Here is a 527,917-nt window from a genome sequence, read left to right on the forward strand (position 1 = left end):
TCACCATTTCTGCAAGTTACTTTTAGACAAGGGAAATAGGTATATAAAGCAAAAATTACTGCATATAGTAAAAGAAAGTGCAAAAATTTCTTCAGACAAATGTACATTTAAGAATGATGCCTCTTTGCAATAAACTGTCAGCAATAATGGGTTCCCATAAATGGGAAATGGTATTTAAAAAAAGAGGAACAGATTATTACCAACTCTGGTGACAGAAACTACATACTTTCCCTGACTCTGCTGAGCTCAGAGTCCATCATATTGAGCACTTGCATGGACCAAATGACAGGAAATTGGAAGGTCAGAACAGAACTATGAAAACTGCTGTAACACAACTGTTATAAAATTACTGTGCCTCTTGGAAAAGTGAAAAAAAAAAAAGTGGGAAAAATAAAATAAAAATAAAATAAAAATAAAATAAAATAAAATAAAATAAAATGGCTGGTGATAGACTACATAACCTAGGAAAGCCAGGGGTTAAGTTTTAAAGAGAAGAGTCTGAAGAACCTGCATGTTACTAATGAGGAAAAAAAAGAAGTGAAAAGAGAGAGGCTTAAAAAATAATCAAATGAAGCTGGTATCTGAAAACCTGGAAGGAATATTGCAGCTGGAAAAGAGTGTAGAGGGAAAGGAGAACAGAACAGAAAGACCACAGAAGAGAATGAAGAGGCACTAGAAGCCACAAGAAAGGAGAGACTGATATGCAGGATGAAAAACATTAAAAGAGCAAATATGGCAAAATAGAGAGAAGACATTTCCTTGAATTAGCTAGCCAAAGCTGAATACTAGGCAGAGCCATACAAGTGCTGAGATATTACTAACTGCAATACTGCAACACTTGTCACTTAGAAAAATTCTGTTAACCTGAGGTGTATTATCTTTGACAGTAGTGGTTGGCAGAAAATGAACTCTAAGTGCTCAAGAAAACAGCTGGGAGACAAATTTAGGGAGATACCACAGTTCAGGATTTCTAAGATGACAAGAACATAGAAATGATGAAAAGGTCAATACAGTTATTGTTTGTCCTTTAAGGACTGGAACAGGAAGCTTCTGTACTTCCAAAGTATGTAAGAACATGTCTTACAAATCCTACAGGTACTAAACGGCATTAAATTTAGTTAAAACATATAAAAACAGGTTTAGAAACACATGCTAGCTCTCAATTATTTTCTTAACAGCCTATACAAAGCATTTCTAAAAGAGAAATTCCATGTGCCTGTTTTACAAAACAGCATTTCTAGAAGAGAAGCTTGCTCTCATTGAAATATGTTTAAATACTTGTGTTCAGATAATGAATTCATCTGCCTGTTCTAAACATTCATTATTTTATATTCTGCATCTGTATGAAAAACAAATTTGCACAGGTTTATCACTATACTATTTCATTAGCACACAAAGCTGAAACTGTTGGAAACATGCCTTATGCGATAAAAACCTATTTATGATCCATGACTGGACACAACATGCCTTAGAAACTGTTAATATCCTAATCAAATACTTTTGCAGATTTGTTGGCCAAGAACTAATAAAGTACTTACCTGTAATAGTTAGGTAAAAGAATGGTACTATCAGGTAAAATATATTTTTATATATACTTTGGATATTTTATTCACTCAGTAGCCAGCTTCCACAGGTTTCACAAAAAGAAATAAGTCACATAACTTAGATATTTGTCCGCAAATAACACTGGTGAAGTAACTCTGCAACATCTGGTTTCCTTTTCTGTTTGCTATCTGAGCGAGTTTTTGTTGTTGTTGTTGTTGTTTGTTTGTTTGTTTGTTTTCCTGAATATAATTAATCCTTTTAAAATGGGAATAAAGCAAGTTATTGTCTTCTGGGAACTAATGAAATATATTACAGACAAAGGGACTGTACCTCATTCTGCACAGCAAAGTTAAGATGCCCACAAAGAGAAAAAGAGCCTATGTTTATACCAAATGGTACTTGCAGCTCAAGGGATTCACTGAAGAAATTTAGTAGAAGGAAGTAGTCAAAGTAACTGCATAGCTGACGTAGAAAATTTCAGAAGGAAAGTTAGAAGAGATGGGATATGAAAGCACAGGGAGACATGACAGGACACTTTCCTTTTGTCTTGATTTTCCATACTGAAGGCTCTGTGTCAACAGAGACTGAATTTGTGGGCTGCTAGAGATAAAGTGAAGGTAAAAATAAAAATAAAACAGTGTGACTGCTGCTTCATAGAAAGCCATTGCTTTCTATGAACAAAATGGAAACAGCACAAAAGTCAATAATAACCATTGAAGCTTGTTGATAGTACTGTTCTACCCTGCTGTTCTGACAAGGACAGATTAAACTGTTTTATGTTCTCTCACATCTTTTTGTATTTGATCTATAAAACCAAAAGTAAAATGAGAAACATTACTAAACTTAGATAAAGCAGTCTTTACCACCAATCCAGTTTAGGCACTTGATCTACACATAAAAAAATCAATTAAAATAAAAAGTGGATTTTTGTCTCCCCTTTAAAACTACTTATTTCACCTCATCAAATTCAACAAAGGAGATTCATATTGGTCAGTTAATTATGTCTCTTGTAATGTGTAATAAAATATTCTTTATCTACTTTCCCTTCTATTTTGAGGTTTAGTATGATCTTCCTTTGTAAATAGTGAAGTGTTATAGTTGTATCTGTCCTTCTCTTTTATAATTAAGGCTTATTTTATATTTCAACAATGTATTAGCTGCAAATGGATACAGACTTGACAGGAGTTGGTCTAACCCACTGGCTACCTACACAAGCTATAGTTTGAACCACAGACTCCAAAACATAACAAAGAGCTTGTCTTTTTTCAAGAAAGCCTCAGCAGAACTGTGCCTTGAGATGCAACGTTAAGTATCCCTCAGCACCTCAGACTGTACAATACATACGGAACAAGGATGAGTAATATATATATGACAGTCACACATTCATAACATTATAAAGCACAAACGACCAGTATTAAATGTATTCAGTTTAATACAATTTTTTGTTTACACCACTTTTGATTGACCCTTTTTGAAAAGAATTGGATCTAGATCTGCTGCATATTTACACATACAGTGCACTTAATATGCATGGATCAAATTAAAACCATGAATTTGCATTATAGTTGACTGGCAATAAAGATAAAATTAATGAAATACTCTTCATTATTATAAATTATTAATTATAAAATTAATGAAGTGCCATGTTATGCTGCTTCCAAAAATCGGTTTGCTAAAAAGAAATCTTCCTGAAGAAAATTCAGTTGCATACTTTGGATTATGCCTCATTTTTCTGCATCAATTTGTTACAGAACTATTTTTCAGATTATCCCTGCTTTTGTTTCGTTTGGTGTTTGTTTTTAAGCACAGTCATAAATGTATTTCCAATTCATGCTACTTCCAGTTAGGTATAAAATGACTGTACTTCCAAGAAAGAAAATTACCAGGGAATCTGTTCTGCATTTGTAGGCAAGAATGAGGCAATTTGAATGGGGAAGAAGAACTAAATTAGCCCCAGATATGGAGGCTGAATACTAGTCATGTGTTTCTGAAGTGAGTATCTGCAAACCCTTTCCTTACAGTCTGAACTTTACACATATAAATACACCAATATAGGTATAATCCAGGAAAAAGTTTGCTGCCCTACAGCAAGCACAAGGATATGCAATTTTTTTGGCAAAACGCTTTTTTTTTTCTCTCTTACAAAGGGACCACTGGTCAATGAATAAAATATTTTTACCTTCCCCCACAACCACCAGTTCAGAATGAAAGCCTATTCCATGTTTAAGATTCTATATTTACTTAGTTTAAATATTTATGGATGAGATGTATATACAATATTGAATAAAACAGAAACCAGATTCATTCCTTAATGAGCGAGAAAGAATAGACTTCATATGGGGCAAAAAGTAGTGCTAGAAATTGTCACTACTTCTTTAAAGTCAGCAACCACAAGAAAAGTTAAGTCTTCTTAACTACTGTAGAGAATAACTAAACCAAAAGAAAGTGTTATTAGTTTTTCTTCTATATTATCAGATTTTTATGATAAATGTTTTTATGTTTAAAAATGTGTTTAAATTTATTCAGCTGTTCTCATAGTTTCACATTTCACTGGGCTGCTACACCACATTATGTTCCCATATGACTGGATTAAATCTATCTAACAGACAAGTCATTAGTCTAGCATCTGAATACTTGTTCAGATCTTCATCAGGTATTGACAAGCTGCAAAAGTCATACTGACGTTCTGTTTTTTAAACAGGATATTGATGGTACTTGTCAGATCGACACTTTAAAGACTACTCTTCCTCCAAAGATACTGATAAACTGAAAATGGTGTTAAAACCAGTTGTTGAGAGACTGGACAGCCCAAGGGAGTGGTAATGGGAAACAGAGACTTTAGGTCATCAATTTAAATTCAGCTCAGGATGATTGTGACCAACATTCTCATGTGATGAATGTTAGCCTGTGTAAAGAAATAGACACAATAAATATTGGTGGACACATTACCAAGGTAACCAGTCCCTTTCAGTAATCTCAGAAGAATACCTACACACTGACAGGGCACAAAGCAATCCCGAATCCTGTAGTTTCATGGAATTCATCATCGACTGCATATTGCAAAACAACATGCCAACTACAATCAATTTACTTATGACAGGTTTTGGGTTAGAAGCATCTTCAGCAGTGATAACTACAGAGTTCACTTTCTTATAATAAAGTATAAGGTACAAAAATAGAGAGATACAAAACCATACAGAAAAACGCCATTAAGTTCATTGTTGCACTACTGCTAGGCAGGTTTGGTTGAACTGTTAAAATGTGGAAAAACAGAGAAAAACCTGAGACAGCCAACAGGAATAACCAGAGGCATGGAAAAACAGATCTATATGGAGTCTTAGATTGAGATTTAGTTTAGAGTCCAGATTAATAAATGTTGCCTGGTATGAATATATAAAATAATGATTATTACAGGCATTTCTTCAGAGCCTGAGGCTTATGATTAAAGCTGTTCACAAATGTTCTTTGCTAGCCTAGAAGAGATTTCAGAAAGGTCTTGTTAGTATTAGGGCAAATCCTTTCACAATTGCTACAAAAGCAGAGACACCCAACCTATTACAGACAATAGTCGAGTGGTAATGACAGTTGCCTTGGATGCATTAGATATTCAGCTGGGTTTAAGTCTCTATTCAGCTGGACTCAGAAAAGGAAATTGAGCCAAAGTCACGTGTCTTAAAGGATAACGCCCTAACTACTAGGCTGTGAGTATTGTAATGCAGATTTCTCTCAAGGTTTCTTGTTGAGCCATTTCATTTTAAATAAATTAGTTATTGGCTATTTGGAATTAAAGCTTCTTAAAGGAAGTTTCTTTAAACTACCCTTAATATGACAGAGATTTTCAGGACTGATCAAGCAACAATTTCTATCAAAAACTCTGTTAAACAGAAAAATTTCCAATCAGCTTCACTACTGGCAAGAGCAAATGCAAATACGTATCAGACATTTGTGAACACTCCCTTTTTTCTTTGTCACAAGACTAAAGACAGGACAGTGAGACCAGGCCATGAAACCTCTTTCTGTTCAACACATCAAGTGATTTAAGGCTGGAGAATCATTGCTACTCACCAATGAATCTCATATAAAATGAAAGGAACAAAATATGCAAATAAATTAAAAGCCTTTTCATTTAAAATTGATCAAGTGAAAACATTAACACATTCATATTAATTTTCTTGTGCTAAGCAATGATGCAGTAGATCATTTTCATGCCTCAGAAGATAAGGCCTTTAATTTGAACTCTAACTAAAATGAGTCATCTTTACTGTGATTTCCTTTTACCCATCCTATCTGTAATCTTGAAAATATGCCATTCCCAAACTGCTAATCTTCATGTGACTTCAACTGCAAGTCTCTCTTTCATTTCTAGAGTTTAATTTACATTCAACTATTACCTTTTAGCTCTATCAAAATGCTTGTTTATCAAAACTTAATTATCATACTCCTTTATGCAGGGCTTCCCAAAATGCACCAATTCAAATCAGCTGGTATGTGATACAGTTTATCCTTACATATAGAAACTTTATTCATCTGCAAAGACCTCTACTCATCCCCAAACTTTACCACACTATCAATTCATAGACTAAAAATACAAAAATCCGTTCTGTTTCTAACAGTTTTCTCTGCGCTTCTACTTAATTTTCCTGTTTTCATTCAGTCCTCTCTACCCTTGTTCTGTCATTACATGGGCTGTTAGTGTTTTTTTTTGTTTTGTTTTGTTTTGTTTTGTTTTGTTTAGCGATTCATCCCACATTCATAACAGTGATATCTGTTAATTTCCACCTTTTACATACTGGCATCTCCTCTAGAGAGATCAGTCAACACTGTACTAAAGAAGTAGACTACATCAGTAGGTCCCCATGCGCTATAAAATCATTAATATGATGTTAGTTTACAATCATTTTAATTTCCATTTACGGTGAAAGGGGGGATAGTTTGAAATTATGTTATGCTGTAAATGCTCTTCTAAACATAGATTATGAGACAATGAGTGTCCTGTCTTAGTGAACACCTTCTTCGGGATACAGATTATACCCTTTTTACTTGTGCTGAGTGCTGTCCTACTCTAACAAAGGCTCCACTGCAATGAAAACAGACACTAGTGGATGCAGAAGATGAGTAGTCTTTAAAAACAACAGCCTTCCATGAATACAAGTTTCCATTCTCACCACCAATGTACCATATTACAAAGCAGCAATAGTTCACAATGTAAAGCACTTGGATACCAAACTAGGTGATGCATCTACTGCCAGAAAAGTAATGGGCAATGAATCACATTATTCCTCCAATGTTTTAAAAGGTAGAAACAATAATAAAAGAACTGCCAAGCAAATCCATGGTTCTAATTTTATACTGTCTGTAGCTCTTTAGACTAAAAATAATTCACAGATGTCATTTTTGCAATTAGCATTCCTGTTAAAAAGAAAGCCAGACTCATCCTAGTTGATTTTAGGCATTGACTTACCAGAATAATTCCACAGAGGAAGATAAATGTACTTGCATTAATAAGGATCTGCACTGCAAGCCATTTTCAAAATATACATCTTGAAAAAGGTAAAATTATAACCTAGGAATTAAGTCAGAAATTTTGACAAACATTTGTTTTATAAATGCAATGATATTAATTTAGTTGAATACTCCTGAGTTCAGATTAATATATGCTGCTCTGAAGAACTCCATCAAAAATATTACCACATTTTAAGTAATTTTTTTAGAGCTTCAAAACAGACTCTTCCTACTGTTCATATATGTCCAAGCCTTTTTTAATCATAAATTCTTCCTATCATTTAATTATAAAAGCTTCTGTAAAGTTAATTTATGTTTGAAAAATAGATTCATAAAATTCCTCAGTTCTAGATTCAAAGGAGCTGTTAAATTAAAATAACAACAATCCTAAGGATAAGGGAATTCAAAATGGAACAACAGCAGAATTCAGGCACCTCCAGCCATAATGGTAAATTGTGAAGGCCCCTTTCTTAGCCTGGAGACATCTGCTCTCCAAAAACACTACAGTTTTCTATGGTTAGACCAGAAAGAGGATCTGCGTCTGTGCATGGCCAGAGTTTACCTACCTGAACAGAAGCAAACACCTCACTGCACATCTTACGCCTAACCCTGACTGGGATCTAGAAACAAAACCCATCCCCCTATGTGGGTTGAGGAGTTGGATCCAACAGGTATTCTCAGAGCCAGCCTAATGGTCACCAGCCAGGCAGGTTTCCTCCAGAATTCTTCAGGTACTACTTCTTTCTAAAGTGGTATATGAGCAGCAGCCATTGCTAGCCTAGCAGCATGACTACTCAACCCAAAAGGAAAATCCCCAGGTTAATTCCTTCTTCAGTCCAAGACTGAAAGCAATGTCTTTTAGCAGAATGTTCTAATCATTAGGCTACAGGCCACGTTAAATGCTGGGATGAGGGTAAGGATATATTAAAGCTCTCCTGTAGAAGTTGTATTATTGTACAGAAAAAAAAAATTCAAGATTCATTGGACCAGAGAAAGAACACAAGAGGGAGCAAGAGTCTGTAGCCTAGTGATTTGGGCACTCAGCTGGAAAAAAAAGAGTCCTGGGTTCCTGGCCTTTGCTCCATAGAAGGCTCGTGCAATTTATCTAATAGCCTTTCCATAATACAAATCCTGCCTTGAATCCAGCTAAGTTTTCCTTCTTGATCCAAGCTTATAAAAAAAAATTTGGGTAACAGTAACATTTATCAGTTTGAATTTCTTTTTGAATGAAAGACGTCGACATGTCTTTTGTATGCTTTTAATGCTAAATTGAAAATGAAGATCAATAAAACTGAAACGTGCCAAAAACCTAAAGCTTACTTCATATTAATTTTATGGCATACTTATATATATATAATATCATAACTTAATTGAAAGCAGGTTGAAAATAATATAAAAATTCAAGTCCATTTATTTACCTGTGTCAGTAATGCTGCTTTGAATCACTAGGTTGGAACTTTTTTATCTCATCTTTCTCAGGATGTGGTAGCATTTGATCTTTAAGAAGTTATAGCAATAGTAGTAGAACTCTAATATCTTAATTCTTCTCAGTTTCAGTTTCTGATTCTCTCTTAATAGTATTTTCATTTTCTGGTTCTCATTTCCCAGCACAACAGTGCAATGTCATGCAGGAGACTGCTTAAATCTAAGCTAGTTTACCCTGAAATTCCCACTCCAACAATTTCATGGACATATTTCTGTTTTTGCTAAACATTCTTTTTATAATAGCTTCATTTTGGGCCTAAGCCTACATAGCAGCATCTCTTTAAATAATATTCCACACCTTGAAACATATTACAAAAACTGTTATATCAAGGCAAGTTATGCAACAACTCTCTATGGTTTTAGCATTTTTACTCTATCATGCCATATGTGAGACTGCAGCCTCCACAACAAAACCCTTACACACTGAAGTCATTATCTCAGTGAAGGCTGCAACTGGCATTTAAAACTTATTGATGGCCTGGGTATTGGTGGCTCAGTAGGCAGCACTCTTGCCGGAGGCCCAGGAGGTCAGCGGTTCACATCTTGCTCAAAGAACAAGTTGGACATAGTCCAGGATTGTGTGTGGGCTGTGCTATACTCCTAAAGGGGCAGTCCTTAGGACAGTAAGTGAAACCCTGTCTGTTTTGTGGATATCAAAGTCCTCTTGGAAATGGAAGAGGAAGAAAGAGCAAGTTTAACTTGTCTGAAGCTAGTTAATGGAAATAAGCACACTCGCTGAGGACCTGAATATAAGTGTTCGTGCTAAATACAGAACGCTACAACTACAGTACACTGAACAGTTTTGAACAAGACATTTTAGTTTTTGTGGTAAGCATATGTTCAAGAGACAGGTACAGACTGCCACACATGCTCAGTATTAGCTAACTTGCTAAGAGTAGAATGACAATAGATTCAGTTTCACACCACAGAACTAAGAAAAATGCATGTATAATTTTTGTAAGTGAGGAGTTAAAAAAAAAAAAAAAAGTTTTAATGCTGTTAACACTTCAGAGTATAATTACTGCAAAAAAAAATTTCAGCCACAGTCAGCATTAACAACATATATAGAGAATATAAATGGAGATTCAACCTGCTCTGGTGTTAAACTTTGATACTTGAATGTCCCAGATGTCTCTCTCCTCCTCTTCTTTATAGACAGGTAAAGATGGATCTCTTGAAGGAACTGGGAATCACACTCTAGGCAAAGGTTGGACAGGTGATCAATGTACAGCATGAGATTTTGCCGTGGCTATGTGCCTCCAACAGTGACTGGATCATCTGGTTTAGAAAAACAATTCAAATTGTAATATTTTCTAAAGAACTTAATTAGGGAAAAATAGTTAAAGGGAAAACAAATTATTTTCATAACACAAAATGTATCATAACTTCATCCTACAATGATGTAGCTCATTAACAAAAAATAATATATTTTTATTTAACATTTAGTTCATTAACTTTTTAATTCCTTAGAAGTTAACCTTAAGAAAATTACAACCCATTTCCACCAGCAGAATGTGTTCAACAGTTTCCCATGAGATATTAAGTTATTCTTGTAAGTTTTTTTTTGTTTGTTTGTTTGTTTGTCTTTGTGTGTGTGTCTAACACAACCACACGAAGTGCAAAGGCCAAGCCTGGCCCACTACTTAAACAGGCTTTGGAGCAAATCTTAGTTTATTAGTCAAGTGGGATTCTAATCTATAGTGCACTTCAGGTTGGTATTCACAGATGTTAATGTTTGTTAACAAAGATTCATCTTCTAACACTCCCTGCACTGTCATTAGATTGAAAGAGAATTTTCTAAATGACCATTCATAGAACCTGGAGTGAAAATTTTCGTCTAGCAATTATGAACACTGTCTTGTACATAGCTTTTTTTTTTTTTTTTTCCTCTCACTGTCACAGAAAAGCTAATAATGCCATCATTCCCAAAAATATCCGGTAGTAAAATGGACACTTAAGTTTAACTTTGGTGAAATCAACCTGTATTTAAGCAAGCGTCCACACATATTAAAACAGATCAAAAGCATCATGACATCTTCAGGCTTTCATATAATTAATGTGCCAGTATTAAGCTTCTTAAACAAAACAGGTTAACTGATAGTATTATTTCTAGTTTAGAAACAGAGGAACACATAGCACAAAACCAGTGCAAATTTGCAAATAATTATGAGTTCATTTTGTTGCTGAAATTTGAAAATAAGATATTTCAAGGAATGAAGGATGTCCTATTAATCTGTGACAACAAATTTGTTTGTTTTTTTTCTCTCCTCAATAAGAAATAAATTAGCTTTTTTTTCTTTTTTTTTTCCTCAATAAAAATATCCTTGTGAATACATAAGCACTCCTGGTAATCATGTAATTACCTTACCCAATCAGATTAAATTGCTGTCAGTTGAGTTCCCACTGTTGATTAACTTTCATGTACTTTAAACTTAAATGAAGTCTTTGGTAGTCACTTAGTCATTTACAAAGGTGTCTCTATGATTCAAAAAAGTATAACAGCAATATATTATTTGCTATAATCATCATATATCCAAGGTCAAGGATATATGCCACACAGTGGACCACTTTTCTAAAATCCTGAAGAAATGCAGAATTAAACCGTGTTGCTTGTTTTGGTGTTTCTTGTCATGACTTCTAAACGTAATACTAACCTTTGAACCCCACACATTAAACGCCATAATTATGTAATTAAAACTAATTTTGCATTTAACATACATATTTTTGTCCTACAACAGGCAGGTCAATTACCTCACTCATTGACCTTGGAAGCTTTCACAATTTAAACAAAACAATGAGGCTTTCAATTAATTTTAAAGTACAAACAGAAAAGAAGCAGCAGAACCACAAAAGTCTGAAGACTTGAAGCTAATATTGACTAGATGGATCACTTACAAATCTCTTCATTTTGTATTACATAAAATAACCCCTCCCCCCTCCCCCCCCCCCGCTAAAAACTCTTATCCTTCTTATATCTTTTGATCATTACAAACGTTAACATTTTTTTAAACAAATCATACACACATTACACGCCAAAAAAAAAAAAAAAAAAAAAAAAAAAGCGAGCTAAGTGTCCATGGATTACTTTTTTCTTTGTCCCACTCATTTTCTTCAATATGGTTTCCTTTGCTTCCTCCTACATTTCTTTACTTCTCTCCCATTTCACCTTCACTTTTAGAACTCTTTTTCTTTCCCCCTTTTTCTTTATCATCTTCTCTGGCCCACTGCTAGCTGTAAAATTTGTTTGTAGTTTAGAAAACTGCTGCAGCCCTTATATTTTCCAATTTCTGCTTGCTTTCCTAAACCCATTCAAGAGATGGTGTTTCTCAACAGCTCCTGATGATGAAAATCCAGCACACAGAGAATTCTGAACTGCAGAAAGCCACGGCTAAAACAAACATGGTACATGCTCTAAAAACTGTTCCAAATTTTCCGGTGCTGGAAATTTGGTACAAGTGAAAAACACTATATGAAATTATAGAAATGTATTTTACCTGGATAATGCCTTCATTCTCTTCATACACTCAGGTAAGCTATATATACTGCACCACTTTTATGTTTTAATTTTACAAGAGACTAATGCAATATTATATTTTGGACAAGGAACTTTTTTCTTTTCATAGGGTAAATAATTCAACCATTTTTTTTTCAACCACTTTTTTCAGTAAATCAAATCCCATTCACTAAAGAACAATTCTTAAAGCAATTATATGCCTATGTGTTCTACCTTAAAAAGGATCACATTCTGCTACTCTGTTTATTCAATTGCTATCTTAGACACAAATAATTCCACTGAAGTTAATAGGCTTTGCTGTGAAGTAAAGTGACAGAAACTGTATGTATAGGTATACTATTCAAGTATTTTTTATTTTTTTTTCTCTATATCTCTCTTTATGTGGATATCAAAAAATAGTTACTGGCAAAATATCAGTCTACATAAATCTTAGCTGACTTCTTGAAAGTAATGGAAAGGTACCTACAGTGCACTTTGTGTTCTGGTGTCATTTCTAACACCATTTTGGGAGTCCTTTAGGTTCTCTGCTTTAATTAGGCCTGACTTACACAGGCAGCTCAAAAAGACATCAGTAAACCTTTGACAAGGAAACAAGGAATGCTGAACTCTGAATGAGGAACAGCAAAGGAACAATTTAAGATGGTAGCAGGCCTTATTGTAACATTAAACCTCAAATTGGATCTGATTTATAAAAAGTAAACCAATATATTGAAACATTGCCCCAAATTCTAGACAAATTTGAAAGAAAACAATACAGTGCATGTGTAGAAATTTTATCTTAGGGAGCAGAGAAGAGTATTCCTTATACTCTCATTTAACAAAAAGATTCCTTATGTTTTGAATAGAATATTAAAATTCTAATTCAGCTCACAGAGCATCTCAAACAGAGCAACAAAAGAATGTGTGAAAGAGTCCAAATATGGTGCTATTGAAACAGAGTGGATGAGAGGAACTGGGATGGAATCCTACAAGTGGCTAAACAGCAGCAGGAGATCACCTTCACAAACAGCAGGATGCTATTCTTTCCAGCCGTGAGTGACATAATACAAGAGATTGAGATTGTATTGAGCTGATAAATGTACACATTAAATAAAGGCCTTGCTATAGAACTTTCAAACTCAGCAATCATTTAGGTAAATCCTGTAGCCCCAATTTACCATGAAGAGCATTTTGTCTCATATGAACATGCCATGTTAATGATGTAAAACAGAATCCTTTATAACATAAAGGCAATAATTTTTAAGAGTCTAAATGTAGAAAACACAAGAGTATTTGCTTAAGGATTCAGAAAATGAATAAAGCCAAAAACTTTTGGACTTTTGCATCTTTTACACATCTTTACACTTTTTTTTTTAATCACATTTTTTAAAATAACTTTTACACGTCTTTACACATCTTCAATTCTGTCCTGAACAATTCTGCGCATATTAGACTAAATATACATAAAATTATTAGCCCGAATATCTGAGATATCTATATCAGTACTGTTACTGAACTGTACTATCTAACAGTACTGTTACTGTTCAGTAATTGCTACTGCTTGATCTGTTAATGATATGTCATAACCCTACTAGGTGTAACCCCAGTAGTGTAACCCTACTGGTTATTCATAAGTTCTGTAATATAGCAGTACTATTAGAGAACCTTTAAGGTTGTGAAGGGCCCAGTTGCATTTGTAAAGAGACACTGAGATATCAAGATAAGGTGCACTTAATGAAAATAAAGGATTAATAGGTCATTTTAGTTTCTAAATTTAATGGAATTTTATGAAATCAGATTTCATCTAAGCATCTATTTTCCACTTACATTACTTCCCAGATCTCTCCACCCCCCACCCTTTTTTTCTAACCTCGCCAACCGCTAATTCTATTTGATACTCAGATTAATTGCGGTATGTATGATGATAAGTAGCTGTTTTGAATTTACTTCTTCATAAGGGATGGCTTTATTTTTTCTGGAAACTCACAGATATTTGGTTAAATCTCATTAGTTATCCAGTTGACTCTTTTCATTCAGAAATTAGTTTGAGAGTTTGTGGCACCTTTAAGAACATAAGCTATTATGATTAAGGAGGCAGGCCAACAAGAAGCGCAAAAGCATAGACTTGCCATTCCATGACCTGAGCAACCAAATAAGAACATCGTGACACCTGCAGGAGACACATGAAGATTATTTCCCGAGCCCTTCCTCGGCACATGACCAGAAGTTCACCTATGCAATCACAAAACAGGCATTTCCCATCACATGACTGAGTGAAGGAACATGACGGATGATGTCTGTATTTCGATACTTCAATGGACATGTGAATAGATTTATGATCATTTATTCTGGAAAGAGACCAGATTACAAACCAGGTAAAGTTCTTGCTAGCTTCAATCTATGGATCATGTCACAAGTTGGCCATCTGTGCTGTTAATATGTATGATTTCTGGAGATCTTCCATAAAACTGTATAATGAGGAATTTGAAATGATGTAGAGATAGCCACAGCATTCAGAAATTGTAGCCCTAGTCCCCCGTTCAACTGAAAAACAACAGAACAATGCTGTTTTTCTATTACCTGCAGTATTGTATAGTTACTGAAATATGTAATTGTCTTGTTTTCATCACCGCAGGGAGTGTGACTTATTTACATGTACGGCTGTATTGCACATTTATAGCATGTTTGGTACAGAGCAGAGCAGCTCTGTAAAAGATGATTAAGACATTATGCTGAACTAAAAATTGGATGCTTTGTGAATATCTGTGTTTTGGCCTTTCCCCAAGAGTTTTCCCCCCACAAACTGAGAGATGACAGCTGGAGCAGACTAACTTTCTGTACACAAGAGAATTATTTTCTTTCCTTTTGAAGGTATTACTTGCATATTATTACATTTACATAAAGTATCCTTATTCTTTCCCATATATAGTAAATTCCACTTCAATATGTGACTGTTGTATAGCCATTTCCTCTCCCTCAATTACAAAATAGAATTATCCTCACTGTCATTCAAGCCATTCCCCCACCCCCATCCCAATTACAAAGAATTAATGCAAATCTATTTTTGTCTGGTCTGTTTTATGCTGACAGCAATTAATTCTAAAGCCTACAATATAAAGACATACAAGTATCACATACGTTTTTGATCTACAAACAAGTTATCCAATTATTTTAGGTAAACTTTATGATCACAACCATCTTTACCAACTCTGATATGATGGCTTAGTTTCTTCTTAATGTCTTAAGACTCATATATATTGCTATGGGAAATACACTCTTGCATGTTCCTCATGTTTTACTTCCTGATCTTGAAATAATGTAATCAATGTGCACATTTTGTTTACACTTATTAGTAAAAAGACACTAAAAGCATGCTGGGAAATAATATTCCATGCCTTGGGACTCAAACAAGTTCTCTTTATAAATAGAGCTTGTGTAAATCACAGACAAAGTTCACAAATTTCATGGATTAGTCATGGTGAAAATATCAGATTTCATGGTTTATAACAGATTAAGAGGAAAATCATATTAGAATCTTGATTATCCAAATTCTGCATGTTTTTGAAGAATAAAACAAAAAGGTGATAGTTCCTGACTCCATTCACTTTTTTACACTTGTACTGTGTCACATGTACAGTGTAGGTCTTTCTCATCAGCCTAGCTACATTGGGCAAGACACACTAGAACCAAAACATAAGGAGTTACAGGGGTTGTACTACATTTGAGTTACTTCAATGCATTTTTCTATCAAGTTATCCTAATGTGAAAATGTTTTGTTACTTTGAAAGACTTTAACTAGAGGAAGAAGCAAATTTTCAATGAAAGTTGCTATTTTCAGAATTATTTATATTTGGTACATGTTATTAAAAATTTACAAAGAATCTACTAAAGAAGTTCCACTTTAACAGAATATTTTGGTATTCTAGTAAAAATATAAAATTAATACCAGTGAAAAACAACATTTGGAGTAAAGAGAAACTATTGTTTTTCATGTAAAACCTCATGGCTTTTAGTAATTTGTGATGATGTAATTTAAAGTGAGGTCTTATTTAAAAGAGAGGTTACATATAAGCATGTGATTTAAAGAGACTTGTTGACGATATAACTACTTGGCTTGATGCCTACATCTCTTCTAGTTAGTTGCATAGACCACTTGTCATCTTTGCATATGAAGACAGCCAATTTGTCAAACATTTGCTTTAATTCTTTTTCTTTGTCTTCTTTACAATATCCTTCATATACATCCTGGTCATCAATATCATATATCTGACTGAAAGATGGAAATTCATTTGTGTCTCTGTCTTATTTCCTTTGCATGCAATCCTCCTGGGTCTTATAGGATGTACTTAATAAGAATCACATTATTCTGCTAAAGGAAGTCCTTGAGCAGGCTTTGAGAAGCAGTATGGCAAATTAGTTTCAGAACATGGAAGGTCAAGTTGGAAATAAAAGCTGCAGTTATATGCAGTATTTTCTGCACTCTAGAAAGTAACAAAAAGAGGTCTAATTTTTAAGATAGGATTTGTTTGATGTTTTTCCCTTAGAAAGCTGGAATAATTTATCCACAAACAATAGTGTCCTGGACATCAGCTGAAACAAATTAAAATTAGCTTTTAGTTAAATTCACATTTTGAATATATGAGCAATTGCACTTCTGTTCCAAGTGTATTTAAAAGCTTTTGTTTCCACAAACTCAGATCATTATTTGTAACAAATTCTATACCATTTACATTTAAAAATCTGAGTTTGCAACATAAATAGCCCTTTAGATGGTTGAAAATGCCAGGTTTATAGCTGTCCTTGCAACCTTAATTCTGCCCCCTGGTGTCTATAAATTTATGGTTATTTCTAACTAATTACACATTATATTTCACTCTAGGATCTCAGTGTCATTCTGTTCATAGGCTAAAGGTTTCTTACAGAGTGAAGCTGCCTTTCAATAATGCCAGTGTTTTTAAAATGCTGCCTTTCTAACCATCTACCTGAAACTACATACTAATTGCTTCTTGGGTTTCTCTGTACTGCTCATCACCACATCTAGATATCTCTAGAACACTAACAAACTGCTTTCTGCATCTCTGTGATATAAAAGAACATTATTATCTGTGTAGGAAAAGATGGTGCACAGACACTGGGCACAGTTTCAAAAGCCTTTGCTTGTCTCAGATGTCTTGGTCATTTGCTCTAAAGCATTTGGCATACTCATGTAAAGTTCTTTGTTTTTTTATAGTCCTTTCCATTTTTAAAATAGTTAGACTATATAGACTTCAACAAGTTATCGTTGACACATCTCTATAAAATAAGATCATACGTTCAATTTTCTTCATTTTTTAGATGTTAAAAAGTGACTTTTGCCTAGCACAGAGTACTAGTACTACTACCACCTAAAACTCAACCACTCAGTGCTTCAGCACTGTTTTTGTCCCTGATGACTTACTACAATAGCAGCAGTATTTTCATTGTTTTAAGATACTGTGAACGTTCTATAGAGTTGAGACAGGTCACAACTGAAATGGAAGAAAAAAAAAAAAAAGAAAGAAAAAAAAAAAAAAAAAAACACCACAAAAAGCACCAGAGGTATGCACAATATCTGTGTCTTGGTCTATACAATTTCTTAGCACATAAGAAAACCACAGCAAGTTAATGGATAGGACTAAGTTGACCAATAACATTAGCACTTGTCTCTCCACAGTCAATTGTCAAATTTACTATGCAACTCATTAATATATTTAATATAAAAGAAAGTAAGCTCTGAACAGCCATGAGGTGCTACAGAAAAGGTAGTGATTGGCTGTGTAATTGAAGAACACTGTAAAATGTGCCCAAAAGTGCAACAAGATGAAAATGATACCAGCTACTTTAAATCTGCAACTTCTCAACTTCCAGAGTTTTGATTCACATTGTAATGCCCATTTAATGAAGCCATTCTGTTGACTTTCAACATAAATTTGGTGGACTACCACACAAAAGTTACAGACAAGTTTAATGACGACTCATTAGGATCAGAAGTCTGAGCTCTTACCAGTCACAGGTGAAGTACTATTTTGAATACCATTTAAAATAAAACTGTGGTTACTGATGATCATTTCCAATTATAGCGTAGTACATTGAATGAAAAAGCTGCTAGATTTTATACCTGAGCTAATGGAACCCTTTTATTTTGTTTATTAAGTCACATTGGAGCATAAGTTCACCAATTCTTTTCTGAACAAAATCTGAGTGCCCTCTCTGAAGTGGCTAAAGAATTTACAAATAATGAAAACAGGGCTTTTGATTTTTTAAACCTATGAGCTTTTCTCCCTTTTTTGAAATGGACCTGATCCAAAACTCAGCTGTAATTATAAGGAGCTTTTTTATTGATTTCACAGGTGACACAACTTGGAGGAGTTTAAGCAATGCATATGGGCAGGTTAAAAATATCAGTTCTACTATTTGTTTATACCATCTGGTTTTTAATCACACAGACCTCAATAGATTTCTCATTTTCTGTTCTAGCATCAGTAAATTAAAATCAGCTACAAAACTTAATTAAATATGTTTCTTTGTAGAAGCAATGTATGCATCATTAAAGCCAAATAATACCCATACTCGTCTATCAATATTTTTTTTTCCTTTGGTAAGAGCAGATTAAAACTGAAATACCATTAAAACTCCAATATATTTTCCAGTAGTGAACTTATGTGTCTTGTGTCTTACTTCTTTCTTCTTGGTGATGATAAATGATTAAATTAGAATCAGTCAACAATTATTAGAATCTCAACAATTTGGGCTGTAAGTACTGCAAAATAGCTGTTTGATTTACTATTGAAACTGAAATGAGAAAAAAAAAATCCACAAAATTACCTTTACTATTCTTTAGGAAAAATGGAATTCAAAGTTTCGACTAATTTAGGTCAAAACTTTGACATAATAATCTCTCTCCCACTTTCTCATGTACTGAAAGAAATAAGCAATCCACATTTGTAAAGTGTTTTAATTACCTCAGATGAAAATGACAGAAATGCAAAGCAAGTATAATTGTGGTTATTATGATGAAAATGTCTAGTTCTACTCACTACGTTCATTGCCTTAAGTAACACAGTGGGTAGCCTGTTATTACTAACAGAATAAACTTTTTCATCAAACACTCTTTATAAAAATATTTCTCTGGAAATGTAACACAGCATGTAGCAAGACTACTACGATTTTCCATCAACTATGAGTGCATGCAGCATAGGTACTGTATTTAGATAATTTTACTTGAGCTTTTTGGCAATAGTTCCTCTTAAGGAAACCTACATTAACCTAAAATTTAGAGTCTGTTATCCCCAGGCCAGCTTCATTGGAATTTTTAATATGGCACTGTCTATTCAACAGTTATGTGTAAATTGCCAATAAACTGGCCAGAAAAGAGCTGAAAGGCTAATTGCCTTTTAACTCCACTGTGATGATAAAGTCACGTAGAAAGAAAGGAAAAACTCCCACTGCTTTAACAAGTTTATCTGACTGCCACTTTAACATTCTCTGTCTGCATGCACTTTAGTGCATTCACCAATAAAAGGATAAAAGCATTCAAAATCCTATACACTCAGTAACTAAGAAAGTCCAGATTCAAAACGTCTGCTTTGCTGGAATCAACCTATTAGATCAGCTAACTTTTTGCGCAGTACTTGATTTCAACTATACAGTATATAGCATGAAAAATTTGCCCTTTGATGCAGATTATAAATCCTTAGGAACCTGGAGTGAATAAAAGAAAAAAAAAAAAAAAGAAAAAAAGAAAAAAAAGATGCCATTTTATAATTATAATAAGAAGAAGAAGCAGAAAATACTTCTCATAGATGAAGGATAAAACAGTGCTATTTAATTCAGTGGTCCAATTCCCATTAACTTCGACAGGGCTTGCCTCTCAAAATAAAATGCAATACTGAAAAATACAGCATCATTTAATTGTTAAATGCTGGATGACCATACAATTTCAATTTTCAATTACACTCAATTCTTTCAGCCACATTTTATATTCTTTTCTTCTACATTTCCCTCTTCAAAAATCCAGTTTTATAAATACATTTTTAATCTTATTGTGAAGATAGTTTATATCACATATAAACTTAATTGTTTTACTAGAAGATCTAGAGATTTTCTCTGTTTACTGCACTTTTAACATAGTGTTACTCAATATTAATGTATAGTCAAAGTGCATCAAAATGCATCAAAGAATAACAGTTACAGAAGTCAATACTTCTAGACATGAGGCATATTTTCCTTGGCCAGGTGAGTGATAAGCATTCTTGTTCTACTTGATTCCACCAAAGGAAATGGTTATTAAAAAGACATTCAATGGAATAACTGAAAGGAAAAAACTACTGGTCTCTTCATTTTTTTTGGTAATCCCGTATTTTCACTTTGACTAGAGAAAGAACACATTCAGCTCTGATACTGAATTGACCTGTTACACTTTACAAAATAAAAGAAGCAGTATAGGCATTGTGATTGCCAGCTTCAAACCACTGAGTGTTGTTTTTCTATTTAAAATCTCCTTGTTTTTCTTACTGTAACCTGGAAAGAGTACAAAATCTGAAATCCAAAGGAATTTCTGTAGAAAAGAATGCTGTTCACACCAAAAGTTCCTCAAGTACTCACCAAAGCAAATGTTATATCTTATTACAGTAAAATTTAAAAGCAGATCAAACTAAAAATGAAGTGTCCTTCAAAACAGACTTATGTGCATCAGAGCCTATGCATTAATGTATTTATTTCCATACAGTTATGTGTTTCTCTTCTCCATCACTTCATAATTTGTTCCAGATTTTATTATTTCTTTCATATTTGAAGACACATTGTTCCACATTCGGGTGATGAAAGACTGAACTGGATGGAAATACACTGAAACATTTGAAAGAGAATGAAAACAAAAATCAAGTTAAATTTTCAATTTATTAGGTAGTAACAAAACTCAGGAAAACGTGCTCCATGAGACCCAAAATATTCACTTTCACAGTACAAATAAACATCTTTGCCATCCTTCCAAATGTATAATGCCAATACTAGAGGGAAGTAATGAATTTATCCATAACAATGCATCAACTTACATGTAAGGTTGTCACTGCAGCAGTTTAGGGTTATCCTTAAAGCTTTGTTACCAGGTTTGAAGGCAGAGTAAACTAAAAGATCAAGCTAATCTAGGATAAACTTCTTTTCCACAGTTCAAAAGTATTGGCCTTTCCGCAGGTTCAATAACAGGTTTCTTTGAAGATGTGCCCCAAAGTTCATTAAAAAAATTTCACTGACTTGAACTGATTTCAACATTAAAAAGGTAATGCAAGAATTTCATTGCCAGAAAGAATCTGACAGATTGACTTTGAAGCTTTTTTAGGTGGTATTAGATTATTCTTCATACTTCCACTAAAAGTGTAATTTATTTAAACATACCTTTATGTTTAAATACTTTAAATACCTAAACATACCTTTACGTTCTTCTTTCTAGAATATCCAAACTCAGCATTAATTATTTTATTGCATTCATTGAATGTCCTTAAGAATATTTCTAGGTTGTAGTAGACATAGTGAACTGTCAGTTATCACTTATGAAGCATCATACCTGCGTGTAGAACTTTGAAAAGAAATATAATGGCAAGAGTAACTGCAGGTTTAGGAATTTAAAATTTAGAAAGATTTACATCATCATTCAGATTAAGAGTATAACCTCATCTTAATAGTAGGTGCTCCATAGCCTGTGTCAACAGTAATTTGAAGAGAAAAACAATTCAAGATTTTCTCTGTTGGTACGACAATCTTGGGAATGGGACTTTCATTAATAAACTTCCTAAAAGGGAGGTTCTACATAGAGAACAGAACTATACGTACTTCCAAGATTTGTTACAAAGTAGGTTGCAATGTATTATAAATACATACTTTTTATTATGTAACGCTGTGCTAATGACATGAAAAAAATAAAAAACAGAAGAAGTTGACAGAAAATTTCCAAAATCAATCAAATGTAAATACATCAGCATCAGTTTTCAGAACCACCTTTCCTGAAACACAAGCTATATTTCCCAGTTACTATAGACTTCTGACTTCACTTGAGTACCAAGCTCACAAAATGAAATGCTTGAATTTCATTCAATTTCAACTTTACTCTAAATACTACTTTACTAACTAAACACTGTCAAATAAAAAACCCACCACGGGAGTCTGACAGCTATTATTTTGTACACACTGCTTATGAACAGAATTTGCCTTCTTGGAAAATAAATGCTATATATTTATGTCTAAATTCCTGAATTAGGTCAATTAAATAGTTGTACTGGCTCAAAAAAACCCTGTATATGTCAAATATTCTAACAGTACTCTATTCCAACATTAAATTATTCTTTATAACTTATATTCTCATAGAGGTACATGGAACTTTATGAGGTCCTACACAGAAATCCTAAACAGAAAACTATCACATGGAGGTGTAATTAATCACATCATCCACATTTTTGATATATTCGTTGTTACTTTTTTCTCTTAAAAGCATGCAGTTTTCTCTATAAGCTTATTTTATTTACTTCACCTTTCTTGAGTTAAAGCTTTTATCTTTTAGATGACAAAAAAAAAAAAAAAAAAAGTAATAATCACAGAACTACCTGCCAATGTTGACATATTTAGGCCCTGTAGCAGCTGTTGGGCTATGTAACCCACTCAAGGAAATTCTGTTTTATCAGAATAGTGGAACTTGTTACAAAATAGTTGTTAAAAAATGACAAGATGATTGATATGTATGCAGGTATATATACTGAAGATAAAATACTGAAATCACATTACAGGTTTTGTCACTTTGCAAATCTGCTGGGAGCAAGAAACAACCAAACACTTCACTGATTAAAAAGATATAGAGAAGCTGATCCTTCTTTCTGTCACCTAGTTTAATGCTAACTGCTTAATATGATTAAAGAATACACATGCATCAACAATTATTATTTTTTTAAATTTACACAATGGCTTTCCAGAAATTTGTCTATTTGTATACAATCTCCTTAATACATGAATAGCAAACACACACAATGTATAGCAATATTACCGGCTTACAAGTTTGAACAAGCAAAACATAAAAGTTTCCACACTTTCAGAATTCTGGACTCTCCTCAGTTACTACCTCTACAGATTTTCCTCAGCCAGCTCCAATTTCCCCCCCCCCCCAGCTTCTATATTCAATCATTCCCATACCTTTACTCCAACCTGCACTGTGCCCTCCAAACCCTTCACAAGTTAGCAGTCCTAGTCTTCCTCCTTGTCTTCTGAACCACCAACCATTATTGCTCACCTGTCTGCACAGCTACGTCAGCTCTACCTTACTCCTGCAGCTGCTTTACCCTCCTTTTTTTTCTTCTTTTTTTTTCCCCCTATTGAGATATATTCTTAAACACTTTTCCTCCAGTCTCAAGGATCTTCATGAGTCTCTGGATTCCATTACTGCCCTCAAAAAAACTTCCTCGGAAAATCCCCTCTGTGATAGCAGATGACACAGAAGAAATGGGAGAGACAACCTCTCAGCTGTAGCTCTGGACCTAGCACAAGAGAAGCAGTCCCAAACTGAAAATTTAAGTCCTTAAACTTGGACCTGATCATGCAGAGGAAATCCTAGCTGCTAAAACCCTATAGTCTAACACAAAGTGGGATTCTTCTAAAAGCCAATAAATTAAACAAATTTGAACAAACATTTATTTGGACAACAAAAAGTACATCCACAAAAAGTGCTATCCAACTGCTAAAATGCAGAACACCTCTTCAAGCAAAGGAAACAGTAAACCTTTCCAAAGACATTTCCACTCCATACCGTTTATTTTTTTAACCTCTATCCTCTGTCTTGAAAATAGCTGAGCCTTTTCTGCTAGCACATGGAAGCATTTGTGCAATCTGTCTTGAGACAGATACCTTGCTTGGCAAGTGTCCCAAATCCCATAAAATTATCAACTAAATGAAAGGTCAGACAATCTTTAAAACGAGAAAGGATACCATGCAGGAATGTAAATAGGGAATATATGATGCAGAGAGATAAATCTATATTACCATTTCATTGTAATAACCTATTTATTTTGTTTCACTTTGTTATCAGAGCCAGAAAGAGAATTCTGAAGTGCTGTAATTATAAAATAAAAAGATTCAGACGTTCTTTGTTGATAAGTATCCAAGACAGCTGAAAAAAAAAAAGTATTAAAAAAGAAAAGCAAACATCAGAAGTTAATTTATTACTAAATAAGTTATTTTTATCAAAAATAGTATGGTTATAATTTTTAACATTGATATAATGATATTAATCAATATGTCAGTATTGTCAGTCAGTATTGACATATTGATCTATTACTATTGCTATATATTTGATATGTTGATATAAATGTTCATATATTGATATAATTCAGGGGGGATTCTTCTAAGGACCACCAAAAATCTCTAGCATGATGGGAATGAAATATTATTGTATAAATATTATATTTAATAGAAGGAAAAAAAGTTTAAAACATTTTAAAGCTATATAACTGCCAGAGAGAATGCTGCTATTTAGATCTGATTAAATATATTTAAAGTTATTTTAAGAATTACATAAAACTGATATATATATTTTACTTTTAAATGTTTGTAAATTATTACTGTATCTGTGCATTCATTCAGTCTATCTGTTCTGTAGCCTTTATTCATAACTTATAAAATATCTTTCCTTAGCCTACCAACTGCCTCAGTTCTCAAATCACAATGCAAATCATAATACGTTATACAAATAAGCCTATGCAGAAACTAGTAAACAGGATATGTAAATAATTCAAAATGAAGCTAGGATTGTAATTTGTCACAAAACAGGTCAATATAAATAAATACAATTTGTGAACAGTTTGTAACATCTCTATAGTTCAGTTTCTCGAAATAGAAATAAAATATTTCCTACTTACAAGCTATTTTGTGAACTTTCAATTTATTGGAAGAGTGTAGGTTATTAACATTAATTAACACCAGATACTAACTATGATTAAAGTTGCAATTAAAGGCCTATCAGAGGAACACAGAACATAAACTAAAAAGAATGGGCTTCTTGAACACTCGTGCTTCAACAGTGAAGGTAAAGCTTGCTTTTATAATTTGAAGCTATGGTAATGGTTGAATTTCAACTGACATTGATGGATTGGAGATCACACTTTCAAACCTAGCTGGATGAATTCTAGTTTTCATAGGTGTGATATCACTATCAGTATTGCTACCACAGGCAAATAATTGACAAGTGACATCACACTCAAACTGTAAGATTTTGAGTCTATGGGCTGCCATGCATTTAATACCATAGTGTACCATGAGAGCTCTTAAAGCGTATCCCTTTAGTATTTTTCTTCTATTAACTGTACTAGCAGTAATTCCTATTCCGCATATGGGAAATGCCTGCTTGTACCAGTAATACTATGTCTAACTGTAAAATAAATAAATAAACAAAAGGAAACAATCCTACCTACACTCCATAAATATATAAAGCTCTTAGGCATATAAAAGGGAGACCCTGAGATTCCTAGTTTATACCAGATATATCTCTGCTAGAGTATTTTGTTTACTTCTGCATGCATTCCACCAATAATTTGATTCAGGTTAATCCTGTCTAAAATTAAAATAAAGGTCACCTGCTATTAGTTAGTTTATTGAATGCAAATGCTTACTATAGCAGGAGAAAAAACAAGTAGAATAAGTGACAGCAGTCAGAGCCATTTGAAATATAAAAGTCTTTGTCAGTTTTGGACAAAAGTAAAATATAAGCATTTTAAAATCATATTTATTTGCTTACAAAATCGCTGTCTGCGATGTATGTTGAACTTAGAAAGTTCATTGCCTGAATTTTTTAGGGCAAGAACCATTCACAAGAATGCAAACACATTCATCTTCCCTAAGATCTTGCAAATGACCATTCTGTTGTTAAGATACTGTACTTACCTTCTATGGGAATGCTATGAAAATGCTACCTTATTAAATTAATGCCTCACATAAAATTATTGGTTCACAAAGATGATGGTGAATGGAGGACCACCTTACATTTTCCCTTTAGTCCATTACTTTTTACATCAGAATTCCATTTTTTATATAGGCATAAGATATTTGTGCCTTTTTTTTCAATGCATAAAGTGAAATGACAATTGTTTTTTGTTTGTTTGTTTGTTTGTTTTCGTTTTTTCCTCTTTCAAAGGTAATTATTCATTTTAATCTATTCTTTTACATTTTAATGTCAGAATAGAGTCTGACCCCAGCAAAATCCAGGATACCCTGTCCTACTAAAATTCTGTATTATTTAAATACTTCAAAGGTGCATCGTTACTTCTACAAAAGTTACTTGTAAATAATAATAACTTCAAGAATTCCATAACTGTAGATATTATGTTTAGAATTGTAAAGAACTTTTTCTTTTCCTCTTCAGTGAACATGAGAACTGTATGCATCTGAAAACATTTTATTTATTAATATTTAGTCAATCTGTTTTTTGTATACAAAGACACAGAAATGTACTGTTCAGTGGAGACATCTAAAAATGAAAGGCAGCAAAGTATAAACCAGCGTCGAATTCTTTCTCAGCATTAATTCTACCCTTTTTTCCTCTACCATGCATTCTTGCCCCTTCTAAAAAGTCCTTGAAGTTTAGCAGCTTGAAATCATATGCCTGTCTGTTAAGCTGCTAGGTATGTGGAAACAAAATTTTTAGGAGACCCATAAAATCAAACAAGATCAGACTAAATAATCTGCTGCTGATCTGAACTGATACATTACTGCTAGTCACTAAGCCAGTCACTTTAGGTCCTGAAAAAACTGAAGGGGCAGTGAACCATAATACGCAACTCCATTGAAAGCTAGTTAAGCACATTATCAGACAGAAAAAGCATTTTAGACCCCCTTGGCTGTCAAGCTGGAAAATAGTAAGAGTGATAATTGCCTCTTCAGCACTAGTAAAGACCAAATGAAGTTACAGTGTGAAAGCTCTTTCATTAGGCTAAGTAATCACCTAGTGGCTACAAACGTATTCAACTATTTTTTAACTCTGAGATAGAAATTATGCCACAAAATTGGTAAAGAGGCCTACCAGAATAGAAGGCTGCAATTCACTTTCCCCACAGCAACGCCAGTGCATACACCTCCTCTTATATGCCAGGTATCTGAGATCAGATCAAAACATGGGTGTTGGGCTTCTCCTTCCTTTCCTTTTGTGAAGATGGCATCTGAGAAATGGCTTTATTTATCTCCCATTATAGAGCTGCAACTGAGCAACTGTTCCTTTTTTGACTCCTTTGCTTTTTCTCCTATATCACACACATGGTCTGTTTTCTTAGGTTTATATCTTCAAGAAGGGACAGAAGCAGTGTTTCCAAATCTTTACAGATCGCATGCTTATTCTGAATAAAATCATTAAAAAAAAAAAAAAAAAAAAAAAAACAGTACGAAAAGGGGTATCAAAAATAAATACTGAGTAAGTATTTGTGCATGAGCTTCCAGAGGAAAGCCTCGATTTTGGAGGACACCAATGTACAAGTGGTGAGCAAGTTAAATCTTCCTTACTTTATGTGAAATTCTTAACACATTTCCAGATCCTTTGCTTTGTATAACTTCCATCATGAATAAAGCCAGGAGAAAACAACTGAAAAAGCCAAAGCCCCTCTATGATACTGTTCATAATGAATTCTCAAATGATACCTTCAACAGATCCAGAATTTTTGGTTTATCTGGAACACACACAGCATCTTAAGCTAAAGATTCAGAATAACAGAGAATCCACCACAATTTCTTGATGTTTGTCTTCCTTTTTACAAATTTCTCACCTGTCTTGTGATTTATTTATTTTCTGCAAAATATATGCTATAATTAGTTTGATCATTAGTTTTCAGTCATCCTAAATGGATGCCATGACTCATTCCAAGATCCAGATATTTGTTTTCCATGTCTACTTTCTCCTGAACTTTACCTCCCAGCATGCTGTAACTATTTTGCTCTGAATGTCCTTGCCTAATTTTTCAGCTCATCACATACCATCAAATATGTTGGTATGTGACATCATATGACATACCAAAAAATTAAAGATGGAAGCAAAAACATGTTTTAAAAACTGTATCCATATGCAGGTATGGGACAAAAAATATTAGTATCTTGAAGTGATAAAAACTGACAAAGCAAATGATAAAAAATAGCATCTTCTATATTACATAGCTCAGAACAACCAAAGTGTTTCTGTACTCTGCTTTTTGACCTATACGCTTACTTGAGAAGAGACAAAAATAAGAGACATAAGGCAACAAAAAAGAGACAGACGAAATACAAAAATAATGATCTGTTTTGTGTCTTTGTTTTAAATCATGAGCGGACAAAACTAGACAAAAGGGATTCAAGAATTATTTCAAATAAAAGAAAACCCTGACTTACTCCCTAATTTCCAGCTGCTGTGTTGCAGATGACCAGGATAAACACAAGAAGAAATAATTTAAGAGAGAAAGAAGGGGGGGGGACAAAAGGGGAGAAAGAGGAAAGAGCATAGATGTTTGAATGATTTGATGAAATACTAGAAAACATTAAACTTTTAAAAAAATTGCCTGCTGAAAATGGATCATCTATTAATAAATTAATACTCAATTACAGCAATACTTATAGTGTACTGAAGACTGTATCTTACTACACAGTAAAATAGAAGTCATTGGCATTATAACAGTACAAGATTAAGGCTGTGGGTTAAAGGTATAGCTACAACAATTTTGAATCACACTCCTAATTATGAATCTTGCAAGCTGGCATCTCCTAGTATTGAAATATTCACCTTTGATATTAATATCCTAGCTTCTTTATAGATTCCATTTAATTACCAACATTTGAAAAATATTTTGGCTTTATATGAAACAAATCTTGTTTATTGTTATTCCAACTGATATATCAACTCTGTCCTCAAAGGCTCCAAACACCTTTGTCTATAAACAAAATAATCATCTTTCAAGTCTGTGATTCTTTGAATGTTTATCGTCTACATCAAGGAAAATAAATAAATAACCCAACTTTGAACTTCTATGCTTAAGACCTTTAAGAAGCAAACAAAAACATTTAACTGAGGTATGGAATGATAAGAAGCCAAAGTTTGTTATAGAGAACGATGCTGCATGCTCAAAACAATGAAATTGAGAGCTACTGGCCTATACACAATAATATTTATGCTTTTTAATTCTCCCTAAGCACATAAAACATCTTATAAATCCATATGATGCACATTAGATGGATGTCTTTATATCTTTTTCACATTTTGTGTTTGATCATCTTCTTGGAATAATTTTATTTATTTATTTATTTATTTAAGAAGGTGAAAGGCAAAGCAACAATGATCACAAAGCAAATGATCAGGTAAGATCTGTGGAATACTCACACACTGACCTTCTCAATCACTTGTACTCTGCCATGCCTGATTAGCTCCCTAAACTGTCAGAGCCATTATCATCAGTTATGAGACATTCACAGTAACAAATAAAAACATAGAAAAACTCTTTTCCACTCTTAAATTCCTGAAGCTTTTCCCACATCAAATACTTCATGAGATGGTACTAGAGGAGAGGCAAAGTTTTCCAGGACTCAATAACAAGACCAGTAATGTAAACTTGCATGCTTACATTGCTCTGCTATGATTACAGTTTGCAGTTGACCAAACATTTAGTGTACTGACAACATACAAACAACAGATCTTAATGTGAACAAGAAAAACAAAGAAACTATCTTTCAGAGACAGAAAAATCTTAACAGCAAAGCTACCTATCAATCCTAGCAACACTTTCAGAAATCATGCCATTTCTTCACCTACAGACAGGAAGTAAAGTATATCAGATAGTAATGGCTTCTGGAAGAGGTGTTCAGGTTAAGACTTTATTTCTCCCGAGCAGTCAGAATTAATGGTAACCAGAAGAGAAAGTGGAAAAACACTCAGTTCAGAGCAAGAAGATGCAATGGCTGTCGAGAGTGATCATCCAGCTTTCCTAGCTCTCCAAAGCATGTCACAATCATATCAAATAGTAAGGCAAGGCCTCCCTGGTCCCCCAAACAGACCCATGCAAGAATCCCAAGAATGCTATTCACTGAATAAAAACCTTTTTTTAAAACATAATTTTAATCTGTTATGATCAAATAAATATTAATAATAAATATTAAAACCAACAGTAACAAAACCAAAAACACAACAAATAAAAGTAAAAAGGCAAATACAGTCCTTATTTGAATTAGTATTTATAAGCTTAGCTCATCATTTGCACCTCTTTTGTCAGACAGCAGTTTTAATAGCTTTTGAAGACCATTATTAGTGATTTAACAGGTAACACGGTGGTGAATTTATAGATTTGGATATTGAGTTTCTCCACACCTGAAGGGAACGTGAGAGAAAGTGTGAAGTTATTGCAGGAACAAATGCAATAAAGGTTGGACTTCCTGATGCAGCCAAGGAGGGAATGACACCATGTCCTGGAATATTGCGCCTAAATGGCAGAGAGCCAATCTCTTATTAAAGATGTCAAATCCAAAATTAGACAGCCCTAAAATATTCCAATTTACCACATACATTTCTGAGCACCTAAAAGACAAAGTTTACTGACCAGCTTTCATCCTAAAATCTGGAACTGTATTTTTTCTCCTGCATTAACAGCAGATACTCCACAGAAAGCAAGCTGGTACATAATAAGATAAAAAATAAGGAATGTTCCTTGATAACAAAATTACAGCAGCACTTTGATGCACAATGAATTCCCAAAGATCTAAGGACTAATATTTAGGAATCTCATTAGGTTAAAAGCATTCATAAAAAATATTCATAATACATTTGATACTAAATTTGTCAGATACTCACAGCCAAAACTGGCATGCATATAGCCTTCATGTGCATAACACAACTGAATCACATATCCTCAGGCACTACAGCATTAAGTTTCCTAAAGTCCAGCTTCCTATGAAAATCTACTACACAAGTTAATAGAAGGGATTTAGGCAATGTATTACCAAAACTGATAGTTCAGAAGACTTATTAGACAATAGACCTGTGAGAGCATCAGAACAATCTCCAAAATACAAGCACGTGCATGTGAACATGTACACACTAGAAAAGAAGAAAGGATGTTTCAGTGGGTGGTGCTTTGAGTAGAGGGATTCCCCACACATGACAAAGGACAAAGGAGTAGCAAAAACATCACAGAACTGACATGGAGGAGAAAGTAGAGCACAGCTAGATAAACTCCACTATTGTGACCTGGATAGCTATGTGGCTGAATGCTACCAAAAACCAGGTAGAACATCAAGAAAATACCACATTTTTCCTTTATTTCTTCTTTGCTCAGGAAAACAAATAAACTAAAACAAACAGACAAAAACCACAACTAGTTGTGTATATTATAACACAGTTATTTAGGTCTGTATCAAAGACACGTCACTGTAAATTTTCTCTTTTCCTGGCAGAAGAGGCATAAGGTCCCAAACATTGATAAAGTGTGAGTTTAAAAGTGGTAGGACCATTGTGTTGAACAGCTTCAATATTCACAGCATCCCACCTTGATGGAGGTAGAAAAGCCATTGAAACTGGAAAAGATTAGATCACTCATTAAATGTTCTAGTAATAGACATACCTTTGAACAACAAGGACAGCTATATGTACTTCTATGAAACTGCGTGCACAACTGGGCAGCATTTGCTTCATATAAAAACATATTTTATTTGTATTTCATTTAAGAGATGTTTTATTGCAACTTTATTCCTACTTCAGTAGGTGCATTTATTCAATTCTTGCCTTGATTAAAAAAACAATAAGGTGACAGACTTAAAATTGCTCAGCATTCATTTAAAAATATGCAGTAGTTTTTAGTAATATTTTTAAATGCATGACTTCTTCCTTACACAAATGCAAGTACAAGCTTTCCCCAGACACATGACAGTAAGTAGATCTGCCAAGTCTCATGCGCTAAACATGAAATTCATTCTTTTGGCCTCATCTCATGCTCTCCTGCTGCAAGACCTCAGACATTTACAGCATGGTGCTGCTTCCTCTCTCCAGTTCTATAAACTCATGTGCCACATGCAACTGACTGGTTAATCGACTGTATGTACCCAGTGTGACTTAGCTGGCAGTGGGGGAGTGACTTGCAAAGGCAAGTCACTGCATCTGAAAAAGCGTGCCACAAGGTCTGCATGCATTAGGATGTCTCCATCATGTGAGCGAACACACATCTCCATCACTTACACAGCTCATGTGTTGGGATTCCAATAAACTGAAAAGGCTGGAGTGCATAGGAGGGATTGACATGTGGAAAATCAGATATGGAGGGGAAACACTTCTTTTATGATGCACAAAAAAACACTGGTGTGGTCAACAGATGGAATGTAGCCAGATCCTCATTACAGCAATGCTATTGACATTGCCACAATTAAGGTAAGAGTCACTGTTTCCACTGTAAACTCCTGTTTGCAAGACCTTATAAATTGGCCGTAAAACTTCACTTCAGGCAGAACCTTAACACACAAGGTCTCAGCATTAAAGTATGTTTCACATATATTAAAAAATAATAATAATAATAATGGTGCACCTTTCAGATTGCATAGTAGCTCAAAACAGGTTTCCTATTCTTGTTCTGGTATTCTCCGCACTCATTGCACTCAGAAAAACCTTTGTGTCTATTGAGTAAGTAGAATGATGGAATTTTCCATCCTAATTACAAGTTTCCACAGTTGGTACCAGTTTCATTTCTTATTTTATTATCACATTAATAAGCTAAGTTTTTGGAAAACCGGTTATCATCTTTTGAAACAGCATTGTTAATTCAAAACACCTCCTATGTATTCATTAAACAATCAAAATACAGCTTCATATTATAAAGCACCCTGGTTGTAAAGGATGTATTACAGTTTTTAGTCTTTTCTGCACACAAACATACACACACACACACAGAAACTGCAATGTAAATCAAATTCAGCCAGCTAATGCAGTGCATATCCTGTGTCTCTGAAGTAAAAGGGATTTTTTTTCCTTGCATTTCAACAGGAGCAGACCCAAGCTTTCAAAATACATGGGTACATAGCACTATAATTACTTCTTATTTATAGGGTGCTGACAGTAGGCTCAGTGCTGTACAAACAAAAGAAGACATGGTCCCTGCCCCTTGGGACTTACAATCTGAAAGCACAACAATTGAGACACATAAAACACCAAGTGGTGATCCAGTACACAGTGGAACACTGACATGTTTGTTTTCCCATAAATAAATCACTGCTTGGGAGTAGAGCTTAAAAGGGGTAGATAGTCTTCAATTTATGTTTTAAGAGAGGATTTGAAAGAATATATATTTGTATCACTCAGTTTTCCCAATGCTTGACCAACAGGGACTATTGGAAAAAACAATCTATAAAATGTAAGGTCTTCATAGCCAATTATTACTTGTTATAGAAAAACAGTTTACATTCCCTTTAGAAGGAACTGAAATGACACCATGTCTGTATTTCTCAACTACTACAAGGCACACATCTTTCTACTTCTCCATTCAACATCACTGTGTGTATATACATACCCATAACAGCATAACTAACCATGGTTAGTACTCTGGTGAAATTACCTACAGCATGACAGGTTACTGCACTTTCCAGTACAGCATGTGCAACACAGCGTGCATGCACAACTAGGATGGAGATATAAAAGTTTTCATTTTTAAGAGCAAATACAAGTGTAGCTGGGTTTTCTATGCTCAGGAAAGGCACTGGTCTAAGTGCTCTGATGCCCTATAATACTCTAAAATGGAGTCCACTTTAGCAGACCTCCAGGGAAAAGAGAATATTTTATTTTGTTCCCTTCCTGACCTTTAGCTGGATGCTTTCCCAAAAGACATTGTGTCAAACTTACCCTCTTTTGCAGAGCAAGTACCAGTAGTTTTACACTGAATTTAATCAGATCAGCTACAATGCAAACATTAGAACCAACTACTCCTTTCTCCTAATTTCATCTCCTCTGAGTAGAGACAGCTACACAATGTGCTCTGTATATCTTACAACTGCCAAACAAAGTTAGGAAAAATGCTGAAAACAGGAAGAGAATTTGGCACACACAACACTTAATCCCAACAGAAGTGCAAATGTTAATGCTTTTGAAGCACTCCCAACTTGTGTATATAACAAAATCTAGGCAAAACTTTGTACAGGCTTGATCCTGCAGCTAGTAAGCTCTACAGTACAAGTAGCTGAGACAAAGGCTTTGCATTCTTCACATAAACTTATGACCTACGCTTCAGGGTTGAATACAGTATTTAAATTAATCTAGCCTTGATTTTTTATCATGCTGGGCCAATGACTTTTTTTTTTATATTCTTTAAATAAACATTTACAGTGTTAACCTAATAGACATTACACATCTTCACAAAATTATAGAGTGGTTCGCAGTTTTGTTTCTTTGGTTGTTTTCTATAGTGACAAGGATCACAATTAGAAGGTCTAAAATTTGACCTATCCTGGCAGAGACTCTCCTTTCCATTTATTTTATTTTCTAACCCCCTCACTGCTTTAATTAAATTAATTAAAGGCAAGCAATATTAATAACAAAATAATTAATATATAGACCATATGAAATGATGTACAGGAACTAACAATAATATAATAACATGAAGTAATGCATAAGTTTTTCATTTACTGCCATTTCCAAGTAATTTGTACCTTTCCAAAAAATTATTTAATTAAGAGAAATTTTAGATTCCAAAAGCAGCAATTCCTGGTCCTGGAGGGACCAGGAAGAGTACTGTCACAGGTATGAAAGAGAAACACACCTGTCAGCACGGAGACCCACAATCTACCTGAACATATCCTGGTAGAAAGAAGCTCTGGCAAGGGAGGCAGTAACATTGACACCAAGGGTTGCCTTCCAGAATGAAGACATTTTACTTTGGTCCTAAGTTAGGAGAACCCAGCTATGTCAGCATCAGCACATTACAGATGCATGAGTTATTATGGTTCCCTGAGCCTAAATGAAGAGAGCTCTACAGAAACATGACAGTCTGGTACTCAGAGATTTGTTTGATGTTTTGGCAGTTACTGACTAAAACTGGATGGAAAGGTTTTTTACCAGTAGCTTTTACCATGTTGTAATGTTGTTACCATGCTGATTTTAGAAGGCACACTGGAAAATATAGGGGAAAAACAGGACGAAGAATCGACTTTTTTTTTTTTTTTTTTTTTTTTTTTTAATACCAATCACCACAGTGAAGTAGAATTTGTGCTGCCAACACCTTGAAACTAAATATGTAGAATAAAATGTAAGTGAACACTGTCATTTCATCCACAATTTAACACACGTTCCTGAGAGTTCAACCTCTTCTATCCCTCTATATTATGATTAGATTCACTTAGGCTACTTAAGACATCCTTGCACTGTTACTACATTCAGAGGCAATGAAGAGCGTTATTAACACACTGAGTGGAGGTGAATGTAGATGTGTCTGGAAGTATAAACTAGCATAATGGACATCATCAGGGTAACAAGGAGGTTTAAGTCAACCCAGACAGGACTTAACTACAACCTCTCAAGACTTAACTACAACCCATCCACAAATAGGTGTTTATAAAGTAGGTACAGATTGAATCATAGAATCATTGACTTAATCTTGAAATATCACAGCATCCTTAAACCACTTAAAGGGGCCAGCAAAATAGCAAAGAAAGAAATAAAACATATGTGGTGTGATAGTAGATATAGGAAATTGTTTGTGCTGTAAGTATATTTGATATGGTTGTGTGCACACTTAAGTTCATAGCCAGTTCCAACGCATGCTTTTCTTGCTGACAACTGACACCTCTATGTAGAATCTGCCTTCTCATGCTTCCAGCACCAGTATATTACAGATGCTCAATACTTTCTGGTGGTGTTTCCTACAGTGATTTCTTTTTTTACATTTTTTTTTTCTCTGTTGCATTCCACATTTTTTTAACTTCCAGTTAAAAAAATATTGTCCTTCTTACATACAATATGCGTATATACATATATATATATATATATATATTTATTTTTTTTTTTAAATTTAAGCATTGAATAAAGATTCATTAATAAGCAAACAGTGCCTCAACCAAACCACTTAAGAAAATTGATTTGCTCTTTCTCTTGTAAGGACACATGGAATAATCTGATGCAAAATGCATGTCTACAGACTTGTTAACAAGTACCATGAGTTGAGTGTGGTGCTCACTCTTTAACATATCTCAACAAAGTAACTTAATCATAATTTTCAAGACTATTTTTAAAGTTTTGAAATCTGTTTTAAGTTCTTCATATTAGAAGGAAAGAATCATATAAAAAAAAAAACAACTATGCAAAATGAATTTTATTCTAAAACACTTTTTTTTCATTATACATGAGACATATAAAATTTAGTTGAAAAATTAAATGCTTCCCAATTTGCCTTATCTCAGGAGTCCTCCTTTTCTATTCCATTTTAGGGGATTGTATAACAAGCCAGAGTTTGTTGTGACTTCTATTGTTTTTATTAAGCACTGGAGAAACCAAGTTTTAAAGTGTAGGTCACCTTTTGATATGTAAACTACAGCAGGCTAAAGGCTGCCACTTTTAAATATCTTTTTTGTTTAAATTTTCAATCCTTTTTTTTCTACAGCTGGTATTGCCTATTATAAAAAACTAATTATTTTCCCATCAACATTGACTTCATTCATTGTCTTGCTCTGTTTTTACTGAAAAGCCCATATATATTTATGATTGTTGAGGTCTGAAAGATGCAGATCAACTAATTCGCTTATGTATTTAAAACAATGCATATCTAAATCTAAATGTTTATTTAAATATTAAAATATTTAATGTATTTCTAGGCAAACACATTTGTTGCAAGTGAGTAATTTGCAACTGAAAAAAATATTTTATTAATGCCGAATGGAAAGCAAGCAACTTAGCTACCTGCAACAGGATAAAAAATTTTACACAACTCCCCTTTTTGCTCCTCCATGGGGTTGGCTCAGTCACAGGAAAAGGAGGAATCTTGTCTTTTCTTTGATAAAAGGCTATTGCTGATGCCCTTCTGATACCCAGGAAATATCATGTCTAATGAATAGGCACTTTGTTACAGAAGTTCAACGTCTGGTTAGAAATTACTTTTCAAGTGCTACATATAAGACACGACATCTGAAATCCATCCAAAAAGAGAATAGTCTGTATGATTTATGGCCTGCAATGATGGGAAAACTCCATTTTCATTACACTGAATCAGTAAAGATATTACAGGGCAAGTTTCTATTTGACCTTTAAAGAACTGGTTATGTAGGTAAAATAACCTCACATTAGTGGACTGCTTAAAGGTGGGAAAAAATCACACAGTGGTCAAACACATGAACAGATTAGTATTCCAAACTCTGGATTATTTTTTGTTTTGTTTTTACAAGATCTTTCCAAAACAGCAGAAACGTGCGGCAACCACAAATATAGCAAATGATGCCAATGGATATCATTTTACAATGTCTTCAGTTTATCTGCTCTCCTGTAAATGGAATCATAGCATCACAGAACATCCCAAGTCAGAAGGGACCCATAAAGATCTTCAAGTCCAACTCCTGGCACCACACAGGTCTACCCAAGAGTAGAAGGTTATCCCATATCACATTCTTGAGTGACAGAAATCACAGTGATGCCATTAACAAAGAAATACAGTACCTTTTTTTAGAAGGAAATTGATCAAATCTGTTATGTGATGCCAGATGTAGATATTGTTGAACAGGAATGTTTGCCCAAATACTTGAATTGAATGAGACAACCTGCCTTACTACGCCCCCTCTCACCTCACAAACTCAGCCATACAGTTCTTCTCATTGGACTTTTCTGGCATTACTATTCATTTGGCTTAGTGGTGAGCTAGATAAGCTCACTGATTCAACCTTTTTTTTTTTTGGGGGGGGGGTGGGGGGGGGGGGAGATGGGTAAGAGCTAGTGTCCAACCAGATCTGTAAGCTGAACATGAGTACTAATAACGTCCAAGAGATCACACAGCCAGAAGTCAAGGAAAGGTTGGGACCATCCTTTACTTGCAGCACCATAACACATAGATCAGACTTGGGGCGATGATTTAAAGAAAAATCACCTTGGATATTTTGTACTTTCCACATACACTGTTCTATCTCTGCTTTTTCATGCATCATCACTGTCTTATGAGTTATATTTTAAGTTACTCATATCATATGGCTATAAAATAATAAAATAAGATTAATTAGAATGACTTACTCCACTATTAAACATCTTCACAATAAAACAATTTTGCAAGTATATTTAATTTCCATTTAATGAAGCTAGGAAATGGATAAGCCAAAGGAATTTAAAGCCATTCTCCTTTAGGAAACCAATTCAAACTCGTCCAAGTTAATCATTATTGGAAAACTACTATAATAAAATAGTGTTATAGCTGGCTAACATTAAATTAGTTGCTCTCATATGAGTTCTTAACAGACAGTTAAAAGTACTGTATAGTTGACCAGTACAATGTTACTGGTAATGTAAATGGAAAAATCAAGGCAGAGAAGACAGGATTTCCAAATACAGAGAAGAGGTCCTTTAATAAGGTTCCCCAACTTCTCTAATAAATTCACATATTAAAGTGTATTGGCACTGGTGGAGTCACTGAGAAGGTATGATTCTTTCTCAGTAGTTTGATCTCTTATGGAAGAAGGACATACAATTGATCTCCAGATATGCAGGTAAGTTTGAATCTTAAATTCTCTGTTCCTGAATGACTGATGATGAATTAAAGGCTCCTTGATAGAAGTCCCCTGAAGTAAGTCCCTTTTATAGAAGCCCTCCTGCTGAGAAGGATCATTTACATAGAACTTATGATGCCAGTAACTAGTTTATTAAAAATCTCCACAACACCTCTGCTTCATCCTTTCTTGCATGATAATCTATCTTGCAAATAGTGAAATACATACTTTATTCATATTTCTGTACCACCTGTTTGTATAATGTTTCCATGTATATCACTGAGTATATATTCTAAGGTCTTGGTGAAAAAAAAAAAAAATATATATATATATGTCTCATTCCAAAAAAGGGCCTGAGTAGTTTGATTTAATTTTGACATTCTTGCTTTGAGCAGGAATTTCATCTTAAGTAAAAATTTAGTCAAGATAAAATATAATGGAAAATGTAACTAAAATATGAATTTCTAAGCTTTATTTAAAATTTATACTTAAGCCTGACTTCTGTCACAAGGGGACCAAGCATCATAATTATACAGAGTCAAGATTGGCTCAGAAAGTATTTATTTCCTTTTGTACATCAAAAATCATGCTTTTGCAAACGATCTGAACTGCCACTTGATTGTGAAGTGCCCCAGACACAAAAATGGTTTATATACAACTGCCTATACTCAAGGAACATAAACCAGCAGTAATATTTTTGGTGTTACATTTTATGTACACATGCACTCTTAGAGCTGCTTGCTACACATGTGTATATGTTAGCTTTTTCCATTAAGCTGAGTGACTCATTTTCTGTAGTACCACCTGAACCATACCTATTAAAAATCATCACTTCCATGTTACATTATTCCAGCTAAAATTCCCATACAAGATGTAATCTCTACAAGCCACTTGAAATCATCTCTAACATAAGTAAAAGTCTGCACTTTTCCACAGGAATGAATTAATATAAGAATGTCTCAGATGGATGTCTAATCTGTTCACATGAGAACCTGTCAATGGAGTACTCACTCACACTGTAAGATCAAACCATCTTCATAATCTGTCATTAGAAGGAAGAGTGATTTATTCAATTTCAGATTATTTTAAGCTTACAGTATTTTTTCTTTCACATTTTCATATGTTTACATGGGAACTCCAACAACAAAATGCATTAAAAATATTTAAATTGTGTTAATTCTTCTTTTAAATATTCAAAGACAGATCTGGAAATACATGTGATCTTCATGAGTTCTTGGACTATATGCCCAATTAATTATTGAGAGTAATATAGAAAATGTTCTATTTCCAAGAACTTTAAATCAGAAATTTAGCATTTTTTGAAATTAAAAGTTATATTAAAATTAAATTAAGTTGAAATTAATATATATATGTATATATAAATTAAAGCATACTGACTCCAGACAAAAGTACAATGGTGAGTTTTAAGAGAAACTCATATATCAATTGAATAAATTATTTAAAGTACACACTAGTTGTGTTCAACATGAAACAGAGCTAATCAAATGACCAATCACATCTTTAATCACTAAAAGCTAATGTTTCCAAGAAAAAAAAAAAAAAAAAAAAAACAAAAAAACATCTACAGCACAAAGTAGCCAACAATATTATTTTATGATGTCTTATGCAATAGATTTTTTAAATTTTACTTCAGAAAATCTTTTCCACTGACTTCCCCCTGACCCCCATTACTATTCTTTAAAGATAAAACATTCATACTTCAAAAACTACCTCCCAGGAAGCAGAGACCTCTGTCTTATCTCCCTATACGAACCAGTAGAGATTACTATTTTAGAATGAAAGAGAGACAAGCCAGTGGCTTAAAAAAGAAATTAAAAAAATAATAATAATAACAATAAATAAAAAAGCCTTCTAGACTAGGAAATAAATACAAGCTAATTCCAAAAGCTTTGTCAACCACTTGATAAATCATCTTCAGAAACAATATTAGGGCATGCGATGGTAGTTTATCTTTGTAATATCTGTCATCCAGAGGAGTATCTATCTACCCTTTAAATGATGTAGATTTGAATAAAGACACTTCAAGGCACACCTCAATTTGAGTAAAATCAGACAAAGTCAAATAAAACTAGGAATGTTACTGAATAGTTTAGGAAAAAATTAAAGCATACTGACTCAGACTAACACAATGGAGAGTTTTAGGACAGGCAGAATATCAAGAAAATGATGACCTAAGTTAGATATGAAAGTAAAGAACCCTACCTTCCAGAAAAATGTCATGATAATTTGAAAAGAAGCTGAAAATGGTGATATCACTAATATGGCAGCAAAAAGACTACCTTTTTTGTTCTTGCTTTAGTCAGAAGTAGTGCTGTACTAATAATTTTACACTGAGTAAAGCAATATGTTAGAATAAAAAAGTGCTGGCTTAAGTTCCTCAGAAGTAAGAAGAGGATAGAAGTAACCAGGATATGTCTCTCTCAGCTCAAGTTTTTTTTGCACTGTTTAGAGAAGTATGCAACCTTGGTGTTGTTTAACCATCACTTACCCTATAGAAGCAGCAACGTTTGACTGGCTAGGAAATATTAAACCTTTCTCCTTATCTATGACTATTCTAGCCAGTGCAATGCAGGCTTTGTGTCCTCTAGAACGGACAGATGTAACCTGGAAGTAATGTAGAAATGTTACACTTACTGTCTGTCATGGAGCGGACTGCCCTGGGCCCTTAAACACTGGCACAAAGGTATATCTAGGTACTGTAATATGGTATCTTTCAGCAGTATTAAATTATACCTGAATGGTTGACTATCAACACTAGAAGCAACAGCACCTGTTGAATGCCTCAGGAAAACCTGTACCTCTAGAGTGTTACACCATTTCATCTCCATAAAGTATGAAAACCTGCATTAAACTCTGAATAGTTCTGTCACTCCTTTTTTGAGAGAGAGAGAGGGAGGCCTGACAAGATAATTGTCTAAAATGGTCTAAATCTGTGTATAACTTTGTTGTTGTTGTTGTTTTATATTAAACAAAGATTAGAACAGCAAAATAAGTAACTTAGGAGAAAACCTATGAATAGTCAAGACTTATTATTACTGAGTCCCAACTTGTGAGAATTAACAACAAAAATTACACAAAATCCTGTCCTAGTAAGAAGCTGGAAATTAATAACATGCTGAAAGAAAGAGCTGTTAATCTTCACAACACTAGGGTGAATCTGTGGTCATTAGTTTAGGTAGTACAAAAAGCATAGAGTAATCATATTTCCTTGCTCTAAGGATCTTACTGAAATGTCAGCTTCTATTTCAGTAGGACTGATCCTATCAGAACAGTGCACACCAATCCATGGCAGAGGTTACTTGGGAAATTGGGGTCCAGGCAGTACTTAAAGTCATGTTACCTGTGCCATACAAAGAGGGACCAGTGCACAGTCTGCACTGTCTGTGCAGCTATATCTGTTCTTAACATACATCAGGATGCTATTTCTAACCTTTAAAATCAACAGTATATCACTTTCCTCAAGGGATGCCTGTATTAACTTACCAATGATACATAAGGTTTCTTGTGTTCTGACTCACATCTGCCTCTAAGTCTTTTATCAGTCACTCCTCCATACTGTGCACTTTGATAAATCATCAAAAATCCCCGATTTGTGTTCCAAATGAAGTACCATGCTGTTCAAAAATTATGCTCAAAGATGATCCTACCAACTTGAACATATGCCATTTCAATTCTGTCAACATTTATTTTCATAGTTTAAGTCACGAATATTTTTAACCATGAAAAAAGCAACTAGGAGAAAAGCAAATGAATGTGATATCAATGCCACTGAGAATATACACACACACACACACACATATATACATATATTATTTACAGCATGGAAAATAAAAAACAGAGAACAGTTGAAGGGTCAGTCTTACAATTCACAGTAAGGCAAAATGATTAGCAGATTTAAATCAAAATATGCAGTTGATGGGCTGGATCCAAAAATCAGGTGAAAATTTTGCAAACTGTTTTCAGAAATTCAGATGGATTGAACTGAAGTCCTACCAGAAAATGCTACTCAGCTACAAATACGCCCAGAAACAGTACGTGAAAGTAGACCCTTTCAAGACTTCTGTCACACTTATGAAAAACACAGGGGCACAGTGCTAAACTGGGTAGTACTGTCAAACCTCAATACACAACATCCAAACTGGGGTCTAACATTGGCTGAAATTTGGAAATATAAAACAAAAACAAAAACAGTTAATTCTTCAAACAGGCTCTGAATGTTAACATTCAATAATTATGTGAATTATTTTCTAGATTAAAATATGACAAAACTGTTTTGTTTTGTTTTCTAACTACTGGAATACAAATTAAATGTAATTAAACATCACTACACTTTTTTCTATCATATTTTTCTATCATATAATGGATTTATGGTACTCAACATAGCAATCCCCATTCAATGTCTTTATTCTTATTTCATTAAATTACAATTTCAAATAAAAACTATTTATTGTTTAGAAGAATGCCATGAAGATTCAAGCTGCAATAGCTGCTTTTTGTTAAAGAAAACAAAAAGGAGTTCTTGCCCCATCTCAGACCACACACCCCCAGTAAATAAATTTAAAAAATTATATTTTTATACTTATGGCAAGTTGCTAAAGCATAAATTGACCCTCTTGAGAGACTGACAGAACTGTTTTAGTCACTGTCACTGTTTGAAAACCTGAATGAAAAGCAGGGAGGCTAAAAATGTCTTGGTTTACATTTACTAATATGAGAAGTAATTACTAGTATTTACTAGTAAGAAAAGAGAAAGAGTGATAATGAATACAAGGAATGTAGCTGTGCCAAAATACTTCAGTGTCTGTTTAAAAACAATGAAGGGAAAAAAAATAAATCTGAAAATTCCCTTTGCAAACAAAGCTGTTCAAATTTCTTTTCATCCAGCTAATTGGTTGGAACTTACAGTGAACCCTCTTTCAGAAACAAATTCAAGTTTAACTAAATTTTTGAGGATTTTAAATAAAGCAAAATTCCTTTATACCCTCTAAATTTACTGTAAACTCTTCTTTCCTAGAATGATCTTACAGTGTTTCACCAAACCCTTCTCAAGATTTTCCAACTAAAGGGGCTCAAGTTCACCCCTTCCTCCTCCCTTTTCATTCTTCCTAAAGCCTCTTTATGCTATAAAGTTCTCTAAAGATAGCAGGGTCTCTGAATCTCAGAACAGAACGGACCAAAGAAGCTAGACTAGTTTACTTCAGATTTGTAATTTGGTCCTCTGCAGCTTGTCACATAGCAGTTTGCAAGTAGCTAAAATAGACATGTTCCAGTTAAGTGTCATACTGGAGTACTCAAAGTGCCCTAACTCATCAAAACAAAAAGCTCATAGCTTAAAAAAGTAGCTTAGTAGAAACAAACATCAACACAGAGGACAGGCTCCTAGTATTATTATCACTACTAGTTAGTACTAGCAACTTTATTGCTACTATTCTCATGAATCGTCATATCTACCTTGTGCAAAGCACCAAGACCAGGAAAGGTCTGTCCAAATGGATATTAGCAGAGACCGGAACAATTGGGTAAAGAAATTTTCTACTTATGAGTATATTCTGCAATGCAAACTTTTCATAATAGTTCTGCATGCAGTCTTTTTGCCTACTGCATTGTTAATCGGTACTTTCAGATAAGTAGATGGTATACTTAAATTCTCTCCATTAGTGTTTTTTTCAAAAAAATAATACTGGTGGTAAAGCACAATCCTCTTATTTCTGAATGAGCTTTAATTAAATTAACTCCTATTTGTATTTTTGAAAGCTATGCTAAATATATTACTTATGACACATTTGGATCAAAGCCAATGAAGAACTCTTTATTCAAACTCCCACCATTTAAATGATTCCATAAAATGAGCACACTTTAAATTACTTTCCATTCAGTTTTGTGAGCACTAAGTAACACAGTGCATAAAGTTTATAGAAATACCATTCTATAAGAGAAAAGTTTGAGTTTTGAGATTAATTTATCCCAGACTACAGAATATACATGAGTTAATGGTTCTGAGATCTAATAATGTTCTTGGGGTAATGGTCAAAACTATGTATATGTACACCAACAGGCAACAGTTATTTTCTGACAACATAGACGTCAGGTAGTTCATGAAGATGCATAATCCAGCTCCCTACAAAAGACAGAAAGTGTTTGAGTATACTGTAAATGTAAAATACCAAATATATTTAGCATCTTACATGCAATAATGAAACAGATTGAGGAGATTAGCTAGAGCCAATTGAAAAACAGTTTGAATCTCTGAGCTTCAACTGCAACTCAACACTAGGTTTCATTATTTTGAAAATGTTTTGATGTTCATTGAACTAGAACTGAAACACAATCTCAATCATAGTCAAATCCAGTCTAGAGATTAGCTGAGAAATTTACTGGTTCAATTCCCTAGCAATAAAATTTAGCAATGACACATATTTTTAAGTTACTTAAAAGCTGAGAGATTAGAGTTTTCAATCTCTATTGTTTGGTAATATATCTTACCAGACCCATTTATTCCTGATGTAATTTAAGTGGCATCCTATGGATTTAAGCAGACATAAGAGCTGGAGCTGTCTTTTTAGAAGAATGCCATTCTTCATTGTACATAATCAAAAATCAAATGAGATCAGAAGAAACCAGATCTGAGCATTTCTTTAGCCCTATTTATACTTTGAAAATCCTCAGTACCTGACAAAGCACTTGGGATCATTTCACAAACAATTATTTGCCCATCGTAGCTCACACCATTTTAAAAATAAAGCTTAATGTACATTTTCATGTTGCTTATCTTCATTAGTAATTTGTATCCGTAAGGATTACTTTTCACTGTGCAGAATACAGAAGCAGAGTTACTATAAGTGATTGTTAATTATAAGTACCACAAAGTACAAAATAGTCTGTGAAAGAAGGCCTACTTGGCATCAACTGTGAAAATTGAACCAAGGTATTTGAGGACTAATTTGCTGCTGAATGTGGTCTTATAAGAGCAGCTTTGGAAATAATGCTGAAAGAAACTACTGCTGTCCAGCCACAACTCACTTCAAAAAAAATAATATAAATAAATAAACATATATATATATATATAAAATAATGATAAGTCATCAAAAAGGCAAACCATAATCATAAGGAACGACAAGAAAAAATCATTCAGAACTACAATGAAGTACCTTTAATGATGTCTGAAAAGCTCCTTTCATGAGCTTTTTAATTTAAAAAGTCATGAGTGCATTTTGACTCAAGAAGCAGAGATACACACGAACACATACAAAGTGAAACATTTCTTTAGGTAGATTTACACATATCTTTTAAGATTATAACTCGAATTACAAAGCTCAATTTCACTGTTCCTTCTACTAGCCATATTACAAAGATGAGCAAACTGGGAGGTAAAGCTGCTTTAGAAGTGATGTTTATCTGACTTTAACACATCTTTCTGCATGTTTCAATCAAAGAACAGCTGCTGTCATACTACTGAGAAAATACTGATAGCAGAATGCTTAGCCAGCTCTAAAAACTGCTAGCACAGGAGCCTTGTTGTGGAAATAACTCACCTGCAGTTAAAGTTCACATACAGGAAAGCTTGCAACTGAAGTGAAAGGATGGATTTAGCAATAACATTATTTCAAAGTCTTCTTCTCCTTTACTAGAAGTAACAGCTGTGAGGCAAAACAAGGCCTCAACTAGAGGACTGCACATTTATATATCACCTCCATGAGAGGAACTCCCTGGACTTCCTACCTTAAGCAAGGACTTTCTGTAGCTTTATATTTAGTACTGATGAGAAGTGAGTACAAGTTTGGTAAACATGAAACTTCAACTACTTCTATTCAGTTTTCATATCAATAAGATTTGTGTACTCTTTAAAACATTATAATAAGTTTTAATACATGCAATACAAAAGTCTTCAAACATAATATAAATATTACAACTAAGAAATGAACTAGTTCTAGGAGGATGAGTATCATTCTGCTCTAAAAGGAAGGTAGGGAAAAAGAAAAGTGAAAATTCTTCTAGGATTTCACATCAATGCTATTGCTTGCAGGAAATAGCTGCTTATACACAAAATCTCTAAAGATTTAAACAACAAACCACAAGGACCAACGTACTCACCTTCAACCTAAAATAACTTTTACTGTATATTGACCTTACTCACACAGTTGTTTCTTTGCCGTGATAAATAAAACAAAATATTAAGCATACTTCATGCATAACTTTTGTTAACATAAGAAATTCCCATGAAGAAATGTGTGTAAGGAATACCTCAGACCTGGATGTACTCACTTTGCCAGTTGCTAACCACTTTGGTAAGTAAAACTTCCTGCCAATATGAACAACTAGATCCTTTGGGAAGGAAAACTGGCATGCTCCACCTCATCAAGCTGGCCCTCATACCACACAGCTAGTTAAAGAGACATTAACTAACACATACTCCAGCACACGTGTTCTACTCATACTGTCGATGGCAAGCAAACCAAGGCACTATTCCTGAGTATGTTCTTTATAACATATTCCTTTTTTCACAGACTCATAGAGATTTTTGAACGCTACTGCTCTATCTAATCGCACACAATAATAAACACTAGTTGACTGCACCTACAACAAAGACACAAACCATATAGCTAAATATGCAAATTACTTGGGTTGGGTAAATGCCAAATGGATTTACATTCATGTGGGTTCAGTTCAGGTATGAGTGATTGGAATGACTGACTCTGAAAGCTTCCAGTCACTCTCTGAGTAAACAGGGATGAATAAAAAAACTCTGGCACAACTACTCAATCTCCTGACCCTGGCAAGAAAGTCAAACCAACTGACCAAAGGAATTTAGATTCAAACTTCCTCGAACATGCCAGAACGATGAAATACTACATTAAAAAAAATCTTATTTGCTAAACAATGATCTATGTCATTTATTCTTTCAACCTCAAACATTGATACATTTATGTTTCAGTGCATGGTATGACATATTTGCATTTTTAGGCTTGCAGTGTTCTTGAAAACATAAAAATAAACCAACAAAATGTATAGTAAGCCAATTCATGAGTTTTCTTTGAAGTTGTTGTAAATATGAATGGCAAATTAACATTTTATTATAGAAAAGGGAAATTATACTAGGAGCCATTTCATATTCTTTATAATGTTTTAAATAAGCAGACTGATTAGTTGACTAATTTCTCATGATGACACTGTAAGCATCCTGATTTTTTATTTTTGTAATTATTTTTTTTTTTAGCTCAATCTTTGTACAGTAATCTATTGAGTGCTAGATAACCTAGCCAGATTCCTACCTGGAAACTCAATAAACAGCACTGTCCTAACCACAAAACCAAAATAGCTGAGTTTATACTTTTAAGGCTTCTGTGCAACAGGCCTTCTTTTTACTAAGTGGCAAATGTTTGGGAAAACACTACAGGCCTGGATCTGGAATTTGGTAGGACTGGTTTCTGTCCTGACATAAAGGAAGCTTAAATCTGGTGAATCAATTCCTCTTACATTTTTTTCAGCTTTGGGAGTTCTTTGATGGTATACTGGCATTTTGGTCATATTCTTTACCATGATACATCTTGTACACCACAGTAATGCAAATATACAGTTTTAAGAAAAACAAAAGAAAAGGGAAATTTACTAGTTTTAAGTGACAGAAATGCAGCCATCAAAAGGTTCATTATTTCATGGCATCTCTAAAGATGTGATTCATTGATTTGTTGTCAATGACATTTTGTAAAAAGAACAAAAAGGTAATAAATGTAAGTGCAGTGAGTCAGTAATTTAGAGAAAACAACATTTTAAAATACATGCGCAAACCTTTGCTGATGCTTGACTGACATTTGATTCACTTTTGTAGTCTGCATGTACATACCGAGTGTTGTCTTCCAAAAAGAGTGCATAAAAGGATTTGGCAATTTAAAATCTTGGTGCGCTATATCATACTGCATTCCAGATTTATGTCAATATTTTTTATGACATGCTGATTTTGTTTTAAAATGGAATTCTTTTTCCTAAATCTGCAAAACTGTTGATTATTGACTAAAGCACATAGATGTTCACATAATAAAGTTATTTAAACTATGTGCACGCCCTATAGATTAATAAATGCCAAATTCTCCCATTGTTTCCAAATTTTTGTCCTGTTTTGGGTATCATACATGCTGTACTATACAATATGACATTGCCTCTGCCAGAAATTGCTGAAGTGAGAACAAGAGTTTAAGACTCATTTCAGCAGTTGCCTTGGAAATTGGCAATAGGGGGTCCAGAATTCTTACTCTGCTACACAACATAAGACTGTAATCATTCCTGATTTCATAGGAGTAAATTTATATCGTACACTCTATATTAAAAGATTCTCTTAAAAATTTCTGCATATTCTACAGCAAAGTAGACAAACAGGAATTACGATGCATCTGTTTGGAGGGAAAACAATAAAATGGATTTTTACAAATAATGTATTTTTACAAATACATTTGGAGCGGAATTAAGATTCTTCCAATTACCAGTCCTTAACCATCTTTTAGTCTGGACAGACTAGTAAAGGATAGTGGCTGTTAAAATTCTGCTCTATTCTTTGCCAACTGGAAAACAGAAGACAGTATTATTAAGCTTGAAAACTTTTTTTTTTTTTTTTTAAATCTAACAATTTATTACTTAATAAAGGTAAAAGTGTGCTACTTTTACTTGCCTGCAGAAATAAACCACAGAACATGGCTCCGCTATTGGGGAAATTGAAACTAATTAATATTAGAAAGGTCACATTCTTGTGTTCTCTATAATGATCAGGAAAGCAAGTAAGGAGAAGCAAAAAGATCACCTATTTTAGACATATTTACTCAAGCTAAAAACTAGATACCAGATGGGATTTTTAAAAACTAGATACCAGATGGGATTTTAACTTGGAAAAAATTACTTGGACATAGGGCAGGATATTATGATCTATCAGCAAAGACACAGTAAAGGAATTGTGTTTGCAGGTGATTTTATCCGAAGATTAAGGAACAAACTACAGTCCATCCTGCTGCTAAAACTTGGGAGGTTGCTCCTTCAGCTCCTTCCTGATCTCACCTGCCTGTAAACACATTCACATGGTCAATGAGTCTCTCTCTCTCTCTCTCTCTTTCTCTCTCAATCTCATAAAAAATTACAAGTTTGAAGAACTCTTTTTGTCAACTTTCAGGCTCAAAAAGCCAATTCCAAATATCACAACCAATCACAACCAATCTCTTCCTTCTAACTGACATATCACCAACACAAAACTTTTTCCTTCCTTATTACTAACACTGGACATGACATTAAGTTTTAATGTCTTTAATGACTTAATTACATTAAATTTTAGGAGAGGTAACATCACCAGCTACCAGAATCTACTGCTCACTTTGTCACTCACCATATGTTGGCCCATGTTATTAAATTAGCCACCCACACATACAAGGGGACAAAACATACACTTAATATCATACTGTAATATTATATATGTAATATTATGTACTTGTACACATCCCAAATAAAAAAAGCACCAATTGCAACAATATACTTGGAAATGAAACCAGCCTTTTGTATGATCCCACTTCCTGTAAGTGGTTTAAAACTAGTTTTTTCCATTTTACTCCAGTATTTCAAAGCACCATCTGGGAAAAATATGCTTTTAATATCACCCAGTGATTTATTTATTGCTTGCAACAATATTTTGCAACAAAAATATGCATGCAACAACTTCATTCAAAACTGTTGCAAAGACTTTCAGAGAAGTACTTGCAAAAGACAATTTGTTTTCTAAGAAAGACAGCAACCATTTTGAGACAACTTGCATTTTGAATGACATGCCTAAGTTTCAACAGCAGTTTCCAGGAAACATTTACATTTGAAAAATCCCTACTTTGACCTCTTTTTCCCCAGTTTGCTTGCTGGTAGATAGGATAGTACATGACAAATGAACCTAATTTAGTCGGCAGAATGCCAGATTGCCTGTTAAAAAAGAGCACCTGATTGTACATTAGGTGAGAGGTCAGTGACATAGAACACCAGCAGGTGTAATAACAACTGCAGGCTTTTTGTAAAGGAAATGCAAACAAGAATTTACCCTGAGGACATTGCGGATAGTGCCTGTCTGCTGAGGTACTAAGTGACTGGCAGTAGGATCTCACATCAAGATACTTGATGGGCTTTGTTAACCTATATCATGACAGAACTTTGAGCAGTATGTTACGGAAGATGGAGTCTTTAGCTAATATCATCATAAATAAATACATAAATAATCAGTGAAGAAGAAAGTGGCTTTTCTACTATTAAAAAAGCCTCAAAATTCAGACAATAAATTGTACTGCACCTCAGCACCTGTTTCCTCCTCGCTAGAAAGCCTTTATTCATCTGTCATCATTAAAAAACACTAGTGTTGGAACTACCTGATCATTAATCATTGAAACATTTGCCAAGAGAATATTAGGTTCTTGCAAGCTCTGCACACTCTACCCACTCCTTGTAGGAAAAAATAATGTAGAAAATGAGTAAGTAAAAATCATTTTAAAACAGTGTTATTTCATCTCACTAAGTTACATTAAATTGCCAAACATCTCACCTGCAGATTTGGAGGTTTTATATTCCAACTACTGGTTTCTGTTCTAAGAAAAAGTAACTGGCTGATAAACAAGATCTTTCCTAAACTGAACCTTGCTAAAATTGCATTCTAACACCAGTAACAAAGCACATGATTTATAGCAACCACAGTGCAGTATCATAAAAGACAACTCCAAGGACAATATCCACTACAGTTTTTAAAGATATCAAGTTTTTATTTTCTCGATGCCAAATGAACATTTGATTTCTGCAATGTTCACTGACATCTCTTTTGGTTATTATTATTTTTTTTATATATATATATTTCATGTTGCTTTAGAATCAATGTATTTTTGTATGTTTTGAAACTTCAACCATGATATTAAAAACGATGTGCAACATGGGCAACAAATACTTTAATTATTTTTATGAAGCTCCTAGGAAACTGCATGTGTCATATGTATACATACACAAAATAATCCTCACAAAACAAAATTGCTTACTTACAGATCTCTATTTTCTGAAACAGACTGTTCTGAATGATAATATGTGGCTGATCCTGATTGATGGGACAGAAATAGCTCAATTATCTTTCACACAGAAATGCTTTTGTTAAAAATAATTTTGAGTAAATGTTTTCTTAAGATTATGTATTGGAAGTCCTAAGTGAGGCTACTCATTAAAAAGAGACCCACTGATAAGATCGTACTAATAGCTTAATAATAAGAGATGCTTTAGATTTAGGTCATGAAAATGAGAACCATATAGCTGCCATCCTCTCCACTTTTAAAGTTCTTGTGTGAAATTTTGTCCTTAAAGGAGTCAATGGGCAGATCACGTAACTTCATAAATCTGAACCCAGTATTTGAAATAATTCTAACTGTAGTTAATTAAATAAAGTTTGCTTTGAGCATGTTGAGCAGATACTTAGTTTTGTCCAATCTGCCTGTTTAGGAGAGAATATACTTATGTGTTAATCACCTGCTGGGTGGTGGTGGGGAATCTATCCTTTGATCAAAGGGAGACATACTGGTTTTACTTTACATCCTGTCTCTCTACCTCTCAACTGGCCCATAGCTGGAGGGATTCATTTCAGGATTTTTCTTTATTCCTAGTATTCTGTTACTTGCTGCATACCACCACCCAAGGCACTACGGCTAAAACCAAGCACTCTTTGTGGTACACCCATATGACAAATATGACAAAATGAAAACTATTTAAGCTAAACCTGTAAGACCAAGTTTGCTGTAATCCTGCAACACATGCAGCTTTTGAACACTTCAAGATCAGATCAAAGTTTGACAGACAGAGTCAAGGAGAGAATCGGTACATCTAAACCTATCAATCCTCAAGAGAAAACAGTACACTGGTAAAAGTAAAGCTGACTATTCATTTTGTCTTGGCGCTAACAGCAGTTAACTATGCCTAGAGAGCTCATGTTTTTTTCCCTGCATTTTTTTCCTCGAAGGCAGGGTTCTCACTCAGCTTGCCTTAAAATAAATTCTGCTTTCAAGAAGGAAAGAAAGGAGATTTTTTTTTTTTTCCTAAGTCTTATACTGAAGGACCATTTCTAGGTAAATCTTTTCCAAGCTTTCCTCTATATCTGTATATAGAGGATGACTGTATCTGCAGAAGATTCACATGCTATTTTATTAATTTACATTTGCTTCTATAAAACCTGAAGACAAGGTGCTCTGAGACACTGTAAGGGACATAGTAGTCTTTACATCTTCTAATTAAAAAATTAGAGAACTTAAGAAACAGTTAAAAGGCATGTAAAAAAAAAGAAAAAAAAACTCTTACAATCAGTTGCTGGCTTGTTTTTGGTTGACAGGTTCAATTCTAAAACTATTCCTACTAGCAGGGTTTTTTTCAGCTTTTATCATTTTTTTTTAAATGAATGTCAACTCAAGTTCCAAGTATTTTCCCGTCTATTAATTATGCACAAGAAATACATTACAAGTCTCAAAATAAATTGATTTGTAGCATTCAAACTGTAAAACAGCCCTATTGCACAGCAGTTGATGATAAGATGATTTCTTATTAAAGTTTCTGCCACTGACTTTAAAAATTAAGCAAATTTACAACTCAGGAAAAGATCTAGAAGATTAATAAAAACCACCATGTAAAAGATGGAAAAACAAAACAAACAAACAAACAAAAAAAACACTGAATGTACTTCAATAAAGGAATCTGGAAGAAAACAGCAAAGAGATTTGAAGCAGTTTTTTATGTTTTTAAAAGGCTGACCTACCACAGGTAAATATTTCACAAAGGAGTACTGCAGGATCTATGCAAATTTCTCAACAATTTTGTAATCCTCAGAAAGGGTAAGAGTAAGGGTAAGTTAAATAGTGTGGTTTTTCATTAAATCTAACCATGGATTTAAATAATAAAATTTAAGTCAGCATAGAGTTGGCAGAAAAGAAAATTTAGAGTCAGGAAAAAATTCTTTTAGTAGCATGATATTGAAGGGAATTGCAACACTGGAAAAGGAGCTATTGTAAAAAAAAAAAAAAAAAAAAAAAAAAAAAAAAGCTTTACAAAAGAAGTAAAGCTTTTCACCTTTACATTTAGTTTGCTCCACAATCAATCCAGTTAGGAGAGAATAATCACTTACACACACATACAAAAGCAATCTCAGAACACTTTCCACCTAAAAGGCTTGAATACAATTCAGTCAGAACACTGTTATTACTTACACAGGTATAAATTCCTATGGGGTACAGAACCAACGTAGAGTCAGACGTAAAGCTTTTGCCATAATTAAAATCATTCTAGGTTATATAATTCCTAAATCATTAAAAATTTGCCTCAGTGTTTACATTTGACCCTATCCACATTCTTAGAACTAAAATGAACACTCATGAAAAACTCATGCAGGAGCCAGGTCAACAGATGTAAAACACAACACAAAGAATGTGTGCTTCTTTGATGGCTCCAACAAATAAAGATTTAGGCATCAATTGCATTAGGGAACAGTAGTAATTCTTAAATACTTATAGATAGAATTTAAGTTTTCTTATAAAAAGATTTCTGTGTTTGAAATTTATCACATTTCAAGGTCCTAGAATGATGTGTGGCAAAATCAATCATGTTTTTAATTTATCAGTCCATCCTTACCTTATTGCAGAATCTATCCAAACTTTTTTTTTTTTTTTTTTTTTTTTTTTTTTTTTTTGAAGAACTGGAGAACTCATAGAACTGGTTTTCCAGAACTTACAGTTCTTATATAAAATGGAAAGTATTATATATTACTGACCTTCATGCTTGCATCTGGCAAAAATACCTGCTATACTAACAAAGAGGTTCTGATTAGTTAAGTGAGAAGACTGCACTGGCTTCGTTTAAATTGCTTTAATAACCTGATTATATAAATTGGTGCAGGAGCCTTTAAGATAAAGTAATTTCAGTAAGGGTGTTTTTATTTTACCTTATGGACACCATTTTCTTCTAGATTGGGCTTTTCTGCTTGAAGATGCTACTGCCACTAGCTGTTCTTCACTAACCATCAACTGGATGTTACCACACACTTTCCAACTGAAAGAACCATGTCAAAGTACCCTCTAGTCCACACCATGTAATGATAAACAGGCTTGCTCACACCCATTCATCACTACTTAAGTTAAACTGGCTCAGTTTGCTTGAAGTTGATATGGGACTGATGGGAGTGATTTCTTCTGTTGATGGATCTGGGAGGGTAACAATCTATATCAGAAAAAAATGTAACAAACACACAAAGGTGGATGGTAATAACATCATCAGCTGGCATAGCTGTTTGTGGAGTGCTCTGCCCAAATTCTGCCCATGGCCTAAGGTTGTGGACAGATACCCTCAGCTATATCTGGGTGTGCCAATGAAAGAGATTCCAGATGCCTAGCACTTTCCCTTCCAAGTTTGCTACTCCTTCAAATCTTTCAGTAAAGCTGTTCAAGTGAATAGCTTACTCATTTTAGTCAAAAAGATCTGAGTTTAAACAACAACAAATGCATATGGATACATAATCAGTGTGGGACAATGTAGCAGAATTGGGATTATTAACAGGCAAGCATTCCTTAATTATTTCTAATCCATTACATAAACATTTGCTGCTATCACTCAAGTACACAAATAGCTCAGTGTTATCTAAGTGATGTTCTCAAGACACTTGATACTGAACTTACTTAAATTACATGAATAAATACTTTCCCTAGACTTCTGTATTACACTATTAAAGAACAATTTAGTGGCTCCAGCCACTGATTCATTGTTTAAATTCAAGCCTCTGAACAATCCAATATGGCTCAATACTTTTTCTTTGACAGAAAAATGGAATGGTTATGGAGGCAGCATGCACTTCCTGAAACAGCCAAATGTTTGGGGTGTTTTTTATTGTCAGTTTCATTGCTTCTATACCTGACTTGGCTCAATTCACCACACCCAGATGAAGTTGTAGGGATGTTTCTTTTACTGCATGTGTGTGATCTGAAAATCTGCATTAGAAACCACAGTCTACAACCAATCTGCATTAGAAAACACAGCCAGAATAACGTGAAGTATAAGGGACAGGGTAGTGTCTCAAAACTGGCTCCAGACCCTGTGGCTATGATAGCAGTCATCACCTATCAAAGCTTTAACTTGAGAAAATCAACAGATGTGTGCAATGACAACTGGTATTTCATTGATGTTAAGTAGGTCAGTACTATAAGTATTGTAACTACTAAATAGCTATATGATTTTTTATTAAAAATAAATACTAAATTGTTATACATTATTTTTGTACTGTATTGACACATTTCCTCTTGTATTTTTCATAAACTTTCCAGTGTAACTTATATAAATATGATGATTATTCAAATTTTACAGTTTCTTGCTTTTGCTGTTGTTTGTTCATTTGCTGTTGTTTGTTCATTTTTTTTTTTCATGTGTTCATTTACTTTAGTATTCAATTATAAAAGTTTACGTTTAAAAGCTTAAGTCATATGATTTTTCATGAGGTCTTTAATTGACATTTCTGCTTCCAGACAGAAACATCTTCCAACAGGAATGCTGTGCAGACAGTCCCACGTTCACTTATTCTAATATTTACAAAAATCTGCTCAAAGCTCACAAGCTTTAAAACAAGTAACAGCAATTTCACATGTTCACACAAGTATTTGTAGAAGTGCAATCCATAATTTCTCTGCATAGTACATTTTCACTACTTTTTTACATTTCAGCTTATCTTTAGATACCAAACCATGTCTAGATTATTTGATTATATTTCAGCATGAAGTCATTGATTATCAACTGTTTACAACAACTATAATTTCTGAAACAAAGTTTAGCCGTAAAAATACATTCTGCCTTCTCTCACTTTCTGCAGTGTTAAAAATTGCTCAAAAATGTTATTTGTTTTCATTATAGAAGAGCAAAAAAGAGCAAGACTGCTGATTGCAGGTCCTGTAGTTGTTGTCTTTAGGACCACTACATCAAAAGCGTTGACATTCGGTTCATCAGCTACATTTTCAGACTGTTTGCACACTTTCTGCACCTGCAGTGAAGAAGCTGAGGCCAAAGTTCAGACAGAATAGCCTGACTCACACAGCTAACACACAAATGACAGACAAAAAAATATTGAATTTATATAATAAAGTTCTATAGCTAGGTATGGGGATGATTTGGTGTCTCATAAATACCAAGGATAAGATAAATACCTGTCAGAGCAAAGTAAAAGACAGTTAGTTTGTGCAAATACCTTTGAGAATGCATATATATATATATATATATATATATATGCGCACAGATGTTTTTCTACTAAAACCATGAACAAATCACAAGAAACTGCTCTAACAATCTGAATGAAAATTTAATAGTACTGAAATAAATAACAAGACTAATTGAATTCAGTGGGCCCAGTGTCTCAGGTGCTGGCCTTAATTTTGTAATGTATTTGGCCAAAGCAGAGTTGTAACAAAGTTTTTGTTGTTGTTTTTCAAAAGAACAGTATTGATCATCTTCACTGATCTTCCATTCAGTAGGAAGCACAGAAGTTTTACACTGGTCAAGCACGTCATATATTTATTTCCACTATATAATTAATAAAGACTAACAAAACAGGTACAGCTAAATAAATTATGTACTTCTACTGTAAACCCTCTGTCTTCAACTGTGGGTAGTTAGTACCTGAAGGTACTAGCAGTAGTATTAAGAAAAAAAAAAAAAAAGTAACTTTTTAATGAATATACAATTTCTGAATTAAAGTGACAACTTTAAACATCTTACATTATGAATAAAATTATTTAACAAGAAAGAAGAAGAGTAGTCACAGATCTGTCCATCGTTTGCAAAACAAACATTCCTAGGAGGTTCCTCCTTTTGTTTAGTAAAAACCAAGCTGCAGTAACACAAGAATTATGTTCATAAAAAATCACAAATCCAAAATGCCCTTGGGCTCCAGTCAGTGTAGCAACACCCATTTAGGTAATTAAGCATACAGCTAGTATTTTCGATGAGAGAATTGAAATGAACACTGTAAACAGTCATGCTCCCTATTTTTCCATTGCTTTGCATGCTACTGAGACTCATTCCAAAGCTATTTTCCAAAACAGGCTTAACAGAATATCCAAACATTAAAAAGAAAAAAATAATCTTTACTGAACAAGATGTAAATATAAAGCAGAACAATAGCTGAAAGTTAATGTCTTTAAACATATCCTTCTATAGCAACATCAAATCAAATGATCAAATGCTGTTATGCTTCATACTGCTATTAGCAAGGACATTGTAAGAGAAAGCTGTTTCATCACATCTCAAGAAAGACAAAGTGAGGCACCACATTTGTTTTAAAACAGCTTTCTCCTTATTTTCCCTGTAAACACATACAAAAAACATTCAATAGCTAGAAATGAACAGTAAACATTTGCCTGAGAAATAATTGAGAAGCTTTACTTGTCCACCCATTCTGTACAGAGTTTCTACTTTAAAGGTTTTTACTTTTTTACTGAATGCGACTGCTGCCAAAGAGTGACTCCGTCATGACTACTTGGCAAAGTTTTAAAATTACAGACTACTTTTTTCAGCTCATAAATCCAAATTAAAAAAAAAAAAAAAAGCTTTATGATTCTAGTTTCAAAAACATTAGCCTTCACTTGCCGTCAGACGCAATCTTTAGACCCTTTTTGCTTCAGGTGTGAAGGTATCCCTATTTTAAGGATATAACAAACAATCAACTTGTCTGAACATCTTTTAAAGCATAACTCACTTCATATCTGACAATAAAGTCTACAGTACTGAACAAACAAAGTACTGTAAAAACAGTTTTCACGTGGACTTGTATTACAGACACACATGGACAATTTGTGGCAAAGTCCTAATTGTTTTTGCCATGTCTGTAGGAAGAAGAATGAAAAAAACAAGCACTTTCCTTCTACCTGCTCACCTCAGCTGTGCCATCAATCTCATTTTCTGAAAGTCACATGGATTCAGTTGCCCATGACACACTACTATATAAGCTTATTTTTTTTTTTTTTAAGTTATCATTGCCTACTGATTTTCTTTTGTTTCCTTCGTAAAGGTGAGAGAAGGGATCCTGTTTCTAACAAGCCCCAACCTGTGCATCTACGTGTGGTACCAGATCTCTGGCTGATGAGATTTCCCCAAACACCTAGTCTGCCCCTTAATGAGCAACATTACAACCTTACAACAACCTCTTTACAACCTTACAACACATCCTGTCATTCTACAGTTCCACCATCATTTCATGCTATTTTTCTGTAGTATCTGAGCACTGAAGTGGTAAAGTTTAAAACAGTTTTTGTGATTTTTAGCTTTTAATTTTTCTTAAATATAATTAGAGGACCAGCCTTTATTATCATCACCTAGGTGGAGTACTACTTGATGGCCTTGGAAAAAACTTTTGACTGCATGAGACTATCTGCATAGTACCTAAAAGAACATTAATAAGACTATAAAGCCAGGACAGAATTAGATTTGAAACCAAACAAGTTCAGAAGCTAAACATTTTGGTATTTTAAGTGTTCTTTGGATTCAAATTCTGAGAGCAGAAGATGCCCTTTGGCTGCAGTACAATACACAAATTGAGAGTGGTCTACTTCTCAAATTTGTTATGTTCAAAACTCACAACAAACTCAAAAGAGATCATTTATTTTGTTCCCAAATTAAAAAAAATAATAATAATAATAATTCTCAAACTAAAATTCTATCCCAAATCTGGTATAGGTTCAGTACTTCAATATCAGTGACAGACAAAATGTGAAATTCGAAAGCCATCTCTTACACTGCTCATTTCTTACAAACTGCAGGTCCAAAGCAGTGACACCATTGAAGCGTATGTCTCACAACTGGTTGCCTTGTGTTTAAAAGGCACAAGTTCTGACTGAAGCTCTTCCCCTGACCGGGTTTTATACTACAACCCAGCACTTGGATTCTACAGTCTCTGTGTGTTTAAAATTCAGCTTTTCTCATATTTGGACACATCAATGTTTCATCTGGCTAGCACCTGCTTTTCCTTAAAGTTTCTAGGACCTTAATTATGCTTTAGGCTTTTAACCATTAAAAAAAAAAATCAATTGAAATGAAACAAAATTTCTTATGTTAAAAGTAATCAATAGTGGCTTGCAGTCTACACAGGCTTAAGGGTACAGGGAAAACTGCCTATATTTTTTTTTCTCCACACCTATCAGGCTGCTTTGAATTCAGTACTGTTCATGCTAATATTGTGCACAGAGAAAAGAACTGAACTTTGCCAATACCAGACACAAACAGCACTTCAAATTGAGTGGCTTATCACTGAGAAAAAGGCTCATCTAAGCTTATCCTTGGCCAATTACATGGAGTTAATGGAATCAATGTTTCACGCAACTATATATTTCTTGTTTTCAGAAACAACATGATAAACAATTAGACTCTTAAGAAGAATTAGATTGACATTTCAGAGAACCACTTAGGCTAGTTGCCAACCCACAGTATATCTGGTAAATGGAAAATGCCTTCTTTAATCACAAAGGATTTTCACAGAGAGTCTTTGTAGTTAAATTTTTCTGAAATTTTTCAATAGGTGAAGGTGCGAAGAAAATTAACAGTTACTTCTACCACACCCTACCTGAAGACACTTCCAGAAATGTTTGATGTTATTTCTGTATCAAAACATGTAAATTAAGTAACATGAAGGGAAAATTTGCATTTTACAACTTTACATTTTACATTTTTAAAATGACGTATCTATTCCATTCATAACTATAGAAGTAAATTTTTAAATAAAAATAAATTCATCCATGAACAAACAACCAAAATCTGAAAATATTAAGAAGCAGAATCTCATGCCTGCTTTAAAAAGATACTTTGAATGTATAATGACAAATTATAAAATAGGGTAGTGTTCAAAAAATATGAATAGCAAATATTTACAGTTCTCTGACAGCAAGACACTGAAAAAGCTAAATGTAAACAACCTACTGAATTAAAAACAACAACAACACACCCGTCATGAATTTACAAGGCAAGAAAAGTCAATCAGTACACTGAGCCAACACAATGTTATTTCCCTCACTGAGCAAAGATGCTCAGAGAAGAAAACATAGTGTGTTGGCCAAAGGAAGATCATCTGCAGCAGGAGTATAACTGGCCTTCAAGAGCTAGGAGTGTTTTCAGAAAACCCTCTGAAAGGAGAATGAATTTGCTGAGTCTGATCTGAAATGGTTAAAGTTCATTTCCTGAGAATCCCATAAAAATTCCTGATAATTCAATAGCAAATCATTCTCTTGCTTGCCCACCTTAAATAACAAAACTTTATTTCACAATGTTGCATTGAAAATAAATTTGTTAAATCTTAAAAGTTTTTAGAGGTTACTGTGAGAATAGATGAAGAATAATATCCGAAGTCTGCAGAGGCTCTATGCATTCCTTTAACAAGCAGCGCAAAGCTTGCCTAAAGTCCCTAACAAGGAAGGATACCATTTTTTAATTTCCCCCCCACACACACACAAAAAAATGAAAGTAGACTAGACTAGACTACAGAACAGTTCAGTTGAAAGGGACCCTCAAAGATCACCAGATCCAACTGCTGGGCCACTTCAGAACTAACTAAAAATAAATGCACAACTTCTCATCTTCAGCAAAAGAGACAGAGGAATTCACAGCTGAGCTGCAGAATACTCACTGTATGTAAATCTCCCTCTATTGCTATTATAACACCTTAAACCTTGTGAATATATTTTCACAATATAAAATGCATAGAATTAATTACCTGGCACCACTTAGAGGCAGAGAACGGAGAGGGTACTGGCTTTGTTCCAGGGCTCTTTTGGCCTGAGAAGTGAGCTGAGTACTCACTTAAGTATCAAAATATGACCGTGTCTGATACAGCCATCAGCATAGTTAATTTGAATATAATTAAAAAGAGTCATACTAGGTAAAGATGTGATTTAGAATCATCTCCAAAACACATTAAGTTCATGTCTGTGCTTCTCTCTCTCTCTTTTTTTTTAGTATATCACATCACAAAAATTTCTATATGTTTCCACTGTCATGCTCTAGTGTGCTTTTTTTTCCAGCTAGTAAAATATTCTTGAATGATCAAAATTTTGTTATCGGATATACAAGTATGAATTCAGAGTGAGTGATTAATTAATTATTATGGTGATTTTTGAGATTTTCATCAAATTACTATTAAATGAGTAACGCCTGTACTCATTACTACTACAAGAATTCCAGGATAATACTATCTTTTTAAATTTTTACAATGCAAGGTCATGATCATAGCTAACTGAAACATTCATTTTGATGTCAACTTTCATATATTGTAGCTTCTAATAAGAAAAATATTCTGACTTTTCACTCGGTAGATAAAGAATCTCAGAGAGAAACCACTTCAAAACCATAATGTTTATTTTACACTACTGTAGCTAAAATTATTTTTTTTTTGCCTCTTGATAGTTTTAAAAATCATTTTACACTTTGTACACTTTTTTTTTAAACAAAATAAATGTGGTTTTGAGACTCCAATAGAACATGAATATACTTTTGTTCATAAACAAACATCTTGACACACTCTGTGTCATAATGGAACTGCTGCATTCATAGTATATATAATTTGAAATGTGTGACTAAAATTATAGTAAAAAAGGGAACTATAAAGAAGGTGAATGAGTTATTTCTAGAAATCCACATTCTTTTGATTCAAATATTTCAAAAATTAAATCATTGTTAAAATTGTGTTTTCCTCTCCCACATAAATAAAATATATGGCTCGTGTTCCAAAACTACATGTCGGGAACCATTCCTTTCAGTCTATAATTATAGCATTGTAAAATGTATCCTAAAAAGAATATCACATAGCAAGTTGTGACAACAGACTTTGTAGAAAGCAAACAAATGATAAAAAATGTGTATTTTACAAAGACCGTAGAATCTGCAAGATTCAACTTTATCAGTCTTTTGATTGTCAATGTCAGTTGCAAGTGGAAAAATAAAATAATCTAATTATCCAGAGCTACAATTCCTTTACCATATCAAAGCTCTAGTCTATGTGGCAGAAAGTATTATAGAGTTATTGTACAATCGAGTCATTTTTAACTCCTGCTGTGCTCAAGCATCAAAAAGCAGGAATAAAGAACTGGAAAGCAGTTTGTGTCATAACTTGGACTCCTAAAGAATACTCCTGAGAACTAAATCCAGTTTTCCTCTGGCTGAATACAAGAGCCAAGAAACTCAGTTCTACCTGAGCAGCCCCCACTGCTGAGCTAGATGCAAACTACTATGCTCACAGAGCCAAATCAAGCTGTTCGCTATAAAGCTTGTGCAAAATAGAAACGTTTATCCATTCATTTCAGCTTTGCTGAATTCAAAGATGTACTTTGAATGCAAAGATGCACTCAACAGATTTTAACAGAGAACATGAGGAAATTCAGTATATCTGTTTTCAGAAAGGCTTATAAATTATTTATTTCCAAATGGGGAAGGAGGTCTATGCCGTGAATTTTCACCTTGTGATAGCCATTAACACACTGAGTGATGGCTGTTCCACCTCCAAGGACAGGTCTACCCATGAGCGCAGTCCAGAGGACCGGCTGCTTTCTACAAGCTACTGATTACACGACCTCTGCAGTGCTCCCTCACTTAAAAAGAAACAGCAAAAAAAGGTATTTGTCGAGTGTCTGGTATATAATGATACCAGATAAATTATGCTGGCATTTGAACAAAAGAGTCAGAAAGGAATGTCTGTTTTTAAATTAGAAATATATTTAGGCTTGGAAAATACACAAAAATTTGCTCTCCACATCCAAACAGAAGAATGATGCTGACAAACAACTGAAAATTACATTGCTTTTAAATAACACCATAAACTGCCATTAAAATATCATGCAGCTGCAGTTAACAGAACTTGCTAATTACTTAAAACACAACACTAAGAAAACCCACAAACCTTTTTTACATTTTTATGTGAAAAATAATTCCAGATTCTTTTTAAGGCTGCTTATTTTCAGAAAAGAAGAAAGTAACTAAAAAAAGTTAGAATGAGTCACATCCGTCTGTACTATTTCCACATGCAACACGTGTGTCCAGACTCAGAGGTTATCTATACATACAGCCTATATGAGTATGACATTTAAAGCCAAATCAGAAAGTGTGTGTGTGTGTGTATATATGTATATATATATAAAGGTTTATAACAATACTCCGATAAACCAAGCTTGCTTTCTTTTAAACGTTAATGGTATCGCAATTGTCATTATTTTATTTCCCAGTTGTGGGATCTTAAACTTCCCCATGACAGAAATCTTCAACAGCTTAATTTTTTTAAACAAAATGCAAATTATTTGTCATGGATATCAATAATTTTGCATCATCTTGCAACTATGCTAAACAGCAGGTATATGAAAGGTTTTTTTAAAAATAAAAATGTTACAAATAAGAATAAAAAATGATTTTGGAGATTTTATTCTAGTCTAGAATGACTTGCCTGAAACATGGCTTATAACATCACTGGAAACAAAACACATCATACAGTCTTCAGCTTGGGGTGTCAGAGGCCAAAGTGATATAAAGAGTAAAGTTAATAACTTTAATAAATTTAACAGCTTTAATAACACATCAGCGCTATTAATATTCACTTATGTGAGTAGATTTTTCTCCTCTGAACAATCCCACTATAGCAAATAGAATTGTGCCAGTAAAAGATAGTGGCGTGAGCAACATTGTCTGAGTGAAGCACCAGTGATGTGTTTACACTGTCATTAACAATGTTAAGAGACCAGAGTAATCATGAGCTGCCTGAGATTACCTAGAGCATCAAAGGCAAGCACCAAAAAAAGTGGATAAACACTGATCAGTAACTGACACAAATGGACAACAGAGTATTTACTCATAATTGAAAGAGACTTAAACAAAATAAGCTGAACTTTTGTATCACAGCCAAATTAATCCATGGATGCTAGTCATCCACAGAAAGGTTATACTTTCCTTATTAAGCATTATCTCTTATCTTAAAATTTAAAAAAAAATATTTTAGCTTAATATTTTTTCCATGCATACTATAAACTACATTCCAGTAAAACTGTATCCATAATCTGTGTCAAATCTTCTTAAGTATCAACCTTTCATATTAATTCTGCAAAGATATTACAGTTTTCTTTCTACAGGATTTTTGAGATGATAGAGAAGTTTAATGCTAGTTTAAAGCAAATCTTATCTCCTGATCACAAGGAATTGTTACGAACAGAAACAAATACACTTTTTTTAAACTTTCAGACCTACCTACATCTTTATCCACAGTAGGGTATGATAAAAATCAAGCTTTAGACCATTGAACAGTCACACATAGTTCCTCATTGTTAATTGCATAGGTAAAAAACACTTTCACATGGTTCACAAACACACCTTTTAAGAAACATACAGCTCCATGCAGTTTAAAATAAAACAATACAAATTAGACTGCAATTCAAAAGATAGAAAAGAGAGTTTCTCACCCCTCAAAATAAAACTGGAACTTTGGTTTATAGGAACGGCTATGCCCATATACCCTCCTCATCATCCTGTGTGCCAGACATTAGGAGATGCACAGAGAAGATGTTAGCATTGGAATGAAAAAAGAAAAGGTTAGTTACTTTGGTGAATATAAAATACACCTTTCTTGCCTGTTAAAAACATGATTTTTTTTAATATAAGCCAGCAAAAGCAAATGAACAAGTTTGTGTTACCTACACAAAAATCTGCATCTATAGCAACCAAAAACCAACAATGCTGTAAATATTTTTCCCACCCAGTTAAAACAGTATGTAGGAAGTAGATTATAAGATTAAATATTAAAATATTAGTTTTTAATTGCATGAAATTCAAACCAACACTGGCAGCAGAAACAGATTAAAATTTATAAGTAAACAAAGAAGTAATTACTATAATCAAATTGTCTTACATTTTGTTAGGTTAAATGACAAAGATACTGCTGAAGAATCAGAAAAATCTGTTGTTAGTGAAGTAAACTTTTCTAATAAGCTATCAATTAAATCTATCTTTTAAGTGAATGTTAAACACTACACATTGTCAGATTCTGTCCTTTATTCCATTTTTGAATCATTAAGATCACTTATTTATTTGCAATTTTTATGTTAAATAACATTAATGGCAATACAAAAATCTTAACAATTTTATGGAATTGTTTTTTAAAAGGGATTATATTACTGTAGATATGCTCAAGGGGAGAAGAGCATTTTTTAAATTCATTATAAACTTGAAGTTAAAGAGAACAAAATGTAAAACTTGAACTAAATCAAGAGAATGAAATGTCCTTCACTGGGTATGTTTACTGAAGATTACACTTTTTATAATGATGCTTTATCTATGTACACACAGATGTCAATGCATATAACTATATAATTCTAGCGTGCCAAATTCTGATGCAATATCAAGCTTCTAGAACAGAGGTGCACAGCATGTGCACTCAGCAGCTCATAATCAAGTAAAACTTATCATTTTAGATATCCTCAGAAATCACTCATTAATATTTTAGAAACATAAAAAATGACATTCTGTAGTTTCAAAACTCTGAGAGCTAGCTGGTGTAACATACTGCTGGCACTTAATTAAATCTAAAAAGCAAATAAAATGAGTAGTAATTAATTATGATTGAAACAGACAGGAATTTTAGCTTGAAAATATACACTGCCAGTATCACTACTGTTCCTAGTCCATTCTTGGAATAAAAAAGAGCTCCCAGATGTCAACTGTTATTAAAAACCAGATGTTGAGATAGATGTCTTGCATATTGCTGAATTAAGTAAAGAAATCTGACAGTCCACTATAAACTTAGATATCATTTAACATGGAAGAAATGTGGGTTAATTTTTTACAGTTAACTTTGAACACATCTTAGTTATATGGTCTGCACACTACAACGCAAAGTAAAGCAAAGCAAAGTAAGCCCTGAATATTCTTACTTATTTTTGGAAAAAAAGGGACAGATTATGTTAAACTTCCAATGAGCTGGATTCTCCTCACTGAAAATATGAGTCCTTCCTCATGAATTCTGCAGGACTAACTGTTATTCAGACCTACTAATATTAATTGAATTAACTTTGAAGTTCACAGGGTTTTTTCCAGAGTAAAGGTTGAAGAAAGACTGAAGGATTTCTTTTCCACTGAGCAGTTTGATCCTATTTCACTAACAAAATGCATTAGGTTAATCTTTGGTGATACCTTTAAAAATAGCAGGAATCAACAAAAATGGGCAACTCAGTTAGAAGGGCTCATTTGGAAACATACCATGTTCATCTCTTTTGCTGTTTACTATATTACAATTCTTAAAATAGCCAAGTATTCATTTTCACTTCAGTTATCTGTGTGATCTCTCTTTTTGTCAGGGTTCTAGAAGAGTTGACAGATCAAGCCTTGTCAAATACTTTTAGAGTATTACATGAAATTACAGACTATATAGTTTGACATTGATCCTCACATACAATAAGGAATAAATTAAAAGCTAGAATGCAGTTAATGTTCATCAACATTATTTTATTGAGTACTGGTCCTGTCAAAATAACTTTCTACCTTCTTTAATTATGCAAAGAGTTTTTTTGATATTATTTTTTTTTTTTTAAATAATATGTTGAGATTTCTGTAAAGCATTTTATTATTTTCCCCAATATATTTTGTCAGTAAAATTAGCTCTGTGTAGAATGAGTGTTACTGGAGAAGGACAGGGACCCGCAGATACCTATTCTCATCCCAAATTTATTTATTTCAGAACCCCTGATCTGATACAGAAAAGCAGAAAGTTTTGTTTGTTTGTTTGTTTGTTTTTCTGCTAGAGAAAAGAAGAGACCTATAGTACATAAACTGGAAATGTGGTAAATATTTTTCAATAGCACATCAATTCTGGATCATGAAGCTTTTATATCAAGACTGAGATAATTCATAAAAGATATGATTAGCAGTATTCAAAATAATTCCCCACAAATTACAGATTTAATGATGAAATTATTGAATGGTCTGGACCAGATTATGATCATGACTCACTTCATCTTTAACATATAAAATTAACAAAAATCCTGTTCCATCCTTTTTTTCACACATCTGTTTTAGTGATAATTTCTGCACCCTGATCTTATTCTGTACACAAAGAGCTTATTACAAATTTTACAATTTTAATGATTCGTAAATTCATTTAAAAAAAAAACCACTGTGATCTGTTTTGACAGACAACCAAACAGAAAAAAAACACTCACTTGATTTAAAATTCTTAATACTAAAAGCAACCCAAGACCAATCTCAACATAGTGTCAGGTTTTAAAAACTTTTATCTACGTAACATTCTCTCTTGATTTATACCTACCCCTGAAAACTTGCTCTTACCTCATCTGCAATTTCACATCCTAATTATTTATAGATGACAAATAGCATTTTAAGACTTCCACTAGCCTATGTAGATGTCACCAACCTACCAACCCCATCAATAAAGTCTACCCTTTCATAACCTAACGCGTCATATTGTCTAGTTAATTATGTCACATATTGGTGCCATGTAATGCACTGACCTAAAAATACGTGATGCTTCATTATAGTTGAGGTAAAAAAAAAACAAAACTCCTACAGCTCCTACTCCTGTCAGCCTTCATTTTCATTAAAAAAAAAAAAAAAAAAAAAAAAAAGGATAAAGCAGAGCACCATAATTTCATGCTGTCACTTTTTTAATATAACAGAATGCACAAATATAAGATCTTCATGAAATATTAAACAAACTCTTTGATCGCTTACTATTGCCATTATGCAGAGGGGTTGTGCTCAAGCCTGCACCACTTCCTTCCAGTGCATCGGATGGAAGTTATAAGACTCAACTATCCTTGTCATTCTTCTGCCCGTTACAGTTTCAGGAGTGAATGTTTAATGGCATAAATCATTTTAGTGCTACAGACTTTACAGATTTTGCTGTACGGACAAACACAAGTACCTAAAGGCTCTGGATAAAAGTCACATAAGAAGTAAGATTGTAGACTGTTTTAATAAACAATCTATTATATCAAGAAGCTACGGTTTGGTACCTCAGCAGAAACAGATGATGTAGAAGAATAAAAAATTATTCACTGATGTTCTGAAACAAATTATATTCATTACCTATTTTTGCAGTCTTGACGCACTGTGAAGCAAAATAAAAGCTGCAGTTATGCCTTATCATTTATTAACATTGGATCAGAGGTTTCCAGCAGAATGCTTAGTCTTTCATATCAGTGTGTATCCTATAGAATCATTAATCTATGGCTATTTCAAACAATAAACTATGAACTATGATCAAGCATTTTTTGATTAATGTTTGTGTACATTAGCTGCTTTTTAAACTTGGATCTTTCATTGGTTTATAGGGTCAAGAATAGCAGCTCAATGTCAGAAACTGCAAAGCAAAATCTGAATTAAAGACATTCAAAAAGGGAAGAAAAGTCAAGAAACACCATTTGAATTGATAATTATTGTAAAATTATTATGAATTCAAAATATTTATGATATTGATTGCCTTGTATTTTTAGAACTGACATGCAAGCCTTTAATTTAGACTTAATTTAGACTCTCAAATACTATGAAAACCACTCCAAATGAACTATTTATAGATTATTTTGAACTATTTATGAACTATTTATAGATTATTAATTGTGATTGATTGTGATGATTTTGTGCATTCCTTTTGCTAGTCTTTTCTGTGTGCTACTTACCGTATTTGCTCAGCATCTTAAAAAGAAATATCTCCTGTCACTACATAGGATTTACTGTTCTTATCCAATTGCTACAAAAACATAAAATCAAAAATTCAACTGCCTTCAAAATCACAAGATGAGGAACTTAGAAAACAGTGTTTTGAAAACACTATACAAAGGTGTTGAGAGCTTGTATACAGATGTCTTTTCTTTTAATACAGAAGTGTAGCTCAACACAAGTTTTGCAGGTATCTTTCTCAGCCTTCAGTTCTTTATGGTTCCTCAGTTTCAGTAGTAAATTTGCCACACTGGCCTTTAGATAAAATGGGATACATTATACATCAGGTTAAAAACAAAGGATTACTGTAATTATCATCTACATGATAATTAGATCATGTAGCTAATTAGATCGTGTAGATAACAAATTGTAATATATCAGATACCAGAAATTATATTCCTATTCATAACTACTCTGCACATAGCATACCCTTTATTACCAGTGAATGCAAAATAGTTGCAAGAAGTTATATTTAGTGTTGTGTTGCAATAAAAACAGATCTACAGAGAAATACAACTGGTACTGAAAGTGGTATCTCTACAATATATGTATCTTGGGGGGGTATTCTGGATTAATTTTGCTCCAAGACTGAATTCCCATTAGCATTGAACTGTGGTGGGCGACCTCCTGAAATGCATCTTTCAGATAAACTTCTTCAAAAAGGAATTCATTGTGTCCACTCCAAAACTGCTTCTGGTTAAAAACCACAGTGCAGTAAGTAGGAATAATCAAGAGTTTTCTTCAAAATATGTAATCTTGATCATAACTAGAACTCTAATGTATACGTACTCCAAGACTGCAAAATTCTGTATTACTATGAGGCCCACTGGTATAAAATTTGGTTATCTGATGTGAAGAAGACAGTGAATTTTACTCAAGAAGCAGACGGAAAATACGTCAATGAAATTGAAGTACTGCACATCCCCTCACATTTATGGCATGCAAATATATTTATAAAATCAGTTATTTAAATAAATTTAAAAAAATCAAAAATCCTAATTTCCTTTTATACAAAAACTTTTGCAACACAGGCAACATTTAAAACTTTATGAGTTAAGCTTTGCTGGCTCTCTTCCCACAAACAGAAGACCCTTCCTGACAAGGCTCATCATTTTTCCCTTTCATATGCCAGCATGCTAAGAATTAATGTCTTAACTTGAGTTGAATAAATCCAGTGATAACCTGCTCATCTCTTGAACTAACTTTCTGATGATAGATTTATCCTACTCTTCTTATTATTTGTGGCTATTAATGGGTCATTAAGCATGTAACTGCTGGCTCTGGACTGTGAAACTGTCCTACTTACAGCAAACAATTACATTTCCAGATATTAATTTCCATTTGTTTTCCAGAATTTGATTTCCAGAAATTTGATTTCCAGAAATCTACCTGCTAAGTAATAATATTTCTTTCAATTCAAGAACTTACCCTAAAATCAGAATCTTTTAGAGCTTAGAAAGACTTTCATCTGCTACTCAATTTCTTGGAAACATACAGGAGCAATCACAGCTGAGGACTAATCTCATAAACTGTCCATATATGGAACAACTGACTACAGAAGAGTTTTATGCATGAATGATTTGAAGCAGTGAGCCTGAAAGTGGAAAGGAGAAAGTCTAACAGTGGATTCATTCAAATGAATGGGCAGAATTTTCGAAGCTCTGTATTTTATGTTTCATTCATATATTCAAACAGTTGAATAAATATTAAAAATTGCTTCAGTAATACGGATTTATGTCACAGGCCTGTTTTCAAACCTAACCATAACAGAAGTGGTCACAACTGCATCATCCTGGTCACTGGTGCATCATCTAGTTATGAAAATGACCATAAAGTCTATCTCACCATTTGTTCCAATTGTATATAGTTAAGTTACAGTCAAACATAAATACTGGTGATGAAGGTAGGCAGAAGGTGGTTTCTTTACAACACCCAGACTAGCATTAACATGAATAAGATGTTTCACCAGATACTGATACATTTTAAAGCTTTATCACTAGATGAAGCAGAAACTCAATGCTTCTTACAAGAAGTGGTCCATGAAATCAGATTTGCAATGCAAAAATTTATGGTCCCGTTTGTAGTGAAAGCCTGTGACATGTTATCTCACTTAAGTAACCAGTGCTAGATATGCAACTCTTGTTACCAAGTTACTGTCTCCCAGAAATGGATTTCTGGCTCTCTCATTTGGTGTAAAAAACCTATTTTAGATTATGATGGTGGCAGCTAATTTTTCTAGTAAAAAATATAAGATAAATGTAAACCTCTGTATAAGTGTTGTATATTCTAACATGCACATTCAGGGGAAGTGAGGGGGAGAAGTGTCTATAGCTAAACATGATCTCAAAAAATTCTTCCATATGTGGAAAAGACTGCAAAGTTAACATATAAATATATATGTATATATATATAAATATACATACTGAGCAGTATGTATACATTATATCACATTAAACTTCAAAACATAAAACAAATTAATTTCTGTAAGCAAAGGAGAGGTATAACTTTTCAATGTACAAAATCCACCTCCTGGAGGTATCATAGACAGCAAAACCTGCATTCTACTTGTTACTTTTAATACTAGTTTAGCTGGCCTCTTAGTCAAATTATGAATTTAATATAATTAAAAGGTATTAGAAAATTCATCTGGATACAATATAATTACAATTAAGAGGTAGAAAAAAAAAAAGTATTCATAAATATTACACATTTCTATTGGTTTTTATATAAATAACATAAGAAACTTTGAACATGAAGTTTGTAACTGTAAATGGTAATATACCAAACCTAAGGACTAGAGAAGCCCTGAAAGACAAATTCCAACTTGGAGCAGACTCTCAAATTTCAAGGCTCTTTCTTTTTCTCCATCACAGGTATGATGCAATCTACAAAGAAATTTATGTCTGAAACCACTCTCATTATCCTTAAAATCTGGGCTGCAAGTTTCTATGGAAAAACACTGATTTTCTTTTTAGGTTAAAGTAGATAGAAATACTTTGCTAGATATCAGAGGCAAAAATCTTGTATCTATTAGAATGACCATATGATAAGACTTATTGGTTCTGGGAAATTCTAAACAAAAACAACATCCTAATTAGAAGAAAAGCATTTTCCATTTAGGAACGTGTTTATAATAAACAATATAGCTATGATAACTGCATACAATTTAATAGGAGAACTGACTTTTAAAGTGTGACCAGGATATAAATAGGATTTTATTGCATTCACTTCAACATGTCTCAACACTCTGTGATGTGAATCACAAGTTTTTTGTTCCAGAGGGAGAATATGCATAGCAAAGATGAAAAATTAGAGGAAATACTTAAAAATGTGAGAGTATTTATGTGACTAATTTGCACAGTACTTCTTAGATCTGTAAGTAGCAATTAATTCAGCACAATGCTAGTTATTTACAGTGGATATGCCTGGGATTGTTTATACTGAATGTACCAAGAAGCAAACCTTGCCCTGCCCAGATTCCTAAATTAAATAAATCCATGTGACTCCAATGAGCTTAGTGCAGGCTCAGCACTGTACTAATACAATTGTGTGCTTCCTTGAAGCTTGAGGCACCAGCAGAACAAGCTCATGTACGTTTAGTGAACAGACAAGAGCAAGCCCACACCTGCCCAAATACAAGGTATAAACATACAGAATAAAGAAACACAGAATATTAAACAAAATCTGGGTCAGGGAAGGAGCCAATAATTCTGATTTACTGCATTAAACAGCTATATCATATCACTTCTTTTATACACTATAACACTGGTACTTTAGGGTTTTCCCCTTAGTTTTGTTTCTTTTCCAAACAACTGAAAGACAAAGTTTTAATGTTGCAGAAATGTCCCTAGGATGACATTTCAGTTTTCCATACACACTGATCTTCTGCTGAGATTGGACTTTCTATTCATGGTCTAAGGAAATGTGAAGAATTTCACAGTTTTCAAATAATCATGGTCATTTGAATAAGCAAAAATAACCTAAATAACCTTTCTTTGTTGTTCTGTTTGCTCACCTTCTAAAGTTGTGGGCTTTGTGTTTTGTTCTGTTTTTGTTTTAAAGACAAATCCTTTTCAATATTCCTGGGGCCTATTCAGGAGTCTTAAGGTTGGCAACATTCCAGTATTGCCACAGAATATAAGGCATTGTGTTAATAGCCAGGTCTGCCAAAATAAACAAAGTAGCATGTACTCTTTTTCTTTAAAATTATATATGGATCAATACAGTGATTTGCCAATCAGGATCCAGACACTAAAATAACAATCATTGTTCAACTGTCCTATGGCTCTGATTTCAAAGTCATCCACCTCAAACAGAAACTCATCTGAATTGTAGTGTTTTTCACATTTTTTCTTTCAGCAACTTCAAGAATGTTTAGCAGTTCCAGCTGATGAGCTGTTTCCAAGATCAGTCACCAATTTACAAATCAATAAACACTGTCTAACAGCACAAGGTCTTCTAAAACTTGCAAAAAGAAGTGGTATACTACTATTTTATAACAGTTATACTGTTAAGTTTCATGCATCACTGCATTCAATTTCTTTTTTCAAATTAACAAGAAAAGATTTTTAAAACTATGTGGATTTAATACTAAGGCAGATATCAGATAGACAGTTCTTTAAAAACAAGTTGACTTCCTTACTGGAGAATGTTATTAACAGAAACTTCATGGATACACACTGTTGCATCACTGTCTTAGTGAGGAGGACTTTTCCTTTTGATAAAAGGATAGTTCAGAAACCTTGAACAATATTTTTTGGCCTCTTTGCTGAGATTTCAGAAAAACAGAATAATAGAAATTATGATTGTGAGTTTGTAATTATCTACTTCTAACCACCACTGCCTTGTATAAGTGCCGTCAAAAATGGATTAAAAAGATGTAAAAGGACAGGCTACATGCATACACCACCACATGACATTCCATCTTCAATTACAGCTTTTAAGAACAGGGCCAACTTTCTGGAAAACAGAGAGATCTTACAGTTTTATAGCACAGCTTATGATATTGATACTTTCTCAAAATCTAAATCCTTTTTATGACAATATCATCTGTCATCATAAAATAAATTTGTAGCCTTGGTGATCATGAAGTGAAGCATACAACTTTGACTCAACAACAGCTTTGGAATTCATGAAATGAGAAACACCTTGCATTTTATGTCTCTCAAAATCTCCAGTTCTTTAAGCAGTAAGAAGATTTGATAGTTCATATAGTCATCAGGATTGGCAATGAAGTCCTAAAGTATGAAAATTCTTTGGATGTCTTACCTTCAGTCTTCCACTGTGTGGACACAGAATCAAATTCTTCATATGTCCTCTCAAATATATAACTTCATAGTAAGAATACTGTCAAACTAACTGAAGTATAGCCTAGAAACATAAATGTCCCAGCTTACCTACATAACTTCTTCTAATTCCCTTTTTTATAGAGAGATCCTGTTTTTAATTTAAATAATTAAGTACATTTTGTACCACGTAGTCCACAAACAGCAACTTGAACTCAGGACCTTTTAACCACGCAGAAGAGATGTCATGAATCTTAACAATAAAGACCTGGGTGATAGCAAAAGAATGCTGTTTTTTTATGTGGAGACCATTCTAGAGCTGGAGATCTGTCATACGTGACAATAATTTAAAGAATGTTTCAGAGATACCAAGAAATGTAAAATGCCAAGGGAAATTAATAGTAAGTGAATATGAGTGACTGTGGTTTATCAGCCTCCAAGTCAGAATACTATACAAATTTGGAAGGGCAGAAAGTAGTCTGAGATTACAAAACCAAAAGGGAATGAGATGTCTCAATTTGACCAGGCTTGTGGTTTCTGAGACAGCATTCTCTATTTGTTACAATTCTGAAAGTAAAAGACAAGACAAAAGGAGTGCAGTACAGAAAGGCACCTTTAGTAGTAAATAATATTGTGCCTATTTCTATCAACTTTATTCAGTAACATCACTTCGCTTCAAGAGCATGTTTACTTGTGTGATACAGACAGGCACTTCCTCCACAATATTTTCAATACAAGGAGGAAAACTGAAGGATGACATTGGCAAAAGGGGCCCAGGGAAAAAGTTATTGAGGAAAAAGGGTAAGCTTTTAGAAGTGAGAAGTAAAGAGAGCTGGGAAGTTAAACAGTAAGCTTTGTGATGTCGTCTAGGCTATTGGGCAGGATGGTTTCTAAATCTAGAAGTTCAAATTTATCTAGATATGCTTTTTGTCTGTTCCAGATGCAAAAATACAGATTACATTACTGTAATGCACTCTACAACATGCTACATATTGCAACCCCTTGAAAACTGAAGCTAGCACAGAATGTTTATTAAATTAAGCTCATATTCTTGCTAAGAACACTACACCCACACTCCAGGATATCCGCTGACTGCCAAAATATTTTCAGGTGAAATTTAAGAAAGTTTGCCAACTCTCAAACCCAAACTGAAGAGAATAAATTTAAATTTGTAGTGCGAAACTGCAAAATTTTATTTTTTTTACTGTTTCTTACATTTTTAGTTGTGTTTTTTTTTTTTTTTTTTTTTTTAATCCTTTTTAAAAGACTGGTAAAATGGTTAAAATTGCAGTGTTACTGATATAGCAGCACTCACTTCATGGAAATTTGTTTATATCAAGTAAAAATCAGATGTACCAACATAACAAGGGAACACATTGTGAGTCCCTGTAACGTGACTATATGTATGGGCAGAGGAGAGTTAGAATCATCCTACTGCTTATAAAGTTTTCATATCTTCCCCAGACTTAAGGTCCAGAGGCAAAATAGATTTCCAACTTATATCTCTCTCTAAACAGCATTGTGAAAAAAGAGGGGATAGAGGCAAGAAGTGGTTGAAAACCTGGTTTTGTTCCCTAGCAGCAGACAGAAGACATAAAAATCGCATAAAAAGAGAAAAAGCTTGTTACATCTATTATATCTGAAAACAGTGCACAACCAATTCCTTCAAGAGAATTTGGAGACCCTATTTCTAATTCTAGAACTATGATGCTGCATGATGCCCACAGATGAATATGAAATTGAATAACAATTATAATGAAAACATGATCATAAAAACAAAATATCAATAGCTGAACCAAATAGCACACACAAAAAGTATTCCTTTTTCCAGTAGGTTATATATATATTATTTATAGATATTTATTTTTATATTTTATTTTTATATATTTATTTTTTATTTATAAATAATTTTCTTCCAAGAGACTGCTGATGCACCACCCTCTTTAAAGGGGGTACAGAGTCACAGCGCTTTACATCAGTAAGTGCAAAACATCTTCTTCTTCCTTAAAAGTATGTATTAAAATACACACGCACATACTTTTACCACCACATCTCATAGCATACAAGTATTTCTTTACATCAGTGTAGAACGCTAAGTTAGAAAATCCAATATTATTCACAGAAATGGGAAATATTTCAACATTAACCTTGCATGTTCAACTGCCTCTTCCTTCTCTGGGATTTCTGAGAAAACTTTCAAAAACCTTCCCTAACATGCACAAAATTAAATAGCATTTATGTTACAACACCACATCATTTTTTCCTTACAAAATAAAAAATGTCCTGTGATCATTTGCAAGTTTATTATTTTCCCAATTTGCTCTGTGGTTTCACACCATCAGCAGTGGGTTGGACCACAGTCACCAAAAACCACATATCTAGAATCTGCGTTTAATACACTATTGAATGGAAAATACAGGTTTGTGTGGCACATGGCAATCAAATTGCTGTTAAAAAAAAAAAAAAGTGCTGTATGGAATGCTAAATAATACAACACAGTAAATAATAATAATAACAACAATAATTATTATTATCGTTATATTTATTGTTATTAAATTATTGTTATATATTGTTATTTAATTATATAATAATAATAATAATTATTATTATTATAATTATAATTATAATTATAGACTAACTTCATTATAATTATTATTATAGAAAAACATAAGCTAAAGCAATTACTTGAGATCACTCATTTTTATACTTTGCTGTTCTCAGAAAGACTATGCAGCCAGGATTTTGCTATGAAACTTGTATTTGTTTGCCTTACAATTAAATATTTGCTAGGTTAATCCACTGTTCACAGTCTGGAAAATTAATAATGGCAGTACTTCAGGAGAACATCTCATCCAAGCTCATTGCACCCATACAAGAATAAGTAAAGCTGTTATCATGTGCAACAGATATTTGTCTAACCCGTTCCTCAAAATTTTCAAGAAAGTAGTTTCTATTACATCCACATTAAAGAACGTTCATGTTTCTTTCAATTTACAGATTTGTTACACACATAGTTAAAAAGATGTGTTGTTTTGTTTTGGTTTTTTTTTGTTTTGTTTGTTTTTTAAATGGCTAACCTAGTTATTCTTGGTAAGAATTAAATTTACCACTCCTAGTCTTTCTACAGTGGGCACTGGAACACAATCGATCATCGTCTTCTTTACAACAACATTTTACTTATTAGAAGACTTACAACTCGCCCTTAATACTTTCTAGACTAAACAAACCCAGTTCTTTAAGCTTTCCTCATAGGTCATGTTTTCTAAAACTCCTATCATTCTTATTGCTCTCCTTTTGTCCCTTTCCAATTTGTCTATCTTAAAGCACGGTGTTCACAACTGTATACAGATTTTCAGATGAGGTCTCACCAGTGCTCAAAAGAACAGAATAATTACTTCCTGCTTCTTTTCCAGCATTACATCCCATTACAGAATTAGATCTAACTTCATTGCAATGGTATTCCATTGTTGGCATATACTGCTTTCAATCCAGATTATATTTCTTTTGCCACTCTATTGACTCAGTACATGTGAAGTTTCTCTTCTAAATGGACTTCTTTTTACTGAACTTCAGCTTACTCATTTCAGACTTTCTCTCCAGTTTATTAAGACTTGAGCTTTTTATTGAGACTGGAGCAGTTTATTGAGCAAGTTATCTGCTCTTACTATACCTGCAGTTTATTGCAGCTTCGTTCATTACCAACAATAAATGTGTTAATCACTGAAATAATTTCTAAAAAAATACTCCACAAAAGTGGATAAAGGACAGACTTCTTAGCATCCTGCTGCAAATATCCCTGCTGTCTGACAATGAGTAACTGACATTTTTTACATAGCATGCTATTTATATCAGTTGTGCAACCATTCCATGCTGATTTCATGCATAATTCAATTAAAATTATTTATTGTTATAGCTTTTATTATTGTAATGCATTTTACTCGCCTAGTTATTACAAATATATGATAGTACAGTGTCAAAGCCTTATAAATTTAAAGTATTTCACAGCTACTATTTTCTTCTTTAACCACAAAGCCAGTTAACCATATGAAAGGAAATTAGATTTGCCTGGCATACTTCTTCCTTGACAAATACAGACTAAAGTTATAATGGCCATGCTATACAAGGGCCACCTAGACCTGCATCCTGTTTTAGACTGTGGTCCAAAACTGTCACCTAGAAAAGAGTGCAAGAACAAAATGAATGCATAGAGATACATCATTTCATACCTTCAAGAATGCAACTTAAGACTAGCTTATCTGTTTTATTATAGTAATCAACTATCAGGTTGATTTATGTGATTAGGAAATGATCAGGTAACTTTTAGGAAAAATAACAGCAAAGCAAGCATAACATGATTTGATAAACATTAGGATAGATATATATATATAGAGAGAGGTAGATAACATCATGCAGTCTGATACAGACACCAAGTTATTGAAAATTAACAGTAAAGAGACTACTGGGTTTCTATTGACTCACTGATAAATAATTTATTCCATAATTTTTTCAGTATCCAAAATAAAGTGATTAATCAATCTCCATATGTTTTACTTGTAAAGTACTGTTTGCCTTTATCCTCCTAGGGTCCCTTTTGTACAACATAAGAGTTGTTGAATACAATCATAGATAGTTCAGAGACTACTTCAGCTAATATTTTATATTCTCTACAACAAAATATATTGGTTTAACCCAATGGGAATGCGACTATTTTATTTACAGATTGTTTAATCCCTCATTTTTCCCTGAAAAGTGTGCCTTGTTGTATAACTGCACTAAATAGCAAAGTTACTATTAATTTTATTAAAGATTTTTAGTTTTGTTGTTGTTGTTGTTTTTATAAAACTAAGACTTAAATTTAAAAGGTCCAGAACACACAAGCATAAACAACTTGTGTCCTTTTTTTTCAAGAAAGGTTGCCCTTTTTGCTATATTTATAGGTTTTTTTTCTTGCTGCTTTTCATTCTTTTGCTAGTTATTATTATTAGTTATTTGCATATTAGTATTTTTGATTGCATCCCTATCTGCCTTTTATACCTTTTTTATACTTGTCTACTTTATTTTTAATCATGCACCCATTTCCATCATTCATAATTTTTAATTTTTTTTATCCATTCTTGAAGAAGTTTTGATACAGATTTTTCTTTTTTTTTTTTTTTTTTAATGTTTCTTATTTGTTCTTTTCTCTGAATAACCTGCTATTGTGCATTAAAAAGAGTCTCTTTCACTAAATGTTAGCTTGTAACACAGAGGTAGTTGTTTCTTTTCTTTCTTTCTTTTTTTTTTTTTTTCCCCCATACATCTTGCCTTCATTCTGTTCTGTTCATTCTGTTTCTTGCAAAAACCCAAAACATTTTTTATTTCATGGTCATTTTTAGAATATTTTGCCTTATCTTATATATAGTCAGCCAACTTATGTCTGTTAATCAGAATGAGAACTACAACTAGATAGTACTTGTTGTCCTTAATATTCTTTGAAAGTTTTCTTTCTGAAAGTTCTTAACATGTTCCAAGAACATGTTAAGTTGTCTAGGTTTTGTGTTATTTCAGTTTTTATGTTTTTGTTTGTTTGTTTGTTTTTCAGTTGGTATTCAATAAATTGATCTTTCTTGTACATACCAGTTCCTGCTGCTAGCAGAGCTCTAGTGGTCATCCTAAAAAAGCTTAATTTGTCTATTTGTCTCCTATTCCAGACCAAGTAGTATATCACACTTCTCAGTTGTAACTTCACCACCGTTTGTTTTTTTCCTTTTATTTCAGCCCGCGCATTATGAACTTATGAATTAATTTAACAGCACAAAAGGATTTTTTATAGAAAAAAATATATATTTTTTTATTTTTCCCCAGGGTTCCCTATCTGGAAAAGAGTTATTTGCTTCTAAAGATTGTTTTTTCCGACTCCAGCTATATCCATATATGAATACCTTTCTTCCTTGTCCTATTCTGACTGAGTTCCTCCCCAGACTTGTACAGTTTTCAACTCTCACCCATTGCTAAAGAGAGTAAAGTCAAGAAAAGAAGTCTATCTTAAAGTTTGAATGTCATCTTCAGGAGTGCATCCATCCATAACTGACAAGCTCACTGTACAAAGGAATTTAAAATTTGAAATGGAATAGTGTCACCTATTAGCAGCTGGAAACATCTGACATACTGGCAGCATGGCTTACATGTGTATTTTAATTTCAAAATAGATGTTTGTTTCTTTAAATTTCATCTCCTAGGGCTAGTTTATTTCATTTGTATTCCCTGTAGTGTGGCTTTTTTTTACATACATACACACATTCATGTACACACACATTATTCTATACTATAACAAATTGTTGAGCATCTGGTGCAGATACTTAATAAAGGACCATAAAAACATGGCTGCTGGCAGAAGGTGATTTGAAGGAACAGATTAAGTTGCCACTAGAATATGAAATACTATTTTGGTGTGGATATACACAAATATAATGTGTAATACATGATGAATAAATAATTCAATTGTTTTCAATACTATAATGTTATGATAACTTAATGTAACTATTAACTATACTATTATAATAATAAATATAGCAATACATAATTGTTAATAACAGCAATAATACCATTATTATTAATATTATAAGTATAAAATTAAAATAGACACATTGTTTTTGGTGGATCTGGTCTTCCAAAATTAAGAGGTCTAGCATTTTCTGTTCAGAAACATCTGTTTCAAACCCATCTAAAAATAAAATAGAGGTTGCACACTGGACATGTAGCAAAATTCTTCCTACCAAAGGAACAGCAACATTATGTGAAAAACCATGCTGCATTATTAAAAAGGACATTTGCAATGCTAATAAACCACAGAACATCATGACCTCTTAATTCCAAAAATGTAATGTATAACTGTTATTACTTTAAAACTGTGACGATCAACTTGTTTTAATAGTTCTGCATTTTACTTTTCACTTAACTTTCACTAACGTTCTAAACTACAACCACTAAAAACAAATGAGTTTTGTAAAAAAAAATAAATAAAAAATATGTTTTAGATGTTTAAAATTTGCATTTATTTGTATACAAATATTGAAATTTACAAAATCAAAACAGTGTTGGGCTTAGGGATTGTTTTTCTACTGGGGAAAAAGGTTCCTAGTTCCCATTGTTCCATTCCCAATTGAACAATGCCACCATTCTCAATCAACAGACATTAGAAGAGCATTTTATTAGACAGCCCTGTAACACAGGACCCTAAAAAGGATAATATTATAAAAAGAAGAATATTGAATCATTATGCATTTTTAAACTAAAACATCTTGAAATTTTGTTTATCATGCCTAGTTAAAAATGTATCACTTGATTTTAAACTATACCTGATATTTCATAGCTTCAACAGAAAAATACATTCACAGTTTAGAACTAGGGGGTTACAAATTGGCAGAGGGAAAACCTGCATAATTTTAAGATACTAATGATTTATACATTTACTTTAAATAAATAAATAAATAAATAATCCCCAAAGTGAATACTTCTGAAATCACTCTAGTTATGAGAATTTCCATTGCTTTTCTACTCTAAAAGTTGAATTATGAAATGCTGAAAATAGCTGTGAAACTTTTAAAAAAGATAGAGAAGAGAAATATAAGGCACCAGACAAAAAGTCAAAATGTTTAGATTCTTTCAGGCATGGAAATAAATACCAGAGCTATTAATTTCTGTTCAAAGAACATATTGCTCATTATTTCTTTGGAATATTTGCTTCACATTGAAATACCAAAATAGTAAAAGTGTAAAACTGAAGTTGAGAAAAGGCAACTGACCTGATCTGGAGAAGGTCTGTGGTTGGAGTGTTGTGGCCTCCCAGGCGATCGGTGATGGTGGTGGTGGTGATGGTGGTGGTAGTGGTGATGGTCGTCATCATAGTTATCTGCCATCAGTTTCATTCTGTTTTGTGTCTATTTAGGATGTAAAGTGAGACAATTTATTACATGCTGGAATATATTAATTCAATACTTGTTTTGGCAAGATCTTAGCTCTTCCTTCACTCTTTTTTTTGGTAGCTGCAAGGACCTAACAATAGAAGTCAGGCCTGCTGGCTCATGAAGAAAAGGAAACAGGAATAGAAAAAGACAACAAAGCATGTGAACACATCTGTCTCAGTTTTCACGTATATAGAATTGCACAAAGAAGTTGGGAAAGGATATGATCAAGGATGTTGTGTTTGAAGGGCGTCAACAAAAACATTCAACTTCTCTAAATTTAATATTTTAGAACATTTGTCTTTTTTTTTCTTCAACCTATTACTATGTCTCACTAATTAACTTGCAAAAATTCACCAACAGAAATATTATGTGTTCTTGAAATATTTACAGTTATCTACTGCAAGTCAACAACAATAATGAGTAGTTATGCTAAAAGCTAAATATTAGCTATATTTTTAGTTGTATGCCAGGATCACCCTGTTAAACAGTAAATTAAAATAATCTTGAGTCTAATTCATGCAGACACAGATGCTTAGACAAATAAGTGATTATGGGACCAAATTAAAGTAAGTCTTAGATATAAATCTTTAAAACAAGATTAAGTAGATGGCTGAAAGGAAGATCGCAGTCTAAAGACACTTAATGTCACCTTCAAAAAACTAATCTTAATCCTGACACAATTTTTCTGTAGGGGAAAGGTTGCACTTGAAGAAGCATTATCTACTTTGTGTCAATTCTCTATGAGGACACCACTTGACTAGGTCATGCACAAACGTCTACTTTGCACATAGACACTTTGGAGGACATTAAAGATAAGAGTCTGAAGTCAATTGCAAGAAGTCACAGTTCTACCCACACTCCAAGGTGACAGGATGCATATTAACTCCAATGAGGATGCTGTCAAAACACATTACCCCAGGATTTTCTCCAAACTAATCAGTTCCAAAGGTCCAAATTAAACAGATGAATTTAAACACGAGTCATTTATTTGGTTATATTCCTATGCTAGCAGGTCTTACTGTATTCCACCTGAAAATGTCCATGGGATAGTATGTGGTAAATTTACTTCCTAAATGGATTATCCTATGAGAAAAATTGCATACCATATCTCCGTTTAGAAAATTTCACTGATTTAATAAATTAATAAATAGAAAATGTAAAAACTAAAATATTGCCATTAAATTCCCTCATTTTAATGAATTTGCTGAAGTAGAAAAGATTTCTGAAAGAAAAAAAAAAAAGAGAGAGAGAGAGAAAACTAAATATTATTACAAAATATTTCAAAATAACAGAATCTAATGTGAGGAAAACTATGAGCCCAGGGTTAAAAAAAAAATCCTAAGCTTATTAATTATTGCTAATTATTAATTAATTAGCAATTAATTTTATTTTGAACTACCATAATGCTTCTCAAGCACCTCACATTGCCACTATTAGGGAGACAAACTACTTTATAGGAAGGCACTTGCACTCAGTTCAAGTTAAGATTAGAAAAAAAAAATCATAAGGCATTCATAATAACAAGATAGAGGAACAGTCGCAGATGGTATGTGTGCATGCTTTAGCCACTGTTAGACTCTTTATGGGCATCCCTATAGCAATAGAAGAGCATCTTCTCAGTGGGTTACAGAATACATGTAGCTCAAGTAGTAGATTCTTTCAAACAGGAATTGCGCTGGCACTATATGGTGTTTTTTCATGTCTTTTAACACTATTTTCTGCACAGTTGTGATCATTCCATTTTCTCCATCATGGATAAGAGAGGAGCATAGACCTGTATTAATTTCAGTTACGAATTTCTACTGATTTTACAAAAAATTAAAAAATAAATCAATGTGATTCATAGTTAGCCTGTTTGTCTTCACGTTCAAAGAGGATTGCTTTTTGAACAAGAGTGGAAAAGATGGAGAACTAATAGACAAATAATAACCCACTTACTGTAAACACTGTAATACCCTGCCTCTTTGGGGAAGCTCCTAAGATTTTATTAGTTTATTTTCTTATCAATGAACAGCCTTAAATTTCCTACCTTTCAACTGTATTCCATAAAAGAATGCAAAAGTTAAACAAGATGATATATGCAATCCTAAAAGTGTCCCCTGTAATGAGGTGTTGGAGATTAGACGTGTCATGGGATAAGAACTGTAAACGAATGATGTCATCTTTCTAATTTTGTGCTGAAATATAAATAAACCACTTCTAATGTTTCCTCCTTTTGGATGCCAGATTGCAGTAAAATCTGCACAAAGAAACTGTTAATGCTGCAGTAGGGTTCTTTTAGTTGTCCTGTTCTGGAAGCAAAACGTATAAGAGATAGGAAATTAGGATTTCCTTTCAATTGATACGATCATCAAACCATCCAAACATTTACATAACATTTTATTGTTATTGTTCATTCCTTAAAATTATACTAAATATTTTTAATAGCTTTTTCTTTTTATTAGTTAGTGCTTCACAATGACAACTAATAGGATTTTGAGTTTCTGCTTCTCTTCAATTTAGCTGCTGTCAAAGAGAGATGCTCACTTCAACAGTGAACTCCGTTTTCCAGATATGCTTAGCTTTCACTTTAGCAGTACAAAACATGGTATGATTTAAAATTTTAAAAGCAGGACTTTTAAGGATAAGCAGGAGGATTTCTGAAGGAGGAACAAAACTAAAGCCATCCAGAAAATTAAACAGAGGAAAAATATAATCCTTTTCAGCTCCTTCTAAACAAAATGCTGAAATGTTACTTCCATACACTTCCCTTGCTAACTCTTTTAATTCTTAGTAGGCATTGAAATGCCATGTATATTATTGTTTGAGGGAGAAACTAATTAACCACACTGGAACTCATTCAAGACCCAAAGGCTTTACACACCCCACACACACATACAAGCACACACACCAACACGTAGAAAAGGATTTTATTGGCCATGTTTTAGGACATTGGCTTATCAGACAAACAGGAACTGCCTCTGCTCAGGGTTTCATGTCAACACATTTGAATATCATTCCAGTTCTGACTTGGGGGAAAAGTACCACCTACTGACTTGGCAATGCCAGAATTTCCTGCACCATCTTCAGCATGCCTGAAAATTTCCTGTTTGAAAATACATGAGACTTTTTCTTATATTATTTTCAAAAGCACTGCAGATTCCTAAATATGGCCTTTTATGATGATCTGGAAACTCAGCCCTGGAACGTGCAATTCATAAAAATTTGAATAATGCTGGCACATACATTAATATGTATCTAATCTGCATCATCTACTACTTTGCAAGAATAACCACAAATCAAAAATAGTTCCTTTATATAGTTCAAAATTTTACTCACATTTTCCTCTAAAAATCTAATCCCTACAAGTAGTTATTACAGAGCTTGAAAATGTTTTTTTTTTTTCTTTTTCTTTTTTTTTTTAAATTGAAGTTTGAAATCAAATTAGAGGGCTGATTGCAACCCCTTCCTGGTGGTCTGGATAGCCCCTTGCTCAGAATTTAATACTTTTTAGGTGAAAACCACCCTCAATTCAAAGGCGGTGTTAAAAGTAGGCATCTTCCTGATGTACATGTTAAGGTACATTTTTTAAGGTACATATCTTTTTGCCACATTTGTTTCATGAGCTTGCTCAAAATCAATTTTTGTTTTCATTTTTTTAGGTAACAGTGTTCACTACGGAATGAATAACATCAGTGACTTAGGGAGGAATTAGCTTTTAAGTTCTCTGCTGCTTCCACTACTACATAGCAGACCTTCTCAAATAATTAAACATTTCTGCCTTTGCAGTGGTCAAAAATACATCTGCTTCCCAATCAGGTCATTATAAAACCCATCATCAGAGTATACTCAGATACTAACATGGATATTTTCAAATGGATAATTACTGGATCTCTTCTGTTTATTTAAGAACCTCCTAATTCACAGTCTAGTGTAACTTCGTCAAGTCCCTAACAGACTCTTCAGTGCAACATTTAAAAGCATTAAGCACAAGCAGCTGGAAGAGCAGCTGCATTAGCCTGTGTAAAGTATGATTCCTGTGTGCCTCCACCCCAAAATCTCCAGCCAGCTCCTGATTAAGAAATGTTGTCAGTCCCGTATATAATAGGAAAGACCTAGAAGAAAAAAGAAAAACAGAAAGAAAAAAAAAAAAAAAAAGGAAGAAAAAGGAAGAAAAACAAAAAAAAGCTGCCATGGCACATTCTTTTTCCCAATGATGAGACCAAGTCTGTCCTGTGTACACTTAACAGGAGGTCATCCAAAACAAAGTTATGTTATTCTTGAGGAAAATATATATACTCTATTCAAGTTGAACAAATTAAATATTCTTTTACTTTCTTCCTGTTGTGTTTGCACTGGTATATTACAGCTGAAACAGAAGTTACAGGTTTGATGAAGATGTATCTGGAGAGCTACCCTAGCCTGCATGAGACTTATGAATCAGGCCTTTAAGCCTAAAATATTGTGAAATCTCCATATGCACCACTACTTAAAATTATGGAATATTCTGTGAATAAATCATTCTTACAATTTCAATTGCAAATCCACTGACTCACATCAGACTAAAGGTAACACTACTATACAGCTTCCTGAAACCTCTCTATCAATTTCTGTGTCAAACAGAATTTTGGAGAATATGTATTTGCAAAATTTTGGTGACCTATACATAGCACCATTGTTTGTTTCCATTTATGATAATCATTGATCTTTTTTTCTATAGTATTCTTCTTTTTCTAATATTGTCCTGTGCATATCGGATCTAACCAAGTCAGCATAAGATCACATCTGCCGATTTCCTACAGTGGAGGTCATTCTTTACCAGTAATATTTCTAGAGACAAACATGAACCAAGATGCTACTATCTTTCAGACATTATGAAATCCTAAGTAAGTGTTGACTCAGAACATCATTACACACCACATCTTCTTTCATACTCATTGTCATCTTTTCTCCAAAATATAGCAGATTGATTTGTTTTGCAATCTACTTTGAAGATATGGACTACTTTAAACAAAGGGAGAGAATAAATTTCAAGTTCAGCAGCAAAGACAGAAGTGACATGTTGGAAGTCACGGACTTTTATTTTGAAAAATTACATTTCCTCCTCAGTGACTTCAGCAATCATGTTCTGTGACCACAATACAGAGATATGTACTCAGTTAGTCCTATTGTCCAGTGTATTATTGCTTTAGTTTTAGATATATGTTTTTATGTGTGCCGATGTATATAAATACACACACACATTTATATATGAATTTATGTACATATCATCAATTCCTTTATCCAGGAAAGACAGCAAAGCCTTTAGACCACAAATGCTTAGGCAATTTCTTGATTTTAACTTATTCTGGCAAAATGAAACCAGTTTCACTAGTGGCTGAAGGAATGATGAACTGCAGCATAGGCCTGAAATTAGAAGTGGGTGTGTCACTCAGAGCAGCCCAAAAAGGTATAAGTGATCCATTTGACTTGCAAAGGAGATGGGCTGTCAGTGGTCTCAAGTATTTTCTCAAGGCTGTGGTTTCCAAACCTCTCTTCTATTTCATTCCTTTTTAATTCTGCCAGTGGAAGTGCATTGTATTCTAACTCAGACATTGGCAGAAGAATCCTAAATTCTATCCTTAGCATGAATCTGAAATAATTTAGTTTCAATTTAGCATACCAGTTTGAATTTGCAAATTCTAACAGTTTGGGATACATTTCCTTTATGGAACACATTTGATACAAAAATAACTAAAAGACAAGGAACATGAAGCTCTGTTACTTTTGCCTGTCATTTTTCAGCGTGTTTCAACTTGGTTTTGGGCTCTTACCTCAAGTTAGGTAAGCTACAAATTTTAATTTCCTGTTTTGATCATTCATCATATGCTGAGAAGCGGTATCTCTGACAGCAAAATTATCATACCCAGTTGTTTATGTTTTGTTTGTTTGTTTTTGAAAATGTCTGGTGAACACCAGGCCCACACCTGAGACAGAACAAGTTTTAATTTGGCTTTATATTAGGAAAGAAGAAAAAAAAAAATAAACTTGTAAAACGCAACAATTCATTAACTGCATCTCTTACAGACTCTGTATAGCCTTATTAGTTTTATCCTGAAAGACTTCCACATTTTTTTTTGCTTTAAATTTATTGACTGCATTCAGTAAATGCTACATCCATTTTGAAATAAAGGAAAGATAGAGGAATTAAAAGTGGTTTAAAGCTAGGAGAACAGGTATATTAACACTTAGGGCTTGAAACACTTGTCTTTGATCATTCAGTATCACTATTTGCTAAGCTGTCAAGGTTATGAATGGTATGTGTAACTGAATTTTTAACCCACTTAACAAGGAATTTATGATCAAGCTCTGTATGAATACTGACAGATATTTCTTGTCCTTCTAAAATTCTGTAGAGTTTAAGTAAGGATCTACAGAAGTGGAATGAAAGTCTTTGATTGACTAGTAACAGACTCTCAATAGCTTAACAACAATCTGTAACTGTAAAACTATAATATTAAAACTGTCTTTAAAAAAATATTTTAGCAAGGTGGCAATAGGTAACTATGCTTTGATCTGTCATCTGGATCAAGTTAACAATGAAACTCATGAATGAGGTTAAAACGAGGAAAAATAGTAAGATTTTTTCCTCTGGGATATAGGTGTAATGCCATTCAACAGCTATTACTTTCCTTTGGATTTTCTTTTCAATCTCTCTTCACTAAAAGGAATTTGAAACATTTCTAGAATATTCCCTTTTAATAGGGTAGGATTTTTCCCTATACAATATGGGAAGAAGGTACACATAAGGCCTGCAAGCTATACTGGACAGGTCCTGGAGTGCAATAAAAGCATGAAAATTAAAATCTAGAGACTCACCTTCTAGCTTAGAATCTGCAATGGCCTCTTGTTTATCATCTTCAACATCACAGAACCTCTATGTCTTGCAATCTCACTATTGAAAATAATACTCCCACAAAATACTTTGACATCTTCTTGTGGTAGATGTTTAGTTCTATTTTTCCTGATTTTTTTTTTTTTTTTTTTTTACAAATAAATGATTTAATTTGAGCTTTTTTTTTTCATTTTAGAAAAATCATTAGCATGTATTATTATATTATGTATTATATATTAGCATTCATTAGCATTTCAGAAAATACTAATATAATCTTAAAAACAAACAAACAAAAAACACCTTGAAATCCAGAAGGTAAGAGTCTAAAAAGCTGTGTACGTAAGACTATATAATTCATCGAGTTTATCCAGAAGTTACATAAACCTACTGGAATTCATTTGGATTGCATGAAAGCATGTGCAACTGTAATTGTTTTTTTCAGTTTGAATCCAGTGCTTCGGGCATGAATTCTGTTAGCTGAGGGTTAACAAAACATTTGCTAAATAATCCAGTTCTGTATTTATTCTCTATAATAAATAAAATTAGTATTCATGTCAGAACAGTATTTTTGCACATTCTTTGAAATCTGTTATTTGAAGACAAGTGACGAATTTCTAATTATTCCTACTGCTGCACAGCACAGAGATTGTTAACAGCCGCAGAATATAATTTGTAGCTGTTTTGTTATTTGATATCTTACCTATACTTAAATATTGGACAACAAATGCTGTACTTGGCCTCAAATACCTTTAAAGTCACATTTGTCACTCAGTTTGTTAAAGCACTCTCAGTTTGCATGAAATGAAGACTTTACAAAAGCAGTATATATCTTTCATTAAATAATAAAAAATATTCTAAAAGTGGATTTATATGCTTATGTAACAGAGGAAGACAGTCTTGAAAAGTAGCTACGAAGGGCTTCTCAGAAGTGATTGCTGTGTTTCGAAGTAACCACCATGATGACTTATAATAACCATGAAGTCATAGGTTGCATCAAAGAACAATGAAACCATCACAGACCACATTGAAAATTAAAAGTATATGCCATGTAAGCCTGTATTTCTAAAGCCTAAGTCTAACAACTTATTATTATACTCTTCAGCAACTTTCCATTTGTATCATCTGTGTTGTCTCATCACTTTACGTATTTTTCCAAGATCAAAAAAAAAAATTCAAATTCCAACTTTGGAGCCTTTAAAAAACATGATCAACATCACTGTCATTTCAGTCCACCCTCTCTGAGCATTTTGGACATGGTAGGGATACATGCATTCTGCCTAAGTGATTTGATACTAAACCAAACAGTAAGCCTAATTTGATAACTAGAAAGAAGATTTAAGAGAGATTCCATCGCAAAGTTTCAGTCCAAACTTCTTTTGCTTAACCTCCTTGATATGTACAAGCTGAGTCACTAGTTACATAGCTGATGCAAATAAATAAATAAATAAATAAATAAATAAATATGAAATAAAGTAAAATAAGTAAAATAAACCCAATATCATTATTTTAAAAGAGCCAAACCTTGATTCTGTGCTCAATTCATTTTAATGGTAGCACATTTATTGAATTAACACAATTCAATGAGATAAACCATTAAAATATATCATCCAACTTTTTCTTTCTTTTGACAGAAGGACTTCTGACCTTTTTCCACAAGTTAAAAGATCTGTCAGTTGGCCATTGCTCTGAAGGACTTCTTGCCAATTCTATAGCTATATAAAAAAACTTGGACTTCAATTTGTGTTAAGTATTCAACCTCTGGAATACTTCATGCTAATTATTCAGGCTACCTCTAACAGCATAACACTAGCACCATACTGTTAATCTCATGCAAAATAAGTTACGCTGTCTTAATAATTACAAATATATGATAATGTTCAAGGTTGGTTTTGTTTTGTTGTTGGTGGTTTTTTTTTTGCTTATACAGTGAGTTTTTATATACTAAATTATGAATATGTTTGCAAGCACACAACAGTAACTAAAAGATAATGAGAACGTAACAGTATGGTAACTAAGAACTCCAGATGTTAAAAAAAATTATCATAATCATAACCATATGATTATTAGAATGCATCACTATGGATTAGAGCTATGTTTTACTGAGTGTTTTAATTATGCATTTTCTTTTTATAACATCCCTGTAATATAATCTATCCTCATATTCCTACTCTTAGCTCTATTCGGACAAGGGTTTTGCTGCTTTGTTTCCCCCCTCAGTTTTAGAATACAATTATTTTTTTTCCCTGTTAAAATTCCAAATGGGCTAATAAGCATGTGTGGTATTTTTTTTTCCATGATATAGTGTGTGGAAAGGGAGGGACAGAATGCATGCTGGTTAAAAGTATGCATGATAGTGTGCTGTAGAAAAGTTTGGCTACTAAACTCTTCTTTTCCTTTTTTTTTTTTTTGACCTCATTAATGCTACAACCATTGCATATGAAGTAAAGAACAATGATGCCCTTACACTAGAAAAGATCTTTTTTTCCCTTCATTTTCCCATCTATATCTAGTCATATAGTAAATTTAATTCATGTGATGAAAAATCTTACCATTCTTATCATTTGTGACATGCATGCAAACAAAACATCTGTTCTCACTCCCTGTCTGCCTTTAGACCCTGTTTGTCTCCAGTTTCACAGTATAAAAAGTAGTTTCAGAAGAAGTACTAAAAAGTTTCCAAGTTTTCAAGAAATCCAACCTTCCTCCTAGGTGAAATGCAATGCTGGTCAAATTAGATTCTCTGACTCCTGCGAGGCAATATTATCAGAGATAAAAATGTTGTTAAATATTTCATTTGTAATGAAGCAAAAAATACATGAAGACTAGAAACTGTCAAAAACAATTGTTTTTTTTCCAAAAAGTGACACCAAATAAGTTTTTCAGATTAACTACTTTAATTATTTTTCTGAAGGTATCTTAAGGTATGTCATAAAACAGAAGTAAACCAATGTGATACAGAAAGAACAGTGGAGAAAGTGTTAGGCTAAATGAAGCCTGAGTAGCATAGAAGAAATAAATGGTCATGAAAGAGACAAAAAGCAAAGAATACCTTATATTTATCTGCCTGGGAGCAAATATGATAAAAACAACCTATGTATTTAAAGTTGAGAGAAATAATAAGTGAAAAGCAGTTTCCAATATAGATCTTGGCAAAGACATTGATCTGATAATTTGTTGTTGAATGTGAACATGAAAGTACTACATATATTTCATTCTTTTCAATTAGAGTACTATTTAACTGATATTAACAACAATTAGACTTACTGCTTTGCAAGATTACAGGATTTATCTTATCCTGAAAGATAAGAAGTCAGAGCAAATAATAAGTCCCCCTCTTCATGAGCTGAAGGATAATAGTCTTCTCACAAACATCAGCAGGGATATTAGATGCTTGGCACACTGAGAACAGGCATAAGCAGATGCTTATATGAAGTACTAAGACCAAATTTCTGCTTTCACTTGTAATTGAAGTTATGTTGATGTCAACATGGTTCTCCTGATTTCTCTGTAGTGGTCCCTGCATTTAGAGTTTGTGTTTTTCAAGCCTTTTTAAGTTTTATGAATTAAAAGTATGGCTTGAAGCACAGGAAATATCTTGTGCAATACAGCATACTAAGTAACGTGTAGGCTAGAGTCACGCTAAAAGTATTTGTCAGAGACCTGCTACTAAACCTGGTAATTACATAAAAGTATGTAAAAATGCAGACACAAAGAAGTGGGTTAAAAAGCATAATTAAGGCTCTGAAATAGCAGCTGCCTGAGGACATCCCAGGCCAGGTCCCAGTAAATACAGAACAACATAAGAAGGTAGAGCTCTCTGGCTGGAGGGATTTTTTTGTTTGGTTGGTTTTGGTGTTGTTGTTTTAGAACAGGAAATAACCCATTGAAAACATTCTTGCCCAGAGAGGTTTTGGAGTCTCCTTTGGAGACATTCAGAAATCACCTGGACACGATCCTGTACAACATACTTGGCAGGAGGGTTGGACTACATGATCTCCAGAGATCCTTTCCAACCTCAACCATTCTGGATTCTGTGATACTTCCATATAATGATTATTTAACACCAGATGTCAATCAGAAATTTCAGTAACAAAGCAGGATCTTTGAAACTGCAATTGTATGGTTAGTAGCACTAATTGTCTTCAAGGTCTGCATAGTTCCTTTCAGTTGTAATTTTTGCAATTTCATTACCAAGTCCAGCTTTCTCATTTGTACTTTTGTATCATATACAAAAACTAGATGAAATTGCTACATTTCTTCCATTGTATGCAATAAAAAAATAAATAAAAAATTCAACACATTGATATAATTGTACAAAATATCTGATTTTCATAGTATGAAAATTCAATGTAAAAAATATTTGAATATTTGCTCTTACCTGTCAAAATGAAACAAACAGCTTAGATAGCATAAAACTCCTGCAACTAAAGATATCAGACTACTCTGCTTTTCACTGTGAGGTGCAGACAAAGCTTGACAAAGACCAATATTATGACAGGAAACAGAAGAGGGAAACAAAGGCTCAGTGGTCAAATATGTCTGTAGTACCAACACGAATGGCTTCAAACACAAATTCTATGTTTCTGTGAAGTAACATTTAGTCTCAACAGTACAACAAATCTGCCTCTAAAGAGCTGTGTATTTAATAACAATTATAGAATGGCCTGGGTTGAAAGGGGCCTTAAAGATCATCTAACTCCAACCCTCTGCCATAGGCAGGGTGCCACCCACTAGATCAGGTAGCCAAGAGCCTCATCGAACCTGGTCTGGAACATCTCCAGGGATGGGGCATCCACAAGTTTTTTTTTGGCAACCTATTCCAGTGCCTCGCCACCCTTACAGTAAAGAATTTCATCCTAATATCTGATCTAAATCTATCCTCTGATAGTTTAAGACCATTCCCCCTTGTCTTATCATTATCTACCTGAGTAAAGAGTCCTTCTCCATTCTTTTTATAAGACTCCTTTAAGCACTGAAAGGCCACAAAGAGGTCTCCCCAGAGCCTTCTCTTCTCCAGGCTGAACAGCCCCAGTTCTCTCAGCCTTTCTTCACAGGAGACGTGCTCCAGCTCTCTGATCATCTTTGTGGCCCACCTCTGGGCTTGCTTGACAACAGATCTGTATCTTTTCTTGTGCCCCCAGACCTGGATGCAGTATTCCAGGTGGGGTCTCACAAGGGCAGAATATAGGGGGACAATCACCTCCCTTGACCTGCTGGTTACACCTCTTCTGAGCCAGGATGCAGTTGGGGTGTTCTGGGCTGCAAGTGTGTACTGCTGACTGCTGTCGAGCCTTTCATCCAACAGAACCCCCCAAAATAATAATAATAGTACCAGCAGCAAAAAAAAAAAAAAAAAAAAAAAATAGTAGTGGTAATAAAAGTAGTATTCTGTACTCCTAAAGCATTTCCTGTGACATTTAGAAAATAAAAAAAAAAAAAAAAAAAAAAAAAAAAAAAAAACAATACAGTCTGACATCAGAAACAATAGTGATTGGAACTGACTCAAAACCTGAACAGTACCACAGATCATGAGGTCTACAGATGGTGATGTCTACAGACACTGTAAGAAAGCATTGCAAAACTTGTTTACTTGTTTGTTCCCAAACTTGTTAAATATTAGAAGGCTTAAACATTTTGAACAGCCAGAATAATCACAACTGCAACATCTAATCCTATTCTTGTTTCTTATAATGTACTATAAAAACAATTTTAATACTATAAAATATACAATACAACACATCACTCTAAATTGCTCTAACAGAGCAATGTAGCTTGGAGAATTTGGTTATTCTTGAGTGCGTGCTTGATGTCACCACGACAATATCACATTAGCACTGTTTCTAATGTACTTAACCAGAACAGTATATGTAATGCAACATGCTGCTTTCAATTCCATTTTTCTCATTTGCTGTTGAAAGCTTTCTTTGAAGTATTTGCATGTGAATTAGTAAGAAATATTTTGATGTATTGCATGCATGAGGAAATATTGGTAGTGGTTAATTCATTGAGAAACTGTGGTTACATGGATTTTTAAAATTCCTTGTTTGTTTCTCACCCTTTTTGTTTCATTAGCAATATGTTCATGTGATGAAATATAGAGTAGTGAACTAATAGACTAGAGAACACTGCCAAACACCAGCTTTGCCTCTGGCCAGAATATTCCGTACACCTGCAGTCTTGAAAATGCTGGAATGGATTCTAATTTCATCTTTTGAGAAGAAAAATAAAATGCTCTCAAGGAGTTAGAAGACCTTGCATTTTGGCAAACTCCACTTAAATTTTTGGCTCTATACCCAAAAGTGAAAAGAGGCAACTGGGAAATGTCCTTGCAGTATCCAAGTTCAGAATGAATCAGTAACATAGCAGCATATTATGCTCCTACCAAAATCTCTTGAGATGTTCTAAAAATTGACTTTAAGCTAATTATTTCATGAAGGATTGCATCACTACCCAAATTTATCTAAAAATAGCTGTCTCAAAATTCTCCAGAGGAATCTTGGACAGGGTGATTATAAATACTGTGTAATCACTCAGCCAAGCCCTTGTGGTTATCTTGTTTAATACTGTATTTCTGAAAGATCTTTTAAGCCTACTAAAAATTTCTATGGCTCTCTAAATACAGTATTTGGTGTATGAATCAATTCCAGTGTTTCCATTTTCCTGTGAGTGTATTACTTTGCTTCACCTTTTACGTGAATGTTTTGCATCACAGAAGTCAGTAGTTTTAAAACTAGAAGTTTTACAGGTGGAGACACTGTGCTACAGTAAGTTTTTTAGGTTATCAAATTATATTGTGAAGAAACTTGTAAAAGTAAGCCAGTATTTGAGATAAAACCAATGAATTTATTCCACCTTAGAAGTAACGAGTCTTTCTTAAACTCACACAGTCATAATCCATGACAAGAATGCTCAATTTATCCACATAAATAATATTTTGGTCTTTCTATACATCTGTAGTCTTATATTTAAAGTAAATCCATCTGTGATGTTCTCATTCCCGTATAAAGGCAGTATGTCTAATTTTTTAAGATACTTCTTTTCATTTTTAATTGTTAAAAATTATTACCTATCACACCAAAATCATTGTCTTGTAGTTTACAATCTACTTGAACACCCCAAAGGCCAGAAAAATTAGAATAGAAAAAATAATATTCTAACAAAGTGCCATTTCTAGTTGAAGAAAGGCATTCAACTGCATATCTGGTACTAAGAGCATTATTTAAGTCACAAACTATTTAAAAAAAGGAAAAAAATGAAATTTGCAATTGATATATATTTTTAAAAACTTCCTTTTTTTGAACACATTCTATTTCTGGTTTTATTCTATTTTAGTTTGGATTCATATTAGGATGTCCACCGTCAGTCTTCAGGCACTGTCAAGTGATCAAAATCAGTACATTTATCAATAAGAAAAATAAATAAATAAATAATGTTAAACACAGAGAAAAATACATTTATAGAATCAAACTATTAAAGAATTAGAAATGATATTCTATTTTGTCAGATATTGTCTTTTTTTTTTTCCCCCAGGAAATAATTTCACACAGAAGTTTTCATACACATTGCCTGTGGCATAATTTTAATACTTTCCTGAAGCCACCCTGTAGAAACAAGAAGCTTCCAGGTGAAACACAAAATACACCAGGAGGGTGATGTTAATACAGCAGAGTGATTAGAGAAGTTTATCACAGTGCAAGGCTGTGTTAAATACAAATAAATTTGCATTTAGGCAATTCAGTCTCAGAGAAAGCTTGTGACGTATTACAGGGCAGCAACAGAATCTGTTTTTCTGGCTTTAATCCAGTAACGATAAAATTCTGTGAGGAACCTCAAGACACAGTGGGTTACTCCACTGTGTTTAATAGAATTGAATCTCCAAGACATCTACCGCATACTGTGCCCTCTTTAAATATGCAAGTTGTGATGCCTACAATGTCCTAAAGTGGTGGGATTCACCACAGCTCCTGTAGAGCTTTCCGAGTAGCAGTAGACAAATTTGCTAACATTTTGATGTTTGCTCCTTCTAGGTGAGCACCTATAAATGATACACAGTATAATAATTCCAACTTCCTCATCAGTGTTAAGTGAAAGAGCGGTGCTTGGCTTTCTCCTGCAAACAGAAGCATTGAGAATTATTCACATTTTTTGTCTGAAAAAAAAAAAAAAAAAATCTGACTCCAGGAAACTTATTTTCATCAACATAATATTCCCAAGGAAGATAGTCCTCTTTTCACTCCTCAAAGAGGGCATTCCTGTGCACTTCACGTACACAATAAGAAAGCTTGGATTCTGATAAAATTCTCAAACACACCTCTCCTTCCCTCTCTCATGAAACAGTCTTTGGAGCTCTTTCAGAAAAAGGTCTTCTGTACTTCTGCATATCAACAGCAGAGGAGTTTCCAGGCTATGGTAATACTACCATAGAGCTTCTAAAGACACACTGAGGTCATCCCTTCAACAAACTCCTAAGACTCGGAGCATTTCTAGATATTATCCCTTGTGATGATTCATACTACTGCATCATTTGAAATGTCTAGACTTAAGGATTTGGAGTTTATCAAGTATGTGACAAAATCTGTGATGCCACTGAAAGAGACAGCAGCAGAAACAGAGACTCAAAAGAGTTTCTAAGACAAAAGAAAACTCCCCAAATTGCAAAGAAAATAATAAAATTAACCAAACTGTCAGATACATGATGATACAGCAGGAGAGTTGATGTTTCCACTTATTTAGCCCAAAGTAATTCACCAGTCTATAAAGATCATGAAGTAAAACTTGACTGAAATAATATTTTCTATTGCAAATGGTAAAGCTGATCCTCACTGAAACTTAATTTCAAATTATCGTTTCTTTGCTAAAATTGCAACTCCCTGAAAAACAAGATATTCTTGGGAGAGATGCAGGACATAAAGATGACAGAAGATGTAATTAGAATGTCAATTGCAGCATGACCAAATTCATTTTGTAGTATAGAAAGGAAAATGTTACAAGGTTTTCTAAAGAAACTCTAGCACATTTGTTCAATAGATTTATTGACATCCACAACCATGTATGTATATTTCCACTCAGGGTGACATTATGTTACAAGCAAATTTGTAACTTAAGTTAGCACTCTAAAATAATTTAAAGTGATTTCCCAATATAGCACTCTAAAATAATTTAAAGTGATTTCCCAATAGCTCGTCTACATGATTTAAGACAATCTGTATTAGCTGCTGCTTGCCACTGTAACAACTGCTGTTCTGTTTTAACTCTAATACAGCAGTGAAGTGGAAGTCTGGTTCTGAAGAGAACAAATCTCAGCAAAATTTTGAGAACATTAGAAAGAAGTTGCAGAGGATTGTAAAATTAAGACAGCAAAGCAGACAGAGAGAAACATCTTTCTCCTGAAACACAGTAGAAAATATTATTACATTTAATGAAATATCTTAAAATTGGCGTACCTGGAAGAGTAGCACTTTTGGAGCAATATGTAACAGATATATCAGTATTTTTTTTTTATGTTCAGGAAATTCATAATTTGATGTGCAAATCAAAAATGGGATTTTCTGTAGTAAATATCAATATCAATAGTAAATGTATGAATTGCAGATACTAAAGAAATTTGAAGGGGGAAGGAAGTAGTCCGTCTGCCACTCTTATCAGCTGATGCCTTTGTGGAAGAGGAAAATCCTACTCTTACTGCAGCTTTGCTAACAAGACTTTTTTAGCCACAATGCTTCATATGCAGCCTAGGTTTACCTTCACTAATTGAAAGACAGGGAACTTCTGTGAGGAGCAACATGAAAAGGAGAAACTTAAAGAGAAATTCCTTGGATACTTTGAGGTCTGCATTTCTTATCCTTTGCCCTGCTGCCTTGATAAGTTCTCAGCCTCCTGTATGTATGAATAGATAGATTCCTGCTTGACTGGATAGGTAGATTCATCACAAATGCATTTGGTATTATGGACATACACGAAGGGAATATAGATTTTTTTTTCACTACCCACCATTTTACTTGGCCTCTCTAAGCAAAAGTTCCCCCTACAGTTTAGAACAGGTGTAGATTTGAGGGCCTTATGTTTAGGATTATCTAGTGAGGCATCTCCTAATAATTATAAATATCTCCCATGACCACAACAGGCTGGAAAAAGGTAGGGTTTTCTGTGTTTTTTTTTTTTTTTTTTTTTTTCTATTTTTCTTTCAGTAGTACAACAGCTTTGGAAATAGGTGAGAGAACAAATATGGCCATAAAAAAATAAAATAAAATTTAATCTGGCAGTTGATCATTCACTAGAGTTCTAGTTCTTCAACAAAAGAGAATCAGAAATAGACTAGGAATTGCCATTTCTCAAATAAACTTTTCACTGAGAAATAGGGTGGATATATCACACAGGATGAAATCTGCCACTTTTCCCCACAGCACAGTCACAGCAAGGAAAAAGACTTTTTCTTGGATACACATGTGAAATCTGTGGGGCTTGACAGTGGTTCTCCCCAAAGGGATTAAAGAAGTATGAATGATCTCTACAACCTCTATTATCAGATAATTCGTAAGTGTAATAAAGTGGTGACCTAGATAAACCACATTCCTATTCCTGATGTCTCTCTTCTCTCTCTCTCTTTTTTTTTTTTTTTTTTTTTTTAAATGTGTGGTGTCTTAGATAAAAGAGATTATTTTGGCATCAATTTAATCTACTTAAATAGCTTTACTGAAGATCTTTATCATTATAAATAATGGAGGTATTTGAAGTATTTGGTTACAATTCGAAATGAAGTTATCCAACACAATGCCTCTCTAGCAAACCTCTTCTGCAATTCCTATAGTTTGGTCAAAGAAAGTCATGAATTTTATGAACACTTCTCAGCAATACCATAAGGATTTTTAAAAAAAGTAAAATAGCAACACACAGTCTTCCCACACATCTCATGAACATTTAAAAAAATATCTGACAGGTATCATGGAAAATGGCAAAGTAGAATATTTGCTTACTCATCAGTAATGAAGTTATTTGGAATCTAACATCTTCTGCTAAATTGATGAAATATCTCCTGGACAGCTGACTGATCTGGGACATAAGTGCATCATGGCTGAAACATAGGTACTTGGCTGAAATGTCTGTAATGAAGTCAGTATCATAAGGGGATGATAAATTCATGTTCAAGGGCTGTTTCCTATTTTTATAGACCTGTGGGAAAAAACTACGATGATTATAGGTATGATGTCAGAGATACTGGGAAGTTAGCGTAGCAGGAAAGGTTTTCCCTGACTTTCTGTTACTGAGTCCATGAAGTTCTGCAGGATGTAATGTATGATTCAGAAAGGATCATAACATTGACTGTGCAGTCAACTATACATTATTATGGCTATACATTAATGTGGCATGCTCATTTGTGAAATGGCATGCTGCCTGACAGCAGTGTGGTTAACTTGAGAGGCTAAGGAAAACAATGATTTTGCTGATGGTATTCTCTCCTCCTCCTCCAGCAATACATTCTCTAATGTCACACAAAGGAAAACAACCAATACAAAACCTTTAGAAAAGTTCTTAAAACATATTTCTCACCCTTTTCACATATTCTGAAAGAGAAAATGCATCTAACAACATTCACAACACACAAAACCAGTCTTTAGTACCTAGGTCATCTCATCTGAACATCCTTTGTCCTGCTGCTTGTCCTACTGTACCTACAGTACCTCTACTTACAATGAGTATTTGTTTTTAAAAAACAGGGTAAGTAGCCACTGCACATGGTGCAGTTTTAAACATCTTAATTAGACAGATAAGAGATGTATGTCCTGTGTTTTACATGTGTACTGTGTCTAGTACGGTTATTTTCTTCATTAATAAAACAGAACACAAATTAAATTTGCTCATGTCTAGTGTGTAACTACACGATTTTTTATTAAAAACTCAAATGACTTACAGCATTAAAGATGGGGGGATTTTTACTTCTAGAATTTATTTTAAGGATAATCATGATTTCCAGATAACCTCTCAGAAAGCCAGAAGCCTTCTGAAAACACAATTATTTTACAAGAGATAAGCAAATAACAGCAGAAAAAAGGTTAGGAAAAGTCAACAGGGGACAGATCTTGCTTTACTGTGAAGAGCATCTGCTCTCCTCTGTCACACATAATGATGACAGTTGGAAGCTATATGAGAAGGGAAAACAGGAAGTGTACTGGGCTGCATATAACATGAGCCAAACATGCAGCTAAATACTTAGCAACCAAAGAGAAGCAATACTGAAACATTTACATTGAACACCTCCTACTTTTCACAGCTGCTGTCACATATCAGACCTGGCTTGAAGACTTTCAATACAAGATTGAAATAATCTTGAACATATGAAAATAGAACAAATAGAATAGAACAAACAGAATAGAACAGAACAAATGAAAATAATGCCACTTTTCAGTTGCTATAAAAGCATGCAAATGTCTACCCACCTGCTGTTTTAACTGATGTACTAATCTGTCCTTCTCTCTTTTAAGAGCCATTACTTCCTCTTGAGTCTTCTTTTTCTTTGAAGCGGACAGTTCAAGCAAGGCAATATTTGCATCTTTTTCACTAATTGCAGCAAGCAGGGCTTCCTGTCTGATAAAATAAAATATTCTTAATATTATATAGCATATATAATATTAATATATGCTATTTTTATATTCTTAATAAAACAGAACAAAAATACTAAGTGAGATGTTTCTTTTAACCAATGGAAAAACAATCAAGTAATTTCAAACACTCTTTAGATAGCAAATATTTCTTAAAGCATTTATCTTAGTGTTTATCATTACTATAACATGATAATTAATAATACTTCCGTGAATTAACTTGTTCTTATTTTTTTTTTAAATTTATGTTCCTGAATTATAGAATATCTTACATAAATCTTATGAATTATTCCAATCATAAAGACTGAATCATAAAAAGGAAAGTGATATAAATAAAGCTTATTTTTATTTTGTCTTGTATATTCAGTACCCTAGAGGCCTCAGTACAGAAATCTCTGGATATCTTCCTCACATTTACATAAACGTTTTCCTATGAATTTATGGTTATTCATTGTGTCACCATGAAACTATAATTCTCAAAGTAAATATAACATCTAGAAAAACAGTACCTTGATCTAACAGTTCACAAAGAATCTTTTCCTTTGGAATTTTGACCTCAATCACCACAGAGCAAACAGAAACTTACAGCACTCAGAAACATATAGAATTACATAGAAGCCAGCAGGGTCACATCGTAAATAGTTTGTGAGGACATATGACAGAAGTAATTTTTACAACATGCTGTTAGGAAGCACAGATCCTGGAGTATCTTACTATTTCTTATACTCTAAAATGCTCATGTTGGTAATGACATGATCTGTCCCTTATTTTCTCAAATAAACGAAATATACTCACTTTCTGCAATGTATTCAATGACAGATTATGACTTATCAGACAAGAAGAAGAGCATAATAGGTTTTACTACATAATATGTTATGACCTATGCCTTTTTCCAGAACTACATAAGATCAATCATTAAAAAATAAACATGGATAAATGAGACATGAATTAACCTTAGGCTCCAACTGCTAATAAATGTATACATTTATTATACATAACTTCATATAGCCAAGGTGAGCTAAAACTTTGGAATTCTTGCAGTCCTTCTGCTTGCCAGCAACAATGTCAAGAAAGCTATTTCACTTTTATATCAAAGTTCCTAATGTATTAATGTAAATATTTAAAGGACAATATTTCTGATGGAGTCAAAGGAAAACAACCCATCTATTTTACTCTCAAAGTTATGAGATATGGATCAGTTTTAGATAAACTGTTGCATTTTATTCATAAACTTAAATACTCTCATTTATTATTCTGTCTTCTTCATTCTAATCACAGTTAAATGATGTTTAAAAGAGGATGCCTTGAGCCTCCAACGGTTCTGATTTAAATAATACCTATTTATTAGTCTAATTAACAGGTATTAAAGAAAAAAAAAAGATGGAGTCATAAGTCTATAATGCTAATCTGAAATGAAACATTTTAGGAAACATATTGTTTCCTAAAAGCCTCAAAATAACAAATAAAACATGCTGCATGGTTATTGGTACCATGCTGTAATATTATTCATGTTTTGTGCTCAAATAAGATGTCAATTCCATAATATTTTCATTAAAATCTTAATTTTTTAATGCACTGAAATAAAAGAAAGCTGATTCACTACTGTTCTCAACTATTTCTCTCCTCTTACATGAAGCAGAGAATTTTTGTAATGTATAAAATCTAAAAATGCCCTCTTCTTAGCATCTGGCTCAAACAGAAAGAAAAATGTAACACAAATTAACTTTTTTCTCTGCAGTATTTTATATAAAAATGTTTATACTTTTCTGTTTTAGAAATGTGCCCAGCCTCAGAAGATGTCTTTTTTTGGGGAAGTGGTGGTGGTGGTAGTAGTTACAACATAAGCTCTCTGACAAAAGGGGGTTGGCAATAGGTTTTCTATGACTTTAAAGCCAAAGAGATAGCACATATTTAGTACATATTAAAATCACAAATAAAGATCATTCAGATGTTTTGACAGTGCTCTAACAGGTTGCATCAACAAACAGTTTATTTATTTATGTATTTTAGTCTTGCATCAAACAAGAATTTTATTGCTGTTTGGAACATCTTTTTTTTTTTTTTTTTTTTCAAAAAAAGTTTTTCACATCATTTTTCTGTTTTTCTGGATGTGTAGAACTAAGATTTGTCCTGTCTGAAATTGACACTAGCAGGACTAAGTCCTAATCTTTAATTCTTGGTAATTATTGCTGTAAAGTAGGTACCTCTGATAAAGTAAACTGCAAAATATAAATTGGTTTATTTCATAATTATCAGTCTCAAGATATACCTATTTTATATCTGAAGATAAATATTGATATAACCATTACAAACCCAACACACGTAGGATGAAAGTAAGTAAAAGAAAAGTTACATCACAGAAAATCCAAGGTTTTTAAGTTATTCACAGATCAATCTTAAATTATGTAGGCATGCCTGCTTATCTAATTTCCTGGTAAATACTTGCCATCTACAAGGTTTCTAATGATATTTATTTGATTGTTTAACACCAATTTTAGTCCTGCTGTAAAACGTCACAAACAGAATAAAATTTCTAAGTCAGCTTGAAAACTAAATGAAGGTGTACTGAATTTTTACTTCTCCAAAGTTTAGAGTATTTCAAAAACTGTTTTTGAAAACAAAAGCCTGACTAGTGAGAAAGAAGAGTCAGAATTACTGATGCATTCAATATCATTTCAATATCATATCTGATAATGTGATGCACTCAGGTCCATCTTTTTTGTATCGCTGACCAAAATAGCCATATGTTCTTGTAATCAAAACAGTGCAAGTGTGCAACTCTATGCAACTCTTCTGTCAATGCTAGCCCTGCTTTAAAGGAACAGATGAGTTAAAACCTTCCATGGAAGAGAAGAGTAAGACAGTCTACTCTGAAGAATTTGCACTCTGGATTCTGCAGCTCCCAAAGACATAAGCTTTTGGAGACCATGGTGTGCTTCTTCTCAACCGATGGCATTGAGGTGTTATGAAAGCCAAGCAGAGGTAATGACAATATTTTTCTAAGACGGTATTTTTTTGAAACATAACAAAATCTTTCTCCTCAATTGCCTTGTGGTTGATGGGATAATTCCCAAAGAGCATGCAACTACTTTTCCCTTTGCAAAATATTGCAGTTTACTTCTATGTAACCAAACACTTAAGTCTACAAAACAACAGTTCATACCAAATGCAGGAAATAATGATTCATAACCATGTGAAGTAGCTGCCCTGATAAATAAATAAATAACTCTGTAAATGCTCCACTGAGGTGGTCTAAGATTTGAACCCAACCCCCAGCATATACAGACATTTGAATAAGCCCTCCATAACTTTGTAGTATTATTATCATTATATTTTAATTCTTATCTTTATGGTAAATGCATGTGGAGCTCAGAGCCCATAAAACCACAAACATTTGGAGAAGATTGCACAAGAACACAAGAATGGAGATTTGTACTTGAGTTGTTCCACTGTAATGTGGAATGATGAATACATGTACACAGACAGGCAGGTGAATCCAAACTCATACTGCCCATACGCTTGAAGCCTCCTAAATGTGAGTCAGCTTCAGTTCAGAAGCTGTAAAGCCTCATTTGTTTAAGAGACAGAGCGTTTAACTTGGGCATAATGCCACGCAACACGCTGATGGCTTCCAGACTGGGACTGGCTCACATACAGCCCGCTCAGAGTGTGGGCAAAGCAAACTTGCACCTTTCTGCACAGACATACTCCTGGAGCACGTTGGCACTTTATCTGTGTCTATTATCATGGATAATTTTAACAGTAATAATCTCAAATATATAATCCAGTGGCATTTAACCAGGCATCCGGGTTAACAAGAGTGGGACTGACTGTATATTTTACCAATAGATGCTTGTTGGTTGCTTAAATCTTTAGTAATTAAATTCTTCAATATGGAGGAAAGACAGAGATGCAGCAGTTTGTATTATTAATATACAGAGTACAAAATAGAGGCACAGGTTGTGACTGGGCATATAAACCAACTGAAGTAGCATTTAATTCTGTATCGCCTAGCTTACTACCAGAGCTCCTGGTAGTTCTACTCTCCTAAAGTTCTACATTATCATTTCTCTTTTACTATTGTCACACACAGGTTTACCCATGGCTGTGAAAGCTACTGTGTTGACTGTCATCATCCTTGAGATTTACTATAGAGGAATAAAATCTGATGAACAGAAGAAATTTAACTTAGCTACCCAGTGATTTTACTAAAAAGATCAATATTACTATTTTTGCAGGAAACATTTGAAAGAGGATTATCTGACCTCTAGGAACAAGGTTAAGATGCCAGCAAAAAAGCTGGTAATAATGACTTCCTCAGTAATAAGCATGAAGCAAACTTCATTCAAGTAAACAGGTGACAAGGTCTTCATCTAAATCTCTCAGGTGAGTAACACACTTCCACTTTACCGCTAGAAACTGAAAATCATCGTGCATTTCTGTGCCAAAATTTTTTAAAATCAGGAGCTGAACTGGCACCAAAAACAACATACAGTCTCATATGCTCTCCAGCTAGCATGCTTAAGAGTGTAAGCATAATTTATAATTCCTAATTATCTACTGTGTCAGGGAAAAAAATGACTATCCAAATACAGTTCTATAGAGGTGTTATCACTATTCGCAGCCAAAATGTCTCCTTATTGTTTAATAAATTATGATAATAAAATACATTCTAAAATAATTTATTAAAGCACTGAATTAAATGACATTTTTAAACAGTAATATTTATAAAGAGTAATACTTTTTGCTATTAGCAGTTTTTCATCTCTCTTCTGGCAAATTAATTTGTTATACAAATACCAGGATAGTACTTTTAACACCAAAAAAAAAAAAAAAAAATCATTCTAGCTGAATATGGTAAAACTAGGTAAACTCTCAGATTAATAAAATACGTGTTAAAACAAACAGCATTTGCTCTGCATTGATAATTAATCTGTACATTTTCCTTTGACTTACATTCTCAGGATTTCCCATCTAAATATGCTGCACTATAATTTGGGTGTTCACTACAAGAAGGAAAGGGAGAACTCTTCCCTGAAAAAGCAAAACTCTAAAAATGAAAATGATCTCTAAGCAAAGTCTTACTGCATTCTTCTCTACAGCAAACTCTAGCTAGTCTCCTCAATAAAAAGTGAATATAAAAGTCTCTTGATGGTAATAGTTGCTGCTGTGAGATCAGGGTTTAAGGTACTAAAGATTCCAGTGACAAGTTCCAAGGAACTTGCATAAATATCTTAATATAATTCATGTAATTTCATACTAAAACACAGAAGTAAAGTGGAAGGGTATAGTCCCATTCTAAAAGTCAAGAATTCATTTGTTCAAGCAAGCAGGATTCCATGTAAAACAATTTGCAATTCCACTGTGTGATTTTTTTTATTAACTACATGGGTGATGGACTAGAAAATACGCTTGCTTACTACATTTCAGTACTACATTGAGACTGGGAGGATCTTCAAGTGCCATGAAGACAGGAATAAAAAGGTCTTGACAAATGGAAGAAGCAGTCTGGAAAACTAAGGAGGAACTCCTTATTAATGATCTGTTGTGAAAGAGGCAAACATCATACTGGGAAGTATGATGAACGGAAAGAGATTGCAAGACAGAAGTGATAATTTGGCCTGTGTGACTTCAGGAGAATCTCAGCTGAAATACCAAATCCAGTCTGGATATGATTTCTCCAAGAAAAATGCATTGACTGTTCAGGGGACAGCAACAAAAGTGGTCAAAGAAACAGCTGACAAGGAAACATTGAATTAACTACAGTAAATGGTCTATGAGAGGCAATACGATAATGAGAACATTACATGCTCTACTAGAGGGAAAAAGAACATGTTTTCCATGTCCACTGCACACAGAACAAAAGGTAAAGTGCCAACATTTAATTGTAATGGCAAGTTAAGTATTAGTAGAAATTAAGTACTGGAAGAAATTGCTGAAGAAAGATGGTTTCTACCAGTGTAAGTCTTTCTGATCAAGTTGGTTAAAAGTCTGTTAGAAATGAGTCAGATATAGTTGATCTTGCCCCAAAACATGATCTTTCCAGCAATCTATTTATTCAATGATTCAGTGGTTTAAACTGATTTATTCTGTGTCTCATTTTAAGATGGCAGTTCCTTGGAGTTAACACCCATGCTTTACCTACTTATACCACATATCTGCTAGCCTTCCTATGACTGGAAAGAAAAACCTTTTACATTTACATTTCTACATCTGTACTAAGAAAGAACAATACAAAACTTCAGAATGATCAAGTTTCTGTGAAAATTACCAATTACAGAAAAAAAAGAAAAAAGACTGTATTGCATAGGTAATCAATAATAATGAAATACAGAATACCTTTCCTTGGAGGATCTACCGATTATTAATTTGATAAAAGACCTACCTTTTAGACAAATAAAAATACAAAATGTATAAGTATTTTAGCAGTCACTGCAAGTAGCGTGAAAACCTAATCTGAATTACCATACCTAGAACTGGAGAAAGCAGATGATAACACAGCAACTTAACTATAAATGTATCCAAACACAGGAAAAGTGCAACCTTATAGATCTCTAGCAATACAGAATATGCATTTGTGAAAGCATCTGTCTTGGAGTGAAAAAAATTACTTAATATGAAAAGGAAGCTTTAGCATACTATAAGAGAAGATAAGATAATGCGAGAAGAAATAAATCCACGAAAGACTCTGTTGAATGCCAAACTGAAAAAGTATATTGTATACAGTATTTTATCAAACTGCAGCCTAAACAAATGTCAAATGGAATAATTTCTTTAACAAATATGGGCAACAACTGAGAAAAAAGGGTTGTTCACTAGCATATATTTAGTCAAGATTAACTATGGATAAAAGAATGTACTAAGAACAGATTTAATAACCCTAAACTGTCATTCAGCTTGTAGGAGGTATTCAAGATACAGCTAATAAAACACAAAAAATGGTTCTAACCACCCACAAAAAAAAATTCTCAGTAGTATAAAACACTGAAGGATGACCGCTAAGATAAATGCTTTCTTTTGAGAGCTGCCTTGCAGTTAACCTTCTTAAAGAGTCTCCCAGAAACCTCTAATCATAATACATTGCATTGCCACTTATCACAGTCAATTTAGAAGTGAACTCTGTAAACACTCCTGGCTTTACTCCCCACCTCTGTTAGTCTAAGAATAATTTTCTGAGCTTTAATAAAAGAACTCGTGACAACTTTTGGGGAGGTGGGGTGAGTTCTCAGGAACAGTCCAATTGTAATCTAACAATTCCTAGATTAAGATTTATAGGAACAAAATCTTCCAACAAAAACTTCACTGCCTTCACTACTTAAACTGTTCTCCACAAAATACAGAAATGCAATTTTAAAAGTCACCATTAAAGTTAAATCAAGTCAGAAACGTTTGAACTAATGATACACAGTAGAGTACTCAGCCAGCTTCTTACATGCTAATCATACTGAAAGAGAAAAACAAACAAACAAACAAAAAAAACCAACACAGCTCAATCAACTTTTTCCCTTTAATTATTGTTTTCTTTCCCTCATGACCCCCAGTATTCAACCTTAGGTTCAGTAGGAGGTGACTAGAGATAGACAGTGATGAGAGATCCTGTTTGAAACAGCTTCTCTCTGTTACTCCTAAAGCAAATAGTTGTTTTGTTAAAACATGTCGTTAATCCCTTATGGATGTGCATGCATCTTAGAAAATAAATTTCAGAACATTTTTAGTATTTTAAAGCTTTTTCTTTAGAAACAAAATGTACTGATCATGAGTATGAAATTTAAAACCTGCATATTCAATACTGCAGTTTTAAGTCTAAGCTACTTGTGTGACACATTTAACTTCAGTCACTACTGATCTTAGGCAATTATCCTGGAATTGTATTTCTGAAACGGACAAAATTTATCTCTCCAGTTTCATGACTGTATATGCTTTGCAAAAGACACAATTTATAGGTTAATTCCTTTGAATGAACAATTATTTTGCACTCTTTTCAAAGAGCAATCCCTTTTGAAATAGTTTCAGAAGGAAAAAGCAGCATGAAACAGCACTTCAGTTTGGCTTAGTGCCTTTATGTAAAGCAGAGAGAACCAGATGCTCCACAGCCCAAACACAGCAAGAAGTAGAGAGGACTGCTCCATTAATTATGGGACAGAAACATCAGAGCCCTGGTCTTACCCATACACCAAGCACTTTTCCCTCTATTGAGGGAACCTCAATATATCAAACCTTGAATTTTCCAGCTGATGAAGCCACCTTCTGGAGGCAGGTGTGAGAGACAGTCTTCAGATAATATGAAGCCTCTATATTACACCTGTGTTAGACCTGCAATATAGTCTCTGTATTACACCTGTGTTAGATGTATATCTTCATTAGGCTAGAATCAAGGAGAACCAGGAAGAAGCAGTTCTCCTTAATGTGAAATCTTAGAGCAAATGGAAAGAAGGAAAAAGAAGGAAAAGGACCTGATCCTGAATAATCACAAAGGTGTTTCCTGAAAAGACAACTTTCATATCCATTCCCTGCCTTCAAACCACCTCCAGCCCCTCCACCCCTTCTCCCCCCCTCCTCCCCTTTTTAAAGTTTCCCTTCTCAAAGCCTCAGTTTGGTCTTTCTTCCATGTTTCAATATTCCCATAACCAGACCTACATCCTCCAGTAACAGTAAGTGCATTGACTCAGATTGGCAATTTTTAAATATTCTTCTTTCTTCTCTTATCAGCAATTGCAAACGTGCATATAGTTGGTGGGTTTTTGTTTGTTAATCAAACAAAAATAATTCAATATAAAGGTGTATGTTCAGAGAGGTTTTAAAGACAAAGAAGGAAATTCACACTCATCCTTTGTCCAGTAAGATGTAGGCACTCAATTGCCCTTTGAATTCTCTGAAGTTTTTGAAGTCCCATAACATTGCACTTCTGATGTCCTGATGATTTATGTTTTAGAAATGACAGGTAAGTAAAACAGATCCATTCAGAAAAGAAACACATCGGTGAAACCAATTACATCATAGTTTCACTGATGTAATTACATCAATAAATGTGATTCAGTAACCAGTCTATTATTATTTCATTCAAAGTGACAGCATTGCCCATGTGTGAGGAGATATAACAAGATTCAGACTGCATGTGAAATGTAAAGAGAAAAAAAAAAAAAAAAGAATTCACAGTGCTGCAAAATACATCTGAAGAATGATGATGACTATTTCTGGTGATTATTTCTGATGATGATAATTATTTCTGGGTTTTTAATAGAATTGACTCCCTATTGTTCATTTGGCTTTATATGATTCTCTATAGGAATGAAAACAACATTTGGTTAAAATGGCCATAATGCAGTATAGTGCAGAGGTGGGTACTGATGGGAACAAGAACAATGGCAGCTGGATGTATGGGGTTGGGTTACACCAGACCACAGGATCCACCTAAGTTAAACAGGAAAACAAAACTATAGGTAATCTGTCGTTGTCAGCCACCTTATCCTTCAACACTAGTTTTTGTGTTTATAGAAGACAAAGATAAAAGTACTTTGCAGGATGAATGGTTTGATCTCTAGAGTACAAATCTCAGTAACATCTTACAACTACCAAAGAAATGTTTAAGCTTGGAAAACATTATTAAAAGCTGCAACTGTTTTCATGAAATTGCAGGGAATTCAAAATATTTGAGTCACAAAGGAATATAAAATTGAGATGGAGAGACAAAATTAAAAATTAACTTATATTAACTGTATTCTGTTAATTCTAAATTGACAAAATATTCTGAATAGTCATTCATCACAAATTAAATGACAGTTACGCTAATGAATGAGCAGGGCTTTGTTTCAAATTACAGTAAGTACTGATCAACAAAATGATCCTTTGTCAAACAGATAATGCAAGTTAAAAGACACCATAATCTTCTATTTCATTACGTAACATTAGAAACTTAAGGAAAAAATTGGTCTGCTTTTTAAAAAATTGACTTAATTTCCTCCCTCTGTTTTCCATGTTACAAGCAGCTGCCCTTTGAATAAAATAGAAAAATATAACAAAACTCATAAAATCAAATGTAGAGCACATTAAAATTTACATTAAACCACATGAGGAATAATTAGTTCTATTTTGAAACAATATTTAGAAATCAATATTAATAGGCATAATGCCTATTAATAGGCATAATTTATGCCTTGAGCTTTATTGTATATTAGAAAGCAATTTCAAGAATGAAATACATAGGATTAACAAAATGCACTCTCATGGCAGTGCATAATTCATATTTGATATATGATATATTGTCATATAATCTGCAAGCTAGCTACAAATATCACAGAATCACAGAATCATCTAGGTTGGAAGAGACCTCCAAGATCACCTAGTCCAGCCTCTCACCTTACACTAACAAGTCCTCCACTAAACCATATCACTAAGCTCTACAACTAAATGTCTTTTATATCTCAATTCTATGTTAAGCCTTTAACTAAGAAACTCCTGAGAATTTTGAAATCCACCTTTCCCCACCAGGCTGTCAGATTTAATATTTTAGTTATTTTAATCTAGCCTGTGAAGTCAGAATTATCATTACCATTACTAAGGTGAGACACGCATTACTTATTGCTGTTACATAGCTTACTTTGATAGATAAAAGAAATTCTACAGATTATTACAACTCAACATTTTTATTTTTTGATTTGATAAGGCAATGTTAAGGCACAAAATAATCTTAAACATAACTGTTGTGTACATATCATTTCTGAGGATTTAATTATATTGGAAACCATTGGATATGTATTTATGGTCACACTACACAAAATCAAGTATTAATATCACTAATTATTGGTGTAAACACAAACATTTTGGTAGTTTAAAAGTCTCTAAAAACCTTTTTTTAAGAGAACATTTATTCAAACACTGCCTCTAGGATTCTACTTCAGTGAAAAAAAAAAACAAAAAAAAAAACAAAAAAAAACACTTGATTTTTAACAAAATACTGCAAGCCCAAACCATAGCATATAACAACAGTATAACAGTTACATCAGTAACTATAAAATAGAAAAGTACCAGTAAAGACAATGAAATCGTAGAATATACATAGGCCAAACATACTGTAGAAGGAAGAATAGAGGGAATTAGATGACAGCTCACAAACATTTCTTTAATTAGTATCTTAAAAGATTGGGAATGAAAGAGATAGGATACCACAAGATGTTATTTAATTATATGACTTCCCTGCTAATGGAGCTATTCACAAGCACCGCCAGGAGCATGAATACCATCATATGATTCAACTTTACATAAAGAAGTTTGTTCATTGATCTTCTTTGGTGGGTTAACTATTCAAAATTTGTTTCAGACTAAGGGCACATCTGTACAGCCGTATTGCTCTAAGATGATTCATACTGACTTCCAGTGAAGACAGTTCATACTGACTTTCTCAAAGCAGACAGAAGAGGCATGAGGTCCATCACTGAACAGTATCAAAGAGAAAGTCTATTGCCAAACAGCAATAAATCAATGCAATAGAAATAACTGTAGTTAAATATTTTAGGATAGTTCCGTAACAAATTTTAGCTTGCTTAGGGGCTTGATAAACAGTCAACTTCTTACATATCATATTAGACTAACATGACTAATGGATAATGTTCTGTATTGATCTGAATAATATTTCTGACAGTCTTTGGGAAGACTTCTAAACTGAAGGACTTTTACTGAGGGCAAAAAAGCATCTGCTTTTGAGCTAAGATTGAGTTAGTTCAAGTTTTACTTCCTAAGTGTATGACTAAGTGATTTCATCCATATGAATATGTTCAATTACCAAGAGTAAGTTTCATGATACTTTTTAACGTTATTACAATCAGTGATAGAATTGAAATACTCTACACAGCATTAACTATTAATTGGGCAGGTCAACCAAACTGCTTCTCTTTCCTTGCCAACATTGGTATTTAACTATCAGCACTTTCCTTACTTAGATCTCTCCCTTATCAGCTAGGTGTATGTCAGAAAGTATCTGTCCTATTTGGGTATTCTCAGGGATGTGTTAAAAATAACTGAGGTGAATCTTCCTGGAGAGAGGGGATACTAGACCTTTCCTGCAGAAGCTACTAAGCCAGCAAATTGAGGCATAGAAAGTTGCAGCAGAATGCTGGGAGTCAGGATCTCATACGGACACCCAGATTACAAGCACATGTGGCAGGGGACAGGTTAACAGGAGACAAAAAAAATACTTTTGAGGTACTGGTGGGAACTGGATAGAGCTTGCTGACATTCAGTCACTGAGTTATCTGTAAAAGGGGCACATTTGCAGGGAGAGAATTATATAGGTCTGATTTCTGATATTATAGAATCACAGAATCACAGAATTTCCTAGGTTGGAAGAGACCTCAAGGTCATCGAGTCCAACCTCCAACCTAACGCTAACAGCCCTCCACTAAACCATATCCCTAAGCTCTACATCTAAACGTCTTTTGAAGACTTCCAGGGATGGTGACTCCACCACTTCCCTGGGCAGCCTGTTCCAGTGCCTCACAACCCTTTCAGTGAAGAAGTTCTTCCTAACATCTAACCTAAAACTCCCCTGGCTCAACTTAAACCCATTCCCCCTCGTCCTGTCACCAGGCACGTGGGAGAACAGGCCAACCCCCACCTCGCTACAGCCTCCCTTGAGGTACCTAAAAAGAGCGATAAGGTCACCCCTGAGCCTCCTCTTCTCCAGGCTGAACAAGCCCAGCTCCCTCAGCCACTCCTCGTAGGACTTGTTCTCCAGGCCCCTCAACAGCTTCGTCGCCCTTCTCTGCACCCGCTCAAGCACCTCGATGTCCTTCTTGTAGCGAGGGGCCCAAAACTGAACACAGTACTCGAGGTGCGGCCTCACCAGAGCTGAGTACAGGGGGACGATCACCTCCCTAGCCCTGCTGGTCATGCTGTTCCTAATACAAGCCAGGATGCCGTTGGCCTTCTTGGCCACCTGAGCACACTGCTGGCTCATATTCAGCCGACTATCAACCATCACTCCCAGGTCCTTCTCTGCCTGGCAGCTTTCCAACCATTCCTCTCCCAGCCTGTAGCTCTGCTTGGGGTTATTGCGCCCCAGGTGCAGGACCCGGCACTTGGCCTTGTTAAACTTCATGCAGTTGACCTCAGCCCATCGGTGCAGCCTATCCAGATCCTCCTGCAGAGCTTTCCTACCCTCAAGCAGATCGACACACGCACCTAACTTGGTGTCATCTGCGAACTTACTGAGGGTGCACTCGATGCCCTCGTCCAGAGGGTTGTATATAAATAAATTTCTGATGAGACATTCCTAGTTGTTTTTCATTAATATTTTTTTTAAAAAAAAAAAAAAAAAAAAAGCAAGGTTCTTTTTTTTCTCCCTCTTCAGTGCCTTTTGCTCATTTTGAGGAGCTGTAAAGGGCAAAATAGAAACATTGATCTAAGTCAAAATTATGACCAAGCTGTGGCTTTGTCACAAGACATTAGACTGTCAGACACTTATGCCTGTAGTCATTCAGTCATGTCTCCATCAACCATCTCCATCTGAGATCCATCCAGATGGCACACAGCTGAGTTTACTCATGAGTTGGACAAATATATGTTGTCATATGCAATCTTCACAGTGATAGTGTAGTAACAGGATTGTGTATAGTGGTCTTGTATATATTTTCACATCTTTTCTCCCTAGTGAAGAATGCACTGTTTTTCTCCTTACTCTTTCTGCTTCTATAGTCCTGAAAACTACAAGAGTTAGAAATTTTTGCCTCCCACCTCAAAGTAGCTGCAAGATTTGCCAAGCCTGAGTGTCCCACTACTCTCTGAATCTCATTAACTGGCAGGATATAGATGACTTTTCTGTTAGGGAAAAAAATAAAATAAAAAAAAATACAGCAAGTCTAGAGTCTAATTTAGGCTTTAAATAATAATAATGAAAAAAAGTAATTGGAAAAGCTATCAACAAACCAGTAATACTTTCAGATGAACAACTTCAAAATACTATCTAGTTGTTATTTTTCAACCTTTCAATGCCTCAGTCTTAGAAAAATGTGCAGATCTCTTGCAGAATGCTAGGTAAAGAAGTGTTTATAGTTTTATTAAAATTTAAGAAGTCTCTAAGAAGTCAACAAAAACTACAGAAGGATTAGAATTTGCTAGCCTAGAAATTTAAACCTGTACTAGACATTACAAGAACAACACAAAATCAGATGATAAATTATTAAATGAAAGAAAATCAAAATGGATTAGTATTAGAAACTCTTAGACCAGGATGGATGACACTTTTTGACGGTATTATATTATAGTACTCTTGAATCTTAACACAGGTATAAATGCAGTTGTTTAAAAGAATGGTATAATGGAAACGTAAAAGCACAACAGAGGAACATCATGCAGAATGCAATTAATTTCAATTTTCAGTTTTCTTTTTCAGAGCTGGCATTCAGCAGCTATGACAAAATTTATTCCCACAAATTTAAATTCAAGCAATAAATAAATAAATAAGGTAATGCAGATTTGCTGGTTATATTTCGACACTGAAAACTGGAAAATATTCAGACAGTAAATTCATACAATCATATTTCCCTAGGGATGGTCCCAGAAGAGGTATGTTTACCAGAACTTTTAAATTAATAAAGGCTGCTGAATTTCTTTCGTGTTCCATATCCTACAGCATAGACTGCAACTATAAAAAATAAATAAATAAAATCAATGGTACTTTTTGACAAATAATAACCAGCTAATTTGAACAGAAAAGTTGCTTAGAACCAGAGGACACTTTCTATAGTTGATTGTATTTATTTATTTATTAACTATGTACAAAACTGTAGACTTACCATAACCTTCGACGAGCTCATTAATCCAAGACAACAGATATATAAGATGTCTCTAAATAGAATTTGGGTATTACCTGAATCAACAGCACATCTGGAAAGAATCGTGACAGAAAGATCCTAAGTAGTTGCTATGGAAAATTCTCTCTCAAATTGCTATCCGGGTGGCCTTGTGACTCATAGAAATAATACAATCCATTTTAGGATGAACCACCACTAAAAGGAGGAGTGTTAGTAGAAGCAAAGGCTGTTGTTATGAGAAATGAAATGAAAGCTGTTAATTTCTACAATGTGCTGAGATTCTGTACAGGTGGTGAGAAATAATAGCATTTTAGCAGCTTAGAGAAGCCAGAACTAACCAAATCAAAGTTTAGACAATTATACACAGAAGTAGCTGTAGGATTTTTTTTTCCTGTTGTGCCAAAGAGTACTAGTTAATCAGTATAGATTAACTATGTAGGCAGCTATGATGTCGAAACCACTGACCAAGACAAAAGAAAATGCACAATCTAATGAACAAAAAAGATTTGAAGTTTTCCAGGAATTATTTCAAAGCATATAAGATCCACATTAGCTGATTAGAACACTATTCCCACAAATAAGGAAATAATGCAAAACCTTGAAAATGTTTGCTGAAAGAGAATGTAACATTATCTTTTCTAGAATAGAAGATTAAACACAACCAAAATTTCAGGTCAGTATCAGGTGCTAAAATAGTTTATTCCTTTCTGATTCCATTCTTCCAAAGAGAGAAAGATATATAGGCTATTATTAATTACCAAAAAAAAAAAAAAAAAAAAATTCAATAATAGTAACCCATGTTTAGGTTTAAAAACAACAGATTTGTTTTTAAAAAGTAGAAAACGCTATGTAAAAATAAGTACAGTACTGTAACAATGAAAAACTACATTCAAGTAGTAAAAACCTGGAAAAAACATAATTGTTTTGGCTGGTCTGTTCATGTTTAAAACTGAATACTGCTAACGATTCCATAGTTAAGATTGACTTAAGGTTATCCTTAAGGCAGAGAATCATATTATTTAAGTACAAAAGAACGAAGTATATTTCTCCCCAAATTACTTCCATGCTTCTGAACATTAGTGGAAGTTACTTTGTAATGAACAATTACTAACAGCTACAATTGTTTGGGAGGAACAGAGTGCATATGATGTTTATAAAGGCCAACATATTCAGTTCACATTTACAGGAAGCAGACTAGCTTGAAGCAAGAGAGCTGAAAAACAAGGAATTTAACATATCAGTGCTGACTATGTAAGTGAAAAGTAAAGTATAGTGTATGGAAACTTAAATTCACATATGTTGACAAAATCTCCAAAATAAATAATTTATGTTTTCTAAGTCACTGTCTCAGCCACTTATATTTTAACAGGAAAATCATGTGTTCTACCCTGCAATTAATACACTGTATAAGACGGATGTACTTCATAATAAAAGGAGAAACTGCTAATTGATATATACTCTTTTTTTCAACAGATAGAATAACTATTATTGGTTATAACTACATCCTGTGATGTTAGCCTGTGATTTTTTGTTAGACCTGTAATACTAAATGAACAGTAATGTTTGAAGCCTTTCCATCCTATCACCTGCAGCACTAGTTATCAACCTTTCTGAAGCTAAAAATCTCTTAAGAAGTAATGCCTCACTGAGTGATTCACATCAATATTTCTCGCGTTCACAACCCTAGGCTGTTGCTGCCTGTCTTTCCTAGTGACTAGTGCTGCCACTTCTATGCAACCCCAGCACCTACAGCTCTTCAGCATCCTGCAGTTGTGCCAGCATTGCCACTAAGCCAGGTAGCTGTCTAACCTGGATAACTCTGGCCCATGCTCTCCAGCATCTCCCGTTCCAGACAGCTGATACACAGATGGACAGACTAGACAAACATAAAACCTACCTGGCAGAGTGTAGCTGTGCAGATTACTCTGAGTAATGACTTGTCACTAAGTGTATGTCACTATCTGGTAACTAAGCATCAGGTAGTCAAAGTACAATCGACTGAATAAATCAAAGCAACATCAGTATCAGCTGAGAACAGTTACCAGAGTCCCATACTGTACCTAAAAGTGAACAATTCTCTGAGCTGAGATGGATAAAGCCCCAACTGTGCCCCAGCCTCCTTTCAGGAAACAGCTTAAATTCCTCACAGAACCAAGGCATATGCTTGTATTCATTATTGTGCTTATGTTGAGAGACGCCTTAGTTTTTCAAGTGACAGAACAGTCTCACCAATTATGCCTTTTTCGAATTCAGCAAAGAAAGGTTTACTAAAAAGGACTGCTGCACTGTACTGGTGATATGTTAAAGGTGTTGATAATATTTTCTGTTTAAAAAGCCATGGCCTCCATTTTCTAAAGACGGATCTAACAGTAATCATCTTAAAATAATTTATTCCAGCAGTGAAACCTCAGCTGCTACCAGAGGGAAAGAAGCAAATGTATGTCAGCTACCTAAAGAAAAATAGCATTAACCAATATTTACTACCTCATAGGTCAATTTTTAGTGATCTTGATGGTGAACTACTCAAACTGTTATTAAACACAGAAATACAAAAACACCAAATTACAAATTATGTCATAATGTCCATGTGATAATGCGAGCCTACGTGTTCTGAGAAGAGATGTAACTTCTTTAACTTATTGAATAAAGAGGAACGAAGTCATCAAAAAACTTCCAAAATACCCCACAGTTCCCTTTGCACAGAAACTAAAATGATGAGAGTTCTACAAAGGTCTGTGGAACTCTTTGAAATAAAGTAAATATTGCTTATCCCCATCAGCTAAGACCACTTTTAGGAAACCTTAACAACAAAAATATTTTAAGTAATTCTCATCAGTCATAGGTTGTGCCATAATCCAACACAAGGTCACAACTTCCAGGTATTGCATAACTGTATGATAACAAAGATAAACATAATTGTAGCTCTCAGAATTCAGACAAAGTCAACATCCTCTAATTAAGCAGAATGCCCACAATAATGCATGAAATAAAAGAGCTTTCTGGCAGGATTTAGGGAAATTTAGGGCTCATGCATGAAAAATGGAAGTCCCCTGCTTGGTGTACCACTGGCCCATAGACCTGAGATAAAATTCTTCTGCATCTTCTCTAGACCTGACCATGGTAATAATGAGCTAAATCTAGTACACCAGAGCTTGTGGTAAGGATTAAGTTTCATACTGCTCCTGCCAGGAATCACAGAAAAATTAACAGAATGCATCTTTGGAGTATAATAAAAGAGAGAGATTGAGAATTCCAGGCCTGATCTTTTCCCATTCAATATAGACAGGCAACGGTATAGCTAACCAAACCACAGCAACCCTCTAGTGTAAACAAAATCCAGCTGCTAGATACGGTCCAGGTCTAATTCCAAAAAGGGACCCCAAGGAGTCCTCGTAAGGTCACCATGTGGTATTAATTGGACTAATGTGCCTCTCCAAACGCCTTTTTTTGTCAAAGACTCTTGGTTCCCAGTGCTGCATCTAGACTACACAGCTGGTGCACATTATTCTTCAACTCATCCAGATTGGTGGCCTGGTTTTTACTAGGTCATAGGATCAGAGGGCACAGCAGCTCTCTTCTATCTTATATTCTAGAGTTTTTCTCCTATGAAAGTTAAGTTTAAAGGCAAGTTGATGGGATTACACACAAATCTCATCCTGCTGGAGTTACAAGCTATTCTTGGTTCTCATACCTTCAGCAATGTTCATTGACAAGTCTCCCTTTGAGAAGTGCTCTGAAGAAATGAAATGTTTTGAGATGCCAAAGGGAAAGACCTTATGTGTTCAGTTCACTCTGGTTCTGGCTTTGTCCATTCCTTACAGACTTACTATAGAAAGTATACCTCATATGAAACAGAACAGACAGGCTGTGTCCCCAACAACAGACTCATCTACAAAGAAGGCCACACTCTAGACAAGGTCATTTCAAGTGAAAAATTTATAGTGCTTACTCTAATAAAGACATCTGACTGCATAAAATTAAGGGATTGTGGAGATTTTAGAAATGGAATGGGATGGATATCAGGGTTGGCGCTTAGGTGTGAATCAGTGAAGTCCTGAGAACGTCAAGGAGCTGTTTCACTGTAGCGTCATTAAGTGCATCTTCTTCTAGAGCCTCTCACAACCATTTTCTTAAGCACAGTTGGATGATATAGGACTAATTATATATCGGTATAACTAGAATTTCTGTATTACATTCATCAAGAAAAAATGAGCTCCATGGTTAAAGGAAGAAATCACCATTACAGCTAATAAATACAACCGTTTATACAATAATTTTACTACATATATAACAAATTGATATTTTTCAGCCCAACTCACAGTACTTTTACCTTGCAAATATTAATATTCCCATTGTACTTTCACTAGGAAATGTTTAGACACTGTATCTCAATTGATTAAAAAAAAAAACAACACGTGTTAAGAGATTACAGTGACTCAGACATGGGTTCCTTTCTCTCACAGAGTAGATTTGGCCAAATGTGTTTGGTGTTAATCAGTTTTATTGCATCTTACATCTTAAAATATTTAAAACCTTTGAAAAACAAAGTCAAAACATTTATTAGCATGAACCTGATAAAAATTATACTTAAAATGTTAATTACTTCCCAAACCAAGGACTCACATAAGCTCCAAATTTACACTTCTCCACTAACTAGAAATGATGAGACTCACAGCTGCAGTAGTGAAGATATTATTGCTTCTGTAAACTCTAAGCTCAAGTATAAAGTAGATACGTAATCTTCAACTCCCAAAACACTCCAATTTGGCCACTAAAGATGCTGTTTTACATTTCCAAACATTTACCCCTGTCACTACTTTTTATACTTCAGTTCTCAGGTTGTAAGTATTTGTTACTTGCAAAGCAACTCCTTTTGAACACAGAATCACGGGAGGCATTTGTTACTAACTGCTAATGCAGCCTGCCAAACAAAAACTCCCTGCTGGTGACATGACCACCTAGTGACCTCTAAAAATGTTTTAACAATGTGAAAAATATCTCCCTCTTGTAGGAAACAGCAATTTTTTAAATTAAATGTACATTGAATGTTCGCTTACATACAGATAAATGGTATTCAGAGTCACCTTCTCTGTTTCCAATTTCAATCTCTTGAAACCCAGCCCAAACCTAAATAAATAAACGTTGATACTAAGAGGAAACTAAGAGCTCAAGAGCCTTGTGATTTCACAAACAGCTTTTTTCCATTTTCTAACATCTAAACTTTGAGCCAGACATAGAACAGGTAATGAAAAGAAACAAGTTTGGCAGCCCCTATGTGGGTCTAAGTTGAAAATATGTCAGGCAAAAATAAGTGGCTATAATATGGCAGATTTAAAGTCTTTAAAAGTTTGCAGCTTGCTAGACTGATTTTTTTAGCATGTAAAATTTGTAATTGAAACACTATAACTGTGTTGAAAAGTGACTGTTACGTAATGCCACCATCATCAAACTTTTAAACATCATTTTACCATTATCTATCCCTTATGTGTAATCGTATCACAAAGAGAAAAATAGATTAGAATATATAATGAATACCTTACGCTTAAATATGCTATTTTACTTTAATAGGGTTTGAGAAACGTTTTTTTCAAGTTACTAGGACATTGATAGCTTTCAAGTAAATAGTTTCTAAATCATTATAAATCATCGGTTTACTTGTACTTATTTGAAAGACACTGGATTCAGAAAGAGTATTAAACTTTTTAATAAAATAGAACAGCTTCTGGAATATTTCAAGTTAATTTGTAATTGCTTCAGATCAATTCATAACAAACAAGTTTGGCAATCTTGCTCCATCAACTTTTCCTATTTTTAATAAGAGTAATAAAGTAGTTAGGGTAACAAGTCTCGAATAAAATAGTTAAGGTAAAAACATCCTACCCAGAAATATTTGGTCTTCTGCTACAGTCCTAAAGCAGATTAAAATAGGCTTAGCAGGCTAATGCTACAAGACTGACAGAAGTCATGGATCCTTCCATGTCATTTACATGACTGAACATAACTTTAAGAATGCCATATAAATTAAAGGACTTCAGGTTTATTAAAAGAAAACATTATGTTCTTTTCCTATATTTAGGCTTTAAATGAAAAGTCATAAAAGCTGAGAGTTTAGAGCTGAATAGTTGAAAAACTGACACTGCCTGAAATCCAAAGGAACTGCCCAGGGGTTCTGAATATATTGAGTAAACTCCATGTTACATCAACATGATACATTAATGCACTATGTCATGTATTTTTTTTAAATATAGCTTTCAAAAACATTCTACTGTGCAATCTAGAAGTCCCCTCCATCCTTAAGCAGGGATAATTCTATTTCTGGAGTCAAGAGAACACTTTTCCAAGTACTACAATGGGCACAAAACTTTTTTATCCAGATAATATTCTATTTCAGCACATAGAAATCAGCAATGTATGCAGATTTTATATACTTGTGGTGTGTGTAGCTACAAAAAAAAAAAAAAAAAAAAAAAAAAGTAAACATTTACATCTTTAGTTTACTAAAACATTTTACGTCTTGACTCTTCCTCTGTTCCAAAGCAAAAAGTGTTTTTTACACCCACCTCCTGTAATTGCAGCAACTTCCAAAAAGTAAAAGCACATAATGAAAGTTCCAACTAACAGAACAAAATACTCTTCAAAAAAATAAGACCCACAGCACTGAATTATTTCTCATCTTTCAACCTGAACAAATATTACTGTTATCTGGGTAGACTTACAATGGATCTCAGATCTGTCTAGAAGCAACATGGAGAAAGGTGTTTTTCATTCAGAGGCACTCTTTCAGACAATATACAATATAGACATCTGATATGGACAGTAAGATAAATATACCTCATCTCCTTTACATCTGATGCAAGGTAGACTTGTAAAAACACAATCACATTAACTGATTTAAAAATATACATATATATAGATCTCTGTATTGCAATACTTTTATCCCAAAGTAGAACCTACTGACTTATGTGAAGCAATACCCTAGTATGAGAACATATTCTCAGAGCCAGTTTTTCACCTGTAATTTAAGAGTGCTTTTATATGTGAGGTACCAAGGTTTACATAAGATTCCTTAAATAAGATCTCCAGCTGGTACACATTTTGTACAATTCCACTAAAATCAAAGGGACTGTCCTAGTTCAAACTTAGTGGTCTGCTACATAAACCTTACACTGAGCCAAAGTACCTTACATTAAAAGTTGTTATGATACTATGATTGTTGTGCTTGTACTTACTGATGCAAAACAAAGTTTAAAATGAAGTAGCAAGCTTTAATGTTTTTGTATACTTAATATGTTTTCTCACATATTTTTCTCTACACAGTTTCGTCATAGCTTTGGTAACAAACTGGGGCAAGTCATCTCTGAAACTCCATCTCCAATTAATGGTATTTCTGACTTTGTCTAATACATTATTAGGTTTTATTCATCCTGCCACAGCTACTGCACAGGAAGAACTACTCACAGTTTTCTTTCTTCTTCTTTCCTCACAACAGTGGGAGACATGCCAGCTGGGACATTTTAAGTCTCTTTCATTAAAAAAAGGTTAAGGTCAAAATAAGAATGATAAACATGGTAGTTCATCTTCTCAAAACTCAAGATGAAAGACTAAACAGAAAAGAATATTTTAACCTCACTAACTGTAATTTTTTTTCTTATAGCATAATTAGAAGCAAAAATGACTTGGAAAAAACATTTTTGCTATAAATTCTTTTGTCTTTAAATGCATTCAGTAGTTAACAACTATGTAAGTCTATGGTTTATTATATGTTTTCAATTATCTAAATGACTGACACTTTCAAGTTTTATGGAGGATTATGAAGAGTAACACACTCAAAGAGAAAAGAAATACATTTTCCTATTGTAAGAGAAAAGAAAAAAAAAAAGTTGAAAAGAGAACTCACTTTGTGTTTTCGTTAAATGAGGGGTCCTTTGTCTAAAAATTTCTAAAAGCTATGTCTAAGAGTTTCTTGCCTGTAGGAATACATTAGAATACGGTAAATCCCTACATTTTGGTTTCTCATACTACAATACTTTGCTACAAGAACATACATTGAAATATGTTTCACTCACTTTCTTACAGAAAATAAAAAAAAGAAAACTGCCCAAAGGTTATCAGACAAATGGGGACAATAGATTAACTTCCAAAGAACTACATTCTGTTTCTTGTAAAAGAAAAGTAAATTTATAGCACATCAAGCTTTTATTCCCAAGTGAATATAATAACTGGAATGCAAAAGTCTAAAAGTAGTAACAAGTAGAGCTGGTCAAAGCATTTGTAATGAAACTTGAAGCTAGGCAAAGAGATTTGAGAGGTTAAAGGGAGATAGGGTGGGAAGATAGCAAATCAGACCTGTGCTCCCTCAAAAGCATAAGAAAAATCTTCAGTACAGTGAAAGCAGTATAGGTTGCATAAATCTGAAGTGACAGAGCCTTTTGGACTATGGTGTTATTTAAAGTGGGAGGATAGATGGGGGGTTGGTGGGGACCTATGGAGCACTACATGGGAGCTGCTTTCTACCCAGTCTTATGGACTAAAGTGAGAGGTGAAATATTAAATGGACCATATTAAATTAAATTTACCTCAAGGGCTATAAATTACCCATGCAGAGATAATGAGAACAAAAGGCTCAGCTAGCTATTTCAAAAAATATGCTACAAAAAGTCCCCTCCAGTTAAGCCAAGAAAAATTTTTAGTATTCCTTTAAGTCATTAAAAAATAAATAAAAAATCTAAGTTTTACTATGTCTAGTAATTATTCTTAATGGATAACATACGTCACATAGCATCACAGCGTAAAATGGCCACAAACAGCTGAGATACAATTTATCAATTTATTAAAGGAAGAGGGGAAGGTTTCTAGTTAGTACAGTTACAAAGAAAAGGCATCTCAAAATGGAGCCATGTGTGAACAACCAATAGCATAACTCCATTTGCATACCATATATGCAATGATTGGCATGATTGGCACTGTAGAGGGTGTAAACTTAGGTAAGAGTTTAGTCTAAAGCATCCTTTTGAGTTAATTAATGCAATGTGCTCAACATGAAGCAACTCTAGGGCTGATTCAAGGGGAAATGTGAGCTAATGCAAAGGGCAGCAATCCATTTAGTAAGTCATATATTTTAGACAGAGAACTTAACACCAATACTGCATGACCTGCACTGGCTGCCTGCCAACTACAGGGTGAAACTGGAAGTGTTACTTTTGATCTACAGTCTTAAATGGCTTGGCATCTGCCTACTTGAAAGATTCCCTCTTATCCTTTCTTTGTGCTGGGCAGCATAGAGACACAGCACAAGAGTCTTCCCTATGGAAGTATGAGTGTATGGAGAAGGGAGGGAGGAAAGAGGAACATGGGTAAGGAAAGGAGAAAAAGTTCTAACTGTCCTCTTATTTGTCGGGAAAAAAAAAAAAAAAAAAAAAAGGAAAAAAAAAAACACATTATTCTTGATGTGAAACAGTCCGTGAGGTTATGCTCTAAGAACTGTCTTTTTACTTGAGTGCCTGAAGAGGGTATGCTTTCCTATTTGTGACTGTTTGATGAACACACTAACTGTACAGGAAAAATTTCAGTCTTTGACTTCATGAATGGTGAAGTGATTCTGAGGGTTTTTCTACCCCCTGGCTTCACTTCTGGAGTTTCCTTAAAGAATGGTTAAAAAAAAAAAAAAAGCATTTGGAGTGGTACATGATTCTTTTTTAAGGCATCACTACACAGCTAAGTAATGAAAATAAAATACTAATAAGGCTTTATGTTTTCACATGATATCCTAAATCTATAGAGAAAGGCAAATGGATGTTATTAAAACTCCACATTTTTATCAGTGCTTCTAAGAGACTAAAGTATCAAAGTACACCTTATTCTCAGTTGATAAAAGTCTCTGCTTTCAATGAATTTACACTTACTCTGAATTTACCGCTGTTTTAAGTTGAAGCATTGCACTTACTGTAAAGACAGACATTAATATATAAAATAAATTATATAGCAACAATTTCCAGAGAAATACCTTCTCCACAACAGCAATAAAAAGGATTTAAAGATTTTGTAACTGAATGTTTGGAATGGTAAATGAATAGAACGTTGACTTTATGACTTTATAAAAGACACTTTCACCACATATCACATAATGCTTTTGTACACTTGGCAACCAGCTCTTTAGCACATAAGTAGTTAGAAGGTACTGAATGAGGATAAGGAAAAGTAGCCATAAAACTGAGTTGTTATTCAATATATTATTACACTATTTTTACATATACCCTGAAGGAAATGAGAGCAGAAACATGCTATACTGTTAATACATGGTTCAGCTATGAGACTACTGTATTCAAACAATAGATAGTCTGGGAGATATCCTGTCAGATATCCATATTAAATACTCATCTGTGATTTAATCTAGTTAGCCACAGGGTGTCAACCATGGCCCACACAGAGATACACTCATTGAATTTGTATTTGAAAGTTTAAAAAATAAATCTTAAATAAAACACTCTAGAAATAACAGTTCGAATAATTTGGCATGTACAATAAACATATAGAATGATTTATAATGGCAGGAGACTGAAGCACAGAGTAGAAGTTGTGGAGATACCTAATCTTGTTACTTAAGGGAGTAGTAAAATTGAATCCAATTCTTCTGCTTACAGTCAATGGTACTGGGTACATGACTCAGACAAATAGTGTATAGAAAACAGGGAGAAAGTAAGATTAGGATAAATTAAAAATAAAAAATAAAAAATCGGGCATTTTCTTCATCTAGATATACTACTGTTCTTCAAATTCTTTCCATAAAGACAACATGAATACAACTTAATTTTTCAAAGCACATGTTACTGTATAGTACAATTGTTGCATAACATATTCAGCTGATTAATCAGTAATGAAAAATCATCCAAAATAGAAGTTCCATCTTACTGATCTCATTCACATAAGATGGCAGTGCAAAATAGCTACATTTAGTTGAATGAGCTAAACATAGCTGTTGCACTCCAAAGCCACTAAATCTTCAGGTTTACTTTATACGCACAACCTTTTTCCGAATCTATGGAGTCTGTGATACACGTTAAGCATGTGTAATGTGGCAATAAAGTACATATTGCAAAACCTATTTTAATAATAGTAAACAGGCTGAAATTAAGAAAAACAACAACAAAAGACATCACTATTACAAAAGCTAGATCAACATCAGTTCCACTTCAAGTGAATATTTTTAAATTGGTAATTCCAGTAGAAATTAGGCATCACAGAACTGCTGTTATTTCTGTTTTGTGACCTTATTGGTTCAGAAACTGTTTGGTATCAGACAAGTGTACTACTGCAGTTATGGTAGTAATTGACATTTTTTTTAAGTAACTGGGAACCAAAAGAAAAAGAAATGATTTTACGTACAAGTGATCAGAGAACAAGGAAGCTAAACAGTCCTGAAAATTTTCTCGAAATTATCACCCAGCTCTTTCTCAGCTTATCTCAAAGTTGGTTTTTGTTTGTTTTTTACAAAAAAAAAAAAAAAAATAGAAATAAAGGATGAAACTGAGTTTACTAAAATCTTTTAAATAAAAATGACAAAAATGCAAGTCAAGAACAACAATGGCCAACATTTATGTTTCCCAGACTACAGCTTTACTCATTAGCCCCAATGTCCTAACACCAAATGTAAGAAATTTTGTAATCTACTGCAAGCCTTCCAATATGTGCAGATCCTACCAAAGTTCACTGTAAAGGATAGATTACTAAAGGGAAGAACCGCTGTTAAAGAGATGGATTCTAGTTCCAAAAATCTTGCTTATACAAATAGGTCCATTTTTAGTGCCACCTTCTGAAAGCTCTTATTTTTATTTACTTCTGATGTATTCATTAAAAGCTAGTTTAAAAAAAAAAAAAAAAAAAAGTGAATGGTGATGAACAACTACTTCAATATTGGAAGATTAATCTCTAACATCTATATAAAAAGCATGCTAAAGATACCAGATATGAAAAAAAATGTTTGCACACATAATAACTTGCATACTATTTCCTGGAGTCATGGAATATTTGAATGAATATATCCATCTGAAAGCTAAAAATTATAACAATGACTTCATAGTGCTTTATCAGTAAAATAAGAGCACTGTAATAACAGCCATGCTATTCTGTGCACTAATTAAACATTTTAGGGAAATAGAATATTATTGTAGGGAAATAGAATTATAGGACAATAGAATAGGGAAAATAATTTACATTATTATGAGGAAATAATTTACTTTATTAGGAGGAAATCTGAAGTGTTTCACAGCTTTAAGTATTTCAAAGTTTTCTGCATCTTTAGATGTTGGCAGATCATTAAAAAGGACAGATTTCTGTTGGACTCCATTTGGTGCTGTAAACAATATTCACACCAGAAAAAAATATAATAAGAATAATAAAAAAGAAATCTAAAAAAATATATCAAGAAAAAAATAAATGACAAAAGAAATGACAGAAAAGAGCAGAAGAACAGCTAGAACAGCTAGATCACTTGTAATCCTTCATACTTCCAGTGGCAAATCTCACATCAGCAGGCACACATGGCACTTTTCTCTTTCCCATGTTGGATATTAATTCAGAATGACATAACCATGTATCCATCAGAACTGTCTGTCAGTGCTGTCTACAGCAGATAGGCCCGCAATCAGTTTAAAAACTCTGGGGAGACACCAACTGAATTATTGTTCCAAAATAAAGTCATGGTAATAATGAGGTGGTTTCAAAGAAGTGGTAAAAACACAAATTTGACATTGGTGATGCTTGGCTGTACTCTAAAAACCAATGTACCTAAAGCAAACCAATTTTATATTAAAAATAAATAGTAGCTTTTGATTTTGGTGCCAAAATTTGAGTTCAGGGAGTCTTGGATTTATTGCTACCTTAGATCAATTATACTGCACTACTTTTCACCTGGATTTCACTTCAAGTCTTTCTTAAAAGCACAACATAAATCTATAATGCAAGCAAATTCAGAACCTTCTTTAGGTTACAGTAATTCATTTCACCTTGATATAGTTTTCATGTCTAGCAAGCCTTTACACTGACCATTAATTCTGAACTGGAATAACACAGTTGCTTATTTGAAAGTGTCATCTTGCTATTCTCCTCAAGCAACTGTAGTTTATGCAAAACTTTCCAGTGAGAATGATTATCCAGTCTATATGTCAGAGATCATTACTTCTCCACTAAAAGAATTTATAGAGAAGCAGTGAATCAATTTTAAGATCTTCTGCTAACAGAGAGTGTTCTGCTTGACCTTGCTCTTTGCTCTATCATGTTTACATTTTCTACTACACTATGTCTCTAATCCCCAAAGTGTCCCTAAGGGAACTTTACTGTTTCTTAAGTCATGCTTGACTGCTGAACTTTGCAAAACAGGGCCAGAGAATAAGAAATGTATGTGAACTAACCAAAAATTTTCAACCATGATTATCTCCCAACTAATTATTAACTGTTTTTCTGTTTGTTTCTTCAAAAGATTTAAAATTATGATACTTGTTTATTTTGTATTCTCCTCTAATCAAAATCTTAATTTTCCAAAAATGTTATCTAATTACTATTTATTTATTAATTATTCACGATTTTGTTTACTAGTAGAGAATTATGGCATCAAATTAATTTAATTTGTAGAAGTAACCTTCTACATGTTACTTCTAGAAGTAACACTTCTAGAAGTGTTCAGCTGCAGCTCCCAGCTTTTAGAACACAGTTGTGATTATCTGGGCTGCTAAGTACTAAGAATTCCACTAAACTCCTAAAATAAAGTTTAGGAGACAGAATACTTTCCACTAATATTTAGCTACCTTGTATATGTATGTTAAAATGTTCCCATGTGAAGGAATGCTTAATGCAGTTTCGTTACTAATCTCTTAGTGTACTAGAAGAAAATCTTGTTGATGCCACTGAAGATTAAATATATATGTGTGTGGTAATCATAAATATACTTCCACAGAGGATGGAAGTATACCACTTAACTGTGATATTGTTGCACAAGTTAACACTACTTAGAGAATCTGAAATTGTATAAGTCCTTCTATATTCTTACATTCTTGCCCACATATGCAAAAGAAATCTAGGGTATCAGAAACAATTATTGTCAATAGGTAATGCATTAAGCACACTTGAAGTTAGATGATGAAAACAGGAAGATAATTCACTACCTCTTACAGCGCAGACATGGAATACTAGAGCTGAGGTAATGAATCTTTGTCAACTGGAAGCAGGGCACAGCTTTCAGAGAAAGCTGAACAAGTGAAAGAGAGTTGGCATACACAGTGAAAGAGAGTTGGCATGTGTCTGTGGACAAAATGACTGAAAATTGTCATACTTCTTTCATCTCCTTACCTGCTCTCAGCCTTCTTACACCTTTCTCCAGTTTTACATTCTCATATCCAGTACTAATGATTCTAGTAGCAACATGTCAAACAGTATAATCTAGTAGTCAGAACACCAAGCATAAGAGCATATGACCTCTGTCCTAGATGATACAAATGACTTTGGAAAACTTACAGAACAGCATCTCAGCTGTTCACAAACTATAGAAACCAGGATGCTTTCAAAAGCAACGTTGTCTTCAGCTCTACTGCCAAACATTCCTGAGAGTTTGGGTGATGAAGAGACTTCTGCTTCAGAGAAAAGAACAAAAGGTTACCTACGTTCATGTATCTCTCTTTCGTACCTAGTGATACATCTCACATAGGAACTTGCTTCTGACAGGTGAGGATAAGAATTATGAAAGCTAGTGGTGATAGTATTTCTAGATTATCAGATGAAAGTTTCCCATCACCAACCCAGTTATTTTAGAAAATTATACTGAGCTGTTGCCTGATTGTGTAGATATGTACACAATTATTTAAATCTGGCTTGTCTCTTTCTGTGTCACTTCTAATCTACAAAATAGGAATCACATTAGGTGTGTTGCAAGAGTAACTACATCAATGTTGTCATGATACTTGGATGTAATATCAATTGGGAGATATATGTGCATAAATTAGAGACATTATGCAATTTAAAATTACCTCTTTTTTTTTCTTTTTTTTCTTTTTTTTTTTTTTTTCCCTGAAGAAATATACCTTCATTCCTTCTAAGTCTGAAATATCCTGAGTAAAAATTTCTACAAGTAGACTGAGTAAACTTAAGACTTTGGTCAGCAATTTTTTCATGTTTGTGTGTTGTACTATTATTCCTAGACCTGAAGGTTTCACCTGACAGGCAACATCTTCCCCTTAGAAGTCAGCATTTGCTCCTAGTACAATGAGACCAGAAATACTAGATCTTAACACAACATGTTATGCAACTACAGAAATTTAATTTTGCTTAAAGAAGTTAGGAAACCTTCTGGCTTTCACAAACTCCTGTGTTGTAGGACTGATTACAATTTAAGGCCTTCCAATTTCAAGGGATGCAAAAGCATCCAACATGAAAGCTCTTCCTTGTTTAGAGTTCTAGCTTAACCATTTTATTTTTTATAACATCTGGCATACACAGAATGAGCAATGGTATGTTACAGTAACTTTTGTCAAAAGGCACGTAAAATCAGCATATATATATGTATATACACAGATACAGAACATTCAGCTATATTCTGATATGAGAGAAGGTGATGGGTTTGGGGAGCTATAGTTGGAGACTGGATGTTGTTTTAAAAGATAGATTAATCCCCAGTGCCATTCTACTGATCTACCACGAAAAAAAAAAAAAAAAAAAAAAAAAAAGGCAGGGATTAATCAGGCCCAGGACACTAACTGTAAGAGTAAAATTATTTTGTAGCTGCTTTTCTATGTGGATTTATTGTCCCTTACTGTGCATATGTATATCATCAACAAATAATGTCTGTGTTCACCTAGCAAAAGAACTTTCTTCTTAAAAAAGCTATATATTTTAAGTCTACACTCTGCACTTGCAACATTTATATCATCTTTGACAGAGAATTCAAAGCTTCCTCTATTAGTCTCATGAAATATCACTGAACTTTGGCCTTCTAAGAATCATATTAAGAATCATTTGCTGTATTACACAGGGAAACACATAATTATGTTTACATTTCTTATTTGTGAGCATCCATAAGCTCTGAGTCTGCAAGTGCATATGTCTGCATATGTACTTGACAAAAGTCAATGGAAGCATTTGAATTCTAAAAATTAAGCAATCCTTAAACATCAGCAGGAGTGGACGACATTTTGGTTCCACTGAATATAGAACAAATATTTCTTGAATGAAGTGTAATATCAAGCCCTAAGAAAATTTGCAATAACAAAAACAAACTGGGGGGGGGGGGGGGAAAGTTGCTATAACAACAACAAAAAACAGAATCTATAACAACAACAAATACAGATAGCATATTTAAATGATTGCATATCTTGCACTTTTGAGCTTCGAAATCTAATGAAACCATTATCACAATGACAGAGTAATTCAAAGACCAGCTAAACTAACAAGAATGTTGCCATATTTGTCCAAGTAAGTTTATTATATTTACTTTTCCTGTCATGTTTTGTAGTTACACACAGAAAAAAAAATGAATTTCATCTTTCCTATTTCAATTAAAATAAGGATTTGGGATTCAGGAACCCAGTCATGAAGAACAGTATGTATCTAGCAAATTGCTTCCTAAAGGGTACTGAATTAGTGGTACAGATTAGGTACAGATAGCTGAACTCCTAGAGATGGTTATGTTTTGAAACAAGCAAAGCATTGTGTTAATGTATGCCAACAGAAGATGAAGAGCCATGGACTTAATCTATTTTTCTGAAACTATGACAGGGTAATTAATTCATACTGCACCAACTATTGACATCTTAAGACTTCATAAATGGCTGCATTATTCTACTGAGAACAAATTTTGCGTTAATGGCATATCCAGATCGTTACTTTTCTTCTTAAGGCAATGGAAGGAACTTACTTTACCTCTCTTACTGCTATCAATGACCACCCAGTATGAACGCTAGATGCACAGAAACATTTCATCATTCAGTGTTTTCTGTCTTAAAAAATCCTCACTAGTTGCCTGAAAAATTCACCTGTGAAACTACAATTCAGAAATGAAAATATTATGTAGATATGAACTATCAATTAACTGAAATCCCAAGTTCATCAACTTTTTAGTCATTGGTAATAATGTCAATACTTCCTAGGGTTCCAGCTGGAGAACAGATATGAAGATATTCTTGATATTCCCAGACATCATTGTGCAAGCTCTCATACAGTACAGAATACTGGCTTGTGAGAAGCAATGTTGCTTTCGAAGTGATGCATCCATGTTTCTTAAAGAGAAGGGGAAGAAACCCCTTCACATGTTACTCAGACCAGTCTGAGAAGATTCTAGCTGAATCAAAAAATCCATTAACCACATGTTCTCCAGAAATTCTAACAATAAAATGAAGACACTTCTGTTTTCCAGAGAGCTGCATTAAAAAGTTGCATTTTCTTTGTTTCTTCTTGCCTGCTCACAAAACACATTTTTATTTATTTATTTATTTATTTATTTTTAATACATTATCATCCCTATATTAGGATTAAAAACACTTAAAAGGGGAATACAGAAACTAACAAGGCTGGAATACTAATGAAAGCCATTCAAAAGTAAAAGTAATTTCACATTATTCTTTTTGTCTTTTTGGTGTACTGGATCCAAAACAGAAGTCACTGCAACCATCCCTTGAGCACTTGTTCTCCAGATACACTTTTTTCTTAGCTTTTCCAAAATTCCAATGTCATACAATATAGATAAACATACCAATATAAAGGTGAAATTGACTTTGTAAACCAAGACCAATGTGTAAAGCAGTTGAAAAATTAGACAATGGTAAGAATGGCAGTGAAGTCTATCTTGTTTCACATTATGTCTGCTGGCTCAAAGGGCTTGTATACAGCCATGACCTAACACAAATTAAGTAAAAGTCCTCCAAAGTAGGAGGACTGTGGCCACATCAGCACAACACTGCATCCCAGCTAACAAGACATGATGAGATTAATTGTTTCAGATAGTGATGTATTGCTACAGTTGAACTGTTCCTGGAATTCAAAGATCAAAGATTCCTCTACAGGAACAGGAAGATCATCGTCAGTTAATAACAGTATTTCTGGCATGGCACGTAACAGCATATCATGAATACACACAAAAAACATCACTGTCCTGCTAACCTTTATAATAATCTTCCATTAAAATTGAGATACCATTTGTAAAAATAACTCCTTTCCATCTTCAATGGAGAAGAAATTCTGCACCGGTATCTATACAACATTTCACAGGAAAAGAGTGGTCTGAAATATTCATTAGAATACCATTCGTCTTAAAAGGAGGAGAAAAATAAAAACAAAACAACAACACAACCCCAACTACAGAGAAAACCATTTAAAACCCCAAAGGAGAATTCTTATTCTGTATAGAATGGAATTTATTCTACAAAATAAAGTATTTTATGATACCCTGTAGCATTCACCTGACTTTCTATCAATTGCCCCAGAATGCATTGGAGTGTTTCCAAGTTGTCTTTTGACAGTCACTTAGAAGGAACTACATGCACAAAACACATCTCCAGTCAGATCTGCCACAGTTCTATATTTACAAGGAGATCCCTACTTTAAAGGCTGCTCATCTGTGGTATGGACAGGGAAGTAGCCAGATTTTCCAAGAAACTGTGCAGCCAAAATGTACCTACAATGACTCCTTAAAATAAGCTTCCCCACACAGTGGTTCACTAGTGTTTTTGCTAGCACTTCTGGAGCAGCACACCGTATCAGAAAGGTGGGACCGTGACAAGACAACACAAGAATACAAATTATCTCTACGAACTCTTTTGAATTGAAAGTTGCCTTTGGATGGTTCCTTGGTTTGGGTTTGTTTTGTGGTTTTTATTGTTACTGTGTTTCTTCATTTGTTTATTCCTGCCATCTTTGACAAGATTACAGGAATTGTTATCACCTCACTTAAAACTTTAATAAATATAAAGGATTACAATTTCCTCCGCTAAAAGTTCAGGCTTTTTAAATTTTTATTTTAATCATCTAATATACATCTCCAAGAAAGCAACAATTAGTTTCAGAAGAGCACTGAAACAGAAGGGACCTAAAACAACATGTTTGCCCTTGATTTTCTTTATAAATCTAAAACTTAAAACTAAATGCGGAAAAGCTAAATGATGCACAAAATGTAAAAGTCAAAAAGAATTTATAGACAAAGTACATCAGTTTAGCTTTAACCTTTCTGTTTAAAGTAAAGATCAAACTGCTGAAAACCTTTTGCTTTGTGAATCATTGAGATTGAAGGTTTTAGAAATATATAAGTGCGATTTAAACTCATAACTGGACTTGAGAGCCCTTCATATGCTGCACAGGTTGGTTCGCTAAATCTCAGTTTTAATATCTGAAAAATGAACAGAGGTATGGATGCCAACTGGCAGTATGTTTTCGATAATGTTTTTTGCACTGAACATGAGAGCTGCATGACAGCAATACTGTGATAATTTTTATTTATGTTTTTGATTTGCCAAGTAACATATAATAAAAGTAATGTGGTAACTTCTTCAATTTATAAGTTTGTACTTACCATTTATTAAGTTTTCTAAACCAGTTAAAGAGTGACAAGACACTAGAAAAAAACAGGGATGTGGTTTGGCTTTTTTTTTTTTTTTAATGTCATGTTACAACCACTATTAGTACTCATAGTGCTGCACTTTCTCTCTAGACCCTCACCCACGATTGTGTATCTTATATATCCATGCACATGGAAGACATAAAAATATATGTCAAACAAAATAAAGCAAGTTATTAAGTCAAAATAGACCCTAAATCTTAGTGGAAGTCAACAGATAAACATACTATAGGTCTAGTATACCCTACGTACACAGTGCATAATTCAGAGCTGAACTAAGTTTATAACTTATTGCAATATTTCTTACTCTGAGAGAGGTCTGGTATATTAAGGCTTTGTTCAGTTACTAATTCAGCAAAACACACGAGAAACTTCTTTTTCTTTCTTATACATTTTTTTAAGCCAGTACATTGACATCTCTCTCATGATAGGCATGCTTGGGAATAAAAAATCTGGTCTGAATCAGACTACAATTAAACATAAGAAAATATTGGTAAATTATTTTTTACTCAGTGCTCTCACTGCCACATTCATACATATACTGCTTTATGTAAACTGATTGTGAGGGAAGACTTTCCTTACCATTGGCTCACTCAGGCATCCATCCTTATGGCCACTGCAATATAAATTCTGCTTCCCAATAGCACAGAATGAATGTAAAATAATTTGTAAAATAGTTGAAAAGAATTTAAATTAAAAACACAGTAGATTTATAGGAATGTTTATCATTATCAACATTAAAAAATTAATAATCTTCATGACAATTCACAATATATTGAAATACAGAGATTATCACTAATAATATCTATCTTCTGATTCATAATGGTCAAATCTGCACACCAAACCTAACCATCCTGTGCTCTCATATCTGTCACTTTGCAATGCTGAGAAGGAAGAGTAACTCAATTTGAATGCAGAGCATAAGGCATTCCTTTTACTGCCAGCTGAAAGAAATATGCTTATAAAAGCAGACACATTCATCTCCAGAGCATACAATACAGATCCTTCATGCAGAACATAAGGAGACTACCAAGATGTTAGGAGCCCATGCAGGAACAGTAGTATGCAGAAATCAAAGAAGATATAAGGCAGCAGGCATGGAAGCATAAGACCACAATTGCTACACTACACCCATCTCCTGAATGAGCTAGGATCAAGCACTCCTGAACAGCTCGACAGCTTTCTTTTGTCCAGCCAATACCCATGGTTCAGTTAGTTCAGGAACCTGCACCACAGAAGTTTTCTCTACAAGTTAGGCACTGGTTATGACAAACCATCATGTGGCAGTCCTCATGGAAAGGCTGTATATCAATTTAAAAAGAAATTTAATTTTTACTTTTTTTAAAAAATCATAAGATAGATTCACATGAGGAGCAATAACCTTACTTAAGGGTCTTTATTGATGGCAGTAAGAGACCAGCAGTACATTAAGAGATTGTAGTGAAACAGCTGCAATACATATTCACTCAACTGCTAACATGCCACAGCATCAGTCCGGAGTATTTATTATAACCCAGAAAGAAAACTGAATGATGGACAAAATGATGGTTTGTTATTTACAAATAAAGAATCACTGCTGTAAACAACAATAGTTTGAAGATATTTTTCATAAAAATAAGCAAGTATGTGGGAACAACGCTACTGCCAGTACCCACCAATTCTTTTCCAGCATCTCAGTACTAACTTTTTTTCCTTCACTATCTCCTCACTGTTTCAGCTACGTAAGTTATTCTGTTTTTCACACAACTCACCAAGCATTTCCCCATCCTAACTTTTCACTTTCTTAATTTTCTAAGATTCTTAATTCCTTAACTTTTTCTCAACATTAACTCTACTTCACAAATAAATTCTAAATTTCTTTATTTACAATATCTACAAAATTTCTCTTTAGTAGATATTATTATACACACCATTATTGCTTCCTCGATTAATTATCACGTCACAGTACTGCACCAGTTTGTTCCAGACACTTAATTTGAACAGCAGCAGTATTCTAACTTGAGTCATTATATGCCTTGCATATTTCCCTATTTCTTCCAGTCTGCTTTCCAGAGCACTGCCCATTAGCACAGCAGTTGATTAGGATGATGTACACATGTTGCAAATCACCTTTTATAACCTAAATTATAGGATTTATGATTAAAAAAAAAAAAATCCTTGAACATCATTTGCAGTTTTTAACATCTGAAATTTGGGAAATAGGGGACAATTTCTGATCAAACATCTTTTAGGTCATAATTTATTCCTGCAATACCAAAATTATTATCCTATTTTATACTGCAGTTAAAAGAATTTACATTGAAAGAATAGAAGTACTAGTCTTCCTTTCTTTAGAGTCAAATTTCTTAATAAAAATTCCATGTTAAAAGAAAAAAGAAAGAAATGTACCACTTGCAGGGCAAACCCAGGATATGACAAATTATGGGACAATACTTAATTTCATGCCAATGTCCAAATAGCATATTTTCAATGACAGGCTTGTCATCATTATTAAGAACTTCCCCTGTCTCCAAGTGATGAAGAAACACATTACAGACAAACACATTAATCTTTCCACACAGTACAATGTAAATCCTTAATTACAACCTCATGGTTTCCCCCACAAACACACAACATACCACAGACCTAAACCATACTTATGTCAACCCTGAATATCTGTTGATGTTCTTAAGATTGCAGCTGAGGCTTTGTGTTGAACTATGAGGGTGATCATTACACTGAATGCAGTAAGTTTTGTTTTGTTTTGTTTTGTTTTGTTTTGTTTTTTTAATAAAGTTTAGAAAAAGAACCCAGGAACTCAAATCTGTTCTTACCGATTTGGGGCTGTAGGTTTGCACACACATACAGACTCCTCATGCAGGGATTTTTCCAGTAATGGGACTAAACCCTTTTCTTTCTTTCCTTTTTTTTTTTTTTTTAATTAAAGACAGAACTCAATACAGAGGTGCAGTGCAGTACAGCGATAAAAAATAAAAAACACTACAAACTGATAATAAAAACACATTCAAATGCCATGATCACGTGTATTGTAAGTAGAACTCAATATTCCTCTATTTTCCCATTACCTTACTGCATTAGGAGCTTAGACAAAAAATGACATTTGATCCAGATTAAAAAAATAAAATAAAATAAATAAATAAATAAATAAATATATATATATATATTTCTGAGAGATTAAAAAAAATAAAGTAACTGAAGGATTAGGGTTAAGTGTTTTAATTTCTTTTCTTTCAAACTACTGGCACAAGGATTGAAACCACTCACAGGCCTCCATAAACATTGAGTGATATTTCTTTTTCTTCCCAGAAGAACATTACTGTAGTGGTTTTAGAAGAAGATGCTGACTGTCAGCCAACAGGTTACATCACTTTCCTTACAGGTGAAGGACGTGGATTCAACCACAACCGATCAGTTGAAATGAAGTCTGTACCCCTTGTGTTCTGGTAGTGTGAGAACCTATGAGTTACTGTTCTTTCCGTTACAATGAGTGAATTGAGTGGGGAAAAAAAAAATGACTGGAAACAAAAAAAAAGAAAAAAAAAAAAACTTGCTTGTTTTGAGATGAAAGAAACCTCCTTCTCTCATCACTAGACAAACTGAAAAATAATTATACAGCTATTGATGTGGAAGCTTATTTGATTAGGAAAATGTGGTCACATACCAGTAAAAGCATCAAAAACATTAAAATCGTTTTGATTCCTGCCTGTAACTGAATTTGCTTGCACTTTACAACTCATTTTCCCTTGCAGCAAGCCTGTATTGGCCTTCTGCTGCTGAAAAATTGCAGGTCATCACTCCATTTGACCTCCATCCTGTATTATTACAATGCTACGATTAAGGATTACTGTTGAGATCACTAAGACATGTCAGTCAATGTACTTCAATATTGGAAGCAAAGATTCCCATGGCTTTGTTCACAAAATTATATCTTAATAAATGGGACAATAGGCGAGGATCGGATAACAAAATTCATCTGCGCAATGTTCAATAGATGTAATAAGATATGCCTTTCATATACAAAATTATAACAGAGAGAACTCAGGAGCATTATTTATTTCTACTTGAGTGGAATACATGCAGCTTGGCTTTTTCTGCCAATCTTCTATGGTCGTAATATAACCAGAAGGTACACTGCAAACACAAAAGCTTCTCAGTCAGAATGACAGAACAGAAAAGAAATGTTGATTTCTTAAATACCAAACACAGATAAACACAGTCTCTTCTATTACTTTTCAGATTTCAAAGAAAAGTTGTAGATTGCACTACAGCAAACCCAACTGCCTGTTTTATGTAAGCATGCATATGAAAGGCAAAATGTGCTTCCTTATTTACTTTTCTGAAATATTCTAGAATATTCTAAAGGGACATTGAAAAAAACATGCTGTCTGCACTGGTATGCTGAAATTTCATGGTTCATCAAGAAAATTTCCAGAGAACAAACTTTCAGAACTACAATAATACATACATAAATGTATAAATAAATACATTTTCAACAAAGCAATTCAAAAAAAAAATGGGAAAGTAAAGACCTGCTTCTGTCTTGCTAAGAACTTTTAACTGTGCCTTTCAGCAAAAGCATCATGCTCAGCATCCTACAGGATAATCTGAAGATCAGCCTCTATGTGATGAAACTATGCTATCAGGTTCTGGTGATTTTTACAGGGCTTTAGTAAAGACAAAGATCAAAAGAAATGTTTGTCTCTGGTCCTCTGTAGATTTACATCAGTTCAACTGCCAATATTTCTTAATTCACAATGAAACTGTGCAGGGCACCATTCATAAATATTTATCCAAAAAGTTAGACAACTGAATTTTAGTAGTGTGACAAGCTATAAACTAACTGAAAGACTATTTGTTCTTCCAGGGAACAGATGTCAATGTACACAACTTCCTTCTCACATAGGTGATCTACAGCATATCGGTTGCATTTTCTCTTGGTAGCTTATTACTAAATTGAATAGCGATTATTTAGATTACTAAAAGTGTTGGAATTCAGATTGTGCGGTAGACCCATAATCCTGTATTGTTACAGGATAGACCTCAATCTCTTCTTGAATGTGAAAATTAGATGTGGTGAGTAATTTACGGAATGTAAGATTGCTTTATAGAGCTATTTATCCATTATAAGAAGTTATTTTCAGTGATTATATTAAGTGAAACAAAATTCCAAAAGAAATGTGAATGATTCATATGCTACAATAGTTTATTTACTTAAATATTATGTAAGCATCGTGCATTCAATAAAACCTGTATGTTATTACCATTCATTTCCTTTGTTACATGGAATATCTATGCTTTGGCTCTCAGTTTACATGTATACTAAATTCAAATGTGAGTAATTCCACCTTAAGAAAAATGTCTCTAATAGACTTCATAGATGTGATGTGTAAATGGTATTAAAAAGGTCAAAGAGACCAAAGTCTGGCTTTCATGAGGTCTCACAGCTACAAGGCGTTTGTCTTTGTTGTTGGTGCCAGTTAAGGCATGTCTGGTTTATTTGATCCCCAGATTAATACAAAGAAGATATCTGAACTGTGAAAAAAAATACACAACAGGAAGCTTAAATGCAGCCATATGGACCATCTGATTCTTTCAACCTCTTAACAGATGAGGGTTGAAATAACTTCCTTTGCTTATTAGCTAATTAAATCGTCGTAACAGTGTATAAAATGGCTATAATAAAACTGAGTTTAACCATAACCTCCAGCCATGTTCCATTAAGTCTCACATTCTAGGTCATCTAAATATACAGTATGCAACATGTTGCTAAATGAAGTATAAATATATATTTTCTCAACTTAAAACCATCTCATTTTAAAACTAATACAGCTCACAAAAAGACAATACAAAAAGTACTTTAAAGCATATGCTTATATACACTTAAGATTTTTTTTACCAAGATGAAATAATTAGCTAATTCATGCAAATAGTCATTTATGTCCTAGCTGTTATTAAACACCCTATTAAACATTCTAGAAATGATTATATGATAATATCTAACTAAAAGAGGTTTAGAGGTTTGTTTATTTGTTGTTTTTGTTTTTTTTTTTTTTTGAACACAAGGAATACTTTGGAATCAGTCATAAAAGAGTTGAAATCTTTTTTAAAAATATTGTGCTTTAATGTTGTGCATTATATGCCTCGTATATATATATATTCTCTTCCTCTCCACAATTTCTGCTTTGTATGTTGTTTAATAATTTATTTTGTTAAAGTCTAATGCCTTTTTATGATGCATAGCTAAATGAATGCATAAAAATGGTTATCAGTGATTCCAATGGATACATATCACTAGGACAGCAGTCCCTTTTTCAGTTCCTTCTATGCCAAGATCAGATGAATTGTAATTAATTCAGCTGAAAGGACTCTACAAAATACATTCTCTGAACTAGAGCAAAGCCCACAACTCTTTCCAGAATGACTGAAAGGTCCTTTATATCCTGTTATCTCCAAATGATAACTGTACCTTTCAATGTATATTTATTTCTCCTAGATAGGACTAGCTAAAGTACATTTCCACAACATATGACTTCCATTAGAAGATGTGATGAATGACCCTCTCTCAACAGACCAAGGAAGAGCTCATCCGTGTATACCGAAGTAACATGACTACAATGAATATATTCCTTACATGTCACCATATATTATCTATCTGACAGGCACTGTAATTTTGCTAGGAGATACCATACTCCCTGAATAAAAGTAAAAACAACCCCCATTCTGCACATTCACAGATGGTATTTCTTTTAATTGACACTTTGAAACCACTCTTCCTTAGAATTTGAAATAATTATAATTCACATGATAATGCTGCCAAAAACTGTTAGTGATATCCTGTTTTCTTTAATTAAAGACAAAACTGCCAGTGACTTCAAAGTCTGACTTCCACACTGTCACTTTAAAAGCAACATGAGAAGAATGCAGTATTTAGTTGCCTATGAAGCAGTAATAAACTGGAAGCAGAAATTATCCTTCCAATTGAATATACTGAGTACATAATTTAACCTCAGCTACAAAAGGGGATATTCACTGAGGTGTGAAAAACCAGTGCCAGCTACCCTGGCTAACTTCAGTTTGCACTAACTTGCCTTGACAAAGTTGCCAGTAAAAAACTATAGGGAAGTGTTCTCATATTTATTGCATGTTAGTAAGTTAGGATATTCTGGTATGCAGGTTTGAGTGACAGATGAGGCAGAGTTGATGTATTGTTAAAGATTTTGTACCAAAGAAGGGTTTAATGCCTCGTCCAGCTGTATGGAAGACACAGTATACATAATGCCCCTGGAGTAAAACGGAAGCAAGATTCATGATCCAGAGAGAGAGTTTTTATTGCCTTTTAAACCCTATGCAGATTGCTTTCATCAGTACACTCCCCAACGTCCTGAGATACAATGCTTCTACAGAGTCCCACCAGGGACAGTTTTCACGTAAGCTGTTTCTCCCTTATGCTGGCACCTTCAGTGTTGCTAACTTAGGGAAGTGAGATGGTGTCTTCTTCTTTACTCTCTCCTGGAGAGTTATAGCAACTACACCATCATTTATTTTTCAATTTATGAATTCACATTCCCAAATTTCTCAAATACCACAGACATTGAACCCACATTCTTTTAAGATATAATGTGCTGGAAAGACATTATTTCATTAATTTCAGTTAAATAAGTTTCTCATATTTAGATGTTTAGGATAAAGAATGCATAATCTAATATTGTCAGAAAAATACATTAAGATATACTCTAGAAAATGCTTATTGCTACAGATTTCTATGGCAAAAGGACAACATATACGAGAGGACAATATAAATTACAAAAATATAAGGAATAGATTACCAGCTTAATGTCTTTTTTATTGAATTGCACGAGTTTACTACAGAGAAAGAAAAATCCTCCTTCAACAGGACAGAAGTTGGACATGCTCTTCTCAGATTAAGTTCATAGCTGCGAAAGGTACTGCAAGTCTGAGAATCATGAACTTTAGCATCTTAATAAAGTACTTAAATACAGGATCAAAATTAAATTTTTAGGAGGAGTAATTTCCTATTTACAAATAATACATTTCAATAAGCTGAATATACTTACTGCACTAGTTATTTGCTATATCTAAAATATAGCTTTAGGTTTTCAAGCCCCACTGAAAACATTTGGAGGCTTTCCCAGTACACTTCCCAGTACACAAGTTTCTTTAGCATTTCAAAATTCACAAGAGTAAACATTAATGATTTCAAGAGAAAACACATTCAACCCCTAACTTTTAATAATTTTTCTGTTTTTCAGGTGGTCCAAAACATTTTGTAAGTTAGCAATATGAAAACAGAAATCATATGTTTCAATTTTTGGTTCACGAACCCCTTCAACGCTACTGTTCTATTTGGATTTTTTGAATGAATAGGTTTTTAGATGATGTGGTATTACCTTCTCCAAAAGTCATAGTTTCTAATTCATTCTCATTTTACCTTTACTTTCACATTTCACAAAGAGATAGCTCATCTTCAACTAAATAATAGTCATGAAACTTCTGATACCTGTTTAGTTTGCTAAGGCCACGGAAATAAAAACAGTTACTTCTGTGTCTGTTTCTTGTATTTACACATATATATTTTAGAAATATATAATCACATAAAGACTGCAAAAACAGATAATAATTTAGACTGGTCACATATAGGAGAGCACTTAAAATTTTTACGTTTTTTTGAAAGTTGAGAAGTGAGATAAGCAATGATTACAAATTTTTCTCAGAAATTGCCAGAAATAAAAACAGAACTCTCCCTACACTGTAGCCATGGTACTATCCTGTTTCTCTTCATCTCCATATCACACAATATGATATACTTGAAAAAAATATTAATAGAGCAGCATGAAGACTAGTGGCTGGTGGAGCAGTAATATGCCAGTTTCAATCAAATAAGTCATGGGAAAACATCAATTACAGCACAAGCTCCTACATTACGTTTGAAAAACTACCCACGTGGGTAAATGAGTTCATATCCACACACACTAGCAAAAATCAGAGAAAGAAAATATTAAGGGTCCACACTGTAGGAAAAGATCCTGATTTAAAGCAGTAGTCAAAACAATTTAGTTTGCCAAAGATATCGGTTTGAGAATCACAGAATGCTGGAATGCATAACATTCATAACTGTTCATAGAAGTTTACCTGCCAGGGATATCTTCTGCTGAGAGTATTTCAAATATTATACTAGAGCAGACCATAAGGATGTTCATAATGTTGTGGTGTTGGTTTTGTTCTAGAAGATTACACAAGCCACTCTAGAACTGCTAGAATGTGTAGTGATGATTAAAGCAAACAAATTATTTTCCCAGCTTAAACCTGTCTTTTATTTCCAATCACTATATGGGTGACTTTTTGCGTACTGCTGTTCATCCAAGCTGAAAGACAGCTGGTATTCTAAACTAGCAGATTGCAAATGTCTATCTATGTATTTAGTCTGTCCTATTATCTATATATTTTCTATTAAGAATATCCAGCTTTTCTTAGATAAAGAAACAACAGTTACCATGAGCTGTATATAACCACATGTAATCAAAGGAACTTAGTTTCCATAGTGAAGAGCAATGAAGAAACTTCTTTAACAAGAATTTACTTTCTGTTGCATCAGTTGTCTCTTGAAACACAAGGTCAAAAACAAGTTATTTGGCTTGTGCACAATATAGCAAGTGACACTATAACAGAATTTAAAAATAATAAATAAATAAATAAATAAATAAAATGCTACAAATCAGAAGTAAACATGTAATGTGACCAGTAAAAAATAGTTAAACTTCTTTATGATGAGGAGTTTCTACTCCCCGTAGGTTTGTAATCCCTTCATAGATTAGGAAATTCCACAAGATTAAGCTACTATAGTAGCCCTCCAACTACCACTTTTCTGAACTTTAACAGCCTCCAAGGAATTACTACTTTCTATTACTACCTATTTGAGATTGGACTTCATCCTCTACACGCTCTTCATTCTGGTTTATAAACTCTGCAAGATTCAGTACAGTAACTCTCTAACTCCTGATTTCTCTGACTTTAACATTTATAACTACCTTATGCATATTGCAAATAGAGCTTTCAGTACACAGACTTTAACGCTCATTTTGGCTCACAGCAATGCATAATAACTTAAAAATGAACAACCAATTCCTCCCCTTTGACCTACATATTATAGATGAATCCCTATTCCCTGCCAACTTCACCACTGTCCTTACATAGAATCATAAAATCATTTAGGTTGGAAAAGACCTTCAAGATCATCAAGACCTTCAAAACCATCAAGATCATCAACCTAACCTAACAAGTCCCATCACTAAATCATGCACCTTAGTGCCATGTCCACACATCTCTTAAATACCTCCAAGGGTAGGGACTCCATCACTTCCATAGGCAGCCTATTCCAATGCTTAACCTGAAAATCCTGCAAAATGGAGCTGCCTAACTCTAAATTTTAACTGCATACCTCCCCTCATGGGATCATGTGAGGAAATCTCCCTATTGCCCCAGATTTCACAGTAAAACCACATATGTAATTGAAAATCTGTTTGTATCAAAATGGTTTGGTTTAGAAAAAATCTTTAAGCATTATTAAAGAATTTAACATAACTTTGATCATTCTGACAGAACCAGGGTAGGAAGCAAATACAAACACCAACAGATTAAAGGGGAGTGATCACCGCTGGTAAAGCAGAAACATGCAGTGTTGAACTAGAGGAGGTAACTTCATAACCAGACTCAGCTGCAGCATGAACAGGGAGTTCAAATGGAGGGACAAAGACATGCATGGAAGCTAAATGACTCATGGAAATAATACCAACATTTCCTCTCTATCCACTAAGATCACAGAATAGAAGTTTAATGCAAGACATTGACTAGTGAGTTTTCAGACTAACTAAAAAATACAGCCCAATTCAAAACAAAACAACCCACCACCACAGTTAGAATAAGCCATTTATATATATGTGTGTGTATATATATATATATATATCTGTGTGTGTGTGTGTATATATATACATAGTCAGTGTAAAGACGTAAAACTATTAGTGAGTGTCCAAAGGAGGGCGTCTGGAGGGGAAGACATATGAGAAGCGGCTGAGATCCCTTGCTCAGCTCAAAGCAGAGCAGGCTGAGGGAAGGCCTCATGGTGGCCTGCAGCTTCCTCACAAGGGTAGCAGAGGGGCAGGTGCTGAACTCTGCTCTCTGGGGACAGCAACAGGGCCTGAGGGAATGGCATGAATGTGACAGGAGGGTCAGGCTGGGTGTTAGAAAAAGGTTCTGCACTCAGAGGGTGGTCAGGCACTGGGGCAGGCTCCCCAGGGCAGTGGTCATGGCCCCAAGACTGACAGAGTTCAAGAAGTGTTTGGACAATGCTCTCAGAGAGAGGATCTAATTTTTAGGTGGCCCAGTGTGGAACCAGGAGTTGGACTCAATGATCCTTGTGGGTTCCTTCCAACTCAGGATATTCTGTGATTCTACCCCTCCATTATATCAGTTTTATCATCATAATATTTCAGTTCTATTACTGTGTTATTACAAGGCTGTGCTTTTAACAAGTTGGAATTCATTCTGGGACAAATGCATAAAGAAATAGTAATAAAAAAGCTATGTTGTAGCCAGGGGGAGATTCCCAGTGCTGAAATAAGTCTTCAGGAAATCAATAAGAACATTTTAAGCTGCAGTGACTTACTGCGATAGCATGTGAGCATGAGGATAAAACAAACTTTATATTACTTGAATGAATTCTTGCTTCAATCTTATTAGAGATATATAGGAGGAAAAAAAAAAGAAAAAAAAAAAGAAAAAAAAAAAAAAAGAATATTGGAAGTTTCAATCATCCAGACAAGCAATTCACTTATTAGGTTACTCTTTACTGAGGTATCACGCCCCCAGGGCAAACCAAAACCACTCTCTAGTAACAAGTACCTTTTACTGCCAATCACCCAACACAGAGTTTAAACAACTCTGCAGTAGATTATAATGTAAACATCATCAGCAGCATCAAATTTATCATATAGCACAAGTTACAGAATCCTCCTAAAAATAATTAGTGAAACCACATTTCTGATACAAAACCATAAACCGTTTATTGTGATACAAGAAAGTAGCATAAATTTCTTTGAGTTGAAAAATCTTTTAGCCCTGTTTTAACAAAATTAGAATCATAGAATCATAGAATATCCTGAGTTGGAAGGGACCCTTAAGGATCATCACAGGTCTACCCAAAAGTTCAGACCATGTGACTAAGTGCACAGTCCAATCTCTTCTTAAATTCAGACAGGCTCGGTGCAGTGACCACTTCCCTGAGGAGCCTGTTCCAGTGCGCAACCACCCTCTCTGTGAAGAACCCCTTCCTGATGTCAAGCCTAAATTTCCCCTGCCTCAGCTTAACCAGGTTCCTGCGGGTTCTGTCACTGGTGTTAATGGAGAAAAGGTCTCCTGCCTCTCAACACCCCCTTACGAGGAAGTTGTAGACTGTGATGAGGTCTCCCCTCAGCCTCCTCTTCTCCAGGCTGAACAGGCCCAGTGACCTCAGCCGTTCTTCGTACGTCTTCCCCTCCAGGCCTTTCACCATCTTTGTAGCCCTCCTCGGCACACTCTCCAACAGTTTCATGTCCTTTTTATACTGTGGTGCCCAGAACTGCACACAGTACTCGAGGTGAGGCCGCACCAGCGCAGAGTAGAGTGGGACAATCATCTCCCTTGACCTACTAGCGATGCCGTGCTTGATGCACCCCAGGACACGGTTGGCCCTCCTGGCTGCCAGGGCACACTGCAGGCTCATATTCAACTTGCTGTCTACCACGACCCCCAGATCTCTCTCTTCTAGGCTGCTCTCCAGCGTCTCATCGCCCAGTCTGTACGTGCAGCCAGGGTTTCCCCGTCCCAGGTGCAGGACCCGGCACTTGCTCTTATTGAACTTCATGCGGTTGGTGATCGCCCAGCTCTCCAACCTATCCAGATCCCTCTGCAAGGCCTTTCCACCCTCATTCGAGTCCACAACTCCTCCAAGTTTGGTGTCATCAGCAAACTTGCTCAAAATACCTTCTATTCCTACATCCAGATCGTTTATAAAAATATTGAAAAGTACCGGCCCTAAAATGGAGCCTTGAGGGACCCCACTGGTGACCGCCCGCCAGCCTGATGCAGCCCCATTTACCATAACCCTTTGGGCCCTGCCCGTTAGCCAATTGCTCACCCATCGTATGATGTTTTTATTTAGCTGTATGGTGGACATTTTGTCCAGTAGGATCCTATGGGAAACCGTGTCAAAAGCCTTGCTGAAGTCCAAAAAAATCACATCAGCTGGTTTCCCTTGGTCCACCATACGGGTGATCTTATCATAAAAGGAAATCAAATTTGTTAGGCAGGACCTACCCTTCACAAACCCATGCTGGCTGGGACCAATGACTGCTTTGTCCCCCAGGTGCGCCTCAATAAGTTCGAGAACCATCTTCTCCATGATTTTACCAGGCACTGACGTGAGACTGACAGGCCTGTAATTGCTAGGGTCTTCTTTCTGACCCTTCTTGAAAATCGGCACAACATTTGCCAGCTTCCAGTCTACCGGGACCTCTCCAAATTCCCAGGATTGTTGAAAAATAATTGAGAGAGGTTCCGCGATGACGTCCGCCAGCTCTTTCAGCACCCGGGGATGAATCCCATCCGGACCCATGGACTTGTAGGGATCCAGGTGGAGTAGCAAATCCCGCACACGTTCAGGGTCGGTTGGGAGTTTGTCATCCCCACCATCCCAGTCCTGCAGCTCAGGGCACCCTGGGTCCCGAAGCCCATCATCGGCATTGAAGACAGAGGCAAAGAAGGCGTTAAGCGTCTCTGCTTTGCCTATGTCATTGTCTGTGAGGAGACCTTCCCTATCAAGGAGCGGCCCTATGTATTCTTTAGTTCTCCTTTTTCCATTCACATATCTAAAAAAACCCTTTTTATTTTCTCTCACAGACACAGCCAGCTTCAACTCTAGGTGTGCTTTGGCCACACGAATTTTCTCCCTACAAACACGAACAGCATCCCTGTATTCTTTCCATGACACCTGGCCCTCCTTCCAGTAGCGAAACACTCTCTGTTTCCGCCTAATCTCCATTAGAATGTTCCTGGTCAGCCATGCCGGCCTCCTGCCCCGCCTGCCTGACTTGCGATATTTAGGAATTGCCTGATCTTGTGCTTCTAGGAGGCATCGCTTAAAGAATGACCAGCACTGGTGGACATCGAGGCCTTCAAGAGCAGTTTCCCAGGGGACCTTGCTGACTAGTTCCCTGAGCAGCCTGAAGTCCGCTTTCCCCATATCTAGGGATGAGGTTTTGGTGGCACTTTTCCTTCTGTCACCGTAAATTTTGAACTCAACCACTTCATGGTCGTTATGACCAAGGCGGCCACCAATCACCACATCTCCCACCAGACCCTCTCTGTTTTCTAGCAACAGGTCTAGGAGGGCACCTTTCCTAGTTGGCTCCGTTAGCACCTGCACCAAGAAGTTATCATCTAGGTGCTTCATGAACCTCCTGGACTTGCTCGTGTCAGCCGTGTGGCACTCCCAGTTAACGTCTGGCAAGTTGAAGTCCCCCATAAGGACAAGGGGAGTTAATCTCAAGGCCTCTCTTAGTTCTGTAAAGAATAATTTATCGGCGCTATCATCCTGGCCAGGCAGTCTGTAATAGACTCCCACAACGACATCCCCTTTATTCGTTCGTCCCTTGATCCTTACCCAGAGGCTCTCAACTTTGCCATTGCCGACCTGAAGTTCAACACAGTCCAGCCCCTGCTTCACATACATCGCCACCCCACCACCTCGCCTACCCTGTCTGTCCCTCCTGAAGAGCCTGTAACCGTCTATCGCAACACCCCAGTCACAGGACTCATCCCACCAGGTTTCACTTATGCCGATGATGTCGTAGTTGTGGGACTGGGCCAGGACTTCTAGCGCATCCATTTTATTCCTCATACTGCGTGCGTTCGTGTAGAAGCACTTCAGGTGCGTCTCCTTACACTCAGCACCTTGTGGATCTGACCGAAGGACCTCACTGGCACACAGCCCCTCTGATTCTAGCGTACCATCCCTTAGGTCTTCACCGGCGTGCCTGGTTTTAGCCCCTTCCCCCTTCGACTCTAGTTTAAAGCCCTATCTATCAATCCTGCCAACTCCTGACCAAAGATCCTTACCCCTCTCCGAGAGAGGCGCATCCCATCCGGTGCCATCAGGCCCGGTGTAGCATAGACCTTCCCGTGATCAAAGAACCCAAAGTTCTGCCGGTCACACCAGTCTCGAAGCCACGAGTTTATGTGAACAGCACGCCTTTCAGCTTCGATACCCCCTATTGGAAGGACAGAGGCAAACACAACCTGTGCCCCTGATCCTCTAAGTAGTCGCCCCAAATCCCTAAAGTCTCTTTTGATCGCCTTCGGACTTCTCGTTGCTACTTCATCGCTACCAGCCTGAAAGACCAGTAGCGAGTAGTAGTCAGTGGGCCGTACCAGGCGCTTGACTTCCTTGGCAAAGTCTCTCACCTGAGCCCCAGGGACACCATAGCTCTAAATGCACTAAATTGACACCATAGCTCTAAATGCACTATGATCTGTGCAGTGCTGGACCCCAAGGGTGCAAATATGCTGAACAACTGCATTTCCATCACATCAGCTGATTATAATATATTGCACATCCTCCCATTTTAAGCTACCTGTGGGATAACAGAATTGTAGAAATGCAGAGAACAGAAATATCATAGGAATAGTATGGTGAGATAATATCTGATTCAGAATACCTTGCCAAAATAAATATGCTTCTTAGGGAGAAAAAAAGAAAAAAAAAAAAAAGAAAAAAAAAAAAAAAGGTGAGAAAATTCTTGATCTGCTAAGTACTCTAAAACTTCATCTACTGTCTCCTGAAACAGAAACCCAAGTCTGATAAAGAATTGCAACAGGCCATACTGTTATTAGGTAAAATGGCTTCAAATCTCTGCTCATAAACACAAGTTTTGACATCATATATACCTCCATTTACTGGCAGGACTTACTAAGCATGATACTTCTAAAAGTCAGCAATTTACACCACTAAGGTACTCTGCTATATCTATAAATCTCTCTCCCTTTAGCAACTTAGCACTGCATTTCTGTAATACATAACTTACCTTTTTAAAGGTAAAATTTAAGGGAGATTCTACTCCTTTAGTATGTATAGATTGAGTGGACATATGTGCAGACTTTCCACATGGTGTTTATAGCACTGTCTATGGCATTTTTGTGATACATGTTAAACATGCTGCTAACCATTTCCCAAGCTGAACACTTAGACACTTACACCAAACTATGTCCACAGTCACTACAGCATATACCTTTTCAAGTTCAAGCTAGCCTTTCCTTTCACTCTCCTGTCTGCTTCCACCTTGTATCTTTGTGGCCCCAGCTGATAACAAGTTTCTTCCAGTCATGAGTCAGAAACTAAACAAACATGTTGACACAATCTAGACCAGAATTGACTGAGTATAAGACATAGTACCAAGATGACAATCATAAAAAAATAGGATTAGAATCTTTATAAATCTCTACCAATCTAGGTGCTTCCTTTTTTGAGGTCCCAGCTGTTCCTAGAACTGTGTGTATTTTTCTTCAAGAAATTTCAGACTAAACTTATTAATAAACCGTGAATTTGAAATCTTCAGAAATTTGTAGAAAACGGGGAATAGAACTCAAACATCTTAAATTTTATCCCAGCATCATAAATACCGTGCCAAGTTTTTGCTGTTCTTTTCCAGTCATTGGAAAAAAAAGTCATTTCCAGTCACCTTGGCCTAAACTTATACGATTAGATATATACTCCAACTATAGATATTATTGAAGTTAGAAGATCATATCCAAACATTACAAATTTTTGGCCGTGGCTAGTGAATGTAACACATAACTTCCCAAACTAAGCATTTTGTTTTTTAATTTTTATTACACTCATGTTACCATTTACAGCTATTTCTGAATACAATGTAATTTCTTTCCAGTATTACTGTGAAATACAGATATAGAATAAATTTGATACAACAAAACCTATATTCAATGTTTCCTTTATAATGAAAATACATGCTTCATAGTTACGGTGTATGGTAAAATTCATACACCGTGAAACCAAATAAGTGTAGATCTTCATGTTTGAAAGTTACAGCAGAGAGGGCGCAAGCATATACACAAGGACCTGTTATTGGCATTATATTTCAGCGCACTATATTTTTCTCACTTTATATTTGTTTTCCATGTTGACTTTTATTTTTTTTTTTTTATTTGTTTGGTATATTGAACCCTGGCTTAGAATAAATGGATTCAAATAAACACAATGCAGTGCCAGAATTGCCACAGGCACATACTTTTCTTTCAGTGGTCCTGGGAAGTGGTTTGTTAAGCTATTGTTCTCAATTAAAAACTCATGTGTTTGTTCAGTGCAATATGGGTCGCTGCTTTGAGTGAAAGATTTCCTTGACATGGCAAAACCTCTAATTGTAACAAGTCTATGCCAAGTATGTTTAACCAGATGCAGCCCCGGGTTTGATTAGCAGCCACTGGATTCCATGTACAATCAGATAATGATGGTTTTGCTTCTCTCTGCTGAGCAAACATCTCAGCTTTTAATCACGTATGTATGTGTATCTATATATGTAAGTATGTATATGTGTGTATATATCTAAAAACCTCTATATGTATAATTAAGAGCAGCACAACTAGTTTAAAACTATAGTTCATCTCAACTTATTTGACCTTTGACTGTTTAATCTTAGGAGGACCTGTGCAATACTAACTAAAAATAAATGGAGTAAAATATTTATTTTGGCAGATACCATATAGATAGAGTAAAGAGACATATGGTGCACGGAAACTTTTTACTGCACATGTAGAGTGCAGAAAAGGCTCTGGAATACATTTTTGTTTTCCCACTTGTGGTATAGCATCTATTGGATAATGATGATATTAGAACTGCAAAGACACGTGCCATTTTGGAACAACATTCCAATACTCCTTAACTATGCCTGAGGGAAGGTGGTGAAGGTTGGTGTTTATTTTATATAAGCATGAATATGAGTTAAGTTTGCTAATACGACTGCAAGAATGTTTTGGCCTTTTCCTATTTGAATTTATTTTTGTTTCATTTGCATATATTCAATAAGGACTATTAGTGGAAGTTAATAAAACAAAATTCTATCAATTTATTTAAGCCTGAACTTCCTAATTCCAGAAATGAATTTTAATTACCCAAAACAATCTCTCACATAAAGTAGGAAATAAATGTCCTCCTTCTACATAGTCTATGGACAAACCTCTTTAATTTTATCCTGTTCTGCTCTGGGTTCTTTTGTCCAAAGCACAGAACTGAACTCAAAAGAAAAAGGTGAAAAGGATGAAAAGTAATGTGCAGTCAAGTTCAGCTGAGGATAAATGTAAATAAATTTTAAACAATCAAAATGAAGGCTATGCTCAAGGGTACTGGGGAGAAATTCTCCTGTGCCTTCAGTGTTTATCTTCTATAAAAAACACCAACACATATTCTGCAGTATTTTCAATGGCATATTTCCCTCTACAATCACACATGAAAGCACATTTATTTACTTCTATACAAGCAAACAAAGCATGTGTGCAAATTAGTTTCGCGAAGTACATAGAAATGAAATCATTATAGAAACTGATTATAACACTACATGAACAGTTGATAATGATTTTTTTTTTTATACTTGCTGAAACTAATAGAAATTTAATCATAATTTCAAAGATTCTGTATGTAAATGCACTGGCTTCTGTCATTGCTTTTCATAAACAGCTGAGAGAGATGCAGGGAAGTTACTTGCATGTACTTCATTTTAGAATCTTTAGACCAAAGCTGGTTCTAATACACGGTATATTTTTTTTTCTATTATTATAATACTAATGCTTGAGAATATAAAGAAAAAAACAAAACTTAAGGTACTGTAGAGCTTACAGTATTGGACTACTAAAAATATTTGCCTTTAATAACAAACAGAAAATAGCACAGAAAACATTGCTAATGTTCATCACTTAAGCTTTTCCTATTCTATTTTCATGGTGCCGCACTCTAGACTGAAGTTACACACAATGTTAAATACATTTTAAGAGTAACAGCATCTCATCATATGCCTCTCAACGATTTTTTATCATGTAGATAAGCAGCTACTGCATGGTTGAAAAGCACCCAAAAATCAATGCACTGTTGTTTTTTTTTTTTTTTTTTTTTTTTATCTTCTTCACCTAAACTTCTTTCCTTTGTAAAGTAGAAGATTTGAGGGTAGGGAGAAGGAATTGTACTGCTTTGTAACTATATTATACTACTGACACTGTGTTACACCACTTCTGTTGTCATGTTACATCACAGCCCCATGGATATCTATTAATTCTTCCTTCCCAGCTCTGTTTGCTTGATTTGCATAGCTGTGTTGAATAATATTTCCACTGTGTGCTCTTTATTTCCTAACATGCAGTAAACAAACTGTTGTGAATTAGGTCGTACTTTGTTTAATTTAGTAGCACATCATTTAAAATATGTACACTATTACCAAGTAAATGCTGACTATATATAGCTTGCAGATTTCACCTGATTCTAAAAGAAACTCTCACGTTTTACGAAGAAAGAATATTAGTGTCCATAGGTAACTCGGGAGAACAGCAACCCTCTGCCTGCCCACCCAGCCCTGCCCCCCTAGTGAGGCATGACACCAGGCCACAACTGCAAGATAAATTAATGTACTCTCTTCTCCTTGCCACTGAAACCTTATTGCTTCTAGTAGGTTAGTTATTTTATCTACAGCAAGTGTTTCTAAAATGTTTTCATCAACACAGACATATTTTATAGCTGTGATAAAGCTGGGAAAAAGCATTGCAGAATTACACCTGCAAAATAAAAAATAAAAAATGAAGCTTTTGCATTTTCAGGAGATTAATTAAAGCAGCACGGTGGGAAACAGAGCAGTTGAACACAGGATCTAGGATGGAGAACAGGAGAGCATATATATTCTGACTTCCTAATCCCCAGCTGTGTGCACCTCTCAGTACAACTGTAAGACAATATGCAAAAATGATGAATTCCCACAGAAGAAAATGGGTAGGTTTCTAACACTGCACAGCCTCAACGGCTCTACCAGTTGTGGAAAGCTGGTGAAGAGCACTAATTAATACTGTGGAGCCACTCATCCTCTGGCATCACTGCCTATATCCCTCAAGAACAGTTTTCTTAATGCAGTTCTGGATGCCAGGGGAACCATCAGCAAATGCTTCTGCCTGGGAAAGGAAACAGCCTTACACTGTACCCAGAGGATAAAGAAACTTTGGCTTTGTTAAATCGTGTATGTGTCTGTATAAGAGAATTCCAGTCAACAGACCTCCACTGAGAAAGTCCTGCCACCAGATGTTTAAATCAAGGGATTGTGCTAATGCACCAGCTGATCTCAATTGCTGGGGTGGTAGTGGAGGCACTTTTGGCTCTCTTTGAATTGAGCTGTTGTCTCTCTAGGTGGGGCTGTCATTTTAATAACAGATCATTGTATTTCCCAGTAGGAGACCCACTGTCATGGTCCAAAGTAGGATGGGGAGAATTAAGCTCCTGTTTAATATTTTGTTGTTATGTCATATCTTACAAATAGCATTGTTTTACTCTGCAGTCCATGGAGAGATTTCGTGCCTAGGACTTATTTGGAAGAAATAGAATTTTCAGATTTGCTTACAAAGAAGACTTAGCTTATAAGCCTATGCACACAAAATATACAGAATTTAGGAACACTGCCAGAGATCTGACATACAACCAAAAAAAATCATAGTGTGTGTGGTCTACTGAATTGAATAAGCTCTGGTAGCCAGGAACAATTCAGTTCCTTCCCACTCAGCTATACTATGTGGCTAAATACAACATTTCATTTACAAAGCAGTTCTAACCCAAGCATCACATACGTTATGTATTACCTCACAGAGTTAAAAGTCTAATTTATCTAAATGACTGCCAATGAGATGATCAGAGATGTATATTTGCACTCCCAAACCCTAGATGCATACGGGACTCTTTCTGGGGAAATGTACAAACTGTGTACTCCGCATCTCAGTAGTCTACCTGGTAGAGCTACAGGCTCCTCCGTATGTGAGCTCTGTCAGTGGTTACTGCCTATATAAGAATACATATACATTTCCATTGATCCTAGCATACTCCCCATTGGAGTGCTTAGCCCTGCTTTTGGCACACCAGGTGCTCTCCTTTGGTGCGAGGACTGAATACAACTTAAACTTCAAAGCAATATTTATTTAAGGAATCTGTAAGTCTACAGCCTGAAGTAGAGAAAAATGAAGGTACCATCTAATTCTCACACTGAAAAAAGAACTTCAGTAAAAAGTTTCACATACAGAAAAGTAGCTTTATATCTTATTTATCTGTTAAAGAGAAAAAACACAGAAGCAGTACCTCTCTACCACACCAGAATGCTTGAAGAATACATCATTATTATTCATCTAAGAATTATCATAATACTACTTTGTAAATAGGTAGGTGATTTTGCCTCAGATACAATGTGGTTCAGTCCCCACAGATAACTATTTTTAAATATAACCTTAGTTTCAATTCATGACATTTTTTCAGGCATTTATAATGTTAACAAGTATTTTCAAATCAGATATTTTGCCTCTGTTAACACCTCTTTATGACTCAGATACATTATTGAACCTGTCAGGTAACTCATTTATCATATATCATAAATAATGCCTCTACATTTGGAATACACTACATGTAAATTACAGGAAAAAAAAAATCATGACAGAAACTAGGAACTGAATAAAATTATACTATAAGGCAATCAAAAACACAAAAAGCATAACTATTCTCACAGGCAAACTGTTTTCAAACAGCAACTAAAGAAGAAAAAATAAATGCATTAAGCTATTAAACATTAATGACCTGTGCATTGTCTTTATATAATAACAAAACTAGGTTCATTCCATATTTGTCAAATATTCTTCATATATATGTTTTTTAGCATGTAAGTCAAATGTCAATGGAATAAAATGAATGTATTATTTACATCTCTCAGCAAACACTATTCACAGATTAAAATAAAGTATAACTTGTCCAATAGGACTTAATCCATTAAAGACATAGGAAACTAGCTTAATTTGTCAGAATGGCAGCCTTTAGCTCTTGAAGGTTATGCAAATACTGCAGATGAATGAGAAAGTGCAGGCCATCCCCACTGTGACACTGCTGTGTCAAGCATAAATAAACTCTTTATGAAACTGGCAGCTAACTAATTTGTTGTGAGAAGGCAGGTAAGGAAACAGATACTTTTATCCCTTAAATAGGAATAACTTAAGTAATTTTATGCATGATGTTAATGTTTGTGAAATTATACAAGTACTTTTTGCCCTACATTTCTAATACATTTCTTAGTCTCTGAGGCTCCCTAAAGGGAGGAAAGGCTCAGAATCCCTTGACACACTATCTGTGTGAAATAGGTATGTCAACTGGTAATTACAGACCTATAGGAAGCACTTAAATATAGGCTGAGTATAAATTTAGATAGATTAATAATAATAATAATTTAGATTGATAAATAATACTACTAATGAATAATATTTTTGACACGGAAAACCTTTGATTTTAAAAGTATGTGATTTTCCTGACTCCATCAGGTTAATAACTGTTTTTTAAAGCAGTAATTCCTGAGCCTGTGAGGCAGTAGAAAGGGGGTTAAAGGATGTTTCATGTCATGAATATAAACTCTACGTGTGCGCATGTCTGTATCTACACAGAGAGATAAACAAATTGACAAAGACCTTGCAAAACTTGATGAACAAAGTTCTGAGGTGAATCATACACGTTTACAAGTCAGTATCTCACTGTAATAACTTCAAAAGTTCATTGTTGCTCTCTATTGCTATTGTTATCTGGATCTTTCATGCATAGAGGCCCTTTCTTTACACAAGTGTGTATAAATATTTAGCCAAAGAACTTGTGAAAGGGCAGAGTATATCACCTTGGAAAAGAAACACCAATGTCTTCATAAGAGCTGCTGATAAGCACAGTGTAGGTCATTTAAAAGACGTACGGGAATATGTTACCTATTTGACTACTACTCATGAGGAAGGAGGAGAGAAAGAAACACCCACATCAATTCGAATAATAGTGTAACAGTCTGATGACCCAGAAATAATGGAGATTACATTGTACAGGAGTAAAATCATAATTATGCAGCATTAGGGAAACAGTCAAACATAGATTTCTGAACTCTAAACAAATGTGCAACCTGTTTTTAAAATTCTGTCTTTCATCATGATGCATGGAATAGTTTTTATTCCAATTGAAAAGAAAAAAAAAGTCACTTAACTCACCATACATTTCCAAAAGCTGGCTACTAATGGCTTTGAGGTAATTGCTATATATTAGGCAGCATACACAGACAGAAGGTCAATGAGAAGATAAATTGTGAGAGAGTGCTTGAAGCAAGCTCCTAGCCTTCACTGGGCAATTTCAGAAGGAAGACAGATGGAAGGAAGTTGTTTACATCCTCTGTTCTTGCAGTGCTAGATTGCTGAACTCTAGAGGACTGAACCCCCACACCGACAAACATTATCAGTTCAAGTTATCCTTACTCTTGAACAACCCCTAGTGTAGCTCTTGACTAGTGACCTCTTCTCTCCTTTCCTGCTGTCCGTCTCACTTTTTTTTCTTTTTTTTTTTTGAATTTTCCTCAACTACATGAAACAGAATCTTTCTAAGGCTGAACTTTTTTTTTTTTTTTTTCCCCCTGCTAATTCTACATTGTCTTGCTATTCTCTGCTCTGAAAAATGGCATTTTCTTCACCCCAAACTTTTAACTTTGTTTATCCTTCAACGTTACTCATACAATATACAGCACATTAACTTTTCCTGTACTGTCAGGATTGCCCATCTTTGGATCATTTTACCCCAGATTGCACAAAACATGAGAAATTCCTACTAAATCCCTAATAACTAAGAAGGAACAGAATATCACATACAATCTACTATCACTGCTGCTCCTGATGGGCTACAGCGTGAATAAATCATAAGCCATGCAAGGTGGTTCTTCTCTACCACAGAAAAACACTTATCAAACAATGTATATAACAATATACATTAAAATATTTAAATACTGTGTTTGCCAAAGTAGTCCAAAGACGACTCTTCCTTTTAGGTATTCATTCTACTATTCTTCCCCCTACTTCCCTTCAACTCCACCCCCCCACCTCCAGAGAACTCAGTCCACACATTCCTGTTAACAACTTCTTAAAAGGTAGAAAAAGATGTGCAGCCATGGGAAATGCTTCTCTGAAGTTTCACTAATGAGGAAGCAGATCTTAAGGCTCTTGCTGCTATTGGGCTCATTTGTATTTTTTATGAGCTGATGTACTAGTCGGTAGAGAAGAGACAGACTCTCTACTGGCAGATTAACCAGCCCTTTAAGGGTGCCTGCTATTAATTTTGGTTATTCATCTGTACATCTGTCTCTGCCCAACTGTGACATGACTATTGCTCCTTGCAGCTCATTTAATTTAACCAGAAGCTTTTTTTCCACTGAAATCTGTCATTTTGTTTGGTTCTCTTACAAGAGCTTGAAGGTCAGATCTTTCATTTCTGCTGGTGGGGACAAAAAGATTTCTGATACTAAAAAAATTAACTTCATAGTTACTGACCACAAGTTTACTTACCACATGTTAGTTAGACACGATGGTTACTAACCACAATCAGTACCCCCTACTATTTTCCTTAAGACCACATGCTTTGGTAATCCCAGAGTTTCCTAGCTGCAACTCTAATGGAGCCAGCCATATTGGGAAAAAAAAAATAATCTCTGAATGGAATACATTTTAAATCCTCTGTAGTCTTAAAATTTCATAGGCGATTTCTCTGATCTTCCAGTGGAAGAAAGGCTAACATACAAACAACAGATACTGTGTTCTTAACTAGATAACAACGCCCTTTGCTTTGCCAAAGCTTGCCCCTCTTCCATACCTTCATTGCAAAAGAATAAGGCAAATGATCTATTTCTTTAATACGACAGTAAATTCCTAAATCACTCATTTAGGAAATCAGAGGAATTTTCTCAAGCTGTCCACAGATCTGGCAAATAGGAGTCCAGAATATGCTGATGTTTACCTCAGTGCTTGAGCTGCTGTAAACTCTTGCCTATACAAACAAAAGACTGCTAATACACTGTGTATCATCCATGCTTGCCCTTTATGAGACCCCGATGTGACCACTTTGTGGTTCACCTGGTTTACTAGCAAGTATTGTAGAGCTGGGATTAGATCACAACAATTAAATTCTGTTTGCATTTGCTTTTAGAGGAATTTCAGTTTAAAACTACTTATGTGGACAAACGTTTCCCACCTAAGAACATGCTGTGTATCACTCACTGATGCTCAAACTAGAATTGCAAAAGTCCAAAAGAATCACTGGGTACATAAATATTTTTTTTCTTAGGCAAGATGTCTACTCTAAACATGAATCTTTTCTCTGGTGTTACATCACTGTTCATCTACCCTGTCAATGTTCTTATTGGTCTGAGGGTTAACCATCTGAAGGAATATTACTGAAGACCTTCTTCCTCTTGTAGCTTTGCCAGATTTGCAACAATACAGGATTCTCCAAATCAGGCTATTTTCCTTATACCCTCTTTAAAGAAAAGTCCTGCTTCCTTTTTGATGCCATAATAACCTAAGAACATATCCAGTGCAACATTTTCTCCATGGATTACCATTTATCTATTTTTCAATAATATTTTCAACTCTGTAAAATTACTACGAAATACAAAATTATAAAGACCAGTCTCAATTACCTGTTTTACCACCTGAATTACAACTGGACATATGTGAAATTACAAAAATAAATACACAACAGTCTTGAAGTTCTAATTCTTTGACATATCAGTACATATTTATGCTAAAATTACAAAGCCTATTTTTTCTGAAAACAGAACAATTTTATGCATGATATGAGATGTGATTTGCTCTTGGAAGAAGAGAATGAAAAGAAAAATGTTAGATTTCTTTGCTGTAGGGAATGAAAAGGACTGAAAAGGAAGAGAAATTACTACAGTAACTCAGAAGGTAGCTACAAATTTTAAAAAAAAAAAAATAGTAACAGGGTAACTTGGGAAAAAATGAACAGAAGTAGGAACATAAATTCAAAGTGACTTCTGCATCACCAGGTCTATGGTACATAAAGGGATTTTACATCTGAATGTCTCTGGAAACCACAAAGGGTAAATTAAACCACAAATTAATTCCTAAGTCATAAATTTGACCATTGAATGTATACCTTTTTGTATGACAAAAATCAGTGATTTCTTGTGGAAGAAATTAGTTCTTCATAATGTCCCACTTGCTACTTGACAAAAAGGCCCAGAAAACAAACATGGATCCTTCCCTTTGAAGGGCATATTAATCTTCTGCCTTACAGAGACTTACAGAGACTGCAGAGAATGCATTAAAAGGAGAATATTCACATATTTGAAGATGCTGAACCAAGCTTTCTGCTGTGTGGCTCCAGAGAGCCACAAATTGCATAAATGGGCTATGCAGTGTCTATGTACTTCAAACAAGACTACTGTTCAAAGGATATTTGTTATACTGATTTTTTCATTCCTATGTTAAGCAGACTTTTTTTTTAACCTCTTCAAACTCTGGAGGTCTTCCCTGAACCAAAACACGTGACTAAATGTATCCCTTTACAATGGCAGAATTAACATCTGAAATTATTCCAAGAAAGCCTCAACTAGCATACTATCACAGGGACCCTCCTACCTTCAAACAAGGCAAAGAACATTCTGGAGGCTCATAGGAATTGTTCTGGCTATCCTGTGTTTTATTGATCACAGTTGCTACAAAATCTGTTTGAAAATGCTAACAAGATGCCTAAACTATGCCAACCCAAGAGGTGTTTGTCTCAATTCTGCAGTAAAGTAACTTTAAAACAGGGGAGGGTATCCTTAACTTCAGAGATTACTCTGTATTAAAGGGCCAACAAAGTGTCTTAATTACTTAATCTGATTTTATAACTAAGGGTGCCCCAGCATTAGAAATCTCCTCTTACTAGAATGTTGTTTAATTTATATTTATGAGAAATGAGTCACAAACATTAAAAAAAAAAAAAAAAAGAAAAAGAAAAAAAAAAAGAAAAAAAAAGATAATTTAAAAGAAAAACATCAGTTTCAGGCAATGAAATATGGCAATCATTAATTATATGTATTTAAGGTTTGGGGAAAAAAATAACAAATAAAAAAAAAAGTACTATAGACCCCTGTTCATAACCCCTGTGGTAAGTATGCATGGTCTTCACAAAATTTGTTACAGTCTCATTAGTGACTTTTACAAATGAATGCAGTGGCTTTATGCCTGTCTTAGGTTACTGCTTTGACTTGGGCTGATAACAATCCCTAAACTATATATTCAGAAATCTAAAATTACAAAAGCAATGAGATTCATTTTCTGACCAAACAAAACCACTTTTGAAATATATTATGGACATATATCAACAGCCTACATTTTCGATTCTATGAAGAATTTTTAAATCTTAGAGTATATTTTTCATTAAAACAGCTTTAGTTCACAAACCAGAAATGACCATATGAAGGAAGTTAGTGCAAAGGTAAAAGATAACACATATTTCTATTGAGGAAAAAGTCAGAAATATTGGTGTAACTGAATATTTACAGGTGTAACTGAAAATTAAAACCTATATTGAAGGAATTTAACTTCATAGAATTAACATAGTCCAAACAGCAACAAGATTTTAGACTTCACTACTTGCTGTACAAAATTAAATAAAAACAATAATTTTTGCATTTATAATGTTATTTAAAGATAAGGTGTTTTCTAAAGATTTATAGGCTTTAAGCCTTAAAAATAAATAAACTTCAAAAACTCAGATAAAAATACTTCTGCTGTCAAGAACAAGGAATTTTTTTTCCTTCATATGCTGGTTATGAGTTCACAAGCATTTTGTCAATAATTATCCTAACAGTAAAATCATTTAGAAAAATTTAGTGAATACCACCTGCAATGAAGTATAGAATGAGTGCCATAAATCTGCTAAATAAGAAAAAGGAAATTAGGGGTGGGATGGCTGCTGGGAGAAGTACCACTTAAATTAGCATTTTATTAATTAATTTTATTTTAAAACAAATCTGAAGCACAGTGCATTATCTGTGTTCTAATATTTTCCATACAAAAATTAAGTCACTGTAACATTGGTTTTTGACAGGTAAGCCTATAACAATCTAAAAGGTAGCAAAGGAAAGACTGTAGTCTGCAATAAAACATGAGCTTGTGAAATGATTACCTCCTTTAACTGGGGTTATTATACCTTTCTTTAGAGTTATAAATCATACTTTAAACTAATAGAATTTTAGATTTGCTCAACACATTTGAACAACTTGTTCTCAGATTGTTTTATATTGGTACCTACCTTTCTGCTTTGGTTTTCCACAGCACCACTGAACCATTTGAGAGGTAAATGATCAACATTTATTCTAATCAGCAAAACTCTACCCTCTACTCCACGTTCATTTTACGTTGGGTTGCTTAGATGCCCACATCAAAGGTCATAATAGACAGTTAGCATGCACACTTTCCCAAAACATGTGAAAATGTTGAATGTTCTCCATCAGACTCCTGAGCAACTCAGAAGAAGCTCAAAGTATTCTGAAATTTCTATTCGCAGACCTGCCTTCCCAAAAGGAATGAGCACTGTGAAAAACAGCTATAGTTCTAGCTAAGTTTAAAAATAGTGAGGGGAAAAAAAAAAAAAAAAAAGAAAAAAAGAAAAAAAAAAGCACGGTTCCCCAGGGATCTACTTCTCTAGCAGTGGGAATCAGCCTGCATTACTTTACAGCAGTATGTTCTGCATGTTTAGGTCTTTAGTATATAAAGTCACTTCATCAACCCAATTATTTATTATTTTTTTTTCCATTTTTTTCCCCCAAAGTAACTCTAAACTACTTTAAAACACCTTCATTACAGAAACGATTCAACCAGCACCGCTGCAACCATGGAAATGTAAAAGCTGTTAAAAATGTATTAAATGCTGTCCATGCCACAAGGGTACTAGTGTAAAATGACCTTAAGTTTAAAGACTCCCTATGAAGGCTGAACAGTAATCTGCTCTGCTTCTCCTAATGAATAACAAATGGGCCTTCACAATTCATTTAGTTCAATACAAGCTGCCATTACAACCCTTTTTTTTTTTTTTTTAAAAACTTTGTGGTAATGTATCATCTTGCCTGACTCTATATCATCTTTTTGAAGGTCACCAAAGGTATGCAACTCCACTCTTAATAATGAAAAAAAGGAGGAAAGAAAAAGAGGTGTGACAAATTTTGAGAAAGCACCGGCCAGGCCATTCCAACATACTGTATCACACAGTGAGGTTTGTTCTTTCTACACAAAAATGCTTCCTGTTTTGTAAGGACAGCTAGAAAATCACTGATGGCTTCAAAAAAATTTTTTCCATTAATAACTAAAATACAATATATAGGAATTTTAAGAATTCCTTGTGTTTCTGTTTTCTTATCGTTGATTTTTTTATATTCCCTAATATATAATCTGAACTTGAGCATTCAAAAAGGAATTAAAAGACCACAAATATTTATTTCATAGGTATTTAGAAACATGTATTATGTTGCTATGGACAATTAGCCTTTTATCCAATTTTACTTGGTAGTTTAACTCACCCACTCTAAGGTTTTAATTATCTCCTCAGTCTGCATGCTTAGGCCTCAATCCATGCGGTTGGAAATCTGCCTCAGTGATGTTATAACCTTGTTAATGTAACAAAAGAGGAGTTTACTTAAAACTGTACTGACTGTGGACTTAAGCCAAATTTACTTGAAAGAGGAAAGAGACTGTCAAAAATCCTACAATAAACACAGAAATGCAGTTCTTTCATAACCTTCACCTTAATTCATAGAGACAAGCAATTTACATGTAAGTGGATTCATATGGCCTGTGAGGGGCCTTCTCTCTGGAGCTGGACTATTCTTTGTACCCTACCCCCAGCTTTAACATAAAAACCTCCAATAGCTCACTTTACAGAAATGGAAGAGTATCTACAATCTTTTTTTAATCACAATAAAACATAATTAAGATAAATATTTGTAAAGCTAGTCAGTATCAATAAAGGCAGCATAATTTCACAAAGCGGATTTCAAGTAAGTTCAGCTAGTCCTTTCTCAAATACATATTTTAAATTCAATAAAGCTTTTATTTGAAGAGTGTAAAGTTGCACTTCTAATGAGGTAATAGTTACATTAGCCTTAAGTGGAAGTTGCCTGTCATATACTGATATCACCCATTCATTTAGTTGCTAAATTACAATAGGGATTTCCTAAATTCATCTGTTAATTAGATTCATTTTTAGTCTAGATACTAACAAAAACCTACATTAGACTAAACAAAACATCACTACATTGAAGTGTTGAAGGGAGATCTCTCTAAGAGAAAAAAATATATATATATAAAGTATATTTCTTAATACAACTGTGGAAATACTGTGGGAAGTTTTCATCCTGATTGAATCCTTTGACTTTCTTTTTTTTCTTTTAGAGAGGGAGATCTGATGGGAGGAGCACTGGTGGTAGCAGGATGGTGCTCATGTATATGTAGCCACAAAAGCACTATATATTGGTTTTGTTTCACCAGCTTTGTTTCAGTTCTTGACATTTGAATTGATAAGCAGGGGGAGTAAGCACCCAAAACAAAACTGGAAAGCTTCTTTCATATATACTAGATCTGCAAGTATTTTTAAATGGGTAGAAGGTATTTTCTTTAAACTCATGAATGTCAGAATATATTCCACTCTGTTAAGAGGGTATTAGGTTGCCAGATGTCAGATGATGATCTACCAGACTTCTTGGGTTTCTATTCTTTAAGAATCACATAATAATCTCTTCTTTGATGCTACTGAATCTCACAATAGTCCCAGCACCAGCTCCTGCTCTACCCCCAGACTTGAACCACTTACTTTTTATTTACAGACCACACAGAAAACTAAAAAGAGATCAGTTTCTCAAGATAGTCATGAGAGACCTGGATGAGGTTGTACAGTTAACAAAAATACCCAGAAGTTATCAAACACTGTAGTTCCCCTGAGTAGCGATGAGATGGTTTGGAACTTTTAGAGCACCGTTTTTTTAAAGTTCAGATCCTTCTTCCTATTACCTGTATAACTCCTTTCCTAATTAGTGTTTGAGACCCAGTTCACCAGAAGATGCAGACAGCTGAACACAGCTACCCTGAAGTCCCCTCCCTACTGCTGCTAACCGATGCAATAAGGTCTCAGGCTCACACCTGGCTGCATTTTCTCCAAAACTCTTCCAGTCAGTAAGGTTGAAAAGCAGTTGAAAGTATCTATGCTAGCTTTGATTCTGTGTTCCACACAGAGGTGATGAATTATTTCAGCTGTCCTATGAACTCTACCTTTGACATTTTCTCCTCAGTTTACTCATTTTCTCCTCTGTTTGCTAACTTGAAAGATGGCTCAGAGAAGTTAAAAATACAGAAGAACACAGTAGTAAATGCAATGACTGTCTCCGATCAATCTACATTTTCCCTCCCGCCTAGAAGATGAGAACCATGCAACTTAGTCTTTAAAAGAATACAAGGTGAGTTTTCTGGGATGTAAAAAAGAAGAACCATTGGTAACTAAAATGATAGTAGCAATACAATGATCCTCAGATGACTGCATAGCCTAATTTTAGTCAGAGTCAAATGCAAAAAAATATAAACTACACGTTTGAGGTAGCAGTGGTTAGAAACTGGGAAGCGTGTAACCACAAAAAGGGTATTTTTACATTTCTAACATAAGCCAGTGAATCACAGTTTCCCAGTACTTTATAGATATTTACAAAACTAAAGCTGGATTTTTATTTATTTATTTATTTATTTATTTATTTATTTATTTATTTTTGAGAGAAATTCAGAATCATATTATATACTCTTTCACTTCCATTCCCCAATATACCTTTACATACTAAAATACAACATCATAAGTGTAGTACTTCTATTAGAATTATGCAAGTTCCTCCGCAAATGCAACAGTACTACTTAGCAACAATTGTAAATCTTACCACTAACATTATTTGCATAGATTTGTGCTGTCACCAAGCTTTTGTTTCACCTTGAAAAGTTTATCTAGTCCATTGAAGCTACTTTACACTAAGGAAGCAAGCCAAGGTGTCCTTTTAAGGTGATGTTTATCCTGAACACATCAGTTTGACTATAAGACATAGCACAGACTTATATATGTACCATCTTATATGTATACCTACTTAAATAGGACTTCTCTTTACTAACATCCACTGGCACACTGCACAACAGTGTGGACATAGCCAAGTTTGTTCATAATCAGACAAAATTGAGACAAGTTCATCCTAATTTCCATTGACATTAAGTCATTATCTGGCAGCCTCTGTAAACAGCAACCCAGCACTGAAAGGAAAGGTGTCATTCATTAGAAATTCAGTATTTTCACACATATGTGTGTGCTATGCTGTATGCCATATTTCACCAATTATATTTGAAAAAGAGCCCTCCTTTTACTATGATATTTCTACACTCATACTGTTCAGATAGAGTTGGCAGTAAATAAAATGATACATGTTCTTTTTGCTGTCTTGTTTGTTACTGTAATGCTTAATGGCCTGGCACTCTATATAAGACCTGGCACTCTACTAATAAGGAGTACTGAACAGTCTCGTCAGGCTTACGTTCAATATTGGAAAGTTATACATGCTTCAGTGGGAGGGCATAAACACCACCAGAACAATAATGTGACATTCTCACTTTGATTTCAAATCTGGTGTGAGTGTGTTTCACTCCCCAAAAGAAATGCTTAGATTGATTTCAAGATGAAGACTTCCATGACAATAGAGAAGGTTTCACTATACCAGTTAGATAAAGGAGTAAATCTGACTTATGCCTCAACAAGAAGAAAGACTGCCACGTAAGCCCACTCCTTACTAAACATGATACACTTATGAATGCCTCAGACATTAGAAGGAAAACTTCAAGCACATCTTGCACCTTATTAGCCACCAGAGAACCTAAATCTGAAAAAACAAAGCAATAGGAAATATAATTTATTTTTCCACAATACACAGAGAAGTACTTGTTTTGCTGAGAGCATGGAGAGGTTGAAGGAATGAGGAAGCACAAGGAGACAGCAGTGAATTTACTTCATAGAGCATAAGGAGTAATGGGAAGGCAGGGAAGGTTAACCATTTTTTTTCCCTTCTGCCATTAAGAAAGCTGTTTTGCTTGATTGCTTTTGATTCTGTTCTCTACTGACTTTATAAAACCTTTTTTCTTTTACCAGAAAACACTGCCATAAACATTTCTAAGCACATAGTATATTTTTATACAGTATTAAACAATAGTCCAGTAATTTAGTTTAAATGACACAAACCTTTAAATTTCTTTGGTTCTCCATTTTCATAAATGGAGAGTTTATATTAACTAAGTATTGCCCCATCAGGGAGACCTTCAGCTTATAATTCCCACCACTTTACTGAATGTCATGAGATAGGTCTCAAGCATGCAAGATTTGCTACTGGAAAAAGGAAAAAAGAGACCCATCATATTTTGAGGTCTAAAATGCAGAAACATCTGCTAGAATCATATTCAGTTGGCTGAGGTTAGGAATATGGGAGCCTGCAGTTGATCAACACTGCCCTAGGTGTCATGGAGGCCAGTGGGAATAACACTAAGAGGGTTTCAGTAGACAAGGGTGTAATTCAGTTAGCATAAAAAAAATCCATGGAACATAAGCCTAATTTTTTTTTTTTTTTTCTCCTTTCAGCCTCCTACTCCTTGCTTTTGAGCCACCTGTTCCCTGTTCTTTTGAGTATATTGTCAGAGGCAGAGGCCTTCACTTTCCCATGCTGGCTGAACTTCAAAACAAATACCATCCTATTTCATCATTTTTATCATTAGTAACTTTTAATGTACTAAAAGCACATTTAGATAGCTTTAAAACAAACCATATAGACATTTGCCAATATCAGTAATTATAGATTAGTGGTTTTTTGTTTGTTTGTTTTGTTTTGTTTTCTACAACACTGTTTTGGTAAAATGATTTTCTTGCTTTATATTGCCTTACATTAAAAAAAAAAACAAAAACAAAAACAAAAACAAAAAAACTTGTGCAATTGAAACCTGAAAAAAGCGTAATTCTTAGTAAATAGCACACACAATTTTTGTCCATGTAAATAGTTAACATACATAAACTCACCAGTAAATTAACTTCTGATAAAAATTGTAAGTTTACTCATTGGCCTGAATTTTCCAAGTCCAGACCAAAATTTTCATTCTTTAGTTTTGTACAGCTCTCTCCTTTTACCGTTATCCATATTGCACTTCATACTAAATCCTATTCCCTTCTTACTCTTATATACTATCCTTCTCACCATTGTCTGAACACTACCTCACATGAATTTAGAATACTGTGAATGAAGATATAACCACGGGTTATACTGCTTTATTTTAAGCCCTAGCACATTTATAAAGTCAAAACCAGAGTGGTTTAGTTTAAAGAGGCAGATTAAAAAAAAAAAAAAAAAAAAACACACAATTTAAAAAGACAAGCAAAATCAATAATTTTGTAGTTGTTTCTTCAAACGTCTATTTGCATGACAAAAGAAAAAATAAAAAGACTCTACTCCTGAAAGTCCTGCTAGCAGCTTGTGATGCCTGCAAACCTGAACGGCTGTGAATCCTGTCTGACTTCTAAGAGGTCCAGACCCCAGAGAGTGTAAGTATCATACCACACTCTTACAACCTGCACTTTAAAACAATCATTTTGTCAATTGTATCATCTTGTAAATACACTTATTCCCTATAGGTCAACAGAAGCTAAAGGTTATTCAAACTGTGGTCTTTATTATTTCCAGAGAGCAGTAGTTGATTTAATATAATGGGTTCTCAAAAAATGATTTAAAAACACCTGACCATTAACTATGCATACATGCATGGTCATTGTGTTACAGTACAAAGGATCAATGTGGAAGAAAAGAGCTTATACTACAGAGAGAAAATAAATATTAGGAACATAGTTCAAGAACAATAGCCGAAGAGTAAAAGGAAGTATACCTCTTGTCCATGAATTTGTCTAAGCCCTTTTTGAACCACCTGATGCCATCTGCCTTCTGGGGAAGCAAGTTCCTGAAGGTCTCCAACCAATGACCCTGTAAAGCAGGACTTCTCTCTCTTTTGAATCAATCACTGATTAACTTCAACAAGTGCCTGGTATTCCTCATTCTGGGGGATCTGTCAAACAACAGTTCCACATTCAGCCTCTGCCTGCCTTTGTGATTCCGTAAACTTCAAACATATCCTACCCCTGCACTCCCCAGAGTGAAGAGTCTTTAAGTCCCTGCTCATAAAGCAGCTGCAGGATCCCCTTGATCTCTTTACCACTCAAGTTCTGGGAAAGCTGTAGAAGAAGAAAAGCCCTAGAAAGTATTTTCGAACTTCCAACTGAAAATGTTTGCTGGAACACCACTGCCCAGCTCCATACTGCTATTCTTCTACTGAGGCAAGGTACCAGAGGGAGTAGAGAATTAATGGCAACAAAGTCAGAAATAAAAGTCTGCTACTAGAATACAGGGGTACAACTACCATCAAAGTCCCTTGCTGCTTAGCAGATGCTTCTAAACCTTAGATCATAGGAATCTAGATGATCATTTTTACAGCTACAGAGACTGAAGCTTAAATTCCTATCGTTTCTTGAGAATGTCACTCATTGAAATGTGTAATTAATCCAAAATAATTGTGAGGAAAACAGGTCAAGACTCAGACATTTTTTAGATCAGAAAATTAAGCACGTTTTCATAACCATCTATGTGTTATCCTGAATATGTTTGAACCACTCTTTCTGGTTCATATTCAGGCAATGCTTTCATGACATAAAAAGCACTACTGCTATTCCACAACAGAAAGGAGGACATCACTTTCCTGGGTGGGAAATGCATTTAAAGCGTTACTGTGCTCTCCTACTGTCTGAAGAGGACAGGAAACATGGGAGAGGCTCCAGCTTGGATACACACACAAAAAAAAAGCAGGCAAAATGCAGCCCTTCATAGCCATGTAGGCAAGAAAGCCTAAATTGATCTTACTACCTTCAACAGCAGGTGTAAATCTACCTTGAAAATAAAATATGACCTTAAGAAAAAAATGAAGAAATGACACTTGCTTCCCATGCTGATAAAATTTCAAGTATCACATACCAGATAAAATAAAATCAAAATATTTTATAGTTTAGTCTGAACCTATGACTCTCAAGTGAACAGAAATTTGGTGACACTTGTGTATTTAAAAATAGAAATATTTTGCCAAGTAAACAGTTCAATCATTCTGTTCTCACAGAGAGAAACATTTTATTGTTTTGTACCCCTTCATTGTTTACAAAAGAAAAACATCTCTTAATTTTAGTCAAGAAAGCTTCTGTTCCAGAGAACAAAGCCTTCATTTGGGTTTCTCTAATCTTTATGGTGTTTGCAAGTTGGTGTCAAAAATGTTAGTCAAGGCATGCTGTGTTACAGGTCTATGGGGTAAAAGCAGTCACAGGAGACTTTCCACCCAAGTTAGGAGACCATATTACCATTCTAACTACTTCCTATGGAAGTCACGGTTGTATCAACATCCTGCTGTTTTGTTTGTATTTAACTTGGGATATGACTCTGTACACTCTCAGCATGAATCCTACAATTAAATGAAAGCAGTCCACAGGTTACTAAAAAACAGTCTAGTGTTCTACATTCAAAATGGAACATTTTTTTGAGACAATCAACTTGCTACCAAATCACTGAACACATTTATGGTATACTATTCTAAAGTTGAAACAAGCCAAAATAATAATTCTAACAACAACAACAAAAAAGTAACCTAGTTTCTGAAAAATATTTTTTCTCCACAGCTATTTATACACTAGTCTGTTATCTAACTTATTAAGTAAAAATATGTTTTTTTAAATAATTCATGTGAGAGAAATTATCATAACTTTCTCCAAATATAGACTGTAATAGTCTAAGAAATCTGACTCCGGTATATTTGCTCAAAATTCAATTCAAAGAGTATTTTTTAGTGTCATGTATCCACTATTATTAATTTAGCCTAGAACTATCTGCAAGGTAGGTGGTGACTTATTTTAGGATAGTTCTTCAATACAACAGCATTAAAAAAAAAAAAAAAAAAAAAAAAAAGCATAAGCAAAGCAATTTTGCCGACTTTTTTTTTTTTTTTCAGTAAAAACACCTCCGTTTCTAGTGTAGGCAAGAGAAGGTTATCTATCTCCTTGCTTTTCTTACCTAAAAGAAAAAAAGAAAACACAAAAAAGACTGCACAACTAGTAACACAGAAAGCAGACAGCGTCTGTAGAGAAGCTATCCTTTTAAGTGCTTCTAAAGAGGGAGTTCCAAGCAATTTCAAAGCATAGTTCCAAACTTATATCACCTTGACAATTTCTCCCCCCTTGCTACATTATTTTCTTCATCTTTGCTGCTATGGAAGATCCCAAAAAAAAAAAAAAAGATAACTTAATGACTCTATGCAAGAAGAGACCCTACATTTTCACCAGGGATTTTCCATTTGAGTCTCAGGCTTCTGGCCTATGTACGCACTGAACAGGTGAATTGCCTACACAATGACTCCAAATGTTCCACATGTGCTGGATTTACCACTCACACAGTGACTTCAGAAGAGGTTTTGGCCATAGCTGTACCCACAGTGATGAGGAAGAAATCACTGTCCTATGGGTTACTGAACCTCTTAGACTGAAGTAGGACATAATTAGGCAAAAACTCACTGAGTTCCTTTCCCTTCCCAAGTACCAGTCTGAGATGGTAATGGATGGAAACAGTAATAGGAGAAGGTAAGGCAGGGGCATGAGCTGATTCATCCAGGTGCTGGAAGCATGTCTATGTTCCATGAACATGCCAGAGCTGCAGCTCCTGCTGTGCTTCTACACAGATGTGAAATTGCCACCTTCTACTTTGAGTAAAATTTATAGATGGAAAAGTGGGAGGATGTCTAGGGAGAACCAGATGAACGGTAAACTTCACTGTACTTCTGCTACTAATATTCCATAAAATATTTTTACTTTCTTACGAACTATGACTACCTAGTTTTGCATATTACAGTCTTCCCCTTAGGCTGTGATCTCTGACTTCCAGAATTCATTCAATGTCCCTCTTCATCCCTGTGATGTCTGCAAAAAGCTTACTTGAAGCCATTTTTATGCATCCATGGTACAATTTCCTGCACTAAAAGGGTGGAAGGGACCAGTCAGACAAAGTCACAGACAATCTTGCTTTGATTCACTTCCCTGCAACAAGTTTCCTACTTGCTCTGTGCAGCTGCTCCTAACCAGTTCCTTAAACCAAAGTGACTCAGAGTATGGTCTTGCATCCAAGATTGGCACCTAGTGGCAAATGCCAATGCTCAGTCCTTTTTTGGCAGATCAGCCGAACAACCAGCCCAGGAGGTAAAAGTGTAGTCTGGGTTCAGCACTTCTGCAAAGAGTGGCAGCTGGTAGGACTGAATGCATGGTGGAAAAAACATGTTATCCTCTTCTTCCTACAAATATTTCATCCTTGACTATACACAGGTGTTGTTAAACAAATAAAGTAAACATAAGAAAAAACAGAGATAAGCAATATTCATTTATTATTTTCAGTTGAAAAAAAAAAAAGAAGATGAACATTCTTAAACAAAGGAAGGAATGTTTAATTTTATACTGACACCGTAAGAAAATTTACTGCAAAATCTAATTTAAGAATTAAAGTTTGTTTTTTTTTGTTTATTTTTTGTTTGTTTGTTTGTTTGTTTTTGACAGCACAGCAACATTTGATTTTTGTTATTGAATTAAAGGACTAGTAGCTGGTTATTTTATTAGGAGATCTTTAATGCTGCATTTGAAGTAATCTGATTTATTCCACAATAGGGAATACATGTATATATGTATTTTTCTTCTGAAAATTCGTAGTGAATTTCAGGGCAAAGTTGCTTCCAACAAAACTGGTTTAGCAATACTCACAGGTGGCAGCATGAACTTCATCAAAGGCAAGGAGATTGCTCCACCTTTCAGACTCTTGGCAAGAATTTCATTCAGGTTGCTCTGAAAGCTTCAGTGTAGTAAGTTGATTGCTAAAGGAAATGCTCAGTAATTACAGTCAGAGCTCATAAATTAAGAATTTACTGGTCTTCAAGACAAAACATGAAGTTCATTTTTTTTGCAAATATTTGGAGGTTAAGCTTTGGAGATTACTGCTAAGTGTACCTTTTTTGTCACATGTAACTAAGTTACTGAAGGATCATTGAATGAATGCAAAACCACAAAGATATCTTCTTTTTCTAAATCTTCAATTTAAACATATTGCTAATTGAAGTGTCAAAAGTGAATTTAAGGGATTTTTAACCAAGAAAACCCCAAGTTTTTGTAACAAAGTTGGTGATTTTTATTTTAATATGTGTTAATATCCGTGTTTGCAGACAGAAGATGAAATGTATATAATGTAGAAGCAGTATTAAACTTCCTTCTATGACCATTGGCTCTCCAGGTCAAACTTTATTATCTTTCAAAGGGAAAACAATTTTCACTATTTATAAAAAGATTACCTATTCCATATAGTGAGATCCACATTCCGTAAGTAAGTATTTTTATATAAAAATACTCATCCATCTATACAGCTATCTAATTTTGTTACGGGTGGGTTTCAGAGTTTTGGAAGGATCCACCATACAGGAAAGGACCCTCTATATGAAAGCATTTTGTATGCTCTGTGGTCATGAAAGCATGTTCAACAAATATGGCACTTTTGAAACATCTGATAAAAGAAAAAACCCACCTCATAACACATTACAAGTTTTTACCTTCCAGCTCTTTGTATTATGAAATGAATAGGCTTTCCTAGAAAACTTCTCAGTAGGCTCTGTTCCTTCTTGCAGACACTCAGAAAACAAAAACATCTTGGAAAGAGTAGTTTGCATATATATATTTCTAACAACCAATTTTTAATTTCAGGCCAACTAAAACATTTCTACTGATGATAAACCTTTTTTTTTAAAAGCATCAAAATGGCTTTTGACATACTACACAACAGATTTTTTTTTAAAGAAACAATCAGTTATTAAGATATAAGCTCATTGATTTTATTTTGCTTGGAGGTAGAACAAGCATAAATTATTAAGACAATTAGGTAACATGATGGATTTGAACACATGGTGCATTTTGCTGTTAACATGAACGCATAACTTCCATTAATGTCATTATGAGTTATGCATATACTGTGCAAAAAATAAAAATAAAATATGACCATAAGAAAAATGTTTCCTCCAGGACTAAAATAGTAATATTTTTATAGACATTGGGGGTGGGCTTGGGGGGGGGGGGGGGGGTGAATCTTATATTTAGAAAGTACAATACAAATGCAAATCTTTCTCCAAACTTTAACACTTAGAAATTCTTTAGAGTAAATCTCATGTTTTCACGTATTTGCATCAAGACAGGAGGAACTTCATGTTTATCTCCTTCCATCCAACTACCTTTCCTTCAGTGTACTTATGTAGTTCCCCATTCAAAAAGACAAACCAGATAATGAATAACATTAAGCTGCTATCCACTTTTATTCTAAACTTCCTTAAATTACTGAATTTATATAGGGACATGTAATGACAACTGAAGAAATTACATAAAACTGACAACCAATTGCAGCCAGTAAATTAAAATGGATCTTGGCAATGTCAGCCAGATCGGCCTAGAACGCAGAGTTATGTTTGGAACTTGAACATAATATAAGCATAGGAAATCATCGTGAATGTTCTTAAACACACACTGCATGCCTATTTAACTGGAAGCTAGCAGCCAAGAACTGTAATCACCGAGTATTAAATACTAAAATGATAAATAAAAGTTATGGTCAATGCTGCCAATTAATAAATTATCCTAAAATAAAGTAAAAGGAAGTAAAAATGATTATGTGAATTTGTCATTATTCTCATTATTTGTGCTCTCTGTTCAGTAATATTTTGCCATGTGATTTAATATGTATTGTTTTGTTCTCAAGAAACAGTCCAATGCATTACACAGAAAATAAATGACTACTTGAAAAATGGTTGTTCTGAACATCTAGGTTATTGTAAATTGTGAATCAGTATTTACATATTAAGAAAAAGCATATAATATTCAATACATCACATAATACTGCAATGCGTATGTGTTTCCAGTTTTCTGTATAGATATACACCTCATTAAAGTCAAAAGCAGAAGTTTTTTCTAATTTTACTGGGAACACTCATGGTTACATCACAGTGTTTCTTCACCTATGTTACACAGCAGCCATTATTAAAATCTACTTTTATAAAACTGTAGAAGCATATGTGGTCATTTGCCATTTTGTATTTTTTATAGCACTATTTCTATGATTATGTACCTCCCTTTAAAATGTAAGGATAACTATAACAACTTAGCTAAAGCTAAATACTTCTTAAATGGTTTTGTTTTTCTTTTTCTCTCGCAATAAAATAGTTTGGAAATTATAACTGAGGATTTTATTTCTTGAACATTAATTATACACTTACCAACCTAGACTAGTCATAATAGCATCAGCCCTTTCTGGCAAATGCCATTTTTAAACACATTTTAGAGCCTTAATATGCTGTAATTACACATACTTTCCTTTATCACGTGTAGAAAGTTAGATTTAATTACAGGTCTATCTTCCTTTGCCAGTTCTGTACACATATACGGAAATAATGTGAACACAGATCTGTATTTGTATCTGTTGTTGTTTTTAACCCATTAAATTCAATAAACTTTGCACCACTCACAAAGTTTATAAACATCTCTCTTTGCATTTGACACTAACAGGAACTCCAACACACAATTGTCACTGAAATACAGGGACTTAAATCCTCTGTTTTTCATGGAAGTTACACTGCACTGGTATTTTACTTGCATGTAACAAAGGACAGCTTTCAAAAAAAAATCTCATATCAATTGTTAAGTAATGAAATTACTTCTAAAATTAACACTCTTGCTTTATACCTTTCAAAAGGAATTTAGGTCCTACAACTATTGGAAAACCTTATATATAGACAAAAAATAGCTGGAAAAAAAAACTCCTGAGAAAAAAAAAAAAAATCTAGAAATAGAGAAACTGAATGCACTTACTTCATTTCTAGAATTTCTTCAAGCTGTTTTCTCCGCTCTATTCTTAGGTTAGCCAGATGTGCTTCCTTCTCAGCCAAAGACTGCTGTGTTGAGGCAAGACGAGCTTTGGTAGAATCTAATTCTTGTCTAGTCTTTTCCAATGCATTCATCAGTTCTTCTACCTAAAAGAAGGAGAACTTTTTAAGCTCTATAGTAAGCTTAATGAGTAAATCTTAAATCTATGTAAATACAGAAGAAAAAAAAATCCACACACAACAGGAATTATTTTAAGTAAAAGGCTGTTCAAATCCATTCCTATTTTAAAAACTAACAAAATTAAATACAAGTAATAATAATAATAACATCGTAATAAGTAACATTTATACAAACCAGAACAAATACAAATTGCCAGAAATTTATTTAACCTGGAACACTGCCACGCAGAGACACAATTTACAAATATTTTCTGCACCATTTATATTTTTATAATTCAGGGTGTTGGTAACCCATCACAATAGTAATTTCAGAAATTTTACATGCAGATAATAGATATGTACTTTAATATAAAAACTTAGCATGGTCATCCACATATTTTTCATCAGAAAATGCACATCCTTCTGCACTGGAACAGATTGCCTATGGAAGCTGTAGACTCTCCAAATCTTGACTGAATGAAACCTAGAGAATCTGATCATACTTTGAAGTTATCCCTGCTTCGAGAAGACATTTAGATTGCATCACCTCCAGTGGTCCCTTCTAACCCAAATTATTCCCTGGTTCTGAACTTTAAATGTCTGTCATTGCTCTAATAGCAACCAAGTTACTTTCCTCATGACAACTATGAGAATCTCTGAAATATGGAATATGGGAAAGTCACGTGATCCCACTGTTTCTTTAGCATTGGTAAACATAACTGAATTTATGGTAAATTACTTGCAGGAATTCAGAAAAACTTCCTGTTTTCAGAAAACAATATTTAGAAGTAAAAAAGTGTTTGCTATGCTGTATTAAATTATTTGAAGAACAAGCTGTAGAGCAGAGACAACTACATATGTCACCTGTCTAGAAGCAGAAAAATCACAGAACCAATGGGAGAGAAATAGTTTCTGGTAAACAGGACACTTTAGTATGCTTTCCCACTACTCGTAACAAATGTTCAAATGATAGTTCTTCTTGAAGAGCTGCAAATAAACAACAGACTTCATTTACTTGTATAAGGTACAGTGATTTAAGTAATGAATACTGTATTTCCTGTGTTTTCTTTTTTTTACCTCCTTTGCCCAAATATTAACATTTTATAAATTAGCCAACACTTCAGGAAGAACATCTAAATAAAAAGAAATAGGAGAGAGGAAGAAAACTGGAACATACCCAGTTGTTCATGTTATACAAGTCATTGTAAAATGTTCATTTCTGCTGGTGTATTGAAAAGTCTAACAAAACTCAGCTGTGATCATATAATCTCTGTGTCTACAGGGAAAGTAAGATGTTTTCCCCCAAGCCGATGCTTAATTGTTGTTTGTTGTTGTTATCTAAGATCTACGAACATGCAATCAGTGTCTATAAACCACTTATTTTTGTTTCAAGCTGAACACTCGTGGCTTTGTTTGCCTCCCATATAACAAGTTCAACAACACAAAATTAATAGTATCACTTCCACGAAATGAGAGATTATAATGAGCAGAACACGCACCCTGTTTGAATATGATTTACAAATTGCTTATCCCTTCTACACAAGCTGCATCTGCATCTTTACAAACACTGTAAAAAGATCAATGGAATACTAGGACACATCTGATAACCTTCAGTGCCTAACAATTTGTATTTCATAAAAGCAGAATCAGGATTGTCAATAGTATTGAAACTTCTGATGTTAAACCTTCCGCTCAGACAGTGAACAAAGAAATATGAAGGAGTGCTATCCCATGCAGTACAGCCTGTGCAGGTGCAAAATTCCAGTAAAACAGACCCTAAAGAAAGATAAAGGTTTTAGATATCTTTGGAAAATGACAAAATATCTACTGAACTTTCACAGTATAAGAGAAAACATACTTTAGGGAAATTAAAAAAAGAAAAATGAAAAAAAAAAAAAAAGCTCAGTTCACACTTGGAAAAAGGAGAAAAACATGGGAAAATAATAATAATAATAATAGCAATAATGAAGGCAGGTTCCTGTTCAGGTTGGTAGGCGAGCGCTGTCCCTGCCCACCTCACCTTCCCATCTACCCTTATGTAACAGGTACTAGGCTCTACAACACCATAGTCAGAACAATGAAGTAGATGAAAGCCCGTCCCAGTTGGGGAGGGTACCTAAGGCAAGGCAACCTACCCTCTGCATTGCTACATTGTCTGTCAGGAAAGACAGAAGGGTTACTGTCATGGGGTACTCCCTTTTGAAAGCGACAGAGGGATATGCCAACTGGACCCAACTGACAGGGAAGACTGTTGTCTCCCTGGGGCTCAGGTGAGAGACTTAGCTGAGAAAGTCAAGCGCCTGGTATGGCCCACCGGCTACTACCCACAACTGGTCTTTCAGGCTGGTAATGATGAGGTAGCAACAAGAAGTCCAAGAGCAATCAAAAGGGACTTCAGGGTTTTGGGACGACTACTTAAAGGATCAGGGGCATGGGTTGTGTTTGCCTCTGTCCTTCCGATAGGGGAGACTGATGCTGACAAGCGGGCTCACCACATTAACACGTGGCTTCGGGACTGGTGCAACCAACAGAACTTCGGGTTTTTCAATCGCGGGAAGGTCTACATGACATCAGGCCTGCTGTCACCAGATGGGATGTGCCTCTCTCAGAGAGGGGTAAGGATTTTGGCTCAGAAGTTGGCAGGGCTGATAGATAGAGGTTTAAACTAGAGTTGAAGGGGGAAGAGGATAAAACCAGGCACGTTGGTGATGAGCTAAGGGATGGTGCGCTAGAATCAGAGGGACTGTGCGCCGGTGAGGTCCTTCGGTCAGATCCACAAGGTGCTGTGTGTAGGGAAGTGCATTTGAAGTGCTTCTACACAAACACACACAGTATGAGGAATAAAATGGATGAGCTAGAAGTCTTGGCCCAGTCTCACAGCTACATCGTCAGCATAAGTGAAACCTGGTGGGATGAGTCCTGTGGCTGGTGTGCTGCAATAGATGGTTACAGGCTCTTCAGGAGGGACAGGCAGGGTAGGCGAGGTGGCGGGATAGCAATGTATGTGAAGCATGGGCTGGACTGTGTGGAACTTCAAGTTGGGGATGGCGAAGTTGAGTGCCTCTGGGTAAGGATTAAGGGATGAACAAATAAAGGGGATGTCGTTGTGGGAATCTATTACAGACCACCTGGTCAGGACAACAATGCCGATGAATTATTCTTTGCAGAACTAGGAGATGCCTCGAGGTCAACTTCCCTTGTCCTTATGGGATATTTCAACTTGCCAGACGTCATCTGGGATCACCACACTGCTGACACGAGCAAGTCCGGGAGGTTCATAAAGCACCTAGATGATAACTTCTTGGCACAGGTGCTAAGGGAGCCAACTAGGTAAGGTGCCCTCCTTGATCCGTTGCTGGAAAACAGAAACGGTCTTGTGGGAGACGTGGCAATTGGCGGCCATCTCGGTCGTAGTGACCATGAAGTGGTTGAGTTTAGAATTTATGGTGACAGAAGGAAAACTGCCACCAAAACTTCAGCCCTGGATATGGGGAAAGCAGACTTCAGGCTGCTCAGAGAACTAGTCAACGAGGTCCCCTGGGAAGCTGCTTTGAAGGCACTGGCGTCCATCAGTGCGGGTCAATCTTTAAGCACTGCCTCCCAAAAGCACAAGATCAGGCAATTCCAAAATATCAGAAGGCAGGCAGGTGGGGCAGAAGGCTGGCCTGACTGACTAGGGATCTTCTATTGGAGCTTAGATGGAAAAAGAAAGTATGGCTGCTGGAAGAAGGGTCAGGTGACGAGGAAGGAATACAGGGATACTGTTTGTGTTTATAGGGAGAAAATTTGTGGGGTCAAAGCCCAACTAGAGTTGAAGCTAGCCATGTCTGTGGGAGACAACAAAACAGGTTTTTTTAGATATGTTAACAGAAAAAAGGAGAACCAAAAAAAAAAACATAGGTCCGATACTTGACGGGGAAGGTCTCCTCACAGACAATGACATCGGAAAAGCATTTAATGCCTTCTTCACCTCTGTCTTCAATGCTGATGATGGGCTTCAGGACCCAGGGTGCCCTGAGCTGGAGGACCATAATGGTGGGAAAGACAAACTCCCAATCAACTGTGAACGTGTGAGGGAATTGCTGCTCCACATGGATCCATACAAGTCCATGGGTCCAGATGGGGTTCACCCCAGGGTGCTTAAAGAGCTGGCTGATGTCATCACGGGACCTCTCTCAATTATTTTTCAATGATCTTGGGAATCTGGAGAGGTCTCAGTAGACTGGAAGATGGCGAATGTGCCAGTTTTCAAGAAGGGTAAGAAAGAAGACCCTAGCAATTACAGGCCTGTCAGTCTCACGTCAGTGCCTGGTAAAATTATGGAGAAGATGATCCTTGAAGTTACTGAAGCGCACCTGGGGGACAAAGCAGTCATTGGTCCCAGCCAACATGGGTTCATGAGGGGTAGGTCCTGCCTAACAAATTTGATTTCCTTTTATGATAAGATCACCCATCTAGTTGACCAAGGGAAACCAGCTGATGTGATCTTTTTGGACTTCAGCAAGGCTTTTGACACAGTTTCCCATAGGATCCTACCGGACAAAATGTCCAGCATACAACTTAACAAAAACATCATATGATGGGTGAGCAATTGGCTGACGGGCAGGGCTCAAAGGCCTGTGGTTAATGGGGCCACATCTGGCTGGCGGATGGTCACTAGTGGGGTCCCTCAAGGCTCCATTTTAGGGCCAGTCCTCTTCAATGTCTTTATAAATGATTTGGATGTAGGACTAGAAAGTGTTCTGAGCAAATTTGCCAACGACACCAAACTTGGAGGAGTTGTGGACTCAGATGAGGGTGGAAAGGCCTTGCAGAGAGATCTGGACAGACTGGAGAGCTGGGCGATCACCAACCACATGAAGTTTAACAAAGGCAAGTGCCAGGTCCTGCACGTGGAACAGGGCAACTCTGGCTATACGTACAGACTGGGTGATGAGATGCTGGAGAGCAGCCCCGCAGAGAGGGATCTGGGGGTTGTGGTTGACAGCAAGTTGAATATGAGCCTGCAGTGTGCCCTGGCAGCTAGGAGGGCCAACCGTATCCTGGGGTGCATCAAGCACGGCATCGCTACTCAGTCGAGGAAGGTGATTGCTCTGCGCTGGTGCGGCCTCACTTCGAGTACTGTGTGCAGTTCTGGGCACCACAGTACAAGAAGGATGTTAAACTGTTGGAGAGTGTCCAGAGGAGGGCAACAAAGACCGTGAAGGGCCTAGAGAGGAAGACTTATGAGAAGCAGCTGCGGGCACTGGGCCTGTTCAGCCTGGAGGAGGCTGAGGGGGGACCTCATCACAGTTGACAACTTCCTTGCGAAGGGGAGCAGAGAGGCAGATGACCTGTTCTCTGTAAACACCAGTGATAGGACCCACAGGAAGGGTGTTAAGCAGAGGCAGGGGAAGTTTAGGCTAGACATCAGGAAGGGGTTCTTCACCGAGAGGGTGGTTGCACACTGGAACAGGCTCCTCAGGGAAGTAGTCACTGCACCAAGCCTGTCTGAATTTAAGAAGTGATTGGACTGTGCACTTAGTCACATGGTCTAAACTTTTGGGCAGACCTGCGTGGTGCCAGGATTTGGACTTGATGATCCTTATGGGTCCCTTCCAACTCAGGATATTCTATGATTCTATGAATAATAAAAAACAGCAGATAGAAATTTCTTAAAAATATATTCAGTTTATAGTATATAATAACTGATACTTCATTTCCTATTTTAGTACAGGAACACAAATCAGTACTGTCTCCAAGAAGGATAAGTCTCAACTACTAATAGTGTTATCCGTGTGGTTTTTAAAACACGCAGTTTCTGCTGAACTTATCATTGCTTATCTGCTGCTCCAGGCTGATAGTTAATTTTGGGTAGCATACAGTAACGGAGGTGAGTAACAGTAGTGAGGATTCAAAACTGCAAAGTCATTGATTCATATAGCTTCAAGACAGTGCCTTTAAACACCAAGTCAGTCTACACTTGGAGATGCAAGTGTAAAATGGCAAAACAGTACCAGTTCCATATCTCTAGTACAACTGCCCTCCTTTTCTTACAGATTCAGCTGAGTTTATTCTTCAACCTGTTGACTGACTGAATGTTCACCTAATTTCTGATATATCACACCAGCTGTATTTTAAAATATTTAAGGAAATTAAAGACTTCAGAAAAACAAAGCTGTGGATTTGTTTATGTATACTAATAACATACTCATACATTACCAGAGAAAAGAGATCAAAGTTTGAAAGAAAAAAAATAAATTAAAATAGAAATATGAAAACGTTTTCAAACCACAAATCATTAACACATGAAGACTTGAAAGTTATACTTCCATTTACACTTTCAACACAGTATTTGCCAGCTAGTTCTTCCTCCAGTTTTTGAATATGAACCAATTTCTGAGACGTGTTTTCTTAGCTTGCTGTCTCACCAAAATCTAGATTAGAATTGAAATGGCAGATATTTGTAGAAGAAAATGATTTTTCAATTTTTTCTTTAAACAGGTATTTTATTATGAAAACAAAATATGTGTCGATGTAGTACACACAATCATCTTCATATAATTATACAGCTATAGCACATACCACAATGGATAATTAAACACCGATGGTAGTTTTATCTAGATATAAAAGTCTAGGTGGAAAAAAAAAAAAGGCAGTGTAAAACAAACCAAATTCTTAATGTAAGCACATATTTTCTTCTTTGATAATATTAAGGGTGAACATTGATTTACAAAATCACAGAATCACAGAATTTCTAGGTTGGAAGAGACCTCAAGATCATCAAGTCCAACCTCTGACCTAACACTAACAGTCCCCACTAAACCATATCCCTAAGCTCTACATCTAAACGTCTTTTAAAGACCTCCAGGGATGGTGACTCCACCACTTCCCTGGGCAGCCCATTCCAATGCCTAAACTGAACTTCTTTCGGTAAAGAAGTTCTTCCTAAGATCCAACCTAAAACTCCCCTGGCGCAACTTTAGCCCATTCCCCCTCGTCCTGTCACCAGGCACGTGGGGGAACAGACCAACCCCCACCTCGCTACAGCCTCCTTTAAGGTACCTGTAGAGAGCAATAAGGTTGCCCCTGAGCCTCCTTTTCTCCAGGCTGAACAAGCCCAGTTCCCTCAGCCACTCCTCGTAGGACTTGTTCTCCAGACCCCTCACCAGCTTCGTTGCCCTTCTCTGGACTCGCTCAAGCACCTCCATGTCCTTCTTGTAGTGAGGGGCCCAAAACTGAACACAGTACTCAAGGTGTGGCCTCACCAGAGCCAAGTACAGGGGGACAATCGCTTCCCTAGCCCTGCTGGTCACACTGTTTCTTATACAAGCCAGGATGCTGTTGGCCACCTGAGCACACTGCTGGCTCATATTCAGCCAACTATCCACCAATACTCCTAGGCCCTTCTCCGCCAGACAGCTTTCCAAGCATTCCTCTCCCAGTCTGTAGCTCTGCTTGGGGTTATTGCGCCCCAGGTGCAGGACCCAGCACTTGGCCTTGTTGAACTTCATGCAGTTGACCTCAGCCCATCGGTGCAGCCTGTCCAGATCCTCCTGCAGAGCCTTCCTACCCTCGAGCAGATTGACACACGCACCTAACTTGGTGTCATCTGCGAACTTACTGAGGGTGCACTCAATGCCCTCGTCCAGATCATCGATGAAGATATTAAAGAGGACCGGCCCCAGCACCGAGCCCTGGGGAACACCACTAGTGACCGGCATCCAACTGGACTTGACTCCATTCACCACAACTCTTTGGGCGCGGCTATCCAGCCAGTTTTTAACCCAACGAAGTGTACACCAGTCCAAGCCAAGAGCAGCCAGTTTCTTGAGGAGAATGCTGTGGGAAATGGTGTCAAAAGCCTTGCTGAAGTCAAGGTAGACCATATCCACAGCCTTTCCCACATCCACCCAGCACGTCACTTTGTCATAGAAGGAGATCAGGTTCATCAAGCAGGACCTGCCTTCCATAAACCCATAAAGAGATTTACTATCTCTTCATACGACTTGGAGGAACAGAGACGAATCCAGTACTACAAGGGTAAAATTTTAGCGTTCTGACCTATGGCAAAGTGCTTCTTTCTAGTGAATTTAGTTGCACTGCATCTACAAAATTATGTGCACCCATGAATCCTTTCCTCTCCAAAATGCCTCCAGAATTGTTTTTTCTGCTTGTTTTGGTTTCTCCACTGTCCAGATATTGAACCGAGTCCCCTGTTGATGTATCAGTTTCACATATTAACATACTTTTCTCAACGTTGTCTGAGAGATCAAGATAAACTGTATCGGTTACTATATTTGTTACCTGTATTACCTCATCCAGGCATTTTGCTTCAAAATTAAGGCATCTATTCTACCTAAATTAACACACAGGCCTCCTTACGACGTTTATTTCTACGAAAGTACAGAAAAGCGTCTCAGCTTAATTGCTGTGGATCAGCACCATGTTCCAGATGCACACAGCATCTCCAAGACCTTCAGGTGTTGCTGTCCCCAGGCGGCCCTGCTGGTGGTGCCCTTCTGCAGCATCTGTCTCTGCCTTGCAGCAAGACCTTTCGGGCAGCTGTCAGGAACACCTCCGACCTCCTGTCGGGCTGCTCCTCACCCAGCCGGCCTGAGAGCCTGCTCATTTTTCCCCACCGTATCTGATAGTTTAACTGCTTCTGGGCACAAACCTTGTCATTTTAGATATCAGCTTAAGAACAAATAAGAATTCATGTTTTAAAAGAGTTTACTGTGAGAGCCTTGATGAATACAAAGTTCTTCGCTATTGAATGCTCTATGCCCTGAATAAAATTGTAGGGATTTTTTATTATTTTTTAATTATTATTATTATTTTTTGTGCAAGACAATGGCTTCTTTTTATCCTTTGCACTTTCAAATAAAAGCCATTTTACTTTCAGAAAGCTTGACATCAGCACCTCAAGGGTTTTAATAAAATCAGTACCATAATTTGTTTACATTTCAGAATGGCAGAAAACCAGCAAACCAAACTATTACAATTCTTTCTTAATTTTGAGTCTATTTTAAATGAACGCTTTCTACTTCTTCTGCAGTTTCACATCTTCAAGTCCCATCAGTACACACTAAGATCACTTTCACACCAAGATAGTAAAAGAAAAAGAAATTAACGTGGCTAAAGTATACATCTGCATTACCAGATTCTGTAAATTAAAGAAGGTTAGAGTTCAAATGAATGACAGTTTATTAAAAATGCCTTGGAGCATTCTTAATTCCAGATTGGATTCAGCTCAGCACAACTCATGTTAACATAATACTGTTCCAGTTTGTGGGAATAAGGAGGGGGAGGGACAACTGCATGTTTTCTCAGTTCAAGTATAGTGTATTTCTGCAGAATGACAAAAAGTTGTCAGCTTGGCAGCAATCAAGGTTAGCATTGTTAGCATTAGGACCTTCAAAAGGTGGGCACTTCATTTTAACAATTATATTAGTTACAAATACAGGAGTTTGGGATTTCCCTTACTGATTTGTTCACGTATCAATAGCTATACAAATCTGGATGCCTACTTTAATTTAAAACCTAACCTCATGTTAGCACACATTGATTATTTATTAATTTTACAGAGTAAAATTCACATTCGTATCTCCTACTATTTAGTTCTAGCTTCATCACTTTTCTTTAATGCAACAATATTAACTATTATGGATAATTAAGAAAAAAAAAAAGTAACGAATTCATCCAGTATGAATTTATGTGAGTTCCATTTTTATAATAAGAATTCAGTGAAAAAAAAAAAAAAAAGGAAAAAAAAAAAAAAAAGATGTTTTCAAAGGTCCTTCCTTTTTCCATTTGCTAAGGAAATGCCTTATGATTTTTTTTTCCTCTAAGTTACCCACTGTATAAACTTCAGTTATCTCTAGTTCTGCTAGTTCTGTGAAGATTAATATTTTTTTTCTTCTTCATGATTAAACATGAGATTGAAAAAAAAAAAAAAAAAAAAAAGGTTTAGATTAGAGTTTAGATTAGATTCCTTAAAGTTTCTTTCATACGAAATTATTCTGTCACTGAACTTAAAGGAAATAGGTAACATGGTAATATAGTCACAGTGATGTGGGAAAACAGATAAAAACCTGGATTTGTACACATAAGTAGCTACGTACCAGCTCTTGTGACTCAGGCAGTGGACTTCAGCTTTTTGCACGAATGGCTTGCCTGTGCTTCACATAGTGAAGGATGTGTGCTAGCCATCCTGCTCAGAACCTCTCTATTTCATGGCCAACTCAATTGCAGACACATAGATCCAATACAAGTCATGTGGACTTGCTGCTCTTGTCCTGCTATGTGGTTTGAAAATACCTTGTTTCTTTGTGTTCCTAATCAGAATTTCTCCAGTGTACAACAGTCTAACTAGTTTCATTACAAAGGTGCTTTTTCACAACAGACATAATTAAGTGTCATGCAGTTTTGCAAGACGTGGAAATAAGTTCTCTATCATGTTCCCTTCTGCTTTCTTCTCTTCCCATTTGTTATCCATAGTGAAATTCCTTACCTCAGACTTTTTCTATCACAGTTTTTAAACCCAGAAAACAGGTCTAACAAAAACAATATAGTTAGGGAGACTGATGTTCCTGAACTTTTTCTTTCAAATCAAGAAATAAGTCACATATTGGAGTCTCACAATTTTGGATATTGACAGAAAAGAAGAAAGAAATCATACTCATGAAAAAAAACATTTTGATGAAGGATTTGACAGGAAAGTAAGTACAAGTTTTATGAAATTTAGGATAATAGTTCATTTTCATTCCCTGTTTTTTGTTTTGTTTTTATCATAAGTAGAGTCCTATGCAGTGGGAGTATGACAAATTACCGGATGTGCTGAAAAAGCAAACCTCTTTATATGCTTTGCCATCTCCATAGGAACAGAATAGCAAAATTATCAAGTGGGATGCCATGCTGCCATATTTGAAATCAGAATCTTACTGAGATTACTACATAAAGTAGCATTTAAAATACTTTAATCCTTTTGCTAAATCCAATGTTAACAATATATGAGGCTTACTTTTCTGAGATAAGGAAGAGACAGTATAGAAAAATTTCTCACCTAGACTTGGTAGGGACCACAGTCAGGGGAAGAAGGTACCTTAGTTCTCTTAGTTTTTCTTTACTGGCAGTCCCATGGTGGCTATCAGTCATGTTCACTGATATCAGTGCAGAACTATGATAGAGATATATTTCCACCCCTGCATAAAATATTCTAGAATTAAGTGGATTCCCCTAGATTAAAAGAAATACATATCCTAAGTAAAAAAAAAAAAAAAATTAATAGTGTTGCAGTCTTTACTATGTTAATGTGAGATTCTGCAAGACAGTTCTGGGATATGTATTGAAATGATTAACTTTCTTGATACTGCCAGTAAGAACGTCCATCATTTCTTATTCTAAACATCATTAGTTTTTTATTCTAAACCTCAGTTGTTCACAAGGACCATGTAGGATAACAATATATTTCTTGGATTCATTATCTGATCTTCTGATTAAGATAATGATTTCACCATTATGATTTCAACATAATGATTTTCACCATTTCAATTAGGAAAAAAAAAATAAAACATAAAATATTTTGAAAATATTTGTGATTATCAGATAAATATAATATCAATTATAAGAGATGAATATTAAAAAAAAAAAAAAAAACATAACCAAAAGCAAAGAGAATTGTATATACATATAATTGCATATATATTATTTAAATTAATGTTATTTATACCATCATTTTCATTTGATTTAATCTTTGTGCTCTAGTGTTATGTTTCTTCAAGTGCAACCACAGCAGCAAAATGTGAATGTGACCTCCTGCAGAACTGAAAAGAATGGGCAAAGTTGCAGGATACCCCTTGCAGATGAGGCTGGAACAATGTATCCCAAATGAGAGGTTCTCCATTAGTAGCAAAATACAATTATATGCTGGAGTAGTTACTATAACATTCAGATTTTGCTACACTATGTAATCAGAAGTAAACCCCACACCATGTCAATAAAGATACAGTATCCAAAGTGCTGCATGAATCAGTCAAAAAATGTTCTTTGTACAACATAAACTTCACACTGACAAGGCCTAACTCACCATCAGCCTCATTCAACTTTAGAAGTCATCCAGACATGCGCTGTAATGGAAACAAGACCAGGCACCTGAGCAATTGTGCAACTCCATTTCTTACAAAAACAGGAGCATCTTTTTGATTTGAAAAACAGTATCATACAATATCCCAAATTGGAAGGGACCCATAAGGATAACTGAGTCCAACTCCAATACCACACAGGTCTACCCAAAAATTCAGAACACATGATTAACAGCACAGGCCAAATGCTTCTTAAACTCCAACAGGCTTGGTACTCTGACTATGCCCCCCAGGAGCCTGTTCCAGTGCATGACAACCCTCTCAGTTGTCGTGGTTTAACCCGGCCGGCAGCTAAACACCACGCAGCCGTTCACTCACCCTCCCCCTCCCTCTCTGGGACAGGGGAGAGAAATGGAAAGTGAAGCCTGTGAGTTGAGATAAATACAGTTTAATAAGACAGGAAAATAATAATCATAATCATAATACAATTATGATAATAGTACTACTACTAATAATATGTACAAACAAGTGATGCACAATGCAATTGCTCACCACCCGCTGACTGATGCCCAGCCTAACCCCGAGCAGTCCGGCCCCCTCCCCCGGCTAGCCACTCCTATATATTGTTTAGCATGACGTCAGATGGTATGGAATACTCCTTTGGCTAGTTTGGGTCACCTGTCCTGGGTCTGTCCCCTCCCAGCTCTTATTGCACCCCCAGCCTGCCTGTTGGCAGGACAGAGCAAAAGGCTGAGATGTCCTTGGCTTGGTATAAGCACTGCTCTGCAACAATTAAAACATCGGGGTGTTATCAGCACTCTTCTCATCCCAAGCCAAAACACAGCATTCCACCAGCTATTAGGAAGAAAATCAACTCTATTCTAACTGAAACCAGGACATCAGTGAAGAGCCTCTTCCTGATATCCAGCCTGAACCTCTCCTGTTGCAGCTTGACACCATTCCCTCAGGTCTTATCGCTGGTCACTAAAGAGAACAGATTAGTGCCTGCCCCTCTGCTCCCCCTTGTGAGGAAGCTGTAGCCTGTGATGAGGGCACCCCTCAGCCTCTTCTCCAGGCTGAACAGGCCGAGTGACCTCAGCTGCTCCTCATACATCCTCCCCTCTAGGCCCTTGACCATTTTTTGTGCCCTTCTCTGGACACTCTCTAATAGTTTCACATCCTTTTTGTACTGTGGTGCCCAGAACTGCACACAGTACTCAAGGTGAGGCCACACCACTGCAGAGTAGAGTGGGACAATCGCTTCCCTTGACCAACTAGCAATGCTCTGCTTGATACACCCCAGGATATGGTTGGCCCTCCTGGCTGCCAGGGCACACTGCTGGCTCATATTCATATTTCATGGGCATATCTAACTAGTTTCTTCTCTCTCACCAAGCTTCATTTGAACAATTCTGTTTTAAATGGCTGGTGGCTTCAGTTCTGCTCAAACTTACACTTGTTTGATACCATGTGACCCTAATTACAAAAGTCACATTAATGGTGCTTTATAGTTGTGCAAACGAACAGATTCAAATGTTATGTATTGAAAAATTACAGAGGTCAACATAGTGTCTCCAGAAGTATTAAATATATATATAGGTAATTGAATTAGCTATTGAACGTGTTCAATACGGACACTCAGTTATCCAACAGGATATTGTATGTGGAAGACAACTCTTATAGACTAAAAACAATTACGCTGTGTGATTTCAGTGTTGAGTCTTTTTAGATAAAACATGCAAGTAGAGCAGAGCAACTCTTTAGCTGGTGTTAAAGTACAGCGCTGTCAGACTGGCCTCTCTGGTTAATGTCAATAGCACTGCGTATAAAAGGTGACTAAAGTGTGTACAAATGTTGATCTTTGGAGAAGGCATGCCTAGAATCATACACACATCTAGTATTTCATCCACCAGGTCAACTTCAGGGAGAGAGGGCAAATTGGGAGTCTTCTTGCCAGAAGTTGATTCTTAGCACACTTGTTAGATTACACTGCAGAAAGCTACTTCCCTCATGCTTTTAATCTATAATCCTAATATATTATTAGAGTTAGAAATGCTTCTCCCTTAGAGCATTTCCAAAGGCAGCAGGGATTCACATGGCATGTGTAAAGTCTTACTGCAAACAGTTTATGCACATAAGAGAGTTTCTCCACACACTACAGCGTGGTTACATTTTGTAAGAAAGCATGCAAGAGTTAAAGTGAAAATGTTATAGTATGAAAATGCTTGGATAATTTCACATGAGAAATCTCAGAAAATAAGGTTTCCTATCCACTTTTAGTACAAGATAAGTAACATTAATATGCAGCAAGAGAAATAAAAAGATTGTGCACTTGGTAACAGGGTATAGCTTCTGTACCAAGGAAATTTGATACCATCTTTAGTACAGAGACATTTAACATAGAGTTCATGTGAGCACTAAATGCCCGAGCAAGCTGTATCTGCACTCTTCTTTTAATGCAGATAATCTTTTCCTGTTTACTTAATTCTATGGCATTTTTACTATAAACTTATTTATGCAATATTTTATAGGCTTGGCACACCTACAAAGGTCACAGTGACTTGGATATGCTACATGCTTTAAACCTAAAATGAAGTGATTGCGATTGTATATAATGCAATATTCCCTACATAAATAACTTTAAGCAAAGTCACGGGATAGTTATACAATAATGAGACAAGTTCTCTCTCTGGCACACCCATTTGCAAATCACTCTTCTCAAGAAAAAAATAATACTTGGTATAGTAATCAGTCGTTTAGTTACATCCTCATTCAAATTTATCTACAGCCATGAGAGAAGTACAGAAGAACTCAGGGAATAGGACTCATGGAATAGGATTATAAATGATTCACTAATTTAATTATTTTAGTCACAATATGCACATTATCAACACAAATTTACCAGTATGGGCTCTGTCTCTATATGTCAAATACATTTCACCTAAGACCTAAATATGTATCTGTTGTATCTCATTTCACGTACTTTTCTCTGTTGGCAGGAAAAAAGGTTCCACAGAAAGTAATCTTTCTAGAAAAAAAAAAAAAAAGAAAAGAAAAGAAAAAAAAAAGTAGAAAAAACAAACAAACAAAACAAAACAAACAAACATCATAAAATAAACACTGCTCTGGAGGGTCAGCTCAGGAAGAGACTAGTCAATAGGGTCAAAACTGAAGTGCTTATGATTCTGTCCGGGATAGGATAGACCATAGGACAATGTGAGGAAGCCTTCAGTGGACAACAAAACGTCTGGGAGAACAAAATTTTCTGGAGAACAAGTCCTACGAGGAGCAGCTGAGGGAGCTGGGCTTGTTCAGCCTGGAGAAAAGGAGGCTCAGGGGCGACCTTATCGCTCTCTACAGGTTCCTTAAAGGAGGCTGTAGTGAGGTGGGGGTTGGTCTGTTCCCCCACGTGCCTGGTGACAGGACGAGGGGGAATGGGCTAAAGTTGCGCCAGGGGAGTTTTAGGTTGGATCTTAGGAAGAACTTCTTTACTGAAAGGGTTGTTAGACATTGGAACAGGCTGCCCAGGGAAGTGGTGGAGTCACCATCCCTGGAGGTCTTTAAAAGACGTTTAGATGTAGAGCTTAGGGATATGGTTTAGTGGGGACTGTTAGTGTTAGGTCAGAGGTTGGACTCGATGATCTTGAGGTCTCTTCCAACCTAGAAATTCTGTGATTCTATGATTACACAGAAGGGAGAAGAAAATCAGGTCGGGGAGAGAACACTGGCAAGGGCAGGAAGGTAGCCCAAGGAATACTGCCCTTTAGAAACTGCAAACTTCTCCTCAATCATTATCTGAAGAAAGGAAGGAAAAGCAAAGGGACTTCATAACAGTGGTTTTACTCCATGCTAGCTCCTGAAAAGAGTTCATCTCCATCTGTTGATTAAAGACAGCAGTAGCTAACAATAAATAAAATTATTGGAAACAACAAAGATGCTGAATCACAGAACTTGCTCCTTTCTGACTTACTGGAAAGCTTTCACAGACTATCACTGAACCAAAACAAGGTTTCATGAACATACCCAGATGACGAAAAAGCTGGCACACGTTATTGCATCACCTACAAAGAAAGCAAGGATTTAAATCCTGCCATATCAGTTTGTGAGACATTGGCCCAGGTATAAAGATGCAAATGCTGTAAGTCAACGTTCTAGCACTAAGCCTTTCCATTTTTGGAAAGTTTGAGTTTTCCCTCATGCCATTAATGATACACCAACAAAATACACATTTGGCAATGCATTTCTGCTGACCACTACGTTCTGTTTTGCTAGACTGAATAAAAGGGGAGGACGGGAAGACTATCATACCTACTCATCTTGCCAATTTAATAATTCACCAGGTACTAGGAAATAATAGTAAAAAGTCCATTCTAGACCCTTCTGGCTTTTGAGGGAGTAAATATCACTGCACTGCCTCTAGCAAATTCACAGAATTTGCTGAACCAACTCTTCCAATTCATTTTCCCAACATGCAATTCATCTTCCCAACATGCTGGTTAGGTCATACTAGAATTTTTCTCCTTATTACTCTTGGAGTTCCAAATTCTGCTCAGTAGTCACTCAACTAAATGGTACTTATGGTCTTTCCCATTTTATCTTCTCAGCCCAAAGATGTGGCAGCTGAAATACATGTAGTCTAACAAATCTTCCCTGCAGAAGGTGATTCATTTCCCAACTATTATCTCCTAGCCTCTTTGTAGGCAAACAATTGGACTAAGGCAGCTTTTCTCATGTAATGATTACAAGCAGTTTTTGGCGTCTATTAGAATAGATACTGAAGAAATATTGAAGAATAACAGTCGTCTATATACATGTAGAACTTTCATGCTTCTTAAATTGCATTATATTAACAGGAACCCTTGTGAAAGGCAGTCTCATTAGGTACAAGAATTTTATTTACAGGTACGAAGAAAGTTTCAGTATGGATAAAGTAATAGTCAGTTTCAAATATGAAAACTAAGAGAAGCTGCACTCTTGACCTGACCTGGGCAATGATAATAATAGTCCTGTGAAATTTCATAAAGATTTTACTACTGTTAATTACTTTTGTATGGACATTAGATAAAACAGCAATGGACGTTTATATAAAATCCTAAGTTTTATACAGTTATAAATACTTTTTTTTTTTTTTTAGGCAAAATATGTTAGGCAGATTTTGATGAGAACAATAAGGTTTTTTTATCAGATGAAAAAAGAAAAGTAGTGACAAGGTCTGTGATTAACATGAGCTGACTTTTGTTCCTCAACTGAATGTTTGTTTTCCTTCTTATTTTCTCAAGCCCCTTACACCACATGAGGCAAAAAGCAGGAGACCATAAACAGTAAACATACAGATAAGCAAGCTGATATTATTCATTCTGTTTCCAGGCAAAATATATCGTCATTAAAAAGACAAACTAATTCACAGGATTTACAAAACTTACAGTAGGGAAGCTTAAACTGACCTTGATGTATGTAAACTAGATCAGTGGGAACTGCATTTTGGATCTGCTTAACCATTCATATAAACTACGACCCCTTGCCACAGTTCATATTCTGTATAGTAATCCTCATCAATGTGAGGTTGTTCCATTAGGACACATCTTTTATTAAGACTTTCGTCCCAAGGCAGATTTGGTTTCAGAGGACAGAGATGACTGTCCATATTACATTGTACATTTGATATTGTATCAAATACATCATCGTATTTTTCAAGATCTAGAGCCTTTATCCAAGGAACACAATTCTATGAGCCATGATACATTAAAACTATATTAGAGTGCATTTATGAACATGCATATTTACACAGAACGTTATAAACCAATGTGTTTATTTTTTGCAACTTTGTCCGACAAACAAACTTCACCACAGTAATTGCTGCTGTACACTAGTTAAGTTCTTTAAAGAATAAAATTTGTATTTTACCTGTGCAGGTAAAATTTGCAAATCTAAAAAAAAAATATCAGAAGTATCATGTAGTAACTGAGCCATTATGCACTCACTATGAATTAAGTAAGCATTTTTTTTTTAAAGCAGAAGAGCATTTCAACGTATTCCAAGGCTCTTGATACTGAAACATGATTCTTTAATGATTAAATTATACGTACTGTTCCAGATGGACTATTCAGTCCATTAGCTCCAGTACATCTTACAGGAAATGAAACTTCTCAAGCATCTGATCTGTATCTGATCTGAGCAAAAACCTTAATGACATATTGACATGTTTTAAGAGATCTCACCTCCAAAATATTAAGGCAAGTAAAACTTACTGTTTCTTCCACAGCAAGTAGAAACACCAAGAATATAACTGTTGTGCTTACAACATGCAAAGCCATAGTTAGAAAACTGCCTAGGACTGTTAGAATTATGACTCCTGTGTTAAGTATACAGGACTTTAAAAAGTAAGCTATATAGTTATTTAGTTATTTTATTCTTCATATGTAAATATTACTTGAAATGTTTGGGAAAGAGGATAGTCTAAATAAAATATACTTCTAGTGGAAATAACATTTGCTTCATTTAGTCCTCAAGCACTGCTGATGGCAGAATGAGATTGGAATGTGCAGATAATTATCTTTGAGGTTAGTCAACAGCTAGAAGTCCCTCATAATATCACCTTGAAGATCAAGCCAAGACATTGCAGTCTGAATCAAGATTTATTTATTAAAGGATTTAGCACTTTTAGATCCAACATTGTCTGGAAGACCAATTTCCATTCCCAAATATCTAATTTCTCCAGTTTCTTTCTGCATACATAAGACCGTCACAACCATTTCAGTGCACATATGCACATAAAGGACTTCTAAACTCCTTCCCCTCACTAAGACAAATTCCACAGGAAACACCTCTACAAAACAAAATCTCCACTGAGACTGTAGGAGATTTCCACAGTTCTCATCTATTTCACCAACACAACTTAGATAACTGCAGGCATTTATAATTGAAAGTTGGATTTTTCTTGATTGCTATGAGGAATACTGAGACAACTAGTGTTTCAAGATTAGTAGAAAAAAATTAAATTAAATCATTAGTACATTAAATATTTTTATCTGTCATTTTTCTTGAGCTAACAAAGACAAAAGACAGAACAATTAGACCACAAATGTAAGCACTGGTATATCAGATGTGCTTCAAATATTTCCTTATGTAGGGAGAGAGCTAGACAGGTAAAACAAGGTTTGTGTTTTTTTTCCCTTGCAAAAGCTCTGTTCAAAACAAGTAAAGAAAATTGTTATTTAAAACTATATCTCAACAATTCTCTGTTGTAAATTGTCTTTTTTCAGTCTGGGGTCTTTTTTGTGCTGGTGCCACTTATCCAAAATCTACTGTACATGACATAAGATCAAAATAATGGCTTATAATACAACATCTGTTCCATAAATTCATGTGATAGTGTAATATTAAAGAGGCTTTCTATAAATGAACAGAAAAGAAATATAGCCTTTCTACATATAATGGATTTGGTCAACAAAAAAAATAAACATTCACAGCATGATCCTGGTTATCCAAACTTCCCTGCTGTATCTAATGAACTGTTAACGTGTCTTCCTGTGACAGTGACTCCTAGCGATACAAACTTTGAGTCATCCAGACAAATTTAGTGTCATACAGGTTGAATAACTGGTATCCTACTGTAGACATTATGAATATAGTGCCTCTTATAGTACTTCATGTAATGTTATACAACATTCCACCTCGAGAAGAGGGAAAATTAGCCATTACAAGAGTAACCCTCATTATTATAAATCTAAGGTATATGGTAATATGGTAATAAAAATAATAAAAACTATTAATCTACTTTTCTCTTGTACTACTACATAAGCAAAAATACGTCATATTCAAAAACCCTGAATTACTGGTAAAGAACATTAAAATATAAAAGAAATTATATATAAAAGAAAAAAAGAATATCTGCTTTTCCAAGATAGTATCGGTAGTATCTGTCTCTCCTTTACTTAAGTAGAGTTAGCAGTTAAACTGCCAAAAAGAGGCCCAGAGGATTTCCCAAAATGAGTAACATAAGTTTCCTAGACTTTGGAAAGAAGATTCAAGCTCCTTATCCTAAAGGACAGCAACCTCCCTCCCTGCCACTGCTCCCCCCTTTCTCCAAATAGTTTTTCAAAGAACAGAAAAAAAATAAAAAAAATGTCCATTATATCCTCCGTCAAGAGGATATATTCTGCTCCCACTTACTGCCATTGGCAGGGTAGAAACAGTATCGTTAGTACTGATAGCAATCCACTATTATTTTAACTCAGAGTTGCATTTATAAACTAAAACCATGCTAATATTCCCAGTAAAGGCTTATAAGTTAGAAGCCTACATGGTCCCAAATTCACTGTAATATCTCAAATAAGAGTCTTGAAAAAACAAAGAACTGAACCAAAGGTAAGAGCATTGCTGTCTTTAACAGCAAAGTCAACTCAGAAATAAACACAACTGTTCATGAGAAAGATATTAGAAGCAGTAAATTTTCTGGTGATGAGTGGTTTTAGGTGTATAATTTATGTGTGCAAACACTCACTGGTGGTATGACCAGAAACACAGATATCATGGAATGCAAAAGAAGAAAAAGTAGGATAAAGTAGATGTGGATATATGCTCTACTAGACTGATAAATATAACTAGCAAACTTATTTGAAAGACCAGATTGTGACATATTTTCACAAAAGCAAAAACAAAAACAAACATTGTTGATTCAAGAATGAAAGTTGGCAGGAAGCTGCCATTAGGTTCTCTATAGTTTACACTATATTTTTTTTCTTCCAGACACTGCCAGTGGGAGGTTTTATAGGATAATGATATACTGATAAACTTATGACAAGCATGTCCAAACAAAGTAAAACATATTTTTCACAAAACAGTAAACTCTGATAGCTTAAATCGATGGAGCCAGAGGTAGTCTGAAGAATAATTATGGCAGAATTGTTAACTTGTAAAACCCGTTTAAGGTATGTAAGTATTCTTGACTTTTTTTCCCTTTTTCCAGAAAATATTGTTATAGCAGGGAGTTACTTAAAAAAAAAAAAAAAATTGAAATAGGAAAGGAGTTAGTCATACAAAAATGCTGAATAGTAATATGTTTAACAGCTTGATGACAGCAAAAAATAGACAAATATCACAACTGGCATCAATTAAAAAAAGTTTCTGGCATATTAAACAGAATTTTAAATGACCAAGTAGGCATATAACTTGATCAGTCTTTTATTCTTAAAAGTTGTATTTTCTAAGTTGTACTTAGAGTTTGTCAGCAAAATAGTACGCAAGGGTTTGAGTATATTTAAAGGAGTTGTGTAATGTAAATGGAGACTATGACAGTCATGAGTTCTGTCGCTTCAGCAACTTCTATCATACAACAGTACAATTAATTCCTGAAGTACCAAAACCCTCTAAAATATGTAAAGCCCTTTTCACATCTTAGAGCAAGTTCAGCTAATTAAGCATTTATAGAATAATAATGTAAAAAAATATAAAATAAAATAACAAAGAACCAAAACTATATATTTTTTAAATAATAAGGGCATTTAAGATTAAAATATTGTCAACAGAAGTTTTTTGTTTCTTTATTTGTTTTTAATTCTTTTCTTCATATTAAAATACGGTCTTGACCCAAAAAAATTTCTCAGTTTGAACCTGCTAGAGCTGCAGAGGTGATTTAGGTAAAAAGGTAAAATTTACCTAATCTTACCTCCTGACACTTTCAGACAGGGAAGATGAAGTATGAAACCTTTCTCTGGCTATACATATCTGTACCATAGTCTGAGTTATTAACTACCATCTGAGCACTGGCGTATGATAGAAAGGTAAGTGCTTCAGTGTGGCCAGCAGGTCTAGGGAAGCGATTGTCCCCCTGTACTCGGCTCTGGTGAGGCCACACCTCAAGTACTGTGTTCAGTTTTGGGCCCCTCACTACAAGAAGGACATGGAGGTGCTTGAGCGAGTCCAAAGAAGGGCAACAAAGCTGGTGAGGGGTCTGGAGAACAAGTCCTATGAGGAGTGGCTGAGGGAACTGGGCTTGTTCAGCCTGGAGAAAAGGAGGCTCAGGGGCAACCTTATTGCTCTCTACAGGTACCTTAAAGGAGGCTGTAGCAAGGTGGGGGTTGGTCTGTTCTCCCATGTGCCTGGTGACAGGACGAGGGGGAATGGGCTAAAGTTGCGCCAGGGGAGTTTTAGGTTGAATCTTAGGAAGAACTTCTTTACTGAAAGAAGTTCGGTTTAGGCATTGGAATGGGCTGCCCAGGGAAGTGGTGGAGTCACCATCCCTGGAGGTCTTTAAAAGACGTTTAGATGTAGAGCTTAGGGATATGGTTTAGTGGAGGACTGGTTAGTGTTAGGTCAGAGGTTGGACTCAATGATCTTGAGGTCTCTTCCAATCTAGAAATTCTGTGATTCTGTGTGCTGAGTATGTGCAGTATGATTTTTCTCCTAATATGTGGAGTTCTTTAATCTCCCCTAAAGGGAGTTTGAGTAATCTAAAAGGGAGATCAAATAAAAATAAGTATCTTTAATCTCCCTTAGAGGGAGATTAAATAGGACATAGGGACCAACACATAGCTTTCCCAGTAGAAATGCAATTGAATTGTCAGAAGGTTGTCTTGAGAGGGCAAAATTAATCTCCTAGCACCTTTACATTGCACATCTAGTCACAAGTAGGTATTTATTTTCTTCCATGATCCCAACTAAGGACAAAATGAACAGGTTCAGCCTTACCCAGTGTCGTGGTTTAACCCGGCCGGCAGCTAAACACCACGCAGCCGTTCACTCACCCTCCCCCCTCCCTCTCTGGGACGGGGGAGAGAAATGGAAAGTGAAGCCCGTGAGTTGAGATAAAGACAGTTTAATAAGACATGAAAATAATAATAACAAAATAATTAATAATAACAATAACAATAATAATAATAATAATAATAATAATACAATGGTGATAATAGGAAAGTAATAATAATATGTACAAACAAGTGATGCACAATGCAATTGCTCACCACCCGCTGACCGATGCCCAGCCTAACCCCGAGCAGTCTGGCCCCCTCCCCCCGGCTAGCCACCCCTATATATTGTTTAGCATGACGTCAGATGGTATGGAATACCCCTTTGGCTAGTTTGGGTCACCTGTCCTGGGTCTGTCCCCTCCCAGCTCTTACTGCATCCCCAGCCTGCCTGTTGGCAGGACAGAGCGAAAGGCTGAGATGTCCTTGGCTTGGTATAAGCACTGCTCTGCAACAATTAAAACATCGGGGTGTTATCAGCACTCTTCTCATCCTAAGCCAAAACACAGCATTCCACCAGCTACTAGGAAGAAAATTAATTCTGTTCTAACTGAAACCAGGACACCCAGACACAACAGGTCTGCTGTCTTCCACCTGGTTCATAATTGCTTTCAGAAATAAGGCTAACGAGAAGCTAGAATATGGGACAGACTACTAATCTAAATGTGATAGATGTAAAATAGTACCAGGATCAGAGATTGTTTGAGCAAATTAACTATACTTTTCAGCTACTCTTTTCATACAAAGTCCTGACTATACTGATGGCCTGGCACTTGCATTCCAAGTGTATCATTCAAAGTTTAGTCCATAAATTCTCTGGTCATTTTTCTGTTGTTGCTGAAGTACTTCTTTAAATACATGTTGACTAATTCACGGTTTCATACATCAAGTAGACTATTTTTTATATACAGACTTAAATCTGGCTTTAAAAACTGTACGATTAATTGTAAAAACAGTTTAAAGTTATGATTGGCTGATAAAGTGAAACTCTACTCCATTTCACTTGGATTAGTGTGCAGCTGCAAGATATAAATTCTGTGTGAGAAACAGTACATTTTTTACTGCTCTTTGAATTATCATGTTTTTGCAAAGTGAAAGACAACTGGTTTCATATGCAGGTAAAAAATATTGGCATAAAGAATGTTATTTGATTTTAACTGAGTCATGTTGCCAGAATGCATGAAACAGCTGCAAGAGCTGAGTATCTGCCTGAGGCTACAACTATATTTCCCTCATCCTTTACCACCTGTCTGTGCTAAAGTTACTGGATGCTGGTAGATACCAAACCCCACTGGGATCTTTTAACTATCACAACTTTGAAATGCTTTCTCTACTATTAAGACTATTGAATCTTAATATTCATGCATTTTGTATCAGATGAGATAGCATCATCCCTTTCATTGCAACTCTTTTTTGAAGGAATATCTTTATTAAATAAATAATAGGCTCACATACAATCAAAATGACTAAAACTATACAGAAATAGTGAGGCTAAACTCTTAGTTAACTTAGTTAATTAGGTTTACTCTCTGTGACACACCTGTAAATTTACTGAATGATTATGCCAAGATGTCCGAAAGACTGATGCTCTTCTGCATCACTTTACATTTGAGTAGCAGTGACCACATAGCTAGGACAAGTAGCACTAAGGGAAAAAAGGCTTATCTAGGTAGTAAATTTGGTCTTAAGAATAAAAACAGCTGATGAAATTTCAGCACCATTGAAAACAGAGGTGCTTTTGAGAAATCTTGGAGAATAGCTGTGACACTAAAAAACTATGTAATGACAAATGTAATTTTGATCTTAACAGAAAAAAAGACTGGAGAATTAGAGGTAAATCAGCTTTGATTCTGAGACCTACTGGAACAAGTAATCTGCTTCAGACTATTTGTAAACATCTAGAAGAATCAATGACTTCCGAAGTTACATCAAACTATTTTTTTTTCCCTATGACAGAGTAATTGGCTTTGTTGAAGGACAAGAGTAGCAGCCATATTTGGTAACAAATCTCAAGATATTCATATAAGCAAGCTAAAGAAAAATATGATTCAAATGAAATAACAAAACACAGATGACAGACTAGTTGGGAAACTAAACTATGCCACCAACAGTTCCCTCTAACACTAGAAGGATGTTTTAACAACAGGATTTTCCAGGGCCATGTGATATTCAATTATTTTATTAATAACCCCAAATATTAAAACTATAAATTTGTAGATGGCATTAGTATGTAAAGCAGAAATGTAATTTTAAGACATCTTGCCAAACTTGAGAACAGGACTGGAAAATTGATTGAATCGATTCTGTGAAGTACTTGATTATGTGAAGTACTTGGATATCTAAGTTGTATTTAAGACAGCAGCGTAAAAGGAATTAGGCTCATCATGTATTAAGGAAGCGTGTTTTGCTAGGTTCTCATTGAGGTGTTGCAATCATTAGTTTCATTTTACTTAAGATTACTGCATCTAGTGTATTGTTCAAGCTACCAAAATAAAGATTTTATCTAATTTTATTGTAACAGTTTTTGTTGTAACAGTGCAACTGATATTTGCCAGTGAAAAACAAAGCAAGAAAATACCTTTTTTTTTTTTTTTTTTTTTTTTTTTGTGGCAAGCTGTGCAGGAGTGCTGATACCTGGTGCGGTGGTGCGGCGTTCTGCTTGCACCTTCATTCAGGTTCCAAAATCACGCCACCATATCACCCACTACGACTAAACAAACCTGAATTGACAGAACGTGTTGGTACCAGTCAGGATTTTATGTCACATTGCATTTTTCATCCTGCTCTACCCACCTTAAAGTTGGACTTATCAGTGAACTACGCTTATATTGCATTCTCTCCATGTTTAACGTGTCTAAGTGCTACAAATTAACAGCTAACATTTATGACTACTGGTTTTAAATAATCCCTTATAAAAAAGCAACCTAAATTGTTTCGTGTGCTTATTAATTTAGGTTGGTGGAAGACTGGTATCATCAGACTAAAGAAGCAAAAATAGTCCTGTAGAACAGGTTCTGAGTTCTCTCCTTCTCCCTCAGCAGAAAAAAAATATAATACATAAATAGGGAAAAAAGGATGATCATACAGAATTCATCAACTCCACAACTCTAGGAAGAGAAACAAGTGGTTAAGAAGTTGTCTTTTTCTACTTAAGAAGAGGATCATGACGTTAAGGCGACAAGTCAACAGTGTCATGTTGTTGTAAAAGATACACTATAGAAAGATGTATGTATAGGCGTAATCCTATTTTCTTTGGTGCTGGCAAGATCTCAGCAGGAAAACTGGATCCAATTGTATCCACACAGACATGAACAAACTGGAAAGGCTACAAAGAAAAGCAACAAGGATAATAAGAAAAACAGAAAACATAACCTCTGTGGTACCATTGAAAGAGTTAGGGTCTATCAACGTCAAGAACAGAAAACTGAGGAACATGATATTCCTTTTCAGATACAGGCTATCACAAAGCAGAAGGAAAAAAAAAATAAAATTCATTGTGTCCAATGTGTATAATACAAGAAATACTGAAATTACAGAAAGTGTGAATGAAAAGACCTTTTAATAACTATAGACAACTGAGTCATGAACAAAGGTCAAAGAACAGGCTAGAAAAACTTCTCTCAGAATAACAGTGATATAACAGATTCTCACTTAGTACTATGGATGCACTAGAAGATACCTTCACATTCCTTCCAGCCCAATTTCTCTGTGGTATTTTTGTAATACATACAAAACTTGTTTATCTTATTTTCTAGCATAAAACACATGGAAGAACTGTTAGACAAAACATTCCAGACTTGCCAGAAATTATTTGAAAAGAGCCTACTCTCCTGTGTAAGAAAGACAAGCTTCTTAAAAACTATCTGCAGATAGAAAGGGCAGACTCAGCAGGACTTTTCATCTTCTAAAATATACTATTGAAAAAGTAGTGGGAGAACATAAATACTGTAGAGAAGATGAACTGGGAACTACTGTTCAATATCTCTCACAGCTGAAAACCTATGGGCGTGGTTAAGCAACAAGCTTAAAAAAATACAGAAAAACTTTTAAAATGACATGTTAAGTTGCACAGTTGTGGGATAATTCTCAGCTCCAAAATAAGTGCCAAAATGTTTTAAACAATAGCAAAAAAGAAGTCCCTAAAACCATCAACTGTTAAAACCTGACACAGAATATTAAGGGGAAAAAAAAAAAAAAAAAAAAAGCTTTACGTATTCTTATTTTGTCATGCCATTATTTATTTATTTCATTATTCATTTATTTTTTCCACCTCATCTTTTTCTGTTGACTAGGACAATAAAAATTGAGTAGCTGGCTGTCTTTAAATAATCTATTCTTTGAGTTCTTTGTCACAAATATTAACACATTTCAGGTACATGGAAGAAGGTAAGGACTGATGTCAAAGCTGAACAATTCCTTCTTTGAATATGCTATTACCAACAATTCATTCTCAATTCATCAGGAAGGCATAGTTTTTATAATAATACTCACAGAGGGTAGCTGCAATGTGGAATTCTAAAACTAATTCCAAAGCCACAGAGATCAACCACAAAAACTGCAAACCCATTAATTAAAGCTATTGCTGTGTGCGACTCACAGCCGAATATTCATTCTGGGCAAATATCTAAAAACTGCAGAGGTACGTCATAGGTTCCACTAATTCAGCCTCAGAACATTTGTAATGTAATGTATAACTTTGCCTTACATAGAACCAAATAAAAGAAAATCTCAGGGTGAAAAGCATTTACAGAAATACAGAAACATTCATGTTCAGAAGAAAATTCTCAGTTCTTTTGCATAGAGTGAAGAAATCATTCTTGGCCAGACAACTAACTAGTTCTTAATCAGCTGAAGATTCCAAAACAGAAAAAGAAGTGTAAATTGAATTCCTCTATGATTCTGTTTAAAATCAAGAAAGTTTATCAAAGAGTTACTGGTAGTAACTAGAAAAAAAAAGTACTAAAAGCACTTGGCTGTTTCATGAAAATAAAATAAATATTTAGGAAAGAACAAAATATATTATAAATTAAAAAGAACTTGCAAATATTATGAAGAGCAAAATGGTTATTACTGAACACCAAAAGGCACAACAGGAGCCGGAAGTTTATTATATCCCCACTAAACTGAAGAAGAATGACGTTTCCTACCCTTCAGAAAGACTTCACTTCTCAGTGGCCAATTTTGTCTATAAATCAAGTTGTTTATAGGAATGTTTATTAGTTGCTTAAATACAGCTGTGTGTAGATAGATAAGAACTGACAGGTATTTTTGGTCCTCTGGTATACAGTAACGTATATAGAAGTGCTTACTGTAAATCACAATGTGCTGCACAATGCATACACATTTTTCCTTGACAACACTGTAATTTAAAATGTATATATACCATAGCATTACATTCACAGTGACTTACTGAAGTGTAATTATCATAGAAAAGATCATATGAAAATCTCAAGAAACCATTAGTCTCTGAAGTCACTGCACCTCTGTTGAGATGGCTGATGAAACATAGTCACTTGTGCTGCCATTTTGTTTTTTTTGTTTCTTCCCGTGCAAAGACACTAGCCGGCTGGAAAATGGGCCTCAACACCTAGAGGTTATTCTGGGCTTTTATGAGGAAAAACTGACATATCACCATGGTGTTTTCATGCTCAGGATATGCTGTTGTAGCATGATGCGGAAAAAAAGAAGAAAAAAAAGAAAGGAAGAAAATAATACAAATTATTATCCAGGTACAAAAGTTTAAGGCCTTCCTTTGAAATTAAAAAACAAAAACAAACAAAAAAAAAAAACTCTCTATACAAAATGGTCTTTCACAGACTTACTAAGATCCAAGCATTATATTATTTTTTATTATTATTATTTTTAACAGTTCCATATATTATAAAGCATACTTTTATGTATTTCTATAGTATTTTAGAAAGTATAGAACTAGCTAGTGTTAAGCAAAACAATGTGAATCAGGGTCTCAGGCATGTTTTACTGCTATGCTATTACCTAAATAATTGAACAACTGACCCTGTAACTCTGCATAGCACATGCTCCTTAAAATATTACTCACGTATTGAATGACTCTCAAAGTTCTGAGACATGGTAGTACCACGTGCATCCACTTTACTTTTACAGCCAAAGAGCATTGGTCACTATGTACTCCAGCCATTTTTTGTTTTTTTATATATTTTCAGTTTTTGCCCCAAAATTTTACTGCCTTCAACCAGAAATGTTATGGTTCATCAGAAAGAAGCTTTTCACCTTTTCAGTCAATTGCTCCCCTAAATTTCACTAAAACATTGATTCCACCCTTCTAAAAGCCTGTGACAAAATTCTCAACAGCTCCATTAGTGCAGATTCCAACTAACAGTTATATTAAGCTTATCAGTCCTTCCTCAAGTAACATGAAATATTCAAGATCATAGATTTCTGTTTATTTCTGCTCAGCATACCTCAAGCACCAAAGAAAGCAGTGAGATGTCCTTCCATTTTAATTGCTTTGGATCAAACTTATTTCAATTAAGTCTAAATTGATGATTGCTAAGGGTAACAGATGCTTAGTTCTTTAGCTGTGAGTTTCCTTGATTCATTTTGTTTCTTTTTTTAACCTGTCTTTGAACAGATACTTGTTAAGATTTATACCTGCTTATCTTTTTTTATTCTAAGCCATATTTTGGCTGTATATGAAATGTGTTGCCAGACTGTGACTCTTCAGCCACATGCCTAGCGGATAAGTTAAATAAAGTTCCCATGATAGGGTTTCATTACACAACTGATAACAGTGCTTTACAGTAGGGATACAGCTGGGTAATCTGAATCCACAGCTAAGGACAGAAAAGAACCAGCTAAAATCATGAGATTGATTTATATGTCAGCTCTATGGCTAGCTCAGACTCACCCACAGACCCCCTAGAGACAGAGTTATGTACTTGGTAAACAGTCCCAAGAGCCTTTCCTTCTACCTCCCTACATTTGATTTTCCAAGGTATAAGCCTTGTGGCTCCCATCCATAAAATTTTTGGACAATAGACTGTAACATTAAAGGAATCTGACCAGCTCTGGTATGTGTTCTCACCCACCCTACAGCCAAACATGTATCCTTCTCACATTTCTAACCTAGTATTGTAGCTTTAACTACTAAGTACAATGAGCAAAAGGAATATATAACAGCTTCCATCCAACTTCCTTCATTCGTATCTCAAATGATAAGTTCATATGAATTATGGAAATCCTGATTCTTGATGTCATTCCTGATTCCTCTATTAGCTGCTAACTTTCTCAGACAAGTACACTGGACAGAATTAAGCCCACGATCAAAAAGGTACAGATTTCTATTGGTGCTTTAAGTCATGCTTTCAGGAAGAAGATGTTATTTTCATCATTTGCAGTATTTCTGTAAGCTAAAAAATAATTAGATTTAAACGGTTGTATGTTGATAGCCTAACTTTTCATATACAATCCATGCATTTCTAGCATTCGATAGCTCTTCAGAAATTTTATCCCAGTTTCCTCAAGACTACAATGCTAAGTGCTTGACCCTACTTTACTATACAGTTTTCAGTGAAAAACCTCACTAGCTCCCTTTTTACTTAACAAAACTGTTAGAAGTGCTACTTTAAGAGTACAGAAGCCTTTCATACATTTGTGAATCTACATACAGACTTCATATGTAGAACCTTCTCTTGGTTGCTTGTCCTTGGAGAAGAGGATGTTGAGAAGCACATAAAACAATGGTTCAATCTCAGTTTTTTGAAGAAAATCATGTAGCATTTTCATGAAAAGAAGTAACAACACATTCCACGTGTAACGAGCTTTATCCCATTACCCAGCTGAATCCCTACTGCTCCACAGAGATCACTTGCTGAAAAACTTATCCAGTCTTCACTTACAAAATTGAACAGAGATAGAGCAAAGGAAACATACCTTCAGCTTTTTTTTTAATGTAAGTTACAGTGGAAACTTAAGGGGAGGTGGGGCAGGAGCACCTTGCACACAGTCCAAGTATATATCAACGATTGACTACATACATGAAATCCAAGTAAAAACAGTCTACGCTAACCTACAAAGAAAGTTCATCCACAGAAGAGATACATGTAGCATGAAATAGTCTCTGTCCCTAATCTGTTTCAGCTATTGATTTACCATGGGAAGGGGACAAATAAGAGCTAAAGCACTGCATTCCAATGCACTTGGGATATAGAGTTCTTTCTTTCAAAACAAGTAGAAAAGGAGAAATGAAGTTGCTTATGCAGTATTCATAAAGTAACAAAATCTGTTTCCTCCTCATCCCCTCAATTCCCAACTTCAAGCTTTTCATGAAGCTTTATTTTCTAGTTCCTCCCCTAGTCACCATAAGTTCCTATCTCCATAGTCTACTGTGAGCACTGCTTTTCCATTTTCTTTTTGATGAACTAAAGGCAAATGATTGCTCCATAATAGATCTCAAAGATGAATTACGAACCTAATACAAATTCCTACTTCTGCAATGGCACAACAAATTTAAATTTTAAGGTAAGAATATAAGAACTTTGTCATTATGTGATAGCAAGTGTCATTATGAGATAAGTAAGTCTAGAAAACTAAACAGTTTTCAAATAAACACTTGACAGATTATCTAAGGATATGTTAGTCCAGTCTACAAATCCAATGTTAAATTAAAACTATCATGACACTGCATATATAAATGTGATATTGTCAGGACTTCAATTATTCTGTCCAGATAACATCTTTCTGATACACACTATAAAACTCTGGAACACTAGGTTTTCAAACTGAACCTAAAACTCAGCTCTTTTGAGCTGTAATATTTGGCTAAGGTTAGATGTGAAGTTTTCAAAACTCTGTAATTTAAAAACTATCCCTCTCTATCTCACTTTTTTTTTTTTTTTTTTTTTTTTTTTTAATGACAGCATGAGTGTAACCAGGAAAATTTTTAGGCCAAAGAGAAGCTTAAAGCATAATCATTTTTGTAACCCTATAAACAAGGCCACAAACATGGCCCTGTAATAATGTGAATAGTATGTTTTTGATTTGACCATACAATGTAAGAAAAAAATAATGGAAAAGGAACTCAATAGTCTTAACTTCCCAAATCCCATATGGTATGTTTATCATTTACCATATGTACAGTATCTGACATGCATACAAAGACTATGGATTTGAGACACTTTCTCGGACCAGCAGCTTGAACATATCGTATCCCTCAGTTTCATGAGATCCAAATGAGATGCAGAAAACGCACCGTTTACTGTACAGCCACAGCTGTCTCCGTGGAAAACAGTATTTACATTACCAGAATCTAAGAGATACTTGTTAATAAGTGGTAGAAAGAAGCTGAACTATATCTTTTTCTTAAACTGTTTAGTGCTTCAGATGCCTTATGTCATTTTGCCAAATTTCTAACTAACATCACTTCCAATGAAGACACAAAATAAAATATTTCAGAAATGGGCACAAAGATACCTCATCATTTCAGGTGGTATCCATAACCTTTTTGTTGTAATCCAAAAATGAGAGATGATCTTTGAGCTCTCATTTCTCATCTATTTACACACGTACAGTACAGCGACTTTTACTGAGTATATAGACTCCCATCCATTAACAGTCAGAAATAGAAAAGCATTTCTGGCAAAAACTGCAAAGAAACAAAGAAAAGGGAAAACCATCATGATAATTAGAGTTGTGTGAAACTTGGCCGTTATGGTATGCATGGGTCATCCAAACCTTTTCTTTGGCTTTGGTTCATATCCCAAATGTTGCTTTGACTTCTGGGCTTAAAGGAAGCCAAAAACTCCTAGTGAAACCTTGCCAAATCCAACATATTTTTGCAGGTTTATGGTCAAAACCATGCAAACCCACAGAGTTACTCCTACCATCATAAATCAGCCTGAGTTTGCCAAAATGTTCTTTACTGTTCAGCATAAGCTTTTTCACTATACTCATCCACGTATTAAGCTTTTTGCCATCAGTCCTGCATTTAGTAATACGATTACATAGCTTCATGCCTTACTGGCTTTCTTATTCTGTGACGTGTTCTCTCATCCCCGCTTTTGTGTTTTTGTTTGTTTTGTTGTTTGTTTGTTTTTGACTTTACTGTTTTTCTTTTTTTCTACTATACAGTTTCTTACACATTTGCAGGGATGCACAATCAAAGAAACGCTCCTTGATCTCAGAGAGGATGATGCTGAATTTCACCCTCATTCTCACTTTTCATTTCCCAGTCTCAGACCCATCTAAATAAAATTTTGCTGAAGTTTTACTCTTATCCCAGGTTTGACTTTCAAAATAATATTTTTTTTGCCACTGAGTGGCATCTTCAACCAGAAAGTTTTATCAAAGCCCTGGGCCTAAAACACTAAGATGATTGAAGACAGAACTACAACCCTGGCCTAAGTGCAAAATAAGAAACCAATAGAGAGAACAGACAGCAAATGTTTAAAAGGTCTTAAAGTTTAAAAATTACCAATGCTGTGGTATTCTGAAACAGTTATAATCACCTACTAACTGACAGCTTCAGACTCAAGTTTATCACACTCACTTGGTTGACCTGATCACTAACGAGCAGAAGAATAAATGATACTAAATATTTTGTGTCCAGATGGAATTCAAAAATGGAGCCATGAGAGCTTAGAAATAGTAAAAAATGTAAGAGCACTCCTAAATTACAGCTTGCATAGAGCAACTGTCAGCATACATGGAAGGGCACTACCATAGCTGAAAACTCTATGACATTATTTCTGCCCTGCTCAGATTCAGCTTCAGTCAAGACCATTTTTCTCGAAGCCATTGCTTACATGTTTGTTTTGTGTTTGTTTGTTTGTTTGTTTCCTTCAAGTGTTTGTTTCCTTCAAGGCACATGAACAGAAATGCATTTTATGCATATTTACAAGGGAAAAATTTGGATTACCTAGTCTAGTATTCGAACAGTGGCCAATAGCAGATGGTTAGAGAAAATAGGCAAGTATCCAGTGATACTCCTTTTAAACATGCTCCCAACTCCACCAATTTGTAGATTAGTGGTTTCATTGGCCTTAAGTGGGTATTTGTATTTTGTAATTCCGTGAGTTTTCTGGCAACCTTCTTACCATTTAAAAACTTGGCATCCACTTTATTATGTAGCATCTTCACAGACCACACAGCAGTAAGTGAAGATATACTCAGTTTTGGCCTGAGCTCTCCTTCTGCTGCTTTCAGCTGATGCCCTACTTCTCACTTTGAAAAAGACAGTGATCACTCTTACTCGCTTTCTTTTCACCTTCTTCATGAACTCATGATTCTACAGATCTCTTATTCTCCCATCTTTTTACACTGAAAAGAGTCCTAGTCTATTTTAATATTTCTCATATAAAAGGTATTCCAGTATTGATTGTGCCCTTTCTGTACCTTTCTTGTTCTCTTGCATCATTTTTTCAGTTTGGCGAACAACACAACACACAATATTCAAGATGTAAGAGATGGTGAATTTATACAGTGTCATTATGAAGATCTGTCACATTTCTATTACTTACTTAGTATTTCCCAAGATTCCATTTCCTTTTTTATTTTTGTTATCATTCCAACATTTTCGCAAAATCATGCATTACTGCAACAAGCTCTTTAACTACAACTCAGTTCAAAGCCCATAGCTGAGTAAATAATTCTATGATTTCCCACCCCTCATGTTTAAAACTTCTTATCACAATAATTTCAAGTTGTTTTTATCACACAGAAACAACTCAGTATCAAAATCTCAGTGTCAAATTATCCTTTTTTACAGCCAGGCCTCATTTTTGCTGCCTTGAATAACTTAGTGTCTTCAAAGTGTGTCATGAAACTATTCTGTCTCTTCCAGGCATTTTATAAACACAACGGACAGTCACCACACAGATGTCTTATGGGACTTTTGAAAGATGTCATGACTTGCGAACTCATGAAGAACAACGAATTTGTAAAAGCCACTTAGCCTCCTCACCATGATACTACATTTATCTATGTGCCCACTAACTCTATTTTTTCAAAACAATTTATCTTGATTTGTCCAATACAGGTGTCATAGGTATTGGTAGTTTTCCAAAGCTTATCAGGAACACGTTTTGAAAACAGAGGTCATATTAGACAGTTTCCAGTCCTCTGGTAAAAAGGAAAAATTAAGGAAGTTATATACCAGTGTTTTGAATTCACGTATTTCACCTCAAATTTCTTAAGAACTTAAGAACAAAAACTATTTGGTCCTGACAGCAACTTGGTCTGACCACAGGCTCACCCTGCTTGAACAAGAGGTTGAATTTGATGACCTACTGATGTCCTTTTCAACCTGAATTATTCTCTGATCCAGTGATTCTATGATGACACAATTATCAAAATTAACAATAAAAAAAGCCCATAAAATTTTAATTTTAAAATTTTTAATGCCCATAAAAAAGGGTTCCAGAAGAAGAAACTCCCCAAGGTCCTTTACTGTAAATACACGAGAAATAAATTGCTTTCAGTTTTTGACCTCATGACTTTATTTTCTGAAAGTACACTTTATATGTCTTGATTATCTTTGGCTATATAGTTTTTCTGGTAGGCTTTTGGCTTCTGACACATTGGAAAATTACTAGTATGAACGCGTTTCATGACTTACTTCTTATTGTGCTTCATGCATTTCATGGTCTGTCTATTTGTTTCACTTCCAGGTTTTATGATTCTATTTTCCTTAACTGGACAAATTTCAGTTTCTTTAAGGATGAGTTTGGGGTTTTGTTTTATTTTAGGAGGAGGTTGATTTTTTGTTTCTTTTGACAGTTTCCTTTATCCTACTGTTTAATTACACTGCTGTCCATTTGGTCTTTCTAAAGCAATTTTTGATAGTTGGTATTGTGGTGGTTTTACCATGCTAGGCAGCTAAATACCACAACTGCTCTCTCACTCCCCCTCCTTAGATGAGGAGGGGAAGAAGTAAAGTAAAGAACAACTCACGGGTTGAGATAAGGATAATTTAATTAAAGGGAAATAATAATAATAATTAATGAAAGATTATTATTAACTAAACAATTTAACAAAAGGGGGAAAAAAAAGGAAAGGGGGAAAGGGAAAAAAAGGGAGGAGAACGAACAAACAAAACAAATAAAGGCTATGTGGAAATGCAGAGGAAAGAAATTACTCTACTTCCCACAAATGAGTGATGCTTGACCACATCCTTGAAGCAGGGCCCCAACGCACGTAGCTGGTGTTTGGGAGGAGGACCGATGTTTTCATAACGAGAGCCCACCCCTCCCCTCTTCTTCCTGTTTCACCTTTTATTGCTGAGTGTGACATCATATGGTATGGAATATCCCTTTGGTTGGTTTAGGTCAGCTGCCCTGGTGATGATTCTCTTCTCACTTTTTTGTCCACTCCCTTGGAGGGTTAGAGAGACTCCTGATGCTGTGCCAGCACTGCTCAGCAGCAGACACAACACTGGTGTGATACCATTGCTGTTCTAGCTACAAGTGCAGAGCACACCACTGTATGGGCTGCTGCAGGGAAAGTTAACATCCCAGCCAGACCCAGTACAGGTATCCATTTCCTCTGTCTCTGCAATATGATAATTTTCTTATAGTAGCCTCCATAATGGCTCTAAAGCTTTTACTCCTTTGACTGTTCCTTTTCATTTCTTTTTAACCAACTTCCTTCATGCAGTTGTTGTTGTTTGTTTTTTTTATTTAAATATAGATTCAATATGTTTCTTTGTTCTGGTAGCTGCAGAATGTGTAGCGAATCTAGATAAAATGCCAGCTGCTACACTGTCATTCTTAGTTCCCAATTTTTACATCAGGTTTCAGGTTCGCTTTATTTATTTGGCACAGGCTAATATTCAGCTTTTTTGTTTAAAAATATGAAACCAGCACAGAGTGGGTAGTATTAACACTGAATATCAGCAGTAGTTACCACAGCTGTACCACATTTGACAACATAATTTGTATTTTGCTTCCTTTCCAGCTTTACATTGTAAATCATGAAACTTCATTCACACCTACAAGAAAGAGAACTTCAAAGGTTCTCTGAATGGGACATATGTCAAGGATGTTTCAGTGGTTTATGAAGAATGAGAACGTATTGATTGTTAATACCTATGGATGCACCAAGACAAAATTCCTTAGGTAGTCAATACTAGGAAATCAACACACAAATAGGAAGACATGATGCTCCCAACATACATATTTAGATCATTTTAAAGATATGAACAATAAATAAAAGTTTTTGTGCCAATGTTAATTAAGTTGATGAAAAATTATGTGGCTGAGGAAGCGTAGATAAATAAATACAACTTCCGTATTATTTTTGTTAAGAGCTAAATACTGCCATGTCTCTCTCAATGACACAGAAGCATGAAAAAGCTCTCGACAAATACAGCAAATCAGAATAAAAATAAAATATTGCATTAAATTTTAGATTTATATGCTTTCAATATTGCAATAAATTTTCAGATTGCAGAAAAAATTAATAGCAATATATATATACTGAATGTTACTGAGGCTAAAAGCCTCAGAAACTTCATGTTGTCTTGAGCAAATTCCATTTGTCGATATTTCTACTGTCAATTTTCCCAAAAGGTACACTTTCCAGGATGGACAAAAAAAAAAAAAAAAAAAGAGAGAGAGAGAGAGAGAGAGAACATTTTCTCATAATTGGTAACTTCTACATGAATGAAAGTAGTCTGAATAGTTTATACAAGATAACATGACATTCACGATTCATAGTAGTATGTACAAGCTCATAGATTCAAATTATAGACCTAGTTTCCTAGTTTGATACAGAATTTGTTCAGTTATGACATTAAAGAGAGTGAAAAAGTTCTTTTTTATTCCTCAACATATATTCAATGCTAAACATCTACAATTTTCATGAAAATATTGAGTTATATCACATCATCCTAATATTCTGAAAAACACTTAAAATAACATCTTCTGTTACTAACTCACTGAATTTATTATCAGTTATGCTTTCCTTTAAAGCACAAGTGCTATAGTTACATTCTGCTTGTTTTACTCACTTTCAATCACTATATTAAATATCTGGCCAGCTGTTTTTTACTCAATAAATAGTCTTAAGAACAATAAATTTGAAAACAACAACCACAGCAACAACAAGAAACAAACAAACAAAAAAGAACAATCACATAGCCTATCAAAGACACCAGACCACCAGACTTCCCAGAACCTTGCTAGAAGAGTTCATGCTTGCTTTATCCATATCTGGGTTAGAAAAAAAAAAAAAAAAAAAAAGCTCATTGCACATGTAGCATAAGTTTTGAAGGAAAATTTAATACATGTGCATCAAACCATGTAATTACAGCATTACAACTGGATTAGTAAATATATCACTACAGAAAGGAGCACTTCTTTAAAAATTGACACCTTTCACCTTTCTAGAGAGACTTAGGTAACCAGCTGAGAAGCATTTTTATATACTAGAATTTAATTATATATATGTATCAATTTAAACTAAACCATATATCCATTTAAACTACTTATTAATTACTCAGAAATTTCAAGTAGAAATATTAATCTGATAGCTCTTCATTGTAAAATATAGGAACAATAAATATAGCATATTGCAATACAATTATTTAAAATGCTTTAATTAAATGATTCAACTATTTTAAAAATAAAGTGTTGTTTTTATATAAAACTCATGTTTCCTTTTGTGATCTTGAAGCTTATGCTTTGTATTTGAGTCACGCTTTCAGCTGAGATGTACCTCAACTTGGGGTGTGGTACAGTCTACAGTGGAGTGGAGGCAGAGAAAAGAGGCTCCAGGGAGTCTTAGTTTTTCAGCACTTCTTAGCGAATGAAGGATTCCTATTTTTGTTCTCCCTTTCAAAGTTTTCTGTGTGAAATAACTTGGTCAAACCAACAGTAATGTCAAGGAAACAATTTGCATAATGCACCGTATCTATGTCACAACTATGCTGTAGGCTTACCTATCTCCATCTGTTACCTGGATGGAGGTTGGCCCTCAGCTGTGGGTATCTCATAGCCTGGGTGGAGCGTGTGAGTACACAGCAGCCCATCACCCCCAGTTCTGCCTCTGGCCCTGTCTCCTCCTCTTGACTGGGCTCCCTGATGGCCTCTTTATCTGGCTCATCACTAGCCATGCCCAAGACTTTGGAGGGAGCCTGTTGCCAGCACCCTACTCTGCATGCCATGTTGACATCCTGTGGGACTTTGCCTGCCCATAAGGGTGCACAGGGGTCCCTGTGGTTCTGGTCCCTGAGGGAACAGGCTGCCCGTTCTGCAGCTGGGTGGTGAGCCCCTGCCTGCTGCAGCTCTATGTCATGTAGCCCACCCACATTCCTCCTCCTGAGGGCCTGGGCTCTGACCTCCCCATGGCCAACTCCTGCCTAGCCCCAGGCTGCTCCTCAGGGAGCCCCCTCAGTGGACAGGTGTTTTTTGTTGTTGTTTTGTTTGTTTGTTTGTTTGTTGTTGTTTTGGTTTGGTTTGTTTTTTTTGGGGGGTGAGAGGGGCAGGGGAGGAACGATCTCAAACACCTCACTTGCCTCAAACAGCAACCCCCTCCCTGCCCCACCCCTTGCCAGGATGCTCCACGTCCACATGCCACTTCTCCTTGTCCCTGTAACAGCCCACTGATATCCCACGTGAATAAGTCACTTCAGGGCCATTTCCCTCCAAACCAGGACCTCCATGTGGTAGGAGAATACAGATGGCCCAGGAGGGTTCCTGGAGGCATCAACAGGCCTTAACAGCTCTGACTGGCATTACCTGGAGTCTTCTGCCACCCACTGCCTACAGGTCCCAGAGCTCCACCTCAACTCAGTCCCAGGCTCACAGCACCAGCAATGACCAAAGAGTGCCTGTGCCCACTTCTACCCCAGCCCAGCCACCTGAAGTCCCTCTAACTTCAGCTGCAGCTTATCTCGTTACCACCATCAGCAGTATTAGTACCCAACTGTTTGTGTACAGTGCCCGCTTCCACTATTATGATCACAGGAGTACTATTTCACAATAATTCAGCATTAGGAAGTTGCATTAATATTCTTCAAATGTCTCCAGAGGTATTTTATAATGTCTGGGCTTTTCAAAATACCACAGCTAAGTGAATGGGGAAAACAACATTAGCAGGGTAATGCAGAAGAACAATTATATGATACTTTCTTTATTACTTCTGAAAATTTTTCAGGATTTAAGCTAGCTTCACCTGTCTACTAGGTAGTTCAGTAAGTGCTTTAATTTAATAGTACTTTATACACATTTGAATTAGGTAGGAAGAGAATGTACCTTGCAGTTGACAACTGGAATACAGCATCTTGAAACAATACTCAAGTATTGAGTTTAGTTAATAATTCACATTTTTTCCACAATTAATTTAGGATACCTTTACCCAAACAACTGAATCTGAGCAATATTTTTCAAAAGTGAGAAAACTGCTGGCATGGAAATTTCTAATCTTTTGCTGGTTCACCAAAATAACAGGTCACCTGAGTATTCTGTAACACATTATCTCTGAATTCTTAATGGACATTTTTTGTTAATACAACACAATCCACAGTACTACATTCTTCATGGGCCTTAGGGAATATACAAGACTGACAGATGGCACAAGGATTTTATTTTTATCTATTTACTGCTCCCTCAGTTGTTTAAGACAGGAGAATGTCAGTCTCTTTCCTCTGGTGAGGGCCTCATCTGCTTTCACAATACAGTGAGTTGTTGATCCATATTCATATTGTAGATATGATTGAACAGACTTCATAACTAGATGAAATAAGGTTGGCATTGCTTTTGTGATTTGTACTCTTTTTTTTTTCTTTTTTTTTTTACACCATATAGACTAGACTGCTCATGTTTCTACACATCAACTCGAATCTGTAGTCTACAAATATTCACAGTAAAGCTTTCTAGGTAGGAAAATATTAGGTGAGATTTCATACACTAATTCTCTAGTATTGTTGTGGTATGCTTATTTCACATTTAGAGAAAAGGAAAAAAAAAAAAAAAACTGAAAGTTTAAGATACTAGTTCATAACATTAATTATTTTAGCTTTTGCCTGTTTCATAAGAAAAAGGTGAAAAAAGCCATTATGCACAAAAGATCAGTCCCAGTGCTGAAAACATGAGAAGCGGATAGCAGGCATTTAACAGTCTTTTCTAATACGTTTATGAAGAAACATAATGATACTTGTTAGCACTTGGCAACCAAGTGATCTCACAAAAGAACACCCAAACAGAAAAGCCGGTCTTGACAAACCCTGCAGTTGACTGTGAAAGGACTTTCTCACAAATTACAGTTCCCATCAACAGATCAGATGTAAATGATGAATGACAATGGATTGTTTCCATTTGTACTTGAGATCTGCTTTCTCAATGACCTTCTAAGTTTATTTTTTTGTCTGTGCAGGGTTGGGTTTTTTAATTATTTTTCTCTTCATGTAAGAAATCTTTGACAAGGCAGTGGCAAAATTCCCATTAACTTTGCTAGAGCCAGGAATTTACCACATACGCAGGAAAACTCAAAATTCTTTATTCAAAATGAAGGTACTGCAGCACTCATGTGGCACACTGTTCACATTGTTATAATATCCCTTTGAAGTTTAAAAAAAAAAGTTGAGGGGGAGGAGGGAAGGAAGAGATCACATACACCTGGATTTTATCTTTGCCATAGTTTCTAGATAGATAAATTATGGAAGTTCTCAATATGACAAAGCTATGTGACAGCTAACAAGTAGGTGTAAAATGCTCCTTTCAATATGCCAACATACAGCTGAGAAAAGAAATATGACTGATACCAATAATATTGCTTATTGCTCCACGCCACTAAAGAACAAATGCATTTGGAGAAGTATTTCTAATCAATATTACTAAAATATCCACAGAAATATGAAGAACTACTCAAAATGTTTTTTTTTTAGAAGGCTAATCTCTTTGATAAAGAATCCAGCTGGATTGCTTATCTCCACATGACAAATTCTCCATACCCTTTGTAACACAGATTTCTGTTTTCTGTGCATAATTCTGTTTTTTCAGATTCAAAGTTAACATTTTTGTAGTTCCTCTACACCACATCAGTGTTATCCATTTAGTTCATTTTTCCCTATCAACAATTATGACATGTTACAGAAAAAATAAAAATGAAAATAAAAAAATAAATAAAAACCTCTCTTTGTATAACTTAGTGAAAACATTGGGACTCCTAAAGTACCCATAACCTGTAAGGCTTATCCCAAGGTATTTCTAGGGAAGGAGTCTTTTACAGATACAGAAAGCTGAACAGACTCCATCCCCTGCTATACCACCGCAAAAGAGAGAGAGAAAGAAATAGAAATCAATAACATACAATTAGAAGGACAGGATCAAAGAAATGCTTGCTAAGGCAGTAGGGACCCTAACTGTAACTTGAAAGAACAGAGAAACACCAGCCTTCTATAAAATTTAATGTACTATACTCCAGTCTTGTTTGTTGTTCAATTATCTGATTATCTTGATAATCCCTGTCAAAATATATATACACCCAAAGCCATAGTAAAAGAAAACTGAACTGCAAATGGCAGTACTCTTGTTTTTCTTCATATCTAGCCATTATAGACTATCCACAGGGAAGTAAGAGACTAGTAAAATTGCCTTGCTTCAAATTAGTTAACATGGTATGCAGTCTTCCTTATCTTTTACATGCTAAAGACTGATTCTATGATCAGATATACTATGATGCTCTTACTGTACCAAGAATTCTATTACATTCATCTGCACTAGGTACCTCAATCATTAGGAAGCATGGTATCCTGAGTAACACCACTTCAAAATCTTATAGATTAACAGTTCAGTCCAATAGATGGAGTACTGGATTGAGTAAGACTAAGTCTCTGTTCCTTAATGGTGCCATTGGCAATCAGGAACACCTTCCATAATTCTTTTTTATTTCTTATGCCTTGTTTTCTTTAAATAAATATAATCAAGTGTTTCTACTTTGTAAAATACTTTGAAACCTATTAATACAACATATTATAGAAAAGGTGTCATTTCTTAACTAAGAACTGAAGTTTGTTTTTTTTTGTTTGGTTGGTTGGTTTTGTTCTGTTGTTTGGTTTTGTTTTTAATTTAAGACACATTTGGATACTATCTGGCAGTCTGCGTACTGTTTTAACTTGCATGTATTACAAAGGAAAGCAAAGAACCCGAAATAATAGCAATTTACTCTCATACTTCCATGATTAAGAAGTAAATATCTGAATACAGCTTTGCTCTAAGTGACTAGAAATTTCAGAAATCTGATCACTTTATGTTTTGTTTTGTTTTGTTTTAACTTAAAGGTGAAGTACTTTCTCCTTCAACTCCAAGATTATGAGATTTGAAAATCAATTCCTTTTTCCCCATACGTATCTATTTCACCAGGATTAATTTTGCCAGCTAAATTCTGCTCAACTAAAACTAAACAACTCAAAAAAAAGGGATTGGGAAAGTATAACAGTGAGATTTGGTCCCCAAAATCTTCTATTGAAATCTATCCCATGAAAGCTCCTCGAAATAAACATGATTTTACAATAAGCAAATTAAAGAAATCTTTCTAAGGCACCAAAGTTCTAGACAAAATTAGGTAAAGAAGCACCTTCAACTCCCTTCACTTTCCAGTATGTAACACTAGGTAGTCTGTAAGTAATACTGTAGAAGACTATTATAGAACACTTTTCATGAGAAATTAGTGATATATATCTGGCATATTAGCAACCAGAATAATTCTACTTAGGCTCACCTCAAATAGAACTTCGTCACTGACCAGATGTATTAGTAATAGACTTGCATGCTATTCAAAATGATCTATAGAGTGACAAACAGCAGCAATAGCTAGCACAGGTTACTAACAAGTAGATGGAAGAACAAATTACGAAATTAGCTGAGAGCTCAGTTTGATGCAGACCACAAAGAAGGTTTTGAAAACCTTTTTACTTTTTTCATCCAGGCTATCAAATTTTTGATTAAAAAGTGTTCTAAGCATATTAATGAGCTACAAATATAACAAACTATCTAGAGATATTATTCTTTCATTTGGGAAAAATGAAAGTTTTAGGTAACATTTTAAGCAATGCCTAAATTGGAAAATCTATGCTCATACATATTTTCATTGTGCTACTTTTATATTACAGGGTTAAACTCTCCTATATTCATCTTATATTGAAGAGAGCTATACAAATAGGGTCAGTCATTTTACTGCAATTTCACTTTGCAGAATTTCAATCTAAATCATTGTTTTTGTCACTGATTATAATTTATGTAATATAGGGTGTTTAAATACATAAGTTAGTAAAATATTAGACAAGGTATAAGTTAATGTTGAAGTTAAAAATGAACTATACATGAATTGCTATATTGGACAGTCATGTGCTGAAATACTAACATCTATTATAATGAGGTTATTGATGTAGAGTTGACGTATGACTTGATTTGCAGATGCCCTACTAACTAACCTTTTGCAACTATATCTCAGTGTAAACCTGTGGTAATTATTGCTGGGAAGGGAGAGGTGATTTAACTGAAATGTTTCTTTTGATGCATGTTGAATGTGATTGCCCCCTGGGGCCTACAGGAGTCCCACATGTGAGTTATTACACAAATTGGGGGGGGGGGGGAATCACATTAAATTTTTCCTGTTTCCTATTGTTGCATGTTTGTTTTTTCAAATAGGATCTTTTTCTTCCAGTGTCTCTTCACATATGCCCTCTCCAAATAACAAATGATTTATTAAAGCACATAGTAGCAATAAGTGTTGCTTAATCTAAACATGAAAAGCTTGTCAATAATTGCAGTTCACAAGTTTCTAAATATACTAGAACATACAAATATAAGTTTGTTTGCAAATCAAGATGTCCAGGTTTTATTCTTGGGTACTGAATTCATTGAATTAATGTCATTTAGACAACACTGAAAAATGTGTTTCTTACTAAACTGTAAAAACTAAGATCAGAAAGTTAATGTTATTTGCACAGGTACTTATAATACAATACTCTAGGCTTCTAGAAAAAAGGAAGGACTTGACAAGTACATACAACAGTTCTGATAATGTTTTACCTACCAAACATTTTTTATATTATGGGTGGTTAAAAAAATGTAGCACAGAACACAGTCACTTCTGCCAGACTACCAATTATGACAAAGAAAAAAAGATTTGAGAGACTGTGAGTCTTGTAAAAAAATGATCTTCGTATGATATTTTCACGGATTGTCTGTAGGGACATTTTATAACAAGAGCAGTTTTGGATTCTGGGGATTACACTGCACAACGAAAACAAATGTCAGAGTAAATCCCCAAAGAAAAAACACTTCTGCTATTGATCCTCAGACCTACCAATCAACCTTCTTGCCCTCTGTAGACTCTCAAATACTTTTCTTCATCTGAAACCTTTTAGAAATTTTTTTCAACATAATCTTAAACTACTGGCTGAAGTTCAACATACATTTCAGCAACACATATGGAATTTATCCACAACTTATGGAACTTCCACAGGCCAAGGAAAGAGAATTCCTGAATGTCCATCCACATTTAAAATCTGAACTTATATTTATATTGTTAGAAATCTAAATATAAATACACTAGCTGTGTCTTCAATAGTCTTATGTCTGTCTTGATTAGTCTGATTTCTGCTTCTAATCAAGTAATCGTTTGTTTCTCTGTTTTTGTTTTGTTTGTTTTTAATATATTGCACTATATCATCACAGGCTTATTTGTTCTTACTATTACCCCCTACCTCAAAGATTTTTTACAGATTGGTTATCAATGCATTACAGAAAAAAAAAAAAAAAACAGTTTTGTTACATCCTACTTTTTCAGAACGACTATTAAAAATTTATGTTGTGCTACATGAAAATGACTGCTTTAAAAGGCATTGCAATTCCTGACTTTTCCCAGATATTCACCAGGAAGAAAAAATAAATTCCCTGATCTGTGTGAAATTTATGTTATACATTTTTCTGAAGGCTGAACGTTTTTGAGGTTTTACTTATTAGCTATACTCTCTGTCTTGGCAAAATCCAGCTATAACTAGAGAAACAGAGAAACACCAAAGGAAGTACCCATTAATATATCACTAATACACATAATTGTCATCTACTGTACTAGATTCTCTCGTTTGCTAGTACATAACTCTTGCTTCATAAGGATAAAGCTATTTGATATGTATATAATGCTGATTTTCTTACAAATTGGTCAAGCTTCAATTTAACCACTCAAAAAGAAGAAACTTTCCAGTTCTCAAGGAACATAAAATTTGAAAACAGAGACAAGCGAGAACGTATTTTGGTTTTCAAGCAATAAATAGAAAAGAGTTCTGTTGATGTGCTACAGAAAATTAACATAAAACATTGACCTCTGTATTTCATAATATGTTAGTTCATTAATGTAACAGACTACATATGGAGATTTAGCCAAAAATACCAAGGATTGCGCACTTAGAACTGACTCACTTGTTCAAAAAGTATTTGCAACAGCTTGAACAAATGTATCCAGTCCAAAAAAATATATATATATATCTGATGGCAGGCATTTTAGCAAGAGGCAACACCTTTACAACATTCACAAGCCATATCAAATTATTTCCCTTGCTTGTAGACTTGCTTGTAGACTTAAGTCTACAAGCCTGTATCTCACCTGTATGTTCTAAAGGATACATTGTTCAGAACACAGAGAAAAAAAAATCAAGAGCAATCACCTATTTCCCATTATGCCTGGCTCACAGCTGAATGAGAAGTAGGGAACAACTGTACTCAGAGCTAGTACACCCACATGCACGCTACAGAGAACAGAAAAGAATGGCGTAAGAGGCAAAATCCCAGTCTTATCTCTATCTTTCCTCACCATAATGAGCAGCCTTCTTGAGACAGAAACATACAGGACCCTCTAAACACAGCATTTCTAAAACCATACAGAGAGGGATAAGCCCAACTTCAGATACATGCTTAAACTAGAATTCACTTCTAATTCAATAGCTCATGATTTTAACCTCTTAAAAGGTTGGGCCTTTTCATTACGTATGTATTTCAGCACTAATAGATACAAAGCTGTGTATTTATGCAATGAATTCTCTCCTGCCTTATGTCAGCTATATACACTAATACCTGTCTGCATAACAGTCACAACTGTTTCCTCTGTCTCTAAACTGATTACACTGTTCTGTTCATTTTTATTTGCAAGGATTCATCTCATTTCCTAGCTTCCTCTTTTTATTAATATTAGAGTTCAGAAGTCTTTGAGACAATGCAGTAGTAAATACACTGCAATAAGAGAAAAATCATAACAAATGAATGTCAGGTATATCACTTGTTTAGGCCATGCTTTTATTTTAAGAGACACAGACATAGCTTATGGCAGTGTGCAAGGTCTTATGTATATTTTGCATTTGTAGAACTATTATGGAGATGAAAATTGTATGCTGAAGAATGGAGTGAAAAATAGACAAATCCAAGCTTAAGGATTCACGCTGAATACATGTGAAATCTCTTGGGAGTTATTTTTTTTATAAAATACCATAGATATTGACATGGCAATAATCAGACAGCAATAATACCACCTACCCTGTCTTCCTGTCTTTTTTTAGTAAGACTTTCTCTTAATTGTGCTTTATATATCATCTAAGAATAAATTTCTACCCTAAGAGATACAATTGCCTCAGGATGCCTTTTGCCTCAGGATGTCCAGCAGCAAACCAAGGCAAAAGTGCTGGACTCAGTTTATAAGAGCTAGATGTTTGCACCTGGAAAATGTAATGTGTACACACCCTGTTTCACAGTACTTCAGGATCAGAGCATTGGTAAAGCTGCCTGTATATATTTGAAATCAATGAGAACTACACATTCTTACTCAAAAATATATATTTTTTTTAGTGAAAAAGCTCTTTCCAGAATGTAGAATGCTGTCCAGAGAAAATCCAAGTTATCTGAAAGAAGATTTTGACAAATGATTTTGCTGGGTCCTGCACCTGGGATGGGGCAACCCTGGCTATACGTACAAACTGGGTAATGAGATGCTGGAGAGCAGCCCCGCAGAGAGGGATCTGGGGGTTGTGGTTGACAGCAAGTTGAATATGAGCCTGCAGTGTGCCCTGGCAGCTAGGAGGGCCAACCGTATCCTGGGGTGTATCAAGCAGAGCATCGCTAGTTGGTCGAGGGAGGTGATTGCCCCACTCTACTCTGCGCTGGTGCAGCCTCACCTCGAGTACTGTGTGCAGTTCTGGGCACCACAGTACAAGAAGGACGTTAAACTGTTGGAGAGTGTCCAGAGGAGGGCAACAAAGACCGTGAAGGGCCTAGAGAGGAAGACTTATGAGGAGCGGCTGAGGTCGCTGGCCCTGTTCAGCCTGGAGGAGGCTGAGGGGGGACCTCATCACAGTTGACAACTTCCTCATGAGGGGGAGTGGAGAGACAGGTGACCTATACTCTGTAAACACCAGTGATAGGACCCACAGGAAGGGTGTTAAGCAGAGGCAGGGGAAGTTTAGGCTGGACATCAGGAAGGGGTTCTTCACAGAGAGGGTGGTTGCACACTGGAACAGGCTCCCCAGGGATGTAGTCACTGCACCGAGCCTGTCTGAATTTAAGAAGCGATTGGACTGTGCACTTAGTCACATGGTCTAAACTTTTGGGCAGACCTGTGTGGTGCCAGGAGTTGGACTTGATGATCCTTATGGGTCCCTTCCAACTTGGGATATTCTATGATTCTAAATAATCCAAGTGTTTAAAACATTAGGAGAATCAAAGATTTCTAACAGATAAACCAGAGAAAAGGTAAGAACAATAGAAGCTCTGTAGAACAGTGCAGAGTATTAAACTTTTTAGCTTTCTTTTCGAACTTATTCCTGCACCTCCCTTGTGACATGTACACATGGGAGAGTTTGCATAAAGTTTCCGTACAGGAGTGTTTCTATACCTGATATAGATATAATACCATGACATTCAATTCACTTATTAAATCAATAAATTTATGAAAAGTATAATCAGACAGAAGTATCTATTTAGTTTGCCTTGAGGTTTTTGTTGTTTTATTTGCTATTACAGTAAGTTTGAAAATCATAATCAAACCCAAACGTTCTCAAGTTATCAATGTTATCCAAGTTTTTTCCTTCTCAATTCTATAGATTTAACAATGTTACTGGAATGAACTTTTTCCGTGCAAGAACCAGGAAAATATATCTCAGGAAGCAACTATGTTTCACATGTTATAACATTTCAGGGTCGTGAGAGGAGATTTGTTTAAGGAATTGTATACAGCATTATTACATTACCCCTAAGTTTCTTAACTCTGCATTTCTCTTAAAAAAAAAAATCATTTTAAGACTCACAAAAAAAAAAAAAAAAAAAAAAAAGAAAAAAGAAAAAATTAAGGCATGTTAGATACACTGTTCTCAAAAAGCTTCATGATAAAGTGTTCAAGAATCAGCTCTCTTGCAGTGGTGCTTTACGTAATATATGACCATCACATCTGGCAAGATATGCACAGGTCTGCCCTTGATTTGTGGAAGGAAAAAGCAGAAAACCTCACAACTATTCTCCATTCCCAAGAATTAATCTCAAGTCTGGCTTCCTGATGTTTTCAATTTTCAAGTGATCCAAATAACCCCCTCAAAACCACACCTGAAACATCACTCACAATTATAGCTGATAGCTGAGAGAGAGCAAAGTGTTTTCCCTCCCCAGACATGCAAGGACACTCTCTGTCACAGCAGAAGATCTGGAGTGCTCTGAGATGTGGCCATCAGAGACAACCTTGTCCTACAAGGGTTGATGCTAGGATATGAACAAGCTTTGAAAAGCTTTTATCTGAAAACAGAGCGTAAAGTGTTATAAATATGCATGATGCTACAAGCCTTAAGAACTACTATATACTAAATGAAGCTTCAAAAGAGACTTCCTAACTTCCTCAAACCTACCAGAAAGCAAGCAGACAGCTGAATGGGTAAAGCTTCAGCCCCTGCGTAAGCTGTGCAAAATGGATGGCACTTCAACTGAAATATTCAGTTTGGCCCAAATGTCTCCCTGAATGGCACACAAACAATTATCATAGATTTCCTATTACATCTCTTCCAGTGCTTCTGCAAAAGGGATTGAGACTTGGCTGAGTAAATGTAATTTGTCTAGTTTAATTGTTCTTCAGCACTCAGCTGAGCTTATCACAGTTAACCAGCAGGGAATACAATCATTCCATCAGGCCAGAGAATTTTAGTATACACATTAGCAGCTCAATACATCATTCACAGATGTAACAAGTACACTACAGACGTGAGGACTGTGTGTTATACATATAAAAACTGGTAGAAGATGTTTTTGTTTTTGTTTTCTTCTAATGAAGCAGTAATGAGGAAACGTGGTCAGAACCTAAGGGTTCACTAAGCAATAATTCAGTATTAGAATACCAATACCAATTAATTAGAATGCCAATTAATTTTATTTTTGATTAGTAGATGGATAGTGCTCCTAGAAACCAGTTTGGTTTTCGAAGTATAAATCTCATTTCATGCGTCTCCCCACAAATCTTGCCTCATTTAAATTCTTAGGTCATGTTACAACTTATTTTAATTAATAACTCTACATATTATTTATAAACTGAAGTTTAATATCAATTGTGATCAAGTATTCTGCTCTGTCAAGTTATTTATTTAGTCAACTCTTATATCTTGAATTTAATTCTGTATATGTTCACATCAGTAGAATAATTTCAGTTTATAGTCTGCCAACTGAGGAAAGTACTGTATCCTTGATAAGAAAACGCATTTACCTATCATGTACTGCATTATCACATACTGCATCATATGCATCCTTTTGAACACACGCCTAAAAACTTCTAACCTAGAACACTCACAAATCTTCACACTGAGCCTTGCAGAAAGCAGATGTGTTCCAGCCCTGCAACCAGGTGTTTGCACCTAAATGTTACAGGAGTATATGTTTATCTTATGCCAAATGCACTAAATAGCTTTATTGTGACCAAGTATAAAAGCCTCAAATGAAAATCAACCTGAAATGACAAGCTATACAGGCCAATTAAAATCAAAAATGCATCCACCAGTGCTTTTGGTCAAATTTTTTAAAAGGAGAAACTTGTACTTTAAGATATATTATATATGCAGTTATAAGTATAATATATATATAAATATATATATATTTATATATACACTTATACATACATACATATATATATATAATGCAGTTCTAGGTATTTTATGGCTTAATTTGTAAAGGCAAACAAGCCATTCTCATTCAGGTGAATTTGCCTACACCATGAGCCATGCAGTGACAGCCAGCCTAATTCACTAAAGAAGCAAGGTGACAGAGAACGTACAAACATGTTCCCCTGCCACGAACACAATGGTCACCATTAAGGAAGGCAGGGGAAGTAATAAGCCAAGGAAATACGGGAATGTTTTAGACACGGGAAATATAATAACCAGTTGAGAGCAACAGTTTTACTTATGCCAGGAAAGGCAGGACTGGCTGTTCCAGCATGTCAGCAGTGCAAACAACCAACGCTCACTTCCCTGTGTTCCTTCTCAGAGCTACTGGAGGGAAGGGAATGAAAAGCACCTACTAATAGGCAGAAACAGTTGGGATCATCTCCTTTTCACTTTTTCAGAAGCTTAGCAAGTGTAGGATGAGCCACAACACATAAATACTTACATTACTGAAAGCAATTTCTTAAAGTATACAACATGAAACTATTAACATTTTAAGGCATAGTAACTGAGAAATGAGAATAATTAGTTAACTGGTTTTCATGAACTGTTCTTAGTAGGCAAATGCTTTATAGCTAGTGAATGGCACAGAGGACCTATATGACAGACAAGCTTTTTCTTTATAAATTTAGGCTGTTCAGCTATGCTGCTTCCATTTGGTAGACCTGTTCCCATTACATGACTTGAAAGTTCCAACTTTAGCAGTTAATCTAAGACTCTAGGAATGACTTCTATCCTCTAGTGATCACACTGCTCTGACAGATTTCCAAAATATGAAAAAACAATAAAGCTATAAGATATCCTTTTTACTGTTTCTCATTAACTACAAGTAGCTGCTCAACACTGAAATTTGTTTGTTTTTTTTTGATATATCACATTATCAAACCAAATACTTCACGAGGTGTTATTACTACTATAATGTGCAGTAGAATGTACGGTTATACAATCAGTATGTAAGCCTAAGGTTATAAACTACACAAAACATTACACAGATGCATAAATAACATATATTTGCTGAACTTGATTCTGACACAGCTTCAACAAAAAACAAGCCTGAAGACAGGCATAGTGTTAATTTCTCCATTTTGTATACAGGAATGCATGAGAAATACAATACTGTATGAAGCAAGCGAGGGTCAAACTCCATCTATCAGAAATTTTCCAGAAAACTATTATATTAACCAGATCAAACCAAAAATGACATATTGCACTGTAAATTAGGCTTACCTATAAACTCAGGGTACAGAGACATCAGTGTTGCTGACAGAACTCAGTACTTCTCTTCATAGTTTTTCACGGTCAGCTCTCAGAGAACAGTTTTTAAGTCAAGCATCAAACTTGTGTTGTGGTCTTTAATACAAATTCCCTAGAATTCCCTGGTAAGCAACGTATCATTTAACCAGATCAGCTAGTTATTGTTCAAATCTCAACACTTGAATTCTAATAATTTACTGTAGAAATTCTCCTAGAACAAGGTTCAAAGTCTACCTTGGAAAAAGAAGAGATATAGGAAAACTTTTTTATTTATATATATAACATTTAGAAAAAAAAGATCCTGTTCTAGTAATGAGAAGAGATCTGTCAGATGAGACACTGATAGCTCTCTCCAGTGCTTCTCTATGTTTCACACAGACTCAGTGATCCTTATGGGTTCCTTCCAACTCAGGATACTCTATGATTCTATCATTCATTTAAGTACGTAAAATAAAACTAATCTTTAGTGAAGATTCTAAATTCATCATTATCCTGTCTGACGATTTATACTCACCCTTTTACCCAACTACATATGCATATATAGAGAGCTAATAAGAGCAAATCACACTTGTTAAATGATCAGAGTATGCAACTAGATGATGATATCTCTGCTGATAGAGAAATGCAGACGCTGGAATTTAACATGAACAGCTACCTCTAGAAACACAGAACAGGAAGGAGCTTGTGTGTCTCAAACATTATTGCCTTCCAACTCCACACTGCAAAACATGGCAGAATTTCTGTTATACAGTTTAATGCTCTTGAAAATAATAAGCTGTATTTTACAGACCTAATCGCCTGGGTATGTAAATGTTCAACCCATTAAAAAAAAAGTGTAGTGTTTGATACAGAAACTAGCTGAACACTCATAACCACACTATATAAGCTCATCATGCTGTATGGATATAAAATTGAATAGCACAGAAACAAAATACAGAAAGAATCCTTTTATTTTCTGACTGTCCTCAAAACAAGCTAGAATTACTTACTTTCTTGCTTATAAACTAAGGAAAAAAAAAAAAAAAAGACCTTATGAAAAGAAGGTTTCAAATTCTATTTCTGTTTTTTTCCTCACCCTAAAAAATAAATATTTCATAGGTGCAACTGAAGTCATTAGAGCATTGTCTGATAGTAGAGGAGAAACCCATCTCTTTGCAGAAAGATAATTGTTATACATCCATGAAGAAACAGAAGCATGCTTCCTTTGATGATTCTAAAACACAATTAAAAAATAGTAATTATTAAAAGACTAAAAACTCACCTGTAAATGTTGAGAGTTGTCTGTCATATTGTCCTCTCGTCTACGAACTTCTTCCAGCAGCTGTGCATTCTTTTTTTTCTCCATTTGTTGATTGTGCTTCAGATTAGCAGCCTTCTTGTTTTGGTCCTTCATATGTCTAAGAATTATATGCACATACACAATAGCATTAATGACTGCAATGACATCTTTTTCTCTATAAATCTGCCTATGACTATGACATAGGACATTGATTCACCAACTTATACAACTATTCCTAGTATCAGATTTAAACAATTAAACTTTACCTTTTTTCCAACTAGCATAATAAAACAGCTTTTATGCCATCAGATTACACAAGGGTAAAGCAATTATTCTGTCCTACAAGATTTTTCCTTTTCAGTTTTTAATTATCTGCTCACAAATACTTATAAATGTCCTGATCACTATGCAGAAAAACTGCTGTAACAGGAGATTATCCAACAATTCTTTCTTTTTGCTTTTCAACTTTTTTTTAATAATGTGACTTTTGATAATGTGACAAAAGATCAACAAGTAAATTTGTAAGTAAATTTAACGAAAATGAAACAATCTTTCCCACCATTATATATTTTCTGTTCCTAAGACTGTCCTTGAGTAAATAATATTTATTTAAAATTTAATTATATTTTACCGTGGAACTTACTAAGTTAATAGAAGCTTTTCTGATATGTAGCAAACATCTTTTTAAGAAAGGAGGAAAGCTAATTTTCCCTGGCAGGAACTGGAAAAAAAAAAAAAATCCTTGCAGTAATGCTTTTTACCTGCTTGGATTCCTAGATATTATTTTCTTGACTTTCTTTGACTTTGAGGAATTTGCTCCCTTTTATCTATATAAAAATAAAGTCATGTGCAAATTCCTAATGAGATCTACTCACTAATCCTATTTTGGCAAATGAAGAGGATATTATTCAATGCCCAGAAGGATAAGGGAAAACATCTCTGTTGCCTTCACATTAGAGCTTTCAGGGAAAGACAAAGTTATAGAATACTTTCAATGATTTCACTATATTAAAGAAACTAGGTAATTTTATACTGACTTCTACCACTGGTTCTTTCTAAATTACTTATTTATACTGAAAAAAAAATACAATCTCTAATTAGTAAATATTGCAAGGGTATAACAATTCTTTGAAGACATTTCATTTAAAAATTTGTAGGTAAAGCACGTAACAGAAAAGACAATTTATTTCTATTACTAAAAAAAAAAAAAGAAAAAAAAGTAACTTCAAGTTGCTTAAGAAAATAAGTGGGTACAAGTAATTCAAATTAATATATATATATTTTTTTGCTGTTTTAAATGGTTTAATAGATTTCAATCAAGACTGACATGGAAACCATATCATAATGCAGTATGGGATACAAAGACCAAAATCAGCTTCATGTAGTGTTTGTTAAATTATGTAACCTTTAAGTAAACTCCATACAGGTTGCAATGTGAACAAAGAATCTGAAAGTCCAATTTTTTCTCCTAAGAAAATTCCAGAAAAACTGGAATGTGGCCTTAACACGGCCACATACTGGAGCACAGAATACTATCAGTTCTCCCCATTTACTATAAATACACTATAGTTTATTTATTATATAAATATTATTTTATTATATATTATAGTAAACTATACTATAGTTTACTACAGTTTCCCCAAAACTACAGTTTTTATTACTTTTTTACTTGTGGCATCTTAAACTACACGATGTAACAAAAGTCATAGAAACATTTATACGTGCCTAAAGACATTATATAAAATTTGATTGTCTATCAGAAAACTTCATATAGAGAATGTAGTGGTATAGAAATGTAGCTTTTCACTGAGACCTCCAGAATGGAAGGCAATGGTTTAACAGACCATGAATTAATAACACACCATTAAAGACAACAAAATTACAAAATAAGGAACAGAATATAAGAAGGCATTCAGAATATAAAGCTATAAATACACTCTTCAATTTCCCAACTCTTTCCTTCTTTGAAAGTTTCAGCCCTAACCAAGGGGAAAAAATCACTTTGTTATTTTTTGAGTATGATGCAGATATTAAACTACAAAATTATTTTTATTTAATCTTAAATTCCTCCAAAAATGGACTACAAATTTAGTTCACCTTCCTGTAACTATTTATCTGTTGGAAAATGTAAAATATGCACAGAAAGCAGATCAACACAGACTGGACAACACTGATTAACGAAAAAAAATTAAATTAAAAGAATCTCCAGCAAGCTTACAGATCATTTTTAAAAGAGACAAGTATGGATTCCTCTATTTGAAACACAGATTTATACTATAGCTGTGTTACAGTGTTTGCATCAGTCTCTTAAGACACAAGAAGAAAATTAGCATGATTGTTTTTCTATGCTGCAAACTATACAGAATCACAGAATCACAGAATTTCTAGGTTGGAAGAGACCTCAAGATCATCAAGTCCAACCTCTGACCTAACACTAACAGTCCCCACTAAACCATATCCCTAAGCTCTACATCTAAACGTCTTTTAAAGACTTCCAGGGATGGTGACTCCACCACTTCCCTGGGCAGCCTGTTCCAAGGCTGGCCCTGCTCAAGCACCTCGATGTCCTTCTTGTAGCGAGGGGCCCAAAACTGAACACAGTACTCGAGGTGCGGCCTCACCAGAGCCAAGTACAGGGGGACAATCACCTCCCTAGACCTGCTGGTCACACTGTTTCTTATACAAGTCAGGATGCTGTTGGCCTTCTTGGCCACCTGAGCACACTGCTGACTCATATTCAGCCAACTATCAACCATCACTCCCAGGTCCTTCTCTGCCTGGCAGCTCTCCAACCACTCATCTCCCAGCCTGTAGCTCTGCTTGGGGTTATTGCATCCCAGGTGGAGGACCCGGCACTTGGCCTTGTTGAACCTCATACAGTTGACCTCGGCCCACCAGTCCAGCCTATCCAGATCCTCCTGCAGAGCCTTCTTACCCTCAAGCAGATTGACACACACACCTAACTTGGTGTCATCTGCAGACTTACTGAGGGTGCACTCAATGCCCTCATCCAGATCATTGATGAAGATATTAAAGAGACTCTCCCATTTAGACATATCTTTAGCAAAATGACAAGACTCCTAAGGAAAAAATACCTTTTCTCAGCTAGAAGAGACCACCAGTACAGCTTACAATAGTCTCTTTCTAGACCTCTGTCCTCATGTTTAAATCCCCAAATCAAGTTCACTTGAGAACAAAATATATATTACATGATGGTCAGAAGATATTTAAGTAAAACCTATCCCAGTAGGCCCACAAGGATAATATAAATCACCAGTACATTTTCACAGCATTTTAAGAAAGGTTAATTTCCTGAAAAACACAACACTCCCAACACAGCAAACCAAGCAAGCAAAATGACAGTGCTAAAAACAGCAGGGATATTTCTGTTTGAGTTACACTGACAGATTAAAAAAACAAAAAAACAAAAACAAAAACAAAACAAAAAAAACTACCAGAAATTGCATGGTTCAGTTGCAACTTGTTTTTATGATTTCAGAAATATAATGGGTTTAGATATCAAATTATGTGTTATTCACTACAATTCCTTAAGAATTTTAGCATGACACCCTTCTGCTTTGTAACTATTCAAATAAGCATTTTGGATGCACTGTGCAAGTCCAAGTAAAAATGGGCCCATGTAGCATAATTGCAGGAACAGACCTAATCTGCATAAAGTGAATATAAGAAAAAATGTCTTTTTCAGAACTTTATATATACATGTGGCATTTGGTGGAAATTTTTGCTGTGTAATATGACTTTATGCTGTTAGAATATAGACTGATTTCAAAAGTAATGCTGAATAAATTATAATTTATATTTAATCTCTGTAAGAAGTTGAATTTTATGCCTATGCTAACTGTTTCTTTCATCACCCTTCCCTCTCAAAACTTCCCATTTTGGCATCTGTTTAATGCCATACCAAAACACAGAACATGGTAAAGCTGCAAAGAAAAACATCTGGTGCCTGTGATATGCAAAATCCTGCGGAGAAGGAAATAAAAGAAAGCTGTGTCATAATCTCTTTCTTCCACAACTGACTAGATGCCCATGGAAACTAAAGAAAATGCTACAGTTAAAAAGCCTAGCTGAGCAATTCTCTCTTAGGCCTGCATTAAATGTACAGGAGTAGTTCAACACAGGGAATAAATACAAATCATTCCCTCTGGATTTTAACTACATGTATACTTTGCCTTTAGATGCCACAGGGGCCAGTGGGATTGGCCTGTGGATGTGGTAGGCCAAGGAGTGTAGAGCATGGGGCACAGGAAATTCCCCTTCCATCTTTCTTACCTAATTAGGATTTTTATTTTTTTTAAATATGAATTCATGTTTGGGTCTTTCTCAAACATAGAAACTGCTTTAGTAGGTACTCATTCAACTCTTACATCCTGCTTTCTTTGTTGTTTGACAGCACTTCATTGTTGTCTGCTGTGGTTTAGCCGGGCCGGCAGCTAAACACCACGCAGCCGTTTGCTCACCCTCCCCCCTCCCTCTCTGGGATGGGGGAGAGGATGGGAAAGTGAAGCCTGTGAGTTGAGATAAAGACAGTTTATTAAGACAGGAAATATATAACAATAATGATGATAATAGTACTACTAATAATAATGTGTATGAAACAGGTGACACACAATGCAATTGCTCACCACCCACTGACCGATGCCTAGCCTAACCCCGGCAGTCCGCCCCCCCCCACCCCAGCTAACCACCCCTATATATTGTTTAGCATGATGTCAGATGGTATGGAATACCCCTTTGGCCAGTTTGGGTCAGCTGTCCTGGGTCTGTCCCCTCCCAGCTCTTGCTGCACCCCCAGCCTGCCCACTGGCAGGATGGAGTGAGAAGCTGAAAAGTCCTTGGTTTGGTGTAAGCACTGCTCTGCAACAATTAAAACATCAGCATGTTATCAGCACTCTTCTCATCCTAATCCAAAACATAGCACCCTACCAGCTACTGGGAGGAAAATTAACTCTGTCCTAACTGAAACCAGGACATTGTCACACAACAATTATTTCCAGGATGGTCCTTCTTGGTGAATGAGCTAAACTCAATGGCAAGAAAACGTACTCAGGTTGTACAATCATAGAATGGTCTGAGTTACAAGGAACCTTAAAGCTCATCTAGTTCCAATACCCCCGCCATGGGCAGGGACACCTTCCACAAGAGCAGGTTGCTCAAAGCTCCATCCAGACTGGCCTTGAATGCTTCCCAGGGATGCGGCATCCCAACCCAGATGATCTCCTTTATGAGATCATAGACAAATGACTTTAGGGTAGCCATGAGTTTAAACACAGTTTCTTTTTTAATATAATATTTGGGAACTAGTCATTATAGAAACATAAATAAAATTACTAAGATCACCTTCCCATTCTAACTCTATCAAAATACATTTTTATTGGCTTTTAATAGAATCTAGCTACATTGACATGCATCAGTGCAAGCAAAAATACATACAAATAAATGGCCACTGAATCTAGTTTGCTGGAACTGGAAGTTATGCTACTGCCTCTTTCATGTTAGAAATGATCAAAGTACTCCTTCAGATTCCAGGTCCTACATGATACACAATATCTGTCAGCCTTGACAACAAAATCTAGTAGAAAAGGGGCAATTTCACTCTATCTGCTTCTACCTTAATTAGAATAAACTAAAATATATACATCTCTGGCCATTGTAAAAAATTTCAGGAAATAGTTTAAGTTTACTAGATTGCAGTATTTTTAACATTGAATATATATACATTTTTTTGTTCCCCCCTCCCCCCCCTTTTTTTTTTTCCTTCAGGAGAGTTCTGAAGAATCAAAACAGCATAGCACTTAGTTCTTGCTAGTGTGAATATCACTAATTGTAATGACTGCATTCAAACAAGTTTTTTCTGTCTCTTGTATAATAAGATACAAAATGATCTCACAGGTCAGTCTACAGTGCACTTAATTACTTTAGTACAGGTTTTAAAAACAAATACTGACATTTAGTTTCTACATGTATTCAAGTATCTTTAGATTTCATTGTACAGTAGTGCATAACTGTTGTCTACTCTCCAACGCTTTCATCATGATTATAGAAAGTCATGCTATTTCATTAAATTCCCATTTTAAATTAGCCACCTGAGTACCTTGGCCAAAAAGTATGCAATGTCAGCCAAAATCAAGTGTTAAATGCTTAGTGTAGCTTTCACTGTATTTCATAAAGATTTTTTTTTCCAAAGCATCCAAAAATTGCAGACACGTGAAATACCCCTAAGAGCAAAACCTATAGCATTTTCTAAAGGAACATGTCTCTGTAATAACTGTCATAATATTAAACAGCATTACAATGGGACCAGCTGTCTGAAAGACAACCAAAAATTTCTCCAGTATGCCAGAAACCTGTACACTTCACCATTCATTTTACAAGAAAGTATGCAGTCTTCTATTGTTGGGATAATACACATAGAAAATGAGGTAAATAGTGTTTTCTTCTTTATGATTTTTATGGAATAAAAATGAAAAAAAAAATACAGAGTATAACAAACTCAAAGAAATAACGAAAAAGTTTCAGGAAAAAAAATATTAAATATAGCAATTTAGTCAAAAGACGATTTCCACAAAACATGAAAGCCTCAAAAATCTGTGTTAAAATTTAAGACGCTACATAAATTACAGCCAAATATTTCAACTGTTATTCTAGGTACGCATAGAAAGAATCTTACAGCCAATGCTTGAAAACATTTTTATTTTTAAAAGATCATATTTCTCCTTTATAAATATTCTGCACCTTCACATAGGATTCATGTATGTTAACTATAAATTGCATCTTAACACTTTAGGCAGTCTGGATCTCAGCAGCTAATCATGCAGAAGACCTGATACTGTAAATCCTATCCATTTGAATGTCTGTTCTGAACTACGTTACTTCAGTAAGGCTCAACAAATATTTCCAACAGTTTTGTTCTCACTGCCTTAAAAATTGAGAGTACATACAGATTCCCATTTGATTTATTGAGTAAAGACCAAAACGGCAGCATGGGAGTTTGTTTTAAGACTTCTTTACAATTCAGATCCAGCTCAACTGAAATACATCAGACAGAACTTCCACTAAGATATGAGCAGTGTTAAGTATTGTTTCTGATATTCTCATAGAATGCAAACGCATTTGCTACTACCAATCTATAAGCCTGAAAAAACAAGGCTGGGTTAGACTCTAGCAAACCATAAAGATAACAAGAGACATCAAGGGAGGTACTGACAGACACATTCCTGGCACAAATGTGCAAGGACACTGCTTATTCACTTACACCCCATAGATAGATTTCTCTGGGGAAAATAGTTCCACCATAATTAGAAAACCTATATGCATGACAGGCTTAAGTTTTGATATGACAAAGAAAACAAAACATGCCTCAAATAACCAGCATTTTTCTTAAAGAAAAACTTGATTGGTAAATTTATTAAGTTAGAATCTAGTCATCTTAAGATCAGATGACTTAAGATCATATTAGATAACTGCTAATAAAAAATAATAATACTTTCCTGCGCTGACATTTACATTTATAAAAAGTTTCAGGTTGTTCTTTTAAATCCAGATTCAACAAGCTAAAGGATTATTAGTATCCAAAACATCATTTTTTATTTTTTTTTCCCTTAGGCTTAACCTTCCTTTTCTATTTTTTTGTTAAAAATTGTCACGACAATCAAAAATTAAAGAATACTTTGAAGGCAAAACCAAAAGCAATCATTCCAGCCATACAGAAGTTAATTATTTTAACTCAACCAAAACATCCAAGAGAACTGAGCTTCAAAATAACTTTTATTCTTTCTCCTTTGATGGTTTTAAAAAAAATGGTACTGGGCCCGACATTCTTTTCTTATGATGTAGATGATGCTCAGAAGCTAGATTGCTTATACATTCCAGGCCAAATCATTCATCTACTTTTATGCCCTGATATAAAATGGCAGACAGTGATGATCATAGCCAAAGGCAGAATATATGGTAAAATTTATTAACATATAAAATAATGAAATTTCATAATAATTTTTGCCTTTTTCTTTGTGTAGAGGAACCTACTCTGACTGCAAAACTGCAAAGCCAGCTCACGATTTACACAATGATTACACTCCACCCACAAAACAAGCAACATATGTAGAATGGAGCCTAAGAAAGCCACAAAACTATAAGCAATCAATTTACCACTTCTAATACATTACCCCCTCCAGAGTAATTATTTCATTTGGGGTTTGTGTCTTTGGTTATTCCAACAGTATGATGACAAAACTGCTACAAAAATCTATTATTTTGTTTAAAATGGTGCCAGAATTTGTAATACTTTCAGCATCTTCATTCCATAACACTGTGCAATGCACCTGAGTTCTGAGAATGTAAGTAGGCACACAATTGCCTGCCTCAGGGAGTACATGGCTCATACTGATTCATCTGTAACTACAGTATAACATTAGTGTAAATCAGCTCCATTTTCTATATCAAAGCTAGTATAACAGCACACCAGTGCTGGACTGCCTACTGCCAAGAAGGATGACAGAAGACCTTGAGACCTTCCCTTACATGGTAAGCTTATGACAGTAAAATTTTGGTGGCTGGAGAAAAAAACAAAATCTGGAGAAAGAGGATACTCTCTGGTTAATTTTGGCCAAACTGACTTTTTTCTTTTTTCCAGTAACAAAGACCATTTTTCTGTACACCTTTATCACAAGTTAATTTTGTCTTCTCTTACTGAAGAAGAATGTTTAGTCTTCTTTCTATCATTCACCTAAAATGGAGACTATGGCAAACTCCATGTCACAGTTCCTACTTGATCTATGCACTACAAGAGCTGAGAAGCAACCTCCCTGTCTTCTCTGCATTCATGTAAAGGACTGGAATCAAAATGACTGGTACAAGCATTGAACAAAAAAAATCATCTAAAACACTACTTTTAAAATCTCCAAATAATTTGATTCCCATATTCCTTAATTCTCCAGCTGAATGTAAGAATGCTGCAACACCCAGAATATATCATCAAGGTAAAAAATAAATAAATAAATAAATAAATAAATAATAATAATAATAATAATCTTTTCCTTTCCTTTAGATCTCATGGTTTCAAATGTTTGAGGCCTTGTTTAAGATTTCCTAATTCTCAGATTATTATGACAGTGCTTCAGTATGACAACTATTTTGCTTCTAAAAGCACCACATGGCTGCCTTGACAGAACCAACAACTTTGCCTGCTAGAAATAAAGCAAGTGCCACAGAAGTCACTGAAACATTTGTCACCTCAAAGACAAAAATGTGAGAGGAAGGGTTTACCTAACACACAATCTGGGAACTTTTCCAAAATCTCTGTTTAAGAAGTGTTTAGTCTGACACAGTTCCCTCCAAAGCCCTGGACAGATGCTAGAAATACTCACATGAGGATAATGCATGAATGAAAAAGACCTACTAAAATCCTGTTTCCAAACTATGGTTCATATCACTTTGTTTCAACACATATATGCACTGGAACCACTGAAACTTCAATACAGTGTATTGTACTACTGTCTCAGCACATTCTTATTGGATGACACTTTATATGAACACATGTGAAATCCATACCGGAAGACTCATTTGTCACACATCTCTTGTGAAAACAAGGATTGTTCTGCAGTTGCTTATGTTATTTTAAAATAAAATAAAATAAAATAAAATAAAATAATACTGATGACAAGACACTAATAAGGATAGTTGATCTGATTTAAATGGCAATTGCTTGCTCAGCTATTTTACTAATAAGTGATAACTGTAACCTGTAACCAAATATAGTTGCCGCCTGATATTTGACCAAGGAGTTGTAGTGCTCCTACTGTTTCATCAGGTTCTTTCCTGCTGTTCAACAGGGAAGCTTTTTTTTTTTTATTAAATAAGTAAATAAAGTCCACAACATGTCCAGCATGAAAGCAATCAGGATTGAGCCTCCTCTGCTGCACTCCACATCTTACTGCAATTTCCTTCTGAATCAAATCTTTCTACTGAAACTCCTGGCTTAACCTGTCAGGTCTCAGGATCAATCCAAACTATATCATTCAAACTTTCTGTACTTTTGCAGTAACCTCTTCAGAAGTCTAAATAAGTCAGGCATACACTGTACAATTTCTTGTTTTGACATACTAGCTTTCCCACATTGTAATTCAGATCAGAGCATTTCAATCTAGTCACAACCACGTTGTCTATTCACATTGCTTCTGCATTATGTAAGTAAACAATGTGAGTAGAAAAGGAAGCTCCATCAGCAGCCCAATTACTAAATTTAGCTCCCCTGTCTCTTTTCAATCACAGCTTTTCAAGTGTAAGCTCTACTATCTCACAATGATTCTTCACATACATCACATCTCTCCACAACACACAGGGAATCCTGACAGCATTGTACCCAGGCAGTCTCTGAGCTCCCCAAGAAAGTGGTCTATGGCTGCTTTATTCAAAAGTTAAAGAAATATGTTCTGTGGATCTTCACCCTGGCAAAAAAAAAACTTAGTGTAAGCAGAAGGTCTAGAGAATCATAAGAAAGACTGCTCTGTCTTGAAATCCATAATCACAAAACAGAAAGAGTAACAGTTCCTTATGTTCTTTATTCCCCAACACAGAATTTTTTTGTCAGGTCCAACCCAATCCAAAGTGGCTATTTTTCCTTCAGAGATGTAAATTCCTCCTTATGCTGCATATCTACATATTTCCAAAGAGTATTTACACCAAATTGAACTGAAAAAAGCACATTACTGAAAAAAATTACAAAATATCCTTCCTTGTTTACATAATTCATTATAATTTATCTCAGAAATGATGTTAACCTCTGCAGTCCTTTAAGGATACTGGGATGGAATTAGTAAAGAATCAAGCAAATTAAGAAGGGAGAGGGATAAAAATGAACACTGCATTATCCTGTCACCAGGCCAATGTATCTTTTTATTCTTTTTCTCTAGTAATTCCTCTTATTTCATATTATATGGTTATTTTATATTGTTCTTTTAAAGGGAAGAGGTCCAAATAAATAAACTTTCTAGTTTATGTCTTAAATAAAATTAAATGCAAATACATACAAATTCAAAAGAACATGTAATCAGATAAACATCTCTTATCACATCTTCATGTCTTTCAAAAGGTTTAAATGTTAAAATGCCCACAATGTTAAAATGTTGGTTCTATATACACAGCAAACGTTTCTCACTAAGAACAACCAATCTCTCAGAAGAGTAATGTATATTCCAGATTCTCTCAGTTTTCATTAGTACACTATCTCAATTTCTCCAGGGAAATTATCTTTGAACAACATATCACTCTGCCCTTGGAACCATCAAAATGACATTTGACAAAACTGTGGAAGGCTTGTAAGTTAAATTTAAAACTCTGTTAAACCTTGCTTTGCACATTACATGGAGCTTTAGCCTTCCACAGAAACAGTTAGGAAGGCCAACAACAGAAGCTGGTGGGAAAATTTCCAGAACTACACCATCTCCTGTTTATCTACAGGTAGAAAAGTTTGGGAAGCATATAATCTATCATAAACTAAACCAAAAAAAATGTTACTGACTAGTGTGCTCTTCTTATTATATAAGTAGATTGATATAAATCATATATATATATTATTTTTATGTCAATGTATTTTTCTTGTTTGCCAATGGTATCAATAGCTCATTGTGTTATAAAAGCACTATAGCATTTTTCTAATCATTCTAATCATGAATAAAATGACAGCTAAGAACATATTGATTAGAAGAAATTAAAGAAATTAAAGAAACAGTTCTGTTTCTTAAATTAAGTTTTGATCTTAATGATGTTTCAAGCTGCAAAAACTTAACACTTCACTGAAATACTACAATAAACTCTAATCATACACTACAAGTTATCTAGGACTCCAGGGATGAAAGTTGGCAGGGTTATGAGGACAGTTTGCTTCAGCTGGTGTTTTAGGTCAATAAAACATAACAGAAATTGCACCTCCAACTGCTGAACAAATGTTTCTGCATACCAATCATTGAATTCCAGTGAAATCAACCATAATGACAACTGCATAGCATAATATAGAATCATAGAATCATAGAATATCCTGAGTTGGAAGGGACCCTTAAGGATCATCAAGTCCAACTCTTGACACCGCACAGGTCTACCCAAAAGTTCAGACCATATCTTTCTTTAAGCTCTCTCTGGCTAGGGAGATTTTCAATAAACGTTGAATATGATAGAAATTGTAGATATGAAACTCTGATAGAAATGTCAGAGCAATCACATTCAGACAGTAACTCCACCATAGCTAGATCCAGAGTAAATGCATTTAATTACTTTCCGGCAGAAATAAAGATGCTTGAAATAAATGGTTTCAATATTTTTTATAATTCAGGTGTAATAACATTGTATTCAAGCACATTAAAACATGCTTGTAGTAGACAAACAATAAAAAGAAAGTGTTCATGTGATTCATTATTGCAATTGATAAGACTCAAATTTCAGAAACAAAAATTTCTGTTGCTGGAAATTAAGTTTTGATTGCATTGTATATTAAAGCACATCAGGAAAAAAAAGCCTTGTCTCATCAATGTTTTAGTAGTGAGACATTTTTTGCCGTATGGTCTGAAGGCATTCACATCAGAAACTCCTCTGACATGCTTGAATTGTAAAACATGAACTGTACTTGGTTTTGAGATCAAGATACGAAATCTCTCCCAAACCAGTGAACTCTGCTCACTGCTATTCTCAGTTTTACATGAACTGAGAATAATGCCACTCAAAAAGTAGGCATTCCAATAAAAAGTCTGAAAACTTCAGGGCTGAGCACATTATAAAGGTATATTGGAGATTTGCCATGATTCCAGCCATATGCGCTGCATGGCAACATGATACATGGAATCATTTCTGCAGATGCAAAACCTTGGATACCTGAAATCTGCCTAGACAGCCGTTGCAGCATACACCCTCCTTTACATTCTAATCCAACTGGTCTGTGAAAAAGTAAACAAATTCTACCTTGATAATGATTGAAAACCAGGCCTGTTTCTGCCTAAAGCAAAGCAACTTCAGCACAGGAAATGAAATTTAGTTGCACCTTAGCCATGTCACATTTTGATATTAATAAAATCTTAGACCATTAACATGTATTGTGGTAAATAATTTCTCAATTTATACTAAGTAAAACAAGAAAGAAAACATAAATTTTCTTTTCACTCTTTAGATCTCAGCTAAGAGAATAAAAAAAAATAACTTCAGCCTCTCCGATTTACTGTTTGATGAAATCTCATTATCTCAAATGTTTGAGGCCTGGTTTAATATTTCTTAATACTCAGATTATTATTACAGTGCTTCAGTGTGACAACTATTTTGCTTCCAAAAGCACCACAAGAGTGTATGGTTGCCTTGACAGAACAAGCAACTGTGCTTGGTAGAAACAAAGCACATGCCACAAAGGTCCCTGAAACATTTCTCATCTCTCTATTTGAAAACCAAATACACCTGCATTTTAATAGTGAGAGAGAGAGAAAGGTCGGTTCTAATAGACTAGATCTCAGGTCTCCTGATAGCTCTTGCAACACTGTTCAATTTAGTAAGCAACATTTTAGGGGTTCACTATACCGCAGCAAAACTCTGTATAACTTGGGGAAAAACAAAACAAAACAAAACAAACAGACAAATGAACAACAACAACAACAGCAAAAAAAGTAAAGCTGAAGATTTCATTCACAAGATTGAAGCCAACAGAAAGACTCCCCAGGAGCAGAGGACCTGTTTGGGCTATGAGAACCAAATAATTTAAACATTACTCAAAAACAGTGCAGAAGCACACTTGCAAAATTAATCTAAAACCTCAGAGAAACAAAAATGTGTATCTGATTAGATTATGCTACATACAAATCCAGCATACAAAGTATATACTCACATACACCTCCCTTCAAGTTTAATCTGGTTCATAATCTGGCCAACACAAATTGCTAAAAGATTCTGAACTAGTAGCTGAAGCACTCCAACCTGTCCTATTATGTTTGCAATAATAGTAAAACTGGTAACAGTAAAGTATAAGTCTCTAATTGTAAGCATATATCTCTCTGTATATTCTTGTTATTGCTCACTTCATTATTCCCTGAGTTGGGCTGTCTACCAAAAATTTATTCCCGGGTGTTGAACTCCTAAAACAGAAAGAAAGAAACAAAAGAAACGAAAGAAGGAAAGAAACAAAAGAAGGAAAGAAAGGAAAGAAAGGAAAGAAAGGAAAAACTAATGACAAAAACAACATGTAAGTTTAATATGTTGCTAACAAGTATTTTTTTCTTACAAACTTTTGACAAAAGCATTCATTCACCATGAAGTTTCTGATCTAGAAATGGTATGACCAAAAGCTTCACAACAGAATCAAGCATGAAGGGAAAAAAGGGGGGGGGGAACGTCAAACAGAAGTTACTGATATGGAATTAAAATGACCAAATAAATTAAGCATCAATGAAAACCTTGGTCATGGGAGGACCAATTAAATAGGAAAATACTGACCTGGAAGTCAAGCTGGTTGGAGTAGGGATGAAAGCAGCAGTTTGGAGAAAAACAGACAGGGAGAGAGACAGCAAAAGAGAATTAAGGGAGGAACACATTAGTTCTTTAACAATATAACAAGTAGATGTTATCAGTAAATTTTATTCAGAAACTAAAAACAGAAAACAGAACAAAAAAAAAAAAAAAAAAAGAGAGAGAGAAAGAAAAGGAAAAGGACTGCAAAAAGAAAAATAAAATTTCTGCACCAAGCATATCCTTGCTGTACACTGAACACAATGGATATTTTAAAATCAACGGCACCTTGTCATTATGGACTGTTTAACGCCATTCGTATTTATAGCCATTTTAATGTATACACATACATTATACACATGGAACAAACAGATTAGCTGTTTACTGGTAGTGTTTGCTGCCACATAAACCATGTCATATCAAACTCCATACCATGAAGTCTTTTTGAGGCCACCAGGGGTTTGAACACTTACATTCACCAAGTTTCTCTTGAAACACAAAACAGTGAAACAATTTGGCAGCTTGTTAAAGACGTTATTTAGAAGTTCACCCCTCTCCACCATCCCCAGGAAAGAGTCTTTTAAAGCTGACAGGTTTTTTTTTTTTTTTTCTGGTCTGAAGAATAAGACTAATTCTTCATATTCTACATTACTGCAAATATCCTGGTGCTTGATTACGTATTTTTCAAAAATATCCACCATTATTTCAATTAAGTATGAAAAAAAAAAAAACCTTGCCTTATACCAAGCTAGACTAACCCTTGGAGATGTCACTGGTGCACAATTTTTCACTCATACATGAAAAGTACTTTTTTCTTTAAGCATGAAAATACTTTCTTTGAACCCTTTTTTTACATGCTGATGTTTTCAAGTTTCTGCTATGAATTTTCAGTGCCGAGTGAACTTACTATTTTCATCAGAATTCAAACGCAAAGGAATTCAGAATAAATTAATTGTAGTGTGAATATCCCAAAGCCTTAAATGCACATCTACAGTGCTATTACCCAAAACTTATGAACACACATGCTAAATAACTATACAGACATACTGAAAAATGTGATCTTGACCATGGAATCTATTCAATAAAAACCTGAAAGGCCCTAAACAAAGATGTTCTGCTTCAAAGAATCAGGATGTTCCCATTTACAGTGCAAAATGCACAATCTATGGCAATGCCTACGAGCAAGAACTAGACCAAGGGCTTTTTCATCACCTGTTTGAAAGAGAACTACTGCAAAAAACGTAATTCAGGCCATGTACTAATGGGGTCATTTTTTCTCGCCTCTCTCTCTGCTTACTATTCAGCCATCTAGTCTGTGCTAGATGACGCATCCCTGACACTGTCTACAAAATTACACTGCATTTTAAAACCAAACTGCTTTGTCTCATAGATAAAACCGTATTTCTAAATTAACTTACTTAAATTAATATACACATTAGCATAGGCTTTGCTAAGAAGCTACACTCAATCAAGCAAATGACTGACCAGCTAATGCGATGCTGGAGAAAAACACATCAAGCTTTTGCATTCTACTCTATATATTTTCTCATCCTCCATCATCAAGCTCCAGCATTTCACTCTTAAACCAGCAATAGTCTGATTATCTGTTACCAGACAGGTTCATTCAGAGCCAATTCTCTCTGAGGAAGCAGGTAACATGTTAGTCCTTCCCTAACTCTTACTTTCAGCCTTTGCCCAAGCTCTTTCTCCATCCCTGAGGGTAACTAAAATTAAAAGGCCACTGCATCCTGAGCTGAGTCTTGCAGTTAGATAGGCAGTCTGGCCTGTCTATCAAGGGTGCTCAAAGCAATTGACAACAAGGGATACTTAAATATGACTCTGCATGAGAAAGTAATTACTAATCTAGTTCTTTTCCTCTAAAGAGACTACTTTCCTGCATGGAACTTATCGTTCCACGTAATGCTCTTTAAAACAGAGTCCAGAGAACAGCCTAGAATGTTGTTTAACAGCATCAGAATCCAAGAGCAAAGGCAGCCTCTCCAGTCTTTTTCCACATAAAATGTCCTGTTTTCTCCCAGTCCTTCAGATTTAATCCAAAGGCACAATGAAGGCAATGGGGTATCTGCATTTCTTGCATTCTGAGAGCACTTCATTATTGTCCTCAACCCCTAGGAAATCACTTTTAATATAAGGAATGTGTTTACATAGATATCTCTACAATGCTAAGTAAGGTAAAGTTAACACAAATACCATGCACTTGGGTTGCTAACAGCGTACTGTACTTGTAAGAGCAAAAGACTATGAGAAATAACCTGGTTCTGAGGCCTGAACTCGTCCATGCAGGTGCAGTCAGCCATGTCATAATTAGATTCATGAATCTGTCAAGCCACACCTTAGAAGTAGTTAGGTTTCTCATTCCCTTTTTTTTCATTTAGCAAGCTGTTTCAGAGCCTTCCTTCCTCTGAAAATTAGAAAGCTTTCTATCTTTTCTTTCCCTTTTCAGACTAAATTTATTAACGGATGGCTCATATCCATTGAATTAGGTGCTAACACTCTTCTTTTACTTAAATCACCCTTCTTCCACTGCAGGGCTTACTCATTCTCATATTCACAGGGAACACACATCTCTGCTGAGCCTGTTTTGCTAGGGAAATTAACCAGTACTTAAGTTTAGACTCCTCTGACACCAGTACTCCATTTGCCTAATTATCATACCAGCCCTCTCTGCACCTGTTTCTGGTTTCTACTCAACTTCCTTGAATATGACTGTTGAGAAGTATACAGCAGTGTTCCATGTGGGGTCTTGCAACTGCTTGATGACATTACTACTTTCCTATCATTACAGTAACATTTATTCTGACATATCAGGATTCACTCCTTGTTATTTAGATGGCCCATAACAACACTGCCATAAGCAAATCTATCTACTCTCTCTTTTCCTCAATTGTAACAAGGATTATCCTTAGTGTACAGCTGGCAATTTTACTGGTCCTAACTTCATAGTCATGCATTTTAAACTATTATATATCATTTACATTAATTATTTAAAATCCCCAGCATACTTCACAAATAACAATACTTTTCATTCTAATACTGCTAATAAAAGCATTAAACAACATACTCAATCCATCCTGACAGTTTTCTCAGCTGCAATATCTCCATTTGGCTAGGCCCTTCACGTTAAAATTTAAGTTGATTGCTATCTTGCCCAGTTGTATTTACATTATCAAAAAAAAAAAAAAAAAAAAAAAAAAGGAGATACCACATTTCTTAACCAGTAAAACCAAAGAAAGTTTACTAGAAGTGCAGCATGCCATGATATATTGCATTTTATTTTAACTTGGTCTCATTATAAACAGATAAATCATGAAAGATATAATAGAAATTATCAAACAGCATTAGTAGAAAAGGACAAAGTGGTTCTCCTATGTAGTAGTAACAAGGAGTTATAAAATACAAAATACTTTTGTACATATGTAATAACAAGAAACAGACCTACATGTTTGCATATATGAGGAACAATATGAATCATGAATCTTAAGTGATGAAACTCAGTAGTGTGATCGTTTCTGAGGCAAGAAAATCATATTAAAATCAAAAAGAATGATCATTCAGATAAAATCTTCTTCGGTGTTATTAATGTTCATCTGCCAAATAGTATGCAACTCTAAATTTAATTCCTCATATCTAGAAACAGATATTTCTGCCTTTGAGTATTTCAAACTCAATTATATATTCAGCTTTTCTGTGTAAAAGTAATTCATGATCTTGTTTTCATTTTTAATTGATTTTGAAGATGATAACATTATTGCAAATATGTATTTTCTTTTCAGATTAACTGATTTTATACAAGGTCACCACATGATGCTGATCAATTTATACATGAATATATGAAATATCATGAAGATATCATAGTTTGCAGTACTCTTAAATATAGCTCTTTTAGGAATTTGTTTATAAATGTTGAGAATTTATGTTTATAAATGTTGAGAATTTATGTTGTTGCAATTATCTTGAAATGTAAAAATGATGGCAGAGCAGTGAACATAGATCCCATCAAGCTATTAACCAACAAATATGTTACAAAAGAACATTCATTTTCCTACAAAACACCAGACAAGCCTTGCATCTGTTACAAGATATGTTGAAGATATGATGTTTCTGAGCAGAAAAAAAATAGAATGGGAGAAAGAAAGGAGAGAAAATAGCAATACAAAGCACATTATATGAATTTAAAAAGAGCAGGACAAGAAGGAAAGAACATTTTCAAATTTGCTTCTGTTAAAGTTGCAGTCATTTTCACAATGCCTTAACCCCATAAAGTGGATAAACTGAGCTTTGACTCCACCTCTTCCCTTCAATAATGAGCCAATCAAGTAGTCATTAAAATCAGAAAAAGCAGTAGCACATCATAAAATGTTACAGTAATTTACACTCCACCTAACCCCCTAGAAAGGGGAATTTCAACATCAAAGTTCCCTGCCTAGGGACACCAACAGGTGGCACAGTTATATAAAGATTTAGATTTTTGGCCAATATTTTTCGAAAATGAGGAAGAGGGAGGGAAAACAAATTTTAGAGAAACCCAAGGTGAGCCTGATTAATAGGAAGAGTTAGATACTCACTGTCTAAAAATATTTCCCTATTACAATATTATGTTGCTGACAGTTTGCTAGGCTTGCTGTACCAAACAACCACTTTGTGTCTGTCTCTTGGACATCTTGGAGGTCTCTTCCAACCTAGATGATTCTGTGATTCTGTGATGCGATGAGAAAAGTAATCACTAAGTTTGTCCTCATGTAAACAGATTACATGTCAAGTACAAATCTTTATTTATCACTTTAAATTTGAGGTCTCTATTCTCATGGCACATTGATTGATAACTACATACCATTCCTTATTATTATTAAATCAAACCTGTGCCAAATGTCTTCAGAAAAAGGTAGGTTTTGGCAACAGAACTGTGGAGGTTGATAAGTCATCATCAATAGGAGACATTCTACAAAGCTTCCTTTCCAAGGTGATTGTTTTGCTCCCCCTAAGGTAACCAATATTTCTGACAGATCTTCCTGTTTCATGGTAATTCTCCCTAACAGGACATAGCAGTGCTATGTCTTGATGGGAACTATAACAATAAACAGAAGATCTCTTAAATCTCAATTTTGGCACAATGAAACATCTTTTCTTCCAACTTGATCACTAGAAAACAGTATGTAAAACATTTGAAAAAGTAAAATTCATTTACATAAGAGTGCTTAGGAGTACAGAAAGAGAACAAAATTCAGAAACACAGAAATTTCTCATCAAACAAATGGCAACTTTATCTCAGATTATTTAATTACAAAAAAGGACATGAGACAAATTGACCCCCAAACCATTCTATCTCCATTAAGGAAAGACCATACAACCTTCCCACAATTAAGAAAAAAAAAAAAAAAAAAAAAAGGTCAACATCAGAAAACACTCATCTGAAGAAGGCAACCATTTCTCAGAAAACCACTAAGAAATACTGACAGCACAAGACCAGAAATACTTACCAATGCTTTTCAGGACCTCTTAGAACTAGTGATCCTGTTTGCATTGAAGAAACATATATGGGGACAGTTTTGATTTACCTGTTACTAGAAAGACAAGGCTGTTGCCTTAACAGGAGGGCTGTCACTGTAAATTGTATATGGCTTTTCCTATGTATGTTCTTTTTATGGAGACAGGAGATGTGATTCTTAAGTATCAATCTTTTTCACTTCTGATACAATTTTGCAAAACATCACAAATGTCCTGTTAAAAACATATACATGTATTCTACCCTTAACTTCTCTTCTCTTTAGTGAAGATCAAGTAAATAAAAATGCCACTTAATAGAAAACAAATAATACAAAAATTACCTTTCTAACTCAGCAATTTTCTTATCTTTGTCATTCTTCTCATTCTCTACTTCCTTGAGTATTTCTAGAAGTCTGTCAACCTCGGCCTGCGCTTTGCCACATTCTTCTCTATAGTATGATGCCTCTTTGTCAAGCTGTTTCATTCTGTCTGCAAATTCCGGGTTCATCCGTGCCTCCTCTTCAGCCTCATGAGCCTTAAGAATCAATAATAATAATAATAATAATAATAATAATAATAATGACAGTAATTTATATAGCTTTAAGAGCTTCGCTTCTTCAATCTTGGAGTTAAAATTTTCATTAAAAAGGATTATAGGTATTTCTGTCAGATAATATTTTTCTACAGAAGTTTTATAAAAGGAATTCAAGTACCCTCACAGTCTAAAATTACTTTCAAATGCTATTTTACCAAAGCTTCATCCTGAAGTGGGAGGGCATTTATTAAACAAAAAGAGTGGTGTTTGGTTGGTTGTTTTTTTTTGTTTTGTTTTGTTTCTTATTAACATGACCATGGTTTAAGGCTGTTGTTTTGTTGTTTTAATTTTAAAAAAATCACCTTGTAACTCATTTAATTCACTTCATGCTTCTTAAGTCTTTCAAATGTATAGACACACTCTCTCCATACACGTACGCTTTTTTCATGAGCATACACATATAGACACAGATATATATATCGTAATCTGTATCACCAGATGTTTCAAATACAGCTTGATACTAAGAATATGAAAGTAAGAAATTGTTTATATGCACTGCTGTTTTCAAAAGAAAAACCAATGAACTAAAAAGTTTCTTTCAGCAGACATTTTACCAAATAATCCTTTTTATTTTTATCTTTTTTAATTTTATTTATTTATTTATTCCATTCTCATGAATACTTAGCCTGAAACGTCAGAAAACAAGCTCATTAGTGACAATGGCACAAACCTGGCAAACACATGCATGGATGGGTGGCACTTTCACAGACAAGAACAAACGCAATGAACACAACAACAGTGCCGAGCCCAATCTTACTCCCATCAAATCTAATGGCAAAAACCCAATTAACATCAATGGGAACATGATCAGGCATCAAGTGCTTCAAACTGTTGGCTGGTATAATCACACACAGATGGAAACAACAATGCACTGCAATGCTTCGCCTACCCCTTGCTTCCCATTATTCCTAATTGGCATCTTGAAAGAGCAGGCAAGGAAAAAACAAGTAGTTTAATGCAGTGCACATTAAACATAGAAAATTCAGATAACATGTTCTTAGTATAAAAAAAAAATTTACAGAAATTCAGGATATTTAGAACTGAAAGTCCTCCAACTATCCTATTATGCAGAAGAAACTTGGGATTATCTTCTTAATTTCAGGGAATAGACGATGCAAGCAAGCAATGGAAGAAATGCTGATCAAAATGAAACATGCATGTTTTGGAAAGAATTAATATAAAATACAGCTATTAGAAGGTTCATATTCTTTGCAATGGTAAAATTTTCTGTATAAATAAAGAACAAGTCTGGGTTTAGTATAAATACAACAATAAAAAATGAGATTACTGGAAAGAAAATTAGGAATTTTGTTCGTAACATATCATTTAAGCATGAGGATAGTACGAAAAAGATAGAAGATTTCATGTTTTATTTATCCCATTGTGAGATTTTTAATCAGAAGGAATATTTAGTTACCAATACAGGAGAAGCCATAACAGGAATTGCCGTAACAGGAGAAGCCTACAAAACTTACGAGCCTTGCTTTTCAAATATTCCAATGTTGCTCTTCAAATGTTCTATTTGGGATGCTCAAGCCCTTATACAGGAGTTTCCTAACAGAGCTCATTTCAAGGTAATACCCACAGAGATGTTAGCAAGAGATTCATTTTCATCCTCCTACATCTCCCTGCTTTAATATTAAAGTTTGATTTATTTTATGCTGAGTTTTAGCTGTGTCAAGAAATTTACTTTCAGCTAGCTATGTAATTTTTTAATTAAAAGCAATATGCAGACTGCCAATTATTTGAGACACTGGGTACCACTTCCAATCTGCACACTACTTCCATTTTCCACCAGTTCTATTAAGAAATTAGACAATATTTTACCTCTCCAAAATGAGAACTAAGTGTTCTTTCACAACGAATAAACAAGTGAAGGAGAAAAATAATTCCAAATGTTGGTAAATGTAAATTCACTCAAAAAAAGTAGAAAAAAAAAACACTCCTCTCTTTAAAATACTAGCAAACCTATGCAAAAAGCATTTTGTTCCGTATTGCTCTTCAGATTCCTCCTCATCTCTTAAGGGTATGAACAGAATTTCAGTTCCACTCTAAAGCTGTCACCATTTCATATTCTTCCCTGTCACTTTCCCTTTCTGTTCCTTTCAATGCATAAGATGCTTATTTGCCAACTTTGGTTCCATCATTTCATAAACAGGCAGAACACCCACCTTTCTGCATCTAGCCTGCCTTTGCAGCTCCAAAATGCACTGAACAAATCATCTACTGAACAGCTCATAACTAAAATGTAACCTGAAACAATAGATATAAATTATATTCTCCAGTTTAGCCCTATAATCTTTGCATAACAACATGCTAAGGAAATTGATGTTAAATTGCAAAAGTATTTTCAGTTCTGATTTCTCTGGTGTTTATAACATTCCATATTTGTGGGATGTGTTTTTGGAAACTTCCCTACCACAAACTTGGCCATTTCCCTATAGTTCTCAAAATGAAATAGAACCTATAAAATATGATTTACTCCAAATGATTTAGTATCCAACCTCAACAGGGGTTTGACATGCAGCACAATTATCCATAATGTCATATATAAATCAGCATAAGCATTCGTTACAGAGGGAAGAATAAGATTATTCAGAAAGAGAGAGAGAAATCATTTTAGCATTAAAAATGACCAAGTTGGTTGCACTTCCTATAGAGTATTTTTGGACTATTTACACAAACAAGAGTTTGTTTGCATAAAGGAGGCAGGAATCAGACTTCTACGGAGGTACTGCCTTAAAGGAGGAGGAAAACAAAGTTAGTAAAAATATGGATAGCAAGAACATGAAACATTTTTTTTAAAGGAGCTTTCCCTTGAAGGAAACCCTCATGTTGCTGACAAAGCTGCTGGTACTATAATTGACCAGACAACAAAATAAAATCCATTTGACAGTGCCAAGGTAAAGATATATTTTATTTGCAAGATGTGTTTGGATTTGTATGAGTCACTTTTTTTTTTTTTTTTTTTTTTTTTTTTTTTTAATAATTCTTATATGAAGATCACGGATGATTTGTTTCCAGATGGAACTGGACTTCTGAGGTCAAACAGGAGGCCCAACATAGCCTACTGGTGCAGCTCAACTGACATTGTCCCTACTTCCAACCAGGCAGGCTAAATGTGGGAGAAAGGCTTGGATCACTCCTAATCAGAAGCTGTATGGTTAATCGCATGCATCAGAAAGTCCTCATCACTTGCAGTTCTCCTCTCTTACACCTATCCTATTTCTATTTCCATCCTCCTTTTTCTTCCCACGTTCTCTGTTTTCCTAGGGAGAATACATTTTCTATTTTTATGAGGAAGAGTACCTTGTATCATGAGTACCTTTCTGCAGCCAGGTAGTTGATCTATTAATCTGTATTTTTAATGCTTACATGTGTGTGCAGATTAGACATAGGAAACACAATCCAAAATTTCAATTTTCACACTGGTCTTATGGTCTTTCGTCTGTTATCTTGTGACTACATTGCATATTACATATTATTTTCCAATTGTTTTATATTTTTTATATTTATATTTTCCAATTCAATAAAAATAGCATATTGCTAGGAATTTCACTAATTCTTACAGTACGTATATATCTGTTCCGATATTTTCCTAAGTACTACAAATATTGTAGAATTAAAGTAATAATTGGAGAGCTGCCAGGCAGAGAAGGACCTGGGAGTGATGGTGGATAGTCGGCTGAATATGAGTCAGCAGTGTGCTCAGGTGGCCAAGAAGGCCAACGGCATCCTGGCTTGTATCAGGAACAGTGTGACCAGCAGGGCTAGGAAGGTGATCGTCCCCCTGTACTCGGCTCTGGTGAGGCCGCACCTCGAGTACTGTGTTCAGTTTTGGGCCCCTCACTACAAGAAGGACATGGAGGTGCTTGAGCGGGTGCAGAGAAGGGCGACGAAGCTGGTGAGGGGCCTGGAGAACAAGTCCTACGAGGAGCGGCTGAGGGAGCTGGGCTTGTTCAGCCTGGAGAAGAGGAGGCTCAGGGGCAACCTTATCGCTCTCTATAGGTACCTTAAAGGAGGCTGTAGCGAGGTGGGGGTTGGTCTGTTCTCCCACGTGCCTGGTGACAGGACGAGGGGGAATGGGCTTAAGTTGAGCCAGGGGAGTTTTAGGTTAGATGTTAGGAAGAACTTCTTCACTGAAAGGATTGTTAGGCATTGGAACAGGCTGCCCAGGGAAGTGGTGGAGTCACCATCCCTGGAGGTCTTTAAAAGACGTTTAGATGTAGAGCTTAGGGATATGGTTTAGTGGGGACTGCTAGCGTTAGGTCAGAGGTTGGACTCGATGATCTTGAGGTCTCTTCCAACCTAGAAATTCTGTGTGATTCTGTGTAATATGTCCTCATGTAAACAGCAAATTTCCTACACGAAAACAATAATAGTATGGCACAAACGTATAACATGAATTACTTAGTGAGTTAAAATTCTATGGTACAATCATGCATGCATTATTCTACATAACAGAAATGGATGGATAGATACAGTATTTCATTTTAAAAGCTTTAGACACATACACAGAAATCATTTGAGTGTTAAATAAATTTAAATGAAATGACTGAATTTACATGCAAGAAATTACTTTGTAAGATCCTTCAAATCTTATTATTTTCAGTAATAGACTAATAAAAAAGCCACTATTTTTGTAGTCTGCTTAAAAATCAAGTTATTTATTTACTTATTTAACATCAGGGGCTGCTGTAAGCAATTTAAAGTAAATTCTACAAGTGTCTTAAATTTGAATCTGACATTGCTCTCATGAAGCTTATGGAAAATAAGTCTTTACTATTGAGGAAAAGATATGTGTCATTACATTTTCATTACAGGACAAAAACAATCATGTAACTTGTAGTCAACTTTGCACAAGAAATCATTGGGTATTTAAAATGTTCAACTTTCAAAGCAAACATGAATAAAAATGCACCCAATTTTGTTCACATCTTATTTACACAGGCAAATACATTGTGAAATCTTTGCACCTCTTCCACATATTCTCCACTTCAGTACCCTAATGGTATAAATGGTATAACGCATATAAGAACAAAACATTTCCATCCATTGCTGAATTTTAAAAACATTGGATTCAGCATTGAAAGAAAGTCTTAGAGCCAATACTTTTCTGACATGGTAGAAAACACTAATTCCACAAAAACAAAAAAAAAAAATATATGTTATTACTGTATAGGCTAAAGAGGTACACTCAGAGATTGACTGTTATTTCTGACACATTTAAACAAAGGAGCATTAAAAGTTCAGTAGACTGCAATCCATTTTTATGGCTCTTAAACAAAAATAATAATAAAAATAAAATTAAAAAAAGCATTCTGTTAAATTATGAAGCATAATGTACAAACAAGTTGTTTCAGGATCTGCTATTAATGCCATATCAAAAAAAAAAAAAAAAAAAAAAAAAAGGTGAAAACTTGGACTTGTGGAATTCAAAAAAAACATTGTCATCAATTTCAGGGAAGTCACAACCTCAATTTCAAGGTGGTTTGGGAAAGGAGATCGTTCTCAAAAAAAAAAAATTCTTTCAATAAAAAAAAATATTTTTTAATAAAAGTTTATTGAAGAAAACCAGTTTTGAGGAGGATACACTACAATTACTGTCTGGTTCCAAAGGAAAAGGATCTTGCATCCATTATTTCAGAACAGACATGTTTGTATTTCAGAAAGTTAAGCATGAAAAGCAGGGGAAGAAAAAAAAAAAAGTAAACTGTCTGACTTTGAAATATCACAGACAAATAGACTAGGAATGAACAAACAAATTCCATATAGCAAAGTAACTAATACTGAAATAATGACTGGAAAGCATTTATGAAAATCAAGAGAAAACTAACACAAAATAGACTCCAGTCTGAAGAGACGTGCACAGTAGGAGTGCAAATGATATGAATAGGAATGTAACTACCACAAAGGTGATATGTGATACAGAATAAAAAAGTTTTTATAGTCCAAAGGGGAAAGGCCTGACTAGCAGCATGCTAGATAGTAGAAGCAATAATATCAGACCTTATGCTACTTAAAAATGATTCATGACTGGATTCAAAATACAGTTAACCAATAATTTCAAAAGTAAATATGGCATATTTCTTGCGACTCTCTTTTCCTATGCACAAATCATGACATATCTACTACATGACTAGACTTAGCTATAGGAGACTCCAAAGCTGGAATCCTTGTCCACCACTATTAATGGCGAAATTCTGATTTACTTTGGTGAAGGCAATACTTACCCTAATGCACATTATCATATTACTTAATAAAACCTATATATTCCTACATATATATATAGGCATATATTCCTATATATAGGAATATATACTCCTCCTATATATACTGTGCCAATTACATGATAATTCCAGGTATGATTACCGTGTAAACTTTAGTTTGTAAATTGCCATTACAATCCAGTTGCATCATTATTTCTGTCCTGCGATGCTCACAGCACATGTTAAATACAGCTCAGCAAAAAAAAAAAGTGTTCTCTACAAAGAAAATGTTTATTACTGCTCTTAAAAAAGAAAAAGGTACACACTTAAGTCAAAAGGGTCGATACTGTGCGATTAAAGCAGACATTAGCAAGAATAATAATACTAAACAAGTCAAAGTAATAATACTTGACTTTTTCAAAACTGCTGCTTGTATTCATCATTATATATTTCAGTATTTTCTTGGATTAAAAACTATCTTTTGATATTCTTAATGTATATAAGTTGAATGTGAACTGAATGTCACTTTTACATGAGTAAAGTTGATAAGAATTATTTTAGCGTTATGGCTTTTTGAAAATATTACCAGTCACATCCTAGATACTATTGTTCACCTAATCAATTCAGTCACTTATTATAAAATGAGTAAATTAAAAGTTATTTGTTTGAAGGATCAAATAAAGTACTCCACAAGAAGGAATCAAAAAGCTAAGCAAAAAAAAAAAAAAAAAAAAAAAAAAAAGGCATGCTTCTCTAATGGAGAAGTTGAGGACCTAAAGGCTAGGATACTTGTGTTTTTAAAAGAAATATAATATGTAGTTTAATACATTTCATATTCTTAAAATGGCCTTGAAGTCCACAAAGTTTATTTATCTGGATATAATGGATACAGCATAGTGAGCATCAGAAGTATTCTGCAAAGCTCCACAGAGGAAGAGCACAACAAGAGATAATGGATCCTCATGCTTTTGTATGTTACAGAGGGCATTTTTAAAAAGAACTTACTGGATTGTACATCTGATTGAACAACTGTTCAGCTTGCTACATTGCAAAGTTGGAAGGGAGTGAAGCAGAGACAGGAAAAGAAGGAAAGATCCATGAAAACAGCATTAGCTCAACAAAACCAGTGCATTTGCACAGAAGAACTTGTCATTAAAAAAAAATAAAATAGAAATTTAAGAGTCTAAACATTCCTTGGTGAAAGTGAGAGGCACAAGGGAAACATAAATGTTGACTTTGGCTCCTAAAAAAGAATAGCTGGAGTAAGATATTTAACGTTTGTGTTACTTTCCCTTTCTCAAGTTAAATTACCCATGAAATAAAGAAAGGGGTCCACTTTTGATGATACATTAAGCGCTGCTCTTAAGCAATGAATCATGAGAAGTGCTTTTGGCTGAGGCTGCAATTTATCACCAAATTTTCAAAGATGGTAATAATAAAAGATTAATTAAATTCTATCATTAAATTTATTACTTTTCTTTTGTTTAACACAAGACTGAATTTTCTATGCACAATGACTTTTGCACAGTACAGCTTGGCAAAAAGTCCTTTAGTGACTGCAAATATGTCAGTAAGCAAGTAAATTTAAAATAATGACAAACAAAAGGAGGAAATTCTGAAGTGGATAATCATATTTTATATACACACACACAAAATACTTAGCTACTTATTAAGGTAATCCCTACTGTTCTTTCACTAATAACAATACAAGATAAGTCAACAAGAAGTCTATGAACTTATGGCACAAAGTATCAAACATTCTCCTAGTTTTTATTTTTTCATTTGTAACTTCATGAATTTCAATGCTTCATCTTTATCACAAAAAGTTTAATAAGCATGTCTATGGTTTTAAATATTATTTTGCGTACCAAAATATAGTATAATAATATGAATAATTACTCTTTATGAACATCTTACTTGTTACTTTAAATTTGTCCACTCTTTAAAATTAATAGTGATTTTAAAATCAGCATGTTTCCTTTTAATGAAATGCAAACAATTCAGCTGAGTAATACTGAAAAATATTTCTATCTAATCAGATTTGATCAAAAGCCTCTTAATTGTCAAAAAATGAATATTATTCTCTCCAACAACAACAAAAAAAGGAAAGTGTGTAAACTAGGAAATATAAACTTAAAAAAAAAAATAGTTGTTTATACTTGCCCCTTGCACACATTTTCTTTCAGTCACGGCATTTATTACCGTTAGTACTCATGGAAGACAGCAAATCCTAGCAACTGTGCACAGATTATATTCGTATTTATTAGCATAACTTGGTACAACATAAATCAAAATTTAGCTATGATCATTTTAAAATACCATAATGAAAAAGTGTCTTGTCTATGTTATTTTATAGAGAGGAGTCATATATAAGCTGCACTCAAATTTCTCAAAACAAGAGACAGCCTTTGGAGTCAATTTGAAAAAGATACGTTGTTCAATTCCTCCAAGCTTCTGTAGTGGGTAATGTTCATACATGTGAACATATGCATAAGCACTCATAAGCACACTTACGAGCCATGCATGTTAATTTACTCTGAATTACGTTGATGCTGCCTCCTACTCTAACGCAGACATATACAAGAATAACCCAGTTTTCTATTTCAGTTAGTTTACTAAGGAGTGAAAACACGGTGAAGGTAGATTTCTGGGGACCCATTACTTTTAACGCAGGATATTTACAGGTCTGAACATAAAGTATTTTATTAGAGAAAATGTGACTTGAAAATTACTGTTTGGAGTCTACTATCATTAACAGTCACTGTTTCTGTTCAAAAACCAGAAACTTCTTCTGCCCACAAAGAAGGTTGTAACTACATTTTATTGTGGAAATACCTGGTCTCCTAAAAATGTTGGGTGAGTTTCCATGGGGGCTTTATGCTGTATTTATGATATAATAAAACTATTATGTTTTCAACTTTCATTTAATAATTCTTTGTATTTATACACAAGGAACATACTCCTTTTCTATATGAAAGACATCCCAGACACTCTTTGACTTTTATAAGTGCTTATTTTTCTATGACCATAAGATGTGTTTATATGTGCAGCCATGGAAGATTGACTTAGGATTTCAAGTCCTTATGATTATTTTGATTTTTAAGTGATCTGTGCTTTATGCTTTTTGTTTGTTTGTTTCACTAATTTGTGTTTTTTTTTTTCATTGCAGACAAATAAGATATTTCAGATTGTAAAGAAGTACATTTTGTAGCAAAGTGCAATGTAAGCGGAAATATTTTCAAACTAAAGAAAAAAAAAAAAGGACTTCCAGTGAAACAGCTTATTTGGATATTTTAATTCACTTACAAGCTACGCAACTTATAAAGGAGCTGTATTTTAATTAAAAGCTTTTGTATATGTTAATTTGAAAACATTCCTTTCTTTCATCTCCACAACTAAACATATAATACTGGCAGCTAACTGCACATATTCTTTCTGAATTAAAAAATAATAGAATTCTAAGATTTTCATTCTAGTATCCTCCTTTACACTTCGCAGTAACTTCTTCACACGTTAAGGGTATTGAAACTCTGCTTAAACATGGAGCAGGATACTACTCAACCTGTGTAAAAAAAAAAGTCAGAATATTATCCTAACAGTGGTAACATTCATAGAACATATGAACACTTTTCTAGAAAATGAAACATGTTTGCCCTACACTTACTCACGAATTACAGAAGGCAAACAGTCTGAACCCATCAAATGTGTAATGACATTGGCATTTGAACAATGAGAGCAGACATAACCAGGTGACACAGAAACAAGTCAAAGAAATAATGTATGGTAGAAAAGGCATCCACAAACTTGCAAATCATTTAAGCAAAAAATATATTAATGCATCAATTTAAATAAAACCATGTTATAAAAAATAGAATTTGCATATTTTCCTTTAAATGTTTTCTTCCACTACTTGGTAAATTATTGAATTGCTAGCTGAGGTAAGCTTTCTGTTTGTTTGTTTAATTATCACAAACATACATTCATTAAAAAATAAAAAATAAATAAAAAAAAAAGCAGAAATAAAACCCAACTAGAAATTCCATTTTAGAAGCAGACTTCTTTTTCATTAGAAGGTTCTGCTTTCACTTTTTTCCTCATACTATGAGCATTTCCATCTCCTTCTAATAAAGGTATAAATTCATTCACATAAAAATTAATGGTTTGATAATTTCTCCCTGCCTTTCTACTTTCCCTCTAGTGTCCTGTTCCCAGTTCATTTATTTGAATCAGCTTCTCAGAATTCCCTCATATAGGTAATCAAGATAATTTTGGAGGCTTCTAATGGCTTTGGTACAAGCCTCTTAAGAAAATTTTAGAAGTATTTGATGCAAGCATCAGCAAACACCATTGGTAGATTTTAGATTTACTCTAGAAGAGTAAACAAGTTCATCTTTTCAACATGAGAGCTTTGGGTGTGGTCCTTTTTTATTTTTTTTCCCTGATTATTGCTGGGTTTTGTTTGTTTTTTAAGATGGAACTTACCTTTTTCAACTGTGCTTCCAACTTACTACACTCTTCTTTCTTTTGTTCTATGGCTATTTCTAAAGACTTAAGTTTGGAGTCTCTTTTCAGCCCTGCTGATGCCAATGAAGATGCATGTTCTTTGAGATCGATTAAACTAGACTGAAAAATGACCAAGAGCAAAAGGTTAATTCCTAGTCACCACGACACTAACTTATTGCCAATTTAGTAATCACTTGGATCCTGTTCCCCCTCCCCTTCCCCAAAAAGAGTTGACACAAAGATAAGCATGTTTAGCCAAAGACAGCATTTTGAGAATACAACCAAAAGGAATCACAGGAGCTTGCATGCAGTGAAACACTGAAACATTCATAATACAGACAAGTTGACATTATTTTCTGGAGGTACAATTACTTTGAAGTCTGTTAATCTGACTGACAAGTGAAAACAGGAGCAACAATTAAATATTTGAGCCTTGTGGAGGCTTATGTAGAGGAAAAAGTAGCAAAGACGATACACAACTATGCAAAAAGTAAGGCAATATTTTATGTACAAAAGTGAGGACTGTGAAGAATGCCTAAGAAAACAGAAGTTCAATAAAAGCTGACCACTGAAGTGGCAGAGCTTCACTACTTTAAATGGTTCAAGAGTAATCCTAATGCACTTTCTTTCATCATCATGACATAGAACATAGATTTTACTGTGAAGACTGACCTCTTTTTCTGTCAGCTCAGCTTGTAAAGCATTAACTTTCTCCTTCAGGTCTTTGTTTTCTTTTTTATAAGATTCGATTTCTTCAAGTCTTTCTCTGTCATCTCGCTCCCTTTGCTCCTTCAAGCGCTCTATTATTCTTTCCTAACAAGGGAAAGGATTGCAAAATGCAAAAGTTGGGAATCATTCTAAGAAAAGCAAGAATAAAATTTCTTTACATTAAGTAGCACTTAGAAAATCAACCTTCAGAAGCAGAGGATGACTGATAAGTTAATGATATTAAAGTCAGTGGAAGAGTTCCCCTGCTTTCTGTAGCATCAGATCAAGGTTTTAAATACTTGATGAGTGTACCATAGTACAGAAGCTTCATTTAATATCTATATTGCTATGAATATAATTAGTCTTGTGATAAATATGGAAAGTTATTCATCCTAGTAATGCATTTGCTGATGCAGAAAGACACAGAAAAGATACTCTGATACGACTTATATTATCCAAAGGAAGATTCTTCTCCATCTAATTAATAGTGACCCTACACATATTTAAACTCAACCATGTTTTTCGATATTTTGATGACTTCTTTTGACTATTATAAGGATTGCTAGAAATCATCAGTCAGGGACTGGGTGTTTAATTCAAAAGGTAAATGCAAAAATCACATACAGTAGTATGGTTTTGTTAAGCCTTGACTACATTCTTCAAAATCACATTCTACCAATAACTCAAAGAATGCAAATACTAGACAGAATAATATTTAGGGTAAAATAAAATAACCACTGGAAGTAAATTTGAATTGGTAATAGGTCAATTTAAGCAGAGTTATCAGTGGAACTACTAGAGTAATCTTGGAAGTGGTTATCAGGGAATCAAGAAAAGCAACATAATTTAGGAAAGTTAAATGAACATGGGACAAAACCACATCCTGACTGAAGTTCTACATTACCAGTGGCAAGGCTCAGGTAGAGCCATTAGCATTCTCATGGATCCTATTCAAATCATTTTTTACTTATGCTGGAAACCTCCAAGGAGGAGCATAAGAATAGGATCAATGTTTAAAATAATATTTCACATAACCATAAAGTCTGATGGAAGCTTAATATTATTAGAAAAAAGAGAAAAATATCTTACGCTAATTCCCTCTGTCCATCACTCCTTATACTGTGTATATATATATATATATACATACACACACATATATACATACTGCACATATATACACTTCATTTTACTGCCAGTACAGTACACATATGCACACAAGGTTTTTCTTTACCCGTATCAATGTACTCTCAGCTGTGGTTATTATACCTCAGCAATCATTACAATGCAAGCAATATTTCAGCAGCTGCACATCTCATTTTGATTTCCAATTCGCTTAGTCAATTTAATGAAAGAAAACAAAATTATTTATGAAAGTTAGCTTAAGTAGTAACAGCACTTTTAAAAAGCATCTATTGTGTGGACTATCCTGGTTATTCATTCATTTTGTCCATATGTTAGGTACAACGTTCCTCTGAACTCTAGAGGGTCTTCTGAAGATTGCTTCTGAAATTTCCAAAGCTCAACACACATCTTGCAAAAAGCCAACTGTCAATATTTATATGTTTCTTTTAAATTAAAAAAAAAAAAAAAAAAAGCCTAAACTCAAGGCTGTGTTTTTCATGCCAGCAGCCACCAACTTCAGAGGTATTCAGAGTTGCATTGGACAAGATCTTGAACAAACTGCTATATTTGACCCTGCTCTTTGAGCAGGTTTGGACTAGATAATGTGCAGAGGTCTTTTCCAGTCACCATGGTTTTGTGGAAAAGGCAGAAATATTTTCAAGATTCTGCACCTCAAGCATAGTTCGTTTCCCTTCTGCTCATTCTCCCTCTCCCTATTTTCACAATTCAACCCAATGCAACACTGACCACATCAGCAATCCTGCTGACAGCAGTCCAGTGCCTCTGCTTGTTGTCTGCTCCTCCATTTGTATTGAATAGGTCTTAGTTACTAGAAAACACTGCATTTTCAGAAGACTGGGAAGTTTTCTGTAAATGTTCCCTTATATTTTCCACTTCTGTAGACCTACCTTTCACCAAGCATCCATTTACTCATTTTCCTATCATTTAAACACCGTATTTGTGGTATGGATTGGTATGTGGTATCATATTTGTTAAGTTTAAAACTAATAATCAGTTTCTGTGGATTTATGAATTGAACAAGTATTTTATTACTTTAAATTACTGAATTAAAATTTGGTTACACAGAAAACAATTTGACTTTACGGGGACAATATTTAAATGCCAATTCAGGAAATAAAAACATTCTACTTCTCATAGAGATCTAAACTTATTTGGAATGTCTCCAGTGTTTGCTGTTGTTTATTAGAAAGGTAACTGCAGACCCCTCTGTATTTTCAATTAAGCATACTAGACTTTTAAGTTCAATTTTAATTTTTATAGCTCTTTACTTTTATTTTAAAATAAAAGTATTAAATAAATAAAAGTATAAAATTTAATTAAAATTAAATTAATAAATTAAAAATAATTAAATTAATAAAAGTATAAAATAAAAAAATAAACTTTCTTTTGTGTTATGTCTATATAGTAAACAATTTATTATGCAACATAGATTATGTAATGTGAGCTGTTAAAATATCAAAAGCAGATGTGGAGTATTAATGGAGTACACAGATGCTTGCTAAATCAGTAATCTATTACTGTATGTGAAGCTAGACTTAAATGCAAAATGTGTTATATTTCAAATATTTTCCTTATAGAGCCAATTCAAACATTTATGTTCCTATGATAAATGATTTTTTTTTCTTCTGGTTATATAATATTGGCTTCCAGCTGTAACACTTTGTTTTAACCAATACTTGGAATAAAAAAAACAACATTACACAGCATTTTATAATGTTAAATATTATTAGGAGTTCTTAAACAATCAAATGAAGGTCTTTACTAAACAATTACGTTTGAGTTTGCAAATATATGTATTTGGAATCTCTTAGATATTGACATACAATCACCACTATATTGACTTATCTTGTATTAAGAATATGGCATAGTTATTATTTGCTACTGAATTCCTGAGGAAAACACCTTTCAAAAAGCTGGAAGTTCACACAGCTACTTTCATTCTGTGTCTAGTATTCCAGTGGCAACAGGGACTCCTTTCGTGAGCTTTAGCTATTGAATACGCCTATTACAGTATTAGTGTGACTGTAAGAATCTTCACATAAAACAGTAAAGACTACCACATATACTCATAGCCCTATTCATTTCATTCAGAAATATAAATTGATGGCATACTACATTCCACTTCATTCACATGGTACAAAAATTAAAAAAAAAAAAAAAAAAAAAAAAAAAAAAGATTTGAATGATATAGCCAAAACCATCTGGCTCTGTGTAATTAAACATTTCAAAGGCAGTATCAACTTGCTTGCACAGAGATACCTAAAACTATGAAGGTGAATGATGCCAGACTTCATACAGACCTCTGACTCATACATACCTGGCAGGACTTCACGTAGAAATATGTTCACGTAGAATGAAGGCAGTTGCACAGCAACATTGTTGAGTATTACACAAATGACAAACCAGCAAATGTAATTTTACTTTTAGCTGGCCTTTGCACTATATGATATGAAATATATGTATATATATATATGTATGGGATATTTAATAAGTCAGAGATATTCCTAAGAAGAAATGATATAACTCCTTAATACCTTAAATATTAACGTTAAAATTACAATCTCCACTAAGTGGAATAGCTGTTCAGAATATATGTAGTTATTTTTATACTTAGTTCAACACTGGTTCCGTCCTAAAGATTTACTTAGCTAAGTGATATTTTCTGCTATAACAAATTAAACATACTATCATTTAATTTTATTAATAAAACAGTATAAATTTTTCCCTCAGTCAATCACAAAAGAAGACTAATTTGCCTGTCAGCTGCATAGGGCTAAATGTCAAAAACATGTTAAAAGGCCCTAATATACCATGTTTTACTTGATTAACAGCTAGCTTACAGAAATCCCAACAATGTGTTCTTGTTTCAGTCTTATTTGCATTGGCGAGCTTTCCTATGCACTAATCTAGGACCTCACAGGCCTAATCTATTTGCACTTTATCACAGAAGCGGGAACTGAATTGCCACAGCTTATAGCTCTATTATCAGGCATACTCAATTGCTTATCTGCTGTATGCTGCTACAGTAGGGCCAACTTTATAAATATCAGCTTCATGAAAGCAACCTCTTGAGCTGCTTTGGACCAGTGCAAGAGCTGAGATATTCTTTGAAAAGTTTCTTGTTAAAACATCAAGGGAGCTGATAGCAGTTTTGCATATTCTGATGTTAAAACTTTTTTTAATAGGAGTAAACTTATTTTTGGTTTATTGCAATGTAACCTCCATCATTGTTAAGAATTTTCAGCACCTAGTAGAGTGCCTGTGCTTACAGGTAAGGAATTGAATGAGCACATTTTTCAGTTTGGTTCTAAAATGTGCTCAACAGTGACTGAAGTTCTGTTGGTTCATTTCTGATTCCTGACAAGGAAACAAATGATATCAGCAATATTGCCTGGAAAATAAAAAGATTAAAATGGGTCCATTACTGTAAATTTTGATGGTTTTCGTATGTCGATAGTTATTACTCATTTAGTGTTATTAAGCCACCTAATCACTAAATCTGAAAGAAAAAGAAAATCCAAGAAAAAACTTGGAATAATCTACTTCTCATGAAGAATTAGGAGCCCTATTTTCTAATTCAGAGCCTAAATCTCAGTCTGAGTATTTTCAAAAGCAACACAAGAAAAATATAAATTCTCAAACATTTCAGTTTGCGAACTTTTAAAAAGAGCTTTGTAACAATCTCATTATATGATTCTGTTGTAATATTTATCTCTTCCCATAGTAACTAAGAAAAGCAACTAAATTTAATTTTCATGAATTGTGGTTAATTGAACTGGTATAAATAATTTTCATCACTATTTTAAAAGAGCTTCCCATGATGCTTTTGGCTTTGTATTTTTCAAATAAAATTCTAACAACTTGTGAATTGATAAAGAATTAAGGTAAAGCCAAAAACCGTGCTTAACATCAGAGATGATGTAGCTGAGTGGGAGAAGCATAAGCTCATATGGTATTTAAACTATAAATAATAAGGGGTATATAAATTTGTTAACCATTGCATTGCCATGGAAATCGGGTATTCTTGAATGAAAGCAGCATCTCGTTTGACAGCATTACAAATTTAAATTGATAAAAGTATTTACATTTGTCAAATTAATTTATTACTAAGAAATTACCACTAAATGTTTTTGTCCCATTTTGGCAGAAACCTATTCCACATTTCTACCAGTAGTGCCAGTGGAAAAAGTTAATAACCTGATAAAGTCTGACAGAATGAAGAACTGTACTGCAGACAAATAGGGATAAGAAAAATCTGTCAATGATAGCAGCTAGGATAAATTGGAAAACTGGACACAATTAGAAATGAGACACCTGTGTAAAGAGAAACTGCCAAGGTATATAGCTGCCAGAAGACACAAGAAAGCTAAGCATAATGGTTCATTTGGAACTTCTTGAAGACATGTATTGGCTTCTTTCATTGTGTAAGTACCTAACAAAAAGATGTCTCAGAGAGTACGTTTAAGACTGAAAAATCTACCCTTGAAAGTGTGGCCTTCATTAAACTTACAAGCTTACAATAACACTTCATAAGTGATTGAAACAGTCATCAGACACCACAGCACAATTCAGCTTCGTGCCATTACTCAAAAGCATTGTCTTGAAACAGATACCATTGTCCTCATCAGCTGCACAAAGACAGAAGTTTCTGTGGCACAGGGAAACAATCCATAGTATTCATTGAACATGCACCATGGAGCAGCCTGCAAATACTGCAGGAAAGATGACATTCTCAGCTGATATTATTTAAGCAAGTGACTACTCTGTACAGAATTCAGCCTTAGGGACTCCATGCGAGTTCTAATCAATTCCACTTGGAAAAACCACTAATCACGCTGATTCTTTAAAAGTGTCAGGTCATATGTATCCATGTAATTCCAAATGAGGGAGACTTGAGTTGCAAAAACAAAACAAACAAAAAAATCATTTCAGAGAAGGATTTGGATCTAGAATCCAAAGTTCATCTAGCTTTTGTAAAACATTAAAACTAGCATCATTTAACAGATTTAGAATATTTACTACAGCAATCTGAAATAAAGCTTGTCACAGAATTTCCATAACATCAGGATCTCAAGTGTCACATTTTGAGTTTTAACATATGGAAAGAAACTCAATAGCACAATTTTTTAACAAGCTCTGGGACAAGTCCTCATTGCTATATTGAGGAATAATGCATCTTGGGTTTAGTGAAATTTTAGCTTGTATGTCTGAGATTAATAGAATATTTTAGTTTTAAACTTTCATATTTATTTCAACAGATTTTAGAATGGTACTAATATAAAAAGGCATGAGAACAGTTCATTGCCACAACTCACTAGTTTGCATTCAGTTTTAACGCAGTATTTCTTAACGTTTTCTATTTCTGGTAGTGAGAAGTAGACTATACATGATCTATTCAACCGCATTGTCTCCTGCAGCTGAGTCAGAATATGAGGTACAAGACAACTTTGGCTTTTGATTATGTACTCCATGCTTAATTGCACAGGAGAACTGTCAAGTTTCACTCTACTTTCTGTACTAACACCAATAGCACAGTGGTTAAAGGACTGTTTTAAACTCTTCACTGCCTCCCTGGGGGTACTGGGAAAGTGACAACTTCAGCTAATTCAAAGATTATAGTTTACTTGTAGAAAAACAGATTAATAAGTAACTTATTTTTTAATGATATGCTGTGAGATTGGTGAACAGTGTCCAAATTAGCAGTGAGAGACATTAACGATATGCACATACTTACTTTCCTGCATAAATTCTGTAAGTTTACTGAAAAAGTTATCCATAAAAAGTAACGGAAATAATGCCAAGCATGTTCCCCCACCCCCCCCCACCTCACCCCATTGACCAAATATTAGGTGATTAAATGTACAAAGAAATCAAAAATTTAACATTAGCAATTTAGGTAATAGTGCCAACACCACAGTAGCATTTTAAATGCACATAGAGCCATAAATGCCTTCATCAGATTAGGCACTGCAGAATATCACTTAACATTTTAATTAGTTGTGTTCATCTGTGTATACTGAAGTGATTTATATTGAAATCTGTTAGGCACAAAAAGTGAGTATTTATACTAATTATTTTTTTTTTGGCACAAATTCATTCAGATTATACTCCTATTCAAAGTTAACTGGTAGAAAAATCCGGAAATTGCTAAAATTAGTGGGAATGTTGCCACTACATTAAATAGGCCAGATTTATCTCTCCAACTTAGGAATTTTCAAATTAAAAGTATGTTGTTTTTTAAGGTGGAAAAGAAATACAATTCTCCAGTTTGTCTGTTTGGTTTCTCCTATAATTTAAGTGTAGTAAGCCGACAGAGCTGAGAACAAGCCGAAGTAACAGTTGGTATTGTCGATGATGGCTCTTCAGTTTGGCTCTGTTTAACAGGCAAAAGAACAAGATAATCAAGATCACAAAGCCATTAAAATACCCCAAACTCTCCCTTCTTTCAGTCAGGTGTCCATGTCTTTCTATTCATGCGGGGAACAACCACTACCAACCTTCTACTAAGGCAAAAATCTTCCCATGTTCTGAGCTGATCACTTCATCCTCATTTAAAAGGACATCCATCGGTACCTCAGAATCCTGTTTCAGTTCATCAGCCAGGAAACACTCTTTGCCCATTGTGCCAGAACAGAGCCACCTGCTTTCCTGGCAAGGCTCATAGGTTTTGTTGCAGATGCCGGACCAACTTAAAAAGACATTTTCTGGACATGCTTCACCCACAGGAGCAGCACATAATGCTGTTGCACAAGAAAATATTACCTTTTCTGATAGTGCTTCTTCTAAGGTTGCTAGTGCTGTGTCTGTGTTACTAGAATCCGTCTGCAATGACTTCACTCTGTCTTTTAGATTAGTTAGTTGTTTGTCTTTGTCCCTAAGTTGCTCCTGTAGATTTTCAATCTGAAAATAAAACCAGATCATAATATTCATCAACCTTGTCTTAGCATTTAAACAACGACTTGGGTGATAGGATCAACTGAATGTATACACATTGTACATAAAATACACATGCCACAATATACTACTAGGTTTCTACACAATGTAATGTGAACAGTTTTTAACTTCTGTCTTCTCTTGTTTTCCTTTGCCACAAAATCATAGAATCATATGAGCTGGAAGAAACCTTAAAGACCACCTAGTTCCAACCGCCCCGTGCCCTGGGCAGGGACACCTAGGCTGCCCAGGACCTCATCTAATCTGGCCTCGAACACCTCCAGGGATGGGGCATCCACAGCTTCTCTGGGCAGCCTGTGCAGCTTCTCTGGGCAGCCTCACCACCCACTGCATGAGAATTTCCTTCTGACATCTAATCTACATCTTCCCTTTTAGTTCAAAACCATTCTCCCTTGTCCTATCATTATCTGCCCTTATTTTCTTTAATGGTATTTTCTATTAAATGAAATAAAATCTCAGTGCAGTCAGCTATTATACTATTTAAATATTTTCTGATATTAATCATTTTAGTTAAAAGTACTGCATTATCTCAGTAATTCAAAGTATGCATGGAATGGCCCCTTTAGATAATTCTAGTTACAATAAAGACAAAGAAAGAGAGAGGCAAAGCAAGTTCAGTGAGCCACAAAGTGAGAAAGAGGAAAGATGATAACCTACTTCTCTAACAACCTCTTCCTCCATGATGCCCTGCTGTAAAAGAAACTCATCTGGACAGAGATCTGATAGTACCAGTTGATAGTTACCGAGAGTTACATAAAAACAAACAAACAAAAAACTCCTGCCCTTTCACTCTTACTTGAGGTACAGAGCAGTTTAGATGGGAAAGTGTTATTAGAAGCTGGGGAGTAGTGTAGATGCTGAACATCTTCACACTCATCAGATACCAAGACTGAACCTCTGGGCACAAGAAGGTCCAACTAAGGAAGGCACCAAAAATGGTACCCAATGTATTTTAGACATTTTAATAAAATCCTTATTTTTACATAATACATTCTAGATAAGCCAAGCAATCATTGCAGGCTTCCTGTCCCTGATAGTACCTATGCACTTATAACTTGTGCATAAAGTTGACCACATATTGACTGTTTCACAGAAGCAGAGAATATCGGAGTTAGAAGGGACCCACAAGGATCGAGTCCAGCACCTGGGTCCCAAAATCTGTTAAAGGGTTTAAATACAGAGACTTTAAATTCTAGGGAACAGCATAACTGAAAATAAATGACTGTCTTCATTCTTATAAGCAGTGTATAATATTCTTACAGTAATACTAATCACCCAGTCTTAAAGAATAAGAAAAAAAAACTGTTCAGCAAATTCAAATTTCCTATGTCCTAAAGATGCCAAAGATTAGATAAAAACCATAATTTCTTAATGTACAGTTATTACGGAGGAGGAAAAAAAAAAAAAAAAAAGATAAAACTGAAAAAAAGCCAGATATACTCAATTTATTCTTACAGAAAAAACAGACATTACATAAAATACTATGAAGCCACATTAAGTTTGCTGTTCCTTTCATCAAAAAATGTAATGTTTCTCATAGCCAGCATCATTTACATATAAAGCAATTCAGACTTTAACTTAGGCAGGATCCTTCATAATTATTTTTAAACCAGATTTAAATACTCTGTTACAAACCTAAAGATGAATTCTATGCATGAGCGGCTCCATAGAATTCAACAATTACAATCATAAAAAACAATTTGGTTCCCAATGTGCAAAAAAATAATAATAATAAAAATAAATAATCTATCACTGTAATCAGAACCATTTTAATTTGGGTTTTACTTTGGTAAAATTCTCCACCTCTTTTCCAGTGTTATACATGTGCAGGAAAAAAAAGGCTGAACTTAAGTTTTATCATATAGACCAATAATTAACAAATTATAAAATCCAGAGTACAGCTTTGTGCATTTTATAAAGTTCAAAAAAATGTAAATTTAAAGAGAAATCAAGGGAAAATAAAATAAAATATATAAATATAATTATATACATATATATAATAAAATATAAAATATATATTAAAATAAAATTTGAGAGTCTATTTGAAGGAGCACTTTTCAATTGGAAAGTCTTTATGTCAGTGTGATAAATTTAAATATTTTGTTTTTATTATTAATATTTACATACATGGCTTGGTACATCAAATTACTACTATGGACAAAAAAATCCACTTGTTCTGTAAGCTATAAAACACTAAGGTATATATAAAAAGGTTTTGGTGAAGACCTGGCACAGAATAGTTCTTGTAAATGATCTCTAGTAATATTTTTCTTCCTGTGTATGTTTTATACAGATACAGAAATAAGATACATGTGTTAATGAGTTAAGAACTTTTTATTTTATGGCATGTGTATTAGTCACATCTAAAATTACATTAGCTGGCATTCAGCAGACTGCACACTGTTTCTTTCTTTACTTTCTTACAAGTATTGACGATTCTAACAACTGCCTCATGACACCCAGTGGAATATCTAAGCAATTGCACTCTTCAACTTAACCAAAATAAAATCTCGAGCAAAGAGGAAATAACACAGGAGAGTGAATATTGATTACGTGTTCTTTGAAACAAAGTTAAGATCTGGTCCTTTATTATCATCAGCTTGACCTACCAATTCTAGGCACCCTAAATTAAAGTACTTATTTCCTATGCACAGTGCTTATCTGAATTCCACAGCATTTACATGATTTCCTTCCTCTTAAAACTAATTTAAAATATGATCCAACTCTTAACCAAGAAAACATGTTCTAAAATTATTCAGCATCTACAAAATTCTTTCCTCAGAGGTAAAGAGAATAGGCAGCAAATTAAAAACATCCCCATTGAATCACAACTGCTTTAAAAGAAGTCATTTGATGCATAGTCTAGAGATAAAAACAAGAGGAAAGGATCTGATTATTCTTCTTTTTGTGCTATATAAATCCAAAGAAAATGCATTGATGGGAACAGGACCACATTGTGAAAAGAGAATCAGTACCACAGAGTTTTTGTTTGTTGGGATGGGCACAGGATTAGTAAAGATCTGCTAACGCAGGCCAAATTTTATGATAGTTAATCACAAAGTTCTCAAAAAGATTAGAAAAGCCAGAGATTGAGCAGTCTCTGATGCTAAAATCTTGGAACACAAAATATGATTGAGTTCTCTCCCTCTCCCCCTACCCCCACCCTACCGCCTTTTTTTTTTTCTTAAACCCAGAAGGAACAAAATAAACCCTCTGGTAAACAATATCATCTAATATACATTGGGCACAGGCATAAGAATATGATTTTATTGCTGATTTATAGTTTTTGAGCATTCATGTTATGACAAGGACTGTTATGTCTTCCTTAATCCTCAACCATTTATATTCTTACCTGATATGAAATGAGTTCCTATGTAGTTCCTATGTAGTTTTGTCAACATGTAATTTTTACCTTTGTAAACTGCTGTGTCACTGTACCATGAGCTACGTGAAAAGGCATTGCACTCCACTCTTTCTGTACTTCACGAAGTGCATATATTCCCAGATAGACATTATTTCTATTTGGAAAAACAACATCCTTACAGATAAATGTCTTTCCTATGGGACACTCTGTCAATAAACAAGTACTAATCTTGCCACTTTTGGGTGACAGTCTCAGGAATGCTTCTTAAATGCTCAAGGGATTAAATTAAATCTCATGCGCAGACAGGCTTCAGAACTCTACAGTCAACCAAGTACTTGAAAGAAAATTACTTTCATTATCCAGATTAAGGTACTGCACACTGGAATATGCAAGAAAATTAAATAATCTAAGAAAGTGCCCAAAGATATAACAACTTGCCTTTAGGGATATGCATTACAATGTAGGACTTTAAAACATAACAAAATATATCAGAGACTTCCTGGGCCCAGCTAGTGAAATTGTAAAGCTATATACTTAAACTTACCTTCACATATTTTTTTCTCTCTTGAAAATGTCTGAATTTTCAATAACTTAGACAACAAATACTTTGCAACACTGACATTTTAACTCTGGCATTTTTAATTCTAAAACTCATTTTGCTAAATTCTAAATTTCTCTGGACAGAACTCTGTGAAGTTTGTTTCATATTACAACAAACATCACATCTATTCCAGTGAAGTAGATCAATAAAATCAGTTCCATTTAAAATTGAAACATGGGGAATGAAACTAAACTTTTGCATATATCATTTCCATTACTTACAAAAAAAATCAAAACATATTATTTTACGAAAATAAATTCTATTGAGTAATTTCCAAATCATTAACAATGTATGATAAACAGTCAATGGAATTACAAGAAAAACAATGTTTTAATAAACAAAAGCATTCATCCAACACGAGCAGTATTATTTTAGTATATATAGTATTACAGTAGTATTACAGTATTATTTAGTATAATAGTATGTATTTTCAGATGGTAGCTGCTCCCTCCTGGACATACATAACAGAAGACAAAACAAACCCATAGCTATTAATCTAAACTAAAAATGATTAGAAATATGCAAATACTCTAAATGTCTACTTACATGTTTTTTTTTTTTTATTGGTATGACTCATGGCAAATGTTCTGTTTCATAATGCAAATACTTCTTGTCAGATACATTTCAGTATATTCCAGAATGTAAAACTGGCTTTGGTAGAGACTCAGTACAAGAAATGCATCTACAGACATCCTAATACCTCCACTTATTTTTGTGTGCATTTCTCCGTGCATTTCCAATGAAACACACATCTTTAGCCTGAATGACCAGTTAGAATGAAAAAAAAAAAAAAATCCCTACCATACCAATAAAAACACTACTACTGAAAGCACAAAAGACGTGAATAGTTCTTGGAAAGCACTATATATTTGCTGTCTGAAATTTTTACCCAATGATGTGTAGTTATTAAATACCATGTTAGTCAGAGTATTTCAAAAACTACATTAACAAGTTCAAAAGCAACTATTTGAATTTTCACCCTGGGCAGGGGTGTGTGTGGGATCTTTGGTTCCATAGTTTTCCACTGACATTCATGATATGACCCAAACATATTTATTCATTTTCAGTACAATTTCAATTAATAAAATGAGCTTATTAAGGAGACATCTTTGCTTCAGCAGTTTGACAATGCAGAACTGTCAAAAAGAGATGGCCCAAAAGTGCTTCCGTATTGCTACCTTCCACTTGGGTTTTTCCTTTTAAATAGGTAAACAGACAGTAGACAGATAATCACAGAATCACAGAATTTCTAGGTTGGAAGAGACCTCAAGATCATTGAGTCCAACCTCTGACCTAACACTAACAGTCCCCACTAAACCATATCCCTAAGCTCTACATCTAAAAGTCTTTTAAAGACTTCCAGGGATGGTGACTCCACCACTTCCCTGGGCAGCCTGTTCCAATGTCTAACAACCCTTTCGGTAAAGAAGTTCTTCCTAACATCCAGCCTAAAACTCCCCTGGCGCAACTTAAACCCATTCCCCCTCATCCTGTCACCACTCACGTGGGAGAACAGACCAACCCCCACCTCTCTACAGCCTCCTTTAAGGTATCTGTAGAGAGCAATAAGGTCACCCCTGAGCCTCCTCTTCTCCAGGCTGAACAAGCCCAGCTCCCTCAGCCGCTCCTCGTAGGACTTGTTCTCCAGGCCCCTCACCAGCTTCGTCGCCCTTCTCTGCACCCGCTCAAGCACCTCCATGTCCTTCTTGTAGTGAGGGGCCCAAAACTGAACACAGTACTCGAGGTGTGGCCTCACCAGAGCCGAGTACAGGGGGACGATCACCTTCCTAGCCCTGCTGGTCACACTGTTAGATTAATAGATAAGCAAATCATTGTTCCTTGCCAAAGATACTTAATGTAACCAGCTCTATCTAAGGTATGCAGGTTTGTATGAAAAAAGACGTGGCTAATTTATCATAATCTACAATTTAGTTATGCAGAAAACTACTTGTAAAATTTAGATTTCCTGTGATTTAAGATTAAGATGGAGAATTTTCATCTCCACAGGACAGTGATACAGATTTATTCTGAAATATACAATCTGAAATATAAAACATTTTCAATCTTCTTACATACTGTGAAATTAATACTGTTATATCCATTTGAGTCATAGTTTTCATCTTTATCACTTTGCATTTGATGGATATAATCAGATTAAAAAATTTAGAAATATTCATTCTTAGAGGACTTGATTTTATATAGAAAATAGGTCAAGTATGGTCATATAAAGGATATTTTAATATATTTTAATGTTACCTCTTTTTCATAATCCTGAATTATTAGTTGAAAAGTACTTCACACTTAAAAGTTTTTGAAAGTCAGATGGAAATAATAGCCCGATTAGTATATCAGGTGTGCTTGTTTAGCAAATCATGTTAAGGCTTTAGAGTTGTTAAGAATGGCTAATTGTCATTCTGTTCATTGTTTTAGTAAGGATAAAAAGACAATAATAGACACAAAAACATAAAATATGCTCCCTCAAAATATTTAAGTTGGGAATAAGATGAATTATAGGGTGATATAAGTAATATTTTTAATGAGGAGGTATTCTTTGTACTTACACATTTGCAGGTAAGATCCATACTTTTGGCTACATTTGGGCACTTTATTTGTCAGAGTGCTGGCAGGCTGCGTATTTGTGAGGCAGAAATGCTCCTTTACTGTACTGACTGGGTAGACCAATGGTTTTAAGGACTGACAGCTTCATCCAGCCATCAGATCATTTTCTCACTTCTTTTTGGTAAGATGTACTCTCCTCTTTTAATGTTTAATAAGTATTTGGAGAATTTTATTTCAAAATTCAAAATACGTGTAGGTTCCGAACATTAAAATGAATGTTATATTGAGAAGTTATAATATAATATAAAAATCCTTAAAACATTTTTAAAAAAAGTTTTGCTGCTTGCAACTTTACTAAAGTACAAATTTTGCACTAATCTTTGTTTTTACCAAGGTAATTAGAAAAAGGCTTGCTAAGCTTATCATTACATGCTAAAATACTCTTGGATTTCATCAGCAGCTTCAATAACTATCAAAATTCTTGATTATTTCTCAATAGAATAAAGCTTCCTTTTACTGTCTTCCAAATTTATATTCTCCAAATTGGAGTAACAGTCCCATCGTGATAACTTCAGATTACAAAATGTCACACGGATCAATAGTATCTTTTAGCTTTATATTTCTTCTTTATTTTGTCCCACAAGATATTTCCTTAAACATCAGAGATCTTAGCCCAAAGACCAGTTCAGTCCAACATTCTCAATATGATAGCGAATAACTAAATCAGACACAGCAATGGTATTTCTTGTAAAGCTGTCCATAAATTTTATGTTACCTTTTAGCATACATTACCTCATCTGATACAGAAATGTAGAAAGAAGAGGGAAAGAAAAAAAAAAAAAAAAAAAAAAGAACCCAGTCAAGTTTCCAGATAATCACTTCAGGTGGTAAGTTTGGAGGAAAGTAGCACATTTGTAGCCTTGCTTAGACTGGCACCCAAGGAGAAAGTCTCCAAATCAATGGGTTTGTATGGTTTTCATGACTGATTGATCAGTTTGAATCCACTTCCTTGGATTCAGTTTCCTTCCAATTTCCTTCCTTGGATTCAGATTCCTTCCGATTCAGTTTGAATCCACTTCCACTTCCTTAACACTACCTTCAGGACTACAGCTCAAAGTAGCAAAGCACAGCTGCACAGTGACCATCCCAAAGAAGCTAATGAATCACATGCTGCTTCAGCCATCAGCTCTCACAGTAACCTGATGACAAGAGCAATAGAGAAGTGGCATGATCTGGTAATTACCCTGGTGCTACCTTCCCCACTCGCACAATTCAGGCAGGAACGTAAATAAATAATGCTTCAGAATTTTGCTCTGCTTCACAAGCTTAAACTGAAAAGATGCAAAACCATTATAAGAAACCAGAAAACAATAATAACAGAATATTTCTTCCTGAAGTACACTTTTTTCCCTCCAAAGTGCTGATATTTCTACACAACATATTTTCTGCATCTTCAAGCTCATCGTTTTTTCCATTGATTAGATTAACATTGTGGTTTGAAAATTAATTATGGTTATTCATTACATGTATTTTTACAACATCAAATACTTGTTTAAACCACATTTATGTTAGTAAGAACCACATAGTGCCCATTTTATCTAATGTCACCTTCCCTTTTGCTTCATCTGAAGCTGCCAATTTTCATGCCACCTTGACTTTAACAAAGCATAAAGTGCTTTGGGCCAGGAACAGTATTTAAGCAAAATAAGGCTTCAAATTTTAATTTGTGTCTTCCTAGAAACATTGCAATATAAAATCATTCCGAAAATAAAACTAAATCATTTGTGACATGACATTTTTCTTTGTGAAATCAATTCACCTTTGTTTTTCTCTAAATGTTGTTAGATCTTATTGTACCATTTATTGTATTAATGCATATAGTACCTTTTTAAAACATTTTTGTATGAAAAGCTCCAATAAAATAATGCAAGCCAATAACTTAGATTTCTCTAGCTAGACACACCTTTCTCTATACTTCCAAAATACTAAACTTATACAAAATTGACAATGCCAACCAAGAACTCATGGAGAAACTACACCCCATGGGTTTATGCTGTCTCTTGCAATAAACACTGACGTGTTAAGTCAGCCAAGTTTACCATGTCATAGAGAAGAATATCAAGTCTTGGGATGACATACTAAGTACTATCGATTTTGTTAGGCAAGGCTCCATGTAAAGGCAGTTGTGAAAGACTGCATGCGAATTTGATGTCTGCCTTGCTCAGTGGTTAGAATAAATTCTTTACAAATAAGTATTGTGAATAAGCTGAAACTCTGAGCTAAAGTGAAGAATGCTCACTTGGCGCTCATGACCGCTTCCAGCACTATCCAAGATTTTATGAAAGTATTCATTCATATTTTTTTCTCCAATTTCTTGTTAACCTGCAAAAACTGACACTAACATACTAAATAAAGGATTCAGATGCAAACTGCAAATTAACCTACATAAAAAGTTAATAGAAACACAAATTGATATAATCAAGGCACATATTACTTATTTGCACTGGGCATGAAATAATACCGAAAAGAAGGCAAATCAGTTTTTGTTTGTTCACAAGCAACAACAATGAAGCTGTGTACAATTACAGTAGCATCAACAGGACATCAGATAAGATTATCATCTGCATGCACTGATGAAGAAATATGCAATGCAGTGTGCATGGCTAATTCCTTATGATGTTGAATATGAAACAAAAATTGAAAGCAATGATTTAAATACCTTCTTTTACAAATACAAGTGCTATACAGCATATATACAAGGTCAGTATTAGACCCATGTTCCTCTGTATTTAAAACTAACATTTCAGCAATCCCAGATCAGATCTTTCTGGAGCTTGTTCCTTTATCTATTTGCTTTTGTTTAATTTGTTCTCATAATAATACATTTCTTTTTTTCTTCTGGCAATTAGAGTTTTTTTCTTTTTGCAGCAGAGGGTGGAAAAAAATGGTGACTAATATCTGTTTCAGGTCTGTGGATCAGTAATCTACAATTTTTGTCTATAAATGTAGATTATCCAGAACTTTATCATGGACAGCTTAATTACATGTATGCCTATTACATGGCTTCTTATCGTGACAGACAATACAGAGTATATTGAACAAATAATAATGAACATATATCAAGCTGTTAGTTCCTAACAAGCAGAACAAACCAAATTAAAATACCTTTTGGAAAGGGGATTTCTTAGTAAAATTATTTTTAGTAAAATTATATGTTTAGGAGGGTACTCAAAAATTATTCACACATTAGCCAGAATTTTTCAAGTAGGTAAAAACAGAATTTCTTTCTTGTTATTATATTATTAGTACTCCATAGGTCCTTAGAGACCTTTAATCCCATAGTTTAACTTCCAGAGAATTCTTCCAGGACTTCTCATGTGAGTGACCCAGGTCTGTTCCTTCCCATTTTGGTAGCAATTGGAATTGACTATTCATTTTTTCTATTCACCCCAGACAGCACCCTTTACCCTCTTCCCCTATGACACTCTCAAATGTCTAAAATTTTCATATACAATTTTTTCTACTCTTAAATATAAGTAATTGTCTTTTAAGAGGATTAAAAAAAAAAAAAAAAGCATCAATGAAGTCTGGACAATGATTTCTAACAGCTTTTACCATCCACCAATGAAAAAAAAAATAAAAATAACTGATGTGGTGAAACAGAAGAACTCATTCATTTACAAGTGTTTTGTGAGGTTTGCTTACACCAAATCTGTGTGCTAAGGAGCAACTGATCAAGAAACACAGGGATATTTTGTGGTCTAGAAGACATTCTTGCTACTAAGCAGTTTAGTCCGATACATTGACTTCATCAGTCCATCCATCTAATAGTCCACTCGTAACAATCACCAATCACAGTATGGTTGTAAAGTGCAAAGAAAAGGAATATGATTAATGAAGACGTGAAAGTTAGATTGCTAGCAAGCTTCTGAACTGATGTAACACAGTAATTACACTTTCCTGAAATAGCCTGAAGAAAGCAAGCAGTCCAATAGTAGAATCAAGAAATGTATTTGCCTAATGGGTATATATTTCCCATGTCATAATATGCTCTTTATGATTAAGTTCCTCAATCTGTTGACCAGATGTAATATCAACCAAATACTAGTAAAATAATTAAAATAGTACAGAGGCATAAAACATCATTACAATATACAGTTAAAAAAAAAAAAAAAAATCCACAGGACTGGAAGTTTACCTAATTAAAAAAGAAAAATATATATGTCCTTTAATTTGGGAGAGAAAAGAAGGAATAAAGAAGGAAAAGAATCTATGAACTGTTGATCACTAGGAGAAAATGTATATCATTTACTCGGTTTATGCGGCCGTGCTGTCTGGACAGTATCTCTAACAAAGGATTATTACATGTGAACACAAAAAAAAAGTTTTTATTCTGTAATCAGAAACATCAGCCTATCTCATGTAGATATGAATATAGAAACCGACAGCATCCTACTGCTGGAACAGAAGAACATCCTACACCAAGGAACCGAAGCAAAATTGGTAGAACATACTCAGTGCAACTGTAATTGGGGGGTCAAAGAATGAAAATATTTTCCTCCAATACAAATGTTTTTAGTATTATTATTGCACAATCACTGCAGGAAATACTTCATCCTCTTTACTTACTGTGTGATTCTAGATCTCTCCCATAATACAGGATTCAAATGTACTGGTACAGGAAGGATTCAGAGAAAACAAGCCTTAGGAACAAAGTAGCTGATTTTTCATGTAGAGAAAAGAAAGCTCCCCTAGGGGTGCTTATGGAAGAGATCTGCCCTCAAGTCAGCTGATACTTTTACGGGGCTATAAAAGCTGGTCAGTGGGCAAACTGCGCCAAGAGAGGAGAAGGCTGTCACACAAAAAGGAGTTCCTGGACTCAAAGCTTGGCTTCTGTTGCCAGACTCCAGCTGAGAAAGAGCTGGAACTTAATGCTAAAATTAACCTTCACCAGGAAGCTGGCCAAAGGAAGCCTGGACTGATAATATCCACTTGTGTATCTGGAAATACTCAGTCTCTGTCTCCTCTTCAGGGACCAATAAATTCTCAGAACAAAACAGCTTGACTCTTGGACTCTTCCAAGCAGGACTCAGAGTCTTGTCAGACAACCATTGAAAAGTTTTTGTTCTCATTATATGTATTTATTGTGACATAATTCAAAATGTAATAGGTATTTTCCGGATAGTAAAGATAATAATACAAAATGGACTAACACATAATTTCAGTTACGATACACAAAGAGGTGGACACTCATTCTTAACAATATAATGCTTCTTATAACAACCATTCGTGGCCAGATTTTCAGGTTGGGTTGGGTATGAATTCCTATATCTCACATTTTACATGCTACAGGGTAATGGCCAACTGTAGATTTTTTATTTATTAATTTTAAGCATAGTCTATTATTTATCTTTTGAAGTCTACCCAATTGCGCATTCAGACCGCCTGAAAATATTACAGGTATTATTTCTCCAACCTAGAAAAATAAGACCTTTCTGATCAATCATATATTCCAGGTATTTGAAGATGTATATTTTGTCAGGTTTTTGTCAATTTTGTCAGTTTTGCATTATTTGGTGTAGCTGCATATAAAATAGGACATGTTCATTTATGTAAGGATTTTTCAAGAAGATTTTGCATGGAAAACTTACATCATGCAAAATGCAAACTATAGAAGGTGGCTTGAATATGCTTTACCATAAAATTGAATGTAGAAAGAAAGCTGCTTTGGCGCACTCTTAGTTTTAGTACAAATTCTTTAAGATGATATAAATCAAAAGCTATATCACTGTTAGTCTTGCCATTCCTATAATATCTGTATCAATTGGGAAGACTTGGGGGGGCCTCTGCCCAGATTAAAAAACTACAGTTCTCATACAGTTAATGGAAGAGAGAGGCAGCAGGTAAGTTGTATAGACAACTTCCCTGTTGGGCAACAGGGAATACTGAAAAGGGAAGCTACAAAGGAAAAAGTAACAATAGCTACTCCAAGAGGAAGCTGCAGAAAGAGAACAAGAGCCAGTCAGATGATAGTATGGATATATTTCAGAGTGAATACATCACAGATGCATATGCTGTGTGCATAATTTTGAAACACACAAATATATGAATTGAAATATATATAAAATAAAACAATAACATGAGCTTTAAAATAGAAGACCAATCTGTTCTGAAAACAGATTTAGGTTTTGCTTTCCCAAGTATAACAACAATGAAACTAAGAGGCTTTCTACCTAATTTTAAATAAAAGTATTTCACTTTACAACTTGTTATTAAATTCTACACAGTTATTGAAGAACAGCGTAGTATTGATACATTAACACAAAGCATTTATCAATGGAAAAAAGGGACTAAAACAGAAAAAAAGAGTCTTCATCAGCAAATAGTTCAGAAAAACCAACAGAAGGAATGATTTACAATAACCATCCTGAGTTACGATTTTACATACTTATGAAAGGAAAACACAGACATCCATATAAAGCTTTTTTTCCCCCCCCCCCCACTAAAGAGACATTATCTAGAGTTCTCCTAAATAACAGCTAGAAACCTGGCAAACTGTACTGCATTTCGAAGTGAAAAGGTTGAGTAAGTTGTAAGGTAGGGAGGCAAGAAGCCTTTTTTAGAGTACCATGCATAAGCTTTAATCCCTGGAGAAAATGCGTTTCTTTCCTTCACTGTAAGAATCTCTGTTGGATCCTGTTTGCGGCCAGTGAAATGGACTATGATACCCTAAGATCCTTTCCTGAACTATGGCCTATATTACCTAACATCAAAAAACCTATGGTAACTGGATTTCCCTTGCCATTTGAAGACTATCTACTCACTTAACAGATCTCTTTGGCAATCTGATTTCATGCTACTTACAAGTTTTACACTGTTCAAATATAATTGCTCCTCTTTTATAATATTGATAACCTCAGAATATTAGAATAAAAAACTAAGCATGATTAATTTTAGCCAGATACCTTTCATTGTCAAGTATCTTTTTTTTTTTTGTCATATCCCTTCACATTTACATCATTATTCTTAAAATGAGATGTCAGAAATCTAACAGTTTTTCAAATATGATAACCAAACAGCAATCTAAAGAGAGTTTATTATCCTATGTTCTGATACCCAGTTTTTCTACAGACTGCATTGGCAATTTTTTCTACCACATCCCACTGCAAATACTCTTCTAACATGGTATTTACCATTCATTCAGCCTCCTGGAATTAACACACTTCAAATTTTGTTTTCTGGATAGTCACCATTTCCTTTCACCATTTGCAGTTATACATTTTTTTTCTAATATTGAAGAATATTTTCTAAATTAAAATACTGAGGAGGAATATCTCTGAGATGAAAATCTGTCTTCTCACTCCTAGCAAATCCTCCTAATCTTCACTGCAGTTGCCCATTTATAATTTTTCATACTTCTTCAATCAACTCCTTCAATCAACTTCTTCAAGCAGTATTTGGAAACTATCTGATTACCTGCAGGACTTTTCACTTTTAATCTTTTTCTCTTATGTTCATTCTTTTCATTTTCACTGCAGAAATATAGTTTGTAATAAAATACATGTACCTCTAATCTTGACAGTCACTGTTCTGCTATCATTCCTGCTAGGTGAACAATCCAACTAAAGAATTGTCACCAAATTTAAACTATACCATGATCAAGAAATCTTCCAATTTTTCAGTTCTATTTTTCATATACTCTTTATTTATGTACATACGTAAAACAATACTTTTAGAATTTCTGTATTGGCTTTGCTAACATCTCTATATTTTTCTATTCATGTTTAGGGTTACCATTTAAATCATGAGGCTGAGTGAAAGAAAATACTTTTATTTCCTTTCCTGCTAAGTTTAAAAAAAATGTATTTAACATGTCTTGTAAGGTTTGAACTCAATACAACTCTCATCTAAGTAATTCTTATAGTTCTGATTCCAACAGAAAGCTATGAAAGATACAAAAGTTTAAGCAAAGCACAATAAATGCACATATAAACATCACACTGTTCTACAGGCCAGTGTAATTCAGACCACATACAACTGGAAGTATAGCAAATGTCTAACATTTACTGCAGCATACCAATTTTGTTAAAGGTCTCTGGCCATAAATTACATTTTAATAGTGATTATATATCTCCTTATGGTAATTGTATAATAACATTTTGTTTTTACATAAAACTAAATTATGACATTAAACATATTTGGTATAATAACTAGGTGTACACACAAATAATTTGCTGAGAGAAGATATGTATATGTTCCAGAACATACAGAAATCTCAGTATTCTTCCTTTAATCCAAAGAGTTTCAGATAAATGCACTGTTCTTAATTCTAAATTTAGAAGTGATTGGAAAGAACTTATGAATCACAGGCATTTCACACCTGAAGGAAAAGAAAAGGTACAACAAGTACAGTGCTTTAAAACCTCTGTCATTTTAATTACATACCTCTCCCTATATCCTTAGAAGTTATTTCAGGGTTTTCTAACATTCTATTTCCCAGTTTTCCTGTAAAAATATCCTAAATAAAGGATCTAGCACATCACAACCATACAGCACAGCAACAATGACAGAGGAAAAATCTTAAAACTTCAGACTTCCTTACTCTCAGCCTAAGGAGTAAGAGGGCAGACAAATTGAAGGGGGAAAAGGCAAGAACTAAAAATGGTAAATATTAATTAAAAAAAAAAAAAAAAAAGCAAAAAAAACCTTTACATTGAAAGTGAAAAGAAATGAAGGTCTGCCCCCTAGCTGCTATAAACAATAGCTATATGTCTTAAATACAGCTGTATTGATTTGCACTAGAACATTCCTGCCCTCAGAAATTGCATTGAAAAGCTTGCAACAGAGAATCCAGTTTCACATGGAACTATTTTATGTGAGTTTGTTTAAGTGCCAGAGGTTTAAAAACAAACAAACAAAAAAAATAATAATTAAAAAAAAAAAACAACACTTAAGCAGTGAGGCAGGAGTTAATCAGAAATAATAAAACCCTTTCCATTGGAAAGTTACCTTATAGCTCAACTGGTTATGGAAGGCATCCATGTTCATATATAAGGGACAATGTAATGACTTTATGTGAAAGAAAAGTTTAGCAGAAGGGTAACATTGCTCCCTTCCCCCTTCTTTTAAAGACGTCTTTTCTTAATCATTTTAAATTAGCATATGGTACATAGGTTTATATCAAGAGTTGAAATGCTCAAAATGTTGTTCATCAGGGAACTAAGATTCTTGTTACTATGAGATGTAATTTAATATTTGCACTTATAGCAGCACAAAAGACAATGCACATATTGAGTTTCACTATTAGTTACTGCAGGCCAGACAGACTTTCTATGTATAAACTATCAAAGCACCACTAAACTTAAACTGAAATGTTAAACGCAGCAACTTAGATGCCTTTAATCAACATCTGCTGAACAGTTTAGATTTTCTATAGCAGCAATGGTAACACAGCTATGCTTTAATATAATTAAATATCTGAATAGGAAGTAGAAATAATCTGAAGTAGTTCTGTGTTTAAGATGGCTTCTTTTGGTATGAAAGTTACCATTACCCCCTCCCCCCACCCTTTTTAAACATCTTTCATTGAATTTCCTTTTCCATATATCTAATAATAATAATAATAATAATAAAAATAATAATAATAAGGTTGGTTTGTATGTTTAACACAGCCTGATTCAGATATTATCAACAGTTTGTTGTGTTTTTTTTTCTTTGTAAGCAGTGAAATGATTATATAATAAACCTATGTCACAAAAATGATTTTTCCCAACTCAGTTTTTCATTAGGCCATCAATGCTTGGGATTTATTAATTTCTGTACCCCTCATTATTTATTCAACTTCCTTCTTCTTTTTTCTTTTTTTTAATTATTTTATTGTAAAACTCTTGATGAAAAGATCCATGGAGGACTCTCATTGCCCCTTTGGCAATTATAGGAGAATTAATTTTAATATCCTTAATTTGTAGGTCATCTGCTATTGCAAGGTCTGTGACATTGACCTCATACTACACTAAAACTGATAGAGTATTTTGTAATATTTTAGTTCTGTAGGATATTTCTTCATTTAATATGCCATAAGTTTAAAACTTTATCTTAAAGAATTACATAGGAAGGTGGGAAGTTTCAGCAACTGCCAGATGCGGTTGCCTCTCCCACAGCGCTAAGCCCTTGTAGTTCCATGTTTACTACTGTTACTACTTGAAGCATGCACTCTCCTCGGTGTGCGGGTTTGCAAGACACTAAATAAAACCTTCAGAAAAATGGTGTGTTAGGATTTTTCACTTAAGAACAGTTTGAAGTACTGTAGATTACGGTTATATCAAAATGTATTACATTGACTATCTTTGTAGTTTTGCAAGCACTAGAGTTATCACAGGAGTTCATTTTTGCCAGGCTTTCTCCTCAAGAACATGCATTTAACTTTCACTATAAAAATCTTTCAGAACACTTGAGCAATCCATATTGCTCACTACCAGTCTGACAACACTTCAATTTTCAGTGTCTACCATTCAGAAAATGACACATACTAGTAATGGTCCAGACTTTATGAACGGCTGAATGATGGCCAGCTTAATGTCAAAAAACTCTGACACAAGGAAGAGTGTATTCCAGAACTAAGCATATAGGAAGTTTATTTTCTACTTCTCTATTCAGATAATTTTAATGTTAACATTAATACAAAAAGTTAATCACGTAGTCCATGGACAGTACTGCAATCCATGTTTCAAGACATAGGCTGAATTGTATTTTACCTAAAACAACCATTTACAAAATTACTATCAAAAAGTGCTAACAGTGAAATTCGCTGCACACATGAAATATCATGAAAGAAATCACGTTTTGTAAATTTAACACTATTTACCAGAGTAGCTCCCAGGGCTTATTCACTTGGATGATCTCTCTTGCAACTAAATTAGCAAACTCCTGTTTTGTATTACCTTCCTATGTAGCCTAGATTTTTATACTTTGAAGTTCTTCACATTTGTATGACTGTTCACTGTCACGTCCACCTCATGACATGCAAAAAGTTCCAAGCTCTCAAAAGTCATGGATTTTATTTTTTTTTAATAAACATTTGAATCAAGCTATTTATAGCTCCCTTGACAGCCATAACAAAAATCCAGACTTAACCATAGATTAATATTTTGGGATAGGTCACAGCAGGTATTTCACTTGAATTTGAAATCAACTTTTGCATACTCTCAGTCCCATCTATCAGCAAACAGCTGCTTTAAGACAAATAGTTTAAAAAATTGTATGGTCCTTCAACAGCTTCTCACCCTCACTCAAGTTCAGCAACAAGCACTACAGAACACCACGTAGAAGTTCCTTTGGTATACAATCACTTTAGCATGGGATTAAACAGAGCAATAGGGACTCTCAGCCTGTCTGGGGTCATGAAGGAAGATTTCTGCTGTCAAATCAAGGCATCTCTTGTGCAGTAAATATAATGGGGTCTGAATTTTTTTTTTTTCTCCCAGATACATAAAGTTTACACTGGCATAATTACCTTTAGTAGATTTATTGCAGATTTATATCTAAGTAAATGGCAAATAGAACAATATTTCTTCCACATATAAAAGACTAAACAATTCTATGCCATTTTTCTTTTTACTTTCCAAGAACTGCTTTACTCCATTCTCTTTATTTCACTTTGATCTTAGCACTGTGCCTGGTTGAGCATTAAAAATTAAAGTCAGGTGTCCTAGAAGGAAGTAAGTTAGATTCGGATTCCATTCTGAAGTTGAATTTATTCTACTCATATTCAAACATACCATTGCTGATTCTACCACCAAGAAATACATACTACTTGGCAACAAAAAAAAATTATCAAAGCAATCTGACCAAATTGGCACTACTAGCCCTGGCTACATCTGGTAACAATAATATGAAGGCAGAAGTATGAAGATAACAATTCTCATTTATCGTTACCATTAAACTTATCTGCATGTGTACTCTTAAGTCTTTGAACTTCATGCTTTCATAAAGCCAATAAGAGCTCCACTCAAAGGTGAGGGGTGATGCTTTTCCAAAAGTAATAAAGTATCAAATTCAGTAAGGTATTAGAGTCTCTAGTCTCAGCTTTTTCAGCCAGAGGAACAGCTATTGAATACCACCAGGAAAGCATGACTGCCGACATCAAGGAGCTCTAACAATGCAGAAATTAAGGTGTTTGGTTGTATTCCAACAAAAGAATAGGAATTTTATATACTACAAAATTGGAAAAAACAACCACTTTTTTATATTAGGAAATGACTCTTTTTATTTCCAGATATAACAAATATAGATATATATATATGTATATAAGGTTAAGCTACAGATAACTATAATTGCGAGGAGGTGAGCAAGAGGAGCAGAATTTACTTTCTTTTTTTCAAATGGTCAGGATGGTTTATCACATTAATAAGTTATTAAACAAGGATACTGTTAAGACTATTTCATGCATCAGACTGACAAAAACATAAATCATACATAAATCATACTCTAAATCATACATAAAATGCATCACTTTCAGATCACTCAAGATTTAAAAATGTGTTCTTGTAGCTTTTAATGTAAATAACTAACAAGCTGATGAACTTATTTTCCTACAAAGTATTGCATAAAAATGACTTGCAATCTTCTAGAAATTGTTAGCTTAAAATATGCTAGAGATGAATAAGTAACATTATTAAAAATGTGGTCACAACATGCTTGCAATAGTGTACTATAACCATGATACAGGGTTGTACTGACCATTTAGATTCAAAACTTGTATGTTGCACATAGGCAATGCTAGTAAAAGTTGAACTGTCCAGTATTTAGTTTTTATATGACAAATCCCAGTATCAATGGCATATTAGTACTAATGTAAATACTAATGTAATTTTTTTTCTCGGTTTTGTAAACATCATCCCCTTTTTACCTGAGAAGGAAGAAATCACAGCTTTGAAATAATTCTAACAATAACAAACTAGTAGTTTCACCAGTTGCTCCCTCTATGGATGTAGCAGCAAGAAGTTATGTACATTTCCAAATATAACATCCTGATAGGATGCAGTTCCCAGCTGCACAAATGATTATGTTGAAGGTAAAAATTTACGCATCCCAAAAGAAAATGATATGAGTGAAACATCCCTACCAACATTGGTATAATCACAGTTATGCTGTGTAACAAACTGTGATGTATGGAGTAAAAAAACAGTTGCTTTCAAGTATTACTTGGCAACATATTCCCAGCTTGTCACTTTATATATTCTGAAGCTAGAGCTATGGATTTAACATGCATGTATTTATTCTACCACAGAATAGGTCTAAAATGGTAATCTAATCCAGCAGGTCTAAAATTTGGACTGTGGTAGTACTTCCTATATCCAGTTACAACACGCACAGAGAAATGGCAGCTGCAGCCTGTTCCTACAGCGTCTTCTGTGTCAGAGAAGGTGAGAAGCCATCCAGTCTCCTTCCTCCCTACTACAAATCACTCACCTGCAGCTTGGAGTTTGAAAGAGCATACAGATATGGCATCCAAGCCTTTGGGGTTTGTGCAAAACTTTGCTTCAAAAAGTAGCCCTATGGAACATCTCATTTTATGTCACTTAAAGGGGACTTATACAAAAGATGGAGAGCGTCTCTTTGCTCAACCAGATAATGACAGAACAAGGGGGAATGGTCTTAAACTAAAAGAGGATAGATTTAGATTAGAGCTTAGGAGGAAATTCTTCACTCAGGGGGGTGAGGCACTGGAACGGGTTGCCCAGAGAGGTTGTGAATGCCCCATCCCTGGAGGTGTTCAAGGCCAGGTTGTATGAGGCCCTGGGCAACCTGATCTAGTGGGTGATGTCCCTGCCTATGGCAGGGGGGGTGGAACTAGATGATCTTTAAGGTCCCTTCCAACCCAGGCCATTCTGTGATTCTATGAAAATTGTCAAAGATTCTCAAGGTAAACAGCTTGCAGGTATAAAACCCAGCTGAATCTATCACATCGAGATAGCTAGGAAACAGGCTGCCATGCAACGACGCAGCTCCAGAAGCCATGAATCGTGTGAATACACACTCAGGGTGGAAAGACAACTGGTCTACATTATCCCAAGGGTGTTTGCTGGCTTATTGCACAGTTCACTCTCTTACCACAATAAAATAGCAAGGGAACCAGGTTACAAGGAAAGGAAGGAACTGACCCAAATTTTCTACGCACTAAAACTACTCTGTTTTCTTTCTGAAGAACTGAATAGAGTGCTGCAGACCAGGAGGCCCAGAGAGGAGCATGCTTCCTAACCATGGAGTTAGCACTCCTCAGTCAGCTGATAAGAATCTAGAAAAAGTCCTGACTGCACTGGGAATACACCTCACAACAGAAAAGACACTGGTTGTTGGTACGTCTATCTTTGCATGTTCAAAAAAACAAGGGTTTTTAAAAAGGAAGAGGAGAATGTACTTAAGAAGGTTTTTTTTTTGTTTGTTTTTTGTTTTGTTTTCTTCCAGGCCCCTACAGAACATAACTACTTTTAAAAATCGAGACACACTCAAGACCAAAGGAAGATATAAAACTAATCAATGGTTAAGTCTTACACATAACGCTTATTTTACTTCCTGCATTTTAAGAAACAAGTATTTCCATTTAGCTCCTACAGCAATTCATGAGACAGTGTATATCCCTAGAATCTCAGCACCTTTTTTCTTTTTTTTTTTTTTTTAAAAAAAACTCACACAGAGATACAGAATACAGTAAAAACAATGAAGACATCATCCATTAGGAGCAAGTGTCAATTGCTTTGCTAAGGGAATTTAAATAATAAATAAATTAAACAGTCTCAAAAGACTTCACCTTGTTCAGGAACTGAATTTATTTTTAGTGTTTCGTATAACATTCATTTTAAATCACCATATAGTATTAGAATCAATAACTGCTAAGGATCAGGACAATCAGGTGGAGCCTTAAATATTTTCTTATTAATTAGACACAGGTCCTTACCATATTAAATTCACCACAGGATTTGCCCCATACCAATTTGCACCCCCCAAAAAAAATAAAAATAAAATAAAATAAAATAAAAATAAACCAGCATTTAAAACACCTCATTTAATTTTTTCTTAAAGATGTAATATTTACCACTGATTTTTCAATTTCTATTTTGTTAAAACTGTCATCCAATAAATGCCTAAAGATACTTAGATACTTCAGGTGAAAATTGCAAGATAAAGTTTCTCCAGGAAACAAACAAACAAACAAACAAAAAAAAAAGCTCTTTTTAAGAAATTATTAGAAATTGTATAATTTAAGAAATTATATAATTCATCTCAGTCTTAATAGTGACCTTATTAGCTTTTAGGATCTTTGTCTTTTCTGTTGTAAATTTAATCTAACAAACAGTTGTGAAAACTGGTTATTTCATGATTTGAAGGGGAAGCTGGGAACTGGTGGCCTTTTGGAGAGGCATAGATTAAAAATCTGAGGCCAACAACAAAACCCTGACTTCACTGAAAGTAGGATTCACCCTCAGCAGACAGCATGGCACCCAAACATGTTAGAAAACAGTGGGATCTCTGTCTAATGTAAATTTTTCTCAGTTTTTTTTTTTTTTTCTTTTTTAATTCCAATCAGTAGACTTCTATTATATTTCTTGGCAAGCTATTTCACAGACAAAAATATTTCTTCTCTTAATGAAGTCTGATTCTTTCTTATTCATTTTAACATATATAAATTGGCAACCTTTTCCTAAATAATTCCTTTGAGTTCTTCTGCAACTTCCAAATATGACAACTTCTGCTTTCTTCATGTCCAGTCACACTAGATGGAAATTAGCTCTTTCACACTTCAAAAGAAATTTCCTACAACTCAACTGAAAAGCAAATATTACTCTTCAGTCAGTTTAAAATTCCCAGCATGCAAGCTACTGGCTTTCTCAGCATGAACAAACTTACAATCTTATTTAAAGATAACTTTGTTAATTAGTATTGACATTTCAGAGCCCAATGGCAGCTTCCTTCCTCACCAATAGCACTGGTGTCACACTAGCTGTATGAAACCCTTATGTAAGTATCTCATTAATCTCAGCTCTACTTTGCAAATGCCATACTGCTTTTGAGAGCATTTCCATATGTTACATATAATCCGAGTCTTGAACCATTCAATGCCATTCATACGAACGTGTGAAGAACGCTCTCAAAGTCACACAGCATAGCTTGATCAGAACAGAAGGAATACCTTCTGTTATTTATTCTTAAGGGTTCATCTTCAAAATTCTAAATGCATGTGATCTTCACATGAACATTTACTTCTTGCCAAAATGTGACTTCTTGATCTTTCATTTACATACTGTATTTCATCATATTTTAGATCTCTTACACAAGATGCCTTTTTGTTTATATAACTACACTTAGAAATCCAATGCACTAATTAGCAATATATGTAGCTATGGTGTTATAGCACTGTGCTAAAAATTGCACAAATGTAAGTATACAAAAAAGCATCACTTCAAAGCGCTTAAGACTTTTATGTATTCTTGATTTGCCTAAAGGAATCATTTACCTTGGTAGAAATGAAATCGTTCGAGTGAGCTGGGATGCTGCTGAACTCCTGTGAGATGGCTATGTTGTTTTCATAACAAGAATGGTTCTACATTAATTTAGAGCTGAGATTACCATTGTTTTACATACTGGACTTGAATAAGATTCCTTCTCCCTGCTTGATAATAACCAGACAAGTATAAGAAAATTTGATCCAATCAGACATCTATCATTGAATGGAATGTGGCAGGATATAAATGCTGCAGCAAGTGTTCTGTAATCTGTTGGTGACATTTTGTTGAATACAGAACAGAAAAAAAAAAAAATGAAAGGGAGTTTTAATGTTCATTCATTGAAAAAGATGGTTAAAATTTGAAGATGGAAATCAAGGATGTGTAAGAACATTCTATGATTTAAAGATTGTTAAGAAAAGGAGGAGGAATTTATTTTATTTTTATTAACATTTTAAGAAGTGATACATTTAACTAAGAGTTCATTCAAAATTTCTCAGGAGCCTTCTGAGAAATACAGACTAGCTAGCTTAATTTCACTTTTTAGAAAAATACTAGAAATAACGTAAAATTACTTTTATGAAGGAAAAGATACAGCACCACAGAAGAAAACAAATAAACACTAGAAGGATGAACATTGCTATGCACACATTTATCAAGATGTAATATATTCGATTAATTATCAAATTACTCAAATTTCTATCACTAACATAGTATCAGACCTTGCAGACATACAAGATGATGTGTATGTGATGCCTGGCTTTTATGGGACCTTTGATAGGCTTGCATAAGATATTCTCGCAAATCAACTGAGAAAATGTAGTCAAGATGAAACAATGGTAAAATAAAACTAATTAACAAGTGGAAAACCTAATGAAAACTATTGTCAGAGATAAGCTTTCAGTGAGACCCTGTCTGCCTTGGGTAAATGAAAAGTGCATTGAGTCCAGTTATTGATTTAGTATTTTATTTTAGTATATCCATTACTGATTTAGTATTCATTTCATTAGAAGGGTGGATGATGAAACAGTGTTTATTAAATATGCAGATTAGAAAGCTAAGAAACACTGTAAAATAGATAATATGCATCTAGCAGGAATTAAATTTGTATACTGGATCCTATTGGATGAAGGAGTAGAACATTAAACTTAATATCACTTCTAACATTATTTCTGTGAATCCCACAAGCCAGATTCTGGCAAACATAAATATCTTAACACTCAAACCCAATCCTTCAACTCGAGAACTCATGTTAAAATTGTTTTAAGAAAGGTCACTTTGTCAGTGGTAAATTCAGAAACAGCATGAGTTTTGCTCATCCAGGAAAATTCTTGCAGTTTTGCTTTTGTAGAGAAAAGGATTTTCTCTCTTTGTGGCCTATTTTTTTTTTCAATTAATAATTAGTACTTTTTTAGTGGAAGTGTAACGAAACAGAAAAAAAAGTTCAGTTTTCCACAGATGGCATACAAAGGTAGCCAAACAGTTACATTTAACTTTGGGGATTTTAAAATACAGTTAGGATTTTCAAACATGCAAACAAACCAGCTCCTTTGTTACCTCTTCAGAAATGTGTATTATTGTTACATGAGCTGTATTAGCTTGACCAACTGCAGTTTGGCTCTGTTTATTGGAAAACTGCATACACCTTGCTTCTTCTAATATTTTCTGACAAGTAAATGAAGGCCGTCCTGAAGAATAGATGCTTCCCCTTTGTTTTGGGAATAATTTCTGTAAACTGTAAAACGTTTTTGTAGTTTCTGCTACTGCTATTGAAATCTAGCGACTCTTCTGAATTCTTCCAGACATCTGGTACCAAATATTTTCAGCCATTTCATGAATTTTACAGCTGTCATTAATAAAGAAGAGACATGCTTAGACATGGTTAGTATGAGCAGATCTCTATGAGGAGATACAGTCAGTATTTCTTCACTTCCTTCAGAGTCCATGATTTACAATATACACAATGATTCTGATATTCAAAATCCATTTACAGAACTGGCATTAGATAAAACAGCTTGTAGATTTCATAATCTCATGGAACTTCATTTGAGAAAATCAATGATTTTCCCTACAAAGGTGATTACTTTCAAAGAGCTCAGTATTCAGAAGGGTACAATCCAGTTATTCTCCTTTCGAAGAGAAGATTTTAAAAAGCAAGTCATCGGGGGAAAACTAAAAATGCCAGGCTTCTAGCTTTACTAGTGAATAGTAAATTAATTTCAAAAGATTCAACCACAGACTGGAAAACCTTATAATGATCATGGATTTCAAGGTCCACTAACTTATCTAAACTCATTATAGTCCTCATTTTAGGCCAGATGAATATTCAGGTTCAGCTTCACTAAGCAAACTTTTATTAGGTCACATTTTTGCAGTGACCTTAAAAGTGTAATGTGTTAAAAAGAAATGACAGTTTAAAGAAAATGAAAATGATCTCCGTCTCTGATCTTAATGATGTTCTCAGTTACTCAGTATACAGGTGACGAGCATCCAAAGAGATGCACTGGTTTGATTCGAGTTTTTTTTTTAATATTATTTATTCACCCAGCTTCAGTGTGTACCACCTCCAAAGTTTAAGGGGATCAAAGCTGCACTCTGTACAGTGATTCTGTAACATTCTGTTACAGAATCACTGCATATCCATTTTTATGAGAATGCATTGGGATCAATAACAACACCCTGGATGAACATTAACTGATTAAACTACGAAAAAGTCAAATGTTGTTTCTGTCAGCAAGGTACTTTCTACATGCTAAGAGCAAACGAAGGAAATTGCTCTCTCTCCTGGACCATTCTGGTTTTAAAAGTTTCAATGTAAGTGGTGTTCTCAGCCAGAATTCCTGTGTCAAGTGATAATACTGATGCAAATTTCTAAATACAAGATTAAAAATAATTTGTTTCTATTAGTACACTCCCAAACTGACAATATGTAAATTTACTATTTTTGGAAGACAGTTAACAGTAAGACATAAATTAAAATGTGTTGTACAATTTATTGTATCACAAACTGGACAATATCACAGTGTGCGCAGTCCAGCCATTCCAAGTACAAATTCCAATTATTACATTAGAGCTAAGACTTCATGACATTTCCTACAAATGCTAATTAGTTGGTAGATTAGGGCCCTCAGTCATGTAGCACTTCATCAATCACAAAGCTTAAACTATTAAGATGGAAACTGTAACATTTTACACAAAAAGTTGTGTTGCAATTCAAATTAGAATATTATATTGGACCCCTTTACATGGTGCGCTTTTGTAATAACCCCCACAAAAGAATTTCCACAAGGTGTTGTCCTAATGTGATCCAGCTCTACATCCTCCATTCTGTTCTTGTCTCAACAGCTACTGTTTTCAACACAAATAAACGTCTGTGTGCACACACGTATTTAAATATCTCCAAATTCCTAGAGGACAAAACACACCAGTTATAGTCACTGTATGAAAGAGAAAATTTGGGAGCAAAAATGGGTATGAAAGAATTGGCATCCAGTTCAGCACTTTTGCCCCTCAATCTACACCTCAGCCGTATTCATAGAACTTGTACGTTCTGGTAAGAAATACATAAAGAATTCTGAGGTCTGCCCCTCTGCATGCTAAACTGACAGATATGAGGTGTAAGACTAGCTTTGCCAGGTTAAACAAGGCTATTAAAACAGCATACCCAACTTTACTGGCACTAAAATGAAACAGTGGTGCCAAAGATTCTAAAAGAAAGAAATATTAAGTAATATTGCACCTCTGACATTGACATAGGTTTATTATTACTCTATGCCAATCTACCTTGATCCAAATCCTCTAAATGCTTGCTGTTCCAGGGTTGGGCCTCCTTTAAGCCTACAAATTATACTAAACACAGTGGTGTTTGTTTTTTTTTTTTTTTTAATTTGGTTAAAAAATACACCAAAATCACTGCATGGAAGGACAATGCATAATTAGCTCGCCCATTACTCTTTCCTGCAACAAGTTGCCTTATGTATGCTCCCATGCTATCCTATAGGACTCATAAGGGCTGGTTTCTTGCCAATGCTTTTGTTTCCTTCACATCTTAGTTAGGGAGCCTTCCTCAGAAGGTATCCTATCCTGTAAGTAAAACAGCTATCCAAAAAGAAGAAGAAACAATACCATCTTTCAGGTAAGCTTTCCTAGTTTTGATTTGGTCTCTTTTGTATTTTTCACCATGTCAGATAACAGTAATGTATACAAGAGAAAAAATATAGAATGAAACAATGCATCTTTTTAAGTTACATATTTCTTTCTACTCAGTTTCAGGTTATTACTGACATAAATAATTTATATACAAATATATATATATATATATACACAAATATATATATACAAATTCTTCCTTCCTCAATTACTTCAATACAACCATTAAAATAAATATTATTTTAGGCTGAGTGAAACACTTCAGGCTGAGTGAAGAGAAATGTAGCCATCTATCCTGCATCAACAAATGAAGGCAGCAAAATAACTGGTTATTCACATGTTCTTAAAACAAAAGTAAAAATACACAGATAAAATTTGGCCCTGCATAGAAAAAAACAAATGGAGACATATTATAATATTAAAGAATGAAGAATCTAATGCCCAGGAGGAACCTAAAAACTAGAAGCAATTCTTTTCACTTTCAAAAGGGCTTTCGTAAGACTAATGTATCGACTGGTGCAATGACCTATTGGAAGGTATGTAAAGAAATTACAATCCACTAGAGGGCCCAACTGTTTCAGCTCCTAGTATAGGACGGTCCACATCGCTTTCCACCAACTGCAATTTGCATATGAGGACAGATTAATTACTAAATGTTCCACACACAAATGTCTGGCTGCCATCATTTCATGTGAAAACAGTAATGGAAGACGTGGCCAAAAGGTCAGAAGATGAGCAAAAATTGGAGAAATGGAAGAGACACAAGCAATCCAGCAAGACACAAAGGATTCTTATTGAGATTCATGTAAAAGATAAAGTGACTGCAATCCATAGATAGTATATATTTTTCCAACAAAATATACTCATATATGGTTGTCATTAGAAAGGTAAGCTGTCAAGACTGGGAAGAGAAGAGGACCTCAGAGGACATCAGAGAACCTTATTCTTAAAACGCAGCATCCACTACTAGACTACTTGAGTATCTGTGCAAAATGACCGCTCAAAAATATTACAAAAGAATACTATAGCACCAGGACTTACTACTGTACACACTCCAACATATTTTTGAAATAACACAACTAAATGAACAATCTATGGCCAAAAAGGAGCTGTGCTCCTTTAGCCTTTGATAGAACATAAAGACTATGAAATATGAATGCCCTGCGTTGCATTAGTTCACATAGTGAGCGTGAACACATCTAGCATTCTTTAATATCAAGGCACTAATGCCTTGACACACTAGAGAGAACACTAGAAACTAGAACACTTGAAAACACTAGAGAGAGAGAAACTATAGAATATTTCCCTTCTATATGCAAGCATTATAGTGCTGGGATGAAGTTGTACCTACTGCCAAGAATGGTGGAATGCTCAAGAAGGATAACCACGAGAAATCGTGCTCTTGATAAGCATTGCCAAAATGGGATTGAATAGCTAAGCAAATAGATTTTTACTTTTTTTCAGCTTTATTTCAAAGCCTGATTTGCACTGGTGACATACAGAATTTACTATTTTGTGTTTGTACACTAGACACATGAAAAATAAACAATGAAAACATGCTTTAAATTAAAAAAAAAAAATATAGAGTATGGAACTGTAAACAAGAGTGACTAGAGCAGGGCAATGTTTATATCAATTTTTTCTCTACTTAAATCACTTGCAAGTGAATTTATCCCCTAACATATTGGAAATAACGCACAAGCAAAATAATGGCCCAAAGCTGAAAATGTGACATAAAATATTTTTTCCAATAAGGTATTATTTTCATATTGAAATTAAATGGTGTAATAATGACCTGATAATATTATTTTGGGGTATGCTAACACCTATATATTGTGATAATGTTATTCAAAGTATTGCAGAGAAACAAATTTACATGTAAGTACAACATGATAAATAATGTCAAAGTATGCAAATTAACTTTTTTTTTGTAATCAATGATTCATTCTTCTACAAGCATATGCACTATTTAGCCAATAGCAAATAAAATAAAATTGAACTTCCACAGCTCCCTGATGAAGCATATTTACCAGGATAAAAACCTCTGAAATATTCAGATGCCAATCCCAATCTTAAAGAATAATTTAGTGCTGTCATTTTGCACTTAGTTATTAGCAGGATTTATCACGTGGTAGACCAGAGCTCACTAGGTCATAATGTGTTTAATCCAGCGTTTAGTGAGCAGAGATAGCATAATTTGAGAGTGATTATTTTCATTACGAAGTCAGATGCAAAAGCAACAAGACCATTTGCAAGCCATAATAAAATAGCCATGATGTGTTAAAAACAGAAAAAAGCACCATGTTGCATATTACTAGCCATGGCAGACAATGACTACAGCTCTGTGATAGATTATTATTCATCACACAATTTTTATCACTGAATCCAAATCCCTCCTCCTGATCTAAATACAAGACCAATTGTAAATTCTTGGTTTGATTAAAAAACACAAACCATTAGAAAAGATGCATTATTTTCTGCAAAATTCTGAAGTGATGTCCAAAATTAAACAGCATTCAGCACAACAAAAAAAAGGCTTAATATTTGCTATTTTTCATATCATCAGCATTGCTAAAAATGCAAATATTCAGAAGGAGATTCCAGAACAAGATTAAATTGGATGGGTACCTAAGACCTTCTCTGTTTCTGAAAAATAAGGACTTGGCTTTATTAAACTCATGTATTTAGCCAAACAGACAAAAGTATGGATAAAGAATGTGAACCTTATGTGAGTCATGGAGGAAAACCACCGTAACATTGTAGAATAGTATATCATCATCATTGCTAATAAAGAAAAGTTTGGATTACTGGAGAGAGCCTCCATTCTCAATGTCTATAGCTTATCATGCATAGGAAAAGCAGAAAATTTACTTAAATTTAGTTTCCTTTTCCACTTCCTTCCCTCCCTCTCCACCAAAATGTCTTTAAAGAAAAATGCAGTATACTAATCTTTTAGTAGTCCCACACATTTTATTTGAATTATCTGGAAAGAATAGTATTCGGTGTTAGTAAGGATAACAGAATCCCTCACAGTGAGGAGTAGGTTTTGTCAGAATTGTTAGGACTTCCATTTAACTCCAAGAATTCTGTGAAAACTGCAGAATGTAATATTTTTGTAATACAATTAAAATATAACACTGTAGAAACAATCCCATGGAAGATAACACATTTATATTACAGAACTACTTAACTGTTACAGACGTACTCCACACTTTTTTTTAATATTTTAAAGGTAATGTGCTCTAAGAAGTGCATTTCCTTTATATGTGTCTCAGAAATTTTACAACATATCTTTTCATCAATGATCCTACCTTTTTTTGAAGGACATTAATTTTCCTTTCTTTTACTTCCAACATGTCTTTCATATCTCGAATCTCTCCAGCTAGGGTTCCCTTCTCTTCTGTGAGGTCTTGAAGTTGTTTTGTTTTCTTATTGAGAAACGTTTCTTTTTCTTCCAATCGTAACCGCAAGGCATCAACCTACAGTAAGTAAATGAAACGCATTTAGGTGTTAGTAAGGATGAACAACATATTTTATTTATTTTACTTACTTTTTGTGTCACCTAGGAAACTTTTTTTTTTTTTTAAGGTAGATTTTCCACCTGTATCTCGGACCAAAGGGACACTTCTAGTTGTTAAAATGTAATTAAAAATAAAGCAGTTTTAGCACCAAAGCATAAACAGAATAAAGTAGAAGAGTCAAAGTTTTAAGCATGACACTAAGAGAGTCCGATCTTGACATATGTATATATGACACACACACACATACACACAAAAATGACCTATTAAATATATAATTCATTGAAAATAGTGCTCTGTATCTTGTTTTCAGTTTAACTGTTAAAGCCATGAGGTGGCTCAATACTACAGTCAGTACACAGATTTGGACATATATCAGAAACAGAACTATTTAACAAAGATACAGCAAATGGTAAATGATAAGGCTTTCCACTTTTCTCCAGAGTATCTCTCATAAGTCTCTTAATAAATGGATCTTATTGTACTTTTCTATAGTAAGCACAATTTTCTATTGCATATAACAATGAATATTTCAAAGATTTTCATACACAGAAGTGTCTTAACAGAGAACCTCACCTAACTCTTCTGCATTACATGACTGCTTTCTATCTGCCTTTAGAAACTCTACAAAGTTCCAAAAGAAAAAGAAAACTCACAAGTTGAACAAGCATTCTAATGGCCCAGATAGTATATGTAATATCCCTTGTTTTCTCATTTCCTGCTATATAAATGCTCAGGGACACAACTTTATCATTCTCTTAATGCAATTTCAACAGTTCTCAAATTGAGGTCAGGCAAATAGTTGCTGGTGTCTGGAAAAAAATCCATAGATCACTTGATGCTGACTACTATTTCCATATAGTTGTTTCTGTAAGCAGCTCTACGGCTAACAGCAATTAAAAAGCCTTGACACTCATAAAAGCCGTTAGAAATAAGGAATAAAAATAGTTGACTCTCCTCCACAACAAACAAGAGGAGACGGAGAGTAGCATAATTATCAAAGAAAAAAAGCAAGGAATGTAGGTAAATCTAAATGACAGGACACCTGTTCAAGGAACTGGAAAAGGACAGGGCCAAAGCAGTAGGGATAAGGATCCAGGAGCACAAGAATTGAAATGACAAATAGGTGCCAAAACAAAGACAGGAAAGTTTAATTTTCTCAAGTAAATTTAACAACCCTACTTCACAGATGCAAATCCCTTGTGCCTTTTTAGTACTGTCTTTCTACGTAACCAGTGCCTAGAGTAGTTATCATAGAGTAAGTTATAATCCCAAATGGAAAAATGTGCTATTTTGCACACTGTGAAGAGGAGAGGAAGTGGTCACTGTCAAGATGCTCACTGATACAATCTTTGAGAACATCTAACACATTAGTCCAAATATTAGCTGTCAAGTTTCAAGAAAGTTTCAGTCAGAGATTTTGTCACAGTTTCCTTAAATTAAAATATCATAATGGAATTCCATGCTAGTAAAGCACATACGTGAATGCTTAAAAAGATGTGACAGTGCAGTGAAAGCAAAACCACAAGGTGAAACTGCAGCAGAAAAGCAGAGCTAGAAAATGAGATTTTGTAAGTTTAAATGGTGCAGCTTTTTATATAGTAGAGAAGAATAAAATGAATAGGGATTAACACTGTCTTAATTCAAGAATCTAAAGATCCAGACTTGAGCTGACAGTAGAACATAGAGGATCCAAAATATGACGCATGTAATCTATACTGACCTTGGTAATTAGTAAAATGAGAAGCTCTACATTTCACTGAAATGGAAAGAACACCTAATATTATTACTCAAAGAATTCTTTAGAAAGTATGTGCAAAGGCAAGCTAAATTACACTGACAAATAACGTAGAATTGTAAACAAAAGAGAACCAAAATTAAACTGAATTGGAATATCTCTCAAGTCATCGTGTTCCCCCTCCCCTGCCACTAGCATATTTTAGGCTAAACAAAGATATTGAAGCATATTTTAAGCTAAATTCACTAATGCCAAGAATTACCTACCACCTAAATTCTACTATTAATACTTTTGATATAAAAGGCATTTTTGTAATGAAAAAGTAGACATCTCTATTCATTACACCTAAAGAGTATGTTTAGGTTTAACAATTGGTACCATAAGAGTTGCACCTTACATGCATTGGTCCCTTCAATGAGCACTTCAACTAGATCATACCTGCTTGCACATACTTTTTCAGACAACACACTGTAGAACACTGGATGGGGAAACTTTGGAGGAGAAAAAGAAATCATTATGTAAGAAGTTTTGAAAGACCAAGAGAGGTTTTATTGTTGTTGTTGTTTTTGTTATGTGATCCTCGTTATTGAAAACTGTTTTGTAAATAAAATAATTAATTCAAGAAAATACGGTATACCCAGTAAGGTTAGGATAATTTAGCAAATAATTGCATATGCAATCTGACAGATTTAAACAGAACAACAAAACAAATCCATTCGTAGCATTAAGCACTCTGGATTCCATTTTGCATTCCTTGTGCAGCCTCTAACTCCCAAATTCAAGGCTAGGTTACAGAGACTTTATTCTTAGTGAAGTATTTCAGTTTTCCAGAAGACTGGTTAACACATTGAAACTTCCAGTCCAGGAGAGGATACTAAAAATACTGCTAGAGACCTACTTCCGTATTTGCACTTTGGCTCCACCCAGAGCAAGAAAGCCACTATGCAGCACAGAAAGCACTGGAGGGCAGCATGGGAATGGAGAACATTAGCAAGGTTTACAAGCCTTTACCACAGCACCATCATTTTATGAAAAGTAGAGAAGTAAGATAAAAACAGTGCAATCATTTCTCATCACAAAAGACAGTTCTTGAATAGTGGCCATTTGGCTAATACTGTTTTCATCTACAGCACTGATACCAGGAGGTGTTCACATTAAGTGGATTCATACAGGCTTGTTCTGGCTGCTAGGTACACTATTGAGAAGACAAGTCTGGACTGAAAATATATGATGTGGCAGTCTAAAATAATTCACCATCTAGCCAGAGCTGCAGGAAGTCAGGCAAGTGAGAAATCTTAGATTCACTAATCCAAATTTCAAACATACAGATGTCAGAAAATAAAGAATTAGGCTTTAAAATTTACATTACCTAAAAATTCACAAAGTTTATTCATAGTAAAAAGCTAGATGGAAGTAGCCAAAAGGATATAGATGTTAGTTTTTCATCTTTAGGTTGTACAGTTAGAACTGTTCAAGTCACATACAGTAAGCACTATTTTTTCTAGTTAATCAAGATACCTCAGGGGAGCCAGGAGAGGTTCAGTTTGGAAATTAGGAGAAATTTCTTCTCAGAAGGAGTAGTCAGGCGTTGGAATGGGCTGCCCACAGAGGTAGTGGCATCACCATCCCTGGGGGTGTTTAAGGAAAGTTTGGAACTGGTGCTAAGGGACATGGTTTAGTGGTTGACATTGGTAGTAGGATGATTTAACAAGATGATCTTGGGGGGCCTTTTCCAACCTTCTATGATTCTATGAACAGAATATGTTTACGTACAAAATAATCAACAGATATCTGATTTATTTTTATTTATATTCTGAGTTTTGTAATGCTAAATTTATTCTGAGCAGAAGTCTTTGCAATGCCACTTTAAAACGTGGTTTGGGACTAATTTAGATGACCTGTTGGATCTCGAAATGCATGTTCTTCCTGCTCTTAAAATGGCTCATTGCTTTTATATATATATATATATATATTATATATATTTTTTTTTTCTATATATATATATTCTCTACTGTATTTAGTTTATTTTTATAATAGGGTCTTGCAGTTAGTAAGCAGCGTGCAGTATTAGATTCAAACATAATTCTTTGACTATGAAAAATGGTTACAGCAGCTAACAGTGAAAGACCTCATCTGAAACTCATCACTTTTTTTTTTTTTTTTTTTAATTTAATCACTTATTTGCTGCATGTCTTTAAGCAATCCTTTAAGTAAAATCACAAAAAACTCACTTGCACCTTTAAGTTGCAGATCAGAAGCTCAGTATAGCATTGAAGCAGGAGCTCCAAAATAGGAGGAAAAACTGCAGGTTTCATTTGCCAACTGCCACTAAGCATCTGTTTTATATTTTAAATTAAAGGTTGTTGAAGGTGATCAGAACCACTGGTAAACAAAGCACTGACACTGTTTCCCTGGGGACTGGGATAACACAGTAGGTTAAACCCATGCAAGATACAGTTCTGTTCTGTGTGGCTGAATGGCACTTCCCAAGCCAAAAGCCTTTTCCTCTGTGTGCATCCATTCCCCACCCTGAGGGCTTAGCAGACACTTCTTGGTGCTCTTCACACATTTATTCACAACACATCCTGTCACAACTGCTCACAAAATTAAACTCAGAAATCGGGATTTTAGCCATCAAAACATGGGAGCCCCATAAGGAGGGGTGAGAGGATAAAAAAACAGATTGTTCTGTTTTTTGGGAAGCCCATGTCAAAAACCTGATTATGGGAAAGGGGAGCAGAGCCCCATCCACTCCAATTCACAGAATCACAGAATTTCTAGGCTGGAAGAGACCTCAAGATCATCGAGTCCAACCTCTGACCTAACACTAACAGTCCCCACTAAACCATATCCCTAAGCTCTACATCTAAACGTCTTTTAAAGACTTCCAGGGATGGTGACTCCACCACTTCCCTGGGCAGCCTGTTCCAATGTCTAACAACCCTTTCGGTAAAGAAGTTCTTCCTAACATCTAACCTAAAACTCCCCTGGCGCAACTTTAGCCCATTCCCCCTCGTCCTGTCACCAGGCACGTGGGAGAATAGATCAACCCCCACCTCGCTACAGCCTCCTTTAAGGTATCTGTAGAGAGCAATAAGGTCGCCCCTGAGCCTCCTTTTCTCCAGGCTGAACAAGCCCAGCTCCCTCAGCCGCTCCTCGTAGGACTTGTTCTCCAGGCCCCTCACCAGCTTCGTCACCCTTCTCTGGACCTGCTCAAGCACCTCCATGTCCTTCTTGTAGTGAGGGGCCCAAAACTGAACACAGTACTTGAGGTGCGGCCTCACCAGAGCCGAGTACAGGGGGGCGATCACCTCCCTAGCCCTGCTGGTCACACTGTTCCTGATAGAAGCCAGGATGCTGTTGGCCTTTTTGGCCACCTGAGCACACTGCTGGCTCATATTCAGCCAACTATCAACCATCACTCCCAGGTCCTTCTCTGCCTGGCAGCTCTCCAACCACTCATCTCCCAGCCTGTAGCTCTTCTTGGGGTTATTGCGCCCCAGGTGCAGGACCCAGCACTTGGCCTTGTTGAACTTCATGCAGTTGACCTCAGCCCATCAGTGAAGCCTATCCAGATCCTCCTGCAGAGCCTTCCTACCCTCAAGCAGATCAACACACGTGCATAGCTTGGTGTCATCTGCGAACTTACTGAGGGTGCACTCAATGCCCTCGTCCAGATCATCGATGAAGATATTAAAGAGGACCGGCCCCAGCACCAAGCCCTGGGGAACACCACTAGTGACTGGCCTCCAACTGGACTTGACTCCATTCACCACGACTCTTTGGGCCCAGCTATCCAGCCAGTTTCTAACCCAACGAAGCGTGCGCCAGTCCAAGCCAAGAGCAGCCAGTTTCTTGAGGAGAATGCTGTGGGAAACGGTGTCAAAAGCCTTGCTGAAGTTAAGGTAGACCATATCCACAGCCTTTCCCTCATCCACCCAGCGCGTCACTTTGTCATAGAAGGAGATCAGGTTCATCAAGCAGGACCTGCCTTTCATAAACCCATGCTGACTGGGCCTGATCACATGCTTGCCCTGCAAGTGCTGCGTGATGACTCTCAAGAGGATCTGCTCCATGAGCTTCCCTGGTACTGAGGTCAAACTGACAGGCCTATAGTTTCCCAGGTCTGCCCTCTGGCCCTTCTTGTAGATGGGCGTCACGTTTGCTAGCCGCCAGTCAACTGGGAAATTCCTTGGGCCTGATTCTGCCTTACACAGCTGTAATTAAACAGCACATGACTGGACCTTCCTGCATTTCCTTTCACCACTAGCCAGCTCGTAACATGACAGAAGTTATTTCTATTCCCTAAACAGAAGTGAATTTAACCCTGAGGGAGGAGAGACGGTTCTTGGTGGTTTTCCTTATTACCAAACAGAAATGTATACTGGACTCCACAATCTCCATCTTTTCTTTACCTGGTTAGCTTTCTGGCCAGCCATACAAAAGCCTTTACGTTAGCACATGGGTTGTGCCACAGAGGATCAGACACCTAGTGCTTCAGTGTTGTCTGGACCAAAGCTAAATGCAGAAATGGACTTTTTTCACATTTACACCATAAATAGATTACTGCACACACATTTATGTAAGTAGTTTACACCTCTGATCAGTTCTTTCAGGTCAATGATATTTATTTATTTTTTAATTCTGAATGAATTAAAATGAATAAATACTCGTGTCATTAAGGTGAATTGAACTCTTCCATAAGGAGTTGCTCACACTTAAGATTTGCATACATGCAGATGTAAGAGGTAAAATCCTGCCTGGAAACACAATTTTCACAAGAGATTGTTGTTACTATAAAGCAATGACAGTTTTCATTTAATAATTCATTAATTAAATTAATTTGAAGCCTTAATAGCTTCAAATAAAACTTAAAACTGCATTCACACCTTTGGTTGCACCAAGGAAAATGTTCTAAAAGAGCTGAAACAAAGACTCTCAATCCCAGAAACCCTGCTTCAAACAGGAACAGTGCAAGTGCTGGGAAGGAAAGAGTATGAGAGAGCAACCACAGCCTGAGGTGGCAGATCCTCCACTCCAGTCCTAGCATTTCCTGCTCCCACTCCTCTCTCTGTCAGCTTAGAGCTTCTGACTGCTGCAGAAACACTGTTCACCATGATGTCATCTCCAAGCCACAGAAAAATGCAATGTCACACTTGGAAGATTGTCTTATTTCCCAGCCCTTTCAAATGAACCACAGATCAGAAAATGCTCAGTCTTCTGTTCCAGTTGGAGTTTGACTTCCAAAGAATTAGGAGAAAATTCCTTCCTAAAGGCATTTCCCCCTCCTGGTGAAACAGAAATGTTTCTCAGATATGATGAGAGGCTACTGACCTGGGTTGCTGACACAGCATTTCATGTTTCAATCTGGATCACAGAGATTCAGACAAATCTTTTGTAAACCATACATTTTCCTACCTTTTTTGCTGTTGTTTTTAAGACTGTATCCTATTTGATGCTCCCTCTTTTCCCCTCTTTCAAAAAATATTTGTTGAATATTTTTTGTTGAGAGTTGAAAAAAAAAAAAAAAATCAACTCTCTCCCAGCCAAAAACTACCAAAAGCCAAGTCCATGTGAGAGCTCAAATTAAAACCTCTTATGGCTGGGCTTCCTAATCATAGAGGTCTTTTCCAACCCAAATGATTCCATGATTGTAACATCAGAAAAGGAGAATATTCTGCTCACAGCATGGTTTTCTGTGTCATTCTTTTCTTCTTGCAAGTACAGGGTACAGCACTATCTCCAGTCTGTCTTCCCAGAAGCTACTTGTTGTGGAGCTAAAATTAGATTCTGTCCTGACACCAGTGTTGGGAAGAAAAAAAAAAAAAATCTACCAAGTACAACTATACTTTCCTACTCACCATCAACCAGTGGTCAGATGTCTTGAAACTGATACAGCAGAACACCAACCCAAAAAGGCCACACCTAGACAATGAAGCCCAGGTATTTTGATAGAATAGGTTTATCTTCTCCCAAACTAGCGCACACAGTGAGGAGCCATTCTGAAATCAGTGCTCTACTCAAGTTTTCAGAAAACCAGAAATTTGACCCAGTGCCAGCCTGGGAGAGTGAGTAGGCAACTCATACTGTGTGTGGTCTTAGGTGTACAGATTTATTTTCTATTCACAGGAATGCAATGTGGGGGTTTACAAGAACATTAGTTATGTCAGTCATTTTCTGCTTCCCTACATTCTCCTTTCTGTCTCCAGTAATCATGAACCCAGACTTTCACATTTCTCATAATGTGAAATAAAACTACCTCAGCTCGAACTGCATGCAACCTTTAGCTACATAGTATCTCTTTGGTGCTAAGCATGTGACATCATTTCATAAACCAAATACAAACCTCCAGATGGTGTAAAATCAAAAATCTGTTAAGTCAGCTCTCCTCATCTTGTGGAAGACAAGAAGCAAAATATACTACTTTGTTTACAGCTAGGATGAATTTGCCAATATTAGAAATTATCTTTTCCCTGAAAATGGTACAGTGAAATCACATCTCCCAAAAATAATGAGGCAATGAATATTCTAAACAGAGTGTGCCAGTACACTGTGAAGAATGTCTGCCACTTTGTTACTCCTCCTTATACATCTATGGCATTTTAAACAATCTGAAAGGAAATTAAATATAGGTCATTTTATAACATCATATATATATATATATATAATTATATTTGAAAGGATGAGGATTTTTGGTACACAAAAACGCTCTGGCTTTTCACTCAACGCTATGTAATTTTAAGAGTCCTTGACTTATTTTTCCCAAGCTCTGGCAGCACATTTACTAGTAAAACTTGGCAATCTGAAAATACCATCATTTTCCAGGAAAATAAAGCCAAACCAGACCTGATAGCTAGCACATAAACCATTTCAAAGACCTCTGTCCAAGTAAATTGCTTGTCAATTTAGTCTAAGTTGTTTTTCCTCAGCAACTACCTATTTCAGCAACTCTGTTGCTTGCTCTGGAAATATACAACACTTTACAAAACTCCAAAATTGGGTTATCCTAAAGAGAAGTTCATACAAGTGGCAAAAATTGCTAAATTCAAAGTCAAACTTTATAAATCTTCACGTCATCACCTGCCACTCATGACCAGCTCCAGTAGTGACGTTTATTTCTTGAAGTCCCTTACTGTTAACTGTTTAACTTATATGCCATAGTATATATATATATCATTTATTAAAGTGGTTTTGGTGTTATGGAGCTCCACGTGAAAGTAAAATGTGAAGAAGCACTACTGTGTTTGACTGTTAAGAATTACTTATTGTACCAGCATAAATTAATACATTTAAAGCAAAGTATTTTTTAATTATTTTTTTTTTTTAAGTAATTCTGACATTACTAGTCAAGCATTAAATATACGGTAGTACCATCCCTTGGGTAACAGAAGGCAAAGTAGCACCCATTGTCTTTCTCCCTCCTAATCCCACTTCTGTTCCAGCACACATTGCAGTCAGTATGTGCCACTGCATCCAGGAACCAGTTTTCTGACCTTTTGTACTATTCTTCTCTCCCTTCCTGATGACCACTACAGGCTCCACAAGGTTGCTGACACTTTCCTGTACTACTACTTGTTACCTTAGTGTATTATGCAGCCTTTTTCTTTTTTTTCCCTTCCTCCATCCTTTGGAACCATTTGTTAATCAAAGAACCAAACAAAGATCTTCGTGCCTGTATTTATTCATCCATATTTACATATGACATTAAGAACTGGCAAAAGGACAGGGATGTAAAGCAGCTGAGTACCTTCCCGCTGATCCAAATAGAGAGTGAGCAACATAAGAGGGTGTGAGCAACACAAGAAAATGATGCCTGTTCACATCAGAACAAATTCATGCTATCTCATACCACTATCCCTATAGAACCACCATCACAAGCTCTTTCAATCCCTAGATGAAAAGTAGAACCACATGATGGCACAATGCATCCAATGCACTTACTCTACTTACACCTCAAAAGATGGCATCTATATGTTCCACAAAGATCCCAGCCTCTCTCCCCAACAGCTTAGCCCACCAGCGTGTACTAATCAACCCTGATTTTTCTTTCATTCTTTCTTTTTCCACAAGTCCAGATTATACACTCTTTTAAAAGAGAAAAGCAGTATTACTGATTCGACAAACCACACTAGAAAATGTCTTAGCTGAAACAGATTGCAGCTGAGAAACAAAATGGTTCCCACGGGCAGTTCAAAATTCATCCTTTTGAACCATTATAGCCACAAAGATTTCTGATTGATTTCTGGTATCAACACAGCCAACTGCCTACCAGTTGTTTTATTCAAGAAAATCTTTGCCTACTCCTACCACTAAAATTAGGTAGTTTAAAGTGGCTGGTCAAAAGTTCAGAATTTAATATTCAGTTCAGCTCCAGCAAATTTTGGAAAACACATGGGAATTGTAACTCATGTGCTAATACTTAAAGTTTTTGTTAATAAAACTTCCAACACTAACCTTACCTCACTGATTTTTATGCTTACTATAAAATGATAGCTGTCATATTTTTGAATTAGTGCAAGAGGAAATCAGTCATTCCAGAGTAAATGTTATTTAGCAACATAATGATAGTTATAAATTCAAAATACTTAAAACCAATTTACAAAACTATCAATCCTAGTAGCTTTTAACTTTTGAAATTTCTGTACCCAGTAACATTCGCATTTTATTATACTTTAGCAGATTAATAGAATCACAGAATCACAGAATTTCCTAGGTTGGAAGAGACCTCAAGATCATCGAGTCCAACCTCTGACCTAACGCTAACAGTCCCCACTAAACCATTTCCCTAAGCTCTACATCTAAACGTCTTTTGAAGACTTCCAGGGATGGTGACTCCACCACTTCCCTGGGCAGCCTGTTCCAGTGCCTCACAACCCTTTCAGTGAAGAAGTTCTTCCTAACATCTAACCTAAAACTCCCCTGGCGCAACTTAAGTCCATTCCCCCTCGTCCTGTCACCAGGCACGTGGGAGAACAGGCCAACCCCCACCTCGCTACAGCCTCCCTTGAGGTACCCATAGAGAGCGATAAGGTCGCCCCTGAGCCTCCTCTTCTCCAGGCTGAACAAGCCCAGCTCCCTCAGCCGCTCCTCGTAGGACTTGTTCTCCAGGCCCCTCACCAGCTTCGTTGCCCTTCTCTGTACCCGCTCAAGCACCTCGATGTCCTTCTTGTAGCGAGGGGCCCAAAACTGAACACAGTACTCGAGGTGCGGCCTCACCAGAGCTGAGTACAGGGGGGCGATCACCTCCCTAGCCCTGCTGGTCACACTGTTCCTGATACAAGCCAGGATGCCGTTGGCCTTCTTGGCCACCTGAGCACACTGCTGGCTCATATTCAGCCGACTATCCACAATCACTCCCAGGTCCTTCTCTGCCTGGCAGCTCTCCAGCCACTCATCTCCCAGCCTGTAGCTCTTCTTGGGGTTATTGCGCCCCAGGTGCAGGACCAGGCACTTGGCCTTGTTGAACTTCATGCAGTTGACCTCAGCCCATCAGTGCAGCCTATCCAGATCCTCCTGCAGAGCTTTCCTACCCTCAAGCAGATCGACACACACACCTAACTTGGTGTCATCTGCGAACTTACTGAGGGTGCACTCGATGCCCTCGTCCAGATCATCGATGAAGATATTAAAGAGGACCGGCCCCAGCACCGAGCCCTGGGGGACGCCACTAGTGACTGGCCTCCAACTGGACTTGGCTCCATTCACCACGACTCTTTGGGCCCGGCTATCCAGTCAGTTTCTAACCCAACGAAGCGTGCGCCAGTCCAAGCCAAGAGCAGCCAGTTTCTTGAGGAGAATGCTGTGGGAGACGGTGTCAAAAGCCTTGCTGAAGTCAAGGTAGACCACATCCACAGAAAGTGAATTAAAAGGCCACTTTTTTTAAGTCATGCCAATGCACTTAACTGTTTCATGAAAAAAAAAAAGTGTTTAACTCCAAGATAATATAAAAACCATCAGTAAATAGTTATTAGCTCCATACACAATGAAAACAGAATTTTTATACAAACTGTTTTTCTCAGCTTAATTTTTTCTTAATACAGGAGCCAATTATTACAAATAGTTGACATAACAATGGGAGCGATTTTTGTAAAGCACATTTAAGTTTGTAATCTGCTCAGCACATTCAAACAAAGGAGCTGTCTGTAGGTAAGCCTCTCCAACCAAACTAGAGAGTCTCTTACATTGGCAGGGATGAGCTGTACCCTTGACCCCACTCCCTCTCCCATCTCGTAGATTCACCCTGTTCTGGGACTGGAACACCTGTTGATGTCACCCACTTGTTTATCACATACTCCTTCATCAGCAGGTCCACCTGGAATCAGCTTGACTACAGGCTTATCTTCCAGAATTTACGGCCAGCTCATAAACACAGCGATATAAAACAGATTGGACAGTATTTTTCATTTATTCATAAATAAAGGGAACAGAGAAGAAGGGTAAAATAATAAGCTAAACATGCATTGTTTACTTTAAATTTAACAGTGTTTTCTTCAAGAAGTATGCCGTGTTGGGTATTTTATCTCTCCTGCCCACATTCTTTCAGAGACCAACGTATTGCCTTTTCTCTGGAAACTGCTCCATTTCTCTCAAGAGTGAGTAAGTTTCTAACCACTTTGAACCTCTTTGATTAAAAAAAATCACTTCTAAATCTTCCCAAATATAAAACCTGAGAAGTTCTTTCTCTCCCAATAAACCAGGCTGCACAATCTCCTTTGGCAGCAATAAACTTCATTTGGTTTGATAACCAAATGTTAAATGTCAAATGTCTTGAGTACCAGCAAGTGAAGTGTTACAGCTCTGCTTAGCTCACTTGTTTTCAACCCAAACCTTTAGTTCTCTGTGCCCTTCTAGAACCCAGAATTTTCTCCATAGCACTGGCTTTCAGGGCAAATAAGCCAGGACAACAGCCTTACTTCAACCCACCACCACCACCTCCAAAAAACAAAACAAAACAAAACTACTGCTGCTCGTTTCAGTCTTCTTCAGTGGCTTCTAGAGTCTTCCAGAGTTCTCTGAAATAGTGGTTCCTGTTTGTGAGTGCTGCTATTTCAAAGAGAAATAACACTTAGGACTTTCTGATTTGGGGGAGGATATTTTGTTGGTTTTTAATAAATGACCTCAGGTGTTTCAAATGAAGAGGCACCATCTCAGCATTACACAGCTAATTTGTATTTAAGCTTTCTAGGTAATTCTGCTGATGTACCCACATCTAGTGATGCACACAGCAGGGAGCAGCACGCTCATGCCACCTGCAACTCTGCCAGACCAGTTGGAAGTTCTACACTTTCCTTACAAGGGGGATCTGCAGCAATGCACAGAGAACTGTCCCCTAGGAGATAAGAGTGAATCTCTCATATCTAGGGCTCTTACAACATGAGTCAGATGCAAGAGAAAGTGTCTGATAAAGATCTAATAAAAATTTATTGTATACATGATCTGTGCATGCACAGCAACCCAGATGACATGCTGGATTTGCTGCATAAACTCGTGTAGTGTATCTTACACAAGTTGATGCACAACAAAGCTCACACCCATTGTCTAGTTCATACACAGTAGATTTGATACATCTGAGATGTACCAGACTTCTCTTAATTTGGATACTGGGATGTGTGAGATTTAGCTAAGAGATTATCAAGGTCCCCTGAGCTATTGAGATTATTTAAATCTGGATAACTGATCCACAAGTATATGATAGAACATCAGTGTTAGCATCAATCTATCCTTAAAACTTCAATTTCTGAGGAGCAGAGCAGAGTTTTTGTTTTGTTTTCACCAGCAGAAGAACAGTTGTGAGAAATACAAGATAATTGCTTCACATGAGAACATTGTTTTACTACATTAGATGGAGAAAAAGATTATGTAGAATGTTTGGCATTCCAGTAGTAATGTTCTGAAGAGAAAAGTTGTCACATAAATTAGTAGATCCATTTTGTCTATTTCTGCAACTTGTCCATAAAAGAAGTACTTTTCAAGGTTCAAAAAAAAAAAAAAAAACTTACAGAAGATTCAATTTGCCAATATCTGGCATATTCTTGATATTTACATATTTCTCCTAGAGCTGGTAGTATTCAGACCCTTCTACAACAAGGTTTAAAGAAAAATAATGAAAATAGTACTACAAACCCTACCTGGCTCAATTCTTACCTAAATATTAAATATAAAAAGATACATATGCTAGTATGCAAGTTACAAATTCCTTGTTCTACTAGGCCAAGGATACAAATTTTCTGGAATTCAGAAGTCAGGTCTTCCAAAACAAAAAATGAGAGAAAATTAAGAGACTAGATAATTAAATTACTTCTTCCTAGAAATAAAACTGGAAGTTACGCAGATACAGATTACCTCAGGATAAATCTTTAATTCCTTACTCAGAACTGAACCATACATTCAAAAATGTTTGATAGAAGTAATTATTAACGAGTGATATCAAAAGCGATTAAAAAATGATTGGAAGTTCCCTAAATGGAGCCTAAAAAGACTACTTTGGCATGCAGTAAGGTACATTCTTGGTAAAAGAATCTACTCGACATTAATAAGATTTAAAAAATGACAGAGGTCTCCTAGCAAGAACATTCCAAGCTATTCAGGGCATAATAATAGCAAAGTTTGCATACCATTCTCAGAGACAATATCTTCTTTAAATGGGAAGCCTGGTTTGAGCAAAGGCAACATGCATTCTGTCTACAGCAAATTCTTATGCTTCCTGCAAGTGGTAGGTTGATTTAAGTGACAACTCAATAAATACAGGTCTCAAATCAATCAAAGATAAAAATTGGTATTGATCCTGCTATAAGGATAATAGGATCCTGTAAGGACCTTTTTTATTATTATTTTTAAAGAGGTTTATTTTTGACCTAACTAGATGAAAATAACCATTTTTGCTAGAATTTAATAGCATCAGCTACTGATACTATCACTGATTAATTCTAAGTGATTAAACCCCAAAAGAACCATGAAAAGTTCCCAGTGATATAAATGACCTAAACAAACATTCCAAACTCAATTACCAATGATGTTAGCATCTTGAAGATTAACACATTACTTAAGAGAAATGGAAAAGTGCTTAATACGTTCAGCTCACAAAGTCTGCTTTGACTGAAGGAGGAGCAAAAATTGAGATTCTTTTTTGGGAGTAGGTAAAGCTTGAACTTTAGAAGAAAATTTAAGTCCAAGATTGTAAAGCAAAAAATAAAAATAAAAATCAGACTCAAAGGACAGCAATTTAAAAAAATCTGATACTAGGTGAAAGAGGAAAAAAAGCTAATTATATATATTTTAGCTAGGACTGGTGAATTGTTTAGGCCTCTTTAATGAATTAATTAAAAACTGTTTGTCAGCATCACCTCAGTGTGATATCTGCACAAGTTATTGCATCTCACGTGAATGGTAGTGTCAGCTACTCTACCTTAAAGATAACATAGAAGAACAGAAGCTCACTTAATAGCTCTCTTGTGAAAAACAGCTCTATGTCAAGAATAAAGAATACCAAAGAACTGACATTCTTGTATGACCTGATACAAGAGGAAAATGCTATGACTATAATAACAACCTATTATTCAAAATGAAGGATTCTGACCAAAACACAACTCAAAGCAATATGTGGCTGACCTGTGGATGACAATTACTTGATTTTTAGCCAAAATTCAACTTGAAAAAACAGAAAAGTCATCAGTGACTTCAGATGGTTTTATCAACAAATGTCTGACAGAGGAGCTAGCCTAGTCTTTTAAGAGATCAGGCACAAGCAGTTCTCTCAAGTTCTCCTATCAGTGCCTTACCCAGAAAAAAAGTTAAATTACCTACTAATAGCAGCAGCATCATGTTTGTTATCTAAGCTGTGGGACTTTCCGAAGTACTAGAAATGGTATTATCTTTTCATCTTTATTAGTACAGATGAAGCCCTTACTAGTACCCTGGACAAATAACTTCACTAGGCTAGTTTGCAAGTGTCTTGAAAAGAAGATTAAAAACATACTGTGAGTCATGGGATAACTATTTATTTTTCTTAAAATCTCAATTCTGATATACTAAGTGGTGAAACTCTTTAAAAAAAAAAAAAAAAATCTGGTCTTTACAATCATAGAGAACAAGAAACCAGATCTACAAATCCCAACAGAAGACAAATTATATAAAAATATTTCAGATTACATTTAAAATGTTCTGATTTTTGGACACAACAAAAGATGCAAGATTTAAAATGTGAGGGCTGAGTAGCTTTCAGATTTATGGAAACTAATAGTTAATCAGTGTTATTCCGAGCCCCTGAAAAAATTGTTCTGTGAAATGATGTGTCACATTGAATAATAATTTCCAGAATTAAATTAAAGATATCTTACAGGTAGAAGGTGGTCCATCAGCTGAAAATCATAAGGTGTGGAAATACTGCTAAGCTATTTTATTAATAACAAAAAAAAAAAAAAAAGCAGGTTGGAGTCTAACTGAAACAAAAAGTGCAGCCATTTTTCCTGTCATACAAATTGCAAATATATTTACTTCAGGTGCTGGAAACAGACTCCCAAACTACTTTCCAGAGACTGTGCTAGATTGAAAGGTGAAATCTGGACATAGAGAGACTACTTAGACCAAGAAAGGCTGTCTAAAACTCTGTATCTCAAGAAAGGACTATAGTCTATTGTTACCGAATTAATTAGTTTAAGTAGCTATTGTCACAAACTGATAACTCCTTTTATATGTCATCTTTGCAGTAACATTCTTGAGGCATTTTAGGTGGAACTGGAGAAGGTCTTCAAAACATCAGTTATCACATGAAGTGGATCTTCAACTCAGAATCTAAGTGTTGGAAATTTTTCAGATAATTAATGACATTCAACAGTACTAGGAAATGTGTAAGATTGAAATTAGGGACATAAAAGCAATAATTTTCTCCGTTGTAAAGTACAGTGCTTATAATGCAGGTTACATGGTAAATTAAAAACTAAAACTTATGCAGAGATGAAGTCAGACATGAATAAGTTTCAGTTGCAGGTTTTCTAGCATACTAGCAGAGGCTAGTTTGCTAAGTATTTAAACTGAATCCAGTCAGCTAGATTATTGCTCTTTACAGATACCTTAAAGGAGGCTGTAGTGAGATGGGGGTTGGCCTGTTCTCCCACGTGCCTGGTGACAGGACGAGGGGGAATGGGCTAAAGTTGTGCCAGGGGCGTTTTAGGTTAGATGTTAGGAAGAACTTCTTTACCAAAAGGGTTGTTAGACATTGGAACAGGCTGTCCAGGGAAGTGGTGGAGTCACCATCCCTGGAAGTCTTTAAAAGACGTTTAGATGTACAGCTTAGGGATATGGTTTAGTGGGGACTGTTAGCTGTGAGGTTGGACTCGATGATCTTGAGGTCTCTTCCAACCTAGAAATTCTGTGATTTCAAGATCTGATCTTGCATTTACTTCTCAGCTGGTAGTTACGGGTTTACTAGTTTACCACAATCATATTCCAGCTGGGAGACACTATCTCAGGACAGAATAGCAACTGAAGGAGAAAGATAAAGGGAAACTGGTATGTGCTGCTTTCTTAACAGCATTGACACTAAACAACATGAAGTTAGATATGAACACAAGCTATCATAAAAGTGCTTTTACACAGTCAAATGTTTAAGAGGTATTTTCAGAAAAAGAACCAGAATGAAATAACTCTCAAATTAATGTCAGAGAAAGCCCTACAACATACAAGAGCCAACAGCGACAGCCAAGACACAGTGACTAAATAAACAGAGAAAGATAATCCTCATACACCAGTTTTCAATGAGAATAAAAGCCAACTCTGATTCTTCAAAGTACAAGAAACTCAAGAATTCTCGGAACTGTTAACCATAAATTCCAGTATGCCAACATATTCCTTCCTTCTCCAAAATGTCCAAGACAATACTGGGTACCATGTGAATTTTCTAACATTTCAAAAAGAGAAACCTCATGAACTATACATCCATGCTTGATCCTGTGCTGCATTAGAACCTGTATGGAAAAATCATTAAACCACAATAACCTACACTGGAACAGCTTGAAAGAAATTTTTCCTTCTCCCTTTCTCAGTCCCTTGAAGGAACCCAGGGTCTTACAAAGATCATAATCAGAAACAAAAATGTGGCTAATATATATCTAATATGACACATCAACAAATTCTAGACTTGTAAAACATGTCCCTCTAAATCCTACAGAGGTATCCTAGATTTTGATAAACTTGATTCAATCAATGTACTATTCACTCTAAGGAAAAATACCTGGGTGAAACAAAGCATACAATTATGTAAGGGTTTCCATTTTCCATTTCTATTTTCCATTACTTTCTGTAGAAGTAATTAGTGTCCTCGTTATATACAAATTTTCTAACTTGAAGTCAGAAAATAAATCTAGCTTTGATAACACCTCAACTAAGCAAGATGGTTTTCCTTTCCATAATATAAAGATAAGCACTATATATACCTCACAAAGGTACAGTGAGGTTTCAACATTTTGTTAAAATCTCTGAAAAGTGCCTTACAGAAGGCCTGAGGAGGAGGTACACAAAAATGTGTATTATGCCAAAAAGGAAAAAAAAAAAAAAAAGATTAAGTAGATGCGGCAGTGGAATATTGAATCAGACAGCGCAGGAACACTTTTTCCGCCATTTCTGGAAGTACCACAGTTCTTCAGAAGGAGAACCTCTTCCAAAAATTCCCAAGATCCAGAATCCCATAATGGCAGTTCTCCCACTAAAGCTTGTAGAGTATTTTCAAGGCTTCTGATAGAGACTATTACACTTTACTACAATAGGTTAGAAGGAAAAATGAAACAAGATGCGCAGCATCTTATAAGCAGATATACTTCAGAACAATTTCTGCTAGCCTTATTGTAAGCAGTACATAAAAATCTGATTATTATCCCTAGAAAGTTAAATCCCTACTCTGGTAGACTGTGAAAAGTTTTCCATATTTTAAAGCTTGAAGAAAAAGCTTAGCCAAGAAATTTTAAGAAGATGTTTCAAATAATTATTTTATCATGGTCTTTCAAAATCAAACCTTCTCTTCACTTGGTTTACTATAAAAGGTGAACTTGGTAAAAGTTTGTACAGAAATTATGACCATTCTTGGTCATGTAAACTCAGATAGATTGCATTTTTCATGGAGGGAAGAAGAAAGAATCATTCTACAGATTTTTCCATACAAAACCCTGGAAAATTGTTGGAACTCTGGACTATGACATGTAAGTAATAAATAAACAAGCAAACAAAATAAATGATGAAGTAACATACATAAGCTGCAGGATGCTAAACTCAGACTGACACACCTACATTGTCTCATTCATCCCTCAGCTTAACAAATATAGCATAACTGTCCCTTAACAAATATAGCATAACTGAAAGAAAGAGGGATGTCACCAGTTAACAGCACTGATAAACAAAACAGGATGGCTTAAAAGACCCCTGAAAAATCAAACCACTATTAAATGATTCAATCGAGCCAAACCTTTTTAATATTTAGTTTTTCCATTTTCTTGATCAATCCTACAACCTTCCTAACTCTTCCACCTCACCTACTCTGAACTGATATTTCTTTGATCTGTGTGATCAGAGCCATTAACTGCATTCCATGTGAGATTTCATGAAGTGGATTAAGACATTCCCCATCTCTACCAGAAGTCTCTCTTCTGATACATTCCAGGATTAGATTTTCCACAGCCACATTTTGTGTGTGACTAACATCCTCCTGATTTGCTGTTACTACCTTCACCTCAACATTTACATTGTAGAAGTTTTAGTTTATAATTCTTAGGGGCATAACCCTGAATTCTGTACTACATCTCATCTCTTTTTGTATCACTCCAGAATTCAAGATCATCCAAATCTCCTCAGATCACTAGTGGCTCCAGCCTGTTTATCTCTGATAACTCAACTCATGAGTATGCTTCCAAACCTTGGCAAGCTATGTAATAAAAATATTAAGTGAGCTACACTGCAATATCAGGTCTTGAGAGGCTTCCACTGTAATTTCTACCAAACTGGGCTTTTCCTTCCATACTATCTAAATTGTTTGTCTATTATTATTTGCCAATATTTCATCCGGATCTTGGATGAACCTCAATTTTCACTCACTCAGTAACTTCCATAATGATATGGCATCAAAAGCCTTACTAACATACAGCCTTGCAGCTAGATAAAGCATAGCATATTTTCTTTGTCTACAGGATGAGCACTCCTATCAAAGAAAGATACTGTTTTAGTCTAATTTGACAGATTTCATAACCAAAAAGGGTGCACAATAGCCCTCTGGAAAAAAAAAAATAAATGAAAAGGTTTTTATGAGAGAGAGAATTATTATTATTTTTATTCCAAATTCAAACAAAGATATTCAGAATATGTTTTTACTTTAGTTACAAATAGATTTTTACTATTTTATTTTTTTAAGCTTGCTATCTAATCTGGGAATATAAGTGGTATAATTCTATTTTAAATCTTATGCTAGTACTGAAGCTGCAAACTTTGAGTTACTGTTTTGTTCCACAGTGAGTATCACTAGAATTCCTGCTTTTTGAATAGAATATGTTCAAAAGACTTTTATTAAAAATTTTTGTACTTGTAAGTATGTCTTTGAAATACTTCTAGAATTAAGTCTTCTAGGATTTTAACCCTTTGTACTGAGGTCATCCTTAAATATGAAGATATAAGTGACTACAAAAAAGATTTTGCTAATATGCCATAGAAAGTTATATACCTCACTGCAAGAAAGATGTATTTTTAAAAATTTAATGCTTATTATTTTAGTCTATAGATTTATTAGCTATATATGTATATATATATATATAGTATTTATATGTATATATACACACATATGTATGTGTAAACAAATATTACTGCTGAAAAAAATCAGAGCATACATAATTAAACACAGAAGTACAAGCTTTGCGAAAACAGATTTACGTCAGGGAAATGAAACCTGAGTATGAAAATTCATTTCCCAATCTCTGACAGTTGACATTAACATGGAGCCTTATAAATCTGCCTTTTAAGAAATTTCTGAAAATAAATATATAAATAAAACAAGTATCATTCCTCATCTGTTTTTCTTTTCCTGGAAAGCATTTTGAAAGTAATCTTTTTTTTTTTTTTTCCAGACAGATTATTCTGCACATGGGTGAAATTCTGCTCCTTTTCCCAATCTCCTTAAAAGACTGAGAAACTAAAGACACGTTTCAAGAAACAGGAAAATGCCAGCACACAGAAGGAATCTTAATGTAAAGTCAGACATAGATTAAATACACAGGATCCTGTACTACACTAATGTAATTATATTTACCAGTACATACATAGGCATATCACAATACTATCACGAACAGAAGCAAAAAATAATCAAACAAAAGAATCACCACCTTTCCAACCCTCAAAGTAAAAGAGGATATGTTAAAGAACTGCTAATATTTCTCTCTGTGGCTATCATAAACCTAGTGGCTTTCCCTAAATAGTCTCATGTAGTGACACAGATTTCACACATTTCAAGTAAATGGCAAAATGCATAAGCACTTTGGTTTAAAATGTTTCAGAGGAATTAATTTCCAATAACTCCTTTAGTAAGGAAGTAAAGAGCTAGTAGTTATAAAATAAAACCAACCTTTTACAATTTTCTTAAATGTCAATCTACCTTAAGGCTACGTTACAAAAGCACATCCAGGGATGCACAGGTGTACCAGCCTCTTCAATTTTCACCTTTTTATAATAAACTTTTTTTTTTTTTTAGGCTTATCATTACTGAAAATTAAATATAGCATGGGAAATTCAGCCTTTGTTCTTCCTTCCTGCATGTGTTATTAACTCAGTTACAATTCTGCAGCCTGCAAGTTGGCTTTCACAGATGCAATTAAGTGCCCTTGTAACTGAAACTTCCTAAACCCTTCTATTATTGATGCAAGAAGAAATATAACCCTCTCCCCTCATTCATCACTGAATTGCAAGATCTAACTAGAGTAAAGAAAATTAAAATTTTATTTGCTGGATGTTGTATATAGATGTGATTTTTCAATATTAGAAAAAAAATAAACCTGAGGAGAACAAGTAGTTTTTTTCATAGTAATAAAGTAGTTCCCATACTTTGTGTTTGTTGGGTTTTTTTTTAGCATATATGTAAGTTTTATATATAGATAGACACACAAATAAATATACTAGTTATTTCCATTTGCAGACATTTGCCCTGAAACTTTACCATTTGTTACACCTTCAGATGTCTATATTTCCATTTTGAACATCTTAATTACAAGAGTCTGTTCCAATATAAATGGGCATCATTATCCTAGGAACACGTAAGTAAAAATTAACCTAAAAAGTAAAAGGTTTTGATCTTAATGTATGCATCCCTGATCAAAACACTTAAAAGTGCCCAAATGGATGGAGTTCTGGTAATCTCATTCTTTAATATAATCTATTACTTGGCATAAATAAAAAGGCTCTTCTTCAGCACAATTGCTGGTTACAATTAGTGACAGTAAAGGATGTATGTGTTATATACATATTTTTCCTGTGAAAAAGATAACATTAAGCAGACAGAGAATACAAAGAAGCACTTAAATAGACTCAAGGTCACATGTTATATAAATCATTAAGCCACTACAAATTAAAAGGCTTTGAAACAAAGACAGGATTCTGAGTTCGCAAGCAGTAGTCCTACAAAACAGAAATTCAGGTGGTAAATGGACATCATGTCTCAAAGCTCAATATACAGAACACAGCCCTTAAATAAACCTCTCCATGGTCAAGATTTCAAAACTGGGCTGCAATCCACAACACTAGCCTAAAATTTTCCCTATTTATTAAAAAAAAAAAAAAAAAAAAAAAAAAAAAAAATTACATAACTTCATGATTTCTCTTTCAACCATGTCACTGCTCAGCAACACAACCGTACATCCCATGAAAAATTCTAGTCTCTTTCAGCTTTTAATAGCAGATACCTGATTATACCACTATAACAAATATCTTTGAACTGTTTAACTTACTAACAAAGTTAAAAGCAAAAATACCCAAATCCTAAATATGTAATTCATAAAGAAGCATATTTTCCTTAATTAATTTTCTCAAAGTTTACAATATCTGTACTAATTCTCTGTAACTAGATATGTTCTGGATCCATTCTCAGAGAATCTGTGTAGAATAAACATTTGAAACATCTTAAAGACTAAGTAAAACCATCTTTCTACTACGCTGCAAGGCAAATGATTTTTGAATGTTTTGCATTTTTATGCTAAGTAGTGCAGCTGCAATTCATAAAAAGCAATCAACCTAATTTAAGTCAATCATGTCCAGGAGGTTCTCATCACTTGTATAAAAATGCTCTCACTCATTTTAAGGCTCTACCACAGCAAGAAGCTTTTTTTTTTTTCTTCTCCTCTAAATATTTGTAGGTTAAGTTCAGTCTGTATCTTACAGAACAAAGAAAATGAAATGTAAATCTTATGGAGTTTTACATTATCAAACTTATATGTCTCATCTGAGCAAAAACTTTGGTTGATAGTACCAATTTAACACAAATAGGATTTATTCCAATATAGTAACACTACTTTTAGTGTACATTGAGGCATCAGGTCAAAGGTAAAGTAAACTTCTTGCACTCAAAAGGCACAACTGTTACCCTCTAACGCATAATCTGGATTATATTACTGGGATCATAACATATGTTTTGAATTTATTATTTTGATTTATCAATATGGCATCACAGCTGCCATCATGAGTTCCCTCTCAGCTGCTACGTTTGACATTTTAAATGATGATGGTTTTTATTTTAAAATTTTGCATTAACCGTTGCCACTACATTTTAGACCCTTAAAACTATTATATCCATACAAGAACCCTTTTCCCTTAGATTGGGGAAATCCAACATAATGGATCTGAATTCAGTTGTGATTCTTTGCCATGTGGCCAACCCCCATGGACACGTGACTGTAGACACTTCTCAGCCAACTCAAAAATAATGAAAGAAATAGAGCCTCTGAACTTCAAAGTATGCTCTGCCTTTATTTCTGTTCCTTATGAGATAGTTATGGGGCTCAGTACAGTGACTGGAGATGGAAGCAAGGAACCATATAACCAAGCCCTTCATGAAGAGATGAAGCCAGGCAGCACCAGGTTGACTTAAATTACTGTCATGGCTTCTTTTCAAGTTCAGTTGCTTGTCAAAACCATTTGTGCAGTGTTCCTACAGAAGCAAATAGGGAAAATGCAAAAAATATTGAAAAAATCCATCTACCAATAGTCCTGTAACTGACTAGGGTAAGGTTTGAAAAACAGTCTGGTCTTCAAATCTTAAAAACTGTATCTGTCTCAGTGGAGGAAGATAAGATTTAAATCCCTGAAACCATTTTCCTGTCATTTTTGGTCTACTGTCAAGACAAAGCTTTTTGTCCAATAGGAAGGATTTCCTTATTATTACAGATTACTATGTGGTTTTCAAGTACACTGAACTATTAAATAACTCATCAAATAATAATATAAGTTTTTCATCAAATGGCTTATCTTGGAATTGTAAAAGGATAATAATAATCCCTTGGAATTATGAGCAAATAATAATAATCAGAATTAATAACACATTGTAACTCAGAACTCATGTTCTAGAAATGCTTCTCTTGCAAGAGAACACAATCTCTCACAATGGCAAAACCAGTGCAATACAAAAACCATCTGTATAACAGGAGGAGAACCTATGTTGGGGTTGTGGAGCCTGCCTCTGGGACTTGTGATATCACATCTGGAGCTCTGCATCCAGTTTGGACTGCCCATTATAAAACAAGACATTGAAATACCAGCATGAGCTGAGGCCTCACCTGGATGGCTCATGGGACTGGGGCACAAAAAGTACCAGGTCAAGCCCCAGGTCTTTGCACCCTGAAGAAAAGGACAAAGGAAAATCTCACTGCTGTCTTCAATTACTTAGAGGAAAGGGTAAGAACATAGAACCAGGCTCTTCTCAAGGATGCACTGGGAAGGAATGAGACAACCGGAACATGGAAATTCCACTGTGACAGGGAAAAAACTATTTTAACCACAAGCTTGATGCCTAGAGAGGGCATGGAATCTCCATCCGTGATATTCAAAACTTAAAAGGAGCAAACCAGGCTTGGTCTGAACAAAAGCCTAGGCTAAACAACCCTCAGCGCTCCCTCCCAAGGTACATGATTCTATGAATCACCTGAAATTAAGCCTCAGGGTTTCAGGCTCACATATGTCCTACACTAAAACCACAGGCATGCTCACACTACACTCAGCACCACACCACACAAGAAGTTCCCACTGGGAGCAGAAGCAGCTGCCAACAGACCCTTCCTGAGGTCCTCCCCAAAGTCACAGAGGCAGACACGCAGCAACCAGGCTGCACAGACTGTATGTGGGAAAAGTGCCTAAAATCCCAGCTGTCCTGTGATTTTGTTCATGAGGTAAGTGGTGAGAATTTATTGTATAACTGTTCTTTAACTATCCTTTCCATGATGAATTTGAACACAGAAGGCCTTTCAAGGTCCCTGCTTGCCTAAGAAGCATTAGAACTTTACAAATCTGAAAAATTTAAATAGAGAGCTTGCCAGTAGCTAAAAAAGAAAAATACTTTAACAAAAATGATTAAGAATTATGCAACCCAACATGAACAATGGAGAATGTCAGGTTTCAAATAAAAGTTATCAGCAACACATCAAATAGACAACTTTTCTTGGAGACAATCAGTCCAGAATGTTGCAAAAGCCTAAACAAAATAAAAGACAGACTTCAGTTATAGACACATCTAAAATACAACCCCTCCCCACCCTCCCTCCAGAATTAGCATGTGATATGTTCAGTAATTTTTCATATTGGTATATGATAGTATATTGATATATACTATCACTGTATTTCCAGCTGATGTCCCTAGAAATTCTAGAAAACAATTAAAAAAAAGAGGACACCTGTTAATGAGCCCACATATTGAGAGTGTACTTAAAACACGTTTAAAGCATCAGACATTTTAAGTGGCCATGCAATCTGAAAGTTTCAGACTTCTACAAAACCAGACCTGTACACAGGGAAAACTAGGATAATCTTGTCCTTTCTCATGCTATCATGCTAAATTGTATTCAGTCATTACTATTCATGTGCTTTGTTAGCCGACTATAAGCATTTTTCTCTCGTTAATTAACATATTCATTACAGTAATAACAGATTGATAAAATTCTAAAACAGATCAACCTTTTTCCAACTGAAGATTTAGTTCTGTTGAATATTTTGCCCAAGCCTTCCTTTCAACATTATAGTTTATCTAACTCATGTTTTTAAACATAGTTTACAGAATCACAGAATAGTGACCTCTGTCACTGTCAAAGACCCCTGGAGATCAACTAGTCCAATGCTCCTAGCCAAACCACTGCCACCTAGAGCAGGTTGCTCCCAGCTAGTTGCTCTGAATAAGTCCAAGAATGGAGACTCCACAGCCCTTCTGGGCAACCCTCAGCATAAAAAAGAAATTGTTGGTGTTTTTTTGTTTTGTTTTGTTTTGTTTTTTGTTTGTTTGTTTTATAATGTTTAAATAGAATTTCCTGTATTTAAATTTGCATTCATTTGTTCTCTCCTTTTAGTGGGTAACACTGAGTCTGGGTCCATCTTCCTGACACCATCCCATCAAGAATTTATCATATCCCGCCTTCTCTTCTTGACGTTATCCAGCTCCATCAGCCTCTCCTTACATGACAGATGCTTCAAACTCTTAATCGTCTTCATGGCCCTGCGTTGGACTTGCTCCAGTATGTCCGTATCATTCTCATATTCAGGAGGCCAGAAACGGACAGAATTCTCCAGATGTTGTCTCACTGGTGCTGAGTAGAGAGGAAGGATCAACTCCCATGGCCTGCTAGCTATGTTTTGTCTAACGCAACCCAGAGTGCTGTTGGCTTTCTTTACTACAAGCACCCATTGCTGGCTCATGTTAACTTTGAGTCCATTGAACCCCCAAGGTCCTTTTCTTTGCCAAGTTGCTTTCCAGACTGTTCTCCCTGACTGTGTGCTAATGCATGGGGTTACTTCTTCCCAGGTACAAGAATTTCTACTTCCTTGTGCTGAACTTCATGAGATTCCCATTAGCTCAGCTCAGGGGTCCCTCTGAATTGCAGCACATCCACATGGGTCTAGCAGCTGCTTCCCTTCATTTTGTATCATCTTCAGGCTTGTTGAGTTTGCATTCTGCCCCATCACCAAGGTTGTTAATGAGGGTGTTAAATAGTACTGGACCCATTCCTACCCATCAGGGGCCCAGATTTTCCCTACTCTTTTGTTGTTTGCTGATGCACCTAGAAAAACATTTTATCTTACCCTTCAATGTCCCTTGCTATAATTAAAGTCCAGATGTGCTCTGGCTTTTTTTACCCCTATACCAGCTCAAACAACGTCTCTATATACTTCACAGGTCAATTGTCCCTGCTCCCATCTTCTGTATCATTCCTTCTTATTTAGCTTGATAATTAGAAGAGCAGAAGAGCTGATTTCAATTATGCAAAAATAATCATTTATTTAAAAAAAAAAAAAAAAAAAAAAAAAAAAGCCATATTGTACCAAAGCATTCTTATAACAGTTCCTGAAAGCATTCATTGTCCAGGAAGAAAATGCATAAGTTATGCTTATCCTCTCTCTAGGTATGCAACAGACCTCTTCAAAATTTATGACAGAAGATGACAGCATAGTCAGCTAGCTCACTGCCAAGCCACTAGTATACAGAATCATGCTGGAAGAGAAAAAGATGACAGAGGCATTGGCAATGAAGACAGGCCTAAACTTTTGTGTGGGTCATAGATCAACATAGCTGCAGGACTGGGCAACAACCATGAGTTACCAATGTATATGAGTCTAGGTCAAGTCTGGCAAAGATTTCCCGATTTAAACTTAGTTTATTTGGTCCAATGGCACTGCTCCTAGAAACAGAGGGCAGGTTGACCACACGTGTCTGTCTGTATTTGTGACCTGACACTTGGCAGGATAAACTTCATTATGTTTATGGTTATGCTTAGGAAAACTACTCTCAATTATTTCCAGTCTGTTGCAAACATAAACCTACAAGCTATATTAAATATGTACTATTGTATTTACCACAACTTTATGAAATCATGCATAAAATCCTAAAATGGGATAAAAGAAAGGCAACTTCTCAACATTTTTTGTTTTCAATTTCTGGCAACATTTCAAAATAAACAAGGAAGCAAACCAATCCTTATATTGAAAGGACAGCCAGGACCTTATTTTCAGGATAAATAAAGCCAGCTTAAAAAAATATTCAGATGCACATTCAGAGTGTCATATTCAGAGAAACACAATTTTATCTTGTATCGGCTATGGCTGCAGAAAAACGAAATAGCTCCTCAATAGAATATCTTGGTAAGTATCCATACATGTTAATGAAGAAAACTGATTTTTTTCCAGCCAGAGTAAAATTTACAGTTGCCTCAAAAAATGAAATAAATTGTAATGAAAAAGATAATTTTATTCCAATTCAAATAATACAGACCTGATTAGGCATTGAAGAGAATTTTGGATACAATCTTATTTTCTTACCCTCTAATCTCAAGAACTTTACTGCTTCTGTTATAAAGGGGAAAAGTTTAGTTTTAATCATTTGAAGATAGAAGAGAATGCTGAAGTATAGCAATATGCAAAATAAATGTTCTGTTTGAAATTCAGTGTAATGCATGGTCCAGTAAAAGACTGTGCACTATGTTATGTCCTGAAATGTGTAAAGGAAACATAAAGCATAGTCTGGAGATCAAATATATCCAAGGACTTTTTCCTCCACAGTTTCATTCCTTGTCCTGTAAGGACATTTTGTCATTATTTTCACATGATTTTGCTGTGTATCTAAATTTAAAGATGAAGACGAACCTCCACACAAATCTTTATACTAGTAATCTATCTCCCATGCAAGCCCTGTGGGAACCACAGAATCACTTGTGTTAGACTGAATATAGCAAGCAGGCATCAGGAACACTTTGTGGAAATACAAAGAAAAACAATCTTAGTAATTTCTATTAGTACTGGTAGCAATTTCTACCAGTACTAATACTGGTAAAGAAATTTTCTCCTTACTTCTTTATTATTTATCCTAAGTTTAAAGACAATATTAGTGCCCTCAGCAATGAATATTTCTAGTGCAGTGTTCCTCCAAATTTACTATTGAAAAATACTAACAATGTCTTATAAAAGAAGTAACCTTCTCCTGTCTTATTGCAAATGTTTTAAATTCAACCACAGACAACAGACATGCTTGGGAAATAGAAAAATACTATTTATGCAATGGATTATGAATACATAGAAATGGAGAGAGATATAATATACTATTTTTCATTTCTACTAGGTATTATTGGAAAACAGCTATAATATTTATGAATAGCAGTATAATCAATTCCAGAATCCAGTGTTGCTCTGATGGTATTCAGAACAATGAGTAAATGACACAGTATAAAAGTAATTAAACTAATAAAAAGTATTTTAAGTATTTTCTTGGCACTTTGACAGTTCAAACAGTTTAAAAGGGAAAATAAGAATGCAGCAAACATGATCCAGAACTGTTTTTATTTACAAGCTCCTCAGTCCTTCCCACCCAATACCAATCTTGTGCCTGAATTCACAATGTAGGGCAGCTGGAAGAAAGTAATATTTAAAGATAAGGAACAGCTGTTATGCTTGTCTGACCTGAGGAAGAATTTGAAGGACAAAAGCAGAAGGACATGAGAAAGAAAATAATCCTCATAAATCCAGTATTTGCAGAATAGTTTGAACCTATTTCTAGCCAGTTCTGGTAATAGTATCTGACATGCACCTTGCTTGCATCAAACATACTTCCAACTACAAGAAGTAGAAGGGAAGCTAGTAAAGGCAACAATCATTCACAGTCCATATATGAATAGCTATAAAAACGGCCTGTTTTAAAGGAAAATCATTACTGACCTTCAGAAACAATATCAAGAACACATATTACAAGATGTCAGAATTAAGGTTTGCCTCTGCAAATCTAGTTTCACCCCTTATGTTAAGCTAGACAGCCACAGAATTCCTGCAGAAACAGAAACCAAAACATTCTCATCCATTTTATTCAATCTTCTGATCTCCTTTCCAATCCAACTTTACACTAGTACCAACATTTTCAAACTTCTCAAATACTTGCCTTCTAACTCCCTGATTTTATCACGTTGCAGGTTATTGCTACAATACTTAAGTACATTTTTAAACATAGCACAACTCACAGCCTTAAAGGACATTTAAGCAGCTCTCTCCACCAGCCCTGATGTTCTTGTCCCAGAGCTCTTCAGCAGTAATATCTTCTGTGATCCATGTTCTTTTTTTCATTCATGTACATTTGATTCTGTAGAACTTTGATTCTTGACTTTCTTCAAGTTTTAGAGTATTTATATCGGGGAAAGTCTACCATTTACCTTCTTATTCCTTCATCAAATGCATCAGAAATATTTATTTGCATTTTTAAAAAACTATTTTTCCCACTTCCCTAAATCATTTTCTTCTAGCATAGTATTGTTTGCACCTTCTGTAAAAACTCAGAAAACTATCACTGAAAATATTCGCAGTTACTATTAAGAATATTTCAAAACAGAGAGACAGGTCTGAGGCAAAGAATATACAGTGTAAATTCATCAGGATGCATGTAGACTCCTTAAAAAAATAACAGCTGTTGGAATACATACAGGTGGCAAAAGTATGGTTATATAAAAACAAGAAACCTACAATATATGGTATTTGTAATAGCATCAGCAAATCTTGACATGCTCATGACTTTATATCCCAACATTTCCTTCTGAAAAATATGGAAAGGAACATTGAGGAAAAGATATAAATTATGCAAGTAAATTGATCTATGTGAAAAATTGTACACATTCAACACAAGTGCAGAGGGAGCAATTCAAAGACTTTCTTCTTTATATTTCACAGAACAGATAATTAAAAGCAATTGTGCAGATTCAAGTTACTTAGTGGCACAAAATGGTGTATCTTTAAAAAGAAAAGTATTACTACATTAGTAATTATTGCATAGAAATAATGCAACTCTTGCTATAGCAGTGAAAAGGTAGATGATTCTGCAGGGGAACTGCAAATGCAAAGGATTTGTGGGAAGAGCAAAAATTTAAATTACAATGCCACAACATTAAAATTATCACTGGAAAAGAATCAAAGAATCAAACAAATTGGAAGTGACATCTCCCACTGATGCAACAATGCATCAAGTGCAACGGTCAGCTGACTCAAGAGTTCACAAATATTGTTACCAATTGACCATTGACCAAAGAGCTAAAACGAACATTTTTCAAAGGAAAGAGATGATTTCACAACTTTGTTACAATTGCTTTTTATGTAGTCAAGTCCAACAAATGCTAATTAGCATTCTGCCTTTAAGAACATCTTGCATTTTAATTAAATTCCCAGCCTTCTTATTAACTACAGCTCTATTAAGAAATTGCTCTAAGGATGCTCTAATATTCTTATTTAACTAGGTGCTATCATGCATAGTAGTTGTTTAGTCCAGCTTCTTTTCAGGTGCGAGACTGCTATTTTCATGGCTCACCATGCAAAACAGCAACTTCTCCATGCAACAACTGGAAACTACAATGATTACTTCCACACGTCTGTGCCAGCCAGTCCACAAGGATTTTTAGTTATTGAAGCCTTAAGGCTACACAACCTAACTACCGTGACTACAGGAGATCTGTAAAGTACCAAATCTACTTCAGAAAGAAATTTTTTGCCACACATGTATTATCCTCGACTTGTATAATTGAAACAATGCATTTATGTCTTGATTTCTGTCTTCCAGTTTATAAAATGGAAAAAAAAAAAAAAGGTTTCACTTTAATGGAGACTAAAAATGGAAGCAAAAAAAAAATTGAATTCCATTAAGTTTACCACACCAGCTAGTTGAAAATACACCAAATAGGAATTGAATCAAATTATTCAGGAGAAAGTACAACTGCTGTTTTTTTTGTTGTTGTTTGTTTTTCAGAAAATATTTTGCAAATACCTTTTACATATAACAATGACAAATCTTTAAAAAGTTCTCATTCTTAGTCTGCATTACTTGATGATTTTAAGAGTGGAAAGTACTAGCGAAATGTGAAGTATTATGTAATCATTTTACGCCATCACTTGGGACATTAAGTGTGTAATTTCTGTTTGCCTTAGTTGATCTTATTTAGCAGTTTTCCTAAATACTAGCTGTGACACCATTGATCTTTCACAGACTTAGATTCTTACTTTCATTTTCCACAATGATACCAAGACTCAGGGATTTCTTTCCTTTTAAACGTTAAAAATAAAAAAATAAAAAAGTCACTAGTAAGAAGGTATTATTTAAAATTGTGTCAAGAAAAGAATCCAGTCATTTGAGGTCAACTGTCAGTAAGAGCATCTCTATTCAAATGAGCCCTACCTTCTTTTATGAATCACTGCTTGTGCTGCAAGCATGATTTTTCTTCTGCAGGGACAGAGGACAGACAGAGAATGCATCTTTGCACCCAGCACAGGCTTGAGTTATGGGGTTAAAAGCAATACAGGTTGTGAGCTCAGAACTCTGTTACCTATGTTAGGAAGAGCAAATCTCTTCAGTGAAGAAGAATGTTCCCAAACTGAATCACTGATACAACAGAGGCAGTTTGCAGTCTCTGGCATTTAGCCCCAGCACACAGTACGCCACACTACATCACCACTTTGCATTCTTAACTTTACTTCTACACTTTACTTCTACATGCTTTTGCATCTCCTGCACCTCTGAAGTGGAACCTTCTGATTTTACTCCTAATCACATTGCTAGGACAATTACTTTGTTTCAAAGTTCTATTCAAACCTCTATTTAAATATAGCAGATTGCAAACCTAAGCTCTCTTTTAGTTCAACTCTTTCAATTTATTGCCTTGCCACTATGCTCTTCTCTCACATTCTAAGCTGTCACAGGAGCCCACAGAATGTGAAAACTGCATAAAAAGTGAAAATACTGGCAAATGCCACTTGAGATAAAATGTAATCTGAAATACACAACACTCCGTCAAGAAAGCTGTGAACAGCTGCAATGACAGAGAGAGTAAATGGTACATAAGCCTCCAGAATAGTGCTTTTTACAGCAGTTGATCTTTCCTTTGCATGAAAGACAAATTTACCAGAACAATACAGTGGCAGTACAACAAAGAGACCATGCTGAATTATCTGGCACAGCCTGATTTGAGACAAGAAAAATCACAAAACAATAGAAAAATACAATTTCAAAGTAAAACTGTTGGAAAAATACAAGCACAAGAGTGAAATAACCTTAGTTATACCATTATTATTGCAAAATTAAAAACGGATTTACATTTCAAGTGATATCAAATATCAGCATTGTAACAAAGTAAAACAAAGGGATTGCAGCTTTGCTCCAAGTATTTTGTGCTGTCCGCATTTATTTGCTCTTTTTGCAAAGAACTGCCAAGAAGTCAATCATTTCACAGCCTTTCTCTATAAAGATTTGTTTAAAAGAAAAATAAAACAGATTGCAGTAAATATCTACCATAATCACCTTTCCTCTTATTTTTTATTGTTTTCTGTATAAATACTGTATGCTCAGACTTAACCTATCTTTGTCCATTGGTAAGACTATGCTTAGTTTACAAGATTTCTTTGTAGACATTTACAGGTGTCAGTTCATTAACCTTCACACAGCACACCTACCAGCTTATGCACAGGTTATCTAAAGTAATGATACACTAAAGTGCTACGTTTGTGTCACAATTGGATATGAAATTAATGTTTTTCTCCACTGAGCTACAATGCTGAATGTATTTGCATCAACTTACATCTTTCTTTTTTTCCTGATAAGAGCAGCAGTTAAGTACCAATTGCTGATAAAAGGCAAATATAGTATAAAACTGTACTATCTTCTTCTTCTTGAAGTATACAAATAATAGCCTCATGTCTTTAAAGCAAAAAGGATTTTTGCTGTTGAATCTCTTTCCCACTTCAGTAGCAGCAAAAGGCTTCATTTTAAAAGTTAACATATATAGCTTTTCCACAATGGTGAAGAAAATCTCCGCAAGTCTAATATTCTTCCTTTTCTCAATTCTCTGTTGAATACAGTGACATTTTCAGTGTTCTGTAGCTGAAGTAGCCCAACCTTGGCTCATTTTTATCCGACCTCAGGGTTTTCACATCATTAATAAAGACAGAATCAAAACAAAGGCTATATACATTAGGGTAGAAAAAGTTTGCATAGTTTGGAACTATTACCATATATACACATAAAATGGAACAAAATGAAACACACGTAGCAGAGGTGAACCTTCTAAGGACTGACTCCAAACTTTTCTCCTAATGGCAATAAACCACTTTCAGACCTCCCAACTCTGGCCACCATGATAGTTATTGCTTTACAGGATTATATCTTTTTTTTTTTTTTTCAGCTGTCAATAAAAACTTCAAATGATAGCTTTTTAACTCAAATAAAACTATAAAAAAAACACTGACATCACTAAGATAATAGAAACACCGTACAAAAAGCACATCTTATTTCGATCTACATTCAGCTTATTTACTGTTGGTTTTAAATTTTCTCTCAACATGTGACAAAACACCATTGTATCTGAAATGCCATTGCCCAAATATCATTATCTATACTCAAAAATATCAAGATGTCCCCTTATTTCTGATGGTGTATTATAGTAAATATATGTAGATCAACGTAGTAAATAGCTATACTAGTCATGCTAGTAGTTGACATTCTGCAGAGCCTAAGGATCATTATATCTCTGCTTGCACTTCATCTCTCACTGTTGAAACAAACTCATTATAAGCTCAAGTTTAAACTATACTTGAAGTAATTTTCTGAGTCAATTTAGCTGCCATCATGAAAATTCCAGACTTGAAACAATAAAACAAATGTATTTTACTGAATAACAAACACTGATAAAATTCAACAACAACAAAAATAGAACTAATGAACTTCCAGGGACACTTGAACTGCACGTAATAATAATATATACCAACAGATTTCTAAGTGATATGCCTATGCTGCCTTTCACAGGCACCTAGACAGGCTGGAGAAAAGGGCTGATAAGAACCTCACGCAGTTCAGCAAACAAAAATGCCAAGTCCTGCACCTTGGGAGGAAAAAAAACATGCACCAGGATGTGCTGGTTCTACCTCCACCGAAAGTAGCCTTGCAGAAAAGGGGCTCGGGGTCCTGCTGGACTGACACTTGACCAGGAGCCAGTAATGGTTCGCCTCCTAGTGAAGCCACCCCTGGAGTATTGTGTGGAGTATTGTGGCCAGTTCTGGGCTTCTCAGTACCAGAACAAAACAAAACAAAACACAGATAGGGACATATTGGATACAGTTCAGCAAGGGGCCACAAAAGGATTAAGGGATTAATTAAGGGATTCAAGCGACTCATATGAGAGTTCTGGGGCTGTTTTGCCTACAGAAGAGAAAGCTCAGGGGAGATCTTATCAATGTGTACAAATACCTGAAGGGAGAATATAAAGAGGATGAAGCCATTCTCTTTTCTGCAGTATCCAGTGCCAAGACAAAAAGCTGTAAGCACACTGAACCACAAGGGGTTCTTCTGAATACAAGGAAATACTTTTTTTTAGAGTGGCTGAGTACTGAAACAGGTTGCCCAGAGAGGTTGTAGAGTCTCCATCCTTGGAGATACTCAAAAGCCACCTGGACACAGTCCTGGGGACCACAGGTAGCCCTGCCTGAGCAGGAGGATTGGGCAAATATGACCTCCAGTCACATGTTATTGCATCATATGCAGTTACTGTATCCAAAATCTGAAGGTAGCCTTACAGTACCATTATTAAGCTAAATAATAAATGCTTATTATAAAGTAAATAGGAACCCATTGAAGATTTATTTTAATACAGGATTTACTGATTTAATTACTACAAGGTGATTACAAAGTAATCCTGATTAGGCAGGGAGCCAACACTTCATCTACCAATACTTTAGCTCAGGATTAGAACTGACCCTCGATGGTTACTTTTACCTCTGAAAAGAAACCCTTCAAGGCAGATCATGACCTTGGTTTAGGACAGCATAAAATTCTACAGTGATAATTAACAAAATTCTGCAAATAGAAGACTTAGGCATGCAGAAAGAAAGGAGTGTGGCTAAATACAGGCCAAAACATTATTAACTTTACTCATCTGGGATCTACAAACAATAGCTTGCACAGTACAGAATTCCTGCCATAATGGTTTCCACCTGCTGGAGGGCTGCCACTCACCTCCACACCTCCCTGCACTGCTGTCTCATCTGCTGCTGGAACACATTGTCCTCCCTTTAGATAAGTAAGACCTGATGACTAGAGACACAAGATTCAGTTGCTCTAAGCAGACACAATCTTTTCCTAATTCTACATTGCAGAGAGCTAAACCTGCTATGCCCAGAGTCAGTGCTGGGTTACCACCATAAAACATTCTAGGTACTAGTTTACTCAACTTCAAACCTAGGTCTCAGAGAGTGCTCAGATTGTAAAATAGTATTTTTATTCTTCATCTACTTACACACAGCCAAATGTAGCATTTTCCACAAAGATTCACAAGAAAGATAAACATTCCCTCTACTCCACCAGAATTCTCCAAACTAAAGATTACATGGAAATGTAGAAACTCCTTTTGAAAGATAGGATATTTATAGGTACTGAAGAAAACCCACTCTTGAGTTATATGAAGCTGATAGTTGTGAAATGGTTACCAAAAAGACTGACCATAAAACTAACAGCAGGTATAAAAAGGAGTTTGGAAAAGTTTTACTAGATCTACACCATTCTGAAATTTCCTGTCTTGCTACATCACATTTAATTTGCACAGGATGCTCTCGGAGTTGTAATTCTAGATCATTTCTGTTTCTCATGGTAAAATTATTAATTTTCATATGTTTCACAATACAACTCAGTAACAGGAAAATGCAGTCTGAAGGCATGAATTTGCTAACTGTAATGAACAAAGGAAAAAAATATATATAATTTTTATTGCAAGATGTTGGCCCACTGACCAGTCAAAAGATATGAAAGGCAACAGAAAGATAAGCAGGCAACAGAAATAAGGGAAGAAAGTAGGAATTTCCACACCAAATAAGAAAAAGTGCAAGCAGCTCAAAGAGCCTGTTTTCAACCATCTCTTAGCTAATACTGTGCCTCAAATTTTGGGCATCCAGTGAATGGGCTATGGCCCTATGAAATAATTTTTAGTGAGGTGCCTTCTTAAGTTTATGTTAAGGGTGTGGTCTTTCTCTTTTCATCTATATGGTGATAAGCAGGGACTTTGGCTACAGGAGCAGATGCAGCCATCTACAAATTCAGGCTGTTGTCCACCTTTTGTGCTGCTCAGGGCTCCAGCACATGTCTATACGATGCCCATAGTTTAACAGAATCTCTCTCCAATAAACCACATAACCAGTCTGGAAGTTGTAAAGCAATAGTTTGTGGGGAAAAGACATTCTGGCAATCACTTTTAACCAGAAGAACTCCCTAAGGACACAGAGGGATGGTAAAGAATGTGCCAAAACCCTGAGCACCTTCAAAATATGCAATTAATACATCGTTAGAATATACACATCAGCCTTAAAAAATCTTTATTTTCTAATCTATGGAATTACTTGAACACAGATTTCTCATTTTTTTTTCATGATTTTCAGAGAAAGAAAATAACATTCTTACACAGTTATATAGCAACTTATAACAAATCCTCTGTTTGGTTATCTGAGCCTATTTCTTACAGCTGGCCGAAGGCTACTGTAAGACTGTTCCAAGAAATAAGACAAGCAGTTTTAAGGAGCTGTTCATTCATTCATACTACTACTTCAAATTCAGAGTAGGTAGATACTAACAATTGGCCCTTTCTCCAGTTCATAGATTTTAAAGAATAAGTAAGTAAATAAATAAATAAAGACACCTTCTATGTAATCTATACCAGAACCTTTCATCCTTATGCAATTTCTATTGCATAAATCATTAAGCAATAAAAATACACTGAATAACTTGTATTTATTTAAAGGAAGTCTACTAGGAAGGTAAGCAGTTGTGATTTGAAGACTTATGAAGTTACTGAATCATCCACTTCCCTTACTACTGTTTCCACAATTAACCACCTCCTTCTCTACCCTCAAACCCTATAAAAATCTTTATTGTAACATATTGCTGGAGACTATTGACTTAATCAGAGAGGTTAAACTAAAGCTGAGAATTCCCAGTCTAATGGTTTCACCACATTCTTCCCCTGTGCAGCCATCTTAAGTGGGAATGTTTTGTGTCTCTCTGCCTAGTCTTGCATAAATTCTGCCTTGCCATTTTTCAGCTGCCTCTTGTAATATCCCACAGACACGTGTTCAAATCCGTTTATATTTTTCATATATTCACCGCAGCCCTTTCTGCCATTTTTACTGCAAGCATTTCATATGGGATAGGGTTTTCACTTTTTCTTTTGTTTTCGCCGAAGGTGCAAGTAAAAAATACTGTATTTCTCCAGGCTCTTCCTACAGTCCAAGGAGAGAGACTGACACTTTTAGGGAGATTTATTCACAAGTGTTTGAATAACTAGTTCAAATTAGATTGCTAACTAGGTTAAATAAGTAGTTCATATTAAATGGCTAGTTAGATTAATTAAATTAAGGATTATACTACTGTGCACTCTTTATTCAAAGTCCATTCTTACAACGCTAATTCAATCTGTTCAATAGAGGTGAAAATCAGGCTATCCACAAATCTTCTGCAAGTCCCAGCATTACTTAATTCCAGAAACCCCTCTTCATTTTTAGCCTCCTGTTTAAACTTATAGCTGAAAAGCTTTGCAGCCTGAGACATACCTACACCAACTCTGAAGCCTTAAAGTAATAAACAAAGGTGCTATTCTTTCTTGGGAATTCATGCCTTGAGAAACCCATGGATATGAGTGTGCCTTATTTCTACCAGTATAATTTAAAATAAAGAACTTTTTCAAGAGATTTGAGACTCAATATATATCCATCAAAGTACATAAAAGTAATAAAACATTCAGTGCAACCAACTTAAATGGATTTAAAAAATGAGATGCAATTACTATTGCCCAAAGTATAAACATCATTGAAGTGTGTCAAATCAGGTAAACTGCTGACATAACTTAAAGTTTAATACAGGTCATTTAAAGTCTCTGCCTCATAGGTAAAGGCTGCACATGAGAGCACACACTGTAATGCTATCTTTCCAAAAATAAAGAGAAGTTTTGAGGCAAGTGAAGTTATTTCCCATTTTAAATCTGCAATTAGATTTAAATCATTTGGTAAATCATTTCAAATAAGGCCTACATCTGTACACATATAAAACAAGTTCCAATTCAAGTCATATGTTGCTCGTAATGCATCTTGAAATGCATCATATCCCAAAATGAAGTCTGCTATTAACCCATTATTGAAAGGTGTTCATTTTCATGTCATCTCCCAAGGGAAAAAAAAAAAAAAAAGTTACATTAATGTGTTTGACACCTCTGCCAAAATCCCCTTTTACATGAACACAATTTCAGCAAATTTTAACTAAAATTACTTCCCATAAGAGGTGGACATCATCCCTACTTTTCCCAATTCCCTTTTAAAAATCTTAAAAAGAGAAAAGAACCTCAAAAAACTGTTGGATGATAAAATCATTAGTAAAACCTACTCACAAAGCAGAAGACAGAAAACACCTAGACCTCTACGGGGTATGTAAAATAGTTTGCAGTGTTTCAGTTTCATCAATCTATGAGGTACTGTAATTACTAAATTCTAACAAGAAAATATATGAAATACAAAAAAATTCTGATGATTCAGTCACAGAAGTTCAGGCTCAATTGATTTAAAGAGACAGTCTTAACTATCTAGAACCAAGATATACTGTGAGGACATTTATGAGATTTTTGGCTTGCATTGGAGATAAGATAAGCCTATCTTATCTCCAATGACCACACAGTTTATAGTTTTATTTCATTCAGAAGTAAAACAAGGCTTGTCATCAGAATTATTTGGATTATACAGAAATAAAGGTTAATTAAAGAAAATAATCATAACCAGGACCTTATACCTTACACTGATTGGAAACTACTATCTTTCACATCCTATATCTTGACAGATTTTTTTTCCTTAAAACCTGGAACAATCTCATACTATTTGTATAAAACATCATAATCATTTATAACATAAGTAACATATTAGACAAAACTAATGGAGTTCATTCTCTGCCATTGTATAGTATTTCTCGTATGAAGCTATTTTTCTAATCACTCTAGCGTTACTTTTTTGTTTAGTTTCCCCCAAAAGATTAACAACAAGCAAGCCCAATACAAATAATTATCTCCTGCACACCAACTGGCAGTTACAGATCATTTAAGTTCAATTGCTTTATGTAATATGTTGAAGCTAAACTGCCTTCTTATGCAGGAAACAGGAACAAGAGCATGGATACATGTCAGAAGCCAACTGGTTCTCCACTAGAACTACGCAATCCCAGCAACCCATCATTGAGCGCATTGTAAATTGAGCTCTTTTTACTACTGTCCATCTGCCAGCACTGAGATTGTACTGTCTTGAATAATACTTGTCTAATAAAGACTTAGGAAATCAAACTAGTGGAGAGCCACTGGCATTCATCACTATTGTCAGCAGCATGACAGGTACTACAAACCCTGCAAAACAGATTTGCACAGCTAAAGATTTAAAATATGCAGTCTCCAGTACTCAAAAGCTAGACTGAAATCTGCCAGTGTTGCTAGCATTTTTACCGTTGTTCTCATTACGCTTACTTTAATGTTTTATATACATATATGCACATATATAGATGTTTGCTGGCCGGCCTTTTAAACAGAAGTCCCTTTTAAACAGAATCCCACGATTTCACCTGTATCTTCCAAATGTACAGACAGACAGTAAGACACAGCACACATGGATAATGAGAATCTCAGAAATATTTATTTCCTGCTTCCATGAGAATGATGAGCTTAAGCGAACTCCTTTTTTCTCCTAACACTTTGTTAGCCAGAAATCTGAGGCATCCTGTGAGACTCCCATTTACCAGAAATAATATAATTCTCTGAATAGAAAATATTTGCACATTATTTCACAGATATTTGTGTTTTCTTGAAAAGGATACACACACTAAAAATAAAGTGAAAAAGCTATAACAAAAAGCAATCTAAATAGTATTGTGTGCTCCAAGTCTATTAAGGTTTTATTTGGTTGGTTGGTGGTTTTTTTCCCTTAAAAATAAAATAAATAAATAAATAAATAAATAGACAACCATTTTAACCCTGGATTTATGGATTTACACATTCCATTAAGTGTAACAACCATCTCAATCTCATATTCCATTACACATACTTTTATGATCTGATTTTGTGGATAGATAGCAAACTAATGCACTGGCCTGGTTTAAAGACCAAATTCACAGTTTTTAAATAAATTAGAAATTAAATTGCATTAGAAAGGATTCACCACAGATTAGTATCAGGTACCCTTGAACAGACCCTTCAAAATACATCAGTAGCTTCACTCTTCACAGTAGAAATACACTGTAGAAAAGTATCACACAGAGCAAGCAAAACTCAGTAAACGTTAAAAACAAACAAACAAACAAACAAACAAAAAGGAATGAAATCACAACAATCAAGTCATTAGGGCTCAGCCCACCTTCCTCCACCCTAAAGTTGAAGACAAAGAGAATTAGACAAAACTACGCTCTTAAAATGCACTCAAAGGTACTTGTTCAATTGTAGAATGAGATCTGGTGCGTTACCAAAATATATATATCAAATAGACTGACATTTAAAGGCTTTAAAATTATTTCACTATTCTTAAACAAATTATCCTCTACATAGGCTTGCAACAAACACATCATCCGTTTGAAACACATAATTAACTAAACATTTATATTGCATTTTATGATTAGAAGATACCATACCTCTGTCTGAAGTATGGCAGCTCTCTGTTCTTTGGCAGTAAGTGACTCTTTAAGCACTTCAATGTGTTGCTTGCAGTCTGAATTCTGATTGCTAAGGGTTTCAAGCTTAGTTTGTAAGGCAAGAAGTTCTGATTCTTTTTTTGAGAGTTCTTGTTTCAGTTGGTCAATCTGTAATGGGGCAAATAAAAGGTTAGATCATTAATTGCATTTTCAATTCATAGTTGCACCTGAAACCCGAACGGTGAGAAAGACCAGAATATAATACAACTCAGACACCTCCTGTAAATTCTAGAAGAGAATTAAGATGTGAACTTTTAACAGTCAAAACTTCCAGTGAGTTTCATGTATTTTCAAGGAACCTGTTTTTGATTGTCCTGCTCTTGTCAAAGTTAAAAAAGGAAACTCTTAAAGCTTAAACATGATGATTTGGCCTATAAATTCACCACAGACCTCACTTAACTTCAAAGGACTTTATCGTCTGTGAGGCAAGTCTGGCAGGACAGAAAATATGCATAGGAAAAAAAGTTTTCATAGAAGTATAAAGTCAATCCAATAGCCTATTCCTTCCAACTGTGATTCTTGTGACATAAGTTATCATTGGTCCAAGTGAATCAAGGATTTTAGGAGCCCTATGAGGCAAAGCAGGCATCTTAGTAAGGAGCGGAAAGCAGGGAAATAGAACGTTAGCCTTACTTTTCTTGCAAATTTGTTGCTCTCCCACTATCCCCACCTCCTTTTTTTACTCTCTGGCATGGAATCCTCAGGCACTAGGAAAGTCAAGCCAAAGAGATTATCTTAAGAAAGGTCTGGGGAAAATGTGGAAAAAGAGTTCCACAGAGTGAAAGCTCTATGGTATTTTTAAAAGCATATCCCTAGGGGAAATAGCAGAAACCCATTCACTAAGGAGGAGCTTCTGAATTCTGCAGGAGGTTCATCAGTAAATGACATGGAATTGTGATTATTCTTCCCTTTCTACAATGCTGAGTGGAAAGGGTGGCCACAGAATGTGAAAGTGTGGTGGATTTAGAAAATGAAATCCAAGCAAAGCACTGGACAATATACAGAGCAATGCTAAAGGATGGTGAATTAGGTGACATGTAACTGTTCTTTTTAAAGTTCTGTGAAATAACACTGGTCACCAGAAGAGTTCAGATGTGTCATCTCATGAAGATTATTTGAAATAAAACTCCTCAGTGCATCTGCATAATTCAGAGAAACCACGTTTACTTGGAAAGTTTTCTTGTTGACTGTAAGGCCTAAACAGCTTTCTTTAAAATTCAAGTTTCAGTTCTGCAATTACCAATGAAATCATAGACCAGCATTCTCTTCCTTCATTTCCATCCCAACAGACATTGAGATGCGTAAGTCTAGAAGGGCTAGATAGAACGTTAATCAAAAGTCTGCAAGAAAAAATGAATGAATATATATATTCATACGTAATTATGTATATCCACAGGTTGAGCCTACTCAACCACATCCTAAATATCCACATGCTAAAATATTTCACAGATTCCATACTGTATAGCAGAGTCACCAGAAATGTATTTCTGGTGAGCAAACTATTTCTAGTTTGTTCAAAATTGCATTTTTCTACATTGTGTTTCCTTAAAAATTCACTAAATTATTTCTTTCAATGATGTGCAAAACAATACATGTATTTCTTATTTCCCTCTGTAAGTCTCAGTATGTCTGCCTACCTGGCTAACATATTTGGCCAGCCACCCCTGAGCTACCATATAAAATCAAGAATCTATACTAGCACTATAAGCAATCACCTTCACAATCTGAAAATATCAAAATAAGAAAAGGAGCATACAAAAAAAAAAAAAAAAAAAAAAAGTAAAGAAAATGTAAAAAGTGCCGTTAAGAAACTGCTAGAGAAGAATTTCTCTTGAAAGCAAACCACCTTCTTCCATTCCTTGCCAGAACATGTAAGCAGGTATGGAAACTGAGACAGAAACGTATATGAAATGAACAACGGAAAAATTTGTCTACAATATATAAAGACAAAAATTAGATCTGCAAACAATCTGAATTACATCACATGCTTTATATGAGACCTATGTGAACATCGCAGACACTTCTAAAAACTCTTCTCACTTTTTTCCATGACACAACCCACACCCTGAGAAAGAAACAACATCCCACCCCTTCCTCCACCTACCCCACGCCCCCTCTCCCCCAAAAAAGAAGGTTGATTTTCACTGCAGGTATTTTCTTTGTGTTTCAGAAATAGAATCTGTTCCTTCGTTCTGACTACAGCACATACAAATTGCCAGAAGTTTAAAAATGTGTTATAGCTCTCAAAAAATAAAATCTGTTCAATAATTATGCTTTTGGCTGGTGTTTTATTAAAATAAAGTATAGGGATGAAAATGTAATGAAACTTCAATTTAAAAAAAATAAAGTATCAAAAATAACAAAGGCATAACAACAAACCATGTTACTTTTAAAAATAAAATTTTTACTCCTGGGTATATTTGCTTTCTAAAAGTTCTGCATAAGCTATTAGTGTGTAAAAAAATGCAACAGGGCCTGAAATAATGTTGTCTCAAGCAGATGTGCATACATTTTCACTTTGCTATATTTTAAGTGGTGCAGAAGACCAAGAGTCACGACCTTGTGACCTCAGTACAAAAAAAAAAAAAAAAAAAGAAAAAAAAAAAAGGCAAAAACATTTTTGTACTTTATTAAGACTACAATGAAGATAACATAAAACTCTAAGTGCTATGGCATTCATCGAACTCTCTCCCCTGATTATGACCTTCCCATTTCATGCATGTAATTTGCCTGTCACCGCTTTTTCAACATTGCCCAAAATGATCTTGTTTCATCTCCTTAGCTGAAACCCCAGTTCCTTTGTCTTCTCAATGATTATCACTTCCTTCAATTTCAGTTTCTCGTATACTAGCATTTCAAGAAAACAATTATGATTTTCTTACATTATTATTTTTACATACAAAAATCTTACCTGACATTACAGGGAGAAAGAAAACACATAATAAATAAATAAATAAATAGATAGATAGATAGATAGATAGATAAATAAATAAATAAAATCTGAACTTTTTCCCTGAATACTGCGTAAGTTAAAATTAATGGGCTAAAAATTTAAGTCAATAATTCCATTAAATGAAACTATGCTGATTTATCTATCATAATAACTTAGTCTTATAGGACAAGTGATAACTGGTTTTTCAATTGAAGAAATTAAGTGAAGGAAGAACAGCAATGCAAGTGAGTTTGCTGCACAGAGTAGACTAAAAGTCTATCTGTAGGTTCTACAGTCTATACTGTGCTTTTTTCTTTTTTTTTTTTTTTTTTTTTTGAAAGGTTTTATAACATATCCAGACCTATCCACAAGAAATGCTGCTGTTTTTTTCTTGTATATTCTTTTACAGGATCACCTAGAATTTGCATGCTTCCTTCAAATAGTGTAAAGATCTGTTACTCATGGATGTTAATTACAGAGAGCATTGTTATAGTTCACTTCAACTTAATCAATTCTTAAAATTCAACTTAACTCTAATTTGCTGAAGTGATACTGAACGATCACTAGGTTTTCACACTCATTCTTGTAGATAACATGAGGGCTCTAATACTCAAAAGAACTACTTGAATTCTAGAGTGAAAACTCTCACCTGTAAAATGCAGCAGTATTCTTTCAAGTATCTGGCTGCTAACCAAAGAACAAAACCCAAACAGGGGAAGGAAGCATTGCAAAGCAGAAGTTAATTTTTTTTAAATGCATATCAATCCACATGCTTTCTTCAAGTTCTGATTAAGGATATTTGAAGTTTCATATCTCTTAGTCATGAAAAATTCAAGACTTGTTTTGACAACTTCCATATCACGTGAGCGATAACAATTTTTGTACTTTCAAATAGAGACCAAGAAGAGATACCATGAAGTTTTCTCATTTCTATAATTCTCCATTTCACAGCAAGTCAAAATTAAAGGCTATATGATTGTTAGCAGTGAATATTATTAAAAATTAAAAAAGGAACTCTTTCCAACATTCTCTGCATGCATGTGCAATAAATAATATTCTAAGTTGGCCTCCATTTAATGCCTTCCCTTTTACTTAAATCAAGAACAGATATATTTCAAGAATAAACATGAAGTATTAAGAGCTTTATAGCACCTAAGCTTGTTAACTGTGAGAAGAGTATTATTCTATTCTTTGCCATCAATCAGGACTTAAGTATCAGAATTTATCAACAATCTCTGGTTCCACAGATCAAGTACAGTTAAGGCCAGTTTGCTGACAGCTACATAAATATTTTTCCACATTGAAAGGTTCTGAGATAAAAATAATATCTTCTGCTACAAATCTTAATTTTAAGCAGAAAGAAAGGACTGGTGAAAGAAAACAGACAACATTTCATCAGAATGTGATATTTATCAAAGACCAGAAGTATTGTGAAAAAACAATGGCATGTTTACTAGTCTTCTAATTCATCTGCTTTCTGTATCACAGAAATACAATGAACCTCTTCCTCTCAAACACCTTAGAATATAGTTAACAAAATATTAGGCTTTATGCAATATTTTTAAGCAATAGATTTGGCTTTAGGGTATTAGTTTTGTTGTAAATTACTATAACTGGATTGCTTAAAATTTAACCATGTTTAAATGGGCAAAACAATTTTCTTGACAATAATACCTCTTAAGAGCAAGTATCTTGTCAAGAAGATAAGAAGGGTCTACTACACATACAATAAAAACCTATGAAAATAAGAGAAGTCAAATTCTCTGGAAGGTGCTGTCTGTTTCATTCTCTGACCATAGACAAGCTGCATACTTTCCCAGAATGTTAGCCTGCCCAACTCCAAAAGGTTGACAATGCTATTTATCTACCTGTTATTGCAAACTTTGTACTTTAACTGCAATATTGCTGAGTATCATTAATGTCAAGAGAAAGTGGTAGAAGCCACTTATCTCCTCCTCTTTTGCTTACGTGGCCACTAGAGAGGTAACAGCAGCTCCTTCTCCAATTTTTCAGAGCTGCAAGTATACATTTCAGAAAAAAATGGATCAATCCATTTCAAGTCCCTAGAAAAAAAAACAAAAAAGTCCCATACAAAAAAAAAAAAAAAAAGAGCCTAAATATTATACAAAACTAAAAAAAAAAAAAAATAATAACTAGGATGAAAAGACTTAAGTGTGAGATTCATTAATAATCTTGACTACTAAAGGTTTTTGCCCAGATTTTATTCTTCCATTATGGTCACATTTTAATATTACTGCAAAAAATGAGATAGCTGTTTTTTCCACTTCATGCTGTTGCTGCATTTTTCTCCCCATGTTAGTTTATCTTACAAGTTAAAAAAAAATTATTTCCAAAACCTGAATTTTAAATGAGAATGGTAGCATCAACTTCAGTCTCTGTATTTTTTTATTCCATTTTATATTTTAAACAAGTACCTAAAGTTATTATTTTATAATTTCATGAACAAAATGTTCAAGGTGAGTAGCTGGGAATAAACCACTACAAAAATGTAATATATAATGTAAATATATATTTAATAGACTTTTAAGGTAATTTCAAAAAAAAACATTAGAAAAGTAGTATTAGAACTCAAGAAAAGACTATTTGGAGAGAAGTCATCTTTACCTAGAGAGCCATCAGGCAGGTTGAAATTAAAGGAGGTAAAAAAGTCCATCCAGAACAACAATTTAGGCATCAAGATTTACTTGTGATGAAATTTAAAATAATGAACAAGAAATTCTGCTTAGCAAGCCTGATACCAAGAAAATGTGTACTACACATTTATTATCTGCTTGCAGTCTACTTGGTTATCTATGTACAATGATTTGAAATGAAGAGGACACTGTCATTACAAAGTAATTAAATTGCAAGTCATTAAAATGCTAAAAACTTAAAATTTGGCATCAGCAGTCCTTACTGTAAAACTACTATGAAAACAAGAAAAGAAAAAGGCACAACTAAAACTGTGCCAAAATGTTGCAAATCAAAATGATGAGATAATTCATTCAACATTAGAACACCGAACAGAAGAAAGAGAAAAGGGAACATTATATGAAGACTAAGGATTGCAGTTGTCTCCACAGAAGTATTGGAATATGCACTTTCTTACCTCTCTGAAGTCAAAATATAAATGAATTCTTATTTAATCAAAATGCTTCACTTCTCTATAGCTAGTGAGTACCACATAGCAGAGGTTTACCGATGAAAGATATGCAGAGAGCTACTTCTGTTGAAAAAGGTCTAGTTAAAACTTTTGTTCACATTATTTAAACACCGTTAAGATATTAATAGACCTTACCTTATTTTTCATGAACTTTGAGTGACTCTTGTAAACTTCTATTTGTTTTATTTCTTCTTCTCGGTCTTCTGTATTCAGAACTCCATTCGTCTTTAACATCTGTATTTCATCTTCAAGATCTCTTATATTGCGCTCAAGTGAAGCTATTTTTGTATCCTGAATTATATAAAAAAGAGTATTGAAAAAGTATATGAAACTTGTATATTAAGGCATAAAAATGTTTCTGTACCTGCAGAAACATCAAATAATAAGACAGCAAAAATAGGTAGTAAAAATACAGATGGCATATACACCATCATAAACCAAGAGTAATTCTATTGATATCGATTTAAAGAAACAGATTTTAGATCTCTTTAACCAGCACCAAAAAAAAAAAAAAAAAATGCAATGCTATGTTCTATAGCATTATATAGAGAGAACATTTTCTGGTCAAAATCCTCTCTATGTTCCTACACGGTTAGGAATGAAGGGAGAAGGAGAGATGCTCTATTTCACATACATACATGATAACATACTTTGATTGCTCTCCTAACCACTTAGGTCTGGCTATTATTCCAAGCTCTTAATAACAAAGGATAAGTTCAGCCTAGAGAGACCAGTCCATCATCCCTTGAAGAAGACAAGCCACTTCATTATGTGACTGCCTAAGGCAGTTTCCAATTTTGATTGGAGTTTATGCTTCTGTCTGCTGTCAGGGGAAAGAAAGGTTGTTTCCTCACATGCTTTTTCTCCAGCCACATCATTAAGAGGAGATTTAGCACTTTTTATTATGAGTTCCAAAAAAATAAACAAACCCACAAATACACAACCACTCAAAACTTTTGTATCACAGACAATAGCTGCAATTTGTGCCAGCACAGCACTGACAATATCCAGTGGGTTTTTTTCCCCTTGTTGCCAGCCATTTTGAAATTGAATATACCTCTTCAGTGAGATTTAGAAAGATTTTTTTAAAAAACATGATTACACCAAGCAGAAGCAGAAGAGGACTGCGTCAGGGTTTACTTGCAAGAACTTAACCCATACAAATCCAGAAGACTTGAGAGATAGCATCCAGTGATTTTAAGACAACTGGCTGATGTCCTCACAAGGATGCTGTCTACCGTCTTTGAAAAATCATGAAAACTGGGGGAAATTCCTGACAACAAGAGGAAGAAAAATGTTGCACAGGCTCATATCCTGAGAAGCATTCTTGGACAAGATTCATCATAAAGGAGAAGGTAATTGGGACAGTCAGTATGGATTTACCAAACGTAAATCATGCCTGACCAACCAAATTGCTGTTTTAGACAAAATTTTTAAGTTTGTGGATGTGGATGAAGAATTAATAGTGAATGCCATTTACATCAGCTTTAGCAAGGCATTGAACAGTTTCACAGAACATTCTTATATTCAGGTCAAGATGTTATGGTCTGGACAGGTGATCAAATAGCAAGATGAAAAAAAAAGGTTGTATGATCAGGCTTAGAGGGTATTGTTCAATAGGTTCTATTCTACCTGGAAGCCAGTAACAAGAACACCATGGGGTCAAATTGGGACCTGTCCCATTAAGTATCTTTAACAGTGACCTGAAAGAGGTGACAAAGCACTTGCTCACAAGCCCTGTGGATGACACCAAGCTGGGAGACCGGTGAATATGCTCAATGGCAGGGCTGCCACCCAAAGGGACCTATAGAACCTATAAAGGTTGGATGGGTGGACAACCAGGAACCTTAGAAAATCAAAGAAAAACAAATGCAAAGTCCTGTGCCTGGCAAGGAAGAACCCCTTGCAGCTGTACTCGCCAGGGACTGACTGCCCTGGGAGCAGTTCTGCTGGAAAGGATTGGAGGATGCTGGTGGACACAGCAAGCCTAAGGAGCCAGCAATGTATGCTGGCAGCAAAGGCAGAAAGCAGCATCCTGGGCTGCATTAATATGAGCACAGACACTAAGTAGATCAAGGAAAGACACATTTATTGGACTGTGCTTACAGTACTGCATCCAGTTTTATGCCATGCAGTACAAGACATTGATAAACTTGAGTAAGCTCAGCAGGGGGCCAAGGGGGTTGGAGTACTTGCCCTCAAAGAAGAGGCTGAGGAAACTGGGATTGTTCAGCCTGGAGAAGAGAAGGCTTCGAGGCAGGCGTAAAAACAGCCATCCAGTACAAGTATTACATTTTGAGAATAAGCATTTGAACAGTTTGCCCAGTGAAGTGTAGTCCATCCCTGGAGGTTTTCAAGATATGACATGATAAAACCCTGAGCATCTCTCTTCACCTGGTCATGAGACAATTCTCAAATAGATATGAATTTCAAGGTGACAGAAAGAATTTTTAACCAAATTAAAAAAAAAAAAAAGTTAAAAAAAATCTAATTCCATTTATGCATATATTAAAAAAAAAAAAAAAAAAAAAAGGAAATCCTACATCACAGAAAATATCAGAAAATCACTATACTATGGCTATAGCAAGCAGGAAAACACAAACCTCATTTAAAATGGATGAAAATTAGCATCAGGGTGAAAGCATGTTTCTTCACTGAAAGACCAAACATTCATTAAACAGTTTTGTTCCATCAAACAATCAGAGCCACAGTAACAAGTTTCTACTGATAGAGGTATGGGTGTAACAGTCCAATCATACACAGAGAATGGCTCTAAAATAAGCAACAGGGTAAGCACGCACTTACAACCATATAAAGTGGTCAAGAAATTTTTTCACACATCAGAATCCTGATAAATATGCTTAGCCAGCTCCTTCCCAGATAATTCAGAAGTCCAGAGCACAAAATAACACTTTAAAAAAAATCAGTCATAAGATGATGTGAGTGGGGAATAATACTTGTCAGATTTTGCATACTGCTAACATTGAAGAAACAGGAAAATATACATCTAGCTTGCTGCTGAATTCAGTCACTTGCAGCACACTTTGATATACTACTTTTCACTAGCAGATATGTTTCTGAGTTGTAAAACTACGCATATACACCATGCATCCTGTATGAAAAGCTTAAGTGTGCTTTTAATCCAGACAAGAGCTCAGTTTATCTGAAAAGATTTAAAACTTTTTGAGACAAAGGAATTTCAAATAGAAGTTGAGGAGAGCTATCTTCCATGACAGCAAAAATACTTCAGGTTTATAGAGATAAAAATAATGCACTTTGAAGGGGATGATCAAACCCCTTCATCTGTTTTTACAAGATTCCAAATCAACTGCATCCCTTTTTGGAAAAGGACCTACAGTCAAAAAAATAAAAAAATGTCAGAACACAAAGGAAGCAAAAATAATTGTTGGAATATAAAACCTACTGCTCCTTATCTTTTACCTCACTAGCTGTTTGTTTTCTGGAAAATAACTGATACTGAAAATGTTGATGATGATCTTAATCAGCAGTTCATATTTTTATTTTTTGAAGGACATGTTCAAAGAGAAAGTATTCTTACCAAAAATTATTTAAAAACACCAAGGAGCTGACCAGGGATGCAAGGAATAAATAAAAATAAATGAATAAAACACACAAAGTTCTGGAAGATTTCCAATCATTTTTAAAGTAATATGCATATATCTAATGTAATAATGGTGTTGTTTGTTTGCTTGAATGATAAATTTTCAAGTTCTTATTTTAACATACAGGCAAAATGCAACTTTAATTAGTAGCTTTAGCATTAATAACATTTCCAATAGGATTAGAGTACAAACGTTTCCTAAAATGTTTATTAATATTTGTCCAAGCAATCAGTGTTACTTATGCCATAGAGCAAAGGCCATATGAGTAATCACACACACACACACACACACAAAAAAAAAAAAAAAAGTAATCTCTCTATTGAAAGCAAACAGCTTTCACATGAGAGAAAACAGACTTTTCTTTTTTCACAGGATAACTGTTCTATTCACAGAACATTTTATAAAAATTATAAAAAAGTAAAGTAAAAGTTTAGGCTGGAAAGAAAATAAAATGCAAGAACACTTATTACACTTTATCATTTGGATAAACTGCATGAAAAGAAAATTACTGAAAAAGAAAAAATTAAAAGCTATCAGGCTGAGGTAGAACAATAAATACAGTGATTGTTGAAGCTCTCACAGACACTGCAATCAAACCAGGTTCTGCCATCAGACATCTTTTTAGAAGCTTTCTATTTCTGCTACTGAAGATAAAAGCAAAATTGAAGTTTCATTGCCCTTTAGAATGATTTTGCCCTAAGTAAATTAATACTTACTTACATGACTTGTTATGACATATCATCTGGGAGTAGTCTTCATCAAATCTCTCCAGGTAAGTCTTTAAGAGTCTATTTTCTATTGCTTGATTTTTTTTCTTATATACCATATTTACATTTTACACATTTGCAAATATAATATGGCAGAAATAATTCAAAACACATTAGCCTGTTTCACTCTTTTGAAGGTTTATTCATCAGAGAATAACATTTAAGCTTTATGAAAAATATAAAACAAAGTAAATAAAATGCTTCCAAAATTTATCACAAGTTTGAGTTCTCAAAGGACACGTTTATTTTCAATCAGATCTCTGTGTACTGTGATTAGAGCTGTGTACACTAGTTTTCCTATCTCCAGAAAAAAAAAAAACTGGCACTGTCAGTTCAGTATTAACTTCTTATTGGAACATAATCTAGAAATTGAGAGAAAAAAAATGAAAACTAAAATCTGTTTTAGAATCAAAACCATCAGTGATAAGTCCGGAGAGGAGCCAGACTTCACCTTCACTGGCTGTTCAAGGTGTCAAAGGTACCGCTTCCTACGTATGAACAATACAGGACTGATAATTCTGCAAATACACCAGACAGGCAGCTGGATTGCCCAGCAAACCTGTAAGTTTCCTGTCTGGACAGCTACTAGAAAGCAAGGAAGGTGGTAGCTCAAACTTAATACAGACAGCCTGGAGCTCCCATTGGGTACTGTGACGGGTGGATTTGGGTTGGCTTACAGGATAGGTAGAATGTCTCATAACTTTGCTTTCACTGAAAGTTTTGACAGAGTAGGCACATTCCCATAAACTCTTCTGATTCTGCTGAATCAGCATTTTCCCACAGAAAATTTCAGTTGGAAGCTTTTCAACCAGCTCTTGTTGTGGCACGGGGTCTGGCAATCCTTCAGAAACTGAAATAGGAACAGATGCTTTATTTCCTTCAAACCTCTAAGACTTATCTTCATTAGCAGCATTCACTAAGTGGGTCTGTGTAGAATCACTAAGAAGATTCCTTTGCAGCCCTATGAAGGAAGAAGCTTAGTATTAAGTAGTACTAATAAACATCTTCTGCATTCTACAACAATGCAGCTTTTCTGCAGTTTTCGTGTCAGGCCTTTCGTGTATATCTCTGGTAAAAGACACAAGGTTATATAGCAGGATTTACTATATAGATCAGGGTACTCACTCTATCTGTCCCCTCCTTCCTGCAATAACCAATACTTCTACATCTTCTGTGTTATTAGAACAATGTTGCAGACATTCTGTGAGAGGGCAGGGCTGTTGACTCCTTGGCCTAGCACAAATTCACCTCTTTGGAACATGAAACTCAACAAGTAATTGTCCTGATGCTAATGAAGAAAATAACATTTCACAATACAAAGGAGAGCAACCCAACAAATGAGTTTCTACGGTAAAGTTTCAAGAATCTGGAAATAAGATCTTATATTTCCAGCCCCTACCAAAAAAATAAATAAATAGTAAGGCAAAAAATATATACTGTATCAGTCTTTCATCCTCTGAAACGATGAGTAAGAAAAAAAAATTGCTACTCTTATATAATTTCAAATACATTTGGTACATTTAATAAACTATGCCTATGAAAAATTTTGCTTGTAGAGCATTCCACAAGCAATCAGCAACAAATATTTGAAATTTCACATTTAATAAAACTTGTATGTCAGTGTGCAAATACACAAATACTATACACAACTAGTCTTACCATAAATTTTTCCAATTTAATGCAGTGAATATTGAGGTTTATTTCTGAAGACAAGGGGAAGTGAAATCTCATGCAATCTTAAAAATAGGAGTATATTGCACTGCAAACACACACACACTTTTGCAGAACCAAACCCATACCTGAAATATCAAAGCTGGATCAATACATAAAGATGGCTCTTTCTGCAAGTAAGGTAAACCACAGATATTTTCATTTACAGCTTACCAGCTTAAGACTTCTTAATTCATGTTGTTAAACGATATAAATTTCAGGATAGTCAATGCTGTACAGTTAGGATGAGCTTTATGTTATCAGTAGGCAACTCATTCTGATTTTTGCTCTCAATATCACTGGTTTAAGTCTGGAACTGTGAACAAGATGAGTAAATTTTGACCTAGTGGTAAACAATTTGGATGTAAGTTGTAAGCGAAGATATCAGTGACCTGGCATCTGCCTGCAAACAAAATTCAAGGAAGTATGCATGGGTGCAATGTCAATTTGTCAATTAAAGGAATGCATTTCAATACATTGGCTTTATTTTGTGCTTTAGCAGACAAAGATTTAGGCATGAGAAAAAAAAAAAAAAGTTACTTGTTCCGGTGGAAAAAAAAAAAAAAATATTCTGGCTTTCTATTCAACACAAATCATAAAATTACATGAAAGCTGTTAGATATTTATTTACACCTTATATTAGTGTGCATTTGCTACCTCTAGCTTCCACATGCTGTATTTTGTATTTTTGTATTTATTTTCAGGACTTGAGAGGCCTCTTTTATATGAAGATACCTCATGTAGGTTATCTACAGACTATAATCTCTTTTCTATCTACGGAGCTCTAACTTTATCTCTTTGATATACACAAAAAAACTAAACTCCTAAAGTTATTCATTATAATGCATGCTTGATAAACTTTTTTAAACATTCTAATGACTTTTGTCTGAACACTACCCAGTTTATCAACATGTTTTTTTTTAATCCATTGACATTAAAAGAAAACACGGCCTTCCAGTAACTGTTGTACATGTGCCAAACGTAAGTTCTCCTTTACACTCCTAATTAAGGTCTTAAAGATAGAGGTAGGGTGGCATTTCATCTTGTCATTTTATAGAAATTTTGTATAAAATACAACAACTATCACTGAGTATCTAACAGGGACTCATCTTACTTCAAAATTCTGTTAAACACTTCAATCAACAAATATTATTCTCTGAGCTTTATAAACAACTAAACCAGGTCTTGCTTACATGCCTAATTATCAGTAAAATTTCCTGTAACATAATTCCAGTGTCATTCTGTAAACATGGAAGATTCAGGACAGAGCGCCTGCTAGAGACTCTCCATGAGAGAACAGAGCTTTAGGCAACTGTTGAATAATTTCTTCTTTAAAGGAAGTTTATGCTGTGAACTTGACAAATAAAGGAACTGGCTAACCCAACAACAATCTCCATAAATATGAGTTATTTATACGAAAAGTATTCTGAAAAATTCTTACAAGGGGAAATACAACCGTCAGCTACTGAGATGCTGCAAAAGAGGAAGGGACAGTGTTTTCCAACCCATCAAACCCACAGCACTAGAGTCAGGAAACATTCTGCCCCTACCTTTAATTTGCCTATTCTTTTACCCTTGCTCTCTGCCTTAGTTACAGATCACTGGAATTACTCATTGTGGAAAGTACAAGAAGAATCCACTGACTCTATATGTCTTTATAACACTGCAATGAGAGGAAAACCATTCAGAATGTCTTTTTGAACTCATTCCTATTCAAGAAATGCTATGCATCAATTAAAGCACCCAGGCTTCCATTTCATATTCAATGTGTAGCTGACTCAATTCATTCAAACAGAATGGCTGTGGGACCTTCCTTTCCAGCATACTTGAAGGGTTAAAAGTTTTTATTTTTAGCCAAATCTCTAATGTCTCTTCAGAACCTTCCTACCCAAGAGAGATGGAAGCCAAGAGAAACAGGCATGTGTCCTTGGACAAGAGGTACGACAGATGGGGAAAGGGATAGGAAGTATTCAGCAGTGGCAAAGCCAGAAGAAGACCATGGGAAAGAATAGAAGTAGTTTGTGAGTAGGGAAAACTGCCTCCTGGTAGAGCCTGGGGAGCCAGGGATGGGACTGTGACAAAAACTAGTGTGAAGGGGAAGTGAAATGCACTGAGTGTGATAAAGAGAAATGTCTACCTGCTTGGAGCCTTGGCAAGGTGGGGGGAGGGTATGGGATCAGCTTGCCATATTAGAGGGCAATCCTCCCCCTCCTTCTATCCTCAACATTGCAGGGAAATTATTGCTTCAATGCTCGATCATTTAAAACAAATGTTTCACTTTTTTTTTTTTTTTTCCAAAACAAATGTTGCCTGGATTAAGACAATTTAAATTTGCAAATTTTCCAAAGCTGGGATTTCTAATGAAAACTGCTGATTAATCATGTAGATTTCAACATCTTCTTTTCAATATTAGACCTACTTTAGAAAGGGCAACCTCAAAGCAGTGCTCAGAGCAAAAGACAGACCTGTGTGCCTTGGAGCTGAGGGGCAGCTCCACCTCTGAATGCTCCAGCAACATGATTACAGCCTCTCCCATGACAAATGAAAGCCCTGGTTATTACAAAGATCAGATTTTTTATAAACAGAAGATGACACTATTCCCAGCTCTCCTGGGACACAAAGACTGTCTTCCTGAACAGACACTGTAAGAGAAGCTCTAACTATACATTTACATTTTTGTATTTTCTGTATGTGTCCCCACCCCATCCCATACTCCCTCATTCTTTTCAAAGAATTCTAGTACACAAAGAGGAATTGGGAATTATTTTGTAAACATAACTTTTTTTTTCTTGTTACATTTTGTTGATAACCCACATGGAAGACCATAAACTATTCTAAGCACACTATTTCAGTATCACAAAAATATTAAATTTGTTATACTGAATATTAATAGGAAGAAAAAAAAAAAAAAAACAGGTTTCTCAGCGAGTGTCCTACTTTGCCAAAATACACGTTTAAATTTCATACAGACTTCTGAACTGGAATAAATAGTGAAATTCCAAGGAAAATGCACATAAGATTATGGAATATTGAAATTGAAGTATCTTCTCTGCTGTTCATATAATCCAAACTAATTATTATCCATTAATAGGCAGATACTGCATTTAGGAATTTACTGCTGCTGTTGTCACTGTGTGTTAACTGCAGCCTTCAGACATACTGAACTCATTTGCTCATAACAGAAGTCACTGGCAAAATGAGACCTTTAATTTGCACTTCTTTCAAGACTGAAATGAAAGACCACCATTAATGTATTTGAGGCAGCATCACAGATTATCCTGAGCATGGTATTTTTCTTAAAGACAGATTCCAGATTCATAGCATTATGTGAAAATATCTTTTTAAATTAGCTTTTTTTTTTCTTTCATTATTGTGGGAAGAAAAGCCACAACATTTCAGTAATATTATATATCAAGAAGAATAAACTGTGTTTAGGACTAAGATAGGTGTTTCATCACATTTTGTCATACCACTACTGATACAAAAAATATGTTCCTTAAGTTGGATGTAAAACAGTGACCAAATAACCACCAACGGAAGTATTGTTAGCCCTCCTGAAACTTTTGTTTGTTTGGTCTCAGGTTTGGGGGTTTAGTTTTCCTGAGGCATAGGGGGAGTTGGTTTGTGGTATTTGAGTCTTTTAAAAAGTAACATTTAATTCTCATTACTCAGCAATGCTGTGCTTGTTTTTTAATCAAGTCTTACCAAGAAAACAAAATAAGGATGGTGGAGATTTTTAACACTCATTTTAAACAACATAGTGTTTCACTAAGCTCTAGAGAACTCACACATTTGTAGAGTGAAGACAAGGTTGTCTGCTTACAAAAGTAAAATAAAGCTGCAAGTGACTTTTACTGACAAATAGAAAATAGGCTATACAAAATCCAGTTAATAGCTGATAAAAGCCCTTCCCCACCAACAAATGCTTCTACTCTAGTTTGACAGTAGTTACCATGATCAGTCTTGGCAAACCACAAATAGTTTTCAAAAAGAGAAGTAGTACTTCTTTAATGCAGGAACATGAGTAATATTCAGCTCAGTGCTGAACAATCAGTAAATTATCAGTACAGATAAGAATAGCTGCTATTTGTGATGTCAACTTATAGTGTTCTGTGAGTACTCTGTTATGGCTTAGATCTGCCTTCATTTACACAGATTTCTTACTATAATTCTACAGATTTTCATTATGATGCTTCTTGTTATATCAATTTCATATTCCAAAACCATGCACACATTATTTTTACTTACAAATAAAGCTCTTATGCTTTTCTGTATAATTTCTGCATTATTTCATTATTAAAACACTTGAGAGCCAGTCCTTTATACTACAGAATAAATGGGCCAGACTTGGAAATAAGGAAAAACAATAGGAGAAATTGCTATGTAAATGTTTTCTGAATAGCACTACTCCAAATTTGTCTGAAATACACAATTGACATGTATATGTCTAAGATACGAAATCTAGTATGCCAGTTTGTTCATTTACAAGAGTTTTGATTAATTTGTAATGAACTCGACTTTTTATAGAAACAAGTGAAGAGAAAGACAAATATTTATCAAGTGTCTTTAAAAGAGACACATTTCTGCCTTCAGAAAGGCAGCTTTATAAGTTTACCAAGTATATGTTTTATATGTATGAAATTACAGGCCTTCAGATTTCATCTCTTTTCATCCCTAGCTCTGGACAGCAATGGATGCAGAATAATTTTGGTTTAAAGGTTGGAGAAAGAAATACTTATTATTCTTAGCTTCACAGCAAAGTAAATTGAAAAGTAAAAGCAAACATTTAATAGTAAAAGTTATAAACTGAGTAGCTGTGGGTTAACCCTGGCTGGCAGCTGAGCAGCACACAGTGGCATGCTCACTCTCCCTCAGTGGGGTGGGGAAGAAAATCAGAAGGGCAAAAGTGAGAAAACTTGTTCTTTGAGATAAGGCTAGTTTAATAGATAAAGAAAAACTATGTGTGCTAGCAAAACATACAGAATTCATTCGTTAATTCCCATCAACAGGCAGACGTTTAGCCATTTCCAGGAAAACAGGGTTTCATCACACATCTGCTCTGTGGGAAGATAAATGCCGTAACTCTGAATGCTCCCCCCACTTCAGTTTCACTGAATAGCATGCCATTATATGGTATGGAATATCCCTCTGCTCAACTGAGGCCAGCTGTCCCAGCTGCATTCCCACCTTGACTCTTGTCCACCTGCAGCCTGTTCGCTGGGAGGGTGGAGTGAGAAACAGAGAAAGCCTTGATGCTGTATAAGCATAGCTCAGCAACAACTAAAATAGCTGAGCTATCAATTGGTGTTTTGGTCACTAATCCCAACCAGCACCTTACAGACTGCTATGAAGAAAATTACCTCCATCCCAGCCATTCAAGCTAAAAAAATGAATGTATAGGAAAACATGCAAAGACCATACCTTCATTTCAATAACTGTTTGAAGAGCCTTTGTCTTTGCTGGCTCAGGCTGAAGTTGGGTTCTTCTATGTAACTCCTGTGGAGGGACACGATAGAAATAAGCCTGATGACTCATCTTTCCATTATTTTAATCACTCATGAACGTATTGCAGCAAAACAGAAGTCTGATTATTAGAGCATGCAACTCCAAATGCTACAGGTGCTTCCCTCTCTATAATCCCTCTAACACCACTGTAGTCCCTTTCTTATATTACAGTCAAGTCTGCTGGCACATGCACTATTACTGAAACCTCTATCAATAATTAATGTCAACTGTGACAAAGCCAGCAAGTAATTTCTTAGTCCAAATGCAACACTGCTGTTTCTGCCTAGATATCAAAATTTAGTCCATTCAGTTGTGCTACTAGTTCAAATACTGTTAAGAGTCATGTACATGTAAAATCTTCTACTGTTGTTTCATTTTAGTTTTTCCACTGATACCTGAAATAAGCGATTTAAAAACATTATATTTAAATTTGATGTTTTAAGGATAGTAATTACATAGTGGGCTGATGCAACATCCTCTACATTAGCAATAACATTTCAGTTTTCACATTTTCGTATTTTTTACTCGTTGTACTGAACACAAAGCAGAAAAAGATTTTAATCATTAGATAAGACATACAATTAACAGAATTAGTGCCTACTGGTCATTGTAAAAAGAGAGAACAAAGATGGCATCACTCAGGCTCTTACAAAACACAGTTGTATCTTGGTCTAAGGTATCACAAAAAAAATGCACATTTACATAGAGCAATGTAGAGCTGTAATGAAACATTACTTCAGAATTTGATGATGCTTATACCCCTCCTACAAACGGTCCAACCAATTTGTAAGAAACCAAAATAGGACAGACTTGGCCATACACAGTTCCCCTCAAAAGGGCAGGACTGCCAAGGCAGATATCTTTCTCACCCTGGTTTTCCTGCACATCAGTGCTCTACATTCACACCTGAGCTAACTTTATAACAATGACCAATACATTTTTGCCTGGTAGGCTGAGAAGCTGGATGCGTTCACTGAAAGACAGGTTAACTGACTCCAGAACCTGAGCTATTGTGTATTCCAAATCGTGCTTCTCCCAGATCGTCTTGAAATTCAGGAAAAAGAGTAATCAAAAAACATAACACCGTGATCCTTATCATCTTCACCATTACATAGTGCAAATATTCACTATTTGTACAGTACCTACCTGTCGTGGTTTAACCCGACCGGCAGCTAAACACCACGCAGCCGTTCGCTCACCCTCCCCCCTCCCTCTCTGGGACGGGGGAGAGAAATGGAAAGTGAAGCCCGTGAGTTGAGATAAAGACAGTTTAATAAGACAGGAAAAAAAATAACAAAAATAATAATAACAATAATAATAATGATGATACAATGGTGATAATACGAAAGTAATAATAGTATGTACAAACAAGTGATGCACAATGCAATTGCTCACCACCCGCTGACCGATGCCCAGCCTAACCCCGAGCAGTCCGGCCCCCTCCCCCCGGCTAGCCACCCCTATATATTGTTTAGCATGACGTCAGATGGTATGGAATACCCCTTTGGCTAGTTTGGGTCACCTGTCCTGGGTCTGTCCCCTCCCAGCTCTTACTGCACCCCCCAGCCTGCCCGTTGGCAGGACAGAGCAAAGGCTGAGATGTCCTTGGCTTAGTATAAGCACTGCTCTGCAACAATTAAAGCATCGGGGTGTTATCAGCACTCTTCTCATTCTAAGCCAAAACACAGCATTCCACCAGCTACTAGGAAGAAAATTAATTCTGTGCTAACTGAAACCAGGACATCTATCCACCCCTTATTCCATACCATTTATGTCATGCTCAGGTTACACTCTTTTCCATACATTCTAATTAGTCACCTATAGTAATCATGGTAGTGATAACATACAGTATAATATACTATTTAACATGGTGCAATTCAGTTCATGGGCTATTCTCACCCAGTATTAAATCTCCTTGAGGTACACACCGGACCTCTCCGTTCTTTTGCATCACCCACCAAGTATATCCAGGTCCCTGAGCGAAAACAATTCCACGAATAGGTTTGCCTTTTCCTGAGGCAGGAGTAGCCCAGACTGTTTTACCCAGCATATTTTTTACATGCACTACAGGAACTTTATCCCCATCTACAGTACGTAACAGGTTTGATTGGGCAGGTCCAGCTCGGTTGGTAGATCCCCTAGTATTGACTAACCAGGTGGCCTTTGCCAAATGCATATCCCAGTTTTTGAACGTCCCAGCGCCCATTGCTTTCAAGGTAGTCTTTAACAGGCCATTGTATCGTTCAACTTTCCCGGAGGCTGGTGCATGATAGGGGATGTGATACACCCATTCAATACCATGTTCTTTGGCCCAAGTGTCTATAAGGTTGTTTCGGAAGTGAGTCCCATTGTCTGATTCTATTCTTTCTGGGGTGCCATGTCGCCATAGGACTTGCTTTTCAAGGCCCAGGATGGTGTTCCGGGCGGTAGCATGAGGCACAGGATATGTTTCCAGCCATCCGGTGGTTGCTTCCACCATTGTAAGTACGTGGCGCTTGCCATTGCGAGTTTGAGGGAGTGTGATGTAATCAATCTGCCAGGCCTCTCCATATTTATATTTCAGCCATCGTCCTCCATACCAAAGAGGCTTTGACCGTTTGGCTTGCTTGATTGCAGCACATGTTTCACAGTCATGAATAACCTGTGCTATAGCGTCCATGATCAAGTCCACCCCTCGATCACGAGCCCATCTGTATGTTGCATCTCTACCTTGATGGCCTGAGGTGTCATGGGCCCATCGGGCTATAAATAATTCACCTTTATGCTGCCAATCCAGGTCCACCTGAGCTACTTCAATCTTAGCAGCCTGATCCACCTGCTGGTTGTTTTGATGTTCTTCAGTAGCCCGATTCTTGGGCACATGAGCATCTACGTGGCGTACTTTCACAGCCAGGTTCTCTACCCAAGCAGCAATATCTTGCCACAATGCAGCAGCCCAGATAGGTTTGCCCCTACGCTGCCAGTTGTTTTGCTTCCATTGCTGTAACCATCCCCACAGGGCATTTGCTACCATCCATGAATCGGTGTAGAGATAGAGAACTGGCCATTTTTCTCGTTCAGCAATGTCTAAAGCCAGCTGAATGGCTTTCACTTCTGCAAACTGACTCGATTCACCTTCTCCCTCAGCAGCTTCTGCAACTCGTCGCGTAGGACTCCATACAGCAGCCTTCCATCTCCGATGCTTCCCCACAATACGACAGGACCCATCAGTGAACAGGGCATATTTCTTTTCATTCTCTGGCAACTGGTTGTACAGTGGGGCTTCTTCAGCACGACCCACCTCCTCCTCTGATGATATCCCAAAGTATTTGCCTTCTGGCCAGTCCATGATCACTTCCAATATTCCTGGGCGACTGGGGTTTCCTATTCGAGCCCGCTGAGTAATCAGTGCAACCCACTTGCTCCATGTAGCATCAGTTGCATGATGCGTAGAGGGGACCCTTCCCTTGAACATCCAGCCTAGTACCGGTAATCGGGGTGCTAGGAGGAGCTGCGCTTCAGTACCGACCACCTCCGAAGCAGATCGAACTCCTTCATATGCTGCCAATATCTCCTTTTCAGTTGGAGTATAGCGGGCCTCAGATCCTCTGTATCCCCGACTCCAAAACCCCAGAGGCCGACCTCGAGTTTCCCCAGGTTCTTTCTGCCAGAGGCTCCAGGTGGGGCCGTTCTCCCCGGCTGCAGTGTAGAGCACATTCTTTACATCTGGTCCTGTTCGAACTGGCCCAAGGGCTACTGCATGGACTATTTCCTGCTTGATTTGTTCAAAGGCTTGTCGTTGTTCAGGGCCCCATTCAAACTCATTCTTCTTACGAGTTACTTGGTAGAGTGGGTTTACAATCAGACTGTAATTTGGGATGTGCATTCTCCAAAACCCCACAACACCTAGGAAAGTCTGTGTTTCTTTTTTGTTAGTTGGTGGAGACATAGCTGTTATTTTGTTGATCACATCCATTGGGATTTGACGACGTCCATCTTGCCATTTTATTCCTAAAAACTGGATCTCCCGTGCAGGTCCTTTGACTTTATTTTGTTTTATGGCAAAACCGGCTTTCAGAAGGATTTGGACTATTTTCTTCCCTTTCTCGAAAACTTCCTCTGCTGTGTCACCCCACACAATAATGTCATCGATGTACTGCAGGTGTTCAGGAGCTTCCCCCTGCTCTAGTGCAGACTGGATCAGCCCATGGCAAATGGTAGGGCTGTGTTTCCACCCCTGGGGCAGCCTATTCCAAGTATATTGGACTCCCCTCCAAGTGAAGGCAAATTGTGGCCTGCACTCTGCTGCTAGAGGGATGGAGAAAAATGCATTAGCGATATCAATTGTGGCGTACCACTTGGCTGCCTTCGATTCAAGTTCATACTGAAGTTCCAGCATGTCCGGCACTGCAGCACTCAGTGGTGGCGTGACTTCGTTCAGGCCGCGATAGTCCACTGTTAGTCTCCACTCGCCATTAGACTTTCGCACTGGCCATATGGGACTATTGAAAGGTGAATGAGTCTTGCTGATCACTCCTTGGCTCTCCAATTGACGAATTAGCTTATGGATGGGAATCAGGGAGTCTCGGTTGGTGCGATATTGCCGCCGGTGCACAGTTGTGGTAGCAATTGGCACTTGCTGTTCTTCGACCCTCAGCAACCCCACAACAGAGGGGTCCTCTGAGAGACCAGGCAAGGTAGATAATTGTTTAATGCCCTCTGTCTCTAAGGCAGCAATACCAAAAGCCCACCGGAACCCTTTTGGGTCCTTGCAGTATCCTCTTCTAAGATAGTCTATGCCAAGGATACATGGAGCATCCGGACCAGTCACAATGCGGTGCTTTTCCCACTCATTCCCAGTCAGACTCACTTCAGCCTCCAATACAGTCAACTGCTGAGATCCCCCTGTCACTCCACAAATATAGATGGGCTCTGGTCCTTTATAGCTCGATGGCATTATAGTACATTGTGCACCGGTGTCTACTAAAGCCTTATACTTCTGTGCGCGTGATGTGCCAGGCCATCGAATCCACACAGTCCAATAAACTCGATTGTCCCTTTCCTCCCCCTGGCTGGAGGCAGGGCCCCCCTAATCCTGGTCAGAATCTTCCTTGTTTCTGTGTTTGAAGGACTGTCTGCTGGAAGTTGGAGCAGCAAACTTTTCGGAGAATCCCTTTTTCCTGATTGTTTTCTTTTGCAACTCGCGTACCCGTGCCTCTAGGGTCGCGGTAGATTTTCCATCCCACTTTCTCATGTCCTCTCCATGGTCTCGTAAGTAAAACCACAGGGTGGCACGGGGTGAGTACCCACCATATCGTCTTCCTTGTGTGGGTGAACGCCTACCCCTGACAGCTGAGACACTGCTTTGTACAGGTGCGAAGGAGAATAATCTCTCTTCAAGTTGGTGAACCTTTTCAGAAAGTTTCTCCCAAGTGTTCTCCTTTGGTCGGTGGACACTGGTTGGTTCAGGTGGGGAGGACAATAGATTCTCTTCAAGTTGGTGAACCTTTTCAGAAAGTTTCTCCACAGCTGAGACGCAGGCCTGTAAGGAAGAGGAGAGACTTTCTTCGTACTGCCGGAGTTGTTTAGCCGCTTCACCCACTGTGGGTTCCTCATCCTCTTTCCAGGCCATTATTGCCAATGAGCTGGCATATGATGATGGTGCACTCCGTACAAACTTCCGCCACATGGGTCGTGTACACTTGACTTCATCTGGATCTGTGGATGTTTGTTTGAGGTCTGGATCCTCATAAATCACTTCCCGTACGGCTAATTCCCTCAGGTACTGGATTCCCTTCTCCATAGTGGTCCACTTGCCTGGTAGACATAAAATATCTTCCTTGAAGGGATACCTTTCCCTCACAGCTGAGAGGAGACGCCTCCAGAGGCTGGTGGGTCGTGCTCCATCTGCAATTGCTTTGTCAATGCCGGCGTCTCGAGCAAGGGATCCCAGCCGCTTGGCTTCCCTGCCGTCTAATTCCACACAATTGGCTCCAGAGTCCCAGCACCGGAGCAGCCAGGTGACAAGCTGCTCACCTATACAGCGACCAAAATCTTTTCGCACATCTCGTAGCTCGCGCTCGTTTAGGCTTCGGGTAGTTACTGTTGCTCTTTCGGCATCCTCATCTTCCTCCTCCTGAATCCTTGACGGCCCAGCGTCGTCATCATCTTCGTCATCTCTATACTTAGTTTTGGCAGAAGCCTTACCTGGATTGGCAGAAGACTCTCTGCGTTCTAAACGACTTGAATTTCTATACCATATTTTCACCTTCTCTACAGGGGCAGCTTGCACTGCTACTGCTCGTTTCTCTGACTTTGTTACAGGGTCTGCCACAGGGGTTGGAATGCCCTCTGCAGGGTCAACTTGCACTGCTACAGCTCGTTTCTCTGACACGGCCACAGGAGCTGGAGCGGCTACAGGAGCTGGAGCAGTTGCAGGAACCGGAGCTGTAGCGGCTACAGGAGCTGGAGCTGGAGCTGGAGCAGTTGCAGGAGCTGGGACTGGAGCAGCAGTAGGAGCTGGAGCTGGAGCGGCTTCAGGAGCTGGAGCTGGAGCAGCTTCAGGAGCTGGGACTGGAGCAGTTGCAGGAACTGGGACTGGAGTAGCGGCCGGAGCTGGAACTGGAGCGACTGCAGGAACTGGGACTGGAGCAGCTGCAGGAGCTGGGACTGGAGCGGCTGCAGGAGCTGGGACTGGAGCGGCTGCAGGAGCTGGAGCTGGAGCGGCTGCAGGAGCTGGGACTGGAGCGGCTGCAGGAGCTGGGACTGGAGCGGCTGCAGGAGCTGGGACTGGAGCGGCTGCAGGAGCTGGGACTGGAGCGGCTGCAGAATCCACCGTAGGGGTCACAGTGGCCGTTGGATCTGTCACAGGGTTTGGAGTGGCCGCAGGGTCTGTCACTAAGTTGACAGCAGTATCAATGGCAGCTCGATAGGCATGAGCCAGGCCCCAGCACGTTACAATGATTTGTGTTACTTTGGAACTGCCAGAATCATTACACCTTTTTTTCAAGCATTCTGCCAGTTTTTGAGGATTTTGCCATTGTTCAGGGGTGAATTTCCAACACACTGGGGGTGCCAACTGCTCTAGATGCCTGCCCATATCCACCCATACTCCCTGCCACCCACAACTATACTGCCTCCGGGCAGATCTCCAGATGAGCTTCATAAGTAGTTGTTTAACTTTAAGCAGAATCTGAAGTGCATTCATGAGGCAGAACAACAAGACTATGGTATTCTGAGTATTCCAGAAATATTCAATATCTTGGAGAGCTATTGTGACAAGCTCAGGGGATAAGAGGGTGGTGAAGGAGGAAGGCAGAGTGACCCAGGAGGATACAGGGGTGGTGAAGGAGAAAGGGAGAGTAAGCAAGTAAGGAAAAATATCCTCCCCTTTCCCCTCCACAGATTGACTCTCTAATGGAGAAAAACAATAGGTATAATTGCTAATAGTTCCCAAGATGCTGTTTCCAAAGTACAGAGTCCACGATGTTACTGAGTATAAATACCAAGTTAGAGTCATGACCAGATATCTTATCGTCTCATAAGCCATTGCTATAACACTTAGTACCATAATGGTCTGAAACCAGGGCCCGGAGAGGAGAAACAACACTAAAAAATAGTATTTCCGAGCAAATACGGAAAATAATGTACTATAATAATCAATTTGGAAAACAGGCGCAGCAGAGTTGTGATTAAAGCAATCAGCATCATGACAAGTGACTATTAAGCAGGTCTAATCCTTCCACCAATTTTAGTTTAACACACTCTGATCAGATCTGCCGTTATCTCAACCTTTCGGGCCCCACGTTGGGCGCCAAAAAGACTGTCGTGGTTTAACCCGACCGGCAGCTAAACACCACGCAGCCGTTCGCTCACCCTCCCCCCTCCCTCTCTGGGACGGGGGAGAGAAATGGAAAGTGAAGCCCGTGAGTTGAGATAAAGACAGTTTAATAAGACAGGAAAAAAAATAACAAAAATAATAATAACAATAATAATAATGATGATACAATGGTGATAATACGAAAGTAATAATAGTATGTACAAACAAGTGATGCACAATGCAATTGCTCACCACCCGCTGACCGATGCCCAGCCTAACCCCGAGCAGTCCGGCCCCCTCCCCCCGGCTAGCCACCCCTATATATTGTTTAGCATGACGTCAGATGGTATGGAATACCCCTTTGGCTAGTTTGGGTCACCTGTCCTGGGTCTGTCCCCTCCCAGCTCTTACTGCACCCCCCAGCCTGCCCGTTGGCAGGACAGAGCAAAGGCTGAGATGTCCTTGGCTTAGTATAAGCACTGCTCTGCAACAATTAAAGCATCGGGGTGTTATCAGCACTCTTCTCATTCTAAGCCAAAACACAGCATTCCACCAGCTACTAGGAAGAAAATTAATTCTGTGCTAACTGAAACCAGGACACTACCAATGACACCTTAGCCAATAACCAAACCTCCTAAGAATCCCAGCAATGTAAGTAATTACGAAGAAGAGAAATAATGAGTTGTATGCTGTCTTGCCTATTCTATTTTGCTCATTCTGTGTACCTTCCATAGAAGAGATGTACAAAAACATAATGGTTAAATGGATAAATATAAACTGCTAAATTAGATTCTGACATTAAATACATTAAATATTAAAAATATTGCATTAAATAATAAATATATAGGTATATTTAAACCATCTCTAACATATGAGAACATTGAATTTCTAATTTTGCACTGGGCATTTAAGAAAACATCTGAATGCTCCTTTCTCCTTGTTTTTGTATTTCTATTTTTCTGATTCTCTGTGTTATAAAAAGAAAAATCTTTGCAAATCACCTATCCAGAGGGAATCTTTCAATCACCACCAGCTGGTTGTCTCAGATGAAACAAGTACATTCACCACACAAATGTTTTAGAAAAATAAGAGTATGTCATAGATTTGTCATAACAAAAGTCATGGAAAAATAGCTGGCCAGACCATTATCTGATCAGCAAAAATTACAGCTAATTTTAAGACCAGACTTTGCTCCCCAAAGTCACATAAACTGAGCTGGAATATAAACAGGATTCCATACATTACCCAGGGAGACAAACCAGAGTTTCCACCCCCTTAGCCAAAGATGAATAGACTGCCAATGATGAGTATTCCTAGATGTCTATCATAGCATGAAGACTTGCCTCATAATACTTTCCCTGTTTGCTTTATGAATCAATCTGAAGCTGGCTGATTTAAAAGCTTTTCTTCCCTATCCCTGATGGTAAAATGAAGCAGACTAAGATTCTGGAGAAGATCAGAATATTACTCCCACTTTATTATTTTGTGTGGGTTTTCTTCCAATCACATTCAAATGTTTGGAGACTCCCGAAGGGCTCAGTTCTTGAATTTATGTTGGTCTATGTACGTGTTTTTTCTTTTGGGGTACTGATTCAGGGATATACTTTTGGGGTACTGCTTCAAGGATATTACCACTTTATGAGAATGATAACTTATACCGATTGTTTTACTGTCTGAGGTCATCTGAAGGGTTTCAGATTTGCCTGAACAGCTAAGCAAGAGATATTCTGAACATTTCATGAAGTCATTAATAGCCTAAGGAAACCAGATTTTTATCCATTACATCATTTCTGAATGGCGCTTCTTTGTCTTTTTAATTTGAAGGCATTGGTGTCCATCAGTGCTGGTCAGTCTTTAAGCACTGCCTCCAAAAAGCACAGGATCAGGCAATTCCAAAATATCGTAAGTCAGGCAGGTGGGGCAGAAGGCCAGCCTGGCTGACCAGGGAACTTCTACTGGAGCTTAGGCAAAAAAAGAAAGTGTACGGCTGCTGGAAGGAGGGTCAGGCAATGAGGAAGGAATACAGGGATGCTGTTCGTATTTGCAGGGAGAAAATTCGTGGGGCCAAAGCCCAACTAGAGTTGAAGCTGGCCATGTCTGTGAGAGACAATAAAAAAAAGGTTTTTATAGATATGTGAACAGAAAAAGGAGAACCAGAGAAAACATAGGTCCACTACTTGAAGAGGAAGGTCTCCTCACAGACAATGACATAGGCAAAGCAGAGACATTTAATGCCTTCTTCGCCTCTGTCTTCAACACTGATGATGGGCTTTGGGATCCAGGGTGCCCTGAGCTGGAAGGCCATGATGGTGGGAATGATAAACTCCTGAACGTGTGCGGGATTTGCTGCTCTACATGGATCCATACAAGTCCATGGGTCCAGATGGGGTTCACCCCAGGGTGCTTAAAGAGCTGGCTGATGTCATTGCAGGACCTCTCTCAATTATTTTTCAATGATCTTGGGAATCTGGAGAGGTCCCAGTAGACTGGAAGATGGCAAATGTTGTCCCAATTTTCAAGAAGGGCAAGAAAGAAGACCCTAGCAATTACAGGGCTGTCAGTCTCACGTCAGTGCCTGGTAAAATTATGGAGAAGATGATCCTTGAAGTTACTGAAGCGCACCTGGGGGACAATGCAGTCATTGGTCCCAGCCAACATGGGTTCATGAGGGGTAGGTCCTGCCTAAAAAAATTGATTTCCTTTTATGATAAGATCACCCATCTAGTTGACCAAGGGAAACCAGCTGATGTGATCTTTTTGGACTTCAGCAAGGCTTTTGACACAGTTTCCCATAGGATCCTACTGGACAAAATGTCCAGCATACAACTTAACAAAAACATCATACGATGGGTAAGCAATTGGCTGACGGGCAGGGCTCAAAGGCCTGTGGTAAATGGGGCCACATCTGGCTGGCAGACGGTCACTAGTGGGGTCCCTCAAGGCTCCATTTTAGGGCCAGTCCTCTTCAATGTCTTTATAAATGATTTGGATGTAGGACTAGAAAGTGTTCTGAGCAAATTTGCCAACGACACCAAACTTGGAGGAGTTGTGGACTCAGATGAGGGTGGAAAGGCCTTGCAGAGAGATCTGGACAGATTGGAGAGCTGGGCGATCACCAACCGCATGAAGTTTAACAAAGGCAAGTGCCAGGTCCTGCACGTGGAACAGGGCAACTCTGGCTATACGTACAGACTGGGTGATGAGATGCTGGAGAGCAGCCCCGCAGAGAGGGATCTGGGGGTTGTGGTTGACAGCAAGTTGAATATGAGCCAGCAGTGTGCCCTGGCAGCTAGGAGGGCCAACCATATCCTGGGGTGCATCAAGCACGGCATCGCTAGTTGGTCGAGGGAGGTGATTGTCCCGCTCTGCTCTGCACTGGTGCAGCCTCACCTCAAGTACTGTGTGCAGCTCTGGGCACCACAGTACAAGAAGGACGTTAAACTGTTGGAGAGTGTCCAGAGGAGGGCAACGAAGATGGTGAAGGGCCTAGAGGGGAAGACATATGAGAAGCAGCTGAGGGCACTGGGCCTGTTCAGCCTGGAGAAGAGGAGGCTGAGGGGGGACCTCATCACAGTCAACTACAACTTCCTTGCGAAGGGAGTGGAGAGGCAGGTGACCTATACTCTGTAAACACCAGTGATAGGACCCACAGGAAGGGTGTTAAGCAGAGGCAGGGGAAGTTTAGGCTGGACATCAGGAAGAGGTTCTTCACCGAGAGGGTGGTTGCACACTGGAACAGGCTCCCCAGGGACGTAGTCACTGCACCAAGCCTGTCTGAATTTAAGAAGTGATTGGACTGTGCACTTAGTCACATGGTCTAAACTTTTGGGCAGACCTGTGTGGTGCCAGGAGTTCAACTTGATGATCGTTATGGGTCCCTTCCAACTCAGGATATTCTATGATTCTATGATAATTTCTTTTAAGAAAAAGTCCAGGGAGCCTAAAAAAACTTTGGGTAAGGGAGAGGTAGGGAAGGGTTGGCTGTTTTTTTGTTTTGTTTTTCAACAAACAAAAAAGCACAGCGTCAGGGATAGTTTAACTTGCACTCCATCAAATGGAACTCTTGACACTTACATCCATGTTAAAGTACTTATGCCATCATCTCTGTAACCATCAAGGTCTATAACACTAATTTCTCAGATATGTGCTCATTTAGGAAATTACACTTTCGTTACATCCCCTGACATCTGTTTCACTGCAATTGCTATTACATCTGAATAACTACTTCTTACATACAAATTAATTATAATCCTGCATAATCAGATACCCACACCACATAATTAGCCCTAGAATTTCATAGTGATGCTTAGCTGTCAAGGTGGTTAACACACCCCCACAAAACTGACATGTAATCAGATCTTTTTCTTCAAAATTCTCTAGTATTCTTTTAGACCACAATGAGCCTTAAATGAAAACTGGCTGTTGCTTTCTCCTTCCATGTTTCTGAGACATTAGAGTAGCATTCACTTTTTATTTTTCTGGCCTCATGAGTAACTTCAGCACACCATTTTAATACTAATTTAAGCATCAGAAAATACCGAGAGGAGGCATTTTTTATACTTCCTTAAAAATGGTGAAAAAAATCCTGTTCCTTTGTTCAGAAATGGATAAGATGACCTTTCAAGATTTTCTCATTACTGACTGATATTCAACGCCTGCACTACCTAGCATCAGCTATATGAACCTAATACTAATTTAGGTTGAAACAAAACTGCCCTTTCATCCCAGCTTTATTGTAACTCTTCATCACTTGGCTGGAGGAAAGCCAGAGTGCTACAAACTGATCTTTCTTTTATTCTGTTTCTGATGTATTAAAGTCCCTAAGATCATTGATAACTGTCTTGTTCTGATTAGATGAGATTTACTGAAGTCTTTCAGTTCAAAGATTACATAAACACTGTTAATGCAGTTCAAGATTTTACCTTCTATTTACATAAAACCTCCTCAAATAGCATTACACAAAGTGATAAAATGAAAAGGACTGTTGCAGATAACAGGCAGTTTAGGGATGGCATCCAACTCAAGAAATTCTCAGTGAGTGCTTCCATTTCAAGTGGTAATTTTTAAATAATTAAAGAATAGGATGAAAATGGAATCACAAAAGATTTTTTAAAAAGAAAAAAGTCAAAATTTAAGACATACAAAAAATAAAGATATAATACAAAGACATCATAGTTAAATAACCTTTGGGAGAAGTGAATGATTAAAGATGGCAGCAACTTTTCCTAAGGCAACATAAGTACAGGTGTAGAAAACCATTCTATTAGTAAATCTAACTTCTTGTATTCCTAATTAGGATGTACAAGTCAGTAATTTACAGCAGGTGATGGTATAAGAGCTGCTAAGTCTCTCAAGTACCTCAACAAAACAGACTGTTTCCATGCTCCTGGCAAAGGAAGCCTTGGTATTATTTCTACATGACTAGCTTCTCTGGACTTGAAAATTTAAATCAGGAATATATTAATAATTCTAATCAATTATTTCATTTAAGTAAAATCACACCACTCACCAAAAGTATCTAAACAGTACTATCTTTAGCCAAAAATACCATTAGAAAGACCAATCAAATAATACTTAATGAAAATACTACAAAAATGTAACATATAGGAATTAATTTATTTGTAATGCATAAGCTCATCTTCTCTTTCCTGTTTTCTACCCCTTCCCATCTACCCCTAGCCAAAATGGCATCACAGTAATTTAGATTAAAGCATATTTAAGAAATCCTGATCAAGCTATCTGTCTGGAAACTGACAACAATAAAAAAAAATTCCACATCTGGCTGCAGTGTGCAGTAAAATAAAACATGCTCAGAAATTATTCCAAAGCACACATTGCCATTGGTCTTGTTTTACAGAGCCAGTACTATAGGTACATGAGCTCTGTGAGAACCAGTTGGGATTTGACCCAATTTCTCAAACTATGTTTATAGTTTGAAGAAATGAAAATGTGAAGACAAGCTATGAAATGAAAAATTATGGGAAACAACAAATTGATAGCTATATGAGTTCTGTACTAGAGAAAGTTTTTTCATATAATAGGTGTATTAGAATTTAAATTCTCAGTTAAGCCGACTACTCAAGATGCAGGCCTAATTTTCTCTCCATTGAGCGTTTTCCGATAAACGGACAAATAAGAGTTGAGATGAATACCAATGAATTTAGCGGTAAGTTTCATGAATTAAATACTAACAAGCTCTGAAAAACACATCAATACTCCAACACCACAGATGAGTCTAGCAATAACCTCACTGGCCTCAGTATTACTCTTGGACAACTGTTCTTAAACCACTCCTTGCCTACATTAGAAATCTTGGCTGTGTGAAGACATAGGGAAGAGAGGAACAAAGTTTTTACACCAGGATAAAACCACCATAATGAATCACTATCTATTGAAAAAAAATAAAAATCGTACTTCAATATATTCTTGAACTCATGCATAAAATAAGAACTTACGATATGTTTTACCAAAGTGCCCCTGAAGACTCTAAGGGAAAATAATCTGAGCATTAAGAAACTCAGCTTTTGACTCGTATGTCAAAAGCACCTTAAGCAACCACATATGTTGTCATACTTGAAGAGTGTCCTCTGGCAATAGACCACATAGAAAAAGTTTCAAGCAAAAAGGTGATTTGTGTATGGAGCTTGAAATGCATGTGGGACAATTCAGTTTCTAATTGAAAGCACGTCGAATGTTCCCTGAAAGGAGCTACTGAAAATGTAGTTTCACCATATTTCTTGAGCATTTATTTTCTTTGTAGAAGGAAAAAAAATATCTAGAGGACTATGTCTTTTTGTGCCCAAAATTGACGCTCTTTCTTCCTCTTACTAAAATTATTTCCCAAAATAAGAAATGTTATTGCCTCACAAATATCTTCCAAGAAAGAAGCCTGTTGATGACTTTGTTCTCTCTTTTCCTTATCTTAATTTTGTTTAAAAATCCAGAACAAAACCCGTGAATGCACGTAAGTAAAGGAAGCCTATATATTTGTTGTCAAAGGAAGTGGATGACAACCAAAAAATAAAACTTCCAGTCAACACTTCTATTTATGCAACATACACAGTGAATACATTCTGGCTAAAAGATTATTTCTACTTTTCACAGTGTGTACAAAATCTAAAACTGCATGAAAAACTATGCCATTAAAAAAACAATCAAACAAACAAAAAAAACACATTAAAATAGACATTTATCAATAACTTATTGTACTAATAGAATTCACCTGATTTACAGTAAATAAGCAAGTGAAATGGATTTATAACAGAAACAGTTGTATAAACCAAGATTTTCTTTTTTTTTTTTTTTCCCTGTAATAACAGAATTTCACCTTAGGGATACTGAGAGTAGACTTCCCTAGCCCCCACCATCAGCAGGATGCAGCCAAATCTTAAAGGGTGACATTGCAGCAAAGATTACCAAATACAGTTCTAACATCTAGAACACAGAACAGAGTTGCAAAATGTGGCTTGCCAGCCCTGCTCTTCATAAATACAAAAAATATTTTGAAGTGGGTACACTATTGTGTGATAGGATGTTACGAGCAGTCTCAACATATAGTGCTTATGGTATTTCTATGGGATATTTCTTCTTCTTTTCTATTTCATATAAGCAGAGGAAAACAGTTTTCCTATTGAGCTTCTCATTACAATAACTAACATCCTGCTAATTTCTCTAAACAAGCTGAAATGTAAGTCACAACTGTCCTAGTCTAGAAAAGCAAGAAGATAATGTCAATACCCATATTAATGCATCCTCCATCTTCTGCCCTACGCATACACCTAATGATTTCTGAATTTCTGTTCTGCATCTGTGCTCCTCTTCAGCCCCAAATGCAGGTTTAAAAAAAACAAAAAACAAAAAACAAAAACTATTACTTCTTAAAGAGAAGCAAAATAATACTGCCAAAAATAAAGCCAAACCCTACTACTCCAAGTCAAAGTACTACATATTTCATACACTTGACAGTCCTCCTAAGTTTACTGAAAAATATGAGTAGCATATTGACTTCTTGCTAGCTGTTCAAATATGCAGTTCCTTTTTTTTTTTTTTTTTTTTTTCCTGGTACCTATCACTTTTGTAAACTCTGTATTGATAAAACAGTCTTTTTGGAATATCACTGCAAATAACCTGTAATAACCAAGGAGAAGTGTTGGCATACACATCCTCACATTGCAGTAATACTTTGAATGGACTAGCACGAGACTTTCCTTAATTTTGAAAAGCATAGTTTCATAACTGCATATACCAATATCCATAATTATTATTAATGGATATACTGCTGTTACCATTATTCCAGGCTTCCTTCTATAGTGTATCCCATACTGTCAATTTTCCCTTCATATTGGCTCAGTGGAATTGCTAGTTATAATAATTTATGGTTTTCATTTTCAGTTCCTTAATTCTGCAGGAAGTGCTTTTCTAAATATGGGTGTGTTTTACATACTTACATATAAAATTACTGCTGGTTTAAGCTATTTAGTATTTAAACATCGGGCCTTAATCAGCAAAGCTAACAAACATCAGAGTTAATAAGACTTCAAATGTGTAAGCTCTTTGGCTCTTTGGTATAGTATTTTAATGCAAACAGTTTTGTGGTAATATTTTGAACCTTCTTCAGAAATGGAATTGTTCAACTTGAATCACAAACACAGGTAAGATATCTCACCATTTTAGTTTTTGATATGAAAGTGTAATTCAGTATTACTCTCAAAATATCCTCCCCTCTAAGGATACTCCCTTATTTCTAAACTTCTGGACTTACTCTGTTCTTCAAATACTTATGTCAGTTATTTAAAAACAAAACAAACAAAAAACACACCATAGGTACTAGGATGAATTTGTGACTCCTGAGTTTCCATCTAAGTGCCTTCAAAGCCAGTCCTAACATTATTTGAAACTGTGTTGTTTACAAGCAAGAAGTTCCTGATAGCTGGAATTTACTTTATATTACAAGTGGAATAGTTGATCATAAGGTGAACATAAATATTCAAAACTATATCTATACATTATGGTAACTTTGCATAATCAAGCACTCTAGAGTCAAATGCTTACTGTTCTGTACTTTTATTTTTATGTACATCTATAATTGTCTTTTATTTAGATTTTAACATCTCCAAGATGGGAAGACGGGAGCCTGTTGTTGTATTATATAATCATTAGAACAAAACAGATATGTATTTAAAAAAAACAATTATAAAGACAACAGTTACCACATTGTCAAATAATGGAATGTAAAAGCTTTCAGAAATTACCAAAATTATTTCCCTTACATATTCAGGCAAATTTCATCTGTGCATTCTCAAGCAGTTATTACATGTGCAAATAAAAGCATTGGATTGCTGGATCAAATAAACACACGCACACAAAAAAGGATTGTCTAAGCATTAAATTCTGTATCTGTTGAAGTCTTTTTTACAATATAACATATAAACATGAACATTATTTGATTAGCTTTCTCCACTACATACAATTTGAACGCACAACATTTATATACTTTAAGATAAATATTACATACTTTAAGATAAATGACTGTGCATACTTCTATGAGTGACATAGGGCCACTGATTAACAAAAAAGAAAAAAAGGGCCACTGATTAACAAAAATTGTTTACAGCTGACAGGCTGTAAATATATTTCAGAGAGGAACATGAGCTCATTAACTGAATTCTGGATAAGAGATGAATATTTATTTCATACAAGTTTGTTTTTGCTGTTTTTTAAGAAAAATCTTATATGCAACACAAACATTTCTACTTTCTTAAACTGTCATAAAAAAATCCTTATAAGTATAAAGCAATCTTTTTTTTTTTTTTTTAATTTCAAAGCATTAAATGAAATGTTTGCGAAAAAAAATTGAAATTGCATTGATTTTCCATTGCCTTTGATCTTTTTTGAAAAGAAATTACGAGAATTGAGAGGCTGGGAGGTGAGTGGTTGGAAAGCTGCCAGGCGGGGAAGGACCTGGGAGTATTGGTGGATAGTAGGCTGAATATGAGCCAGCAGTGTGCTCAGGTGGCCAAGAAGGCCAACAACATCCTGGCTTGTATCAGAAGCAGCATGGCCAGCAGGGCTAGGGAAGTGATTGTCCCCCTGTACTCGGCTCTGGTGAGGCCACACCTCGAGTACTGTGTTCAGTTTTGGGCCCCTCGCTACAAGAAGGACATGGAAGTGCTCGAGCAAGTCCAGAGAAGGGCGACAAAGCTGGTGAGGGGTCTGGAGAACAAGTCTTATGAGGAGCGGCTGAGGGAGCTGGGCTTGTTCAGCCTGGAGAAAAGGAGGCTCAGGGGTGACCTTATCGTTCTCTATAAGTACATTAAAGGAGGCTGTAATGAGGTGGGGGTTGGTCTATTCTTGCATGTGCCTGGTGACAGGATGAGGGGGAATGGGATAAAGTTGTGCCAGGGGTGTTTTAGGTTTTAGGAAGAACTTCTTTACTGAGAGGGTTGTTAGGCATTGGAATGGGCTGCCCAGGGATGTGGTTAAGTCACCATCTCTGGAGGTCTTTAAAAGATGTTGAACTTAGCGATATGGTTTAATGGAGGACTGGTTAGTGTTAGGTCAGAGGTTGGACTCGATGATCTTGAGGTCTCTTCCAACCTAGACAATTCTGTGATTCTGTGAATACAACTCAAATTTAAAGAATCGTACTTTTTAACTGAACACTAAACTCTATATTCATGTTTGCCAAAAAAAAAAAAAAAAAAAAAAACATAAGCATATTTTGCATTTACCTTTTAAAAATCCCTTTTTTGGATCTGTAAGAAACCAAATCTAACCCAAGTCAATGCAGACCTACCTGTCAGTCACAAATTATTTAGGTGCACCAACTAAGTCAGCATCTCTCAACAGGAAAGAGGCAACATTTGCAAATACAGAACATGTATTTCACTTGAATTTATGTTCTATGGAAGAATCACAATGAATCATTACAGAAATACATTTCAGTCAGAATAATATAAAATAGAGCTGATTTTGTATGAGAATACAGGAGTGACAGAAACACCACTAGTGTTACCTACAAAAACAATTTATCACATAACACGTCACTTAGGACTTGCATGCTAACCATACTGCACACACTACCATACCTACAGAAAAGAAGCATTCCAGTCACATAGTCAACAACCTGTTGAAATTGTTATCATCCAGTTGAACACTTATCATTTTATGAAGTATGTCAAGAGTCTGTTAAACTGAAGTTTATACACCAGCTCACCCTAGTAAAATTAAAAAAAAATAAAAAATAAAAAACATCCACCTAGCACCTGCTCCAATTCTTTCTCCATTGCCTGGAAAACAAACCATTACATGGTAATTTGAATTCATCTGTTCAAGTTTTCTTTCATTCTTACCTTTTTAATCTGAAGGAAAAAAGAAAAAAAATAACTGAAACATAAGGAAGAAAAAACATGTTTGCTCACTGCATAAAATATGCTACAGAACCTTACCTGCATTAAAGTCGTGACCAGTATAAAAGTATTTGATACTGTCTCCTTAAAACAATGCACTTCTCCTCCACATTTTTTTAATGAAATAAAAAGAAAGTTTCTTTATTTTATTCCTTTTCTCATGCAATTAAATTATATATTAAAAAAAGCACTCTGTAACAAACAAGCTGTAGCAATTACAAACCAGTTATTTAAAATTTTCCATTTTTAACTTATTTTTAGGCATGAAGATTACCTCAGAGTAAGTATGCATTTTGGTAATCTTTGGTGCCAGATTTGAGGAAGGGCTGAAAACAGGTTTAGGTTTCAACAAATAAAAATGTTTTAATATACTGAGAACATAGTATGCACTACGTATTATCTGATATCCATATATATATATTTAGAAATAAAATAACGTAGGAAACCAGGACAATTTATTTAACCCACCGCATCTTCCCTTTTTCCCACTGGATGAACAGCTATGCCAACCTGCACAATGCTACCATTTTCCTGAGGACCTTGCAGCCCACCACTAATGATATAACCAAATGTAAGCCTATTACATGACTAAAAATAAAGACATGTCCGATTATCATTAATAATCTCATTAATAAGCAGAGATTTATTGTACAGCAAAGAATTCATAACATACGGGAAGAATCATCTGTTCAAATTGTCTTGAACAATAAACTGTTTCTCCAATACATTTGTCTTACGCTCTGCAGTACAGCCTCTACCTTGAACTTCCCTTCAGAACACATTTTTCCCCCAACCCACAAATGAGCCAAGTACATAAGATACATTGATACAAGATACAAAGTCTGACTTTAAAAGAGCCAGCTGAGAATACCTAACCACAACACCACCCCCACCACACACACACAGAAAAAAAAAATTAGAGAAATCCTGATCTCTATTTAAGTCACCTCTCTATTTAATGGTCACCTAATAAATAATTTAACATTTGAGATACTATTTTGTTGATGAAATTAGCATAATAAAATGTAATAATATGTAGATAAGTATATACCACATGAATTCTTTTTATAATATTCTATGGATTAAAGCTCAGAACAGAATGCCAAGCAAACCTCAGCCTGTGTGCTGAAACACAGGCTGTAATATGTCTGTATGATAATGGCGGGGAAGAGGTCTTTTTCTGCCTTTTATTTACAAATTAGTTTCAAAATATAATACATCTCACTGACATATTACAAATGCATGTGTAAAGGTCTTTGAAACAGCCAAGTGAAAGATACTAAGTAATTAAAAACTAAATTGAAAACTAAAACATAAGGAGTAATATTTCATCCAACATTGGCTTTATATCACTTTTTTTAATCACTTATTTACATCACATTGCCAAGTCTCCACTACATAGTCCACTATATTCCAGAAGTTAAAATAGTTTTATTGCACCAATTAATCTTAAGCCCTGTTATTAGCACATAATCATTGACCTTATTAACTCATTGATTATCATGTTATCAGAAAGCTTCTAAGCTCCAAAGCTGTGAGCATCATCCCATGCTTGCATATATTTATGATTTATCCATCTTTCAGTTGTCAGTTTTTCATATAATACTCTTCTGTTAGGAGGTAAGCTTCTGTTAATCCTTGACACTCCCTGTAGGGATTCCATAGCTCACAATGACTTTTTTTCCATACTACTTTCACACTGTACAATCCATGCTTATTATGGAGTCTAACAGTAATCTGATTTAGTCAGTTCTCCCATGTTCATTTTACACAACCCTTCTTTGTCTTACAATTGATTGAGACGTTGCATTTCTCATTTATTTCATATCTATTCCTTAACTTTTTATGGACTTAGACAAGTTCAGTCCCAACAATCCTTTCAAAGATGGTAGTTTACTTCACATGCTTTCCCAATCCTGCCTTTGAGGAATTTGATCTATGCCTCCTATTAATCACTAGAGAGCCTGAACTTACTTTCTTTCACTGGATTAAGTGCATACTACTGACTGAACACACAAAATCCTCAAACTAGGTATAAATATCATGTTACATATTTTTACCTGCTACTACTGTGCTTGTAGGAGCTCTCAGTTAATACAGGCTGTACGATACTGTCACTAAATAACAACAAAAAAAATCTAGTAACTTACCTAGCAACTATATTAATTGTTCGATTTTCCTGAATTTAAATACAGCTATAGACAACTATTACCTGAGCTCTGGTGACATCAGATAACAAAGCTTGTATATAAAGATTATTCAAAGCAAAGAGCTATAAATAGATTTAGTAGAGCTTAGGGATATGGTGTAGAGCTTAGGGATATGGTTTAGTGGAGGGCTGTTAGCATTAGGTTGGAGGTTGGACTCGATGACCTTGAGGTCTCTTCCAACCTAGAAAATTCTGTGATTCTGTGATTTGGGTTAAAAACTATGAGATGTAAGCTAACAGTGCAAAGAAAAGAGAAACTGTGTGGAGTAAGAATTGAAACCTAGACAGTATAAAAAGTTACCTGGTGGAAACTTGCCAACAGCATAACTCTGTTGACATATTACAGAAACAATTTATTTCATTGTTTACTCATTCCATTCCTTCGTGGTCAAATACTATCTAGTTATTTACAGCCCTCTATGGGCTTGTCTAGTAGAATCTAGCAGGTTTTCTAGGCCCCTATGTCTTACCACATAACCCCCATTTCCAAAATCACTTCTTTACATATCCTGCCAATTGATAGACTTATCCCACAAATGTCTAAAATTCTTGGCATCAAATCCTGCCTAACAGAAATCTCTTTAGCAACAGGTCCATAGTCCACATCCCAGCATGCTAAAAGCTGCCTTCACATACATTATTAATTTTCTATTCAGATATCCTTGTGTGCCATTATTCAGAAGACTGAATTTCAAGGCTGAACTTCTCGAACCAGTGGTTTGACTCTTTCCTTATTTACATCAGGGTAAGCCAAGTGTAATGCTAATCAATGACATCATTCTAATGCAAAGTCACGCAAATGAAATCATATGCAAGCCTGTTAAGCATACCAGAATAGAAAAAGCTACCACAAGGTATCTCAGATAAACTTCACATTACTTAGAGGCAACAAAAAGAAAAAAGATATAATATCTTAATATAGCTTAATAGCATACACGCCATCAATAAAATACCTTTAAAAATTAGGCTTCATATGTGCACTTGTCTCTTTAATTGTCCAAGTCCTCCATACCACATCTCTGGAAGCAAGGTTTTAGAAAAGAATCATTTTATGAAAAACAACACCTTAATTTCTTTGCATTTCTAATAAAAACATTTTAAAATAATGGCAGGTTTATAAACATTTATTGTAAGCTCTTCATCTTATTGCACTTTTGGATGACCGTAATTTGTTTAAAGCAGTTTACAACATGAAATAGTATTTCTAAAATAAAACTGAGTGCTCTGTAATCCTTTTTGAGCAAGCTTCTTCTGATCCTCATATCTTCTACATTTTTCTAGATGGAAACCAGAAGTACACTGGATGATCTCATCATAGGGGTGATCTAAAAAAGAATGGTATAATGGTTCTTTAATTCTCTTTTTTTAAAAACAAATAAATTTAGGTAAGATGATTCTGTACTTTGTTTCATTAATATTTACCATGCAGCATTCTAAGACAGCTAATTATCATATCAAATGGGAAGAAATATGAGTCAAAGAGCTGCATCATTACCTTCTTCAATTTAGTCTTTCAAGCTGGATCATCTATTTCTTTTTCTGACCCTTCTCTTACAAAGACATTTCCTGCCAGATCATAGTATCTGTAATACAGAAAAAGGAAAAAAAGAATCCTGGATTCATTTGTAGCTTGTATGATTATTCAACCACTTAAAAAAAATAAAACAGTAGAGACATTATAATCATAATGATGATAAAATAAATTTAACTGAAGAATTAGAAAAGTAAAATGATTCCAAAATACATGCACAAGATGTTAATTTTGTGATGAAAAACAGAAATATGAGAGTAACTGACAAATAATTCTTTAGCCATGGCAAACTTACCACAGAAAAGCATGTAGGACTTCTGTGACTGCAGTCATGAGGAGTACCTTGTATTCACTGGAAGAAATGGGCCACCCTGAAGGACCCCTTTAGTTCTTCTGCCACACCCTGATGTTCTCTGCATCTGCAGATGTTGTATGCATGCAGAACAATCCCTATATACAGAGTAAGTACCAGCTTATGTGCTTGCTTTATTAATCAATAACTTTCACAAAAGGAGAAGTGACAAGTTAAATACATTTTTTGCTAAGAAACTAAAGCAGAAAAAAGTTCAAAGTTACTCTTAACATGTTGGTTCACCTTCCTACCTTTAGGAATGAGTCCCAAAACTCAAAATCTGTATATCTTAGTTTTTCAGCATTTCGATATATTGTTGCTATGATCCTTCTTTTGTAATAGAACAGCTCTCAAAATCAGTCTTGGAAATTCTTTGTTACCATCACTTACAGTTAACAATTAGTTTGCTTTGATCTATTTAGAATAAACAATATTTTATGAGTTTTACGAGTTAGAATAAGATTACCTAGGACATTTTCCATTTTTGTTTGCTTTTTCGTTGGTGGTGGTTTGTTTCTTTGATTTTTTTTTTTTGTTGTTGTTTTATAAAAAGTAATTACAACATATCTGGCATATTTGTATATTAAGTTATTCAGAAACACTCTTCAGCCTTACTCTTAGTGTAGCACTTTTCCTGCTATCTAGCTACCTATTTTTTCCAATAATTGCACACAATGTTCTAAGCTCACTGTTTACGCAAGCATCAGCATTGGTGGTTCAAAATTCCAAATTTAGATGTTTATAATCATATTTGGTTGCTAATCCTTATTTACCTTTACTCATCTAAAAGTTTCTCTACAGATATTAGCTGAGGGGAAAACAGGCTTTGTACTTGTAATAATAGATTATGTCTTTAAGAACCGTAAACATGGATCAAGGTGTTGACTACAGACGAAAACTTTTGAGTTTGAGTAGTAAAAGACACTGATAAATAATAAGTCCCCAATAAAAGGACTGAAAGTAGAGCAACAGAGGTGGAGCAACTCATACATAGCAGCAAGAAATGCAAAGAGAAAGGAAATTGTTTTCCAGGTAGCACAGTGAATACAAACAACTCTCAGGCTTCTCTTACTATTCAAAGCCCTTTGAACCTTCAAAACCATGAAATGTTTCTTGCAATAATGGAAGGTGTTGATCCTTGTAGGTGCTACAAACCTTTATTAGTTCCCTTCTACATGCATTCAGAAACGCCTCTGTACTGCCAGCACTGAAATATGAAGTATCCTGCTCAAAATTAACACTTTTCTGAACTAAAGGGCATTCTCCATCTTCCTCTTGGACTTCAGTTTACTAAAGACGTTCAGAGCATATTCTACCCACTCCTTTCATACTTCAGCAACTAAAAGATACACACAATAATAAAAAAAAAAAAAAAAAAAAAAAAAAAAAAAAAAAAAACGAATACATCATCTAAGATCAAAAATCATGTTTCCCTTTTCCTGAGAGCACCCTACAGTGATGGATAGCACACTCCATCTCTTCTGTTGAAAGCTAATCTTTGAGCTCTTGTATCATCATCACTGCTGTTAAATCTCTTCACCTGTCCTTTAGAAAAAAACATGCAAACACTGTTCATTTTTCAGAAGCTTGCATGTACCTGATTTCCAGAGAAGCACCACAGTTACAAAGTGGACAATGACTCAGGTTTGGATGAACTGCAGTAGTTTTAAACATAAAAAGCGTCTTCCTACATAAACTCTTTCTAGTTTCCTCAGGGACTACGTTTATTACACCATTATGTGCAATGCACCACTAGTGCACACAAAACCAGATTATTGCTAATCTAATCTTGAAATATTTCTTTGGTAAGTATGACATTCCCACAAATGCAGAACTTCCATCAAGCTGTTAGAAAGCTAGCAAGTTTTCACTCCAGTAACTCTGAAAAACACTGAGCTGCTGAGCAGCAAGCAGTTGCCGTTTAAGTAGAGCCTTGGGGAGTAAAAATCAATTTTCTTACTTTTGAGAGTTCTGCATTGTACAGGTTTGCACCTCTGTTCCAACCTAACTCTGTTCTCATTGACAGAACTGCAAAGATAATGTTGAAGGCAATGACATGATCAAAAGATGAATAGGAATGAAGCATCTCTTATTCCTGCCATCTACTGACAAATTAATTTCTCACAAACTGCAAGAATGACATAAGATGTAGGGAAAAGGTACCTGTAACTTTATTTAACCATGTGCAGCTGTTTACCTGCTTGATATTAGCCAGCTGAACTAACAAAGTTAAATGAGAGGCAGCTTTATAGGAGAAACGGCCAAGAAATAAAGTGACCCTGTTGTGCTCACGATGGGCAAAGAGAATTGAGATCATCCCACATACATGTACTTCACAGTACATGCAGATGCAATACCAGAAAATGGAGGATTGTGAGTTAAAACTGCAGGCATTTTGTCAAGTGGAAGAAAGATCCTCAAAAGTACCAGGAAGAACTATTTTTATTAACTCCATTGCCTTCTAAAGATTACATTTTATTATATATTAAAATTATAATATTACATATTATATTACATATAATTATAAATTATATAATGTTGCCATAATTATATAAAATAAATAATTTGAATTACATAAAATAAAGATACATAAATTATATGGAAATATGAAATAAAGACATGAGACTAGTTGTAAGAGTAGTGTATAAGAAGGGACCGGTAATGGTGTTCACATTTACTGAGTAAATAGATTATGTATTTATTTTCTGCAGGCTTAAATCTGTCTGTCTTTTTTTCCTTCCTTATCTTTTTAATGCTAGGACATATCCTTCTGTACAAAATATCTGATAACAGAGAGAGGTTTGCAGAGTCTAAGAATGTTTATAAAGAAAGGCAAATTTACAAAATAACATGTGTTGGACATATTTAGTTAATCTATATTGCTCTTCCAGGTAGCAAGTTTGCCTCTCTAAATATTTCTAAGCATAAACAATGTACTTTCATGTGAAAAGTCCAGGCCCTGTACATATTTTGTGCTGGCTTTATTTCCTAAAATTAATTTCTCAAATTTTATTCAGTGTCCTGCAAGATTAACCCTAAAGAAATTAAAGATCATATCCTATTCAGTTCCAAATGTCCTGAAATACCGGCAGAGCATGTTCAAAGCAACCAAGCAAAATCTGGAACAAGTACATCTCTCTTCTACCACTACACTGGTAATATTACATGAAAACAAAGACTCTTGAACACTTTAAGTTATGAAATTATATTTTTTCAAGATGAAGTAAAATTGTAGTAAGAACAGCATCACTCAAAGGGATTTCCTTCATTGGAAAGCACTGCTGCTTTTAATGCAAGTAATTTCCCACAGAAAGCACTTAACAGAAAGCAGCCTGTGTAACGCTCAGATTACAAGTGAATGTATTTTATACTTCAGCTTTTGCATTACTGTAATGCTACATTATCTCATCTAATTAGATTTTTCCAAAACCTCTGGAAAATGAACTTGCCACATGCTCTGGATGTTTGTTTATTGACTGAACATGGTGTGCATGAACTAAACAACCTATTATAGTAATAGGAATTAGGAAAGAGCAATACTACAGCCTAATGGTCTACAGATAGAGTTCTATAAACCCATCACATTATCTTTAGCATGATACATCTTAAATACATTATGAATCATAACTTTATAATCTTGATCTTTATATTTTTATTTCATTTTTGAGAGAGAAAACAGCTATTATGTTAATGAACAGACCCTTAAAATTTGTTACATTTGTAATGTAATCAGTGTAAATTGTTATTAAATTTTGAATTTTATTATGTAAAAGTTATATATGTATTATCCACTCCTCATGTGGCTATTTCAGAATAATCCTTCCCAGATTCCTAACAAAAGATGTTTTGACTCCACAGACCTGACTTCACAGCTTTCTCATTTGTGAACTCTTCAGCATGCGGATCAACAGGCAAAATGAGCAATGCCCCAGTGACTGGATGATTTTTTTTTTTTTAATTATTTTCAATAGATAATCTGAGGATTCCCATAACCTTATCTGCAATTCTAAACACATAGTATTTACAGAATTCTTAAACTCAAAAGGCAGATAAGCCAGAAAAATCAGAAGCGCACAGGCAGACATTTGCAAGAGCTCTGCCTGAAACAACTGTCCCAGCAATGAGGAAAAAAGCTGTGACAGAGCCAGCTCTCAAGTCACATGTAGCCCCTTTGATCTACCATACCTCTATTTCTTTCTTGTCCTGCTTCATTCAGTACACTTTCTTCCAGTTTCTGCAGCAAATGACAGAGACATTCTGCCAAAAAAAACACTGGTTGATTACCTGACCCAAGTATGGAACAGCTGAACTGGTTTTTTGTTTGTTTGTTTTGCTTTGTTTTATTAAAGAGGTGCATCTTGTGGAAACATAATATCTATTCTGTAAAAATTAAGACATTAGAGGTTCTACTGAAAATCAAAGATTTTACTTCTAAATTTCGGAGTGGTTAGCTCTACCCTTCTTATGCTACTTTAGTAGCATACTTCTTTAAAAGCTACCTACTTTGAGTGGGAAGGGAGTAGAGAGAGGAAAAGAAATAACAAACATTTAATAAAAGATCTTTGTCTATTAAGTTGTCTAGAAGGAAACAAAATTTATTTAAACCTAACAAACATTTTCTGAAAATTTCTCTGATTAAGTTACAAATACGACCAGAAGATAATTATTATATATACAAATTTAAAAAATACCTTAGTACAAGTTTCACATACAGTAAATACCTTGCCAAATTAAAAAAATGTTTGATAAAAAGCACAAAAGCAACTTCTATCTTCCCCTCTCTTATACTTTTTCCACCTCTCCTTGAGAAGAAAAAAAAAAAAAAAAGAAAAAGAAAAAAAAAAAGCTTCCACTAGCTGTCAAAGAGAATCTTGTTTGTCCCCATCTTTAGCTCTTATGTACTGCACCTATGTTCAGGAATTTAGCACAGAGAATCAGAGTGGATGCAAACCAGCACAAATCCCCCTCAAAACATCCTCAGTACCAACTGCCTAGCTCTCCACATCTATTCCTGTTATGCCTCACTATTTGCTAAGTAGTATGCTACAGTAGAAGACTTCTCTGTTGCCTTCAGATATGTTTTGCCTTTTCTGCTTTTGTTTTTGTTTTTCTTTTTTTCTCATAATTAAGCAGTAGTACATGAAACAGATGGTCCACCAACAAATAAATCATAGTCTGTAGTGTCACCAAAAAAAAAAGAAAGAAAAAAAGTAGAGTTTTAGAGTTTTAAATCATTATTTACTTCAGTGTTATTTTATAAAAACACTTAGAACATCCTGGACAGACTTTCCAGCATTGAGTATTCACAGAACTACTTGCTCAAAACATTTTTAAAGTCTGTTAGAATTAGTTTCTCAGTGCAGTAAATCAGACAAGATTAACAGAGTAAAATACAGACATGCTAATTTTCTGCTTGCTTATGTTAGTATAGTGGCATCTAAAACAGCCTTGGAAGGATGTTTTCAAGACAAGACGTATTGCTTCCAGTTATCACCTATAGTGATGGCAATTATAAAAAATTAATGACACCTCATTGTTTTCATTCCATCATCCAAGGTCAGTCAATAACTCAGTTTCTTTGCAAAGGACTCCTAGCCAGTCCCCAGAGTTCTGTTCTTTAAAGGTTTTTGTTTTGTTTTTGTTTATTTAAATCTTGCTGTTTTCCAGGCTAGGTGAGAGACTGCCTCTGAGTGTTAAAAAAATCTAAAGTCTTCTGTCATTCAGGAACTTGCTAGCAAAGAGAAATACAAAATATCTTAATATTTCACACTATTAAAATTAATTTGCAGTTTTATCACAATGAAATAATCCCATTACAGATTACATTGCTCAGGTGCCAGAGCACATAAACCATTATTTTAATATCATTGATTTAATACAGGTTAAAACATTTGTGGGTTTTTGTTGTTGTTTGTTTTATTTTAAACTTTTAAGGTAGTTCCATTTGCTAGCAAGGTTTTAGTAGATTTCTGTGGTACAATTGCATGAAGTAACTAGGAAATAAAACTAACATTCGCATTTTAAAGAAAATGTACAGCACTGAAGAGGCTTTCAGGGTAGGGCATAGGTGCATTACCTGAGCATTCCCTAGGCTTCCAACTTTAGATGCTATTGTGCTGGGGGAACCTGGTGTGCTAGCTCAAAGGAGCAGTAGGGAGTGTAGAGTGGAGTGTAGACACCACTGCTAGGCTCTGTGACCAGGTGCAGACTCAATTGTTCTTGTGCACACCGAGACCAATAAGCTGCACTTTTTGCTACCCTGAGCCAAGGACCTGTCATGTTTTGACAAATGCTGTACCCTAGTGTACTTTTGCTCATTATAATATCATTATAATAGCAGAACACACCTCCATCCCAAAAGCTACCGGCCTCCAAGGTGCGAACACCCCTCACTCAGCATGCACTCTGAATTTTTCAGAGCCTTTATACCTTTAAATGGAGACAGGAGAACTTCTCACCAACCATAACTATGATATGCTTGACTAGAGTCACTCAAGCTCCACCTAAAAGATAGAAAATAATACAAATTGTCCTAAGAGAGAGGGGTTATCAGTGAAGATATCATCGTAAGATACCACCGTCAGGGGAGATACCATCCTGAGGGAATATACCACCTCAAGGACCTCCTGACCCCTGGGATCAGTTGACGGGCTGAGCCTCTCTTCCCCCCTCATTGGGATGCCTTTGAGTGACATTTGAACACTTGGTTATACTCTGTGTCTCCACAGAAACTTAGAAACCTCTATAGAGTCTTTGTGCCTTTTACGACATAAATTTCCAGGCTGCACACCTGTGTCACCTGTGTATTTCATGCATGCTAGCTTGCTTTTGAAGACAGTCACTATCGCCAGCAATCCAAAGAACCTGTGTACCTGTTGCTATAATAAATAGCACTTGATTGCATTGTTTTTAGCCATGATAGTTCTCATTAAACATGACTAGAGTAAGGGTGGTTACACGTTATTGGTGAATCTGTGACCGTGGTAGTTCAGTGCTCTGAATCCAACCAGACCCCTAATGGTTAATGGTTACTGGTAACTCTGTGATTGTGATAGTTCAGTACTCTGAATCCGACCGGGCCCACAACGGTTAATCAGCTACACCCCTTAATGCAACAATTTCTCACTCAAGAAAGCATTAGAAAAAAAAAAAAAAATCTTAAGTATATCTCCATGGCTGCAAGGCATTCTATAAAAGAATATGCACTTTCAACAAGCTATATACACGTATTGTTTATACTCTACAAGTGTCAGTTTCTAAATTTATTTTTATTTTGTGCCAAGAATCAAGATGTAGAGTGCTTCAAATCAATAAAGGTGGAGGAATGAATAAGACACCCAAAGCTCTGAAGGCAAACAAAAAGCAAAATTAGTACAAAATATGGACGGTCTATCCTTAAGTTTATTTCTAAATATAAAATAGGCTCTCTATAGAGGAAAAACTTCAACACCAAAAAACAAACAAAAACAAACAAACAAACAAACAAAAACCTTCTTTCATACAAAATTCATACAAATTTTACTGTTAACAAAGAAAAATTACTTTTGCACTTGCAGACAAACGCAATTTTCTCCGAACATTTAAAGGTGGAGATAATCACAGTTTAACAGAAAAACACTGCAGAAAAAATGCAATGCTTGTCTAAAATATCTGAGAAAGAATATTCTGTTTGTTTTTTTTACATATTTCACATAGTTAAAATCTATCATAAAAAGAGAACACTAATGAAAATCATCACCCAACGTTTTACAGATCCATTCATACCACAAATACCATGTTATTAAAAAGTCCTATATTATATTGTTTAAGTTTCTAAGAACATTTGTTAATAGCAACTCAGTTGCAAAGCTTCTGTGAGGGACTGCATTCTTAACACTTAGTATAAATTCTGGATAATAAGGTAGTCCTTATTTCTGAAAAAAAAAAAAAATCCTCAGACATAAAAAGAACATCAATATTTTAGGCATTATGGCATTTACTTCCATAGTAGATGTCCCATGTAAAATAAACTGATTATTTTTTCATTTTTTAACAGGATAACTGGCACATATTTTCTTTCTGTGTATGACTGCACTAAAATTCTACCAATGTTTTTTTTCCTTGTATTCTAAATATACTTAAACTGCAAAGAATCTCAGGCCAATTACACCAATTGCAAATCAAATCACTAGCTGTCATAAAATTAAAGTTGTTGCACATACTAATAATAATTGCAAATCACATGAAATCCACTTACATACTGCTACTGATCCACAGAGGAGAAATTGAAGGGAAAGCTAATTACATGTATATTGTGTTATTTAAAGAACTCCCCACACACAACTAAACTTCTCATAAAAGACCAAAAGCTAACATGGGTATGTATATACACGTTCTTATCGGCAGTTCCAAAACTAAATGCAAACTAACATAAAAAGAAAATACCCAGACCCGTCTGTCTATGCTCCATATATCAGGCAAGTTAAAAATGTATAGTTAATGCATATGATGTACTGCAGCAAGTGTATAACCAGACATCCTATTGCACTTCAGAACAACATTAGAGTTTCAATCAAGATACTTCCACTAAGGATGATGTCTACAAAATAAGCCAAAAACTTTAAGGGCTGCACAAACAGCAGTCTTACTTATTAGAAGAGGTTTAACAGAACATTATAAGAGACTTGTGAAATAACCTCTCTATTTAAAATTATTAGTGTTTTTTTCTCATTTATATTACAATATTTGTCTGAATCTTTACCCTACTAGTTATTGCTAAGTTTTAGCTTAAGGATAACAGAAACCTTTACAACTGTTAATTGTCCAGAAAAACAAACATTACACAAAGTACCATGCTCAGCAAACACACAGAGATAATATGTAAGAAATTTTGCATTCTATTGGATAGTGATTAATTAAAAATACAGTGGAGACAAACATAAATGTACAGAAATACTAAGTGACTGCAGGAAAAGAAGGTTCATATTTTCATTAGATGATCACTGATACAGAAACAAATCAATTTTCTTTGCTGGGGAGTAGGAATTGTCAACCTCCAAAATATCTGAGAGTATTTCTGAAACTTAAGACAGAACTTTCCAGGTCTAGAGGAAAGTAAGAAAAGAACAAGGAATTATTAGTGCCCTGTTACCAGGAAACTCACTCGGAAAAGACAGACACAAGTCTGTTTTGTACATTACACTGATTTTGTTGGTACTGTTCTTATTTGTGTAAATATTTGGCTATCATTCCCCTTGCAGACTGGAGGCTGGGAAATAGCCCGAGCATGAGCTGTGTAGCTGGACAGGTGTGACAAGGTTAGGCACATGAGCCAGGCACACAAGGTTAGCCACATGCTTTACGTATCTGCAACAGAGCTGTAGCAGCTGCGAGTGATTCTGCACGTGCATCTTAGCTACATATGTTCACAACATAAAAGATGCAAGAACAGGGCATGACCTATTGCTGCATTTTCTCTGCTCAGAGTACAGATGACAGTGGAAGTGATAAAAGGGAGAGCACAAGAACTAGAATTCACATAAGCTCAAAGCATCCAAAAGAAAGGCAGAGAAAGCTGGTAAGGTTTCCTTTTACTGTTTGCTTGATTGTTTTCCTGCAAGTCCCAAGCAGCATGTGGGAAGCAATTTTGGAAATAAAAGTTCTTAATCTGCTCAAAATCAGATAACTGATAGCAAAGCCTTATACATTTAGAGAGAATCAAATGCTTTGTGCTCCACAGTATTAACAGTTTAGGGAAGGAGGGCTTCAACCTTCAAATAACAAGGCTCTCCCAATATCTAAGTGTCTAAGATATCTTCCGATATCATTTCTTCATGATATGGATGTGTCAGGAGGAGTACAGGTTAGGATACAACATGATTAAATGTGGAATTCTGAAACAACCTTGGGCAAAATTTTCAATTATGGCTTCATTAAGATCATCTCACAACTAAAGACAACAGAGTACCAGAGTGGCACAAAAGGAGTCTGACATAAAAGGTCTTCACCCTGCTGCTGACTGATACTGTTATTGTTGAAGGAATTCCACTTCCAAAGCGAAAGGGGAAAGGGATGGGAGACAAAGGACCCCAACATGTTAGAGACATAGTATTAAATTCAAATCCACAGAAGGGGTGTGTGGAGTGGTGGGGATTGTTCTTGTGGGAAAGGGAAAAAAAAAAAGTCTTTCATAAATCTAACTGGGACTTGCTGCTGCCTCTTGGTGCAGCAGTCTGCTGAAGGACCAGAAACACTAATGAATGCCAAGTTTACAATACATTTTTTTACCTGGAGGGAATACAGTCAAGTACATTTATCTGTCACAATAGCAAATGTAATTGTTCAAATCACACACAAAACCTTTTCCACTCTGACATAAGCATTCTTTGTAGATTCCTTCATGCTCATGCAATTGACTGAAGGTGACTTTTCCATAGTAAATATCTATTCAATAAGCATACTACTACCAAACATCATGAGTAGACTAAAGTATCAAATGGATCTCTCCATTTGATCTCTCCATCTTGTCTCTCAAAGACAAGAAATCTGATTTAAAAGATTACTGAACATGGCCTCCACAGCCAGCTGGAACAGCTATGGGAATCCAAAGGACATGTCAATGTTGGAGATGCTAGCTGAACTGCTGCTTTGGCCACAAGACTTTCACAAGAGGAACACATGTTAACCTGACCACTGACTCTAGAAAACATCCTTTAGAGATCTCTGACCAGTCAGAGACTGGAGAACTCTTTGATATTCCTGTTTGCAGTGAATCCACAGAAGGACAACCCCCACAACTGGCAAACCAAATATATCAAGTTAGTCCTTCCATTTAGCATCCCTGGAGAATTTCTGCTAAGGCTGTCAGCATGTCTTAAATAACTGGTAAGCATTTCCCTAATATAATCACATGATAATGTACATACCAGTCCCAAACCCTGCTTGCTACCATTCATAATTACTCAGCCTGCACTTTCCCTTATATATGCAGTTTAAGGCTGTCATCCTGCCCAGTGATTCTAGTGGGAGGAGACTCTAGGAAACACTCAAATACATTTTGCATTAGTTAAAGCTCCACAATGTTAAACTGAAGCAAAGTTTCCTGTGAAGCTCAACCACCATAAATTCAGACATTTGGAATACCCAGTTTAATAATAAAATATTTATAATTTGTTTCCAGAGGAGAGAGAGGATAAAAAAGCTTTATGAAAGTATCTAATGCTGTATTTTTTCCATCAGAAAAAAAAAAATACCCAGGTGTTCTGGAGATTGAATCCATTATTTTTAGACTTTGCTGGAATGCAAACCATTCTGAAGAAATAGCTAATAAGTTAAAGACCAAGTTCACATGTGACACCAGGTTTCCATCTACATGTGACAGAGGCAAGAAATCCCTCACGCTGAAGGGCCCCATGGAAACAAATGAGCAAAGTAGCCCCAGTCTGGAATCCCTCCAGAAGCTCCATCTGACCATCCTGAAGTCCTCTATTGTTTTCATAAACTCTATCATCTGAGTTGGTGTTAAAACTTTGAGATAAGAAAGACACACAAGAGGGAGTATGTTTATCTGTTCCCAATCTCTTGGTAAGATTTCCTTTTTTTCTGGCCAATCAGTCTGTGCCTCAGTGATGCAGATGGGACATAAGCACTGCCAAGACCACTGTAAATGCTCACAGTACTGTTGAGAAGCTGAAGGGTAACATTATATTGATAATAGTTTCTGAGATTTGTTATCAGCAGAAAACCTTCTGTCTGCCAGATGTACTCTGATGTGAAAATATGCCCTTTTCAAGTTGAGAGCTGAAAATGATTTTGTCCAAGCAAGTGAGGAATAATTGAGAATAAACTGATTGTTCTGACTCAAACATGTGCAGGTGTTCAGTCAATCAATACACTGAAGCAGACCAATTTTTTTGTTGGGAAAAACAATGCAACTGCAATAAAAATCCCTTTTCCTGCACTATGATGGTACACATTTAAACAGAATACAGATTCTACTTCCTTTCTGAAAAAGCTCTCCCAAGAGGGCTCTATAACACGAAGAACTGGTTTGTGGTGTGTCTGGACAACTGCACAACAACATCAGGAAACATCTTCAAACACAAGTTTCTTCACCATTTTGTTACTCTTCAGGCTACAAAAACCTCAGACATCTATGCAAGGGCAAAAAGCGAAGAATGAGAACTACCATCTTAGGAAATTGTCAGTGTGGTAAGTCCCAAGGATACTGAAATTCTTCACCAAATGTCTAATAAATGTCTAATTAATGTCTAATAAATGACAGCAAAAGGAACAACTGAGGCGGCAGCATATTGGGTGTTCTCTTCTATCCAGCACTTCCACAATCACTTGTAAAAATGTAAGCAGGGAAAAGTTGAAATATGAGTATTTAGGAAATAAATTGATCAGGAATAACATGTAGCCTAGGAGCCTCATGATGCAAAACAGTGATGTCTTTTCTCACTGAAAATACTGTTGTTTTGAATGGCAGGCTCTGCACCATCATTTCAAAATGAGGAATGCTGAAGCCATGAGGGCTTCACAAAGGTGCCACAAAGGTGCCTTAAGCTGTGATAAACACTTGTTTAATTCAGCACTGTTTGAACTTGATCTTGCTAAAACATTGCTAACATTTGGAACAATCATAGTTTGCCCGTACACTTGACCGGCTTATACAGATTAAAAATTATTTTAGAATAAAATGTGATTAAAAGATAATTTCCAGACCTTTAATACTCAACTTTTCTTTCCAAATGAAACCCTCAGTCATCTTTGCAATACTGCTTGAAACTACTGCTTCGTTACCTTGTTCACCACTGATTTGTCTGAGGCAGGATGCAAACAGCTGTTCTTACTGCTCCAGAAGATTACACATTTTCCAGATTTTCTTTGAAAAGGCAGTATCTCTTATGTCCATAGCACCAGGGCTCATATCAGCAAACAATATATCTGCAGAACTGTAGGAGAACTACCCCCCTGTATTTGGCTCTGGTGAGGCCGCACCTCGAGTACTGTGTTCAGTTTTGGGCCCCTCGCTACAAGAAGGACATGGAGGTGCTCGAGCAAGTCCAGAGAAGGGCGACAAAGCTGGTGAGGGGTCTGGAGAACAAGTCCTACGAGGAGCGGCTGAGGGAGCTGGGTTTGTTCAGCCTGGAGAAAAGGAGGCTCAGGGGTGACCTTATCGTTCTCTATAAGTACATTAAAGGAGGCTGTAATAAGGTGGGGGTTGGTCTATTCTTGCATGTGCCTGGTGACAGGATGAGGGGGAATGGGCTAAAGTTGTGCCAGGGGTGCTTTAGGTTTTAGGAAGAACTTCTTTACTGAGAGGGTTGTTAGGCATTGGAATGGGCTGCCCAGGGAAGTGGTGGAGTCACCATCCCTGGAGGTCTTTAAAAGATGTTGAACTTAGCGATATGGTTTAGTGGAGGACTGGTTAGTATTAGGTCAGAGGTTGGACTTAATGATCTTGAGGTCTCTTCCAACCTAGACAATTCTGTGATTCTGAAAATACGATTTTACAAAGTATATGAAGCTTTGCCAGAGTACATTATTTCTCTACATAATTTTGACAAGTGCCCTTCTTGCTCACCCTCTCCCACTGTACATAAGGAAGGCCTTTAAATGGCCTCGAAGTATTACCTGGAAAGTGCAAGTGAAAATAAAAATAAATAAATAAAATTGCACACGATGCTATTACATCTTACAAGCTATGAAATATCTAGGTCTACATGTAAGAAAGCTTTCTTCATGTTTCTATAACAGAAAAACTGGGAAGACTTTACCTATAGCAACAGTACCATAAAAGTGCTACTATGTATACTGCTACATAAGAAATGTGGGTATATAGGCACACAATTTGTCAACATAATTATCCAATAAGCACATTTTTTGTTTGTTTTGATTCTTAGTTGTTCTTATTTACTTTCCTGGTTGAAAATCATGCCGCAGCTTATTTAGTTTGGTGACATTTAGATAGCCTTCTCATTTAATGCCAGGTACTTTCATTTATATAATGAAGTAATTACATGAAGCATTCCACATATTCATGAAGGCTACATCTATAGATGGGGTTTCTTGCCAGAAGACTCCAACTACATCACAAACCATTCTCTATGTATGTGTTGCCGTGGCCTCTTCTGAAGGGTTGTATGTTACCAAGCCATTACACAGGCAGAAAAGCTTCTGAGAAAGCTAGTTATTACAAGCCTATCTTGAAATGCAGCAGGGCGCAACAGTGTGACTTGAGATATTCTCTGCTGTCCACCTTCCAGGTTCCAATCACATGGGATCAGTGACAAGGCGTTTCAGCAGTCGGTATGCATGACAATGGTGAAACTCCAATTGATTCAAAAGAGGAAGATGACATTAGTTTGCTCTCCTACATTTGTAAATTAACGTAACTTGCACCTTGGTTAAAACTTGGAGCCAAATTCCACTATTCAGACATAATTGCTGACTTGCTGTATAGAGAGCTTCACTTCACTTTTTACTCTACTTGCATAGAATCTTAGATGCAGCTATTCTAAATTGCATTCACTTTACAGACTGAATACAATTCTTGTGAGCATCTTTCCATTAAATTGAAGTGAAGGTATTGCTCTTCTTAATTCATTCTATCACTGTAAAATGAGCTACAATAAATAGGGCACGATATCTGTGAAAGGGATGCAAGCCAGTATAAAATCCAATCTGCATTCAAGAGTGCCATCTAGTGACTATAATAAGTCTACGTACTTGCTGTGAATGATGTGAACAGATCAAGTTAGGTACTTTTTTTTTAAAGGAGTTTTAGAGAGATTTTAGAAGAGATTCAACATTTGAAACTGTAGAATAACAAAGTTTATCATCCATAACAGGCACTTCTGGCTGTAGATATCTCATCTGAAGGCAGATTACTATACCTCCCACTCCTCTGCGCTGGTGCGGCCTCACCTCGAGTACTGTGTGCAGCTCTGGCACCAAAATACAAGGACATTAAACTGTTGGAGAGTGTCCAGAGGAGGGCGACGAAGATGGTGAAGGGCCTAGAGGGGAAGACATATGAGAAGCGGCTGAGGGCACTGGGCCTGTTCAGCCTGGAGGAGGCTGAGGGGAGACCTCATCACAGTCAACTACAACTTCCTTGCGAAGGGAGTGGAGAGGCAGGTGACCTATTCTCCGTAAATACCAGTGATAGGACCCACAGGAAGGGTGTTAAGCTGAGGCAGGGGAAGTTTAGGCTGGACATCAGGAAGGGGTTCTTCACCGAGAGGGTGGTTGCACACTGGAACAGGCTCCCCAGTGAAGTAGTCACTGCACCAAGCCTGTCTGAATTTAAGAAGCGATTGGACTGTGCACTTAGTCACATTGTCTAAACTTTTGGGCAGACCTGCGTGGTGCCAGGAGTTGGAGTTGATGATCCTTATGGGTCCCTTCCAACTCAGGATATTCTATGATTCTATGATATTCTGAAGCAACTCATAATTTGTAATTCGTAATTTGGATGTCAGTGACTTCCAGTGCTGAATGTATTTTCCCGTACTGCAAAGCCTGTGTCATCATACACCTCACAGCACATATGCATGAAAATTCATGTCCAGAAGTCCAACTGTTCCAGAGGAAGCAAAGTAAGGTGCATGCAACTGGACAAGTGATGTCTGGGAAGGCTGCTGAGTATTAAGGAAACACACTGCATTTATCTTTACATAAAAAAGTACAGAGCTAACTTTTCCTGGTTATTGTCACTAATCTCCATGCATGGAGAATGGTTTGTGATAAGGAGAAGAGTTGAGATGGTTCACTAATACAGCTCCCTATGCTGTGCAATTTATATGATGCTCACAGACACTACTCATAAGCATGCATATCATTGCACTCAGGTTTCAATGCGATCAGGGATATTTTTTTCATTGTAACTCTGAACACCAACATTAATACTTTTCAGGGGATTTCATGTCTTTTTCTTTTTCTTTTTTTTTAAAAAGAAGAAACTATACAATTCCGGTGGATAGTTGAAACAAGCATCTGAAAAAGGTATGATATCAGAGTCAGAAGCTAATGAAGAAAACAGAACCTACAGTACTCTATACTTCACAAGTTATATGACTGCAGATCATAAACCATCTGCTAACTTAAAAGGAAAGAAACTGGAAACTCAAGCAAATAAAAAAAATCTTTACTCTTGGACTATTGCATAAGTGTTTTTTGGGTTTTGTGGGTTTTGTTTTGTTGTTTGTTTTTCGTTGTTGTTGTTGTTTTGTTTTTTGTTTTGTTTTTTGTTGTTTTTTTTTTTTAAATCTGCACCCCTTGAGAAGAGGATATATGAAAAAAAATACACCAGGTTTACCCAGACCTCCCATTTTCATAGCACAGTTTTTCTAGGAAAACATAAAATGTGTTATGTAACCTTTATTTTAATGTAAACAATGCTACAAAAGAATAACGTGATCATAGGATTTATCATAATTTCTAGTAGATTTTAATATGTACTGCTTGTATAACATGTCATTGGCTACTTATTCATTCAATGCACTGACTAAAGTGACTAAAACCTCTTCTGTATTAGTCAGATATCAGTCAGTTATACACATTTAGAAAACTGATGCATGCTTTAGAAAAAAAAAAGAAAAAAGTTTTTCACTTCAGCTCTCCAGTAAGTGGCATCTGCTGCCAATGTCTGGTGAAGAAGGACCAAGAACCATGCTTTAAAGACCACATCTGAACCATAATTGGACTTACCTTGCACCTAGCTACCACAGCAAATGCACTGCTTCATTACCAAACAATTGTTTCTGGTCAAAAATAATCCTGAAGAATCAATACTAATTCTTATGGGTTTTATACAGTTGTAATTAAACAATTTATCTGGGAGAAATCTGAACTCAATTTAACTTCAGTCTTAAAATATCATCTGTATATTACCAATAGTCACAAAAGGATATGAGGCAAATAAAAGCAAAAATTAATAACAATTATTAGAAAAAAAAAGCAGGTACTTAGTATGTGATAGGCTATTTCTTGTTCGGCAACCAAAGACCACTGCATCCGTTTTATTAAACCTTGTAAAAATTCAGCTGAGTTATGAAAGAGCAAGTAGAAATGTAACTAACTCACCATGTGCAGGAACTTTCTGAAAAGATAGCATGAAATGAGAAATTACGCAAGCTCTCACTCTCTTAATGCATGATCTTTAGAAGATTTTTCAATGTGAATTTTTGTGTTAAATAATGAGCCAAAAAAATAAAGACATTGTTTAGTTTAAAATCATTGTTATAAATCTAAAAACAAAGATTCGCTTGTTTTTGTAAATAAATTTATATTCAGGGAAATATAAGGCATCAAGAGCCATGGCTGATTAAAGCATTGTGACCAAAGAAATATGCTTTTTGTTACTTATCTATTAACAGATGGAAATAATGCTTTCTGCAAATGCAGATTTTTAAGGAGAAAAGTGTGTGAAGTACATTCCCTTTAGTAACATATCCTTTCACTTTAGCAAGGACTAATCCCAACTGAAACACTTTCACAAGAAATACTTGCTTGAAGTGAATTAGGAATCAGCTTGCCAGCACAGCAGAGCAATGGCAGCATAAGAATTTTCCTAGTAGAGGATGACTAGCCAGTACTCAGTGACATACAACTAAGAACCTGTTTGCAATTACCAAATATAGTAGCAACAAACTGAGTAAGCATTTTTCTCTATGTCAATTACTAGATTTTCTTCTTCTGAATTATAGCAGTGGAATTTGGACTGTGTGCAAAATCTTCTAATATCAAAAGTGTCTAGGTCAGAATACAAGCCATATATTTAAAGAAAATAAATTCAAGTGAATGTGTAAAAAGCAGAGCAATTAAAAATACAACAGATATGTCCCTTACCTCTCCTGAGTCTGTAGAATATGAAACACTATAGGTTTGTCTTTCTACACCTCCCAAAAAATTGGGAACATATTACTATCTATATTGTATTGAATATACATTCCTCTTACAGTAATTAGGGAAGTGTGTCTGATTTACACTTCACTAGATCACGCCTCTTTTTTATTTATCACTTCATTGCCTTCAATAAGAACCATGAAGTGTTTTTAAAAGACCAGCAGGAATATCGCTTGACTCTTACACGGAATTGGAAGGAACAGGCAAGGGCCTAAACCCTACAGATATGCTTAATAGTAAATAGTCCCCTGAGTTCAGATAAACTGCCTATATTAATAAGGCCCTTAATCTTGAAACAATAGCCACTAAAACACAGAACCAGCAACTATTCTAAATATATTCATAATATAATGGCTCTAAAAAAAAAAAAAGTCTGGTTTTATTGGTATTTTAGACTTTATGTTTCAGGGAGGAGAAGAACAATCTGGAAAGAAACTGATTTACGTGTGATGACTTATGTGCTGCTAAGTGGAGATAAGCCAAATGGGTGAAGGAGTCAGCCCCATCTATGGAAAAGCTACAGTGAACTACTTCCTTCTTGGTTACACCTTGCTTGGTGTAACCAAGCACTTGTCAGAAGTCCAGATTCATTCTTTCTTTCAAATCTAATCCCATTCACTGTAACTATGATTCTATGAACTCACTCAGCTAATGCCATTAACCTCATTCAGATGACTCATGGAAGAAAAACACAGACAGGATTTGGTTCTGAGTTATTTTCAAACATACCCGCGTTTTGGCGTATATGCCCTTCAGAAGACATGGGTTACTTTTTCAACGTTTTAACAAAATCTTAAAATCTTAAATGCTGAGATAGGATATCTATTTATACTCATTGTCAAATTTTATATCTGATAATAAATATACCAAAACCTCTATAATCATGTCAGACTATCAGGCTCAAACTGTCAACATAAAAAATATCAACCTTTCATCACAATCATCTCACAAGGCAACAAATACATCTCTAAAATTAGGAGATGACTAGATAAGTTAGTGACCAGAAATTCTAGTTCCAGTAGATCAAAGACAATGTGTTCTTTCTGAAGAAAGGTGTCAGATTGGTTCAACAACATTACATCTGTTTACTAAATAAGAAATCTTGTTTCATTAAATGGTTTGGTCTAACACTCCATGTTGCCTTTATCAGTCTTAAGTTCATGTGAAGCTCCAGGGAGAGTTTATATTAGGCATATTCTAGTGTCTACTATACACTCCCACTATTATTACTCACCTAAGCCATGCAAATACAAAGACAAAACTTATTTGCTACACAGTTTAAGATGTGTACAAGGAAAAATTTTAGCAAATGAAAAACAGTATTTCCTTTTAGGAGGCAGGTTTCAGGATTCTTTTTGTTGTTTTGGTATAAAGATGACATAGCATTTTCTTCTCTTGTTTTCACATCCACATACACACACGTGCACACACACTCATTGTCAAAACGTTAGCCTGTTGCTGTTTCTCAGAAGTCAAACTTATGCAATTTCAATGCCTGGGTTTTTGGTCTGGATAAAAGGCTGCATGACTCCTACAACAAACCTTGCTAATGGATTTCTCTCACCATCAGCTTTTTCAACTTAGTTAAAATCTGTGATGTGCTGAAAACAGCAGTTTTATTTCAGGATTTAGAAGACTAGCTATTAGAACAACAAAATGGGGTTTGGAGTTATATAGGTTTAAAAAAAGTAGAACTTTGTTGGGGGGAGGGTTATACAAAGCAACCTTCTAGAGTTCTAGAGCGTTTTTCTTGGGAGACGGTGCTGCAGGCAATAAGAGATGTCAGTTTACAGCAACTTCAACAATAACTGCAATTATTCAGATTCTCAGTCTCTTCTAGTATTCTTATGAAAATGCTTATACAGTTGGAAAGCACTGCTATCATAAAAAGATTCAATAGAGGCCTTTGTATGAAAAGGACAGTACAGAATAATTTTCCAGAACATTTTCCTTCTGGGGTGTTACAGGACAATGCATCTGGAAAAAAAGTTTGTTCAGGTTTAAGGTCCACATCCAAATCCTTATTGCCTTCTGGGTGAAGGTCTGTAATTTTAAGACCACAGTAAGTGCACTCAACATGACTGTTAATTTAATGTTTGCTTAACAGTACACTCTTAAATTCTTTGTAAGGTTTTTAAGTAGGAAGACAGCATCTGCCATAGGAGGTCAGATCATTAACTAATGATACTTCGTATCCTGCCTTTAAATTTGTCCAACTAGTGCCCCAAAGGAAGTTAAAAGCACAAAACAATTGTATCTCACTATGAAATGCAGGTAGGGGGCAGCAAGAGTGGGGCACATTCTTGTACGTGTCCAGTATAACTAGAAGAATACAGGGATGAAGCTTCATTAAGTTCATTCGTTTGAGAAGGATGAACTGTATTTCACCACGAATACAAAACAACTTGACTGAAGTCTTAATTCTCTGACCTGATCCTAAAATATCATTTTTATATATAAAGAACAGCCTAGACCAACACATAAATACTATATAATCAAGCCTACACTTCTTTCAGTCAGTTATCAACATGATCTTACAAGACAGTTAAAAACAGAAGGAAAATAAAAAGCAGTGGCCTTTAAGAGCATTAGATCTTCCTCCTCAAGAGACAGGTTGTGATGTAACAGAAAGTTACCCAATGTTGAGGTACAGTCTTGCCCACACTTGAAATTGAATTGATCCACATGAATTTTTAAAATACACAAAACACTAATTGCCTTGCACGAGGTAGATAGGACTGGTTATCTGACTAGCTCTCCAGATCTGGCTGGCTTGAACCAGGGTCTGTGCTATCAGGGAAGATTGCTTGGGCTAGAAATCTCAAATCTAAAGGCAACTCTTCCATCCCAAGCACTCAGCTGACCTTAAATGAAGAACTGAAAACCCTCTTATGCAAGGCCTACTCAGCACACAAATGTCCATCCTACCCTTTTTCTAAGCTTCTTCACTTCCTACTGTCTCCTTCTCAAGGTGATTTGACCAAAGCTGTTTACAGCAGTTTCCAGCACCTCATGTTTTAAACATAAACTGCTTAACTCAGTGTACTAAAATACATTTTCCTATTTTCATTCAAATCTTTCAACAGACACTCCAATTTCACTTCCAGTACTGTTCCATTCACAAAGCAGACTGAAATGAATAGCCACTCCGCAGAACACACGGTGGCCAAGGAATGGAAGAGGAGCTCATGCAGATTGATTCCTCAGCTTCAGCATTCATTTCCTGGGGGGCCAGTTTGCTGGCTTAACTTCTGTTTCACTTCCCTAATCGGTAGGAGAGAGGTAGAAGAGAACAGACTAGGAAAGAAATTAAGAGAATTTATAAAAAATAGACGTGCCAAAATTATGTGCAACACAGACCACTGGACATATAAATATATTTGTTATATTTCAAGAGATGAAGTTCTGGAAGATACATTCACACTTCTGTGATTTCCTTAGTTTTGTGTTGACTGATTCAAATGAGATGCATAAGGTAACTGTTGTTTATAATGAGCAATGTATACACTAACACTACATCTTAAATAGTTTGGTGCTTTGTTTGGGTTTTGTACTTTTTAAATCCTCAGAGATGGTTCTTCCTTCTACCCCCTCCCTCACTTTTATTTTCATTATATTTTACATTAATAACATAGCACTCATCTTTTTTTTTTTTTAAGTCTCTAAGAAGGTAGAAATACAACTTCTCCCTGAATAGATCAAGCGATCAAAGAGTGTCTATCAGATGGCACTGTTAAGGTGTCAGACTGTGCAGAGCAACTACAGAGATGCGTAAATCACTCTTAATCTAGTTCTCTTTTCAGTCAGAGTCACAAATTTCTACACTGACAAGTTTTGTTTTCTTATCTTAGAACATTCATTAAAATAAGAAAAGTTTTAGCTATGTATTATCGGATGGAAACTATTACTAAATGAAAATAATTTAAAATAAATGTTAAAGATAGCACGTAATATGACCAAATGCACTTTTAAGAATAATAAACAGTGCTACAAGTATAAATTCTATGGGATCTGTAGCTTTTACATCTTCATTCCAATAAGGTTCCTCAATGTATTCTATAACTTAACCACTCCCTCTGGGTACATCTTCTTGCACTTTGGAGAGCCTAAAACAGAGAAGTATACAAAGGAATTCAAGGGAATTGAATTCAAAGGAATTCAATTCACTCCTCCCCTCAAATTCAGCTCTGATTCTTTCTAAGAAAACTCATCAACAGATCAGAAGTGTGAGTCATGTAAGTAACCTATTGCCAAGCAGTAGTATGTTTACAGAACAAAGACTTAGGAAGAACACAAAGAAAAGATTAAAGGAAACAAAACAAAAAAAAAAAAAAAAAGTAATCATTTTTCTGTTTAATTTTTAGCTAGGCTCTAAGATGTTTGTGTGCAGCCCTAAAGTCCGAACACATGAACTCGGTCAACAGCTGTGCAATGATAACATTTCTACTGCTGGGGACAACACTAGCTTTGATGCAACTCAAGACAGTCCTCAGTTTAGCTTCTAAAGGATGCCCCTTGCAGGAATGATGTCAGGATCAACATTTGCCCCCTCCACATACTGAAAGGTATAAAAAGATCACGAACAAACTCTTGTTTTATCTCATTCCAAAACTATTTTTTTAGCTGCTTTTCAAACATCAATGTCAGTTTCACACGGACATTTTTCTCATATTCAGGATTCCAAACTAGTGGTGGTGATGTCATGGGGAGCAAGCCTGTCCTTAGAGAAACTGAATCCTAAGTGAAAAGCTTTCTGATCCTCCACATGAACTTATAAACACTATTGCAACCAAGCACCCTGGCAAGAATATCATGGGGCAAACAAAACCTGAATGGGCTAAATTAGAAGTAGTAACTATTCTCTAGAGCATAATCAGGTTGTGTCTACTTTTTCATGTCTGGAGTGACTGTCAATATTGCAAAGTCCTTCTTCTGTATGCTTAAGAGGTAACCTTAAAAACATGTATTACTATTGATACTTTGATAGAAAGTAATTCGCTTTATAGCTACTGATTAGATTAATATTTTGAGCTGAGCCAGGAGAAATAAAAGGAAAGAGGTACTAACGAACCAAATAAAGACATTCAGTCCAGAATGGTTGTTAATCTACGTAACTAACTTCAGGGAAGAAATGTTTGGTGTTGATAAAGTATTTCCTTAGTAAATTACTACTGGCTCCAGTGTAAGACATTTACAGTAAACACCAAAAGTCTGCAAGGCATCTGTTCTATTCACAGTGAAAGAAAGAACTTCGCTCCATTAATAACTTTAAAAACATGCAATAACTAATTCACGATGGCAGTTCAAATCCTATCAGTGACCTTAATTATTTGACCAAGCTGAGTTCAAGATAGAGAAATTTAAAAAACATTTGAAAGTTTAAAAGTGCACTTTAAATTATAATAAAGCTGTGTTCTTCTTTCTACTAAATGTAGAGAAGGAAAAAAAACACTGTAGCACTAAGCTGCGTACAACAACCTTATTTTAAGAATACATGCAAGGTAAGAGTTAAAATGTGCATATAAAATCCTGCATGATCTCAGATTCCATTTGAGTGAAACTGTATGTTACATAGAGAGGGCATGTGTAATAATATGTGTATGTATACATAATAAAATACTTGCTGGAATTTTAACATTTCACTTTACTGGAGATTTAGTGGGACTTTGCCTAAGGCAAGTTTTTAATAGCAATAATAAAAAAATACTTAATGGTACTTAGGGTAAATAATGTGCGGCCACTATGTTTAAAAAAAAAGTAATACCAAACATCTGTACTAGATTTCCACATGCTAAAATCACCATATTACCTACAGTTCTCCCAAAATTATAGGAAAAAAATGTTTATTTTAAATTCTAGAAAAGACATGCGATAACCTATTTAAGAACTAGAAGGCAGGCATCGTGTGTTTTATGACATGAATGTATATTTAGTGATCTTCATGGTACTTAATTCTGAACGTAAGGATGCAATGGTATGACATCATGGCCTGAAGACAGACTTCCAAATTTTAACCTACTAACACAGGGACTGCCAGACCCAAGAACATTCTTTTGCACATGGGTATTTCCAAGAACCAGTTTGTTACAGGACACATGATTTCCTTATGAAAGCAGACACCATACATTGTTTTCTTCCAGAAAATAACAATAAAAATCAGCTACCTTAAAAAAAAAAAAAAAAAAAAAAAAAAAAAAAAAGGTAAACGTTTAGTTTCTAAGGAGTTCACATGCCCCACATGTCATGCTTCCAAGCTTCCTACAGCAAACTTCAGATCTGCTGGGAAAAATAAACCAATCAATCAGCAGCCACAAATATGTGCTGGAGAGAGAGAGGATTTCACCCAAAGCTTTGGATTCTTACAGCAGCAAGGAAGTTCTTTGCTAAAATCCTCAGGTCAACAGATAGTTCCTGCCAATCTGACACAGATTCTGTTCAGCAAACCTAGTAAATTTTTAAGCTTTGACCAAGGCATATCAGCATGTCATAAGCAGAAACTGCAGCGAACACCTCTGTAAACTTGCAGTGCTCCCCAGGAACCTCTTTATTCTCATATAAATTCAGAGATTTTTTTTCCTATGCCCAGAGAGTAACCCAGAGGGAACTCTGAAATATTTTATCTACTTTTCAAGCTCTACTTAATTCTACATGTATTTCTTTTACTACTCTTGGAAGGTTATTCAAGAACTTGACTGCTACGCTAATTAAAAACCTTCTTCAAATTTCCACTGTCAATGAATTCAACACCCAATACATAACCAAGTTAGTATTAAGTGATACTGATAAGTGATACTGATAATATACATGAGGTACAATCACAGAAAGAAAAAAAAAAAAAAAAAAAAACAACCAAGATTTAACAGATAGCAAGTCATCCATGCCTGAAACCTACTGTAAGTAGTCTGTTTTAACTAGTATTTTGGAAACAGCACAGCAAATTCCAACAACTTCTCTGCTAGTTAAAGAACTTCTCCCACATACCATATATCCACATACCATAGATTCAGTATCATTAATTCCTCGTGCAAGTCCTTTCAGGGCCCTGAAGTATGAAAAGACCTCATTAACTGGTGACCTTGCTTATCAGTGAAAGTTCTGTGTGAGGAAAGGTTCACAAGGATCCACACGTTCACCAGAAAACTTTATTGGAATATATGATTGTGCCTTGCAAATTTTCCAGCATTTCCAAGTTTTAGATGGGCTCCAGATACCATTGAGTCCTCATTTTCCAGGTCAAACAAAATAAAAATGGGAAAAAAAAAAAAAACTTTCAATGCATTTGAAGAATTCCTTTTCACTACCATAGTAGCTGTAATTTAAAAATTTAAATATAAAACAATTCACCCATAGCAAAGAAAATATTTTGTCAACATTCTGTAGATGTAAATAGCTCTTCTTAATCTTTAGCATTATACAAGAGTCAATAAGAGTTTTCTATGTTCTTGTACTAATTTTATTCATGTTTTGATATATCAGGAAATTAGTGTTTTTTACCAGACTAGAAGTTCACATCAGACTACACTGTTCTGAACTTCTAAGGAAACAGAGCTGTAGGTCCTGATTCCCCTTTACTGTGGGTAGCTTGTACTCGGTCTCTCTGAAACTATTGCCCTTCTCAGCAGGAAGCATCAGGATCTCTCTCCGAAAGACTCACGGCCTCGTTTCCCTGACACTGGTCATGTAAGCTGTTGGGATGCAGAGGGACACACAGGCTTGACAGTGGGTAAGATTTCCTTCAGTTGTCCTAATTCAATTATCACAAATCCAGTCCCAAAATTCATCAGCAAGTGATGTGGGCAGCTGGTGTAGGAGGGCTTGGGCGCAAATCTATCAAAGCGCAGCACAACCATCACCCCAGTGCTTCAATATGGCAACGTTATGCAACATATATCCCCCAAAATTGTATACCACACATGAAAATGCATTAGAAATAAACAAAGGCTTCTGGCTATGGAAGGCAAAACATTTTAAAACACTGATTTCAAATACAACGGGTATAAAACAAAAAAGTAGCGTGCACCTTTGACTATTTAATTTATAACAGTAAGAGGTGTTCATTCTCTCTTCAGTAGTTCTAATCATCTTGGTTTGTCAAATTTTGATTTGTCAAAATGCAATAAGCCAGAATGTATGCAAAGATCAACAAAGACAATAAGCCTCAAGTGACACTTTTCTTCCACAATCTCTTAGTCCTGCTTTGTGTTTATTTTTGATTTAAAACAAATGTATCCTTCTTTTTTTCTAAAGAAACACTGAAAGCAGAAGATACTCAGACACTTGAAAATATATTTCTAAAACTGCAGCAAGCACTTTGGCAGTATCTTTTAAATTAACAAATAATGAGTTTTCCTTACCTCTCTAAGATGTATGTTTTCCTTCTCCTTTTGGTCTAATATCACTTCTAAATGATTAACCTGAGATTCAGCTTCTGCAATCCTTCGAGTTCTCTCATTGTCATCTTCCATTCCTTTAGATGGCAAACCTTTACTTTGCAACATTTCCAGAAGCTTTTTTATTGATTCATCTCTAGCATTTAGTGTTTGCTTTTGTGTTTCAATCCTAAGCTCCATTTCTTCTAGAGTTTTTCTTAATAGGAAAAGCTCTTTAGCTTGTCTGTCATGTTCTGCTTGAAGCCTTCGAAAATTCTCCTCTGTGAGCTCAATGGTAAAATGCTCAGCCCCTCGGTTTCCACTTTCTTGCTGCAGAAGATGATTAAGGTCTCTCTGGGTTCTAAGCTCATCTTGAAGTGCCTGGATTGTCATTTGCAGATGCTGCAATAAATGAAAAAAAAAAAAAAAAATCAATTTATGATCCAAATGCAGGATTAGTCTTTGATTAAACTTTTGTTGTATGCTGTTACAAAAATTCTTTAGAATTGATGAAACTATAATAAATGACCTTATAAAATAGCAAATCCATGTGACGATGTTTATACTTATATTTTTTCAAGTGCTTCTAGAAAAGTAAATGAAAACACACACACAGTGTCAGCTACATATAAAATGAAGAGCAAAGAAGGCAAACCAACAAACCCAAACACTAGGCAGTGACACATCCATTAGTACAGTCAAGATGTACCTATAAAGCTGGAAGACTCAGTATTCCATGTTTTCTAAATTACTTCATAGACTAAAGGTGATTCTACCCTGCAGGGTGCTCAGCAGTTGAGTTATGAAGTCAATCAAAGCACTCACTGTAATTGAAGGGAGCTTGGCAGGAAGCTAGAGGAGGGAGGGCATTTGGTTGGTTGGTTGTTTTTTTGTTTTTTTTCTTTTTGGAAACTAAAGCTATGAACATGTTTAGTAAACAGGATTACTGCATCTCTAACAAGCAAACAAAAATACACAATAAATATTGAATTTTGAAAAAAATTGACTGCGAATAATAGACAAACCTTTGTTCTCCTGGCATCCAAAAACTGAACAGCATGGCAAACGAAAAAATGAAGCAAAATCAACATAAAGGCCAGATGCAAGCAAAGGAGATTCAACAGAAAGAACTGAATTCAACAAAAAATACCTCCAACAGAAAAGATAATTTTATTGAGTTATACAAAACAGCACCAACAACCTCACAATATACAATACCTAAGCTAAAGACAGACTTCATTTAAATAGATGTGACAAAGTGTCAAAAATAATTAATCCCATAATGAATAATAATATTCCTATTTCAACTTACTATTCTTTTCCACTAAGCTTTTCAAAACACAGTAACTTGTCCTAAAATATTTGTATTATATCTGAGTAAAACTGATAAATCTTGCACTCCTTAATCAATGCAATCAAAATTGAAAATGATTTTTCCCATATTAAGATTGGGGTATAGATAATTATCCTAAATTATTAGAATATCATGTTGCATGTCTGAAAATGTTTTTCTTATTTTTTCCTCTATTCATTCCTCTACCCAGCATACTGAATATACAGAAATACAAGTTCCCCAATAGCTAAGTGTGCTGTGCCAGAAGACCCTTACATGTAGGAATTCTGTCAGTATGATTTAGATGACTTAATGCATGGCACCAGACTTTTTGACATTAATGAATATTCTTCAGCTCCACACTCCAATAAAACAATTAATAATTCATTAACACATTAACTCAGTATGGGAGGCTTCTTTAGTTCATTTGAGGCTACCTTCACATTTAGCACAATTTTATCTAGAGGTGTCAGTATGTAACAAAAACCTGAATTTAAGCTGAAAGAAAAATGTAAAACTTAAAATAATGTTTTGAAATCACAGTTTTTATCAGTTATTTCAAATGGAGAAGCATTACCTGTAGTGGAATTCTCTACGTTGAATCTGTTCTATTATTAAATGACAGTATTTTTATAAGTGTTGAGAGGTTAAATCTCTTAATATTTGCATCTCATTAGGCACACGCTCAGGAGCATTCAAATGTAGGCTACACACTTACTGCCTTGCTTTTACTGAACGGCAATGATACTTAATTCTTTCAATTTCTTCAAGTCTCAGCATCTTTTTAATTATTTACATAAAATCTCCCAATAAGCTTTCTTTCAAAACTCCTCTTGATGTAGCAATTTTTAAACCTACTAATGTAAAACTTATGACCCCGTTATGACAATTTTAGCACAGAAATTCAGTGTATAAATGCAAATGAATCCAAAAAGTACGGAAATAATGTTCAATGACTACTATGAATGAGCGAATTAACAAAGCCAACAACAAGGCAATGGCAGAGAGACAGATGTTGCAAAGTAAACAAAACCAAAACCATTTCTTTTCAAATGCTTTTCCCCATATAAAGTCATATTTTTTGTAGATGGTCTCCACCAGTCAACACAGTGGTTATGCAATGACTCCAAAATAAAGGAAATTTCACTTCAGAGAATACAGACATTCTGATCCAATTCCTTTGTAGCTTTGTAAAACTGGCAGTTGGAGAGGAACAAAAATTTTAGATTAATAATTCTAGAAAAAAAAAAAAAAACATATACTCATTTAGACTACTCATAAATTGGCTTCAAGCTTGACAAACAGCCCCTTTGACATGCTCCAAATGAGAGAAAAATAAATATTTTTGTTGGCTTCTTCAAATTGAATATTTCAGCTTTTAAACTTTTTTGTATTTTTTAAGTAATTTAAAAATAAACTGAGCTAGATTATTTTTTTTAAGTTAAATGTTTCCTTTTGATCAAACAAAATACAATTCAACATTTTAAAATAAACATCTCTTTTACTTAATTTTCAGTTGGGTCACTGTATCAGCTAGACTTTCAGCCCAGAGGCATTTATCTGTCTGAAGATTGAAGCTCATATCTTTCCATTTTTTCAAAAAGAAAAACTGCCTGAAGTAATACATATATAACCAGAGGACCAATCCCAGACTTCGCATAAGCATCATGAAATAAATCCTCTGCACTCCAAAATTATTTTGCTACTAAGCAACAGAAATGTTCAGTAACTACTATTATAGTCTAGAAATATTCACAATAAAAGATATTTTTTCCTCCAATCTGAATGATTTAAAATAGGTCTTTCAAATAAATTAGACAATACTTATTACTTGATGCTAAACACTATTTATAAATGTTTTTCTGCAGTCAAGCTGTATCTATGCAGTATCTAGAATAATTTAGCTAAGCAAAGGGAAACTCGTTTGTAAAATATTTTAAATGCTTTAAAACAGAAACAAAAGCAAACTTAACATACACATTGCTAACAGACAGCCCTTCTGAATGCAAACTCTAAAAGGCCGAAGCGTTAGATCAACCCACAAATGATGAGAATGCCCAACTCAAACAGCAATTCTGGCAAGACAAGCCAGTCACAGCCTCCCTCTGTCCCACAGCCACCTATGTACGGGGCTCTCACATTCTGCCCACAAACACGCTTGCTGCTGAGCACAACACTAATTATGGATGCAAATACATGAAACTAACAGCCTCAACTGTGGCAGGCTGCTGCTGCTACCTTGACATAATCCATTTTTGTACCCCTTCAAGACTTAGAACTCTTTGAACACGATGGACCAGATTTAGACTTCTGCTGGCACAGCCTCCCATAGCAGCAGCTAGCTCAGAAAAGGCAAGAACACATGTTGTGAGGGTGGCAAGAAGCAGCATATTAATTGTAGCAGGGGAGGAATGTGGGAGTGCTGTGAATCTCTGTCACGCTGCTGTCATTACGCAGACAGAACTTAGTGGGATTTAAAAAGACACACTAAATCTTTCTTTTTCATAATTTCTATTAAAAACAGACCAGCTGACCAGAACTTACAGAATGCTTTCCATGCCAATTTCCAGGGATTATATAAACAGTTCTCTCAGAACTTTGGCAGCCTCTCCCTATGGCCTGGCTCCAAGAGACAATCCATGGCACTGCCCAGGAACTTCCCACAACTTTGTGAACTAGGCACAGAGCAGGTTTTCAAATTGACCCCCCCAGAAATTGAAACAGAACTACAAAGGGAAGAGGAATTAATGGCCCCACCTGGCTTCTGGCTCATGCTTTACCCATGGAAGTTCCTCTGGTCTCTGCCACCTGCCTATTCACTAACAAATTGCCTGCAGAGAACTGCCCTGCCACAGCCCACCTTGGGCCGTGCACAGCAGCATTTCCAGAGCACCCCAAAGCCTTAGGTATGTGGTGAACATCGAAGGAGAAGGATATCATAAGGATATTGAGGTAAAATTATTAATCCACCTATGGAAGTGCATGGTTTCTCCTATTTGCAACACCACGTGTCACCCAAAGCAAAGTACATGTTGAAGAGTGCACTCTATTGTCATTTAACAAAAAAAGCCTGCTCCTAACTTGGAAGGGAGCAACAAACCCTGTATAAGGTCAAGTAAAAAAGGAATCCTAGCTGGAGCTGTCCTAAGTGGGAAAGCCAGCCTGAAAGATTTGGGGCAGCAAGGAAGCAGGCACAGGTTTTCATCAAAGAATTGATTTCACAGAATCACAGAATTGTCTAAGTTGCAAGAGACCTCAAGATCATCGAGTCCAACCTCTGACCTAACACTAACCAGTCCTCCACTAAACCATATGGCTAAGTTCAACATATGAACGTCTTTTAAAGACTTCCAGTGATGGTGACTCAACAACTTCCCTGGGCAGCCCATTCCAATACCTAACAACCCTCTCAGTAAAGTTCTTCCTAACATCCAACCTAGAACACCCCTGACACAACTTTAGCCCATTCCCCCTCATCCTGTCACCAGGCACATGCAAGAATAGACCAACCCCCACCTTATTACAGCCTCCTTTAATGTACTTACAGAAAGCTCGCTCCTGAGCCTCCTCTTCTCCAGGCTGAACAAACTCAGCTCCCTCAGCCGCTCCTCATAAGACTTGTTCTCCAGACCCCTCACAAACTTCGTCGCCCTTCTCTGGACTCGCTCGAGCACCTCCATGTCCTTCTTGCAGCGAGGGGCCCAAAACTGAACACAGTACTCGAGGTGCGGCCTCACCAGAGCCGAGTACAGGGGGACAATCACTTCCCTAGACCTGCTGGCCATGCTGCTTCTGATACAAGCATGCTGCTTCTGATACAAGCTGGCCTTGCTGCTTCTTATACAAGCCAGGATGCTGTTGGCCTTCTTGGCCACCTGAGCACACTGCTGGCTCATATTCAGCCAACTATCAACCAATACTCACAGGTCCTTCTCTGCCTGGCAGCTTTCCAATCACTCATCTCCCAGCCTGTAGCTCTGCTTGGGGTTATTGCGCCCCAGGTGCAGGACCAGGCACTTGGCCTTGTTGAACCTCATACAGTTGACCTCAGCCCATCAGTGCAGCCTATCCAGATCCTCCTGCAGAGCCTTCTTACCCTCAAGCAGATCGACACACACACCTAACTTGGTGTCATCTGCAGACTTACTGAGGGTGCACTCGATCCCCTCATCCAGATCATCAATGAAGATATTAAAGAGAACTGGTCCCAGTACCAAACCCTGGGGAGCGCCACTAATGACCAGACTCCAGCTGGATTTGACTCCATTTACCACGACTCTTTGGGCCTGGCTATCCAGACAGTTTCTAACCCAACAAAGCGTACGCCAGTCCAAGCCAAGAGCAGCCAGTTTCTTGAGGAGAATGCTGTGGGAAACGGTGTCAAAAGCCTTGCTGAAGTTAAGGTAGACCATATCCACAGCCTTTCCCTCATCCACCCAGCGCATCACTTTGTCATAGAAGGAGATCAGGTTTGTCAAGCAGGACCTGCCTTTCATAAACCCATGCTGACTGGGCCTGATCGCCTGCTTGCCCTGCAAATGCTGCGTGATGACTCTCAAGAGGATCTGCTCCATGAGCTTCCCTGGTACTGAGGTCAAACTGACAGGCCTATAGTTCTCCGTGTCTGCCCTCCAGCCCTTCTTGTAGATGGGCGTCACGTCTGCTAGCCGCCAGTCAACTGCAACCTCCCCCGATAGCCAGGACTGCTGATAAATGATAGACAGTGGCTTGGCCAGCTCCTCTGCCAGTTCTCTTAATACCCTCTGGTGGATCCCATCTGGCCCCATCGACTTGCGTATATCCAAGTGCTGTAGCAGGTCACCAACCATTTCTTCATGGATAGTGAGGGCCACGTTCTGCTCCCCATCCCCTTCCACCAGCTCAGGGTACTGGGTATCCAGAGAGCAACTGGTCTTGCCGCTAAAGACCGAGGCAAAGAAGGCATTAAGCACCTCAGCCTTTTCCTCATCTCTTGTAACTAAGTTCCCCCACGCATCCAGTAAAGGATAGAGATTCTCCTTAGTCCTCCATTTTGCATTAATGTATTTGTAAAAACATTTTTTGTTGTCTTTAATGGCAGTCACCAGATTGAGCTCCAGATGAGCTTTGGCCTTTCTAATTTTGTCCCTGCACTGCCTCGCAACATCCTTATAGTCCTCCCGAGTGGCCCGCCCTCTTTTCCAAAGATTATAAACCCTCTTTTTCCTGCTAAACTCAAGCCACAATTCTCTGTTCAGCCAGGCTGGTCTTCTTCCGCACCAGGTCATCTTTGGGCACGTGGGGACAGACCGCTCCTGCGTCATTAAGATTTCCTTCTTGAAGACTGCCCAGCCTTTCTGGACCCCTCTGCCCTTCAGAACTGCCTCCCAGAGGACACTGCCAACCAGTGTCCTGAACAGTTCAAAGTTGGCCCTCCAGAAGTCCAATACAGCGGTTTTACTCGTCCCCTTCCTGGCTTCTCCAAGAATGGAGAACTCTACCATTTCATGGTTACTCTGCCCAAGACAGTTTCCAACCACCACATCTCCCACCAGTCCTTCTCTGTTTGTGAACAGCAGGTCTAGCGGAGCACCTCCCCTGGTAGGCTCACTAACCAGCTGCGTCAGGAAGTTATCTTCCATGCTCTGCAGAAACCTCCTAGACTGCTTTCTCTGGGCTGTGTTGTGCTTCCAGGATATATCTGGGAAGTTGTAGTCCCCCACAAGAACAAGCCCTGACAATTTCGCACCTTTTGTCAGCTGCCTGTAGAACTCTTCATCAGTCTCCTCATCCTGGTTCAGCGGTGTATAACAGATCCCCACCAGGATGCTTGCTTTTTTGGCCTTCCCACTGATCCTAACCCATAGGGACTCAACCTTATCATTCCCAGCCTCAAGTTCCATGACATCAAAACTCTTTCTGATATAGCGAGCCTCACCACCACCCCTTCCATGCTGCCTGTCCCTTCTGAAGAGCCTCTAGCCAGACATTGCAGCACTCCAGTCATGAGAGTGGTCCCACCACGTTTCTGTGATGGCAACCAAGTCATAGCCTGCCTGCCGCATGATGGCTTCCAGCTCCTCCTGTTTGTTACCCATGCTGCGTGCATTAGTGTAGATGCGCTTCAGTTGGGCCATTGCCTTCTCTCCCAGCCCAGCCTTGTCATTGTTACCCCTGGCACAGCTCTAACAAGCCTTGTTTCAGCCCTGTCCCCCTTCTCACCTAGTTTAAAGCCCTCTCAACGAGCCCTGCCAGCTCCTGGCCCAGGATCCATTTTCCCCTAAAAGATAGGGACCCGTCTGTGGCCATCAGGCTAGGTGCCGAGTAAAGCGCCCCATGGTCAAAAAAAGAACAAAATTTCTGTGTTGGCACCAGCCTCTGAGCCACGGGTTTATCAGGTGGGCTTTCCGTGTCCTCTCTGTACCCCTCCCTGCCACCGTAGGGATGGACAAAAACACCACCTGCACTCCTGCTCCATCCACTAACTGTCCCAGTTCCCTGAAGTCCCATTTGATGGTCTTCAGGCTTCTCTCTTCAACGTCATCACTGCCAGCCAGGACTATTAAAAGAGGGTAATAGTCAGAGGGGCGAACCAGGTTGGGAAGCCTTCTGGCAATGTCCCTGACCCTGGCCCCAGCGAGGCAGCAGACTTCCCTACAGGTAGGGTCAGGCCAACAAATAGGTCCCTCTGTTCCCCTGAGAAGGGAGTCACCCACAACAATCACCCTTCTTTCTGTCCTGGTGGAGGCAGTCCTGAGGCATGGAGTCGACTTCCTCACCCTATGCATCCTCCTGGGCAGACTTACTACCTCTTCCTCAGCTACCGGCCTCTCAATCTCCAGGGCCTCAAACCTGTTGCGTAAGGGCACCTGGGAAGGTGGAGCGATGGGGGAGGGCATCACCTGCGATGTCAAGCAGGGACCTGTTTCCATTCCTCCTCTACTCCTAGGTCCCCTGCCTCTGCCTGACAGCAACAGGACAGGGGGTCCACCCCCATTTGGGGTGTCTCACCCCGGTGCCTGTCCTTCGGGCCACGCAGGGAGTGGCTCCATAAATCTATCTCGCACTCACACTCTGTGATATCCCTCAACCTCTCGACCTCCTCCTTGAGTTCTGCCACGAGGCAGACCAGATCATCCACCTGCTCACACCTCACACACACAGTCTCTCTGCCCCCCGCAGGTGGTAGCAACAGGCTCAGGCACTCCCTTGCACCTGGAGACTTGAACTGCCCCAGTTTTGAGCGGGCAGTCGGTCTGGGTGTGTACAGACTTCCTGGAGAGCACACTGTTCCTGGTGTACACCATTGCAGCTGAGCTAGCAGCAGACCGCCGTTAGAGGTGTTCATATGGGCGGGGGGGAGCGCTCTGCCCTTCCTACTCGCCCTGCCTGAGCGAACTGCCGCGCCACTCCCTTCTGACGCGCCACGCCCTGTTTTCCCGTCCTGGTCACCGCGCTCATGGTCGCTCGCGCTCCCTAGGGGCAGCTTATGAACGGCCGGGGAGGGGGCGCTGCTGGCTCCGCCTACGCCTCCTTCTGGCTTCGTTTACCTCCCTCGCGAGGGCTGCCGGGTCCTGGCGGCTCCCTCGAGTGGGCTCGGTGCCGGAAAAATTAGCCCTGCCTGTCCGATCCCCGCTCCGCTGCAGAACGCATCTGCCCCGGAGCCAATCGCCTCGGCAAGTGTACCATTAGCAATTTGCTAGTAGATTCCTGTAACATAGAGATAATCTAACAAGTTTATTCCTCAGACAGGAATCACTGATGTTTGGAAACGTCTGAGGGTGTTCTTTGCCAGCTTCTCCAAACGACTCTGGCACTAGGGCTAAAGGGGGCAATGTCAACAACATCCAGTGCAGGTGGAACAGCTATTTCTGTAGCCATCCAGAATGAGTTGCTATTTTGGTGCTCCATTTAAAAAGAACTGTAGGTACCTTACTGGACTTGGGTGCCTTTACCTTAATTGCCCCTCTTCTCTCACCACCCCTCATTATTTTCCCAAAGGGAAGAAGATGGAAAAGCAGAGGCCACATTCTTGGCATGACAACATAATGGGACTGTTTAAAAGTTGCAATAGTACCAATAATGATCATCCAAATACAAGACTTTGTATTTAGCTCTGATACTAATAACATACATGCTTTTTAAAAAGCTCTTTTTAGTAACTATATAAATTAACACAGGGATTTTTGAGAACATGTATCTTTGCAGATTATTCTCAAGGCTTTGCTTGGCTTCTTACATTTCTAAAAGCCCTTTCTCTTGGCATTCTGATTCTTATGATTACAGGCTACAGGATTTGGCCATTGACGTGAATTTTATCAATAGGAGAAAACATACACATTAATTCAAAATTTCTTGGATAAAAGGATTGAGCAAAAGTTGTACTGAACTTTTGCTTTTAAAATATTTACTACTTTACGCAAAGTACAACATAAGTGAATTTCCATTGATAAGTGTAAAACGTGCTATATCTGCACAAATATAAGACCATTGGACATTAGTTTAAGGTGGTTGGAAACCTGATAGCAGTATTTGATAAATATTAGAAATCCTACACTAAATAAATTATTCAACAAATGGTATTCAGCTAGCTTTCTTCGGGGGGAGGAGGAGAGGGAAGTAAGCTGGATTTTAGAGGCAAGGGGAACTTGAAAGTTGTGAAATAAAATCACCACAGACAGCATTGGCTATGATGGAGAAATGTAGTGGAAGAAAGGAGAAAAAGATTGTAGGGCGAGAAATTTTGGACATGTGGTTAGTTTTTCTCCAAATTAACAAGTGATTTTTTGATACTTTACAGATGGATTGTAGTACAGTTGATATCTATAAAGACAAAATACTTTTCATTTGCAGAATTAACATTTTGCACAATGGCAAAGTATAACCGTAATCACAGGCCTACTTAAGTCAAACAGCAAAGGAAATAAAAAAAACACAGCCAATAGCAAGCAATAGGAAAGGAGAAAGAAACCCTTACAGATTGTGCCTTAAGTGCAAACCTATTCTGAAATTTGCAATACTAACACATTTTAGCCTACACTTACCCCTTAGTTACACATGGAGATGGTTTTTGTATAATAATCTCAAGTTCTTTGGTAATTCTTTAATTCCTGTCTAATTTGTCACAGAAGTATTTGCAGGAGATGACCAGAGAAGCTGACTGAATAGTCATGAAGCCTGATAGTTCAGGACAGATTAAATATAACATCTGTATTAAGAAATGCAGATGTCTAACACACAACAAGGATCCTTATTTAGCCCACAAGGTACAGTATTAAGGGCAAGCTTTATCAGATTTCACAAGAAACCAAATTTAAAAGCATGAAGAAAGAAAAATTAAGGAAAGCTAATAAACAAAAATTTGCCCTTTTGAAATACATGGTACCAGCAAACTGTGTTGTGCAGAAGTTGTCTCATGTTTGTAGCACCTCCAGTAATTTTAATGCTAAAAGTGCCTTTTCGTATGTGATCTGAATCTTCAGACATGGCATCTTTCTTCTCCTTTTGTCTGTTTTTGTCAGTGGTGTGTCATTCAAGCAAAATTCTTGTTAATTGATCCTTCAGAGATATTTAACATTCCAGCATCCAAATATTCGATGGATGTGCATAGGAGAATCAATTTCTTAATTTATATTGATGAGGAAAGTATCTCCAATTCTCTTCTTGTTTTTCTCTCACATGAGAAAATGAGGATTTGCATGGTTGCCTTCAACAATGTTTAGGTATATTTCCAAGCCTAATACTCATACTTGTTTCAGTAACATGACTAAAGTAAAAATACAAATTGGTTTAGATGCAGCTTATAAAAAGCTTTAAGTAGTTTGTCACATTTCAATGATGGAGCCTCACGCTGAAGACTGAAAGTGGAGCAGTGTGTTACAGAAGAAATAATGAAAGATAATTTAGAAAATAAAAGAGCAGACTAACAGTATAATTTGCTGTTATGCCTGCTTGAGAAGAAATTACGTTTAGCGATAGTCACAGTGGTGCCAGAAATTAAAACCAAAAACATGCATTGAGAATATTCACTTGAAAGGCAGGAGTGAAATTAGAATTGGACTTTTACAGGGAGTTGAGTCTATTCTTTTTTCCTGTGGTCCTGTACAAATGAAATACACCTATCTGAAAGTCTGGGTAATTGTACTCGCCTTCTTTCTGATACAGCCATTAAATTATATTTACTAATACAGGTTTAATAGGAACAGATTGTACAAACTTCACTTAATGGGGCATAGTAAGTCAAGAATTCATTGTCTTTTGACTCGCAGCTTTAAAAAAAAAAAAAAAAAAGATAAGCCAAAAATCACTCGGCAAGTAACTGACTTCCTCCATCTAGTTTTCCAGTGGAACACATTGTCCAGCTCGCTGACTCACTCAAAAAAGAGCACAGAAAACATCTTGGATGCTAAAAAGGACCACTAGTTCCTTATTTCTCAAGAGCAGCTACATTAAAGGACCTTTCTTTCAGGCACTGAGTCAAGAAATCACTTACAAAAGAAAAGTTTTGATAATAAACAAGCTCACATTGCAAAAACTAAAAAATCTGTGTTACTTAATCTTCAGTTCCTGCTTTTATCTGCCTGACCTTTTGCTATTAAGTTTAGGGGCTTCTGGCAGAATGCTCCCTGTTAGCTATGAAAAAAATAAAAAGAATCTTTTTCCTAGTTAAAATCAAGTGAACTGGGCTCCCTCTCCTTATTTTGCAATCTGTCTCCATAGCAGTAAATATTTCACTTCTAAAACAAAGAGAAAAACCCACGCCCTGAGGGCAGGAATTTCTGTGGCTGCAGCACAGGTTCTACTAAAGTTATCAAAGAGAAAAAGGCATAGAAAAAAATATTTACATGTCTAACTATTGGGTGTATCCAACAATATGATCATAAGAGACTGAAATAGAGATGGTTGCCATTGTTGGTATGTAGTAATGGACAAAACATTGAGTGATGTGATGTGAGTTACATTACATCTGAAGAATAAGTTCTGTAATATACAGCATGTTTTTTTTTTCAGGTTATTAATGCAATACATACTGTAATTCAATATTCTGTGTAAATAACTGACCAAAAAAACACAGGGAAATGCAACAGCCTGCTATAGCTTGTCAATTCCTCAAAAACAGATGCCAGTAAATTACACCAGGTTGAAAGACAGAACTAAAACCATAGAATGCAAGAGTGTAAAGACTAGTCAAAGTCTCAGCACTCAGATGCAAACACATTTTTAATATGTGCGTGAAATTTATCCTTAAAGTTTCTAGGTAGGAAACTTTCATCAACATAAAAGACAACCAAACACATCATAACAGAAAGCTGTAGGAAACTGGGCACCTTAACATCATGTACAACCTTCCTATCTTCTCTACCTATTGATTTGGAAACTTTCTAATTCCTTATTGTTAATGTACACATTAGAAAAATCATATGAATATAAGTTATTCATATGACAATTTCAATTTCAAGCTCAGCCAGAAATAAAAATAATTTTAAAAAAGGCAATAAATCAGGTTCCAATTTCAACCCCTCACCACTATTTTCTCTATCAGGAATAATACTGAGAGTTGATTAACCATAATACTTAATCAAATCCCATTGAAACAATTTGAAAAGGAGATTTAGAACTGTGTGTTCTGCTACAGTTAAGGGGAAAAAATAATAATAAAAAAAATAATCAATATACAGATTTTGAGTAGTTCCAATCAAAACAGTTTTCAGTCGAACCAACAGAGAAAAATGATGCATCACAAAGCAAGACAACCATCTGGAAAGACATTTTGTCCTGAGTTACTGAAGAAGTGCAGATCAGCAGGAATTTGAAATCATTAAGGAGACAACATTTTTGGTTCAATAGAATCACAGAGTCACAGAATTTCTAGGTTGGAAGAGACCTCGAGATCATCGAGTCCAACCTCTGACCTAACACTAACAGTCCCCACTAAACCATATCCCTAAGCTCTACATCTAAACGTCTTTTGAAGACTTCCAGGGATGGTGACTCCACCACTTCCCTGGGCAGCCTGTTCCAATGCCTCACAACCCTTTCGGTAAAGAAGTTCTTCCTAAGATCCAACCTAAAACTCCCCTGACGCACCTTTAGCCCATTCCCCCTCGTCCTGTCACCAGGCACGTGGGAGAAGAGACCAACCCCCACATCGCTACAGCCTCCTTTGAGGTACCTATAGAGAGCGATAAGGTCACCCCTGAGCCTCCTTTTCTCCAGGCTGAACAAGCCCAGCTCCCTCAGCTGCTCCTCATAGGACTTGTTCTCCAGGCCCCTCACCAGCTTCGTCGCCCTTCTCTGGACCTGCTCAAGCACCTCCATGTCCTTCTTGCAGCGAGGGGCCCAAAACTGAACACAGTACTCGAGGTGCGGCCTCACCAGAGCCGAGAACAGGGGGACAATCACCTCCCTAGCCCTGCTGGCCACACTGTTTCTTATGCAAGCCAGGATGCTGTTGGCCTTCTTGGCCACCTGAGCACACTGCTGGCTCATATTCAGCTAACTATCAACCATCACTCCCAGGTCCTTCTCTGCCTGGCAGCTTTCCAACCACTCATCTCCCAGCCTGTAGCTCTGCTTGGGGTTATTGCGCCCCAGGTGCAGGACCAGGCACTTGGCCTTGTTGAACCTCATACAGTTGACCTCAGCCCATCAGTGCAGCCTATCCAGATCCTCCTGCAGAGCCTTCTTACCCTCAAGCAGATCGACACACACACCTAACTTGGTGTCATCTGCAGACTTACTGAGGGTGCACTCGATCCCCTCATCCAGATCATCGACAAAGATATTAAAGAGGACCGGCCCAAGCACCGAGCCCTGGGGGACGCCACTAGTGACTGGCCTCCAACTGGACTTGGCTCCATTTACCACGACTCTTTGGGCCTGGCTATCCAGACAGTTTCTAACCCAACAAAGCGTACGCCAGTCCAAGCCAAGAGCAGCCAGTTTCTTGAGGAGAATGCTGTGGGAGACGGTGTCAAAAGCCTTGCTGAAGTCAAGGTAGACCACATCCACAGCCTTTCCCTCATCCACCCAGAGCGTCACTTTGCCATAGAAGGAGATCAGGTTTGTCAAGCAGGACCTGCCTTTCATAAACCCATGCTGACTGGGCCTGATCGCCTACTTGCCCTGCAAGTGCTGCGTGATGACTCTCAGGAGGATCTGCTCCATGAGCTTCCCTGGTACTGAGGTCAAACTGACAGGCCTATAGTTTCCCGGGTCAGTCCTCTGGCCCTTCTTGTAGATGGGCGTCACGTTTGCTAGCCGCCAGTCAACTGGGACCTACCCCGATAGCCAGGACTGTTGTTAAATGATGGAAAGCGGCTTGGCCAGCTCCTCTGCCAGTTCTCTCAGTACCCTCTGGTGGATCCCATCCGGCCCCATCGACTTGTGCACATCCAAGTGCCGTACCAGGTCACCAACCAGTTCTTCGTGGATAGTGAGGTCTACGCCTCACAACAGGTCTACGCCGTTCACAAAAGTAGGCTTTCAGAAGTTGGAAGACTGATTTTGCAATTAGCTTTGTTAAATCTATAGCCTTGTCAGATTTATTAGCAAGGTCCTCTCATTTATGGCCTAAATGAATCCAGTACATTCCTAAGTAGAGATCTGCACTTGCGACATTTGGCCACAAGATGGCACAAAGAGCACATTTACGGATTATGGCAGAGCGCTACTGACAAGCACAAAAACACGAAGGAAAACGATCGTGACTGTTCATAACAGAAATAACACCTCCAATAACTTGCCGTTATATAAGAATACAAAGATGTAAGTATGGCAAAATAAAATTAACAGCTTAACCAAGTCTTTTCTTGAAGGAGAAAGCAATTTTCTCCCCATAATTCAAGAGTAGATGATTGCGGGAGGCTCTGTATGCATGCATGCAAGGGGATTCTCGCAGTGCTGTTCAACCTTACATCAGAGCATCACTATTCTGGAACTTTGCTTTAGGTTTAAAGCATTTAATGCATAGGCTGAGGCACCTTCATTAATAAAATATAACTACTTTCCCCCTCAAAACCATGATTCATAAGGCTACAGTGAAAGAATGTGGGTTGATTTTTTCATCCCCATGGAAATTTTTTTAAGACCCACCAATTGCTGACCGACAGTTAGCACTTACCAACTAATCAAGCTAACCCTGGCTCTTTGTTCCACATTCTGATCCAGAACCACAGTATTTGTTAGCTAGCAATTTTTTCACTCCCCTGGTTATTCTACTGCTGGGTAATCAATGAATGCTGAGTGTGAGCAGACTAATAGCACTGCAAACACCAACAGTCAGACGCGTGGTTTGTCTTTGTATGGGACAGCATTCAGTCTGAAATAAGAATGGCAAATAAAACACAGCCACATACATCAAAAAACAATTACATCCATCTTTTCCTAAGCATCATTCAATACAAAGTACTGCACAAATGACTACCTAATTAAACGCCAATTAAATATGCAGGAATTTAAGTTCTAAGCACTACTGACTTACAGTATTTAAACATGGCTATAATTGTTGCATATCTCTGCAGGAAAAAAAAAATACCAAATTAATGCTGTGATTTTTGAACCTAGTCCACGAGAAGAAAATTTACTGGTAAGACTACAGATCTCAGATTAAACCACTACAGGGGGCCATCTGAAGGTAGTAATACCCAGTTTTAAACTACCAAAAGATTATTTACAGCTATGATTTTTTTTAATAAACTTTTCTCTCATTGTATGTTGGTGGATTCTTTTTACCTCAAGTCTTAATTACTACAACGCTGGAATATTATTATATTCTTATGTCTTCTATCTGGTAGTGGTTCAAACATGTGAAGTCACTGGAAGCCTCCAGGGAGCCACTCAGTGCCAACTGCAATTAAATAAACAGGCACTAAGGGACATTTGGAATGCCAACTGCATTCCATAGAGCTGAATTTTCAATTGATAGCACTAACTTTTCTGCCAACAGTCTCTTGTATTGTAGTTCTTCCTTGTTTCTCAAACTGCTCTCGTATCCAAGTACGCATGCTGTGAGACTATTCTATTTACATAACTACAACAAAAGAAAGGAATTATTAAAGTTCTGCAATGACTTTTCAGCTGGACAGAAAGCAAAATAAAATGTGATTAAGACAAGAAAATGTAAGTGATTTCAGAATCAGGGCTGTGCCTCATTTTCACAAAAAGCAACACAAGCTCTACTTGTAGCTCAGAGCACTGCTATTGGTCCCACACCACAGATAAGAACATTGTGAAATCTGTGGGATGGGTAAGGCATTTAGAGCCACCTTAAAGTGCCAAACGCTTATTCGGCAAAAGATTTATTTACAATAACTGTCAGATTTTTTCTCCTCAATCACATTTACACATCCATTGACTATGCACTACAAAAACCCAGTGCAGTTTAAGTACAGATTTGTGATCAGAATGAGTATCCCTATGAACATATCCTCCCCTAATCCCCAGTTTTTCTACTGTAGGTTTAGAGAGGATTTGTTTTATACTGTACAATAGGAGGTGACTATATAGAATCAATACACATCATCCAGAACTCTCTACGCAGCCTGCTCAGTTTCTATCAATAATTTAATAAAAATATGGGCTCTTTCAACTATTTTCTTTTTAAGAAATGATATAATCTTGTATCTTTCTACTTTTTTAATTCATGCTCAGATCCATGTTTATCTGGGTTGTTTTATCTTACTCATGGGCAGCACAGAGGAGATGGAGCATATTAACCACTTGAAATTCCTTTACAGCTCTCTATTCTGCCTATTTATATCCAATTCCTCCCCTTTCTTCCCTTGTCCATGTTTTCTCTATACATTTGCCACAAAATGTCACTCATACCTGTTTTATTTTCCTCAATACAGATTTTCCAGTTGCAGCTTTCCTTTGGCTCTAGCATTTTCCAAGTAGTGTTATAACCAGAGTAGGACACATGGTAGCAAAACCTTGGGCAAGATTATCTGTTTCTGGGGGCAGAGGGGCTACTTCCAAGTTCACACTGACAAGATGACTATTGTAAAAATAAATAAAAAATCCAAAACCAACATAAGCAGAACAATTTTCCATTATCATGGAATTTATATATATATATATATATATATATATATATATATACATACATATTGGAGGCAATTTAAATGTACAATAAATGTCATCTCTGACAGGCAGAATATACCACATAATGCATCCCAGTGTATGTAGAAAGTCTTGCACGGTCTGAAGGATGAAAACACGTATTATTTAATAATGAAAGAGATATCACTAAATTCACTTTGGAAAAGCCCAAAGTGATGGGATGCATCGTCATTGCTTTGCAGTGCACTACCATAGACATGTAACAATATCGCAGCACGGAGACTTAAAACCACGCCTGTTTCAGAGCATAACCTTTAGAGGGAGAAACTCCACTGAGACCATTAGGCTGAAAGCAAAGACAGAGGCTTCTCTACTGCACGACACATGCTTTTAACTTAATTTCTGAGATAAAACAAAATAACTGTTTAAAAGTGAACTAAACTTTATGACCGAATGCACTTAACCTACCAAATTTCGTTAGAAGAATATTTGATTTCAACAGAGTTTCACGATCCTTCACTGAATTTGCTTTGTGGTGTTGCAAAGATATTCAAGTTTTAATGTTTCTACTGCAGGTGTTCGAGGTGTGCACTGAATCCTTATTTAGTGAGACAGGTGTGCCCTTGCAAAACAGTACTTGAGGAAAAGAGAAAATGTTTTTCCTCTTTTGAAGGATTACAGTGAATGTTTTGTGAGTTCCATTTTACAACACTGATAACTTCTAATCCCAACTTTTATAAAAGACTGAAAATCAACTAGCAAACTCATAATTCACCAACTCATAATGCAGTTATTTAACATCTCTCAAAAGCCAGACTACCTAAGTTTAATTAAAAGTGTTTCCAGCACCACTTTCAATCGCATTTTTATATTGTTTAGCAATAGTAAATTATTCCTAGATCAGACATCACTCAGACTCCAAGTTAGAATTTTAGGGGAGCTCTATGAAAAAGAAACACACTTTTTTTCAGCACAAATGATTTGCATAATAAACTGACAAAATAAAGGCACTATTGAAAATATGAATGAAAATAATCAAAGGTAAGTTTCTATATAAGGGTTAAGGGATACACAGTCCTATATAATGGCTGAGACAAAGCTTAATACTGCTCCTGCATAGGTATCTGCTGATCCTTAAGTGCAAGGGAGCTGGAAGTCAACTGAAATTACAAGCACTCTTCTTCCCCTTAACAGCCCTATAGCCTATACAGTGATAAAAAGAAGAGCACTGACAATGAAAGATGAGCACATTAGCCCTTTTCCCCACAATGCAAACTAGTCTTTATAATATGATGTCTTCTTTTAGCTCAGCTGCCAGCATTCCTTAGCATTCTCAATTCAAATCCATAAAAGCTGATTCCAAGCCCTCCATTTGAAATTCCTTCTATAATAACTGAGAGAATCACCACTCTACAAAGTGAATCTCACAGTATGTTCCCAGTGGCAGAAGTAACATGCTTCACTGTTCTGGAACAGAATCATATGCACTGATTGAAATATTAGAAATATTAACTGTTCTTTGCAATCAACTGCCAGAAGCAATAACAACCCTGCAGCAGGTTACTGGACTCACAGACACCTATCTCAATGTCCTTAATATCTGGACTGAGTTGGATTCTAGAAAATGATGAACTGTAGTTCTGAAATGTAGCACCACCTAACCACACTAAGAATCGGATGCAGTCTGGTTCTGATATACTCTGACACTGTGCAGATGGGATCACTAACAGCAGCAAAGGGTTAATCACAGGGTAACTACTATCCATTACACCACATGCAACAGCTCCTATCATTTCCTTCTCTATCTGTAAAGAAGTAAATGCATTTATGCCACCTTCCAGCAGTTGTACAGCTATGGGGATGCTCCTTGAAGTACAAAACTGTGACAGAAATCTCTAGATTAAAGCATTATGCTACTGAGATGACCAAAAAGCCTATCCAAAGGAAGTTTTAGATGACATAATCTACCATGAGTGAGAACTTGCATCAGTCACTACAAATTAAAAATAAGTCTGCATCTTAAATTATTTAACATGGTGCCAGGGAACTTTCTGAAGGAAACTGCAGATTTTCTTCAACTGAAAAATAATTTTAAAAAAAGTGTTCCTTTAATTCTGTTAGTATTGTCTAATTCTCTTTACAGTCAGAATTTTATTAGCCCAAGAAGGCAAGCTTGTACATATTCCTAATTTTAAAACCAAAACAACAGAAGAGTTAGACAACTAAACAATCAAATTAGCTGGCACGTTTTATTAGAGATGCACAGAAAAAACAATGTTAAAAAAGTGACATTGTTCTTTTGTGCTTTGGAGTAGACTGATCTATATTTGCCACCTGTGGATCAAGCTGCTGCTGGAACCATCAAAAAGACTGATGATCACAGGCTGATTTACTTATTTCCAATTGGATCTACAGAGAAAAGATAAAGTTGCTGGAAACAAGAGTAAGCTGTATTATGCACATTTGTTAGGTGTTTCTACATAAGAAAAAATGAATTAGGACCTGTTCTTCAGGGATGATGCTACTTAGTGGTATGGAACTGTCAGCTAATAAGGGTGAGGTGCAAAAATCAGAACAGCCAGTATGTTGAAAGAAAAGGGCTCGGCATGAAAAAACATGATTAAAAAATTGAGGAAAGAGAACAGAAGTTATAGAAGTCAAAATAAAAAGGAATGTAAAAGGCATTACACTGCCTTTTATCTCTAACAGGAACACTTGCCAGAATGTTGGCAGTGAAAACTGCATTGAAGGCTTTATTATTTTCTTTTGCTCCATCTGATCAATTCCTGTAGCTGCTAGAGATGTTAAATGATCACAGAAGGGAACAGAGGAAGTCAATGAAACACTGTCTTTTTGTCAAGCCTTAAATCATTACCTCTGACAAAACTGGATGTAATTCTACAATTCTCTCACTTCTCTTCCTGCTTCAGTCCCTCTGCATTATCATTATTTACCCTACTCCAATAAAAATAAAAAATATTTTTAAAAAGATTACAATTTTAAAACACTAGTTTTATTTACATGGCGCTGGCCTCATTCACATCTCCATTGGTGAACCAAAGAACTGCAGCTCAAAGGCTTATTTCACACAGTTTTTATAATGCTACTCATATTTCAAAATTCAGTGGAATAACAAACCACTTGCTACCACCTCCAACAAAAATTGCACCTTCTTAGTACTCAGGCCCTATTAAAGGCGCCCCATGAATTTTTTTCTTCTCTCCAAACTGTCTTCTTACAGAAATAATTTGAGCGGCTTCCATGATTCATCTGTCACACAGACTCTCTAATGCTCCCAACCGCATTGGTAACTCAAGTTCAGTTTTGGAAATAGATTTGTCTGCTCCGAGAAAGCAAAGTCTCAGCCACTTACACTCAAACTCTAGGAAAAAAGTCTCGATAAAAAAAAAGTGTACCTCCAAACAGAGCTCTCATTTCTCCTGCCAGAACTCTTAGTAACACATTATACATTTTAGCTTTTCTTTTTCCTTTGATAAACACTCTAGAAGAGCCTATAGCAATCCTAAGTATTACCAATACCCAATATGAATCATATCTAGGTATGATGATGTGAATGACCACTCAATTTTCCTATTTGTTCTAAAAACTGTTCATTAAAATGAATACTCACTGAAAAAGCAAATTCAAGGCAATGCACTTTTTAAGCACTTTTTAAAAGAATTATTATTGATTACATATAAAAGTAAACGGTGACCATTCCAAAAAACACACCTTCTCTCTGTTAAGTATGCACATGTATATATGAAAATTGTTAGTCTTCAAAAAACACGAACATGCATTTATGTTAGCTGCACTCCTTTCCACCTCCCAGGCTACCGAAGTCCTAGAAACTGCCTATATGCTACAGTGCAATCTATTCAGATTTCTTGTATTTTCATGGGGAAGAACTGCAAGTCATTTCCAAGACAAAATAAAAGGATAGCCACATAACCCACTGGTTAAAAAAAATCCCTTGGAAAGAGTAACATGAGGTGCTGTCACCGCTGTAGGGCTCTGCTGGTTCTCTTCAATAGCAAAGAGAAAGAAAAACAATCCTCTTAAAGAAAACAAATATGTTTGCAGCTTTCACACCCACATCAAGTCCATGCTTTGTCTATGAGCTTACAGCTCTCTTTAGACCTTTTTCCCCTATAAATAAAAACTGCCAATACAATAATAAAATGATCAATGAAGATTTTTCCAAGCAATTATTCCTCTGATTAATCCGCATTCTATTTTTCACAAGAAACAAGGGAGGAGGTGGGGAAGACATAGCAGAAAACCTTACATTTGTGCCGTCCTAAATACTAATTAGTTGATAGTTTTCTTGCTTTAAGACCTTCGCCTCCACACCTCTTCCCCTTCAGTGCCACAGGCGGTTTAATTGAGCTAGACCACAGAAGATTAATTCCAGGAATGCTGAAATGTAAAATATCCTGACCTCCTTGGAGAGTGACAGCATGTGTTTACCTGCCAAGTGAAAAGCCTTCAGCCAGCTGCTTGATTTATTCTTAATTATCACTAAATAGAATAAAGGAGAAAATTGCTCCAGACATTTCAGGAAACAAAGAAAAAATGATTCATTTGATATTTGGTAATCAAATGGATATTACATTAATATTTTTTCTGTAGAATCTTTTATCACCTGTTTTCCTTTTAATATAAAAAAATCAATAGTCTGTAAAGAAAAAGCAACAATCATTATAACCTCAGGAAAACAAGCTGACAATTTTTCACTTGCGCAGTCTGACATAATAATACCCAAGACATCTCTTGAATTTGGTGTGTGGTGCTCTGCACTCATAGCTGCTGCAGGGAAAGGTGACTCCATCCCAGACAGACCCAACATACGGTGTTAAAACTTGGATCTCTGTTCAGCTAAATTCATTAAGTCTAACCTAGAATTTAAGAATAAACCACCATAATCAAACAGCTCTACTCCTAATTCTTTTGTGGCTTCATTTATGTGTTCTTCTACATCAAATCCATTTTTAAACGGTTGCTCAGAATGCAATGGTGCTGGAAGCGGCCCCAGTGACCAAAGTTTGATAGCTACATACCTACCTACCAAAGAAAGTGTGTATAGTTTTCATTGGGTTAGAATTTGATTTTATGAGATTAAATATCAGAAGGCTATGTTATTACTGATGCACAGATATATTTCTCCTGGACCCCAAACCTAATTCACTGCCAGCATCTGACAAAACTATTCAAAAAATAAATCAGTGCACTGTTGTTAGCTATAAATATTACCCAAATACAACATACTTTAAACAGGCAGCGTTCACATCTTTTTCAGTAGAAGTAGTGTGAATATTTGCAATAGCTTAAGGCAATTAGACTGTTCAGAACACTGATGTTTTTGCTGGCATAAGACATTTGGGTTTTTGCTCCTGATTTGGAAGCAGAATTCTATATTTACATGACATAAAAAAAGAAACAAAGTGTGCTTATTTATAAAGTTACAGAAAGAGAAGGCATTTTTAGTCTTTGTTTTTAAATTTAACAGTTCCTCTGAACAGGATATTGTTTCTTGATTCAAAGTCATAAAATAAATGTGAGCCACTTCTGGTGCTTTATATCTGTTACCTTGGATTTTGTCACCTTGGAAAGTGTTTTGTCAGATAACTTGTACCCACTTAAACAAAGATTTCTCCATAAAGGTCAGTCATCCTGACCAGATGGTATACCTCAACATTTTTATTTTCCCTAATAAAAACCTAACTTCATTGAATCTGATGTATTTTCCCCTGAAATATTCTGTAACTGATCTACTTGCCAATGTTGCTATTAAACATATTTGATAAATGCAACTCTTGCTTAGAGATCAAAATACATATGTATTATGTTTGAACAGGTTTGACAAAATGAGTTAATACAATCTGCTTATAAACAAGAGTATCTTCTGTAAGTTTGCTGACAGTAAATTTAGCTTCATTGTGAGCATGATTCCAGATAGAGATGTCCTCCTGGCACTTTTCCCTCTTAATTTGGGGACAGAAATCCCTGGTTGAGAGAACCAGAATGAAAGAACGTCTGGAACACAGACATACCCAGAAGATGTCACCATTCACTGATGACCTTATGTTATTTACGATTATGATCACTCTGTTCTTTGAGATCACCTAGAGGTTGGGAACATAGTCCACACAGGTGATTCATCTTTTCAACTTACACACAGAGAGGGATAACTGCAGTTTAAATATAGCTCAAATACAATTTAAACATCATCTTTTTACATGCTTTTATAGAAAAAGTTCTGACTGTATCATCTGGTGATAAAACTACTTATATATCCAATGAAAGAAAAGGACCTTTGAAACCCCATTTGAATGAAGGCAAAAAACAGTGGGGCTCAGCAGTCAGCCACTACAAGATGTTTCTGTACTGGATTCAAAAACTGACCTGCACTGGATGCCCTGGAAAGGGAAAACCTTTAAGAGGCATAAGCTGAGCAGGGAACAGTTTCCAGTCATCTTCAGCTCAAGGAGTTCTAGATCTGTGTCAGGGGTCTAGGTGCTTAACAGTCCTTGAAAGATTTTTTATAAATCTAATGACTTTTTGCATTTGTGGCAAAGTCCTGCAGCAGTGAACTACCAGCTTCATTGCAAGCCTTTTGTTTAAAAACATTTTTACTAATGCAGAACATGCTTCCTTCATTTGATATTTCTTGATTACCATTTTAGGACAAGTACCAGTTATTCCTAACATTTATTTATTTATTTTTTTAATACTGCTTAGACTTTCAGACTTCTACTATATACCTCTTCTGTGATCTCTTTTCTACCTTTAGTAGACCTATTTAGTTTTATTCTTATAGAAGCTTTTTGATATTTTTGTATAGTTTTCCTTCCTTTCTCAGTTATACCTTCTCTAATTCTACCGTATCCTTTTTGAGATGAAGGACATCTGAACTTGCATAGAATTCAGGACGTAAGCTAAACTACCAAGCAGTCTTACTATAATGTTCCATAGCGTGCTTGTCATTCCTTTCCCAATTATCTCTATCAATTATCTCTATTCTTCAGTCAAATTTCTTTGACTGTACTGAGCACAAGAATTTTTATTTTTATTTTTTTTAGAAATTCTGTGATAACCCCGAGACCTCTTTTTAATGTGCAAATAATCCAGAGACCATCATTATCTATGTACATTTAGGATTAGTTCTCTCTCCCTCAGGTGCATCACTCCAGCATTGAACTTGATTTGCAGTTTTATCACACTTTCATTCAATATCCTCTGCAACTCTTCTGTCTATACTCACTGTCATTACCCTCATTAAGAACACCAGTAGAAGCTGACACCATCCTACATACCCCCCTTTTTCAGGTAATTAATGAATATGTTTAACAGAGGAGATACCTTTACCTTACTCTAAGCGAGCTCCCTAATTCCTTGCAGCCAGTTATTCCATGACAGTTAATCTACAAGTGATTAATGTATGTGATGGAAACTCTTGTTTCATGTCAGATTAGTTGAGAGCCTCTGATTAGTGACATTGAAAAAACTTTAAAAAATCCAAGCCAACTATATCAACTACTGGTGTGCATTAAACACATCATAGTTTGTAGGTCAAAGAAGGTGATTCTCCCACTAGATTTAGCATTGCTGCAACATGACCTTGAATACTGTGTGCAGTTCCGGGCTCCACAACATAAAAAGGGTGTTAAGGTGCTTAAAAGTGTCCAGAGAAGGGCGAGAAAGCTGGTAAAAGGGCTGGAAGTCCACTTGGGTTGTGTAGTCTGGAGAAAACAAAGCTCTGAGGCGGCCTCTTTGCTCCCCATCCTCAGGAAGCTGCAGAGAGCAGAGGGAGAGGTGCTGGTCTCTGCTCCCTGGGAACCAATGGCAGTTCTCAGTGGAACAGAACAAAGCTGCATCAGGGAAGGTTTGGACTGGACATTAGAAAAATTTCTCCACCAGGAGGGTAGTCAGACTGGAATAGGCTTCCTACATGGGTGGCTGATGGCCCAGGCCAGTCAGTGTTCAAGAGGTGTTTGGATAACATCCTCATTAATATGCTTTAACTTTTGGGTAACCCTGAAGAGGTCAGGTAGTTGAAAGGAACCTAAGGAGGTCATCAAGTCCAACTGAACTATCCTATTCTATGCCATCATTATGCAGGTAATTAGTGACTCCTTAGTATACCCAAACACAAGAGTGATTCAATAATATGAGACAAGCATGAGCTAATTTGTTTCTAACAGGTTTGGGCTCTAATGACTCCCCTGTAGCATAGGAGAGTATAGTCACTTCTACACACAACTTGATGGAACAATAGTTGTTAGCTTATTGAGTTACTCAAAGTTTCACATATTTAGTAGAATTTTTGCCATGGAACATTTTTCATATTGTAACATGAAAAATAAATGTTTCTAAATCTCTCTCAACCATCGGTTTCAAAATTTAGTATAACAATGACCCTTGAAGATGATGCCAAGAATTTACAATGTGTTGGCTCACCACAACAGGTAATTCTTCTCCATGTCTCCAGCATGAGAAATGAGACAGTTTCTTTTAACCACGTTAAAATAATTTGCAGTGCTCAGGCTGCTACAGAAACAATGAATAACCTGTTGGTAAAGACAACATTTTACAATACGTAGATACTCTTGTCAACCCTTCTGCCACCTGCATTTTACTGAGTACAATAGCAGTTCGTTTTCATATGTGACACCTAAGAACTAGACCTCGCTTAAACTCCTTTGCCCAACTACTTCCACAAGCAAACCTCAATTTTAATGGGGATGTCTCAGCAATGTCACAATACAGGTGGTTCTCTTCTTGCAGCGCACGCTGCAAGCCTGTTGCTTAAAATGTGGCATGCTACAATTGTTTACGTGTCATAATGTACCCATCTTCTAGATTCAATCAAGTATAAATAGCTCAGAGAAGCTTGTGCCTTGTGCCAGAGAAGAGAGGCACCCCAAGAGGGTGCCAACTTGATTACTGCCCACAGGCTTGAACCAGAAACCTAAAAGACAACTTCCTGTGTAACAGCAATACAAAAAAGATTCTAACAGGAAGATTACTGGTGGGATTAACAGCAAATCTGAAACAAAAAATATTCAAGTAGAATGCCTTTTAAACATATTTCCTCAAGCCTGTTTCTAACTACATAAGTATTTTCTTACATAGCCAACACCCAAAGTCAACACTGGTCAACAACTCTCCAGTAAATTATCATGGCCTGACAGGCTTTCAACAGTACCCAGCTCTTTCCTATCCCAACCTCATACGAACACTTCTTCTGCAGTTGAAATGTAAATGTAGATGAGTACCTTATCTCCACATAGCAGAGAGAACTAATTATCTGCAGTATCGGTCATAGTCTATACAAGAACCTGAAAAAATATATATATACATATGGATGTATACAGTGCTAACAATGTTTCTTAGATGCACTTGGATTTAAGTTGCATTTTACCTTTACTACAGCTATGTACTTTTCCATAAAGAGTATAAACATTACATACAATTGCTAAGTATAATGTGTTATTTGATAACTCCCTAGAGGAAACTTCTAACAGTTTTACATAAGTCAACTGAAGCCTTCAAGCAAGTTTCTGGCATCTAAAAAATATCCTCTGTACAATTATAATTGAATTTGTTCTCCAGAAACATCTGACTAAAGGATCTTAATAAGTAACTCCAATTAAAGCTGAGCATCATGATGTCCAGTTTACAAACTTGGAATCATGTAGCCTTGTAGATACGAGATGTACATCATACCACTCCTTCCATGACACCTGTAGAGTTTTCATGGCATTATCTTCACATAAATTTTAAGAGGATAACTAGTAAAATTATAAGTCATTACGTCTCACAATACAGACTTCAAAAAAGCACGTGGACCCAACAAAATGTGAGGTTTAGAGAAGAAATCAGCACATCTTATACAAAAGTGGACCAGAAGCAATATAGGAAAAGGAATCATGCTAAAGACGAAACAAACACACACAAAGCATTATAGAAAACAAAGTTTTGGTTTCATTTATTTTTATGGTGCCAATCAGCACAGCAGATACACAATGTATGTATATATACACACACAACTACACAACGAAAGTCTTTTCAGCACATCGAAGTTCAACTCTCCTAGGATAACAAATGAGCAGCCTCTTGCAGCTCCTAAGGGAGTTCCTATAATGGCCTCATTTTTACCTGTCAAAACGTGTATCTAAGGCTGACATTTTATTTCTGTTGAATACAGAGGTTTTGACTACATTTTTAGTAATGCTCTTAACAAAAAAAAAATGGACTCCTTTTTGCTGAATTTCTGTGACAATCACAGAATCACAGAATTTCTAGGTTGGAAGAGACCTCAAGATCATCGAGTCCAACCTCTGACCTAACGCTAGCAGTCCCCACTAAACCATATCCCTAAGCTCTACATCTAAACGTCTTTTGAAGACTTCCAGGGACGGTGACTCCACCACTTCCCTGGGCAGCCTGTTCCAATGCCTCACAATCCTTTCAGTAAAGAAGTTCTTCCTAACATCTAACCTAAAACTCCCCTGGCTCAACTTAAGCCCATTCCCCCTCGTCCTGTCACCAGGCACGTGGGAGAAGAGACCAACCCCCACATCGCTACAGCCTCCCTTGAGGTACCCATAGAGAGCGATAAGGTCGCCCCTGAGCCTCCTCTTCTCTAGGCTGAACAAGCCCAGCTCCCTCAGCCGCTCCTCGTAGGACTTGTTCTCCAGACCCCTCACCAGCTTTGTCGCCCTTCTCTGGACCCGCTCAAGTACCTCGATGTCCTTCTTGTAGTGAGGGGCCCAAAACTGAACACAGTACTTGAGGTGCGGCCTCACCAGAGCCGAGTACAGGGCGGCGATCACCTCCCTAGCCCTGCTGGTCACACTGTTCCTGATACAAGCCAGGATGCCGTTGGCCTTCTTGGCCACCTGAGCACACTGCTGGCTCATATTCAGACGACTATCAACCATCACTCCCAGGTCCTTCTCTGCCTGGCAGCTCTCCAACCATTCCTCTCCCAGCCTGTAGCTCTGCTTGGGGTTATTGCGCCCCAGGTGCAGGACCAGGCACTTGGCCTTGTTGAACTTCATGCAGTTGACCTCAGCCCATCGGTGAAGCCTATCCAGATCCTCCTGCAGAGCTTTCCTACCCTCAAGCAGATCGACACACACACCTAACTTGGTGTCATCTGCGAACTTACTGAGGGTGCACTCGATGCCCTCGTCCAGATGATCAATGAAGATATTAAAGAGGACCGGCCCAAGCACCGAGCCCTGGGGGACGCCACTAGTGACTGGCCTCCAACTGGACTTGACTCCATTTACCACGACTCTTTGGGCCTGGCTATCTAGCCAGTTTCTAACCCAACGAAGCGTGCGCCAGTCCAAGCCAAGAGCAGCCAGTTTCTTGAGGAGAATGCTGTGGGAGACGGTGTCAAAAGCCTTGCTGAAGTCAAGGTAGACCACATCCACAGCCTTTCCCTCATCCACCCAGAGCGTCACTTTGCCATAGAAGGAGATCAGGTTCGTCAAGCAGGACCTGCCTTTCATAAACCCATGCTGACTGGGCCTGATCGCCTGCTTGCCCTGCAAATGCTGCGTGATGACTCTCAGGAGGATCTGCTCCATGAGCTTCCCTGGTACTGAGGTCAAACTGACAGGCCTGTAGCTTCCCGGATCTGCCCTCCGGCCCTTCTTGTAGATGGGCGTCACGTCTGCTAGCCGCCAGTCAACTGGGACCTCCCCCGATAGCCAGGACTGCTGATAAATGATGGACAGTGGCTTGGCCAGCTCCTCTGCCAGTTCTCTAAGTACCCTTGGGTGGATCCCATCCGGCCCCATCGACTTGTGCACATCCAAGTGCCGTAGCAGGTCACCAACCAGTTCTTCATGGATAGTGAGGGCCACATCCTGCTCCCCATCCCCTTCCACCAGCTCAGGGTACTGGGTATCCAGAGAACAACCGGTATTGCCGCTAAAGACTGAGGCAAAGAAGGCATTAAGCACCTCCGCCTTTTCCTCATCTTTTGTAACTAGGTTTCCCCCCGCATCCAGTAAAGGATAGAGATTCTCCTTAGTCCTCCATTTTGCATTAATGTATTTGTAAAAACATTTTTTGTTATCTTTAACGGCAGTAGCCAGATTGAGCTCCAGATGAGCTTTGGCCTTTCTAATTTTGTCCCTGCACTGCCTCGCAACATCCTTATAGTCCTCCTGAGTGGCCTGCCCACTTTTCCAAAGATTATAAACCCTCTTTTTTCTCCTAAGATCAAGCCACAATTCTCTGTTCAGCCAGGCTGGTCTTCTTCCCCGCCAGCTTGTCTTTGGGCACGTGGGGACAGACCGTTCCTGCGCCATTAAGATTTCCCTCTTGAAGAGCGCCCAGCCTTCCTGGACCTCTCTGCCCTTCAGAACCGCCTCCCAAGGGACTCCACCAACTAGTGTCCTGAGCAGCTCAAAGTCAGCCCTCCGAAGTCCAATACAGCGGTTTTACCGGTCCCCTTCCTGGCCTCGCCAAGAATAGTGAACTCCACCATTTCGTGGTCACTCTGCCCAAGACAGCTCCCGACAATCACATCCTCCACCAGTCCTTCTCTGTTTGTGAAGAGAAGGTCCAGCGGGGCACCACCCCTGGTAGGCTCACTAACCAGCTGCATCAGGAAGCTATCTTCCACACTCTCCAGAAACCTCCTAGACTGCTTTCTCAGGGCTGTGTTGTGCTTCCAGGATATGTCAGGGAAGTTGAAGTCCCCCACGAGTACAAGAGCTGACGATTTTGCTACTTCTGTCACCTGCCTGTAGAATTCCTCATCCGTCTCCTCATCCTGGTTCGGCGGTCTACAGCAGACCCCGACCAGGACACTAGCCTTGTTGTCCCTGCCGATCCTAACCCAAAGGGACTCGACCTTGTCATTCCCAGCCTCGAGTTCTACAACCTCGAAAGACTCTCTAATATAGAGAGCCACACCACCACCCCTTCTGTGCTGCCTGTCCCTTCTAAAGAGCTTATAGCCAGGCATTGCAGTACTCCAGTCATGAGACTGGTCCCACCACGTCTCCGTGATGGCAACCAAGTCGTAGCCTGCCTGCTGCACAATGGCTTCCAGCTCCTCCTGTTTGTTACCCATGCTGCGTGCATTGGTGTAGATGCACTTCAGCTGGGCCATTGCCTTATCCTCCGGCCTTGTCATTGTTCCCCCTGGCACAGCCCCAACAATCCTAGCTTCAGCCCCATCCCCCTTCCTACCTAGTTTAAAGCCCTCTCAACGAGCCCTGCCAGCCCCTGGCCCAGGATCCTTTTTCCCCTAAAAGATAGGGACCCGTCTGTGGCCATCAGACCAGGTGCTGAGTAAAGTGCCCCATGATCAAAAAACCCAAGATTTCTGCATTGGCACCAGCCCCGGAGCCACGTGTTTAACAGGTGGGCTTTCTGTGTCCTCTCTGAACCCCTCCCTGCCACCGTAGGGATGGACGAAAACACTACCTGCACTCCCGCTCCATCCACTAACCGACCCAGCCCCCTAAAGTCTCTTTTGATAGCCTTCAGGCTTCTCTCTTCAATGTTGTCACTGCCCGCCTGGACTATCAAAAGAGGGTAATAGTCAGAGGGGCGTACCAGGTTGGGAAGCTTCCTGGCAACGTCCCTGACCCTGGCCCCAGGGAGGCAGCAGACTTCCCTACGGGTAGGGTCAGGCCGACAAATAGGGCCCTCTGTTCCCCTAAGAATAGAGTCTCCAAGAACAATAACCCTCCTGTCTTTCTTGATGGAGGCAGTCCTGAGGCGTGGAGTCGACCTCCTCGCCCTAGGCATCCTCCTGGGAACACTTGCTACCTCTTTCTCAGCTACTGATCTGTTGAGCTCCAGGGCCTCAAACCTGTTGTGTAAGGGCACCTGGGAATGCGGGGCCGGAAGGGGAGGGCGTCGCCTGCGATGTCGAGCAGGGACCTGTTTCCATTCCTCCTGAACTCCCAGATCCCCTCCCTCTGCCCGACGGCTACAGGGCAGGGTGTCCACCCCCATTTGAGGAGTCTCACCTCGGTCCCTCCCCTTGAGGCCCTGCAGGGAGTTACTCCAGAAGTCTTATCTCTCGCTCACACTCCCTGATGGCCCTCAACCTCTCCACCTCCTCCTTGAGCTCCGCCACCATGCGGACCAGGTCATCCACCTGCTCGCACCTCACGCACGCAGTTTCTCTGCCTCCCGCCGATGGCAGCAACAGGCTCAGACACTCCTTGCATCCGGTGACCTGAACTGCAGCATTTTTTAACGGGTAGTCGGTCTGGGTGTGTACCGACTTCCTGGAGAGCGCACCGTGCCTGGTGGAATCTATGACCTGAAGGTATTGCAGAGTCAACTGAGCTTCGCTCAAGCTCCCTATGTTCAAAAAAAATCAACTGTTCAAATCAAAATCAAAATGTTCAAAAAGTTGAATTTTACTCATTTGTTCAACTCAAAGTTGAAACTCATTTCTTTTAACTGGTAAATAAAAATGGTATACAGAAATAAGTAGTAGTGACAATAACACAAAGAATGTGTCATGGATTGAGTGAATTGCCAAAAATTACTCTTTTTTTTTTTTTTTTTTGGTAATAAGATCATAAAAACTAAGATTCCATACAACCAGAAGAAAGGTTGAGAAGAAACATTAATTGAGTTTCCTGAAGTAGTTTCAGTTACTTCCACAGAACTAAAGTAACTATGGAAATGGCATCAAAATTACATTAATAGGAATAACAATTCCTTAGTGGTTCATTCTGTTTAAATGCATGGTCCTGTCAATCTGAATTCATCCACAAAAATCAAGCATCCAAAAAGTAATAGTTGCAAAGTTCATATGATCTCAGGCAAGCAGTGAAAGCTTGATTACATTTGCTAAAATAAACTCACATCATCAAGTCTAGCCACTAAATTTAACATATCCATATAGGAAATACTTAGTCTTATAGTGGTATCAATCCTATTACCTTATATTTACATGTACTTTGAAAATTATTTCAGATAATTATTTTTTTTTATTTTATTTCAGAGTGAATTTCTCTTGGCTATCAAGCTAAACACTAAATGAACTTGAAGATCATTGCACATTGGGACATTTAGCTGCAATTCCGGTATGAGCATTAAATAAGTGAAGCTCTTCTAACAGTATTGCAATTAAAATTACAGAAATAATCTCTAGTGTGTATGATATTGTGAAGCATGCATTGAACAAGAGATTTTATTCAAACATAAAGGGTGTCATGTGGGTGTTTAACAAATTACTGTAAGTGACAGAGCATAAAATTAAGATGACAGAACAAAAGTGATATTATGGTGACACTACGTAACATCTTTTTCATCTGCTATTTCAATACATATGTAATTTCACACAGAATATTATTCACACAGAATATTAAACTCTATAGAAATTATTCAAAACTGTGGAACTTTCCAGGAGCAATAATGTCATAGAGAAAGCAATGGAGTTTTCCTGCTCTTTCAGACAAAAAACATCCTTAAGTCCATAGAAGGTTGCTATTTTCATTTTCAGATGACCTCAAAGAGCCAAGCCTCCATTTTAATGCAACATTTCTATAGCAACTAGCAAGTTAGCTAAAAAGGAGCTATACTACACACCACTTTCAAAGAGCCAGCCTAAAAAAAAGTGATGTGGACAGTAATCAAACCTAGCTGCCAAAGACTGTCTAGCCCAGGTACCCCAACAGCATAACAGAATAACTTCCGTCTCAATCTAGAATAAGATTACAATGCTATGAATATATAGCACTTAATCCTATTGCCAATATCCCAGTATTTTTACATTCTGTAATCTTAAACCCACCGAAACATAAAGTTTTCAAGAGAGTCAAGAGATGGGGAGGGTGACCAGCCCTCACCTCACTGCCGCTGTCTTAAAAATAATCATCATTATTCCTTGTCTGCAGAAACCCAGATGCTGAGAGCCCCTTTTCCCCCCTGCCCTCTACCACTACCACCACCACTGTCATGTCATGTCCCGTCCCGTCCCCACCCCCCACAAAAAAAAAAAAAAAAAAAAGAGAAAACAAAAGATTATATATTATATAGTTCTGTTTCCCACTTACAGGAAGCCCCGCATTAGAGTTTTAGCTTAAAATTTTAAGTTTTGACTCACAGCAAAACATAAAATACTGGTTTATTTATAAGCAGTCTATATTGTTGTCTGAACCTGACTTTTTTTTTTTTTTTTTTTTTTTAAAAAGAACTTGTATCAGTGCTTGAAAAAAAATCTAAACTATTCTGATAAATTTCAGGTCATAGAAGTAGAGTTGTACTGTACAGATGGAACAATCATACTTAATGCAATATTTAGAGTATTAGCTACAGTTGAAAATCAAGACAGATAAGAATGAGTTTCCTATTTTTCAATTTGCTCATCAACGCTTTTTAAAATAATACCTAATGTTAAACAGAAGTTATGTCTGCCTATATTTTAAGAATTTGGGGTTGTTTGCCTTGTTAATTCCAAATTTGTTCCAGTAGATAACTGAATAATCAAACAAGATACGTTTACAACATCCCAAAGCTAACTGAAAATGTGACATTTATAGGTTAAAAAATTACAATACTGGACCCTAAGTCTTCTCCCAGTCATTAAGGTGCAGATTTGGATTAACTTCACAAAAGCCTACAGAATGATGATACCAAAAATAAATAAATAAATAAACAAACACAAGGGGGAAATCAGGCCCTTGCACAGAATTCATTATTTCCTTTCCAAGCATAAGATTTACAATTCCCAAAGCTCCACACAAAGTAAAACTGTGTAGATTAATAAATATATAGCTGAGCTTCACATAAACACTTGTGAACCAATTAAACCGTCATATTATTTGGACTGAGAAAAACTTGTACAACCACTCTCAAACCAAAGTGAAACTGCAGGTGCCAATGTTCAACAAAACATAACCTTTCCCTTCAAAGGAAAAAATAAGCCATTATTCTTCACTAGTGTGGTTTGCGTAAAATGCTAGAATAGTTTTCAAAAATAAGGTAGTAGATAAGATACTTAAAAGATAAATGCATGCTAATTCACATAATTTTGACAAATAAAACTATTGAAAGGTTAACATACATATCCATTAACTACCCTACGATAAAACAAAAATAATTGGAGAGTATGCCAGAAATAACAGGGAAGTTCAGCAAATTTCCAGTACGCAGTAGCCTAATAGGCCTCCTATAGTCTATTATTTCGCCAGCCACATTTGTGTAATCTGGAATACATGTACATTTGACTACAAACTCTGCACATAAAAGCACGGTCCTTCATACTTGAAGAATACTTATAAGAATATTTATTACAGCTCTTTGGGGGGGGATGGGGGAGGGGGAGAGAGTGAAGGGGGGCAGCAGGGGAGGCCCTTCCCAACCACCAAAAAGTACACAGAAAAGTGTGCAAGAAGTTACCAAGAGTCAGTACAATGCAGTAGACACTATAGTAAGGCACAAAGAGAGTCTTCTGAATGAATCTGAAATATAAAATTGCAGCTTTTCGCAACCCTTACAAAAAGAAGTAAAATGTATTTTAATGAATAATACATTTTTGAGTGCCCCATGTTTTAATTTTAGAAAACAAACACAGTAACATACGGTACATCTGTTTCGTATTTTCCCTTTCTACTGCCATACTACTACTCACTACATTAACACAGTTCTGTTGGTTCGTAATAATTATTTTAAGCTGCATATGAGACAGTCTACCTCCACCTTGTTCAAGAACACAACACTCTTATTCTTCCACATACAGATATATTAACTGAGCAAAACTTAAGGTAGAAAGATACACCAGGAGTCCTCTTATCAAATATTTTACAATTCTTCACTTCCAGAAGCTTGCTTTTACATATGTTTCTACTTTGTAATTCACAGGAAAACTGATGGCAGTATTTCTGAAACCAACAGACCCAACAGTTATATCTCCTTTAAGCAAACTAATGCTCTGTTCAGATTTGCACAAAGACATGCTCCACCTCTGTAGGCAACCTCAGGCTCTAAAAACACACTGAAAGTTCTGCGAGGCAACAAGCATTACAAGTGAGCTGGAAGAAAGCACTGGAGAATGAAAGAATGGTAATTAACTGAAGCCAGAGAAATGTCAATACTCGACAAAAAGTACACGAGGTGGGAATAAGGAGTAGATAGGATCCTAACTATAATCCTGGTTAGGATCCTAGCTAGTGATCCTAACTATGGGGTGTACAAGCAACACTGAAATGAGTTACAGAAAAGCCTATAACAAGAGGTCCTCAAGAAATAACAAGCCTAGAGGGAAATAACATTGAAGGTGTGGAAAAGTCTGACCTAGAAAATGGCACAACAATACAACTGAGGAAGAAAGATGGGACCTGAAGGTGTAGCAAGTACATGAATAAATGATCAAAATAAACAGATAATGCAGTTATCAAAGTGCGCACAAATGTAAAAGAGAATCCCAAATTCTACACCTGCAAACACATAGCATTAAGAACAGCTTGGGCAAAAGAAAGCAGAAAGAGGAACCAACCGGTAATAGCCTTTTGTAAGTCTGATTTTGGAAAATGATGTTGTCTTCACATCAAAAATGCAGCAATAAATGTAACCAAAACCCCTCAATGTGCCAAAAGCATTTTTTTTCCCTAATCTGTCCAAGAAAATCTGAATACTTCACAGGCAGCAGCTGTCTTCTGCTATGGGTTTTATATCACATTACACAATGGGGCACTGATTGGCAAATCTGACCGTTACTTTGCTAAATAAATATTAAATAAAAATAATACTGTACTTTTGTTGAAATGTCAATTTTAATTGCAAGACTTCAACCCTTTTCACTTCTTTGTGAAATAGACGGAAGTTTTGCTGGAAAAAGAAGGACTGAAAGTAGTTAGCTTTGGCACTTTGAAAACTGGCACCAGAAGCTGAAATTTTTTTTTTATTTTCAATTTTATCACAAAGACAAATCTATGAATTCAACCATAATCTGTGAAGCAGAAGATAGAGAAGTGCTTAACTCTCTGGCTACTTCACCATTACAGAGTCTGAATAGCTTCCTCTAGGTCTATATATTACTAAACATATTTTGCAGCATGCTGCAGACAATAAATTAATAAACAACTCAATCTAACTTCTGAGGGAGTCTTACTATTCTTCTCTTTCCTCTCTGCACAATCACCAAAATAAGTGCATTGAAATAAAAAGGAAACGTACAAAGAAATATATATAAATATATATATATATTCTTATCAGGAAAGGATTTTTGGGTACTTATTCAGAGAAGACAGTATTCACAGAAAAAGGTTTTTCAGATTGATTCATTAATTCAATTGATAAAGCACTGCTGTGATGTGACATATCATACCTCATATTTTGATAGAACTAAAGCATATTGTTTTAAGAAGACTATTTTATGAATTGAACTGTTGACAATGAAAACGCTTTCCAGATATGCCATCGGCACTCCACTAAACTGAAATTTTAAAGCAATTTCCCATATATTAAAACAAAAATATCACTATACTTGCTTGCTGTATGGAAAGTTCTTTATATATAAAGAAACCATATGTATTTTTTATGTTTAAATAGAAAATATAGAGTTCTATAAAAGTGTTTCCATAGGTTGATTCAAAATATTGCTACGAAGGATGTCAGGAGAAGAAGCTTTTAAAAAGATATCCATAAACAAAAGCTCCAATAAATATTCAGGTCTCATACAGTTAACTTTCCAGAAAGGCTTCATTTCTATTGGTAACAGAAGAGTTAGGTCAGACTTTCTTATTTTAAGAGCAAATGGACAGGGCATGCCTGATACATAACATATAATCAATCAGCAGTCTTCTTCCGCTAAGTTACTACACTGGTACACTTTCATGACTGTGAAAGGTTAAATGCCACAGAGTATGCACTGCAGCTATTAATTACTTTTTCAATATTAGTTTTATTTTTGGATGGAATTAAGCAAGACCTAAGTAGAATTTCACAGCACAAATTCACTAATTCAAGTCAGACTGATCTGCTCCCAGTTTCTTTCAGCATTTTCCACAATTCCCCTTCAAAGCAGTAAGTACAAGCTTGCACAAACTAATTTTAAAATGAACATCCTTCTCTATCTCAAAAAAACATATATCAAACAATGTCATTGTACAATTAGAATTCATTCCAGTTCAAGAACGAGAAGCCAGGGTTTTCATCTTCCATACTCCCCTCCATTCCCATCATACTTCATATCCTGACTGGGTTCATACTGCAGACGTACTCAGCAGTTCCCTCACTGCCTGCTCTTAGATTAGTTTTTACCTTCACCAAGGTAGAAGCAGCAGTTAAAAGATGCTTAGAAATTACAAAAAAAAAAAAAAAAAAAAAAAAAAAAAAAATTCAACTCACTCCTATTTTCTTAACAATAATAGCTTCATAAATATTTTTAAACCATACCCCTCATCTCTGAAGGAACACTCACGCAATAACAACAGACGTGGCTTTACGTCACCTAACTTCAGTGCATACTAAGAATGATATAAGTGGTTTCAGGGTACAGTAAAATCAGTTATGGGTGCACATCTAGCATAGCACAGTATTTCTAGTGAAACAATTTCATTGATTACTTAAATTTTAAAGATAAATATTTCCTTCATCTTGTTGTACATTCTTTTAAAATAAGGTAACCGCTCAAACTAATCACTTAATATTTTTGGATCACAAATGGATTATATACTGCCAATTATGTTCAGAAATAGCCTCCTTTTTGCCATCTTTCCATAATAGCCAGAAAAAATGGCTAAATGGCAAAATGAAGCAGACAAAACCCAGATTTTTTTCCTCTCACCAAAATTACCTTCACAAACAGCATAAACCCTCAGCTGACATTCAGCTCCTAGCAGGCCAGCCTGGACACATGCCAGCAATACAGCAGCGCCCCCAGCTGGAAGCTCTGCCCTCTCACCCACCCTGAACAGCGCCTTCGCCAACACGGCGGCTCTGTGAGCAGCTACAGGGACAGAAGCAGCCAAGTGCACATTTGCTCCAGCAGCATGGTGAAGCTGGCAGCTGGAAGGTGACAAAAGTTTGGGTGATAAAATTCCGTAGTGGCAGACATGACCTCACCCAATAGAAACCAGCTGGGACCACGGGATTTGACCCATTGAATATGCACCTCTATCTCCACCCAATGAAATGGCCGAAAGAAATATATTGCTTTGGGTTTGTTACAAGTCAGTCATGTAGTTAAAATTAAATAAAACAAACTGCACAATATGCTGTAAAGGAAAAAGTTTAATTAGTATGTAAGACATAAAGCTAAATCTGCGGAAATACTCCCTGTTTCGTGTTGGGGAAATTACTCCAGGGGTTAATTTGTGTACATATTCACATCCATTCTTCCAATACAGTCATTAAATTTTATTTTATGAATCACTCTTCTCATCTGGGCTAACACAATTAAATACTCAAGACAAAACAGTAGGTACACTAGTGCTTACTGTATGTGTTAATATTCCCCTCAGAAAGCGTGATACTTCAGCCACTAAGAATCAGCATTCGCCTGCTCAAGAGAGAGAGTACCCAAGACGTACACCACGTGGCACCTTGTGGTTTTATCTGCGTGACCATGGGGAAGATATGAGGAAATGGGATGGTGTACCTACTTCAACCCTAGCTGCTCGGGTACGTGAACTGAAAGGAAATACAGCAGCAAGAAGAGGGGCTCCTAAGAGAAATGCTGCTCCGGTTTCTATTGGGCAGTATCCCAGAGGCAGTAGAAGAGCTGATGTTATTCTTGACCCTGATGAAGGGACCTCTACCTCTCATTTGCAAGAATTAAGTGGCAGACGCTCCAGCCAGGACTAGAGGGGCCCTGCCTCTGGCCAGGTAGAGGAGAGGGATAACCGGATTTATTGGACTGTGTGGATCCGATGGCCTGGCACATCAGAACCACAAGAATACAAAGCTTTATTGGACACTGGCGCACAATGTACCTTAATGCCATCAGGCTACCAAGGGACAGAACTCACCTGTATCTCTGGAGTGACAGGGGGATCCCAACAACTATCTGTACTGGAAGCTGAAGTGAGTCTAACTGGGAATGAGTGGCAAAAGCACCCCATTGTGACTGGCCCAGAGGCTCCGTGCATCCTTGGCATAGACTATCTCAAGAGAGGGTACTTCAAGGATCCAAAAGGATACCGGTGGGCTTTTGGCATAGCTGCTTTGAGCACAGAGAAGATTAGGCAGCTGTCTACCCTGCCTGGCCTTTCAGAAGACCCTTCTGTTGTAGGATTGCTGAAGGTTGAAGAACAACAGGTACCAATTGCTACCACAACGGTGCACCGACGGCAATATCACACCAACCGAGACTCCCTGATTCCCATCCATGAGTTGGTTCACCGACTGGAGAGTCAGGGAGTAATCAGCAAGACTCGCTCACCCTTTAATAGTCCTATATGGCCAGTACGAAAGTCTAATGGCGAGTGGAGGCTAACAGTGGACTATCAAGGCCTGAATGAAGTCACGCCACCACTGAGTGCTGCAGTGCCGGATATGCTAGAACTTCAGTACGAACTAGAGTCAAAGGCAGCCAAGTGGTATGCCACAATTGATATTGCTAATGCATTTTTCTCCATCCCTTTAGCAGCAGCATGCAGGCCGCAGTTTGCTTTCACTTGGAGGGGCATCCAATACACCTGGAATCGGCTGCCCCAGGGGTGGAAACACAGCCCTACCATTTGCCATGGACTGATCCAGTCTGCACTGGAGCAAGGGGGAGCTCCTGAGCACCTTCAGTACATTGACGACATCCTCGTGTGGGGCAACACAACGGAAGAAGTTTTTGAGAAAGGGAAGAAAATAATCCAAATTCTCCTGAAAGCTGGTTTTGCCATTAAAAAGAGCAAGGTCAAGGGGCCTACACAGGAAATCCAGTTCTTGGGGGTAAAATGGCAGGATGGACGTCGCCATATTCCAATGGATGTGATCAATAAAATAACAGCAATGTCTCCGCCAACTAGCAAAAAGGAAACGCAAGCTTTCCTAGGCCTCGTGGGATTCTGGAGAATGCATGTGCCAGGCTATAGTCAGCTTGTGAGTCCTCTATATCGAGTGACTCGAAAGAGAAACTATTTTGAGTGGGGCCCTGAGCAACAACAGGCATTTGAACAAATCAAACAAGAAATAGCTCGTGCAGTAGCCCTTGGGCCTGTCCGTACTGGACCAGCTGTGCAAAATATACTGTACACTGCAGCTGGGGAGCATGGGCTCACCTGGAGCCTTTGGCAGAAAACCCCAGAAGAAACTCGAGGTCGACCTCTGGGCTTCTGGAGTCGGGGCTATCGAGGATCAGAAGCCAATTACATCCCAACTGAAAAAGAAATACTCACAGCATATGAGGGTGTTCAAGCTGCTTCAGAAGTTGTGGGTACAGAGGCACAGCTCCTCTTGGCACCGCGGCTACCTGTGTTACATTGGATGTTCAAAGAGAAAATTCCCACTACACACCATGCAACTGATGCTACATGGAGTAAGTGGATAGCGTTAATTACACAGCGGGCTCGAATGGGAAAACCCAATCGCCCAGGAATCCTGGAAGAGATTATGGACTGGCCGGAAGGCAGAGATTTCGGAGTGCCAACAGAAGAGGTAACCCATGCTGAAGAGGCACCAGCATACAATGAGTTGCCAGAAGACAGAAAGCAGTATGCGTTGTTTACTGACGGATCCTGCCGTGTGATAGGGAGCCATCGGAAATGGAAAGCTGCTGTGTGGAATCCCATACGACGAGTTGTGGAAGCCATGGAAGGGGAAGGTGAGTCGAGTCAGTATGCAGAAGTAAAAGCCATACAACTAGCCCTAGATATCGCCAAAAGAGAAAATTGGCCAGTATTGTATCTTTATACTGACTCATGGATGGTGGCAAATGCTCTGTGGGGGCGGCTGCAGCAATGGAAAGAGAGCAACTGGCAGCGCAGAGGTAAACCTATCTGGGCTGCTACCCTGTGGCAAGATATTGCTGCCCGGGTAGAAAACCTGGATGTTAAAGTACGTCATGTAGATGCCCACATGCCCAAGAGTCGCACTACTGAAGAACATCAGAACAACAGAGAAGTGGATCGAGCTTCGAAAATTGAAGTGGCTCAGGTGGACCTAGACTGGGAACGTAAGGGTGAGCTGTTTGTAGCTCGATGGGCCCATGAAACATCAGGACATCTAGGGAGGGATGCCACTTACAGATGGGCTCATGATCGAGAGGTGGACTTGACCATTGAGGCCATCACACAGGTTACCCATGAGTGTGAGACCTGTGCTGCAATCAAGAAAGCCATGAAGGTAAAATCTCCCTGGAACAGGGGGAGATGGCTAGGGTTTCAATATGGTGAGGCCTGGCAAATTGACTATATCGGACCACTCCCAAAAACTCGCCAAGGCAAACGGTACATACTCACCATGGTAGAAGCAACTACTGGGTGGCTGGAAACATACCCTGTAAACCATGCCACGGCCCGAAACACTATCTTGGGCCTGGAAAGACAAGTATTGTGGCGTCATGGTACACCAGAGAGAATTGAGTCTGACAATGGGAGTCATTTCCGAAACAATCTTGTTACCTCCTGGGCAAAGAGGCATGGTATTGAGTGGGTGTACCACATCCCTTATCACCCACAAGCCTCTGGGAAGGTTGAGAGGTACAATGGACTGTTAAAGACTATGTTACGAGCATTAGGTGCTGGGATGTGGAAACAATGGGACACAAATCTACCAGAGGCCACTTGGCTAGTTAACAATAGGGGGTCTGACAGCCGTGCTGGTCCTGCCGAAACAAAACCCCTACACACTGTGAAAGGAGCTAAAGTTCCCGTAGTGCATATAGGAAGGTGGATGGGGAAGGCAGTGTGGGTTGCTCCTGCCTTGGGAAAAGGCAAACCCACTCGTGGGATTGTCTTCGCCCAAGGACCAGGGTATACCTGGTGGGTCATGCAAAAGAATGGGGATCTGAGTGTGACACAAATGTTATGGAATAAGGGGTGGAGGTTGTACTGGGTCTGGCTGGAATGTTAACTTTCCCGGCAGCAGCCCATACAGTGCCGTACTCTGTACTTATAGCTGGAACAGCAGTGTTATCACACCAGTGTTGTGTCTACTGCTGAGCAGCAGTGGCACAGCATTGGGCCTTTCTCTAACCCTCCTAGGGGGTGGGCAAAAAGCGAGTAGAGAAACATCACTAGGGCAGCTGACCTAAACCAATCAAAGGGATATTCCATACCATGTGGTGTCACACTCAGCAATAAAAGGTGGAAACAGGAAGAAGAGGGGAGGGGTGGGCTCTTGTTGAGAAGACGTCGGTCCTCCTCTCGAACACCGGCTGCGTGCGTTGAGGCCTTGCTTCAAGGACGTGGTCAATCATCACTCATTTGTGGGAAGTAGAGAGTAATTTCTTTCCTCTGCACTTCCATATAGCTTTCATTTATTTTGTTTGTTTTCCTCCCTTTTTCCCCTTTTCCCTTTTACTTCCCCTTAGTTAAATTGTTTAGTTCATGGTAGTCTTTATTTAATTATTATAATTATTTCCCTTTAATTAAATTATCCTTATCTCAACCCGTGAGTTGTTCTTTGCTTTACTTCTCCCCCTCCTCATCTAACGGAGGGGGAGTGAGAGAGCGGTTGTGGGGTTTAGCTGCCCAGCACGGTAAAACCACCACAGTTTGTTACAAGTCAGTCATGTAGTTAAAATTAAATAAAACAAACTGCACAATATGCTGTAAAGGAAAAAGTTTAATTAGTATGTAAGACATAAAGCTAAATCTGCGGAAATACTCCCTGTTTCGTGTTGGGGAAATTACTCCAGGGGTTAATTTGTGTACATATTCACATCCATTCTTCCAATACAGTCATTAAATTTTATTTTATGAATCACTCTTCTCATCTGGGCTAACACAATTAAATACTCAAGACAAAACAGTAGGTATGCTAGTGCTTACTATATGTAGTTTCCTTGTGTCTCCAGTACACCTGAGGCTGGTATTAATCCAGATAACTTGGCATGTCTCTGAAATTACCAGATAGGCATTTAGGATCACATTTGTTTTTGTCTGGGTGTGCCCTCACCAGCTTTCCCTGCACTAGTACTGAAGCCAGGACACGGAGCTTTGCTTACTTGCAACCAGCATTTTATCTAAATGAGCCTCAGTGAACTCCATCTAATCCACAACATTTAAAAAGTCATTAACAACATGATTTGGGTTAATCTCTTCAGGAATCGTACTACTTAACAGATTTGCCAAAACATAAATTCAGTAAAATCTGATAGTATAAGAAAGAAATGCCTTACACATACAACACTTAAAATATCTAAAAGCTAAGGAAAACCTCTGAGCTTGTACCAAATCCTGAAAAGGTAATTCTGGCTGAATCTCTATGCCAGCTACATTTTTCCTCTTTTTAAATGCCTTATTATCCCTCTGCCCACTGACAAAGCATTAGCATTAGCTTTTTAAAATATGGGGGCTTCTTGTTGTTTTATTTTTTTACAATTCCAACCTCTCTCAGTCAGTAGGCTAAGAAATTCCTGTTTCAAATGCTGGGGAATAAAGTTCACTTTCCCTATGAGTTTTTGATCTTTGTCTCCTAAATAACAGTTTAATTAGGCTTCAGAAATAGTCTTATGTTTCTCAGTTATGTTATTGATGAATGTACCATAGGAAAATGTGGACAATTTTTTTCCTCAGGTTTTAAATTTGTTACATTAGCGTACTCTCACTGTGTACAAAACTCTGTATAATCGTACACACGGGTAGAAAGTTGCACTAACGAGGAACTAATTCCAAATCCTTAGTTTAAATTAAAATTAACCTCTTTTAAATTAACCATGTGGAAAATACCAAAGCGTTTAATTTTAAGACAACAGATTTTGCTTTAGTAAATTAACTCTGGGTTTTCTTAGAAAAATCATCCAATATTCAAAAAGTATAAAAAGATAAAGTAAAATCCTCTAAATTACTGTTTGTTGAAAAAAAATAAAAAATAAAAGTTTAGCTAGAGTTTCTTTTTAAAAAAACTAATACCTTAATAATTATTTCAGATAGATAAAAATAGAAATCTGATTTATCATTACAAAAAGTGCTTAACTTTTATTTTAACTTAGGAAAAAAAAAAAAAAAAAAAAAGGAGATTTAACACATTCCAGAAATTTTCAGTTACTTCTGAATGTAAACCTTCAAAGAAAAAGCAGGACGACTTTGGACTACATTATATCCTAGCCTCAGGACATGCATTCTAGGATGAAAGATATCAGATTATAGGCTGTTTAGAGACCTACAAAACTAATACAGATACTGCTGTTCCCAACAAGTTTAATTGCAGAGAAACTGTTCATTTTGCAGGCTCCTTTAGAAGATGTCTTGGCATGACTACATATTCTGTGTCTTTGCTGTCCCAGACTGGCCACAGGTCTCTCCTAAGGAAGATGATTTAGGTCTGCACATTTCATACTGTGGATACTGCTTTGTACACTTGCTCATCTCCAGAGACCAAAGATCTGTATTTTCTTTTTTTAAAAAAATAAATTAATTAAAAAATAAAAATTAAAAAAAAGAGCACACCTTAGGACTTTCCTCACTTTTAGCAGTTGTTTGACACAGCAGCCACCTAAGTATATATTATTGCTTAAAATTTTAACACAGAAATTGAAAGTCTCAAATTTCAACAAAACGAGATCTTACAACTCAAAACAGTTTGTCTTTGTTAAAAACAAACAAACAAACAAACAACAACAAAACAAATCAAACAAACAAACAAACAACAACAACAAAAAAAAAAAAAACAGCAAAACAGCCTCCCAGTAAACAAAGCAGTCAGTCTTTAAACTACTTTTGTGAGACAAGATATTTTTAGTCTCACAAAGGAGGAGACCGGAATTGCCAAAGGCTGCAAACCATCTAATGGAAGCAAAGAGCAGAGATGCCTAAGATTCAAAGCAGCCAGTGTAAAAGAGGATTTCAGCTAAGAGATATCTGAAAAGTGCCTCCATATTCCTGTGATATATTTTCTAACACTTATCAAAATATCTTATTATTTTGATCCATTTCATCGCAAATCATGAGACATCACTCATACTTTATTAACGTAGCTGCGTTTCAGCTTACAGAATGCAGCAGCTCACCATAAGGGACAGATAAGCTGCAAGAGATCACAGAATCACAGAATTTCTAGGTTGGAAGAGACCTCAAGATCATCGAGTCCAACCTCTGACCTAACACTAACCAGTCCTCTACTAAACCATATCCCTAAGCTCTGCATCTAAGCATCTTTTAAAGACTTCCAGGGATGGTGACTCCACCACTTCCCTGGGCAGCCCATTCCAATGCCTAACAACCCTTTTGGTAAAGAAGTTCTTCCTAACATCCAACCTAAAACTCCCCTGGCGCAACTTTAGCCCATTCCCCCTTGTCCTGTCACCAGGCACGTGAGAGAATAGACCAACCCCCACCTCATTACAGCCTCCTTTAATGTACTTACAGAGATCGATATGGTCACCCCTGAGCCTCCTGTTCTCCAGGCTGAATAAACTCAGCTCCCTCAGCCGCTCCTCATAAGACTTGTTCTCCAGGCCCCTCACCAGCTTCGTCGCCCTTCTCTGGACTCACTTGAGCACCTCCATGTCCTTCTTGTAGCGAGGGGCCCAAAACTGAACACAGTACTCAAGGTGTGGCCTCACCAGAGCCAAGTACAGGGGGACAATCACCTCCCTAGCCCTGCTGGCCACACTGTTTCTTATGCAAGCCAGGATGCTGTTGGCCTTCTTGGCCACCTGAGCACACTGCTGGCTCAATATTCAGCCAACTATCAACCATTACTCCCAGGTCCTTCTCATCTTAGCTTGACTTCCAGGACTTAACTGGAAGTTACAGTCTCACCTCTAAACTATAGAATCAACTCCCTTCTGCAAATACCACCTTGACTTGAGCAGTGGGTTTGCCGTAACAGAGCTTTTTTTGTAATTTCTGATCTTAATTGTCAGTAAACACTGGAATTGGACTCATTGGATGAGCTAATAACTATATAGGAATGCAATGCCTAGTGAGAGCCACCTCCAATGCTCAATATCAACAAATGAAAGTTAACAATCACAACTTCTAACCTTGTATAACTGGCAGGAACTTCTTGTTGCCTCAGATACATCTCATCTCAAAACAAGCGCAAAGGACACCACAGAAGGCCTGGAAGTACAATACTAAATACTGAGGTTTCAGTCTTTTCAAAATTTGAAATTCCCACCAGAGCTAGAACAACAAAAAAAAGGCACCACAACCCACCAGCTGCACACACACAAAATGATTCCTCAAACTGCCACATAAAACTTGCAAAAGCAAGCCAAGTCTTCTAGACTACAGGTGATACAATACCAATTAAAATAAGTGAGGAACTATAATAGTCAGTCCCTCGATACACAAAAATAAGTTCTGAAGATGTTCTTATAGTTTCAATAAGCTACACATCTTACTGCGTTTTATACAGAAATGTTGAAATTTAACGTTGTCTTAACACATACTTCAAAATCTAATATTAAAATAATTGAATTAGAAAAATTAAGAATAAAAAGAAAAAAAAAAAACAAGGAAGAAAAAAATCAGAATAGAGAGGTTTAAAGAACAGAAACACCTTAAACAGAAAAAGGACATCTTCCCATATTTTTTCAGCAACTTGTGTATTCCCAGATATATCATGTTTCAAAATTTCCACTCAGCATACAAAAGTAATGTTCATTAATCATTCAGCAGTTCAAAATTTCTTATGACAGTAACATCTGTAATACCATTAAATTGGGGAAAGAATATACAAACAAGTTTAGAATGAAGTTTAACAGAGACAACTGCATGAGCTATTAGACAACACGTAGCTCCCAAGAGGCTAACTAAACACATCTTTCAACTTAAACACAAGTAGACTGTGATACTTAGGCTCTACTGAAAACCTCCATATGCTTTGTAATAAAGCCATGAGGGTGAAGCAGAGAATATTCCTTTGGAAACAATACCACTAAAGCAATCCTTCCATATCAAATGATCCCATCAGAAATCATTAATAAGGTGCAGATAATTGGGCATGAGGATCTGGTACACTTCTAAGATGTCATCAACCAACCCAATAAATAAATCGACCATTTTGTTCAAGTAAGGATTTTGGAGTAAGAGCATTATTGTGTCACAATTAAGTCACTTTAACAAGGGCAAATTACTTTCTTTACATCTACCAATAAGAATAGTCCTACAAATTATTTGAAAACACTCTTATAGGTGTGAGATATAGCATTTAAGCAATAGCTGCATATGATAACTTCAGTAAAAAACAAGTCACACACATCCTTTGATTCCCTCTTGCATTTGTAACCCACACCACTTGAAATTACTTGGAGAAACATGGCCCATATAAAACAACAAACTATTAAAAATGCAGCTTAAAAGGGTGTCAGAGACTTCCCCAATTATTTATAGGTGGTCAGCTTCTTGATTTAAACTGCTTTTTTGTATTTGTTTTTTTTGTATAACTGCTATATTTTGTATTTTAAAAAGCATGAGCACTGTTTCACACCAAAACCACAACAGCATCTTGTTTGAGAGATATAACAAGATGTATGCACATTTTCCATAAACTGAAGTGCTTCCCTTCAACCCAGTCTTCTGCTGCAGCTTTCTTTCAAAGTGCTTTTTTCTCCTAATAGCCATTTACGTTCATCTTTCTTATACTACTAATTCTTCAACAGAAGATCATTTTTCCTGACCTAAGAGAAGACAATGATATCTCCCAGAGAGTCATAATGTAATAGTGGTGTCTTGTGAGAGTGTAAGCTATAAAGTGTATTTAAAACCTGTATTAAGAAAGAGCATCTACCATGGTTCAGCAGAAACATATATTCAAAACAGCATATAATTATTGTCATAACACTTTGTTTCAGCAATTATATCTTTAGACTAAGCTGCTCAAAAGCAGAAATCTGCAACAGTAGGAAATAAAATACCAAGAAAAAAAAATGAGCAGAAACTTCTAGTCTACTGAGCAGTATAATATCACCTTATCCTGAGTTCTGTCACAAAGAAAAAGAGGACAAAAAGTACTGTCTAACATTTAAGCAGTGTATGCATCAGTAACCATAGTTCCAGTTCTGATATGTAGTTTCCCCAGGTTTTGTTTTGTTTTCCCAAAAATTCTTCCAGGTCAGTTCTTCCAGGTCAGGTTTTCCTTGCAGAATTCCCTCCCCACCCCCTGCACCACAGAAAGATCTTTGCTTGGTTTCCTCCCTATATTATTGATGATTTAACTACAGCTTTTTCACAGTCTCGCTGCAAACAACCTTACTCCACAAAATTTGGCAGCCATGAACTCAGCATAGCCATTTACAACCCTCAGGTATGGGTTTGGTCAGGTATAGGACAGAGCCACTTAAGCCCCAAGAGTAAACTGGAATGACTTGTGCCTAGTACAGTTCATGTGATTTGACAAACAAAACCTCTGGTAGGAAGGTAAAAGCAACTCACATTTTTGTATTTTATTTTTTTCTGAATTAAAAACTGGTTATTAATTCTGTTGCAAAAGTAAAAGTGAGTTTGAGAGTATGTTAAGGACTATAGAATTATTTATTTCTTAAATACTTTTACCACAATAGAGGGCACCTTATTTCCTCCTACTGAAAGAAACTCCAGTTAAACAGAAAGAAACATTGCTCATAACAGCCACGGTATTCAAAGCATCAAAGCTGAAAAGGAAACTATTTATTTATTTATTTATTTTGTAATTAAATGCTTGAGTTTGGAAAACTGACAAAAAAAAAAGTGGCCATGCTTGAGCATGCAGAATTACTACCTCAAGGTAACACAGACCTTCAAGATTTAAACTTAAAAGTCAAAGAAAATGCACAGTCACAGCTGAACAGCACAACAGAAAAGGACAGGATAATACTGAGAGTGTAAGATGTGTAAATGGTATAAATAAGGAGTTTATACAGACTGATTCACTCTTCTTGATCACACGCAATCTTCCCAGTGGCATTCTGCTAGCTGAGCTGAGAAACAGCAGCAAACCCTGCTTTGTGCTTTCCAGAATTTTCTACCATCTGGTAAAAATGAATCAATGAATAAATAAGATAAAGAAGATACATACTTAATTACAAAATATATTTACTAGACTTTTGCATATAAAAAAGTTTGTTCCTACACATTTTAGAATTCCTCATCTGTTAAGACAATTCTTTATTAAAATGAAATGATTGCTTAGTTCTAGGAAAAAAATGTATGGGAAACCTTCAAAGCTGAAAGAATTAAATCTGTTGAAAACACTATTAAGCCAGGATTAAAGAAAAAAAAAAAAACACCACAGATTTTACCACTGCAGTGGAGAAAGAATGATCTTCCTCAAGTCACTAAAAAAAATCTTCAGGTTATATGAAGATAGAATAAAAACATTTATAGAGATGTGGAAATTAAGTGTCCATGGCAAACAAAAAGCAACACGAGCTAAAAAGTGCCACTGACCTGCCAAAGAAAACTTAATTCAGTTACACGGTTTGTACACCACAGTCAGGCAACAATGTCAGTACATACTTACAACTGATTTCAGTATTTTCTCATAAGGCAAATATGCAAGAAAAAAATTAATTCAAGTATTATTCTCTGTACACACTGAGGTATGTCTGGGGAAAAAAAAAAAAAAAAAAAAAAAAAAAAGATTGCTGTTTAATATTCCTTTTTCCTTTCAAAAAACTACTTAAGTGCAAAAGGCACTCAGTAGCATGGAGATTTAAATGCAGAATTGGAGCTGCTGCCAGAATTTGAGACCCCACCATTATCTCCAACTCTTGGCCACTCAACACTCTACCTCATTTACACCAGCAACACTTAATTCAGCTGGATCACTTAATTGACTGGTCAATTAAGTGATCCAGCTGAAAATTATACCAACACATTAATGTAGCACATTAGGCTGACATACAAACGCCAACCAAATACTGGGAAAAGCAGCAGGAGAACCAAGTGCAAGACTGCTGGTTTGTTCAAAGATTAAGTAGCTTTGTAAATGTCTGTGAGCCTCTCACTAAAATCCAAAGACCTGCAGAAAAATATTGACAGCAAAGATCAGATATTAAACCACACATGCATCAAAGCAAGTAAGCTTTTGGGTTTGATTATTAAAACAAAAGGCAAATACAGAAAGGAGAATTTGAGATAAAATGAAGCGTTCTTTAAACAAAACTCCATATGCTGCATTATGCATTCCTAACAGATGACCAAAAGCTAAAGGAATGCAATGAAATTCCTAGTGACAAGACAAGAGGGAATAGCCTCAAGTTGAGCCAGGAAGGTTTAGGTTGGAAATGAGGAGACATTTTTTCTCAGAAAGAGTAGCCAGGTGTTGGAACAGGTTGCCAAGGGAGGTGGTCACCGCCCCTGGGGGTGTTCAAGTAAAGACTGGACGTGGTGCTTAGGGATGTTGTTTAGTGGGTGACATTGGTAGGAGGGTGATGGTTGGACTACACTATCTCAGAGGTCTTTTTCAACCATAATGATTCTATGATTCCATTAAATCCATAAAGCATGATTGGACTTTCTACAGACAGGCACTATGTACAGTGATAAGTTTCATAAGATCACAAACTTTAAATTTTCGGTCCCAGTTGGACTGAGAAAGTGTACCTGAAATAATGCCAGCTGGGCATGGATACCATTCTCCAACACTGGCGGATACATACAAAAACGTATAGAATGAGTGTGTGTATGTGGCAGCAGGGGGAGGAAGAGGAGAGGGAAGGAAACACAGCCACACCAAATGATAATACAAGTCAGGACCAACTTGGTGCAAGGCAAAGATGCTTTATCTAACTACTACTTGTATTTTTTTTTTAATTGAGATATGGTATAATATCTGAAATATTAAAAACACCCTACCACATATCACAATTTGCCATAGAATTCAAAAGTTAATAAATATGGGATTCAATTGTATACACATGCAAATTTTATTCCCAGATTTATCACAGAAGCATAGTTCAAGGAATAATGAGTAGATTCTACCTCAGACATTTAGAAACAAATTTAATTGAGCACATCTGGGAAACAAACAGTTTTTGGAACTGTAATTTTTCAAATACAGTTTTTAGCTGGATCAACTCTTACTGAGATGGGGAAGATGCTATAACTTATCCAAATTAATATTTAGCTTCATATATGGTAAAGTATCCTAATTATCGGGCATGTGGATGGGAACCTAACAACATCCTAATTACAGGGATGTAGATGAGAACCTTAGGAGAAGCAGATGTAAAAAAGAAGATATCGCTCAAGGCCAATAGATGAGAGAAGGACGAACAACTCATTAGGGAAGGATGAACAACTTGTTGGCAGGAAACAACGCAAAGATAAACAAAAAACTTCTAAATACTGTCCAACAGCAGGTCAAAGTCCAGAAAGGTAAAAAGTTTAACCTCCTCTTCCTCGTTGCCTTCATCCTGAAAGACCCCTGCCCATGACCACCAGGCTACACTGCGCAGGCGCAATCTGAAGGAGCTAACAGCGGGGAGTATGGAAATGAGTACTTGGAAGAGGTCTGCCTTTTCGGGGAAATTAATGAATATGTATTAGAGCTCATGTAATATATAACAGTATTCATGTATAAAGTTGTGAGGGATGACCGGGCAGGCGCGCACCTTTTTGAGGGAAGCTATTCCCAGTGCACCTGGTGCCCTGCAATAAAGTATACCTACTTAACAACCCTATGGTTGTGGAGTCTTTTCTGCACGTCATTACCACTTCGTTGCTAAGCCACTCTGAAATTAAGAGGACTTACTAGTTGAAACAATACGGAAAAATATGTTCTTAAAGATAATTTTATTTTACTATAAACTTGCATAACCTTCCTTCTGATACTCTATTGCATGCTTAGCCATAGATAGCAGCAGTTCTCTTCACAGTGAAGCACTGCATTACACATGGCCTGAGTTCTGAAAAGGATAACAGCCTATTTAACCTAGAATTTTTAGTACTGATGGCTTTCATTACTGTTTTATGGTTATACTTATACACTCAAGAAAAACTCTTCTCTAAAATATTATATAGAAATATTTTTTTCTTGGACTTGACCAAACTGGCACTACTGGCTCATTTTGCAGTTCTGAAGTCAATCATAAATGCAGTGTAGTCAGGTGGAAAAGCCTATCATGAGTATTCTCGTCTAATTGTTCAAATTCTCATTCTGACAGCTTTGCCTCTTCAGGGAATGAACTGCCTGAACAGGATAAAGAATGCTTTCTTAAGCAATTTACGTGCTTTTTTCCCCTGTAGTTCCCTCCTCCCCTCCTTAACTCCACTATGGAATCTGAAGACAGAAGTCTAATAAACTAAACGTACTACATTATTCACACGGTTTAACAGTTACGCAGCTGTCCACACTTCAGGTATATGAAATGTATATCCATATTTCAAGTAAACTCAGAATATACAAAGCTATATTATTAAATACAAACATATTAAATAACATTAATTATTGTTCTCATACAGTGAAGAAATACAGCATTCTCTATGAGCAGAAAACATTCTGAATAGCAGCATATGTATAATTCTGTAAACACAGTTATAGATACTCTTACTTAATAAACCAGTAGGCTTTTGTCACACACCTATGGACTCCAAAATATGTTCAAGTTTGTATTAAAACTTTTGATTCATGTTTTGGTATAGCGCTATTTCATCTCCACCTGCAACTATGGAAGGTGGAGATTAAATCTCCAACTCTAGTGGAAAGTGTCCCTGCCCATAGTGGGGGGTTGGAATTAGGTGGTCTTTAAGGTCCCTTTCAACCCAGTCCATTCTGTGATTCCATGAACTGTATTGAGTAGAAATACAATAGCATGATTTTAGGGCATTTTTTTCAGTAAATTATTTGTTTTGCTTTAATGGTAATTATTAGGTATCTGAAGTTAACACCACACAGAGGAAAGACAGTCTCAAAAATAACCTCACTAGCAAGACTATTATTTCAGTCTTTTTACCTACAAATTGAAAAAGATTTGCAGCATCAGTTAAGATGATTTAAAACATTAAATACATAGAAAATATTTATACTTGGTAATTAATTTTCAAAGCACAACCTATTGCCTCTTTCAATGCTATTTTTCTTTGATAAAGACATTTTGTAATGAGAATTGTATTCTCTACAATTAGTATTTCAGTCATTTAAATGGAAGATTTGGGTCTGTGCAAAAAGCAGACATTATTTCATGGTTTACTGTAGCTCCTCTGAAGCTACATCTTAATGTGTGCTGATTACTCTCTAGTTTCTGCTGACCTGTGCTTTTCTTGGACAAAAAAGTGATGTACTGGAGAACTCTCACACATTCAATTATAGATGGAAATGCAACAGAGGTTACCTTACAAGACCTCAGTGCTCTTTGAGTCTCAGATGCTGAAACCTTTACATTGATTTGTCTCAGGATTTTCCTTTTGGCAAAAACATCATTTATTCCTTTCCCTTTAGGGTTCAAAGAGACCTTCACATGAAATCGACAGCCTTCTTTTCATGTGTTTTGTTAGCTTTGTATATTATCTTCAAATGCCAAGAGTAAGAACAATAACTACATTGTGACAGATGCCTAGGGAAATTCAAACTGTAAGTACAATTTCTCCCCCCTACAGGCCAAATATTCCCAAATTACTGAATTCAAAAGAGTTACTTGCTCCCACTAGATGCAAAAGCTATCTCCCACAAAATATACATAGAGCTCCCGAACGTTGATTTCCTTGCTAACTCAACTGAGACGTATTCCAGCAATAAATTCAAGTAACAGTTTCTATTCTTGAAACTGACAGCTTTTATGACTGACTCTTTGGCACCAGGGAAATACATAGTATTATAGTCAGGTACTGCGTTAGACACCTTAAACAGCAAATAACAGGTAAAATTCAGCATTTGAACCTGTATAGTGTTAATACAACTCCATAACATGCAGATATTTGTATTTTTTTAATCGGCAACCAACAGATTAAGTCACTGCAACGCTTTTATTCCCCATACTGCCCTCCCACCAACACAAACAGTGCCACCAGTCTGAAGTGCATCTTCTGAACTCAGAAGCATAACGAAACAGAAAGGTTAGGAAGCGGCATGCAGGTTTATCTTTAAATCATATGCATGTACAAAAATAATGCTCTGCAGCACAACCAAAAGGCTCATGTTTTTCCAAGATAACCTAGAGGATGGAGTTCCCTATTGCAGACTATTTGAACGTGTGTCCTGGTTTCAGTTAGAACAGAATTTTCTTCCTAGTAGCTGGTGGAATGCTGTGTTTTGGCTTGGGATGAGAAGAGTGCTGATAACACCCTGGTGTTTTAATTGTTGCAGAGCAGTGCTTATACCAAGCCAAGGACATCTCAGCCTTTTGCTCTGTCCTGCCAACAGGCAGGCTGGGGGTGCAGTAAGAGCTGGGAGGGGACAGACCCAGGACAGGTGACCCAAACTAGCCAAAGGGGTATTCCATACCATCTGACGTCATGCTAAACAATATATAGGGGTGGCTAGCCGGGGGGAGGGGGCGGGACTGCTCGGGATTAGGCTGGGCATCGGTCAGCGGGTGGTGAGCAATTGCATTGTGCATCACTTGTTTGTACATATTATTAGTAGTAGTACTATTATCACCATTGTATTATTATTATTATTGTTGTTGTTATTATTATTTTCCTGTCTTATTAAACTGTCTTTATCTCAACTCACGGGCTTCACTTTCATTTCTCTCCCCCGTCCCAGAGAGGGAGGGGGAGGGTGAGCAAACGGCTGCGTGGTGTTTAGCTGCCGGCCGGGTTAAACCACGACAACGTGGCATCGCCAACTGCCTAGCAGCTGTTGGGTACAACTCCCAGAAAATTGAAAATGAAATCTGAAAATTCAAAGTGAGGAACAGTATCTGAAATAGTAAAGACTAAAAATGCATAAAGAAAAAAGAGTGACTCACTTTTTCACTACTTCCCCCTCCCCTTTCTCTCTCCCACTTCAAATGACAGAAAATTCTGAGGAGAGTCATCCAGAGCATTTTTTTTATTTAAAGTTCTAAAGTCTGGAAAGAAACCAGTTTACAGAAGCTAAAAGAAATAAAATTTAAAAAGCACAAAACCACAGGCTCCATCAGAATCAACAGAAAATAAGTTTATCAAGGATAACGTTTGATGTATCATATATGATCTCTGTAAACCATTGTATCATTCATGAGATTAAATGTTTAGTTAGCTATTTCAGGAGACTTTATCTTTTATAAACCTTACTTTAAAAATGAATTCCTGTGTTATCAAGTAGTTTACTAGTTATGTGATGTATCCAATACTTCTCACTCTTAACAAAACTCGAACTGGTTTATCGACATAATAGTTACCTCTCTCCCCATCTCTTTTAAGGGATTCTGACAGCTTAAAGTACTCTACTTGAATACTTGCTCAGGACTCATCCTAATTTAAGGCAGGAAGAGGCAAAAAGCGGTAGCTGCCATGCTTGATGTATGCTTTATTAGTATCTACTGGAGGAATACCTTCAAGCAGTGTTACAAGCCTAGTGGAGGGATAACTGCAGTTTATCCCAACCTACTTCCTGCTAGATCTATATTTCTTAAAGTGGTCATCCTCTGAGACCCCATCAGAATCCTGGCTTCTGTACAAAGAGTTTTACCCACACAGCAACACACCAGATGACCACTGCAGAGCAGCAGTGTCAGACTCTGGAATATGTCAGGATGGGGGACACAGAATGCAGTATCCGCCTGAAGCTCCAAGGGAAATTTAGCAGGATGCAATTACTAAATTCAGCAGCAGATGATCATCACTATTACAGGACACACATACACACACACAAAAAACACACACACAATACACAGGAGCAGCAACAGCTGGTAGTATCTCAGGGATGTGGCACCAAATATAACAACATATAAGAAATGAACACTGGATGTGAATGTGTTCAAAACTGATGAGAGAACAATTCTGAGTCACACAGCATTATACAGTTCCAAACATCTTTAACTGAAATGCTGTTTCAGCTCCACAGTCAATTTCTCTCTCCTTAAAACATAACTAGCCTTGTTTATACTTTTTCATAAGGAACACTCACCAACACTCATCATTTGACACTTATTCTAAAACTTCAAGATGCAATTGGAAAAAACTTTTTCCATGCTAGCACCTTGGCACAGGCATAATTGTGAATGAGTTACATTTTGCATTAAAAAAAAAAAAGGCAACAAAAAAGGTGACCTAACTGACTAAAGCAGGTAGAAATAAAATTCATACTCTTATACAATGGGGGGAACAGAACAAGACAACACTTGCTTTCCTCAGATCTCTTTATATCTCAAAAACACACAGAAAGCATGTAACTTATTACTGTCCCCTTCAAACAACCATTACAGTGTGGTAATTTTCATAAAACTGGAAATACTGGTTTCTACTATATAACATATACACTTGCTTTATTTTCTAAGCCAGAATAATACCAAAAGGCTTCAGTCAAGACCAAAGCAAGCACTTACACACCCAGAAACAAATTCCCCTTATTATTTTTCTAGCTCAGAACTTCCTAAGCTTCAGGTATTTAAAAAAAACAGACATTTTAATATGGTAAAAAAAAAAAACAAAAAAAACAAAAACAAAAAAACATTCCCAATTCATTCTTAGCCTCTTGGGTTGCTGTTTCCTCAAAAGTTCCTTAGACATCTACAGTAGTATGATCACCCCTTTACCCTTTCCCATCTGCCACCACCAAGCTAACAGCTCTTTCCTCACTGTCAGCGGCAGTAGCACAAAAGCCAAGACACACACTTCTGGTGCAGCTGACTCACTCCGCAATGCTCTGCCTGTGTATTCTCATTCCTCATCAGAGCAGCCCTCCTATGTTAGCTCCCCTCCAATTGACAGAAACATGTTTTGATTTTCAAATTCATAAAAAGAAATACTGATGTACTTCTGTTTCACTCTGCTTTCATCTTCAGATAATAAACTTTTGCTCTATAACTGTTTAATCCATTACACAAACTTTGTCTTGTTTAAAAAAAAAAAAAAAAAGAAATATTTTGCACTTACCTAAATTGCCACCAATGTAAGTCAATTTAAATGAAGGAAACAGTGAAGGTAACATCAAAAATAAAGTAAAAACAAAGTGTTTTTTTTTTTTTTTTTAAATCAACAAACATACATGCATTCTTTAACAAAGAGCATTGAAAAAAAACTGAAGAAAGCAGGAAACAACAGTATAGCCAAAAACAGAAAATAAGGTGAATGAACATGCTGAAAGTACTGGCTTTAAAGACACCTTGAAGTGTACTTCCACTGGTCATAAATACCATAACACAGATTTGAGCTGAAAATGTTTAAAGTGGTCACTTTGTCTTCAAGAAAGACATATTTAGTAAGAAGGATCAGGTAATGTTTTCTTTCTGATTTGTATTAAAATAGTTTAACATAAGACTCCTCAGGAAGCAGAGTAAAATATGAACTGAGAATTTCCATTTCTGAGATTACTATCTTTCTTTCTGTATATAGCCCCATACTTCATGAATAATCACAAAAAGATTCGAATTTTGTGGTCCTGCACACATTTATACAGAGACAATGAAACAACCTGAAAGGAATTTTTATCCCATAAGAACTCGTTTAACTACCTTGGCTATCCAGGAACAATGGGGAACAATCTAGGAACAACCCCACCTTTGAAACCAGTAATAAAGTGTACACTTAGATGCATATTAAAGAAAATACCTGGGAACTCAAAATTATGATTCAATTGCCAGCATATTCTTGAGCATTTCACTGGGATCCGGACTCAAGGATTCCAATGGGAATAAACAAAATTTCCTCAAAAAAAGCTGAAGAACACAGTCTCAGAAGTTTAGTGTGGGAGGAGATAACAGATCTTCAGCTTCCTTTGACTTGAATTTAGAGGATGCCAGCAAGGTCTGAGCAATGGATTCGCCGGTTTGAAACTAGGTAGGGTTGAGCCCAGCCATGGAAACAATTAAGAAGTTAAGAAGGGGTGAGTGGTTGGTTTTTGTTTCATTGTTTTATATATATACACACACATATATATACACATATATATATATACACACATATATACACACATATATATATACACATATATATATATACACACATATATACACACAATTTTAAACAAATACAGACTAAATCATAATACAGATAACACATTAAAATCTATACATATATGTGTTTAAATCTACTGACTAGTTCCCAGATAAGTTAGCAAATTAATAACAAATTAAACTGTATTCCTTGCTTCCTGCCTTGTCTTTTACAAGGCAGCTAAATAAGTAAAAGAACACAGTTTGTATAAAAAGTATCGCATCAGAAAACAAAGTAAGTGAATGGTATATAATTTTAATTAGACTGTATGCACCAGACTGATCAATGTTTAACTAGGAATACAGTTTACTAATACAACTAATACATAGAAGGGAAACATTTCAGAATATTTCTTATTATATTTTCTTTTGAGAGCAGCTCTGAGGAGAGGGACTTGGAGGTGGTGGACAAGCAGCTCAACCAGAGCTGGCGACGTGCACCTGCAGGCCATAAAGCCAGATGTATCCTGGGCTGCATCAAAAGTGTAGCTAGCAGACTGAAGGAGGGGATTCTCCCCCTCCACTCTACCCTCATGAGACATCATCTGGAGCCCTGTGTTCAGCTCTGGGGTCCCCAGTGTAAGATGGACATGAACCTGTTAGCGTAAGTCCAGAGGAGGAACACGAGGATGATCAGAGGGCTTGAGCTCCTCTCCTATGAGGACAGGGTGAGGGAGTTCAGATTGTTCAGCCTGGAGAAGAGAAGGGTCCAGGTAGAACTCATTTCAGCCTTCCAGTATCTAAAGGGGGACTTATAGGAAAGCAGGAGACAGATTCTTTGTAAAGGCATGTACTAATAAGGACGAGTAATGCTTTAAACTAAGAGGGTGGATTTAGATTAGATAGTAGGAGGAAATTCTTTCTCTCCGGTGGTGAGGCACTGGCACAGGCTGCCCAGAGAAGCTATGGCTGCCCCATCCCTGGAGGTCTTCAAGACCAGGCTGGATGAGGCCCTGGGCAGCCTGATCTAGTGGGTGGCGTCCCTGCCTATAGCAGGGATTGGAAATAGAGAGCTTTTAAGGTCCCTTCCAACCCAAGCCGTTCTATGACTCTGTGATGATTCCACGGCCTAGTGGAAGATGTCCCTGCCCATAGCAGGGGTTTGGAACGAGGTGGTCTTTAAGGTCCCTTCTAACCCAAACCATTATATGATTCTAATTCTTCTAGTTTTCTACTTAAATACTTGCTACAAATCAAAGTTAAAATGAAATGTGTTAATAATGTAAACATGTGAATGACATTGAGTGGTTAAACTTGCAGTTCTGATTTTATGAACATGCATACTCTTATCTGCTGGTTAAATTATTATATTTTATTAGCTCTATTCTCTTAAGTGCAGCATCTGAGAGTTATTCATGCTGATACAGATGCCCGAAATTATTGCAAGGAACGATTTTGTATTCAAACCTACGAGCCTCTCAGGGGACCCGTTCACTATCCTTTTTATCCTTGTTCTTTGTATTAATCCAAAGAACTCCTGCAGTATCAGGGCAGGAATTAAACTTCAAAGGCAGATCAAAATTTATAATATGTTTTCAAAGAACATATTAAGCAAATTAAAATTACGTGGTTTTCGAGAAGAAAAAAAAATTGAGGGACAGGTAGCAATTATAGCAACTAACACTGCAGAAGGTTTGTGTCCTCCCAGTTCTATCTACCTCCTAGCAGTCTGCTTTCCAGAGAAACCTTCAACATTAACTCTTCTGTATAATATATTCAAGTAAGATTTCTAAGAATAATAAACCACCTGAAACAAGTGCGATGTCCAATTGAGACACTTCAAATGGTTGATTCCAAGATGAAGAATCACTTTTAATTGTTTAAAACTTTTCGAGTACTTCCTGCTCTTCTGTATCTAATTGAGCCATATAGGGAATAACACCAACTGTGCTCATAGAGAATACTAATTGTGCTCAGAGAGAATGTAATGAAAGATAGAGAAGAACAGCAAGACAATACAGTTAACTTGTCTTTGGGTTGTAATATCAAAGGCCAGGTGCACAATACACGTATCTTCAAATGTAAAATTATCTTCAAAAGAAAATCAGAAATGTCCTAGTTAACGTCCATAAATCTTTGCATAGATTTTTTGGCAGCTCTTACCACTTTTTAAAGAAGGCTCTGGTTCTAAGTAAACTTCTATTGGAAAAAAAAAATGTTTTCAGTTATAAACCTATTTTCCAGGATGTTTTTAGCCCTTCCTTGTTTGACGTTATCTGGTAGAGTAACATATTCATTATTCACGTCACTGATTAAAACCTAAAACATGACAGATCCCTGCCAGATCCTACTAGACATTGTCTTTCAAATTTTACCATAAATCATTGATAATTACACTGACTCGGTCTTCCAATGAGATAGGCATCCTTACAATAACAATTTCATCTCACTGATGAACAGAGATGGTGTAAAAAGCTTCCATAACAATGTTACTAGTGCTTTTTTTTTATGCGTAAAGCCTGTTCTCCTGTCATACAAGAAAACTAGACTTGTTTGATGTGATTTTTGACAAATCCATATCAAATGTTGCTCATTTTCTGATATTTTTCCCCAGTGTTCCTTTTATTTCACAGGACTGAAAGATTCTATTTAATGAGATGCATGTGAAATTATACACAAATGAAATAAAATTACCTTCATGTTCAACAAGATGGAATCTGAACTGAGTATAGCCACTGATGAGATCTTGCAGCTATAAGTCCATTAAAATATTAATTTAATTGAAATCCATTAGCTGAGTACTTACTAGCAATGTTGGGAAATCTTGGAAGAGACATACAGAATAACAGTACAAACACCAACATCAGCGCATAAACTATTTTTCTCCTGTATTGTGAAAAACATAAGCACTTTTGGTCTCCACACCTCAAAAAAATGTATAGTAAGTCTGAAAAAAATCCAGAGAAAAATCAAAGAAATTACTTATGAAATGAATAACATTCTCTTCCATGAAAATGAATTGAGGGAGCAGTGTGATGATAGGCTGCTATAAAACCACAGGTGGCAAGGAGATGAGCACTGGAGAGAGATCAGCTACTCAATGTTTCTTCTGGGGCTAGAAAAATGCAGTCAGTAAAGTAGCCAAAATCTAGTGCCATATCCAATGCAAGACAGTGGTTTTTCATGTGAGGCTATACGATGTGCTCTCATAAGAGGCTGTGGACACTCGAATTTTATGTAGGTCCAAAAGCAAACTGGCCTAATTCAAAAAGTCCCCTGAGAGTTAGGCACACAAACTGTACCTGGATCAAAGAGTCCTTGGTGGAGTTCTCATCATGCACTTGCTCTAGCCTATGAACTTTTAGACGTTGCTAGTACTGTCACAGTGGGCTAGAAAGACTTTTGGGCTGACCTTAGAAGTTTTATGTTATTTCCTTACATAGTAAGGATTCACATTCACAGTACTGAATTCCTGATCAAGAACCAGTCAGTATGACTGGTGTCAGTCAAGACCAAGCTCATTAGTTCCATGGGCATGTCATGTATCTAAATATCTAAGAATCAGAAAGCTTAGTGAAAAGTAATGATGATCAGAAACTCAGAAGTAAATTAAAAGTTAATTCAGTTATTGCTGTCTGCCAGCCAGTGAAGAAGTTTAGATTGGGAATCTGGAAGTGAGAGAAACACAGGATTGTGTTTTTGTCTGGGGGAAGTTAACAGATGGTCTGAAAAGGAGCAGTTTTAAATAAGACCAGCAGCCAAGAAGTGCGTGGAGAAAGCAATGTGATAATTTTTTGATATACTCAGTGCCGCTGTTTTATATAACTTTGTGAAATAAAATAGTCTCATGAAGTGTGACATTATAGCTTTAGTCTTTTTATAGCTTTAAGAAGAGATTGTTGTGTTGCAAATAGAAGTATTTGAAGTACATATTTACAAGATGTTTTTTTCTAAGACAGGTCTCTGAAGCATTGCTGGTAACACCACTAGAATGTCATTCTGTAACATGCAGAATTATTAAATTCCAAAATGGAATCTTCTATATCACCTCATCTTTTAACTTAAAAAAGCTAGACAGCTAAATCCCTATACAGTTCATGCAAAATATGCTTCTGGATGTTTGTTTATACTTTTGTATAAATGCTTCTGCACCTCTTCAGAAAAGGTTGCTGAGTATATTTAGACTGTTGCTAAAAAAATACACTACAGGAAGTCTCAAAAATAATAAAATAAGCTGGTGATAAACAATCATTCTCTTCAGCTATAACGTGAAAGAGTGCTGCATGGAGAAAATTATAGCCTGCATTCAGGTTCTTATTAGTGTCCTTTTCTACTATTTAACAGCCCAATGCAGATAGAACATAAAATTCCTACTATTGTCAAATATGTTCCAGTGTAGGATGCAATATTATAAGCAAAATATCTAGTACTTAGCCATGAAATCAACTGGAAGAAACTTACAGAATTACTTACCTGATTTTCTTCATGGGAAACTCTCATTTGCTCTTTAAGAACTGACATTCTGGCTGCTTCTTCCTTTCTCAATACTCTTTCTTTCTTTAATTCAGGACTCCAGAAAGTTTTGATGCTATTCATGGAGGATCCCAGCTTGCTGTCTTTGATGTCTAGTTCTTTTCTGAGAAGATCATTCTCCCTCTGTAGATCCTTAAGCTGAGCCTGCAGGTCTAACATGGTACTGTCTCTAACCTGCCTCAGCATAGAAGGAACCTGATGGTGATGATGGTGTGAAGATGTGGTCAGTCCTCCATGCTGATCAGTGTAAGAAAGGACATCTGTGTGGGACAGTCCCGCTGAAGCAATATTAGGACTGCTCCCCATAGCTGTGACTCGACCACCATACACAGCTCGATTTGTAGCCCTTCCAAGAGTCATCGTGCCCTTTGGGAAAGTAGTAGAAGCTACACCTTCATGGTCACTCAGATACATTGGTCCAGATGTTGCATAGGCTGCATTAAGGGACTGGATGTTCTCCATTGATAACGTCTTACCCGTTCCTCCTCCTCCTCCGCTACTTGTTCGCCTGTGGCCTAGGCGAGGAGATCTTGGCAAACGGGGAGACCTGGAGGGACTTCCTTCTAAGTTGCTGATTGTTCTTGCACTTCCATACATCTTTATTCTACTTTGAGGTACTATTTAGTAAGAATTAGTAACACTAGAGGTGAATATTAAACTTATAATTCCAGCTAGAAATATTGGCAGTTTCACTGCATTCTTCCAGTAGGCAAAGAAACTATTCCTCCAAAATCAGATACCTAGAAGGAAAAAAAGATATTACAAAATAAGTAAGCTCCCCCCATTTGGCAAATAAGTTTACAATGAGGAAAGTAATGAGCACATATCATTTCTCCTGGAGTAATTACTTTTAAAATTTATAATACATTCTGTATTTAGGATGACTGGATAAAATCCATTTTAAAACTAGTTCCATTCAGAAAAAAAAAAAAAAATGCTGATTTCTTTCTTGTTAAAATACCTTGACATTTTGACTTAAAGTTTATCAAGCTTTATGTTGCAATAAACACCATGGACCCCAAAATGCATGTGAATTGGTAAATTAATGGACTTAAGTGACTGACCATAGGAATTACATGAAGGAGAGAAACAATAGCTGTTGCTGGCATTAAGAACCACCCAAAACACAGTATAACATTTTCAAAAGACAGTATAAAAATAGGAATTCAGTGACTCTGCATTTTCTCTAGTTTTCTCTTCATATAATGTTACAAGGAAATGGGCAGGGGTTTTATTTTGTGTTTGGATTAAAAAACAGACTTTGTATAAGAAAAAGGAGGAAGAAAGCAACATTCTAATAGCTCAGCTTTACCCAGTAGAACCATTTTAGGAATAAAAATTTTAAAAATATAAGCTGATTTGACTGACTATTTCCTCCTAAACAATACAATGCAATATTACAACACATTATTTGTTAAATTAAGTACTGATTTGCTAACATTTGTTGTTAATCAGCTTCTCAAGTAAAGGTTACATGACAATAATCTTGGTTTTTATTAATAAAAGGAGTTCCATCCCCCTCCCCCCCCATGCATATTACTGGGATAGAACTATCTTCACAACTTATTTAACCAAACAGACCAATGTGGATCAGATGTTCTTACTGTTATCAAATACTATACTACTATTACATATTTACCAAGGTTTGAATAAGTTTATTAGCTTTATACAGCATAAGTATCAATATACAAATAAGACTTCAGGATATGGTAAGTCTACTGATTTAAAAAAAAAAAAAAAAAAACTAATCTGTCTCAAAAAATCAATGGTATAAATTAAATTGGTGCTCATTAATCAGATCTAGTACCATTTAATTCAAATATAATTGGAGGAAGAGCAAAAGATGGATTCAATTAAATCCACTAATCTTTAACCATTCCCATAACATCCTCATTATCTATAGATTATTTCCTAAATATCTGAAAAAAATTCTGCATCATGAAGTGTTGAGACAGGAAGAAGGAAGCTTTAATGTTTTTTGTTTGTTTGTTTGTTTGTTTAAGTAATCTCTAGTGTACTAAATACTCACCAATTTCAGCATGAAACATTCTTGTTTGCTGACACTGTTAGTACCTGTAAACACACTGAGTTCTCCACTGACCCCCCCCACCCGTTATTACACACATATAGCACATGGCTTACACAAATTCTAAGAATTGCTTTGTATGCACTACATTTTCATCACATGTTCTAGCCAGCACAGTCTAACACATTTGTTTCATTTTACCTATAATTATGCATCTGAACCAGCTGTTTCACCTTGTTCACACAAATGTTTCACCTTGTTCAATTTGTTTCAACCACTATAATACATCAGTGGTCATTCCTGTGAATTTTCACGTCTTTCCCAAGAGGTGCATCAAGAGCCATGAAACTCATCAGTGGAAGGCACTGCACTACACTGAAATGTTGTCAACAACACCACTGTGGGTGCTAGGAAAAATATGGGAGTGGTATTCATTCAATATTAATAATTTGGAAACTCTGAACTCTTTGTACTGCACCCAGGCTGCTCCATTAAAATTTATTCCAATGCAAACATTACTAACTTTCACTGGCCACTAAGGATAGCTCACAGACAAAGTTGAAAGTCCCGGTTTAGGAATAATCTGTTTTTTATCTATTTCATTTGCAATTCATTGCCTATTACAATCTGATTGTACGGACCATCTGCCTCGGAAACAACTTTGAAAAAGGAAAGCATATAAAAGTGGGCCTTTGCCTGGAAGTACATACACCTGAAGTTAAGGCTAAACCTTGAGCATTCCTTTGTGGCTGTGAAGAGTCTCAGAGAAGCCATCTACCATTGCTTTGCAGAAGACAGAAGAATGGCACCTACACCATCCTGTACTCCTTATTGCTTATACAGTGAGCCTGGCTTTAGGAAGATCTATGGTGTCTCTCTACATCAGGAACTGGAGACAAGAATAGGCAATATCAGCCTCAGGGCCTCAACAATTGCTGCAGAGATCATTATCCACTCATGGAAGAAAAGAGGGTGTAAGGGAAAACATCCACTTTACCCTCCTCTTCCTTCAGGACTGGCTGGAAAAGAACCAGTCTGTTTGAGCCCAAGATGGACAGGAAAGACACAAATGATTCTATCTTGAAAACTGTATTGCTTTTATATCATCATTTTAACTTATGGGCAAAATAAATAAACAAATAAATTCTGTAAAGCAATCCGTTTTTCCCCCCAGTATTTTAAGGATGTTAAACTAAAGCAAAACCCTTCCATCCCATAATGCGAGGGGTGGAAAAAAAAAAAAAAAAAAAAGACGTAATCAAGTAGAAAGACAAATTTCAGCCTGACAATGGGAAGGACAGAGAGCTGTATAGACCTATGTATACACTGTACCCACAACTACAGAGACAATCCTTCCTCTTGGGAGGAGCCCACAAGGTACAGGTCTCACAGTACATATACCAGAGCACAAAGGAGCTCCTATGTCATGAAGACTGCATCTCCCTCAAAATTTCTCTGGAAAGGAAAAGTCACTCAAATTCATTCAGTCTGCTCTGGGATAGACAACAGATCTACTGAATGTGTTTTCCCATGAATGAAAATGTTCTTTTGGGTTTTAAAATATAATAGTACTAGAAAAAAGCAGACACCCAATTGCCTGTCTCAACATTTTCTTACTTTAGAAATTGCTTTTTAATGTATACCCGTATGACTTAAGATAACCCTTATTATTGTGACTTTAATATTTCAGAACACAACTGTGAATATAACTACAAAAAAGCATTCAGAAAATTGAGCATATGTTCTCATGGAAAAAATCTCTCCCACTACCCCACCCCTTATGCTCTCATCAGCCTTGAAAATCCCAGCAAATAAAAAAGTCTATTTCAGGCTAGAATACTTTTTGGTGGCTGTTCTAAATTCAGCTTATTTTCCACATTTCACATTTCTCTCTCATCTCATCACCTGCAATCTACAGACAAAAACATTATCCACATCGCTTATGACATTGTGTTTTACTTGCTTTTTAACTTTTGTATTTAGACTTAAAACACAGAATTCCAATAGAATACTTAAATAAGTTGTCTCACTTCATTTGCTTCTCCAATGCATTACTTTTAAATTTTGTATAATTACAATTTCTTCAAAATACTGTCTTCACAGAACCCAGTAATTTTTCACTGATTTTTTCCACCAGCCCTTCCCCAGACAGGAAGTAATTTCATCAAGAAGCTGCTTAAACAAAGCAGTGCCACCAAGTTCAAAGTGACAATTTTCTGCATTGCATCTGTCAATCCCTGATACCATAATAAATCAAAAGAAATGCACAGAGGCATTGTAATTGAGCCTCAGAATGGATTGGGAGCTATTTTACTTATTTCCTAAACTCTGTGAATCATGATAGTTCAGTTAAAAAATGGAAACCAGATCTTGCAGGACAAAAGCTCACAGTATCTGAACAGATTTTTTTCATGAAATTAAATTTCTTCTTCATTCAGTGCAGAAAAGTCACAATATGTTGTTACATTACATGTCTCTCCTGTGAAATATTAGGCCTACATACTGCAGCATTCTCAGATTAGATATTCTAGGCTAAGGCTTTTGAGCTTTTCTGCACATAGCCACAGCACACACAGTTCTCACCAGTTTCTCATTAAAGGTTTCACAAACAGGCAAGTGCCAGACAGCATGCTGTCTAGCTATTCCACAGCAGATTTAACAGTTCTATTGAAAAACAGTATCAGAGCACATTACGCTGGAAAACACCAATAAGCATGGAAAGTTTTCAATCAATAGATACAGAACTGGAGATAAAACATGGCAAACCTCTCCTCGTGAGATATTCCCATGATAGGAAACATAACATGAGCAAATATTTACACTGCACTCAAGAAATACACTGACTGCTAAATGTAAATAATCTCAACTGTACCAAAATCATTCTTTGTAATATTAACTAGTGTTTTAACCAAGTGTTTTTAATGAAGGATAAAGAGGGGTGTTGTTGTGTTTTGTTTTGTTTGTTTGTTTCCTGTTATCAGGTTTTGTTTTGGTTGTTGGCTTTTTATGTGTATGTTTTCTTGCTTAGATGGAGGCACGCTATTCATCTCATAAGGTCAGTGTTCCTGTTTCCTTATCATGAGCCACTAACCAGTATTTGAACACGGAGACACCTTCTGACTTTGCATTAATGTTATCTCCCATGAGGACTGTATACACCATCCTCAAAGGCAGGCAAAGCAGGGGCAGAACAGATCACCAAAAGGCAGATCACATAGACTAAAATATCCTGACAATTATGCTTAGAAAGCTCAGACCCAATTTAGAGTTTCTGTCTCCCCTCTGGCCAGTGGCACCTGGTCAGCAGTAAGTTTGGATATTAACCAAATACTTAATAGCTCTGTAGGACCACACCCCAATATGTTCAGCGAAGAGCTCAAACATTTGTAATATTGATGAAAACTTTAAGAGAGCCCTTCTCTTACAGCTATCCTCCCCAGATAATATATAGAGACAGCAGAAATTATCATATATTTAATAAACTCAGTGGCTTCCAAACTGTCTAAAACTGTTCAGTACGATAAAGCTCCTAAAATATAAAGTGAAAGCAACAAAATAGAAAAACTAAGAGATGATGCAGAAGATATATTCATAGAATCATAGAATATCCTGAGTTGGAAGGGACCCTTAAGGATCATCAGGTCCAACTCTTGCCACTGCAGAGGTCTACCCAAAAGTTCAGACCATGTGACTAAGTGCACAGTCCAATCTCTTCTTAAATTCAGACAGGCTCGGTGCAGTGACCACTTCCCTGGGGAGCCTGTTCCAGTGTGCAACCACCCTCTCTGTGAAGAACCCCCTCCTGATGTCAAGCCTAAATTTCCCCTGCCTCAGCTTAACCCTGTTCCCGCGGGTCCTGTCACTGGTGTTAATGGAGAAAAGGTCTCCTGCCTCTCGACACCCCCTTACAAGGAAGTTGTAGACTGTGTAGTGGAGACTATTATCCACTATAACTCATCTTCCTTACCTTACACTTTGATACACCACCTAAGGAAGAAGATTCTCAGAAAAAAATCTGCTCCATAAATCAGAAGTCCTGGCAAAGAGTATATGTGTGTATGCATATATATATATTTACAAGAAATCATTATGTACATACCCTTAACAGAAAAACAGCATTGTACACAAAAGCCAGGATATGCAGGTATATTTGAAATAGCGATTGAGAGCCAGAGATATCTCTGGCACATCTTTTTCATTTACATTGGTATTTAATTGTTTTTAAAAAATAATACTTTCTTTACTTTTTTTTTTTTTTGTCATCTGTGCTGCTTAAAAAAAAACAAACATCAACATGATGCAAACTATGTATGGAGAACCAAAAGCTCCTATACAGTACGCTTCCTTTATTCAATCTAAGCGGCACAGCATGTTTTCTTTTAATAAAGTAACAAAAAATAATGAACAAAATGTTGGTTCATATGGGAATTACTACAAGCCCTACATTGTTTTTATTAAAAAGGGCAACTTTTTTTTCTTTTTTGCTATTTTACCATTACAAGGCAAATCAAATGGCTTGTTTTTTCCCCATTTTTTTAACCATGAGAAAAAATCACAACCAATTCTTCCTATTAGTCTTCAATTCTGAGAACTTTGAAAAACAAAAGATACATGACGTTAAAGGCAATATCATCTTCATCTAGTTTCCTTTGAATGCCTCAAGTCCGTATTTCTAAAGTAAATGCAGATTTTACTATAGTCTCCTACAGATGTTTTATATTTAATTGTCAATAAGCATTAATTTCACTACTTTTGTAGGTAATTACACAACTAGTACCTATGTAGTTGCGTACAAAGTTAGTTACAAAGTCTGTTTTGATCTTGCAAATTGGTGATGTCCCTCAACTCCCACTGATGCTAAATGAAAGACTCAGCATTTCACAGCAATAGCTTATCACACCTGCCTGGCTTTTGTTTCTATTTCACACTAAAGAAATAGTACACGAAGAAAGAAATGGCTGCCGAATACACAAATACATGGAAAAACTGTCATACAATCTAACGTTGTCAGGTGCAGCAACAGCAATTAACACTCATGCAATCAGAAAATGGAAACTGCAGCAATGGAAGTATTTGCTCAAAATTCAGCATTAAAAAACTCGAGGAGCAAGCAGTTCTGACTGAATTAGCAGGTTTGTCAATTATATTACTCTTGAGTATACTTAAGTGAAGAGTCAGCAATACCTTTTCAATTCCCTTTCAAAGGAGTTTCACAGTTTTAAAGTAAGGCTAGTGTTCGTTAGAGGTACAACACTTTGCAATGCACCAGCTTCTCTCTATTACAACATTCGAGACATTGCAACTGTTTTCAATCAAATTGAAAGCTAAATATTAATTAGAAATTGGCTTTAGATATAAGTAATATTCAAACTTCAACTCACACCTGCATTATTTTGTAACTTTTAATTAAGCTGCCTCCTTGCTGGAACACTAATTCCTAACATGTTTTCTCTAACACTTCCACTCAGATAAATCTTTCCTGCGCTCCTGCATGTGCCAAAAATGCCTCCCTAGAGTTTCTGAAACGTTTAAGGGAAGATAGTATTTTAAGACTTCCTTTAATTGTGTCAAATACTAAGGACCTGAAGATAGATCACAGCATTAAAAAAAAAAAAAAAAAAAAAGGCTTCTTCAGGCATGCAATGTCAGAATGATCAGAGATTATTTTCATTGGTTTGCCAGAGAACACACTGTATCTTTATAAAAGCTATAGGGCTATACATATCCTCCAGTTCTTGGCAATGGAAGCCCATAGAGTCTGCACAGCAAGTTATCTCCCAGCTAAGATTATACACCACTGTCCAAGTTTATTCCAATTTAATGGTGAACCAAAAGAAGCAAGATTTTTTGGCCTCATCCTTTAACATATTAAGTACTGAAATTAACAAAGCGTTGTTAAAAGAAAAGTTTTGAATATAAAAGGCAAAAATGCTTTAGTTTATCAAAGTATGCGGGTGCGAGACCCTCCGATTTACAGCGCAGGGAAGCAAGTGATCAACTCAATATGAGTGGTAATACAAGCTTCAACTTTATTGCGCAGATATCCGTATATTTATACACACAGCTATAATTATGCCTACTGGTCACTATCCTATTGGCTAAGCCTAAAAGTGTTGCAAAAAATACTGTTTCTCCTACTTGCAGTTACAGCGCATAAGCTACTCCCTCGTCTTCCCAGGCCTCAGATCCATCTGTTTATCTCTCTCTCAAGGACAGACTGCTCCTTGCATATTTTCACAAGAATGCTTCTCATCCAGCCTACTCCATGGCTATAAACTCTGCATTTTCTTTGCCTTGCTTGTACAGTTCCTCTAGAGACCCGTGCCCTTGCTCTTTGAGCCATTCTTCAACAATTCCCCCTTTTTCTTTTCGTACAAGCAAGGTCCCATTCGTCATCTTTGTTACCCCTCTCACAATACAATGATAAGCTATCTTGACAACAATGTTTATCAGCAGTACAATAAGCAGCAATCTCGAACCCTCCTTAATAAGGGATACAAGCCAAGGGGAAAGGTCACCAAACAGGGATTTCAACCAGGTATCAAACAGGTTAACATTCACTTGTATTCTATTCACATGTTCTTTTAGCCAATCCAGCCTTTTATGGATCGACTCACTATGATCTGACAAATTAAAACAGCACATTCCTTCAAAGTCCTTGCAACCAAGTCCTTGGGCCAGCAGCAAAAAATCAATGGCTGCCCAATTCTGCAACACTGAGTGTCATAGACTGTCCATATCATCCATCATTTGAGAGAGGATGTCAGTAGTTGCATTGAACTGTTTCACTGTCCAGCATGCCAACTTTTCTATTGTGTCAGCGCCTGCATGGCTGCCACCCCTCGTGTGAAGAAGGAGGCAAATATTTGCACGGTTGCTGACCATAATTCAACATCATCTTTACAGTCAGGTGTTAAACCGTGTCTCTTTTCACTCTACTGGACATCATCTTGGAGATATTCAGCCAGTCCTGGTGGTGAGGTGCAAATAATCCCTATTGACCAAGGTAGCTAGCAGGGACCTCTGTACGCATAGTACAGAGTATCCCCTGCCATGCTGTCTCCACAAATTGTCATCCATTCCGTGAAGGCCCACACAATGGCTGATAGTTCCAGTGTTTGCAGAGTATCTCCCAATGTGGCTGGTTGTAGTTGTTGTGATCTGGCAGCATCTGACTATAGATGGGCTGCATCGCAGGCAGGGCAGGTGTTGGGATCGTGGGCAGCACCATCTCATGGTGGGCCGGTAGAGCGGGGTTGGAGTACTGCACAGGCTGCCCTCATGCTCTCTAGGCATATCTCTGGCCCTAACTGTACCTGCATATCCACCAATGCAAATCTCCCAATCCCCATTAATTGCTCAGTAGTTACATATTCTAAAGGATCTCCCAGTGGTTGGGGTGTGTGAGTACTGATATCATATATGCGTTGCCAATGAGTCTGCCATAGCAACTGACCAGATTGTGTCATAATCATTCTTACAATAGTTTTGATGTCCTCAGGACATAAAACACTGCTGCCCCAAATATAATTAAGCAACTGCTTGGTCGGCTCACTATGCAACCTACTCTCATTTACTGTGGCTCTCAGCTGGGATAGTAGTTTCCAATCACGTGGGGTGTGAGCTCCCTGCAGACCCGCAGACCCTTGTCCATAGGTTACTAGGAAAGCCTGATCAGCGAGCGGGCTCAGCAATTCAAAGTCCCGAGCATCTGCCACCTCTCTGGCTATCACCTGCCAATTAACCCTTTCTATCCCCTGTGGGGAGGGCTTTGGCAGTGGCTTAGTGGGAGCCTTAAGGTTCTCCCTGGGTGTATCCTCTTTTGGTTTTAAAATGAGTCGCCCCACCACCTCCTCCTTGCTGTCGGAGACCCCATTTTCTGCTCTTGAGACTTGTATCTCAGTTTTGACAGTGGTTGGAGGGGGTGGCACCGTAGGCCATGTCTCCTGATCTGCATCTGGGCTTTTACTAGGAGAGGGGGGTAGTGACGCCCCAGGGGGCCCCGGCGACGGGTGCCGTGGCTTAACAGTTATTGGTCTCCCAGACGGTGGTATAGGTGAGTAATCGCCCCCCACTGAGAACAGCCCCTCTGATTCTCAGGGCTGACCTAATTACTGGGTAGCTACAGCTGCAACTTGCTGTTCTAACTTTTATCTTTTTAAACTATTAATAGTTTCCCGCCACGGTTTCATTAATTTTTTTAACTATTTTATCATCATCTATAGCTAAATCCCACAAGCAGTCCCCGTAAGTTCTCCATTCTTCCACATCAAAGTATGACTCAGGGTTACAAAAAAAGCCACCTTTGCTACCCCAAAGGCTATAAGCCCTGGAATATGCTTAACTCCTTCTACCCCTCGCTCTTCTAAAAAGCGTTGCAATAAGTTGAGGGCTACCTCCTTATACATACTGCCGGCCTTTTTGCCGTGTCTATCCACGCCGCGTCTGTCCGTGATTTGTGCAGCTCCGTGTTTAATCACGCTGGTAGCCCTCCGGACCATGCAGACCCCTTTTGGTCGGTCGGCAGTCTTCTGCCCTCCGATTTGTTGCTAATCGGTGCTTGTCCTCACCACGCTTCTCGGTTCCATGTTGTCCCTGTTCGGGCGCCACTGCAGGTGCGAGACCCTCCGATTTACGGCGCAGGGAAGCAAGTGATCAACTCAATATGAGTGGTAATACAAGCTTCAACTTTATTGCGCAGATATCCGTATATTTATACATACAGCTATAATTATGCCTACTGGTCACTATCCTATTGGCTAAGCCTAAAAGTGTTGCAAAAAATACTGTTTCTCCTACTTGCAGTTACAGCGCATAAGCTACTCCCTTGTCTTCCCAGGCCTCAGATCCATCTGTTTATCTCTCTCAAGGACAGACTGCTCCTTGTATATTTTTACAAGAATGCTTCTCATCCAGCCTACTCCATGGCTATAAACTCTGCATTTTCTTTGCCTTGCTTGTACAATTCCTCTAGAAACCTGTGCCCTTGCTCTTTGAGCCATTCTTCAACAAAAGTACAGTCCCGACTTCAGTGTCAAGGATTTGTTGTCCGCTCTCTCTTCAGCTTCTACTGTCAAGCTCCTATTTTTGTTGGAAAAAAAAAAAAAATATATATATATATATAAAGAAAAACATACTTTCCAGACCACTGGAAGCATCTTTACTGTTTGAGTCTTCTCAGCTTTTCTGCACCATAATGGCATTCTTGGGATATACAGGTATTTCAAAAGGTTAGGCAAGCATTTGTCTTTCAGAGAAAGTTCTTAACATTTTAGTGTGCAGGTGTCTTCTGTGCTAGATTCTGTATCCTACCTTATATTCACTGTGCCTTCCAAAGGCTCCTGCAAGTGCTTGTCACTTCCCTCACGTCTAGTACACACTACCTCACCTCTACTCGTACTTCCTTCTCCCTAACAAATCTCATTTATCAATGCAAGACTGCATTTACAAACTCAGGTCTTTTATGCGGGATTATTCTAAGGCACCTGGTTATCCAGACAAACGGTATTTTTAGTTTAGTGTCTACTAATAAACATAAAAGTTAGGTGTCTTTAAAAAAACAAAAAAAAACAAAAAAAAAAACATAAAAGCAGACATCATTTTTGAGTATCCTAAAAATCAGGCCTACTGTCCAGCACAATTTTGCTTTACTTTTGCCAAAGTCTACCCAGTTTGAGTGACTATTTAACAGTATACATAAATATTATCTTTGTTTTAGATTTAATTATCTATTTCAATTGAGAAGTTAGATCTTAAAAATAAGAACAATCTGAGACAGCATGAAAGTTTTATAACAAAAACTAGAAGACCATTTTTTTTCTATTATTTCTAAATAAAGAATGGCAAGAAATCCACCTTTTCCCTTCCTTTTAACCAATACATTAGCAGTTACACTTATTAAGGACAAAAGACTAATTTTTAAAGCTTCTTTAGCAGAGCACCTGTAACTTCAAGAAGGACATGAGAAATGTAGATAAAGCTGTGTTTTTTTAAAGCAATATATTTTTCATTATTAATATAGGTAAAGAATCAATTTGAGAGTTATTTCAGCTCAAATTTGCATTTTTATAATTGTATTTTAAAAACTAAATAAAATAGTAGGGTAAGGGAAAAAAAGTTTTAAGTCAGAAATAATTTATTTATGGCTTGAACAGCCAAGCTTTTTCTCAGCTGAAGTCTCATTTGCCTTGGAGCATCCAAAGTGCAGCAAGTAGTTCAATTCACATTGCAACTTCATATTGCTAACTTATTATCTAGTCCACATTACTGCTTTGTTTGTGAGCAAGGAAATTTGAAATGTTTGGGATATTTTTTGCTTTGTCAAGGGTTCAATCAAATGTGATGGAGGTAAGGGTATAATTTAAAAGTCAACTCTTCAAATTGTAGGCATGCTAATGACACCAAGTTATGATTCTGTCAGAACTCTTTAATTTTTTTTGTATAGTCTTGTGCATTCATTTTTCTCATTCACATACTCTGGACTACTGGAGCCCACCAGGAGCATACACAACACCTACTTACGAAGACAAGCATTATTGCAGATGTGTGCAACATGAGCTTATGCAAGCTTATGTCATCATGCAAGAAGCAAAGATGGGCTAAGGATCATTACAAAGGTTTTGAAAGGAAGAACCAGTGTGGAGAGCTGCTGTGATGCTCTAGACCTTGCTCCAGTAGCTTGTAGAATTAAGGTGATGAAAAGTCTGTGTTTGGTCTTCAAAAGTGGTACAAATAACAGTTTCATTAAAGTTACACTTTAAAAAAAAAAAAGACTTAACATTTTTAATAAATGTGTTTATATTAAAGATATTGCTTCAAGCCAAAAGCTTTTGTAAACGCTAAGACATAAAGCTTCGCCTCTTATCTATCTTTCCCTTTGCTATACATGAGAGCAGACGAGGTTATAAGCAATTAACAACAAAAGACACAGAATGAACCGCTAGAACAATGTCATGATATTAAATATTGCCTTACAAATTCCTTACAAAAGCAACAGGAAGAGTCACTTGGGATGGATCAGGAATATTAATAATGCCAAAATACACATTTAAGAAAAAGCAAAGTAACTAAGGCCACAATGGTAGAATACTCCAAAAACTTGTTAAGCATGGTCATGCAACAGCCAACATCTATATGTCACTCATACAAATACTCTTTGAAACATAAGGTGATAAATATGTTAACATATGATGCATATATTAAACACATTAAAGGCAGCAATTGATTTATTTTAGGAATAAAACCTAAAGAGGTAAAAATAATTTACAAGAAAATTGACTGAATTTATAATTAGACTTGCAGGGTTGTCTACTTTCATATTAGATATGTTTATTCATATTCTGTCATTTACGGTAATGTAATAATTTTCATTTTAAGATGTATTTCAAACTCACATCTTAGAAACAGGTACTTCTACACAATGGATTCTTTTCCACTGAATTCATTAAGGCTACCCACCTGAATGTTATTAAACACAGGCTCACATGTTTACAGAATAAAGCTACAATTTTCTTTTTTTGCTACAAAATTTCCTTTTTAAGAAGAAAAACAAATGAATAGCCATAGGATCAGCTAACAAGGCTACCTGCATAACTTCCAACATTTTCAATAAAACTGAATTAGATACAACTCAATACTTACATATTGGGAGATAGAATCACAGACTGGTCTAGGTTGGAAGAGACCTCCAAGATCACCAAGTCCAACCTCTGACCTAACACTAACCAGTCCTCTACTAAACCATATCGCTAAGTTTAACATCTAAATGTCTTTTAAAGACTTCCAGGGATGATGACTCAACCACTTCCCTGGGCAGCCCATTCCAATGCCTCACAACCCTCTCAGTAAAGAATTTCTTCCTAATATCCAACCTAAAACTCCCCTGATGCAACTTTACCCAATCCCCCTCATCCTGTCACCAGGCACATGCAAGAATAGACCAACCCCCACCTCGCTACAGCCTCCTTTAATGTACTTACATGTATAAAGAGCAATAAGGTCGCCCCTGAGCCTCCTCTTCTCCAGGCTGAACAAGCCCAGCTCCCTCAGCCGCTCCTCGTAGGACTTGTTCTCCAGGCCCCTCACCAGCTTAGCTTTGTTGCCTGTCTCTGGACTCACTTGAGCACCTCCATGTCCTTTTTGTAGTGAGGGGCCCAAAACTGAACACAGTACTCGAGGTGCGGCCTCACCAGAGCCGAGTACAAGGGGACAATCACTTCCCTAGACCTGCTGGCCACACTGCTTCTTATACAAGCCAGGATGCTGTTGGCCTTCTTGGCCACCTGAGCACACTGCTGGCTCAATATTCAGCTGACTATCCACCAGTACTCCCAGGTCCTTCTCTGCCAGGCAGCTTTCCAACCATTCCTCTTCCAGTCTGTAGCTCTGCTTGGGGTTATTGCGCCCCAGGTGCAGGGCCCGGCACTTGGCCTTGTTGAACTTCATGCAGTTGACCTCAGCCCATCGGTGCAGCCTATCCAGATCCTCCTGCAGAGCCTTCTTACCCTCAAGCAGATCAACACACGCACCTAACTTGGTGTCATCTGCAGACTTACTGAGGGTGCACTCGATCCCCTCATCCAGATCATCGATGAAGATACTAAAGAGGACTGGCCCCAGTACTGAGCCCTGGGGAACACCACTAGTGACTGGCCTCCAACTGGATTTGACTCCATTCACCATGACTCTTTGGGCCTGGCTATCCAGACAGTTTTTAACTCAACAAAGCGTAGGCCAGTCCAAGCCAAGAGCAGCCAGTTTCTTGAGGAGAATGCTGTGGGAAACGGTGTCAAAAGCCTTGCTGAAGTTAAGGTAGACCATATCCACAGCCTTTCCCTCATCCACCAAGCGCGTCACTTTGTCATAGAAGGAGATCAGGTTCATCAAGCAGGACCTGCCTTTCATAAACCCATGCTGACTGGGCCTGATCGCCTGCTTGCCCTGCAAGTGCCGCGTGATGACTCTCAAGAGGATCTGCTCCATGAGCTTCCCTGGTACTGAGGTCAAACTGACAGGCCTATAGTTCTCCAGGTCTGCCCTCTGGCCCTTCTTGTAGATGGGCGTCACGTCTGCTAGCCGCCAGTCAACTGGGACCTCCCCCGATAGCAACGGACTGTTGGTAAATGATGGAAAGTGCCTGGCCAGCTCCTCTGCCAGTTCTCTCAATACCCTCTGGTGGATCCCATCTGGCCCCATCGACTTCAGTACATCTAAGTGCCGTAGCAGGTCACCAACCATTTCTTCATGGATAGTGAGGGCCACATCCTGCTCCCCATCCCCTTCCACCAGCTCAGGATGATGGGTGTCCAGAGAACAACTGGTCTTGCCGCTAAAGACCGAGGCAAAGAAGGCATTAAGCACCTCAGCCTTTTCCTCATCTCTTGTAACTAAATTTCGCCCCCGCATCCAGTAAAGGATGGAGATTCTCCTTAGTCCTCCAGTTTGTGTTGATATATTTGTAAAAACATTTTTTGCTGTCTTTAATGGCAGTAGCCAGATTGAGCTCCAGATGAGCTTTGGCCTTTCTAATTTTGTCCCTGCACTGCCTCGCAACATCCTTATAGTCCTCCCGAGTGGCCCGCCCTCTTTTCCAAAGATTATAAACCCTCTTTTTCCTGCTAAACTCAAGCCACAATTCTCTGTTCAGCCAGGCTGGTCTTCTTCCGCACCAGGTCGTCTTTGGGCACGTGGGGACAGACCGCTCCTGCGTCATTAAGATTTCCTTCTTGAAGACTGCCCAGCCTTTCTGGACTCCTCTGCCCTTCAGAACTGCCTCCCAGGGGACTCTGCCAACCAGTGTCCTGAACAGTTCAAAGTCAGCCCTCAGGAAGTCTAATACAGCGGTTTTACTCGTCCCCTTCCTGGCTTCTCCAAGAATGGAGAACTCTACCATTTCATGGTCACTCTGCCCATGACAGTTTCCACCCACCACATCTCCCACCAGTCCTTCTCTGTGAACAGCAGGTCTAGCGGGGCGCCACCCCTGGTAGGCTCACTAACCAGCTGCGTCAGGAAGTTATCTTCCACGCTCTGCAGAAACCTCCTAGACTGCTTTCTCTGGGCTGTGTTGTGCTTCCACGATATGTCTGGGAAGTTGAAGCCCCCCACGAAAGAGAACCATGAATACCCAGACCTTCTTAAAAAAAAGGCAACCTCAGGGTTTCCTTCCCACAGGGAAGCGGCACCGTGATACATAAGCTTTAGCACACAATGCTAATCATGCACTCAGCATTTTACATTTCTTGGATTCAAAAGTAGTAACATATATACACAATTCAATTATAAATTAAAAAGCATACATTCGCACATTCAGCTTGCTTTGAAGTTAACAGAATTCAAAAACATGCTGAACTTGTCGTCTCTGTTCTCCTCACTAGGATATGAGGGTTCATACATTTGAGAATCATGCCCAAAAAAAAGTACTGGTTGTGCCTCAGCCACATCAGATCCAAGTCCTCCAAGGAGTATAGACTCTGCAAGTGATAGAGGTGATTTAGTAGGTTACCCCTCATTCAGCATAAAATCAGCACCCTGGAACTGTTAGAAGGCATTCCACTTCTGCAGTTTTCTTTATTTTTTCCCAGAAAAGGCCAAAAGGAGTTCACCAACCACTTCCGGTTATCAACAACTTCAGAGCATGACCCTATCTTCCACCTTTGCACTGGTACTGAACCCATCTCAGTTGAGCATAACCATGCCAGTTGACAAGTGCAAGTCAGAAGTCATTCCAAGCTTTTGATGTGAACATTTCACATTCATAACAGATGCTATTGTAACTGTTTTTCTTAAGAAGATTTTAAATGAGATTTCTAAGATGTCTAAGAAGATTTTAAATGAGGCCTGCAAAAAAGATAGATAAATGAAAGCCAAGGTACACCGTGACTGCAAATACTTAGCCACTAAAAATCAGCATGCTTTACAAAGCAGAGCCTTCCTTCCAGAGAAGCACTTTTTTTGCAAGAAGTAGTTTATTGCACTACTACTTGGCACTGGTCAACAAGAGGACACGGTAAAGCAAATTGTTCTTATTTGCCCACTAATCTGAGTTGTTTAAAGAATAGAAGAACTCTATTTCAACAGCAACATATTTTAAGGAAAAGAATGCATTAAAAAAAAAAAAAAAAAACACATGTTTAAGGAAAAGTTCACATTGTCACAGAAATAATACAAACTATAACATTTTATAAACAAATGAAGGATTAAGCCATTGCACAAACAGATGTAATGAAATATTCTTCCTAGCAGCTTACCTGTAAATTAATTTTACTGATCATGAGAAGTGCTTAGTTAACGATACTGAAAACTGAAGCAGCAGCAGCACAACCTCCAACAGGACTCAACCCCATTTGACAAGCAGGAATCTGTTTCTGGAAATTAGAGTACTGTAGTCTCCAAGTTCATTTAATTTGCTATTTTTGTGATGAAACAAGCCAAACAGATGCCAAAGAGTGTAGCTGTGAGTCCAGACACAATAAACCTCCATTATAAATTCACAGAATCATCTAGGTTGGAAGAGACCTCCAAGATCACCAAGTCCAACCTCTGACCTAACACTAACCAGTCCTCTACTGAACCATATCGCTAAGCTCTACAACTAAATGTCTTTTAAAGACGTCCAGGGATGGTGACTCAACCACTTCCCTGGGCAGCCCATTCCAATGCCTCACAACCCTCTCAGTAAAGAAGTTCTAAGAAGTTCTTCCTAATATCCAACCTAAAACTCCCCTGGCGCAACTTTAGCCCATTCCCCCTCGTCCTGTCACCAGGCACATGCAAGAATAGACCAACCCCCACCTCGCTACAGCCTCCTTTAATGTACTTACATGTAGAAAAAGCGATAAGGTCGCCCCTGAGCCTCCTCTTCTCTAGGCTGAACAAACCCAGCTCCCTCAGCCACTCCTTGTAAGACTTGTTCTCCAGACCCCTCACCAGCTTTGTTGCCCATCTCTGGACTCACTTGAGCACCTCCATGTCCTTTTTGTAGTGAGGGGCCCAAAACTGAACACAGTAGTCGAGGTGCAGCCTCACCAGAGCCAGCTGGGCACTCCTCGAGAAGGAAGTATTAAAGGCTCAGGAGCACTCTGTCCCCACATGCCCAAAGACCAGCCTGACTGAACAGAGAATTGTGGCTAGAGCTTAAGAAGAAAAAAAAAGAGGGTTTATGATCTTTGGAAAAGAGGGCAGGCCACTCAGAAGCATTATATGTTGTAAGAATGTGTAGTGACAAAATTAGAAAGGCCAAAGCTCATCTGGAACTCAATCTGGCTACTGCTGTTAAAGATAACAGAAAGTGTTTTTATAACATGAGGAGGAGGACTAAGGAGAATCTCCATCCTTGGAATGAAATCACCGGAGTGTTCTCTCACCCTCTCAAAGATGGTAGAATTATATGGCCAATAAGGCAGCATTCACTCCAAGAGGCCTGAACTATTTACTTGGTAGGAGATTGTCCCATATTTTACCAATCATCTGTGTAATGTGTGATCTGTTGAACTAAATTTAGAAACAGCAGAAACTGTTGTTATACTTCTTTCACATTAGAAATAAATTGCACATTACACCCAGCTAGGCAGTCACTAGTCCAAGTTTGTATACATTGCTTTCTCCAGTGACTTCCTCCCTCAAGCCCATGGCTATCCCAGTAACTACAGCGTATCATTTTCATGTGTACCTGTATCCTTTATCTTTCTCTGAAGTTTCCACTCCCAGCATTTCTCAAACAATTTGCGATTTTTTAAGTGATTTAATTCTAAATGTTTCTCATACTTTTCCCTACCAAAGTCATTTATATCCCATTTATGTAGAATTTAGCTGCTAAATGCTAGTTCTGCACCGTGACTTCATAAAGATAGGATAATGCATGCTAACATATGACATGCAGGGAGAAGCTCAAAAAAATGTTTATTTAAAGTGGGATTTTACTTGAAATCCTTTGCTCTTTAAAGAAGCCACACGTTAACTTGTCTGAAGCTTTATTTCCACTGAAGGCCAGTCTGTAAAAATGAGTTTCTAAGCTAATTTCATGATAATCTAGAAAGCTGATGTCCCTTTTTAAAAACCTGATCCTAAAACTTCTCAGAAAAACCTAAGCCTTGCTGAACATCCAAATTATCAAAATTTCCCTCATATCCAAACCCAACTTGACATTCTGAGGAATACCTCAAATTCTTAGATGCATTGCAGCTGCAATTCTCAAAAAATAAATCCTGACACCACAGATCTCTCATTATGCCTATTGTAAATTAAAGAGATCATAGTGGTATTCAGCTTTCTGAACATGTAAACTGTCCATCTCAAAGCCTACACTTCTACTACCATGAAGGAATTCCAGGTTCCTGTGGACAAAAATGGTACGGCAGTAATGGAACATTATCCGGAGAAGTGCTAGGACACCTTTGCTATGGTTCTCTTCTTGGCCAGAGCTCAGCACCCAACAGACTGGAAGGAGAGGAGGATGGTCTTCCTGATGGTTACAGCTACTCCTAAAAAAAAGGTGGCTATTTAAGACACTCCAAATCAGAACATTCTAAAACTGCTATCACTAAACAAATCACAACAATTCCCTGAGATTACCAGCTACAAAAGCAACATCAAAACTTAAATACTATGCTACCAGCATTAATTCATTTAAGACATTTACATTTTCCTTTACAAATGAGCACTGGATATCTATGCTCATAAGCTTTCTTGGCCTGCACAAATAATCCACAACCATACACCAAGCAAATAAGATAATCGACTTACCCACTTTTTTTTTTTGGCAGAGTGGAAGATATATCACATCTTGCACATGAGAATTGATGAACCATCCTAAATGTCTATTTCAAAATGATTTTTTTTTTAAATATAAAAATCGTTACACACACACACAAAAAAAAAAAAAAACACACCAATTAAAAATCAAATGTTCTGGAAAAAGATTTAATTGATGCTTCTGCTGGTCCGCATTTGCATTTTTTCTCAGTTTCACACAGAAGAAAAAGCACAATTCAGTTCATTTAGAGAATTCCTTATGTTTACAGCTTGTTTTTCCATTTTTGAGCTTTCCCTTGATCAACTATGATCCTTAAGTAGAAGATATAACCTCCTTTTGTTTTAAAGTAATTCTTGCCCTTTTTCCTGGACTTCATAGGAAATAAGCTAGTATAGCTGTTGCAAAATAAGTCGCAAATAAGCGGTCACATTACAAAACGTATTTCAGTACAATAGTAGTATTTCCAATGTGAATCTGAATAAGCATCTCCGTATTATACCCCTGGCATCTTTCAAATTAAATTTAACTGAAAATATAACAAATGCATGATACTGGATAAAAATATAGTAAATACCATAAGAGATACAGGTAGGAGAGCATATGTTTTCTTTGGAAGTCATACACTGGCTGGTTGCCTCACCCTATTTGAGGGTGAAACCACCCACTCCTTAGTGTTAGTCATCCCTCAAAGGTCTGCAAGGACCATCTTCCTAAAGCAAGAAAATCACTCTGAGCAATCTCTTACAAAAGCACACATGCCAAATTGCTCATTCTCTAAAAATCACGTATATTCTACATTCTAAAATGGCTGAATGTGTTCACTTGAACTCATTTTGCTACTAAGATTATTGGCTGTTCCCTTCCCTTACCACCTTTCTATAGCCCTCAGAGCATGCAGAAGATGGGGGGACTATGGGCATGAGTAAATATACCTCATGCTATTTTTCATCAGAATTTGACCCAGCATTTGTCTGTTAGTGGAGCTGAAAGAGCCCATAGAACAGAGTAGTGGTGAGATGGGTCTCCTCCAAATGAAGCTGAGATAGTATGTTAACTTAACAGTGAGTTCAAACACTACCCAACAGAAGGTAAAAGAAGACCTGTGCTCAGGAAGACCAAAGGGAGGGGCAATTTCTAAGGCAAGAAACTCAGTTTTCCTCAGTAGGAATGGAAAAGACAAAAAGATGCCTCAGCATGCCAACTTTGTCCTTCATTCTTGGAAGAAAGGGAAAACATTACAGTAGCTGAATCATCTACCTATTGCGACAAAAAAAAATGCATCTTATTTCAAGACAGAAGACACTTCCCTTTCATAAACCTATCTTTATACTATACAGAAAAAAAGAAAAACAAAGACAGTTAGAAAACCAAAGCACTTGATTTCAATGCTAGAGTAAGGAAAGAAAATAAAAGAATCGTTGTCCACAGTCAGGAAGGCAGCCTACCAACCCAGTTACCCCACCACCTGAGCACGGTTAAAACAGGACTTACTCAAAGGTAATTGCAGCCAAGTCTCCTCCACACCTGTCACACTTTCCCCAACACACACACAACCTTTCTGTCCTCAGCACTACCCTTCGAAGTTATTTATTCCAACTGTTTTTGCAGTACTTTTACCACTCATTCCCCCAGGAAAACAAAAAGCATAAGGGAGAGGACAACAGCAGCACAGCCTACACCCTCGCTTTCCCTCACTAGCAGAACTTTACCTCATTCCTCTTGCAGTTGAAGTTTCACCTCATGATGTTTATCTGAAGACTTAGTGCTAAATGAGTTTAGTACAAAAAAATAAACATCAGTTCTTAACTGGAGTATATTCCCCACTCTGAGGGCTCTTGCTGGAGATGCAGCACACAGCTTCTCCCACTAATCCTTCTGAAGAAGGAAACGATGTTCCCTTTGCTCACAGGACCAAAAGTCACTCCTGTGTTTTCCTCAGTTTCCCCTAGAAGAGGAATAGCTACCTCACCTTGACACTGCTGAATAATGTTTTATATAGGGCTTCCAAACTAAAATAATGGTAATAGAAAGATTTCTCTAAAGTACTTAGATTTGGAAAGACTACACACACCTTAGTACAGTCACTTCACAGGAAGCCAAGGTTTACAAGTTCCTCACACTAAGAAAAACAAACCTTTTCACCACATACACATATTCCTTAAGAAAACCATAGGCACTTACCATTACACGTTCCCCACATGCAAAAACAGATCCTAAAAAAGCCTCTTTTTCTCCTTCAGACACAGAGAACTAAGAAATCAGGACAAGCACCCTCAAGTGGATGAGACCGTGAGGGGATGGGAACTACAAAAGCCTTCGCCCTTCCCCAGAGCAGGCGAAGAAAAGCCCAGCTCGCTAGGGCAGCTGCCAGGCCCCGCGAAACGACCGCAGCGGTGGGGCGCTGAGGGGATCTGGCGCGCGGCGACCCCCCGGCCTCCGCCCTCTGGAAGGGGCGCTGCCTGCAGCCCCGTTCGGGGTGCTGGGGAGAGCCGAGCCCGCCCTTCTCCTCCTTCTCTGTCTCCTTCTCACAGGCGGCTGGCAAGGCAGTGAGGGTCGTTCCGCACCGAGGTAGACGTAGCCTCACCCCCGGCAGCGAGATCGCCACAGGGGCGCGTTGGAGGCGGGCGGGCGGGGCGCTGCGCTGTCACAGCTGGGAAGGTGGCCGGGCTCCTTCCCTCCCTGCCTGCCTGCCTGACAGGAGGGGACCCCAGCGGCGTCCCCCTGCCCCTCGGGCTGCGGGAGGGCTCCCCGTCGGCAGGGGATGGAGGCAGCGCCCAGCCCCTGAGGCAGAAACAGCGCGGGCATGGCCGCTGCCCTCAGGGCAGGGCGGCAGGAGGTCGGCAGGGCCGGGCAGAGGCGGATATTTGCCGTCCTCGATGTCGCCACAGGGAAGGCAAGTGGCAGCGCAGAAGCCACGGAACGAACGGGGGGAACCTTCCCCGCCCTTGGAAAGAGGGAGCAGGAGAAGGGCCGGAAGGGGCCGGGGTGTGAGGCGGCCTCCCTGCGTATACACACGGGGGATATGAGAGGCAGAAAAAACCCACCCAAATCCTAAACAAACAGTTAAGTGACACCCCTGATTTAAAAAGCCAACCAGCAAACTAACCCTGACAAGTGAGCTTTTCCCTCCTCTTCGCTGCACTTATTGGCCGGGCTTATTTGCAGCGAGCTTGTGTCTGCCAACGCAAGTGGCCGGCTGCAGTGTCCATCAAGGAGGAAATGATCAGCTCGCCGCTAAGGGAGTACATTCCCATCCATCATCACGGGGCTTAGCAGGTAGCTGCCTAGAAATCAATCACACGCTAATAAAAATATATATTATTTCTCCTCCGTATTACTAAATAGCGCTCTCAGCAAGATATAGATGCGTCCTTGATGAATGTATACATGGATTTTATCGTTTGCATCGCTCTTGTCCTACCTAAAATAATCTTAAAAAATAAAAATCACACAGCATCCTAAATGAGCAAACCCAGTAAGTATTCATTAATTATATAACTACAAAATACTATCCTGCTAATTTCTGGTTTCCCTTCGCAAGACTCTGAAAGGGAACAGAAATATCTTTTTTTCCTAACACAATTTTTAAAACACCAAGCATCATCCAGTTTCTAGATATAAAGCGAAGAATTTCTGAAGCTCATCAATTATATTCTAGAAGAGTTTAACAACGATAATAATATTTTTAAAGATTGGGCACAGAAAAGGAGACTCCTATGGCTGCTTTAAGGAGAAATTGCAAGAAAGGTTTCTGGCTGACAATTCTGTAGGGAGAGGCACTCTTACCAGGAGATGTGGACTTGGTCCCATTTATTACAGTGTATTTCTAAGGCAATATAAAAAACCTCTTCTGCAATTTCATTTTCAGTGTCAACCATCAGACAGTTGTAGAAAGCAATATATAGCAAATTCCTTAATCGCAACAGATTCACAGCAGCGCATGATAACCGCCTAAACCTCTCACCTTTCAAATCATTGCATCTGTCTTTCGTCCTCACATGGATTTTACAACATCACGTTGAGCTGACATCTCGTTTGCTGGGAGGAAGGAGGCAGCAGTAGAGCCGGAGAAGCCGAACACCTACAAGGCAAGGAAGAGAGGAAACCTGCTGTAGTCGGAGAAGGCTTGTGCGCTCCTCTCCCTCGTCTTTCTGTCCCCCGGCGAGTCTCCCTGTCAGCTGCGAGCCTGGCTGCCTGGTTTGCCAGTCCCTGACTCAACATTCCCAGCATTCCCGAGGAGCTGGGGCTTCGGCAGCGCCGAGCAGCCTGCCGCTGGGGGCAGCAGCAAGCTCTGCCAGCAGCTGGGACTCTGCCAGTTGCAGATCACGTACTGCAAGCCCGTGGCTTTCTCCGAGGATTTGTCCCTGCCTGTTCACTGCACACCCTTGGGTCCGCACCCTATAGATGTCTGAAAGTGTGTTACTCATTGTGAAACAGCCTAAAAATACACCGGTGTCTGCGTAAAGCTGCAGAGGAAAAAATGCTTTCTTGTTCACCGAAGGCTGGAAATACTCAAAGCCAGGTACTTCAGAACATGGTATGTAAAATCTGTTATATCCAGACAGATATGAAAAACCAGAATCCGTATTTTGGCTTACATCTGAAAGTAATTAAGAAGACATCCATAATAATTTCTGATAAAAAATCCATTAAAAAAATGCACAGATTAGCTGCTATATGAAGCTTGAAAGTTTTTTTTTCATCAGAAAACTGCAAACTACATTAAAATTACTCCTGACATTTTTAGTTTTGTATTAAGAGGAGTGAGGAAAACCTTTGTAAAATCATCACTGTCTTCTTGCTGTAAGAAATTCTCTCTTTTCTCTCTTCTATTTTTCCTTCTTCTCCATTTTGTATTTTCTATGGGTTTAATTGCTCTTGATACTGTTATAATTGATCAGCCTCAGTCCTTAGTTCCAATATAGCTTCGTATCTTATTCTACACAGAATTTCACAATTATATTTTATCTGTCTTTTCTTAATGTCACAGCTGCGACACTTTTTAACGAGCACTACAAATCCATGCAAATCCAAGATACTGTAATCTGTATCTTACTCTCTTGTCTACATATGGACCTATAGGCACATTAATGAGAACATTAGTGAGAAGAACAGCTTATGTGGAATTTCAATTAAAAACTATGACAAATGCAGTTGATTTCAACTGATTGTATATAAAACTAAGAATCACTTCATCGCTGTATTTGCATTATTCAAAACTAGCTTAAATACTTTGCCATCGTGAATATTTATTCAAAGATGCAACTGTTCAAAACAATGCTAGAATCCAAATCACAGTAAAATATAGTAGCTTGTTAATCTTATTACAGTATGAAGCGCGTATTTTTTGTGAGCTCAAAGTACTGGGACAAACTAAAATACAAACTTCAGTTGCTTTTCAAAGACACCTATTTACTTGAAGAAATTTCTGTTAAAATAGCTACGAAAAAAATGGACAGAAATGATGGACAGATAGAAACAGTTTTGGAGACACTTGACAAGAAGGGACGTGGTTCTGTATACAAACAATTTCACTTGGTCTAAAAAGCAAACAGGAAGTATTCTTTTGTGCTCTTGAAGAGTTAGCAAGCCTGCAGCTGTAAGAAAATGGATAGACGCTATAAAATATGGGCCACCGCACTGAACAAGTATCTGTTTTCAAAATCCATTGCTTAATTTGGATTTGGTGTGTGATAAGAATATCTTACAGAGCTGTCTCTGTATTGCTAATACAAATTCTATTGCAGTCCTGTAATGATGACAGGACTTTTGTTAGAAGTAGTGTCAGCTGCTGATAGTTTTTTAAACAATGTATCACTGCATCACTGTGTATATGAAAAGACAAGAAAATCAGGTTCTGCTTTATGTTTTTGTGACTCATCACTAGCAAAGACTATGGGCCTTGTGATAGCCTGCAAGAGCCAAGATAATTCTAACAAAAGACCAGTAGCCTAAGATTCCCCTTTCCAAGGACTAATCATTGTGGGAAGATACCACAGAGCTACCATAAGGTCACAACAACATTGCAATGAATTAGGCTTGCTATCATTCAATAAAGTTAATAGTGGAATTAATAATAGACCATCTTGGAGTAGTAGACCATCTGTAGGGAGACTGGTGGTATTACTAATGCCAAAGAACAGAATATACCCAGTACAGACAAGGCCACTTGGTGAAGAGCTTAAGAAAAAAAAAAAAATATATATATATATATATATATATATGTATTTTGCCAAATTGTATTGGAAGAGAGTTGATGGAGAAATGTGCAGTTCAAGTAAAAGAGAGGAGAACAGAATTTTACAGCTGTTCTATTTGTTATATTAGTAGTCTGAACATCCACGCAAACAACTTCACGGTCATTTAATCTGAACCCTTCCATGATGAGTGAACCTTACACTCCAGACAATACTGCAATCCCGACCCAAATTACAGGGTGATAACAATAGTATACGCTTAAAACAGACTCTTTGCAGCTGATGAAAGTTCTCATTTCAATTTAATCATGGGAACATCTGTGTTGTTTTGGTGTCAACACAGGCAGGTGGGTGCCATTGAGCATTAAGAAAGACGAAAGTTAAATCCTGTGAATTAAAAAGCACTTTATTACTACTACTACTACTATTTATTATTATTATAGCAGGTTCTCATACACTGCCTAATAGAAATACTTTTTAGCCACCTGTTCCAGAGAAGCACTCTTGTAAAGTTTAATATCTAAACTTTATATATTTATATATAAATGTCATGTGATGCTATACCTAAGGTTTATACTTTTCAACAGTTTCTACCTTCAGATACATTTTTGGCTAGCCTATTTTTGTTTGTTTTCTGAAAAGTTTTCTGCCTTAAAAACAGCATATTGTGCTATTTACATCAGGATCTATGGAAAGCCCACTGAAATTACTGACAATTTTTATTATTTTTTATTTAAAGAAGAGTAAGTTAGGCCTTAAATAAAACACACATGAAATACGGATTTTGAAGTTTGCTATTTTCCTTGGCCTATGCTGAGCCTATACTGATTTGGGAAACAGGAAAGCATAAAATATACTCTAATTTTTCTGTTAAGTTACTCCAAATATAACTCATTCAAAATAACATTAGAAAACATATAAATGTTACAGATTGACTTCCATTCCAGGGCCTCTCTTCATCCTTCTGACCTATCTTCTCTTCTTACCTGCGCTTATAATGCTTCAGCAGCAGCTACATCTCCCTTTCATAGTTTGGTGAAAATGTATGCTGTTTAGTGCTTCATTTTATAAAAACACAAATGCAAACAGAAATAGAGCTCAGTAACTACTGCTGCGTAGTTGTCAGCACATAACAACAGGCATGTGCTTTAAAAATTGAGGAAAATGCATTTCAGCTTTATTCCATTGTACCTGGCCCTGATGTATTCATCTGTGCTTCCCTAGTGGCAGAGTTGCTTTCAGCTTTCATTTAATATTACAAAAGTCAAGTTAAGAGCGTAATATAACATTCTACTTCTTTAACTGAAAATTAAAAGTTAGAAAAAAAACGGAGAAATAATTCTGACCTTATATTAATGTATGAAAAACTGAATTACATTCTCATAAAAAAAAAATACAGCAGGAGTAGAACCAACACAAAGACATTAAAATGATTAGAAGCATGCAAGCTTTTGAAGCAGAAATACTAGATGTCAAAGGGTCAACCCATGTGTTTTGATGGTAATAAATAGAAATACATAAGATAGTACTACATTAGACTAGAAGCAGAAACAGTAATTCTGCTTACCCTATATCACATTACAGAGCAAATAAATGAGAAAATAATCTATTGATAAGATTTAACTGTTTATTGCATTCATGAGAAACTATTCAAGTTATAAATGCATAGTACTATTATCACTGTATTATTGCATCATATTACCAAAATATACTTTTCAAATAATATTCAATGAAAAGGATCTAACAGATATACTTATTTTAGTGAAAAGAAAATAAGTCATGAAGGATATTGGTCCTCTTTATTCATACTAATAGCTGATTCCTCACTTCTTCATTTTTACCTTTGTAGAATTACCCTCGTAATGCAACCATTTCCCAGCTGGTAAGATCATGAGAGAAGAAAATTAATAGAACTGTGCAAGAAACCTACTTCCCCTTGGAGTATACAGATAGGTCTAGAAGAAAAGAAACATAAAATCTACACTTCTATTTACACCGAAGGTTACAGAACAGATGTTGCATTTATCCTGATGTGGTGATCAGATTTGGGGTAAGCACCTGACCAGCCATTGTGTCCCTCCCTACCACCTGCACACACACACAAAAAAAGCTTTTCTCTTGATTTCAGGGTGAGGTCATCATAGCCTAGTCCATGGAGGTGTAGCACTTGTTAGCCAAGTGTGTAGGACTGCTCTGATCTTTATCAGTTCGGATATCCGCCTACAGATATCTGCCAAATTGACTCATGGTTTCCAACAATTGTTATTTTCTTTCTTTACTTTCCTCATGACAGATCACCAATCAAAGTCTGCTGTCTTGGTTTTTTAAATCATTAGTATAATTTATTTCTCTCTAACAGTGACATATGCTTTAGAGAGAATGGAAGAATTACTTGGATATACGTGAAAGCAAGCATAACAAGCTACTGTGGAATTCATCGTAATGTATTATTATGAAAACCAAATGAGGAAAGTATATTCTTGCAATTGCATAATATAAGCAATTTATTATGTACTGCACTGCTAATCTATTCAGGATAGAAATATATCCACTCCAGCACATGCTGTTAATTTCATTGTTGCAAAAGAGCAAAAATAGTAGAATTCTCTTATTGTAAAAATACCCTGTTCACACAAATCCTTCAGCTGCTGCATCTCAAAATAGGGATATTAATAGGCTTTTACATCAACTGTACTGTATGTTTCAGAGACCTAAAAATGTTTCTTAAAAAAATTCAAACTCAAGTGGTATCTTTACTGGTATCTAGTAAATCTAGTTTCAAACACCTGAATTAGATTTAATATTTTAAGATGAAAAATTTTTATCAATGGCCCTTTATTTACCTGTGTGGATCTGTTTTCTGGAAACACAGTATTACAATGTTATTGTACATGTGGTGTACTCAGGGACTATACTAGAGCTGTTGCTAAATGAGAACTGATTAATAAACTCAAAGATCCTTTTTTTTTTTTTTTTATCAGTTTAGATTATTTAGATCTGAAGTCCAACTGATTTTTCAGCAAGGCTTAAGGTTTTAATCTGCTTTATTCCTGAAAAGTAAGCCTAGATATTTTACTTACAAGTGTCAGCACACTTCATCTGAAGTCAATTGAAGATCTCCTTCCCTACATATGATCTTGACCACTACAGTGAAGTTGGGAGGTACAAACAAAATCAGAAATGTAGGACTGTTTACCCCCAGCACACCATCTTTTCTCAGCAGATATACCAGGATTGTTGTTCAATAAGAGAACCTTTTAATGACAAGATCATCCTCTCCAGTTTTAAAGAGCTGAGTACTGAAGCCTGAGTCACTGCAGGGAAAAAAGAAAAAAAAAAAAAAAAACTTGAATCTAGCTGAAGTATCATTTTCTTTTCCTGCTTTCGTGTTTCATGTTAGGGAATATGTTATGCCATCCCAATATTTTAAAATTTATTTTTATCTTTATTTTTTAATTCACAGTGTTATCCTCTGTAAGATACCATCTAGAGAACACAAGATTGTTAGATTTCTATCAGTCCTCCATTTCAGTAACTGGACAGTTGTGATAAACTCTAGTTTTCATTGAAGAAGTCTAAACTTCACTGTCCAATTCTCTAACTATTTTAGTGATAATTTACAAAAGGATCCCGTAACCTTTTGTGTTTCACTTTTGCCATCGAGATTCTTATCAGTGCTGTAACATAGAAAAGCTAATGGTCCACGCCATTCTGACAACTTCATTTACATTCTGGTCTTTCAAAAATTAAAGTAAGTTAAATATAGGATCAAACGTATCATTTGTGTTACAGATAGATATTTACTTATAGCATTTCTATGACAATCATCTATTACCCTGACTTTCTGAAGTATCATGACTTCTCCCACATTTGGTTAAAATATGGCCACTATCTGAGGATCTAACTTCAGGTGATTATGTACACTTATCCTACAAATTCTAGAACTAAAAAGACAATGGTCTTTTTCTCATTTATTATTTCTCATTTAAATTTACAACCAGCCCTGTAAGCTACATGTGTGCTAGAACATTTAATTAAATTTATCTAGAGACATTCTCTGGCAGAGTAAATGTCTTAGAATGGTTTGGATTCATGTTGATAGACTCTCTTAGATCCCAAAAATAGGGCACTCCCATGTAGATTGCCTACTGGGAACACACTCTAACTTGTGCCAACTTCCAAAATATGCCTGAGAACTGAGAGAAAGGGCATGTCCAAAACATGATAGGTGCTGTTTTTACAGTTTAACAGTAAACTGTTAAACAGACAAGGAAAACCCAGTGCCAAGAAATACTTCCTGAGCCAGTTTAATTTATTAGTGTAACTGTAAGTGAAATCTAGTTTATTCTAAAAGCATTCTTTTCCTCTTTCTTCAGAAGCATCTAATGAATAAATCCTCCTCAGAACCTGAAGCATGCTTTAAAAAAACACTAATATTGATGATTTCAGATGAAGCATTTCCTTGGTTTAGAGGAAACATTTAGATCCAGGGATTTACTCAGTTTTCTGTGGTTCTGCATTCCTTCCCTAAGAGTTTCTGGTTTCTTAATTGCTCCAATCTCACTTTTACATCCCACTCCACTTATTTAGTTTGTTGGTCTTTCTGACTGAGAGCAATTTTGTGACTTCTGCAATGGAAATATGACCATATTTTGTAATAGAAGAATCGTTATATATAACAATAATGAAGGTCTACATTAAATTGAATTTATTATTACTTTCTTATTTCTTTACTAAGCTATGCATTGAAGTGATAAAACATTATATGCTTTCTTTATGTATTATTACAGAGTATTATAGAGATGTTTTTAATAATCTCTACATGTGACTATACCTAACCTCCATTGCCCACTTTGTGGACATTTGCATTGTTTAATTGACTTTGCTAGGGAGAATCAATTTGAAAGCTCAAGAAGAAAAACAAAAAAAGACAGGAAAAAAATCAAACTTCAAAGCTTAGTGGAAATCACTAATTTTAATTCTTCTAACCAATTCTCATTATGTATGAAATACACCACAGTAACTTTAATTTCCATATTATTTTTCTTCTTTATATTTAGACAATCTTAGGAAGAAAACTTATACAAAGCTGGTGAAAAATGGCAGAAACCTTAAAACATAGGGAGCAAAAAATGAAGCCTATAAACACCTCTTATGCTGTAATTCTCCCAACTTTGAGAAGAAAGAAACATATATGTTCCTGTCAATCTGATAGCATTGAATAGCACAGTATTCTTAAAGATGTTTAAAAAAAGGGGGGGGGGGGGGCAGGAGAAAATCGTAATCAATGCTGAAACCACAAAGCAATGTCGAGTAGATTCAGAACTAGAAAAAACAGGTTGATAGAAACAAATAGAAGTACAGGTACAAACTCTCTAGTAAAAATACTAGCTAGAGGAAGAAATATCTATGCAAAATTTCCGTAAATTTATTAGCCACAGAGAGAGGTAAACAGAAAACCTCAAAAACAAAGCTTAATTCCATTGTATTAAAACAATTCCTTGTTCCTTCAGGATATAAAACTATAAACTATAAATCACAAAGTTTTTCATGTTGGGTCAAGGGAGTAGTTTGCCATGCAGTACTGAATTTATTCAGGAATCTTCAGGGCAGTTGGAAAGCAAATATGTATAGGAAAAAGCAGACAGGCAAACCATATGTTACAGCAGCAGCTATAACAAAGGAAAGGATATATGCATTGATCACTTAATCACTAAAATATCACTCAATTAAAAAGGTTTTTATAAGCCATGCAAAATTAGGCTACAAAATTCTTGATCCCTGCATAGACTATGCTACTAGTCTTATATGACCATCTTTAAAATAAATGGAGGAAACAGAGAAATACTGGAATAAAATAGGAGGCAGTAGGAAAAACAGCACTCTTTTTAATAACTTTTCCCTGCTCCTTATTTTAATGTACCTTGGATTTTCCAAAATATGTTTTTCTTCCCCTTGTTTCCTTTTTTTTTTTTTTTTTTTTTAACACCTTGATCAGGCAGCTGTGGAGAGTAGTATGCCTGAAAATGAGCAGAAATATTTTAGAGCTACAGCAATTGGCCTAAGAAAAGGGATTGCCTCTCTGCACAAACCTTATCTCATCATAAATATTTGCCTGTTTTCTTTCATGTTGCTAATGGGATTCATGTTTTTGGTATTTAAATTGAGTTGCAGTTTTAGGAACATAAATAGCACTACAGCCTGTATTTGACAGGCGGAAGGGTTGATTTCAAAATAAAGGAATCTGAGCAAACCTACTTTGATGTATGTAAAGAGGATGTTGACAAATATTTAATTTATAACAGTTTATGATATTTGCAACAGAAATACTTGGTATCTAAAAGTAAAAACAGTGTCACTATGTTTTTGCAAGCAAAGAACATAAAACAAAGTGCTTCATTCTAGAGACTTCTTTAGTGATTTTTTCCTAAATTTATATAATTTATCATGACTACTTTTCCAAAAAGAGTCAAACACAGACAGAAAATGCTTTTGAAGTTAGTAAGCCAAACAGAAAATGATCTATCATAGCTGTACTAAATTCAGTGGAATTTATTGATGAATGAACCTCTGGTCCACTAGACCAGAGGCTCACTAAGGCTTGTTTGAGGAAATTTTGATATGTGATATTAACACAACATAACAGAATACTTATTATGGCCGTCCTGCCATTGGTCATTTTATAGCTAACAGATATTTAGGGGGTCACGTTGTCTTTTTTTTCCTTTTTTTTTTTTTTTTTTTTTTTTCTGGAAAAGCATTAAAAATGGCTTTGACTAAAATTTCTTGGAAGCCAAAGTTGTGTCGTTTCTCTTCTCCTTTAAAATGAGCATGCATAAAGATATAGCGCAGTCATATAAAAATACAAAAAAGGTGGTAGTTTTAGAACTGTGTAGCTTGCTTGAGTTTATCAGTGTTTTTAAAATGTCTCTAGTTCTGTCAGACTATGAAAAACGGTCAGAAAAGCTGGTAAAATGTTTCAATCTTTCAATGATACTGAAAGATAACAGTGTGTTTAATCAGCTCACTTTTTATTCATCTGAATTGAAATGGTGTTTTCCAGGCCCACTGTAAAAAAGAAAATTCTTACCTGTATCATGTGATACTGTATCATGTCTCCCATGTTAGGAGCTTAACTGTTTCTTCAGGCAGCACTTATGGATTCAGAGGCTAAGATGATTCCTTCATAGCTCTTTTTTGTGTAGCAAAAAAGTGGTCATTTGTATGCATGGTAAAGAGCCTTGTTTGTATTAATACTTGTTAGCAAGAGCTACTTTGTTTTTTTTTGATTTTGTTTCTTTCCATTTCTCTTCTCTGTACTCAGAGTGACATTTCAAGAGAGATTCTTTCAAAGGAGAGTAAATCTGCTTTAAATACCATGTACTACATTTATAGTTCTTCTTCCATTTAGATGCTCAAATAAGAACAAGGTTTTTGAGGTTAGCAAGATACTGACTATTCTGAATTTCTGGCTCTAGTTGTAGAAAACCTGATCCTTTTGATAGGATTCTGTAAGCTGCGTTCAGGTAACACACTGTGCACTTAGTGAAATGTAATACCAGAATTTGGCTATATAGACAAAGAAAATTAAACCTTCTATGATCCTTGGGGTTTCATAAAGATTTTCAATTTTTATACACATTTTTTTCAGTACCACTGGAACAATGAAATACTGTAATTGAATCCTATGATTTAATTAATCCAAATGCTTTGCATAAACACTTGGCTAAAGTAGGTGATGATGTATTTCAGACATAAGGCTTTTCAACTCCATTTCCAAATTCTCTTTCAGAAGGTCATACATGTGGCCTTTAGTGTTACTGTCACCTAAATTACACTCAAATTAGAACACTTCAAATTCAGTGTTACACTAGATCTGAATGTAGGCAAAACTAGTTTTATATGAAAAGCTACAGCATTTATAAACTTTATCATAATCCCTGGATAAGAATTCATGCTAACTAGTATAGTCCAGATAGTAGTAAGCTACAGGAGGATGCAACATATTGAAAGAAAAGGTTTGTTTCTTCTTCCCAACTTTGTTTTCCACAGAAAACAAAGCAATTATTGAAAAGATGTCAAACTGTTGAGTTAAATGGCTCTTCACTTCTGCGGTTTTGTTAAAGAGCAGTGATCCACAGTGTAGTATAAGGAATAGAAGAGGAGAAGGAGGATCAGGCTTAAAAAGGATTTAGTTTGGCATGGCAGCAGGTACTCTGGAATGTAAGGTGAGTTCAGGTTGTTTACACATAAAAACACTAGATCTTCAAGACTTCTAATTTTGACTGTTTAGCACACTCATTATTGAACTTTATTTCCATAAGCCTACTAATACAAAAGGTAAGCAAAAATGTTCATTGGCAGATATTCTTGTTTTATTCTATCTTCTAAGGCTCCTACTTGTATTCAGTTTTTTACGAGTTCTGTGTAAAGCAGGACTTCAGGGTATCCAAAGGCTATGAATCTCTTTCAGGTCCTTCTCAAACACTGCTCCCATCTTGTTATACAGATAAACCACTCTGGTTGCACTAGAGTACAGATTTTCCATTTGTTGTCAAGCTACGTTCTTTACTCTAGAGTAGACTTTTTTTTTTCTCTCCAGAAGCTGCAGGTTGTTGATTTTTTTATAGTCTTTTTCCTCCTCCCAATTCATTTGATAAATACAATGCAGCAGCAACAGCAGCCATAGAACAGAATGATGCTATTTGTCAGTTACCTCTTGGTGCAATGAAGCCAGCAGGAATATAAAAGAATGCCTTTAAAAGAAGAGTAATTAAATATTGAGAAGCGATTCTCTTAAGATAATACTTGCAATCAGCACCCAGCATGCGCACCAACCACATTCTGGAAGACAAAATTGGCTGCTTCAAAGAGTTCAGCACAAAGCAGACGGTTGGGGTACTGCAGTTCTCCTACACTAAGTTATTAAAAGACAAATCACTTATGCTACAGAAGCTCAAACTGTTCCAAAATCAAATAGTTCTTTTATAGAACAGAAAATAGTGAAGACCTGCATGTTGCTATTTGAAATTTAAGCTCTGGTCACCAAATCCACCCATATTATTTGGCTTGCATCTTAGAGATGCTTTTCTGGAGATCAGCTTGAAAATTAGGACACTTGCAGAGACATAGAAATAACTAAGATGCATGCATGTAAGTAGAACAAAATAAAGTAAGGAAGAAATGAGAGATAATAGATGATCTTTAAGATCCCTTCCAACTCAAACAATTCTATGTTTCATATGATTCTATGAGAGAGGTAAGGAAAAGACCAGGATAAAGTACTGCAATAATTTGAATTTTTATTTGTAGAAGGAAAAAACATATATTGCAATGGAATTATGGTATTGGTTATGAAGTAGATGCTGGAAGAAAAAGTGAAAGCTGCTGAGTTACTGAAGAAGTACTACTCCTCGTTAGTCCAATTCCAGCAATGGTCAATACTTTAAGTACAAAGACGATGCCTATGCCTGTCACCTCTAGCATTCAGCTTTTAATGGAATTTAGGGTATGGTATTATCCCTGAGATTGCTGTTTACTTCTTACAGTAGAACTCAACTCAGAGCAGTATCCCCATGGCTGCACATTCCCTGTACTCAAAAACAAGACCATTTCTATCTATTCTCACACTATCAGTGCTATTTGTTGTTACAGAAACAAACTTATGATTCAGTTGCTTTAAAATTCTAAATTTCTCTACTTTCCTTTCCTTTTTTTTTTTTTCTCCCATAGGACACATCCTTTTTGTGCTCTAAATTTGAAGATAAGCTATCCTAACATTCTAAACTGTCCAAAACCTTATTTCCATTTTATACTATTGTACATTTTTATTATAAAAATATAAATTAAGTGCATCTCAGCCATTAAATTATTGAAAGGTATTACTTTTGTATAAATAAATGTTCAGAATAATGAATAAATGTTCAGAATGCAGATTGTTAGGGAGGAAATAAATGTGCTTCACATACAGCCCATTAGGAGTTAAATTCCATGCCATTCAGATTGGATGAATAGCATGGCTGGAGATTGTTTATTTTGCCATGATAAAATTAATACAAATTTTGAAATAAATAAATGAAAACTATGCTCTGAAATTAGTGCAACATTTCTATGAATTGAGAAGTACATTGACACATAATTTACTAAGCAAACAATGCATTTTTTTTTTAAGTGGATCTCATCTTTTTTTAATAAGTGGAGCTCTTTTTAAAAAGTGGTAAGTTTCAACAGGAATAATCTCATTCATTTCTAAATAAATAGATATGTATTTACCTTTTTCCTAAGTTATACTCTCATTTCCCCCCCCCCTTTAGTTTTTTTTTCTTAATGTTCAGACACTATTCCTGTTACCAGATGATAGGAAAAGTAGCAGGAAAGTAACAGGAAAGTAGCTATTCCTTTTGAGGAGCTGCTTTTTCATATAATGTGCAGTGATGCTGCAGATCAAATTTTGAAGCTGTCTTGTCTTGCTCTCCCAGTAGTATAATTAGCTGGTATTTGTTCTGCCTGGTCTGTATTTTAAATCCTGCTTTATGGGACGTTGGCAGAGTTCGTCTTATCACACTTTCAAAAAATAATAATTCTGTCATAATGTCAGAAATGAGGGCATAATCTGATATGTATTACTTTAGGAGCAATGCCAGCTTTAGCATTCCTTGTTATCAATCTACTCAGTGTCTTACCAATTCATATATGGTGCTCTACCACAATTGTCTCCATTATGACAGCAGAGCTACTTGTATGGTTATATGGTGAAAATCAAGAAAATGATCCAATGAAAATTAACACCTCTTTCCCCTCCATTTTTCTCTTCATGAAAAATTTTGTCAGATCATTCTCAGTCCAGCTCAACATGTGACTTCATAAAACACTTTTACCACCATACAGAATCGAATAGCAGTGAAGAAAGGGGTAAGACTTACATTGAATCTTTTATCGTAGCCAAGGAACTTCTTTTCCTTCAGCACGGTGAAAAATGTGGGCTTAGTTGTTTGAGAAAGCTTCTTATGTCCTTTAGTATCTGAGTGCACTCATTTTAGTTGAAATACTAGAAACCACAACTTTTTTTTAAGTGCTATTTCAGAGTGCAGATTCACGTAATAATCTTGTTACCCTCTGCTGCTCTACCAATATAAGCATAGTCTTTCAACAAACACAAAAAAATACTTCTGAGCTGTTTTTAAATTTCCTAATTTATTTTCACTACTAACCTGTTCGTAAGTCATAATTTGTGTAAGACTATATCGAAATTACTGTTCATATTAAATGCAACTTTCTCTGGGAAAAAGGAACAATTCAAATCTTGAACATATTATCATATGGTTAATTGGATAAATTAACAATATACTGTGGAATAACATTTTTAAATCTAAAAAACAATTATGTGATTTTAGTAAAAAATCCTTCAATATGTCAGGAAAAAAATCTCAGTGAAGTAAAACCATTGCTCTTACCTGACCTCTGTTATAATATTCAAAATGGTACTGAATAAAAAAAGTTGAACTAGGTGTTTTTAAATCATTTCCATTTTTTTCTTCCTTCTGTACATATTATTTGTAACAAATTAAAGACTCAGCAAAAACTACAGATCTTGTACATAAAGGAGCAATTGGGTATTTAGTTTCATCATCTGAGAGGAAAAAAAAAAAATCTATTTATTGATTAGCCTGAGTAGAAAGTAGAAAGCAACTGTATTTTTTCCTTACCTGTAACGTGATCAGCATGTGTCAGAATTTAGGAACTCCAATAACAGAAATGTCCTGTAGCAGAGCTCCTACCTGTAGCTGAGCTCCTGTTGGCAAGTGATTACATCTGTCGGTCTCACAGCTTCTGTCACATTCAGCCTATTGGTTGGTTGCATTGTAAACACAAACACTGCCACAAATCCAGAACATTTTCAGTCTAAACAGGGATAAATATGACAGATGCATGTAGAACACAGATAGAAGGAGGGAGTAGAAAGATTTCATTGTCACAATCCATATCATACTGTACTGGGTCTGGCGGTAAAACCACCACACATACTTGTTATGAATTAAAAATAGATGAATTCTGTAGCACCAAACACAATGTTTCTAGAGCTTAGAACTCTCATAAACAAGTTGCTGAATTATTGCTTGGCAACTTCTGCCCTTGAGGCAGCAAACCTTCCAGTTGCCCCTATTCTTCTCCTTTTGGTTTTATTTATCACCCAGGACAATCAGTTCTGAGAGTCATGGACAACATCTTCTTTTCACCAGACCACGATATGTATGCATTTTATAATCATTACAACCTTTCAAGTGGCCTTGAAAATTTACTTTAATTCCACTGTGACATTATTAGCTTTACTCAAATTTCACAACTATACAAAGATCATTTAATAAGATCTTAATTGCTCTAAGTTATTAATTTCTTTAGCATGAAAGAATAAAACAACAGTGAGGAATAAAGTAAAAAATTCACTATATTAGGAAAGAAGAAACGCAAGTGAAAAAGTATATACAGATAATAGGTGTTAACTCTGTCCATATAGTAGCTGTCAAGGGTAATGCATGCACAGTAGAGCCCGGGTAAGGAATCCCTTTCCAAGTTGCCAATTAGGTAAGTCATTTATGAAATATTATATATTATACACACAAACACCCATGTAGCCATATATCACTGTTTTCAGTATTTTGCTTCCTCTGATACTGAATAAATATGTTTATTAACCTTGATAGAATGAAAGAAGCAAAACAACAACAAACTCTTACAATTTTCCAGAAGTCATGTTGCATAAAGCCATGTAGCCATAGAGATGAGATAAAAATGCATTTTTCTGTGTTACTGGAAAAAGAGCTATGTACATGCTGTGAAAGTGAGAAGCTTGTTAGAACAAAATCTAACATATTTGTAGAAAAATTTAATCAAGTGGTTTAATAATACTGCCCTATCCTGCAAAACCAAGTAGAGAGAGAAAAGGTTACACCCCTATTATTCTGGAAGAGCAATTAATGTGTTTCAGCTCCTGGCCATATGGCTGTTTTGCAGACTATCTTTGAACATTCTCTGTAGGCATCTTTGGCAGTAGAGTAGCAGCACAATCTACCTCTATATTTTAAATCTCTAAATCAAGTCAAAAGGCACATACACTAACTGAGAAGAATCACACAAGCGTTCAGCAAACATATTTTTAATTGCTATTAGAAACCAACACAGTCATTACTATGTTGGTGTTGCAGCCTTTTCCTTTGCAGCTTCACTAATACTCCTTAGAAACTTCCATTGCTCTGGCAATTCTGTTAAAAACAAGTTATTTTCTATCTAGTGTGAAGAAGACTGACAGAACTTGGCTCATTCTTACTACTGTGATCTAATAATGTATGCTCCTTAATTATCACAATTGTTATTATTTGTATTGTAAAAGAATACTTATTCAAATATTGTAGAGCTCCCTTTCAAAAACTGATAATTTTTGGTAATGTGTAAAACTTTACACAAGTATGGAGCAATTTCTTGTAGATACTGGCAGAATAAACACTGGCAGATTTCATTTGTTCCAGAGTATAATACAATAACACTATCAGATGTATATTTGCATTGCAGTACTATAGAAAAATCATTGCAAAAGGAAGACTAGACTGGCTTGAGCCACAGCAAGCAACATGACAATTTGTTGTCATGTTTGTCATCACAAGTTCAGTCTCATCTTGTAGTAGTCAGATAAGTGTACTGTCCTCTGAAGCACAGAACAACATTTCTGAAGGCTCTGACACAACATTTTTCTCTCCTTTTATTAATAAAGGTCCTTTGGCTGTTCAAAAAGGGAATATCCTGAATTGCCAGTGTCCCAGTGTGCTTCTATTTAAGCTTATCTAATTCAACAGAACAAAGCTTTCAGAACCAACTGGAAAGAAATACCACATATACTTACATATGTTTTTGCATATGTACACTTAGAAGTACAATCCCATATATATATATAAAATATGTGTGTATATGTATACACACACCCATATATATATAAAGCTTTCATGGTAGAAACAGAACAGTTGGCAAAGCTTACTCATGAAGTGGGATTGAATCATAAATCATTCAAGAGATTCAGGCTGGTTTCCTAATTTTCTGCAAAACAATTATTGCTAAATATAATAGATACTCCCTTCAAAGATGGTAAGAATTACTTCCAAATGAATTTGCATCTTCAAAAATTCTAAAGCACATATGAAAATGGTAGTATGCAGCAAGTAGCATTTGTTAAAATCCTTTAAAATTATTTTGAAATATAATGAAGTTCAACCCAAACAAGCAACTTATGATTAAAGAGCTTTGCTCTGAAAACTCGACAAAAAGAGAGACTCAGAACAAAGATGGGAGAATGCATTGCATCAGCATAGCCCATCGTTCTCTTGTTTTTTAAAGCTTTGGCCATAATGCTGAAATTTATGTTTCAGCTATACCCCAGGTCTGGAAAGGTTAAAATCAAGACAAAGATAAAAGCAAAACATTTTCAATTCAAAAAGCCTCTTTATTGTTAAATTTCTAGGGAGAAAAAATGGTTTAACTGAAAGTTTTAAAGCCAAATCATTTTCTACAGTTATTTATTTTAGTCAAAACTGCATCTGTTATTACTGCTTTGTTTAACTTTTCTACACACCACTTAGTCAGTCAAAGATTTACAAGGTACTACACACAATATGAAAGAAATTCTAGGAATTTCTGGAAGATTAAACTGCTAAGGTGGGGTTTAGAAATTCAGTGAAATCTATGAAGGTTGACAAACCTATTGTCAACCTTAATTACAACTGTGGGCTTCTGAATGTGAAAAGTCAAAATTATAATAAAACTTTTTATTTGGGAGCATTTATGATATTGTATGAATTGAGGGAGTGAGATTCACCATCATATATTACCTGTAATATTAACAATATCTTTGGTAAATGCATATAAAATATTAGTTATCCAATAGACATTCTTCATACAGTTACAGGGATGACAAAAAATATCAAGAAAAAAGATTTTTTTTTTTTTTTTAAGCAATGGCTATAAAGAAATGAATTTAACAACCAAATGAAAATCCATGGGGCCAAACAGAAAATGGTACTAACCATTTAAGTTTTTACTTCATGATCTCCTTACTCTAGGTAGTACAGAAAGTGAAGTTTGCAGCAATTTATAACCTTCCCCCAAACTTAAACCTGAATCCAAACACTGTTACAGCTCAAGGGTGAAGGAAAAGAGAACGTGCTGAAGTTTTGGGAAGAAAGCAGATACTGATGAAGGGGAGGACAAGGGGCTATGGAAATGCCTAGGGAAGTGGCATTGTGTACAGAAAAGGACAGATGAGGCAACTCATTAGAAAATCCTACTCTTTTATCCATCAGCACAAATACATTTACATTCAGTCTGCTGATCTTCTATTCAGATTTTTCCTAATCAGATTAGCAGAAATACAAAAGCATCTTGAAAATGGATACAGAGATGTTGCTTATTCCGCTTGTTCATATCTGCCTCTGGCCAGGAAATGTGCTTCTCTTCCCTTTTCACACAGAAATGATATGATCTAGGTTTTTCATCTTACTAAACTTCTAAGATCTAATTATTTTTTCTAAGCCATGCTACATTAAATTTTAATACTTGCATTTACTATGTTCTCGCTGACTATTTTAACATACATGTATGTAACATTTCTACAGTTCACCCTGTCCAATCAGAAACAATTGAAAAAACTGTACAAAACATTAGCAGCTTTGAAAAAAAAAAAAATCATGCTCTCATAGTCATGTCACAAAGGAAGGCAAGGTCTCCTTTACTAACACTTAATAATAAATTGAAATATAGGATATCCACCTACATAAATGAGTATATTTATCTGAAAGCAAGGTAAATGATAGTCATCTCCTCTCCTGTTTATGCTTCCGCTATTTCCTTTTACAGTAAAAATCAACTCATAGCTGATTTCTAACTAATTCCTGCTATTTGGGATTTGTTGTATTTATTATTGTGTCTACTATTTTTCGGATACTACAGAGCTCTGTTTATTTCCTGTAAAGAAAGAAGCGCCTTACACCTTCCTTCCTTTTCCTTTCCTTCCCAAGTGAGGAAGCTTTGCAACTCAGTTTTAAGTTTATTCTAAAATCCATGACGATCTGATCTAAAATATTGGACAGAAGCCCCAGGAGCTCAGAATGTACCTTTCACTTTTCAGATATGATCCATTACATGAACATACGCTTTTTTTTTCCCTCAGGGATTCTTCCAAGAAGATTCTTCCAAGAAGTCCCTGAATAGTACCTAGAAATCAGAACGGTTAAGATTCTGACTAAGTTCAATCTTGTCCTGATAAGACAAAAAATATAACACAGAGCGATTGAAATATAATCACTAGCATTCATTTGCTAAAGCTATCATTTTCTTTTGTGTTTATGCAGCTGGTTTAAGTCTGATTGCTTCAGTGCTTTCTCCTAGTATATCTCCTGCATGATGATTTGTTCAAGCTCTGATAAACATTTATAATCAATATAGGTGGTTTTATCTTTTTTTTTTTTTTTTAAACAATTTACAGGCATTTTTGTCTTAAGAGAAATTGCACTTTAAAAGTGTATGAATGTAGAAGAAAAATAAAGGAGGGGAGAAAGGTATCTGAACAGCACCTAATCAAATGCTTGCATTGAAAAACTCAGACAGTGGCTTGATCCATTTTTGGTATAGCGAGTGCAGCATTTTACTTTCTCCCCTTTTTCTCCACTGTTTCTTTTGGCCACTTCACTGTGAGTTCAAGATGACATTTTGAACTTTTGTAACACAATATAGCTTTACTTTATTAGTATTTGATTTACTACAGCTTTGCCTTAGTTTATGAAAATCATTCATTTTTAATAGCAAATACAAATAAACATCATTACCATTTCAATATTTTTTTTTTTTTTGGTGCTTTTTCTTGTTAAGATCTTGGCTGTTTTAATTTAGCTTTCATTTCTGTCTGTTCAAATACCTGTTGATCAATTTCTTGTGAGAACATTTTCTGCTGTCGTCACATCAGATATTAATTTTATATCTGCTATGAGATGAATTTTATTACATTAAGTTCTTCTGCTATGTAGTAGAACCTACTCAGTTTACCTGGGTGAGTTACTATGCATGAAGTTGATGAATATCAAGATTATATCTGTCCAAGAGAAGGCTCCTTCACAAAGAGCAATAAAATAATTGACAGCCTACTGGATTTTTATGAAAGGCAACAAAGGGAGAGTTAAAAAAAAAAAAAAAACAAAAAACAAAAAACAGGCTCATTAACTGCAAATATGTTAGATCTGGAGCAAAAAGTCTTAGCTGTCAATGGACAATCCCGTGATGCTCACCATATCTTAATGAAACACAACATGGGCTGATACAATACAAAAAAATCTACCTAACCTCCCTGCTGTAAGTGAATTTCTGCCTAGGCATGTAAGACTATTTTGATTTTTCTGCAGCTTGCAAATTGTACTGAGCAGTTGTCAGATTTGTGCATAATGCATTTCAGTCAAGACTTGAGAAATAAGAGGCTTATTTGTAAGCATTTTGCAGGAAATGATTTCCCTGCAAGCATGAATTGTTAACTGGTAATCTTTGCTTTTACAGTGTTTTACTATAAACTATATCAAAACATGCTTTTAGGAAAAAAAAATGTTACATCTTTCAAAAGGAACACTGGTCCATCCTCACTTAATATGCTGATCATTAGTAATTTCATTTATAAGAAAAAATCCAAACTTGATGCTAAATATTAGTGTTATGACTCATGGACAGCTGACTCCACAATCAGTATGATTGTAAAGTATCAGTGCCCAGTGTATATTCAGCACTGGGCAGCATGGGGGGTAATCCCACCAAAGTTGTGTGCACCTAACGCAGCAACTTGCTTTGGCTATACGTAGTAAAGAGTTACATATTCATGAAGTTTCCCAATACACCTATACATATGCATAGCCTGTCCCCGCTTAGTATTAAAATTAGCTACAAGAAGTCATTTCCATAAATTCCTCATTTGTGCTTGCGTGGTGTTTTGTGGTGGTGGGCTCTGAGGGTCATGGGGATGAAGTAAGATGTCTTCAGGGTTGAACTTTTCACCTCATCTCTTTGCGCGAGCTCTCTGAGGCCTTGGTCACAATCTGGGCCATAAAGTTGTTTTGATCTGGTTTGTGGGGTCCAAGGGGCTCCTGTTATCTGGAGGTCTAAGCGCAGGACAGGCACAGTACATCGAAAATGTAGCACCTATTCGTTCTTAATCAATCGCTCTCCAATTTCTAATTCCATGTTTCAGTTATATAATTAACATTCTAATGTCGTTACTAGAAAATACTGTGGTTTTGATGCAAGCTTTATTCTTCCCTAGCAGCTGATAGGGAATATATATCTGAGAAATACGACTCTCAACTTTTTTATATTTTGACAATCACTGTGTATTACATAGGGAATGCTGAGGTTTTGTTTCTTTGCTAGTAAGAATGTAGAAACTAAACTTGGTAAAATCAGCAGCCACTCAAGTACTTAACTGTGATCGTAATCCATTCTTTGTTTGATAATCTTTTGCCTTATCACACAGTATTTTCCATTTCTACACTTTGTACTAGTTCTGTGATAAGTGTTAACACTACACATAGGCCCCCTTTAGTCACATAAACATCGAAACAAGGTTTCAAAAATTTCTTAGTGGGTAGTAACTGATTACATCAAAAATCTACTATAATTTATGGACATCACATTAGCTCCTGTTTAGAATACTATTTTAAAATCAGAACATGGAGTCCTGCTACCAATTGCAGCACCAGGAAGTAACTGATTTTCTTGAAAGATTTTGTTTGATTGCAGCAGCCAGTTTATTTGGCACACAGTTCTTACATTCACTTCACTAATTGTCAAGTATGCTAGCTAAAGACTAACATCTCGCGCTGGCATTTGATTGCAGGACGTTGATAGTTACTCTTTATCTTTTTTTTTTTTTTTTTTTTTTTTCAAGAAGCAATTAAGGAAACAAGTCTAAAAATTTGCATTTATGTTCCCAACAGTGTACTGAGAGCAAGGCCAAAACCATATTTTCTATTTAACTTCTGATGACTAAATATGAATTTGAACCTGTCCAGTAGCATGTAAAACATCTTCATACCTTGAGGGCTGCTGTTCTTCAGCAGCGATCTTAGATTCAATGTTAATCCGCAGAGCACTTGATGAGGATTTGTTGTTCACATGTGCACACAGCTTTTCTGTAGTTCAAGCTGCTAAATTTCATTAAGAATAATTAAATACACCTTAAAGACTTTCCTAATTTACTTTATTGAATCAGCAATGGCTGGATATCCCAGAGAAAATACATACAAGTATTAGGAAGAAGGAGGGTGATCTCTTTTGGTCACTGTAGGTTAAAAGAATACACTTTCTATGAATATTACAGCTCCTGTTCTGAAAAGGTTTGAGAATCCCTTCCCCTAGAGTTTGAAGAAACACAGATTAATGGATTCAAGCCATACATATACTTAAATACTTGTACTTAAATTCAACTATTTTAAAAGTATTCTCCCATGCAGCAACAATGCCAAATACAAATCTGGCTACGTTCTATATGCAAGCTCCAAGGAAATGTATTCTTGGGGAACCCTCTCAGCAGTATTTGTATTGTAATTGCATTCACTAGCCATAATCCCAGGCCAAAACCTTTTATTTCTAGCTTCCAAAAGCTACCAGTAACAATGCTGAATTTAATCATTGTGCCAGTCCATTTATCCACCTAGAAAACAAGAACACGATTCTGAGTGAGGTTTACATGCGTATGTGATTGAAAAAAAATCAATGGGACTTGTTCTCTTAAGTCCTTTAAGACCAGATAATAATGGTATTTATGTGCCTGGAGATCAAGACAGACACCTGATGGGACTCTGACAACACCTACCTCCTACTGAAATCTCATCCTCTTACCTTGCTTAGATGGGATATTAGAAAGTTTAATTAATGAGTGATTGAAGTGGTTTGTGTAGTGTTCCTTGAGTCTTTAGAGAGATGCATGTAGCCCAAAAGCATTTTCATCGAGACCTCCTGAATGGTAAATCAAGGACTTGGGAATGCTGATGATTAATTTATCAGGCAATGAAACAGAGTCAGTTAACTCTTTTTCCACACGCATTCCAACAGTACTTGCATTATAGAAACTTGTATTATCTCCTCTATTCTCCTTCCTACAAACATACACACTTTAAATAATGTTTGGGGACAAGCAATAATAGGAAACATACTCTAAATTTCTTTAGATATTTCACATCAACTCCTGTCATGCCCATTATGCTGGATTCTAATATTCACCTGAAATTTTGCAGATAAGAAACAGTAAATAAAATTACAGAAGTTAGTCATACTCTGTTTTACTCCCTCCCCCCCCCAATTTGAGTCTTACAGAACAGTATCTGTGTTCAAGTTCTCTGTAATGAGGAAAAAAATTGGAACCCCATTTTTGTCTCATGGTGCACATTCATTTCACAATTAAATGTGTATCCAAGGGCAGAATGTAAATATGTCTCTTGAGAGTATGATTTGGGTGAGTCAAGAGGCCATTTGGTAAATTCCTTTCCCTAAAACAGGATCAAATACATGTATATGGTATTTTTAAGCAAGTAAATGGATGAGCAAATTTCTTCACTTAGACTAACCAACCCTTACTTTTTTCAGCCTCAAGCCTCTGCTGCCCTTAGACATAAAATTTTGTGCAAATACATATATAAATATAATATTTGGACAAGAAAATGGTTTAAAAATTTGAAGTTTAGTAACTTTTAGCCAGATATAGCATAGCAGATATAGCATAGCAAAAGTTTTGATATCTCCATGTGTAAGAAATGGTAGCAATAATCTCGAATACAAGTAATGCAGATGTTCCCATGCATGGAGGTAAGAGTTCTGAAAATGAGGAATAATTTGGCATACTGTCAGTGTAATTGGGAAGGAAGGATGAATTAAGACAAGGCTAGAGGTGACTTTATTTCAACTCCCCTGTTGCTTACTTTTTTGTTTAAATAAATACATGTGGTTTTACCAAACCACAGTTTTGCTGAAGTTCAGCATTTGATTAACTCTTGATTCTGCATGTTTACTGAAAAACTGACATGACCTAAACAAAAAGGTGATGTTTATAGTTTTCTGCAGCAATCAAAATTGAATAGTAAGATAGTAGTACTATAACAATACTATTGTACTATATTCTTCCTTTAATCTACTATACTGTATGAATTCTTTGTAATAGTTCATGTATATTCATTTACAAACAGTACTAAATACAAAACTTAGAAAGTTTATTCTGTTACTTTGAAAGCACTCCCTTCCCCCATAATGCTATGGCCAATAGTGTGGGTTTAAGAGCTGGTTATGAAATAGAGTACTAGATACGTAATTTAGAAACAAATTTTAGGTACAGCTTCAAATAGCGGCATAGATCAACTAAGTTTATAGCTTTGGACTGCAAGCTTTTTGAAATAATCTATTTTCACACTTGTCTACCAAAATACTGTTTTATTTATAAAATGTTTAAAAAACCTTAAAGGACTGTGAAGCTCATTGTTATTTCAGGAAAATAAAATAAAATAATATAAAAAAAGTTTTGAGTCCTTGCAAGGTGATTTTCTGTATGACAAAGATAAACTTTTGCTGAGATGCTTGAAACTGTACCGCCACCTGCTGTCTCAAACAGAAATCAGGAAGCAATTCTGTTTGGCTGTGGTGGTTTTACCGTGCTAGACAGCTAAATATCACAACCACTCTCTCACTCCCCCTCCATAGATGAGGAGGGGAAGAAGTAAAGGAAAGAACAACTCACGGGTTGAGATGAGGATAATTTAATTAAAAGGAAAAATAATAATTATTAAGGAAATATTATTGTTAACTAAACAATTTAACTAAAGGGGAAAAAAAGGGGGAAGGGGAAAAGCGAGGGAGAAAGGGAAAAGATGGGAAAAAATAAAAAATAAAAATAAAGGCTTTGTAGAAGTGCAGAGGAAAGAAATTACTCTCTACTTCCCACAAATGAGCGATGATTGACCACGTCCTTGAAGCAGGGCCTCAATGCATGTAGCCGGTGTACGAGCGGAGGACCGACGTTTTCACAACAAGAGCCCACCCCTCCCCTCTTCTTCCTGTTTCCACCTTTTATTGCTGAGTGTGACATCATATGGTATGGAATATCCCTTTAGTTGGTTTAGGTCAGCTGCCCTGGTGATGATTCTTTTCTCACTTTTTGCCGACCTCCTATGAGGGTGTACTGGGTCTGGCTGGAATGTTAACTTTCCCTGCAGCAGCCCATACAGTGCTGTACTCTGTACTTGTAGCTGGAACAGCAGTGTTATCACACCAGTGTTGTGTCTGCTGCTGAGCAGTGCTGGCACAGCATCAGGCCTCTCTAACCCTCCTAGGGGATGGGAAAAAAAGTGAGGAGAGAAACATCACTAGGGCAGCTGACCTAAACCAATCAAAGGGATATTCCATACCATATGATGTCACACTCAGCAATAAAAGGTGGAAACAGGAAGAAAAGGGGAGGGGTGGGCTCTCGTTGGGAAAATGTCGGTCCTATTCTCGAACACTGGCTGCGTGCGTTGAGGCCTTGCTTCAAGGACGTGGTCAATCATCACTCATTTGTGGGAAGTAGAGAGTAATTTCTTTCCTCTGCACTTCCATATAGCCTTCATTTATTTTGTTTGTTTGTTTTCTTCCCTTCTTTTTATTTTTTTTTCCCTTTTCCCCTCCCTTTTCCCCTTTCCCTTTTTATTTCCCCTTAGTTAAATTGTTTAGTTCATGGTAGTCTTTATTTAATTGTTATTATTATTTCCCCTTAATTAAATTATCCTTATCTCAACCCGTGAGTTGTGCTTTGCTTTACTTCTTCCCCTCCTCATCTAAAGGAGGGGGAGTGAGAGAGCGGTTGTGGGGTTTAGCTGCCCAGCACGGTAAAACCACCACAGAGGGTTGGAGAGAGTCCTGATGCTGTGCCAGCACTGCTCAGCAGCAGACACAACACTGGTGTGATACCACTGCTGTTCTAGCTACAAGTACAGAGTACGGCACTGTATGGGCTGCTGCAGGGAAAGTTAACATCCCAGCCAGACCCAGTACATTAGCTGTATTATATAAAATGCTACATGTAGAATAGAAATCCATTAATGTAGAAAATTGGGTGTAAAGCATGTAAGTAGATGAAAAAAAAATAAAAATAAATCATTAAGAATTACTTAGAACACAGTCTCCCTTTCACTTGGCTTTCAATGGTTGAGGAAAAAAGTGAGATGAGAAACAAGGTAACTACCAGCAAAGATTGCACAGCTATCAGCCCTGTTCATCAGAAAACAATATTCTCTTACATTTCTCACCAAATGGTGATACACAGCTGGGATGAAATCAGGGAGATACAAGTCATGAAAGTGAAAAAACACTTATTACAGATGCAATGTTTTAAGCATGATTGTGAATCTCAAAGCTGACTAGGAAGAAGACAATACTTTGGTCTTCTTTTTCTCCGTTAGCAAAGAGGTGGTTGTCTACAGAAAGCTAGGATTTCATCTCTACAGTGATGCTATATTTCAGTTAATTAGGTTTTGGGAGGAGTAGGATGGTGCAAGAAGAGGAGTAAGATTAAGTTTTATTTAACACCTTATATTGAGGGTTTTGAGAAAGCTAAACAGAACATAAGGTATATAAGCACTGTTAATTAGAAGGGACTGTGAATACCAAAAGAGATCCCCGAAACAGAAAAATTAAAAGATGTACACTGAAATGTTAGACATGAAAACTAACTCAATCATCTGGAGGAAAACAAAAACAAACAAAAAAAACAAAAACAAAAAAAAAACCACACTTGTAGTTCTTTAAATGAGAGAATGAAAATATTAAGAGAATTAAAAGAGTACAGCTTAAAGCAGTACTTATGGGTCATTGTGGAGGAATGGTTAAGTGAACTAGGACATGTGGATGTTGGGCAGTTAGGAGGCAATAGGCTAGTGAAGTACCGTACTCAACTCGCATGAGTCTGGCACGTATGCAGCTGGCTGAGAGCCAATCAGGCTCAAGGACACGATGCCCTTGGGCGATTGGGAAAGTCCCTAAGGCGGGACAGTGGCTAAAAGAAGAAGGAACTAACTGAAAAGAGCGGGAAATGTTAGCCAATCCTGAGCTTAGTTTTTCCAATATGTATGAGTTGATTATGTTCGAACTAGATAAAAGGCGACTGAGCTATCCATTAAAGTTGAAGTTCACTGTTCACTCATATTGAGCGTCTGTGTCTTCCTTCCGTCGACAACAGGTCATGATTAGAAATAAAGGAAAATAAAAGGCGCTATGTGGAGCACTACTAAAATTGCTATTCTTTAAACAGCACACAGACACAGTGCCTGGTTGAAATATTTTCAATTCAAATTAACGGGCAATGTCCTTCTTGATGTACAAATCCTATTGCAAGGCTGTGGGGGAGCATTGTTCAGTGGGCTTTAATCAGAAGCATGAATTCTTTGGTTTGGTTTTCATAGAATCAGAATTTGGTTTTCATAGGTTAGAGAAGACCTTTGTGAAATATGTTCATCTGATTCGTGAGCATAAAAACCAGCTGCCTGATGTAATAGGTATGCATCTTGGTGGAGCAGAGACTCCTGGTGCACCCAGCGCTATTTGCTTGCCTCTATTCGTTTAATAAATTGTAAACTTTAATTGCAATCCTATTTGGGACTCAGTCATTTATTACACCTTCAAGATCATCTGGTCCAACCATCACCTGTTTTGTCTCATTTCTATCCAGTTTTCTATCCTGGACTTTATGTTTTCCACGAGTTAGTGGGGGCTCAATTCAAAGTAGATATCCAATCCTCTAAGTATTGGCCACACGTTCAGGTCACCAGGGGGCGTAACAGCAAAGACCTGCGATGGCAGTAGCAGTGGGGAGGCGATGGTGTAGAAGGATCGATCCATGGACAAACCCGTAGCTCCCTCACTGTCTGGCAAACCACAGTTTCTGACTGTGGTCCCACAGGGCTCTTTAAGGGCTCAGAGATTGCTCACCAGGTGCCGAGCAATCCCACCGCAACTCTGTCGTTTTTAGTTGCAGAGTCCCACACCTTGACCTCAGTTTGGTCCCATATTTCAGGATCATAAACTGTTGGATTGTTAATAAGGAGAATAAGCTGTAAGGTTACCAGGACAGTCTTTGTTTCTAAGGACATACATGTATGATTCCCCATAATGCACAGCTGCTTACCAGTGTGAGAAACACTCTGTAGCCAATAACTTAGGCTCAGCCAAGGATCTCAGTGAAGTAGTAATTTATTTGTGATTGTGATGGCAGGCGCCCCACAAGCAGGAGAGTGCACCTACTAGTTCCAAAACACAGTTTAGATACCTTTTGATGACAGGACCCTCCCCTATTTCCCCACTGAGTGGGTAATCCAGGTTCACAATCTATCTGATGCTTCACAAACAATGTATGGCCTTCAGTTGCCAGCCTGTTAAATTTCAAATTTCTTTTGATGTTTTTACTGCTTGAAGTGGTAATGTTTCTTCACTTATCTGACTTGACTTAACACCATGATTTTCACCTAATTGTCCTAAGGAGTCTGGTTGTCTCCATTTTACAAGGTTCCCTGTTAAGCTTATCACTGCAAGCATATCTCAATACCACATTGTTGCTCTAAACAATGTAACTGCAAAAACAACATTTCTATTCCCACAATTCCCCCCTTTTCCTCTTTATAAACTGTTGATTTTTGCAAATCTTTTCTCTAAGGTCTAATTTGGTAGATATCTTCTTCTTCTTCACTTTCTTTGCTTTCCATCTCCTCATCATCACCTTATCTGAGTAAAGGTGGTGGCTCCATGGTCATTTGTTTCAATAGTGCAGTTTCAGTTAACCACTGTACTAGTCCTCTTACACAGAGGATAATGCAGCAACCAATGGCTGTCAAAACTCCTACAACTACGATCAAAGATGTAAATATGCCTAATTTTTCTGCCAATTCACTGGCAAGGGTGGTAAACCCTTGCGTTAGAGCTCTAGTTACTGAGCCATCTGGGGCAGTATTGATGGGTACAAAAGTGCAAAAATGGTTGCTCAGTATCACACACACACCTCCTTCCTCCACGAGCATCATATCTAATGCTATTCTGTTTTCCCAAGCCATTTTGCTTGTGGCATCTAGTTGTTCAGTGATTCCTCTTATGGCATCCCTTGTATAATTTATGAATCTCTGCTGATTATAATAAATGTAATGAATCCAATCCACATTCTTATTGATTGTGTTATAAATGAAGTCTCAACTCAATCTGAATTTTGTAATATTTATAAAACAAATATTTATAAAAGGTATAAAAGGCAAGTAAACAGCGCTGAGTGTGCGGGGAGTCTACGCTCCACCAACACGCACACACGAACATCAAACATTCTAAACATATAGAACATGGCTTTTACATACTAAACCAAATATGCCTATACGTACGTACAATCAGGAAAGAACAAACAATCCTTTAAGTTCCATGACTTACTAAACTCGAGTATGCCTATACATATGTAAAATCAGAAAAGGTAACAAACAATCCTTTAAGTTCCATGACTTATCAGTCTCCATTTTCCATTCCTTTTGAACAATATGTCTCGCTTCAAGTTGTCAAGCAACTCGGTCTTCAGGCCTTATGTATCCCATTCTTCCCAGATTGAAGAAAAGCATATCCATCTCCTTTTCAAGGCCAATGAGGCCTGGGTCAAAAGGCACGTCCAGGTCATCAGAGCGTGTAACAGCAAAAGTCTTCGATGGCAGTAGCAGCAGAGGGG

General features: G+C 36.1%; 1 protein-coding gene across 1 annotated transcript; it reads right to left on the reverse strand.

The window, feature by feature from the left end:
- Positions 1–65,259: 65,259 nt before the first annotated feature.
- ERC2 (ELKS/RAB6-interacting/CAST family member 2) lies at positions 65,260–476,190 on the reverse strand (the record flags this gene model as incomplete). The annotated part of the gene is made up of 20 exons (XM_082768536.1): positions 475,098–476,190; positions 413,229–413,252; positions 412,189–412,605; positions 362,561–362,635; positions 357,229–357,270; positions 351,175–351,330; positions 344,885–345,052; positions 303,036–303,203; positions 272,358–272,495; positions 264,417–264,557; positions 263,724–263,864; positions 260,247–260,282; positions 253,922–253,951; positions 252,779–252,972; positions 232,422–232,557; positions 178,771–178,931; positions 102,006–102,153; positions 100,621–100,740; positions 82,557–82,691; positions 65,260–65,286 (listed from the first exon to the last, which is right to left on the reverse strand). Exons 1-20 carry the CDS (start codon positions 475,752–475,754, stop codon positions 65,260–65,262), a joined length of 3,114 nt encoding a protein of 1,037 aa, XP_082624662.1. The 5' UTR covers positions 475,755–476,190.
- Between the last annotated feature and the right edge of the window lie 51,727 nt (positions 476,191–527,917).

This window comes from Aythya marila (assembly GCF_965140915.1).
Source record: "Aythya marila genome assembly, chromosome: 10".
Taxonomy (NCBI): Eukaryota; Metazoa; Chordata; class Aves; order Anseriformes; family Anatidae; genus Aythya; species Aythya marila.